We start from the raw sequence: 532,165 nt of genomic DNA, 5'->3' as shown, positions 1-532,165 counted from the left end.
AATATACTGAATCCATAGAACATGGTGGTTGGATCATCTTGGTAGTCCTAGGTCCCATCATTCTAGGACTGGGAGGGGTCATTTTTGGCTGAGCTGCATGAGACCACCTCCATTTCTTACTCACATGTAAATGTTGGATGTCTTCTCCAGAGACACATTAATAAGATCCAAGAATGGCAAACATAGACTGTCCAGAACCCCTCAGATCTGTTGAGCCATTTCTGTGTGTTTTGCTCCTAACTGCCTGCACAAGTGACCCTGTTCATTCTAAGGACAACCTCAGGCTAGGCGAGCTGCTTTGAGTTACCCAGAGCCAGAAGTGCCTGTGGGCTTCCTCTTCCCTTCCCTGGTGCAGGACAGAAAAACTCAGCCGATTACCCCATCCTGATTATACGCTAGAACTCCCTAGGGGGTCAGGCTAGGCCAAGCACTACTCCTGAAAGCACACCCCTGCCTGGCTTGTTCCACTTCCCTGTCCAGCTTCCTCAGTCCCTAACCACTTTCTCTGGGAAGCTCTTCCTTAGTAAATCATTTGCACTCAAATTTTCATCCCAAAGTTTACTTCTGGGAACCTGACCAGATAGAAGATAGAAGAATATAAAATAACTTTAAATTTGTATTCTATTACTGGACAATAATATCTAAGTGCTCAAATACATTAACATTTTTAATAAATCCTATAATTTCTTATAAATGGTATTATGTTTCATTTTGTTAATATCCATTGAACTTGTTATGTAGGCATATAAAACACCACTTTTATAATCTTGTTTTCCTACTTCTTTTTAATCTACAAGTTCTGAGTGGGCATGAAACTCAGGGGAACACTGTTCAAACTCTATATGATCCAAGCTTGCTCAAGTCAAAAGATATTTTAAGGTTCAGATTATCACAGAACCAAGGAAAAGATGAACTGTCAGGCTTTACAAAGTACAGGAACCAGGCAGATCCATGGCTCTGAGTGGCAGAAATTCATGATCATCAGTCTGAGTTTGCACTATATACGTGACACAGCTATGGAAGTGGTGTATTTCCCGTAAAATACAGAAAGTGTAATAAAAATCTGCTTCTCTTCTGTAGGGTTACAAACTTGATCAGTTTCATGGAGTTTTATTTCTGTTGTCTGGGAAGGAAATATGATTGGCTCAGCTTGGGTCTGGTGCTCACCTTTGACCCAGTCAGGTATGGCCAGGTCTTGGAGTGGTGGGGAGGTAATAGTGGCTGAGGGCAGGCGTAGATTCTGTGATAAGCTGCTTAATAAGGAAAGATTAATGGATGCTCAAAAAATTCTCTTGAATATATAATACTACAAATAAAAATCTGATATTCCTCAAATAACCCTGTTGAATAGTGTTTCTACATTTAAAAAGCTCTTTCACACAATCTTATTTCATCCTTGTTACAATTCTGCAAAGTAGATATTATCACTTCTGTTTTCAAATAAGACCTTTGAGGCACAGAAGGATTAAAGAGTGGACAAAAGCTAGTAGGTAGGAGAGCTGAAACTTGAACTTGGATCTTCTTTAAGTTCAATGCTCTTTTGAGGATAGTCCTCCTTATTACAGGATGACCTGATAGCTCTGACACCAAAGAGAAGGTAGGAAATAGGAAGGAATGATGGCTTAGCTGCATCTTCCTAAATGATCTGAATCAGAGGGACCACATCACAACAGTCATTTCCCCATGAAATGTAAAGGAGTTTGGTAGAGATAGTTCCTCCCAGCTCACAGGTAGGTCAAAATGCAAAGCATTTGACCCAACCTTTGACCCAAAACATCCAACATTCTATAAATAATCTTTGAACCATTCAGGGCCCCTGGAACTTTTTCTCTCTTTCTTCTCATTTGTCTTTATTATCCCAGAATGCCTCTGTGTGCTTGTGTTTCTCTGGACATGTTAAATGCATTCCTTGTGCCTTACCACACCTTACCTCTGTAGCATGCCTTTTCTATTTCTCCACACTTTACACTCTTCTTTTGGCTATCTTATTTCGGCCTATTTCTCCAGTCTTACCTTTAAATACAAGAATCTTTTATTTGTACTGACTACCGGGAGTTGGTGATGGACAGGGAGGCCTGGTGTGCTGCGGCTCATGGGGTCGAAAAGAGTCAGACACGACTGAGCAACTGAACTGAACTGAACCCTTCCTATTGCAACCACTCTTGCTAATCAACTTGCCTGTTAACTCTTTCTCTTATTCCAGGAACTTTCCCTGAGAGATCCTTCCTTATATGCTTACTTTTCCCCAGAATTAGTACTATCTACTCATATTGCATGTAGTAAACTACTTTTTTGTGTGTTATCACTGGTCTTTTTATGTAAGCATCTTGCACCTCAGAGTATGGAGTGGGGCTGGGATCATGCCTCCCATTTTATATTCAAGCACCTAGACCAGGAATTAAACATGATAGACAGTCAGGAAAATAGTGTAGATTATAATACGTCCATGCACGTGTCGGTGCTAAGTCACCTCATTCGTATCTGACTCTGTGTGACCCTTTGGACTACAGCCCACCAGTCTCCTCTGTCCATGGGGTTTTCTAGGCAGGTATATTGGGAATGGTTTGCCATGCTCTCCTTCAGAGGATCTTCCTGACCCAGGGTTCCAACCTTCATCTCTTAACAACTCTGGCATTGGCAGGCATGTTCTTTACCGCTAGCGCCACCTGGGAAGCCCATAATATGTCCATGCTGCTGCTGCTAAGTCGCTTCAGTCGTGTCTGACTCTGTGTGACCCCATAGACGGCAGCCCACCTGGCTCCCCCGTCCCTGGGATTCTCCAGGCAAGAACACTGAACACTGGAGTGGGTTGCCATTTCCTTCTCCAATGCATGAAAGTGAAAAGTGAAAGTGAAGTCGCTCCATCGTGTCCGACTCCTAGTGACCCCATGGACTGAAGCCTACCAGGCTCCTCCGTCCATGGGATTTTCCAGGCAAGAGTACTGGAGTGGGGTGCCGTTACCTTCTCCGAATACGTCCATAGCTCCACTCAAATCCATTTTTAGAGGCAGGGAGCTCTGACATTCTTTGTTTTTCATCTTTTGTCTTTTAAGTGTGTAAGTTTCACTTTTATATATAGTGATGAGATCTGGATTTCGGGATAAAGGAGTTGGATTCAAATTCTGTCTGTTTCACATGAACTGTGTAACCTTGAACAAGTCACTTAATTATTATTATTTTTTTGGTCAGTTTCTTCTACCGTTGAACAGTATCCTAAAACCTGTACTAGCCCCTCACAGGATTGTTGTGAGGAAAAATGAATTAGTGTCTGTAAAAGAAGTTATCAATGTGTAAAGCACTATGTAAGAGATAATAAACACTGTCCCTTCATGTGCTACCTCTCCCTTAACATGTTTTTTTTTTTCCCTTCCATCTAAGAAATAGCTATTTATGGATAGGGATCATTTAGCATCCTTGCTGTAACATTTCATCTTAACCCTTAACTTGGGACATTACAAGCACCTTGCTGATGGACTGTGGTGAGACGTGGAAAGCCCATAAAGCCTAGTTCTTACACACCTTGGCTCAGATTTCAACAACTGCCATTTACCTGAATGCCTTTTATTTGCTTTTTCTGAAACAAAAAGACTTCATTTTATTTTTTCATTCATTTACTCATTAATCAAATTTATTTTGATTGCCTACCAGGGGCCACAAAGCAAAGTAGTGCCTTTAGATGTTGTTGGACTTAGTGAAACAATCACATAGCAACTGACTATAGTAGATAGTAAGGATTATAGTAAGAGATGTACACTGTGTGCAGAGTGGAGAAAGATCATTTCTACCGAGGAAGGGAGGCGTGTGTCATGAAAGACTTCAGAGGAGGTACTCCTCTATCTTGAAGACTGAGTAGAGGGGGAAGTGGGCAACTCAGTAGAGGTGAAAGAAATAAGCAAAACAATACCACTCTGGGAATCAGGGGCAGCCTGGCCAGAGATTTCACTCACCTGTTGCTATGGATTAAGTACCTACTATGTGGCAGACCCTTATGCTTGGGTTACAGGGGTCAGTATAGGCATCAGGGGTGGGATGGTGGAGGTAGCAAGAGGCAGCTAGTCAGGTTATGAGCAACCTTTAACAGTCCTTTTACTCCATACTAATATATATGGGAAAGGGTTAAAAAGGATGTGTGAATCTGCTGCTACTAGCTCCCTCCTTGATAATTCACTGGAACCATTTACCCCAGGAGGTTAGACACAGTAGAGAGCTTTACTGCACACTGGGCTGCACAGTCTTAAAAGAACAGGTTAAGAATTGAAAGAGACACGTGTACCCTAATGTTCATCGCAGCACTGTTTACAATAGCTAGGGCATGGAAGCAGCCTAGATGTCCATAGGCAGACGAATGGATAAGAAAGCTGTGGTATATATACACAATGGAATATTACTCAGCTATTAAAAAGAGTGCATTTGAATCAGTTCTAATGAGGTGGATGAAACTGGAACCTATTATACAGAGTGAAGTCAGAAAGAAAAACACCAATACAGTATATTAACGCATATATATGGAATTTAGAAAGATGGTAACAATGACCCTATATGGGAGACAGCGAAAGAGACACAGATGTAAAAAAAGACTTTTGGACTCTGTGGGAGAAGGAGAGGGTGGGATGATTGGAGAGAATAGCATTGAAACATGTATATTACCATATGTGAATAGATCACCAGTCCAGGTTCCATGGATGAGACAGGGTGCTCAGGGCTGGTCCACTCGGATGACCCTGAGGGATGGGATGGGGAGGGAGGTGGGAGGGGGGGTTCAGAATGGGGAACACATGTACACCCATGGATGATTCATGTCAATTTATGGCAAAACCACTACGATACTGTAAAGTAATTAGCCTCCAATTAAATAAATAACAGAACAGGTTAACAGGGATACCTGGCATGCTGCAGAGTCAGACATGACTTGGCGACTGAAGAACAATATTAAGTCACAAGAACATTCACACTCGAGGAAATTCAGGTAGTAAATAAACGTGGAAAATATGTCATTTCATCAGTAAAGAAACACACATTCAAACAAGGCGGGACCTAGTAAGCAAGAAGACTCAGGCTATTAAGGTGATGGGGAAGCAGGCACCCATCACCTGAGAGAATCGGGTAAATGCGAAAATCTCTAAGGTTGGGGAAAGTGAGGGATTCTGTTGCAATTGGAATTCAGGCGTGGGGAGCGTAGTGGGCGCGAGACACTGCACCAGATGGTGAAGTGAGGGGCAAGGAGTTGGGGCGAGACCAGTTCCTCCGCGCCAATGAAGGCAAGGTGCTTGGGCGTCTCTAAGTAACTGATAAGCCCGCCCTCTCTAGAGTCAACACTTTCGTAATTGGCTCAGGAATCCACCAATAGGTACACAGGAGGAACTTCCCGCCACCTCTGGCGCCCGCTTTTAAACAGCCGTGTAATGTTTGCAACTGCGGGCGGATTTCTCAATCTAGCTTGAAAAAGGCGGAGACTTCCGCTTTTATGCCCCGTCCCGAGCCGGCATAACCCCGCCCACCAGGCCCGCGTCTAGACTGCAATTGAAGGAAGCGGCTGTTCCTCAATGGGCTCGGGGCTCAGTGGGCTCGGTTGTGAGTAGGAAGACGCTAGCGGGTTAGAGCCCGGGAGAAGTATTTCCTAGAAGGTGGTGTTCCTCTGGAGCTTGAGTGTCACCGTTGTGACAGCATCCGTGGCCTCCGGTGAGTTTCGCTTCTTGGCTGGGTTTGGGGCTGGGATAGGAGGAGGTGCGGGGTCCTTGGGATCCTGGTTGAGGCTTCCCGGAGGACTGATCTCCTCCCTCTCCAAATCCCGGTGTGGTGAATTGTTTGCGGGTGTTGGGGCTCCGCCTTTGGCTTTGAAGTGTTAGCCAGATCTCAAGTTCCTATTTAGAAATGACGTTTGGGAAGCATCCTCGCTTCCTCCAGACTGCTAGGGTAACCCCGAGACCCTGCCCTGGGGACCCCCGCCGTGGTTACCCGGCGCTGTGCCTGGCTCACAGTGGGTGCTCTGTACACGTGTGTCGACCGAGTGCAGGTGACCTGGAAGCCCAAGCCAGCAGCCCCAGGCATCCTGGGCTCCGTGGTCCTTCGGTCTCGCGGTAGCTGTTTGTTGTGCCATAGTTGAAGCCAAACGGAGTTCCTTGGTAAGGACTTGGCTTATTCTTCGTTCAGCCTGTGGTTCCCTACTCGCAGCATCCTCTGGGCACCCTGAATGTATTTGTTCAAGCTGTTGTCCTTAGTACTGGTCACAGGTTATTGTCATTAGCCTTTATGTCTGTTTTCTGTTCTTACATCAAGTCCTGATAAACTTTGTAATCTTGAACAGTGCTTGCAAGTAATTGCTGAATGAATAAAACAGGCCTCCTAAGCCTTAGTATGTTGCAAGTCTGAAACAGACTAATGTTCTCTGGCTGTTTCCATTCTTGAAGCTAACATATAAGCAAGTAAGTAGCATTATGGCACCCCACTCCAGTACTCTTGCCTGGAAAATCCCATGGATGGAGGAGCCTGGTTGGCTGCAGTCCATGGCGTCGCTAAGAGTCAGACACGACTGAGCGACTTCACTTTTCACTTTCCTGCATTGAAGAAGGAAATGGCAACCCACTCCAGTGTTCTTGCCTGGAGAATCCCAGGGACGGGGGAGCCTGGTGGGCTACCGTCTATGGGGGTCGCACAGAGTTGGACACGACTGAAGCGATTTAGCAGCAGCAGGGCACTTAAAAACCACTTTTGTGGCACTTAGCCTTTTCTGTCTTACAGCCATGAACTGAGTCTGATTTAATCTGAATTTTACCATATCCTTCCCAATGAGAGACAATGTATATGCACTTCCTACATGTGAATGCACTCAACTAAATGAGTTGAAATTGAAACCATAAGAAAAGTACAAGAAATAAAGACATAAAGTGTCAGAGTGACTAAATTCATGAAGGAACAGGATTGGGGGGGCATCTTGAAGCAAGTGTTATTTTTATCACAGAAAAAGTTGCATTATTTGAAGTAGGGTTTCACACACAGGGCCACTCACCTTTTCTCAGATATACTGAATGCTGTCCATTTGTTTAACATCTTTTGTAGCTGGTAGAGTTGTATTCATCAGTAACATGTTATATAAAAAACAAAACTAAAATGTATTGATTGACACACACTATAGGGCACTTTACATACACAAATCTTGTGGATCCTCATAACCAATCTTTGAAATAGTACAGCTTTTATTAAATAAAACCCTATTTTATTAATGAAGAATGGAACCAGTTGTGCAAGTTTGCACAGCTGATAAGCAGGTGAGCCAAAACCTTGCCCCAGGTTGTTTGAATGAGTACCCTCTTTCTAAACCACATACAGCCATGCTGTGTCCTTTAAGATCTATTTCTAATCTAAAGCTTTTCTTTCTATGAAACTTTTTTCAGCCTTCTTTTCTTCTTAGGCATAGTTATTTTGTGCTGTGTACTTTCTCTATTACAGGATTTGTTATCAGTTCAGTTCAATCGCTCAGTCATGTCCGACACTTTGCAACCCCATGAATCGCAGCACGCCAGGTCTCCCTATCCATCACCAACTCCTGGAGTTTACCCAAACTCATGTCCATCGAGTCGGTGATGCCATCCAGCCATCTCATCCTCTGTCGTACCCTTCTCTTCCTGCCTCCAATCCCTCCCAGCATCAGGGTCTTTTCCAGTGAGTCAACTCTTCACATGAGGCGGCCAAAGTATTGGAGTTTCAGCTTTAGCATCAGTCCTTCTAATGAACACCCAGGACTGATCTCCTTTAGAATGGACTGGTTGGATCTCCTTGCAGTCCAAGGGACTCTCAAGAGTCTTCTCCAACACCACACTTCAAAAGCATCAATTCTTCAGTGCTCAGCTTTCTTCACAGTCCAACTCTCACATCCATACATGACCACTGGAAAAACCATAGCCTTGACTAGATGGACCTTTGTCAGCAAAGTAACGTCTGCTTTTCTATATGCTATCTAGGTTGGTCATAACTTTTCTTCCAAGGAGTAAGCATCTTTAATTTCATGGCTGCAATCACCATCTGCAGTGATTTTGGAGCCTCCCAAAATAAAGTCTGACACTGTTTCCAGTGTTTCTCCATCAATTTCCCATGAAGTGATGGGACCAGATGCCATAATCTTAGTTTTCTGAATGTTGAGCTTTAAGCCAGCTTTTTCACTCTCCTCTTTCACTTTCATCAAGAGGCTTTTTAGTTCCTCTTCACTTTCTGCCATAAGGGTGGTGTCATCTACATATCTGAAGTTATTGATATTCCTCCCAGCAATCTTGATTCCAGCTTGTGCTTCTTCCAGCCCAGTGTTTCTCATGATGTACTCTGCATATAAGTTAAATAAGCAGGGTGACAATATGCAGCCTTGACAAGGTATCATAATTCCCAGGAGAAGGAAATGGCAACCCATTCCCGTGTTCTTGCCTGGGAAATTATGGACAGAGGATCCTGGTGGGTTACAGTCATGGGGCTGCAAAGAGTCCATAGTGACTTAGGGACTAAACAGCAACAGCAGCATTATTATAATTATTTGTATCATTGTTTCCCTAAGGGACTGTGAGCTTTCCATGGCTGATGTGATGTTTTAGATACATCTGGCATCTGGCAGACAAAAACCTGGTAAAATTTTTATTGAAAAAATGCATCTGTATAGAGCAATGTTCATTCAACAAATACTGGTTGTATGGACCTGCTGCTGCTGCTGCTGCTAAGTCACTTCAGTCGTGACCGACTCTGTGCGACCCCATAGATGGAAGCCCACCAGGCTCCCCCGTCCCTGGGATTCTCCAGGCAAGAACACTGGAGTGGGTTGCCATTTCTTTCTCCAATGCATGAAAGTGAAAAGTGAAAGGGAAGTCACTCAGTCGTGTTCGACTCTTAGCGACCCCATGGACTACAGTCTACTAGGCTCCTCTATCCATGGGATTTTCTAGGCAAGAGTACTGGAATGGGTTGCCATTGCCTTCTTCACTGTATGGACCTAGAGACTGTCATAGAGAGTGAAGTAAGTCAGAAAGAGAAAAGCAAATATCGTTACAGTTCATTTCATTTCAGTCGCTTAGTCCTGTCCGACTCTTTGCGACCCCATGAATTGCAGCATGCCAGGCCTCCCTGTCCGTCACCAACTCCCGGAGTTCACTCAAACTCACATCCATTGAGTTGGTGATGCCATCCAGCCATCTCATCCTCTGTCGTCCCCTTCTCCTCCTGCCCCCAATCCTTCCCAGCATCAGAGTCTTTTCCAATGAGTCAACTCTTCACATGAGGTGGCCAAAGTTTTGGAGTTTCAGCTTCAGCATCAGTACTTCCAAAGAACACCTAGGACTGATCTCCTTTAGAATGGACTGGTTGGATCTCCTTGCAGTCCAAGGGACTCTCAAGAGTCTTCTCCAACACCACACTTCAAAAGCATCAATTCTTCGGCGCTCAGCTTTCTTCACAGTCCAACTCTCACATCCATGCATGACCACTGGAAAAACCATAGCCTTGACTAGATGGACCTTTGTTGGCAAAGTACTGTCTCTGCTTTTCAATATGCTATCTGGGTTGGTCATAGCTTTCCTTCCAAGGAGTAAGCGTCTTTTAATTTCATGGCTGCAGTCACCATCTGCGGTGATTTTGGAGCCTCCCAAAATAAAGTCTGACACTGTTCCCACTATTTCCCCATCTATTTCCCATGAAGTGATGGGACCAGATGCCATGATCTTCGTTGTCTGAATGTTGAGCTTTAAGCCAACTTTTTCACTCTCCTCTTTCACTTTCATCAAGAGGCTTTTTGGTTCCTCTTCACTTTCTGCCATAAGAGTGGTGTCATCTGCATATCTGTGGTTATTGATATTTCTCCCAGCAATCTTGATTCCAGCTTGTGCTTCTTCCAGCCCAGCATTTCTCATGATGTACTCTGCATATAAGTTAAATAAGCAGGGTGACAATATACAGCCTTGATGTACTCCTTTATTAGTGCATAAATATGGAATCTGAAAAAAATTGGTATAATTGATCTTATTTACAAAGCCAAAGTAGAGACACAGATTTAGAGAAAAAACCTATGGATACCAAGAGGAAAAGGGGGGTGGGTGGGATGAATTGGGAGATTCAGACTTGACATATGTACATTATTGATACTATGTATAAAATAGATAACTAATGAGAACCTATTGAATAGCACAGGAAAGGCTACTGAGTGCTCTGTGGTGACCTAAATGGGAAGAAAAAAAAAAGGGAGATATATCTCATTCACTGATTTAACACTGTAGTTCAGTCAGTTCCGTTGCTCATTCGTGTCCAACTCTTTGTGACCCCACGGACTGCAGCACACCAGGCTTCCCAGTCCATCACCAACTCCCAGAGCCTACTCAAACTCACGTCCATTGAGTTGGTGATGCCATCCAACCACCTCATCCTCTGTTGTCCCCTTCTCCTCCTACCTTTAATCTTTCCCAGCATCAGGGTCTTTTCCAGTGGGTCAGTTCTTCACATCAGGTAGCCATGGTATTGGAGTTACAGCTTTAGCAACAGTCCTTCCAAAGAATATTCAGACTGATTTCCTTTAGGATGGACTGGTTGGATCTCTTTACAGTCCAAGGGACTCTCAAGAGTCTTCTCCAGCACCACAGTTCAAAAGCATCAATTCTTCGGTGTTCAGCTTTCTTTATAGTCCAACTCTCACATCCATACATGAGTACTGGAAAAACCATAGCTTTGAGTAGACGGATGTTTGTTGGCACAATAATGTGTCTGCTTTTTAGCAACTATATTCAAATAAAAATTTAAAAAAAATAGTACAAAAAGTTACTTGTAAAACAAAAATAAGTATTGGTTGGGTGCCTCACTTGTGTAAAGTGTGCGGGAGATAGATTTTAATAATTCTGCCTTTAGAGTGCCTATAAGATGAGGCAAAAACAATGCTGCTTTAGCTTTTTAATATTTCATGCAATTAAACATCCATTGATCTTTGTCATTGCAAGGAGGGAAAAGAAAACAACCAGGGACAACCAGATGAGTACTAAGTGGGACATATGACAGAACAGTCTTGGTAATAGGTTCAGAAAAGAAGTTACTTAAGAAGAAAGTATTAACCAGCTTGCTACTAAAAAAAAAGTCCTGTACACATACTCTGCATCTTGATTTTTTTTAATGATTAAAGTATAGAGAAATCCTTCATTATTTTTATTAGTGACGCACTGATGCCAAATTTATTCAGAAGTACTTTTGCTAGGGCAAATGCTCTTTTTGATATATTGATAGTTTTCAAGACAGTGTCCCCAATTCACACTTTCATCAGCAGTTGATGAGGATGCCTATTTCCTATAAAATAGCCACCACTAGGTGTAATGGAAGTTTTCCAGTAGTGGTTGAATACCATGTTTCATCAGTTGTCCATTTTAGTCTGAGCTGTTTGATTTCTTTTTTGTCTGTGCTGGGTCTCCGTTGCTGTGCACGGGCTTTCTCTCGTTGTGGGGGCTCCTCTTGTTGCAGAGCGCAGGCTTCAGTAGTTGTGGCCCATGGGTGTAGTTGCTTGGCAGCCTGTGGGATCTTCCTGGACCAGGAATTGAACCCATGTGCCCTGCACTGGCAGGCAGATCCTTATCCACTGTACCACCAGGGAAGTCCTCTTTCTCATTTCTTTGTGGGAATTGTATTTTGGTACTTTGTCTTACATTTTGCAAGTATTTTTCTCATTACTATTATTTTATCTTTATATATATATATATAAACATATTTGACTTGCTAATGATTGTTTTTGCTACATACAAATTTTTTTTTTTTTCTGGTGAAGTTTCTGTCAAGTTTTTCCTCTTTATGGCTTCTGAATTTATTATCTTGCTGTTTTTTTTTAAAGCAACTTCTTTTATTGTTCTGAATATTAAAGCCTCTGGTAGAGGTAATTAGTATATGATTACTATGCAGAAGAAACACATTAGCTTTTATTTTACATTTTAATTAAAACACTAATTATCTTTTTAGTCATTTTTTTTCAATGCCAAAGTAAGTTTATCAAATATACTTTTATGCCTAAAACAGTTTCTTATGGTCTCTGACAGTTTGCACTTTTCAGAAGGAAAGCTAATTTGTACCTTTTCTTCCCCAGTGGAGATTTATTCTTTCAGATAGTTTCAAAAATTTCTTCTTTATGATATGGTTTGGATTTAAAACACCATTCAGAAAAAGACAGTTGTGTCTTTTACATTTTCTTCACTTGGAAATACCTTGTAGAATTCACTTATCTATTAACTCTTCGAGAAAAAGTAGTTGGTTTTTTTTTTTTTTTAATAGCTATATTTAGCAACAGGCTCTTGTAAATCTCAATGTTCTTTTTCAGTGTTCAACAGGAGTTGATGGCAGGTTAGTGAAGGGTAAAAATCACCCCAAAACAAAACCTTCTCTCCTTTTACCTAATAAAAGAGAAGTTAATCCAAATTTTGTATTCTGGGTTTAAGTATAAAATTCAGGAAAAGGTGGAAAATATAAAAATTAGAAGCAGGAAAGATTATATCTGTCTGGACAAATCAGTCTTTAAGGTCCAGCTTAACTACATTTCTTTTAAGGTGCCAGGATTTAAAGGGGGTTGTACTTTCATTATCTATTATCTATAATAATTCATTATCTGTTATCTATAGTATTTCTACTGTCTTTAGTGAACTTGATGGTCACCTGAAGTAAAGTCCCTGGAGACATGAGCTTGCTTGTGTGCGTGTTTTCCCCTTACCACTTCAGCTAAACTCTAGCCTCGGCCCCATAGTCAGGTCTCCATCTTCTGCTGGTATACAGAGGGTTCTTGTAGCTGCTGAGTGGAGAACCCTCAGTGTCTGTTTTCCCTCTCAGTGAACAGGGGTGCGTGTCCCTTCCTCTGTGTTGCCCTGGCACAGGAGCAGGTCTCGTCTAAGAAGCAGAGGCTGGAAGGGTTTGTTGACATGAGGAGTTTGAATTCCTAAAGTTGAAATGAATGTGGTGGTTGTAGTGACCAGAGAGGAGAGGAGTAAAGAAGGTGAACCACAAATTAGAGCTTGGCCAAGAAATACTATTCAGTCCTTGAAAAACAAACAAAATTTGACTTATGGGAATTATCAGCATTGAAATTTGTATTTGTGTTCATGTGTAAAATCATATTTCATCTATTCTAATGTGCACATTTTCTTTTCATGTTTTTCTTAAAGGCTGCTCCCTACAGCTGACAGAATCTTAGTTCCTTGACCAGGAATTGAACCTGGGTCACAGCAGTGAAAGCACTGAGTCCTCACCCCTGGACTGCCAGCGAGCTCCCTTCTTTTCATATTTTAACATCTGCAAAGTTGGACCTCATTTTAAAATTAATGATTTGTCATAATTTAATTGGCCACATCTTTTTCTTAGCAGTACAAACGAAACTGTTATACAATCAAGGGCACCTTTAATCTGATGAAGTGGAATAGCTTTTGCTGTAAAGCTACATAAAAGTAGCTTACATGGCTTACATACAAGTTTGTGATCTTAGTCCTCAACTGTTAACATGCAGGAGCTAAGTTCTTCATGGTAAAATGTGTTTGGATTGCCAGTCTCTGCTTCTCATTTCACTTTCAACTTAATGACAGTTTAGAGCCTGAAAAGTGCAGTCCATGAGCTGTGGCCCAGGCTCACATCAAAGTGCATTTCACTGGCACACACATGAGTGGACTGAATAGAGGGCAGTATTAGGCCGTGTAATTGATGACGCCTGCCTGCTTTTTGGTCAGGATTCTTCAGAGCTTTGAAATTCTGGGTAGGTTCTGTGGACTATTAGGATTCCTAAGTATTATTTGAGCCATCAGCCGTGTTTTGACCGTAAGTACTTGAAAACCCATCTCCTACTGCCACAGCAGTGACCGTTCTCCAGGGAACACTTGCTGTTGCTTTTGGACAGTGGTATAGCTTCACATCCTTCACTTATGTTTTTCCTGAGTACTTTTTGCTAGAACCTGATTTGATCAAGCTTAAGAGCAGGACATTTAACACATTTTTGTTGTGTGCTCTGTGGAGTTTGCCAGGTTGTAAATGTTTTTTTGGGTAGCAGTCATTAACACAGCATATAGTGGCTCTCTTTCTGAAAAGCATGGCATTTGTACTGGTGATATTCAAAAGATGAAATAAGAACTTCCCTGGGTCCAGTGGTTAAGATTCCATTCTCCCACTGCAGGGGGCTCAGGTTCGATCCCTGGTCAGGGAACTAGATCCCACATGCCACAGCTAGCACAGCCAAATGAATATTTAAAAAATAATGAAACAAATTGTGGTGGATCCTACCTGTGTCATATTTAATACATCAAATTAGAAACTTTGAGTGTATTCTTAAAATTGTTATGTTTGGGCGTATCTATGCTTTATTATTATTTTTGTCTGTGGACAAAAATCTTACTGTTTTGAGTTATGTTTTCCAGACCACAAGAAAGGTCTAGTCATAGGTTTATTAGCTTTTGGCATTTTTTCATCTTTTTATGAGTTTCTGTTATAATACCTATTTTCTGTGAATCATGATTTAATTTGTAAGGACTCTCTTTATATTGATATTTGGGATACTGATCACTTGTCATGCGCGAGTTACATATAGCTTCTCCCCGGCTACACCTGTCTTTTTGTGTATAGCATCTCTTATGTAGTTTGCTTTGCAGTAGTTTTTGTGGGCTGTTTAAAAACTAAGCATCTTTTTGTTCCTGCAGAAGGACCATGTCACTAGACTTTGGCAGTGTGGCCCTGCAGACACAAAATGAAGACGAAGAATTTGACAAAGAAGACTATGAAAGGGAGAAAGAGGTAAGTTATTCAGAAGAAGAATTCTAAGCCCAATCTTAAACAATTTTATATTCTAACCAAAATTATATAATTTTGTGTCATTTCAAAGGATTTATAGTTCTTCTTTTCCCCTACCCTGAAACTTGATTGGCATTTTAAATGGTAGATGAGTGGAATGCTTCTTTTTTTTGAGACAAGAATAAAACACAACTGTGTATGATGCCATCAGTTAAATGGTTAGATTCTTTAAGATCTTTTCATTTAGGAGGTAGTGGTTGATCTTGGAGGCAGAGATATACTTGCATGGGCAAGTCAGCAAGGTTCTTTGCCTCAGGTATTCCACATCCTAAGTGGAGGCAGATGATAAACAAGTAATTTGTGTGAGTGATAATTTAGCACTGATAAATGATAGGGAAACAAAATATAGTGATATTAAGGCAGCCATCTGGGAACCAGTTGGGAAGGTCCCTTGGAGGAGGAAATGTTTGAGCTGAGCCTTGAGTCATGAGATGAAGCAGAGATACTGAAGCCCAGAAGGAGTACTCTAGGCCAAGATACAAGTGTTAAGCCTGGAAATTGAGAAGAGAAACCTCCATATCTGTGAAATAGCCAGAAGGCTGTGGTGTTGGGATTGTGTGAGCAAGGGGTTAGTGGTGGAGGCAGGTGAAGAGGTGCCAGATCATGGGATGTCATGGGAAGATGTTTGTATTTTTTTCTAGGAGTAGTGGGAAGCCAGTGGAGGATTTTAAGCAGGGAAGTGATGTCTGATTATATATTTGAAAGATCTTTCTGAGTGCTGTGTTGGGCGAATAGATTTAAGGAGAAAAGGAGTAAGTGTGGTTATACTTGGCCCAGTAGTAATAGTAGCAGCCGGTGGGAATCAGTTTGATGGTTATGATTGTTTTTAGTTTGAGTCAGATTTCTTGATTGACTATAATAACAGGTTTTTGTACTGAATGTTGATCTGACCCATTTTCTTTTTTTCTTTCAAGTGTTTTTTAAATTTTTTATTCATTATAGTTGACTTACAATGTTGTGTTAGTTTCAGGTGTACAGCAAAGTGATTTCTTTATCTTTTTAGATACTTAGATTCTTTTTTAGATTCTTTTTCATTGTAGGTTATTATAAGATGTTAAATACAGTTCTCTGTTTTATACAAGAGGCCCCTGTTTGGTTATTGCTTTTACATATAGTAGTGTATATATGTTAATCCCAAACTCCTAATTTATTCCTCCTCATCTTTCCCCTTTGGTAAACATAAGTTTGTTTTCTATGTCTGTGGGTCTATTTCTATCTTGTAAATTCCTTTGTATCATTTTTTTAGCTTCTACATATAAGCGATATTATGTTTGTCTTTTACCATCTGACTTGCTTCACTTAGTATGATAATCTCTAGATCCATCCATGTTGCTGCAAATGGCATTATTTCATTCTTTTTTATGGCTAATATTCCATTGTGTATATATACCATTGTATAAATCTTCTTTAACCATTCATCTGTCAGTGGACACTTAGATTGCTTCCATGATATGACCCCTTTCCCAATATGTAAAATAATCATTTTTAGTAGTTACCATGGGCCATTTGTATTAATCGGAAGCAATGAATGGGGTCAGTTGCCCACATGGCTGGCAATAGCATTAGGGTAGAGACAAAGCTGGCAGCTTGGTGGATTTTGTCTATAGATATGTATTGTTTGTTTGCACAGTGTTTTTGAAAAATTGAATCTAAATTTAAAGATTGGAGAATTTCATGTAGCAGTCCAGAGTATCTGGCCTGTCTTGAAATAGGCCACATGTGGCCTGTTTCTGCACACAGTAGTAGGCGGGCTGGAGCTGAGCAGTGGCTCTCCCATTCCGGCCGGCCATGGTGCCCCCAACCCCCAAACAAAACAAAACAAAACAAAACATGAACTTGTGCCCTTGAACCCATTAGCTTCACTCTTGTAAATTCTCTGCCAAGTCGCCAAGGGCATTAGAGTTTGTGACCTTTGCCAGGGTTTCCAGATTTTGATAGGGGCCTTCACAACGATTGTTGTGGCAGAGATGGGGTTGAGGGTTTTCTGTTACTTTTTGAACTCACAGCATGAGGTTTTCATGACCTTGATGGCCTTGGTAGTTCACTGGAATTTAGCTACTGGGATTCTTGAGAGGATCAGTTTGAGTAATTATTATACTAGACTTTAAAGAAGAGAAAAAATAATCCTGACAGGTGATTTTTTTCATTGGAAATGGTGGGTAGGATATTAGAGAGAACTTACTGCCAGGTGTATTGTGTGGTGAAAGTTTTAAACGCAGTATTGATTAAGGAGACAGTTAATTCTAGATGATATAGAAGATAGCCATTGGGATCATTCTTTGATAGGTTATGTGCTGGAGTAGGGAATTTCCAGAGGAAAAGGTGATCTTAAGAGGTTAAGTATTTGAGAGTAATTGTTTCTAGCACAGTAGAAGAAAATAGCTAGCTAACTTTGTAACATGATTACTATGGATAATAAATGTCATCCATATGTTAATGAATGTTAAATGTTAGCCAAATGTTAATAAAAAGTGTTTCATATTTATTAATAAGTATTTTACCTTTTTAAAAAAACAGCTGCAAAGGAAGAAGAAAGGTTAGAATTTCAGCAAAAAATAAAATTTAGAATTTTTCTAAAAATTCAGCCATATATATATTTTGTCATCAGTTGGTCAGTTTCATCGCTCAGTCATGTCCAACTCTTTGTGACCCCATGGACTGCAGCACGCCAGGCTTCCCAGTCCATCACCAACTCCCAGAGCCTACTCAAACTCATGTCCATTGTGTCGGTGATGCCATCCAGCCATCTCATCCTCTGCCCTTCTCTTCCTACCTTCAATCTTTCCCAGTATCAGGGTCTTTTCCAATGAGTCAGTTCTTCGCATCAGGTGGTCAAAGTATTGAAGTTTCAGCTTTAGCATCAGTCCTTCCAGTGAATATTCAGGACTGATTTCCTTTAGGATGGACTGGTTGGATTTCCTTGCAGTCCAAGGGACTCTCAAGAGTCTTCTCCAACACCACAGTTCAAAAGCATCAATTCTTTGGCGCTCAGCTTTCTTTATAGTCCAACTCTCACATCCACACATGAGTACTGGGAAAACCGTAGCTTTGACTACATGGACCTTTGTTGGTGAAGTAATGTTTCTGCTTTTTAATATGCCGTCTAGGTTTGTCATAGCTTTTCTTCCAAGGAGCAAGCGTCTTTTAATTTCATGGCTGCAATCATCATCTACAGTGATTTTGGAGCCCCCAAAGTCTGTTAGTGTTCCCATTGTTTCCCCATCTATTTGCCATGAAGTGATGGGACCGGATGTCATGATCTTCATTTTCTGAATGTTGAGTTTTAAGCCAGCTTTTTCACTTTCTTTTACTTTAATCAAGAATCTCTTTAGTTCTTCTTTGCTTTCTGCCATAAGGGTGGTGTCATGTGCGTATCTGCTGCTGCTGCTGCTGCTAAGTCGCTTCAGTCGTGTCCGACTTTGTGTGACCCCATAGATGGCAGCCCACCAGGCTCCCCCGTCCCTGGGATTCTCCAGGCAAGAACACTGGAGTGGGTTCTGCGTATCTGAGGTTATTGATATTTCTCCTGGCAGTCTTGATTCCAGCTTTGTCATGGCGAGTTAAAAATAATAAATCACCTGATCAAACCTAAGTTCATTTTCATACCAGAAACCTTTCTACCTCCTCAGTCTCCCTGACCCTACAAGTAGCAGAATAGTTTAAAGTCTTAAGAAGTTAAAAAAAGAGAATAATCTTTTCATGCCTGCCTGGTTGGGATTGCTTTGGGATTGCCAGGAAGATTAGAGTGTTAGCAGTGGGCTTCCCAGGGCTGCCTGCCAATGCAGGATATGCAGGTTTGATCCCTGGGTTAGGAAGATTCCCTGGAGAGGGAAATGGCAATCCACTCCAGTGTTCTTGCCTGGAAAATCCCATGGACAGAGGAGCCTGGCGGGCTACAGTCCATGAGGCTGTGAGGAGTCAGGCGTGACTGAGCAGCACACACACATACACGGCTAATGCACAGTGCATTACAAACTGAATCACTTTGTATTCAGTTCATTTGTGTAGGGGGAATGCTTACATTCCTAAAGATGTCCCAGGCAGGCCATATCTGTCTCATGGGCTACTTTGCTAAGGACTTGTGAGATTTCCCTCTCTGTAAATGGCACAATAACCACTTAGAGATTCTGACCATCTCGTATGAATGGCCAGTTGCTGATACAACATGCTTTACCAAGCCGTTTGATTTTGACACTTTGGGATCAGCTGGGATTTTGTCCACACTTGCCCATAAGTCAGTGAGTAAGCCACAGTCACCTTCCAGCCTCCATGCCATCCTAATTAGCAGCTCTACAGTGATGATCTGGATTTTACTGTTTCTATTCCCTCCCTTGTTTGTGTCGAAGAGTAAATGGAGAAAGTGCATTTAATCTTTGGAAAAGGAAAGAGTTTAGTAAAGTGATTTCAATATTCAGAGGACAGTTGGACCAGTGGAATCTCAAGACACAGACCACCACAGATAGCACATATTTTGAGAAAACAAAAAAAGAAAAACTCCAAGAAGTTTTCAGAAAAGTAAGGCACCATAATCATCTCTGAATCGCCACAGTTCTGAATGGTATATTGGCAAAAGTTTGGCCATTGTGTTCCAAGGCATAGCAGACAAGCGTATAACCCACAGCCTCACCAGGGTTTCACTGGAAGCTCCACCTCTTATACAGTGAACAGAGTGGATTAGAGTACAGGCGAGGGAGGGTGAGAATATGATGGAGCTATGCTATCATGTCAGTTAATATTCATATCACTCTTTCCTCACAACTTATTGGAGTTCATTACTTTGAGAACTACTGATGTAGCTATCCTTCTTGCAACTAAGTAGACCTCATCCAGAGTATTCTAGGCAATTTTTACTTGTAAAGCTGGTCTATAGAAGAAGAATTCAAAAACTCTTTCCTTAACTCATTCATAATGTAACAATAGTATCACTGACTCAACTGACATATGTTTGAGCAAACTCTGGGACATACTGGAAAGACAGGGAAGCCTGGAGTGCTACAGTTCATGGAGTCACAAAGAGTCAGTCACAACTTAGCTGACTGACCAACAACAGCAAATGTTCAGTTCAGTCGCTCAGTCATGTCCTACTCTTTCCGACCCCACAGACTGCAGCACGCCAGGCTTCCCGGTCCATCACCAACTCCTGGAGCCTACTCAAACTCATGTCCATTGAGTCAGTGATGCCATCCAACCATTTCATCCTCTGTTGTCCCCTTCTTCTCCTGCCTTCAATCTTTCTAAGCATCAGAGTCTTTTCAAATGAGTCAGTTCTTCACATCAGGTGGCCAAAGTATTGGAGCTTCAGCATCAGTCCTTCCGATAAATATTCAGGACTGATTTCCTTTAGGATTGACTGGTTTGATCTCCTTTTGCAGTCCAAGGGACTCTCAAGAGTCTTCAACACCACAGTTTAAAAACATTACTTCTTCAGCACTCAGCTTTCTTTATGATCTGACTCTCACATCCATACATGATACTGGAAAAACCATAGCTTTGGCTAGATGGACCTTTGTTGGCAAAGTAATGTCTCTGCTTTTTAGTATGTTGTCTAGGTTTGTCATAGCTTTTCTTCCAAGTGGCAAGCATCTTTTAATTTCATGGCTGCAATCATTATCTACAGTGATTTTGGAGCCCCCCAAAATAAAATCTGTTACTGTTTCCATTGTTTCCCCATCTATTTGCCATGAAGTGATGGGACCGGATGCCATGATCTTCATTTTCTGAATGTTGAGTTTTAAGCCAGCTTTTTCACTTCCTCTTTCACTTTAATTAAGAGGCTCTTTAGTTCTTTGGTTTCTGCCATAAGGGTGGTGTCATCTGTGTATCTGAGGTTATTGATGTTTCTTCTGGCAGTCTTGATTTCAGCTTGTGCTTCACCCAGCCTAGCATTTCGTTTGATGTACTCTGCATATAAGTTAAATAAGCAGTTAATATAAGTTAATATAAGCAGTTAATATAAGTTAATTAAACAACAAATGTAACAGTGTGATTTTGCAAAACATTTTCCACCTAAAGTCACTATGTAATTTCATCATGGAATATTACAGAGATATAGTTGTTGCTGTTGTTGTCATGGTTGCTGAAAGCCCCAGAGTTACTGGTAAAGCCACATGTGCTTTAAGGTAGATTGTCATTTTGCTGGAGCTGGCGTGTACTTTCTTCAGTGTCACCAGAAGTAGTTCTGCGATTATTGTTTGGTTGTCCTGTGGCTCAGTGGTAGAGAATCTGCCTGCTGTGCAGGAGATGTGCGTTCAATCCCTGGGTTGGGAAGATCCCCTGGGGAAGGGAATGGCAACCCGCTGCAGTATTCTTGCCTGGAGAATCCCCATGGACAGAGGAGCCTGGTGGGCTACAGTCCATGGGGTTGCAAAGAGTCAGACACGACTGAGCGACTGTAACTCACACAGGTATATATTTTGGAGCCTGTGGTTTGGGGTAGAAGGAATTAGTAATTTGTGCTTATCAAGATAATACTTGCTGATGATCATTCACTTAGTGATGATGTATTCAAAACCTGGAAAGTGATCTTGAGTAGAAAGATAAGTGGTTTGAGTAGCAGATGGCAGACAGAAACTTGTACCTGGGAATACAGATTTGAGTCCCTCTTGGTTTTAATACAGGTACTTCTCTGGAGAATAGTAAGCTCAATTGAGCTTGGAATGGTATAGTTTAAAGACTGTTTCCATCACAACGCCATTCTTCTACTTTTAACTGCCTTGTTTGATTACTTATGGATACATTTTTGATGTTTTGTCTCCACTAGGGGGAGTTGTAAAGCTAGCATTTGTTTGCATTTTATATTCTTTGATTTATTTAGTGCAATTTTCTTGTCATCACCTAAGTGAAGCAAAGAAACAAATAGTGGAGTGTTCATATTGTGTTTTTTTTGTTGTTGTTCATATTACATTTTGTTTTCCTTTAGCAATTTCTTACACTTTATCTGGGACTTTCCTGGTGACTCAGTGATAAAGAATCTGCCTGCCAGTGAGGAGACCTGGATTCAGTCCCTGGGTCGGGAAGCTCCCCTGGAGAAGGAAATGGCAACCCACTCAGTAGGACTGCCTGGGAAATCCCATGGACAGAGGAGCCTGGCAGGCTGCAGTCCATAGTGTCACAGAAGAGTCAGACATGACTTAGCGACTAAACAACAACAAATACTTTATCTAGATGGTGCCTTTGAAGTGTTTCCCATAATATATAGGTATTTTTCAGGAACTGTCACAGTGGGAACAAAAACACTGAACTCTGGCTGACACTCACTTGTATGCAAACAGGTAGGACTATGTCTTCCAGTGGCCAACTGAATGGCATGCAGAAGATAGGAGTGGAAATGGAGAGATTCAGGTTCCCCTGCCGGCCCAGGGGCTGTAACTCTTGCTTTCGTGGGCATGCCCCTCACCTGCTCTCGGCCTCATCGTGCTCACCTGTAGGAGAGATTTGGCTTGGAGGGTCTCCGGTGTTCCTTCCAGGCCTAAAGTTCTATTTTGTGTCACTTGCAATGTCGCTGATATTTGTCTAATAAATGTTGTTGCCGTGTTTCTTTTACAGATGTGTGGCAATCTAGGCAAAGTCTTCCCCACTAAGATTATAAAATTTGTTTTACCTAATGGAAAGGATTAAAAAAAATTTTTCATGTAGTGTAATTCATAGACTAAAGCTCCAGCTGCCAAGTTATTTGGCCCTTTGTCAGTCCCATATTGGGCCTTTTCAAGGATGTTTTTATTAATAACTTGGCTCTGAGGCTAAGATGCGGATTCTACTTAGTGTGTATCCATGAAAGCATTATTTCACAATTCATATTTAAAAATATCAAAATCGGTTCATCAGTGTACTTGTTGGGCAGCTTGTTCAGAAGGCAGATGAATGTTGTCCACTCCATTTGCTGCTGTCCTCTGGGGAGAAGATGTATTATATGCTTTGTAATCTGAGAACTCTTGCTTTCATGAATATCAAGGATTATAGACTCTGAAGACAGTCTGTTTAGTTAATTTAAGCTGAAGAATCTTAAGAAAAGGTTCACATGTTCCTTGTTTTACATTCCGCTTGAACTAGGCTTTTTGGCTGTTCTTTGTAGATTATTGTAAAAGTGTTTTGTTGCTAAAGTTCTTTGAGTAAAATGTCCTCAAATAATTTTTTTTTTTTTTTTTTTTTGCAGGAACAAACACACGAGCTAGTAAAGGGAGAGGATTTTATAGACTAGTTTAAAATGCATTTCAGTAGGGGTCTTAGCAATGCAAATTATCTTTTTTCTAGGGAAAGTATCTCTTTAATTATTAAACTCAGTTGATAACTCAATCATATCCCACTAAGAGGATTGTATTTGTGACCAAAAGACAGTATCACTTCCACATTTGGAAGTAATAAGGGGAATTAGGTCTTGCCGTTTATAAGGATTGTTACTTTGTTCTTGAATCTGTATTTGGTAGTTGGGTGGATCTTTAATGAGGAAATTTTACAGTTTCTAAAATTTTCTGTTGGGTAACAGGCATACGTTGATATGAAAATTTTGTGTTTTATGGTACAGGGTTCAAAAGCAAAATCTGTTTGACAGTTGTATGAGGAGGGCACCCTTTGATCCCAGGAATGGAAGCCTGGGGCAGGTGGTATTTTATTCCTGAATGGCCTTATTGGGAAGCTCATTTAACCTCTCTGTCCTCAAAGTTATGGAGCCAAGGATTATAGCCCAGCTATGACAAAGATCTTGAGAAATTTTTTGAAAGCGAATGAAATGATTTAAAAATGTTAGTACATTTTGTAAAATATTTTCTAAAACACTAGATACAGTAGGGATGTTTTGCTACTTGACAAGTTTACCTATGGATCCAGAAGCATTTTGAGGAACTTAATTGCTTATGCTCAAATTAATTTTCTTCCATGGATGCCAGTTTTGTTAATTTTGTGGTGTTGCAAAGAAAGCTATAAGAACTGCTTAATTATTGTGTAGCTTTTTCTATCTTTATGGGAGGGGGTGGAAATTGTACTGTTTAGATGTTCCTATTAAGGTTCTTCTGAATTATAAGGCTGTGTACTTGAACCTCATTGAAGGTTTAGAAGAAAATGTTTTTTCTTTATAGGAGTCCTTATTTGATTTAAGTATAAAACATTTATTTTGGTTTTATTCCCTGTGTTATATGTGGGTACAGTCTTTTTCCTTCAAGTTCTTGTAGGTGCTTTTTTCTGTGAATTTTGTCCTTGTAAAATCACTTTGCCACCTTTCTCTTGAGTCCCATTGTGGTATCCTACTATACTGATGTGTTCTCTCTTAGTGTTTGTTATTCTTTATATCTTTAGGTCAACTCTGATATGGCTAATTCACAAAATGATTTTTCAGTTACCTATGTGAGCAGATGGCCAATAAGTCAAGCTCCTGATCGTTAATATCAGTTCCATCAAGATAACTTTTCATTGGAATAGAATAGTTTTCTCTTACTTCATTTTTAGAGAAACCAGTGTATTGAGAACACCTTCAAATAAACAATCCACTCAATGTTAGAAATATGTATGTGGGTGAAGAAGTGTCCCCCTTCCCCACCTCACATACCCCATTCCATTCCCAAGTTTGACTTCACCAAAACTCTGTTAACAGTTGGGGCATTCTTTTCAGACATTTCTTAGGATAATTTTATTTAACTTTTACCATATGCATTTTAAGAATATCTTTTAAATTATAAATGTAATACTCAGATATGTTTTATAGCTATACTTCCTTTCTTTCATTCTAATGCAGAGAAGTAGGGGAAAAAACCTGCCATAGACTAAGCAACTTCTCATTTTTTTCTTCCGGATTTTTATAGAGTGTTAAAGTCTTTAAAACTGATATATTACATAATTTTATGGGATTGATTTATATACTCTGGAGGACTCGGTCAATTTACTAATAATCTAACTGATGCTTAGGTTTAAAGAGAAGTCATTATAAGCAGTCCTTTGACCCTTTAGTAACATAATGTTTGAATCTTCTGATTATTACAAATTTTAAGTCGTTATATTGGGATTTGAAGACATTTACAGATATTGAAATTCAACAAATTAGGTAATTCATTTGTCTCTTTGTCACAGTTGATCTTGGAACTTGAGTGAATTTATCTAGTTCTTATAAGGCAGAATGCTAAAGATGTGATTTTTCTGGAAAAAAAATTGGAGAGCAAAATCATGTGCTTTTTTGTCAGTTTTAGTTATATTTTTGAGAGTACTGTATCCATAAAAACCTGAAGCTTACAGCCTTCTTTCTACTCAACTGTTTATAAGAGCCAAGCATTGTGTATCTTTTCATCATTGGAATTGGATGGCTCTCTAGTAATTAGTTACTCCCCAAGAGGTTTCCCTCATATCAATGGCGCTTCTAAGGGCTTCCAGGGCCACCAGCTGCTGCGGCTGTTACCACCACCTGGGTACAGTGCATCTGGCCACTCCAGATTCCCAGGAGGGTGTCTAATTGCCAAGTCCTCCAGGTCTGATTACTGGTAGAACAGGATTCTGAGACTCAGATCTGCCCCCCGGATAACATGATACAGTGATGGTGCCATTATTATGACCTGCTGTGTTTGCCTAAAAGAAGTTTTAAAAGCTTTCCTGCTGTACGTGTATCTGAATCTAAGACCTCTAGCAAAAGATAAAAAAGATACCTTCCAATATGAATCCTGATATTTATGTGTTCCCCTTCCCCCAAGTGAACTGATGAATATCATTCCGGTGGAATTTAAGACCTTTATTACATAGAGAAATTAGGAAATTCTTTGACTTCTACAGTCAAAATCACTGGTGCCAAGGCAACTTTGGTTTGGTATCTTGGGTCTAAGCCAGTGTTGTATTGACGCTGACCTTCCTGTCTCAGTTGCAGCAGTTACTCACAGACCTGCCTCACGATATGCTGGATGATGACCTGTCTTCCCCCGAACTTCACTATTCGGACTGCAGCGAGGATGGCAGAGAGGAAAAGTAAGGACCTGAAACCCCTTGTGTTTGTATATCACAATGCTTTGAGTTTTTTTCTTTAGATAGCCTGCAGGCAATAATAACAGATATGATTGTAAAATTGTAGACTACTTCTTAATCCTTTAGGTAAAATTTGGAGGGCACCCATGTTAAAATCTTGAGGTTCTCTATGGTGTCTCTGTCCAAATAGATGATAGGCTCTAATTTAAAATACTGATTTTTCTCAAGCACACATCATTCTGAGCAATTGGAGATGAACTGGACTGAGCATCAAGTGCTGCCTAAACCTCCAAATGTAAATGTAAGTATCTGGCATGAACTTGACTTTGAGGGTGGGAATAGATCTTAGTACTTTTCTCTTACTCTTGTTATCTAATAGGCCTATAATGAGATTCGGGATATATGCATTGGAGAGAAAAGTGGCAATGGCTGGGAAGACAATCAAAGTAGAACTGAAGACCAGCATCCTGTCTACCATCCTGAAGGAGGTGGAGATGAAGGCGGAAGTGGTTATAGTCCTCCGAGTAAATATGAGCAGACTGATTTATATCACCTTCCTGAAAACTTTAGGCCATATACCAACAGTCAGAAGCAGGAATTTAATAGCCAACCAACCAATGTAATTACATTTTCAGATACTCAAAGGAATCATTTTCAGGTATTGTAGAAACTTGACTTTCAAGAAATTTGTGTATGTGTGTACACACAGTTGCTGTGTGTGTGTGATTAAGAAATGTTTGTGAAAAGTGCAGTAGTAACATTTAAGTACAAATAGTGCTGAGGGTGCATTTATTCAGCCTCATGCTGAATTAGTCGTGCAGTTTTCTCTTTACAGTCTAATTAAATCATCTTAAATGAGAATTTTAAAATAGAGACTTCATGGAAATAATTAAACATGAAAAGTTAAGTCTGTCAAAGAATGGCCACCTTCGTCTACTGAGGCTTCTGGCTTCTACCATTAACTCTGCTCCAGTGAAAAGCTATGTTCAGGTACCCTGATGGAGTTTAAAAATGGTTAATCACCTACATGAGACCAGTCAGTTACCTTGATCATCTAGCTCATCACCCTTATCACAAATTTTGCATCAAATACTTCAAAGATGATTATCTGTTGTGATGATACAGCAATAGGATGAATGTTAAGGAAAGAAATACTTTCCCCCTCTGCCTCTGGAGAGTTTGATGAATAAGACCTTAGGATACAGTTAGCTGCTGCTTAGATTTTCTCAATGACGATGAATGCCTCATTTCACAGTAGATATTCTGTGTTACCTGATGACAGGATAAGTTTTTGGTTGTTTTAAGGTGTCATTTCCCCTTACTTCCCCCTTACTTACTTAGTTTCCCCTTACTTCTCTATAAAATGTTATTCATCCCACAAAAGTTACTATTTATTACATGAGTCATTGTATTACACGTTATTGCATAGATGTGTTTTCTAGATTATTCTTAAATGTTTATTATATACAATCTCACTGGAATTCTTGAATGTAATTTATGGAATTGATAATATTATATGCTCAGAAGTACAACTAAAGTGTGTGAAATTACATATTTCAGACTTTATATGAACTTTACTAAGTAACAGTAAGTGCTATTTTTAAGCAGAGAGAGAGATATATATAAAATTTGTAATTGTACCACCATTAAGTTTTACAACAAGTTGTCTCATTCAGATAATTTTTGAAGAAAAGAGCAAATCGTAATTGTCAACTTTGTCTCTCACCTTGTAATAGCAATTTGGCATGTCACAAGGTCCTAGTTGTCAAGCTCTGGAATCATATAAAGTGACATATAAACCTTTTCAGTCTTCTGCCCAGAATAATGGCTCACCAGCCCAGGATACTGCAGAAAGCGACACATTTGAAGGCCTGCAACAGCAATTTTTAGGAGCTAATGAAAGTAGGTATCAAGTTTAAATTTCTTCACCGCCTATTTGGAGAACTTTGAGCACTTGGAGCATGTTCAAGAATTATGATTTTAAGGAAGATAATGAAAATTTTTGAAAAGAGTCCAGTTTTAAAAGATATATTCTGAAGTTTGAATAAGCTGACATGAAGTCTAGAATTGACTTCAAATATCATGTTGTTGGGGGGTAAGTTTGCATGGGGATGTAGATAAAGTGAGACTGGCCATGAGTTCACAATTGTTGAATCTAGGTGATGGTTTCATCGAGTTCACTGTAGTCTTTTCTCTACTTTCTTATGTATTTGAAATTTCCCTTAATGAAAAATTAACAGAAATTTTCTCAGGTGTATATTTCAGTCATTCTATTTGGTTAAGACTTAATTAGCTTCATATAGCATATCTTTCTTAACAGAAGCCTAAATTGGAAAATGAAATGTAGTTTTCTTTTCAATCTTAGATTTTTTTCATTATAGAAATGTAATTTAGTAAGTCAACCATTATCTTAATTTTTTCTTTTGGTTTTTAGAGTTTTACTGTGGACAACTTTGGTTATAAATGGACAACTTTGATATAAATGACTGTATACTCAGAATGAAAACTAGAGTTACATCTCAGGTTTAGTCCTGTGACACTTGCTAAAAAATTTTCTTTTGAATAGTATATGTATCGGTAAAAGTGCTACTAGGGAATTTTGAGGAGATCCGAACATTCAGAACTAAAAACCAAACTTGACTAATCTGAATCTTTGTTTTCATACATCCAACGTTTGTCATCCTACTCTCTGGCATGTGAAATAACTTCTAGTTATTGCTGAAGAGCCAGTGTGATTCTAGAATGCGAACACAAGTGTTGTTTTTGTATTACATTTAAGAAGTGGGGGGAAAAGTCATATCAGATATTCTGGGTTTCCTGGGCTGCATGCACCAAAGAGAAAACTGAACTCTAGTGCCCTAACTTCATGGTGCTGCTTCCATCTTATGCTCAGGCTCTAGGATAGTTGCAAGGGACACCTTTTCCCCCAGTGAGCTGACAGCAAATATGTGGGCAACCTCTCTCTGTTCCTAAGGTTTTGTGGAATGAAGAGATGAGGAGGTGGACAGTGTGTGTGGCATAACTCTTTTGGGGTTAAGTAAATAGACATCACAACGGTGGCCTGACACCTTGATGTTATTCTTTCAGTTCTGCTGTGTTCGGTTACATTTATATTGCCTGGTCATTTTGCATATATCACTTTCATCACTTCCTTAACAATCTGCATTTTTATCCCGTTGATTCATTTTTTGTTAGTTACACATTTGCCTAAATTTGACATCAGAGAGTTAACTAACTTAATGGTAGTGCTGAATTTAGTGATTATAGGTTCTTAGTAGTTTAAAAAAATGAGTTTGAAGAGAGTGGCAACCCACTCCAGTACTCTTGCCTGGAAAATCCCATGGACGGAGGAGCCTGGTGGGCTGCAGTCCATGGGGTCTCGAAGAGTCGGACATGACCGAGCAACTTCACTTTCACTTTTCACTTTCCTGCTTTGGAGAAGGAAATGGCAATCCACTCCAGTGTTCTTGCCTGGAGAATCCCAGGGATGGGGGAGCCTGGTGGGCTGCTGTCTGTGGGGTCACACAGAGTCGGACACGACTGAAGTGACTTAGCGTTATAGCAGAGTTTTCAGCCTTCAGTTGGGGGTTTCAACCATATCTCTTTTAAAAAAGAAGAAGACTGTTTTATTTGTTAGCAAATAGTAGCATTGTTCTTATAGGAAAATATTCATCATTGTGTAGTTGAAAGATTATCCTGCTTCTGCGAATCACTTTTTTCTTTTTCTCCCCAAGTGATTTTTAAGTGGTCCTTAAAATGACTTTATTTCTGAAAGAAGACCTCAAAATTTTTTATTAATCTATTTTTTAATTTATTAATTCAGCAGTTATTTGCCAGTATAAATGAGTTCATTCTTGCTTAAAATAAAATATTTTGAGAAGGATATCTAGAAATTTTCTTTGAAAATGGTTTTATAGAAGTCGATGTACTTCTGTTTTTCAACTTAATGAGAGCTTGGAACTCTATTCCATTGTCATTGGTATATACTTATTTTTCATTAGCCCAAATGGTAGTGATTCAGAGGTATGCATTAACTAGTGACTTTTCAGACTTTCCTGGCAGTGACCATGGAGTAAGAAGTACTTTTTTTTTTGCATTGTAATGAGGTCTACAATATTTATATAAATATTGTATAAATAAGTTTCACATAGTAATACTTATTTATGCTACATGATACACTCCAATCATATTCTGTCTTGTTATTACCAAACCAAAATTTGGACCTTCTTGCCTGCTTTCAATAAAGCCAATCTAACCAACACCTGGTTGTGATGAAGGAAAAAGTGTGAAAGTGTGTCACTGAGTTGTGTCTGACTCTCTGTGACCCCATGGGCTGTAGTCCGCCCGGCTCCTCTGTCCATGGAATTCTCCAGGAAAGAATACTGGAGTGGGTTGTCATTCCCTTTTCCAGGGGATCCTCCCACCTCAGGGCTTGAGCCCAGGTCTTCTGCATTGCAGGCAGTTTCTTTCCTGAGCCACCAGGGAAGTGCGGCATTTATGATAAGGTGCAGTAAGAGAAGTCCTGGACACCTGAGGCTTAAAAAGCTCAAACTCCTTAAATGGCCCCTTAAACACTGCACTTGCCTTCACTACAACCAGGTGTCAGTAGATTGGCTTTACTGTGTGCAGGTGAGCAGACCCAAGTTTTTGGCTTGGTAACATTGTTTATTAAAAATGCTAGTCACAATCTCCTGAATTCATTTCAGGATACCCTAAGTTGTATTTGCAGTTTGATAAAACATTGCCCGAAATGACCACAAATTTATATTTTGATGTTTTTATCTAATAAATTGTCTTTAATTCCCAAGCAGACTCTGCAGAAAATATGCAGATTATTCAACTTCAGGTTCTTAACAAAGCTAAAGAGAGACAACTGGACAATTTAGTTGAAAAGTTAGATGAAAGTGAACGTCAAGTTAGGTTTCTGAATCATCAGCTTCTGATAACCAAAGGTAAGAAGACAAGTGTTGGGTGCTGTTGTGTTTGAGGTCCGTAGAGCTAGATAGCTTGTTTCTAGTAACCTCATTTTAAATATGAAGCATAGAGATTTGATGCACTTGATGAAGGGCTCACGAGGAATCAGTCAGAGCAAAACAAAAATCTAGGACTTTTGACACATTGCCTTGGACTTCTTTCCAGAACATACATTTTGAGGTCCTCATTTTTTCCACCTTTTTTCTATTCTATTAGACTAATAGAATCAGAGAACATTATATAAATATGCTGATAGTATTCCATCTCAAAAAGCTGTCGATTCCTTATGTAGTTTACATTGGATAAAGTATTCCAGTTCCCAGAGAGACTTATGTTTAGTTTGCAGTATGTTTTCTGGGCCTATGAATTAGCATAACATTTCAATCCAAGTAAGAGTTAGTGATCCTGAACTGCTTTGAGAGTGCCAAGGAGAAAATGTGGTCATCTCTGGGAGAAGCGGAGTGTAAACACAGATTTCAGATTATAATTGCTCACTCTTTGTGCTTTCTGTAGTTTTGGTCAGTGTTGAACTCTCATTTGTAGAATAATTTTGTGACCGAACTCCAGCTTATATCAAACTTAATTGATAGTGAAAAGATCTTTTTGTAATGCTCATGAAATTTATTTTGAGAGAAGAACTTGTGAACTGTTACAGTAAAGTATGTGGGAAGAATGAAAGACTAGGTGAATTTATGAGGTCATTGAAAGTATGTATAAAAAGTAATTTTTCCTCAGATTATTTCTTTGATCAGCTGGGGCTTGTCATATCTGTGTAGCTTCTCAAGTAACAGATATTGAAATGATTTTTTAGGGGATCTTTTGGTCCCTAAAGGGATACAATAAGATTTTTGAAGAGAGCGGTTGCTGTTCTGTAAAAAAAAAAATTTTTTTGATGTCACTCACATTCTTTTTTTGAAGCTTTTCTAATTTTCTCCAAATCAAGTGAAGTTCATTATCTGAACTGAATTAAATGCAGCAACATTTATATGTGATAAAGATCTGATATTTGATAGATTGTGGCAATTAGGATCCCTCTGCAGTAACATATTACTTATATAAAATTTTTTAATGTTCTAGATGAAAAGGATGGTTTGGCCCTCAGCCTTCGAGAATCACAGAAACTTTTTCAGAATGGAAAAGAAAGAGAAATACAGCTTGAAGCACAAATAAAAGCACTGGAGACCCAAATACAAGCATTAAAAGTCAACGAAGAACAGGTAAATATTTGATCTTCATTATTTATGATAAAAAGTTGTTGATTACAATGAAATCTTAGTTGCTTAATGTTTTGTTTTGTGGGACTAAATTTGGGAAAACTTTGAAGTTTACACATTCTTCTCCCATAAGTCAGTTTGCATTTCTTTCCTTTTCCTTGGAGGAATGGGTCTCCCATTCACCTAGTCATCTATGCACCAGAAATCTGGAGGAGAGCTCAGCTTCTGTGTTCCTCTGTCTAGTCAGCCACTATGTTGTGTTGAGTCTCCTCATTTCTGTCCACACGTCCCTAGTTCAGTATTTTATCGTCTGTTGCAGAAGTCTCGTATGTAGTCTCTAATCTTTTACCCCTTCTCTTCTCTCATCTGGCCATCTGAGTAATCTTTCTGCAGCACAGTTCTAGTTATGTCTTTCCCTTACTTAAAGTCTTTCAATGACCCTGCTTCACTTGTGGGATGAAACAGGGTGTCAGGATGACCATCTGATCCTTGCCTTTCTCTTCTCTCACTCTTAAACTCAATAGTCTGTTTTTATGTACTCATATGTGCTGTCTCTTCACTGGAATGCCCTCTCCTCAGCACATTGCTATTTGATTAACAAGCCCCTGCTCAAGGCTTTTCTAAAGTCTTCCTGTTTTCTTCCTCAAGTCGGTTGATCACATCTGTTATAACAGACCTAGAATAATCTTGAAGGCCAGAACGGGTTGCCCTCATCTTAGTAACCTCACCACATAAGCCCAGAGCCTGGTACATTATAGGTGGTCAGTACATGGTGAGTGAGTTATGGTGTTCAAAATTGACCTAACCTCTGAATTTTTTTTTCTTACATATTTCTCTTTTCCTGCTCTGATATTATCACAAGTATAGTTTTATTTTGTGTTTTGAAATCTGATAAACAAGGGCTACCCTTACAAATTCTTAAAATATTTAGTAGCTCTTTTTTACACTTTTCCTTCTAGATCTTGCAAATCAACTTCCCATGCTTTATAAAAAGTCTTGTTGGGATTTTGATTAGTGAAGCATGGTGTTTACCATTTTATGGATGGTTAACCAAGTCTTGGCGAGGTCACATTACTTTTCCAGGATTACAAAGCCGGTTACTGACAAAGCATCAGAAACTGAATTTTTTGACCCCAACAGACTAGTCTTTGAAGTGGTGGCACATTCTTTGATTAATGAGAATGGTGGCCATTTGATCATGGGAAATAGTCACAAGTCTTTGGTAGCCACGCCTGGCAGTGAATGATTCATGTAAGTAATGCTGTTTTGGTGGTTACGAACAAAAGTGACTTGGTTCTAGATGAGATTTGTGGCTAGTTCCGAGGATGGAAGAGTTTAAACAATGTTGTCTCATGTCTGGTTCTTTCTCAGCCATCAGTTCTTAGCTAAAAACAGAGAGGACTCTAAAGTAGCCTATTGCTTCTCATTCTCACTCCCCTCTATTGTGCCGTATTTTATCACTCTGTTTTAAAACCGTCTGAAATTATCTCATCTGTTTACTTATTATTGTCTGTCCGTTTTCACCAGAAAGTAATAAGACTTTAGGCCTTGGCTGTCTTGTCATCCTGTCCTTAAGTGCTTGGAACCCTGCCTGGCACAAAGTGTCCACATCATTTACTGAACAAATGATGAATGTCTTAAGTAGTTTAAGTGGTATTGGGATAAATAGGCAATCTCTGGAAAAGAATGAAGAAGCGACCTCATTTGAAATTTTTCATTCTTATGTGTAATATAGACTATCATTATTTAAAATTTTTTGAAAAATGATAGTTATTAAAGAGTTGCTTTTATGTCATAATCTGCATAATCTTTTAGTAATCTTTTTATAAGTTAGAACTTGCATTTATAAAAAATAACACAGTATAAAATTAAATTAAAAATTAAAATTAAATAAATTTTAAAAAGCAACAGAACCACCAAGTACATTAATTTTCTATTGCTGCTTTAACAGATCCCCACAGGCTTAGTGGCTTAAAACAGCACAAATTTATCACCTTACAGACAGAAAGTCAGAAGTCTGACATGGCTCTCATTGGGCTAAAATCAAGGTGTTGGTAGAGCTGTTTTGCTTTCTGGAGAGCTGGGGGAGAATCCCCTTTTTTGCTTTTTCCAGCTTCTGGAGGCCCCCTGCATTCCTTGGTGTATGGTCCATTTCCATTTTCAGAGCTAGCAGTCACAATTCTGACTTTTTTTGCCTCAGTTTTGCTCATTAAAGGACCCTTCTGGATGCAGTGGGTCCACCCTGGTAATCCAGGACAGTCTCCTTATTTGAGGTCATCTGGTTAGCAACTTTAATCCAGTCACAACCTTAATTTCCCATTGTCATGTGACAGAACGTATTCACAGGTTTCAAGAATTAGAACATGGGTATCTTGTGGGAGTTGTCAGTAAACCTGCTGCACAATTACTTCTCCACAGCCATATAGTTACAGTTTAAAAAGCCTCCTTTTTAGTACATGACCACTGAGAAGTTTCATCAGTCTTTCCAGCAGCAGTTGTCTTTAACCTCCCTTCTGCCTCCCTCCCCATCCCACCCCTCATGTCTGATTCATTTTGCTTTTTGGCAGGAACCAACGCAATTCTGTAAAGCAATTATCTTTCAATTAAAAAATAAATAAATTTAAAAATTAAAAAAAAAGTTGTCATTTTTCCATGACCTAACAATTGGACTTCCCTCCAACACTTGGAGCACAGAGTGATGCAAACAGCATTGAGATGGGTGTAGAAGCAGCAGATTCCTTGCTTGGAACCCACATTGCCATTATGTCGTGCAAAATCTTCTCTCGCTTTCCTCAGACATGTCCAGATTCTTTTTCTCTGTGAATAATAGTTCCAGCAACCATGGGCCTGGTGGATCCCAGCTAGGGAACTAGAGCCACCGTGGGGAGACCTTTCTTCTCTTTGTTCTTGTTCCTGTCGTTTAGTCGCTCAGTCATGTCTGACTCTTTGCAACCCCATGGACTGTATAGCCTGCAGGCTCCTCTGTCCATGGGATTCTCCAAGCAAGAATGCTGGAGTGGGTTGCCATTTCCTGCTCCAGGGGATCTTCCCGACCCAGAGGCTGAACCCCACGTCTCTTGTGTCTCCTTCATTGGTGGTGGGTTCTTTACTACTGAGCCACCAGGGAAGCCCCTGCTTTCATTTAGTTAAGCATGGTTGAGTTTTAGAATTAAAATTCATGAAGATAGCCCAGTCAGAATACTGTAAATGTGTATCCTGTGTGTATTTTCTAGATGATTAAAAAGTCCAGAACTACTGAGATGGCCATGGACAGCCTGAAGCAGCAGCTGTTGGACCTGCATCATTCGGAATCGCTTCAGCGCACGAGGGAGCAGCATGAGAGCATCGTGATGGGCCTCACGAAGAAGTATGAGGAGCAAGTGCTGTTCTTACAGAGGAAGTTGGATGCTACCCTTACTGCACTGAAGGAACAGGTTGGAATGATTTCAAATAGCAACTATTATAAACAAGTAAAGCTGTGACTGACATCTTGCAGTTCATCATATAGAAATGCTGGGTGTTTGCAGTAGGTATTTGAGTATGAGTAAAATTTAAAAGCCCGAAGAGTTTTATCTATGTATATGCCCCGAGGGCATACTTTTGGAAATCCTTCCTCTGGTAGGACTGGTTAGTGCTTTCTCAGTTCTCATATTACTGCTTCTTCATTTGTCGAATATTTATGCATATTATTTATATGTCTTCAGTTCAGTTCAGTCGCTCAGTCATGTCCAACTCTTTGCAACCCCATGAATTGCAGCACACCAGGCCTCCCTGTCCATCACCAGCTCCCAGAGTTTACCCAAACTCATGTCCATCGAGTCGGTGATGCCATCCAGCCATCTCATCCTCTGTCGTCCCCTTCTCCTCCTGCCCCCAATCCCTCCCAGCATCAGAGTCTTTTCCAATGAGTCAACTCTTTGCATGAGGTGGCCAAAGTAATGGAGTTTCAGCTTTAGCATCAGTCCTTCCAATGAACACCCAGGGCTGATCTCCTTTAGAATGGACTGGTTGGATCTCCTTGCAGTCCAAGGGACTCTCAAGAGTCTTTTCCAACACCACAGTTCAAAAGCATCATTCTTTGGCACTCAGCTTTCTTCACAGTCCAACTCTCACATCCATACATGACCACTGGAAAAACCATAGCCTTGACTAGATGGACCTTTGTTGGCAAAGTAATGTCTCTGCTTTTGAATATGCTGTCTAGGTTGGTCATAACTTCCCTTCCAAGGAGTAAGCGTCTTAATTTCATGGCTGCAGTCACCATCTGCAGTGATTTTGGAGCCCCACAAAATAAAGTCTGACTCTGTTCCCACTGTTTCCCCATCTACTTCCCATGAAGTGATGGGACCAGATGCCATGATCTTAGTTTTCTGAATGTTGAGCTTTAAGCCAACTTTTTCACTCTCCTCTTTCACTTTCATCAAGAGGCTCTTTAGTTCTTCTTCACTTTCTGCCATAAAGGGTGGTGTCATCTGCATATTTGAGGTTATTGATATTTCTCCCGGCAATCTTGATTCCAGCTTGTGCTTCCTCCAGCCCAGCATTTCTCATGATGTACTCTGCATATAAGTTGAATAAGCAGGGTGACAATATACAGCCTTGACGTACTCCTTTTCCTATTTGGAACCAGTCTGTTGTTCCATGTCCAGTTCTAACTGTTGCTTCCTGACCTGCATATAGGTTTCTCAAGAGGCAGGTCAGGTACTCTGGCATTCCCATCTCTTTCAGAATTTTCCACGGTTTATTATGTCTTAGAAGATTCCAAACTGAAAAGAAGGAGTGTTCTGGGAGCTGGCCTGAAATTGAGTGGTTGTCCTGAGATTAACCAGGAGAAGACCTTTCATGGGTTTCCCAGTGTTTGGTTATTAACTTGTCAGTAAATATTTGCTAGAAATGATTCTTGGGAGAAGAGTTGATTTTGAGACTACTGTAATAAATAAGAAAGAGATTCTGATCTGAAATCATTTAGATATGAAAGTTGAGCATGTTTCACAGTTTTTATTTTAGCTTTGCCCCAAAAGGAATAAAATGTAACCCAGATAGTGGGTTTCCTTGTGCTCCAAAACCCCAGATAATCAGTTGAATGAATAAAATTTCAGGGATTGTCTTTCTCAGTGTAATTTCAGAATTAATTTAACCCAAGGAAAGAAGAGAAGAATATTAAAATGTGAGGTTCTCTAAATTTTTCCACGATTTAGGTAGAGTACTATAAAACTGCACTGCATTATTGGCAATAATAATTGTTTGTCGTTTCATTTTATTTTACTTTTATACGTGTTTATGTGAATTTTTATTGGATTTATTTTCCCATATAGATTTTTTAAAGATTCTTTTTATGTAGAAAAATACTGTGAATTTGATCAGTGTGAAGGATAAGCAGAGGGTGGGGAAGGACAAAGACTTTGACAAATTATTAAAGTCTAGAAAAAAAGGTAAAAAAAGAAAATTTATTAAAGTCTACTTTCTGTAATATTAAAACATAGAATTTGAGATATGGTTTTATTAAGCATGGCTCTGTTTGGGTGGCAGTGTGAAAGCTGCTGTGGAGAGTGGTGCCTCCTCAGATGATGAGAGGAGTCGGTATCAGTGGCTTTTCCACGTTGGTTTGGGGGTCTCTCCTACTGACTTAGGCACACTTACACAGGGGCAGCCTGGGAGCAGTTCCTAGTGTGTTTCAACCCCTGTACTTGTTCCATTCACTTTTCTCTCCTCTTCCAACCCCTCAGCCGAAGAATCCTAGACTAGAACACAGCACAGAGTCTTCATTCTGTGCTGCCTGGGCTTCGGATCCCTGAACCATACAGTGAGGGTGTTGAGTAAGGTCTTGTCTACTGTTACATTCTGTCAGTAACTTTCCTTTTTTCTTTTATTTAAAACGGAGCAGAGCATAGCGCTGATGTTCGCTTCTGCGTATTGTTCCATAACTGCTTTGCAAAGTGGTGATTCCAAAGTGCCTAGTGTTTTTTTCTTTCTGGGAATGCTTTTTTTTTTTTTTTTTTTTTATCCCTTTCATGCTGTCCATTTGCTATCATTTGGCTCAGCAGTATTTTTAATAAAAGGTCAGTTCATATTATCTCAGAATCCAAGCTGAGAGTCCTAATTGGAAAAGGTGCTGTAAAGATCAGCCAAGAGTCAGGGAGTTGGCTGCCTGTAATTAGGAAGATGCATGAGTGTGTTCTAAGGAGACGGGCAATTTAGATTTTCTTACCATAACTGGTAACCATACATACATACCGCCCCTTGTCCTCTTTTTTTTTTTTAATATAAAAGTTATTGAAGAGGAGCAAACTCTTTCCCTTTTTGATAAGCCTTTTCCTGCTCCACTCCACTCAGCAGGTTACAAAGAAGAATAAAACAACTCTTGAAAAAGAGTAGCATGGAAATAACTAGTTGATGTAGCAGATGAACGATGTAGCAGATGAACATGTTTGCGAATGTCTGGGTTCTCAGTGGCTCTCACATAGTCACACTGTGTACCTGAGTACATACCAGTGTTACCTGAGTAGATGATCATACATTGTATGATTTGTGAGTGACAGAGATTGTTAACCTGGCATCTCCTAAAGCAGTCCTGACTAGGCTCCAGGGGGCTCATGAATCTCTGAAATTGTGAGTGTGATTTTCTCTTGGGTGTCAGGATATGCAGTTTTCTTTGAGAACACCCATGAGCTTATTCAGATTTTTCAAGAGGTTCAGACCTCCCCCTTGCAAAAATTTGAAAATCACTGCTTTGTGAAAAACTTGCTCTTGGAGGGAAAGGTTATACTTGTAAAATAATCATATTATTTCATTTGTTCAGCAAACTTTTACTGAAACATCTAAACATCAGGATGTAAACAAAGTTTACATAGATTTAAATCTATTTTGAAGGACAAAACTCAATGCAGAAGCTACCTAATTCCACATGATGGGAGGAGTAGCAATCCATCGTATAATCGTGTTTATATGTGTTTTAATTTTTGTGTAACTCATGTATTTTGAGAAATACATGGCATGTAAAATTGTATTACTAATTTAATATTTCCTTTAAGTCATCAGCTTTTCTGGTAGAAAGGATTGTACACACACTCAACATGTAGCAGTTCTTGTTATTTTGGCTGAATTACTCTTGGGTTTTGTGTGTGTGTGTGTGTGTGTGTGTGAGAGACAAAGACGATGAGAAGAAATGAGCTCTTGCAGCTCATAATGTTCCTTCACTGACAGAATGCTTATAGCATGGTATCTCTGAGGTGCTTTCCTCCCAGGTGTCTCCTTTCTCTTCCATTCACAGAAGTGTCATATCCTAAGATCTCTTTTCAGGTGTCCGAGCTGACGTCTACTTTTTCCTGATACCGGTTGACATCTCTGATTAGCTCCTCAGTGGTTTAAGTCTTTCTTCATTCTGGTCTTCTTGAAATCTTCAGCTTCTGTTGAAGTCATGGACTTTAGTTTCTATGTTATGACCTTCAGCTGATCTATCTTCTAATCTTTTATATGTATTTAAGCGCTTCCTATTGACTGAGAGACTCCAGCAGACCTGTGTGCATGTGGCTTAATTCTCATTTTTTTTCCTTTGTGCACTACAAGTCTGTTCAATTCTCTTTCATCTTGTAGGTTCAGCTATTATCTCTTTATCACTGCAGTTGTCTCATTCAGTATTCAAAGACATCTGCCTCTATCAATCTTGAACTGAGTGTTCTTACTCAAGCTAATTGCGGAAAAGATAGAACCATTTATTTTTGTTTTGTTTCTTGGTGTTTAAACTGCATAGTTTTATGAGTATAATCTGTTTTCCTGAACTTGTCAACAGAAAACAGCATGGCTTAGTTGATTGTTGCCTAAGACCCCCACTGTGCCCCCTGCATTCTGCCATGTGCTTTTGGGGATCTTAGGTCCCTGACCAGGGATTGAACCAGAGTCTTGGCAGTGAAAGCCCAGAATCCTAACCACCAGGCCGCCTGGGGGACTCTTAATTAGATTGTGGCATATAGTCAAATTATTTCCATGGTCTGGCTCTTCACTATAATAGTTTTCATAATTACCTTTTCTTGAACTCTTTTGGGCCAGTTCTCAGTCTGTTGTAAAAGCTATTGCGACCTCCCCAGCACATACATGTGAGTTGTCTCCCCACCTCTTCTTGCTCACACATTCACATTGTCATGAATATTAGCTCATTCGTTGTGTTTGCCGTGTTACTCTGGTGCTTGAGAACCAAACTGGCCTGGGAATCAGCAGCAGTGTGCCAAGAGGTTTGCACTGTTGAATAAACATGGACCAGGTTCCAGAAGCTTCATTTTGCTCAAAAATTTGGTAGAAAAACTTTAAAGCAAACATGACACATTATGAAATAGAATACAAAATGCTCGTGAATTTTTAAGCTAACAGAGGGATCTTCAGAGTCTCTTTGCTCTGCTTAAGGAGAATGTTATTATCCCTATGAGGTGATGTATTTTCTATTTGTTACCGCAAGACATTATTAGGCTTTAGATTACAGTAAAATCAGTCCCCAAATGCCTTCTCTCTGTCTCAAAGTCCTTTCTTGATATGCCTCTTACTATTTATTTTCTTCGGGCTTTTTCAGGTAACTTCAGCCATTTACCTTGATTTACTTCTGTGCCTCTCACATGCTCTGCTATTTGCCTGGAATTCAGCCTGTGTCACACTTCTTGAATGAGAGAGATGATGATTTCTTCTGCCTGGCTTTGGGATTCCCATGGCTTATTACTTCTAAACACAGTTTCTTTTTGTAGACATTTGAATATATTATATACCTGTTCTAGATTCTCTATATATCCCCATGTAATTACACATGTGCACACATTTATCCTGTTTTTCTTTGTCATTTTTCAAATGTTTTTTGTAGCATTCACTATGTATAAGGCACTATATAGGCACCTTCAAAGAGACTGTTAAGAGAAAAAAGACATATAAAAGATGGAAAAACATGAGAGAAACAGATCAGGTTTAAAACCAGTTCAGAAGAGGGAGAGCTACTTTTTGGCTATTCAGAATAGAGTGAGTTTCCATGTGTTCTGTCTGTATCCTTGCTGACTTGGGACACAGAGTCCGTGGTTCAAGGTGGTTTGCCTAGTGTGTACACACAATTATACTGAGAGTGTAAAATGCAAATAGGGATGTAATACATTTCCTTTGGCTTGAATAAAATCCAGTTTTATAATAACAGTGTCTTAGGTATATAGAGCAGAGAGAGACTTTAGAAGCCATCAGATTCAAATTCAACCTAAATGAAAAACAGACTGAGCAGTTGGTGACTGACCAGTTTGTTCTCCTGACTCAAACTTGTGCACTTGACCTTGGAAAAGAGGTGATCCTGTCAGGTAATGATTTTATATTTGACTTAAAATCCAAAGATGTAAGGTCATAATTGTTAGTTTAATATACAATAACTGATTATGAAGAGGACTTCTTGGATGCTTTTTCTGTTTAGGAAGATATCTGCTGTCATTTGAAAGATCAGGTTAAACAATTGGAAAGGAATCAAGAGGCAACCAGATTAGAGAAGACTGAGATCATTAACAGATTGACGAGAAGCCTGGAGGAGAGTCAGAAGCAGTGTGCCAACCTGCTGCACTCAGGTGGGTGTCTGTGTGGGTGCTGGCTCCCCAGAAGGCTAGGAGAAAATGTGGAGCGGGCATAGTAGGATCCATGAATTACTATAAAAATCCAGAAAAAAACAGAAAAGTTCATCAGTGACAATTTTTCTGAACATTGTTACTGCTGTATGTCTCTGAAGATGTGGTGTATTTTCCATTAGACAGTTGGGGAAATCCAGACAAGTATAAAGTAGAAAATAAAAATAGCCAATAATCCTACTATGCAGAGACAACTGTTAATGTTGTTCACAAATGAACATGTATAGACAGTTCCCTGCTTCTGTACCTAGTACATTTTAAAACAAATCAAAGCTGAATGTGCAAAAATTGAATAATTTAGACGACAGGTACAATGTTTGAAGAATGGGTTATTCAAAAGTTGAAGTCTGTCTAAATGTGTGTGTGTGTGTATGTGTGTGTTTTGGTGGGGACAAAATTCGCATCATACTCCATTTAGGTCATTTCAGTTTTGTATCCTTTGTTCCACATGGCATTACTTACTGAACCTTTTTTGGTTGCCATTAAAGGCTTTGAAAATATGATTTTCTTTAGTTGCCTAATACTCCATCATTACTTTGCTTAACCATTTCTTAGATGCTCATTTTCTTCTGAAGAAACCCAATAACGTCCTTTTTAAGTGGGAACCTTTAAACCATTTAAAATATTAGGTTACTGGAGTTTCAAGGGTACAATCCTAGTTCGCCTCTTATATCTGTAGAGGTGGGAGTGGTGGAAATAAAAGCACTCAGAAAGAAGCTAAAGGCAGCAAGATGTGGTTTTCTTATTGGAAGGTAGAAATGGGTTCTAAAGAATTTTCACTTCGGCGATCTGTGAGCTAGAATGTTCTGCTCCTATTAAAGGACTTGTGGAGTGTTAAGGTCTGTAGACATGGCTGGTTTAATTAAAGACATGGCAAGGTCACAATAGCCCATGTCTTCAACTTCTCGAGGACCTTTGGGCAGCCGTACTAAATCTTGAAAATGTCAGCACCACACATATGCTTTCTGAGTCCCACCGGCTATAGCCTTGGTGGATGCAAGTTCTTCTGTATATCATAGGCAGTTTGTTCCTTTACATCTGACGTATTCTGTGGTTCTTTCTCCCACAGGCTCAGTACAGGAGGTGGCTCAGCTCCAGCTCCAGCTGCAGCAAGCACAAAAGGCACTCGCTATGAGTGAAAACATGAGCAAGGCTTTGCAGGTGAGTGTTGCCACTAGGAAGAGACTTTCTGGGTAACTGAATTAGGCGATGGTTACCTCACCTTTCTGAACCTTGGATTTCTCTGTATATGGTGGCTGGACCATCTCCAATCCAGCCCACAGGAGTCATTCATAACCTTACCCATACAGCTGGGTAGCCAGGTCTGCCCACCTGTGGAGCAAGGGACCCATCCCTTCCTTCACATGGCACGTCCTTTCATCTTGGGGAGTGTCCCAGAGTTAGGTTTATCTACAGATGTGGGAAACCTACAGTTCAACTGCAGTCTTCTCACATCCTCCTCCAGTACCAGTTATGTTTCCCCCGGAGGAAGAGTTCAGTATCCCCTCCCTGGAAAGATGTATAGTATTTTGTGCCTTTTCACCACTGGCAGACTAAACCAGTCTCCTCTGTCCACTACTCTTAGTCAACATGCACTGCCGCCAGCTTCTCAGCTCAAGGGAGGCTTTTTGTGGAGGATGGAATGTCAGTGAGGGAGATGTGAGAGAGGTGTTTACATCTGCTTTCTCATTCACTTTATTTGTTCATTCAGTTTACCTGAAAATCTTGATATATGCTGGCCTTTACATTTTTAATGTATGCCAAAACATGTATTTGAAGTAGCATTTCTGCCTTCTGTTGATCATTAAAATGAACTTTGAAGAATAGAAAGAATGACTGATTCCTTCTTATAAAAAATGAAAATGGCTTTCAATTATTTTGTGTTTTAGGAAGAATTAAAAGAACTAAAAGATGAAATTTCTCTCTATGAATCTGCTGCAAAACTAGGAATACTTCCAAGTGACTCAGAAGGAGAATTAAATATAGAACTAACTGAATCGTATGTTGATTTGGGTATTAAGAAAGTCAACTGGAAAAAATCCAAAGTTAAGAGGTATGGAGAAAATACTTTACTATAGAAGAATTCACATTAATAATATTGATGGTGCATAATAAGCAAGCGGCACCAAGCATGAAATGATCAACTGCCCAGGGGTTCCTTAGTGCAGGACAGTTTATTTTAGCAACTTCTAATGAACTGCCAATGTCAGAAATCAAAATGAACAGAAACCTCAAGAGTTGCCATTATACTGTCTTAATACCAATAGGCACGTCAGTTCCAATAAGGTAAAAATAATTTAGTTAAAATATACAAGTTAAATTCTACTACTTAAATTATGTATCTGTTTTATTAAGGCAAGAGCATATTATTTTTATTATGTTAAAACTGTGTTGAAAGCAGCCATTTGTCAATGGTATATGAGAAAATGAGCACTGATTTTCCCTAGGAGCCCTACTGTGACCTTATTTATTTATTTATGGCTATGCTGGGTCTTCGTTGCTGTGCACAGGCTTTCTAGCTGTGGCGTTTGGGGCTGCTCTCTGGTTGCAGCGCATGGTCTGCTCACTGTGGTGGCTTCTCGTTGTGGAGCATGGTGCTGTAGGGCACACGGGCTCGAGTATTTGCGGTGCCCAGGCTCAGTTGCCCTGCAGCGTGTGGAATCCTCCCTGATCAGGGATCGAACCCATGTCCCCTGCATTACCAGGTGGATTCTTAACCACTGGACCACCAGGGAAGTCCCTGTGACCTTACTTTTAAAATAGGGATTCTGTCTGTTATGCTTAATACATGTATTTTAATGCTGCTTATTTAACACATATATTTATAGGAATCTCATGGAAGGGTGTGCGTCACTGTCCCTGCTGGGCCTAGCGGGGAAGGGAGTGGTCATGGTAGAAGAGGGAGCACATTTAGATATCATGAAACACTTAAAAGATAAACGCAGGAAAGGATGTATAGTTTGAAGGATTTGCTATTTGGAAGGGACTATGCAAGGCTCTGGGAGTGGAGTACAGAAGATGAAAGAGACGCTCTCTTTTCCCACAGGGAGTTTATATTTTGTCTGATGAAGAGAGGGAGACATACTTGTAAGCCACTAAGTGCTGTGTGCTAAATGCAGTGCTTAACATACAAAGGGGGCATTTAGCCATATCTTCTTCTGGCCTGGGATAAAGATGAAAGATAGGCTTATTTGGAAGAGACTGCATTCAGGCTAAGGAAAGCCTTTCTTGAACGCTTTCTTGAATGAAGCCACCACCTTCCAATTTATAGTTTAAGACTGAGTTTGCCATCATTAGTGTTTAGTCAAAGTGTTTACTACCTGGTGTGTTTCAAGTATCATGCAACTAAATGCAAACATATGAATCCTCTGAAAAGTTTGTTCCATAGTAAGTTTTAGAACCTAACCTGTTTTAGTGCTGTGATTCCATTTTCAAAACAACAAAATGAGATGCAGTAACTTAAGGTCTCAGTCAGGTGATGCTGTGGGACACAATGTTCCATTAGTTGAGTGAGGTTCCACTTATCTGGAAGTCAGTCTTTAGGGACTGTCATCTCAACAGAGCACAACTACAATCCAGACAGACGCCAAGAAGCAAACAGCAGACCTAGATTGTGTGACATATTTGTTAGAAGCCACCATGGGGCTTATACCCCAGGGCCATATTGACTTAGATTTGTTGGTACCCCATGTGTGCATGTGGGTATATGGTAAGTCGCTTCAGTCGTGGCTGACTGTTTGCGACCCCATGGACTATAGCCTGCCAGGCTCCTCTATCCACGGCTCCTCTATCCATGAGTTACCTGATTTCCTAAGTGACCACAGAGTAAATGGGTCGGGGAGCTGGGAGAGGTGCTGCCAGGCCTTCAGCCGGCCAGCTCAGTCTCAGCAAGGAGAGAACGACAGGAACCCACAGTGCTCGAGCGGCCAAGCAGCAGGCTAAGCAGCTTTTATACATCTAGGCCTGTTCTGACCCACGTCAGAATGTCCACAATTGTGATCCTGAGTTATCAAAGGAAGCCTTCAGCTTTGGTTAGTTAATTATAAGCAAAAGAGGATGAATGCGCTTTTAACAGATTTACATACAAATTTAAAGTTAAAATGTAGTCGTCTGGAAAATTGACTGCTGTGAATGGCTCATTTCCTGTTAATGCTCAATTAATTCTCAGGGGCCAGTGGAAAGAGCATGGTCTTTAGATCTAGAATTGTTTTGAATCATAGTTTTGCCGTTTATTACTAACTTTCTGACCTTGGGCAAGTTTCTTGACTTTTCTGAGCCTATTTTCTTATCAGGATTTTTCTGTCAGGTAAAAGTATAGCATATCCCTTGGGGGCTTAAAATAGATAATGACTATAAAGGGCCTCATGTAATAAATTCTAGCACATATTAGACATTTAATCAGTGGTAGCTGTTACTATTATTATTTAAGAGATGCTTGGCTAAAATATACCATTGATCAGATTTTATATTAATCTTTTTTCTTGGAGTATAATTCTTTACAATGTTGTGTTTCTCCTGTACAACAAAGTGAATCAGCTATATGTATACATATATCCCCTCCCTCTTGAACCTCCCTCCCCTTAATCAACTTTTTATTGGACACATTTAATAAAAAGTCTTTGATCCTCATTTAAATCTTGGGGAAAACGTGGGAGACATATTATTTTAGAGTTGGGAAAACCGGAGCTCAAAAGAGCAAACTCCTTAGCCCAAGAAGACAGATGCTTAGCCACAGAACTAGTACTTCAGCCCAAAACTTGACTGTCATGTAAATCTGTTAGTTCATATTTGCGAGACAGTCAGACCTGTTTGCCCTACTTCATTCTTCTATGTTTTTTCAAAAAGAGGATTAAAGATTTAGTTTCTGCCAAAAAAGATGTCTCTGCAACTTATAACTTTAATTTATGCCATAATTAGTCTGGGAATTGGGTAAATAATACATGTATATATGTGTGTGTGTTTATATATGTAGGTTTATCTTTGATGTAGAGTTATTCCATCTTGACTTTTACTAAAATATATTTACTTTGCCCTTTCTATTTAATTAGTAATCATCACCCAGATCCTACAGTAATTTAAAGCACATCCCTGGGTTGTAGCCACATGTTCCAGGAAACAAACTCACTCAGAAGGACAATGCAGATAGTGGAGTGCAGTTTATTACACTGGCGGGCCCCAGGCAGAGTCTCCTCTTAGCCAAGGACCCCGACCTTGTGAAAACCTTATATACCCTAAGTGTACGTGCCCAAACCCACCTCCCCAAATTCCCTGAAACTAGGCTGAATAAAGGAAAAGAAAGATACAGAGATAACCTGTGATTCATATGTCTTAGGCCTAGGTAGTTAACAGTGGACAATTATCAATAGGCCTGTGGTCATACCCTAAAAAGCATAATAGAATTTATGATTCCATTTGGTTACACAGACACTTGGGGGTCTTTTAGGTGACTGAGGGTCTAGGTACGAGCCCTGGGGCTCTTCTATTTGGTGGCGGGGGGGGGTGTGCGGTCTGGTTTTCCAGTTGGTATGTCGTTTCCATTGATACTGGGCATATAGCTCAAAATCCACAGTCCAGCCCAAGATGGAGCCTGTTCTGTCTGTTTCCTCCTTCACCTGTGGATAATAAACTCTAGACATCACATGGCTATCATACCAAAAGGAATGCCAGTGTTCAACCAGGAAAAGTGAGGGATAACTAAAACAGGTGGTTCGTCATTGGGGCTAAGGAAGGAGATGTTCAGTGAAGTGCAGGATAAGTGAAGACATTATCTTACGGTCATCCCTCCCACTATTGGCTACATGGCTCAGTAGGTAAAGAATCTGCCTACCAACGAGGAGATACTACAGTTGCAGGTTTGATCCCTGGGTTGGGAAGATCCCCTGGAGGAGGAAATGGCAACTCATTCCAGTATTCTTGCCTGAAAAAATCACAAGGACAGAGTACCCAGGTGGGCTACAGTCCATGGGGTTGCAAAGAGGCGGACATGACTGAACACACACTTATTTACTTACTATCCCTCCCACTAATGTTTTAATGGATAAGAATTCAGCTTTGTTGTTGTTCAGTCACTTTCAGGAAAAAGTAAAAGTATTCTTAGTTCAAAGTGGGAGGAGGTACAGGAGAGATTAGGTTTGTACCTTTTCTCTGCTGAATCATGTTTCTTAGAACCAAAGGAAGCAACACTTTGCCAATGTTGAGAATTTTCCTTTTGTTGACTTGAGCTCCTTTCAAATCACTGACCCAAATTTTAGCGGCTCCAAGCTTTTATTCCCAACTACCATCTCCCTCAAGCTGCTGCTTAGTAAACCTTAAGGGTTTAGCCTGTGCTCTATTTCACATTCATGGAATTGGAGTAGCTAAATCTGCATGCAGCCTGCAGACAGCTTCCCTTCTTCCTTATTGTAGTTGGCTGTGAAGCTCAAATAATAAACATTTAACAAGTGGAGAGCCTTTCCCCTCCGGTCTTCTCAGCAGGTTTCATCAGGGACAGTTTATTTGGATTGAGGGGAACCGCCCTCCCCAGGGCTCACTAGTGAGCCTAATACAGAGCTGGTCACCACTGCTGACTTTTCCCTTTTGGAAAAGAAGAGAAAATTATTTTAGCTAGCACTTTCTCTGTGCTCTGACTTGGCTCCCTCTAGGAGTACATGGTGTGCTGTTTCAGTGGTCAGTGTTCAGTAAGAAAAGAAGCATAATTTGTTATCGGCTTGAAAGTTAGTTCACCATGTCGTATAGCACTGGAAGATGCATTGCAGTATGTTTTATATTTCTTATGTAAATTATATTTATCTCATGTATTTCTATATAAGTAGAAGTGGTTTAGGTTGGTGAGATCTATACATACACACATATTTACACTATAATACATATTTTAAAAGTTGTGTATACTGATAAACATGTAGTACATTGCCAGGAGCTCCTATTGTAGCATTAAAAAACCCCTAATATTTTGTTCATCTTCTCTTTCTCTTTCTGTATGCGTACATGTATGTATATACACAGTATGCATATATATGTGTATATATATTTAATGTTTCATTTGGAATCATCTGAAACTGAAAATTAGAGAAATTATGTTAATCTGGATACTATTCTTTTTCCTTTTTCTTAGAAACAGACTTTAATTTTTTAGAACAGTTTTAGATTTATAAAATAACATAGGACAAAGAATTACCCCATACCCTGCATCCATTTTTCCCTATTAACATTTTACAATAGCATGGTACAACTCTTGAACTAATACTGATGAATTATTATTAACGAACATCCATAGTTTATTTAGATGTCCTTTGTTTTTACCTGGTGTTCTTTTTTGTTTCGAGATCACATCTAGGATACCCCCTTACATTTAGGAGTCATTTTTCCCTAGGTTCCTCCTGACTTTCCTTGTTTTTGATGACCTTGACAGTTTAAGAAATGCTGGTCAAGTGTTTTTAGGAAGGAAGACCCTCCTGGAATTTGAAGTTTTTCTCAATGGGTTTTGTGGAGGAAGACCGCAGAGATGAGGTTCCATTTTTATCACCTCACTTTAAGAGTACATACTATCAGCTGTTTATTTCTTCTCAAATGTAGCTTTCTCCTTTTTTATGGAAACATTAGAAGATACCAGTTAAAAGCAGCCATAATCTTACTTCCCCTCCCAGGAAGAAAACTACTATTAACACTTTGGTATATAACTTCCACATTATCTGTTTTGTAGGTTTCTAAAGAATAAAATATTATTGAATATTACTTTAAAATGTGTCTTTTAACTTGGTACATTCTGAAATCCTTAGATATCAGTAAATATTGTTGTAAACACTTATCAGTGGATATTTGGAACTATATTTTAGTAATACACTGTTTAAAAATTTTTTTTAAACATAAGTAATTTTTTTTAAACGTAAGTAATGCAGTATTGTAACTAAAAGCATACTTGTAGTCTGGTCTTTATTCACATCTTTGGTTTATTTCCTTAGATGTGGATGAATAATCTTGTCAAAGAGCATGCGTGTTTGAGGCTTTTGATAGGTGTTGTTACTCATATCGTGATAGTACATATTTCTCTGTACTCTAGGGACTGTTGAAGGTTATCGCTTCCTGTTTAAAAATTTTATGTAGTTAGATCCATCACTTTTCCCTTTTGATTTCTTGATGGTATTTTTCTAGTACTTTTTATAACTTTGCTTTTTAAACCTTTTAACATTGTAAAATATAACACATAAAAGTGTATGAAATATAAGTGTACAGCTGAATGTATGATTTTAAAATGAATTCCCATGGAACTATCATCAAGATCAAGAAATAAAACATTGCCAGCCCGTATTCCTCTCTCTAGTCACAACGTTGAGCTTGCTACTGTCTTAACTCTTAAATTATTTTGGTTTTCTTGTTATCTTTTAAAAGCTAGTTATTCTTGCCTGAACACTGTATGTCAGATTTGCCTTCATTTAGAGGGAACTCATATATCAGGTGGTTTATCTTTTTTCCTTTTTTCTGTAGTTTTATTTGATATACAGTTGGCCCTTGAGCAACATAGGTTTGAACTGTGGTTTGAATGTGGATTTTTAAAATAAACATAGTACATGTATTTTTATTTTACAGGTGGTGGAGGGGGGACCAGTGCCCCCAACCCTCCACGTTGTTCAAGGGTCCACTGTATTTCCAGGACCATAAAATTCACCCATTTGAAGTGTACATAGTTCAGTGCGTTTAGTATCCCCAGAGTTGTCCGTCTATTACCACAACCTCATTTTAAAACATTTCAGCTTCCCCCACAAGAAATCCAATACTTGTTACCAGTCATTCCCTGTCATCCCCTCTGTATTCACTGTGCTGTGCTTAGTTACTCAGTCATGTCTGACTCTGTGTGACCCCAGGGACCATAGCCTGTCTGGCTCTGCCCATGGGGATTCTCCAGGCAAGAATACTGGAGTGGGTTGCCATGCTCTCCCCCAGGGGATCTTCCCAACCCAAGGATCGAACCCAGGTCTCCCACATTGCAGGTGGATTCTTTATCATCTACCAGGGAAGCCCAAGAATGTTGGAGTGGGTACCAATCCCTTTGCCAGGGGAATTTCCCCACTCAGGAATCCAACTGGGATCTTCTGCATTGCAGGTGGATTCTTTACCAGAAGCTCAGGCAAATACTAGTTTTCTTTCTACCTCTATGGATTTTCCTATTCTGTATATTTCACTTTAATGGATTTATATAATATGTGGTTGGCTTTTTTTGTGATTGGCTCCTTTCACTTGGCACATAATGCTTTCACCGTTCATCCATGTTGTAGCATGTATCACTACTTCAATCCATTTTATAGCCAAGTAATATTCTGAATATATTCTGAACAAGTAATATTGTACAAATATAGCACATTTTGCTTGTTTATTCATCAGCTAATGGACATTTATTTGGATCATTTTACTTTTTGGCTATTATGAATAGTGCTGCAAATTTTGTTGTTGTTTTGTTTTTTAAATGTAAATTTATTTATTTTAATTGGAGGTTAATTATTTTACAATATTGTGTTGGTTTTGCCATACATCAACATGAATCCGCCACGGGTATACATGTGTTCCCCATCCTGAACCCCCCTCCCACCTCCCTCCCCATACCAGCCCTCTGGGTCGTCCCAGTGCACCAGCCCAAGCAACCAGTATCATGCATCGAACCTGGACTGGCGATTCGTTTCATACATGATAGTATACATGGTTCAATGCCATTCTCCCAAATCATCCCTCCCTCTCCCTCTCCCACAGAGTCCAAAAGACTGTTCTATACATCAGTGTCTCTTTTGCTGTGTCGCATACAGGGTTATCGTTACCATCTTTCTAAATTCCATATATATGCATTAGTATACTGTATTGGTGTTTTTCTTTCTGGCTTACTTCACACTGTATAATAGTCTCCAGTTTCATCCACCTCATTAGAACTGATTCAAATGTATTCTTTTTAATGGCTGCGTAATACTCCATTGTGTATATGTACCACAGCTTTCTTATCCATTCATCTGCTGATGGACATCTAGGTTGCTTCCATGTCCTGGCTATTATAAACAGTGCTGCGATGAACGTTGGGGTACACGTGTCTCTTTCAATTCTGGTTTCCTCGGTGTGTATGCCCAGCAGTGGGATTGCTGGGTCATAAGGCAGTTAGTTCTATTTCCAGTTTTTTAAGGAATCTCCACACTGTTCTCCATAGTGGCTGTACTAGTTTGCATTCCCACCAACAGTGTAAGAGGGTTCCCTTTTCTCCACACTTTCTCCAGCATTTATTGCTTGTAGACTTTTGGATTGCAGCCATTCTGACTGGCCTGAAATGATACCTCATTGTGGTTTTGATTTGCATTTCTCTGATAATGAATGATATTGAGCATCTTTTCATGTGTTTGTTAGCCATCTGTATGTCTTCTTTGGAGAAATGTCTATTTAGTTCTTTGGCCCATTTTTTGATTGGCTCGTTTATTTTTCTGGAATTGAGCTGCAGAAGTTGCTTGTATATTTTGAGTGGACATGTTTTTCAGCTTTTTTAGATGGTTTATATGGTAACTTTATGCTTAACATTTTGAAAAATGGTCAGTTTTCTGGAGTGGCTACACTGTTTTACATTGTCACTGGCAATGAACGAGGGTTTCAGTTTCTTTATATCTTCATCAGCACTTGTTATTTTTTATTTAAGAAACTATAGTTTCCTGGTGGATATGAAATAGTTTCTTATCATGGTGATTTGCTAATGATGTGGTTTTCACTTGATGGCTAGTCATGTTGAACATTTTTTTCATGTGTTGATTGGCCATTTGTGTATTTTCTTTGGAGAAATGTCTATTACATCTTTTGCCCATTTTAAAATTGGGTTGTCTTTTTACTGTTTAGTTTTAAGAGCTATTTATATATCCTGAATTTAAGTCCCTTGTCAGATACATGATTTGCCTATATTTTTTCCTATTGAGTGAGCTGTCTTTTCTCTTTCTTGATAGCATGCTTTGAAGCACAAAAGCCTTCAATTTTATGGAGGCTAATTTACGATTTTTTTTCCCTTGGTTGCCTGTACATTTCTAAGAAACCATTCTTTAATCTGAGATTCTGAAGTTTTATACCTGTTTTCTTCTAAGAGTATTATCTCTTATATTATGTCTTGAAATCTATTTTGGATTAATTTTTTGCATATGTGCTGGGGTCCTGCCCCGGCTGATCCAGGGTATTCAAGCGGGGGACGCAAGCGTCAAGCACCTATTTATTTAAATATTTTATCAAAGATATAAAGAGTAATAGGATGAGGATAGCTCAGTAGGAAAATTCAGTGGAGAAAAGAGGCTGAGTAGCTTGGTTTACACGGGAGACCAATAAAACTTCAAGACAAGAAGTTTGCACCACTTACGTAGGCCGCAGGCGCCCCTTCCGTTCTCCCGAAGGAGAGGAGACACTGAGGCCTCCCGGTCGGATCTTAGAAGCCCAGGCATAATTAGTAAGCATGGCGGGTTCAAGGCCCAGATGGAGACTCAACCAGAGTGAGAGAGAGAGCGACATGGGGAGACCAGTGTTTCGAGAAACTGATCCCAATTCTTTATTTTCCATGATCTACTTTTATACACTGAGATGTTATGCAAAAGTCACGCGGGGTCAGCAGTCCTGACTTTTATCAAAGTCAGGTGCTTCATACAAATGTATACAGAGGTCTTAGGGGTGTTACATCATCTTCTGGCCAGGGGGGCCTGCTGACAATTTATGACCCTCTCCTTGTGACAGCGGTCAGTCAACCAGGACACTTATTTCTCCAGGGGTGATTATTCTTAAAACAGACGCCACCCAAATAAAGTTACATTCCTACAGGGTGAGGGTGTAGTGGGTTTTAGTTAAGGAAAGAATTTACTTAGCCTAAGGTCTAACGTGATTAATATCAAAGGTTAATTCTATATATTCATTAATGTGTGTAAGGGCAGGGGATATGGAGACTTAGCAACAAACATTGGCTCAACAAATGAAAAACCCTTCACCAACACAATTTCTAATCAGCCCACTATACTTATACTTATAGTTTCCTAACTTCTCTAAAGAACCTGTTTTTAGAGGGTTTAAAGCATCTCGTGCCTCTCACGGTTGGGAAGCTGTGAGCAATCACATGTGGCCGGACGAGCCTGTCAGGCAGGCTAGAGAACCTTAAGAGGAGTTTGTAGGTTAAAACACTCTTATCACGCCCAGGAATTATTATTAACTGGAGCTCTAGGTTAACTCCTTCTCCGAAAGAGGTCGTGGGGGACAGCCCCCCTTAAAGTCAGAGATGTAGGTGAGAGCACAAAGTAGTAAAATAGGCAGGCTCTGGTAATGGGGGTAGATGCTCGAGGAGTTCCAGGGGGACTCCTGAGGCTCGATCCCGCCTTTGCGTATGTCGAGCCTCCTTCCTCATGACCTTTGTCACCGGCGGAGTACCTCACTCTGGCCCCCAACACATATGATATGAGGTAGGAGTCTAACTTTATTCCTTTGCATGTGGATATCCAGTTGTTTTGTACCACTTGTTGAAAAGACTATTTTTCACTAAATTGTTTTGGCATGCTTGTCAAAAAATGAATTGATAGAGAATGTGAGCGTTTGTTTCTGAGCTCTCAATTTTATCTCATTGAGCTATATATCTTTATGCACTAGATTGCCATATCTTTGTAGTAACTTTTGAAATTTGGAAAGTGTGAATCTTCCAACTTTGTTCTTCCTTTTCAAGATTTCTTTGGCTAATCTGAGTCTCTTGTAATTCTATATGAATTTTATGATCAGTCTGTCAATTTCTGCAAAGAAATTAGGCAAGATTGTGGTAGGGATTGTATGGAATCGATAGAACAATTTGGAGGAATATTGCCATCTTAATAATATTGTGTCCTGATCCCTGAACACTGGGTGTTTTCCCATTTATTTTGGTCTTCTTTTATTTCTTTCAGTGTACTGGTCATACACGTTCATAATTTTGTGGTTTTTGGGGTATGGGTCATGCTTTTGTTAAACTTACTGCAGTGTTTTATTCTCTTGGCTATTCTTTTTGCTAGATTGTTTTATCTTTTATTTATTTTTCTGGCCTCACCACATAGCTTGGAGGATCTTAGTTCCCCAACCAGGGATCAAACCTGTGCCCCCTGCAATGGAAGCATGGAGTCCTAACCACTAGACCCACTAGGGAATTCCTTGGATTGTTTTCTTAAATTTATTTTCAGGCAGTTCACTACTAGTGTATAGAAATACAATTGATTTTATATATTGATCTTGTATCCTGCCACATTGCTTAACTTGTTAATTAGTTCAAATAGTTTTTTAGTGAATTCCTTAGGCTCTTTTATAGTCAAGATAATGTCATCTGAAAATAGATGTATTTCTTTCTTTCCAATGCCTTTTATTTCTTTTTCTTGACTAATTGCTCTAGCTAGAAACTCTAGTACAGTGTTGACAGAAGTGGCAAGAGTAGACATCCTTGTGTTGCTCCTGATTTTACATGGAAGTATTTAGCTGTTCTCCATTAAGCATGGAATCTAGCTGTGGGTTTTCTGTAGATATAGGTTTTCTTTAGATTTTTCTTTCACCAACATTTTGTTTGTAAGACTTACATTACATCGTAGCTGTAGCTACATTGGAGAAGGAAATGGCAACCCACTTCAGGGTTCTTGCCTGGAGAATCCCAGGGACGGCGGAGCCTGGTGGGCTGCCGTCTTATGGGATCGCACAGAGTCGGACACGACTGAAGCGACTTAGCAGCAGCAGCAGCAGCAGTAGCTACATTACCAGTAGCTGTAGCTCTTTCATTTACATATGTAAATATATGTGTGTGTAGCTTTCATTTGTATGAATACTCCACAGTTTATTTTCCTTTCTACCATTCATAGATTCTTAATGTTATTTTCTGGTGCAATGTACATACATTTCAGTTAGGTATATACTAGAAGTGAAATTTCTTGTGGTACATGTGTTTCAACTTTAATAGATAATGCCAAAATCTTTTCCAGATTAGTTGTGCCAATTTACCTCCCCACCAGAAGTGTATGAAAATTGTAGTTGTGCTTTGTCTTCTTGGTAACACTTGATATTGTCATTAATGTGTAGTGTTATTTTATTGTGATTTTTATTTGCATTATCCCAGATTACTAATGAGACTGAGTTCTATTTAAGAAAATATGTCTATTGTGTTTATTGATGGCTTGGGTATGGGGTGTGTGTGTGTGTGAAGAAGGACTTGCTTGTGTCCCTTCTCAGTTTTTAGATGATTTTTTGTGTGTGTGCATGTGTTCTGTTGATTTATAGGAATTTTTTGTTTTTTAATATCTGTTCTAGATAGGCACTCTTTGGTTATGTGTATTGCAAATATCTTTTTTCACCTTGGGCTCGTCTTTTTATCCTTTTAATGTATCTGTTGATGGATAGAAGTTCTTAAGCATCAGTCAAATTTTTCCATCTTCATGTTAGTACTGTTTATAGTCCGTTTTAAGAAAAACCTTTCCTTACTGCAGGGTCATGAGGTTATTCTTTTATGCTGCCTTCTGAAAGCTTTATTGCTTTGCTTTATACTTTAGTTTTACCATCTACCTGGAATTGCTGTTTTTGTTAGGGTTTTTCTGACTATTCTCGCTCGTTTACACTTCCATGTGAACTTCCATGTTTAACTTATTCTGTTCCAGGAAAAAAAAAAAATCCCGATAATATTTTCACTAGGATCACGTTAAATATACATATATACATTAACCCAGGGAGAACTGATATCTTCAGGATGTTGGATTTACTTATTCAAGAATATAGCATGTCTTTTCATTTGTTTAAATCTATTTGTCTTTTAAGAGTGTTTTGAAGTTTTTCACATTTAGATTTTGCAAAATTTCTTGTTAAATTGATGCCTAGATATTTTATTTGCAATAGCGAATGGCATATTCTTTTCCGTTATTGCTTCTGAGTATTGTGTGTATATATGATTTCTATATTTTAGGTTATAACATGTTGCATTCTAATTCTCTTCATAGTAGTTCTTCCATTAGATTTAAGGGTTTTAGATACAATTGTATCGTCTGCCAATGGAGATAGTTTTACTTCTTCCTTTTCACTTATGCTTCAAATTGCTTTCCCTGTAAGCTTGAAGTTCCTGTATTTTATTTAGACATTAGCAGTATAAATGCTCTTTCCCAAAGTGGTTTTACCATTTTGCATTCCCAGAAGAAACGTCTTAGAGAGTTTCAGTTGTTCTCTGTCGTTGCTAAAACTTGATAGCCAGTCTTTTAAGATCTGAGCACTTCTAGTGTGTGTGTAGTGATATCTCATTGTGGTTTTAATTTGTATTTCTCTAATGACTAGTAATGTTAATCATCTTTTGGTGTGGTTTGCTTCCTCTTTTCTTGACATGCTTAATTGCCATTTGTATATGTTGTTTGGTGTATATATATGGACTGGCATGCTGTAGTCCATGGGGTCGTGAAGAGCCGGACATGACTTGGCTATCTGATCTGATGTTGTTTGGTCTTCATATATTTCAGGATACAAGCCCTTTGTATCAGATATATGTGTTGTGAGTGTTTTCCTCCCCTCTCTGGTTTATCTTATCATTTTCTTATGTTATCTTTTGAAGAGCAAAAGTTTTTTTATGAACTCAAATTTATTTCTTTTTACACTTCATGGTTTTCGTACAGTTCATGAGTTATTGTAACTCAGTGTTAACAAAATTTTTCTGTGATGATTTTAGAAATTCAGTAGTTTGGGCTGTTATATTTACATCTGTGATCCATTATGAGTTAATTTTTTAGTATAGTGTGAGGGAAAATTTGATTTTTTTTTATTCCAGTAAATCCAATTGATCTAATCCCATTTGTCAGAAAAACTTTTCTTTTCCAATTGAATTGCCTTGATATCTTTAATTATCAGTTGATTGTATGTTTGTGGGCCTATTTCTGTACTCTCCATTCTGTTTCAATGGTCATTTTGGTGGGAGCAGTCTTGATAATGTAATTTTATAGTCTTGAAATGGGTTGAACAAATCCTTCAACTTTGTTTTTTCAAAATTGTTTTGGCTATTCTCAGTACTTTGCATTTCAAAATAAATTTTATGATTAGCTTGTCAAGTAATAGAAAATTTGCCCTCTGGACAAATTTGAAACTTAAATTTCAAATTTTGAAATGTGTTGAATCTATAGATAGTTTTGGGAGAATTGACATCTTAAGAAATTGCCACTTGTCACTTAACACTTCGGTAAAGCTGAGGGGATAAAAGAAAAGGAGTCTTTCAGTTTCTGAATATGCATGCTATACTTCTCTCTTTGTCTAGGTGTTCTTCAGTTTCTCTCAGTCATGTTTCATAGATTTTATTAAATGTTTGTTTATTTGGTGGCGCAAGAGTCTTAATTGTGGCATGCAGGATCTTGAGTTGTGACATGTGGGGTTTAGTTCCCTGCCCAGGGATTGAACCTTGGCCCCTGCTCTGGGAGCTCTGAGTCTTAGCTACTGGACCACCAGGGAAGTCCCAGTGTTTAGTAGTTTTCAGTGTAGAGATTTCCCTTTAGCTGAAGAATTTCCTTTGGCATTTGTTCTAGAGCATGTCTGCAAATTCTTTTTTTTCCTTTTTTTTTTCTTTTAAATTTTATTTTATTTTTAAACTTTACAATATTGTATTGGTTTTGCCAAAAATTCTTAGTTTTGTTATATGGAAATGTTGTTATATTTGCTGATTACAGAATTCTGGATCAACTGTTTTTTATTTCAGCACTTTAAAGGTACGCTCTCCCACTGTCTCTGGTAGTTCCTGAATAGAAAGCTATTGTTATTTGAATCATTGTTTCTGTATATAATGTGTCGTTTTTTTCTCCTGCTGTTTTAAGATTTTTTTCCTTTTTCTTTTTTCAGTTTTCAGCACTTTCATTATGTGTCTAAGTGTGTTTTTCTTTTACTTTATCTCATTTGCAAAATGTAAATTATGTCTTTTACCAAATTTGTGAACATGTTGACTATTCTTTCTTCAAATACTTTTTCTGCCCCTATCGCTTTCTCTCTCCTTCTGGTTGTCCAATTACATATAATGTTAAGTCGTTTTATGTTGTCCCACTGTTCTCTGAGACACTGTTCATTTTTTTTCCACATTAGATAATTGCTGTTGAACTATTTTCAGGTCCGCTCACTCTCTCCTCTGTCATTTCTATTCTGTTGAGCCTGTCAGTTGAGTTTTTTTTTAACTTTTAGATATTGTATTTTTATAATGATAAAATTTCCATTTGGTTCTTTTAAAGTTTTTATCCTCTGTTGAAAATTCCTATTTTTTTCGTTCATTTCAAGTGTGTTTTCTTTACTCATAAAGGCTAGATATTTGCCGCTTTAAACTTTTAAAACTCTCTGTAATATTTCTAGCATTTGGGTTTTCCTTGTTAGTTTTATATTGAGTGCTTTTAGATTGTATACTAGACATTGTGATTTTTTTGTTGTATAGAGACTCGTATGGGTGTTTCAAATCTTCGTTTATTTTTCTGAGCCTTTGCCACATTGATTTGAATTTGTCCTGTGTATGTATGTGCCTTTTCAGGGCTAGTCAGTGTGAGACTTGTGTGGTTCAAATTTCAGAGAAGTTCTCCAAATCTTTCCTGATTTGATGCATGCAGTCTGTTCTCTGCATGCATAGTTCAGGGCTTAGACTAAGGCTTGCTTATACACAGAATCCAGAATTCCTTCCCCTGGTCATCTCCCCAGGAATCTTCCTGCACTCTTTATCACTGGTTTAAGCGATTTGGTGTTGATATAACTTATAATGGTTTTCATGTTTTTTGCGCTTGAGATTCATTGAGCTTCTAGGTTTTAGGGAGTTTTAATTTTCATCAGATAGAAAAATTGTGGTTATTATTTTTTCAAATATTTTTTCTATCAGCTTCCCCATTCTTCTGGGACTTAACTACAGTTAACTTAGAAAATTTAATATACTCTATGTATTTCTGGTCTTCATTCTCTTTGTGTTTAAGTTTGCTGTGTCTTTATGTCCATGGATTTTTTCATATGCTGTATTAAATAGGCTGTTAATCTCATCTAGTAGGTATATTTTTCCAGATATTTTTATTTTTTGTCTCTGCAAGTCCAATTTGGGGCATAAAGTCTTCCATTTCCTTCCTCATTGTTTTTGTGTCCCCACCCCCCCCGCCCCGCCCCCACCTCCTTGAACATATAATTCTACTATCTGTCATCCCCGATCATTTTCCCCAGGTTACAGTTCATATTTTCTGTCCTGCTTTATTCATGTTTGGTAAATTTGATTGGATGCTGGACATTCTGAATTGTATGCTTTAGATTTTGGACTTTATTGCAGAGAAAAAAATACCGTTACTCTTTTTCTGTGACATACTTAAGTTACCTGGAATTCATTTGATCCTTTCAAGCCTTCTTTGTAGGCTTCATTAGATCAGATTTAGAACAAACAGCTTAATCTGGGGCTAATTTGGCCTTATTACTAAGGCAATATTTGATGCTGTGTGACTTAGGAAGTCTCTCCACTATGGTTCATTGAAATACAAAATATTCCCAGCCCTACTCTCTTGCTGTGGCTTTCCCTGCCTCGCCCCCATCTTGAGGTAATTTTCTCACATACACCACAGGTCTCCAGAGCCCTTTTTCTGTGTAGCTACCTTCCTCACGGTGTTTTGCTGCCCAGATTTTAGCCATTTTGGTTTTTCCATACTGAATTCTGCAACTTGGTGAGACTGCAGAAAGTGGACTCCCTGGTTTCCCCTTTCTATGCTGCACACTGGAAACTCTCCAGGAAGAAAGCTGCAGCCATTATAGGGCTTACCTTGCTTGCTTTACTTTTCTCAAGCATCACTACACTATGCTGCTTCTTGTCCAGTGACTGAACACCACCATTTCATTTATTTTATTTAGTTTTCTAGCTTTTTTAAAGACAGAAAGAGAAAACTGGTCCTTTTAATCCATTATGGCAAGGAACAGAAATACTCATTCCAATTTTAAAATTTATTGACCAACTGTAGTGGGGATTAAATTAGCATGGCATTTATTTGTGTTATTTTTTTTCTTTCCAGTTGCTCAGATATCCACTCAGACTTGTGTTTTAATAAAAGAGAGACAGAAATTGTTGATTAGGATAACTAGTGTTTTACTATTCATTTCCTCTTTATTTTCTCATTGTTTCTCTTGGAGTCAGGAAAGACATGTATATATAGCATGCAATTTATCAAAAGTAAAAATGCATGCTCTGCTGAAGTTCATATGGTTGAATTCCTTGCAGTGAGGCAGCAGGACTATGCTTAAGAATGGTCTTTCTGTGAATGAACTTATTTCTATATAGGGATATATCAAAGACAATAACCTGTGTATGACAAAGCTTAAAATTGTTTTTGAAATGCAAGTATATTGTTGGATGGGTTGCAAAGCATGGTTACCACTGCAGTTAGTTGCTTTTAAGGAATAGTCATGCTTGATTTGTTACTGGATTTAACCTTAAGTATGATCATTTTTCCATTAGCTTTGTGCAGCAAGAAGGCCCAGATGAAGTGCTTTCTAAAGAGGAGGTCATCTTGAAGCTGAAAGCAGAGGTGCAGCGTTTGCTGGATAGCAACTCTGTGAAGCGTCATCTGGTGTCTCAGTTACAAAGTGATCTCAAAAACTCTCATAAGAAAATCGAAGCTCTCCAAGTGGAGAAGGAGGAAAAAAGCACTGAGGTAGAATTTGTAAAGCTGTTTTTCAAAATTTAATAAAGAAAACTCTTAAAGTTTTCACATTTAAATTAAACCTTTGTCTTTCAGGCATTCATTTGACTTTTTTATAAGTAAAGTTAATTAACTAATATCTAACTGTTCTGGATCTGCTTTGCTACACAGGGGCTTTCTCTGGTTGCAGAAAATAGGGAATGCTCTTTAGTTTCGGTACCCGGGCTTCTCATTGTGGTGATTTCTCTTGTTTCGGAGTGCAGGCTCAGTAGTTGTGGCTCCCAGGCTTAGCTGCCCCTCGGCATGTGGAATCCTCCCAGAGGAGGGATCGAACCCATGTCCCCTGCATTGGCAGGCAGATTCCCAACAACTGGACCACCAGGGAAGTCCGTAAATGAAGTTTAAAGAAGGAAATGCCACTTAAAGGAATATACTTTCTTGTTACTTTTGGCACCTAGTAAATGAGACGCCAATTAGGTAAAATTCCATAGCCACAAATCCAGTGCAGCGTTCTTTATAACAAGGCATCTGCATTTCCTCAAGATCAGCTTGTTCCGGTAGTGCTTTCACATCTAGTTAGACTCTCCACAAAACGCCCTCGCAATTTGCCTCACATTTCCCTGGCCCATGTTCTTAAAAGAATAGTCATTCTACAATGAAAAAAAAAATTCAGTGTATGGTGGTGTTAGAGGTGGGAAAGACATGTCAGATATGTCAGAGTCCTTGAAACCCACCTTTATATCTTTATAAAGTAAGTTAGTGTGCTTACTTTATAGATAAGATCAATGAAACTGGAGGAATTTGTGACCCTTCTGGGCTTAGAGTGAGTCTTTGGGTAAATTGAGACTAAAACACTGCACTGATGAATAAGTCAAGGTTATTTCTCCAAGATCATGCTATCAGAGGTCTTTAGGGATGTCCTCTTTCAACATCTGCCTTTTTCACCCTTCTCTATCTCTAAATCCAGCTCACCTCTATTCCTATTGGAAAGAAAGATCTAGAAGCTAAGAGGAGAGGGAAGGTAACATATGAGTGTAGGTAGGTGGGACTTGCCTGGTGGTCCAGTGTTTAAGACTCTGTGCTTCTGCAGAGGGCATGGGTTCAATCCCTGGCCAGAGAAGTTAATATCTTCCATGGTGTGTGGTGCTGCCAAAAAAAAAAAAAAGATGTAGGTAGTGTATTCCTTTTCCTCATGGATGGAAATAATATTTTACTTCCTACTTTGGTACTGTTTTATCTCTTGATCCTTTAAGCTAGGAGTTGTATTCATTAAAAGTCCTATTAAAGCAAAGTGTGCAAGATGTTCTCTGGCGCTTATTATTGTGGAATTTTAATCGTGCCTAGTTTGCTTTCCAGAAATAATAGTGTGCTCTCACTGTGAAAGCCCTGCCCGGTTTGGTTCTTTCTTCTGAGTAACTATATTTGATGAACACATTGATTTCAATGTTAATAAGCAAATGAGAAATGGGAGACTGTGCTTCCCCACAGCACATTTAACGTCTTTAAACCAAGCTCTTTTAACTGTTCCCATATGTTTTTTATAAAGAATGGAAATGAAAATTTGTGTTAGGTTAGAGTTGATTAGTTTAATAAGCATTTTAGTGTGAGTGTGCTAAGGGTAGGAGCCTGATTTGGGGTCTGAACCTTAGCTCTGGTGTCTTGTTGCTTTCTCTTTTCCATATTGAAATCCCTAGTCGGCATTTGCTGTACAGATACACTTTCACATGTGTGGCAATGGCTGGTGGCCATTCCTTGTGTTGTTTTTAACCTTTCCATTTGCCTCCACACTCTACAGTCTGTTTTATCAGTAGATTAGAGGGAGCCATCTCATCTTTGAATACCCTTTTTTTCCTTTTTTTTGCCAGGTAGCCTTCTGACATTGGAGAAGGCAATGGCACCCCACTCCAGTACTCTTGCCTGGAAAATCCCATGGACAGAGGAGCCTGGTACGCTGCAGTCCATGGGGTCGCTAAGAGTCGGACACGACTGAGCGACTTCACTTTCACTTTTCTCTTTCATGCATTGGAGAAGGAAACGGCAACCCACTCCAGTGTTCTTGCCTGGAGAATCCCAGGGACGGGGGAGCCTGGTGGGCTGCCGTCTATGGGGTTGCACAGAGTCAGACACGACTGAAGTGACTTAGCAGCAGCAGCAGCAGCAGCCTTCTGCCATGGTGATTTCTCAGCAGTCTACATTTGGTTTTTCTTAAAGTGAAGCTGAATTCAGTCCTTGATGCTTATGGCTATTCTGCTTCAACTTAACTATATAGGAATCTCTTGAGAGTATTGTCTTGATAATTCTGTGAGTGTTTGATCAGTAAATATTTACTGAATGATTACGTATGTTGACCCATTTCCTAGATGGAGAAGAGGGAGAGGAGGTAGTAATTTAATGGACAGGTGGGTTTTTAAAATAAGCACTCAAGTTCTCAGCCGTCTCATTAGCAGATGAATGCCTTCAAACTTCGCTTTTGCCTCCTGTTTCTCTCATCTTTTTCTAATGAAGCTCCCTATTTAGTCTGTAAAGTCAGAAAGCAGGGTTGGGGAGGTATGTGGGTGAAAAGAAAATCATTCAGTTTAGGTTTTTTTTTTTAAGCTACCTTATGCAAGGTCTAATGGGATTCAGCGATGAAGGAAACAATGGCCATTCTATGAAGGAACTTCGATTCTAGAATATCGGTATCCAGTGGATATATAATAATGCCATCAGTTCAGTTCAGTTCAGTTGCTCAGTCGTGTCCGACTCTTTGTGACCCCATGAATTGCAGCACGCCAGGCCACCCTGTCCATCACCAACTCCCGGAGTTCACTCAGACTCGCGTCCATTGAGTCAGTGATGCTATCCAGCCATCTCATCCTCTGTCGTCCCCTTCTTCTCCTGTCCCCAGTCCCTCCCAGCATCAGAGTCTTTTCCAATGAGTCAACTCTTCACATGAGGTGGCCAAAGTACTGGAGTTTCAGCTTTAGCATCCATCATTCCTTCCAAAGAAATCCCAGGGCTGATCTCCTTCAGAATGGACTGGTTGGATCTCCTTGCAGTCCAAGGGACTCTCAAGAGTCTTCTCCAACACCATAGTTCAAAAGCATCAATTCTTCGGCGCTCAGCTTTCTTCACAATAATGCCATATATATAACTTAAAATCTCTAGTAGTCCCATTACAGTAAAATAGGTGAAATTGTTTTTAATAATTTATTTAACCTAGTATATGTAAAATATTATCTTCTCAATATGTGATCAATATAAAATTATTAATAAGACAGTTTATTTTTTGTGTGTGCTCTGCCCTTGAAATCTGGCATGTATTTTCTCCTTACTGCATGTTTCTATTTGGACAAGTCACATTTCAAGCGCTCAACAACCATACGTGGTTACTGGCTACCATAGTCAATACTACGGATCTATAAGAAGATGGACATGTATAACTTTGTATAATAAGGGTGATACTAATTACAAAGTGCTATGAGAAGGAATAACTAACTGATCTTGTGGGTGGTGTGGAGTACTAAGGTAGCCCTAGTGAAGTCTATGAGGGAACTTTTGATCTCTGTCCTCAAGGATAAACCCAGGGGAGAAGGTGGATAGGGACATTTCAGCCTTGAGCAGATGTACGTAAAAGGATATAGCAAATAAGCTAGAAATTTATGTTATATAAACTTAGTCTTTCTGAAATCTTTAATGAAGCTAAATTCATTAAATGTCTCTCGATTTTTTTGTTTTTAATTGTGGCTACACTGGGTCTCTGTGGTGTGCCGGCTTTCTCTGGTTGCTGTGCATGGAGCAACAACTTTGTTTGCTCTTGAGTGCAGGGGCTCAGTAGGTGCAGCAGGTGGGCTTCATTGCCTGCAGCATGTGAAATCTTAGTTCCCTGACCAGGGATTGAATCCGAGTCCCCTGCACTGAAAGGCAAACCCTGGACCACTAGGGCAGTCCCTCTATTGATTTTTTAGAAAGAACGGTCATAGCTAGCATCAAATCCGGAGCTTAATGAAATGATGTTGAACTTTGTGCTTGCTAAGAGAAAGAACACAATAATTTAAACTTCCCTGGATGTCTTTTTAAAGAGAACTGGGCCATCAGAATCCTCCTCTAAAGCCTTTATGTATTAAGAAGGGCAACAAAAATAGTTCCTATATAATCTGTTTTGACAGATTCTTTCATAGATGTTTTAAAGGTATTGATATATTTATTTCTTTATAAATGCCTTTAGTATGTTTTATTTCCATTTCTATTCATCTTATATAGAACAATTTAGAGTTACTACAGAGTTTTTTTTTTTTTTTTTTTTTTATGTCATATGACTATTCATAGCAGTGCTGCTTTATGACATTTCCAGGATAATATGTGATCAAACTGAGGAGTCTGCCCATACATAGCACTATGCAGTGATTGGGGGTGGGTCAAATACTATGCTCTTCATTCCAGTTGAACAACTGGGCCATTAAGGTAGAATGTGGCAAAGGCCTTAGAAAAACCAGACTGGCTTACTAGCAGGCAGGGACCACATCGACACTGAATTTTTTGTAAGCTTAAGAAATAAAACACAGAGCCCTTTCTGTGTGTGATACTTAATAGAGATCATTACCTTACCACAAGCTGTGATTAAAGCCATACTCTGATTCCAAGGGACTTGATAGGCAATGTTCAGTAGCCAACTCAGAAGGGTCCTGGGTAGATTTTTTTGAGACATAGAAATTAGGAAGATAGTATAAGAGTTGGTATATTACATTTCTTGTGTTTTTGAAGATAATGCCTTCTGTATTCCAGCTTTAGAGAGAGAAATTTTGTTGTGACATTCAAATGGTCCTTCTCTTGTGAAAGACGTTCTTAAGAGTTTTGTGCCAACAATTACTGCAAGTGCCAAGTCCCAGTGTGCCTGCAGTGTGAAAATATGTCAAAATTGAGTGCAGTGACTAGCCATGAAGATTGTTTTTTCAGGGCAGCAGTATGATGTTACTTCCATTCTAAGTAATAGAAACTCATTAATAGGGAAGGAAGCACAAATGAATGTCATAAACCTTAAAAAGTAGAGGCCATGTTTTTTTTTTTTTTTTTAAAAACCATTCTAATAAGTCAACAAAATCCTTTAAAGTCTCATTAATGCCCCCAAGTCTGGAAAGCTAACAGAGTAGATATTCTTATCTCCTCTCTCTTCTAACTGGGATAGGAGCAGTGGCTTCTGGGACATGATGGCAGGTGAACCAGCAAAGCCAGCAACTAGAGCAGTCTCCCTCTGAAGGAAATGAAGACTAAATGGGAAAAAGGAGTCAAAGGCTTGGGGTTCTGTCACCCCATGTAGAATGAGATACACATACCTCTTTTTCCCCCAGTTAGTAGAATGAACTTTGGTACAGATATATTTTAAACATTGAAGGAAAGACCTCAGAGTTCAGGTAAAGAATAAAACCAACAGGTCAATTAGAGTAGATAATTAAAAAAAAAAAAACTTTGACCTCTTCAATGAACAAATAACTTATAAAAATGGACAAAATACTCAGGTAGTAAGAGGAAAATGCTAACCTATATATATCCTGGAAGATGAAGAACAAGTGAACAATGAAGGCATGTAAGAGGTTGCTCTCTGATGGTGACACAAGAAATGGAAATGAAAAAACTTTTGGAGATCCTTTCCCTCATCAAACACAATAATCATTCAATGACTGGCCATTGGCGGCAAAGAGAGCTGGACAGACTCTTGTACTACCTGACGGTATACATGTGTACCAACTTTCTGGAAACAATTTACCAAAGTCTATCGTGAGTTCCTATTGAAAAAAACGTATGAATTAATATTGATTAAATATGCTAAGCCTAATGGGTGAGAGTGTGATGAAAAATAGAATGTTTGCATAGTCTCAAGTGTCTCTGAATAGTATACTTACTATTAATTGCAAAATAGTAACTTTAGAGTGGAGGTGCCTGCAGACAGGGTCTTTGACCTTCATCAGTTAGCTGATCAATACTATTGATTGATGTCATATGTCTCCTCAGAAGTGTTCACATCACTTCTTTGGTGTTCATGCCAAAAATGCATAACCTAAATTTAATAATGAAGTAACATCAAAAAAGCTCAAATTAAGGGACAACCTACAAAATAAACGATTAGTACAAGTAGTCTTCAAAAATGTCATGGATTTGAAAGACAAAGACTGAAAAAAACTGTCCCAGATTGGAGTAGACTGATAAGATCTGACAACTAAATACAATGTAGAGTTGTAGATTGCATCCTGAACCAGAAAAAGAACATTTAGAGGAAAATTGGAAAACTTTGTATAAGGTGTGTAGATTGGTTAATAGTATTGCATCCTAGTTAATTTACTGGTATTGATAATTGTACTCTGGCTATTTGTACTATTTTTGTACTTTCTTTGTAGGACATTGTTTCAAAACTAGTGCTTAAAAATTTTTAAGAACCTGAACACTTTTGATTTCTCTTTAATATTTAGACTAAAACAGATACCTCAGAAAAACCAACTAATCAGATATGGCCTGACTCTTCTGACATGATTGTCAAAGATGATATACTGCAGCTTAAAAATGAAATTCAAGTTTTACAGCAACAAAATCAGGTGATTAAAAAACTTTCCTCTATTTTATGAGAAATCTCATGACCTCATTCAAAAATAGAGAGATACTATGACACAAAGGTATTAGTGGTCAAGTACATTAGCAGGTAATTAGGATTCCAGTTATTTCCTTTTACTACTGGTCATGTGGTAGTATTTTCATTGGAAGGTAGTATAATTCTAGCTTCCTGTCTGCATAATTGCATGGCTATTGGAAGTATTCTTTTCTCCTTAGGCAGCTCTTGACCAAAAAGTAAAACCTTGCTTATTTATATGGTTGGGAATATTATTGTATTCTAAGACTTGTTAGAAAGCATCAGTTAGCCAATTCTTCACTGATTGAATGCTTTTATACAAGTTTTTAACGTTTACTCCAATCAAAAAGCTACTTGATAAGCCTATACTCTTACAAGGCCTGAAGAGACTTTTATAGAGTTATGAAAATGATATTTTGTCAAATAATATTATAATGAAAGACAAAAGGCACAGAGGATATCAGAAAATAAGATTAGATTAGTCAATAAAGGTGTTTATTTCCTCTAAATACTTTATTCTTTTGTATCCAGGAACTTAAAGAAACTGAAGAAAAACTGAGAAATACAAATCAAGACTTATGCAATCAAATGAGACAAATGGTACAAGATTTTGACCGTGATAAACAAGAAGCTGTTGATAGGTGAGGTACAGACAGAGGCCTCCCTTCTCCCATCTCCTATTACACACCCTTACCTATTACATCTCCCTTATACACACCCCTCCAAAATATTCAAGTAAAATGATGTAGGTGAACCCTCCCCATTGAGATCATAAATTGGAGAAGATGAGTCCCTGGCTTCTCAAATTAGAATTTGGAACACACTTTCCATAGAAATAATGTTATGTAGTGGGTTGAGTTCTATAGAACCATCCAAACTGTAGTTCATTGAAACAGTAGAGCTTAATGGCTTAACTATTTTTTTTAATAAGAAAGAAATTTGTGGGAGGAAATAATGTCTTCTAAATACAAAGTCATAAACTTGGAAACAGACTTTTGGAACATAACTTATGTGTGAGTTGGGTGCTTTAGTATTTGCATTTATAGATAACTTAGAATTTTTGAACCACACCCTCTGTTATTTCAATTATTTTTTTATAAACAAGTTCTAAACACAGACTGTTATACTCTGTGTGAAGGACTAGGGCATTCACACATCTAGGTTTCTAATTTTTCTCTAGAAACATTTGCAGAAAGAAAATGTTGAAGATTCTCAAAAGATCATCTATTGAAAGTTAACAATTACCACTTTTGGTTGGGGAAGACCAATCTGATCTTAATTGCGCTTTGCATTCGTAGGAAAGGAGTGGGAAGGAAGGGAGGGAAACCAGTTCATCTTGCTGTTTCTGGTAATGCTGGGCACTGCCTTAGATTCCACTGTCTGTCATCTGTCTCTAGGTGTGAGAGGACTTACCAGCAGCACCATGAAGCCATGAAAGCCCAAATACGGGAAAGCTTGTTAGCAAAGCACGCTTTGGAGAAACAGCAACTCTTTGAGGTTTACGAGGCAACTCGCTTACAACTTAGGTGAGGATGCAAGTCTCGCTGCCCTTGAAAGTGTAGAGACAGCTTTATCTTATCACATCATTTAGAGAAAAATTGTTCGTTCTGCAGCCTTACATTTAGTTGCTGGTTTTGTGTATCCAAGGTCTGACTTAGATAAGGTGAATAAGGAGATGGCGGCTGTGCAGGAATGTTACCTGGAAGTGTGCCGAGAGAAAGATAAGCTAGAAGCGACTCTCAGGAAGAGCATGGAAAAAGAGCAACAGGCACAGGAGAAGAAGGTACGGAACAAGTCCATGTTGTGCTCACTTCATTGCTCTTTGAAACCAGTACACTCATTCCCTTGTGGAACAGGGAAGACTTCTGTAGAAGGCTCTTTACGTTTGACTGATTGACACGAATTCAGCTCACAAAGTTCAGTTAACATTGAAATGATTATTAAAGCCCTGGTAGAAAATGGCAGATCCATAGGAGAAAATGATTCTTCCTTGTAGATTTCTAAGAGACCAAAGAGAGTTCTGGAAAAATAAGGGAGGTGGACTTTGAGTCACTTTGAGTCTGAAGCCCAGGGATGCTCATTTTGTGTGTGTGTTTGCTGCTTAGGTGGTTACTCCCAGCCCTGTGAGCACTGCACGAAGTATTCCCCTCAGAGACCTTTTCCTCTGACCCATTTCTCTCAGAACGTAAGCATCCATTTATTCTGGGGAAATGGGCAGGAATTTTGAACTGGGGTATTATGATTCAGGAGGTGATGATGTGGGGCTGTAGAGAGGAAGGTCAGTTTAAGTGTGCCCTCTGTCCAGGGAGGTCTTGTCGTTCAGGGAAGCTGGAGGGGCTGCAGTGTCCTCTGTTCTCCTGCCTGAATCTTCCAAGTTGCCCTTGGCAAGTGTCCAGGAGTCAAATCACGTAAAAGCAGTCGCCCCTCCCGTCTTCTTCCCTGTCCTGACCTAAGCCTGATCCAGACACCCATCTGCCTCTCCCTTTCCCTTGAGACCAGGCTGCAGACCACAATCTGAAAGCCACGTGCATCAAAATTAGCAAATATTTTTAAAGGCTTGAGAAAATGTTTTTAACAGAGATTTCTGAATAAGTTATAGTAAAGCTTGATGATTGCTACCACCAGACTTGAAAAGAATGTAAAGAGCAGGTGAGGCAGTCCAGTTCATTTAATATTTTGATTATTTTTGAACAGATTAATATGGTAGAAAAACATGCCATGTATACATACCATCTAGTTAAAAAAGAACTATGGGGAGATGTTTTAGTTTGTGCTGGTGAAATAAAAGCTAGAAAGTGTCTTAAATTACCTAGAAATTAAAGACTTAGCTCAGTAATGTTTAAAAAAATTAAAATAGGGAGAAGATCTAGTGTGATTGTTTTCTTTCTTTCTTCCTTTAAATATATAAATTGGCAAGAACATAAGAGCATTTCTCTCAAAGAGGTCTTTCTTTTCTGAAGTATATTTCCTAGTACTTTTAAAAGAATCAATTTGGCTGTAAAATTTCACCCCCCATAATCGATCAGTTGCAATTAATAGCTGGTACTAACTGGTATTTTGGCTCATGAATTCTTGTGCGCTGGGGCAAGAAGGAAAGTTAAAACTATTTGGGCCTTCCAAAAAAACCTACAAGTTACTTTTTTTCTTTAAAATTTAAAATTATAGTAAAATTGATTCTTTTTTCATTTGATGTCTGGTTTTATAGATTTTTAACCCATGTGTGGATTGAAACAGAATAGTCTCATCACCCTAAAAGACTCCTCTGCACTATCCGCTTGTAGTTATACCCATCCCTCACTTAAAGGGCCAGTGTACCTAAAAGCAGTAAAAGTTGAATTCCTTTCTTCTCTGGATATTCTTTAGTTTTTTTATTTAGATTTATATAAGTCCTTTACAAAGCCTAGTAGCCTTCATAAGCCAGTCAGAATAGAACTCCTTTACATTTATGAGACTTTAATTTTTTCATATCCTCCAGAATTAGACAAAGATATGTATTTACACACCAGTGTACTTTCCTAGGAATTGTTTCACATTCACACAATGGGAGAATCTTACTAACTTGAGCAAGCTAGGGAACTGTTAGGGTAGTCCTTCTCCACAGAACATGAGTCATTTTCCTTGCAGTTGGTCTTCAGGTCAAGAGCTTTGCTTGGATACAAAATGTATATGACAGGCAGTGCTGTGAGTCCCCAGTTGTATTTCTCTTTTTCATATGTCATCTTTCTGAAACACTCGTTGAGTCAGGCTGCAGGTTAAGTACAAGTTCAATTCCAGCCTTTAAAGCTTCTATTAACAGATGTTAACCTGGCTTGTTCATATACACAGGTACCTTCCAACCGGGTAGTAATCAACAAAGGCTATGAATCTGTGAGTTTCCCTGGTGGTTCAGACAGTAAAGAATCTGCCTGCAATGTGGCAGACCTGGGTTTGATCCCTGGGTTCAGAAGATCCCCTGGAGAAGGAAATGGCAGCTCACTCCAGTATTCTTGCCCAGAGAATTCCACAGACAGGAGGGCTACAGTTCCTGGGGTTGCAAGGAGTTGCACACGACTGAGTGACTAACACACAGATACACATGAATCTGTAGACAAGGAAAAGATGATCGATGCTGCCATGCATAATAATGCCATTCCTACACAGAAGCTAAGGCTTGCTTATACAGTTGTAATCCATGTTAAATCAGTCCTTAGTTAGATTTTTTTGACTGTCAGAGGCATGTAAAACAAGATTCAACATTTTAAAACTATCCAAGTATTCCTTCCCTTGAATGATAAAACTTTTAAAATTAAATATTCCCATAGTATGTTCAAATGACAGATTCCTGTGAGCAATAAATTTGCTTTTCTTCTGTAGAGTTGGAAGCAAGTTTTTCCTCACTGTGGTGGATTGCAGAAATGGCTACACTTTTTTCCTATCCCTGAATGTGGGTCTCTTTGCAGTGTGGCTTTGTAGCTGTTCTCAGTTATAGATAGTCTGTTTCTCTTCCCTTGAATCTGGCCTTGGCCAAATGACTTACTTTGGCTAATGGGATATTAGTAAAAAATTATGTAAAAAGACATTTATAAAGCATTTATGTGTTGGTCCTTGGAAGCTTGATACTCTTATGAACCCTTTATCCAAGCACCATGTGAAGGATCTGAAATAACCTGCTCGATGATGAGACATGTGACCAAGTCACTGTGTCATCCTGGTGACATTGAAAAAACCACCAGGCATGTGAGTGTTGCCATCTTAGACCATTGTAGCCCCAGGTGTCTGCAGAGATCAGCTGAGTAGGCTCAGGCCATCACCACCACCCAGCTGATGCACAGAATCATGGGAAATAATAGACATTTGTTGTTGTCTCTGTATTGTCTGGTTTATTATGTAGTTAAGCTAATATATTCACACATATAGACACACAGAAAATTAGTAGCAATTTTCTTTTTTCTGTCCAAGGAAATGCAAATACATATAGAAACAACTCCTAAAGGAAAGGCACACACAGATAAGACAATTTGGGGACTTCTTCTACAGTCAAAACAAAACTAACAGTGATATATGGTCTACGATGTGACAACGGACAATTTTCCCGACCATGTGGATGAGACTGTCCTATAGTCCTAGTACAACTGCAGTCCCCATGATGGGACTGAAGAAATGAGTCCCTCAGTCCCTAGGAGGTTTTCCAAAACCATGTAACACTCAGCACACATAGATAACATCTTCTTGGCGTGTACCAGTGGTGGAAAGGACTCAGATAGCAATTAAGACAGAAATAATCAAGGTCAGCTGTGAACTCAAAAAAAATCCAGACAGCCATATAGTCACGGGTCAGAAATAATGCCGAAGAGTCAGAACAAAAGATCTGTTGCCAAGTAGCACTAGGTATGTGAGGTGTACTTCCTTGGTATTGTAGTCTGTGGTCTTCAGTGTGTTTCTTCTCATAGCATCTTGGTGGGACTTCCAGAAGACCCATTTGGAAAAACTTTCAAACAAACACTCAGAGATAATTTTGATCTCTGAGTAGAATTTTATTAGAGTTTTCAGATCAATTGTGTTTCTAGAGTAGAAAATATTATAGGAATAGTTCAAAGTATTAAATTTTAACTGACATTTGACAGTTCTTATTTGATAATGCTTTAGCTAGTTTTGGTAAAGTTTTGAATTTGATAATGAATAAAGTACTAAGCTGAATTTGTCGAAGGATGCGTAACTTTTAGAATAGAGCAGTAAGAGGCTTCCCTAGAGTTTCAGTGATTAAGATTCCATGCTTCCACTGTAGAGAGCACAGTTTTAATCCCTGATTTGAGGAACTAAGATCCCACATGCCTTGTGCCCTGCCCCTCCACCCCCCAAAAAGAATAGAGCAATAACTTTGGGCTTATCTGAGAATACAGATCTTCTCAGAAATGTAAATTTTCCTGGGCTGTGATACCTCTCATGTCCCGTGATGGCTGGACTATAAACATAAATGTCAGTTTCACTTTTAAAAAAGGATATTTGGTCTTCTGGGAGTATTTATTTATTAGATGTATTTATTGTACTAGATGCCTTTTCTTTTAATGTATCCAACTGTAAATTTCTTATCCAAATATGTGAGATGTAGGCAAGTTTTTACAAGACAACTTATTCAACTGATTGAGTTAGCATATAGGAAGTTCACTTGTCTCTGTTGCTATTGTCTATTACATGCATATAACTATTATTTTATAAATTTGACTTGGAGAATATTAGTGTCGTATGAGATACTTATTTGAATTTTGTTTAAAGAGACAGCTATTGGAGGAAAGAGAAGAGTATGTAAGGAAACTACAGGTGGAACTTGAAGAAAAGTACCAAGATACCCTTGTGATGGAAAAGGACAAGTGGCTGAAAGAACACGAAAGTAATATTAAACAGCAGGTTGAAAACGAGGTGATATTAGCGAAAGAACACTGGGATAAGGAACAGAAAGAGGTGTGGGTTAAAATTTCTTTCTAGTCACTATGTTTAAAAAATGTATAGTACTAACTGTTGAGAGATAGCTCTTCCTGAACTGACATTATTTTTAATAGCCAAGTACATATCCAGTATTCTTGCCTGGAGAATCCCATGAACAGAGGAGCCTGGCGGGCTGTAGTCCATGGGGTCGCAAAGAGTTGGACACGACTGAGCAACTAACACACACACACACAGACAGACATATATAATCATTCATTTTATATCTTTGAATTGGGCTATTTGCAGTTTATACCAGTTTTATTTTTTAAAACTTCCCACCCCTTAGCTCTTTAGCTTAATTCAGGAAATGTGTTTTGAGGGGTACTTTTTAATTTTTCAAATGAAACAACAATCAAATTTCAAATTTTCAAATTTCATATTGTGAAATGATTCTGATAACTCGAGACCAGTATAATTAACAAATACTTAACATACACTGTGGATTAGAAGATAGAAGTAATCATTGGGTAGGCTTGGAAGTATAAAACTTCTATTAACCTCTGTAGCAAATGAGGTTAAGAAATGCTCATAGTTTCCAAGAAAATGAAGAACCAAATTATGATCTTAAAAACTTAGTTGGAAGTGAAATAAGTTCTCAAACTTATTTAAACTGGGTTCTTTTGTCCTTGCTCTTGGCTATTAATTTGGGTTGGGGCTATCTCAAAATGGAATCGTAGACCATTGTCCTGTCTTTTGACCTTCCTACTCATCTCCCAAGCCTTCCCTCAAATTTCATCAGTCAAGTGCTGGCCCCTGAAATTCCTTCACTAGTTATTTTTTAATATAAAAATACATTCTGGAGTGTATCTAGCCATGTATCTATAAAAATACAGATGTCACAAAACAAATGTCCTATTTTTAAATTACTGCAAATTGTTTTTTAGTTGGATTTTTTTAACCAGTTATTTACTAGGTGGAGGAGTGAGACAGCTATAATGCTTTTGTGAGAATGTCAGGAAAGGATAAATCAAGTAAAGCAATACAGCCAGAAGCTGTGGTAGCCAGGGAAGTAATCTGAAAACCCTGGATACCCAGGAGGTGGGAAACAGAAAAAAGGAAAAGCAAATTTTTCTATTTCACAATTTTGCCCACTACTAATTATGTTTGGGTCCATCCTACTATACTGCTGAAAGTCATTATTATTAAGACATTCTTGCAATAATGCCCTCCTCTTGAATGCACAGCTGACTCAGTGCTGCTAAGTCACTTCAGTTGTGTCCAACTCTGTGTGACCCCATAGACGGCAGCCTACCAGGCTCCCCCGTCCCTGGGATTCTCCAGGCAAGAACACTGGAGTGGGTTGCCATTTCCTTCTCCAATGCATGAAAGTGAAAAGTGAAAGTGAAGTTGCTCAGTCGTGTCGACTCTTCACGACCCCAGGCTACTGCAGCCTACCAGGCTCCTCTGTCCATGGGATTTTCCAGGCAAGAGTACTGGAGTGGGGTGCCATTGCCTTCTCCATGACTCTGTGCAGTTTATTATAACAAACAAGATTCTAATGTGTTCAAGTAAGTCAAACTATTTTTTAAATTGTTCAGTTTTAGGTTCATTAATTATACTTAACCCATGCCTATTTTGTGGAAACTCTGATATTGATGGAAAATCATGTATTCATAGCAGAGATTTTCTTCATTTTTTTCCTTTTTAATCATACCATCATTGTAGTGGCAATGTGAAAGTTTCCATCTTGAGAGCAAGATTACCTGATCTTATACAACATACTTAAATCTCCCATGTGATTTGTGTCCCGTAGATAAAGTCAAAGAGTAACTTTCAGGATTTCTGTGAGGATATGTTCTCACTGACTACATTTCGAAACCTCACGTGATTACTGCAGCAATGTCTAGATGGTTCGCAAGCCATCTGTGGATGCTTTTTTGGCTACCTATTAACTCTAGTTTTTGCTTATTTGAATATTTTTCTCTTCATGTGATTTTTCTTCTGAAAACAGATCAAACAAGAACTGATCCAACAGCTTGAAAAGGAGTGGCAGTCTAAACTGGATCAAACTGTAAAGGCAATGAAAAAGAAGACCTCAGATTGTTGCAGCCAAACGGACCAAGAAACCACCACTGATGTTATTTCCAAGAAAGAGATGGCAATCATGACAGAAGGAAAGAAGCGAAAGATCCAGCAAAATTTAGAGCAAGCGAAGGAGACAGCCATCAAGGGGGACTTGAAGAAACTTGAGTTTGAACTGGAACTCAAATATTGTGAAAATATTGCCAAACAGGTAATAGGCAGGTTTACTATAGCAAAATTATTGGAACTGCCTAATGAAACCTATAAAGTGCTGCCACTGAACTTGTTCATAAATTTATACTTCAATATTTTCTGCACCTTAGGGTAGAGTAACAATCTTATGTTCTAAAATTTTCACTATATTTCTGTCGCAAAACTGTTGACTCTCAGTTTTTCTATATATTCTTTCAGTGTACAAAATGTTTGCTCCTCTGAGGTTGGTCTAAATATTAAGATGACTGAGGTTAATGCTGATGGTTTGACATCTGAATGAAGCACAATTTACTTATGTATCTTTCGTATCTAACTGTATGGAAAGTATTTTGCTTAAGTAGTTATAAATAAGTAAGCTTAAAGTGAATAAGATATTTAACAATATTTGTATTGAGACTTGAATCTGGAAGCCTGCCCTTTAAATGCAACTTTGTCTAAATCCTGTGGCCAAAAAGTGGTGTCATCACCTCCCCTTGGAAGCACTCAAAAAGGTAGCTCCTTTTTAACTGGGGCCTGTTACTTGCTTCCAAGAAAGGTCAGACAGAGAAAAGCATAGCTCTGTGTTAATGGAATAAAGCTGAGTTATTATTTTGTCAATATTATCTATTACAGTGATGCTTAAATTTTTTGTTCTCAGGATGTCTTTACAATTTTACAAACTGAAGACTTGAAACAGCTTTTCCTATCTTGGTTGTATATATTTTTTTACTGTATTGGAAAAAAAATGTAAGAAAACTTTAAAAAATAAGAGTCCTCATGCACATTTGCCTTTGGCTGTCAGGGAAGTGACACATTATATAGCGTGTAGCCTCTGGAGAACAGTACTATATACATGTGAAAGAATGGGAGTGAAAAAGACAAAGGAGGTCCAAATATTTTGATAATTTTGACCTCAGAAACCTGACAAGGTTTCTAGCCCTCAGAGATCCTCGGACCTTAATATAATATTATTTATTATATATTTTAAAATTTTAGATCTGTTACTTAATGTAAAGTCTTAATACCTGAAGTAAAATTTAAAAAAAAATACATACTCTGCTTTTGATAAATACTTGAAGTTCTGCCTATCTGTTAAATTGTTATACATGATTTTACAAGGGATCCTGAAAGTATGGAAGCATAGGCAAGTGTATGTAATTGTATTAAGGACATTTTCAGTCAGTTAAAAAAAAAATTTTCTCAGCTGTTTGTTTTAAACAGAGTTAATAAAGTGTTTTATTGGCAAAGAGACATATTTAAGGGTGCTGGTTTTGTATTTATATAATTAAGATCTTGTGAAGAAAAACAAAAAGCAGGATGTTATAGAAAGGAAATGTTTGCAGTAACTTATGAAGGAATATAAATTTCTGTAGGAGTTTTATCTTTTCTGCATGTTTTTAACTCCCTAGAATTTACCTATAAATTTATTTAGCATCTTAGTGACAAATTCAGCCCCTTATATCAACTCTGCTTTTGTGTATATATATGGTCATATGTATATCTTGATATTTTGAAAAAGGCAATAGGAAAGATTATTTAATAAATGATCTGTGGTAACCTGTAATGGATTTACAACCAGATCACCCTCATAATTCAAGCCTTATATTTTTGCTTGACTTGAAGTATCCCCCTTACTTTATAGTCACACATTCATCCTTGACAGCAAGAAAAATTGCCGAGTGCAAGGCTCTAAACTGTCTTGGTGCATTTGCCTGTGTGCGCATGTTGATGCGTCAGGCACGAGGACTGAGATGGTGGTGGGTGTCCTGATCGGACAGAGGCCAACACCAAGCAAGCTTCCTGTGTTTCTTCTTTTTCACCCTGAGATGAATAAAAGTTTGTTGGAAGTGGGAATTTGTATAATTTTCTATTAATGGTGGTGGTGGTGGTTTAGTCACTAAGTTGTGTCTGACTCTTTGCAACTCTATGGACTGTAGCCCACCAGGCTTCTCTGTCCATAGCATTTCCCAAGCAAGAATACTTGACTGGGTTGCCATTTCCTCCTCAAGGGATCTTCCCTACTCAAGGATTGAACCCTGATATCCTGCATTGCAGGTGGATTCTTTTTCAGGTGGATTCTTTACTGACTGAGCCACCAGGGAAGCTCTTTCTATTAATTGTAGTGGCCATTAAACATGTATAGTTTTCTGCTTCCTGGTTTGGCACTTGCATGGGCCAGTATGGAACATTTAGAACAGAAGGATTGAATTCACTGCTGGGGATAAAGGTTGGGGGGGGGACGACTTGAAATCAGTTTACTCCAGTGCAAAACAGTGTAAAATGCACAGGAAACCATAGAGGCTTCCTGCAAATGGGATCTTTCTGAAATTGTATACCTTACTTTACCTCCCTGTCTCTTGCAATTGCTCTCTTGAAGGTAGAAACAGCTGTGCAGAATGCTCGTCATCGGTGGCTGGAAGAACTGCCAGAGCTCGCAGAGTATAAAGCACTTGTAAGAGCAGAACAGAAGAAGTGGGAGGAGCTACAAGAGCAGTCAGTGGCCAAACGGGTAAGAGCTCTCCTGGGAACAACCTTCTCGAGGACCTCATCTTGGTCCCAGGGACTCCTACCTGCTCACAGCATTGTGGAAGGATTACATGCGATAGTGCCTATTAAGCATTAGCTCAGGACCCAACTAGTGGGATCTGTTCTCATCAGTATCATGTAGTTGAGGGGAAGAGAATGTGTTTCAGAGTCAATGAAACTCTCACAATCTGGGGACCTACCCATGGAACAAAATCTTTTTCTACTTTGCCGTATTTTTAGGAGAATCAGAGAGCAGTTAGCTATATATCCTTTCACACGTGTAACTGTTGTTTTATGTGCTGTGTCAGTAGTCTTATACTTTCCTTGGTAAATAATCAGCACTTCTTTCCAGAGATGTCATGTTGCTTGACTAGAAGTATCAGGTATTACAACCATTTGTATTCTCCCAACTCACTTTATTACTATAAACCAATTCTAGTCAGAATACCAATAAACTGAACTTAGTTTTGAAATTTGACACAATAATTTGAACATTTATTTGGAAAACTGAAAGGGCTAAGAAATTTAAAATATTCTGGAAAAGAAATAGTAGTCCAGCCCTAACACTTAATAGAATATATTGGAAAGCAACAATTCAGACAGTGTTGAGTCACAAAAATAGAATTCTTTTTCATTCAGTACTATACAGACTTTGAAGATAGGTCCAACCACGAATAAAAACTTAATTGTTTCAAAACATGGAATGAGGAATTATTCTATATTAAGTAGTCTTATGATAGCCAGATAGCACTTTGGAAAAATTGTTTTCCCACCCCAAACATCACAATAAACTCTAGGTTGATTCAGAAATTAAGCATTTTAAAATGAAAGTATAGGAAAATTAAAAGAAATTGAATATTTCAGATTTGCATCATAATTCGGCAGTAAAGCAACAGGCACAGTAGCAAAGACAGATAAATAGGATAAAATATGTACACCACTTAAAACATTTTTGTTTATGTAATAAAATTAAAAGAGGGGATAATAAAAATAAGGGAAGTAAGTGAATCAAATAGAACTATTATATGTGATAAGAAAAACAATACAAATTTATGAGAAACAATCTATGGATAAGTACCCCAAATATATGGACATACAGTCTTCATGAGAAGTCCAGAAATAGCAAGCTTGAGGTGCTATTTTATGCCATATGTTTGTATCCTCTCTTAACTGTAATACGCAAAATATAATAGATTGCAGTTTCAAGCATATATTGTCACAACAATTTTGGAAAATAATGTATGTAATAGACATTGTAAATGAATCATATATTGTATTCATAGTCTTATATTCCAGAAATTACTTAAGGAATAATTCAGCATAAGTAAAAAAAAAAAATCTGTTTCAATAGTTTTCTCAAGTTATATGGTGGTACCTGGATGTTCACTATAATATTCTCTGTATTTTTTTAGTTGTTGTTCAGTTGCTAAGTTATGTCTGACTCTTTACAACCCCATGGACTGCAGCACTCCAGGCTTCCCTGTCATTCACTCTCCCAGAGTCGACTCAGACTAATGTCCATTGTGTTGATGATGCCGTCCAACCATCTCATCTTCTGTCACCCCCTTCTCCTCCTGCCATCACTCTTTCCCAGCAACAGGGTCTTTTCCAATGAGTTGCTATTTCAAAACGGAATTTAAGAGGTAGAGAGAAAGAGGAAACTCTATGATGATGTACATATGTCTCTTAGAGTTCAGAAGTTAAGGATAAGTTCTGTAAGAACACAGAGTCCTGAATGAATATATGTGAATGTAGAAATACAGAAGCAAGAGGACCGTGTGTTGCTTCTCAAACTTTGAACAGGCATGAGAATCACATGGAGGAGTTGTTAGAGCAGATTGCTGGGCTTTGCTCCTAGAGATGCTGATTTGATGGTTCTGGAATGAGTTAACGTGTTGTAAATCCTTCCTCTAAGCCAATGAGGTAGGCAAGAGCCAGTTTTTCAGCACTGGCTGAAAAGTTCTTGTAAGATTAGAGGGATCCATCAAAATCTGTGGAAATTTAAAGCCAGTTTCCAGAATCCAAAAGTAGTCAAGTTGGTTCAGTGGTTCCTCAACTTTGCCGCACATTGGAAAAACTTGAGAATCTTTAAAAAATGTTGCTCCCTGGCTCCCACCCCTAGGCTTTATGTTTTAATTGGTACAGGGTGTGGCCTGGGCATCAGTCAGGATTTTTAACAGCTCCTCAGGTGATTCTAATGTGCAGCAATGTCAGGAAGCACTAAATCAATTAATGCTGCCCAATTCTCCTGTAAAACTTTATATGAGAGGTTGTATAGTTTTGGTGAGGTTGGGCGAGTCACTCAATTTCCCTGGGACCTGACCCCTCCACCCTAGTTACCTGTTGATCATTTCCAGGCATTCACTGTCACATGCCCTGTTTTCCTCCTTGGGAAAGGAAATATGTTTCACATTGCTACTGAATTATTTTACTGGTGGTAAAAGAATTTTGCTATGAATTCCTTTGTAAGGCTCATCTTAGATAGTGGGTTCCTTTAGTAAACTTAAAGTATGATTCAAAATTTTTGACTTATATCCAACTATTTAGGAACACATTTTATTGAGTAAAGATATATAACGTGTCTAGGAATCTATATTGGAGAAGGAAATGGCAGCCCACTCCAGTGTTCTTGCCTGGAGAATCCCAGGGACGGGGGAGTGTGGTGGGCTGCCGTCTATGAGGTCGCACAGAGTTGGACACGACTGAAGTGACTTAGCATAGCAGGAATCTATATAGTTGAAGACATTTGCTATAATTGTGTAATAGCTGAGAATTAAGGAAGCTGACCCTCCATCTCCATAGCCACAGTGTATATATGGTATTATATGGTATTGGTTCATAGTGGTCACCACCATCTAGGCCAGACCAATTCTTCTTTTGCATTTGTATCCTTGTGGCTTCTCTGATTTAGTCCAGGGAATATTAGAAGTAAAAGGAACTTGAGGTTATCATCTAATCTGCTTGTTATAGAAGACAGTGTAAAACAGATGAAGAAATTTTCTAAGCCTGTGCAGCCAAGAGTAACAGTAAATACATAATATTTTCTGAGTCGTATTGTTTGCTATGCTCTGGACTAAGTGCTTTAAATGAATTACTTACTTTTGTCATTTAATCTTAAAAAATCTTAAATAATTTTTTGCTTATTTAAATAATTTAAATTAAATAAATAAATCAATTATCAGATGGGCATTGTAATTGTCTCCAGATTATAGATGAGGAAATTGAGGATCAAAAAAATTGAGGAATGAAAAGTTGTTAATTTTAGCAGTTTATCTCTAGAGCCTATATTATATGAGGCTGCCTCTGTAGTCCAAGTCAGGATTTGAGCTAGAGCTCAGGATTTTTGTTCCCCTGTTAATTTTTGCTTGTGTTCTATTGATGCCTATGATCTACTCGTCCTGTTATTCTGTTACAAAGAAAAATTAGATTAATGAAAAAATGACTTTTCTGTTTGATATTTTATGAACTGATTTAAGCAGTAGAATTGCATTAAAATACATTATGTTTGCCAGCAAGTTATTGTTCAGGTAAGTGTTACATTCTTAAAAATAGTAAGATTTCCTTATGAGGCTGCTTTTTGCTTTACATAAAAGATGATTTATTTTTGGGCGGCTTAGATTTGAGATAGCATCTGTATTAAAATACAAATTTTTTTTTCTAAAATTAGTTTCAGATAATTATGTAATTGTATATTTTTTGGTCACTTTAAATTTCTAGTTATCCATATAGAAATGGATGTTTTATTTTTTAATTTTAATTTTAAAATTTTATTTTTGTCTTATGTAAGACAAAAATATTAGATGATTTAAAATGAGGGCAAAGATCCTCACATTGAGTGTAATTATATTTTAGGACCAGCTAATGCCTTATCTCGGAGAAGGCAATGGGACCCCACTCCAGTACTCTTGCCCGGAAAATCCCGTGGACGGAGGAGCCTGGTGGGCTGCAGTCCATGGGGTTGCTAGGAGTCGGACACGACTGAGCGATTTCACTTTCACTTTTCACTTTCATGCATTGGAGAAGGAAATGGCAACGCACTCCAGTGTTCTTGCCTGGAGAATCCCAGGGACGGTGGAGCCTGGTGGGCTGCCATCTATGGGGTTGCACAGAGTCGGACACAACTGAAGTGGCTTAGCAGCAATATCTTATCTAAATTTACTTTTTCTCTTTAATTTTGATTTTAAATCTCTTGTTTGACAAGTTCAAAGATTAAACCAAACAGTAACTTTAATTTTTTTTATTGATGAAAAGAATCATAAAAATTTTCATTATATATTGTTTTACCCTTTAGATATTGTTTGCTGTTTCTGAAGCTAAAGAGAAATGGAAAAGCGAGGTTGCAAATATGAAGAAAAATGTCACACCTGGAAAGGAAATGGAAGAGAAGATTCATTCTCTGCAGAGAGAGCTTGAGTTAAAGAATGAGGAACTCCCCGTGGTTGTCAGGGCTGAGCTGGCAAAGGCCCGGAGTGAATGGAACAAAGAAAAGCAAGAAGAAATCCACAGAATTCAAGAACAAAATGAGCAAGATTACCGGCAATTTTTAGATGACCATCGAAATAAAATTAATGAAGTGCTTGCTGCAGCTAAGGAAGATTTTATGAAGCAAAAGACTGAACTACTTCTTCAGAAGGAGACAGAATTACAGACGTGTCTAGACCAGAGCCGCAAAGAATGGACTATGCAGGAAGCCAGGCGGATCCAACTGGAAATCCATCATCATGAGGAAGACATCCTAACTGTCTTGGAGTTTCTCTTAAAGGACACACTGAAGGAGCAAGCCAGTGGTTCAGAGAGTAAGCCTCTTTTGGAACTCTTGTCGACTTGTTCTTCGAAATGGATGTCTGTGCAATATTTTGAAAAACTAAAGGCCTGCATACAGAAAACATTTCAAGATATACTCTCTTTACTTATAGAAACTGTCGACTCAGACTGGGGGAAGGTATGTTCCTGATAAGTGAAAAGAGCTATGATTCAACGTCATGTATGATTATTGAAGTTGCATTTGGTATTTCTTCCTTTCCTCATTCTCCAGTTTAATAGATGTGAGACTTGTGTTTTTACTTGTGGTTTAAAAAATCTCTAGCAAATTCAAAGGATTGCAATATTTTTTTTTTTGCCCCCAAAACTTTGCTCCTTCGTAGTGCCACAAATATGAGCAGAGCTTTTATTTTCTAGATATCTTTTTTTCCTAACAAAACAAAACAAAACCCATGCTGTTCTTTGTAAGGACCTCAGATTTCAGAAATAGAATAACTGTCATTCCTAATTTTGGGAGGCATGACAACTTTAAGAAACATGCATCGTATTAAACTAGAACCTCTAAGGAGTTTGAAAGCCTATTGCTTACCCTTGAATTTATATCTCGTGCAGGCAAAAAAACACTGAGTCCAAAGAATATTGTTATAGAAATAAACAAGTAGAGGTACGGTTTAATCACACAAAACTCTGAGGCAGAGTTTTGTTGGTATACTTTGTATGTGCATGTAGAATGGATTAGTTGTATTCTTTTCATTGTGTAAGTATTCTCGGACACCAGCTTTTAGTTTGTGTGGAAGATCTGATAAAACCAAAGTCTTGCTGCCTTATCAATAAAGACATTAGATATACATGAAAATTCCAGAATGGTATTCTAGCCATTGTGAGCAGCCAATGTTAACATTTGGTATTTGAGGTAGAAAAAAATGCCAATATTGTAAGTTTTGTCTGATTGAAAAGTTGAAACATGAGTTAAAATTCATTAAAATATTGTGATTAAAGATTTTCAAGGCCAGGATTGAGTGTTTGGTATTAATACCTACTGAAAAGAATTACAGGCTACAGAAAAGAAAATCTGAGTTCCAATCCCATACTTAGTGATATCTAGTTTATTACCTTGGGTAGTCATTAAATTATAGTTGCTCATCTGAAAAATAAAATACAAATCCCTGGTCTAATTCCTTGGATTTTGGTAGGATACAAATGACACAGCTTGGTCTTTCTGCATCTTGCATTTGAAACAATGCAGAATTGTAGATCCAAAGGAACCTGAAAGGTCAGTCTACCCCATCCCAATTCAACCCAGTTGATATTTTTATTCTTGATTTCACAAAGATGTTACTGCCTAATAGTTACTTTTAGTGTAAAATTCACTGGGCAAGACAAATTCCCTTGAATACTACTTAAAATACTTTATTGAGAATTTTTGGATAAAGTATATAATTAAGAAAAATTATTTATGGCAACTTAAAGGGTAAGACGTGATGGGAAGATCATGTTATATGCTTTCAAGTTTGCTTTCCTGAAGCAAACTTTTGTCTACTGTAAAAGTCAAGAAACTCACAACACCATTCTTCTAATGTTAACATATAATCAAACCTGGGGTCTTTTTATAGGGCTTATAGTTGTGCAGGCTTCCCAGTTGGCACAGCAGTAAAGAATCTGCCTGCCAATGCAGAAGACACAAGAGATGTGGGTTTGATCCCTGGATCAGGACGATCCCTTGGAGAAGGAAATGACAACCCACTCCAGTATTTTTGCCTGGAAAATTCCATGGACAGAGGAGTCTGGTGTGCGACACAGTCCATGGGGTCACAAAGAGTCAGACATGACTGAGTGACTGAGCACACATAGTTATGTGAGCAGGATAAGATCCTCTGTATGACTTTATGTGTCTTACACATATATGGAGACAAATTCACAGAATTTGGCTCAGAACTTAGACTTCTGCAGCTTATGTTGAGTGGGATCAGATTCCGTTCTTGGGAAAAGGGTGACTCTGAAATGTCTTATTTGGCATTTGTTACAGAAATTTGTCACAGAAGAGTAGTACTCAGCCTTCTGCTGTCTTAGAGTTAACTCTGCTCAGGACCTTGAGATAAAGCAATGATTAAAAAGCAGTGATTATAAATTTGCAATATAAGTGCCGTAAATGTGAAGAACTATGATTTATAATTAATTAAATTTGTGGTTTTTGAACTTCTCATGAAACTTAAGACTGGAAAAAAGTGATCAGTATATATAAAACAAGTCCTCATTAAAATTACTTAAATGTCAAGATTTAATTAAAAAAATTTTTTTCAGCTTTATTGAACTATAATTGACAAATAAAATTGTAAGATGTTTAAGGTATATATCATGGTGATTTACTATACATATACGTCGTGAAAGGATCTTCCCAGGTAGCACACTGGTAAAGCATCTGCCTACCAATGTAAGAGATGCAAGAGATTTGGGTTCGATCCCTGGGTGGATTCCACCATTTAGTTAATTAACACATCCATCACCTCACCTATTTACTGTACTTTTTTGTTGGTGAGAACAATTAAGTTTAGATTATCAAGATTTTAAATGGTGAGGTTGTAATGAATTAAAAATACAGTTTCCAATAAAATGAATGCCTTATCAAATGTTATTTATATTTATATACTACGTATATTAATATAGCAGTTCATAATGACTAAAAGAAAAGAGAAATAGCAATTGGAACACTATTTTTAAACAAATTTAAGGATGTATGGTCTTACCACCAATGTCAAGTTAAAACTAAGACAAAAAGATTGCTCCTTTTTTTGCCATCTTGGCTTTTCTCCGGTTCTGAGCAGAAATTGGAAACATTAGCTGCCTTTGGGATCATTTTTTATTACTCCTTTGGCCTCAACCTTATACAGTGTCTTGATTGCCTGGAGTTTGCAGTCTTTGTACCTATTGACCTCTGCTTCTGTTGGGCTGCATGGGTAGCTTTCCTGACCGTGATTCAAAATCAAGGCTTCCAGAATAAAGCATATATAAAGTATTGTAAGTAATTAAACAAGACAGCTTTCTCAAGATCATCTGGTCTGTTTGGTATTCACTAGTTGTCCAAAATCAAAAAATATGTTGCCTTAAAAAAATGTCCCACCATTAATGAGTTAGTAGCTGTGTTGCCAGAACAGAGACTAGAATACAGAAATGTTCAATAAATACTAGTGAGGAAATGGTCTTGTACAAGATTTTCACTTAGGTGAGCCTCAGTTTCTCTCCTTAACATTAGAATTGAACTGTCTTTCCTTGTCAACAAATGACAACATAAAGTACTTAGATACATAGCATACTATGTAAGTTTCAAAAATTTTTATTGTTACTTTCAATTCATGGAAGGCATAAGCTTAGTATTATAAATTTCTAATGAATTTGCTCCCTGTTGCAGTGAAAATGTTTTAGATTTTCAAGAACAATTCTGATTGCTCATGTCAGTCCTATGGGTTGATCACGTTAACTGTTAAAATATCTTAAAATGCAAACAATATCTCCATCTGTCCCATAGCTAGTCTACTAGTCCTCTGTTGGATAACGGTCTGATTTGGAACGTACAATCACAGGAATCTAGCTGATGGTGATGATAGTATTCACATAAAACCTTAAGAAAAATGTTGATAGTTTAGGCCAGATTTTTTTAAGGCTGTGTTTTCTTTTTATATTTTTAATATTAGCATTTTAATAGGCATTAACTATGAAGATAATCTGTTTCAGAGAAATATGACCAAGATCTCTAAGGATCCTGCCACGGGCAGAGGAGACCCTGGAGTCCAGGCGATGCTTCCTGAGCCTACGTCTGGACACCATGCTCTGCCTTTGGCGGCCGTACAAGAAGCAGAAGCTGGTAATGGGATTCTGTTCCTACTCATCTTTGCAATATCCATAATTCCAGTTCCTGGGGGTTGCTTTGAGGATGAAAGGAAATCAAAGATGTGTACAGTTTTCATGAGTGAACAAATGGGTGATATGACTGCTACTTTATATGTATCCTCTCCCTAGGTTCGTTTTATATTAGAAGACAGGGTTGCTGTAGGCCCTCAAATTTCTTCTCTTTTCATGGTCTTCCCTCCATTCTTGAGTGACTCGTATTATAAAGGTAATAATGAAAATTTTAGTAGAGCGGTCATGTTTTCATTCCCTGGCTTTGTTGAGAAATCAGAGGCTACACCTAAGAGAATTACATAAGAGAATTGCCAAATCACTGAGACTTTTCTATTCAGGTTACTGAAGCTTATTTTAGCTATGTTTAATAGAAATCTTTCTAAAGTGTATTAAATGTTTTCTGATGTATTGGGGGTTTTCTTCAGGTGGAGGCAGTGTTTTATCTCTTCCCCTCTACCACCTGGCACATAGTGAATGGCACATAGTTTGTGTTCCTTGAATATCTGATGAATTAATAATTTATCTTAGTGACTTAGGGTTGTTAGTTTGAAAAGAATTGCACTGTGCTGCAGCCCCTTGAGTTATTCAGAGCTCACTGGGGAATCTGGGCATATACTGTCCATTTACTGGGATTTTGAACTAGGAACTGCTGTACTCCTTGTAAGTTCCAGTCCTCTTAGGACATCCACCCTTTGTAGCCTGCTTCCTCCCTCCACCTACAAACTATACATACTTTTTCTGTTTCTTGTCTGCTGTCCCCATTGTAACCTGGAAAAGAACTAAGGCTTGCCAGAGGAAATCATGTACAAAGTGAATAACCTTAGTTTCCACACTCTCAAATTCAGTAGGCATATTACCAGAGTCCTAGAGAACATCTGCTTTTTCTAAGACATCAGCTGACTGCTATTTCTCTCATCGTCTGACCAGAGACCCTCTTCCCTTACCTCTAGGTTTTAGATGGTTGCAAATGTCTTTTTGCCAATTAAGAAAATACTAATTCAACAATTAGGGTAATACTATTCTAATTTGTATTTTGTTTCCTACTTTTCAATGTCATTTTATATCTGTTGTTATATTTAGAATAACTTGAAAGTTACTTCCTAATTTGTGAAATGCATAGAAATGAGTTTTAGATATCGTTTGGCTTTGGGAGATCCAGTCAATATGAAAGAAATCAGTTTTGACTTAGGACAAATCAGACTATAGAAGGATTTACATTCTTTCTTTAATCTTTTTTTTCCCTAAAAACAAACACATTAACATCAGAAAGGGTTGAATAATCCAAAACATTTACTATGTGACCAAGCCCGTCACCAGAGAGTACCGCTGTTAGTAGTGTGATTATATTCTCCTAATATTTTATCATTTTTAAAACTAATTTAAATATTAATTATGAAATAATTGATACATGCAAAAAATATGTGTAATGCACATGTAAGTTATCAACCCAACAAACAGGAACCCACTATTTGACTTAGGAGGTAGAACATCACCAGTACTGTTGAAGATGCCTGTGTTTCATCATCATTCCATCCCTGTAACTTCCCCACCAACTGAGGTAATAAATATGCTGACGTTAAAAAAAAAAATTTCCTTGCTTTTCTTTATGTTTTGACCAAATACAGGTATCCTCAAAAAGCTATTGCTTTGTCTTTTAACATTATAAAAATAGTTTAATACTTGTTTTAGTCTTTGTAACTTGTTTTTTTCCCACTTAATATTGAGCTTCTAAAATTTGTCTTTGTTAATGTATATGGCTCTGGTTCATTCATTTTCATTGTTGTATAGTCTTCTGTTGTATGAATATAGTATAATTTATCTATTCTCTTGTTGATGGGCATTTGGCCTGGTTTCCAGTTTTACAAAACAGTACCTTCAGTGAAGTGTGTAAGTGCCATGTATGGTGATGTTTCATTAATTCATTGATGTTTGTAAACATAAATGATACCATTTGAAAGAAACTGAAAAGTAAGAAGAGAGCTAAGAATAATTTGCTAGACCAGTGTTTTTACATCAACATTTTAGATACTGGCCTCTGAGCCTGTGCCAGTTTGTATTCCTACTTCATTATATCAGTTATATTAATAGTAACAATCTGTATCATGTTTGTATAATACTTAAATTTTATGAACTTTATATGTTACTAGTAGCCATAGCTATTCCTTATTGTATACTTGCTCTATGCCAGGTTCTGTGCCAGACAATATTTGTACGTTTATACCTCCTGACAGTTTTATATCTTTTTTTTTTTTTTAATTTGGAGATAATGTCAAATCTTACAGAAAAGTTGCAAAAATAAAAATAGTTGCAAAGATCACTCGTATACCCTTAACATAGATACACTTAGTGATAACATATTACCCCATTTGTCTTCCTCCGTGTGTACATGTCTGTGAACATTTCATTTCTTTCTGAACCATTTGAGGATAGGTCATATACATTATAGGGCTTCCCTGGTGGCTCAGATGGTAAAGCATCTGCCTACAATGCGGGAGACCCAGGTTCAATCCCTGGGTTGGGAAGATCTTCTAGAGAAGGAAATGGCAACCCACTCCAGTATTCTTGCCTGGAAAATCCATGGATGGAGGAGCCTGTTAGGCTACAGTCCATGGGTTGCAAAAAGTCGGACACAACTGAGCGACTTCACTTTCACTTTCACTATATACTTTATGCCCTTTTACCCCCAAATACTTCAGTGTGTATTTTCCCAAAAATAGGGATTTTTCTTATATACTTCAGTATAGTAAATTTAACATTAGATGAAAATATGTGTTACATAGTTTTATCAATCTGCTCTTTGTATTCTAATTTTGTCAATTGATCTAATAAAGTCTTTATAGCATTTTTTCCCCTTACGGTACTGCAGTCCGTCCAGGGTCACGTATTATATTTAGATGTCACGTCTCATTAATCTCTCTTAATCTAGGGTATTTCTATGGCCTCTCTTTGCCTTTTATGACGTTGATATTTTTGAGAGCTATATTCTTCACTCTCCCCAAAACCTGTCAACCCCTGGCTTTTAATAGAACTTTCCTCATTTTGAGTTTGTCTGGTGTTCATGATTTGTCCTGGATTGTGTTTTCTTAGTTGGGCCACTGCACAGGTGGTGTGATACCACACCTGGAGATGTGTGATGTTCATATTTCTTGTTGTCCAGTTTCTTCACTGTATAATTACTGTGTTTTTTTCTCCCTCACAGCTAATGAGGAATCTGTGGGGAGATACTTTCAAGACCATAAAAATGTCCTTCTCCTAGCAAAATATTCTAGTCTCATCTTGAATGTACCCTGTCTCAGTACTGGAGTCAGCCATTTCTTGAAGAACCCTGGTTCCTTTTAGTGGACAATTGTATTCGATACTAAGATCTGAGCATTGTGTTTCAGAGCAGTTTTTAAAATAGATGATATTATTCAATTTTCCATGTTAGGAAACTGAGTCTCAAAGGTTCAGTAACGCAACAGCTGGTAAATAGTGAAAACAGGATTTAAATTCAAGTCTCTTTTTCTTAAGCATCATACTTTTTTCAGTTACACTATAACCTTTAGTCATGTGATCTGGTTTCCTTCCTTCTCGTTAGTCTAAATTGATATAAAAGTGTGCTATCATTTAATTTTTGCAGATGAGAAAAAGATCCTTGAAATTAAAGATTCACGCTGTGGACACTGCTTCCAAGAACTTGAAAATGCAAAGCAGGAATGTCAAGATCTGAAAAGAAAACTGGAGAAATGCTGTAGGCATCTTCAGCATTTAGAAAGGAAGCACAAAGCTGTAGTGGAAAAAATCGGAGGTTAGCATTTGAAGTAACACTGCTACAAGTGTAAATCTCCTCGATCCTGGTTGGAATATTCAAATGTGACATTTTAGTTAATGGAAGCACTGATTATCTTTGGGAATTACATTAACTAATTCGGATCTTATTTTTATTAGGCAAAAAATTATTATTGAAGTTGGTCCTTCTCTTTTTGATTGAACAGCTTTTGAGTGCTTAATGTGTGTCAAGCAGTGTTCTAGGCACTGAGGGTACGACAGTGAAGACATCAGACAGAATTCCACTTCTGATGAGATGTACAGGACTGTGTTCTCTTGCTTCAAGAAGCTTATCATTAAAAGAGGAGAACTGAAAACATTAATGAATAATTGCAGCTCTGGGTAGCTGGCAGTACATTCATGTAAACTAGGAAGAAAGGATGTTAGTTGATTCTACCTCCTATTAAAGTTAAGCAAGGCTTGACTAAGCCTTGAAAGATGAATGTGTTTGCCAAAGAGAATGGCATTCCAGGCAGAGGGAAGAGACATGAACCAAGGCGTCTGGGTCTGATGTGGCCTCCTGTCTGTCCATTCTTCACAGTGCTGTCAGGGAGTTGTCTAAAAGGCCTGTCTTCTGCCTTTTCCTATTGCCCTCTTGAAGAAGGGAGCTATTGGGCTCACAAGGCTGCTCCCTCTTACCTTTCACAGGGTGTTGACTTATACCCTGTGCTCCATATTCCTTACCTTTGAAATATTTCAGATGCCCTAGCTGGTCAGGAATTTTCTTTTACAATATTGTCATTCTGTCCTATGCTTTCCCCTCTCATTCTTATTTTGGCCCTACTCTTGCCCATCCTTTAGAATTCAATTGAGAAGATATCTTGTCTGCAGAGCCTTGATTTTTACCAGTGTGGGCTAGATTGGTCTGCTTCTGTGTGGCCTCAGGACATTTGTCTCCTCCTCTGTTAACATTCTGTATCTCACTTTTTCATTACTTGCCCAACATCTTTTTAACCTGTAGATTTGTTGAGATATTATCTCATTTATCCTTATAGTCTGGTACCCATTATATACAAGACAGTAATAAATGCTTGAATGAAGGAAGGACTGAATGCAAGGGTCCCAAACAATGTTTCATCCAGACCCAGGCGGGCAGGTTCACTTTTTTCCTCCATTCACCTCTGTCACTTGCTTAGACAACAGTCATCTCTTTCTGCTTCCAGTCTTGCCCCTCCAATCCATTCTCCATCAGGAAGCTAGAGCAGCCTTTTAGAAAAGTAAATATGACTGTGACACTCTGTTGTTTAAAGTGCCTCAGTGGCTTGTCTGGCCCTCGGTGTAAAACACAATTTCCACATAATTTAAGAAGCCCTCCCTGATCCCACTTCTGCCAGCCTTTCAGGCTCATCTCCTGTCCAGCCCTCTTATTCTCTCACAGCTGTGGCAGGGATTTCACTGACTCTCTGGGCCCTTGTGCACCTCTTCCTTTACCAACAGCATCTGTCTCCCCATCCTGGTCATAATGCCTGGCTAACTCCTACTCGTCAACCCCCTGGGACATGATTTCCCTATAGAGGCTTTCCTAAGCACCCCAGACTTGGCTAGTTTCTTCTGTTAGACATTTCCCACTGCTCCTATGAGTTTTGTAACATTTGTCATCCTTGTGATTATTTAATGTCTGAATTCTCCTTTGGAGTGTGATGGTGACAAGGATTAAATCCTGTCCCAAACTTAGCACAGTACCTGGCATCATAGCACACTCGGTAAATATTTTTGCCCAAGAGAAGCCACCTACTCCCATTACTTGCTTCCTAAGTCTGTTAAAGATAGATCATAATTGCTTTAATGCTGAGAAAGTGTTTCAGCAATTTTGAGATAAAAATTTTAACAACTGCAGTTCCCGTGGTGATTGCTTAGGTCTTTAACAGAGGCTGGAGAGCGAGTAAGTTTGTCCAACTGTGGAGGTAAATTTCTCCTCCTGTGGAGGAGGCTGTTGTAAAATTTGATGAAAATCAAGAAATTTGTTTTATATAATAAAACGATAAGGGTAGTAGTTTGTGGTTATTTACAGATATAATATTTAGCACTGTACATTGTGATTATACAATAGTTATTTTACATAGTGCTTTTTGAGGCTGATAACTTCTGTAATTTGTAGACTTAGAAATAATCCAAGAAAGTTGGTAATTGGCTCAAAACAACCAGCTAATAAAAGAGGTCAGGGTCAGAATTTAAGCCATTGATAATTTCAGTGTTTGTCTTAATGTAAATCTGCTAGTTGATAAAATTTTTGCTATTTTGGTTGCTTTATTGTTTCTTAAATTCCATTTTCCACTGTCATGGTAGCATTTATTGAAAAGTGATGGAGTAAGAGTGAGTGGTTTAGAAATATACAAGCTGTATCCATCACTGGGAGAACAGAATGATTCATTCCCCAACTTGTAGGGTGTGTTGAAAGGCTGGTATAGTAGGAAACAAGGGGTGCCATGTTCATATTTATTAAACATTGTTATTGCCAGACCTTGTATAAGGTGCTGTGCATTTACTGTTTTATTTCCATTATAATCTTCAAGGTCGATAACACTATCCCCATTTTACACATGAAAAAACTCAGTTTCAGAAAGATTCAGTAATTTGCCTAAGCTCATCCAGTGGATAAGAAGGCCTTAAACTTGTGTCTCTCTGACTCTGAAATTTATGCTTTGTCCTCTGTGCCACATGGACTCCATCAGTCTCCTCATCTTGTTTTTAAAAGTTCAAAGAGTTGAAGATCTTATGTTATTTTTGAAAATGGCACCTACTTGAGCTTAACTTTTTTCTCTTAATTTTGTATTGAGGTGCTTGTTCAATGATCAGTTTATATGCGCATAGACTGCATGCCAGGGTCAAGGAGGGACATGGAATTAGGAAACCTGTATTGCTAAATAAAGCCTTCCATCTAACTGGAAAGCAAACCAAATGCATAAAGCAATTGGAGATTTATTCCAGGACAGTCTATAACCCAGAATAAGTTGAAAATGGAATACAGATTTAAAGTGCTGAGAATATAGAACAGTGGGTGGTCAGATTTGGGTTTATCAGGGAACAAATGATACCAGGGAACACCTGGAAATTTGGCAGTCTCTTCTATGAACATTTGTGCTGGTAATTTAAGGGAAAGACAGAGAAAAAGAGATTGATCAATATACTATAAACTTTCTTTTTTAGAAGAGAATACTAAAGTCGTTGAAGAATTAATAGAAGAAAACAATGACATGAAGAATAAATTAGAAGAACTGAGAACTCTTTGTAAAACACTACCACCAAGGTAGACTTTTACTATTTCAAAGAAACTTTATTTCTGAGTATCTTTACTTTTAAAAAAAATAATAGTCCTATCAATATTATCATACCAAGAATATCAATTACTGTTATTGTTGCATAGCAAAAAATATGAAAAAAAAAAAGGATCTTTTAAGATCGTATTCCCATAAGATACTCTTTATTTAAAGTCTTTGAGTTGGGAAGATCTGCTGGAGAAGGGAGAGGTTACCCACTCCAGTATTCTTGGGCTTCTCTGGAGGCTCAGCTGATAAAGAATCTGCCTACAATATGGGAGACCTGGCTTTGATCCCTGGTTGGGGAGATCTCTTGGAGAAGGGAACGGCTACCCACTCCAGTATTCTGGCCTGGAGAATTCCATGGACTGTATATCCAAGGGGTCACAAAGAGACATGACTGAGTGACTCTCACTTTCACTTTTATACAAACACAACATGTGCACATGTTTTAAAAATTGAGATTATTATATAAGCTACTTTGTGACCTTTTATTAGTATTGTAAGATAAACTCTTCCCCCATGTCATTAGATATACTTTTATAATGTGCTCTTTAGTAACTGCATAGGTTTTCATCATGTGGGTTTATTGTGGTATAAGTAACCATAACACTTAAGTTTGCCTTTTTCTCCTAAATAATTATAGTCGAGATCCTCAGATGTGAATTTTTTAGCACACCTTAGCTTGTTTTATTAGAATATATATTTATATATATTTTAAAAATTATATATACATATTTTCAAATTACATTTTTCACTTAATCTCTGTATTTTTTTAGGTCACTGTCAGAAGGAGCTATTGAAAATGCCTGCCTGCCATGCAATGAGGTGGCCTTGGAAGAACTTCGTGGGCAATACATTAAAGCTGTAAAAAAGATTAAGCGTAAGTCTCTAAAGAGATCCCTAAGGTTTTAAGGTGGTTTGGGTCTTTTTTGTAACTAATCGTAGTAATTTGGGGGAATTTTCTGAACTACCTTAATCTGAGATATTACCTGTTTTTAGAAGATATCATTGATAGCTTTTCTAAATTATGCCGTCATAGGTGATTTTACCCAAGTAAATTTGGAGTTTGCCACTAAAATTTGAGAAGTGGCACAAGGATAGAGATATTTTTATACTGTTAATTATCCTGAGGTTTTTTGGGGACTAAAATGTATGTGTGTATATATATTTTAAAGTATAACTGACATATATCACTATATTAGTTTCAGGCCTGTAACATAATTGATTCGGTGTTTGTTTATGCTGTGAAGTGATCACCACAATAAGTCTAGTTTCCCCATCACCATACAAAGTTACAAAATATACAATAGTCCCCTCTTATCTGTGATTTTATTTTCATGGTTTCAGTTACCTGGGGTCTACTGTAGTCCAAAAACATGAAGTGGAAAACTGCATAAATAGTAAGTTTTAAATTGCAGGCCATTTTGAGTAGCATGATGAAATCCCAGCCATCGTGCTGTGTCTGCCTCTGGAAGCGAGTCGCCCCTTTGTCCAGCATATTCGCCTGTTGGTCACTTAGTACCACCTCGGTTATTGGACCCACTATCACTATATTGCAGTGGTTGTGTTCATAACCCTTCTTTTACCGAATAAAGGCCGCAAAGTGCAAGAGTAGGGATGTTAGCAATTCATATATGCCAAAGAGAAGCTGGAAAGCGCTTCCTTTAAGTAAAAAGGTAAAGTTCTCGACTTAATAAGGAAAGAAAAAATCATGTGGTGAGGTTGCTGAGATCTACCGTAAGGACAGATCTTCTACCCATGAAATTGTGAAGAAAGAAAACAATTCATGATAGTCTTGCTGTCACACCTCAAACTGCAAAAGTTACAGATACGGTGGATGATAAGTGCTTAGTTAAAATGAAAAAGACATTAAATATGCACAATAAGATATTTAGAGAGAGATCATATTCACATAATTTTATTAAATTGTTAAAATTGCTGTCTTACTAATTACTGTTGTTAATCTCTTACTGTGCCTAATTTATAAATTAAATGTTAAGGCGATGTATGCATCAGAAAAAATGTAGTATATATAGGGTTCAGTACGTGGTTTCAAGCATCCATTAAGGGTCTTGGGATGTATTCCCCAGGGATAAGAGGGGGACTGCTGTAAGGTAGTCTTCATTATAGTCGCCTGTGTTGTACTTCCTCATCCTCCTGACTTTGCACTTACCGACCCTCTTCCCCATTTTGTCTACTGTTCAACCCTCTCCCCTCTGGCAACCACTAGTCTGTTCTCTGTTCATTTGCTTTGTTTTTTAAGATTCCACATATAAATGAAATCATACAGTATTTGTCTTTCTCTGACAGTTCACTTAGCATAATGCCCTCAAGATCTGCCCAGGTTGTCACAAATGGCAAGACTTTGTTGTTTTTTATGGCTGAGTAGTATCATTGTATGTATCTACCACATCTTCTTTATCCATTCATCCACTGATGGATGCTTAGGTTGTTTGGATAGCTTGGCTATTGTGCATAATGCTGCAGTGAACATTGGCACACATAGATCTTTCTGAATTAGTGTTTTTACTTTCTTTTGATAAATATCCAGAAGTGAAATTGCTGGATTATATAGTAGTACTATTTTTCATTTTTTGAGGAACCTCCATGCTGTTTGAGTATGTTTGAGGAACCTCCATAGTGGCTATGCCAGTCTACATTCCCATCACCAATTCATAGGGTTTCTCTTTTCCTCCACATGCTCACTAACACATCTTGGTCTTTTAATAATAGCCATTCTAACAGCTGTGAGGTGATAACCTCATTGTGATTTTGACTTGCATTTCCATGATGATTAGTGATGTTGAGCATGTACTTATTGGTCATCTCTGTTTTCTTTGGAAACCTATCTATTCTTCTGCCCATTTTTTAATCAGGTTGTTTGTTTCTTGTTGATACTGAGTTGTGTGAGTTCTTGATATATATTTTGGAAATTAATCCCTTATTAGATATATAATTTGCAAATATCTTCTTTCCTTTATTTAATAGGTTGCCTTTTTATCTTTTTGATGGTTTCCTTTGCTGTGCAGAAGCATTGTAGTTTGATGTAGTCTCACTTATTTATTAGGCTTCCCTGGTGGCTCAGAGGTTAAAGCATCTGCCTACAATGCGGGAGACCTGGGTTCGATCCCTGGGTTGGGAAGATCCCCTGGAGAAGGAAATGGCAACCCACTCCAGTATTCTTGCCTGGAGAATCCCATGGACGGAGGAGCCTGGTGGGCTACAGTCCACGGGGTCCCGAAGAGTTGGACACGACTGAGCGACTTCACTTTCACTTATGTATTTTTACTTATGTTGCCACTGCTTTTGGAGTTGGGTCCAAAAAAAAAAAAAAAATCACTGAGACCAGTGTCAATGAGTCTACTGCCAATATTTTCTTCTAGGAGTTTTATGGTTTTCTGGTCTTACAGTCAAGCCCCTAATCCATTTTGAGTTGATTTTGTATATGTTATAAGAAAGTGGCACACTCTGATTCTTTTGCATGTGGTTGTCTGGTTTTCCCAGTACCATTTTTTGAAGAGATTGTCCTTTCCCCATCATATATTCTTGCCTCCTTTGTTGTAAATTAATCAACCACGTGTGGGTGGGTTTATTTCTGGGCTCTATATTTTGTCCCATTAATCTCTCTGTTATTATGCCAAAACCACACTGTTTTTATCTCTCGTTTTGTTAATGTGTGGTATATTGCACTGATTGACTTGTGAATGTTGAACAGTCCTTGCATCCCTGGGATAAATCCCACCTGATCGTGGTGTATGCTCCTTTTAATGTATTGCTCAATTTGATTTGTTAGTATTTTGAAGATTTTTGTGTCTGTGTTCATCAGTGATATTGGCCTCTAACTTTTTTTTTTTTTTTTGGTGGTGTTCTTGTTTAGTTTGGCACCAGGGTAATGCTGGCTTAATGAAATGTGTTTGGGAATATCCCCTTCTCTGGTTTTTTAACAAGAATTTGAGAAGGGTAGATATTATATCTTCTATGAATGGTTGGTAGACTTTAATAGTGAAGCCATCTGGTCCTGGGTTTTCTTATGAGTCTAGCTAAAGGTTTGTCAGTTTTCTTTTGTCAAAGACTCAGATATTAGTTTTATTGATCTTTTCTCATTTTTGTTGTTGTTGTTTTTCTTTTAAGTAAATCTTTTTTTTTCTCTCTCTTCTTTCATTAAAAATTTTTTTTTTATTGAAGTATAGTTGATTTACAACATTGTGTTGGCTTCTGGTGTACAGCAAAGGGACTCATCTATATGTGTATATATAATATATGTTATACATAATATGTATATTATTTTCCATTATGGTTTACTATAGGATATTGAATATAGTTCCCTCTGATATACAGTGGGACTTTGTTATTTATCTCTTTTTTTTATATTAGTCTGTATCTGCTAATCACAAACTCCTAATTTATCCCTACCCCACCTCCTTTCCCTTTTGGTAGCCATAAATTTGTTATCTATGTCTGTGAATCTATTTCTGGGTAGTTTTTTTTGGTGGTACCATGTGGATTATAGGATCTTAGTTCAGTGACCAGGGATCCAATCTATGTCCCCTGAAGAGGAAGTATGGAGTCCTAACCACTGGACTGCCAGGGAATTCCCTTTTCTGATTTGCAAATAAGTTCATTTGTATCATATTTTAGATTCCACATATAAGTGATATCATATGGTATTTGTCTTTCTCTTTCTTCACTTAGAATGATGATCTCTAGGTTCATCCATGTTGCTGCAAATGGCATTGTTTCATTGTTTTCTATGGCTGAGTAGTATTCCATTGTGTATGTATATATGTATACCACATCTTCTTTTTCCATTCATCCGTCAATGGACATTTAGTTTGCTTCTGTATCTTGGCTATTGTAAATAATGCTGCTATGAACATTGGGGATGCGTGTATCTTTTTGAATTAGAGTTTTTACTAGATATATACCCAGATGTGGTACTGCTAGATTGGATGGTGACTCTAATTTTAGCTTTTTGAGGAACTTCCATTATGTTTTTCATAGTGGGTGCCAATTTACATTCCCACCAACAATGTAGGAGAGATTCCTTTTTCCACACCATCTCCAGCTTTTTTATTTGTAAACTTTTTGATGATGGCCTTTCTCACTGGTGTGAGGTCATACCTCATTGTCGTTTTGATTCACACTTCTCTCATAATTAGAGATGTGGGACATCTTTGCATGTGCCTGTTGGCCATCTGTACGTCTTCTTTGGAGAAATGTTTATTTAGGTCTTCTGCCCATTTTTGTCATGGAATTTTTCTATTTTTTTATATCTCTATTTTTATTCTCATTTTTAGTATTTTCTTCCTTCTACTAACTTTGTCCCTTCTTTTTTCTTCTTTTTCTAGTTCCTTTAGGTGTAAAGTTAGATTGTTTAACATTGTTTCCCAAGGTAGGCCTGTATTGCTATGAACTTCTCTTTTAAAACTGCTTTTGCTATATCTAGTATATTTTGGTATGTTTTATTGCTTTTTTCATTTATCTTTAGGTTTATGTTTTTATTCCTTTAATTCTTTGATTATTTAGTAACATGATGTTTAATCTCCACATATTCGTGCTTTTTCCAGTTTCCTTTTTTGATTTTTTAATTTCATGCCATTGTGATTGGAAAAGATACTTGATATGGTTTCAGTTGTTTAAAAGTACATTGAGACTGGTGGCCTAACTTGTGCTATATACTGGAGAATGTTCTATGTGCACCTAAAAAATGTGTATTCTCCTGTTTTAGAGTAAAATGTTCTCTACATATCTTTTTAAGTTCATCTAGGCTACTATATTGTTTAACGCCAATGTTTGTCTATTTATTTTCTGTCTAGATGAGCTACTCATTGATGTAAGTGGGATATTAAATCCCCCTATTATTATTTTATCACTATTGATTTCTCCTTGTAGGTCTGATCATACTGTTTTATATGTCTTGGTGCTCCTGTGTTGGGTGAATAAATTTTAACAAATGTTATTTATATCTTCTTATTGGGTTGATCCCTTTATCATTTTTTAGTGTCCATCTTTGTCTTTTATTAGTCTTTGTTTTAACGTTTATTTTCTTTGATATAAGTGTAGCTGTACTTCAGCTTTCTTTTACTTTCTATTTGCATGAAGTGTTGATCCATCCCTTCACTTTAACCTTTGTATATCCGTACATCTGAAATGAGTCTCTTTAACATTTCTTGTATTTCTTGCTTATTTTATGTTTAAGTTCTCTCTGTGTTCATCCATTCTTACTGATGAACATCTTTATGACCATTGAACAGTTTGAACTCTTTATCAGGTAAGTTACTGACCTCCATTTCATTAAAGTTTTTTTCTGGAGTTTATCTGGTTCTTTTATTTGGAACATATTTCTGTTTCTTCATTTCGCTTAACTCTCTGTGTGTTTAATTCTATGTATTATGTGAAATAGGAGAGCTACCTCTCCCAGCTTGAAGGGGTGGTCACAGGAAGACTAGGGTGTGTTTAGGCTGCTGTGTCCTGGGGGTTGTAGACTGCCAAGAATGGTCTCTCCGGCTGTTTCATTCCTGTGGGGCCCAGAAACACAAGCCTTCTAGTCACCAATGCCAGGTGTTCAAGGGATGTCCCCTGTGTGGACTGTGCACACCTGCTGGGTTGTGTGTGTCAGGACAACCAGGGAAGCAGAGGTGGGACAAATGGCTGTAGGACGGCAGAGGAAGAGTGCAAAAATGTGCCTGGAAGGGCCAGACTTGTAAGGTAGAAGTCGAGTGTGAAAATGGCCCCTGCTAGCACCTCTGATCCTAGGAGAGTTCTAACAGATTCTGCCCTTCTCACGGATGCTTTAAGATCATCAAGTGTATCTCCTTCACATAAGGTCTAGGCATGTATCATGCTGCTGTTTTTGCACTGGGTTCCCAATTTGAACGAGTCTCTGCATGGGTCCTATAAGAATGGAATCTCAGTTTCCTATAGCACTTTGTGTCCCTTGGATGTAAACCTTTTTGGTTTCCAAAACCAGATGTTTTGGAGGCTCAACTCTCTGGTTCAGGTCCCAAGAGTTGGGGTATCTGATGTGGGTTTAAACCCCTTGCACCTCAGGGAGAAGCTTTGTTTTTGTGCTTTTGTTCCTAACTGTGAGATGCCATGTCCAAGGTGAAGGTTTGGACAAGACTGTGTGTCTGCCTCTGCTACTCACCTTGATATGTTGGCTTTGCTGTGGGTGACTCTTCTGCTAGTTCTCAGGTCATTTTCAGAGACAGTTGTTCCATATGTGGCTATAGATGTGGTGTGTCCATGGGAGGAGGTGAATTCAGGATTTCCTGTATCACCATCCCCAACTGCTTTCAGCATTTTTCTTCTTGGACACTAATTTTTTTTATTTTATTTTATTTTATTTTTAAACTTTACATAATTGTATTAGTTTTGCCAAACATCAAAATAAATCCATCACAGGTATACATGTGCTCCCCCTGAACCCCCTCCTCCTCCCTCCCCATACCATCCCTCTGGGTCGTCCCAGTGCACTAGCCCCAAGCATCCAGTATCGTGCATTGAACCTGGACTGGCATCTCGTTTCATACATGATATTTTACATGTTTCAATGCCATTAAACTAAAAATTTCATAATCTTACAATTTAAATCTCTAGTCCCCCAAAAAATGCCATATGAGTTTTAAACGAGTTATTATTATTTTCTTCCATAAGCTTTCCTAATTAATGTTATTAGGGATTATTCTGTGGTTTCCCATTATTTTCATAATGGATTATGTCATTAATGTAAATTTGTTTATCAAGACCTTTGTGGTACTAGGTGATGTAATATAACCTGCAGAACACTTTATGTGGTTTGTTTTCCTAGTAAAAAACCTCCCAGTTTTTAACTGTAATATCACATAGTTAGTATATATGTCTCAGAACAATACCAGTGTTTATGTATGAGATATGTATATTCGCCTCCTAAAGCTTGCATTTGTTTTAAACAAAATGAGTGGGAGAGGTCTCAAGTTTCAAATATAATTGATAGATCATCAGAATCATGCTGTAGATGCTTTGAAAATGCCACTTAGTATAGAGAATATGCTTCTTTGTTGTTGCTGGTCTAACAGAGTCCATGTTACTAGAAAGAAATTGACTTTTGTTAATAATTATATTAATTGAAAAGTGAAATTTTAAGCATTCTTTTTCATCCTAATGTGAGAACTTGTTGTGTATTTATGTGTATTACATTTGAGAAATTGGTTGGATATTTTGCATTGACATGTACTCCATTAAAATTTTCCCCACTTGAAATAATGAAAAATAGTCTTCCGCTTAGCATTTTTGCATAGAATGTGTAATTTCCGGGAAGAGCTTACTGATAATGAATGAGATTCCTTTATGAATTAGACTCCTTAATATAATGGGGATGGTGATATTCAACCAGTAGGATATAGCCCTGGATTTAGGACAAATGTTAATCTTAAGTAGTGGTTCAGTTTAGTTTATTTCAGTTCAGTTGCTCAGTCGTGTCTGACTCTTTGCAACTGCATGGACTACAGCACGCCAGGCTTCCCTGTCCATCACCAACTCCTGGAATTTACTCAGACTCATGTCCATTGAATTGATGATGCCATCCAACCATCTCATCCTTTGTCATCCCCTTCTCTTCCCGCCTTCAGTCTTTCCCAGCATCAGGGTCTTTTCTAATGAGTCAGTTCTTTGCATCAGGTGGCCAAAGTATATTGGAGCTTCAGCATCAGTCCTTCCAGTGATATTCAGGACTGATTTCCTTTAGGATGGACTGGTTGGGTCTCCTTGTTGTCCAAGGGACTCTCAAGAGTCTTCTCTAATACCACAGTTTAAAAGCATCAATTCTTCAATGTGATAGTCCCAAACAAAGCACACTGAGTTAAAGATAAAAGGAAGACTTGAAAGCTGTGAACTATTTTTAAGTGTAAATTTCAGGAGGCATCGTGAGTCTCAAATCTCTCCCTGCAATAGTATTTTGTATACCTCTCATGGATTATAGTATTATATTTAGTTGGATATTCATAAGGTTTGTGGAAAGAATTGAAGAAATAATGAAACATGGGTTTTCAGAGCACAAGTAAACAGAAGGCGATGAATCTCTCCAGCTTATATTGCCTCCTTTCTCTCTGTGTCTACTTCTCTCTTCCTTGCTGCCTCACCCTTTCAGTATATTTCTTTTTTCTCTTGTCTTAACTTGACATGTAATTGAAATGCATAAATTTCTGTGCCTCATATTAATGATAATTTCTTGTCTCAGTGTTTAAAAATATGACAGTTTCTGTTGGGGATATGCTATGTTTCTCTGACCATATTTGTGTTCTGTCATCTTTCTAACTGGACTTTTAGATGACTTCTCCTTTTAGTCTACCAAAATGGTGACCGAAATATTCCGTTTTAATGATGGTGGAAAGCTATAACATTTAAGCTATATCTCCACTCACTTCATCTCCCAGAAAATTGGTCTGAAGTCTGCCTCTCTTATTTTGAAAAAACTGCCAATAAACATGCATTTTGTGGGGATTCCCCCCGCCCCCAGGTGATATGCTTCGTTATATTCAGGAGAGTAAGGAAAGAGCTGCTGAAGTGGTAAAAGCAGAGGTGTTGCGAGAACGTCAAGAAACCGCCCGAAAGATGCGCAAATATTATTTGATTTGCCTCCAGCAGATTTTGCAGGATGATGGGAAGGAGGAAGGGTAAGTTCTGTCTAAACAGTGTGTCCTGAGAGTACCAGGACAGCATTTTGTTATTTTGTAAGCATTTTCCTTAGCCACAGAATTAACTGTATCTACATGATGAGTAGAGGGTTAAGAGAGGCTTAATGCCTGTGCTACTCTTAATGGTGGCAGAGCATATAGGAAAACAGAAATCCTGGGGCTAAGGAAACTCATTTTCTTCCTGTAAACTCTATTAATTTTATATTCTGGAATTCCCCACAGGGCTGAGAAGAAGATCATCAATGCTGCTAGCAAGCTTGCTATGATGGCAAAATTGCTGGAAACACCTATTTCTGATAGATCCCAGAGCAAAACTACACAGTCAGGTATGTGAAAATGAGTTACTTGAAAGATTTTTCTCTCTCTCTTTTAGTTATTTAATGTTTTTAGGAGAGTGGGGAATGTAAGGAGTGAGAGCTAATTTAGCAAATTATATGCATGTTTAACTTAAACTGGAAAAACAGTGTAGTAGGCAGACTGAGCTTGCCTGTCAGCTTCATTTTGCTGCTTCTATTCCTAGGAAGGATAGAAAGGATTTTAACTGACAATATAGAAGGAGAGAAAGAAGAAAATATAACTGAGCTTTTAAAAGTTGTAATTGCTAAATTAGAGGCTGTGAGAAATCCCTGAAAGAAGACAGGCATTTTAAGATTGAAGATGGAAACCTCAGTTCAGAGCTCCCAGAAGACGACAGTTACAAGTGGGAACAATGTGGAAACTGTTCTACACAGGACGGTAGTGGTGTATTCCAGAAGTAGTAAGCCTGGGGATACCAATGGGGTATTGGTATTCCAGAGCAACCACACAGGACGGTAGTGGTATATTCCAGAAGTAGTAAGCCTGGGGATACCAATGGGGTACTGGTATTCCAGAGCAACCACACAGGACGGTAGTGGTATATTCCAGAAGTAGTAAGCCTAGGGGATACCAATGGGGTACTGGTATTCCAGAGCAACCACACAGGACGGTAGTGGTGTATTCCAGAAGTAGTAAGCCTGGGGATACCAATGGGGTACATTCCAGAGCAACCACACAGGACGGGTAGTGGTATATTCCAGAAGTAGTAAGCCTAGGGGATACCAATGGGGTACTGGTATTCCAGAGCAACCACACAGGACGGTAGTGGTATATTCCAGAAGTAGTAAGCCTAGGGGATACCAATGGGGTACTGGTATTCCAGAGCAACCACACAGGACGGTAGTGGCATATTCCAGAAGTAGTAAGCCTGGGGGATACCAATGGGGTACTGGTATTCCAGAGCAACCACACAGGACGGTAGTGGTATATTCCAGAAGTAGTAAGCCTGGGGATACCAATGGGGTACTGGTATTCCAGAGCAACCACACAGGACGGTAGTGGTATATTCCAGAAGTAGTAAGCCTGGGGGATACCAATGGGGTATTGGTATTCCAGAGCAACCAAAACCAGGTGGGGGCACCCTGTTTATTTCTGCTTACTTCCCTTTTTGAACCCTGGTACTAAGCTGGGTGAGAGCAACAGAAACAGAGTCTGGAAACAGGGCAGTACTCTAGGTGGCTGCACACACCAAGGAGAAACTGAGAGCTCACGTGCCCAGAGTATCAGCAATTAGGTCTTTCTGTTCTGCTGCTCATTCCTTTCCACTCCACTTCCAACTCCTTTAAACAACTGGCAGATACTGTGCTCAAGACATCTAAAAGATATGCATTCAACTGAGAATTAATATACATTTATAGAAAGCAGCACCATGAAAAAAGAAACCAAACTTAAGACATAGCAAAAAAAAAAAAAGCAATCCTCAAAACAGAGCTGGCTGCTGCTGCTGCTAAGTCGCTTCAGTCGTCTGACTCTGTGTGACCCCATAGATGGCAGCCCACCAGGCTCCACCGTCCCTGGGATTTGCCAGGCAAGAACACTGGAGTGGGTTGCCATTTCCTTCTCCAATGCATAAAAGTGAAAGTGAAGTCGCTCATTTTCTTCCAAGTTTTACCCTTACTACTTTGAAAGTTATATATTCTAATTCTCTATTGAAAGTGAAGTCGCTCAGTTGTGTCCGACTCTTAGAGACCCCATGAACTGCAGCCTAGCAGGCTCCTCCGTCCATGGGATTTTCCAGACAAGAGTACTACACCTACAGAAATAGAATTAATAGAACAAACTACAGGATGTGAGAATGTTAGAAAAATACGGTATCCTCAGAGATATGTAAGAGGATATTGTAGAGGAAACTAACAATATGCTAAAATTTATATTATTTTCAAGAAGATACAGATACTTATAACTCTGGAGCTTGCTGGAAAGATACAAGTTTAAGTATGTGTATAAAAATTTAAGGCTAACACATGGGGAGACTAAGCCTATGCACCACAACTGCTGAGCACATACTCTTGAGCCTGTGAGCTGCAACTCCTGAGCCCTGTGCCACGACTATGACGCCCATGCACTCTAGAGTCTGTGTGTCACAACTGCTGAAGCTTGTGTGCCCTAAGCCTGTGCTCTGCAATAAGAGAAGCTACTTCAGTGAGAAGTCCTCACACCCCAACTGGAGTGTAGCCCCCGCTCACTGCCACTACAGAAAGCTTGCACATAGCACCGAAGACCCAGCAGAGCCAAAAATAAATTTAAAAAGAAAAATAATTAAGGCTAACTAATAGAGAATTAGAATATGTAACTTTCAAAGTAGTAAGGGTAAAACTTTTTCAATCTAATAATCTATAAAGGAAAAATACATCTGGAAAGCATAGGTAAATGGAAAATAATAGTAGATTGAAACAGCAGTCATACTAAACATGAATTGCTTAAACTCAGTAATAAAAGAACATAATTTTCAAACTGTTTTAAAAATTCTAGACATATGTTATTTCAGATAAGACAATCATCAACAATTCAAAATACAGGGCTAGAGAGTGATATACCAAGCAATGTAGATTGATATTAGGTAAACTATAGCGTTAAAAACAGTATTAGGTAAATGAGAGTTAGCATTAAACTGACCAAAGTAAAAGTTCATAATGATAAAAGGTACAGCTTCCCAAGAAGCTACAAATGAGAAGCTTTCCCAAAGCTCAGCTGAACTTCTGGAAAGCGAAAAGCAAAGATTGTTCAGGAATTCCTGAGTTGAATGTTGGTAAACATTCTTCAAATAGAAGCACAAAGATTATTTGTGTAAATTTGGAATGGTGATGTGAAGCTTGGCTATAAAGGAGCAATGGCATATAACATGAGAAGTTTTCTGGATTCGATCTAATGTTCCCAGCAGTTGCAATCAGCTGGATAATTATAATAGATTTCAATAGCAAAATCACTCAGCTTTATCATATATATATATATATATATATATATATGAGAAGATTTTAAATGTCCAGTATTGATGTCTTTTCTTTGAGAATGATTAAAATATATATGCGTTGCTTGGAAATATATAAAAACATGTATTTTCTTCCCTTCTCTTTCAGTGTTAATTTTCTGCTAATTCTGTTTTCCCCTAATTTTGTGTTCCCTTGTACATAGGAGTATTGCCTCTGACTTCAGAGAGGCTCACTGGAGTTGAAAAATCAAAAAGAAATGATGTGAATCAGAATATACCATGTCACACAGAAAGCAAATCAAACAATCTAAAAACGATCCCCAGAAGTATGTGCGACCAAGTTCCTAAGAGGAGGGCTGCCTGTAACCTACAGAGGCGATTAGAGGATGCAGAGCGTGGGGACAGAAAGCCCGAGTGTTCCAGAGAGTCGCATCTGGACTTTCAGTTCAGGGATAACAGTCGCAAACATGTAGACATTTTGCCAAGGAGTGTTTCTCCTGAGTTTGTGCCTTGCGAAGATGAAAGAAGCTTTGGTTTGCACAAGAAGAAAGACCTTCTTGGTGATCCTGGCTCTGAATCACTCCAGCACTCAAACACACACCCCTTCCTTGGAACCTTTGGAAATAAACCTTCATCTCGATATACCCCTGATCTTTCTGAGTCTGAATCCACAGACATTACTTTTCGAAGTCCTAATGAAAGACTTGGTTTAAAAGTATATAAATGTAATCCACTAATGGAAAGTGAAAACGCTGCATCTGAGAAAAATCCGAGTTTGGGTGTTAAGGAAGTTCCAGTAAAGGATGTAGGGGACCTGAGTGACTCTTCAGGCTGGCATTCCAACACTGCCACTCTAGCCTACAGCAGTCATGAAGTGTCGTTTTTGCATGGTGGGCCGCAAGACACCCTGGATTCGCTCCTGGAATCTGTGAATTTCAAACAGTTTTCAGCAGCCAGCTGTCTTTCAGACTCAGAGAAAAACAACATGATTCGTCAGCCTATGAAATGTCAGAGTGGTCATGCTCCAGACCTGTCAGAAGAAACCACGTATTCCCAGCCAGGGAAGAGCAGCATAACTCTTGGACACCCACCTCATCATAAAGCTGATATATTAAAGTCAGAATTCAAAACACTGAGCAGTACACTTCCACCTGCCATGTGTCCACTGCCTTCAAGAAAATTAATCGCTCCTCTGTCTAGCCAGCAAGATAGTGGCTTCGATAGCCCATTTGTCAATCTAGACTAATTGTTGTAGAGTATTTAAAAGAGTCATTAATATATTGACAACAAAACTGAAGGGAAGACTTGAAACTGAAATATTTGTGGGCCCTGCATATTTTGAGATGTTTTAGTAACATCTATCATATAAGTAAAGTATTCTCATAAAATTACTTGAGATATTAATGTTGCCTTCATCTTCCAAAGACTTTGGTGGTGTGTGTGTAATCTGCTTCTGTGTGGTGCTTGTATTTGGTTGCTAAACCATCTATTTTTATACTTATAAATTAGCTCTCTGTGCAGTTTTAAATTATTTAAATAAACTTGCATATGGTCTGTAGAATTGTTATGAATTGTTTTTTAATTCACAATGTAGAAATGTTATGTTGGCATATTTGAAATTCACCCAGAAAAATGTATCAATTTTGATTTGTTATGTATAATCAGCCAGATTTAATTTCTGAAGTTAGCTATGTTTAATGAGTCTATATATTTGCTCTGCACATAGTTTACCTGGAAATATCTGCTCAAACTTTTGATCCTGCTTTCAGTTACTGGAAATGAAGTATTGCAAGCATTGCCACAGACTATGTACCTGTATCCTCACTTCATTATTTCAAAATTAGCTTGAATTTTTCTTAGTTGGCGTTTGTGTTATTTCAGATCTCCTGTGACATGCAGAGACTTTGTCTCTCTTATGGTTTCACAGTCTTTCCTTCATCTGAAGCATTACTTTTTAAAAATGGAAATAATCTTTGTCATACAGCCCCAAATTTTAAACTCTTAGATTTTTATGTTCATTTATAGTGCAGAATTGGCTAACTTATTAATGCTGTGGTTGACGGTTACATTCTAAACCACGCAGAAATGAATGACCACTTAAATATGGTTGCCTCTTTTTTGAATTCCTAGAGATGGGTATTAAAGTATTAGGTGTTTGCCCTAAGGTGTTTGCCTTTAATACCCATACCCTAGTATGGGTATTAAAGTATTAGGGTATTAAGTATTAGGTACGTCCTGAAAATGCCATAGCTTTCTCTCATCTGTCACCCTAAATGTATTATGGACTGTATTTGTGGGTTTATCCCATATATTTGGCTTCCCAGGTGGCTCAGTGGTAAAGAATTTGCCTGCCCATCGATCCCTGGTTTGGGAAGATTCCCTGGAGGAGGAAATGGCAGCCCACTCCAATATTCTTACCTGGGAAATCCCATGGACAGAGGAGCCTGGGGGGCTACAGTCCTTGGGGTTGCAGAGACAGACATGACTGAGCGATGGACGCTAACAAACTGATGTGTGCACCAGGCTAACTTTTATGATGGCTGGATGGGTGGCAAGGTGCATTATCCTTCTGCTGATAACCATCTCTAAAAGCAGGAACCTAGAAGTGAACCTTTTAGGAGCTGGAAAGTTCTGTGAACTGGTGACCAGATATCGATAAACCTAAATATTAGCACTGATTTCAGTGCTTGAGTTGACATGAAGCTGCAGAAAGGAACACGCTGCCATCTCTTCAAAATCTTATTTGTCTTTCTGAAGATACAATGCCTTTTCTCCAATGATTAGGGTGTCATTTCTCACTCTAGGAAAACTGCTGCTGCTGCAGCTAAGTTGCTTCAGTTGTGTCCGACTCTGTGTGACCTCATAGACAGCAGCCCACCAGGCTTCCCCGTCCCTGGGATTCTCCAGGCAAGAACACTGGAGTGGGTTGCCATTTCCTTCTCCAATGCATGAAAGTGAAAAGTGAAAGTGAAGTCGCTCAGTTGTGTCCGACTCTTAGCGACCCCATGGACTGCAGCATACCATGCTCCTCCGTTCATAGGATTTTCCAGGCAAGAGTACTGGAGTGGGATGCCATTGCCTTCTCCACTAGGAAAACTAAACCAGCTAAATTTATCTTCCACATGGATCTGGTTGGTTCTTGATTATTTTGAGTCCTGGATATTACCAAACTGAGAATCAAACCCATTGCTTTCCTAATTTTTTCATCTTTGTGTGTTTATTTTAAATCCTATTTTAACCCTTAGCATCAAGGCTAAAAGTGGAAATCTTCTTGCTCCTTTTGTGGTATCCTTAATCTCTTTTTGGTATCCATAATTTCAAGAGGATTAGATTACTTTATTTCATACACCTTACACATAACCACCAAGAAAGGTATACATTGGTCAGTGTATACGTGAAGGGACCACACAGCCAAACTACCACAGTTTAAATCTGTCTGAAGGGTGATGTCAGAACAAAGAGAAGAGAGGAGCCCCATAAATGTCATTGTCACATAGATCTCACTTCATCATGATTTTAATCTTTTTATATGTTTCTGCATTTCATTTGTTAGCATCACGTTAGAGACTTTCATGTGCATGCTCACAGGGGATACTGATCTCTAGTTTTATTGTCATACCTGTCTTGCTTTGATGAAAATGTAATACTGGTCCTGTAGAATGAGTTGAAAAGTTCCCCTGCCTCTATTTTATGAAAATTTGTGTAGAATTGCTATAATTTATTCATTGTTGGATAGAATTTACTGGATAAAGCCATCTAGCTTGGGCTTTTTGTGTATGTGATAGGAAAGGTGGGCAGATTTTTAACTAATGATTCTCTTTTTATTATAGAGCTTTAGATTTTCTATTTCTTCCTTAGTCTTGGGTGAAATAAGGGACATTAATTACCAACCCTTCAGAAATTAGAATAATTATAAGAGAATATGATAAGCAACTTTACATGAACAAATTGGACAACTTAAGCAAAATGAAACATTTCTTGTCTAATATAGGTACTTAAACTTCTGAATTTCCGTCTAAGCACTGTATAAGGCATACTTATAAATTTTGACACGTTGTGTTTTTGTTTTCATTTAGTTCAAAATATTTTCTAGTTGCCCCTGTGATTTCTTTTTGGACCTATGTATTATTTAGAAATGTATCACTTACATTTGAGGTTTATCTTTTGGGCCTAGCATATGACCTAGCCTGGAGAATGTTTCACATGCATCTGAAAAGAATGCATATTCTCCTCTCATTTGATAGAATGTTAAAAAATATGTTAGGTCGAGTTGGTTGACAGTATTGTTCAGATCTGCTATAACCTTGCTGATTTTTGGTCTACTTGTTCTGTTAGTTATTAATACTGGGACATTTTCAACTATAATTGTTCATTTGTCTATTTCTCCTTTTGATTCTCTGATACTTGCTTCTATCAGTGAGACAAGTATGCCAACAACAGTTCTCTCTCCAGTTTTTATTTTGTACTGTATTTCAAATTCATTTTAGAAGGATAGCATTTCATGGATTTAGAATTCTCTGCTGGCATTTCCCCACCCCTGCCCCAGGCCCTTTGATTATGTCATTCCACTGCCTTAAAGGCCACCATATGTTTGCCGAAAAGTTGTGAATCATGTTGTTCATGTATTCTGAACTGGTTTTAGGTATGTATATCTTAATATATTTGTTACATAAAAGGTACTGACCTTTTGTCATTATAAAATCTCTTTTTATCTAGTAATATTTCTTAGAGTTCATTTTTAAGATATTACTATAGCCATTCCAGCTCTTATGATTATTGTCTGCATGCCATATCTTTTTTTGTCCTTTCTTTTTTAACCTATTTATGTCTTTTGATTTCAAATGGGTCTCTGAAAGACAGCACATTGTTGGATCTTGCTTTTTTACACAGTCACTGTTTGCTTTTGGATTGGAGACTTTTAGTCTGTTTAATAAAATTATGATTGGCCTTACTACATTTGCCGTTTTACTTTTGGCTTTCTCTATTATTCACTTTCTCTGTTTCTCTTCTGTGATATATGTCTGTTTTTTCCATATCTTATGCCTTTTTTGTTACTAAGTTGCTTGTTTCAGTTCAGTTCAGTTACTCACTTGTGTCCGACCCTTTGTGACCCCATGGAGTGCTGCACGCCAGGCTTCCCAGTCTATCTCCAACCCCCGAAGCGTGGTCAAACTAGTGTTCATTGAGTCAGTGATGCCATCCAACCATCTCATCGTCTGTCATCCCCTTCTCCTCCTACCCTCAATCTTTCCCAGCATTGGGGTCTTTTTTAGTGACTCAGTTCATCGCTTCAGGTGGCCAAGGTATTGGAGTTAAAGCTTCAGCACCAGTTCTTCCAATGAATATATTCAGGACTGATTTCCTTTAGGATGGACTGGTTGGATCTCCTTGCAGTCCAAGGGACTCCCCAGAGTCTTCTCCAATACCACAGTTCAAAAGCATCAGTTCTTTAGTACTTAGCTCTCTTTATAGTCCAACTCTCACATCCATACATGACTACTGGAAAAACCATAGCTTTGAGTAGATGGACCTTTGTCAGCAAGATAATATCTCTGCTTTTTAATATGCTGTCTAGTTTGTCACAGCTTTTCTTCCAAGGAGAAAGGGTCTTTTAATTTCATGGCTGGAGTCACCATCTGCAGTGATTTTGGAGCCCAAGAAAATAAAGTCTCTCATTGTTTCCATTGTTTCCTCATCTATTTGCATGAAGTGATGGGATTGGATGCCATGATCTTCATTTTTTAAATGTTGAGTTTTAAGCAAGCATTTTCACTCTCCTCTTTAACTTTCATCAAGAGGCTCTTCAGTTCCTCTTCACTTTCTGCCGTAAGGGTGGTATCATCTGCGTATCTGAGGTTATTGATATTTCTCCCGGCCATCTTGATTCCAGCTTTGTGCTTCATCAAGCCCAGCATTTCGCATGATGAACTCTGCGTATAAGTAAAATAAGCAGGGTGACAATATACAGCCTTGACATACTCCTTTCCGTATTTGGAACCAGTCTGTTGTTCATGTCTGGTTCTAACTGTTGCTTCTTGATCTGCATACAGATTTCTCAGGAGGCAGGTCAGATGGTCTGGTATTCTCATCACTTAAGAATTTTCCACAGTTTGTTGTGATCCACACAGTCAAAGGCTTTCGAATAGTCAATAAAGCAGAAATAGATGTTTTTCGGAAACTCTCTTGCTTTTTCAATAATCCAACAGATGTTGGCAATTTGATCTCTAGTTCCTCTGCCTTTTCTAAATCCAGCTTGAACAACTGGAAGTTCACGGTTCACGTACTGTTGAAGCCTAGCTTGGAGAATTTTGAGCATTACTTTATAGCGTGTGAGATGAGTACAGTTGTGCAGGAGTTTGAGCATTCTTTGGCATTGCCTTATTTTAGGATTGGAATGTCTCTGGCGTCCGGAGTCTCTGGCGGAGGTGTGGGTCAGCTGTGGCCTGCTGCAGGGTTGGGTGCACTGAGTGTAGCACTGTGTTCATGGGACCTTTTGAAGGAGGTTCATGGGACCATTATAGTCATTGCCTCCACCATAGTTTGGCCTCAGATCAAATAACAGGGAGGGAACACAGCCCCACCCATCAACAGAAAACTGTATTAAAGATTTACTGAGTATGGCCCCATCCATGGTTGGGGTGCTCATGGTTGGGGCATAGACTTGGGTTATTGTGATACTGAATGCTTTGCCTTGGAAACGAACAGAGATCATTCTGTCGTTTTTGAGACTGCACCCAAATAGTGCATTTTGGGATCTTTTGTTGACTGTGAGGGCTATTTCATTTCTTCTAAGGGATTCTTGCCCACAGTAGTAGATATAATGGTCATCTGATTATCTGGATTGTGAACATATTTTTGGTATAGTTCTTCTGTGTATTTTTGCCACCTTTTCTTATCATCTACTTCTGTTAGGTCCATACCATTTCTGCCCTTTATTGTGCCCATCTTTGCATGAAAAGTTCCTTTGGTATCTCTAATTTGTTCTAGAGCCAGACATTGTGGAATGTGAAGTCAAGTGGGCCTTAGGAAGCATCACTACGAATAAAGCTAGTGGAGGTGATGAAATTCCAGTTGAGCTATTTTAAATCCTAAAAGATGATGCTGTGAAAGTGCTGCAACTCAATATGCCAGCAAAATTTGGAAAACTCAGTGGTGGCCACAGGACTGGAAAAGGTCAGTTTTCATTCCAATCCTAAAGTAAGGCAATGCCAAAGAATGCCCACACTCCTGCACAATTGTACTCATCTCACACGCTAGTAAAGTAGTGCTCAAAATTCTCCAAGCCAGGCTTCAGCAATATGTGAACCATGAACTTCCAGTTGTTCAAGCTGGATTTAGAAATGGCAGAGGAACCAGAGATCAAATTGCCAACATCCGCTGGATCATGGAAAAAAGCAAGAGAATTCCAGGAAAACATCTATTTCTGCTTTATTGACTATGCCAAAGACTTTGACTGTGTGGGTAACAATAAATTGTGGAAAATTCTGAAAGAGATGGGAATACCAGACCACCTGACCTGCCTCTTGAGAAACCTATATGCAGGTCAGGAAGCAACAGTGAGAACCGGACATAGAACAACAGATTGGTTCCAAATAGGAAAAGGAATACGTCAAGGCTGTATATTGTCACCCTGCTTATTTAACTTATATGCAGAGTACATCATGAGAAATGCTGGGCTGGAAGAAGCACAAGCTGGAATCAAGATTGCTGGGAGAAATATCAATAAGCTCAGATATGCAGATGACACCACCCTTACGGCAGAAAGTAAAGAGGAACTAAAGCCTTTTGATGAAAGAGAAAGAGGAGAGTGAAAAAGTTGGCTTAAAGCTCAGCATTCAGAAAACTAAGATCATAGCATCTGGTCCCATCACTTTATGGGAAATAGATGGGGAAACAGTGGAAACAGTGTCAGACTTTATTATTTTGGGCTCCAAAATCACTGCATATGGTGACTGCAGCCATGAAGAAAAGTTATGACCAACGTAGATAGCAGAAAAGCAGAGACATGACTTTGCCAACAAAGGTCCGTCTAGTCAAGGCTGTGCTTTTTCCAGTGGTCATGTATGGATGTGAAAGTTGGACTGTGAAGAAAGCTGAGTGCTGAAGAACTGATGCTTTTGAACTGTGGTGTTGGAGAAGACTCTTGAGAATCCCTTGGACTGCAAGGAGATCCAACCAGTCCATTCTAAAGGAGATCAGCCCTGGGTGTTCCTTGGAAGGAATGATGATAAAGCTGAAACTCCAGTACTTTGGCCACCTCATGTGAAGAGTTGACTCATTGGAAAAGACTGTGATGCTGGGAGGGATTGGGGGCAGGAGGAAAAGGGGACGACAGAGGATGAGATGGCTGGATAGCATCACCGACTTGATGGACGTGAGTCTGAGTGAACTCCAGGAGTTGGTGATGGACAGGGAGGCCTGGCGTGCTGCGATTCCTGGGGTGGCAAAGAGTCGGACATGACTGAGCGACTGAACTGAACTGAACTAAGACTTTTGGATAGCAGGCATTCTGACTGGTGTGAGATGGTACCTCATTGTGGTTTTGATTTGCATTTCTCTGATAATGAGTGATGTTGAGCATCTTTTCATGTGTTTGTTAGCCATCTGTATGTCTTCTTTGGAGAAATGTCTGTCCAGTTCTTTGCCCCGTTTTTTGATGGCTCTTTTATTTTTCTGGAATTGAGCTGCAGGAGTTGCTTGTATATTTTTGAGATTAATTCTTTGTCAGTTGTTTTGTTTGCTATTATTTTCTCCCATTCTGAAGGCTGTGTTTTCACCTTGCTTATAGTGTCCTTCATTGTGCAAAAGCTTTTAAGTTTAATTAGGTCCCATTTGTTTATTTTTGCTATTATTTCCATTACTCTGGGAGGTGGGTCATAGAGGATTCTGCTGTGATTTATATCAGAGAGTGTTTTGCCTATGTTTTCCTCTAGGAATTTTATAGTTTCTGGTCTTATATTTAGATCTTTAATCCATTTTGAGTTTATTTTTGTGTAGGGGTGTTAGAAAGTATTCTAGTTTCATTCTTTTACAAGTGGTTGACCAATTTTCCCGGCCCCACTTGTTAAAGAGATTGTCTTCTCTCCATTGTATATTCTTGCCTCCTTTGTCAAAGATAAGGTGTCCATAGGTGTGTGGATATATCTCTGGGCTTTCTATTTTGTTCCATTGATCTTTATTTCTGTCTTTGTGCCAGTACCATACTGTCTTGATAACTGTAAAAGCTTCTAAGTTTGATTAGGTCTCATTTGTTTCTTTTTGTTTTTATTTCTTTTGCCTTGGAAAACTGATCTAACAAAATATTGCTGTGATTTATGTCAAAGTGTTTTGCCTGTGTTCTCTTCTAGGAGTTTTGTGGTATCATAACTTAATTTAGGTCTTTAAACCATTTAAAATCAAGATTGCTGGGAGAAATATCAATAACCTCAGATATGCAGATGACACCACCCTTATGGCAGAAAGTGAAGAGGAACTAAAACGCCTTTTTTTTTTCATTGTTTTTTTTTTAATTTAATTTTATTTTTTAACTTTACAATATTGTATAAAAGGCCTCTTGATTAAAGTGAAAGAGGAGAGTGAAAAAGTTGACTTAAAGCTCAACATTCAGAAAATTAAGATCATGGCATCTAGTCCCATCATTTCATGGGAAATAGATGGGGAAACACTGGAAACAGTGTCAGACTTTATTTTTTTTGGCTCCAAAATCACTGTTGATGGTGATTGCAGCCATGAAATTAAAAGACAGTTACTCCTTGGAAGGAAAGTTATGACCAACCTAGATAGCATATTCAAAAGCAGAGACATTACTTTGCCAACAAAAGTCCATCTAGTCAAGGCTTTGGTTTTTCCAGTGGTCATGTATGGATGTGAGAGTTGGCCTGTGCAGAAAGCTGAGCACCAAAGAATTGATGCTTTTGAACTGTGGTGTTGGAGAAGACTCTTCAGAGTCCCTTGAACTGCAAGGAGATCCAAGCAGTCCATTCTGAAGGAAATCAGCCCTGGGTGTTCTTTGGAAGGACTGATGCTAAAGCTGAAACTCCAGTACTTTGGCCACCTCATGTGAAGAGTTGACTCGTTGGAAAAGACTCTGATGCTGGGAGGGATTGGGGGCAGGAGGAGAAGGAGACGACAGAGGATGAGATGGCTGGATGGCATCACTGACTGGATGGACATGAGTTTGAGTGAACTCTGGGAATTGGTGATGGACAGGGAGGCCTGGTATGCTGCGATTCATGTGGTCTCAAATAATCAGACAGAACTGAGCGACTGAACTGAACTGAAACCATTTTTTTTTTTGCTTTTATTTTTATTTTTTTCCTGCTAAATGTTATTTTATTTTATTTTTAAACTTTACAATATTGTATTGGTTTTGCCAAATATCAAAATGAATCTGCCACAGGTGTACATGTGTTCCCCATCCTGAACCCTCCTCCCTCCTCCCTCCCCATACCATCCCTCTGGGTCGTCCCAGTGCACCAGCCCCAAGCATCCAGTATCGTGCATTGAACCTGGACTGGCGACTCATTTCATATGTGATATTATACGCATTTCAATGCCATTCTCCCAAATCATCCCACCCTCTCCCTCTCCCACAGAGTCCAAAAGACTGTTCTATACATCAGTGTCTCTTTGCTGTCTCGTATACAGGGTTATTGTTACCATCTTTATAAATTCCATATATATGCGTTAGTATACTGTATTGGTGTTTTTCTTTCTGGCTTACTTCACTCTGTATAATAGGCTCCAGTTTCATCCACCTCATTAGAACTGATTCAAATGTATTCTTTTTAATGGCTGAGTAATACTCCATTGTGTATATGTACCACAGCTTTCTTATCCATTCATCTGCTTATGGACATCTAGGTTGCTTCCACGTCCTGGCTATTATAAACAGTGCTGAACTGAAACCATTTTGAATTTATTTTTGTATTTGGTGTGAGGGAGTGTTTTCGTTTCAGTAATTGACATGTAGTAGTCCTTTTAGAACTAACACCCAAAAAAGATGTCCTTTTCATTATAGGGGACTGGAATGCAAAAGTAGGAAGTCAAGAAACACCTGGAGTAACAGGCAAATTTGGCCTTGGAATGAAGCAGGGCAAAGACTAATAGAGTTTTGCCAAGAAAATGCACTGGTCATAGCAAACACCCTCTTCCAACAACACAAGAGAAGACTCTACACATGAACATCACCAGATGGTCATCACCGAAATCAGATTGATTATATTCTTTGCAGCCAAAGATGGAGAAGCTCTATACAGTCAGCAAAAACAAGACCAGGAGCCGACTGTGGCTCAGATCATGAACTCCTTATTGCCAAATTCAGACTTAAATTGGAGAAAGTAGGCAAAACCACTAGACCATACAAGTATGACCTAAATCAAATCCCTTATCATTATACAGTGGAAGTGAGAAATAGATTTAAGGACCTAGATGTGATAGAGTGCCTGATGAACTATGGAATGAGGTTCGTGACATTGTACAGGAGACAGAGATCAAGACCATCCCCAGGGAAAAGAAATGCAAAAAAGCAAAATGGCTGTCTGGGTATACATGTTGCCAATATTCCCTGGATCATGGAAATAGCTGTGAAAAGAAGAGAAGTGAAAAGCAAAGGAGAAAAGGAAAGATATAAGCATCTGAATGCAGAGTTCCAAAGAATAGCAAGAAGAGATAAGAAAGCCTTCTTAAGCTATCAGTGCAAAGAAATAGAGGAAAACAACAGAATGGGAAAGACTAGAGATCTCATCAAGAAAATTAGAGATACCAAGGGAACATTTCATGCAAAGATGGGCACAATAAAGGACAGAAATTGTTTGGACCTAACAGAAGCAGAAGATATTAAGAAGAGATGGCAAGAATACACAGAAGAACTGTACAAAAAGATCTTCACGACCAAGATAATCATGATGGTGTGATCACTGACCTAGAGCCAGACATCCTGGAATGTGAAGTCAAGTGGGCCTTAGGAAGCATCACTAACAACAAAGCTAGTGGAGGTGATGGAATTCCAGTTGAGCTGTTTCAAATCCTGAAAGATGATGCTGTGAAAGTGCTGCACTCAATATGCCAGCAAATTTGGAAAACTCAGCAGTGGCCACAGGACTGGAAAAGGTCAGTTTTCATTCCAATCCCAAAGAAAGGCAATGCCAGAGAATGCTCAAACTACCACACAATTGCACTTATCTCACATGCTAGTAAAGTAATGCTCAAAATTCTCCAAGCCAGGCTTTAGCAATATGTGAACCGTGAACTTCCTGATGTTCAAGCTGGTTTTAGAAAAGGCAGAGGAACCAGAGATCAAATTGCCAATATTCGCTGGATCATGGAAAAAGCAAGAGAGTTCCAGAAAAACATCTATTTCTGCTTTATTGACTATGCCAAAGCCTTTGACTGTGTGGATCACAATAAACTGGCAAATTCTGAAAGAGATGGGAATACCAGACCACCTGATCTGCCTCTTGAGAAATTTGTATGCAGGTCAGGAAGCAACAGTTAGAACTGGACATGGAACAACAGACTGGTTCCAAATAGGAAAAGGAGTATGTCAAGGCTGTATATTGTCACCCTGCTTATTTAACTTATATGCAGAGTACATCATGAGAAACGCTGGACTGGAAGAAACACAAGCTGGAATCAAGATTGCCGGAAGAAATCTCAATAACCTCAGATATGCAGATGACACCACCCTTATGGCAGAAAGTGAAGAGGAACTCAAAAGCCTCTTGATGAAAGTGAAAGTGGAGAGTGAAAAAGTTGGCTTAAAGCTCAACATTCAGAAAACGAAGATCATGGCATCCGGTCCCACCACTTCATGGGAAATAGATGGGCAAACAGTGAAAACAGTGTCAGACTTTATTTTTTGGGCTCCAAAATCACTGCAGATGGTGACTGCAGTCATGAAATTAAAAGACACTTACTCCTTGGAAGGAAAGTCATGACCAACGTAGATAGCATATTGAAAAGCAGAGACATTACTTTGCCAACAAAGGTTTGTGTAGTCAAGGCTATGGTTTTTCCTGTGGTCATGTATGGATGTGAGAGTTGGACTGTGAAGAAGGCTGAGCGCTGAAGAATTGATGCTTTTGAAGTGTGGTGTTGGAGAAGACTCTTGAGAGTCCCTTGGACTGCAAGGAGATCCAAGCAGTCCATTCTCAAGGAAATCAGCCCTGGGATTTCTTTGGAAGGAATGATGCTAAAGCTGAAACTCCAGTACTTTGGCCACCTCATGCGAAGAGTTGACTCATTGGAAAAGACTGTGATGCTGGAAGGGATTGGGGTCAGGAGGAGAAGGGGACGACAGAGGATGAGATGGCTGGATGGCATCACTGACTCAATGGACGTGAGTCTGGGTCAACTCTGGGAGTTGGTGATGGACAGGGAGGCCTGGCGTGCTGTGATTCATGGGTCTCAAAGAGTCGGATATGACTCAGCGATTGAACTAACTAACTAACTAAGTCCAAGTTTTCCCAACACCACTTGAAGAGACTGTCTTTTCTCCATTATTTATTCTTGCCTCTTTTGTCATAGAGTAATTGACCTTAGTTACCTGGGTTTATTTATGGGCTCTCTATTCTGTTCATTGATCTATATGTCTATTCTTGTGCCAATATGACACTCTTTTGATTAGCTTTGTAGCATATTACAAAGTCTAGAAGGGCTATGCCTCCATCTTTGTTGTTTTTCTTCATATTTGCTTTGGTATTTCTAGGACTTTTGTGTCTTCATTGAATTTTAGGATTATTTGTTCTCGTTCTGTGAAAAAATGTACTTGGTATTTTGATAGTGATTCCATTAAATCTGTAGATTGCATTGAGTGATGTGACCATTTTAGCGATATTCTTCCAATTCAAGAACATGGGATATCTTTCCATTTCTTTGGATTATCTTCAGTTTCTTTAACGTTTTGTAGTTTTCAGGATATAGGCCTTTCACCTCCTTCAGTTCAGTTCACTCAGTCATGTCCGATTGTTTGTGACCCATGAATCGCGGCACGCCAAGGTTATTCCTAGGTTGTTTTTCATGTGCTTTTACATGTATTTTTTCTTTCCTCTTTCTGATATTGCGTTATTAGTGTACAAAAATACAAAAAATTTCTGTGTATTAACCTTGTATCCTACTACCATGCTGAAATCATTTATCAGTTTTAATCTCCAACTTTGGGGTCCTCTATATAGAGTATCATGTTATCTGCAAATAGTGACAATTTTACCTCTCTCTTCCCATCTGGATACATTTTATTTCTTTTTCTTGTCTGATTTCTGTTGCTAGGACTTTCAATACTGTGTTAAACAGGAGTGGTGAAAGTGGGCATCCTTGTCTTGTTCCTGAATTTAGCAGGAAGCCTTTGTTTTTCACTGTTGAGTCTGACTTTTTGGGTAAATGAAATTGAGGCTTAGAGAGGTTAAATAATTTGCTCAAGGTTAACACAGTTAACACATGGCAGAGCCAGAAGTCACACCCAGGTCTCTGTCTTTTGTTTTAAATGAACTTTTCACTTAAATTAGTTTTAGATTCACAAAAAGGTTGCAAAGATAGTACAAACGTACGTATGCCTCCCACCCAGATTCCTCTATTTAAAAAAAAAAAAATTTTAGTTATTTATCTATTTGGCTGTGCTGAGTCTCTGTTGCTTTGCAGGGTCTTTCTCTAGTTGCGGTGAGCAGAGGCTCCTCTTTGTTGTGGTGCGCGGGCTCCTCGTTGCCGTGTCTTCCCTTTTTGCAGAGCACAGGCTTTAGGTGCATCGTCTTTAGTGGTTGCAGTTCACAGGCTCTAGAGTGTGGGCTCAGTAATTGTGCCACACCGGCTTAGTTGCCCCAAGGCATGTGGAATCTTCCTGAAATAGGAATGGAACCCATGACCCCCGCGTTGGCAGGATTCTTATCCACTGCGCCACCAGTGAAGTCCTCTCCAATTGTTAACAGCCTCCAGAATGATGTATTTGCCACAACTAAGGAACCAATTTCATCTAGCTTATTTCCCCCCTTTATTGTTTTACTCCAAAGTTCATGGTCTTAATCCCTATACTATCTTTATTTGGCTTGGTTTCTGGCTTCCCCAATGCTCAGCAGGAAAAGAAATGCCTGCAATGCAGGAGACACAGGAGATGCGGTGATCCCTTGGTTAGGATCCCCTGGAGGAGGAAATGGCAACCCACTCCAGTATTCTTGCCTGAAAAATCCCATGGACAGAGAGAGGAGCATGGCAGGCTACAGTCCAAAGGGTTTCAAAAAGTCAGACATGACTAAAGGACTACAAAGCACGCATGGGTGAATTAGAATTCATTTTAAAGGGAAGTTCTTTCCTCTTTCCTCTCCTTCTGCTTTTCCGCCTATGTTCCCATGAAAGAAAATGAGTTCAGCAGGCTTCTCTACATGTAAAATTTGTCTAACTTGCCTTCTTGGTAGGACATGTGAAAAATAATAGGTCTTAGTGGAGGTTTATGGATTAGGGCATTATATGGAGTTTATGTTGCGATTCCGAATTTACCAACACAACTGGAAAACCCATAATACAATAGAACCATCTTTTGTAATTTTAAAATCCAATCAGTAGTGATTCATCTAAAAATTAAAAGACATTTAGAAATTTCCTAGTAGTAAATATGCCATTCTAAAACTTCTTGATATCATTATAGCATTTTTTTCTTAAGGACCAGAACAGGAAATTAATTAGAAATCAAAATGTTAAGTGCAATTAAAGAGAAACTTGTTTACTTTTAAAAGTAACATAAATGGAATGGCTTTTTTCCATAAATTTCGGGAATAATATGGAAATTTTGTGATCAAATTAAATCTTGTGCTCTTAAAAATGTTGTCTAATGCGTAAATTGAATAGAACTAACAAAATATGTGGTTTTAAAAATTGTTTTGTTTTGGTTCAGACATAGTCCCTGTCTGAAGGATTTTGTTTTCTCACAACAAATTTGATTTGGCAGTTTTATTAATTGTGTTGTGTACTTTATGAACTGGACCAAATTTTGCTTCCTGTTCTCTGATCTTATAAACTATAGAAATGCAGTTCATTTATAAGAACTTAGGGTGAACCCAGGTCTTGCATTATCACAATGGCCCTATAGACACTAATGGTTTTATTGGCTGCCAGTGCGTCTTTCTGGAGATTTTTTTTTAAATGTACAGTTTCACAATTTGCTCTGCAGAAACTCCAAGACTGATTATTCATCAAATAGTTACTTTGATTTTTGAATGCCCAAGTATTCCCATGAATGAATTCAAATTTCTGTTTTAATTGGCCAGAAGTTTTTCAGAATTCTTACCTGCTGGGTTTCTTAAGGCTTGGCTCATGTATAAACACAGAAAAATAGCATATGCCTTTGGGGTACCTATTAATATAATGGACCAGTTGGCGAGGGCCACTTTCTAGATATCTTACCTACTGAAAGCAAATTATCATCTTCCAGTTGCCTCCTGAATAAATGTGGTAGGAAGTTCACTTTTAAAGGTCTTTTCCATGGAGCAAATAGAATTGTTAACATGTATTTGCCCAGTCTGAAGCAAAAGTGAATACCAGTAGAAATTCCCAACTTGCTCAAACTCAAAACATTAACCAGAGATTAACCAGAGGCTCCCGTAGGAGAAATGAAAAATTCTATTTTTCTTGGAAGAAGTCTTCAAAGATTATAGATCCAAACACACAAGGGTTTGAGCAGCATAAGATTTTTAAAAAGATCTCGAAAAATGAAAATGTCTTGTCTCTACGTTCCTCAGAGTAATTAACATATTGTAGCTGACAAATTCTGTGGCCAAATAGAGAGAAGCCTGCAAGTTGAAAAATCTGGAAGGCTCTGACTTCCCATCTCTGTCTAAGAGCATGAACAAACATCAGCTGTCTCCCCCTTTCCATCAGTCTGCTTAGACTCAGACTCCCAGAGAAGGGGCAGAGATAAGTGGCAGAGGGACCAAATCCCAGTGCCAGAACTTAGCTTTCAAAATGTTCCTTGGGATGAAGGCTCAATTCAGAACACCCACTTGGCCAGAGAAAGGGTTTTGGAAACGGCAGAGTGGCTAACATTCTTCATTCTTTTGTGCTCATTTTCCAGCAAGGACAAATATTTGATTATATAATGAAGAAGTTATGTCTCCTGGCACCCAAAGAACTGACCTACAATGACAAATGTGCAACTTATTAAGCAAATTCCACGGGGCCTGCAACACGTACTAGTCGTTTTCTCAAGACACGTAGTTGCTTTACCACCAAGAGCCCTTTCCCAGTGTTTCCAGCTGGCAAATCGCACTCTCATTCGGATCCATTACTTCGTAATCACACAAAGCTTCTCTGTGGCTTTTTTAAAACAGAAAATAACTTGATGTGCTCTCGTTTGGTTTTGCTGCCATGATTCTAGAGACCATAGATAATCATTTAAGCCCAAGCCTATGATGTGCATTTCTATTGGAGAAAAAACAGAGCAAGAGAGCCCCTTCCCCATGAGTCTCATCTATACCACCTCTTTGTTTCCTTAATTGAGATGCATGTCCTGAGCAGAGATGCCTGGTTTCTATTTAAATGGCTCCAAAATGTGTTCCCTTTGTTCTGGAGTGCTCACTAAAGCTAGTCCAGAAAACTTGGCTCTAAGGGCTACTGGAGTTTCTCCTTTTCCAGCAAAACATGTGGGATGGGTGGTTGTGCCAACGGTGAGCATAATCACAGCAGCTCATTAAGTTGACTGGCACAAATCCTGTGTTTGCTGAAGAGGAATAGTATTATGAGCGGAAATACCTCCATGGGGAGTATTGCTTCGCTGTCATAACAGGTTAAGCTTTGGAGAGCCTTAGGAAGGAGATAAGGATTGCAGTAGCTGCTGGTTGCGCATATTTCACTTGTATCCAAACATACGTTGCGGTTGTAGTATATAGAAGGATTTATACATATATTGTGAGAACTTGTTCATAAGTCAGTTTGTATTTGTTTTTAAAATACTCATAGATACAAATGGTAGTTGAACCTTTCAAGATGTAAAGTGAAAAGCCTCCTTTCCAGCTCTGACCCCCAGTTCCCTAGTTGTCCACCTTATAGCAGAATCTTCTACTCTCAGTCTAAGTACACAGGTGTTTATGCATATACAGCTCCTATTTTACGTAAGTGGTAGCATGTTATATTCTGTTCTGTACCTTCCTTTTACAACAACAAGTTTAAAGCAAGCTTTTTTAATGCTAAAAAATAATGAAAACTGGATATAAAAAAATCAGTCACATAAGTATGGAGTGGTCCTTCACAGATAAGTTATGACTGGAGTGTAGGGTGAATTTCCAGTGGGGACAGTCATCATTACCCCAAGGTTGGAGGGAGGCAACCTGGCAAAGGAGGACAAAGCTAAACGTAGGCCTCCCCACTAGCCTTCTCTTCTGCCTTACTGCTCTGTGTCTCTTCCTCTAGACCTTCCCTCTGTGCTTTTTCCACCATCCATCCACTTTCCCACCCCTCTTCCTCTCCCTTCCTCTGCAGGTTATTCACTCAGTTCTTTTAATCTTCTCTTTTCCACCTCCATCTCTTCCACCAGGCCATTCTTCTGGATTCTTTGACTAGTGCCCTTTCTTGCCTTTGAAGTTTTTCTTCTTTAGTTGGAGGGCAGGAGCTGCCTGTGGTAGTGAGGGTCATGAGAAGGACATTAAGGGTCACACCAGGCTGGGTCTGAAGAGGGTGACATTGAGCTGGTGTCAAAGAGGGGTTTCAGGGTCTGGAATCAGATTGCCTTCCCTGCCTGCTCAACTGTAAGAAGTAGTGTTATCTGCCGGGGGTTCAACCAGGGAGGGAGAACCAGTAGGAAGGATAGAGAGAGAGAGAGGAAAGTAGGTAGGTAGATGGATGGATAGATATTAAGAGACTTATTACAAGGAATTTGCTTATGCAGTTGTGATGGCTAAATAAGCAGGTCCAAAGTCTGTAGGACAGGCAGTCAAGAAGAGAGGAATGCAGCTTCAGTCATTGTCTATAGGCAGAGTCTGTCTTATAAGGCCTTCCAGCCTATTAAGTTAGGCCGTCCCAGGATAATATCCCTAACTGAAAGTGATGATTTTGTGTGACTTAAAATCACTCAGATCAGCAAACTCCCTTCATAACAACACTGAAATTAGTTTTTGATTGAGTAACTGGAAGAAGGGATGTGAATGTAACAGAATGTCTGTCATTTTCTTTCCATCCTTCAACTCTTACAACAGAATATCATTTCTAGCCCACATTGTCCAGAAACATATGAGAAAGGGAATTCTGCATCACACAGTTTAACTCGAGAAAATTGAAATACTACAAAGTCATCCCAAATAGTTAACATGCTGAATAGTTGCTAGATGAATGCCCCAGTCCTCACCAGGTATCCTAGAAGGACTTGGAGCTAGTTTGCTTTTTTTTTTTTGCTTTCCTGCTGCTTTTGTGGTGTCCTTAAGAAATGGCATGGGCAGAAGTAGGACATTCCTTACCCCGTCTCTGGCTTCCAGTTGGGTTTGGCCAATGGGTCGTGCTGGCAGGAGATAGGAGAGAAGAATAGCGAAGTCCAAGTGTTTAATTCCCTGGCTCCAGCCCTTGGATTATCTCAGGATGCCTGTGTCCCTGAACTAAAGGGAATACTTCCCTCAAGGCGTCCTTCTCTACACCGGCACTTCTCAAGCCGTATGTGCTGAAGGACCAGGTTTTGTTGTTTTCATTTCATCATCGACTGATCTTGTTGATCTTTTATAGTAAGATGCTATAGGCTTGTATGTCTCAGTAAAGTCAAATAGTTATAAAAATTTTAAGCTACATTCTGTCAATTTTTGTACTCTCATCTCATTGTGGATCACTGATTTTGCACACTGGAACCTACCTACAGGCCACACTTTGAGTTGCACTGCTTTTCATGACTCTCTGGGTTGGAGTAATCTCTCCCTCCTCTCATCGCTTAAAGCTTGGGGATAGAGTCAGTCCAGTTGTTACTAGCCTTAGGGTTCCACATTAGCTCTATGGTTACCCCACATCTACACCTTTTTAAATAAACTATTCTCAAATCATCCCATTTTGATTATTATGTTTCCTGTTACAGATTGTACTACTCTATTTTTAAAAGCAAGGTCAGTACTTTTACCATCATTTACTAGTTTATCAATTCAACATATTTTTCACTTAATATTTAACTGGCATGGCTCATTAAAATTTTTATATAGTTTTCTTAATCTATGCATGTGTTATTGAGTTATTTAGATTGTAAACCTTGGAATGTTAAGACCATGCTTTGAATCTAGAAGATGTGAGTCATATGGTATACTAATTTGAGTCTGAGCCCTCCCTGAAGGATTAGTGGCTTTTCAGAAAGCTGTTTGCAAGAGGGACCTAAGTGCCTCCAAGGAGATAAAGCATCATGATGGAGAGGAGTCCTCATAGTGAAAGAGAAATTCTGAACGTGGCTTGGTGTTTGCCTCTCAGATTACTCTGTAGGCTAATGCCTGAGGCCCTTGGATGACAGTGTAGTTGTATTTAACCACAGAAAGCTGGTTCATGAAAACCTTTTTAAAAATCGACATTGTAAGTTAGCACACCTAACTCCTCCCTCTGACAATGTGCAAAGCAAAGGAGATAGTAGTTTGCTGGCAGAGGTGGTGGTGTCAGGGATGTGTGCAGTGTTCTGTGGCAGTAGTACAAACTGTAGGCATCAGAACATTATATAGAAACTTACATGACATACATGTGAGTTTCTGAACTTTCCTATGCTTACTCACATGCAGATCAGATAAGGATGTCCCAAATAGTGCGTGGACACAATTAGAATTTAAATTTGAATTTCAGATAAACTAAAATACTTGTTTAGTATAGGTATATCCCTAATATTGCATGGGACTCACACTAAAAATTACTTGTTCATCTGAAATTCATATTCATTTGGGCATCTTGTATTTTAACTGACAATCCTAGTCATTAATCTTCTCTCCTTGGTCGTAAAGGTAGGCATGTGACTTAGGCCTGGAGAGAGATGCACGTAAGACTCAAGCTTAGGGAGTTGGTCTCCTAGGATTTTATGTATGGTTGTTGAAAGAAAAAGACATTGTCTTTCTGAAATGAAGTCAGTTTTGAGATCCTCTTCCATTAGCCAAGTGAAGGAAAGCATATACTGATCAAATGCAATACAGTGACTCGAATCAAATGACAGACGAGAGGCAGACCTGGCGACATTGTCCACATGACATAGTTTGAGTTGGATTTCTGTCTTGTAACTGAAGAGTCTTGCTTCATATTTTGTGACTCTGGAAAGATTACATGAATAGTACCAGGTCACAGAGTTAGAAGTTAGTTCATCTATCTAGAGCTTGTCTGACCCCTAAGTTAATGCTTTCTCTACTTTGTCATTCTGCAACTACTAGGAAATTTAAAAAAACATGAAACCCTGAAGAAATAGAGAACGCGTGCGTGACTAGATTCTTCTCATATCTAGTCCTCTGAGCTGAGTCTCCAGTAGAGTCCTACCAAGGTACCACCCTCCTTCTCCTTCCTCTGTTCCTCCTTCCTGTCCCTTGAAACTGACTCCCCAATAATAAAAACCAGAAGCCGAGGTCTCCTAAACTACTCTGAAAGAAAAGATGAACTAATTATGTTAAAATCATTGTTCTTAAAAAAAAAAAAATCATTGTTCTTGAAAGTAAAAGTGTTAAACCTATGGGTTAGGGGTCTCTAATCATCTTAATGTGAGGGGATACCCCCGCCACCTAAGACATTTTTCCTTCAGCCTTCACGATACAAAGAACTAGGAACACAGTTAAGGTTCTGAGGTATCTTTACATATTACTAGTCAAGTGTTGGCAACGCAGGAGTTGCTCTGCACTTTCATTAAGAATAAGTTGTTCGGGTGAAGTTATCTTTTCTGAATTAAGAATCAGGGCATCTTTTGATCACTGTAACCCAGTTGTAAATAAAAAGAAATCTAGAGATAAAACAGGCACTGTGGTTCTCAGGAACTGCTCTTGTTTCATTAGCAAGAGTACAGAGAATCCCTAGCCCCAGGCTTAGGGCTTTATTCCACAGAATAGAAAATTTCCACATGGAAATTGTGATTCCCTCACATTTTTGTATTTTAAAGCAATTAAGTGAGATTGGTCCGGGACAGTAGACATTAGGCAGTAATTACAAATATAATTTATATAGGATATCCAAATTGAGGTGTAGTATGCTGTCATCTAATGTTTTACTCCCCTCTAGTGGATTTTTATATAGCACACAATACCATAAGTATGCTATAGGATAGCAGATTTTAGAGGAAAAAGTAATTTTAAATGTATTTAAAGAATGTTCATGTTCTACAGAATTTCTGTGCAACTTTTTAGAATTTCAAAGGTAAAAAACTTAAACTTGGAGCTCTCTTAGTCTCAACAAATTTCTGTACAATTCTTTGGAATTTCAAAGTTACAAAACTAAACTTGCAGGTATTTCAGTACATACTCCTATTTTGCAGGTGAAGAAACCAAGACCCAGAAAGGGGAAATGATTCACCCAAGATCACACAGTTGGTTTCTAACCGAACCTCTCATTACTAATAGCAATATGGAACATGTAAACCTCTGGTTTCCACTGAAGTAGCCGACATGTCCACTCAGATGCTTGTTAACTGAGGAAAGAATTATGTCTTGGAGGAAATTGGGAATTAAATTCAGTAAATGTATTACGGGTTCTGAGCACTCTGGTGGGGAGGGGCTTGCACTGGGAATGGAGGGTTAAGTGTTAACAAGGACCTAGAGATGGACATACTGACCAGGTAAACCTGTTTGGCTTCCTCTTTGCTAGTGCTGATGGGGCAATACCTGCTCAGAGGTGTCTTTTGGTTTAGAGATATTTCTGTTTTATAGTCTGAATTCTTATTGTAATATTCAGCTCTGCTTATTCTCCTAAAACCTTCACCATCATTCTCCAAAGAATTCCTGCCTCCCCCTGCTCTCCAGATAAACGTAAACTTTCTTTTTTTTGGTATTCGAAGTTTCTATTTGAGATACAGTACTACTAGTTTTTAAAACTTGCTATATAAAAGTAATTCTAATTCAATGTAGGAAATATGTTAAAATATTTTTTCATAAAAGCATGAAAATCTCTCACAATGCTGATTCACTTCAAAAATGTCTAAGATTCTAATAGACTGGTCTTGCACAGATAACAACTCTAAACTCTGTGCAAAATGAAATAAATGAACAAGCGAAAGCTACCTGAACAAAATTAAACAGGTTATGGTGACAAATTGTCATTTGGAAGAAGGAAATAGCAAAGAATGAATTTTCTTTGTTTTTTTAAGCTTTTAGCTTCGAGGCATACTACATTTGGCCACTTGGGGCAATTAGAGGACTTCCCAGGGGGTGGAGTGGTAAAGAATATGCCTGCCGATTCAGGAGACACAGGTTTGATCCCTAGGTCTGGAAGATCCCCTAGAGGAGGGTATGGCAAGCCTCTCTAGTATTCTTGCCTGGAAAATACCATGGACAGAGGAGCATGGCGGTCTACAGTCCATAGGGTTGCAGAGAGTCAGACACAACTAAAGTGACTTAGCACGCACAGCCTCTGGAAACTTAGAGAAGAATCTTAGCAGTGAGAAAGCCAAGAGGGGAGCCTAAACTTATGTGTAACTTCTGTTATCTCAAATTCTGCCTGAATGGGCCAGAGTCTAAGTAGCTTAAATGAGGAAAGAACATCTGAACTGAAATTTGAGTTTAGTGCCCAAGAAACTAGATTTTAATAGTTTAAATCCATCTACTAAACCAACCAAACAGAAAACAAACAAAAAGTAATACTCTTCTGAGAAACATAGCAGGATACATTTTCCCCAGATAATGTTTACAAATGTCCAGCTGCTGCTGCTGTTGCTAAGCAGCTTATTTCCTACGCTTTAGTCGTGTCCAACTCTATGCGACCCCATAGACGGCAGCCCACCAGGCTTCCCCATCCCTGGGATTCTCCAGGCAAGAACACTGGAGTGGGTTGCCATTTCCTTCTCCAGTGCATTAAAGTGAAAAGTGAAAGTGAAGTCTCTCAGTCGTGTCCGACTCCCAGCGACCCCATGGACTGCAGCCTACCAGGCTCCTTGTTCCGTGGGATTTTCCAGGCAAGAGTACTGGAGTGGGGATACAACCCTAAATTACTGAACATAATAGAAATACAATATAAGATCTATTATTGAGAAAAATAACAGTAAACATAGGTAATACCAAATATGATCTAGTTGTTGGAATCAGCAGACAAGGATTATTTTATTGAATTATAGTTGATTTACAATGTGCAATCTCTGCTGTACAGCAAAGTGACTCATTTACATATAGACATTATTTTTTACATTCTTCTCCATTTTGGTTTATCATAGGATATTGATTCATTATGCTTTATCATAGGACATTGAATAGTTCCCTGTGCTATACAGTAGGACCTTGTTTATCCATCCTATATATAATAATTTACATCCGCTAATCCCAATTCTAGTCCTTCCTTCCCCCACCCACCTTCCCCTTGGCAACCACAAGTGTGTTCTCTATTTCTAAGTCTGTTTCTGTTCTTTAGATAGGTTCATTTGTGTCTTATTTTAGATTCAACATATAAGTGATATCTTATATGTAGCCACCAGGCTTCCCTGGTGGCTCAGAGGTTAAAGCGTCTGCCTGCAATGCAGGAGACCTGGGTTCAATCCCTGGGTTCGGAAGATCCCCTGGAGAAGGAAATGGCAACCCACTCCAGTATTCTTGCCTGGAGAATCCCATGGGCGGAGGAGCCTGGTGGGCTACAGTCCACGGGGTCGCAAAGAGTCAGACACGACTGAGCGACTTCACTTTCACTTTATAAGTGATATCATGGTATTTATCTTTCTGACTTACTCCACTTAGTTTGGTAATCTCCAGTTGCATCATGTTGCTGCAAATAGCATTATTTCATTCTTTTTTTATATCTGAGTAGTTGTCCATCATATTAATATATATGTACCGCACCTTCTTTACCCAGTTATCTGATAATGAGCGTTTAGGTTGTTTCCATGTCTTGGTTATTGTGAATAGTGCTGCTATGAATATAGAGGTGACTGTATCTCTTTTAAATATGGTGTTGTCCAGGTATATGCCCAGGGGTGAGATTGCTGGATCATATGATAATTCTGTTTTTAGTTTTCTGAGGAACCTTCACACTGTTTTCCATAGTGACTGCACCAACTTAATAGTAAGGGAGGGTTCCCTTTTCTCCACACCCTCTCCAGCATTTGTTATTTGTAGACTTTTAAATGATGGCCATTCTTGCTGGTGTGAGGTGGTACCTCATTGTAGTTTTAATTTGCATTTCTTTAACAATTAGTGACGTTGAACATCTTTTCATGGGCCTGTTGGCCATCCATATATCTTCTTTGAAGAAATGTCTATTAAGGTCTTCTGCCCGTTTTCCAGTTGGGTTGTTTGTTTTTTTGTTGTTGTTGTGGAAAATTGTATGAGCTGTTTGTATATTTTGAAGATTAAGCCCTTCAGACAAAGCAACTATTATAACTATACATAATGATGTAAAGGTGTAAAAAGTATAAAAACATACAGTGAATGAAAAGATAGAAAATTTCAGTAAGGAAATAAACCATGGAAAGAACAAAACATATTAAAAAATTACCTTATATGTAAAATTTGCTTAATGGGCTTAATAGCAAAAGGAGATGATAGAGGAAAGAGTCACTGAACTTGAAGGTAGATCAACAAATATCTAATCTGAATGACAGTGAGCAAAAACACTTAAAAAAGAGGTATTTGTGGTATAAGATCAAAAGATTAACATGTGTATATTTTGCAACCCAGAAGAGAAGAGAAAAGGCAAATGAGATAGAAAGAAACATTTTAAGACATAATGGCCAAAATGCACCTAATTTTGTGTAAATTATAGATTTACATTTCACGCCAGTCAGAATGGCTGCTATCCAAAAGTCTACAAGCAATAAATGCTGGAGAGGGTGTGGAGAAAAGGGAACCCTCTTACACTGTTGGTGAGAATGCAAACTAGTACAGCCACTATGGAGAATAGTGTGGAGATTCCTTAAAAAAACTGGAAATAGAACTGCCTTATGACCCAGCAATCCCACTGCTGGGCATATACACTGAGGAAACCAGAATTGAAAGAGACACGTTTGCCCCAATGTTCATCACAGCAATGTTTATAATAGCCAGGACATGGAAGCAACCTAGATGTCCATCAGCAGATGAATGGATAAGAAAGTTCAGATCAGTTCAGTTCAGTCGCTCAGTCATGTCCAACTCTTTGCAACCCCATGAATTGCAGCACGCCTGTCCATCCCCAACTCCCGGAGTTCACTCAGACTCATGTCCATCGAGTCAGTGATGCCATCCAGCCATCTCATCCTCTGTTGTCCCCTTCTCCTCCTGACCCCAATCCCTCCCAGCATCACAGTCTTTTCCAATGAGTCAACACTTTGCATGAGGTGGCCAAAGTACTGGAGTTTCAGCTTTAGCATCATTCCTTCCAAAGAAATCCCAGGACTGATCTCCTTCAGAATGGACTGGTTGGATCTCCTTGTAGTCCAAGGGACTCTCAAGAGTCTTCTCCAACACCACACTTCAAAAGCATCAATTCTTCGGCGCTCAGCCTTCTTCACAGTCCAGCTCTCACATCCATACATGACCACAGGAAAAACCATAGCCTTGACTAGACAAACCTTTGTTGGCAAAGTAATGTCTCTGCTTTTCAATATGCTATCTAGGTTGGTCATAACTTTCCTTCCAAGGAGTAAGCGTCTTTTAATTTCATGGCTGTGATCACCATCTGCAGTGATTTGGGAGCCCCCAAAAATAAAGTCAGCCACTGTTTCCACTGTTTCCCCATCTATTTCCCATGAAGTGATGGGACCAGATGCCATGATCTTTGTTTTCTGAATGTTGAGCTTTAAGCCAACTTTTTCACTCTCCTCTTTCACTTTCATCAAGAGGCTTTTTAGTTCCTCTTCACTTTCTGCCATAAGGGTGGTGTCATCTGCATATCTGAGGTTATTGATATTTCTCCCAGCAATCTTGATTCCAGCTTGTGTTTCTTCCAGTCCAGCATTTCTCATGATGTACTCTGCATATAAATTAAATAAGCAGGGTGACAATATACAGCCTTGACATGCTCCTTTTCCTATTTGGAACCAGTCTGTTGTTTCATGTCCAGTTCTAACTGTTGCTTCCTGACCTGCATATAGGTTTCTCAAGAGGCAGGTCAGGTGGTCTGGTATTCCCATCTCTTTCAGAATTTTCCACAGTTTATTGTGATCCACACAGTCAAAGGCTTTGGCATAGTCAATAAAGCAGAGATAGATGTTTTTCTGGAACTCTCTTGCTTTTTCCATGATCCAGCGGATGTTGGCAATTTGATCTCTGGTTCCTCTGCCTTTTCTAAAACCAGCTTGGACATCTGGAAGTTCACAGTTCACGTATTGCTGAAGCCTGGCTTGGAGAATTTTGAGCATTACTTTACTAGCATGTGAGATGAGTGCAATTGTGCGGTAGTTTGAGCATTCTTTGGCATTGCCTTTCTTTGGGATTGGAATGAAAACTGACCTTTTCCAGTCCTGTGGCCACTGCTGAGTTTTCCAAATTTGCTGGCATATTGAGTGCAGCACTTTCACAGCATCATCTTTCAGGATTTGAAATAGCTCAACTGGAATTCCATCACCTCCATTAACTTTGTTCGTAGTGATGCTTTCTAAGGCCCACTTGACTTCACATTCCAGGATGTCTGGCTCTAGGTGAGTGATCACATCCTCGTGATTATCTGGGTCGTGAAGATCTTTTTTGTACAGTTCTTCTGTGTATTCTTGCCATTTCTTCTTAATATCTTCTGCTTCTGTTAGGTCCATACCATTTCTGTCCTGTATTGAGCCCATCTTTGCATGAAATGTTCCCTTGGTATCTCTGATTTTCTTAAAAACATCTCTAGTCTTTCCCATTCTGTTGTTTTCCTCTATTTCTTTGCATTGATTGCTGAGGAAGGCTTTCTTATCTCTTCTTGCTATTCTTTGGAACTCTGCATTCAGATGCTTATATCCTTCCTTTTTTCCTTTGTTTTTCGATTCTCTTCTTTTCACAGCTATTTGTAAGGGCTCCCCAGACAGCCATTTTGCATTTCTTTTCTGTGGGGATGGTCTTGATCCCTGTCTCCTGTACAATGTCACAAATAAGAAAGCTGTGATACATATACACAATGGAGTATTACTCAGCCATTATAAAGAATACATTTGAATCAGTTCTAATGAGGTGAATGAAACTGGAGCCTATTATACAGAGTGATTAAACCAGAAAGAAAAACACCGATACAGTATACTAATGCATATATATGGAATATAGAAAGATGGTAATGATAACCCTGTATGAGAGACAGTAAAAGAGACACAGATGTATAGAACAGTCTTTTGGACTCTGTGGGAGAAGGAAAGGGTGGGATGATTTGGGAGAATGGCATTGAAACATGTATAATATCATATAAGAAACGAATTGCCAGTTCAGGTTCGATGCATGATACAAGATGCTCAGGGCTGGTGCACTGGGATGACCCAGAGGGATGGTATGGGGAGGGAGGTGGGAGGGGGGTTCAGGATGGAACACGTGTACTCCCGTGGCGGATTCATGTTGATGTATGGCAAAACCAATACAATATTGTAAAGTAATTAGCCTCCAATTAAAATAAATAAATTTATATTAAAAAAAAAAAGCTCAGCAAACCTCAATTCAGAGCACAATCAAACAGCTGAAAACTAAGAATAAAGAGAAAATCCTGAAAGCCACCAGAGAAAAATAATGCATTACATATAGGAGAACAGTGATTTGAATGAGTACTGAAATCTTAGAAACAAGGACAGAAGACAGTTAAACAACATCTTTAAAGAAATACTAGGAAAAAAAAAACCTGTCAGCCCCAAATTGGATATCAACAAAAATATTATTCAATAAATGAAGGCAAATAAAGACATTTCACATAAAAGAAAGCTAAAGACATTCAGAGAACTTGTCAGCATAACTCCACTAAAGAAATGCTAAAAGAAGTTCTGTGGGTTGTAGGGAAATAAGCTCAGATGGAAACCTGGTTCTTCAGAAAGGAAGGGAAGAAAAAAAAAAAACACGAAGGAAGGAAAGAAGGGAAAACACTAGAACTGGTAAATATAAAATATTTTTCTTTTAGTTTGTTTAAAATACATGACGGTTTTGAGCAAAACTTATTGTCTCATGGGCTAGTAAGGGAAAGTCAACCCTTGACAACATGGTTTTGTACTGTGTAGTTCCTCTTATATGCAGATTGTTTTCAATAAATACATTAGAAAAATTTAGAAGAATTTTGAGACAATTTGAGAAAACTCACAGATGAACTGTCCAGCCTAGAGATAGCAAAAAAAAAAAAAGAAAAAATTAGATATGTCACAAATGCGTAAAATATATGTAGATACTAGTCTATCCTTACAAAAACATGAAGTGAGTGATGCTTTGCTCTCTTTTAATTGGTGGAACTGTGTATTAGCCTATCATCATAGGTAATTGGTTTTTCACTAAAAAAAAGTATGACAATGTTTCTGATACTATATTATGAATATGACTAATAGTATATACCATAAAATTTTATAATGATGTATTCATTAGTGTATAGGCTAGGCTGCTGCTGCTGCTGCTAAGTCACTTCAGTCGTGTCCGACTCTGTGCAACCCCATAGACAGCAGCCCACCAGGCCCCGCTGTCCCTGGGATTCTCCAGGCAAGAACACTGGAGTGGGTTGCCATTTCCTCCTCCAATGCATGAAATGAAAAGTGAAAGTGAAGTCGCTCAGTTGTGTCTGACTCTTAGCAACCCCATGAACTGCAGCCTACCAGGCTCCTCCGTCCATGGGATTTTCCAGGCAAGAGTACTGGAGTGGGGTGCCATTGCCTTCTCCGATAGGCTAGGCTACTATGAAGCAGTTGTATCAGTTATACTCAGCTACTATAAAGCTTCTGTAAATAATATTGCTTTTTTTTGTTAACAGTGCAAGAAATGTTATACCTATAAATAAATATGAATTTATTTTTCACATTATCTTTTTTGATGTCTAATTAGAAATACATATAACATGTACACTGTTTTGTATCATATAAGACAGGATTGATATAGGTACTTACAGATAATTCCTCTTGGTACACAATTGATGTAAACTTACAGTGTTGATGAATATAGTGCAGTATTATAAATGTGTTTTCTCTTCCTTATATTTTCTTAATGATTTTTTTTTAGCTTTTTGGTAAGAATACAGTATATAACACATATAACTTAAAATATGTGTTCATCAGCTGCTTATGTTATTGGTGAGGCTTGTGGTCAATACCAGGCTATTAATAGTTAAGTTTTGGGGGGGGTGGCCAAAGATATATACAGATTTTTGGCTGCACAAGGGGTCATGTTGTTCAAGGGTCAACTGTATATAGGTGTAATATTTTACATATGACAATTATAGCATAAAGGATGGAAATGACTGTTACGTAGACCTATATGGTTATGAGTGTTGTTAATTTTACATGAAGTGTTACAGTGATATTATATTTGGATAGCAGTTTGGATTGAACAGATGTATGCATTTTTCAAAACTCAAAGTACATTACATATTTGTACATGTCAGTATATGTGAATTTTATCTTGAAAGAAAAGTAATATAAACTATTAAACTCTAGTTGATAATATGCAAGCTACAACCTTTATTTATTTTTTTTTAATTTTATTTTATTTTTAAACTTTACAATATTGTATTGGTTTTGCCAAATATCAAAATGAATCCGCCACAGGTATACATGTGTTCCCCATCCTGAACCCTCCTCCCTCCTCCCTCCCCATACCATCCCTCTGGGTCGTCCCAGTGCACCAGCCCCAAGCATCCAGTATCGCATCGAACCTGGACTGGTGACTCATTTCATACATGATGGTATACATGTTTCAATGCCATTCTCCCAAGTCTTCCCACCCTCTCCCTCTCCCACAGAGTCCATAAGACTGTTCTATACATCAGTGTCTCTTTTGCTGTCTCGTACACCAGATTATTGTTACCATCTTTCTAAATTCCATATATATGTGTTAGTATACTGTATTGGTGTTTTTCTTTCTGGCTTACTTCACTCTGTATAATAGGCTCCAGTTTCATCCATCTCATTAGAACTGATTCAGATGAATTCTTTTTAATGGCTGAGTAATACTCCATTGTGTATATGTACCACAGCTTTCTTATCCATTCATCTGCTGATGGGCATCTAGGTTGCTTCCATGTCCTGGCTATTATAAACAGTGCTGCGATGAACACTGGGGTACACGTGTCTCTTTCCCTTCTGGTTTCCTCAGTGTGTATGCCCAGCAGTGGGATTGCTGGATCATAAGGCAGTTCTATTTCCAATTTTTTGAGGAATCTCCACACTGTTCTCCATAGTGGCTGTACTAGCTTGCATTCCCACCAACAGTGTAAGAGGGTTCCCTTTTCTCCACATCCTCTCCAGCATTTATTGCTTGTAGACTTGGATCGCAGCCACAACCTTTAAAGAGATGTATATACAACGTGATGCAGTGTTAAGAATCTGCCTGCCAATACAGGAGATGAGGAAACACATGTTTGATCCCTGAGTTGGGAAGATATCCTGGAGTAGAAACTAGCTTCCCACTCCAGTATTCTTGCCTGGAAAATTCCATGAACAGAGGAACCTGGCAGGCTACAGTCCATGAGGTTGCAGAGTTGGACATGACTTAGCAACTAAACAACAATGACTACAGGGTGGAGGAAGAAGGCTGCTGATCCTGGAGGCACCTCTCTGACTACCTATATTAATGTCTTCTATTTGTTTGAAACTCATGAAAAATTAAGAGAGATTAATATATGGCTAGTTGTGCTAAATCATGTCCTACTCTTTTCAAGCCTATGGACTGCAGCACACTAGACTTCCCTGTCCTTCACCATCTCCTGGAGTTTGCTCAAACTCATATCCATTGGCAATGGCACCCCACTCCAGTACTTTTGCCTGGAAAACCCCATGGATGGAGGTGTCTGGTGGGCTGCAGTCCATGGAGCCGCTAAGAGTCGGACACGACTGAGTGACTTCACTTTCACTTTCATGCATTGGAGAAGGAAATGGCAACCCACTCCAGTGTTCTTGCCTGGAGAATCCCAGGGACAGGGGAGCCTGGTGGGCTGCCGTCTATGGGGTCGCACAGAGTTGGACACGACTGAAGTGACTTACAGCAGCAGCAGCATGTCCATTGAGTTGGTGATGCCATCTCACCATCTTATCCTCTGTTACCCCCTTCTCCTTCTGCCTTCCATCTTTCCCTGCATCAGAGTCTTTTTCCAATGGGTTAGCTCTTCGCATCACATGGCCAAAGTGTTGAAGCTTCAGCTCCAATGTATAGCTCTAATGTATGGCTAGAGGGATGCATAAATGGATAGGTATGTGATAAAGCAAGTATAGTAAAATGTTACTGGTTTAACCTAAGTAGTAGATATATAGTTGTTGACTGATAAATTTCTTTAAATTTGCTATATGTTTAGAATGTTTATTAAAAATATTGGAAATATGATTAAAATGACATTTATAAAGATTTATATTAATATGCTCCTTTATTGATTTTATAAGTAATGACATTTATTACTGTTGTAAAGATGACTTTTAACATGGCATAAGGACACCTTTCAAACCCAACTGTGAAAATAAACACAGCTTGCAGAAATGTATTTAATGTGGAAGTATCTTAGCTTGGGATGCTATAACAAAATATCATAGACTGGGTGGCTTAAACAACAAATATTTATCTTATTGTTCTAGAGACTGGGAAGTCCGAGACTAAGGTGCTGACAGATTTGTTTCCTGTTAAAAACCCTGGTTCCAGACAGCTGCCTTCTCTGTGTTCTCACATGTCAATTGAGAGAAAGTTCTAGTCTCCCTTCCTAGTCTTATAAGGACTTACTCCCATTATGGGGGCCCCACTTTCATGATCTCATCTAAACCTAATTACTTCTCAAATTCTCTTCTTACTGCTATGTGCTCAGTCGTTCAGTCATGTCTGACTCTGTGCAATTCCATGGACTGTAGCCCGCCAGGCTCCTGTGTCCATGGGGGTTCTCCAGGCATGAGTACTGGAGAGGATTGCCATACCCTCCTCCAAGGGATCTTCCCAACCCAGGGATCGAAACTGCATCTCCCGCGTTGGCAGGCAGATTCTTTACCACTGTACCACCTGGGAACCATCATGGGATTGGGGGGAGGCTTGAGTGTCACCATATTAATTTGGGGGTAATGCAGTCATTCAGTTCAGAACAAGAAGTTACTGAAAAAGCAAGCTCCACAGATGTCATCGTATAGCAGTGCCACTTTTAATATTTTGATGAATACTTTCAGTATTTTAAAATATTATATATTCTCTCTTTTGTCAGGTAATTTTATCATGACTTTAAATATTTCTCTAAAGTATGATTTTAATGGGTAAATTACATGAAGCTATTAGATTAATAAATGTTCCTACTTGACATATTATTTCTGAATTTTCATAGAAATGTCCACATATTATAAAAAGAGATCACAGAATAAGAATCAAGAATCAGAGGGCATGAGACTTCTCAGTTGTAATGTAAAATTAGAAGACAGTGGAACAGTGCCTTCAAAATTGGAAAAATGATTTTCAATTCATAATTCAATACTTAGCCTGTCAATAAAGTGAATAATGCAAATTTACCTCAAATAAAAGAACAAACCCAGTATGAGATATGCTTCACCAAAGCAAGTTGACAAGCAAAGTGAAAAACACAGACTCCGGAACAAGGATCTAATGCAACACAGTGGAGAAGGAGGGATATTCACAGGGTGCTTGTGAAGGGAAGTTGCAATGGTACAACAAGCCTAGAGTGGAATCAGTCTGGAATAATGGGAAAGGGTGGCAATAGCCGAGACGTTAGCTTTTCTTTCTTTCTTAAAGAAAAAGGGAACTTAAAGCATATCTGCCGAGTTGAACTTGAGACAGTATTTTTAGTTCTGTTGAAGAACTGTGGATGAAGTAGGAGAGGTATGTTTTTAAAAAGTTGAGGAATTGTAAAAGACAGTATATCCTTTAGAGAAAACAAGATTGCATGTGGAAGGAGATCTATTTATACTATAAGCTTATTACTGAATAATATTTGTTTGATTATAATAATCAATACACTGATATAAGCAAGAAGAATAAATAGTTATATTGAGATTATCAGGGAGAAAAAGTATATGTATGTAGGGACAGGCAGGGTATGTGAGCCAAAACTTTATTTTCCATAGTTGGAAATAAACTGTAACACTAAAAAAAATTAAAAGCATCAGTATAAACATGTTATTTAGAAACTAGAGGAAAGATTTGAAAACACAGATAAAGGAACTGAAAGTTGTTGTCCCTGGAGGACAGTACAGTACATAGGAAAGGATGGGGCACTCTTTTGCTGTTTTTCATTATATGTGTTTTTCTTTTTAAATTTCAGAAACTATTAATGGGAGATGGGTATGTATTCTGCTGGTCCAAAAGTTGAATTCCTTGTATTCCAGGTTGCAAGAAGCTCTGAGAGGAGTTTACAAAGGCTAACCACATTATCCTGAAACTCCACATAATTGCATTGCATGGTTATACAACTGCTTTTAATAGGCCCTGTCACCTACATGTAAGATCTGGTGTCTGAGTAGAATTTCTTAAATCATCACCATCCTGTGCCATTGTCCACAAACTAGATAATGACTGGTTATCTCAGAGATACAGTTGAATTGCTGTGGTGAAAGAGTGACTCACCTGCAGGCATACCAGCTGGTTAAAGGCAGGGAGGGGCTAGAAACACAGGGCCACCCAGGACTACTACAGCTCCCCATCATGGAGAGGCTTAAACAAAAGCTAGATTAAGGCTTTAGGGGAATGTTGCAGTGACTTTTGTGTCAGGCATAGAGTTGCAGTGGACACCTCTGAAGTCCCTCCACCCAGAGATTCTGTAAAGATTTATTCTTAAAAAGAATGGCTGTTGTTGTTCCATCAGTCACTAAGTTGTATCCGACTCTTTGCAACCCCATGGACTGAAGCATGCCAGGCTTCCCTGTCCCTCACTGGCTCTTAGAGTTTGCTCAAATTCATGTCCACTGAGTTGATGATGCTATCTAACCATCTCATCCTTTGCCACCCTGTTCTGCTTTTGCCCTCAGTCTTTCCCAGCATCATGGTCTTTTCCAATGAGCTGGCTCTTCACATCAGGTGGCCAGAGTATTGGAGCTTCAGCATCAGTCCTTCCAATGAATATTCAGGGTTGATTTCCTTTAGAATTGATTGGTTTGATCTTCTTGTAGTCCAAGAATGGCTACAGTTAGTATTTAGGGCGAGATTAGAACTTCGGAAGAGGTGTTAATTATCTCCCTACTTCTTTTTCTATCAGCATTAATTTATACTCTCTGTCTTGCCATTTTCCATCAAATGTTCCATGTGTGTTTTTAAAAAATGTGTGTTATCCATTTCAGAAGTCCATGTTCCATATGTGATCATTGGATTCAACTTGACAAATATGTTAAATTTTGCTTAAATTTTCTGTGTCCTTACAATTTTTTGTTCACTCAGTCTGTGAACTTTATAGGTATGTGAAATCTCTCGACAGTGAACTGATAAATTTCTCCTTGTAGTCATGTCAATTTTTCTTTATATATTTTGAAGCTATCTTATTATATTGATACATTTAGGATTCTTATTCCTTCCTGGTTTATAAAACCTTTTTTTCTTCCAGTTTTATTGAGATATAAGTGACATACAGCACTGTATAAGGTGTATAAGTTTAATGATTTGACTTACATACATCATGAAATTATTACCACAATAAGTTTAGTGAATACCTATCATGTTATATAGATACCAAATAAAAGAAAATATATGTTTTTTTGTTTGTGATGGAACTCAGGACTTATTCTCTTAATAACTTTAGTATATAACATACAGCAGTATTAATTTATTAATCATGTTGTATGTTATATTCCTAGTGCTTACATGTCTTAAACTAGAAGTTTGTACTTTTTAACTGCCTTCACTGAATCCCCACCCACACCTCCACTGCTTCAGGTAACCACAAATCTCATAGAAAAAAATCTGTTTTTTTTTTTCTGAGTTTGTTTGTTTGCATTTTGAAGTATAATTGACCTACAAGGCCATGTTCTTGACACACAAGATTCAATATTTCTGTAAATTACAAAATGATCACCACAATAAGTCTAGTTACTGTCATCATATAAAGATATTACTTTATTTTTGACTGTATTCCCCACACTGAACTTCTTATCCCCAAGCTCATTTATTTTTTTACTGAAAGTTTGCACCTCTTGATTTCTCTCACTTTATCAGATATCCCCCTCCCTACCACCAGTCCTCTGGCAACCACCAGTTTATTCTCAGTGTCTATGACACTGTTTCTGTTTTGTTATGCTTGGTACTTTGTTTTTCAGATTCCATGTAAAAATCAACCATAATATTTGACTTTCTCTGACTTACTTTGTTTAACATAATACCCTCTAGGTCCATATTGCAAAATAGCAATATTTCATTTTTTTATGACAGTAATATTCCATTATATTTATATGCATATATAATATTGTATGTGTATATACATACACAACACCAATTCTTTGTCCATTTATTCACTGAGAGACAGATTGCTTTCACATTTTGGCTATTGTGAATAATGCTGCAAGGAACATAGGGGTGCATATATCTTTTTGAATTAGTGTTTTTGGTTTTTTGGGGAGAAATATTGAGAATTAGAATTGTTGGATTATATGGTAATTCTATTTTTAATTTCTTGTGGAACTTGCTTATTGTTTGCTGTAGTGGCTACCTATAAAAGTATGCCTTTTTCACCACATCCTTGCCAACATTTGTTTGTTGTTGTTTAGCCACTTGGTCGTGTCTGACCCTTCGCAATCCTGTGGACCGTAGTACGCCAGGCTTCCCTGTTCTTCACTGTCTCCTGGAGTTTGCCAACACTTGTTATTTGTTGTCTTTTTGATAATGGCCATTCATAAGTGTGGAGTGATATTTCATTGTGGTTTTGATCTGCATTTCCCTGATGATTATTGATGTTAACCATCTTTTCATGTGTCTTTTGGCCATCTATATGTCTTTGTTGGAACTGTGTCTACTCAGGTCTGCCCAGTTTTTAAACAGGTTGTTTTTTTGATTATAAGTTGTGTGAATTTTTTGTGTATTTTGGATATTAACACCTTATCAGATATATCATTTGCAAATATATTTTCCAGTTCAGTAGACAACCTTTTCATTTTTGTTGATGGTTTCCTTTGTTGTACAGAAATGTTTCAGTTTAATGTAGCCCATTTTTTTTATTTTTGCTTTTGTTTCTCTTGCCTGAAGAAATAAAAACAAAAACATATTAAAAATATTGCTACGACTGATGTCAAAGAATGAACTGTCTGTTTTCTTCCAGGAATGTTAAGGTTTCAGGTCTTACATTTAAGTTACATCAGGTCTTACATTTTGAGTTTATTTTTTTATTTGGTGTGAGAAAGTAGTCCAGTTTGATTCTCTTGTATGTTGTCCAGTTTTCATCTTTTCCCCATTGTATGTTTTTGCCTCTTTTGTCATAGATTAATTGCTTATAAAAATATGGATTCATTTCTTGGCTCTTTTCTGTTCTATTGATCTATGTATCTGTTTTTGTGCCTGTACCATATTATTTTGATTACTGTAGCTTTGTGGTATAGTTTGAAACCAGGGCATGTGATACCTCCAACTTTGCTGTTGTTTCTCAAAATTATTTTGGCTATTCAGGAACTTTGGTTTTTCCATGAAGTTTTAAAATTTGTTTGTTCTAGTTTGTTTAAAAAAAAAAAAGCTTTGATATTTTGATAGGGATTGCATTGAATCTATAGATTCCCTCAGGGATTATGGTCCTTTTAACAGTACCAGTTCTTTCAGTCTATGATCAGAGATATCATTCCATCTTTTTGTGTCTTCTTCAATTTCTTTCATCATTGTCTTACAGTTTTCTTAATATAGTTCTTTTACTTCTTTTGTTAGATTTATTCCTAAGTATTATATTCTTTCTGATGCACTTGTAAATTGATTGTTTTCTTAATTTCTCTTTCTGATAGTTTATTATTAGTATATAGACATGCAACATATTTCTGTGTAATTTGTAACCTGAAAATTTACAGAATTCATTAATGAAGTCTAGTAGTGTTTTTCTGGTGGTGTCCTTAGGATTTTCTGTGCATATTATTATGTCATCTGTGAACAGTGGACATATTCTTGCAACCCCAGGGTCTGAAGCCCACTAGGCTCCTCTGTTCATGCGATTTTCTAGGCAGGACAACAGACTGGTTCCAAATAGGAAAAGGAGTACATCAAGGCTGTATATTGTCACCCTGCTTATTTAACTTATATGCAGAATACATCATGAGAAACGCTGGGCTGGAAGAAACACAAGCTGGAATCAAGATTGCTGGGAGAAATATCAATAACCTCAGATATGCAGATGACACCACCCTTATGGCAGAAAGTGAAGAGGAACTCAAAAGCCTCTTGATGAAAATGAAAGAGGAGAGTGAAAAAGTTGGCTTAAAGCTCAACATTCAGAAAACAAAGATCATGGCATCTGGTCCCATCACTTCATGGGAAATAGATGGGGAAACAGTGAAAACAGTGTCAGACTTTATATTTTGGGGCTTCAAAATCACTGCAGATGGTGATTGCAGCCATGAAATTAAAAGACGCTTACTCCTTGGAAGGAAATTTATGACCAACCTAGATAGCATATTGAAAAGCAGAGACATGACTTTGCCAACAAAGGTCCATCTAGTCAAGGCTATGGTTTTTCCAGTGGTCATGTATGGATGTGAGAGTTGGACTGTGAAGAAAGCTGAGTGCTGAAGAACTGATGCTTTTGAACTGTGGTGTTGGAGAAGATTCTTGAGAGTCCCTTAGACTGCAAGGAGATCCAACCAGTCCATCATAAAGGAGATCAGCCCTGGGATTTCTTTGGAAGGAATGATGCTAAAGCTGAAACTCCAGTACTTTGGCCACCTCATGCGAAGAGTTGACTTGCTGGAAAAGACTCTGATGCCTGGAGGGATTGGGGTCAGGAGGAGAAGGGGACGACAGAGGATGTGATGGCTGGATGGCATCATTGACTCGATGGACGTGAGTCTGAGTGAACTCCAGGAGTTGGTGATGGACAGGGAGGCCTGGCGTGCTGCGATTCATGGGGTTGCAAAGAGTCGGACATGACTGAGCGACTGAACTGAACTGAACTGAATACTGGAAAGGGTTGCCATTTCCTTCTCCAGGGAATCTTTCTGACACAAGGATCAAACTTGTGTCTCCTGCATTGCAGGCAAAGCTAAGACCAGGGAAGCTAAGTCCATAATCTATGATTCTTAACTTTTTCATGTTTTATATTTGTATATCTCTTGAGTTACATTCTGCTTAATTCTTTCAGCCCTATTATTCACTTTGTAAAGTCTTTTTTCAGCTGTGTCTAATCTGCTGTTTCTAATTCCAGTTTAAACATTTATGTGGTTTTCAAAAAATGACTTCTCACTAGTTTTTATAAACTCTTGCTCCTTGCCATATTTTTGTCTTCTTGTCTTCTTTAATTAAGCATATTAAACAGTTATTTTGTTTTAATTTTTGATTATTCTAGCATATCTAATCTTTACAGGTATAATTCTGAAGTCTGTTGTTTGTTCTGCTTCTGACTCATAGTGTTCTGTTTCTTTATGAGTATCGGTAATGTCCTTTAATGAGAGCTCAAGTGCCTTGGAACTTCATCCTTAGGAATTTACCAAAATCTGGGTTTAATTAAGGTATGCTACTCTGCAAAGAATTAGGTTTGCAGCTCAACATAACTGTGGGGCCTTTCCATACATTTTTTTTTTTTTTTGCACCCAATAGAAATTCAACTGCAAACTATGACGTTGGTAAGAAATTCCAGGAGAGAATGTTTTTTTTCCCTTTTACCTGAGTCAAGTATGAAGTAAGAAAGTTTTCTTATATTTTACCTCTTCGGGGCTTTTGTTTTTTGTTTTTCCGTTTTGCTCACTAAGAGCTTATCTTCCAGGGGGCTCACTTTCTTCTATATCCCTTTTCCCATTGGCCACCAGAGACTGACAGATGGTTTTAGTGCAACATTTGGCTTCAGTGCTGACTCACCCTCTCAGCTCATGCTTTTTGTGATTTGGGGCCTTGGAAGATTTTCACTTCCTTTCCACATCGACTATTCATTTAATGACTTGTGCATTTTAAAAAATACACATATCTTTTATTCATTATTTTAAAGTGCATTATACTAGGAGAAAATCTATGACTAGCATATTGAAGGAATTATAAATACTTTTGCTTCCTTTATTTCTTTATTGATTCACCCCTCTTTTCGTCTCTGTTGCCTTTATTCTTTTTTAATCCTTTTTCATTATTTCATTTCTTTTTTGTCATTGTGTTTTTATTTTCATCTTTGCTATTTTTCTCTTTCTTGTCTGCTTATTCTTATGTTTCTTTTATTACTGTGTTATCCCTCTTGCCCTTTCATTCCTTTCCTTTTTTTCTTTCTATCATTCATGTAATTTTTCAACAAAAGCCAAAAAAACAATTCTTACTTTAACACAGAATGATACTTTAATAACCTCTTTTTTTTAAGAAAGTTAGCTTAACCAGCAATTAGGACAAAGAGGTTCTATGTCACTGGAACTAGATCAAATATATAGTGCCTTTCACATAGTAAGTGCTCAATAAATGTTTGTTTTTGAATAAAACTTCACTAAAGGTTCTAAGTCTACTATGGTGAGCACATTGTGGAATCAAAATGTTGCCAAATAGACTGTACCTGTGACTCAGTCAAGCCTAACCCAAACTGACAGAGAAATCGATGGAATGTTAATTGATAGCAGCTGGATGACTGGCATGAGTGCAGCCACAGCAAAGGGCCAAGGATCTCTCAGGGAGTATAAAATTTACATTTATCAAAGACCCCAGAGGCTTTTTAATGAGAATGACCTCTGGTTAAAATTAGAGTTAAAGGGAAATAAAGATAGTAATTTGGAGACTTTTGCTCTTAGCATGTTTTCCACTTAATAGCCGCTGACTTAGAAAATGAAACTACGGAATTCTCATAATAGTAATGACTTGGCCTTAATGATCTGAAAAAGCCCATTAGGTGGGTTCATGACTTGTTGGTTAGCAACACTGGAAAATATACTTACTAAGTGGAGAAAATGGGGATATGTCCCACATTTTAAAATACTCTTATCAGTGTCTTGGCTGGTAGAAAGCAGACTGTGGTGACTGATTTTTGCCTCTTAGAGTAGCCTCAGAGAGATTGCTTATTCACTGGAATTGAAAGATGATTTAGATGGGATTGGAGGAAATTAGACTGAAATTTTTGTGGATTACTAGCTTACTGTATAACTATAAGACCTCCCACTATAGAAAAAGTCCTAGGTTGATACTGGAATAATGTCACAAGGCAAAACTTTAGTGCAGGTTCTAAGATACATTTTGGTTAGAGACCCAGACAGTTTCCTTTTAGGGCTTGGGATTTTCCCAAGAGAAGTTAGTAATCACCCAGTCCACTAAACGGGGCCTCTGGTTTTTTAATATAAAGCTGACTGATCCAACTAGATAGTAATACACTAGTCTGACTTTTGGTTTGTTTGAAATATTGAAATATAATAAGTGTTTAACTGTATACTGGTGTTTTTTTTTTTTTAATCTATTTTTTTTTTCTTCCTAAGTAGACAGCTTTATTTTCTGTAGCATTTCAAAGTAAATTCCTGACATTGTTTTATTTCATCTATAAATAAAATCCTGGCTATTCCTGAGAAGGGTCAAATTTATACCCAACCAGTCTGGTAGATAGAGGAAGCCACAAGACCTGAATATGGTCCATGATACTTCTTCCTTACATGCTGATGCTAACATTTGCATAATAATTTCTATGTATGTGTCAGGAACATTTTAAGTGCTTTATATTTGTTAGCTTATTTAATACCCTTGACAAACTTGGAGGAAGTTGACTTACTTAGGAGTCCATAGGCTATCAAACCAACTCTATCATCACCCAGACAGGCACATGCCACACTCTGTAAAAAGTGCTGAGAACTGTAGCCACTCTTAGGGTTTTTCTTTTTTTCATTCTCTCTAAGCCTCAGAAGGATGGATCTGACTTTAGTGATTACTGGTGTTTTATCTATATGTAAAAAAGTTATTTCTCTGAATAAAAGACCATTAATTCAAGAGACAAAGTTCTGTCTTCATTGTTTTAACTTGAAAAGTATTCCTTTATCAGACTAATATTCTATGGCATCTTTACATTTTTTTTTTTTTTTACCTTTGAACAGTGTTATCCAAGTATGGCTTCTGCTTCTTTATCATGATCATGAAGAAATGGAAGAAGGTATATTGAACAGAAAAAGATAACAGAAAAGGAAAGATATACTCATCTGAATGCAGACTTCCAAAGAATACGAAGGAAAGATAAGAAAGCCTTCTTAAGTGATCAGTGCAAAAAAATAGAGGAAAGCAATAGAATGGAAAGACTAGAGATCTCTTCAAGAAAATTAGAAATACCTAAGGAACATTTCATGCAAAGATGGGACAATAAAGGACAGAAATGGTATGGACCTAACAGAAGCAGAAGATATTAAGAAGCGAGAAGAATACACAGAACTATACAGAAAAGATCTTCATGACCCAGATAATCATGATGATGTGATCACTCACCTAGACCAGACATCCTGAAGTCCAAAGTCAAGTGGGCCTTAGGAAGCATCACTACGAACAAAGCTATTGGAGGTGATGGGATTCCAGGTGAGTTATTTCAAATCCTAAAAGATGATGCTGTGAAAGTGCTACACTCAATATGCCAGCAAATTTGGAAAACTTAGCAGTGGCTACAGGACTGGAAAAGGTCAGTTTTCATTCCAATCCCAAAGAAAGTCAATGCCAAAGAATGTTCAAAGTGAAGGGAAGTGAAGTCGCTCAGTTGTGTCCGACTCTTTGCGACCCCAAGGACTATAGCCCGCCAGGCTCCTCTGTGCATGGGATTCTCTAGGCAAGAATACTGGAGTGGGTTGCCATTTCCTTCTCCAGGGGATCTTCCCAACCCAGGGATCGAAGCCGGGTCTCCTGCATTGCAGGCAGAAGCTTTATCCTCTGAGCTACCAGGGATTCCAAGAATATACAAACTACCACACAACTGCACTCATCTCACACATTAGCAAAGTAATGCTCAAAATTCTCCAAGCCAGGCTTCAACCGTACATGGACTGAGAACTTACAGATGTTCAAGCTGGATTTAGAAAAGGCAGAGGAACCAGAGATCAAATGGCCAACATCCATTGGATCACAGAGAAAGCAAGAGAGTTCCAGAAAAACATCTACTTCAGTTTCATTAACTACTCCAAAGCCTTTGACTGTGTGGATCACAACAGAATGTGGAAAATTCTTAAAGTGGGAATACCAGACCACCTTACCTGCCTCCTGAGAAATGTGTATGTAGGTCAAGAAGCAACAGTTAGAACTGGACATGGAACAACGGACTGGTTCCAAATAGGGGAAGGAGTACATTAAGGTTGTATATTGTCACCCTTTTAACTTAATATAAGTACATCATGCGAAATACCAGACTGGATGAAGCACAAGCTGGAATCAAGACTGCCAGGAGAAATATCAATAACCTCAGATATGCAGATGACACTACCCTTATGGCAGAAAATGAAGAAGAACTAAAGAGCCTCTTGATGAAAGTGCAAGAGGAGAGTGAAAAAAACTGGCTTAAAACTCAACATTCAGAAAACTAAAATCATGGCATCCAGTTTCATCACTTCATGGCAAATAGCTGGGGAAACAATGGAAACAGTGACAGACTTTATTTTTTTGAGCTCTGAAATAACTGCAAATGGTGACTGCAGCCATGAAATTAGAAGACCCTTGCTCCTTAGAAGAAAAGCTATGACCAACCTAGACAGCATATTAAAAAGCAGAGATATTACTTTCCTGACAAAGGTCTGTCTAGTCAAAGCTATGGTTTTTCCAGTAGTCATGTATGGATGTGAGAGTTGGACCATAAAGAAGGTTGAGTGCTGAAGAATTGATGCTTTTGAACTATGGTGTTGGATAAGACTATTGAGAGTCCCTTGGACTGCAAGGAGATCCAACCAATAAATCCTAAAGGAAATCAGTCCTGAATATTCATTGGAAGGACTGATGCTGTAGCTGAAACTCCAATACTTAGGCCACCTGATGGGAAGAACTGACTCATTAGCAAAGACCCTGATGCTGGGAAAGATTTAAGGCAGGAGGAGAAGGGCAGACACAAGATGAGATGGTTGGATGCATCACTGACTCAATGGACATGAGTTTGAACAAGCTCCAGGAGTTGATGATGGACCGGGAAGCCTGGTGCTGTACTCCATGGGGTCACAAAAAGTTGGACCAATTGAGCGACTGAACTGATATTGAACTGATAGATTAGTTTAGTTAGTTAGTTAGATGATTAGTCTAGAGTTAACCAGCTTACTTTCCCTCAGAAGGAAAAAGGAAAGTAGATAAGTTGATAGGGTATAATACTATATCCCTCTGCTATAAATTATTATCTACTATGGTGATTGTTCAGGTTTAATATTTTAGGTTGAAAAAAGGAGTCTTTTCCAACTCTGTAACTCAAAGAAATCTGATCATTTGCATTTTAACTCAAAAAATAAATTTAGAGAGTTGTTTGGATGTTTTAAAGGGGACAGGTGAAGAAATTTATTTATTTTATTTCATAATTTAAAATTTTCTGAATACAGAGTTTTTTCTTTGAGAATTTGATATATAAACAAATAATTTTTCACTGGACAAAGGTTCTAATAGTCCTCCAAAATCATGTAACTATTTTCATATATAACTGTTTGTTTCTGACCTTTTATTTTGTCTCATTAGTGTCCGTAGTTATGGCACCAATATTGTAATTCAGGTAACTTCAATATAAACTTTCATGTCTTATAAGGGAATTCTTCTGTATCAGAAGTCCCTAGAAAGTTCTAACAAATTCTGATTCTCAAACACATTCTACACCTGCTTAATCAGACCCTAAGAAGAGTAAGTCCAAGAATATGTCTTTTTGGAAAGCTCCCCTTCAACCAGTTAATATAGAGCAATATCTATAACAATAGTTAATGGCTATATAATATCCATTCTATTATATATATTTTATTGCTATTACAAACAATATTGTAACAAATATTGCTGATCCATAGGCATTTGTCCAATAATTTACTTAAAATTAATGCCTAGAAATAAATTTTCTGAGTCAGAGTGTGCATATTTTTATGCATTTTGATGCTGAATGCCTATTGGTCTTCTAGAACTATTTAATGCTCCCTCTTGTTATTGTAAGAGAGTAGCCAGTACCCACGTCCTTCCTAATTCTGGGTTTTCTATTTAATCTTTGCTCATTGTATAAAGAAAGACTCTTTTCCTGTAGTTTTAATTTGCATGTTATTGAATGTGTTTATATGTACATGGACAGGCAACACTTTTAGACTGAATTCTGTGAAAATTATTTCTTTTATGGAGAAGTGTATCTGTGTGGGAGTTGAGCCTGGAGGACCTTAGGAAGAATGAGCAGGAAGCATTGTGAAGAGTTCACTCTTGAGGGAAATGGGATTTGGAGCATGACTCTGTTGTACTTGTTTTCCCAGGTCCTTCCTTATAAGGAAAAGTATTAATAGTTATAAAAATTACTGAAGCCTAGAGGTTATTATCTTGGGGTGGAGTGGGGCTGAGGGAGAAGATTTGTATATAAGAAATGGAATTTCCTGTGAACATGTGGACATCAGATGGTTGTTCTGAAGTGGGAGAGGCCATATAGGGGAAAACACAGGTGGGAGTTTGGAGTGGAGTTGGTGAGCAACCATGCAAAAGAGTAAGTCTCTTGATATTTCAAGAAATATCAAATAGGAGACTAGATTTCTTACAATTACCTATGGTGGAGGTTTAATTTGTTTTATTTGTTCCTTTTTTTACATCTCAAGTGTTTTCCTTGTTTCATAGATAACGTAAATATTGTCCTCAGTTTGTTGTGTTCCTTTGTAATATTTATGGTGGCTTTTGTTTTTTGATACATAGACTTATTCTTTTCTGATTTCATCTTTAGTGCTTGGCTGTTATTCATAGCTTTCTAGATGAAATTTTTAATCATTCTAAGGTTTTAAAATGGAATTTGATTAACTTAGATAAAGTTAATACGTTAGTGATATTGGATTTTTCAGTTTGAGACGTTACCTCTACTTTTTATTATTTTTATTAATTTTTATTTTATATTGGACTATAGTTGCTCAACAATGTTGTGTTTCAGGTTTATAGCAAAGTGATTCAGTTATACACATACATGTATCTATTCTTTTTCTATTTTTTCCTATTTAAGTTATTACCAAATATTGAGTAGAGTTCCTTATTCTGTACAGTATGTCCTTGTTGGTTATCTATTTTAAATTTAATACATTTGTATTTTTAATTTTTTATATTTTTCAGAAAATTTCTCTAGTTGCATTACTTTGCTTTCTTTGTATGCTGCTCCTGCATATTCCTTAAGTTTATTCCTAGAAATTTTTAATTTTTTGTTCTGTATTGTAATTTCTATTGGACTAATATTGGAACAAAAGGAAATGATTTTATGTGTTCATTTGTAAAAAGCTGATTTCTTACTAGTTTTGATAGTCTTCCAGTTACTTTTCTTGTTTGGCTAGGAAGGCAGTCATTATCAGTAAACAACAATGATTTTCTTTTTCCTTTTCAAAAAATATATATCCTTTGTTTTGTTAGCTTCTCTTATTGTATTGGTTAACACTTCTAGAATAATTTTAAATCATTGTGGTAATAGGATCCATTCTTGCCTTTTATCTGCTTGAAAAGGGAATGTTTTTGTAGCACTGATTCTCACAGTCCCATCTGATATTCTTTAAAAGAAGAGTTCAGGAGTCAAATATGTTTGGAGACCCATATTTATACATTTGTGCTTCCCTGGTGGCTAAGAAGGCTTTGAAGTATCTATAGTAAATACATTTGTTTAAATTTGTTTAATATATGCTTGTTGTTTTCTAAAAGTCCTTATTCAGTTCAGTTCAGTTCAGTAGCTCGGTCATGTCTGACTCTTTGCGACCCCATGAATTGCAGCACGCCAGGCCTCCCTGTCCATCACCAACTCCCGGAGTCCACCCAAACTCATGTCCATCTAGCTGGTGATGCCATTCAGCCATCTCATCCTCTGTCATCCCCTTCTCCTCCTGCCCTCAATCTTTCCCAGCATCAGGGTGTTTTCCAGTGAGTCAACTCTTCGTATGAGGTAGCCAAAGTACTGCAGTTTCAGCTTCAACATCAGTCCTTCCAATGAACACCCAGGACTGATCTCCTTTAGAATGGACTGGTTAGATCTCCTTGCAGTCCAAGGGACTCTCAAGAGTCTTCTCCAACACCACAGTTCAAAAGCATCAATTCTTTGGTGCTCAGCTTTCTTCACAGTCCAACTCTCACATCCATATATGACCACTGGAAAAACCATAGCCTTGACTAGACGGACCTTTGTTGGCAAAGTCATGTCTCTGCTTTTGAATATACTATCTAGGTTGGTCATAACTTTCCTTCCAAGGAGTAAGCGTCTTTTAATTTCATGGCTGTGATCACCATCTGCAGTGATTTGGGAGCCCCCCAAAATAAAGTCTGACACTGTTTCCACTGTTTCCCCATCCATTTCCCATGAAGTGATGGGACCAGATGCCGTGATCTTAGTTTTCTGAATGTTGAGTTTTAAGCCAACTTTTTCACTCTCCACTTTCACCTTCATCAAGAGGCTTTTTAGTTCCTCTTCACTTTCTGCCATAAGGGTGGTGTCATCTGCATATCTGAGGTTATTGATATTTCTCCCGGCAATCTTGATTCCAGCTTGTGCTTCTTCCAGCCCAGCGTTTCCCATGATGTACTCTGTATATAAGTTAAATAAGCAGGGTGATAATATAGAGCCTTGACGTACTCCTTTTCCTATTTGGAACCAGTCTGTTGTTCTATGTCCAGTTCTAACTGTTGCTTCCTGACCTGCATACAGATTTCTCAAGAGGCAGGTCAGGTGGTCTGGTATTCCCATCTCTTTCAGAATTTTCCACAGTTTAATAATGAATCATAAACCCCCTCATCCCTTATTTTTTTTAAACACAATAACTATAATCTTATCCAGCTCATGCTCTGAATGTTTAAGCATGCTATTGGATTTGATTTTAAACAATTTTAAACTCACTTTATATAAATCCCTTTGATTCTTTTTTTTACTAGTAATTGAATGATGTTGGGAAGTGCAGTACAGAATAGCCGGTTGGAGGAAGTCCTTGGGAAAATGGCGAAGGGCCGGAAGTACCCCGGCTTTGTGTGCTGCGGGCAGAAAAACATCTCCTGCCTTTGGTTATGCCCGGCGCCAAGATTTAATAATAAATATTAAGGATGTTGCTTGAGAAAACGGGTTATGGGATAAGCACATGGGTCACTTAGAGCACGCTGTCCTTGAAATATTTTTACTGATTAGGTGATAACCCCGTATGCGCTCTGCTGGCTGTATACTCTACGCTCTTTGTTCCTGCTCCTATAAAAAGGCTTGACTGCAGAACTAAACTTGTCAGTCCTTGCAAGAGACTGTCCGAGTGTCATTCTTTCAGGTTGGTTGCTTCCAAGTCCCGGGGAGAAAATCCCCACAAGTGGCGACACGAACAGGGACTGGAAAGGAAGGCTGAGCAAAGCGATGAGCCCCGGCAGAAAGAGGTAAGCAGGATGGGACAACATAACAGTAAAATTCCTTTCATTTCTATAATGCATCATTTTTTGAAACAAAACGGTGTTAATGTTTCAAGAGATCAGTTGAACAACTGCTATCATATTTTACTGGAACAATTCATGGTTCCCAGAAGAGGGGACACTCAATCTAGACATATAGAAAAAGGGTTAAAAATAATGTTTTGCGAGCATATCAGCAGGGGTTACATGGTCACTCATACGGGCTATCATAGAACAAATTGAAGGGCATAATGTTGATTTGGAAGTAAAAATTCTTCAATCTTTACATGAATATGAGTTTAAAGAACAAGATATGCAAGGTGCTTTGAAATATAAGAATGTTATGCTCAATCAGACACAATTCTTAGAAAAACAACTTAGAGACATATATATACAGGATGTGTCAAAACTGAAGCCACTTAGAATGGAGATCATTTCATTTCATCCTGCTCCATCTGTAACTGCAGTTGCTAACCTTGCTTGTACTAACTGCTTCACTCCTCCTCGGGAGATGCCTGCTTGTGCTTTTGCTTTCCCAATAGAATTTTATCAACCTGTCCAGGGTCAAAATTCTTGGGCCAGTGTAGATTTTGGCATGTTGTCTAACTTTAAGAAAGCATGTACTCTGTATGGACCTACTTCTCCTTAATGTATAGAATTTCTCAGAGGATGGGCTGACCATTGGATGCCATATGATTTTTTTTCAAGTAGCAAAGATGATTTTAAATCCTCAACAATTACTGCAGTGGCAAATGTGGGTTAGTGATGAGGCCCGACAGCTGATGATTGACCAGTAATCTCGTGGTAACCCTGCCGATTTAACTTACGATATACTGACTGGAACAGGGACTATGGCTGATGTAATGGTGCAATTAGCTAATATTACCCCTAGGATGTTACATTTCATTAAAGAAACTGCCTGCAGGGCATAACAAAGGTTGATAGCGCTAACTCTGATGGTTCATTTGTTAAGATTATTCAAGGACATGAGGAGGAATATTCTCAATTTATAGGGAAATTAAAGGATGCAATTGAAAATTCTATTAAGGATATGACTTTACAAAATATTATTTTAAAACAACTTGCTTTTGAAAATGCTAATGAGGAATGTCAATCCATGCTTAGACCAATTGGAGAGACTAGCTCTCTTATGGACTATTTGAAAGCTTATAAGGATATCAGATCTAGTTCCCATAGAGCAAAATTGGCGACATTAGAAACCTTGAATGTACAGAAAGCTGCTAATGCCAAATGTTTTTACTGTGGGAAGCCCAACCATATGAAGAAAACAATGTCGCATGCCAACACAGGCCGGAAAAAATAATACTACTTCTAGTAAGAAGAGACCCCCAGGAGTATGTCCAAGATGTAAAAAGGGGTTCCATTGGCTGAATGAATGTCATTCTAAATTTGATAAGGGTAGAAACACGAACCTGGTGCACAACAAAAACAACAGGGAAACTGATAAAGGGGCCGTCCTCTAGCCCCGCTACAAAAGGAGGACCTAGCGTTATGATGCTACAAGCAGCTACATCTAAGAGTGCTTGCATTGATACACCTAGTCCTTATGATATGGAACTAATAGAATTATACAGATCAGATCAGATCAGATCAGTCGCTCAGTCATGTCCCACTCTTTGCGACCCGATGAATCGCAGCATGCCAGGCCTCCCTGTCCATCACCAACTCCCGGAGTTCACTGAGACTCACGTCCATCGAGTCAGTGATGCCATCCAGCCATCTCATCCTCTGTCGTCCCCTTCTCCTGGATATTCCCACTGGATATTATGGCCCGATTCCACCCAGGACAGTGGGACTGATTTTGGGACATAGTAGCTGCACAATGAGAGGTTTAGTGGTATCGACTGGTGTTGTGGATGAAGATTATGAAGGGGAAATACATGTTATGGTAAATGTTATGAAAATGGGAAATGTATACTTACAAAAAGGGGAACGTTTTGGACAATTATTACTTTTACCAAATGTCAAACCAATGAAGGCATCTGATAAAGTTCGGCAGGGAGGCTTTGGCAGTACCAACCTTACTGCTGCACTATCCACCTTATTAAAGGAACATCAGAAACCCATGCTCACTTTATGCATACAGGGAAAAAATTTCACAGGCATGCTAGATACAGGAGCTAACATTTCAATCATTAGAGCTGCAGAATGGCCCCTTGATTGGGGTAAAGTTGTGGCTCCTTCTAGACTATTAGGAGTGGATGAAGCTGATGCCACACAAACTTTTGTCAATGCATCCTATTTACAAGTGTATGGCCCTGATCAAATTGTAGCTTATCTTAAACCATATATTACTAATATCCCTATCAATTTATGGGGACGGGATTTTCTTGAACAAATGAAAGCCACAATTTCTTTAAATGAACCTTTTTAATGGGCGCCATTGAGTTAACACCACTGCCTCTCGATTGGGAATCTGATACCCCAGTATGGACACCTCACTGGCCCCTAACTAAAGAAAAATTGGCAGCTCTTATGCAATTAGTAAATGAACAATTACAAAAAGCTTATATAGAACCTTCATTTTCCCTGTGGAATTCTCCTGTTTTTGTAATAAAAAAGAAATCAGGAAAATGGCAAATGTTAATAGATTTAAGAAATGTTAATAATACCATGTTACCTATGGGGCCCTTACAACCCGGATTGCCCTCCCCTTCTATGGTACCAAAAGGATGTTCTGTAGTTATTATTGACTTACAAGACTGCTTTTTTACTATACCTCTGCACCCTAAAGATAGAAAACATTTTGCCTTTTCAGTTCCTTCTATAAATCACATGGCTCCTGTTAAAAGATTTCAATGGAAGGTGCTACCTCAGGGAATGATGAACTCTCCTACCATTTGCCAATATTTCATATCTGTTTTATTACAACCCATTAGAGATAAGTATCCTACTGTGTTTATAATTCATTACATGGATGATATACTTCTTTCTATGGACTCTGAACTCTATTTGCAACAGTTATACAATGAAGTTACTACTACTCTTCAAAATCATGGCCTGCTTGTTGCACCAGATAAAATTCAATGGAAAGCATCCTTTAATTATTTAGGACATGTTATGGAAGAATCTAAAATCAAACCTCAAAAAACTCAAATTTCTGTGCAGTCTCTACGCATGCTGAATGATTTTCAAAAATTGCTAGGAGGTATTAATTGGCTGTGGCCATCTGTCGGCATCCCCACCTATGCCTTACAAAATCTATTTAAAATTTTAGAGGGATCCCCTGACCCTAATAGCCCTAGGCAGCTAACAAAAGAGGCCAAAGAAGAACTGGCCTTAGTGGAGAAACGCATTCAACAATCTTTTTCAATTCGGCTAGATTATGATCCGGAGAAGGCAATGGCACCCCACTCCAGTACTCTTGCTTGGAAAATCCCATGGACGGAGGAGCCTGGTAGGCTGCAATCCATGGGGTTGCTAAGAGTCGGACACGACTGAGCGACTTCACTTTCACTTTTCACTTTCATGCATTCGAGAAGGAAATGGCAGCCCACTCCAGTGTTCTTGTCTGGAGAATCCCAGGGATGGGGGAGCCTGGTGGGCTGCCGTCTATGGGGTCGCACAGAGTCGGACACGACTGAAGTGACTTAGCATAGTATAGCATAGATTATGATCAACCAGTTTCTTTATATATATTCTCCACTGAACATTTGCCCACTGCAAATATAGCTCAGCATAGCCCAATAGAATGGGTATATTTACACACTAAACAGTCTAAAAAAACTGCATCATATATTGAGAAAATAGGGCACTTAATTGTGTCAGGAAGAAGCCATATACAAACTTTGACTGGATTTGATCCATATGCAATACATGTTCCCTTGACAAAAAAGGAATTGCAAACTGCCTTACAGAATAACTTGACCATGCAAATGGCATTAAGTGATTTTCAAAATGTTATCTCATTTCATTGGCCAGAAGGAAAATTATGGGACTTTCTACAATGTACTAAATTCATTGTAACTAATATCATTGCATCCCAGCCTATTTCCAGTGCTTCCACCTATTTCATTGATGGCAACAAGAAAGGCATAGCAGGGATTGTCAGCCCTGATATCAAAGAGAAATTACCCACTACCTATTCTTCAGTACAAAGAGTTGAGTTGTATGCTTTACCAACATTATTCTTCAACCATCATCCTTCAACGTATATACTAATTCCAAATACCTTGCTTCCCTTTTTCCTGACTTTGTTACCGCCTTTTTATACGACCTTGATGAAGAATTATATACTCTCTTTTCACAGACTCAAGCTTTAATTTGCTCACGTACGGAACCTTTCTTTATTGCACATGTATGTGCTCATTCAGGTTTACCTGGCCCTCTGGTTGCAGGAAATGATGCTGTTGACAGGCTCAAGCTCCCATTTTTACGTCTGCCAGTGACGAACATGCTAATCTTCATACCAATGCTAACAGATTGCACTCTAAATACCATATTCCTCTCATCGAAGCACAACATATTATTTAAACCTGTGATGTCTGCTCCCCTCTGCACTTATGAACTACGATTTCAGGAGTTAATCCCCGGGGGCAACAACCTAATTCCCTTTGGCAATCTGACTTCACTCACTGCTCCTTAGGAAATTTTTCTTTGCTTTTTGTCTCAATAGATACATTTTCTGACTTTATCTGGACAGTACCTGTCTCTTGAGAATCCAGTAAACACGCCATTTCCGTACTCTTACTCACCTTCCCCGTTATGGGGATTCCTTCCATCTTGAAAACAGACAATGGACCTGCATTCACCTTGCATTCTTTTCATTCATTTTTATCAGAATGGAACATAACACACATTACAGGAATACCCTATAATCCTCAGGGTCAAGCCATTATTGAAAGAGCCCACCGCACCCTAAAAACTCATTTATTAAAACAGAAAGGGGGAATATGGAAGAGGAGATACACTTCTTATCCTATGAACCCTCAATTATTATTATCTTTAACTCTTTATTCCCTAAATTTTTTAAACTTAACAAAAAATAATTCTGATACTCGTGCAGATAGACATTTTGCAGAAGACAAAAACAGCAAATTAGAAATCAATACACCAATATGGTATAAGCAATTTAATCAGTGGCTGCGAGGAATCTTACGACTCCTAGGCAAGGATTATGGTCTTGTCATTGCAGATGGAGAGGAAATCTGGGTTCCCCTTCACCATGTACGTTACCGAGAGGGACCCCAAGACCGGACTCCCTCGGGAAGTGACGAAGTTGACGTGAAGGGTCTCGTCAACGACCCTGGAGGAGCCAGTGAGGAAACACCATTGTCTGAATCCTTACCTGACATGGGTTCAAGTGAAAAACATGACTCGTCAGGCTGAGCAGACACTGAAGAGTACTGGAACTCCTATGACTCCGGATAAGCTGTTTCTGGCAATGTTAGCTGTTCTTTCCTGTTCCTCTGGGGTAAGTGCAGAATATGTTTATTGGGCATACATACCCAACTCACCACTTCTTTCCATAGTGGATTGGGTAGATAAAGCCCCTATGATCTTTACTAATGATAGCATGCATTTTCCAAGTCCCTGGTCCATAAAGCGACCAATTCATGAAGAAGATGAAGGAAAGCCAATCAACATTCCCGTGGGATTCAAAACCTTGCCTATCTGTTTCGGATCTCATCCCCTTTGCATGACTATCTTCCCACAGTGGTGGGCATACTCTGCCAACAATGGGACTGCTTTGCGTCTGGGAATGTTTGCTACCGCATCTTTCTTACTTAATGGCTCCAAGCGACATTATCCAAGCCAGATAGCCAACTATTTGAACTCCCTTTTTCAACCAGAGGAACCTTCATGTCATACTGTATCTTGGAGAAGAAAACAGGAGATACAACCGTTACATTGGTCTGATTGTCGAGGCCAATTTGGGAAAGTTTCTATAATTCAGCAAAATCATAATAATCATACATTTAAATTTGTTGACTGGGGACCTCACGGGTCGTTTGTAAACTGTTCTGAAGAGCAGGAGGAACATCATAATTGCTCCTGGTTTAATAAATCAAGCATTGGAGGCTTTCATAAATCTAAGACAAGTTTCTGGACTGATAAGGACATATTGCTGAATTGGTATAATGGGGGCTTATCGCCCCCACGTCCCAGGATTGTCGTCCCCATTGTGGGGCCAGAGCAATGGCACATTTGGAAAATTCCAGCAGCCTTAGAGCACTTCGCTAGTGTTTATGGGACTGTGGGTGTGTTTCGTCCTTCTAATTATACCTTCCTATACAGTAGTACTGGCTATATTCAATCGTGTGTTCACCTTCCATACTTGTTTATTGTAGGGCATTTTGATGTTGACTTATCGGCCAAGATTGTCAATTGTACTGCATGTGCATTGTATACCTGCTTTAATCACACCATTTCATATCACAATGCTAGCATTGCACTAATTAAACAAAGATCTGAGTTATGGCTTCCCGTAAGCTTAACTGAACCTTGGACTGATTCTGTATTTCTTTCTGTATTGTTGAAAACTGGACGGACTTAGGTGATCTAAGTGCATCATTGGGTGGATTATTGCAGGCATCTTAAGCCTTATTTCTCTTGTGACTGTAGGAACTTTGTCTGATATGGCTTTACATAATTCTATACAAAATTATGATTTTATCACTGCTTGGCACAAAGACTCTCATGATCTTTGGACTCAACAAGCTCAAATAGATCAGCAATTACAAACACGAATTAATGAGTTACAAACTGTGGTTATCCACTTAGGAGATCAAGTGCAGCAACTGACTTTCCAAACACGTATACGTTGTCACTGGAATTTTACTTCTTTTTGTCTGACTAACATGCCCTACAATAGCACTGAATATCCTTGGGATAAAGTTAAAGTGCATTTGCAGGATCTCACAGATAACTCAAGTTTAGACATCAATCTGTTGAAACAACAAATTGCTAATTTTCAAGTTAAGGTACCTAAGGAATTGTACAGCACTCAATTTTATGATACTTTAACTAAAACCCTATCATCTCTAGACCCTAGAGCTTGGTTTTCAGGAAGCAACATTTTTATATATGTATTAATCACCCTGCTTTTTCTGTCATTGCTTATAGGATATAGATGTCTCTACTCAAGACTCCATGCCTCCCACAACGGAGTCTAACTAGCAGCTGCCGTGCTTAAATTAAAAACAAAAGGAGGCTATGTTGGGAAGCGCAGTACAAAATAGCTGGTTGGAGGAAGTCCTTGGGAAAATGGCGAAGGGCCAGAAGTACCCCGGCTTTGTGTGCTGCGGGCAGAAAAACATCTCCTGCCTTTGGTTATGCCCGGCGCCAAGATTTAATAATAAATATTAAGTATGTTGCTTGAGAAAACGGGTTATGGGATAAGCACATGGGTCACTTAGAGCGCTGTCCTTGAAATATTTTTACTGATTAGGTGTTAACCCTGTATGCACTCTGCTGGCTGTATACTCTAAGCTCTTTGTTCCTGCTTCTATAAAAAGGCTTGACTGCAGAACTAAACTTGTCAGTCCTTGCAAGAGACTGTCTGAGTGTCATTCTTTCAGGTTCGTCACTTCCAAGTCCCAGGGAGAAAATCCCCAACAATGACAGTTCTTACAAAATACCTTTTAGTATTTAACTAAAATGATTTAAATGCATTTTTACTGAGATCAATGTGATAATTCATATTAATAGATTTTTAAATATTAATCTACCTTTGAGTTCCTGAAGTACACTGTTCCACGACCATGGGATTTCATATGTGTATGTAGTATTCTTATTTGCTAATGTTTTATTTCATATTTTTGGATTTATTTTCATAAATGATATTGATCTCCAGTTTTTTTTAACATGTTATTATCAGCTTTATGCCAGCTTTATAAAATGAATTAAAGTCTTTCCTACTTTCTCTATACCAGGCCAGTATTATAGCATAAAAATTCTCTGTTCCTCAAGTATTTCAAAGAACTTGCTGTTGAAACACAAAGGATCTCATATAAATTTTGGAAGTAGCCACCCCAAAGGGTGGAAAAGCTACTCCAAAGGGTGGAAAAGCCACCCTTTCAGTGGCTTTTCATGTTTATCCAGATTTTCTCCTTAGTCAGCTTTCATGGCTGGTGGAGTGAATCAAAGGACACAATTAATGGCCTGCTTGTATTTGTGTTCTTTGCAGTGTGGCTTTGTAGCTCTTCCCATAAAAATGTGAATTCCCTTTCTCTGTGCCTTAAATCTTGACTGACCTTATAACTTGCTTTGGCCATTAAAGTCTGATATAAATGACAATGTGTCATGTCTGAGCTTGGACCATAAGTATTTAATTTGTTTAATTCTGCTCTTGCAACCCTGCCATCTTTATTTGAATAAACCCAAACTAGCCTGCTGGATAATGGCAGAACACATGCAGGAAACTGCATGGGTCTCGATCCCATCCAAGACCATCCTAGACCAGCCTGTAGCCAGTCATCCACTGAGCACAGATGGTGCAAGATCCCAGGTAAGATTAGCAGAGCTGTCCTATCAGTCTGCAGCTGACTGCAAACTAATAATAGAGCCCAACAAAATCAGAAGAACCATACAGTTGACACACAGATGTATGCAGCTTTACTTAACTAATAGTTATATTTCCTTAGAAAATTATCTTTTATGAGGATATTTTAGAATTTATTACAGTAGTTTAAGATGGCATTCTTTTATGAATTTTCTGTATTTCCTTCATATCAATAGTAATTTGTTATTGTTATTCAGTCGCTCAGTCATGTCTGACTCTTTGTGACTCCATGGATTGCAGCACACCAGCCCTCTCTGTCCCTCACCATCTCCCAGAGTTTGCCCAAGTTCATGTGCATTGAATTGGTGATGCCATCCAGCCGTCTCATCCTCTGTTGCCCCCTTCTCCTTTTGCTTTTCTAGCATCAAAGTCTTTTCCAGTGTGTTGGCTGTCAGATGGCCAAATATTAGAGCTTCAGCTTTGGCATCAGTCTTTCCAATGAGTATTTAGGGTTTATTTCCTTTAGGATTGACTGGTTTGATCCCCTTGCCATCCAAGGGACTCTCAAGAGTCTTCTCCAGCACCACATTTCGAAGGCATCAATTCTTCAGTGCTCTGCCTTCTTTATAGTTCAGCTCTCACGTCTGTACATGACTACTAGAAAGATCATAGTTTTGACTATACGGACCTTTGTTGGCAAAGTGATGTCTTTCCTTTTAATATGCTGTCTAGGTTTGTCATCGGAGAAGGCAGTGGCACCCCACTCCAGTACTCTTGCCTGGGAAATCCCATGGATGGAGGAGCCTGGAAGGCTGCAGTCCATGGGGTCGCTGAGGGTCAGACACAACTGAGTGACTTCCCTTTCACTTTTCACTTTCATGCATTGGAGAAGAAAATGGCAACCCACTCCAGTGTTCTTGCCTAGAGAATCCCAGGGATGGGGGAGCCTGGTGGACTGCCATCTATGGGGTTGCACTGAGTCGGACACAGCTGAAGTAACTTAGCAGTAGGTTTGTCATAGCTTTCCTTCCAAGAAGCAATTGCCTTCTAATTTCATGGCTGCAGTCACCATCTGCAATGATTTTAGAGTCCAAGAAGAAGAAATCTGTCACTACTTCCACCTCCCCACCCCCCCAATTCTATTGCCATTGCAGTAATGGGACCAGATGCCGTGATCTTAGTCTTTTTAATACTGAGTTTTAAGCCGGCTTTTTTCACTCTACTCTTTCACCCTCATCAAGAGGCTCTTTAGATTGTCTTCGCTTTCTGCCATTTAGAGTGGTGCGTGCTAAGTCGCTTCAGTTGTGTCCAACTCTTTGTGACCTTATGTACTGTTTGTAGCCTGCCAGGCTCCTCTATCCATGGGAATTCTCCAGGCAAGAATACTAGAGTGGGCTGCTATGCCCTTTTCCAGGAGATTTTCCCTACCCAGGGATCGAACCTGTGGCTCCTGCATTGCAGGTGGATTCTTTACCACTGAGGCACCAGGGAAGCCCTCATTAGAGTGGTATTATCTGCATATGTGAGGTTGTTATTTCTCCCGGCAGTCTTGATTCCAGCTTGTAACTCATCCAGCCCAGCATTTTGCATGATGTACTCTGCATATAAGTTAAATAAACAAGGTGACTGTATACAGCCTTGTTGTACTTTTTTTGGTAGTAATACCTTCTCTTTAAGTCTTAACGTTTTTACTTTTATGTGTAACTGTTTAGTTTTGCAAAAGTTTTGTTTATTTTGTCTTTTCAAATAATAAGCTTCTAAATATCTTAACTGTAATATGTTCTAGTATATTATTCTCATTCTCATATTTCCTTTTGTGTACTTTCATATAATTTATTTTGTTGCTATTTTTTCTAGATTTTTGGGTTAAATTCTGACTTCAATTCTGTTATTTCTTGTTTAATGGAAATGTATTAAGACTATGAATTTTCCTCTCAATTCAGCTTTGGCAGAATATCATGTTTTAAGATACAACATTGTTGTTCTAGTTATGTTTATATCTAATTATATCTAACTTAGTCATTTTTATTTCTTTTTTTCTCTAGAAAATTATATATAAAATAAATGTTTAGTTTTAGTTTTAGTCTTTGAAGTTTTCTATTTATCCATTAGTTATAAACTCCTAATTTTATGGCACTCTGATCAGAAAATAGCAGAAAATGCAATTTCATTACAATTTTGAGAACTTGAGATTTTTTTTTTTTGTGTGTGGCTTGGGATAGTATTACTTTCTGAAAAGAAACCACTCAATTTTTAAACAAGTAGACCTCTTGATTTGGCTTATTAGTAAGATGTGAGACTCTTTATAGCTTAGGTGTTCAGTAATACATTGGATAGTTAATGTAATTTATAGAAGAGAATTATAACACAAACAAGAAGGAGGTAATAGGAAATTTGCATAAGGAGTGTTGATGGAATTGCCAGGATAAGCAGAAAGGTTATCCTTGGTTAGCCTTGGTCTTGGTTGATAAAATTGCTTTATTGTTTTAATTTAAAGAAGAAAGTGAGAGTAGGTTACTTTTTCTCTTTGGGACCTTTCTGTAGAGAGCAGACTCAAGATTGTGTAAATCAAAACATCCTGAATGTTATTCCACCCCCTTCCCCAATCCTACCTCCACTCATCCTAGTCCCTGTGTGCATGCTAAGTTGCTTCAGACATGTCTGACTCTTTGACTCCCTAAGGATTGTAGCCTGGCAGGCTTCCCTGTCCATGGGATTCTCCACGCAGGAGTACTGGAGTGGGTTGCCATGCTCTCTGCCAGAATCTTTCCATCACAGGGATCAAACCCGCATCTCTTATGTCTCCTGCATTGGAAGGTGGGTTCTTTACCACTGATATCACCTGGGAAACCCCTATCCTAGTCCACGGGAATGTAATTTTTATCACTTGGGTGAAAAGAGCAATTTTGCCAATAGCTACCAATAGGTGTAGCTTTCATGGTGTGGATCTGCATGTAAGTTCTGTCACCTAGCCTGATCTGGGGAGAAAGCAATGGGATTCCCCACCTGGGCAGCTAACTGGGAAGACAGTTCATAATGTGAACAGCCAGGCAGTAATGATCTAGAATGGTTAAATACAAGTAACCCACCAACCCTTGGAAATGATTTTTTTTTTTTGCCAGCAATAAACAAGATATCCATGACTACATTCAAACTACTGAGTTCTATTCAAGTTATATTCTTAATATATACTGATATGATCCCAATTGATAACTTCACTGCTATTCACATCTTTGTCAATGAAAGATGGATATAAATGATCAGAAAATAAAAAAGAACTTCAGCTCTTTTCACTATTAAAAATACAATTACTTTCTTCTTTTTATCTCTGACATTTAAAAATACAATTCTATCCAATTTTGTTAGTTTTTAATCTCAGTGGATAGGAGAAGAGAAGGGGAATGATTATGGTTTGTTAATGAGCCAGAGCAAACCACCCCTTGTCAAATGGATGATTTGAAGGAGGAATAGTAGTAAATCTTGACTAGATTCTGAAGTAGATAAACAGAGTAAAATCACTCAGTCTCTTTTTTAGGGGAAAAAAAATGCTTCTTCTCATATCAGGAAGGAAACCACCAGGGGGCCTAGTGGTGTACAGGCATGTAAGTTATCACTATCTTTCTACCGTATCTTGAGTTGCCAAGAGCCGTTAGCAACTGCAGATGTCAGATTGTTTGTCTTCTTTTTTCTAGATCGATGTTTATGAAAAAGAAAAATTCCAACACATTTAAATGAAATTCTGTATTTGAGGTTGAAAATCTAAAGTCCAAAAGACTGAATCTAGGCCTTTGCTTAACAATTATTCTGTAAACGAGGACAATTCTGAAAACAAGTCTATTTTAGTTACAAGTTCAACTTCAATAGCATTGTTAGTGGGGGTGAATATTTATGGGTAAGCAGTAACTTGTGAATTTTGTTGCTGATTATATCTGTCAGTGGTTGGTACAAGTTATAGAAATCATCCTATAGAGGACGCTGTCCTCCATGTACCTCCTAAGTCCTTGTTTAATATTTCTGTGTATTATTCTCCCAGCTTCTATTGGCCTTTGCTTTTTAACACCCAGACCTCCCTGGAGGACTGATCTCATGATCCTGGAGTCACTTTATCTGCATGCACAGGGCGTCTCCCCGCTGCACCCACAGTGTGGCCCATGGCCAGTGACAGATGGTGTGAGGATATGAAAGCCCAGTTAGCTGTCTTGGCTCAACTTAGGCCAACCTCTGAGGTACAATTTATCACCAGAGCACTTCTGTGGGATCTGGCTGAGACTGGAACTATATACCTGAAATTGTACCCTCACTTCGCTTCTACTCTTTCCCAGCCCCACTCCCCCTCCACCCTTAAAGTTTTCTCCTAGAAGCGCTTCATTAATAAATTACTTGTATACAAATCCTCACCTCAGACCTGCTTCTGGGAAACCTGACCTAAGGCAAGCTCAAGTATTTTAAGAAGAAAGGAATTTATTACAGGGAAGTAGATGTTTTCAAAGTCACTGAAAGAGAGCAGAAATCAGAAGCTATTGTTAAGTTTAAGAATATACTTGCCATGGTCATAATCCAAGGGAAACTGCTGCCACCGTGGGTACAACTACTCAATGGCCAAAGCTGGTGACTAGACATCAGAATGCTGTGCCTGGCTACTCTCATGTAGATGCCATGTCTTTAAGACATTGCTTCCAGTTGGAGCTATCTAAAATCTAGAGCATGTTGGGCCTGACTCAATTCCAGCTTCCTACTTATGATACTGCATCTGCCTATTTTAAATGTAGAACCTAGCTGCAAGGGAGTCTGGGAATTGTAGTTTTTACTTCCTAGTGTCGACAGTACAGAAAGACACCCTAAAAGTAAGTAGAAGCAGAAACTAGTGGCTAAATGATCCTAATCACAGCGCTAGGGGTGACAAGAAATGAATTGACATGCATTAACTTCAGAGACCCTGTGTGTAATGTTTTTTGTCTGGGACATATGTCTGTTACTCTCACTCCCTACTGTCTGTAGCCCAGAGTTGGCTAGTTTAGTGTTTGTTTTAGATCAGAGTTTTTCAAACTTTAGTTTATCAGTAATTAAAGGATCATAAAATTAATGTAGTAGGTATTTTTTAGCAAAAAAATTACAGAATTGAATGAAATTGGACAGAAAAATTGTATTGTTTCATGAGATATCTGTTTTAGTTTTATATGAATATATGTGTGTGTTGGGCTGCAGCCTAGATTATATTTCTTAGTACAGGTCATGGTCAAAAGGCTTGAAAAATAGTCCCTTAAGTGTAACTCCCTCAATTCCATGGTATTTTAAGTCAGGGTGTGGTACCTCTCCTGTGTATTGCAGAAAACTATGATTCACTTAATTACATACACACACAAATACAAACACACACACATATTCAATATCTATGCTGCTCATAGACTTCAGCTCCCAGGTGAAAGGTCAGATACTGTGTTTGCTTTGCTTTCTGTTACCTTTGCATGAAGTCTGTCACATAGTAGTTGTTTAAATCTGTTGAATGAATAAAGGAAAAAAGGATTGTTATGGACTTTTGTATCATCTAGCTGCTCTTCAGGTCAGTAAGAAGACTCAAGACTCAGAGAAAGCTTTGAAGAAGTGCATGAGCTAGAAATAAGATTAGTAACAGGAGAACTAAAGCTAAGTAAAAGATATAAGCAGTAAAATAGAGCAAGAGCATTGTGGTTCCTCTCCACAGAGGAGAAATTCTGACCATATCAGCACAGGGTCTCCCCCTCTAGCCTCATTGTAAAAGCTAGTCACCAGCTCCACAGAGCAAGGGAGTAGGAAGCATGTGGAAAACACATTCCAAATGGGTATCTGTAATTTGTTGACTAGAGTTCTCATCTGAGCATGGGTTCCATTACTTTCAATGTTTATGTACTCCCTGTGTGTGTGCTCAGTTGCTTCAGTCAACTCTGACTCTTTGCGACCCCATGGACTGTAGTCCACCAGGCTCCTCTGTCCATGGGATTCTCCAAGCAAAAATACTGGAGTGGGTTGCTGTGCCCTCCTCCAGGGAATCTTCCTGACCCAGTGATTAGACCTGTGTCTCCTGCATTGCAGGTAGATTCTTTACCACTAAGCCACTGGGAAAGCACATGTACTCCCTAGGAAGTCTGAAATCAACAAACTATTAATGGTATGATATGTAGATTCCTGTTAGGTATACCTACCAAACCACAAAGTGAAGATTCTTATGAGTATAGCCAGTAAACAGTTCCTTGCCCCTTGGAGAATTCTGCTGGAGGTGGCTGTGTGCAACTGCTGGGTTACTTAATGGAAAGTATGATGGTGAGTTGAGTCTTACTATAACAATATATTAAAAATAATACATGAGTAAAGCCAGCCTATATTAAAGGTTTATTAATGTGCCAGGGGTTGTGCTAAGAATGTTATGTCATGTAGTTCTTACAACTCAGGAAAGTTTTACCCCTATTTTACAGAACAGAAAATTCAGACTCAGAGAGAGTAACTAACTTGCTCAAAGTGGTAGAGTGAGGGCCTGGTGGTAAGGACTCAAACCCTTGTCTGTCTCACCCCTGCGCTTATGCTCTCAACCACTCTGGCAAAGCAAGTGGTGACTAATTGTTGAATCCCTTCTCTAGCCCTTAAGTATTGCTTTCTGCTGCTTTGTGGCCTGAGATTTATTTTAATTTTTCCTGTGGTTGATGACCCATGACATAAGATTCCACATTCGTATACTATAATTGCAAAAAGCTTATGTGGATGGCCAAGAAAAACTTCCCTTTCAGATTGCAATCATTTGAAAACACTTGCCTTTACTCTCAAAGCTTTTATTTATGGTTGGAATGCGTAAGCATTCCAAGTGATTCTTCCTGTTCATTTATTTAAAAAAAAATTTTGTTAAATACCTACTATGTTCCAGGCAGAATTCTAGACATTGGAGATACTGACCAAGTCCCTGCTCTGACACAGTTTACATTCTCATATAGACATTATTTTACGGGAGGAGATAGACAATTAAATTTAAATTTGATGTATATAATATAAAAGGTGGTTGAGGGAGGAGAAAATAATGGTAGGGAATTAAACAATATAAACTATTAGGTATAAAATAAGCTGCAAGGATATATTATACAAAACAGGAAATATAGCCAATATTTTATAATAACTATAAATGAAGTTGTTGTTGTTTAGTTACTTAAGTCATGTCCAACTTCTTTTGCAACCCCATGGACTGTAGCCTGCCAGGCTCTTCTGTCTGTGGGATTTTCCAGGCAAGGATACTGGAGTGGGTTGCCATTTCCTTCTCCAGGGGATCATCCTGACCCAGGGATTGAACCTGCATCTCTTGCATTGCAGGCAGAATCTTTACCATCTGAGCCACCAGAGAAGCCCACCTACAGAGGAACAAGGGTAAGAATTACAAGACTTCCTGGTAGTCCAGAGGTTAAGACTTTGTACTTCCACTGCAGGGGTGTGGGTTTGATCCCTGGTCAGGGAAATACTGTATGCCACCTGATGAGGCTTACATAAATAAATAAATTATTACAATAGACTTATCATGTAAGAAGAAAGCAAAGTACTGAAAGTGATGAAAGTGATGAAAGAAGAAAAAAAAAAAAAACCAACCAACCTGGATTCTATGTCCAGTGAAATTGTCCTTCAAATTGAAGGAAAAATAAGGCTTTTCTCAGGGAAACAAAATTGAGAAAATTCATTGCCAAAAGACCTGTCCTGCAAGAAATATTAAAGGAAGGTCTTTAGGGAGAAGGAAATTTGTATTGTTAGAAACTTGGACTGTGTAAAGTGAGGAGAAGCATCAGAGAAGAAATAAACGACCATATATTAAAATCAGTTATTTTTCTTATTCTTAATTGTTTTGATAGATAGCTGTTTGTTTTAATTAAGGATAATAGCCATGTATTGGGTGATTATGTCATATGGATAGGTGAAGTGAAGGGCACTGCTGTTGTAAGGGACAGGAAGAGTAGGAAGGGACATATTCTGTTGTGAGGTGCCTGTACTATGTGCGAAGTGCAGCAGTGTTATTTGAAGGTAGGCTTCAGTTAATTAAAACTGTCAACCAATCAAATTTCTTTTAAAAGAAGTCTCATTGCTAAGAGAGAAAATGGAATTATATAAAATGTTCAACTCAAATCAGAGAAAGCAAAGGGAAAAACAAGGAACAAATACAGTGAGTAGAAAACAGTTACAAAGATGGTAAATAAGTTTGCGTTATATATCTTTGATTAAAATAAAATGTTTAGGACTTGCACATCCCCTTAAGGGACTGTTTCATTACCTTTCAGAGCTCAGTTCCAAACAGATCAGGTGTGAGGGTACGCACCGCATCTGTGGGACCTGGAGCAACAGTGCCCTCAGTTTGGGCTCCTTTGCCTGCTCTTAGGCCTCTTTTGCCTCCGCTGCCTCCTTTGTGCAATTGACTGGAATGAAACCCAGGAATCTTAGACCAGAGGGAACGCCGTTGACCAGTGTTGGGGAAGAGTTGTCTCTGCCAGAGGGAGACTGTGCTGACTGTTCTGCTCATTTCTCTGCCCCACAGAGCCCTCAGGAAAGATGATTCACTCAGAATTTTCTGATAAACTTATGTAGGTAAAAATGACAATAAACCCTTGGGGAAATAATGAGGCAATTTATATCCTGGAATTCCATGACACCATCGACTTCTGAGAATAATAAGCAAGCTCTGGCTCTCTGCTTCACCCACTGGAATAGTCTTAATTTCCAGGTGTGTTTAATGAAATCTTAGTTTTGCTATAAGGCATGTATCATAAAGGCTTCAAGACTTGATGTTGATCTAATAAGTAATCATTGGATAAATATAGTCAATAGACATAATGTTAAATTTTGGCATTCTTATGGAGTAAGTAAAACGGTTTTTGGCAGGGTAGGGTCTTCAGAAATATACCCATGTTTTTTCCCATCAAGCATATCCTTCCCATGATGTTTTCTATCTCTTCTTCCTCTATTAAAATTCTATTTTTAACCTTTATTTTTACTGTAGAACTAGCATAGGCTCATTTTGTCATATTAAAATGTATGCAAGTGATTCACTGTCATATTTATTTGTCACTGAATTGAGTCTATCTTTCATGCCTTAAATAATATTAACATTTAACTTGATTGTGATAAATGTGCTTTCTAGTACTAAAAAATAATTGCCTAGGGTTATAACATTCCTAAGTGGCAAAAGATCCAGTTCTCACTATTCAGTTTTTCCTAAGGATTCCAAGAATGTCTGTTAGGAAAAAATAGGATCTGTCTTTATTTTCCATACTCAAAAAGTACTGGTCAGTTCATTTGCCTTTTAAAGTCCATCAAGTGGTAATCACTGTAGATTATCACTGTAGATTACTACAACTTCAAGTTCCCAAGAGGACATTTAAAATGTTTCCCATATTTTAATGCATTCAGATGCTTTCATACAATTAGACCAATACTTCTTAAATTGGTGTTCCACGAAGTTAATTGCTTGCCACAAAAGTTTTTTGCTGAAATATTTTTGAGAAATTGTACCAAAATAACTTTAAAAGTATACTACACTAATATAAATTTCTAGAACATGGTATATTGTTAAACATTTGGACAGTGTTTAATAGGACAATTTTTAGAAGTCCCTGCATGATGAGTTTAGCAGTAAACAAGCAGTTTTAGTATTTTTAGTAGACATTTTCAAGAGAAATTATGATGGTATATTAAAATTCAAGGAGTCTGAACTCACAAAAGAGTTAATACCTTAGTAACCTTGTTTGTTTTTGTGCATGAGGCAATCACTAATCCCATAGGGATGGGGCTTGAAGATTAGATGATAACATTGATGATAGAGCCAATGTTACGGCTCATTAGTTCAGTTCAGTTCAGTTCAGTTCAGTGGCTCAGTCATGTCCGACTCTTTGCGACCCCATGAATCGCAGCACGCTAGGCCTCCCTGTCCATCACCAACTCTCGGAGTTCACTCAGACTCACGTCCATCAAGTCGGTGATGCCATCCAGCCATCTCATCCTCTGTCGTCCCCTTCTCCTCCTGCCCCCAATCCCTCCCAGCATCAGAGTCTTTTCCAATGAGTCAACTCTTTGCATGAGGTGGCCAAAGTACTGGAGTTTCAGCTTTAGCATCATTCCTTCCAAAGAAATCCCAGGGCTGATATCCTTCAGAATGGACTGGTTGAATCTCCTTGCAGTCCAAGGGACTCTCAAGAGTCTTTTCCAACACCACAATTCAAAAGCATCAATTCTTCAGTGCTCAGCTTTCTTTATAGTCCAACTCTCACATCCATACATGACCACAGGAAAAACCATAGCCTTGACTAGACGGAACTTTGTTGGCAAAATAATGTCTCTGCTTTTGAATATGCTATCTAGGTTGGTCATAACTTTCCTTCCAAGGAGTAAGCATCTTTTAATTTCATGGCTGCAGTCACCATCTGCAGTGATTTTGGAGCCCCCCAAAATAAAGTCAGCCACTGTTTCCACTGTTTCCCCATCTATTTCCCATGAAGTGATGGGACCAGATGCCATGATCTTCGTTTTCTGAATGTTGAGTTTAAGCCAACTTTTTCACTCTCCACTTTCACTTTCATCAAGAGGCGTTTTAGTTCCTCTTCACTTTCTGCCATAAGGGTGGTGTCATCTGCATATCTCAGGTTATTGATATTTCTCCCGGCAGTCTTAATTCCAGCTTGTGCTTCTTCCAGTCCAGCGTTTCTCATGATGTACTCTGCATATAAGTTAAATAAGCAGGGTGACAATATACAGCCTTGATGTACTCCTTTTCCTATTTGGAACCAGTCTGTTGTTCCATGTCCAGTTCTAATTGTTGCTTCCTGACCTGCATATAGGTTTCTCAAGAGGCAGGTCAGGTGGTCTGGTATTCCCATCTCTTTCAGAATTTTCCACAGTTTATTGTGATCCACACAGTCAAAGGCTTTGGCATAGTCAATAAAGCAGAGATAGATGTTTTTCTGGAACTCTCTTGCTTTTTCCATGATCCAGCAGATGTTGGCAATTTGATCTCTGGTTCCTCTGCCTTTTCTAAAACCAGCTTGAACATCTGGAAGTTCATGGTTCACATATTGCTGAAGCCTGGCTTGGAGAATTTTGAGCATTACTTTACTAGTGTGTGAGATGAGTGCAATTGTGCGGTAGTTTGAGCATTCTTTGGTATTGCCTTTCTTTGGGATTGGAATGAAAACTGACCTTTTCCAGTCCTGTGGCCACTGCTGAGTTTTCCAAATTTGCTGGCATATTGAGTGCAGCACTTTCACAGCATCATCTTTCAGGATTTGGAATAGCTCAACTGGAATTCCATCACCTCCACTAGCTTTGTTCGTAGTGATGCTTTCTAAGGCCCGCTTGACTTCACATTCCAGGATGTCTGGCTGGAGGTGAGTGATCACACCATCGTGATTATCTGGGTCGTGAAGATCTTTTTTGTACAGTTCTTCTGTGTATTCTTGCCACCTCTTCTTAATATCTTCTGCTTCTGTTAGGTCCATACCATTTTTATCCTTTATTGAGCCCATCTTTGCATGAAATGTTCCCTTGGTATCTCTAATTTTCTTGAAGAGATCTCTAGTCTTTCCCATTCTGTTGTTTTCCTCTATTTCTTTGCACTGATCACTGAGGAAGGCTTTCTTATCTCTCCTTGCTATTCTTTGGAACTCTGCATTCAGATGCTTATATCTTTCCTTTTCTCCTTTGCTTTTCACTTCTCTTCTTTTCACAGCTATTTGTAAGGCCTCCCCAGACAGCCATTTTGCTTTTTTGCATTTCTTTTCCATGGGGATGGTCTTGAGCCCTGTCTCCTGTACAGTGTATGGCTCATTAGAAGAGATGAAAAGATCCTTAGGACAGATCAAATACTTAGAGAAGGAAGCTGGAGGTGGGGATGGTGGGGATGGAGATTCCTGATAAAGAACTTGGGAGTTGAAAATAGGTCAAGGGGTTGGTGTGAGGAAGAAAAGAAGAAATGACTTCAAAAGCAGTACAATAGAGAAACTAGATCTGTAGAGAGAACATCTAGAAATAAAGCAGTAACATCCTCTTCTTGCTCCACAATATTAAGGAGACTTCCTAGTTATTGGAAGTTTATGGCATCCTGTGCAGACTTCTTGCTAAGAAGAATGGAGGTAGTCAGAGAGAGCTCATACATGGTGACTAGGGAAGAATGCATTTCTCCTGGATTACATTTCCAAGACAGGATGGCCAGTGCAACCCAAGTTGTTGCTATGCACTTTTGCAGGTTATGGTGGAACAAATTGCATTGCCTCAGGAGATAAGAATTGTGTACCTAGTGGTTACACTCCTGAAGATGAAGCCAAAGGGCATTTAGAATATAATGAACTTTGGAGTAAAAATAATCTGGGCGCCAATATAGATTGTCCCTCACAAGTAGTGTGATTTAGGATAAGTTACTTATCCTTCCTAGGTCTGTGTTTTTGGCTTTTATTTTCATTTCTAAAATAGGTATGGTATCTGCTTATTCAGAATGTCTAAGATGTCTAGAATAGAATTTTGCACATAGAAGCCACTTACATGAATACATTTTAAAAGCTCCAGATATCTTTAATTAAGCTTTGATTAAAATTAAAACAAAAGGCCCACAAGTTATTTCAGGTGAGAAACATTAGACCAAGAAGCAACATATTTTTAAAAAATCAAAATTTGACATTCTGAAAAAAACTATGGAGGTTCATTCTCTGAGTTCATAGTCTGAGTGCTCACTTTCCCTCCCTGTCTCCCTCATCCCTGGTTTACTTTTCTTTTAGGAGTGACTTATAGCTCTGAGGGGTTCCACGCCAACAAAACTCAGGTCCTTAAGCCACAAAATTTCACTTAGGAACTTGAATCAGCTGCACCCAGAAGGAAACACATGTTGCAGAAGCCCTGATGCTGAAGCCTGGGCACAGTACATAGAGTGAGATGGCCGCCCACCAGCAGGTGGCCTGATGGACATGTGGATGTTCTCACTGTCCACATCCTTCTCAGTACCCGGTCTGGGGAACTCTAGACAGGACTACTTCCTTTTTTTAGGCAAGTCCATTGATTGGCAATCAAACTTGGGCTGAATTTTTTTTTTTTTAAACTTTACATAATTGTATCAGTTTTGCCAAATATCAAAATGAATCCGCCACAGGTATACATGTGTTCCCCATCCTGAACCCTCCTCCCTCCTCCCTCCCCATACCATCCCTCTGGGTCGTCCCAGTGCACCAGCCCCAAGCATCCAGTATCGTGCATCGAACCTGGACTGGCATCTCGTTTTGATACGTGCTTTAAAATGTAGTGATTAACAGAAACTTTGGAATGTAGTAAGGCCAACAAAGCAGTTGCCATTGGAAAGATGGCAGTTCTTAAGAGAGGGGGTAAGTGATACCATGGCAAGGGTGTGGATAGAGGCCACATGGAGAAGCACCAGGGTGTTTGAAAGGCAGAGGAAAAGGGAAGAACAGTTGGCAAAAGGCTTCACTGTGTTTTCTGCAGGGATGGGATTTATAATTGGCATCAAAACATTGTTATATCCTGGACTGGACAATTTGTGTTATGCTCTCATTCTGTCATTGGTTTCTTTCTTTTTCTTATTTATCTGGCTGTGTTGATTCTTAGTTGTGGGCTTCTCTCTAGTTGTGGTGTGTGGGCTTAGTTGCTTCACAGCGTGGGGGATCTTAGTTGTCTGACCAGGGATCAAATTGACATCCTCTGTACTGGCGGGCAGATTCATAACCACTGGACCACCAGGGAAGTCACCCCACCATTGACTTCTTAATGCACAATAATATTAAAAATTATGTAAAATATTCAGATTAAAATAGAGTTATCAACAAATCCAGAGGCAAAGGAAACTTTTAGGTTAAGGTAGGATGATTTTGACTGTCCAGAATCTGCATAAATGCTGAGTATGAGGAGAATTCAGAGCTTTCTGCATAGTTATACAGTAGGTAACTCAGACTGAAGATGGTAGACTTGACATTTTTGTGGTCCCCAGAGAGTAAAGAAAAAGAAAGTGAAATTGCTTCATTGTGTCTGACTCTTTGCAACCCTATGCCAGGCTCCTTAGTCCATGGGATTTTCCAGGCAGGAACACTGGAGTGGGTTGCCATTTCCTTCTCCAGGGGATCTTCTGATTCAGGATTGAACCCAGGTCTCCCACACTGCAGGCAGACTCTTTACCATCTGTGCCACCAGGGAAGGCACGCCTACCCCCCACCCCCTGGCCCGCTGCCAGAAGAGTAGGCTATATGTAAATAAACTGTAACCTGTGCAGCTATGGGGTCATAAGATAACAGATGGGAGCAACTCAAAGAGAGATGTCAACAGGGCAGCAGGATCCCCAGTTCAAGTCTTGGTTTTCATCTCATGAGTAGCAAGCCACAAAGAGCTCAGCACCACTTCTGGTCAAAATAGAGCTAGAGTTATTTGCTGTGTCTCCATAGAGGGAAGTTGCTGCTGACATCAATCCCGACATACCTTAAATAGGGAGGCCAAAGGATCCCTAGACAGGACCAGCTAGGAAACTGTATGTGGAATGAGTCACACTAGGAAGTAAGCAGAGGCAGTGTTGAAATAGAACAGAGGATCCTGAAACAGTGGAGGAGATGGTCATGTTGATGTCTCTAATCTAGGACACCTCCTCATGGATTTCTGGTAATTTTTCTGCAGCACTGAATAATAAATTGAAGGCTGAATGGGGTGGCGAGTGCCATCTAAGTGCCCACGGGGATGACGTCTTACTTCTGACTTCGTTGAATCCTTGCCTTGGATCCTTGTCATTTATGTCTTCCTCAGCTACCTCCTAATCCCTTCCAGTTCACATATTTCCCTAATGATATCTGACTCATGACTGGCCCTCTCGAGAGTCTGAGGAGCATTTTGTATTAAGTGCCTGCTTTGGTCACCTCTGTGAAATCAGTTGGGGTTTTGCACCATTGGATCATTTGTTTTTATGTTGGGCCACCTAAGAGGGCATTGGCTTTCCTGCTATCTAAGTTTGCCCTCTCTCCTACGGTGTCTGGCTCCAGACTTCTGGTGATACCTCAAGGTATATCCCCTTTACATGTGTTTTGGCCACCCAACTGCCAGCTAGAACCAACTTAGATGTCCTGGGTGGTAAGATTTAATGAGTAGATTTTATTAATTCCTAGATAATAAAATTTAAAAATAAGTCTTCAGATGGATTTAAAAATGTGTCATGTATTATTTTAGGCATGTGAACTATGAAATAATGGCAATAATGATGTGTTTAAACCCATTAAATCATGTAACTGGCTGAAAATGTTCCATAAAATAGAGTGGGAGTAATAACTCTAGGTTGAATTGCATTCTGAAAGATGACCACACAGGGACTAGGCAGGTTCAAGAGCATGAATATATTCTGAGGCAGAAATCATTTTAATGGAATTTCCACAGAGAACATATGTAGCTTATAAGACAAGAAAAGTGTGAAGGTCTAGACACTCAATAATTGATGCAGAGGTCAAGTGCGCTGGTCCTGGGATGTGTCAGTCACTGCTGGGATAGTCCTGCCATGTGTCAATCAGTGTTGCACAAGTTCTGTGTGTAAAGGAACCTGGAAGGCACTGCGGAATTCACACTTGATTGGTTCTAAGGTGCTTTTACGCATCCTGTTCAGTTCTCTCATGAATCCTGGTAAGGTGGACAGAGAAAATAGTTGTCTCCCCATCTCACAGATGAAGAAATGGAACCTGTTATACCTTTCAAATTTTACTCCATACATGAAGCAACTGCAGCTTCTGCTAAAACGCAGATTTTGGTAGTATAGATCTAGAGTGAGGCTTAGAATGTTACATTTCTAACAAGTTTCTGCTGCTGCTGCTAAGTCACTTCAGTTGTGTCCGACTCTGTGCGACCCCATAGATGGCAGCCCACCAGGCTCCCCTGGGATTCTCCAGGCAAGAACACTGGAGGGGGCTGCCATTTCCTTCTCCAATGCGTGAAAGTGAAAAGTGAAAGTGAAGTCGCTCAGTCGTGTCCGACCCTCAGCAACCCCATGGACCACAGCTTTCCTGGCTCCTCTGTCCATGGGATTTTCCAGGCAAGGGTACTGGAGTGGGGTGCCATTGCTAGATGCTACCAATGCTGCCATGTGTAGTGAGCTCTTACAGGGTGTGAGTGATTCCAGCTGGTCTCACCAGGAAAAATCAAAGTTTCAAGCCATGGTGGAAAAAATCAACGGGCATCCTATGTTTACTTAAGTTTGGGCTTCCCTGGTGACTCAGAGGATAAAGAATCTGCCTGCAATGCAAAGACCCAGGTCTAATCCCTGGGTCAGGAAGACTGAGTTTTATGCTAATGCTATTGGCTAATAGAATATTTAGTGCAGACCTCCATAGCAGAACTTACCGTGATGAATTGTATCTTACTGAACACTGAGCTGCTTCCTCCAGCAGCCTGTAGGTTCCTTGAAGAGAAATAATAGCAGTGATGTTGGTGTTTGGGTTAAGGGGATAAAGTAGTAATAAATAATGACATACATGTCAGTCTGAGATTGAATAATAGGTAAAATTTTTTCAGCACTTACCTTGTGCCAGGCATTGTATTAAGTCTCCACATTACTGCCCTTAATCATTACCATAATCTTTGCCATGAAATAAGTACTATCATATCCCTAATCAAAAAAGAGGTATTTAATGGTTAGAGAAGATGAGCAGCTTAGAGTGATCTTCAAACCCAGGTCTGTCGAGTTCAAGACAAGGGCTGTGTCTTACTGGTCTTTGTATTTTGAGAGCTGTGATACAAGTGGAGAGGGGTGGCTCTCCAATTCTGTGGGACCAAGAAGAGGCTAGGCTTCCTCATATCTGTCACAGTAGAATAGGCTGCTCGCCCTGATGGAGTGAGTTATCTGACTCGATGGTTTCTTGAACTAGGTGGGCAGTTGGACTAACTTGGTGGTTTTCCAACTGTGCTTTTTAGAGCTGCCTCAGTGGTGACCTGAATGGAGCCTGAAGTATAGGCTTAAAGGACAGGCTCTGGACCCCCTTTTTCTTTTACCAGAGTAGGACTGTTTTATCTGATTTGTATATTTGAGTTGGTGTAAGGTTACATTTGAATAAGTACTTCTAATGTTATATATATGTTCAAAGTCTTCAGACCAATTGATCTCTAAGATCTTATCTAAAGTTAATGTTATAAATTCGGCCAAGGTCTCATGCCCATGAGTGGGCAGAGCTTGGACTAGAATTCAAATCAATTAACTCTTCTAATCCATGCTATCCTGATGCTCAGGCCTAGTACCCACTTCCTCACACAATTCACTGACAGAGTTACTGCTCTGAGGCCCAGTACAGAAAAGAAAGTTCTTTAGGGAAAAGAACTAAAAGTTGAGTGACCTTGGTAACAAAAGCTGACTCCTCCACTAATTAGCTGCAGAACCTTGAGCAGTCATATATTTATTCATCAAAAATTTATTCTACCTGGCTATGGATCAGGCACTGTTTGGTGCACTGGGAATATAATAGTGGGCAAAGGGAGGTCCCCACTCTCATCAAACTCACATTTAAAGGGTGATAGAATAAAAGATAGAGAAACAAGGTAAAAAGTGAAAGCACTAGTCATTCAGTCATATTTGACTCTTTGTGACAACATGGACTGTAGTCTGCTGTGGCCTGCCAGGCTCCTCTGTCCATGGAATTCTCCAGGCAAAAATACTAGAGTGGGTAGCCATTCCCTTCTCCAGCGATCTTCCCGATCCCAGGGATCAAACCTAGGTCTCCTTCGTTGCAGGCAGATTCTTTACCATATCATCCACCAGGGAAGCCTAAGATAAACAAGGTAATTTCTACTAATAAGGGCCACCACACACACTAAAAAAATAAAACAAGATCAGACAGTGCAAGTGAGAACCCGTGAATGAGGATTTACCTTGGGTTGTAGCAGAGGCTCATGAATACCTCTTTACTTTTTCACCTTCCAACAGGATGGAAGCTTCTCTAGAAAAACAAAAAGATCCATGTCTCCTCTAGTTGGATTCATTCTTTTGGTGTTGGCTGACCATACTCATTGGGAAGGAGCAGACACGCTCAGAGACGCCCTCTTCAGAAGGCCTGCCTGGGGACCCTGGACAAGTGCTCAGGTAAGGACAAGAAAGCCCTGTGTGTGGCTCTGAGGTATTCTGGGTCTTCCTCCTCCTTGGTTCTCACAGTCTGCCTAAGCTGTGAACAAATGTTGTAAGAAGCATCGGAAACATTGGCTTCCACACAATTATGCTGTTTCCTCCTTCTGCCTTTCTTGGTAAGTGGTTTGCTTTTGTAAAAAGAACACTCCACCAAGAGACCCAAACTCCAGTTAGAGATTTGTCACTAACTAGTTGACTGACCTTGGGGGTTCCTAAAATTTTAGGGCACAAGAAGATCTTAGGAAATTCTTTATTTACAAAGGAAATGAGATTCTAAGAGGTCGACCTTCATTCAAGGTCATTCAGTGTGTGCAGTCAGGCCTAGACCCTCAGGTCTCAGGATTTTCAGGGTGGTGTTCTTGCTATCATAAAATGTTCTTGCCCTTTCTCTGGGCCTCCGGTACCTCCTCTATAAAAGGAAGGGACTGACTTGACTCGTGGGCTTGAAGAGTGCACAGATGTGCTTTGTCCAGCCAGTACAAGGTTGTAAAAGTCCTTCAATGGGAGTCCTTGAGATAGGTCATTGAGTCTCCAGTTTGACACAGACCCTGTCATTCCCATTTACTGTTGTCATCTACCCAGCCCTTGTTTGCACAACTTTAGGGCCCTGGACCAGAGGATTGCTAAGATCCCTTCTAACCTTGAACATATCTGACCCCAAGTCTGTCTTCTCCCTTCTCATTTTAGACAGCAGTCGGGATTTCTGATGGGAAAAGAGAATCCTTTGGACTGCCTTTGTCCCTTTCTGGCAAAAATACCACCCATCAAATCAGAGAGGAGTGAGGAATTACAAAAGTTTAGTCATCTGAATCCAGAGAGGCCAAAGTCTGACTAAAGACAGCCTCAACTTATTAAGTTTAACTCATAGAAAACCACCCGGCAAGATCAAGGGGGCAAGCTCCTTCGGGCTGCGGAAGAAAGGGCCCCTTATAGCTAAAACTCCACCCTATCGGGGAGACCCCTGCATCACACATGCAGAAAGTATGCGAGGCTGGAACACCATGTTTTCTGGGATGGCAGCGTCCCAGTGGATCCAATCTGAAGCTTAGTGCTGGGAGGAGCAATGTTGGCCGCATATACTGGCCTTGAATGAAACAATGACTATGCATGCTTCAGGGAATTTTACTCAGAATGAGATCACCCCGGCTGTGCTGGGCTTTCTTCACACAGCCTGTTATCTGTAACGGCGGAGTTAGAGAAGGCAAGTATCCCAGGGAGACTTTTCCTTGCCCCACCGAGTGAAGTTGCTTTTCCACGCCTGCCGTACCCCTGCCTACAGAACACTGGCCTCAGATTCAGGGCTGGGTTTTAGCTCATGTCTCCCCGCTGGAGAAAGGCACATTGCCACAGGGCTTGTTCTGTCAAAAGACCTGTGTAGCCCGGATGACAAAATGTCAGTTCCATTTTGCCTCATCTTCCTGATCTCTTTATCCATTCACATACTCATTAATTCAGCCCTTGATGCCTGCTATAAGTGCTTACTATGTCTTACTATGTACCAGACATTACTCTAATTCTTGGGATACATGAGCAAACAAATCGAGGAAAAAAAATTCTCGTGCTTGCATTCTATCTGTGCAATAGGTGGTAATTCTGTATGAATCCTTAAAAGGTCTAGAGTTTTTATGAGTATCTTCCGAGCCACCTGACAGTCTCTTTGATGGCATTTTAAGGAATGCTAGGGGTCTAACACACTTTTTCTTCACTCACTTTTCTCCTTACACCCACTGTGACTGTGGGGAGCAAAAATATGATTGATTTCCCAGATTCTATACCTCTTTTTCTTCCTCCAATTTTATAAACACTAGAAAGCCTCAAAGCTTAATTATCAGCCTTAACTCACATCCTAGACTCCCAGATGCCCCAAAGGGGCTTTTTAACGCACTTGGTTTATACCTAGAGTTTAAAGGCATTTCTTCGATGTTCACGTGAAAACTCAAGCTGCCTGTAAATGACCTGGTCTCTCCACAACCAGCTATCCATCCTGGTTTTGATATCTCTGTCATCAACACCAGTTTTTGTTTTTTTCCCCTTCTCATTTTCCAGGTTTGAAACCTTGTCTTCAGTCACTTCTGATATCTCTGATGCTCAGTCAACTAATCTACTGCCTTCTTTCATGTCGTTCCTGGTATCTGTCTCTGCTGTCACTGCCTCCCCCCAGCTCCTCTGCAGCCCGTTCTTGGATCAGAACATCAGCCTTGCAGGGAACCTCCCTGACTTCAGCCTCTCCGGCCCTACTCCAATCTCTGCTGCACGTGGACACCAGACGACTGTTCCTTAAACGCGGCTTTCATCTCACCACCCCCTACCCCTATCAAATGTAACTCCCTTGCCAGGTTTCTGAGGCCCTTCACGGTCAGACTCCCCTCTACTGATCCAACAGCTTTTTCCATTTTCCTCCACACGTACTTTCTGCTCTGAGTTGGGTGGGTCTCTTAATGTCCTCCAAACACACAAAACTCATTCCATTTTTGTTCATGTTTTTTTTTCTCCCTAGCCTGGGCAGCCTTCTCTTTTTCCTTTAGCCTAAATACATCATGTATCTGTTGCTTGGAGTCACCTCCTCCATGAAGGCTTTGTTGACCAGCTAAGAATCCCCTTCCTGTGCGCTTCTGCAGGTCTGCAGTTTAACCACAGTGTCGAGTGATTGTTTACATTAGTCTTTACTGGTTTGTCTATTGTTTCATGTATTAATCACATTCCAGGCTCTTCGGCCAGGAACTATAGATTATACTGTGACACATATAGTCTAGTGTACTACACTGCACTACATCATACTATTCAATTTTGTACCTAAGCTTTTGAGCCTAAGTGCTTTGGCTGATTTTAGTTACGTAGACTCTGTCCCACCCTACATTTTCCCATGAAATAGAATGCTATTGCACTTAATCATCCTCTCATAACTCCACCATGTCAAAGATAAATATAAGTTTATTTTTGTTAAGGAAAAAGTATATATAACTAGCCATGTTTATCCCATCTTTCAGAATCCTTATTTATGCACATAGATACATTATGGATTTTCAGGTACCTGGTTTATTCTGGTGTTCTTGGTCCTATCTTTTTAGATTTGCTTGAAAATATTAATCAAATAAGAATTAACTAAACCCTGCACTTTTTAAAATCCTCTAGTCATCTGATCTCAAAGGAGAAAAATAATTTTAAAAGATTATTATGGAAGTTCACTCCTCTTCAGTAAGGTATTTTCTTATCACAGAGCTTTGGTTTTATAATCATTTATATCGAAGTCATGGAGAAGGAAATGGCAACCCACTCCAGTATTCTTGCCTGGAGAATCCCAGGGACGGGGGAGCCTGGGGGGCTGTCCTCTGTGGGGTCGCACAGAGTCGGACACGACTGAAGCGACTTAGCAGCAGCAGCAGCAGCATATCGAAGTAAAGTCACTTTAAGGCTGTCAACATGAAAAATAATTTGCTTAGAAGAAACAGGGATATGGTTGTTTATCCTTTGGCAGTATGTGTAACTTCAAACTCAATGAGTTAAAAATCTGTTCTTTTCAGAATATAAATTAACTGTTGGGAATCTGTGTACCAAATGATTATGTGCTGCATATTTCTCTCTTAATTCATGCACACCATGTATTGTATAACATTACCTCATATGCCGTAATCATCACGTGTCACATGCAAGATACATAAAATACATCATGAATGTCCCACCAGATATCAAAGCCATCCAAGTTCTAATTAACTTATTCACAGACTGTTTCTAGTTCTTTCCCCAGAACATATAAACATCAGAAATAAGAAGTCAGTCTAAATGAATATCCTGTTGTAGTAAATTATAATATCTTAAGTTTGCTATTCTTTAGTTATCTGTATGTTTAGTCTGGATTTCTTTCAAGTGTAGTACTTCTTTTTTAATATCACTTTGGAGCAATTTAAAAGATGACATAAACAGAAACTCCTTTTCATATTGAATAGGCTTGTGAACTGTGAATTATTGCATGTGGGTCGGTCACCATTTTAATGCACTGTAGGTTTTTCCAGAGTTAAACAACTCTGTCTTGCTTCACTGCAGAGCAAAACACACTCTTTTTAATTCAGGAGAGTCCATAGGGGATAGCAAAATCTGTAGAAGATAATGGAGCTGATTTTCTTTACAAATCTCATGGATATATTAAGGTTTCTAGCTATTTGGGATCTGTACTGCCTCAGTGGAAGATAATACCCAGAACTTGGAGGCCAGACAAGGAAAATGCATGGTGTGGCTTGGCCTCCATTATCTTTTCAATGCAGGGTGACTGTGTCCAGTGAACTCAGACATAGAGAATATGAACTCTGGTCCATGACTGTGAGTGTCCCTTACTCACCAAAGTCACAAGCCTTATAAACACATTTCTCCTCCCCACTCCATTCCCCTCTTCTTCTGACACATGCTTTATGTAGCCTCTACTTTTCCCATATGCTTCAGGGTCTGGGACAGCATGAAGAAGGCTAGGCAGGTTGGGGAAACTCTGTGTTAAGAACAGTTATGTGCTCACCTTATCTTATACCAGTCAGAATGGTCATCATCAAAAAATCTACGAACAGTAAATGCTGGAGAGGGTGTGGGGAAAAAGGGAAACTTCCTACACTGTTGGTGGGAATGTAAATCGGTACAGCCACTATGGAGAACAGTATGGAGGCTACTTAAAATACTAAAATCAGAGCTACCACATGATACAGTAATCCCACTCCTGGCATGTGTCTGGAGGAAAACCATAATTTGGAAATATACATGCACCCCAGTGTTCATTGTAGCACTATTTATTAATAAAATAGCCAGGACATGGAAACATCCTAAATGTCCATTGACCAAGGAATGAATAAAGAAGATGTCATGTATATATATCTCTCTCTCTCAGAATATTACTCTGTCATAAAAAAGAATGAAATAATACCATTTGCAGCAAAGTGGATGAATGTAGAGATGGTACTAAGTGAATTAAGTAGACAAAGACAAATATCATACGGTATCACTTAATTGTGGAACCTTCCCTGGTGGCTCAGACAGTAAAGAATCTGCCTGCAGTGCGGGAGACCTGGGTTCAATTCCTGGGTTGGGAAGATCCCCTGGAGGGAGGGCATGGCAACCCACTCCAGTATTCTTGCCTGGAGGATCTGCATGGACAGAGGAGCCTCATGGCTACAGTTTCTGGGATAGTAAAGAGTAGGACACAGCTGAGTGACTAAGCACAGCACAATTGTGGAACCTAAAAAATTGTTACAAAAGAACATATTTACAAAACAGAAATAGAGTCACAGATGTAGAAAACAAATCTATGATTACCAATGGGGAAAGGTGAAATGGGGATAAATTGGGAGATTGGGATTGACATATACACACTGCTATATTATAAACTAAATTACTAGTAATAACCTACTGTATAGCACAGGTACCTCTTCTCAGTACTCTATAATGACCGATATAGGAATAGAATCTAAAAATGAGTGTATATATGTGTATATATAACTGATTCACTTTGCTGTACAGCAGAAAATAATACAACCTCCACTAAAAATTAATTACAAGATAATGTAAATAAGCAACAAGAAAAAAAATGAACAGTTATGTGCTCCTTGCCTTGGAAGAAAGAAATTCTTCCTTTCAAGAAAACTGGCTAAATTTAAACAAAAAGTAGTCCTCACTCTTTAGAAGCCCCCCACCCATTTCTATTTTAAAAAGTAGGACCCTGTGCCTCTTGAAACAAAACCCTCAGGCCAAGGTTTAAAACATCTGCAGTTCAGAAGCTCACTCAGATACTCGTTGCCAGTCAGGAACCAGTAGTTAATTGTCAGGGTTCACCAACCATCGAGGGCAAGGTAGCTGGCTGTCTCTACGTTCACCCTGGTAAATCTGCTAGAAAGAGCCCCAGTCTCAGGGTGGAGGAAGCCCCGTGCCTTTTCAGAAGACCACAAAGGAAAGAAAAACTAAGAAATCTTGCCAGCTTGGATTGTAATTTCAGCACTTTTATGACGAATTCTTGTAACGTTTACTCATTTTTCCAATTTTTTCCCAGAAAAGGGTACATCTCTGCCTCCCAGGGTTTTACAAGTAATGCTGACACATTTTTGTAGCAGCTGTCATTGAATGATACTTACTTTTCTCCTAGTTTTCATCATGAAGTTAGAATTCATTGATGTGGGATGTATGAGGTATTTTTCTCTGTGGTTTTGAGACCATCTTGAGGCAGGAGCAATAAAGGAAATGGGTGGAGAATTGTTACTGACTCTATTGAACTTGAGTTCTCCCAAACTGAACACATTATCTTTCTAGAGATTTATTCTGAGCTCCCTAAACACCAAATTCTTTTCTTTTGCTCATTCCAACTTTATATCCTCTCTATTTAAGTAGTCTGAAATGTGAGTTATTTTTTCTAGTGAATGACATAGAGTAACTATGGAAGAGGGCTTTGCAAATGGTAAGTAGTCAATAAATAGTTCCAGAATAAGAGAAATTCAATTGTGGTTTTAACTGTCCATGCTTAGGAGAGATGAATTCCAACAAATCATTCTTTTCTTGCCCTTTAAAATAATGTGTACTTCTTTTTAACATGTTTACTTCTTTCTTGCATGTTTGTAGAAAATTATATATGGTATAAATGAGATAATCAAAGATCATCTGTAATTGCCTCAGTACCATGATAATAGAGCTGGGGCTGTGCTGTGCTGGAGCGGCTATGAGGAGATACCCCACGTCCAAGGGCAGAGAAGCCCCGGCAAGATGGTAGGTGCTGGAGCGGTGGCTACATGATGCTGGAGCAACTTTGAGGAGAGTTGCTCCTTTGTCCACATCCAAGGACAAAGGAGTGAAGCCCCAGCAACATGGTAGGAGGGGTGAAATCGCATTTAGAATCAAACCCCATCCCCATCATAGTTGCTTAGAGGGCTCAAACAAACCTTGTGCACACCAGACCCAGAGACCCCACAGAGACTGAGACAGAACTGTGTTTGAGAGTCTCCTGTGGAGATACAGGTCAGCAGTGGACTGCTGCAGGAGCAGGGCTCTGGGTGCAGCAGACTTGGTTATGGCATAAGCACTCAAGGAGGAGATCACCATTAACCTGCCATAGAGCCACCAGAACTTACACAGGGCTGGGAAACAGACTCTTGGAGGGCACAAACAGAATCTTGTGTGCACCAGGACCCAGGAGAAAGTGACCCCATAAGAGACTGACCCAGACTTTCCTGTGAGTGTCCAGGAGTCTTTGGTGGAGGCATGGGTTGGTGGTGGCCTGCTGCAGGGTTAGGGGCAGTGAGTGTAGCAGTACATGCATGGGACCTTTTGAAGGAAGTCGCCATTATCTTCATTACATCCACCATAGTTTGGCCCCAGGTAAATAACAGCACAGAAGAATTGATGCTTTTGAACTATGATATTGGAGAAGACTCTTGGGAGTCCCTTGAACTGCAAGGAGATCCAACCAGTCCATCCTAAAGGAGATCAGTCCTGGGTGTTCATTGGAAGGACTGATGCTGAAGCTGAAACACCAATACTTTGGCCACCTGATACAAAGAGCTGACTCATTTGAAAAGACCCTGATGCGGGGAATGATTGAGGACAGGAGGAGAAGGGGACAAGAGAGGATGAGATGGTTGGATGGCATCACCGACTCAATGTACATTAGTTTGGGCAAGCTCCGGGAGTTGGAGATGGACAGGGAGGCCTGGCATGTTGTGGTTTATGGGGTCACAAGCAGTCAGACATGACTGAGTGACTGAACTGAACTGAACTGAAATAACAGGGAGGGAACACAGCCTCACCCATCAACAGAAAATTGGATTAAAGATTTACTGATCATGGCCCCGCCCACCCATCAGAAGAAGACCCAGTTCCCCCCTCAGTCAGTCTGTCCCATCAGGAAGCTTCCATAAGCCTCTTATCCTTCTCCATCAGATGGCAAACAGACTGAAAACCACAATCACAGAAAACTAACCATTCTGATCACATGGACCACAGCCTTGTCTAACTCAATGAAACTATGAGCCATGCCCTGTAGGGCCACCCAAGACAGATGGGTCATGCTGGAGAGTTCTGACAAAACGTGGTCCACTGGAGAAGGGAATGGCAAACCAGTTTGGTATTCTTGCCTTGAGCACCCCGTGAACAGTATGAAAAGGCAAAAGGATAGGACATTGAAAGAGGAACTCTCCAGGTCGTAGGTGCCCAATATGCTACTGGAGATCAGTGGAGAAATAACTTCAGAAAGAATGAAGAGATGGAGCTAAAGTAAAAACAATACCCAGTTGTGGATGTGACTGGTAATGGAAGTAAAGTCTGATGCTGTAAGTAGCAATATTGCATAGGAACCTTGAATGTTAGGTCCATGAATCAAGGCAAATTGGAAGTGGTCAAACAGGAGATGGCAAGAATGAATGTTGACATTTTAGGAATCAGCTAACTACAATGGACTGGAATGGGTGAATTTAACTCAGATAACCATTATATCTATTACTGTGGGCAAGAATCCCTTAGAAGAAATGGAGTAGCCATCACAGTCAACAAAAGGGTCTGGAATGCAGTACTTGGATGCAATCTCAAAAATGATAGAATGAGTCCTGTTCGTTTCCAAGGCAAACCGTTCAATATCACAGTAATCTAAGTTTATACCCAACCAGTAATGCTGAAGAAGCTGAAGTTGAATGGTTCTATGAAGACCAAAAGACCTTCTAGAACTAACACTCTGAAAAGATGTCCTTTTCATTATAGGGGATTGGAATGCAAAAGTAGGAAGTCAAGAAATAACTGGAGTAACAGTCAAATTTGGCCTTGGAGTACAGAATGAATCAAGGCAAAGGCTAATGGAGTTTTGCAAGAGAATGCACTGGTCATAGCAAACACCCTCTTCTAACAACACAAGAGAAGACTCTACACATGGACATTACCAGATGGTCAATACCAAAATCAGATTGATTATATTCCTTGCAGCCAAAGATGGAGAAGTTCTATACTGTCAGCAAAAACAAGACCAGGAGCTGACTGTGGCACAGACCATGAACTCCTTATTGCCAAATTCAGACTTGAGTTGAAGAAAGTAGGGAAAACTACTAGACCATTCAGGTATGACCTAGATGAAATCCCTTACAATTATACAGTGGAAGTGAGAAATAGATTTAAGGGACTAGATCTGATAGACAGAGTGCCTGATGGACTTTGGACAGATGTTTGTGACATTGTACAGAAGACAGGGATCAAGACCATCCCCAAGAAAAAGAAATAGAAAAAGGAAAAATGGTTGTCTGAGGAGGTCTTAAAAATAGCTGAAAAGAAGTGAAGGCAAAGGAGAAAAGGGAAGATATACCATTTGAATGCAGAGTTCCAAAGAATAGCAAGGAGAGATTAGAAAGTCTTCCTCAGTGATCAATGCAAAGAAATAGAGGAAAACAATAGAATGGGAAAGTCTAAAGATCTCTTCAAGAAAATCAGAGATACCAAGGGAACATTTCACGCAAAGATGGGCACAATAAAGGACAGAAATGGTATGGACCTAACAGAAGCAGAAGATAATAATAAGAGGTGGCAAGAATACACAGAAGAATATACAAAAAGATCTTCACGACCCATATAATCATGATGGTGTGATCACTCACACTCACGTAGAGCCAGACATACTGGAATGCGAATCAAGTGGGCCTTAGGAAGCATCACAATGAACAAAGCTAGTGGAGGTGATGGAATTCCAGTTGAGCCATTTCAAATCCTGAAAGATGATGCTGTGAAAGTGCTACACTCGATATGTCAGCAAATTTGGAAAACTCAGCAGTGGCCACAGGACTGGAAAAGGTCAGTTTTCATTCCAATCCCAAAGAAAGGCAATACCAAAGAATGCTCAAATTACTGCACAATTGCACTCATCTCACACGCTAGTAAAGTAATGCTCAAAATTCTCCAAGCCAGGCTTCAGCAATACGTGAACTGTGAACTTCCTGATGTTCAAGCTGGTTTTAGAAAAGGCCGAGGAACCAGATATCAGATTGCCAACATCCACTAGGTCATCAAAAAAGCAAGAGAGTTTCAGAAAAACATCTACTTCTGCTTTATTGACTATGCCAAAGACTTTGACTGTGTGAATCACAATGAACTGTGGAAAATTCTGAAAGAGATGGGAATACCAGACCACCTGACCTGCCTCTTGAGAAACCTGTATGCAGGTCAGGAAGCAATAGTTAGAACTGGACAAGGGACAACAGACTGGTTCCAAATAGGAAAAGGAGTATGTCAAGGCTGTATATTGTCACCCTGCTTATTTAACTTATGTGCAGAGTACATCATGAGAAACACTGGGCTGGAGGAGGCACAAGCTGGAATCAAGATTGCTAGGAGAAATATCAATAACCTCAGATATGCAGATGACACTACCTTTATGGCAGAAAGTGAAGAGGAACTAAAAAGCCTTTTGATGAAAGTGAAAGAGGAGAGTGAAAAAGTTGGCTTAAAGCTCAGCATTCAGAAAACTAAGATCATGGCATCCGGTCCCATCCCTTCATGGCAAATAGATGGGGAAACAGTCGCTGACTTTATCTTTCTGGGCTCCAAAATCACTGCAGATGGTGACTGTAGCCATGAAATTAGAAGACGCTTACTCCTTAGAAGGAAAGTTATGACCAACTTAGACAGCATATTAAAAAGCAGAGACATTACTTTGTCAACAAAGGTCCATCTAGTCAAGGCTATGGTTTTTCCAGTGGTCATGTATGGATATGAGAGTTGGAGTATAAAGAAAGCTGAGCGCCAAAGAATTGATGCTTTTGAACTGTGGTGTTGGAGAAGACTCTTGAGAGTCCCTTGGACTGCAAGGAGATCCACCCAGTCCATCCTAAAGGAGATCAGTCCTGGGTGTTCATTGGAAGGACTGATGTTGAAGCTGAAACTCCAATATTTTGGCCACTTGATGTGAAGAGCTGACTCATTTGAAAAGACCCTGATGCTGGGAAAAATTGATGGCAGGAGGAGAAGGGGACGACAGAGGATGAGATAGTTGGTTGGCATCACCGACTCAATGGACGTGGGTTCGGTGGACTCCGGGAGTTGGTGATGGCCAGGGAGGCCTGGCGTGCTGCAGTTCATGGGGTCAGAAAGTCGGACATAACTGATTGACTGAACTGAACTGAATTACCATACTGTCAATCTACTTTAATTATTTTACTCTCTTCAACCCCTTTCCTTTGGTGATCACTACTCTGTTCTCTGTATCTATGTGTTTATTTTTGTCTGGTTTAGGTTATTCATTTACTTCTTTTTTGTTTGTTTATATTCTGCATATGAGTGAAAGCATACAGTATTTGTTTTTCTCTGACTTGTTTCGTTGAACAGAATACACTCCATTTCCATTAGTTTTGTCTCAAATGGGAAGATTTCATCCTTTAGTCTGAGTAGCAGTCCACTGTGTGTGTATTTATATATATATGTGTGTGTGTGTGTGTGTGTGTGTGTGTATTGTATATGGCTTCTTGATGTATTTATCAGATGGCTGTTAGTTTGTTTCTGAATCTTGGCCATTGTAAATAGTGTGATGACTATAGGGGTACCTCTATATTTTTGAATTAGTGTTTTTGTTTTCTTTGTGTAAATATCCGGAAGTTTGGGTCATATGTTAGTTACATTCCTAATTTTTTGAGGAATCTCCATACTGTTTTCTGTAGTAGCTGCACCAATTTACTTTCCTACCAAGAGTGTATGAGGGTTCCCTTTTTTCCACATCCTCACCAATTTTTTGATTGCCTATTTTTTATTTCTTGACTTTTTGATTTATTTCCTATTTTTTAACTTCCCATGACATTGTGAGAGTTTTCCCAAATCATTAATGACATGATTTTAATAGGAATATCATATAATATCATATAACATGTTCATATGAAGATATTAATATCTTTATTACCCTTTTGTTACTCCACAAGATTATTTCTAATATTTCAGTCTTATAAATCTTGAGATAAATGTGCTGTGACCCATCTTATATAAAAGTCTGTTTTTAGTTCTGAGTGTTTCCTTAGGGTTGATTTCTGGAATCAAAATTACTAGGTAAATATATATTGATGTTTTGAAATATTTTTATTATATGCAATTTAATGCACAAAGCGTAATGAAAGAAGTGTAAAGTGAAATCCACGTACCCATCACTCAGCTTCAACAATGCTCAACTTATGAACAGTCTCATTTCTTCACTATTAGCTACACTCCCAACCAAGCCACCACATCCCCCAACATTCTGGGGTATTTTGAAGCAGATAATACCTTCTAGGTCCATCCATGTGGTTGCAAATGGCAAGATTTCATTCTTTCTTAATGAGTGAATAATATTCCATTGTGTATGTATGTGTGTGTATGTGTGTGTGTATAGTGTTTCATTTTTATTTCATGAGTAAATTAAAAAAAGCATGATGGAGCAAAATATCCTAATACTGATTGCCTCATTTTAACAACAGAGACGTGTGTACATATATATATACATACACACACACAGACATAGATATACAACATCCTCTTTATCCTCAGCTATTAATGGACACTTCAGTTGCTTCAATATCTTGGCTATTAATAAATAATGCAACAATGAACATAGGGGGCCATGTATCTTTTCAAGTTATTGTTTTTGTTTTCTTTGGAAAAGTATTTAAAAGTAGACTTGCTGGATCATATAGCAGTTCTTTGTTAATCTTTTGAGGCATGTCCACACTGTTTTCTATGGCGGGTGTACCAATTCATAGTCCCAGCACTAGTATCTAAGGGTTCCCTTTTCTCCATATACTCGGCAGCACTTGATTTTTGATGTCTATTTGATGATAGCCATTCTGACAGGTGTGAGGTGATATCTCACTGTGATTTTGGTTTGCATTTCCCTGATGATTACTGATGTTAACTATCTTTTCATGTGTCTTCTGGCCATCTTCCTGAAAAATGTTTATTCAGGTCCTCTGCCATTTTTAAATTGGATTGCTTATTGTTTTAATACTGAGCTAATACTCCCAAATATTTGCAAGTATCTTCTCCCATTCAGTAGGTTGCCTTTTCGTTTTGTCGATGGTTTCCTTTGCTGTACAAAAGCATTGTACCTGATACAGTCCCACTTGTTTATTCTTGCTTTTGTTGCCCTTGCCTGTGGAGACATATCCAAAGAAAAATATAGCTAAGACAGATGTCAGTGAGCATACTGTCTATGTTTTTTTTGTAGAGTTTTATGGTTTCAGGTCTTACATTTAACTTTTAATCCATTTTGAGTTTGTTTTTGTATAAAACGTAAGAACATGATCTAGTTTGATTCTTCTGCATATAGTTATTCAGTTACCCAACTGAATAAGTATATTCAGTTACCCATTTATTGAAGAGATTGTCTTTCCCCTGTTGTATATTTTTGCCTCCCATGTCATAGATCAATTGACCATATAAGTATGGGTTCATTTCTGAGGTCTTTTGTCCGTTCCATTGATCTATGTGTTTGGTTTTATGTTAGGATGACAGATAGTTTTTTTATTACTGTAGCTTTGTGCTTAGTCGCGCAAATTGTGTCCAGTTCTTTGTGACCCTTTGGACGGTAGTCTGCCAGCTTCCTCTGGCCATGGGATTTGTAGTATAGTTTGAAATCAATGGGCCTGACACCTCCAGCTTTGTTCTTTCTTGTGATTGCTTTGGCTGTTTGTGATCTTTTGTGGTTCTGTACAAATTTTAGGATTATTTGTTCTAGTTCTGTGAAAAATTCCCTTGATATTTTGATAGGAATTGCACTGAATTTGTAGATTGCTTTAGGTAGTATGGACATTTTTATAATATTAGTTCAAATTCATGAGCACGGAATATTTTCCCACTTATCTGTGTTATCTTCAACTTCTTTCATCTATGTATTAGAGTTTTCATAATACAGGTCTTTGACATCCTTGGTTAAATTTATTCACAAGCCTTTAATTCTTTTTGATGCAGTTGTATTTTTTCTCCTTTTTCCTTCTGATAGTTCATTGTTAGTGTATATAAAACAACATATTTCTGTGTTTTAATTTTGTATCCTGCAACCATTTCATTTATTAGTCCTAATAGTTTTTTGGTGGTGTCTTCAAGACTTTCTCTGTGTAGTATCATGTCATCTGTAAACAGTAACAGTTTTAACTTTTCCTTCTAGATTTGGATGTCTTTCTTCTCTTTTTCTTCTCTGATTGCTGTGGCTAGGACTTCCAAAACTATGGTGAATAAAAGTGGTGAGAGCAGGCATCCTTGTCTTACTCCTGATCTTAGAGGAAGAGCTTTCAGCTTTTCACTGTGGAGTATTTTTTAAAGTTTTTACTGGAGTATAGTTGAGTTCCAATGTTGTATTACTTTCTGCTGTACAGCAAAGTGAATATGTTATACATATATTCACTCTTTTAGAGTCTTTCCCCATATAGTTCATTACAGAGCATTGAGTAGAGTTCACTGTGCTATGCAGTAGGTTCTTACTAGTTATCTACTTTATATGTGTGTGCTCAGTCACTCAGTCATGTCCAGCTCTTTGCAACCTCATGGACTAGGGGCCCCTAAGCTTCTCTGTCCATGGAATTGTCCAGGCAAGAATACTGGAGTGGGTTTCCATGTAGTAGTGTGTAAGCCAATTACAGTCTTCTAATTTATCCTTACCCCCCCCACCCCACCCCGCTGGTAGCCATATGATTGTTTTCTACGTCTGTAACTCTACTTCTGTTTTATAAATAAGTTCATTTGTACCATTTTTTTAAAGATTCCACATATAAGTGGTATCGTATGATATTTGCCCTTCTCTGTCTGACTGACTTCACTCAGTGTGCAGTCTCTAGGTCCAAATATTTACTTGTTTTTTGGCCCCACAGCTTGTGGGATCTTCACAGACCAGGGATTGAGCCCAGGCCCTTGATAGTGAGGGCATGGAGTCCTAACCAGTGGACTACCAGAGAATTCCTCATGTTGATTAGCTGTGAGTTTGTCATATATGACCTTTATTATGTTGAAGTATGTTCCCTCTATACCATTATATTGAGAATTTTTTTTATCATGAATAGGTGTTGTTGTTTTTTTTTTCTGTTTGTTTTTTTAATGAAAGATAACTGCTCCACGACACTGTGCCAGTTTCTGCCACACATCAACATTAAATAGCCACAGGCAGGGTGTTGAGTTTTGTTGAATAATTTTTCTGCATCTGTTGAGATAATCATATGATGATTCTTCTTTTTTTATTAATGTGATATATTACCTTAATTGATTTACAGATATTGAACCCCTTGCATCCTGGAATAAATTCCACTTGATCATGCTGTGTGTGCCTTTTATTGTATTCTTGAATTGGGTTTGCTAATATTTTGTTGAAAATTTTTACATATATTTTCGTCAGTGATATTTGCCACTAATTTTCTTATTTTGTGATGTCTTTGGTTTTGTTATCAGGGTGTTACTATCTTTATAGAATGAGTTCAGAAGTGTTCCTTCCTTCTCAACTTTTTGAAATAGTTTCAGAAGAATAAGGGTTAATTCTTCTTTAAATGTTTGATAGAAATACCTATGAAACTCTCTGATCCTAGACTTTTGTTTGGGATTTTTAAAATTTCAGATTCATCTCATTACTGATAACTGACCTGCTCATATTGTCTTTGTTTCTGATTCAGTGTTGGGAGATTTATCTAGGAATTTACTCAGTTCTTCCAGGTTGTCTGTTTTATTGGCATATAATCTTATTAAAATCATATGCTACCTTGTATGCCTGTGGTGTTTTTGGTAATTTCTCCCTCTTTTGTTTCTGATTTTATTTGGACCTGCTCTATTTTTCTTTCTTTTTAAATTTATTTTTAATGGAAGATTATTGCTTTATAATATTGTGTTAGTTTCTGCCATACATCAACATGAATCAGTCATAGGTATACATATGTCCCCTCCCTCCCACCCCACTTCACCCTGCTGGGTTGTCAGCACTGGGTTTGAGCTCCCTGTGTCATAGAGAAATTTCCCACTGGCTATCTATTAACATTTTACATACAGTAATACTCTTGCTTGGAAAATCCCATGGATGGAGGAGCCTGTTAGGCTGCAATCCATGGGGTTGCTAAGAGTTAGACATGACTGAGCGACTTCACTTTCACTTTTCACTTCCATGCATTGGAGAAGGAAATGGCAACCCACTCCAGTGTTCTTGCCTGGAGAATCCCAGGGACGGGGAGCCTGGTGGGCTGCTGTCTATGGAGTCGCACCGAGTCGGACACAACTGAAGTGACTTAGCATAGCATAGCATAGCAATGTATGTTTCAGTGCTACTCTCTCAAATCATCCCACCCACTCCTTCCCCTACGATGTCCACAAGTCTGCTCTTTATGTCTGCATCTTCTTTACTTCCCTGCAAATATATGTTCATCAGTACTATCTTTCTAGATTCCATATATATGCATTAATGTACGGTATTTGTTTCTCTCTTTATGACTTACTTCACTCTGTATAATAGGCTCTAGGTTTGTCCACCTCATTAAAACTGACTCAAATGTCTTCTTTCTATGGCTGAGTAATATTCCATTGTACTAGAACTTCTTTATCTGTTCATCTGTCGATGGACATCTGAGTTGCTCCCATGTCCTAGCTGTTGTAAATAGTGCTGCAGTTAACATGGGTGTACTTGTGTCTCTTTCAATTATGGTTTCCTCAGGGCATATGCTCAGTAGTGGAGGGTCGTATGGTAGTTTTATTCTTAGTTTTTTAAGGAATCTCTATAATGTTCTTCTTTGGAAGGACTGATGCTAAAGCTGAAACTCCAGTACTTTGGCCACCTCATGCGAAGAGTTGACTCATTGGAAAAGACCCTGATGCTGGGAGGGACTGGGGGCAGGAGGAGAAAGGGACAACAGAGGATGAGATGGCTGGATGGCATCACCAACTTGATGGACTTGAGTCTGAGTGAACTCCGGGAGTTGGTGATGGACAGGGAGGCCTGGCGTGCTGCGATTCATGGGGTCGCAAAGAGCTGGACACGACTGAGCGACTGAACTGATAATGTTCTTTATAGTGGCTGTATCAATTTACATTCCCACCAACAAGGCAAGAGGGTTCCCTTTACTCCACACCCTCTCCAGCATTTGTTTGTACGTTTTTTTAATGATGGTCATTCTGACCCGTGTAAAGTGATCTCATTGTAGTTTTGATTTCCATTTCTCTAATAATGAGGGATATTGAGCATCTTTTTCATATGCTTATTAGCTATCTGTATGTCTTCTTTGTCTTCCCTGGTGACTCAGCCAGTAAAGAATTCGTTGGCAATCCAGGAGACCTGGGTTTGATCCCTGGGCTGGGAAGATCCCCTGGAGAAGAGAATGTCAACCCACTTCCCGTATTCTTGCCTGGTAAATCCCATGGACAGAGGAACCTGGTGGGCTATAGTTCATGGGATCACAAAAGAGTCGGGCATGTCTGAGCCACTAACACTTTCACTTTCATATCTTCTTTGGAGACATGTGTGATTTAGGTCTTCTACCCATTTTTTGATTGGGTTGTTGGTTTTTCTGGTATTGAGCTGCTTGTATAATTTGGAGGTTAATCCTTTGTCACTTGTTTCATTTGCTATTATTTTCTCCCATTCTAAGTGTTGTCTTCTCAGTTTATTTATTGTTTTCTTTGCTATGCAAAAGCATTTAAGTTTAATTAGGTCCCACTTGTTTATTTTAGTTTTTATTTCCATTATTCTAGGAGGTGGGTCATAGAGGATCTTGCTGTGATTAGTATCAAGGAGTGTGCCACCTATGTTTTCCTCTAGAAGCATTATAGTTTCTGTCCTTTACATTTAAGTCTTTAATACATTTTGAATTTATTCTTCTGTATGGTGTTAGGAGGTGTCCTATTTTCCTTCTTTTATGTGTAGCTGTCCAGTTTTCCCAGCCCTACTTGGGCCCTCTCTCTTTTTCTTGATGAATCTAGCTAAAGACTTAGCAATTTTGTTATCTTTTCAAGGAAACTGCTCTTAGTTTCATTGCTCTTTTCTATTGGTTTTTAGGTTTCTATTTCATTTGTTTCTTCTTTGATCTTTATTATATCCTTTCTTCTATTAACTTTGGGTTTTGATTGTTCTTCTTTTTCCAGTCCCTTCAAGTGTAGGGTTAGATTGTTTATTTGAGGTTTTTCTTGTTTTTTGAAGTAGGCTATATTGCTATAAACGTCCCTCTTAGAACGACTTTTGCTTCATCCCATAGATAACTTTGGAATGTTGTGTTTTCATTTTCATTCATCTCAAGGTATTTTTGCTATACTCTTTATTTGTTGACTCATTGGTTTACTTAGTAGTATGTTGTTTAGACTCCATTCCATGTAGTTTTTTTCAGTTTTCTTGTAATTGATTTCTAGTTTTCTGTAGTTGTGGTAGGAAAAGGTACTTGATATGATTTCAGTCTTAAATTTATTGAGACTTGTTTTGTGGATTATCATGTGATATATGCCAGAGAATGTTCTGTGTGCACTTGAGAAGAATTTGGAATCTGCTTCTTTTGGATGGGATATTCTTTATTTATTTATTAAGTCAATCCTACCTAATGTGTCATTTAAATGCAATGTAATTCTTAAATGCAATGCAATGCTTATAGATTTTCTATCTACATGAAACATCAGTTTCTGTAAGTAAAGTGTTAAAGTCCCCTACTATTATTACAGTACTGCTGATATCTCCAATTATATCTGTTAATATTTGTTTTATATATTTGGGTGTTTATATGTTGGATACGTAGATACTTATATGTATCCTCTTGTCTGATTGATCCCTTTATTGTTATGTAATGTCCTTCTTAGTCTCTTATTACAGTTTTTGTTATAAAGTCTGATTTGTCTGATATAAGTGTTGCTACCTCAGCTTTTTTTTCAGATATATTTGCATGAAATATCTTTTTTCTATCCATACACTATTTATGTGTATTTTTAGATCTGAAGTGAGTCTTTGTAGGCACTACTTCAAAAAACAAGAAAAATCTCAAATACACAATCTACCCTTATACTTAAAGGAACTAGAAAGAGAGTAACAATAGGTTTGTCTTTTTTTTTTTTTTTCATCTAGCCACCTTATCTTTTTATTGGAGCATTTAGTCCATTTACATTTAAATTGATTATTGATAGGTATATAGTTATTGCCATTTTGTTAATTGTTTTCTGGTTGTTTTGTAGTTCTTATCTGTTCCTTTCTTCTTTTGTTCTCTCCTCTTGTGATTTGACGACTTCTTTTAGTGTTATATTTGTATTCCTTAGTTTTGTGTTGAAAGTTTTTGTTCTGTGGTTAGCATGAAATTCATCTATAACAACTAATGAATACAGCAGTCTATTTAACTTGATGGTCCCTTAAGACCGTAATAATTCTAAAATTATTACATTTTTCTAGCCCCCCCAATGTTATGCTTTTGATGTCATACTTTACATCTTTTATTTTGTGTGTCACTTGACTAATTAGATATTGATGATTTTATTGCTTTAACCTTCATATTAGCTTTATCATTGTTGATCCACTACTTTTACTATATGTTTGCTTTTACCAGTGATATTTTCTTCCCCATAATCTTCTTGTTTCTGCTGTGTGCTGTGCTGCTCAGTCATGTCCAGCTCTTTGTGACCCCAATGGGCTGTAGTCCGCCAAGCTCTTCTGTCCTTGGAATTTCCCAGGCAAGAATACTGGAGTGGATTACCATTTCCTACTCCAAGGGATCTTCCCAACCCAGATCAAACCCACGTCTCTTGCGTCTCTGCATTGTCAGGTAGCTTCTTTACCTCTGCACTACCTAGGAAGCCTTTCTTGTTTCTAACTTATGCCGTTTTCTTTTCTATTTAATGAGGTCCCTTTAACATTTCTTGTATGACCAGTTTAGTGGTGATTTTAGCTTTTGCTTGTCTGGGAAACTCTCCTTTCTATTCTGAGTGATAACCTTGCAGATACAGCACTCTTGGATGTAAGTTTATTTTCCCTTTAAGTTCTTTGAATACAAAAACTTAACAGTCCCTACTGGCCTGTAAAGTGTTTGCTAAAAAAATCAGCTTATAGTCTTATGGGAATTGCTTTGTAGTTATTGCTTTGTTTTTATTTTGCTGCTTTAAGATGATCTCTTTAACTTTTGACATTATAATTATAATGTGTCTTGGTGTGGATCTCTTGGGTTCATTTTGTTTGGGGCTTTCTGTTCTTCTTGAGCTTGGATGTCTGTTTCCTTCACCAAGGGAAGTTTTCAGCCATTATTTTTTCAAATAGGTTTTCTGTTCTTTTCTCTGTCTTAGCTCCTTTGGTATCCCCCTGTAATGTAAATGTTAATATGATTGATGTTGCCCCAGAAGTGCCTTAAACTATCATTTTAAAATATTGTATTTTTTTTTTTTTTGCTGTTTTGACTGGATGATTTCTATTACCTTGTCTTTCTGATTGCTGACCTGTTCTACTGCATCCCTTAATCCATTGTGATTCCTTCTAGTGTATTTTTCACTTCAGTTATTTTATTGTTAAGTTCTGATTGATTCTTTTTTATATTTTCTGTCTCTCTGTCAAAGTTCTCAGTAAGTTTATCCATTCTCCTCCTGAGTGCAGTGAGCTTCTTTTTATTACTTGAAACTTTTTATTTGGTAAACTGCTTATCTCCATCTCATTTAATTTTTTTTTTCTGAGGTTTTGTCTTGTTCTTTAGTTTAGAAAGTATTCTTTGTCTCCTTGTTATGCCTGTCTCTCTGTGTTAGGAATATCTGCTACATCTCCCAGTCTTGAAAGCATCGCCTTATGTCGAATGTGTCCTGTGTGGCCTGGTGGGGCAGTTCCCTAGATCCCCAGAGCTAGGCTCCAGGGGTATCCCCTGTGTGGGCTGCATGTGTCCTCCTGTTGCAGTCAGGCCGCAGTAGGTGTGGTTGGCCACCAGGCCAGCTAGCTGGGAGTCCTGGCAACAACTGCTGCAGTTGTCTGGGGTTGGTCCCCAGCCTGACTGGCTGAGATGTTTGGCTGCAACTGCTATGGGTGTCATGATGGGCAAGACTGGCCTCCTGGAGGGGGAGCTGCTTTGGAGGAGTTCTGATGCCAGGTAGGGCTGCCCACCAGGTGGGGCAGGGTGGGAACTGCTTTGGAAGAGGTCAGTTCTGGCCCAGACCTGTAGGTCGGGTGAGGCTTGTCCTCAGGGGGAGAACTGGGGCAGAGAGCATGGTATTAGCTACTCTGGTTCATAGTGACAGATATGGCACCCTTCAGCACCGGGCCAGTAAGATGGCAGGAGAGTGAAAGGGAAATGGTGCCTGCCAGTGCTTCCACTGCCAAAGCAAGTCCCACCAGATCTCTGCCCTTCCAGCACACACCCTGAAATTAGTCAATGAATCTCTCTCTTGTATGACCTAGGTACTTTTCAAGCTCCTGCCTCTGCCCTGAGACTTGATGCAAGTCTGTGAGTGAACCCTTCAAGGGAAGGCTGGATTTCCCACAGCCCTTCAGCCCTTCTGGACATAAGCCTTGTCGATTTTTAAAGCCATGCCTTGTGGGGGCTTCCCAATGCAGGTCTCCTAGTCTGGGGAGTCTGAAGTGGGACTCAGACCCCTTACTCCTCAGGGGAAAACTCTGAGACTCTGATATCCTTCCTGGTTGTGGGTCACTGCACTCAGGGCGTGCAGTGACTAGACTGTTTCTCTGCCCCTCCTCCTGATCTTGCTGTGTCTTTTTCTTCATATGTTTAGTGGTAGGAAATCTGTTCTGCTAGCCTTTAGGGTATTCTCAGAGAAGGCAATGGCAACCCACTCCAGTACTCTTGCCTGGCAAATCCCATGGACGGAGGAGCCTGGTAGGCTGCAGTCCATGGGGTCGCTAGGAGTTGGACACGATTGAGCGACTTCACTTTCACTTTTCACTTTCATGCATTGGAGAAGGAAATGCCAACCTACTCCAGTGTTCTTGCCTGGAGAATCCCAGGGATGGGGGAGCCTGGTGGGCTGCCGTCTCTGGGGTCTCACAGAGTCGGAAATGACTGAAGTGACGCAGCAGCAGCAGCAGCAGCAGCAGCAACAGAGATAGTTGTTCTGTATGTAGTTGTAGTTTGCGTATGTTGAAGAAAAAAGGTGAACTCAGGATCTTCGTACTTCCCATCTTGATCAGGACCCTCAGGCAGCTCTTACGAAATACTTCTGATCTCTTTGTCTCACTGATCTGTTTGGTAACACACCCTCTGCAGACTTCTTCCAGCTTTATTCAAGTACAGTGGTATAGCCTCTCCCTCAAGATGGCCCCATGGCCCTTCGAGTGCCTCTCACCTTCTGCACACACCTACTTCCCAAGAAAACTCACGCTTGGAAGAATGAAAGAGTCGATGCTTTGTGGGACAAAACATTAATGGATAAATGTTATTTCCTTTCTTTTCCTGGATTCACTTCTAAGAAGCATTTTGCAGTGCTCTTTATCCATTTGCTACCACATCTTGTACTGACTCCATCTTTCTTTTTTAAAAAAATTTTGTTTCTTTAATTTTGGTGGTGCTGGGTCATCGTTGCTGCACGCGGGCTTTCTCTAGTTGCGGTGAGTGGAGGCTACTCTTCATTGCGGTACACAGGCTTCTCCTTGTGCTGACTTCTCTTGCGGCAGAAAACAGGCTCTAGATGCAAGGGCTTCAGTAGTTGCAACGCTCAGGCTCAGCGTTGTGCCATGTGGGTGCTAGGCCACGTGGGTTTCCGTGATTGTGGCACACTGGCTGAGCAGTTGTGGCTCGTGGGCCCTAGAGCACGTGGGCTCTAGTCGTTATGGCGTGCAGGCTCAGTAGTTTGGTGCATGGGCTTTAGTTGCTTCATGGCATGTAGAATCTCCCCAGACCAGGGATCAAACCTGCATCTCCTGCACTCCCAGGTGGATTCTTATCTACTGTACCACCAGGGAAGTCCCTGACTCTCCATCTTTCCCCATACTGTGCCCCTGTAGGCAGTCTCACAATGGCCCCCAATGTACTACCTCATGGTATTCATACCCTTGGGTAATCCCCTCTCCTGACTGTGGGCTGGACCCAGTGATTCTTCTAAAAACAGAATGTAATGCCAGTGGTAGGATGTCACTTCTGAAATTAGGCTATGAAAACACCCTGACTTCTACCTCATTTACCCTGTCTTGCTCGCTTCCTCTCTTTCTTTTTCCCTCTTGGAACTTAGCTTTTGGGGAAGACCGCCTGCCATGTCGTGAGCCCTGTGTAGAGGCCCATATGGCAGAGAACAGATGTCATCAGCCGATAACCAGTGAGGATGTAAAGGCTCTGACATCCACCTGAGTGAGTCCAGCCTTGAGGTGACCACAGCCCCAGCATTTGACTTGTTTGCAGCCTCTTGAGAGACCCCGAGTGAGAGGCAGGCAAGTAAGCTGCTCCTGGATTTCTGACACACAGAAACCATGAGGTAATAAACACACTGTTTTAAGCTGTGTTCTGGGGTATGCACTTGTAACACAATAGATAATGAACGCACCCTGGTGCTGCTGCTGCTAAGTCGCTTCAGTCGTTTCCGACTCTGTGCGACCCCAGAGACGGCAGCCCACCAGGCTCCCCCGTCCCTGGGATTCTCCAGGCAAGAACACTGGAGTGGGTTGCCATTTCCTTCTCCAGTGCATAAAAGTGAAAAGTGAAAGTGAAGTCACTCAGTCGTGTCCGACTCCTAGCGACCCCATGGACTGCAGCCTACCAGGCTCCTCCGTCCATGGGATTTTCCAGGCAAGAGTACTGGAGTGGGGTGCCATTGCCTTCTTCATGAATGCACCCTACATCACCCTTATCCTTCACTCTTGTTCCCCAGATCACACTCCACAATAAAGTGCTCACATATAGGATTGGTCTCATGCTGTGCTTCCTGAGGAACCTTGGCTAAGACATATCCTCATGTTTTTTGGTGTTTATTTGTTCATTAGCTTATTCTTTACATTCCATGCAAACTTATTTGTTTACCCTAGTATAAGGTAAATGCTTTTGATTTGCTCACTGCTCTCTTCTCTTGCTCAGGGTGGTTTTCCCCAGGACAGTGGTGTTTTTGGCTGTTGTTTCTGTGCTAAGTGTTCTCATTTTTCCCTGGGAATGCTTATAAGTTTTTGCCACGCATCTCTCTTCCCTGCCTGTTATCTTCTTTCACTCTCTCTGTTTCATTTTTCCTTTGCATTCTGACACATACTCTCATGTTGGTTTTTCACATTTCTGATTCAGTTTTCAGCTAAGTTACTTTCACTACCAGCTTCAAATGATAGTGGCTTATATAATTGATAAAGATACTTTTTATGAAAAACCCTTAGATATTTCCAATTAAGTTCTATATTGCCCTTTGCTTGGTTGATGATATTTTTGAGATATAGAAGATTATGGTAAAAGCCTAGAGCCCTGGGGAGCTCAGGAGAGGAGCATATCAGTGCAAGACCAGGTAGCAATGACTTGAGGACAATGTAGAGAGAGTGATTGGGTTGCTCTTGTTGTTGTTCAGTCACTAAGTCCTGTCTGACTCTTTGCTGCCCCATGGACTACAGCACACTAGACTTTCTTGTCCTTATTATCTCCTGGAGTTTGCTCAGACTCATGTCCATTGAATCAATGATGCCATTCAACCATCTCATTCTCTGTCACCCACTTCTCCTCCTGCCCTCAATCTTTTCCAGCATCAGAATCTTTTCCATGAGTCGGCTTTGCTTTAGGTGGCCAAAGTACTGTAGCTTCAGCTACAGTACTCAGTACCTCAGCCTCAGTCCTTCCAATGAACATTCAGGACTGATTTCCTTTAGGATTGACTAGTTTGATCTCCTTGCTGTCCAGGGGATCTCAAGAGTCTTCTCCACACCACAGTTTGAAAGCATCCATTCTTCGGTACTCAGCCTTCTTTATGGTCCAGCTCTCACATCTGTACATGATTACTGGAAAAACCATAGCTTTGACTATACGGCCCTTAGCTTGCTTTAATAATAAGCACAACTATATTATGACTAGCCTACATCTCCCATGAGATTTCACCGTGAGAAGCACAAGCTGCAGAATATCATCCTCTTGTATGTTCCCTTAGGTCTGCAGGTAGTCTTTCTGTGATTTCTTATCTCCTTCAAAGCTACCCTTGATATGCATTTGAATTAGGTTTTATTTATGTCAGAATATTTAGGGTGTGATCACACTTCTGTGGTTTATTCCAGGTTCCACCCTCTCCTAGGAACGGCCTTGGTGGTAAGCAAGGAGTGTCTTTATTTCACAGCTGAGAAAAACTGGTTCATAGAGAAGTTTAATAATTTATCCAAGATCAGAAATTGAAGGGAATGGCAGAGAATTTTATAACATTCTCCAGTATGTAGAAATTCTTCATTTTCTCAATTACACTGTTTTGAAATTAAGTATATTTAAAAGTTGTTTTTTTTAAATGCAGATGAATTTTGGTGGTCCTCAAAATTTATCTTCAGTATATCTAGTTTTCCATTTCTGGGTTTTTTTCCGCCTTCTGTCTTTTTCTCATTTATATTGATCTGTGATGTTTCAACAAATGATCCCTTATCAAAACCTGATCTCAGTAGAAGAGGTGAATCTCTACCCTCATATAAGAGAATCATTTATTAGTGTTTATGGTACTACTTGGGCTTCTCTGGTGGCCCAGATGGTAACGAATCTGCCTGAAATGCAGGAAACCTGGGTTTGATCTCTGGTTTGGGAAGATCCCCTGGAGAAGGAAATGGCAACCCACTCCAGTATTCTTGCCTATAGAATTCTATTGACTGAGGAGCCTGGAGGGCTATGGTCCATGGGGTCGCAGCGTTGGACACAACTGAGTCACACACACACACAGTACTACCTCTCCCTAAGAGTTACAAATGAATTGTGGAATTTGGAAACTATAAAAGCTGGGGTAGAGAGCTGGAGAGCTGAAGACTGAGAGCTGAAGACTGAGGAAAGGAATTTAGAAAATTCCTTTTCTCGGTTCTTGGAGCTCACCATGGAAGTCCCACTTACTTTTCCTGTTGTTGATATATGCCTCCCAGTGACTGTCAGGATGCCCCAAGCAGACTACATCAAGAATAGTTATCCTATTTGTTCAGGCTTACATACTAAGAAAAAAAAAATAGACTCTATTTTTAGATCAGTTTTAGATTCATAACAAAAATGAAGAGAACATACATATTGTTTGCAAGTATCCCCTAACTGTCCTCCACTCCAGCCTGCCCACCAACATCTTCCATCAGGTTGGGACATTTACTCCAACTGATGAGCCTACACTGACTTATCATCATCACCTGAAGTTCATAGTTTACATTAGGCTTCACTCTTGGTCTCATACATTCTATGCTGCTGCTAAGTCGCTTCAGTCGTGTCTGACTCTGTGTGACCCCAGAGACGGCAGCCCACCAGGCTCCACTGTCCCTGGGATTCTCCAGGCAAGAACACTGGAGTGGGTTGCCATTTCCTTCTCCAATGCATGAAAGTGAAAAGTGAAAGTGAAGTTGCTCAGTCGTGTCCGACTCTTAGCGACTCCATGGACTGCAGCCCATCAGGCTCTTCCGTCCATGGGATTTTCCAGGCAAGAGTACTGGAGTGGGGTGCCATTGCCTTCTCCGCATACATTCTATACATCTGGGCAAATATAAAAGGACATTTTAGCTTCATACAAAGTAGTTCTCCTATCCTAAAATCCTCTGTGTTCTGCCTATTCATCTCTCCCTCCCCAAACCCCTAGCAAGCACTGATTTTTTTTTTTTTTTTTTGTATATGGACCATTTTAAAGTCTTTATTGAATTTGTTCCAATATTGTTTCTGTGTTTTTTTTGTTTTTTTTTTATGTTTTGGTTTTTTGGCCACGAGCCATGTGGGATGTTAGTTCCCCAATCAGGGATCACTCCTGCATTGGAAGGCGAAGGCTTAACCACTGGGGAAGTCCCTATCACTGATCTTTCTACTGTTCCTATAGTTTTGCTGTCTAAAATGTAATATAGTTGGAAATATACAGCATGTAACCTTTCAGACTGGCTTCCCTCACTTGGTAGTAATAAGGTTCTTCCATATGTTTTCATGCTTGATAGCCCATTTCTTTTTGGTGATAAATAATATTCCATTTTCAGGGTGTATCAGTTTTTATGTCTAGTTTACCTAATGAAGTATATCTGGTTGCTTCCAAGTTTTGGCAGTTGTGAATAAAGCTGCTATGAACATCCAGGTGCAGGTTTTTATGTGAAATAAGTTTTAAATGGAGTGTGATTGTTAGATTACATGGTAAGAGTATGTTTATAAGAAACTTCCAACTTGTCTTCCAAAGTGCCTTTACCGTTTTGTATTCCTACCAGCAATGAATGAGAGTTCCAGTTGCTCCAAACTCTGGTCAGCTTTTGGTATTGTCAGTATTTTGGATTTTGGCCATTCTAATAAGTGTATAGCAGTACCTCATTGTTTTACCTTGTAATTCCATGGTTACATATGATGTGGAGCATCTTTTCAAATGCATATTAGTCATCTGTGTATCTTCTTTGGTGAAATATATGTTTAGGACTTTTGCCTATTTTTAAATGTGGTGTACATTTTCTTACTGTGAAGTTTTAACAAGTTCTTTGTATATTTAGAATAACAAGTCTTTATCAGCTAAGTCTTTTGCAAACATTTTCTCCCATACTGTGGCTTGTGTTTTCATTCTCTTGAGACTCACATTTCTATATATAAAAAATAGTTTCTTTTTCATGTTCATTTACTTCCTGGTTCCTGAGAAGCAGCCAAAAAAGCAGAGGTGAAATGAAAAGGACATTGTGTTCTGGTACCCGTGGGGTATGGAGATCCTAAAACGTACAGTTTATTTCTTGTACCTTTTCAGCTACTGAATTATATGCATCGCATCACTAGCAGCTTATATAGAGGAGCCAAGGAATGGGGTGTGTGGTCTCTGGGACCAAAGTTACTCCCAGGGATTTCTGCTATATTCTTTGGAACTTTAGGACTTTGTTGTTTTGGAACTTTCAGATTACAAATCTGTGTTTCTGTGCCATATTGACTGCAGGATCAGCCTTGTCTCACAGACCTAGTTATCAATAAAATGAATTAATTCCTCCAGTGTGTATTCATATCATTGTGGTTTTAATATCAAATACTTTTTATGTGCTATTTGCATATCTTCTTTTGTGAAACTTAAATAGTTTGTACATTTAAAAATGAGTTGTTTTCATATTATTGAGTTGGAGGAGTTTATTATGTATTCTTATATAAGTCCTATGTCAGATATATATATATATATATATATATATATATATATATATATATGCACATGTAGATAGATACATAGATCTAAAACAACCATTTCTCCTTTTATCTTTACATTTGATTAACAGTATCTTTGGTAAGCAAAAGGTTTTAATTTTGATAAAGTTCAATTTATCAATTTGTTCCTCTTATGATTAGTGCCACAGGATTGAAAAAGGTCGGTTTTCATTCCAGTTCTAAAGAAAGGCAATGGCAAAGAAGGTTCAAACTACTGCACAATTGCACTCATTTGACCCGCTAGCAAAGTAATGCTCAGAATTCTCCAAGCCAGGCTCCACAGTATGTGAACCAAGAACTTCCGGAGATGTTCAAGCTGGATTTAGAAAAGGCAGAGAAACCAGAGATCAAATTGCCAACATCTGTTGGATCATAGAAAAAGCAAGAGAATTCCAGAAAAACATCTACTTTTCTTTATTGACTACATCAAAGCCTTTAACTATGTGGATCACAACAAACTGTGGAACATTCTGAAAGAGATGGGAATACCAGACCACCTGAGCTGCCTCCTGAGAAACCTGTATGCATGTCAAGAAGCAAAAGTTAGAACCGGACATGGAACAACAGACTGGTTCCAAATTAGGAAAGGAGTATAATAAGGCTGTATATTGTCACCCTGCTTATTTAACTTATATGCAGAGTACATCATGATAAATGCCAGGCTGGATGGAATCAAGATTGCTGGGAGAAACATCAATAACCTTACATATGCAGATGACACCACTCTTATGGCGGAAAGCAAAGAGGGACTAAAGAGCCTCTTGATGAAGGTGAAAGAGGAGAATGAAAAGCTGGCTTAAAACTCAACATTCAAAAAATGAAGATCATGGTATCTGGTTCCATAACTTTATGGCAAATAGATGGGGAAACAATGGAAACAGTGACAGACTATTTTCTTGGACTCCAAAATCACTGCATATGGTGACTGCAGCCATGAAAGTAAAAGACACTTACTCCTTGGAAGAAAAGCTATGACCAATCTAGACAGAAAAGCAGAGACATTAATTTGTGGTCAAAGGTCCCTCTAGTCAGAGCTATGGTTTTTCCAGTAGTCATGTGAGAGTTGGACCATAAAGAAGGCTGAGTGCTGAAGAATTGATGCTTTTGAACTGTGGTATTAAAGAAGACTCTGGTGAGTTCCTTGGTCTGCAAGGAGATCAAACCAGTCAACTATAAAGGAAATCAACCCTGAATATTCACTGGAAGGACTGATGCTGAAGCTGTTCCAATACTTTGGCCACCTGAAACGAAGGGCTCACTCATTAGAAAAGAACCTGATGCTGGAAAAGATTGAAGGCAGGAGGAGAAGGGGACGACAGAGGACAAGATGGTTGGATGGCATCACCAACTCTATGGATATGAGTTTGAGCAAGCTCCAAGAGTTGGTGATGCACAGGGAAGCCTGGTGTGCTGCAGTCCATGGGGTTCACAGAGTCATACACGACTGAGCAACTGAGCTGAACTGGTGATTAGCGCTTTTGTTTTTCCTATCTAAACAATCTCAGCCACCCCAAAGTTCAGAAAGATATTACCCTACATTCTAATCTAAAAATTTAAAGTTTTTCTTTTTCATGTAAGTCTTTTCTAAGTTTTTTGTATGGTGTTAGATTAAGGTCAAGGGTCATTTCTATCCACGTGACTATCAGTTTTCTATTATCGTTTATTGACGAGACTATCCTTTGTTGACTTACCTTGGCACTTGTATAAAAATCAATGGCTCATGCACATGTGCTTCTACTTCTGGACTCTATTGTTTATTCCATTGATCTATGGAATATCCTTTTACCAGCACCACACTGTCTTGATCACTCTTTTGATTACTTAGTCATAGTGTAAGACCTGTAACTTTGAGGCTTATGTTTCACAATTGTTTGGGGGAAATTCTGGTTCACCCAAGATTGCATAACCATATCCCTCTTAATGCATTCTCCTTAAAAATAAAAATCTCTGCACAAAACACAATTTTGAGCAGAGGAAGTCTCTGAAAGGTGGAAAAAAGAGGATGCGCTGCCTAGAGTTTCAGGACTTAAGGAAGAACAGATGATATGTTTCTGAGTTTTCTTATAACCTCTCATATATCTTGAATAGGGAGCTGAAAAAACCTCCAACCCAGAACTGCCAACAGGCACAGACAAAAATCTCCTCCAAATCTCCCAAATAACAATAACTCTCTTCCTCCTTGTCAAAGAATGGGAAAAAGGTTGGCCTAACAACAAAAACATTTTGGGCCATATCTTCCCTACTCCATCCAAACACTAACAGAACAACCATAGCACCTTCTCCAACCCCTCAAAAGTATAGACAGTGTGCTCCAATCCCCCAGTCTGTTAGCAAGGCTGAGTAGGAAGGTGATCTTCCAATCCCTGCTGTGATTTTCACATCAGGGTAATGTCTGTAGAGTCCAGTGAGCTGAGCCCATGCCCACTGAGCAGCAATGGAATTAAGAAGACAGCGCAGGGCAGTGCTAGTTACCAGCAGGTTGAAAGAAGAGAGACGAATCCACAGTTATAGTAGGGGACTTTACTACCCTATTTTTAGCAATTGATAGAATTACTAAACCTAAAACTGCTCCAGCTATTCTAGGTCCTTTGTCCTTTACCTATAAACTTTGAATCAGTCTTTCAATCTTCATAAAAGCCTACTGGGATTTTAGTTGGAATTATATTTATCTATAGGTTACAGATATATAGATCAGTTTAAGAAGAACTGACTTTGTAATATTGAGTCTTTCAATCTGTAAACTGTTATATCTCTCCATTTATGTAGGTCTTTAAATTATTTTTGCAGCATTTTACAAGTTAGTATATAGGTCTTGTGCACATTAAGTTTACTTTCTGTTTTTGATTGTATGTTAAATAAAAATATCTTTTTAAAATGAGAATATCTTTATTGAGCCTTCAAGATATTTTTGCTGGATATAGAATTTGGGGCTAATATTTTTTGTTTGTTTGTTTCACCTCTCTAAAGGTATAATTCCATATTTTTCTTTCCTCCATAGTTTCTGATGAGAAGTTCTCATTGATCTGTGTCATTGTTTCCCTGTATATAGTGTGTGTCATTTCATTGTACCCTTTCAGGATTTTCTGTTTCTCTTTGATTTCCAGCAGTGTCAGCATAGTTTTATTCATGTTTATTCTTTTTGGGGTTTGCTGAACATCTTCAATATGTATATATGGTTTTCCCCCAAATAGGAAAATTTTAGGTCACTATTATTAAGAAATTTTTGTGCTGTCTGCTCTCTCTCCTCTCTCCTTCTGTAATGTCAAATACACACGTGTTAAACCCTGATGTACTCCCATAAGTCCTTGAGATGCTGTTAATTTCTTTCTCCTGTGTTCTTTTATCCCTATATTTTCCATATTGGATGATATCTATTGTTTGATACTCAAGTTCACTGACTTATCATCTCAATTCTACTGTTAAGCTCATCCAGTATATTTTTAATGTCGGATATTCTATTTATCAATTCTAGAATTTCTCTTATTTTGTAATTTGTTTGCCTACCTTTTCATTCATTATGCGCATATTTTCCTTTACTTCATGGATCAGGATTATAATACCTACCTTAAAAATGTTTGTCTGCTAATTCCAACATCTGAATCACGTGAGGGTTTGTCTCCATTGATTGTCTTTTCTCCTGGAAATTACTTGCATTTTTCTTTTTCTTTGTATGTTTAGTATTTTACATTGTATCCTAGACATTGTGAATTTTAAGTAATGAAGACTTTGATTTTGTTATATTTCTCCAAAGAGAGCAGTGGTTTTGTTTTCTTAGGAGGCAATTACCTTATTGGACTCAAACTATGATCTCAGTCTTCTTGGCAATAGTTCAAATTACAATTCACTTCTTATATCCTTAACTGGATTTATAGGCAGTCTGTCCACTTATACAAATTTAAGGGTTAAGCAGATATTGGGGATGGATGTATACCCAGAATCTGTGGCTCCCCCTCTCACGTGTTCTCCTTTTTGGGCTTATACTCTCACTTTCCAGCAGCTGTGTTGCCTCAAACTTTGTACTCTACTTCTTTGGTCCTAAAGTCTGTAGATTGTCTCTTAAGTTGTAGGCATCCTGCACAATGCTGGTTGCAGCCTCTCATCAGACTTAAGGCCGTAAAAGAATGGGATATGCCTTTAGTGCCATATTCTTTCTTTAGGTGTCAACTCTCCTCCATAATCTGATTCCTTTTGTTCACGCTCCAGTATTTTAGGTAATTTTATTGTTGTTGTTGTTTTGTTTTTATATATTTTTCCAGGATTTATTGTTATCATCTGTGGAAGAGTCAGTCCAGTAGGAGCTTATTCTGTCAAACTAATCATAGTATTTAAAATTTTTATTTTTATTTTTTTAAAGGAATTTAATTAAAGATATAAAAATTACAGTTTTTTTAAATGTTTATCTCTTTATTCCCAAAATTATTTGTTATAATGCTGAAACTATACAAAGATTTCAAAAGTAAATATAATGCAATTGTTAGTTAAAGCAAAAATTTCAACAATTATGTACATTGATTATATAAACATTAAAAATTAATCTTGCCACATATTCATGTTCTTTAATCAGTTTGTTATATAATGTCACTAGTATTTTTAAGAATATATTTTTTTCAGCAGATTTTCTTTTCTTTTTTTTTTTTTGTGCCTGTTCTTTTTTTTTTTTTTTTACTTTTATATTATTTTTAAACTTTACAATATTGTATTAGTTTTGCCAAATATCGAAATGAATCCACCACAGGTATACCTGTGTTCCCCATCCTGAACCCTCCTCCCTCCTCCCTCCCCATACCCTCCCTCTGGGTCGTCCCAGTGCACCAGCCCCAAGCATCCAGTATCGTGCATCAAACCTGGATAGTATTTAAAAATTTTTTTAAATCCATTCAGCATAATTTTTAATGCTAGCAAATAGAATTATGATGGATTTTTATAAAGTTGTGTGCTGAATCCTTGCTGAATTTATAGTTTCAGTCACTTTTTAATAGATTCTTAGCGCATTCTGTAGATTCTTGGTGTGATATCAACCATCATTCTAAATTTGGAACATACCATCATACTGTTCCTTAACCTTTTAATGTCTGTAGAATTTTTAATAATATCCCTTTTTAAAATTCCTGATAATGGTAATTTGTGTCTTCTCTCACTTTATCTTGAAGAGTGCTGAACTTACACTATCCATAACAGGCTTTGAAGAGTGTTGAAAATACTGGATTGCAATCAAGGAGAGAGTGTCGCCATGGGCTAGGCAGCTCCGAGTGGCCAAGGGCAAGGTCCAGTTAGGGACCCAGCTGTGAGCTGTTAGCAGTTAATGTTCCCAGCAACTGGGGGATGGGTGCATCGGTCCAGAAGAAGGGATCTTGGCAGAGAAGAGCATTATCCACTTTGGAAGAGAAAACACATTTCGAGTGTGAGATAAGTTTGAGCAAAAGCAGGGTGTTAAATAGCAAGAGATTTGCAGAGACAGTATGAAATTGGGCTTGATGAGGGCCAAGAGGCAGAGAGGTAAATGTGAAAAGGGCCCCAAATAATGCCCAGCGACTTGGGTTCCCTGGGCCCCTAAGGGCCAAGGAAACTAGTAATGTCTGTCCTAGAAACCATGATATGTCTGCCCAACCAATGATATCAACTTTAGTTTCTTTTTTGTTTTTAATCTTTGCCATCTAAAAATTTATTTATTTGGCTTTGCCATGTCTTAGTGGTGGCATGAAGGATCTTTGATTGTGGCATGTGGGATCTAGTTCCCAGGGATCAGACCTGGGACCCCTGTATTGGGAGCTTGGAGTCTTAGCCACTGGGCCACCAGAGAAGTCCCTAAACTACTTTCTAATGCTGATGGTTATCTTGTGCTGATGGGCACCTAGGCTAATGGGAATGGATACATATTTGTTATTACTACAGAATAAAACCTTTCAAAGCATAGGTCTCTAGTGAAAAATTAATAAAGGAAGCCTTTGGTGGTAAAAATTTGGAGGGCTGGCCCGGAGCATCAGGTGAAGGCATTTCAGTTTAAATATACTTCTAAGTTTAGAATATACTTCTAGGCAAGAAGTATACTTCTAGGTTTCTGACCAAGAGAGTAATTCTAATGTACTCTCAAACCTTAAGTAAATGTAAATTTGTTATTGCATAGTATCAGTTCGGTTCAGTTCAGTTGCTCAGTCGTGTCCGACTATTTGCAACCCCATGAATCGCAGCACGCCAGGCCTCATTGCATAGTATGCTGCTGCTGCTGCTGCTAAGTCGCTTCAGTCGTGTCCGACTCTGCGACCCCACAGACAGCAGCCCGCCAGGTTCCGCCATCCCTGGGATTCTCCAGGCAAGAACACTGGAGTGGGTTGCCATTTCCTTCTCCAATGCATGAAAGTGAAAGGTGAAAGTGAAGTCGCTCAGTTGTGTCCTACTCTTAGCGACCCCATGGACTGCAGCCTACCAGGCTCCTCCGTCCATGGGATTTTCCAAGCAAGAGTACTGGAGTGGGGTGCCATTGCCTTCTCCAATTGCATAGTATAGATAGGTTTTAAACAAAGAATTCTCTTCTCTTAAAACACATTGGTAAGCCTTTCTTTATTGATATCATTTGAGTATTCCACATGTAATTATAATATTTATTATTCTCATGATAAATAATTGTCATTCATACATCATTGAGAAGTGAGTGTGATACATGGATGTAGTTTCTTAATTTTCTCCCCAGATTCCAATCAGTCTTCTAAATCGAGATGTGTAGATCTTTTTCATCCTGATGCTGCTTGGAGCAGAGTCCATTTCTGCTCCCACCTTTCCTTCTTCAGTTCAGTTCAGTTCAGTTGCTCAGTCGTGTCCGACTCTTTGCGACCCCATGAATTGCAGCACGCCAGGCCTCCCTGTCCATCACCAACTCCCAGAGTTCACTCGAACTCATGTCCATGAAGTCAGTGATGCCATCCAGCCATCTCATCCTCTGTCATCCCCTTCTCCTCCTGCCCCCAATCCCTCCCAGCATCAGAGTCTTTTCCAATGAGTCAACTCTTTGCATGAGGTGGCCAAAGTACTGGAGTTTCAGCTTTAGCATCATTCCTTCCAAAGATATCCCAGGGCTGATCTCCTTTAGAATGGACTGGTTGGATCTCCTTGCAGTCCAAGGGACTCTCGAGAGTCTTCTCCAACACCACAGTTCAAAAGCATCAATTCTTCCGTGCTCAGCTTTCTTTATAGTCCAACTCTCACATCCATACATGACTACTGGGAAAAACCATAGCCTTGACTAGACAAATCTTTGTTGGCAAAGTAATGTCTCTGCTTTTGAACATGCTATCTAGGTTGGTCATAACTTTCCTTCCAAGGAGTAAGCGTCTTTTAATTTCATGGCTGCAGTCACCATCTGCAGTGATTTTGGACTTAATTACTCAAAATTACTACCCTGCTTGTCTTCCAAATCTCTTCCTAGGAATATATCTGAAACTAAAAGAACAAATGCTGGTTAACAAGAGAGGGTTATCTGTTCCAGATCGATTTGCAGGTTTATCAGCAATCAAAACTCTAAACTCTAGGAAAATGCAAATTTTAATTAGTTAGTAAATGTAATTTTTTACAGATGCTCACAAATCTAAACCCCTGCATCTCCTTTGCCTCCTGGCTACTCACCTGGGTTTAGGTGTCTTCAGAATTGCCACATAAAATAAGAATCAAACTCTCCATCTTTCCCCTTCTGTGTTCACAGTTTCTCACCACCTCCATTCCTCAATTTTGTTCACCACCCCCATCCAACCAGCTTCAAGTCTCAGTGTCATCTGGCTTCCCCTCTCCATTGCTTTTCACATCCAATTGTTCAGCCAGCCGTGATGATTCTACCAAGAAATCACAGTCATTTTTCTACTCTGTTTCATGTGTGTTCTCACATCCCTGGAGCATACCCTCATCACCAAGACCCAGAGACTACGTTAGCCTCCTGACCCCCTTCAGTCTTTCTAGCACAGTGACAAAACATTAATTTTCTAGATCATGTCACTCCCATGCTCTAAGTTCTTTAATGAGATGTATTTCTCTATAGTCCTCAATCTTCTGACCCCAACAAACCTTCTGATCCTGTCTCTTTCTCTTCTTCCCTTTTATGCTGCCCACCTAGTTTTGTCCACTTTCTAAACATGTTAATATACTTCCATATTTTGTCTTTGGTCTTCCCTTAGAGTCTCCCCTCCCATAGGAGAAGTGGGCTCCACTGCTCATCTGTAAAAGATTTTTCTAATTTTCAACTGTTGGCTAACTTCCTCTTTTCTCCATGGCCTCTCTGGCTCCACTTTGTCTCTTCTCTGAACATTTAGAATCCTGATTCTCTTTGTCTTGTTTTTGTTGTTCAGTTGCTAAGTTGTGTCTGACTCTCTGCAACCCCATGGACTTCAGCACTCCAGGCATCCCTATCCTTCACTATCTCCTGAAGTTTGCTTAAACTCATGTCCTTTGAGTCGATGGTGCCATCCAACCATCTCGCTCTCTGTCACCCAATTCTCCTCCTACCCTCAATCTTTTCCCAGCATCAGGGTCTTTTCCAGTGAGTTGGCTGTTTGCATTAGGTAGTCAAAGTATTGGAACTTAAGCTTCAGCATCAGTCCTTCCAATGAATATTCAGGATTGATTTCCTTTAAATTGACTGGTTTTGATCCAAGGGACTCTCAAGAGTCTTCTCCAGCACCACAATTTGAAAGCATCAATTCTTTGGCTCTTAGCCTTCTTCATGGTCCAACTCTCACATCCATACATGACTACTGGAAAAACCATAGCTTTGACTGGACAGACCTTTGTTGGCAAAGTAATGTCTCTGCTTTTTAATATGCTGTCTAGGTTGGTCATAGCTTTTCTTCCAAGGAGCAGGCATATTTTAATTTTGTGGCTGCAGTCACCATCTGCAGTGGTTTTGGAGCCCAAGAAAATAAACTCTGCTACTCTTTCCATTGTTTCCCCATCTATTTGCATGAAGTGGTGGGACTAGATGCTATGATCTTTGTCTTTTGAATGCTGAATTTTAAGCCAGCTTGTCCACTCTCCTCTTTCTCCTTCATCAAGAGGCTCTTTAGTTCCTCTTTGCTTTCTGCCATTAGGGTGGTATCATCTGCAAATCTGAGGTTATTGATACTTCTCCCAGCAGTCTTGATTCCAGCTTATGGTTCATCCAGCCCGACATTTCACATGATGTACTCTGCGTATAAGTTAAACAAACAGGGTGACAATATATAGACTTGATGTACTCCTTTCCCAATTTTGAACCAGTCCATCATTCCATGTCTGCTTCCAGTTCCATTCCATGTCTGCCTGTTGCCCTGCATGCAGGTTTCTCAGGATGCAGGTAATGTGATCTGGTATTCCCATTTCTTTCAGAATGTGCTACAGTTTGTTGTGATCCACACAATCAAAGGCTTTAGTGTAGTTAATGAAGCAGACATAGATTTTTCTCTGGAATTTATCTACTTAATAGTTAAGTGTATATTATTCTGTTAGTTCTACTTTCTTAGTGAAGAGGGTTAAAAAATGTTATGTTAGGTATAACTGTGACCCCGTGTTGGCCTTCAACTGAAGGTGAATTGCAGGCCGATCCTTCTCTTTTGTGGAACAACAGGAGAAGCTGAAAAAGGGGAAAACTTCCTCTACACAAGGTCTGTGGGTTGGGAGGGTAGGCTGCAGAATCCTAGGAGAGAGGGCTGGGGAGGAGAGTAAGAGAACCAGGATCAACCAGAGTAGTTGATTTGAGAGATTTGATAAGAGTGAAATAGTTTGGGGGAGGGTTTTGGCAGTATAGAAATAAGTCTTATTATGTGCAGCATGGGACAAAATTCCCTTTACACCTCCTCAAGAGATCTTCAATAAAGACTTACAGTACTTTTACTGAAGATTGGTGTTTTCTCATGAAGTCAGGTTCTGCTTCATTTTTTGTGTGCTATGGACTGAATATATCCTCCTCAATTTCATATATTGAAGCCCTAATCCTTGTTGTGATTATTTAGAAATGGGGTCCTTGGGAGGTCCTTAGGATTAGATGAAATCATGAGGGTAGGGCACCCATGTTGGGGTTAGCGGCTTTATAAGAAGAGGAAGAGAGAGAGATTGCTCATTCCCTGCCACACGAGGGCTCAGAGACAAGACTGTCTGTAAACCAGGAAGGTGGCCCTTACTAGGAACTGAATCAGCCAGCACTCTGATCCTGGACTTCTGGCCACCAGAACTGTGAGAAACACAACTGTCTGTTGTGTGAGCCACCCAAGCTGTTGTATTTTGTTACAACAACATGAACCGACTAATACAATGTGAGACTGTGTTGTGATAGGCTTTCAGGTGAGGACCAGAAGGGCTAACTCTGTGCACACACACACACACATTCTTATCTAGTCTGTACATTCTTTTGGAACATTATCTTTGACTTCTTAGTATCTCATACGATGCAGTGGAGTAGTGTAAATATAAGAATCCCCTTGCTACCCTGGCTGTTGTCTTTGGCAATCCTGGACCTCTATGCCCCTCTTCACCCAGTTTCAATAGATCTGAGATCTGTCATGGTCTCCAGGACCTCTCCCAATGAGGTGTGTGGGTTCCAGTGACCATGCAAGGAGACACATTAGGGTTTGGGAAGAAAAGAACATGAACACATGCACACACTCACACAAAATCATCCTTTAGGATTTTAGTTTTTTGTATGTTTTATAATATACATGCCAAGTAGAATAAGCATATAGTGGACGCTTCTTGGTAATTACAGTATTGGAATTAAAATCTCCTTTGAGAGAATGTAGTTAAGGATTCCCAAAGAAGAATTTGCTTCAGGGAGCTGGTCACTTTAGAAATAAAGATTCTGAGGGCCTGTCTCAGTCCTACCACCTCAGCCTGGAGCGTGTTAGGGGCAGGAACGTGAAATTTAATAAAATCCCTAGTTCATCCCGAAGCAACCCCCTCATGGTTCAGTTTCTCACTGCAATCTAACCCCTCCTTTTCTTGAAGAGGAAAGTGACTCTTGAAGGAATAAAGAGAGTTGCCAAGGACACAGCAGATTTGTAGCAAAGTCCAGACCCATGTCGTCTGTCTTCTAACCCTGTGCTTGCTCCATCTCACATAAAACATGGTTGAATTTCAAGCTCCAGGCATAGCTTCCTAGCATTTCCCAGACTCTCTCTTCGCCCATTCTATCACTCTGGATGCTTCCCAGGGGTTTATTATCTGTGGAAAGATATCCAGAATGATGTCATTAATATCATTGCTAGCAGAGTCATGCAGAAACCGAGAAAGTTCAAGCTGCAGCATGTTATGTTGCACAAATGACTTGATTTCCAGATGGAACTCACAGGGGGCAAAATTTTAAAACCACTAAGTCATGTTGATTGTGATTAGCAATGCAAAAGCATGTGAGCTTTTGAAGATGTAAGAAACATAAGAGGAGGACCTCTTGCAAACCCATTTTCAGCATAGGTGGAGTCAAGGCATAGTGGCCCTGGCAATTACAATGGAGAATTAAGAAGGAACAGCTTCAGAGAGTTTGCTGATAGATTTGTTATCTCTTTCTGTGGAACAAATTACCTCAAAATTTAGCGACTTTTAACACCACACATTTATTATCTCATAGTTTCTGTGGGTCACCAGTTGGGCACTGCTTAGCTAAGTGCCTCAGGCTCAGTGTCTCTCACAGCTGCTATCAAGGTGTTGGCTGGGGTTGCAGTCTCAGCTGAAGACTTCCAAGCTCACTCAAGTGGGTGTTAGCAGAATTTAGTTCATCCAGGACTATTGGACTGAGGGCCTTAGGTCCTTAATGGCTGTTGGCCTGAGACCTCCCTCGGGTCCTTGCCATGGGGCCTCTCACAGGGCAGTTCAGAACATGGTGGCTGGCTTCCAGCAGTCTGAGCAGGCAGGAGAGCCAGAAAGGGCAAACAAGATAGAATCCAGGGTCTTTTTGCAGTTTAATATTGGAAATGATGTCCCTCCCATCAGCCCTGCCATTCACCAGGTCCAGCCCACACTCAAGGGGAAGGGATTACCCAGGGGTGTGAGTACCAGGAGGTGGGGCTCATTGGGGGCCATCTTGGAGGCTGCTGACCATGCCTGTGGGAGGACTAGGTGGAGATACCCAGCAGGAACACGGACATCTGAGTTGGAAGCTCTAGGGAGATATCTGGACTGCAGATACAGATCTGGGAGTTAGAAGCATTTTATGAGCAGGAGGTGAAATCATGGGAATAGATAGTCAGCCAAGAAGAACATTTTTTTTAAAAAAGGTATTCACTAATTACTACTACTATTATTCTACTATTAACTACAAATTGTTAACTTCTTAGAGAAACTTCAGACTGAGAGTAAAAACAAAAACGTGTAGAAAAAGATAAATGTCACCAACCAAAGCTACTTGTCACTCCTAATGTGATTTAAAACTTTCAGATTAGGCCATAAAAATCTGGGCTAGGGCATGTGGCTTTTCCTGTTATGATTAGAATATTATTAAGATTCTGAGAAAAAGCTCATTCCCCCCAAAAATTCCATAAAATAGGTGACTAATTGAAAACTGGAAGGTCTCCTGATGAAGAAAAATAGTCCAGTTCATTTTCTATCAGTTTTAAGCTACAAATCTCATGGATCTCAGTGTTTCCAAGTTTGGGGTAGTGAATATTATAAATATTCATATAATATGATTAATGGTAGTCATTTACAGGCCGACTCCCACAGGTCCACGATACACCTCCCCTTGGTAAACACCCAGCCCAGGGCGTGTCACAGAAGCCTTGGAGAGCTAAAAGGATGTCACAGTGAAGGATGAGAAAACACGTCCTATGTCCCCTTTGGCCCATGATCTTTTCTCCCTCTGTGCCTTTGCCTCAGGCTCATTTCTTCCTTCTGGAATGTTCTACCCAGACAGTTCTATGCAGCCAAATCCTACCCTCCCTTCAAAGCTCTGCTCAGATTTTGTCTTTTCCACTAAGGCTTCCTGACTGGACCACCCCACCCCACCTCCCTCCTCTCTGGACTCCTGCTTTGGTGCCACTCATTTTTGAAGACCAATGGCTGGGGTCACTTACTCTGCTTGCTTTTATCTTATTCATCAGGGGTTGGCAAACTATGGCTTGTGTGGCAAATATGTCCTCAGTGTCTGTTTTTATATGACTTGCACTTGCAGAGTTGTTATTGCATTTTTAAATTGTTGAGAAAGCTTGAAGAATAGTATTTTGTTTCATGCAAGAATGATATGAAATTCAAATTCAAAGTCCATAAAGTTTTATGTTGGTCAATAAAATGCTTGTGGAAATTTGCTCTCTTTTGCCTCTCGGCCCACAAAAGCTTAAAATATTTAGTATCTGTCACTTTGTAGGAAGTTCGCTGACCCCTGCTACAGGCACTCAATTCCTGCCTCCTGAGAGAGGGTGTAGCCCTTTGGGGAGGACACAGTTCTGACACTTTCTGGTGGCTTCTGCAGAGCCTGTCATGGTCTGGAGCACAGAGTTGGTGTTTAGTAAATACTGTTGAATGGAGCTGAGAGGGAATGTGTTTTTAATTTGAGATGGATACAGTGTTATGTCCTTTCTTGCTGTCCAGGCCTTTTCTTTATTCCCCTCTGCTGTTGGGCTGGTATCTGTTATGTCTGGTAGAAAAAATGACAGGGAATACCAGGGTGGGTCACAGAACTCATGGAAAACACAAATGAAATGAAGTCTGGGAACCAGAGGTTTTGTTTTGGGTGGAGAGGAACTGTTTGCTTTGGGGGATTGAGGTAATGAAAGTTATTTCAATAACATAATTTAACAGTTGTACACACTTTCTGCCAGAAGTACAGCTAGGCAGACCTCACCCAGGGACCCCATCTGCAACATGCAAAGGGTAAACGCTGAGTGTCAAGCAGAGCACAAAACTATAATACACACCTTGGTTCTACTATGTTAAAATACACCATATGGTCAAAGACTGGAGGGGAACTGAAGAAGTACAAATTGTTGTGTTAGGGTGATAGGATTATGGGAAAATCCTTTTTAAAAGAACACTTTTCTTTAGTGGCTGAAGTATTTCTACAACAAACAAAACTTCTGAATATGATTACAATGAAAAAAATTTTTTTAATTTATTTTTTTATTGAAGCATAGTTGGTTTACAGATTATGGCAGTTTTATGTATACAATTAAAATGAAAAATTCTGTTCCTTCTCTAGCATGCAGAATTTTTACCTGTTTCTTTTTTTTCTCTTTTTCACCTTCCCCCTCTCTAAGATAATTTTACAGCGAAGTGGGAACGTCTTAGGATCCTGACTATAAATACAGACACAGACATGTACAAATAAAAGAGACATTGATTTGTATAATTTTAGATTGTTCTCAATTAAACTCTAAACTACTAAAACATTAAGTGGGAAGAACATTACTAACCTTCCACTTAACACAGTACCTACACAACCAGGGCTTAATCAATGGTAGTTGTCACTATAAAGCCCTCTTCCTGTGCCCTACATTTTGTAATTCCTCTAGACAGAAAGGGCATCTCCGTCATGGTTGAATCCTTATTTTCTGACATAATGTCTGGCACACAGTGCCTGGCTTTTAATTAAAATGGTTAAGTGAATAAACAAACAATAATATTAAAACGTGGGGGGATATAACATGGAGGTACTCTGCTAGTAAGAAGGACTAGTTTGCATCTGCTAATTCCAAATTCCCAGTCCATCCTTTTCCCACCTCTGTCCCCATTGGCAAGCACCAGTCTATTCTCTACATTCGTGATTCTGTTTCATAGATAGGAGAAGGCAACTTAATTCTACCTTTAGTTCTTTTTCAAGCCAAGACCCATTCATTCATATCATGTCCCAAGAGGGAGTGATGGACACAGAAGCACAACCAGGCAATGTTACTCTGTCTATGGCTGGAGGGTTTAGGTCTTTGCTTAACACACAGAGTGATAAAGAAGCCTGAGGTGAGGTTTTGAAGTAGCCATCATATCACCCTCTTGAAAGTAAGTTAATGCATCTGTTTGCTTATTCAACAAATACTCTTCGAGTCCCTGTTATGCACACAGAATTGTTCTATGTGATGGGGATGTGAGGAGCTAGAAATGGACACAAAGAGGCAGGGAAGTTGACTTAGTATCCTTTCACTTCCTAGGAGATCTTAGTGACTGCTGCATGGGATAAATGGAGCTCTCAAATAGGATGCAATAGGTTCAGATTGCAGTGAAGCTCCATGGATGAAACCTTGGCTTCCCAGGAGACATCAGGGAAGTTTTATGGATACAGGGAGTGGCTCCAGTTTACCACAAAGATTTAACTGAGATTTTGTGACAGATGGATGAAGTGATGAAATGAAAAGTACCCTTAACTTGTTGTCAAAGGCATTGTTTTGAATCCAGCCATGACTCTATTTCTAGTTCTATGAGAATAAGCAAATGTCTCATATTTCTGAATGTGATTTTATTCATCTATAAAACTGAGACAGAAATATTTCCCCACAAGTTTGTATTAGTTATCTATCCCTGTTTACTCGACTGTCCTAATAATTAAGTGGCATAAAACTATAATGAAAATTATGTGTGTGTGTGTGTGTATGTGTGTGCGTGCTTAGTTGCTCCGTTGTATCCGACTCTTTGTGACCCTTTGGACTGTAGTCCATCAGGCTCCTCTGTCCATGGCATTTTCCAGGCAAGAATACCAGAGTGGGTTGTCATTTCCTTCTCCAGGGGATCTTCCTGACCCAGGGATCGAACCTGTGTCTGTCTCCTGTGTCTCCTGCATTGCAGGCAGATTCTTTACCTACTGAGCCATATATTTATTCTGTAAATTCACTGGGCAAGTGTTCTGCTGATCTGCTAGGATCACGTGTTGTTGTTGTTCAGTTACCAAGTCATGTCCAACTCTTTGCAATCCCATGGACTGCAGCATGCCAGGCCTCCCTGTCCCTCACCATCTCCTGGAGTTGGCCCAAGTTTATGTTCATTGATGCCATCCAACCATCTCACCCTCTGTCACCCTTTTCTCCTTCTGCCTTCAATCATTCCCAGCATCAGAGTCTCTTCCAGTGAGTTGGCTCTTTGCATTAAGTGGCCAAAGTACTGGAGCCTCAGCTTCAGCTTCAATCCTTCCCGTGAATATTCAGGGTGCCTTTAGGATTGACTGGTTTGATCTCCTGGCTGATCAAGGGTCTCTCAAGAGTCTTCTCCAGCACCACTGTTCAAATGCATCAATTCTTTGGCTCTCAGCCTTCTTTATGGTCCAACTCTCACATCCGTACATGACTACTGGAAACACCATAGCCTTGACTATACGGTCCTTTGTCAGCAAACTGCTGTCTTTGCTTTTTAATACACTGCCTAGGTTTGTCATAACTTTCCTTCCAAGAAGCAATCGTCTTTTAATTTCATGGCTGCAGCCACCATCCGCAGTGATTTGAGCCCAAGAAGAGGAAATCTGTCACTGCTTCTACCTTTTCCCCTTCTATTTGCCATGAAGTGATCTCTTCAAGAAAATTAGAGATACCAAAGGAACATTTCATGCAAAGATAGGCTCGATAAAGGACAGAAATGATATGGACCTAACAGAAGCAGAAGATATTAAGAAGAGGTGGCAAGAATACACAGAAGAACTGTACAAAAAAGATCTTCATGACCCAGATAATTACAATGGTGTGATCACTGACCTAGAGCCAGATATCCTGGAATGTGAAGTCAAGTGGGCCTTAGAAAGCATCACTACAAACAAAGCTAGTGGAGGTGATGGAATTCCAGTTGAGCTATTCCAAATCCTGAAAGATGATGCTGTGAAAGTGCTGCACTCAATATGCCAGCAAATTTGGAAAACTCAGCAATGGCCACAGGACTGGAAAAGGTGTTTTAATTCCAATCCCAAAGAAAGGCAATGCCAAAGAATGCTCAAACTGCCGCACAATTGCACTCAACTCGCACGCTAGTAAAGTAATGCTTAAAATTCTCCAAGCCAGGCTTCAGCAATATGTGAACCGTGAACTTCCTGATGTTCAAGCTGGCTTTAGAAAAGGCAGAGGAACCAGAGATCAAATTGCCAACATCCGCTGGATCATGGAAAAAGCAAGAGAGTTCAAGAAAAACATCTATTTCTGTTTTATTGACTATGCCAAAGCCTTTGACTGTGTGGATCACAATAAACTGTGGGAAATTCTTTAAGAGCTGGGAATACCAGACTACCTGATCTGCCTCTTGAGAAATCTGTATGCAGGTCAGGAAGCAACAGTTAGAACTGGACATGGAACAACAGACTGGTTCCAAATAGGAAAAGGAGTACGTCAAGGCTGTATATTGTCACCCTGTTTATTTAACTTATATGCAGAGTACATCATGAGAAACGCTGGACTGGAAGAAACTCAAGCTGGAATCAAGATTGCCGGGAGAAATATCAATAACCTCAGATATGCAGATGACACCACCCTTATGGCAGAAAGTGAAGAGGAACTAAAAAGCCTCTTGATGAAAGTGAAAGTGGAGAGTGAAAAAGTTGGCTTAAAGCTCAACATTCAGAAAACGAAGATCATGGCATCTGGTCCCATCACTTCATGGGAAATAGATGGGGAAAGAGTGGAAACAGTGTCAGACTTTATTTTTCTGGGCTCCAAAATCACTGCAGGTGGTGACTGCAGCCATGAAATTAAAAGACGCTTACTCCTTGGAAGGCAAGTTATGACCAACCTAGATAGCATGTTCAAAAGCAGAGACATTACTTTGCCAACAGAGGTCTGTCTAGTCAAGGCTATGGTTTTTCCTGTGGTCATGTATGGATGTGAGAGTTGGACTGTGAAGAAGGCTGAGCACCAAAGAATTGATGCTTTTGAAGTGTGGTGTTGGAGAAGACTCTTGAGAGTCCCTTGGACTGCAAGGAGATCCAAGCAGTCCATTCTCAAGGAAATCAGCCCTCGGATTTCTTTGTAAGGAATGATGCTGAAGCTGAAACTCCAGTACTTTGGCCACCTCATGCAAAGAGTTGACTCATTGGAAAAGACTCTGATGCTGGGAGGGATTGGGGGCAGGAGGAGAAGGGGACGACAGAGGATGAGATGGCTGGATGGCATCACTGACTCGATGGACTTGAGTCTGAGTGAACTCCGGGAGTTGGTGATGGACAGGGAGGCCTGGCGTGCTGCGATTCATGGAGTCGCAAAGAGTCAGACACGACTGAGCGACTGATCTAATCTGATGGGACCAGATGCCATGATCTTAGTTTTTTCTAAAATTGAGTTTTAAACTGGCTTTTTCACTTTCTTCTTTCACCCTCATCAAGACTCTTTAGTTCCTCTTTGCTTTCTGCCATTAGAGTGGTATTATCTGTATAGCTGAGGTTGTTGATATTTCTCCCCACAATCTTGATTCCAGCTTGTAACTCATCCAGCCCAGCCTTTTGTATGATGTGCTCAGCATCAGTTAAATAAACAGGGTGACAGTAAAGAGCCTTATTGTACTTCTTTCTCAATTTTGAACCAGTCAGTTGTTCCATATAAGATTCTAACTTTGGCTTCTTGACCTGCATACAGTTTCTCAGACAGGTATTATGGTCTGATATTTCCATTTCTTTAAGAGTTTTCCACAGTTTGTTATGATCCACACAGCCAAATGCTTTAGCTTAGTCAATGAAACAGAAGCAGATGTGTTCTGGAATTCCCTTGCTTTCTCTATGATCCAACGAATGTTGTCAATTTGATCTCTGGTTCCTCTGCCTTTTCTATACCTAGCTTGTACATCTGGAAGTTCTCAATTCAAGTACTGCTGAAGCCTATCTCAAAGGATTTTGAGCATAATCTTACTAGCATGAGAAGTGAATGCCATTTGCTGATAGTTTGAGCATTCTTTAGTACTGCCCTTCTTGGAAACTGGGATGAAGATGGGCCTTTTCCAGTCCTGTGACCACTGCTGGTTTTTCCAAATTTGTTGACGTATTGAATGCAGCACTTCAATAGCATCATCTTTTAGGATTTTAAATAACTCTGCTGGAATTCCATCACCTCTACTAGCTTTATTGGCAGCAGTGCTTCCTGAGGCCCACTTGACTTCACACTCAAGGATGTCTGACTCTAGGTGAGTGACCACACCATTGTGGTTATCTGGGTCATTAAGATCTTTTTTGTACAGTTTTCCTGTATTTCTTGCCATCTCTTCTTGATCTCTTCTGCTTCTTTTAGGTGTTTACTGTTTCTCTTCTTTATTGTGCCCATCTTTGTGTGAAACGTTCCCTTGGTATCTCCAATTTTCCTGAAGAGATCTCTAGTCTTTCCCCTTCCGTTGTTTTCCTCTATTTCTTTGCAGTGTTCTTTGAAGAAGGCATTCTTGTCTCTCCTTCCTATTCTCTGTAAGTCTGCATTTAGTTGCGTATACCCTTCCTTTTCTCCCTTGCTTTTCGCTTCTCTTCTTTCCTCAGCTATTTGTAAGGCCTCCTCAGACAACCACTTTGCATTCTTGCATTTCTTTCCTTTGGGATGGTTTGGTCACTGCCTCCTGTACAATGTCATGAACCTCTGTCCATAGTTTTCAGGTAGTCTGTCTACCAAATCTGATGGCCTTGAATCTATTCATTACCTCCCATGTATAATCATGAGGGATTTGATTTAGGTCATATCTGAATGCCTGAGTGGTTTTCCCCACTTTCTTTAGTTTAAGCCTGACTTTTGCTATAAGGAGGTGATAATCTGAACTACAGTCAGCTCCTGGTCTTGTTTTTGCTGTCTGTATAGAATTTCTCCATCTTTTGCTGCAAAGAATATAATCAATCTGATTTTGTTATTGACTGTTCGGTGATGTCTAAGTCATCTCTTGTGTTGTTGGAAAAGTGTATTTGCTCTGACCAGTGCGTTCTCTTGGCAGAATTCTCTTAATGTTTGCCCTACTTCATTTTGTACTCAAGGCCAAATTTGATCCCATATGTAGCTTCATTTAATTGATGAGGATCTCAGATTAGCTGGGACATACTTTTTCATCCTGAACTTCTTAAAGCCATGGCCATTTCAGGGTAGCAGCTAAGAATTTGAAGGAGGAATCTGCTAGGTCTGTTAAGGCTTGGCTTTGGAAGTCAGGAGGAACCTGAGCAGACTCTTTTAGGATTGGTGGAGTTTTTTTAAATTAAGAGGGGAGATAAGGGATTTCTAGCCCCATAGACCAAAGAGTATGATAAGTTTTCAAGAGAGGTGGCTCCTGAATCATCTGGCATCAAGAATATCTTATTGCAAATACATAATTTTCTTTATTTGTGACTGAATTTTGTTACCGGTAGCACACTGCTCTAATGTGTGTTGATTGCCTGGATTGGTGTGTTTCCTGTATATTTAAAAGAAATCTCTTTTACCAATCTCTCTTTTTTTAGAAATCTCCTTTTCCCCCTTTCCCTCCAACTCTTTAGTTAAGCCATGACACTTATGCTCAAAAAGGGGAGTATGCGACCTAGGGCTCCCATCTAACGTGAAGAGGAATTAGAGAGTCTTTACTGGAGGAAGGGACCAAGGAGGAAAAAAGAGGGCTAAGGCCTAAAGAAAGCATTTAATCTAAATCTCTCCTTTAGAGGTGAAACCCTGGAAAGCAGTTTAGGGATAGGGTAGAAGGTAATACAAATGTCCAGAAGTGCTGGAATGTTCAGACTTGCAGGGCACCAGGGTTTGCTCTTTGCTTCATGAGCAAAAACCTTAGAAAAGCCCCATGTTCAGCTGCTGCTGTCCAACACATCACTGAGCAGAGTACTCAGAGTAGAGTGTCTCACATGCTGCTGGAGTATAGAGAAAACAGGCAGTTTCTGGATTCCCCAGAGGGTGCAGAACAGTCCAGAAAATTGGTGGGCAGGACAGGGCCTCCGCAGATCTCCAGTCTAACTATTTCTCTTGAGCCATGGTCCCTCTGCCTAGACTTTTTTCCCACTCAGAATACCACCCTTACCTCTTCCTACCTTGGGGGAGCTTTTAAAAATGCCTGGGTTATGGCTCCACTCCAAACTATTTAAATCAGAATCTCCAGGGGTTGAGTCCTGGTGTCCGATTTTTTGCAGGTTCCCAGGTCATTCTACTGTATAGCCCGGGTTGAGAACTACTACCCTAATTGAAGTTTAGGCATGTGTTTGGATTTAAGTTAAACATCACTTCCTTAAGAAAACCTTCGCTGATCAGCCACAACCTAGGTCAAGTACTCCTATTACATGTCCTCCGGATAACCAGGACTTCTTCCTCTTGGCATTTAAAAGTTGAGTCATCATTTGTTTCACATCTGCCTTTCCTTGTAGACTACTCTGTGAGGGGAGAAACATTTCTGCCTTGCTTACCCAGGAACTTGGTTCAACCATGCACCAACTGGTTCACAATTGGTATCCAGTAAATGCATCCTGAACAGAGGCTTGCCTTTACTCAGTCTTGGGTGTGTGATCAAGGCTTCAATTCATGAATCTGCTAAGAGGATTTTAATAGGGCTATGACTTTAAATAGGCTCCATGTTTTCATCTTGGAGACCATGGTGTCATGACACTTCAGCAGACTCATCATCACCATTACAACCCTGTGTAGCCAACATTACTCTTGCCATCTTACAAGTGGAAAGAAGTTAAATAACTTGCCCAGGTCCCTACAGTCTATTGCCTGGGCACAAATAATTGCTGGTAAGGAAAACCCCTTTCAACAGGATTTCTGTTAGTTTGTGCTGAACTCTTATTTCTGTCTTGACAGCTGGTGGCTACTACACTGGGGATTTTCTGGGGGTCTCCAGTTTCAGTGCCTAGGGCCCCTTTCCCCTAAGGAAATCGACTGCGATTTCCTGCCCTACTATCCTCTTACAGGGTGCAGGCAACATGAGGCCTTGCCTATAGAAGGATATCATAAATGGAGTATTCTTCAAAGTCACCATGCTGTGTTTATCCTGGAGAGGCAGGTGTGTGTGTGTGTGCGTGTATATAAGAGAGAGAGAATAGGAACGTCTGGGGAGGCGCAAGAAGGTCCTCCACGAGAAGCCTAGGATTACTTGTGGGCTGGGCCCGAGGACTGTCCCTTCACTGCCTCCACCCCAAATCCCAGGTTCCAACATTCACAGGCCTCTGGGTCGGAATCCCACTCAGACTCTTGAGGTATCTTGGGTTCAGCCTGGGTGACTTGAACTGAAGCTCAGAACCGTGCCTCCTCCCTCGCCTGCACATCAGCCTCTGAGTCCACAGCAGGGGCCCCCCTGACTTGCCCTGCCCCGGCGTTCGGCCTCTGCTCGGTGCCCGGCCCCAGAGGCGCAGTGAGGGGGCCACCGGGCAGACGGAGATGGGTCTCCTTTAGCGCTGGGGCCTCCAAGCTGCCCTCTCCAGCGCGCATTCTTGGTACAGGTGGGACAGCTTCACGCGCCGGCCGGGCTTCCCAGATCACAGGAGAGGCTAATCTCGGATCTAGATCTCCCAGCCGCGGAGCGGATGAAACCGCTACTCGATTTCTTCCCGTTCCCTTAACTCCTCACCCCAAAACGCAAAATCCCAGGCTGGGCAGGACCGGATCACCTCTGCCTCCTCCCATTGCGCCAATCCTGCGAGCGAGAGAGGCCCCCGCGCCTAGGCGGTGGCTGGCAAAGGGGAGTGGAAAGGGAGGATGGATGGGGCCGAGGGGTGGAGTGGTGATGAGGGGGATGTAGGAGGGGGTGTCATTTTCTTTTTCTTTCTTTTTTTTTTTAAAGTATTTCTCTCGCGAGAAACCGCTGCGCAGACGATACTTGAAGAGGTGGGGAAAGGAGGGGGCCGCAGGAGCGGCGGCAGAGACTGTGGGTGCCGCAGGCAGACAGGCGGCCACAGCTGGGACAGCTGCGGGTGGAGTGGGGCAGCGGCTGCCGCGGCCAAGACCGAGGAACAGCCGCCGCCGCCGCCTTGGGAGCCGGATCCGCCGCTTCTCTAGTGGGTGCAGCCAGGGTCCCCATAGGGATCGGGCGGCCGCCGCGGCTGGGGCTCCAGCCACGGAGGCTTTTGCGTTTGCGCCGCGCCGAGGGCAGAGACAGGGACTGGGGTGAGGGGCTGTCCCGGAACGTCCAGAGCTGGCGCTGGCCCTCCCCTGCCTGACAGCTTCCTGGCCCGGGGCTCCTGGTGCCGGGCTCGGCGTCAGATGCAGAGGGGTGGTGGCAGTGCCCGGAGCCGGCCGGGGATGGCGCGGCGGGCTTCCAGCCCGGCGGCTTGGCGGAGAGGACAGACTGGGGAGCTGGGGCGTCAGAGCGCGCATTGCGCGCAATTCGTGCTAGTAAAAAATACACCCAGCGAGCTCGTCCCGGGGTTTAGATCTGCTCAGGACATGGGGACATTTGCAGCGCTTTTTTCAGGCGGCGCCCGGGAGGCCAAGGGGTTGGCTGGAACCGATGCCGCCGGGGGCCTGGGCTTTTCAGCCAGCTGTGGACCAAACGGTCTTCACTTACCCAAAGTAACTGCGCCACGCGCAGGCGGTGCGCGGGTTGGGCTCGGGAATGGGGACCCTGAGGCTTCAGCATCTTGATGCCCTGAATGTCTCCCCCCGCCTCGGCGATTTGTCTGTTGCAGCTGGCAGGGGCCGCCTGAAGTGGGAGCAGCGCCTGGAGAAGGCGGGAGGAGCCCGGCCCGGGGGACGGGCGGCGGGAGAGCGGGACCCCGGCGGCGCGGCGCGCTCCAGGGCGCAGCGGCGGCCGCGGACACAGCCCGGGGCGCGGCGAGAGGCGGCGGGAACCCGCGGCCGCTCGGCATCATGCGGCGAGGGGGGCTGCTGGAGGTCGCCCTGGGATTTACCGTGCTCTTAGCGTCCTACACGAGCCATGGGGCGGATACCAATTTGGAGGCTGGGAACGTGAAGGAAACCAGAGCCAACCGGGCCAAGAGAAGAGGTGGCGGAGGACACGACGCGCTTAAAGGGTAATGGATCGGGCCAGCTGCTTTGGTGTGGGTGTCCCCTTCCTCTTTTCCCGAGTATCAAGATCCAGAGGAACTGACAGGGTCGATTCTCGACAGTAGAAGAATTCTTATTAAGACTTCCTGGGAGCACCTTAGAGATGCAAGGGTTACCTAGTCCTCGCTGCAGTTCCTGGCCAAACCACCTTGCTTCTACTTTTTATGGATTTCTGCCCCAGAGTAGAGGTCACGGCTAAAAGGAATCTTGGGCCATTGTCGAGGCTGATTTGGGGAGGCGAGGAGGGTTCTTTGAGGAAGAAGGGGAGGAGCTGCTACTGAGAAGAGGGGCAGCCCATCCTTTCCCTTCATACCAATTCCGGTTGTGTGTAGGGATAGCAATTGCATGGTGGGCATCTTAGTGGATGCTCTGTTTGTAGGGGAGCAAGGAAAGAAAGGAATTTCAAGGACAGCCATTCAGAGGAGACACATAGCTAATAGTTGGTTCTCCTTGAAGTTGCGCTTATTAAAATTAGGGACTGAGTTTTTCCTTTAGATGTCTACACTGGAAGCAGAGCAGGGCAAGTGTTTCTGAGAACTAGTTTTGCCGTTTTAAGAAGCTCCTTATTTCATGGGGGCAGTAATGCTGCTGTGGCAGGCTTTGAATGAGTGTTTTTAACCAGTCGTGTGTGTGTGTGTGTGTGTGTGTGTGTGTGTGTGTGTGTTACCCACATGTAGTTGAACATTTCGCCAGTCTCCTATGCCCCTATTACAGAAAATGTTTCAGCAGGAAGTATTTAAATTAGGCAGGTTGACTGCATAAATATTGTCAGTTTCCTGAATCAAAGAAGGGTGGGAGTGCCCTTCCCTTAAAATTGTTCAGATTGGAAGAGCAGTATCTCTGAGAGTGTTTAAATTCAAGCCTCCATAGAAGCAGCAGGATGGATTGTAAATGACCCATTTTGTCTCTTTGGAGGATTCTGTAATGAATCCAGAGAGTAAATACACAGAGGTTTCTGTTAACTTGTTGCTCTTTTAAATATTTTTTTAAAATTTTAATTGTTTAATTGGGATATAGTTGTTTTACAATGTCGTGTCAGTTCTGTCGGACAGTAAGGTGAATCAGTTATACGTGTACATATATCCACTCTTTTTTAGACTTCCTTCCCATTTAAGTCACTACGGAGCATTGTTGTTCTTTTTTGAGTAGTTATGCAGTTTGACCACATGGCCCTGAATGATCAAATGATGGTGTCCACTTGGATATGTGGCTGAACCTTTCACATATTCTTTTTTGTTATGGGTTGTTTTAATTATATGTATGTAGTGAAATTTGTGTCTGTATGGCCCAGGTACAGAAAGAAAAAAGTCCAGTAAACTGAACAGATGAGTTTTTGAGTGCTGGTCCAGATCTGGGGCAACACAGTGGTCAGAGCTAAGCACTTAGACCTTGGTGATATATGCAGGATTTTCTGACCCCAGGAAACAGTTATGATTAACTTAGTCCCATCTTGGTCTTTGTGGAAAATAAATCAAGAATTCCAACAAGTGTTGGAAAGGAAATTTGCTTATCATATTAAGCCTGATACTGATCAGACAGCAGATATTTTTTGCCCTGTGTGCATGGCCCGTGGCAAGTTCGGTAAATGGACTGAAACTCTGATTTTCATCCATTCTCGAAAGGACCTGATTTAGTCTAGCATTTTTCCTTAAAAAAATATATTTCTGCTATATATATATATATATATATATATATATTATTTAGAAGCTAAGCTTGACAGCATTGCTCCTAGGGAGAGATAGGAAGTGGAGGGTTTAATTCTGTGGATGAAGGTCTGCAGGGAGACATTAGGCCTGGCCAGACATTTGTCTCATCTCTCTGGGCTATCACCAACCAGCCTGTTTCCTCGGGAGGCACTGACTCAATGTGAAAACAGAAACTAAGCCTTGCTTTGTTGCTTCACAGGATGTCCATGCTTTTACTCACATCAACACTTGTTTTTTCTGTTTTACATTTTTTTTAAGTTTATAAAGAAACACTTCTCTGTGTTTAGTTAGTATGTAGTTGTTGAGATTTTGCATATATATCAAAAATTTAGCAAATAATTATAACTAACCTTTGTAGCATGACTATATATTAATATACTATAATAATGAACCTTTATAATATAAAGGTTTTTATTTTTATAAATCTTCTGTTATTTATAATGTTATATGTATATAATGTATGCATTATATATATATACATATTTGAGGTAAAAATTAAACTTTAAAAGGATATACAATTTAAAATATTTCCTGCCTACCTCTCAGAGACTGTTTTCTTATGTATTTTTCTAGAAATAGCATAATACATGTACAAATATAATATATTCATATATATATATAATCACTTAGATATGTGTGTATATCCTTTTTAATGTCTGAAATGTACTATACATACTGTTCCCAACCTGTCTTACTTTTGTATATCTTTACTGCATCCTTCTATCAACTCATAGGGATCTACCTCATGTGTTCTCTTGGCGTACAGAATCCCGTAATATGGCTGGAACAGTTTCCTAATGATGGCTCTTTAGATTATATTAAAGTTTTTGCTGTTACCAACATTCTTCTACCTGCATGTTGGTGCCCATGTGCATTTATGTGTAGTATAAATTGATGAAGGAAAATATAATTGCTGTTTATCAAAGGTCTTCCCATAGGTTTGAAACGAATGCTGACTCTGTTCTTAAATTTGAATAGCTTTTAAAATGTATTCTCTCTGCTTATTGCTATTACAATCTCACATGAATAAGTCTTTAACCACGCCATGCATATGTATACATTATATGCATGACATGCATATGCATATACATCATATGCATATGCATCATATGCATGTGGCATATACAACCACACCATGATGATGTATACATCATCAGGAAGAGCAGTCGTGTGTTCCATTTTTCCAGTTATTGCTTAAAACTCCTATTTTGGCTAGTTGAAATATTAGCAGCTTCAAAATCAACCTCTTTGACTACAGTGAAACCTATTTGCCATTTTGATGTACAGTTTATGAAATGAAAGTAATCTGAAATCCCCAAGTCTGCCTGATGCCCAGTTGGTGGCAGCAACTTTCAGCACCTCACTAAATATTTCCTCTATTTAAAAGGTGCTTTAAGCTCATCAGTGTCTGCCACCCATTTGTCTGGGCTCTCCTACAAGTTACTGTCTTCTTGTCCTTCTCTGATGTGACAGGTGACCGCAGAATTTGCCTGGGTATTCTTCTTGGGATATGTAGTCCTTTCCTGTCAGCTTCCTCGAGTCCCTGCCTAGGGACCTGCATGGTTTTCCCCTCTTTGGGTATGTAGTCCTAGCTTGTCCTTCTCTCCTCCCATCCTGTTGCAGGTGTTTTTTTTTTTTTTTCCTCTCTTCCCACTGGGCAGCAGAAGTTGTTCCACAGTGGAAATTTAAGCATCCTCAAGTTTCTTCCCAGCTTTCACTGTGTTTTCTTAGAGTAAATCGCCAATTTCTGTTTTTACAGGAAATCCTTATTTTTTTATGGAATGAGTGTGGTCCCTATTCACTCTGCAAAAATTGCATTTCTCTCTATTTTGAAATGAGGATTTTGCAAGTTTTAAAAACGTTTTCAAGTAATAAATGTATAATAATTTTTGTTTGCCTGGGCACAGCTTAACATGTGTGAAATGACTTTATGAGACATAATAAAATCCTAGCTTTATCGTTTGAATTTCAGGTCACAAGAATTTTCTCAGCTAAATTCTTAACTTCTGTGATTAGGCAAAAAGTGCGAGACAATCTAATTTTAAAAACACATAGCTCTACTTGAATAGCAATAGTCCAACCAGTCCATCCTAAAGGAGATCAGTCCTGGGTGTTCTTTGGAAGGACTGATGCTAAAGCTGAAACTCCTTTACTTCAGCCACCTGATGTGAAGAGTTGACTCATTGGAAAAGACTCTGATCCTGGGAGGGATTGGGGGCAGGAGGAGAAGGGGATGACAGAGGATGAGATGGCTGGATGGCATCACTGACTCGATGGACATGAGTTTGAGTGATCTCTGGCAGTTGGTGATGGACAGGGAGGTTTGGCGTGCTGCAATTCATGGGGTTGCAAAGAGTTGGACACGATTGAGCGACTGAACTGAACTGATGCACCATTTATGTTTGCCTTATTGCTTTAGCTCCCAGATAAGGAAATATTACAGTTTCCCATCAAAGGAAAAAATTCTTGAGAGTAAAACCCCCTTTCCCCAAATCTCTGATAAGATGGATTATTGCACTTTTATCTGTATTGCCTGGTTTATAAGTGTATAAGACTGGTTGTATTTCACACAATTTGTCCCCTTGTGCCTGATTCCTTTGGTCTTTATTTGTTTATTTTTTTTCCAGGGGTCTTATTACCAAAAAAATACACGCGGAACCGTTCATACACAGGATAGATTATGTGACAGCAAACTCTGAGGGATTAATTACACAGAAATCTGTTATTAAAATAAAGAACTTTAACAGGGCACACAGAAAAAATTCTGCAGACTTTATAAAGTCCATTTTACTTTATAAAGAGGACTTTAAGACTTCATCCAAAGTCAGATAGGCTAAAGCTAAATATGAGGCAAAAATCCTGCAGTGGTATGGTTTGTCCTTTGATTTATTAAGTAGATTAAGTCAAAGTATTGTGACACCATGAAAAAAGAGAGAGATTTTTAAATAAAAGGTTTCAGCAATTCCACATTTTAAACAAGACAGGAGACAAAGTATTTCTGGGATTCATTTTGTAACATTTGAGACATAAAACTTGGTATTAGGATACTCAGACATAGTTTGTTTGCTTTTTCCTACAATAAACCAAACAATAAGCCTAACCAATTTGTGAATTTTAGCCTTAATTTCCAAGGTGAAAATAAGATGTTTTCTTAAAATAGAAATAAACTGTATTAACAATTTCTTTGTGTCTAGAAACCCAACAAATAGGCCTATTCTAGAAACAGGATTTTGTTTCATGAAAATTTTTAAAGAAAGCTGAAATAAAAAATCTTATGAGGGCTGAGTTATATGGCAGACACATGGGAGTTTGATATTTTAAGTTTGTTAAGTTTGTTTGTTAAGTTTGTTGACTTTCCTATTAGATTGTAAAATCATCAGTGGCAAGAAATGAGCATTTTAATACTAACTTGTTGAAGCTGGGATTGAAAGAGTTCATTAATTCAAAAAGTCTTGATCGAGTGCTACCTTGAATTTAGCTTTGTGAAATGCTGGAGACATACTGCCCACAGACTGGAGGGGTTGAATATTTCCTAGGAGAATAAGATGCATTAAAAAAAACTGGGAGGCAACAGAAAAGTAGGAAAAGGCATGGGGTCTAGGAGGAAGTGAAAGTAAATAATAATAACATCTGTAGCAGGGTAGTGACGTTAAGATGACTTTTATGTGCCAGGCATGGTTCTCAGTGTTCTGCATGTGACGGCACATTCAGTGCTCACCCTATCTGTACAGGGCGAGTCCTTTCATTACCTTCCCTCTACAGCTGTGAGAGCTGAGGTATGCAGAGGTTAAGTTTTAAAGACAAATTCTTAATATTAAATTTTCTTTCTCCATTAATTTTAGTTATGGTTTTGGTTTTCATTCCTCTGGACAAAAATGCAGAACTAAGACATTGGTAAAATTCCACTTAAAATTCCTAATATTCCTTCATGCTAGTTCACAAATCCCAGGTATAATTAATAATGTAGTAATATAATATTTTGTCAAACAGGAAGCTTTGATATTTCTGCAAAGACTAATAAAACACAGAGGGGCTTATAGCATGTCTGAACTGTGGATTCTCTGGATAGCACATGCATTTTAGTATTATATCTTGACTTTTATTGAGGATGTCAGGTAACCATCACAGGCATCCTTCATCTGCATTGCCCATGGTTCTGAACTGAAGACATTCCTCATGACATCATTCAGAATCTCTTGCTCTCATGTCCCATGTGAGAAACTTCTCTCAGGATAGACTTGCACGAGGTGTTTCTCTTTCCAGGGGAAACTTGTATCTCTCTTAAGTTTTCATCAATATGATGAGTTATCTAATTCTTTCATTTCATTTTTCACCTTGGTTGCCTATAAGCTCAGAGTCATTAATATAGTGTAATTTTTTACATTAAATTGCAGCAATAATGGTAAAGAATAGCAAGCTCTGGTATATTGTTCACTATTGCATTGTTCATGTATTACTCATTCAACACACAGATCCTTTATGAAGAAGATTATACATACTTGTCCATTTAACAGATGAGGAAACTGAGGGATACAGTTTTTCAGTGATTTTAGTTATTCCTTCAGGGACATAAACTAGTAAGAGATGGAGCTGGGAAATCTGGCTTCTTAGTCAGTGCTCCTTAACCATTGTGTTTTGATGATTCTCAATTACAATAAACCCTATACCTGATAAGTTTCTTCCTTTCGTCCGCACTCGTGATACCTTCATTTCCCAAGAATCTTCCGCCATTGCTGTGGAGAAAGGCTCAGTGTTTATTGAAGGCAGACGCACTCCCATGACAAGCGAAGTATCGTTGTGGGAATGGGTTTATTCAGAAATGACTTGGCAGTGGATGACTGTCAGGAACCAGCAAACGATGGAACGTGCTGCCTGTTTTGAAAATAAAATTGTATTGAATACAACCATGCCCATTTGTCTATGTGTTGTCTATGTCTGCTTGCACACTTACTGGCAGAGTGAGAGTAGTTGAGATAAAGATGGTAGGGCTTGGCAAAACGGAATTATTTGCTGTTTCACCCTTTACAGAAAAAGTTTGCTAATCTCTGGGCTGTGTGATAAATGAGTCCTTAGTAGGACAGAAAACTTATTGAAGGCTGAGTTTTTGTTTGTTTTATCACTAGGGATATCTAGAAACCAGGCACATACTAAGTATGCAATAGGTAATTTTTGAATGGTTGACCAATTTTCATTGACTAATTGGGTAAGGTAAATTATATATATTAGAGCTTGGAGGAAGTACAGGAGAGAAATAAGGAAAAATTTGAGTGAAAAAGGCATGAAACAAAAAGTATATAATATTCTGGTGATTGAGGGACATTGAGTACAATGGGCAGGGTTTGCGCTACATGGCTCGCGGGCACAGTTCAAAGTGTGCTATGAAAGTAGAGCCCCCTGGAAGTGTGCGGTGAGCCACCATGCATGTCTGTCTGTAGGCCAGGGTGGGAGAGGGACTGAAGGACGCATGGTGTTATACTGTCTGATTGTTGTGAAAGCTGAGGATGGCGACGTGATACAGGATTCTAAGATGGCAAGATGATCAGATCTTGGCCACTCTGGCCGAGGTGTAAAAGGTATATGATATAGCGAGTAAGGAGACTAGAGGCAGGGGGACTTGGAAGGCTAATATAGGAGTCCTGGTGAGAGTGCATGATGGTCAGAGCACAGTGGCCGGGGAGATGTGGTGGTGGTGATGAGGAGGCTCAAGTGGCAACATGAGCAGTACTTGACCATTTGGTTATGGGAGGCAAAGGCAAGGAAGCTTCCAATGTACATGTACCTCCATGTACATTGAAACATTACATGTAAAAACATTGTAACATTATTAATGAGAAACTAAAGAGAGAGTTATTCCTAGTCTCTTTACTATAAGGAAATAAGCTATTTTATTTGTGTTTTGGTTATTGCTACGTAACCAATTGCCCAAACTTAGTGGCTTAAAACAACAACAATTTTATTATTTCTTATGATCCTGCAGGCCAGGAATTTGGACAGGATGCAGTGGGGAGTCTTGTCTCTGCTTCCCACAATGTCTGTTGGGTCTGAAATGAGTAAGATGACTTCTCCACGTGTGTTTCTGGTTCTGTGATTGTGGACTGGTGCCTGCAGTCCTGTTTACTTTGGTGTGGTTGAGCTAAATGGATGGACAGAGGAAGGGATAAAAGAAGCAAAGAGCGACTTGTCTGACTCTGCTGGGAGCCTTCCAGATTTCAAAGCTCTCTCCTATGTGATCTCCTGCCTCGGCCGGCCCCTGGGGATAGGCCACTGAGTGTGTTTTTGCAAATGGGGAAACTGAGCCCCAGGTGCAGCTACCAGATTTTGTTCAGGTTAAGTGTCTGTTGGGGCTAGATGGTGAACAATAGCCTCTTCATCTCTGGTCACATGTTTTAACCCCACCAGTTGACCACAGACTGAGATGAATGGCTAAAAGCTGGCTGGAAGGGCCTGAATGAGTTCATATGTTATCAGGGTTGGCTGGGTTTCTTGGTTCTCCTCCATATAGTCTCAGATTGTCTCCCTTTCCCCGTGGACCATCCAGCAGCATCGCCAGACTTTGTACAAGGCAGCTGAGGATACCAAGAAAACAAAAGTGGAAGCTACCAGACTTTCTTCAGACAGTCTTGTCTGAAATTCCATGCAAGTCACAGACCTTGCTCAGATTCAAGGGCGTGGACTAATAAGCTCTGCCTCTTGATGGAGGCGAGGGGCAGCCTATGTCTACAGGGAGAGGAGGAATTAAGGGGCACAATCTTTGGAGAGTAGCTACCACAGTGAGGCAGCAGGTTTGTGAGAAGTCTAATCAAATGTTTCAGTTCTAACTTGATCTGATTCACTTAGTTTCCCATCACAGTTGCTTCCTTGTATTTTGTTTACTGTGACCTCAGAATGCTACATAAATAATATATCTCTGTGAGCTTTCAGATTAATGTTAAGGGCTTTGCTCTTACTTTGGCTACACTTCTGCATTTAAAGAATTTGCAAATCCCAGGAATAAGACTATAGTTCCTAAAAATCTGGCAAGTTATGAAACTCCTAATTCCCCCTCCCCACCCTATTTCCTTTAGCCTCTAAGAAACTCAAGGACAAATTTAATGCACAATCACTTAATTTTGTTAATTTAGGTATCTGATATGTTTTATCTTCCTTCTATATGGAATTTTACTTTAAATTTCTGTTAATAGCCCTCTTTTATATATCTGAAACACTTTTTTTTTTGGAATCTAGGATTATAATTAATAAACAAAAATAGATGTACAGTTGTCAATAGAACTGATATGATAGTGAGCTGAACTCTATTTTATTTTTATTTTTTTGCATTAATGGAATAGCTACATTGTTCATAGAATAAAATTGGATTAGGAATACAGTCAAGTTTGGATTATGGATCCAAAACTCTATTATGTCAAATCCTGGTCTTAAGTTCCTGTGACTTTACCACTTTCTCAAGTGGCTTTTTTTTTGTTGTTGTTGCTGAAGTTATCACTGAGTCTATTTATTCAGTCCCCTCTGAGGGGAAGGGAGAGAGGAAAATTCACTATCTCTGCCATTCCCAGCCAAAGATGTATTCCAGACGGCAAGCAGGCCCAGAGTGGGGGAACTGCTCCATTAGACAAGTGATTTGGTTCAGTGTTTTGAAGGGTTGTGAATTCCTAGACCATCAGTCATACTTACATTCAAATATAAGTATCCAAACACATTTAAGTCCAAATATAGTACAAGCACTCTGTGGTGTTGGTGTTGGGACATAGGATTTATGTCGGCCCTATGGACTCATTATGTCTGCTGTCAAGTTCGCGGTTTTGAACTGAAGCATAGTAATATCTCTGTTAATAAAGAAATGTATTCCAGAGACAGACAGGTTTTTGTTTTGTTTTTCTGTTTCTTCTCCTTTGCCTCCATCCTCTTCCTCTTTGCCTTCTTTCTCATCACAATTTTCCCCTCGTTTTCCTCTTTCATTGTCATCTCATCTTCTTTTTTTTTCTTGTAACTTTGTAAGCTGAACTACGTACTAAATAGGGATGATAAAGATCAAATGAGGGTTAAAACATTAAGAAAAAGAAATTCTTAATAAAATGTTCATTTTTTACTTGAGGGTCTTGGGGTGTCCAAAAAGAAAACCAGGGATAATGTTTTTGTTAGGAGAGGGAAGGAGAAGGATTGAGGGAGGCCAGAGGAGAGAGTTCAGAGAAAGTTCTATAGTGGAGTTCCGTCAGCCAGTGGATCTGGGCTAGACAGAGCAGGTGCCGGCGTCTAACAGATCCTGATGACGACTCCTGGCAACGCTGGTACCAGGCTCTTCAGGAGACTGAGGGCTTTTGGAGGGGAGTCAGGACACGAAAGAAAGATACTTGGATGTCAGAAAACATTCCTGTAAAAACATTCAAAGGAATGTAGTGGAAAAGCAGGTTAATCCATCATTTATTACGAACCTATATATATGGTGCCATGTTGCTCGGCACATCTCCCTTGCCTCATAGATAATGGTTCATTGTCTGCCATTTCTGCTGCCCATTCACTGCTAATTTATACTATCATATAATCAGACCTTAATAGGTTGGTACCTTCGCTGAGTAGCTTTTAAAGACTCTTCTTATTTGTAGATTTTTTTTTTTCATGATTCAGATTTTCCTCCATTGTCAGGCCATCCACCTTCACAAAACATTACAAAATATTTATAGTGGGACCAACTTTAGAAATTTATAGATGCTTAAACTGAGGCCCAGAGAAGTTTCATTAAAAGTGTTCAGGGTACTAATTTTTTCTTCTTAACTTCATAGGTGTGGAAGCATAGCCATACCATAGCATAGGGGATTTAAGTAGAAGTATGTTGTTGGGCTTCCCAGATGGTGCTAGTGGTAAAGAATCCTCCTGCCATTTCTGGGTTGGGAAGATCCCCTGAAGAAGGGAATGACAACCCACTTCAATATTCTCACCTATAAAATCCCATGGACAGAGGAACCTGGCAGGCTACAGCCTATGGGGTTTCAGAGAGTCAGACACGACTGAGTAGACACAAATGAAAAATGATGTTGTTGGGTAGGAGATTATGCTTCTTGTTTGTTTTCATACCCTAGAGAGGGTGACTGTTATCTGTAAGTCCTCAACTGTACTGCAAATGAGCAAAATGCCTGCATTGCGTGGGCATGAACATTTTTCCTGTTCTTGTTTATTTGGCCTTAGGCAGGGCGATCAGTCTGTGGGCAGCCTTTATGGCAGGCTGGGCACTGGGGTTTTAGCTCCCCAGTCCTACCCTGCTGTCAGTGAAAGCCTCCAGATTAGGTGAGGTTGAGTGGGGTGGGGCTTTTTAAGGGAGGTGGTTGCTAGTAAGGGGATGGGAGAAAGAGAAATGGGAGGCTCCTCTGGGAGTCTCATGGGTGTAATCCTCCTGTCCCCACAGGCACACTGATAATTAGCAATTAGTCCTGGGATGAACCCTGGCAATTCTAGGTCTATAAGCTCAGACTCTTATCTTGTAACTCATCTTGATTCAACTATCTACACTACCAGTTTATACATTTAGATTCCATGAAATAAGTGTGCCTATGAAGAAGAAAAAACAATCTTAAATTCTTCTGTATCATCTATCCCACCAATTTTGTAGAACACTTGCCTACTCCAAGTGACAACGATTTATTGAGCATCAGCTGTGTTTGAATTGGACCTAATGCTGAATTCTCAGAATGAACACCCCGTCTCAAGCCTGTTGATACTATTATCTTCTTCCAGTGATTCTAGGCAGAACTACATGTGAGCTATATTTCTCCCTTTACTGTTGGGGTTAATGTCCAAGGCAACATGAACAAGTACCTTTCAGGGAAGGACTTGAGATGCAACCTTCAAGTCGACGCCTGGTTTTTAATCTTTCGTGGACTACTGCTGCCTCACACCCCAGAGTTGAGGCCACTGACCTCAAGTTTGAAAATTTTATATCCCATTACCACCCTATGAGCTCTGTCCTCCCCAGGGCCACATAGTTGATGTTTTAGCTGGAATCTGAGAAAGTGTCTGCACGTTTCCTGAAGAGTTGGCTAGGAGCGATTTGGCAGTTCAGTCATAAAAACCCAGAGCCAGCGGCTGGGGTATACGTTATAATTACTTCACACTGCTTCCTATTTGAGCCTGGTTGTGGGTAGCTGGGTAGAGTGGTATTGCTTGTGGGATTATATTTGAAGGACCAAGGAGTCATTTTCAATGAAGTCTAATAACTGTTGGCTGTGTTTTCAGGGAGGCTTGGAAGTGTGGATACAGACATGCCTGGGGTCAGATTCTGGCTCCATCACCTACTAGGCAGGAATCTCAGACAAGTGGCTTGACCTGGCTGAGCCTCAGTTTCCTCACTTGTAAAATGAGGTTGTAATATTCACCTCTCTGAGTTTCCTAAGATTGAATGAGAGGATACATTTCAAGTTCCTAGTATAATACCTGATGGATTTATCTACAGTATACAGTATATACAATTGTATATATACAAGACAATATCATTGCTATCTGGCTATCAAAATCTCCACTTTCTCATCTTGAAAATAATTACTTTCAGAAACATAGGAAGCAAACTTGAACTTCAAAATTTTTTAAATTATAATCTTAATGGAAATTTACTTTGTTTGTGAAGGTCTGGTTAAAGTGAAGTTGCTCAGTCGTGTCTGACTCTTTGCGACCCCATGGACTGTAGCCTACCAGGCTCCTCTGTCCATGGGATTTTCCAGGCAATAGTACTGGAGTGGATTGCCATTTTCTTCTCCAGTGGATCTTCCCGACCCAGGAATCAAACCCAGGTCTCACGCATTGTGGACAGATGCTTTACTGTCTGAGCCACCAGGGAAGGTCTGGTTATATATACCTAAAGGCAACATGCAGATAAGATTTGTATTTTTCAATTTTCCCTTCCCCCAGATTATTTATAATTAATATTGCCCCCCACGCCCTGCCAATTCCTCCAAAAAAGTTTGCATTTTTTTACTGGCAGATCTGGCAAATGGCTTTGTCTCCTTCCTGAGGAACCTTCCCCCTGCCACCCCCCAAGAACCTTTGTGAAAAGAATTTATATTTCAGGAAATGGAAGCACTAGTCTGAAAACCACTTTCATTGGCAGTATTGCAAAGAGATGCCCTGAGAGTTGGGACTCTTTGTGGTTAGGTTGTTTGGGTATTTTGGAAATGGGCTTTAATTGCCTTGTCAGAGTAAGAGTTTGGTTATGATCAGGTAGACAGGATGACCACCGGTAATTCCAAGTCATACTGCCTTTTATCTCATGATCTCACAGGTAAAGAGAGAAACTCTTTCCCAGCTTCCACACATCAGATCTCAGAGAGAACTCTGGCACTGCTCCTGTCACATGCCCCTCACTGTGGCCAAAGAAATGGGGCAAGTGGGCTGGCCAGGACTGAGGGGTGTGGAATGGTTTCCTCTTTTCTAAGAGGAGTTAGGGTAGCAAAAGGAGGAAGAGATGCTGAGTGAAACACAACACATCTGCTCTGGACCAAGAAACCTCTCCTTCCCGCATTATTCCCATACCCCAGGACTCATTTCATCAGTCGTTGCTCTTCTCTCTGGACGCCGGTGGACAGGCCTCGCTTGCGTGATCTGGGGCTGGACTGACTCAGGTTGTCCACCCTTGAAAAGAGCCATTGCCTTCACTTTCCGGCTGAGCCTTCCCATCCTTTGGCTTCATGCCTTGCAGCAACATAGTGCTCAGTCAGTACAAAGGGATTCTTATGTGTCGTTTTTCTTCTGTGCCCTATTTCTTTTGAGAAGTTGAAAATCTTTGTAGTTTTTTCATTTGCCTTTAATGATCCCATTTTTATTTTAACGAGAGTTGGCTTTCAGTAGTTTAAGAGAGATCTTAAACTATTGAACATCTGGGAAAGTGGGCCAAAACATACTTTATCTTAATTTAGGCGAAGCTTTGGTAGAATTCCTATACCCTTGCACCCTTACACATTAACCTCTAGTTAACTGATTGGCAATAAACTCTAAGAAATTGTGGTTGCTTTATATTCATTCACAGCCTATAAAAATAAAAACTTCTTTAAATAAGGAATAGTTTAAACAGATAATAGTTATTTTTCTGCTTGTCGTTAAAAATGTTCAAATTACCTAATATCTCTTATTCCCATGGGATAAATCACACAACCAAAGTTAATAAAAAAGCCAAAATGCAGAAACAAACAAATACCAGGTACTTTGTCTGCTCTGCTAATTTCCCAGGAAATAAATAAACCTCAAATAAAAAAATAATCTTTTATTTTTAAACTTTTGAAAGCCTTTCAAGAATCTTATAAGAATATGCAAGTCAGGTTTTCCTTCTTTTTTTTGGTCAACAGTTCTGACATTATGTTGGTGAACATTTGGCAGAATTCTAGACAAGAGGATCTAATTTAATCTTGGATTGATCCAGGTGCTTATTTGCATTTGGGCCTCTCCTTGAAACATTGTCACCATTGAAGAATCAGGAAACATATCAGGCTTCCTCACTAAATTATTTCCTCCTTTCATTTCCTATTTCCCATGACTGTAAGAATTCTTCCATTCATGAAAAGGCAAAATTCAGCCTTCTTATGGACCTGATGCAAATCAGTCCCCTTTCCTTCAAACTCTTGTTGACTGATGGATTTATGTTTTTGTCATAAAGAAAGATATGGTTCCGAATCATGTCAGAAAGTAGTTTAGTGCCCAAGAAAACCCACTCCCTGGGCTGTTATTTTCACAAGGGTGAGTAAGTCATTTGCTCTGAACATTAGCCTTATTGAGTAGCTGCGTATGTGAGATTCACAGAAGCATTTTGGTTAGTTCTTGCCTCTTGCTTAAGATGGTAAACATGTTGGAATTGGACTGTTGTTGGCTTTTATTGGTAGTCCACATCCCACTCAAAAATGTTGAGTTCCGTAACAGGTAGAAATGGTTCTTATATGAAGGGAAAAAATAAAGCACAAGTGTGGTGTTGGGATGTATGGAAGTGTAGGGCTACAAGAAGATCTAGGCCAGATGCTGCTGCAAAGTTGTTGTTTTCTAACATTTAATATGGAAAATTTCAAATATATACAAAACTAGAGGGAATACTGTAGTGAAGCTCCAATTTCAGTAGTTATCAATGAATGGCCAGTCTTATTGTAGCTACTTCTCTTCCCTGCCACAGATTTTTTTAAAGTAAATCCCTGAAAAATAATTAGTCACCATTTCAATATGCACCTGTAAATGATAAGGACTCTTTAAGAAACAAACACAATATGACTATCATTTTTCAAATTAGCATTAATTAAGAAATATTATCAAATACCCAGTACTTGATGTTATTTTTATATTTGATAATATTGTGTAAATTTGATTAGTATTATCCAATTTCCCTGATTAGATTATAAACTTTATTTTTTATAGTTCATTCAAATCAGGATCTAAATTAAGTCCATCTTTTAAGAGTAATTGGTTGATAAATCTCTTAAATATTTTTAAATATATAGATTGGCCCTCTTGTCATTTTTACTTATAATTTATTTACTGAAGAAATGGATTCATGTTATATATCACTTCTAAAAATCTGAACTCAGAAACAAAGAGAAGAATGGTGGTTTCTAGGGGCTGGCGGGTAGGGGAAATGGGGAAATACTGGTCAGAGGGTTCACACTTCTAGTTATAAGGTGAATAAGTTTTGAGGATCAAAGGTGCAACATGATGAGTATCGCTAATAATGTATTATATGCTTGCAAGTTGCTAAGAAAGATCTGAAATGTTCTCACCACACATACACACATATACACGCACATATACACAAAATAGTAATTAGGTAACCAAGTGGAACTAATACTTTGGTGGTGATCATTTTGTAATGTATAAATGTATCAAATTGTCATGTACTATAGTTACAATATTATCTGTCAATCCTATCTAATAAAGCTGGGGGAGAACAAGAAATTGGTTCACATCCTGTAGAGCAGTGGCACTTAAAATGCCAGACCATTAGCTGCTTGTTTTCAATCTGTGATGAGAGGAAAATCATGTGCCAGTAAATGCAGTGTGTCACTAAGCACACTCTTTAATTGAGCTGTTATTTTTTTTCATAGCAAGGCTTTCTAGATGAAGGAAGCCGTGAGATGATTTACATTCCAGCTTAAGTTCCTTATCTCATTACAGATGAGTAATATATGGTGTGTGGACTAGCACTGGTCAGTCCTTGGGCCATCCTTGGAGCGCAGAGCTTCAGGGTTCTTACAGTCTGTTGATGACTGCATCCCAGGGGTGGCGGCCACCGTGTTCTGTCCCCTGTTGTTGTTGTGACTTGCTAGAGCTGGGAACTAGATTCAATTCAGAATCAACTTTTTGGCAAGAAGACTTTGTAAGTGATGTTTGTACTTCCATTCAAAGGTACCTTCTGGTCTGCTAGCCTCTCTTTTTGCAATGTCAGCTGCCATTGATGATCATTGTCTAGGTCCGTTAATTTATTAGGCTAGAAGAATGGGAATATTTGAATTCTGTCATTTCTTATTTGTTTATTAGCACTGGAGAGTTTTATGTCTAGTTTTGAACTTACACTCAATGCCTCACACCCAGCGACGTCTGCAGTGCTGCCAGACATGCTTTTTCCACACTTGTCTAAACTGACCCATGACTTTGAGGGTTGGGAAAAATTATTTAACATCTAATGCTGAGGCCTAGCAGTGACGAGGTCTAATAGTGTGGAACATTTACACAGAAGGAACCAAGCATTTGAGAGGGCAGACAAGGAAAGATATAATTCTGCAGGGGCCCATTCCTTTCCCCTCTGCCCATGATTTTTTGTGCAAGTGAAGACAGAGACTCTCGATGTGTCATTTTTGTTTACAGTAGGAGTTTCAGGCAAGGGGTTATAAAAAGTTGGTGAGATTTTGAACTATGAGTGGATAGAAGAAGATGTTTGCAGATATTTTAACATTCACAAGTGAATGTTTTTACCCTCATTTCTTTCATTGCTTTCCTAGGAACACTCTTTTTATTTAAGAAATAGGCACTTTTAATTATACCTATTGTAGTAATCATTTTACCATTTAAGTCATATAATTAAGCACCTTAAGCTTTTACAGTGTTGTGTGTCAATTAGTAAGCTTAGTCACTCCATCATGTCTGACTCTTTGCAACCCCATGGACCAGGCTGCTCTGTCCATGGGATTTCCCAGGCAAGAATACTGGAGTGGGTAGCCATGCCCTCCTCCAGGGGATCTTCCTGACCCAGGGATTGAACCCGCATCTCTTATGTCTTGCATTGGCAGGAGGGTTCTTTACCACTAGTGCTGCCTGGGACATATGTCATTTACATTCTCAGTGAAACTGGGAAAAACAATCAAAAAGAAATAGGAACTAATATAGCTTTAGTGATTCAAATGAAACATTCTGTAAAGCACTGGTATATCCAAATCCCCTTGGGAAAAGTATGCAGGGATAAGAACTGCCCCAGTGGCTTCATTCTGAGTGTTTGTGGGGGATTGTGTGTGTGTACATGTGCTCATGTTAACATACAAGTTGTACTTCCTGCGTTTCATGTCAGTGAAAGATGCACGCCGTTCTTTGAGGTCTGACATATTTCTACTGCTTGGTATCAAACTCCCTGGGAAACTGGTAGATTTTTTAAGAACAGAAGCTTTGTCGTTGGGAGCTGCTACACAGGGGATTTGGAAACCGCTTCCCTGGTGGCTTAGAATGTAAACAATCTGCCTGCAATGCAGGAAACCCGGGGTTCGATCCCTGGGTCGGTAAGATCCCCTGGAGAAGGAAATGGCCACCCACTCCAGTATTCTTGCTGGAGAATTCCCTGGAAGAGGAGCCTAGCAGGCTACAGTCCATGGGGTTGCAAAGAGTTGGGCACATGTGAGCGACTGATTCTTACTCTTACTAGGTAAGGAGGTAGACTGGGTGGATGTGCCAGTGTCAGTTCCTTCTCAGAGGCTGGCACTATGTGGAAGCAGTGCCCATTCTTCTCAGTGATGAAATATGAAGACCATCACCTTCCCCAGAGCCCACAAAGTATTGAGAGCACAGTGCTGGCATCACTCTGGCTGAGCAGGATATCTTTTAGATTGGATTTCAGGGCAGAGCTGTGCTGGTGTTTGGGATGGGAGTTGCTACTTTCTGTGTGTGATGGACAGTGTGCCGGCAGCCTCTGAATTAGGTCATAGAGACATGAATCTGGAGGGTTTTTTAGAATATCATTTGGATCACCCTGGCCTTTGTGCAGCTTATTGTCTTCCTAAGATGGGTCAGATAGTTGCCTGCATGACCTGATAATTTTGCCTGAATCTGCTTTTCAAAAGACAGGACGTACCCATGTTCAGCATATATACAAAGCACATTCCAATGGCAGCTAGGAGTAGGTGTTGAATTATCTGCATTTTGAGTCTCTACATTGCTCCCCACCCACCCACTCCCCTAAACACTGAGCATGTTAAGAGCTGAGAGATTTTTTTTTTTTTAAACCAGGGTGACCAGGGCAGGATATTCACCATGTAGAAACTTTCAGAAATAAAAGTACTGGTCTGTAGGAGTGAATGTTCCCAAGATGTGTTCCTTTTATCATTGCTTTTCTTTTCCGGTATACTTTGTGAGATGTGTCTTAAATTTTTTGGTTCTGCAGACCTCAGAAAAGAAAATCAGAGCACGCAAAAAAATTATACACAAATGAGATTATATAAAGGAACACATTCTCTCTGGGGTATTTATGGAAACATCTTTCTAATCTCTAATCTAAAATCTTTAGTACTAGCCTTGGAATGTTTTATTAATAAATTCTTTTGGTTTTTAATTAGTGATTTATGACATGTTTCCATTGGGTAGCCTTTGAACTATTACTTCACTTCTCTGAATTTCAGTTTCCTCATCTGAAAATGAGCACAGCAAATCATATTCTTGATAGAATTTAAGGGAAGAGTCACACAATCATTTACAAAGCTCTCTAAAAGTTGTTCATTATTATTTTTATTCTACACTGTGACTTCATATGGACTAGATAAATTCAAGATTCAGTCAAATTCCCTTAAGTTTTAATTAGGCTATTTTTATTCAAAAAATTTCCAGATAACTAATTTTTTAGAAGTAAATGCTTACAACTTGCTTAATTTGTGAATTGTTAATATCTATGAAATAATCTCAACCACGGCGTGCCATTAACTGACTTCTTTTAGAAACCAACTCTATCAATGATCTATTTCCCCCCCCTTTTTTTTTTTTTTTTTGTTCCTTAGCAACACAGTCTTGTCTCTGTTCTGATGATAAGAATTGGTATAAAAATGATTTTAAAAGATCCATTTCCTATTGACTCTTATGAAATAGAGTTTGAGATTCAAGCCCTTCAAAGCTTTTGAAGCTGTAAAATATTTTCAAATGATCCATCTGAAAGAAGGAAAAATTTTACTGTCATATTCCATGAATTCCATTTATCTGGGTCTTTTGTTATTTGATTTTTCATTTTAATTTTTTAAAATTAAAAAGTGAATAGAAACATTGATTTCTTATTAGAAATTGTGTTTTTCATTATTTTATTTTATTATTTGGTTTCTTAGAAACATATTTATCTTTTCATCAAATTAAATTCTCACCACTCTGACAGAATTCTAACTTAGATTTCTTAGTTGGAAGTACCTGTGAAATTCTAAGCCTTCATTTACCATTTAAGATGCAGGTATTGTGCTAGGTGCTAGGGCTGTATAGATCTGTCTTTAAAGGGCTCACATTCTATATAAAAGAGAGGGTAATTAATCAGTTCCAGGGAGTCTGAAATGCTCAAATAACCTGAGTATAAGAGCAAAGCCACCAAATAGCATTCAAAAATGACCTGTTTCCTTGCTTCATTTGGAAGCCACTCTTTCTAGAATTGGCTCGCTGAAACTTTGGTCTGTGAACTAGCCCTGGGTCCTGATTTTACATCATAGTTTCTGGGATCTTCTGCTTTGTAAAATAATGCAGGTACATTGAGAATTAGAATATCCAATCACTCCTCAGTTTTTAAGTTCCTGATTTATGGACTTAGGGATATCCCATACTGGCCCTAATGGGCTCCTGCTGGGGGTGGGGGGTGGCCTTGGGCCTGGGGCTGGGCAGCCTTCCAGCCAGGCTGCTCTCTCAGGATTGCGTGGAGTGGCCTGAGTTTAAGGTGGTTGGTGCTCACAGCTCACTGGGCAGCTGGCTGGAGCTGCAGGGACCATGGGTTTGAGTGGCCAAGTTTCCCTCTGGTTGCCTGCCGTGGAATGTGTTTTCCCATAGAAACAACATTTTAAGTCTGTGGTCAGGTTCCCAGACCAGCCTACAATAGCCCATTTAGCTGATAATGTGGCCGAGAGACTGCTATTTGACTAGCCCGGGGACCAAACCACCACCTATTAACATTGTTTCTATTGGAAAAGCCTGTCCAAGTTCTAAATACCAATATAGAAATGACATTTTGGAACCCTACCTGTTTGTCAGCTGGGAGCTGCCAGTCCTCAGAACTGGAGAGTTGAATCACTCTGCCCTCCCGGCTGCTGAAGGACACCATTCTTTCCCCTCAGCCTGATCCCATTGGCTGGCTTTCCTGTCTTTTCCTGGGGCTGCCAGGACATTCAGAAGATATTATCTCCTTGGACAGAGCTCTCTGTTTGAGAACTTCTGGGAAGTGGTGAGAATCGTGGTTTCAATCCCTTATTTCTTCTGTGGGTGGTAAAGAGGTGGGAAGGGACCAGTTGGCCGTTGGGAGTGGTGAATTCCGTAGGACCATCCTGGGCCTGCCTGTTCTGGATCACCTGTCTACTTTACTTGTTTGCATTTCAATCATTTCTAGAATTTTGCCCACCCTTTAGAAAAGTACAGTGTGGCTTTGGCTTGGGTAAATGGAGCAAATATCCCAGTCTAAGAAAATAACCACGCTCGTCTTGAACTCATGGGTAAATCCAAGGGATTGCTGGGTTCTGGGAAACAGTTCTTCCGAAGCACCATGAGTTTATGTGATACCATTGGTTAAATCCTTGTAGAGGCTGGAGAGACGCAATTATGAGGCACATTTTATTTGTTGTTTGTTTTTTATTTTTTTCCTGTTTTGAAGAAACCCCTCCTCATCCTTACAGGATTGAATAGTAATTTCAAATTCATAAACAAATACACCTCTCCCCATGTTTAGATGGGAGTTCCTTTTATACTCACAACCAGTGGTGTGATGCCAGCGGGCAAGATACAGATCCCTTGCCTTGGAGAGAAGTAGGTTTAGTGCAAGTTTACCATAACAGAAAGCTAGTCAAACCATTACCTTTAGAAGTTTGAGGGGGTCACTTGGGTGGTTTAGTGAACCGTGCAGACTTGTGTGTTCCCAGTATTGTGTAATCCACAGTTCTAGACATAGAAAGTGCCCTGTGCGGTCAGGAGGATCAGGACTTGCCACACACATCCGTGTGCTTCTGGTTTTCTTGGGTCAATGTCTGGTTTCCTAGTCCAGTGCACCCTGTGGCTTTAAATTCTCCCTCTTTTACAACTTTTTATTTTTTTTTCCAAAGTAAAGCAAAGACTTGCACATGTTCCAATTCAGGTCTCAGTTTAGTTGCTCACTCATGTCCAACTCTTTGCAGCCCCATGGACTGCAGCATGCCAGGGTTCCCTGTCCATCACCAATTCCTAGAGCTCACTCAAACTCATGTCCATTGAGTCGGTGATGCCATCCAAACATCTCATCCTCTGTCATCTCCTTCTCCTCCTGCCTTCAGTCTTTCCTAGCATCAGGGTCTTTTCCAATGAGTCAGCTCTCCGCGTCAGGTGGTTGAAGTATTGGAGTTTCAGCTTCAGTATCAGTCCTTCCAATGAACACTCAGGACTGATTTCCTTTAGGATTGACTGATTGGATCTCCTTGCAATCCAAGGGACTTTCAAGAGTCTTCTCCAACACCACAGTTCAAAAGCATCAATTCTTCAGTGCTCAGCTTTCTTTATAGTCCAATTCTCACATCCAGGCATGACTACTGGAAAAACCAAGCTTTGACTAGATGAACTTTTGTTGGCAAAGTAGTGTCTCTGCTTTTTAATATGCTGTCTAGGTTTGTCATAGCTTTTCTTCCAAGGAGCAACTTTTAATTTCATGGCTGTAGTCATGATCTGCAGTGATTTTGGAGCCCCAAAAAATTAAGTCTCTTACTGTTTCCATCATTTCTTCATCTATTTACCATGAAACGATGGGACCAGATGCCATGATCTTAGTTTTCTGAATGTCAAGTCTTAAGCCAACTTTTTCACTCTCCTCTTTCACTTTCATCAAGAGGCTCTTTAGTTCCTCTTCACTTTCTGCCACTTAGGTGGTGTCATCTGCATATATGAGGTTATTGATATTTCTCCCAGCAATCTTGATTCCAGTTTGTGCTTCATTCAGCCTGGTATTCCACATGATGTACTCTGCATATAAGTTAAATAAGCAGGGTGACAATATACAGCCTTTACATACTCCTTTCCCGATTTGGAACCAGTCTGATTTTCCATGTGCAGTTCTATCTGTTGCTTCTTGACCTGCATACAGATTTTCCAGGAGGCAGGTCAGGTGGTCTGGTATTCCCATCTCTTTAAGAACTTTCCAGTTAGTTGTGATCCACATAGTCAAAAGCTTTGGTGTAGTCTATAAAGCAGAAGTAGATGTTTTTCTGAAATTCTCTTGCTTTTTCGATGATCCAACGCATGTTGGCAATTTGATCTCTCTTTCCTCTGCCTTTTCTAAATCCAGCTTGAACATCTGCAAGTTCTCAGTTCATGTACTGTTTAAGCCTGGCTTAAAATTTTGGGGGTTACTTTGCCACCATGTGAGATGAGTGCAATTGTGTGGCAGTTTGAACATTCTTTGGCATTGCCTTTCTTTGGGTTTGGAATGAAAATTGACCTTTTCCAGTCCTGTGGCCACTGCTGAATTTTCCAAATTTGTTGGCATATTGAGTGTAGCACTTTCACAGCATCATCTTTTAGGATTTGAAATAGCTCAACTGGAATTCCATCACCTCCACTAGCTTTGTTCGTGGTGATGCTTCCTAACGTCCACTTGACTTCTCATTCCAGGATGTCTGGCTCTAGGTGAATGATCACAGCGTCATGGTTATCTGAGTCATTAAGATCTTTTTTGTATAGTTTTTCTGTGTATTCTTACCACCTCTTCTTAATATCTTCTGCTTCCATACCATTAGATCCATACCATTAGGTTAGGTCCATACCATTTCTGTCCTTATTGTGTCCATCTTTGCATGAAATATTCCTTTGGTATCGCTAATTTTCTTGAAGAGATCTCTAGTCTTTCCCATTCTGTTGTTTTCCTCTATCTCTTTGCGTTGATAACTGAGGAAGGCTTTCTTATCTCTCCTTACTATTCTTTGGAACTCTGCATTCAGGTGCTTATATCTTTCCTTTTCTCCTTTGCCTTTAGCTTCTCTTCTTTTCTCAGCTATTTGTAAGGCCCCCTCAGACACCATTTTGCCTTTTTGCATTTTTTTCCCCTTGGGGATGGTCTTGATCATTGCCTCCTGTACAATGTCTGGAACCTCCGTCCATAGTTCTTCAGGCACTCTATGAGATCTAATCCCTTGAACCTATTTGTCACTTCCACTGCATAACTGTAAGGGATTCGATTTAGGTAATACCTGAATGATTTAGTGGTTTTCCCATTTCAGTCACCTATAAAAAATTGCAACAGGATTTAAACTGGCTGCCACTGTAAAATGATCTCCCAGATTTGGGGAACTGCCTTAGCAACTGGGTTTCCTTAGCTGAGAAAGGCTGAAGGTGTGTGTGTGTGTGTGTGTGTGTGTGTGTGTGTGTTTGTCTGTGTGTGTGTGTCTGTATGTGTGTCCTTGATATGGCAACCTAAATTCTTTGGCTTTCAGGTTCTAGGGCTATTGCTTTGGATCAACACAAAATTTCCACAAAACACAACTTAGGGCATACATAAAATGAAACTGTGTAAGTCTCATCCTCTCTGTGCCACTGGTGCAAACAGATTAGGGAGGGAAAAGCCTCCATTCTAGCAGTGTAGCCAGAGGAACCTCTCCAGGCTACCTGCTGAGTTCTGTGATGCTCGTCTTTAGGAATTGACCACAAATGCTGGCCCCATCAGTGACTTTGATCAGACACAACAATCTTCCATGAGAAAGTACACTTCAAACTTTTGCTGAGTTGAGTCACCTTTGGGATTTATGGTTTTCTTTTGCTGAAGAAATAAGTAGAATCAGATATTTATATATGAGTATTTTCTGTACATTGATATTGTATTTTCTCAAAGGAAATGTATTGATCCCTGAGTTATAAACATTGATAACCTCACTGATTAGAATAAATTAATGATCAGAATATCCACAAAATGGCCAAGCCATGAAACCATTATGCATTACTATTTAACTGTCTGTAAATGTTAGTCACCCAGTTTTGTTTGACTCTTTGAAACCTCACAGACTGTAGCCTGCTAGGCTTCTCTGTCCATGGAATTGTCCAGGCAAGAATACTGGACTGGGTTGTCATGCCCTTCTCCAGGAGATCTTCCCAACCCAGGGATCAAACTCAGGTCTCCCACATTGCAGGCAGATTCTTTATTATCTGGGCTTCCCTGGTGGCTTAGAGGGTAAAGCGTCTGCCTGCAATGCGGGAGACCGGGGTTCAATCCCTGAGTCAGGAAGATCCCCTGGAGAAGGAAATGGCAACCCACTCCAGTACTCTTGCCTGGAAAATCCCATGGATGGAGGAGCCTGGGAGGCTGAAGCCCATGGGGTTGCAAAGAGTCGGACATGACTGAGCTACTTCACTTTCACTTCTTTATTATCTGAACCACTAGGGAACCCCATTTAACTGTCTATAACCATTTAAATAGGCATGGAATATTCTTCTGTTAAGTAGATTAATTTATAAGAAATAGTTCTCACTATGAGACAGTTTTCTATGTTGGCCTCATTTACAGCTGGCCTGTTTATGATACTGAAGAGATGGTATTAATCTTTGTTAATTATGATTTGTACTTACTGAGGCATTTAGTCAGTGTTCTCTTGTGTGCTTCTGAACAGACTCCAGATGTTCCTGGCATAACAAGCATTGTTTCTCTGTTTGAAGAACTGTCAGACTGGGATCAGAGGGCCTATGGGTGGGTTTCACAGATGAGAATCTGTACATAAAATTATTTAAAGTATATAATTGCAATATCACATATGTAGGTTTTTGAGAAGTATGTCTGGAATTGTGTTGGTAGGTTGAAACATGATGGGATTAATCAAGGAAAAGAGATTAGTGTTATGAGGGGAGATGGAATTATACACTAAACACAAAGGTAGAAGAGCTAGTATAAATGTGAAAGAAGAGTTTAGAGAGAGAGAGAGTGTGTGTGTGTGTGTGTATTGGGGGAGGGGGTTTGTACATGAGTGACACCTGAGTCCCTGAAGAGGAGGAGCAGAGCAGGAGTGTGGAAGTTGATGGCGCTGAAAGGTATCTGAAGCTAATAGTGAGATGTTTAACATTTTATGGTGATTAAAGGTCTATCTCTGTATCCCAGGAGAATAGAATTAGGCATGGTGAATATGAAAGATGCTTAGCAACTACTGAGAACCTACTGCATATCTCAGGAAACTCTAGACAATGCTCTGTGGTGACCTAAATGGGAAGGAAGTCCAACTGCTGTACAGTAGAAACTAACACAATATGGTAAAGCAACTGTACTCCAATAAAAAGTAATTAAAAAAAGAAGCAGCTTAGCTACATTGTCCTAGTGGAGCAGAGAGGAACTAAGAAGCCAGGAAAAAGGAATGTGATATTAGTCCAACAGTGAAACACTAGGATTTGGACAAGGGATTTACTAATGGGGTTAGAGGATTTGAGAGTAATTTCAACAGTGGGATGAAATAAAACTAGTGACCCCTCTTAGCAACTGGGAAGCATCAAGGCATAACTCAGATAGTCCCCTTCCAAGCTTACCTCGGGTGATGAGGCTAGATGCTCTTGTTCTGAGCTTCCTTAGCTCCTCAGGCAGGCCTAGACATCTGCGTTTTACCTGTCACACTGGCCTGCTATGCATACTTGTCTGTCTTCTTTCAAGAGCAAAGACTCTTATCTTAGTCACCTTTGAGGGAATGTAACAGTTTATTTATAATTGCATGGTAACAATATTATTGTTATTTTACTTTTAAATAAACTTTAAAAGTTCTAATAAATTTTAGAACAGTTTTAGATTTACAAGGAAAAAAAAAAAAAACAGGAGGATAATACCAAGAGCTCCTGTAAACCCTGGACACAAATTTCTCCGCTGTTAGCCTCCTATACTAGTTTGATACATTGAGGACAATTAACTGAACCAATATTGATACATTTTTGTTAACTAAAATCCATCTTTTATTCAGATTAATTTATTTTTTAACCGAATGTCCTTTTGAATGTTCAAAATCCCATCCAGGATGCCACACATTACATTTAGTTTTCATGTCTTCTTAGAATGTGACAGTTTCAGACTTTCCTTGTTTGTGATGACCATGACAGTTTTGAGGACTATTGGTTAGGAATTTTGTAGATCATCCCTCAATTAGGATTTCTTGGGAAATGTTTAAGGAGTAGTGAGTTATACTTCACCTTTTTGAAGGCAGAGTATCTACATAAATTATTTGGAACTTATTAGCACAAGAGACTTTGCTCTTTTCTTGCCTTTATTTATTCAATCGTGTATTTATCAATCTTGACTCATAGACATTTATTTTATACTTTGGATTATAATCCAATACTACTTTTGTTATTCTGCTACTTAAATGTTTCTAGCTTTGGCCACTGGGAGCTCTTCATTTGGCTCCTGTATCCCTGACATATGCTCATCCTTGTGAGTTCTGTTCTTTGTTTGGCAGTTACCTTCTACTTTCTATTGCCACGTGATACTCCAGACTCACCCTGTGCAATTCCTGCCCAGTCCTCGAGTCAGCCCTGTGTCCCAGGAGCCCTGGTTCCTTTTATTGGAGAATGGTATTAGAAACCATGATCTTGGTGTTAAGTATGCTTCTCTTAGTTAGTTTTATTTCTTATCTAACACAGGGCCTAACACACAATAGATTCTCACTGCATATGGTTGAATGGCTTTGCGTTTGTCTATACTCGCCTTGTAGACAAGGCAGTTATTCACATGCCTTATTGTGTGCTCAGCAGTGAATTTACTGGCTATACCAGAAGATGAGTTATGTGATCTTGGATGCCTTGTTGCTGCTGTTCTTCAGTTGCTAAGTCTTTGTGACCCTGTGGACTGCAGCACACCAGGCTTCCCTGTCCTTCATTTTCTCCTGTCTCTTGGAATTTGCTCAAACTCATGTCCATTGTATCAGTGATGCCATGCAACCATCTCATCCTCTGTCAGTTGGAGGTAGTAACAGACCATTTCATTTTAGAGGCCCTGAGAGTAGAAATCGAGAGAGAGAGAGAGAAAGAGAGAGAGAGAGAGAGAGAGAGAGAGAGAGAGAGAGAAAAGAGAAAGGAAGGAGGGAAAAGAAGTGAAGGGAGGGAAGCCTTGAGAAACAGACAGACACTAGCTTTGGAGGTGAGGATAATGGAGTTACTAATCTAACAGATGGGAGAAAGCAAGAAGAGGATAAACCTCCTTCAAACCAGAATACCAATGGTTCATCTTCCTGTTCCTTTTGAAATCATTTTCATTCAGAAGAATTGTGTGCGGTAGGTTAGAGAGGTTGGCTGACTGGCTTAAGTCTTCCAACGAGAAAGCCAGGATTGTCTGTGTCCCAGCCAGTGCTGATCCAGACAATCCAGAAATACGTCCTGGGGTCTGGAGAGCCTGGCTGATGCTTGAGGAGGCCATGGAAGCCATTTTCATTGCTGGGGTTTGAAGTTTCATTACTCGATTTGTTGTGACTGGCAGATGGGTTGGAACGGTCACATGTATTCAGATCACTGCTGTGACCTCTGCCTTCGGCTAAGAAGAGAGCCAGAATAAAATAAATAAAATAAGGGCGGGGCAGTTGCAAAGTTTACTGAAGCAATAGAGTCATTTATGAGATAGCACCGATGGTTTTTCTTTTTACCTGGATAAAATCTGTCAAAGTACTCATAAAATAATGATGTATGGTTCCACATTATATATAGCTCATTTGCATATTATAGTTTTTTCATCTCATTTTTGATAAAGTTGTAATTATTTTTAAACTCTGAAACTGGACTATTAGGAATGTCTACCTTGAGGTGTGTTACATGGGCACCTTTTGTCATGTGGTGGCATATGCTTTTGATACCTCCCCATACTTATGCTCAAGAGGACTAAATGATAACTTTTTTCTCTGAAGGTCAAAGAAGCCAGCAGGGTCCATATCATTAACCTTTCAGTTCAGTTCAGTTCAGTCGCTCAGTCGTGTCTGACTCTTTGCGACCCCATGAATCGCAGCACGCCAGGCCTCCCTGTCCATCACCAGCTCCCGGAGTTCACTCAGACTCATGTCCATCGAGTCAGTGATGCCATCCAGCCATCTCATCCTCTGTCATCCCCTTCTCCTCCTGCCCCCAATCCCTCCCAGCATCAGGGTCTTTTCCAATGAGTCAACTCTTTGCATGAGGTGGCCAAAGTACTGGAGTTTCAGCTTTAGCATCATTCCTTCCAAAGAAATCCCAGGGCTGATCTCCTTCAGGATGGACTGGTTGGATCTCCTTGCAGTCCAAGGGACTCTCAAGAGTCTTCACCAACACCACAGTTCAAAAGCATCAATTCTTTGGCGCTCAGCTTTCTTCACAGTCCAACTCTCACATCCATACATGACCACAGGAAAAACCATAGCCTTGACTAGACGAACCTTTGTTGGCAAAGTAACGTCTCTGCTTTTGAATATGCTATCTAGGTTGGTCATAACTTTCCTTCCAAGGAGTAAGCGTCTTTTAACTGGAGAAGGGAATGGCAAACCACTTCACTATTCTTGCCTTGAGAACCCCATGAACATTATCATTAGCCTTTACCTAATGCTTATTATTCTGTTTGTCCAAAGTTTTATCACTTCACAACTGAGAAACTCATGCATATAAAATAGGAGTCCCTTGAATTTGTTTTGATTACCCTGGTCTTGTCTGAAAAATACTTTGCATTTGGGATAGGAAACAGAAGGGCTATCCTGGCTATAAGACGCCAGACTCACAGAAGTGGGTTCTGGCTTAGGAATGTGGACACACTGCAGACATCTCACACAGAGGCCAATTCTTACAATGATGTGGTCAGACGTGGTAGAGCCCAGCTGTTTGCTCCATTGAGAGGGGCTTTAGCTAGCCCACACAATCTCTGAGACTGTGTCTGAACTGGATCCAAATATCCAGCCTGCCGAGGCTCACCCCTCCCCTAGAGTGACTGGAGTTGGGTTGTTGCAGGGCTAACATTCAGAGCAACTGGTAAGAAAAGTTACAAAGAGTAATTGAAAAAATGTAATGTATAGCAGTAAAGTGGAATCATATCCTTCCCACCATAAACTATTAAGAATCAGGTAAAACAGTTTATGTTTGGCTTTGGTCAGTTGATGGACATTTTTTGATATTTTTAATCTATGCCACCATTAATGCTGCTGAGCGAATATCATCTTATTACCTAAATACATCTTTGCCTTAAGACAGTGTGCTCTAAAATAAGATTTCCTGGGTTCAAATCCCCATTCTCTACTTCTAAGCTATGGGACTTTAGCTAGCTAGCTTGTTTACCCTTCCTAAGATATAGTTTCCTTACTGTTAAAATAGTAATAATGGAATTTAGCTCAGAGAGTTTCTATGAAGATGAAATAATGTGTCTTTAGCACTTGGCATATCTTTTCTCTTTGAATTTTACCTTTAATTTGCTGAATGCTACCGCCACTTGCATGGAGCTCTAACTCTGACTTTTGTTAGTGATGGGTTGGTGGGTATATCTGATGAAGTACAAAGGAAGAGGTCTGAATGCTACACTTTTATTTACACAAAAAAGTAACTTCATTAATGATTTGTCTTCTTTATTAATGATTTTTTGTGCTGAAACCTGGAGAGTAAAATCTTTTGGAATGGAAATAATCCAACATGTCTACTTTAGACTTCAAATATCTTAGTGCTTTCCAACTTAAATAAGACATTCATTTCTAGAATTAAACCTTGTGTGTGTGTGTGTGTGTGTGTGTGTAAGTAGAATAAGTACCATCCAGTTAGTTTGCAGTTCTCAAGACCAAAGTCAGCAGAGGAGAAAACTTATATCTTTCTAATACTTTGTATTCAGCCACAAGACATAGTAGGGTTTAGTGTTGTTGAAGAACAAATGGTAACAAGACAAAGCAATTGTCATTTGATGATATTTGTTGAAGTTAAATAATATATTACCTATTAAAAAGGACAAAGTTATTAAACTCCAAAAAGTCAGAGCATGAAAAGAAATCATAGTTCAACACTATATAGAATTTTAAGAAATGCAATGAAATGAAAATGTGATAATTAATGAAAGGGAACGATGAATGCTTCATTCGAATGAAGCAGGAATTACCCTGTTTATGAGATAAGAAGTTCATATGTTTAAAGTAAAAATTGTTGTTTTAAATAAAAGATGATCAAAGTATAACAGGACATATTTTTAAAATGAATAGTTATAGATGGGTATTAATTGAGGAAGCAAAAGAACTTTCTGCTTCCCCAGATCTTCATCTCCTGGGGCAACCAGTTTTAACCATTTCTGTTTTTATTTCTTTTCGTGTTTATCCTCCTGACACCATGCACTGTGTTTGTAACTCTGTGTCTACATTTAAACAGTACATATTGGCTTCTTGCGGTGAGAGATGGGGTCATAGCTCACTTGGATCTATACTTTTACTCTCTCTTCTCTTTCCCATTTTAAAAATAATTATTGAATGACTTTTAGTTATTGGTATTTAAAAAAATTAGGTTCTTAAACCTCTGTTTCCTGAATCAATTGCTTTATTTCTCTCCACGCTTTTCTTTCCAACTTGTTTCTTGATTTATGACACATGATTGTTTAAAACATTTACCTTTTGTTTTGTAACCATTGTAAATTGCAGTGTCGTCCATGTTTTGTCTATAGGTTGATTCTAAACATTGAAGGAACAATAAAGAATGTCTATTACTGTGATTTTTTAAATATCTTGGAAAGTCTTTTGAATATCTTGCTTTGTAGGACTGATTTTGTACTCTTTTTTACCTACTTTTTTTTTTTAACCCTGTTGTATGTGTTTACTCCATAAATACACTCATTCTTGTCAGACAATGTGTCTTGGTTTTTGTTTGAAAAACATAGTTACTCTGAGTACAGGACACCCTACAAAAGGCTCAGGAACTCTCTGAAGCTCTTCCAGGGTTTGGTTTGGAGTTGCATCGAATCCAGTGGAGTTGTTGGTGGGGAAGGTTTGAGGTGGTTGACTTTGGCCTGGATTGTCATTTTAGATTGAGAGAACTTTTATGAAGTTTGGGTGTTCTCCTGCCCCAGCTGTCTGTCCTATCTCTTCCTCTCACTCCCCTTTCCAAGATTATGAGTTGCCCTGGGAAGTTCTGGGCACTCCGAACTAAAGTTTAGGGCACTACTTTGTCACAGGAGGGACAGAGAATGGACAGCATTTGGCTTGGAATTCCCAGTAAAGTTTCTCTCTCTTCCATAATCTCTTATGGTTCCTTTGGCTGAATAGCTAATTTAGATCAGAAGATAATTCCACCACCATGCTGCTGCTGCTATGTGTTTTCATTTTCCTTTTCATTTATAAGCTTTCCATGTTCATTAGGAGAAGGCGATGCCACCCCACTCCAGTACTCTTGCCTGGAGAATCCCATGGGCAGAGGAGCCTGGTAGGCTGCAGTCCATGGGGTCGCTAAGAGTCGGACACGACTGAGCGACTTCACTCTCACTTTTCACTTTCATGCATTGGAGAAGGAAATGGGAACCCACTCCAGTGTTCTTGCCTGGAGAATCCCAGGGATGGGGAAGCCTGGTGGGCTGCCGTCTGTGGGGTTGCACAGAGTCGGACACGACTGAAGCGACTTAGCAGCAGCAGCAGCAGCATGTTCATTATTTCATCTGATACACACACATGTGATGTGGACACATTCCATTATCCCAATTGTAGAGAAATAAACTAAGGCTCAGAGAGTTCCCAACACCAGGCACATATTAAGCCTCTATCCAATAATTTTCTGTCTAGTGTTGGAATAGCCCTGGCTATTCTACCCTGGCTAATCTTACCCTGGCTAGGTATGTATTTGGGGCCCTCTCCTTGGCTCCTCCATCCTTCTTTCTCTTTCTAATGTCAGCATCAGTTGGTCTGAAGTATGCATTTTTCCCTATAGGATGTTCCAGGTTCTCTGGGGCTGTAAAGGGAGTTCAGGACAGGCAAAGACTTGAGCTCATTTTCCGATCCTGCATTTGGTTAAGGTGGTGAGTTTAGGGAGAATACAGGAGGGTTCTGTGCAAATATAGTGAGAATATGTGAGTATACCCCAACAGAAAATGTATTTTAGCTCTGCAATAGTTTTTAAAGGCTTATACTTATGGGACTATAGTATTTATACCAGCAAGGCTTGGGATAGCTGCTGTTTTGTGAAATCTATTGTAAAACCTTTGATCTGCCTTATCAGCCCCTCAACTTGAAGAACTGGCGTCAATGTTCAGGCCCGCAGATGTGGCAGAGTGAAATGAATGGTTTCTTCTGGGTGTCTGTGTTATATCCTCTGCCTTAGTTTCCAGTGTAAAATTTGCTAAATCTTTACCCAGTTGTTCCCTTAAAGTGTTAAATATGGATCATCTGGATTCTGAATGCTTGGCTTTGTTCTAAAACATGTGATGAACTGTCTGTAAACAAGAAATCCAGTTGACATGGACTTTATTTTCTTGTAACTGTGGGTATCAACTATGTTTCCAAACTTTTGCTAAAGAAATATTTACATGTTTTGGCTTTTTTTTTTTTTTTTCTGACTAATGTTGGAGTTTGCATTCCTATAATTCTGGTGAAAGGAAGAATGTGGTCATATTTTAGAGGGTAGATTGGCCATAGGAAAAAATACACACAACTTCAATGAGTAAAAATATAAGACCTAATATTCGGTATACTTCATGATGACTTTTCTTAACTAGATTGGTAAATACGTTGTTCAAACTAGACTCATGTAACACCATAAATTTTTATATCCATGCATTGTGATAGAACTGCATTTTGTTTCTATGGTCTTTATTTTCCTGATGCTCTGTGTACATAGGTGATATTAAGCATATCCTTATTGGTATCATTATGTTGAAATGTACCAAACTACTAAGCCAGCATTGAGTCCCATGAGCTTACTGTTCTTGTCTGCAAAGATTCATACTGTTCTAATAGCTCAGGAATTTTTTCCTTTAATTTAGTCACATATTCTTTTTTGAAAAAAAAATATGGAGTTATTATGATTGAAATTTTTTTGTTTTTATTTCAGACCCAATGTCTGTGGATCACGTTATAATGCTTACTGTTGTCCTGGATGGAAGACTTTACCTGGTGGAAATCAGTGTATTGTCCGTAAGTAATAGGCAATCTATTATTTTTCATCGTTTTCTTTTGTTTTGGTTGCATGGTGATTCTTAGTATTCTGTCCTATGTAACTACATACCATTAATATGTTTATAGCAGAGCCTTCCAGCTCAAAGATTTTCCTACTTCCTCTGAATCCAGCTTTGGAATATATTAACTCAGGCAAGCCACTGTTAATACTTTAATTCAGTGACTTCTTTTAAAATGTTTCTGAGATAGAGGGAATAGAGCCACAGGGATACTCTGATTAAGGTTTCAAGTCATTGCATCTATTATTCCTGGCTGCGTAGACTATGTCATCACTTTGATGGGGTTTTTTAAAAAAGTTTATCATTGCTGCCTTCCTTATTGTAATTTCCGTGTTGGCCACCTACAAGCCTACCCAAACCTTGTGTGTTGAATTTGGGTGATGGAGGCTAAAAGGAAACCTAACTCTTAGACAAAGAGGAGAGAAAGCAGATAGAGCATCATATGAAAATGAGTGAGAAGACTGGGGGAGGAACTCTGATGGTACCAGAGATTCCTGTATTGATTCTGCTTCTGTGGCAAAGCTCAGATTCTCATATCCCACAAATGTGTGTGACAAGTCACATGCCAGACAAGGTGGTGTTTAATGGAGATACTAAGTCAGATGAATTATGGCATTGGTCCTGCATGAACTTTTACAGTCATCACACCTGTGAAATAATTTTCAGTTTTTGGAAAAATCCATTAGTATAATAGGGAAATTTAGAGCTGAGAAGCCAGTAAGGAATCGTGTCACCCCCCTTCTCATTTGGCCAAAAATGGTCTGTGGAGAAGAAGAGATTATTTCAATCAGCATTCTCTTGGTGACCTGAAAAAGTTAATTTCCTTCCCATTTCTTGATTTTGACTTAAAAAACTTATTCATTTGACACCTTGTGGTTTATTTCAAAATCAAAGCTGACTAAGAGAGGGATGTAATGGTTTTTGGAGTTTTCTAAATGAACTTGACAACAAAACCCTTTCCCTAGTGTTCTGTGGAATCTCTGAGAAATGCTATCTTCAGGTATTCAAGTATTTGTAGAGCCTTTTGAAAGCTTATTTCTTAATAGTTTTCAATCTCCATCCTAGGGCTCTTCTGACGTTTTGATGCATTTTCTATCAAGGGCATTATTTTTGGCCTTGCATATTTCATTTACTTCATGCAAGTTTGTGCAGGAGTTTGATGGAAAGAATCAAGTCTATGAGTATAAAAGAGTAGTGACCAAATCTTGGTCTTTTTATAAGCATAAACCATTTGCCACTTGAACTTATTCTTCAGTCCAGTTAGCAGAGCATTTGGTACCAGTATGATATTAGTCTCTGGGTGGCTTGAAGATGTTAATGGCTTCCTGACTGTAGAATCAGTACTATTAAGTGGATTCACACTTCTCTTCTCAGACTGTTGATGTGGTTCACAACAGGACTAAATGTGTAGGATACAAGTTGCTCTGTAGATCAGAAGTTCTCAGCTGGCAGGATCTGAACCAGGAAGCGGTCTGAGCCAGCCATGAAATTTTTTATAAAGATTACTAAATTTTAAATATTTACAATAAAATAGGCTACCAAGAATACTGCTACAAGTTTTATATCACTAACTCTAAGTTAGTGTAAAAAACAGAATGTGTATGTGTATTAGTCGCTAAGTCATGTTTGACTCTTGTGATCCCATGGCCTGTAGCCCACCAGGCTCCTCTGTCCATGGGATTTTCCAGGCAAGAATACTGTAGTAGGTTGCCATTTCCTTCTCCAAGGGAATCTTCTAGACCCAGGAATGAAACCCAGGTCTCTTGCATCACAGGCGGATTCCTGCATGGCAGGCAGATTCTCTACCCACTGAGCTACAGAAAGCCCCATACATACATACATACATAATTATGTATATGGACTTCTTTGGTGGCTCAGTGGCAAGGAATCCTCCTGACAATGCAAGAGACACAGGAGAAGCAGGTTTGATCCCTGGGTTAGTAAGATCCCCTGGGGGAGGAAAAGAACCCACTCCAGTATTCTTGTTTGGGAAATCCCATGGACAGAGAAGGCTGGTGGGCTACAGTTCATGGGCTCACAAAGAGTTGGACACTACTTAGCTACTGAACAACATATATATTTGTGTGTATGTATATGCAGGAATATATATACAAACATACAAATATATATATATGTGTGTGTGTGTGTGTGTGTATATATATATATAGAGAGAGAGAGAGAGAGAGAGAGAGAGAGAGAGAGAGGAGGAAATGGCAACCTACTCCAGTATTCTTGCCTGGAAAATTGCATGGGCCGAGGAACCTGGCAGACTACAGCCCATGGGGTCACAAAAAGTTGGACCATGACTGAGCGACTAAACAATGCAGGATTTTTGTTTTGTTTTGTTTTCCTTTTATAGACTATCCTGGGCTTATTGACAGATTGTGAGCTGTGGAATAAGTAAAGAGAGGCTAGAGAACTACTCATACGGATAAGGGAGCTTCCCAGTTTTAGATTCTGTTTAGTCTAACAGGTTTGTTTTATACATGAATAGACCTGAAGCCTAAGGTCACACAGGTCATGATAGCAAAGTTATCAAGGAACTTGATAGTCCAAGTTTCCTCACCTGAGGATTGGGACCCTGTGAATCACCGTGCTCTGAAGCCATGTGCTAACAGACCTCTGGTTTTATTCATAGCCATTTGCCGGCATTCCTGTGGGGATGGATTTTGTTCAAGGCCAAATATGTGCACTTGCCCATCTGGTCAGATAGCTCCTTCCTGTGGCTCCAGATCCAGTGAGTATAACATGTCATTATATATAATATTATTTTATGTGGTTATGCCCTATTTTCTCCTAAATTTGCTTTTGGCTTTTCTCTTGCCTGCAATACATTTTTTTTTTTTTTTCTAGAACATCTGCCTTCTCTGCTCTGCCCAAAATACTTGGAATGGCTCTCCTCAGTCTGGCCTCCCATTTCCCTTCTTCACTTTTTATAGGGAAATTACCTGTGGGACATAGTTACTATGAATAATATAAAGATTGTGGCATCCTTCTGTGTAGGTGTCATCTTATTTATCTTTGTATCTCCAGTGTAAATACCATAAAAGATACTCAATGACATGATCATTTAATGAACATTTTTGACTCAAGGAAACTAGGCATTCTTCCTTGTGGTACTGAAGTAGGAATCTGATTAAACACTTTTTTACAACTTGAGACCCCTGCCTTTTGCAAGAGGACAATATTAGGAGTCATCATGGCAGTTTACTGGGGATGATTTATCATGAAGCACAAACATATTTTGCCTTTTAGAATTTTACCACTTTGTTCATTCCATGATGCCAAGGAAAAATCCACAGTTCATTATTCAGAGACTTTGCTGGCATATTCTGTTGTTTTTGTTTTTAACGTGGGTGCTCAGCAGTGAATTAGGGGAAATGTGGGGGTTGGGAAGGAGGTGAGTCATTAGTTGTTAAAAAACGAAGTTCAATATAAACAGCCCCTCAACATCTTGACCATTACCAAGGCAAAAATCTTAGGTTCCTTTTCCACTTCCAATTTCTGGTGAGAAAATATCTTTCCCTTACAGCATATTCTGGTTTTGACATGGTTTTGAGAGTATTATGGAATATTGGGAGCTTCCCAGGTGGTGCTAGTGACAAAGAACCCACCTGCCAATGCAGGAGATGTAAGAGATGCAGGTTCGATCCCTGGGTTGGGAAGATCCCCTGGAGAAGGGCATGGCAACCCACTCCAGTATTCTTGCCTGGAGAATCTCATGGACAGAGGAGCTTGATGAGCTATAGTCCATAGGGTCGCAGAGTCAGACACAGCTGAAGCAACGTAGCATGTATGCATGCATTGTGGAATAAGTACATTCTTTTTTGTTGATTGCTAGTAGAGACTTGAGCATGATCAAGATCCTATTACCTATTAAGTTTAACTTTGGTTCTCATTTAACTGTGGTTCTCATGAACCAACTAACAGAATGGGGCCAATAGTGCAGGGCAGCAGACCTTCTTGGTGCCCACTCACATACCTTGGCATTCATGGGTTACACAAACAATTCTGCCTTTAGAGCTCTGTAACATTTTTCTGGCCAGGGAGCATGCATGGCAAGCTGGAAAGGCTGAGGGGATTAATTAGAAGCACCTTTTAACCAGTGACAAATGGAAAGTGTTGGATTAATGCCCGTACTTCCTTGCCTCTCATTTTGCTTAACTATGAGGTATGTTATGCACTGTCTTCTAAAGTTCCCTAGTGGAGCCCGAGCTGCCCATGTAGGAACAGGCTTGAGAATATACTTCATTGGTTTCCTTCTGTTACCTGTCTCACTTTCCCAGTCTCTATACCAGTGTTTCCTGAAATTACTTCTAAAAGAAACCACTGACATTTGAGTTATTGTCTCAGAATTTGCTTCTGGTGGAAACCAAATGGAGACAGATGAGGACTAAATACAGACAGTTGTAGGTTGGGATAGAAATTCTCCTGTGGGCTGGGGCTTATTTGCTTATTGCAATGAGTATAGCATGTTCTTCTACTTTTTTTTTTTTGCTGTTTTTTTAACTTTTTATTTTGTATTGAGGTATAGCTGATTAATAATGTTGTGAGAGTTTCAAGTGAACAACAAAGGGTAGAATGTTCTTTCTTGATCTCAGCTTGGTTTTGAATGTATGTTCTCCAAGCAACAAGAGGTTAATCCCATATATCAGGAGCACTTGAGCTGGAGGAGTAGCAGGAGGCAGAGTGCTCAGCTGGCAGCACTTTGGGGAACATGCTGGATGTCTCCACCTCTATCAGGATGATGACCTCCAGGTTGCCTCTGAGGAGTGAGAGCCTCGGGTGGGGAAGGAGACTACATAGCAAGTTGGGAGTAGAACCATCCCTCAGATTGGTCCTTCAACCAGCCACTAACACACCACTCCATAAGGGGGAGAAAGTATAGTCAGGTGGCAAACTGGATATCCAGCTGGAAAGGTCTTCAATGATAGTGTGAGCTGCTAATGATTTAATCAAGTAAAAAATCACGAGATGTGAAGAAAAGAGGTTAATAAGATCAGAGGGAAAAGCCGTGGTTCTAGTACATTTCGAGCTAGTAGCGCGGTGGGAGGAGTGCAATGGTAAGGTCCTGTGGGCCAGATTAGGGTAGAGGCTGAAGTCCAAGGCTTGTGCATGCTAATCTTTGAGGAGGTTTGGGTCTGTTTGTGGTGCTTGTCCACTGGACAAAATCCAGTGGAGAGTGAAGTGAGGGGGAGGACACGGTTTCATGAGGGTTTTTGAGGCATTTGGAGCCTTTAAAATCATTGGCTTGGACTCTACCTGAACTAATAATGTCCAGACAGCTTGCACAACTAAAGCTGGCAGAATGTTTTATTAATAAGTTAAGGGTAGCTGAGGAATGATCAGAATTCATTTCTGATCTTTTAAAATGATGTTCTAGGAAACAGCTCTGCCATCCTATAGAACTTCCTGCCCATGGTGTGGTAGACAAATGTGGGTAGGTCACTTTGCTAACTCCCCTGGTAATAGAAAGATAATCTAACTCAGTGAAATGTTTGCATTCACAACTTGTGGTTCTGGTAAGAAGGAGTAAATTTAGGTCATTTTACCAATATTTCCTCTGAGAAACTGTATACTTGTTATGTGATGGAGTCAAGGAGGTCCAGGTGAGTTGTAGGACCTGGGAGGCTTTAGCCTTCTTATTTGAAAATATAAAGAATGAAAGGAAGGTTTTTCTTTCAGGTTGTTTCCAACTTGTGTCCTGTGACTGTTAAAATAGGAAATGATCTCTTAGTGACCTGAATGAGAGATTGCATTTCCAGAAAGTCCAAACTGCCAGCCAGCAATTCCTTTGGACACCAGGAAGTCATGGCTTCCGTTAACCTATTGGGAGTCTTGCCACCAGTCGTTGAGGCACCAGGGCAAAAAGAGGATTGGCTAGACAGGCTCAGAACAGTGGGTTTTCTGGACTTTAATTCTAGGTATATTAGGACTGCTCTCTACTCTCTCAGTCTCTGAGGCCAGAGATGGATCCTGAGCAATTCTAATTCTCATAAAGACCTGTCATGGGTGATTCATGAATTTTCTCACACTCTCCTTAAATATATATATAAGTACAATAGATAAGTAAAATAGATAAAGTATATAAAATAGATATCTAAAATAAATAATATAGATATATAAATATAATAATTATCTTTTTAAATAGTATACAGTATATTATTATAAAAGGTGTTCCCTAAATTTCATATTTTAGAATTTTGAGTTGAGTTTATGCTCATTATATTTTATTCTTTATGCTTCTTAAAAGGATTAAAAAAATTAAACTTACTAGTTTGAGTTAATGGTAGATTCACATTCAATTGTAAGACGTACTTCCTAGCCATCCTGGGTGTCTTTTACCCAGTTTTCCTCATGTTAATGTCTTGTGATACTATAATACAACCAGGTTATTGACATAGATACAGTCAAGCTACAGAATGTTGCCATCACCACCAGGATTCTTCATGTTTCTCTCATTATCTGTTTCCTCCTACATCCTCCTTAACCCTGGCAACCACTAATCTGTTCTCCGTTTCTATAATTTTGTCATTTCAAGAATGTTATATAGATGGAATCACATAGTATATAACCTTTGGGAATTGTCTTTTTTCACTCAGCATAATTCTCTGGGAATTCATCCTTTTGTGGTTGTTTTGTGTATCAGTACTTTGTTCCCTTTTATTGATGAATTTACACGCTATGAATGTAAGGTTTGTATAGCCATTCACCCATCGAAAGATATCTGGGTTACTTCTAGTTTTTGGTTATTCAAACAAAGCTGCTATGAACATTTATGTACAGGTTTTTGTGTGAATGTAAGTCTATTTCTTTGGGATAAATGCCCAGAAATGCAATTGCTGGGTTATATGGTAGTTATATATTTAGCTTTTCTAGAAACAGCCAGCTGTTTTTGGAGTGGCTGTACCATTTTACATTCTCACCAGCAATGTATGAATGACCCAGTTTCTTTGCATTATCACCAGCTATCAGGGTTGCTGCTGTTTTCAATTCTAGCTGTTCTGATGGGTATGTGGTAATTACATCACTGTAATTTTAATTTGCGTTTTTTCCTACTGGCTTCTAATGTTTATTATTTTTTTCCTGTGCTTATTTGTCACCTGCATATATCTTCTTGAGTGAACTGTTGTCTCTTCACGTCTTTTGCCTTGATTCTAATTGGATTCTTTTCTAATTTAGTGTTTTGAGAGTTCTATGTGTACTTTAAATCCTAGCCCTTAATCAGCTATGTAATTTGCAGACGTTTTCTCTCACTCTATAGCTTCCTTTTCATCTTCTAACAGAGCAAAAGTTTTAAAATATGTTTGAGTCCAATTTATCAATTTTTTCTTTAATGGAAAATAATTGTGCTTTTGATCTCAAGTCTAGGAACTCTTTGCTGAGCTATAGATCCTGAAGATTTTCTCTAGTTTTTTTTTTTTTTTTTTCCCTAAATGTTACATTTACATTGAGGTCTAGGTGTAGTTGATACCTGTGAATGTCTGATTCCTCCAGCCCACTTATTGGGTTGGCCAAAAAGTTCATTTGGGTTTTTCCATAGGATGTTTTTGGCCAACCTAATATTTCCAAAAAGGCTGTCCTTCATCAGTAGAATTACTTTTTAAGTTTTATCAAAAAAATCAGTTGGGTATATTTGTATACATCTACTTTTGGTGTCTCTATTTTATTCCATTGATCTGTCTGTCCTTTCTCCAGTATCGTACAGTCTTGATTACTGCAGCTTATGGTAAGTTTTCAAAACTGAGTAGACTAATTCCTCCCACTTAATTATTCTTTTTCAAAATTGTTATTCTAGTTCCTTTGCTTTTCCATATAAATTTTAGATTCATCTTGTCTATATATACAGAAAAATATTCTCTAGGAATTCGATAGAACTGCTTTAAATCTGTATGTCAGTTTGGAGAGGATTGACATCTTTACTGTTTGGAACCACTTTTAGTTTGGATAAGATTTTATCATTTTTAATTCATTTCAGTTTACTTAGAATTTGGGGTACTTGTACTCCCAACCCGAATCCAAGCTTAAAGGATGTAAGAAGCCCAGGGGAACAATTGTAGAGCAGTGGGTTAGCAAGTTTGAGCAAGTATGGTGCAACCATTGCTGAAAATGTAAGTATGAGCATACTCAGAGGATGGGAAGGTAGCACTGTAGCTGGTCTGGAAGAAGTGACCTTGGAAAGGTTTTTCAGGAAAGCGTGGGTTTTATGTGAACAGAGAGAAGAAGCTTGGGTGGAATCTGCTCAGATTTGTCCGTAGAAACAATTGAACTCTTTGCTTTCTAGTTACCTGTCTGTGGAAGTGCCTTCATCACTGCTATCATATAACTTGTCTTTCTTTGTATCTTTTTCAGCTCTGCTAGGTTTTTTGTTTTGTTTTGACATACCTTAGTGAAGTTGCTCTACTAATTGGTGTGTCTTTAGGCACCACAGACTATGCACTTAAAATGTCATTGCTTCTCCCAGTGAAAATCATTTTTGTCCTGCAGTGGTTCTGGCTGCCCCTATGGACTGTTTTCTCAGGTTTTGAGTCCAGAAGTTAGTCTAGCTGTTTGTCTTGTACTTTTCCAAGGGCTTAAATTAAAATCATATGTTACCATACAGATGCTTATTTGCAAATGGCTCCCAGTGTTCTTTCTGCCCCTTGTGCCTGCCAAGATAATGGAAGAATTTTAGGATCATTCCCAACCTAATGCATCCCAAAGAAAACCATTACCTGAGGTGTGTAGACCTAGCCCTGCATCTCTGCTGTTCCAGTAGTGTGTTCACTTTGCTCTCTTTGGGCTGATTGTTCTTAAGAATTAACTTGTGCTGGGCTATAATCTAAAGAAAGTTTCTTCTGCTCTTTCCGATGCCTGGCAAATGGAGGGCATTCCGTAAATATTTGTTGAATGACTGAAATGACTGACCTCTACTGGAACATATAAAATTCGTTTGGGACTCTCTATGGATAAGGGTTAATGGCAACATTTTCGTTAGTTCTAGGATGTTGAACCTTACTTGAAACCCTTTGAGGCTTTCCACCCATCTTGGAGGAGAAGTTCTCCTTGGAGCTAAATGTATGTGGCAGCCACAGACCTGTGCACAGGCATTTGAACTCCCCTAGTACTTTTAGTTTCTGGTAAAGTCTTAACGCTGATTGAGTTTAAGAATATATTCTAACTTGAGGTGTTTAGAGCATCCTATGAGTTCAAATGGAGCCCTTATTTTTCATTTGGCTTTTTCTAGAGAAATAGAACTTGGTCTCCTAATTGCCACATATCTGGAATTTTTTGTCACCTTAGAGTAAATTTAGAATTTGCCAATGGCAGGACTCAATCACAAATAAAACCAGTTTGTATACTCTCTAAACTATAGTGAAACTTCGTATCTTGTTCCTTTATTTCCCACAGAAATCCTGAATGAGTGCTCCTTCCATTAAGGAAATACTTTTTCTCCTAAAGGTCTAAGACTCACAAAGAATGCAAATTTGGTAAACATGTTTGTGGCAAAGCAGGTGAATAAAATCCTATTATCAATGGACATGAATTTGAGCAAACTCCAAGAGATAGTGGAGGGCAGGGGAGCCTGACGTGCTTACTACAGTCCAGGGGGTCGCCAAGAATAAGATACGACTTAGCACCTGAGCAACAACAGCAGTCGGTTGCTGAGCTTGCTCCTCTGGCCTAAGGATACATGGTTCACTGGTTTATTGGGGCCGATGGACTAACCGTGCCTTATTGTTTCCCAAGTCTGATCAAGGGCTTTTATTTTTTAAAGGAGAAAGAATATTTTATGCTGGAAAAAGTTTACCTGAAAGATAGGGTAGAAAAAACATATAAGAACGTATCAGGGAGGTTTTTATTATATTCCATTTAAATATAAACTTATTTCTTTCCAGAAAGAAGAACTCATTCTGTTTTTCAATTTAAAAACTCATGTAAAGTCACTGTTTAAACTACTGTTCGCTTTTTTATCTCAAAGTAGCTAAATGGCTTTGTTGCTCATGTGGGAATGGAAATTAGCTCTTGGCATGAACCACTTTAATTGAAATCAGTTTGTGGGTTGAGTTCCTTTGCTGCTTGACAGATGACATCATTTCCTGTGCTTTTCCCAATCCTCACTGTTTTGCTAAGATAGGATGAAGCTAAGTTTAACTTCAGATTTGAAAGCAACTTACACCTTTTCCTGACCTACTTAGAATATTATCCAAGTTTTTCACCAAATCATTTCTTTTGTATACTTGTAAATAGTTTTTTAGTTTGAAAACACATTTTGGCCAAGACATTTTAATAGAACTGTAGGAGCCTAAAATAACTGTTTTAATCAGTTTCCTGGGTTGGTTGATTTCTATAACAATGTTCTGACAGAGAAGTTATTTCTGCTTTTATATATGGGGAAACAAAGATAAAAATACTTTTAATAGCAACCCACTCAGAGCTATGTAAGTGCTTAGGACGCAATGGGCAACTTCACAGTCTCTTGTTTGAGTATAGCTTGTGGTGTCGTTATCATGAAGCACAAGTTAAATAAACAGAAATTAATTTGGCAGAGTTTTATATAGCACCTACAAGCAGGCAGGGAATGCTCTGAGCACTTATGGAGATATAATTAATTATCATGATGCTTCCCCCTCCCCACCCTGTGATGCTTGATGTTTTTAAACAAATGGGCTACAGATAGGAGAAATAACTTAAAAATAGGTTTGTTATAGAACATACCTTTCTGAAGAGAAGTATAAAGTACTCTGGAGTCAGAAGAAAGAGAGTTCATATCTAGTGGGGAAGGGAAGAGAAAATAGAAGTCAGGAAAGATCAAAGGAAAGAAGAGACATTTGTCATGGATCTTGGAGACAGGATTTCAGGATTTGGTAAGAACATTGTGTAAGTTGTATGTTGGAGGTTGAGAGTTCAGGGCAAAGACAAAGAGATGGATGAAAGAGGAGATTCCATGAAGAGACTAGCACGTAGTACCAGGTATTGGGTACAGCGCTTTGTAGGTACTCCGAAATATTTGTTGAGTGAATGAATGACTGATAAAGAAGCCTGTGAAAAAATTGTTGTTGTTATTGTTCAGTTGTCCAGTCATGTCTGACTTTTTGCAACATCATGGAAAGCAGCTTGCCAGGCCTCCCTGTCCCTCACCATTTCCTGGAGTTTGCCCAAGTTCATTTTCTTTGCATCAGTGATGCCATCCAGCCATCTCATCATCTGATGCCCTCTTTTCTTTCTCTCCTCAATCATTCCCAGCATCAGGGACTTTTCCAATGAGTTGTCTGTTCACATCAGATGACCAAATACTGGAGCTTCAGCTTCAACATTAGTCCTTCCAGTGAATATTCAGGGTTGATCTCTCTTAAGATTGACTGGTTTGATATCCTTGCTGTCCGTGGGACTTTCAGGAGTCTTCTCCAGCATTGCAGTTCGAAGGCATCAATTCTTTGGTGTTCTGCCTTCTTTATGGTCCAGCTCTCATAACAGTACATGACCACTGGGAAGACCTTGACTATATGGACCTTTGTTGGCAGAGTAATGTCTCTGCTTTTCAGCACACTGTCTAGGTTTGTCATCGTTTTCCTCCCAAAAGCAGTCATCCTGATTTCACTGCTGCAGTAACCGTCCGCAGTGATTTTGGAGGGCAAGAAGAGAAAATCTGTCACTCCTTCCACCTTTTCCCCTTCTATTTGTCATGCAGTAAGGGGGCCGAAGAATCGATGCTTTTAAACTGTGGTGTTGGAGAAGACTCTTGAGAGTCCCTTGGGTTGCAAAGAGATCCAACCAGTCCATTCTAGAGGAGATTAGTCCTGGGTGTTCTTTGGAAGGACTGATGCTAAAGCTGAAACTCCAATACTTTGGCCACCTCATGTGAAGAGTTGACTCATTGGAAAAGACTCTGATGCTGGGAGGGACTGGGGGCAGGAGGAGAAGGGGACGACAGAAGATGAGATGGCTGGATGGCATCACCGACTCGATGGACATGAGTTTGGGTGAACTCCTGAAGTTGGTGATGGACAGGGAGGCCTGGCATGCTGCAATTCATGGGGTCGCAGAGTCAGACATGACTAAGCAACTGAACTGAACTGAACTGAACTGAAGGGGGCCAGATGCCATGATCTTAGTTTTTTTACTATTTAGTCTTAAGCTGGCTCTTTCACTCTCCTCCTTCACCCTCATCAAGAGGCTCTTTAGTTCCTATTCACTTTCTGCCATTAGAGTGGCATCATCCTCATATCTGAGGTTATTTCTCCCGCCTATCTTGATTCCATCTTGTAACTCATCCAGTCTAGTATTTCTTATGATGTGCTCAGCATATAGGTTAAACAAACAGGGTGACAACAGACAGCTCTGTCACACTTCTTTCTTGATCTTGAACCAGTCAGTTGTTCTATGTGAATGTGAAGTCGCTCAGTTGTGTCCGACTCTTTGCGACCCCATGGACTGTAGCCTACCAGGCTCCTTTGTCCATGGGATTTTCCAGGCAATAGTACTGGAGTGGATTGCCATTTCCTTTTCCAGGGCATCTTCCTGACCCAGGGATCGAACCCAGGTCTCCCACATTGTAGACAGAGGCTTTACCATCTGAGCCACCGGGAAGTCCCAGTTGTTCTTTACAGGGTGCTAATTGTTGCTTCTTGACCCACATACAGGTTTCGCAGGAGACAGGTAGGTGATCTGGTATTCCCATCTCTCTAAGAGCTTTCCACAGTTCGTCATGATCCACACAATCAAAGGCTTTAGCATAGTCAATGAAACAGAGATAGATGTTTTTCTGAAATCCCCTTGCTTTCTCTATAATCCAGCGTATGTTGGCAATTTGATCTCTAGTTCCTCTTCCTTTCCTAAACCCAGCTTGGACTTTTGGAAGTTCTTGGTTTGCATCATGCTGAAGCCTAGCATGCTAGATTTTAAGCATGACCTTTCTAGCATGGGAGATGAGTACAACTGTCTGGTGGTTAGCACATTCTTTGGTACTACCCTTCTTGGGCATTGGGATGAGGGTTGACCTTTTCCAGTCCTGTGGCCACTGCTGGGTCTTCCAGATTTGCTGACATAATGAATGCAAAACCTTGATGACATCATCATTTAGAGATTTGAATAGTTCTGCTGGAATTTCATCACATCCATTAGCTTTATTAACAGCAGTGCTTCCTAAGGTCCACTTGACTTTGCATTCCAGAATATCTGACTCTGGATGACTAACCTCACTGTCGTAGTAATCTGGTTCAGTAAGATCTTTTTTTAATATAGTTCTTCCTTGTATTGTTTCCATCTCTTCTTGATCTCTTCAGCGTCTACTAGGTCTCTACCATTTTTATCCTTTATTGTGCCCATCTTTGGGTGGGATGGTCCCTTGGTGTTTCCAATTTTCCTGAAGAGATCTCGAGTCTTTCCGCTTTAGCCGTTTTCTTCTATTATTAAGGCATTTTTCACTGAAGAAGGCCTTCTTGTCTCTTCTAGCTGTTTTTTTTGAACTCTGCATTTAATTGGAACATATTAGGGGTAGGCACCACTTCCTTGGTGGCTCAGAGGTTAAAGTGTCTGCCTGCAATGCAGGCAACCTGGGTTTGATCCCTGGGTTGGGAAGATCCCCTGGAGAAGGAAATGAAACCCATTCCAGTATTCTTGCCTGGAGAATCCCATGGATAGAGGAGCCTGGTGGGCTACAGTCCACGGGGTCACAAAGAGTCAGACACAACTGAGTGATTTCACTTCACTTTACTTCTTCAGGGGTAGGCAAAGGAGCCCTGAAAGACCCATACGACCATCCAGAAGAGGGCCTTAAATGCTGAGATGGAGGCATTTAAGATGCCTTAAATGCTTTGTTACAGTAGAGATGGGCGCCTTTGATGGTGTTTTAGGATGTACATGGCATGTTGTTGAAAAGGTGCATCACTCTCAACTTACCTCTTTGGTACTCTGTGAGGGCATAGGGTGTATTGGGTTCTGGCACCTTCCTTTTCCTGTGTGGTGCTGAGAACTGTGTAGCTCTTTATAAAAATAGCCCTTTCTCCTGAAATCAGCAGCCTCTTTGTGATACTGAACTGAGCATCCTAGCAGAGTGTACTGAAGAAGCAGCCTGCTGGGAGGAGCCTCCTCTCTGCTCCTGGGAGAAGATGGAGGCCCAGTGCTCCACAAAGCCTAAGCATAAGAGCAAGCCTAAGCAGCTGATTTCTGCTCTTACACAGAAAAAGGGGTTCTCTTCTCTTTACGTGAAATTATTGAGGCTTTTTCTCCAGGAATTTACTCCCACAGGACAGAGTAAGCCTAATTTCCAGGCCCAATCCTGGACTCCTTGTATAGGGATGTGTCAACAATGATGAATGATTAATTCAATCAAGCCTTTAGTCTTCTCCAAGGAGGGTAGTTGATTATTTCTAGAGGACTAAGGAACAGCCTGGGATTTGGAAAGTGTTTGAATTACTGAAATAGGGACAGCCTCGGCACTGAAGGAGTCAAGGGCATATGCTGTGCTGTCATTGTCTGTCCCGGGCGTCTTTCCCTCTGGCCAACTCTAGCATCTCATGTCTCAGTCAAAGTCAGCCTGCTGCCTGGGGTCTTCCTGCCTTGGGTGTTGAAGCGCTCACACTTCTGTAAGTGACAATGTGATAAAGAGTGGATTTACGACACTGCAGGTCTTAGGTGGTTTAAGGTGACAGTTTAAACAAGGTGCTCTTTCTGAGCCAAGTCCAGCTATCTTCATTATCATGCAGTCTTGTTATTAAGTGCCCTTATAGGTCTTTTTTCCCTTCTTTCTGCTGCCTCCTAAATTTCTTTTAACATCTTTCTTGGAAATTGTCACTCTGAATGTCTTCTGCCCACCCACCTGGGACTCCGCAACTTTTAACAAGAAAAATATTGCTATTGTAATCTTGCCTTGTCTGGTCCCTCAAGGTGCTATTTTCTTGGTGTAAATTACAGAAATGACATTGAATGGTAAGTTCTGCTAAATTAAGGAAGTCATTGAGCATTCTTAAAGTCAGTATGAAAGATACAGTTACATTGAACTGTAAATGATTTTATGCACACAAAATATGACATGTTTAGCATTGTCAATTAGGTTATTTCTGCATAAATCTATGATTATTGATAAACCATTTTATTTTCTCTTCAGATCACTACAAATCAACTTCTGTGAACTGTTGAGATCTATGTACTTAAGTTGCAGAAATAAATCAGTGCTTTTTTTCTTTCTTTTCAAGTCCAACATTGTAACATTCGCTGCATGAATGGAGGTAGCTGCAGTGATGATCACTGTCTGTGCCAGAAAGGATACATAGGGACTCACTGTGGACAACGTAAGTAAACTGTGTAGATGTTAACCTACATTAACAAAAAGAATACAGAGATAAGTGATGGTGGCTTTTCTTTGACTGCCTAGGATATGGCATTTTTACAGGTGCCCAGTAACTCTTACAGGTGAACAGATCACTTCCCCAACACACAGAATATCAAATCTCTGATTAGAACCTTGTAACCCGGTTATTTGATTCATTTTTCTTTCATTTACCTTCATCACCCTGCTTACCTCGTTTCTGATTGGCAGTCACCACCCAAGGTGCAGAATTGTTGTTCATTCCACATGTATGTCTTGCATTTGATTGCCCAGCATCTCCCCCTGGATTTTCGAGTAGCATCCTCAATAAGGTATTTCAAAACTCAGCCTCGTCTTTCTCCCCAAACATGTTCTTTTTCTTGATTAATGGTGTCTGCGTCTCTCTAGTTTCCTAGTCTGGACTCTGCTATTATAACACTTCTCACACTGCTGCTCAGTGTGTTGGTTTAGGCATAAACACTGTTTATTGTGTGACTACTGTGTATCAGTCCCAGTGCTTTGCAGAGATGAAAATTCCTCTAAAGAACTTATTTTTTACTATACTAAGAATACCCTGAAGAAAATTTGAAAAGCTTAAATATATAAAAAGTAAAAATTTCCACAATCCCACCTTTCCAGATGTTATCTTCTAGTCTTTTAATGCATATTTGGTACATGAGCTCTCACTGTATGCATAATTTTTCATATAACTTTTTTACTTAAGATTTTATTAGAAGTTAGCTCCATTTTATTGAATGTTTTAAAAATATTTTTAATGGTTGCATAATAGTCTGTTGTATAGAGGTTTTACTGTTTGTTTATTGCATCCTTAATGATGAACATTTATTCACGTTGTTTCCAATTTTTGCCCATGTGTATGTATTTGCTATGATGAATAATGCTATGATAAGTAAACCAAAGTTTATTTAATACCCTCCTGACTGTCTGTACACTATGATATAAGTAAGAATGGGGGTTAAATCTTTGACAGCCCCCAGCAATAGTATGGAGGGAGAAGAGGTAGGACAGCCTCCCTACCTGGGAGACCCTTTAGCTGAGTGTTAAGGGGCGGGTAGGAGTTCTTTTGTCAGATGTTGGGAGGTGGGCCTTTTAGGCAGCTGGCTCAGCATAAGCCAAAGCCTAGAACATGACTAGCATGGGATGCCAGGCTTTGGTATTGCTAGGACTTAAGTGCCGAGGGGAGTGATGGGAAGGGAGCTAAGGTTGGAATAGAAGTCATGGGCCAGGTTTGGAGAGCCTTTATGCTTCTCCAAACATGTTCTCATCCAAAATAGAACCATGCAGTCATGCAGGGGATGGAAGTGAGAGAATAGTAACCAACAACATTCATCTATTGAGCTGTTTACTCTGTTTACCATATGCTCGGCACACATTCAGACTCTTTACATGTATTAACTCATTTGATATAACAATAGCACTTACAGGAAGAGGCCTTTATTATTAATACCTACATGAAATGAAGATGCTGGGGTACAGGGACTTCAGTGACTTGCCTAAAGCTATACAGGGAGTAATCAGCAGAGTTGGGATTTGAACCCATGCAGTCTAACTTCACAGCCCAGGCTTTTAATGCTGTGAAATACTGGCCTTATATACTTCACTCACAACAGTTTACAATGAGGAAGATCTCTGTGGCCACACTGCAGGGGTTCAACTTGAGGGAGAAGGAACAGGAAGCAGGAAGACTAGTACTAAGGCTGTGGCTCCAGAGATGGTGGGATGGGGGTGGATTTAAAGGCATTTTCAGAAAGGGGATCAGAAGGAGCCACGGTCATCCTCCTGTTCCCTTTTATACACCTGGAGGGGCAGAGCCCAGTGTACAACAGGCACTCAGGTAACACCTGTAGATTTCGAAAATCTTCCCTAGACTGAAGTTTCCTAATCTGTAAACTGGGAGGGTTGGCTTAGGCAATCTCAAAATTTCTTTTCTGCTTAAAATCTCATAATTATTACCTGACTATAAATTAAGAAGCAAATTAGAACAGTGGACATACATAAACCTCTCTAATTTTGTGATGGTAAATGGACTACTGCCTTGACTTGTGGCTGTAATGGGTTGTCTCGGTCCAAGTACACTGATCCCAATGGATGTTGAGATAGAATTAGATGCCCAAGAGATTTATTAGGGAAAAGCCTAACCTTCAGACTGTGATGCAGATCACACCCCTGTGCAAGGAGAGAGGGAAGGAAAGACTATCACAATTGTGCAAAAGAAGACTCAGACTGTAGCGCAACCTCCAAGAAAGCTTTGGTCAGGCTGATAGGGAGTCCAGAATCAAGACTGCCCATCACAGTAGCTTCATGATGGGCAGAAATGTCCAGTCTCCACGACGCTTTAGTTGCTGAGTGGTCCCCACCAGGTCGTTGGCATGAACATAGTAGCAGATCAGCCAACTAAGCTCCTCACAGTAGGTTTTCTTGGAAGGAGATCTGAGTAGCTCAACTGCATGACTGCCACAGGGTATAGGAAAGTGTACGGGGAATATATGAAGGGGGAATTGATGTAAATGGAGGTGTTAGGGAAGCCTCTTGGAGGAGTGAGGTTTGAGCTGGGCTTTGAAGGGTGGGTGGGACTGGCAAATTTGGCAGGGACAGCCTACCACCTGTGGATAAAGATGCCTAGGAAGAGGCTATGCTTGAGTGAGTTGCAGGAAGTTGTACAGAGAAGAGTTATTCAGGGAATGAGCTTTCAAGTCTTATTTTAATGTCTTTCTTGACAAGTAAAATGTCCCTCCCTCAAGGATCTCTGGACTTATCTTACCAGTATTTTCCAGAGATCCTCTTGTAACACTCATTTGGATCTTCATTATGGTACATAAATTACTGAGTGTCAGTATTTGTGTTTTGTCGTTGGCAGTTAATAGTAGTGTTTTGTCGTTGGCAGTGTGATTTAACATGCTGCATTTTTGTAAAGATGGCCAGTGTTTTCCCTCATGAAAACTGTCTGGAAATGAAACATAAATCATAAGCAAAAGAATCAGCTTGTAAAATGCAGTTCTCATCAGGGTTGTCTCTTATAAACCACCATTGTAGATACGGAACTGAAAAGCATTGCTCAGATGTTTTCCAGAATGAAACTGCCAACATTAACACAGGTATATACGCACCTATTCCAGGTAGTTTTACCTGAGTTGACTGAGGGATATCCAGGAAACTGGAACTGTACAATAAATGTTTAAAACAAATACCACAGTGACTATTTAGATTTTTTTTATTGTTGTCCTTTCAGGGAACAGTCAGTGTTACTTTATTAGCATCTACTCAGGTGAAGTTTCTCAGCTTCTCTCTCCTTATTTTACAGCCGTCTGTGAAAGTGGCTGTCTTAACGGAGGCAGGTGCGTGGCCCCGAATCGATGTGCGTGCACTTACGGCTTTACTGGACCCCAGTGTGAAAGAGGTAATTTTTTAAAATGTATCGGCGTAAAGATGTTCTGGTGGCTGAAGTGATGATTGATTTCAGCAAGCATTTGCCTTCTTGCAGCTGCTTCGTGAATTTTGCTGAGCTTTGATGAGGTTTCTGAATTGTCATTGGGAAGGTTCCTAGGATGATACAAGAGTGGCCCCAAGCCTCTGCATGTTGTTCAGTAATTCTTGTCTGGACTACAGGACTCAATAATGAGCCTATGCATAAGTACCAGTTGGCATCAAGATTAAAAGAAGAAAATTTTCCATAGAGTAAGGATTGAGCTCATTATTATCCTAGTAAGTTAGGGAAGTGGCTCCAAACAAAACAACTGTGTGGAAATGGGAAACATCCAGAATGAAACAAAAATTACACCTAAAGATCTCTTGGGACCTACTGGCTATAGTGGCATACAAGCTTAGCATTCAAAGTTCACTAGAAATATTAATTGCCGAGAAACTGTGCTTTCACAGCTGTGATTTATTCAGTACTCATTGTGGCTCATTGACGTTATGTATATTCATCCTCATTTTGCCGTGTGAGATGATCAAGGCTCTGGGTGGTCAAGGAAGCTGCCTAAGGACACACACACATATAATAAGCAGCTTTAATTTGAATGTGGCTTTTCTGTTTTCAAGTATACTGCTGCTCTTAATTGAAAAAGATTTCTACCTGCTTTGCCTACCTATCCATGCAAACATGACATTGAGATATATGTAGATGTGCAATCCCCTGATTTTTGCTTTGTTGATCATCTTTCTCTACCTTGATAGGCACGGTCTCATCATTCCTAGTTTTATAGTGAAGGTTGAGGAGATTCATTTCATATCAAATGGCAAAAATACTCTTGAAAAATACCCTATGAAAAATATTCATGAACATTTTAAACTGCAATCATCACTTTTCTCCAAAGTTGTATAAAGATCATTTTATTCTAAGATGGAAAGTGAAGATTCAGTTGCAAGTGTTGACTATATGTTATTTAAAAACAAAGAGTAGAGGGTGGTATGTGAGAAATTGTTTTCTATTTCCATTTTTACGAGTTTGTCTAAATTCAGTTCTTTGCTGATGAAGTAGCAATTCCTGTTTTAGCAAGTAACTCTACTATTACTGGATAAATTATATTGAATCTCTGTTCACAAGGCCACCACATGGTCTAGATACATGAGACACTGTGAACTCTTGGCCTTTCCATTGAACTTGGCATCATTTTGGAGTCCCTCTTTAAAACTGCTTCTTTTTTACAGTTTGACGTATTTTTATTGACTTGGAGCTAATGTATAGCTAATAGTCTCAAGAGTAACAAAGACAACTGTTTTGATTAGGCAGTATCATTCTGTGGCCTTATTATTTTACTCAGTGACAAGGATACAGGATTTAAACTGTTGAGATTAAAACTTCTTAACATGCAACTTGAGCAATGTGTGAAAATAATTCGACAAGTGATAAAAGTGGACTTAATTTGTTTTAGAAAAATCACTGATAGAATGAAGTTACAGGGCATTTTACCTCTAGGAATTTATGGCAAAGAATACTGATACCCATAGTTATAGATATTGAGAACACAGTCTAAAACTATTTGACCAACTACAGTTATTTCTTTGACCAAGATTAAGCAATGATGTGAATGGATTAAGTTGCTAAACTAGTCATGAAAACTGGCATATTTACTTAGGGATATTTCCAAATTTTGGCGTGTCTTTAACTGCTCTCCTCCATGATAAAGGTATCCTAAAATTTGCACTTAGGTATAAATACATGTTGGCCCCAAAGAAACTTCAGTGGTCATCTAAATCAAATTGACCCTTGAATGGCAGATTTTCAGGCATTTGTGGTTGTGGAGAATGGGGAGGAAAAGGTTCTTTTTAATCATTGCTGCTGCTGTTGTTCAGTAGCTCAGTCATGTCTGACACTTTGCGACCCCATGGACTGTAGCACGCCAGGCCTCCCTGTCCTTCACCATTTCCTGGAGCCTGCTCAAACTCATGTCCGTTGAGTTGGTGATGCCATCTAACCATCTCATCCTCTGTGGTCTTCTTCTCCTCCTGCCTTCAGTCTTGCCTGAAATCAGGGTCTTTTCTAATGAGTCAACTCTTCACATCAGGTGGCAAAAGTATTGGAGCTTCAGTTTCAGCATCAATCCTTCCAATGAATATTCAGGACTGATTTCCTTTAGGATTGACTGGTTTGATCTCTTTGCAGTCCAAGGGACTTTCAAGAGTCTTCTCCAAAACCACAGTTCAAAAGCACCAGTTCTTGGGTGCTCAGCCTTCTTTATGGTCCAATTCTCACATCCATACATGACTACTGGAAAAACCATAGCTTTGACTAGATGGACCTTTGTTAGCAAAGTAACATCTCTGCTTTTTAATATGCTATCTAGGTTGGTCATAGCTTTTCTTCCAAGGAGCAAGTGTCTTTTAATTTCATGGCTGCAATTACCATCTGCAGTGATTTTGGAGCCCAAGAAAATAAAGTCTCTCACTGTTTCCATTGTTTCCCCATCTATTTGCCATGAAATGATGGTACCGGATGCCATGATCTTAGTTTTCTGAATGTTGAGTTTGAAGCCAACTTTTTCACTCTCCTCTTCACCTTCATCAAGATGCTCATTACCCTTTGCCTGTTTCACCTGAGGATAATCTCAAACCTTCAAAGGGAGAAGGGAAATATGAGTGTAATTTCCCTTACCATATGGGAGAGGGGGGTTTCTTTGATTCCAGGATTATATTTCCATTTATAGTCTTCGCTGTTTTCTGTTGTTATGGAAGTTGTCTACTTACCTCTCTAAAGAATTAGAGGCAATGTATCCTTTTATTCAAATGAATGCTTGTGATTTCAAGAGTGATTAATGAAAGTGTCAGACTGAGTCAGCACAAATCCATCCTGAAGCCTAGGAAAGTATTCACTGTTACTTCAGATGGTGGGTCAGTATACTTGTTAAGTTGTGTAACTACTTAGGCTAGTTCCATTATGTTTTCATTGGAATATGGCTCTTTACTTTTCAAAATGAACTTCCAGAAAGTCTTTACTGATTTCCTTTCCTTCTTTCTGGAGACTGAGCCCGGGTCTGCTTCTGCATTCTCCCTGAGCACACTCTCCACACCTCTTTTGATAGCAGTTACACGACCAAGTGTCTTCACTTTCACTTTTCATTCATGCATTGGAGAAGGAAATGGCAACCCACTCCAGTGTTCTTGCCTGGAGGATCCCAGGGACGGGGGAGCCTGGTGGGCTGCCGTCTATGGGGTCGCACAGAGTCGGACACGACTGAAGCGACTTGCAGCAGCAGCAGCAGCAGCAGCAGCAGCACATTGTATTGAAATAGCTCATTTCCACATCCCACTCTCCCACTAGATTATAAGCTCTTCAGCAGCAGCTGTGGTTTCATCATCTCTTAGATTTCCAATCCAAACTCAATGCCTGATGCATAGTGTATGGCCAGTAAATGTTGAACTGAAATTATTTTGAAGCACCAGAAAACCACCTGGAGATATGATTATCAGATAGTGTGCAAGTATCCCCTGAAAGGAATTACTTCTTGCCTACTTGTGGTCAATCCTATTATTTTTCATTGGTTTCATTTTAAGCAGAGCTAACAGTGCCGATGCCTAATTGAATTTGGCCCCATCTTTCAGAAGTTTGGTCTTTCAGGGTCAAATGACTGTCATTTTTAAGTTGGGAAAGATGCAGAAAAGAAGATATGTTTTGACCTAAGCCAGGTGGCAATAAACAAATAATGTCTTATCATGATGTAATACACAGGGAAGGCAACATTTCTAATGTCAGTTACAAGCACGTCTCAGGATAAGCATCTTTGTTCTGGGAGAGCTTGGAACTTTATCTGCAACTACTTCAGAGAGTTGAAGATAACTCTTTGACTTATATTGAAGATATATTCGCCATCTAGATGTAGAATATTTTTGAGGGGTGATACTGGCAGGATTTAGATCACTTTAAGTCAGTAAGTGAATCTTAAGAATCCATGAACATACTGTTTTGGTTTGTAATGGAGACAAGCAGTGGATCCATGCTTGGATTACAAATCATAACATTCATTCAACCAGTGCAGTCAGACTATGAAGCAAAATTTGTCTCACTTGTAGCTTTAAGCCAGTAAAGTGAATATTTTTTATAAGAAATTTTTTGCCAATCAGTCCAACTGGGCAGGTGATAATGATACTCTTGCCTGTTTACATTCAGAGGAAGAAAAGTAGAGGCCTGTGACTTGTTTGGCCTGTAATGTTGAAATTTTAAAAACTGAATTAGAGTAGCTTTATTTATAGTTTCCAGTTTGCCGCAGTCCCTACCACTCCCAGGATGTCATCCATCCTGCTCACTTTGTTCATTTAGCTTACCTTTAGCCTCTGTGGGCATTTGAGTTTGCCACCTTGTACTACATTCTGTTTCAAAGGTTGCATCTCTTTGTGTTTTCTTTCACACCCCAAGTTTCTTTCATTATTCTTCCTCTTATATATTTTTTTCTATAAATTCAGATATATGATTATCCTGATTGCCCCTCTGCCTCATTCTTGCCCTCTCTCTGCTTGGGTCTTGAGGAACTAATAAAACTTATCCTTGCCTAAGCTCAGTGGTATCATATGTTCACGTTTGTTATTAGAATCCTGAAATGAGGTCAGTGCCTGTTTTGGCAATGACAACATAAGCTGGTTGTGTATTGCCATAGTTACTGCCAACAAGACTGTTGGAATCACTTTCTCTTGCCCTCTTGTCTCAGAATGCAGGCTATTTAAAATCTTGCTAAATGCTCTTCTAGTAAATCCAGTAAATCAAGGAAGTGGATGAGACTTCTCAAGGTAATGAAAAAAGAGAGAAGAATGTTGGAGATAGACCTGAACTTGGAGATGGGGAGGGGTTAATGATGAACAAGCCCACAGAAGAAGAGAACAAAACACAGACGCTGAGAAAACCCGAAGAGAGCCAGGAGAAACAACAGAGCGCTGAGCACGCGAGGAGGACTTCAAGAAATAGAATAGACTGTTCAAGTCTAACACTTGACTAGGGCAACAACCTTATGAGAAAAGGCCTAAGACGAGTCCCATTTTCTAGAGGAGCAAACAGAGGCAAAGGGAGGTCAAAGAGCTTGCCCAAGGTCTGATAGCTTGTAAGTGATACAGTCAAAAGCTAAACCCAGTTAAGTCTGGCTCATAAGCCTATGTACATAACCACTGTGCCATGTGTGGGTTTTACTTGGGAAGAGGTCATTAGTAAGCACAGAAAATTTTCTGAGAAATTATAAGTAGAAATCTAGAATTAAGAGTTTTAGCGTGAAAGTTATAGATTAGGTGGAGGAAAAAGCCCTTCAAGAAATTTGGCTAGGTAGGTAGTTTTCCTCTCTGGAGGGAGAGTTGAGCTAAGTTGCTTTTAAATCATTTTAAAAGCCAAGAGAAAGGAATCTTGAGTATTGCTTGGGTGTGTGTAATGCAGGGTTTGGGGCTATTTCTCTGTTTGATTGATTTTGATGTTTTAAATATAATAATCCATTCTTGGAGAGAAGATGATTCCTGTCTGTTTGCAGTACATATAAATTGACTCCAAATGACTGAACCAACATTCTTAAATATAGACATAGAAAATGAATATTGTCATTTAGTGCAGTTACCATGGAAGGTTATATAGTTTTCCTACAGTATTACAAATGTTTAAGCCATATTCGGAAACTCTTTTTTGGAATTACCTTTACAGAGTCGGCAGTTCATTCAAATGAGTATGTGACCATTTCTTTTTTCTCCTTTATGAGACTCATTTTAGTTTTTAGCCTAAAATAGTGTCAGCTCTAGTGACGACAGTCAATAGTTAAACACATTAGATATTTGGTGTCAAAAATTGATTAAAAAGCAGTGAAAAGAATTACCTTGCATGATTCTTAAAGCCTATAGAATTAGATCAATATTTTAATGTCAGACTTTATGTGAGCCAGAGTGTGAAGCCTTTTGGAAGCATAAATTCTAATAATAAGAAGTTTTCTTTCATTACTCCATCTAGAGGTCTTCATTATGTACTGTCTGAATGTAAGCATGGACAAGAATTCTTCAAAATCCTGAATCATTTGTTCAATGCTAATTTCCTACCCAAGTCCAAACTGTGAAGACAGTACTTGGATTTTTGCCAAATCAAGAAGGTCTGTTGGCTGTTCTGCTGGCTAATAGTAGAAAATGTATACTAATTTTACTGAGCCACTAGCCTTAAGAAAAAGGAACAGTGCAGGTCAAATATAGAGTAGAATAAGAATGAAAGAATGGCAGTACTTCATAGTCCATCAGAGAAGCATGGCAGTGGAAGGTGAACTAAGTCTGGGCGTCATCCTTGCTCTTTTGAGGGATTCTAGATTTAGTGGAGCCAGAAAAGGCATTTGGTTTTTGTTTTCTCCAGTAGTTGAAGAATAGAATGGAGGATAGGTAGGTTGGTGGTAATTCTTCATTCTCTTATGCATGGTTGATATATGAGAAACTGTTATTTTCATAACTTAGTTTCTCTGATGATTCACAAATGATGATTTTGTATGGGGATCTTTTTTAATGCTTCACTGAACAAAATTCAAAAAACTATCCTGAACGTAGTTGATTAGCCTTTATTTGTTAAGCCAGAAAAGTAGTGTCTTCAATGTGTCTATAGAATGGGAAAGACTAACATGTAGTGATCCAAATACATAATAACCAAGAGGTGCATTTCAGAAGCATTTGCCTCTTTAAAAGAAAGTAGAATCATGACCTCAGAGGGTTGTCTAGATATAGCATCATGGAATCAAGACCTGATTTTCTTGTGCTTTTTTTCACCAAAGCTCTTCTAGAAGGTATTGATGAAATGTTAATTATTTTCCACTCCCACCCCACCCCCAACCTCATTTGGAAGTAAGTTTTACAGAGCTGCATTTATGATACTAATTTTACATAATTTTACACTTTGAGTCAGTTCAGTCACTCAGTTGTGTCCAACTCTTTGCGACACCATGAACTGCAGCATGCCAGGCTTCCCTGTCCATCACCAACTCCCAGAGCATGTCCATCGACTTGCTGATGCCATCCAAACATCTCATCCTCTGTTACCCTTCCTCCCCCTGCTTTCAATCTTGCCCAGCATCAGAGTCTTTTCCAATAAGTCAGTTCTTCACATCAGGTGGCCAAAGTATTACAGATTCAGCTTCAGCATCAGTCCTTCCAATGAATATTCAGGACTGATTTCCTTTAGGATGGACTGGTTGGATCTCCTTGCAGTCCAAGGGACTCTCAAGAGTCTTCTCCAACACCACAGTTCAAAAGCATCAATTCTTCAGCGCTCAGCTTTATGGTCCAAATCTCACATCCATACATGACTACTAGAAAAACCATAGCTTTGACTAGACAGACCTTTGTTGGCAAAGTAACGTCTCTGCTTTTGAATATGCTATCTAGGTTTGTCATAACTTTTCTTCCAAGGAGCAAGCGTCTTTTAATTTAATGGCTGCAGTCACCATCTGCAGTGAGTTTGGAGCCCAAGAAAATAAAGTCTGTCATGGTTTCCATCACTTCCCCATTTATTTGCCATGAAGTGATGGGACTGGATGCCATGGTCTTAGTTTTTCGAATGTTGAGTTTCAAGCCAGCTTTTTCACTCTCTTCTTTCACTTTCATCAAGAGACTCTTCAGTACCTCTTCACTTTCTGTCATAAGGGTGATGTCATCTGCATATTTGAGGTTATTGATATTTCTCCTGGCAGTCTTGATTCCAGCTTGTGCTTCATCCAGCCTGGCATTTTGCATAATGTCCTATGCATATAAGTTAAATAAGCACAGTGACAATATACAGCCCTGACGTACTCCTTTCCCAATTTGGAACTAGTCCATTGGATTTTACACTTTAGGTGGCTATTATTAAAGTTCCCAGAGTATATGCCATAGGCTGATTCCTATTCTCAAAGTGTCTTTGAAGATCAGAGCTCTGTAAACTCTGCTTGTTTTCTTTTCTCTATAAAGGTAACAAGAAGACCTCTGCAAGCCTAGCTTTTGGTATTTAGTCTTAATGGAAAGTAAATACTAATGTGTAGATAGCAGAGGCAGAATGCATTTAATGTTACTGTGCATCTGAAGTGGTATTGCAATATTTGGCAGTTGGTGGCTCATTGAATACACTTGATTTTCCTAGAATAGTTTCAGGAAATACATCTGTTGACATAGATATTCAGTTTCCATGGTTTAGGAATTGTGTGCACATAGGAAGCACATGCTACCATACCATGCACACACTTGGAATGACCAACAGGACTGGTGGGGTGCAATCATAAAGCAGTTTAATTTTTGTTTCCCATGCACCGTCCCTTTCAGTCCACTTAGTGGTTAGTTTTCTCCTTGCTGAGGGTTGAAATCTTTTGGTCCTTTTCAGGCTTTCTCCATGGTGGGTATCTCACATGAGCAAGGGCATCTATGTTATTCTTTTTTTTAAAAAAAATTTATTAAAGTATATTTGATTTATAATGTGTTAATTTCATCTACACAGCAGTGTGACTGAGTTACACACACACAGAGTGAAAGTGTGTGTGTATATATGTGTGTGTGTGTATACACACACACTTTTTCATATTCTTTTCCATTATGGTTTGTCACAGGATGTTTGAATATAGTTCCCTGGGCTAGGTAGGACCTTGTTTATCCCTACTATATATAATAGTTTGCTTCTGCTAATCCCAAACTCCTATTCCTTCCCTCCCTTATCCCCTTTCCCTTGGCAACCACCAGTCTGAGTCTGTTTTTCGTTCATAGCTATGTTGATGTATTTTGTATTTTAGATTCCACATATGGCCTCTCTCTTCTGAACCTAGAGCATCCACTGGTATCTCCAGCCATTTGAGGCCTCTTTGCTGCCTCAGGCAATCCCTTTGAGAAAGATCTAAGCTCACTCCACATCAGCTTTCTCCTGCACTGGCCCACAGCTAGTTGTTAGGAAACATTCATGCACTTTTTTTTTTCCACAATAAATTGCCAGAGTCAAACTAACTTTGGCGTGGTAACAGCCTCTCCTGTGAACCATGTCCGAGTATCTGGCCAGCCAGTTTCCAGGCATTAGACATTCGTGGTCCACAGTGTCCTCCAGCTTGTTGTGGATGCGTATCATACATCATGCAGTCTGTGCAGTCTCCTGTGAAGCGAGTTTTTATCAGTTAATAGCCGCATTTAATATTTGGACCACTTTTCTGTTTTTGGATGCTCAAAATACTAGAGCAGCACTGACTAATAGAAACATAATGCAAGCCACATGTATAATTTTAACTTTTCTAGTAGCCACCTGAAAAAGTAAAGGCAAATGGGTAAAATTAATTTAAATATTTTAATTAGCCCAATATATCCAACATTTTATTTTAATAGGTACTCAGTATTAAAAAATTATGAAATATCTAGCATTCTTTTTTCCATACTAAATCTTTGAACTCTAATATATATATTATGCCACATCTTAGTTGAGGTCAGCTAATAGCCACATGTGACTCAGTTCAGTTCAGTCGCTCAGTCGTGTCCGACTCTTTGCGACCCCATGAACTGCAGCATGCCAGGCCTCCCTGTCCATCACCAACTCCTGGAGTTCTGTCCTTTGAGTCAGTGATGCCATCCAACCATCTCATCCTCTCTCGTCCCCTTCTCCTCCTGCCCTCAATCTTTCCCAGCATCAGGGTCTTTTCAAATGAGTCAGCTCTTTGCATCAGGTGGCCAAAGTATTGGAGTTTCAGCTTCAACATCAGTCCTTCCAGTGAACACCCAGGGCTGATCTCCTTCAGAATGGACTGGTTGGATCTCCTTGCAGTCCAAGGAACTCTCAAGAGTCTTCTCCAACACCACAGTTCAAAAGCATCAATTCTTCGGTGCTCAGCTTTTCTTATAGTCCAACTCTCACATCCATACATGACCACTGGAAAAACCATAGCCTTGACTAGGACCTTTTATAAATGATAAATGTTATCATTTATATGTGAAATGTAAAAAACCAAATGAATATAACAAAACAGAAAAGTAATGTCTCTGCTTTTTAATATGCTGTCTCTATTATGTCTCCAGTTTTCTTTCTTCCTGCTGCTGTTTTTCAACTTTTAAGAAAGCAGCATCTTAGAGAATCACAGCCTGGGTTGATGTGTAAAAGTAAACCAATTAAAAAAAAAAAAAGAGAGACCTCAGATCAGAGTCCAATTTTTCAGTGGAGTTTTGTTCAAATATAAGTGATAAATGAAATGTCTTGTAGTCATGTCAATTAGATATAACAGTGATAAGAAATATTTCATAAATGTTCAGCCCTTAGCTAGGTACTGCAATGGAATCAGAAGGGAAGTATATGGCTCTTGTCATCAGGGACTTAAAATAATTTTTCGGAAAGATAGAAATGCAGAAAGAATTAAAAAATCAAGCAGAGCAAAGATGTAATTAGACAGTGTAGATGAGGGAAAGTGCTACAGATGAAGGGAAGAGAGAGTACAAAGATGCAGAGGCTAGAAGGGACCAGGGGAAAAGGGAAGAAACCATCACCTTTAGGAGATCCCTGCTATGCCAGATTTTCAGTGTTTGGAGACCACCTAGGAGAGAAGAGGAGGGGGGCATGATGTCAATTTGCTTAACTCCAAAGAAGGAAAGGTCTATTTCAAATCCCTCTGTGATACCTTTCTATTCTGCTGAACTGTGCTTCTGCACAATTTCTATATGAGGCATGGTATTGGGGTTTTAAAATATTCTCCTTTGTATATATAAACTAGTGGGTGGACTGGTCTATTTCTGAAACTGTTTTAGCTTAATCCTATGAATAGCAGTCTAGAGACCCTACCACTTTTACATGCTCAATTGAGAGTCCTTGAAAATACTTAGTGTTTATGTTCCCTGGTAGTGATGGCCTCTAGAGAGTCTGTGCTGTTTTTGGTTTATAAGTGTATATTGAACAAATATATGGGACTTTGTGGTCCAGATGATGTGCCAAAGTACTTTTCATAGAACATTAGTCCCATGGAGTTTCCACGAAATGAAGTTTTCATGGTCAGTAGGCTATTGGAAATTCATATACTACGTCCTCGTCTTAAAGAGGCAATGGATGTGTTAGCATATTAGCTCTTGAAAGTCCTGCAAGAAGGGAACTATTTTTACTTAGTTTAACCCAGCACTTCCAAATTGACTAATTTTAGAATTAATTTAATTTATAAATTAAATGTGACACATGGGGTTTGGTTCTGAAATGTTCTAAAGTATGATGATGAATGGAGAAAGAAGATGTGGTATAGAAATAAAATAGAATATTAGTCATCCATAAAAGAATGAAATTCTGCCATTTCCAACAGCATGGCTGGACCTCAAGATTATCATATTAAGTGATGTAATTTAGAGAAAGACAAATACTGTATGTTATCATTTATATGTGAAATGTAAAACACCGAATGAATATAACAAAACAGAAGCAGATGCACAGATACAGAGAACAAAAGAGAGGTTACAAGTGGGAGAGGGAAGTGGGGAGGGACAAGATAAAACAGAGGATTAAGAGATACATACTACTATATATAAAACAGACATATATTGTACAGCACAGGGAAATATAGCCTTTCTTTTATAGTAACTTTAAATGGAGTATAATCTGTAAAAATATTGAATCACTATGTTGAACACCTGAAACTAATATGATATTTTAAGTCAGCTATGCTTCAGTTAAAAAAAAATACAGTATGACTTAGGCAAAGTGAATGCTCCCATTAAATAGTGATAAATTCCTTGTTCTGAAAATTTGATGCAGTTGGCTTTCATGTCATCTGGTTCTCTTCAATCTTTGGGGGTACTGTGTACCAGAATTAGCAGTATCAGATATTCTTGGAGCTAGAACTTCCTTTTATATATTGGTTAAATTCTTTTCTTTCAAAGCCAGGATTAAGACATATTGCTTCCCCAGTTCTTTCCTGACCATAGGGATCTCCACTACCAACCCCCATCAGTTTCATTGCAACTTTGCTGACATCACCACTTCTGTCTGCCTGGACCCTAGTCACATTTCCCTTTGACGGTTAATGCATGTATTAAACTTGTGGTGTGTGTCATGTGCTTTAAGCCAAATCAGCCATTTGAATATTTTTCCTCCTCTAATTAATTCTTGTTTTTCTTGCATTTTATTACATTTTAAAATAATTGAGTGACCTAGTCCTGGTCTTGGGGATATATACTGATGGATTTTAATGCTGTTTACTAAGAGGCAAGGAATGAATATTCATTTTGTCAAAAAAAATTTTTCCATGTCATTTATTGATTCTTGTGTTGAAATACTTACATCAGCATAAACATATCTATAATCCTATTTCATGGCTTTTAAGAAGGCTTATAAGCAAGTTATGATATTTTAAGTTTTCTTAAAAATATTTTCAGGCTTCCCTGGTGGCTCAGTGGTACAGAATCTGCCTGCTGATGTAGGACGTGTAGGTTCAATCCCTGGGTCAGGAAGATCTCTTAAAGAAGGCAATGGCAACCCACGCCAGTACTCTTGCCTGGGAAACCCCATGGATAGAGAAGCCTAGTGGGCTACATCCATGGGTTGCAAAAGAGTCAGACATAACTTAGTGACTAAACAACAATAAAAAAATATTTCTTCACTAAATGAAGCATAAATGACTTTAACCTAAAATATATATATATGCATAAATATGAATATATGTAAATATATATATTCAGTATTTTCTATAAAAATTAAATTCAGCCTACAGACTCCAGATTTGGGAATTACAAAATTTGCTAATCTAGTTTGAGTTTGGGGCTGCTAATATGCTAATGTATATATAATTTTCCAGCCAGATATGATCCCCTCCCATAGACCAAAGAGCAAAAACTATATCTGATTCCTCTTCCTGCCTCACTGAGTACCAGGCTCACTGCTATGAAGAGGTTAGGTGTTGATTTACTTAATTTAACTGTGGGATATCAAGATAGATGAGAGAGAATATTTAAATGTGAAATATATTTTAATACAATTTTATATCTGTTGAATACAACATTTTTTAAAAATTCTCTGAAAACAGTACGTACAAGTATGTCTTATCGTAGGTACAATGTGAGTATGGTTATTGATAATTGAAGTATGTGGGAAGTGAGTTCTGTGGGACACATGAAAGGAAATGTTCTCCAGCTTTCCTACCATATTCCCTTTGCAGCAATTCCTTTCCTCTAAAAGGTTTCAGAAGAGATTTTTAAGTAAACAAGAGCTTGGAATATTTATTTCCTCTGGAAATAAAGAATGTTCTAATGGCAAAACTCGTAAAATAGGACCATTTCTATCTCTTTCCCCAGAGAGCCCTCATCTTCTTGCCTGCCTTCTCTTAGGAGACATTGTTGACCTTCACTGTTGGGCACTCAACCAGGCAAAAAGACAAGACTTGAGGTTTGGGGGCAAATTTTACCTACCTTGAAAATGTTCTTCAAAATATATCTTAGTTCTTAGGGATCATAATCTGTCTGATGGGGATAATAATAGTACCTATCTAGTGAGAGTGTAAGGAAGATTAAGTGAAATAATTCACACAGTACTTAACATGGGGCCTGGCACATACTCAATACATGTTTAATAGGTATTTGCTATTAAATGATCTGATTCTCATGAAAATGAGAGTAATCTTGTTTGAAAATTGTTGTTTCATAAACAACATCATGAAACTTCCAGCTACCTCCAGAGTTAACCTCAATGTAGAGGCCCCACTGGGACTATGCTTTCCACTTAGAGGTTTTGTTCTCTTACTGGAATAGCATATTTTTTTGTATCTTCTACACGGATGAAGCCCAACATTCTTATTTGGATATCCTATCAATATCATATCAACTATATGCTTTCCTTTAATACACACCCAATTGTTGTATTGTAGCAAAGGCTAAGACCCCAGCAGTGCAAATAGTAATAAAGGGAGGCGAAAGTGAAGAGGTGAGTGACAACCATCTCCATGAAATGTAGTGGTGACTGTAGCACTGAAAAATATCTGTTTTCACAACAACCGACCAAAGGTTACTAAATAATTTCCTTACTTACATACACAGATTCATAAAGAGAATGAACTTGTTTCTTCATTCAAGGCCAGCCGTGAAATATAAGAGGTATCTGCTATTTTAGAAATGCAGCATTCTGAAGTTGATGAGAGGTAATGGAAAATTATCCATCAGCGAAGAAATTGAACACCTATCTAAAGTATATATCCAACCTTCTAGGTGGATATGAGAACACAAGTCTATAAATGTAGCATGGGCAGTTTGTGTCATGAGGTGCTTTTACTACAGGATCTACATGCCATTGTTCTTTAGTTGCAAAGGACTAAAAGTATTAGTTCAAGAGGACTAAAGCTAGAAAAGCCAAACATTTTAAGCCCATACATTTCTAACCTCACTCATTAGAATTTAGTTTTGTCAAATGTATCCATAAAAAGATATGATGGTAAGCTGAAAGGAAAATGTTCTAAGAAGAAGAGATGTGAGCTGACCCATCATGTATCAGTTATATCCCACACACTGTGCTAATGACTGGAGATGTATGATCATACATGAAACACACTTAGCCTTACCCTCTGGAATTACATTCTAGTGGAGGAAGTGGAGATTAAAGAAAGAAACACAGAAGCACTTAAGTACCAATGTGGCGAAGGCCATGCAGGAAAATAGAGGAGATGAGAGTAGAGAATAGTGACATGTACGGACTTTTGGTCACGTTGGACTGTTTAGAGAGGTGGGGCTCTCTAAAGAATAAGTTTCCAGCCATTTCCAGAATGATGGGAGCTATCTAGATAGAAGGAAGAGTATGTATAAAGGTCCTAAGATGGCAAGCATCTGTATGGGCAAACATCTGTGTATTTGAGGGGATGAAGAAAGCTTTATGACAGAGTTCAGACAGAGTGAGCGATGGGAGATGAGACAGGAGCACTGGTCAGGAGAATGTTGTGGGGAAGTATGGCGCACAGCATATTTAGATGTGTGCAGTGGTGCCATGACACTACATCAGGGAATAATAAGAGCACTGTCGAATTTTCTACAGACGGTAGAAGCCTGTAGCTCATGTTGTCCATGAGAATCTGCCCTGGAGAACCCTCAAGCACTGACTCAGGGTGGGAAATCTTATAGATTTCCTTCGCCCTTCAAGGCAGAGGGATCTTGAGTTTTATGTTACATGTACTGCTTTTCCTATAATCCTTCTGCTTTTATAAGGATTACAGGAAAAGCTAGGGGGACTCTGGCCCTTAGCTTTCCCCCAGGAAAGTAATTAAACTGGAACTTAGATGCTCTTAAAATACATAAAACAAGTACATCATGAAAATGGTTTGTTCAGGCATCAAGTATTTTGAGATAATGCATGCTTTTGAGTGGACGCATGCAAACTTGTCCCCTGGGGAATGCCTTTGGATGTCATAATAGCATTTCTGGTATCAATAAATCATTCACTACTTGGACAAGTCATGGCCACCACCTCAGTCACTAGATACATTTGTAATGGTTTCTGTGAACAATAACAACAACCACCTAGCAACATGCTGTTTGGTCATGTCATTTTTATAATACCACATGTGGTTTTGTGGGCTTTGGATGGATGAACTGTGTCTAATATATCTTGAAAATTAAACAGCAAATATTGGTGGAGGCGCATTGTGCACAATACATGAAATCATGCTGCATGGTGTGTGGGTTTATATAAGAATGACATGAGAATGTTTTTGCTAGCTTTTCAGTCCTTTTCTGTTCCATGAGGGTAGGTCAGTATCTCTCTTGTTTACCATTTTATCTCTAATTTGGGGCACCTAGTAGCTCAATAAGTATTTGTTGAATAGATGAATGGACAAGTGAATAGTTTTTAGGAGAAGTTTATTGCATTCCTTAGAACTAAAATAAGAAATGGGTGACTTATCATCTCTGTGTTTAATGGATTATTTTCTCTTTGCCATTTTTAAGCCATGAGGAGTGGCAAATATAGCCAAGTGAATTCTGCAAAAACTTAATATTTCAGAGAAGCCAGAATTACATGAATGATCCCGTCCGTCTACATTGTGCTTTACAGATGTATGCATGACCTCATTTGGTCCTTGGAGCGATCTTGAAAGACTGTTCATATTGTACAGTAAAGGAAATGCATTGTGTCTCATCTAAGGCAGGTGTGTAGGAATGAGATCTCTGTTTTTTTAACTCAGCCCATACTGTGTGCATCCTTTTACTCTAACAAATATTTGCCTGGCTCTTAGATCTACAGTCATTTCTAGGATTGATTTTAGCTGTTATTAGTTATCTTTTCTTCTAAACTCTTTCTTCTTTCCTCTCCATCTCATGTACCTCTTTGTTTTTTAGTTTATTATTTTTATTGAGTTATAGTTGACTTACAATATTATATTAGTTTCAGGTGTACAGCATGGTGGTATGATATTTTATAGACTATTTTTCATTTATAGGGCTTCCTTGGCTCACATGGTGAAAAAATCTACTTGCAATGCAGGAGACCCAGGTTCAATCCCTGGGTCAGGACGATCCCCTGGAGAAGGGAATGGATACCCTCTCCAGTATTCTTGCCTGGAGAATCCTTTGGACAGAGGAACCTGGAAGGCTATGGTCCATGGGGTCACAAAGAGTCAGACTTATTATAAAATACTGGCTATATTCCCTGTGAAAAGTGAAAGTATTAGTTGCTCAGTTATGTCTGACTCTGCGACCTCATGGACTGTAGCTTTCCAGGCTCCTCTGTCTATATTCCGTGTGCTATACAGTATATCCTTGTGGTGTATTTATTTTATACATAGTAGTTTATGCCTCTTATTCCCCACCCTTGTCTTGCCCTTTCCTGAGTCTGTTTCTGCTTTGTTATATTCTCTAGTTTGTTTTATTTTTTAGATTCCACATGTAAGTGATAATGTAGAGTATTAGTCTTTTCCTGTCTGACATATTTTACTAAGCATAATCCCCTCCAAGTCCATCCATATTGTTGCATATGGCAAAATTTCATTCTTTTTTTATGCTGAGTAGTATTCCACTGTGTGTGTGTGTGTGTGTGTGTGTGTGTGTGTGTGTGTGTATCACATCTTCCTTATCCATTCATCTGTTAATGGACACTTAAATTGCTTCCATATCTTGCCTATTACAAAAAATTGCTACTATGAACCCTGAGGTGTATGTATCTTTTTGAATTAGTGTTTTTATATTCTTTGGATACATAGCCAGGAATGGTGGAGAAGAAAATGGCAACCCACTCCAGTATTCTTGCCTGGAGCATTCCTTGGACAGAGCGGGCTGGTGGGCCACAGTCCATAGGGTCACAAAGGGTCAGACACGACTGAAGCGACTTAGCATGCATGCACCCCGGAATGGAATTGCTGAATCATACGGTAGTTCTATTTTTAGTTTTTTGAGCAACCTCCATACTGTTTTCCACAGTGGCTATATTAATTTTTTAATTGTGTCAATGGTTTCCTACCAACAATGTACAAGGGTTCCCTTTCCTCCACATTTTCACCAACATTTGTTGTTTGTAGTCTTCTTGATGATAACCATTCTGATAGGTGTTAGTTCATATCTCATTGTGGTTTTGATTTGCATTTCTCTGTTGATTAACAATGTTGAGCATCTTTCATGTGCCTGTTGGCTTTCTGTATGTCTTCTTTGGAAAATGTCTATTGCATCTTCTGACCGTTTTTAAATTGGGGTGATTGTGTTCTGGATATTAACTTATATATGAGCAGTTTATATAGTTTGGATATTAGCAGTTATTGGTCATAAAATTTGCAAATATTTTCTCCCATTTAGTTTTTTTTTTTTTTAATTGTGTCAATGGTTTCCTTTGCTTTGTAAAAGCTTTTAAGTTTAATTAGGTCTCATTTGTTTATTTTTGCTTTTGTTACCTTGGTCTAAATAGAGCCAAAAAATATTGCTATGATTTATGTCAAAGAATGTTCTGCCCACATTTTCTTCTAGGAGTTTTTTTGGTTTATGGTCTTACATTAAGGTCTTTAATCCATTTTGAGTTTATTTTTTATGTATGATATGAGAAAATATTCTGATTTCATTTTTTACTTGTAGCTGTCCAGTTTTCCCAGCACCACTTATTGAGAGACAGCTGTTTTTCCATTGTACATACTTGTCTCTTTTGTTGTAGATTAATTGACTCTAAGTTCATAGATCACTATAGATTAATTTCCCATAAAAGTGTGGGTTCATTTCTGGGCTCTTTATACTGTTCCATTGGTCTATGTGTCTCTTTGTGTGTCAGTACCATGATGTTTTGATTACTGTAGCTTTGTAGTAGAGTCTGAAGTCAGGGAGCATGATACCTCCAGCTTTGTTCTTTATTCTCAAGATTATTTTTGCTATTTGAGATCTTTTGTCCCATACGTCTTTGACTGTCATTTGGGCTGCTGATACTTTCCATTCTCTGTATCTCTCAGTCTCTAGACAAAGTTTTAAAATAATTTTAGGTGACTAAGCAAATCTCCCAGATTGAATTGGCTGGGGAGAGCTTGATTTTAATTGCAGGTAAATGTTATATGATGAAAACACTTTTTCCTAGACTAAAGATCGATATAGTGATGGATGTGGGAATTTGGCTGAAATTGAACTGTGACTAGAATAAAAAGAGAATGTAGTCCCAGTGGAGCCTGAGTATACACAGGCGTGGAGAATCTAGCTGTATGAATGAATGTACTGCTGCTGTGTCATTCTGCTCTGCTGTAACTCCCATTGTATGACGTTAGACCAGCTATATTGGAGTCTGTGTTTAGTGAAAGTCTTGGTTTCTTTTTATGATGAGTTTGTTTACTTGATGCACATGTCAGGAGGTTTGCAGTTTTGTCTTATAAAAACAACTGGGAATTTAGAGTTGTGAAATAGTTTTATCTAGAGCATGAGTTCCGTGAGAACAGGAATTTTTGCCTATTTTGTCACTGTGCCTTGAATAATGCCTGATGCATAGGAAATGCTTGATAAGTATTGAATAGAAGAGCAGACCTGGCATACACCCAGCCTGTCACTTTTAGCAACAGAACTGGATTCAGAGTGGGCCAAATAATTTACCAGTTTATGACTATGGTAATGTACGAGCTAACTCTGCTTCACTTATTCAGTGACAGTCGACTCAAGCCGAGCTGGAGTTGATGTTTGGTTCTTGTCTACCCTGCTGTACCAGAGTATGCAGTTCTTATTTACTGTTTCAATGGGTAGCTTCCTACTCTTCTGACTTACTGTACTTGATTATAAAGTTACAATTAGCTTTAGCTTAACCCTGTAGGACAGAATAGTAACTATAGCTAATCTGTGGCTGAAAATAGGGGGATAAGAATGAAAAGAATTGAAATGGATTGCTTTGAGTAGCCTGAAGTGACATGGATTAATATGCTATCAATTTTCTTCTCTTGGGAAACATTTGGTCACAAGGAGATCTGGCTTTCAGAAGACATTCAGATTCGAGTGTGTGGCTTTTGGCATAGTCTAGCACCACTGGAATGGTCTAATTAGGTTTTTTTCTTTTTTCCCATGCCCTTACCATCGTTCCTCAAAAAGACCCAATCTAATCTCTTGACTGTAGAGTTATCTGTCATCTATAAGCTAAGTATTATCTTGCCAAGTTCCATTGAAAAGCCAATTTCTGGAATGCACTTGGGGCAGTATATAATAGTATGTGAAGCATCTCAGAAAGCCTAAAAAGCTAATATCAGAGGGGTTATAATGTGGAATTTTCAAGGAGAAGCTGAGAGAGAAAGAGACCAATTGATTGACTGATCTCCAAAGGGCAAGGAATATATTTCATAGTGCTAGGAAACTGAAGATTTTTGACAGATGCTGTTTAATTGCCCCAAGAAATGCAAATGTCATGTTTGTTAGATTTTCAGGAACGAACGGCCCAAAAGACTCTGTGTTTTCTTTTAGCTATGGTGCATGCATAGCGGTTGTATGTTCTTCTTTGACAGTGTCACGGTCTGGGTAGGTATGAAGATCTGTTGGCTGAAAAGCAACTGGGAAAACTGGAGAGGAAAAAAAAAAAGAAAATTAAAATAAGATGTAGGATTGAGAAATAACATGAAGGGTGGCTTATTTCAGGCTTTCTTTTTTACTTTGGTAATTGCAAGAAAAAAGAAGAAGAAACACAAATGTCATAATCTATGTTTTCACTTTCAAAATTTACATTTTGTAGCTACCCAGTGACTCCTATTTCTTTCTTAAACTCTAATTATACAGTATTAAACATATTTCAGAAACTTCTTCTTCACTAAATAAGTAAAAAATGTTAACATGAGGTTATGCTATCACAGCAAGTATTCACATCCAAAATATTTCAAAGAAACTACAGGGAAGGCCAATTACTGTCTTGAGAAACAAGGAAAAACTTGTTCCTTTATCCATCACAAATTTATCCTTAGACTCTTTTTGTTTGGGCTCTTTTCCCATGTTATTTTTCATTAATTTGTTCCAGCTTAAAACAACATTTGTATAAATGTAGGATTAACTGATTTTAGAATAAATAAGTTGCTTAATGGACTCCCTCTTTAACATCAGGAAGTTAATATTAATGATAACTCTCTTAGTCCTGCTGCTGCTGCTGCTAAGTCACTTCAGTCGTGTCCGACTCTGTGCGACCCCAGAGACGGCAGCCCACTAGGCTCCCCCATCCCTGGGATTCTCCAGGCAAGAACACTGGAGTGGGTTGCCGTTTCCTTCTGCAATGCAGGAAAGTGAAAAGTGAAAGTGAAGTCGCTCAGTCGTGTCTGACTCCTAGTGACCCCATGGACTGCAGCCTAACAGGCTCCTCCGTCCATGTGGTTGCTAAAAAGGATATGAACCCTACCACATTTAGGGCAATTTGGATTAATTGAGTCTAAGTGTGCATAGATTTGATTAAATATGGAATTCACTCTTCCTACGACATGGTGCCTGAAAAGCCCTGATTTATAACCTAATTTTTCTTTCCTTAATACTTTGTGAAAGGATAGGACATAGAGTGCTCTTGTCTTGCATAATTCTCTGGATCCATGTAGACTGAAGTGAGACTTTTAGGTTAGTTCAACGGACTCCACCTCTGCGTTAGAAGATCGCTTCAAGTTTTCTCTTCATTGCTCTTCAAAGTCCGGAGCTAGAGCAAACATCCATAGGCTACAGAAGCCTAACTTCTGGGAAGTTGAGACATTAGAGAAGATAAAAAATGGAAGTACCAACTCCCTTCCTTGCTTTTTTTGAGAGGGTGTTAGAAATATATGTTCGACTGTATGTATCTGAAACCATATTGCAAAAGGAAAAAGAAGGGCCATTATTAAAACTAAGCCACAGACATACAGGTACTCACGTAAATATTTTGTTTCATACATGAAATTAGTCCTAAATTCAATTAATATATTTTCAAGATTTGATTTTTGCCAGGAAATTATCCATCACACACACACATAAAGAACAACTTATCATTCGTCACTATAATTGCTACATTCGGACATTTATCATGACACCCCATAAGACTTTTCATTGCTCCTGGTGGCGTCTCTGATCCTCACATGGCATTTGAATAGCTTGTCCTCCTTTCTAAGCTGTGTTCACCACTTGGGTATATGGTCACTGAAAGTGTCTACAAGCTTCACCAAGTTGGAGATGTGTTTTTGTGGCTGACATTTTTTACTTAAAATTAATCACAGGATGCACTTTGGAGAGCGCAGGTCTAGAAATGGAACATTAACAGAGGATAGTCAAACCACAAACATGTCTGGTCGGTTCTGTTCACAATGTTGCCACATAGCCTGAAAAAATAACATTATTACCAGCAAAAGTATTGTCTTGTCTATAATATTCAGTTCATCCCCTGAACATACTCTTTGAGCACACATGGGGAGAGAGGTATCCTGTCCTCTTTACCTTGGAGATGTATGAATCCTTTTCCTTATTTTTCTTTTTTAACAAATGAGCTAAAAATGAATTTGAACCATTTGCCAACTTTTGAAATTTTGATTAAAAATTTTTTTTTCTTCTGATATTTTTGAACTAATAGAATCACTTTTAATTCCCTTCTCCCATGCCCGGCCAAAAATACATATTCAAATCTTTGAGTTCTTCTTGTGGACAGCCTCTTCCAAGATCGTTTTTTGGTGTGAAAGGTATTATTCTAGCAACAACCATGTAATAGCAGCTTAGTTTCTTTTTGAATTGAATTGTTAAGCTGCACAAATCCATCATTTTTTTGTGCCAACTGAAGATTGCTTTTACAACAAAATATATATCGTAAATATGCTAATTTTACCTTGTATGCCATCTCAGATCTTAAAGGGGTTGCAAATAGGATGATCATGTTGTGTTAGGTAGGTCACTTCCTAACTTTCATTAATTAATTCATGCATTATGGAGAATCACTAACACACAAAGTAGAAAAGTAAAAATGACACTGTTGAGTAATCACGAGCTGTTGACTATGCAGTCTTCTGGGAAGGAGGGGTTAGTGAGCATTCTTTGGACCTTTTAATTCGGGAAAGAACAGGCTATGTTTATTTAAGAGACTCATTCGTCTGTTTCCTGATTGCATTCTTATTGTGCAAATGCCAGAGTGTATTACAATGGATAAAATGGGGAAAAAATAAAGTATAATTTAAGTGGGCCAGGAAAGAGTGGTGGTAGATGTTTGAATGTTCCCTTGGAGTTAATCAGTGGTTCATAAACCTGAAATACTTTATCTCGAGAACTGAGTTTCTGACTCAAGTTACACAGGAGAAAGTATTAGTTGGCTTGAGAAAGGAAAAACCTTAGTTCACATAAATTTGTACACAGATCCCTTTATCATGGGAGAGCTGTAATTAGGGATTGAGAACCCTGAGAACATGATTGTGACCTAGTTATTCCTGTACTGCAAGTGCTCATCGGAGGTACTGGCTAGACCTGCAAATAATGAATTAAGAGATTCCAGCTGGGATATGATGAAAGCATTTTTGGGAATCTCTGTATCTTGGCTGGACCACATGGGTTATAACTTGGAGAGGCCTAAACTAGTAGTAGTATATGACAGATTTATAGCCCAATTGATGTTGGGCATCAGAAAAAAAGGCTGAGGTTAAAAAAAAATGACTTGAGAATTATGAGCTTTAAAAGAATTGCCATTGAAAGGGAGGCTGAAGAAGGAAAGCATGAATTCCTTATATGAAGGGAAATAAAAATAATAAAGACTGATGGTGAGGCCTTGAATGGAAAGCATAGTAGTTTGTTTTTCACAGCACCCCTCTCGTCCAAGGCCCCCCTAACCACCTTCTGTGCTTTGTAGCACTCTGCCTCTTCTTCCACCCAACACACTAGGTAACATATCAGTGATCTAGCTCTTCCACTACGTTATTAAATCTTATGAGGATAGGGGTCCTCATAAAGAGTCAGAGGAGTTACTTTTATGACCTCCACTTTCAGCTACTTTTCTATTTCTTCACTGTCAGAGTGGTGTTTGACACAGAGTAGGCTCTCAATGAAAGTTTGTTGAATGAATGAACCAAATTTTTATCTTGGTCAGACTTTCCTTTTTCCCTTCCCCCCTCACTCCTTTTTCCTTCCGGCAAGTACTTACTAAGGATGTTTGCTGCTGTTGTTTAGTCTCTAAGTACTGCCTGACTCTTTGCGAGCCCATGGACTATATAGCCCACCAGGCTCCCCTGTCCATGGGTTTTCCCAGGCAAGAATACTGGAGTGGGTTGCCATTTCCTTTTCCAGGAGTTCTTCTCGACCCAGGGATCAAAACTGAGTCTCCTGGTTGGCAATGGATTCTCTACCACTGAGCCACCTGGGAAGCCCGCTTACTAGGATATACCAGGCCACAAAGACCAATAAAACAAGATTCCTGTACTCACAGAACTTACATTCTGTTGGTTCAAATCTAATTTTTCAAATAAGACAGTCCAGGGTAGGATTATAGCACTGGGATGGCCATGTGAACAAGGAGTAATGAGAATCTAGAAACAAAGAAGTATTTAAGTCAGACTGAGAGGTCAAGGAAGATTTTTCTTGAGGAATGGAAAATTAAGGCTTTATGGAACCTGGAAGGGTTTGTATGAGCTGATGAAGAGAAAGACCTGGTCTGGAAGAACAAAACAGCATTATCAGGGAAACTGTGGGTAGCTCATTGTGAATGGAGAGATGATGCCAGAGCAAATGGAGCTTGGAGGTAAGCAAACTGGAGTGCAGTTTAAAAAGCATTGACTTGACAAGGTGTTTCAGTGTTTCCATTGATGAGTCAGATGTACTGAGACTTCATAATGCTTTAGACAAATAGGCAAGACCGCTCCCTATGACCATCTTACCTTGTCATTTCCGAGCTCCCATTTGCTAATTCCCAGCTTGGTATCTTAGGCTAAGGAATAGAAAGAGCTCTAAAGGAGGGTTGCTGTTTCCCTGCCAGGACATTTTTTGGAGTATGGAGACATTTGTGTTAGCTTATAATGACTGGTTGCCAGGTTATAGCGGCTATGTTAGGATGACAGTCTTTCAGCCTAATTTTGCCATCTGTGAGTGTGAGCAGTGGTTATCTCTGAGGGGATACTCTCACCTTCCATGTTATTTACACATGAACTGTTTCCAGTCTCTAATCTTCAGATGTTCTCTTCTGGAACCTGTTTTTCTGTTTAGCCTCTAGGAATGCCCAGATTGGGTAGTATAAGTGGTAGTTCTTGTGTTAATTTGATTTAATATAATCCCCAAACCTTCAGTACTATTATCTTTTTATATGATGAGTTTACCATCCATATTTGTTAATTTAAATTGGCATTTTAAACAAGAAGAGCTTGGAAAAAGATATATGTATAACTGAATCACTTTGCTGTATGCCTGAAACTAACACAACATTGTTAATCAGCTATACTCCAATATAAATAAAAAATTTAAAAAATAGTATCCCATCTCCAACCAAAAAAATTAAATGAACAAAGCCACAGTGATTTTCATAAAAATCAGGTGCTATTTTCTGTCTTACTTTAGTTTCCAAATGGGAGACTCCTAGTTGGCCTGATCACATGTCATCTGGAAGCCACTGCACACTCTTGACCTTTCCTGTGTTCTTGATCATTTTACCAGTTCTTGGAATATTTCTAACTCATTGTGTGTATATATTTTTTATAATAATAAGAGGAGTAGAAGGTGTTTAGGTTATGGATGTGTCTGTACATGGTGCCTACACAAAATAGATGCTTAGTACATATTTGTTGAATGGGAAGATATGAGATATTTTTAAAACATACACCTGCATTAGCAACTTTGACTGTCTTTAGGAAAAACTCCAGACTCCTTTGCAAGAGCCTCCAGACCATTTGCAATCTGGAACTTATATACCTTTCTGTGCTTGTCTCTTGTTTTCACATCTAACAGTTCACATTTTGCAATACGTGTCCACACCTCCATGCCCTTACCTTTCTTACTGACCTGCCAGATATGAAAGCTTCTAACCCTTAGCCCTACTGCAGAAGAAGGATTTCTTTACCATTTCCAAAACAACTTGTACACCCTTCTGTGATAACATCCATATTGTCATTCCCCTTTATGTTCTTATCTCCTCATGTAGGTTATACACCCAAGACAGAGGCTCTGTCTTACTTATCTTTGTATGTCAGGGTCTGATATTGTGCTTCTGACCCTAGTGAGGGCTCAGCAGTGTGTTGTAAATGAATAAATGAGGTGACTAGGCCAGTGCCAGGGCCCGAGGATCACCCATTCTTATGATCCCTGCTCCCCACCATGAGGACAGGAGCCCTAAACAGGCAGGATGAACAGGCTGGATATGCCAGGGATCTGCAGGGAGGGGTGATCATTGCCAGCTTCTAGAAATCCATGGGATGTTGGCCTGTCTGCCCAGCTGGCTCTTCGGAGAAGAATCTCTGAATGGGGCTGACCTTGGTTTCTTGCCAACAAAGTCTTTCCCCAGAGAGCAGGCTCAGTTGGAAACCTGAAGTCTCATTTGCAGTTTTTCTTTAGTTGTTTGCCAGGTTAAAGGAAGCATGACAGACTTCAAGGGACTGATGAGAATCTGAGATCTACTTGCTGGGTCACAAATGGTCATTGAGAGCCACGTTTTAGGAGCATAATAGAGATTAGTTTCCTTAAAACTGTGATTTTATGTTTGCTGAAGCTTGTTTAATACCCATCTGCCCATCCATTTCAGTTTGTAAAAGCTTATTGTCTTACAATAATAGGCATTGGGCTTTTTATTTTTATTACATAAAAGCCACATTCTTTAATTCATGATTTATTAGGTTCTGTTGAAATATAATGAGTAGTTTTGTATAGTACAGTGATGTGATAGAATATCATTCATTGTACCATGTGAGTTACAGTTATGCCAGTTCCAACGTCTGATTTGGATTGTGTTATGTATTCTGGACCATAATTGTCACATAATTCAGACTATGTAGATATAAATAAGTGATTCCCTGATGGTTCAGCGGTAAAGAATCAGACTGTCAATGCAGGAGATGTGGGTTCAATCCCTGGGTCAGGAAGATCCCCTGGAGAAGGAAATGGCAACCTACTCCAGTATTCTTGCCTGGGAAATCCCATGGACAGAGGAACTTGGTGGGCCACAGTCCACGAGGTTGCAAAAGAGCCGGACACGGCTTAGCAACTAAACAACAGATACAGATATATATGCAAAAATACAAACTTTCAAAACTTGCTGCTGCTGCTGCTAAGTCGCTTCAGTCATGTCCGACTGTGCGACCCCATAGACGGCAGCCCACCAGGCTCCCCCGTCCCTGGGATTCTCCAGGCAAGAACACTGGAGTGGGTTGCCATTTTCTTCTCCAGTGCATGAAAGTGAAAAGCGAAAGTGAAGTTGCTCAGTTGTGTCCGACTCTTAGTGACTCCATGGACTGCAGCCCACCAGGCTCTTCCGTCCATGGGATTTTCCAGGCAAGAGTACTGGAGTGGGGTGCCATTGCCTTCTCCGTTCAAAACTTGGGACAATCTCAAAAGATAGATCTCAGAGAAAGATCTCTTTCCTAATTGAAATGCCTGTTTAACTTCCTGTTTTCGGATAATGTTCAAACTCCTAAGCTTGGCAAACAAGACCTCTCAGGATCTGGTCCTTGCCTGCCTCCCCATCTTCTTCCTCTCTGGGGCTGCCTGCCAGCAGGTACCCTTCATTTGTCCAGGGGAACCACACCCATTTCCTCTTTTTGTCCTGCTGTTTCACACTTAAAGGTTTTTCCAAAGACTGGTTGGCTTTGTCTACTTTCAGTGCTCTTTGCCTCTTGTTTAAAAATTTTTTTTGAAATGTAGAAGATTACAGAGAATAATAGGACAACAATATGTAAACCTTCCACCTAGTGTTAATAGATGGTAGCACTTCATGTATTTTGCCTCTTTGTAAAATGAACAAACCATAACATCCAAAAAAGCTGGTGTCTTTCTCTTCTTTTTCTTCCTAGTTCCTTTGCTTTTTTCTCTCCAGAGACAACTGTCGTCGACTTTCCTCGACAGAAGAGCTCATGGCCATTTGTAAACGTGTAGATTTTCCTGTATACTTTCTCTCCAGAATTTTAAGAGCAGACCAACTTAGATAATCCCAGTGCTAACCTCCTATCTGGGAACTCTTTGCTTCCTGTGGTTTGTGGGTTCTTTGTTTTGTTTTTAACAAACAAATTCAATTGCTGCTTCTTTTTTAAAAAGTTTTCTAAAATTTCTGGTCTGGTGCTTCTTCAGAGATTTTGTGAAAGTTTTTAAATTCTAAATTTTACTGGGAAAGTTGGTTGACTTTCCCTCTTCCAATCCCCCTCCCCATACAAATACAGATCTTAATTATAAATAATTTCTTTTTACAGAAATCATATTGTCTTTTCATGAACTTGATAGTTGTAGCAGTGAGAAACTTTCATTAATAATGTTCAGAATTTTTACTTCAAGCCCTTTTAAAATTCTGGTTCTTTAAAAATATCCTATCAAAATAATACATGTTTATAATCGACAATGTGAAAAGTATTTTTAAAAAGTCAGAAAAGTGTGAAGCAGTTGGAAGAGATATTCACAGGCTCCTGGACAACTGATATTTAATATGCTCATTTGATACAATCTGAAAAAGAGGAAAAAGCTACCTAACATACTAATATGTGCACATGCTCAGTCACTCGGTTGTGTCCGACACTTTGTGACCCCATGGACTGCAGCCCACTCAGCTCCTCTGTCCACAGGATTGTCCAGGCAAGAATATTGGAACAGGTTGTCATTTCCTGCTCCAGGGCATCTTCCCATCCCTGGGATCAAACCCGTGTCTCTGACAAGTCTCCTACATTGCAGGCAAATTCTTTACCACTGAGCCACTGGGGAGGCCCTAACATACTAATATAATCACAGTTAATATTTCCTGAATTTACTTACTTTTAGTTTTTGTTTTTCTTTACAAAGTCATTTACTTTGCAATCAGGGCATAAATGTAGTTTGTATTGTATGTTTATCCACACGTACACATTTAAAAATATTATGTAACCCTGTGTTCCCATCTTTTTGCACATCTGGACTCTACCTTTAGTTTTTATTTTTCCATTATATCACCATGTGTAACATCTTTGTACATAGAGCTTTTTCTATTTGTAGAGTAAAAGCATGACTGTTGGCACCTTTAAGTTCTTGAAACGTACCGTCAATGTGCTCATATGTGCTTTTGACTGGAGTCCTGGTTTCTCCTCTTTCTTAGCAACATATAAATTTTTTAAGTAAGCAAAAGAAAATAAATCCCTGCTCATTTCTAGTAAGAGCCATCGACTCTTTCAAGAATTAAATTCTTAAATCTTTATCTTATTAACTTTAAATATTTTCCCCAAAATTTTGGTTTTATTGGTTTACAGATATTTTTATTTAATGTGACATATGAATCTTTTCCTTATGGTTTCATCTATGGCTTTTGAGATTAGAGAGTTCTCCTGTTTCCAAAGATTTGACAAATATTTGTATTTATTTTCTTCAGATTTTTTTTGTGTTCTGATTTTTAAATATATTTGATGCTTTAGTCCAATTTGGATTTGTTGTAGACTGGATATATCACTAAAATACCATTGTTTTGCCATACCTAGTTTAAACTAATGATGTATACAGTGGTGGGGAGATAAATCCCAGGATTTATTTTACATTTCTTTGTATCTGACTCCTATAAGTATTATTTAAATCGTACTAATGCTGTGCTGTGTTTAGTCGCTCAGTTGTGTCTGACTCTTTGCAACCCCACGGACTGTAGCCCACCAGTTGTCCATGGAATTTTCCAGGCAAGGATACTGGAGCAGGTTGCCATTTCCTACTCCAGGGGATCTTCCTGACCCAGGGATTGAACCCATGTCTCTTGTGTCTCCTGCATTGGCAGGCAGATTCTTTACCACTGCGCCACCTGGGAAGCCAAAACTCAGACTGATGGATGTTAGTAAGATGTTGGGCTAACCTAGGACTTTCCATGCTCGTGACACCCGGCTGTGGCTCAGGAGTCTGACATTTGAAGGGTGTATTGCCGTTTGTTTTCTGTTAGTCTTCCAGCTAATTCACGCTGGTCTTTGGCCTTGGAATTGAATCTCTGGTCTGTTGGAATTGTGATCTCTGCCTTCCAACAGACAATTCACATTCAGCATTAGTCAACAAATCCATTTTCGCTAAGCTCTGGAAGGTGTAAACACAGGGTCATTCATCTGCAGGCAGGATGCCTTCCAGTCACTGTTCCTCTGGGACTTGCTCACCCATCTCCTGCGGCCTGGCCAGCAGAGGCCAGTTTGCCTGGCTTGGCCAACACATCTAGGCCAGCTATCCCTCCTTAGCTGGCTGAAAGCCTTTTTTTTTTTTCTAGCTCTTCTGCTCCAGAATAAACAAAAATTCTGTTTATAGCAACAACATTGTTTTTGTGTTTTAAAGGAATGAGTATGGGGCAAGTGATTCAATAACCGATCAAGAACTGACTTTAAGCAAGACTTTGTGGGTGGAACGGCTTTTGAAACTACTGAGTTTAAATGTAGTGAGCTCCCTTTTAACCAAAGCATTCAACAGAGATGGGAAGCATTTTTTTGTTTTGTTTTGTTTTTGAAGTGGGAAAGCATTTTAAGTAATGGTGTACTGGGGAGTCAAGGTTCCATGAGGGTAACCTTTTCACTGTAAGGTTCTAAAGTTATATGAACATCTCACTTCCCACTTCCTTTTTCTTTTCTCAGTTTTCCCAAAGTTTATAGTAGCAGAGGCCCCCAAACAACATTTGAAGTTCTAGGGTCAGTTTGGAAAAAATGAATTCTAAAAAATATAGGAAAAATACGATTGGAAAATATGTTATCTGCCCCATGTGGTTAGAAATACAAAACTTATCCAGTAAGTAAAATGGGCAAACATAAAGAGTAGTAAGTTCATTTAGCTAAAATAGAACTACGACATCTAACTTCAGTCTTCTAGAGTTTCTGTCCTAAGTCATTTCAGTCATGTCCGACTCTTTGCAACCCTATGGATCATAGTTCACCAGGTTCCTCTGTCCATGGGATTTTCCAGGTAAGAATACTGGAGTGGGTTGCCATTTCCTTTTCCAGGGGGTCTTCCTGACCCAGGGACTGAACCCTTGTCTCTTAGGTCTCCTGCACTGGTCAGCCAATTCTTTACCACTAGCACTACCTGGGAAGCCTTTCTAGGGTTTAGTGTATGACTATAACAGTTGATAATATGTGCATGCTTAAGGTAAATATAATACTTGATAAGCCAATTGATTTTTTAAAAGACAGCTTTATGGAAGGTTAGTTTATATATCAAAAATTTCACTCATTCTAAGTGTACAATTCAATACTTTTTAGTAAGTTTAAAGTTATATACCATTGCAATAATCCAGTTTTAAAGCATTCACATTACCTCTCAAAAGATCCCTTGTGCCTGTTTGCAAACAATTCCAGCCCCAGCCCAGCAACCACTAAGCTGCTTTATGTCTCTATTTCAATTCAGTCAGTTCAGTTGCTCAGTCATGTCCAACTCTTTGCAACCCCATGGACTGCAGCAGGCCAGGCTTCCCTGTCCATCACCAGGTCCCGGAGCTTGCTCAAACTCATGTCCATTGAGTTGGTGATGCCATTCAACCATTGCGTCCTCTGTTGTCCCCTTCTCCTCCTGCCTTCATTCTTTCCCAGTATCAGTGTCTTTTCTAATGAGTCAGTTCTTCACATCAGGTGGCCAAAGTATTGGAGCTTCATCTTCAGCATTAGTCCTTCCAATGAATATTCAGGACTGATTTCCTTTAGGATGGACTGGTTTGATATCCATGCAGTCCAAGAGACTCTCAAGAGTCTTCTCCAATACCACAGTTCAGAAGCATCAATTCTTTGGTGCTCAGCTTTCTTTATGGTCAGACTCTCACATCCACACATGACTCCTGGAAAAACCATAGCTTTCACTAGGTAGACCTTTGTCGGCAAACTAACGTCTCTGCTTTTTAATACGCTGTCTAGGTTGGTCGTAGCTTTTATTCCAAGGAGCGAGCATCTTTTAATTTCATGGCTTCCATTACCATCTATAGTGATTTTAGAGCTCAAGGAAATAGTCTGTCACTGTTTCCACTGTTTCCCCATTTGTTTGCCATGAAGTGATGGGACTGGATGCCATGATCTAATGTTGAGTTTTAAGCCAGCTTTTTCACTCTCTTCTTTCACTTTCATCAAGAGGCTCTTTGGTTTCTCTTTGCTTTCTGCTATAGGGTGGTGTCATCTGCATATCTGAGGTTTTTGATATTTCTCCCAGCAACCTTGATTCTACCTTGTGCTTCATCCAGCCTGACGTTTCGCATGATGTACTCTGCATATAAGTAAACAGGGTGACAATATACAGCCTTGACGTACTCCTATCCCAGTTAGGAACCAGTCTGTTGTTCTATGTCCAGTTCTAACTGTTGCTTCTTGACCTGCATGCAGATTTCTCAGGAGGCAGGTCAGGTGGTCTGGTATTCCCATATCTTTAAGAATTTTCCACAGTTTGTTGTGATCCACACAGTCAAAGCTTTGGTATAGTCAATAAAGCAGAAGTAGATGTTTTTCTGAAACTCTCTTGCTTTTTCTATGATCCAACAGTTGCTGGCAATTTGATCTCTGGTTCCTCTGCCTTTTCTAAATCCAGCTTGAACATCTGGAAGTTCGCAGTTCATGTACTGTTCAAGCCTGGCTTCGAGAATTTTGAGCATTACTTTGCCACTGTGTGAGATGAGTGCAATTGTGTGGTAGTTTTAACATTCTTTGGCATTGCCTTTCTTTGGGATTGGAATGAAAACTGACCTATTCCAGTCCTGTGGCCACTGCTGAGTTTTCCAAATTTGCTGGCATATTGAGTGCAGCATTTTCACAGCATCATCTTTTAGGATTTGAAATAGTTCAACTGGAATTCCATCACCTCCACTAGCTTTGTAGTGATGCTTCCTAAGGCCTACTTGACTTTGGACTCCAGGATGTCTGGCTCTAGGTGAGTGATCACACTATCATGGTTATCTGGGTCTTTAAGATCTTTTCTGTATAGTTCTGTGTATTCTTGCCACCTCTTCTTAATATCTTCTGCTTCTGTTAGGTCCATATCATTTTTGTCCTTTATTGTGCCCATCTTTGCATGAAATATTCCTTTGGTATCTCTGATTTTCTTGATGAGATTTCTAATTGTTCCCATTCTATTGTTTTCTTCTATTTCTTTGAGTTGATCACTGAGGAAGGCTTTCTTATCTGATATCTCTGTAGATTTGCCTTTTCAGTACTTTTCATTTAAATGGACTTCTATAATGTATAGTCTTGTATCTGTCTATTTTGCATAACATTGTATTATGTTTAATGTGTATTAGTAGTTTGTTCCTTTTATTGCTGAGTAATATTCCATTGTGTGAATATATCACATTTTGTTCATTCATTCACTAGGTGATGGACATTTGAATTGTTTCCAGTTTGAGGCTAATAACCCTACTATGAACATTCACAAGCAAGTCTTTGACCATATGTGTTTAATTTTTCTTTGGTAGAAATTTCAGTATGGAAACTTCAGTATGGAATTTCTGGATTACATGCTAAGTTCATGTTTCACTTTTTAAGAAACTGCCAAATTGTTTTCCAAAGTGGTTGGACCATCTCACACTCCCGTTACCAGTGTGAGGGTTCTCAGTCAGTCGGTCAGTTCAGTCGCTCAGTCGTGTCCAACTCTTTGGACCCCATGCATCGCAGCACGCCAGGCCTCCCTGTCCATCACCAACTCCCGGAGTTCACCCAGACTCATGTCCATCGAGTCGGCGATGCCGTCCAGGATTCTAGTGTCTCATAAGATCCTCTCCACCGCTTGTTTGTCTGCTACATTGTAGCCATTCTAGTGGGTATGAAATGGTATCTCATTGTGGCCTCTGATTTATATTTTTCTCATGACTAATGATGTTGAGCATTTTTTCATTTGCTTTTTAATACATCTTATTTGGTTAAACGACTATTCAGATCTTTTACCATTTTGAAAATAAGGTAATTTTTCTTCTTCTTTTTAAGAGTTTCTTATGGTTTTTAATGCACATTCTTTATCAGGTATTGCAACTATTTTCTCCTAGTTTTACCTGTCTTTATTTTTAGTGGTGTTCTTTGACGTATAAAGGCTTTTGATTTTGATTATGTCCAATTTATCTGTCTTTTTTCAAAATGAATTATGCTTTTGGAATTGTACCTAAGAACCCCTTGCCTAAGGCCTTAGAGATTCTCATTTAAGTTTCCTTCTAGCAGTTGTGTAGTTTTAGATTTTATAGATTTTATAGATTTTATAGGGCCTCCCTGGCGGCTCAGATGGTAAAGAATCTGCCTGCAATGCAGGAGAAAGTGAAAGTGAAAGTCGCTCGGTCATGTCCAACTCTTTGCCACCCCATGGACTATATAGTCCGTAGCATTCTCTAGGCCAGAATACTGGAGTTGGTAGCCATTCATTTCTCCAGGGATCTTCCCAATACAGGGATCGAACCCAGGTCTTCTTCATTGCAGGCAAATTCTTTACCATCTGAGCCATAAGGGACGCTCAAGAATAGCGGAGTGGGTAGCCTATCCCATCTCCAGCGGATCTTCCTGACTCAGGAATCAAACTGGGGTCTCTTGCATTGCAGGCAGATTCTTTACCAACTGAGCTATCTGCAGGAGACCCGGGTTCAATCCCTGGATAGGGAAGATCCCTGGAGAAGAGAATGGCAAACCACTCCAGTATTCTTGCCTGGAGAATGCCATGGACAGAGGAGCCTGGCAGGCTACTGTCCATGGGTCACAAAGAGTTGGACACAACTGAGTGGCTATCAGATTTTATATGAATCTGTGATCCATTTTGAATTAATTTTTGTGATGGGTTGAAGTTAAGGTCATTTTTTTTTTTTGCATGTAGATATCCACATTTTTTTAGTACAATTTGTTTGTAAAAAAAACTCTTTATCTTGTTGAATTTCCTAGACAATGTTGTTGAAAATTAATTTTGGAAGGGTTAATTCTGGTCTGTTTCGTCCGTTCCATATATCTATATCTCTGCCCCTACTCTAATGCCGTAGTCTGTTGATTACTGTAGCTTTATAGAAAGTTCTGAAGTACTCCAACTTTATTCCTCTTTTCCAAATTGTCTTGGTTATCCTGGGTCATTTGTATTTTCATATATGTTTTAGCTTCAGCCTGTCAATATCTTCAGAAATTCCCCCTGGGATTTTAGTAGCAGTTGCATTGAATCTATGGATCAGTCTGAGGGGGGAATGTTACATTAACAATATCGAGTTTTCCATTTCTCTCCTTATTTAAAATTTCTTCAGTTCTCTCAGAAATGGTTTGTAGTTTTCACTGCAAATTTTGCACTTATGTTGTTAAGTTTTTTCTTATAAATTTTACTCTTTTTGATGTAATTGTGAACTAAATTGTTTTTTAAATTTCATTTTCAGATTGTTCGTTTGTATATAGAAATACGATTGCTTTTTGTATGTGGGTATTCTATGACCTTCTTGAACTTGTTTATTAGTTATAGTAATTTTTTGGTAGATTCCTTAGGATTTGCTACATACAAGATTGTGTTGTCTGTGAATAGAAATAGTTTTACTTTTTCTAAAGTATGTTTTTAATATCTTTGCATTATTGCAGTGGCTAGACCCCTGGATTCAAGTTCAAGAGAAATGGCAAGAGCAGACATCCTTGCTTTGTTTCTAATCTTAGAAAGAAAGAATTTATTATTTCACTAATATTTTTGATATTAGCTATAGGTTGAGTAAGTTCACTTATATTTATATTCTATTGAGAGTTTTATCATGAATGTACATAGAATTTTGTCACATGCTTTTCCTGAATTTATTGAGATGATCATGTGGTTTTTGTTCTTCATTTTACTAATATGGTGTATTTGTTGATTTTCAGATGTTAAGCCAACTTTGCATTCCTGGGATAAATCCTACTTGGTCATGGTGTATAATCTTTTTTATATGATTTTGGATTCAGTTTGTTAATATTGTGTTGAAGGTTTTTGTGTCTCTGTTCATAAAGGATGTTGGTTTGTAGTGTCCTTTTCTTAGGATTTTTTTGGTCTGACTTTAGTTTTAGGTTAGCACTGGCTCATGGAATAAGTTGAGAAGAGAGCCAATTGGTGTTTTTTTTTTTTCAGTTGGTCTCAGTAGAGAGCAGGGAAGGACAGTATAGAAGAATTTATCTATGGTAAAATTCCACTTAAAAATAATTTTTAATCTACTGTAAATAATAAATCAGTAGAAAATGCCACAAAAATATACAAATACTAGTTTCATTTCTAAAATGGATTCAGCTTATATAAAATTATTCTGTGAAACTTACACAAAAGTTTCTACAGACTGCTTACTACTTTTTAAAAATTTGTGATACAATTGATATAACATTATATTAGTTTCAGTTATACAACATAATGATTGATATATATATTGTGAAATGATCACCATAATAAGTTTAATTAACATACATCACTAAGTATATAATTTTTTTTTCTTGTGATGAGAACTTTTAAAATTTACTCTCTTAGCAACATTCAAGAGGTTTATTAGTCTCTGTACTTACCTCCTCACAGACTGGACACAAACAGTTCTCACAAATCTTTGTGAGAACCAACTTTGAGTAGCGCTGGTGTAGACTCATGCTTCTCAACCTTTAATGTGCATAGAAATCACCTGGGAATTCTGTTAAAATGGATTTTCATTTAGTAGTCTGGGACAGAGCCTGAGGTTTTCCATTTCTGTCAAGCTCCCAGGTAATGCCTATGATGCAGGTCCACGGACCAGACTTTGAGTACGAAGGCTATGAAATATAATACAGATAATAAAATAAATGTGATATTTTTTATAGCCCTGTTGTAAATTGCTTTGAGACATACTTTGGTTTTGCAAAGATTGTTGGGTTGTTAATCAACAGTCACAATTGTCTAGATACCAGTTGTTTTTCTTGGCATCTGATCTTCCCTGGCTTCCAACTGCTCATCCGTGAATCCAGCATGTTGGACTAGAAGATCTCTGAGGTCTCTTCCAGATCTCACAGTCTGTGATTTTAAGCATCCATGTCAAGGGAGCATTATGGCTGAATTTGCATTTTCTTTTTACATAAACTTAATAAAACATGAACCCAAAGTCTGTGTTACAATAGTTCTTAACAAGATGTTAAAAATTAATAGCAAACATGCTTTACTAAATTTTGGATGATACAGAAAGATGAATATCAACATTCAAAGATTTCTCCATGTTTGAAGTCTTAATAAAAGCGGGTGGGAGTCCTGTTTAAACTTATAGTTGGAAATCAAATTAAAAAATAATTGACTTGCTGTGGAGAGACAAGTAAAATAGGTGTTTACACTATGAAATTCAAGTTGACACAAAATAGCTGAAAGGCTTTAATTTCAGCTAAGTTGAAGTGATCTCATTTTCCTTTATATTTCACTCTAGTTACTGAGATACTTGAAACATTTCTCCCATTGCTTAAAAGCAAGTGAAAAGGGTGGTAAATCAGTGGTAGAAATGTGTTGTCAAAACCTCCAGGGGCCATATCCTCTTATCTTCAGCACATATTAATGTGACCTGCTCTTCTTTCTACAAGATGATTACAGCACACCCTGAAATGCAGGGTGGAGGCCTTTGGTTAGCCTCCAAAGAAAGTGACTAATAATTGACCTAATGTACAGAGCACATGAATAACTTATTCTTTGGGTAAAAAAAAAAAAATATGGTTTACAGGGTGTGTGAGACTTCATATCCCTGTTTTCACTTCTTCCCAAAGATTTAAGATAGTTGCTTTATTAAATTTTTAAGTCTCAAATTCAGATCATGCACTGGGTGCCACTGTGCAATTCAAGACCAGACTCCTGCCCCCAGCATTTTCTTAAACGAGTTGTTTAGAATTTTGAAGAGAAATAATTTTGTTACCTGTAAGTCAGTGGCCTCACACAGTAAAAAAATTTTAGTTTATGTACTGTTAAACAATTGTTTCCCTTGATGAAGAGATTTGAAGTCTCCAAAATATACAGGAGTTTTTACTTGCTGGGGAGATTAGTGGAAAGTTAGGACTTTTCTTTTTTCATTTAACATGTTGAACATCACTTGAATAATACACTTACTGTATTTCTGTTATTCTTGGCTGGTCTGCAAGATATTTTATTTGGTGGATTTCCTTTTATTCATTTTGTAATAATGGGGTCAGCTCGGCAGACCTTTTTATTTTTTATTGACTAACCCTTTATTATGTTATGTGCTAAGACATATCCATTAGTGTTTGGGAAGGACATGGATCAAAACATGTTACAATGATTCTTTCTGGGTGGTGAGATTATAGTTAAATTTTGTTTTCTGCTTTCTGATTTTTTTTGGTGCTTTTTGAATATTATGCAAAGGCCATTTTTAAAAAATAAACAATCACAGACATAAAAATTAACAAAATATAGGAATTTCTAGCCATTTCGCTAGAAAGAGAACTTTCCATGTATGTATTAATATATATGATGTACCTACTATATGCCAGGCATTTTGGTGAGTTTGGGGTGATAAGGTAGGTTAGACTGAGCTGTTATCGTGGGTGAGCTCAGACTGTAGTCATCATCTCACCAATAAATGGTACCCCCTCCCCAATGAACTATTATTACCTGTGAACTGATAATCATTCCATGCCTCTCCCATGGGGTTTTAAAGAGGGTTAATTGAGATTGTATATGTAAAGTGCTTGGTCTAGCCATTGGCACATAGGAAACTTTGTTCATTATTATTGTGCTTTGAACATTCATGGTGATGGGGAAGTTATCATCTGCAGAGGCAGCCCAGTCTATGCCTGGCCCTTCTGGGAGACAGTGAAACCATACTTCCTAGGCAGTATCAGTCTCTGAGGCACCTCCCTCATTCCTGCAGTTGCTGTTACACATGGCATCCCTTTAAATACCCTTAGCTCTTTGGGCTATTACCGTAGTTCCTCTGAAGCCAGATTTCACTTGGAAGTTTTCTAAGAATCCACCTTAATCTGTATTATGAACGGTAGTGAGAAACTAGGATTTATTTTGTAGTTGCCACTGCAGATAGTTATTTTGTAGATTGGTGAGGGCCACGTGGCTTTTTGCCTTTTAATTAACTAAGTTAATTTTATCTTATTAATAGAAAATAAACATTTGAGAAGACAAAGATATAACTAGGGAAACAAAATATGTGCCAAATCATGTAAAGCAATTCAGATGGAGACATTGAGTCCAGGAACTTCAGCTCCCTCCAAAATGTCTTTTCTTTGACCTCACGGCAAAGCACACATAAAACCCACTGGCTTTGTATCACAGAAAGGCTTCCTTGTCCCAGCAGATAATTCTAAGACGTATGCTTTATTGATCTGGTTGCAGGGGGCACTGTCTGACAAATAATCATGTATACTCAGAAGCCTTTTCAGGGGATCGTGTAGTGGTTAGGGTAATGCTGGTGTCTGTATGATGACGAGGACAATGGGCAAGCAGAGTTCAGCTAATCACAGGTTTATTGTTCTACAGTTAAGCTGCCACAGCGTCACTCTCAAGCTTTCCAAATGCCTGCCTCCCATACCAAGCATTACAGTCTTCCCCTAGAATTTCCAGACCACCCACTGTAACAATATAGTATATAAAAGGATCCAGATGCTCGGAAAGAGAACGGGTGAAATGCAGAGCACGCATGATACCTTCTCGTTTGTCCTTCTCAATTCTGAGCACGGTTTTTACATAGCTGGCTCACTAGAGAGATCAAACTTCATCTCCAAGTCTCCTTTCCAGAGCATTTAAAAATGTATACAAGAATTAAAGTCACCACCCCGAAATATGCATTTTAAGATTGTACTTGATTCAGGGGTCTATGTGCCTTTCCAACTTTGCACCTCTCTTCACCATTCCCTAGAGAATGGGGGGGGGGGGACAAATTATGGGATGTGCACACACGTTGAGCTCTAAAGACAGATTGGACACACAGAGTAGAGTGGGGAGAGTATCACATAAGAGAATGATAACCAAGAAAAGAATACCAGATATGGGTGAGGTGTCCATTTGCAAAATGGGAGAAGAGAACTGGCTAAACACAGAGAAGTTATTATAGCTTAATGCCTAATTTCTTGCAAGTTTTAAAAATGCTTCATTTTATACACATTTTGGAAATGAGGGTATACTTGGAATTTAGGCCATTTGGCCATTTTGCAGTGGTTCAACTTGTGGTCCATGGCTTTGAGATAGTTTGTTTGAAACACATTTAGTGGATTGACCCCTTCCCAAATACTCCATTCAGGACAAGTTATTTATAAGAAGGATTTTTTTCATATGAAACTCATTAATTTAGTATACTACCGCCCTTTGATTTTTCTTGGTGCCTATGACGGCATCACTGACTCGATGGACGTGAGTCTGAGTGAACTCCGGGAGTTGGTGATGGACAGGGAGGCCTGGCGTGCTGCGATTCATGGGGTCGCAAAGAGTCAGACACGACTGAGTGACTGATCTGATCTGATCTTATGACGGTAAAGAATCTGCCTGCAATGTAGGAGACCAGGGTTCAATCCCTGGGTTAGGAAGATCCCCTGGAGAAGGGAATGGCAACCCAGTCTAGCATTCTAGCCCTGGAGAATTCCATGGACAGAGGAGCCTGGCAGGCTAAAGTCCATGGGGTCACAAACAGTTGGATACAACTGAGCACTGTATTTTCTCTCATCATCCTAATATCCCCAGTGCCTCTTTATCATGTTACTTTATTTAAAAGGTGTGGTTTTTTTTAACCTAAAATTATCTCTTGCTCTAGAAAGTCAGCAATGGTAAAATAGGAGCCTTCAGCCTATTTTCTGCTATGTCTTCAGTGCCTAAAATGGTGCCTGCCACCCAGTAGGTTCCCAGTAAGTATCAGTGATAAAATTTGGTCCATCAAGGAACTCTGGACCAGATCATGAGGACATCTCCTTAGTTCATTTGTTCACTTATTCATTCATCCCCCAAGTGTTTACTGAGGGCCTCGTATTTGTCAGAGACTAGTGCTGGTTACGGAGAAGGCAATGGCACCCCACTCCAGTACTCTTGCCTGGAAAATCACATGGACGGAGGAGCCTGGTAGGGTACAGTCCATGGGGTCTCTAGGAGTCGGACACAACTGAGCGACTTCACTTTCACTTTCATGCATTGGAAAAGGAAATGGCAACCCACTCCAGTGTTCTTGCCTGGAGAATCCCAGGGTTGGGGGAGCCTGGTGGGCTGCCGTCTATGGGGTCACACAGAGTCGGACATGACTGAAGCAACTTAGCAGCAGCAGCAGCAGCAGCAGTGCTGGTTAATAGGTAGATCTTGCTCTGAAAAAACTTACAAATAGATAAAAACACATCCAACTATAATATAACCTCTTCATTAAAGTAAGAACACAGTAATGAACATGGTGTTGAAATGTTTCATTAAAATTTTTAGTCTTTCAAAATATTTCTTAAAACAGTCAATCAAGTTTTCCCCTGTAACTTAAAAGCTGTGGGCAAAGACGTGAGCACAGAGCTTGTGTTGGCTGCTGTCTTTGCCTGGTTTAGACTGGGGTCCACACTTGTAGGGAAGTTACTTTTCCCACACCACGCACAGAACTTTTTTCTGCCCGTTTGCACGTTGGCATGTCAATGTTTGAGTAGCGATCCACCAGTGGGCCATCACCCATGAAGTGCCATCTCTAAAAATAGCAGAGCTTTATCCTTGAAAATGAAAGTGCTTTGGTTTTAAAATTATGTTTCTGTTTCTAATGAATCCAAGGTTTGGATTTGTTTAAAGGCATGCACATTTCCCTTTGCTGATGGCAGAAAACAAAACTTTCATGCCCATGCATGAAGGGTTGTTCCATTTAGAGTCTCCTGACATTGACTCAATTACCCATTTGTAATACACAACCTGGCCACAATTTGGAAAAATTAAAAAAAAAAACAAAACTCATGAAAGTGAAGAAAAACCATAAGTTACTATGTTGTGTCAAAATCTGTAAAATTTCTCTAAAAGAGACACATCACACTAACCCATGGTCTCTTTGGAGCCTACTGTGCATCAGGATTGCCTAAGATGTAACAGCATCACAGCATGGACCTTTGCAAAGGAACCTTCGTGACCATCTGGCCCAGTCTCTGCCTTTTGTAGAAGATGCTATGAAGATCTGGTGAACCTAAGTTACTAACCAGAAGTCACAAAACTAATTGAGGGGAGTCCAGACTTGAATCTAGTCTCTTCATTTACATTGTAATGTCTCCTAAAATGTGGTCCATCAACCACTTGCATCCTCATTTCCAGGGTTGCTCAGTAAGAAAGTGATTCCTGTTCCTCACAAGAATCAGGATTGTTGGGAGTCCAGCCTAGAAATTTGCATTTTAATAAGACCCTCAGTTACTCTTATGTACATAATATTCTTGTCTGAGAGGTGAAGCACCTACTTAAGAGAGAGATTATTTTTCCATAGTCTAACAGTAGGAAATTTTTCTTTTGAAGGTTGTTGATTCAGTGGCTTAATTGGAAATTGTTGATAAAAGTCTGAAAAGGTAAATGTGAATACTTTAAAATTTTGAAGAGTCTAATGAAGCTTGAGTTGACATTTAATATATTCTCATCTGCTTGTGTTTTCATAAAAACCTTTATGGATGAACGTTGAGGACATTAATAAGGTGGTTATATGTTGGGTGGGAGGAACTAGGCAGAGGGGAATGAGTGGTGAATGAGATTTTTCAGTGAATACTTTCTAATGCTTCTTGAGTTTTGAACCCTGTGAGTCCATTGCTCATGCTGAATTTTAAAGTCATAGAAAGGTTTAAAGTGTTGACATTCTTTGGGACCTTAGTGGGTGATTGCTCTGACTCTGCCCAGGCTACATGAATGTAAAACACTGAAATCTAGATCTCTCCATAGCAGAAGGCAATGAACATTTCCAAAGGTCAAGGCCAGGAAGGGAAAGATTGCCAATTCAGCTAGTTTTAAGGAAATCACTAACTGGCTTGAAAAGATAAGTCGTTATGACCGTGTGCATATACCCATAATCTTAAAGCCCTCCCTGACAGACCACTCATTACTGGGAATTCAGGTGACCTTGGGCAGATCACTCAATCCTCTTGAGACTTAGTTTCTAGTCTGTAATAATAATGATGAAAGCTCACTCCTCTTCAATTCGCCATTATTTCATTCAGCTTTGACAACAACCTCATGGGGGTGGGTAGTATGGTACCATCTCCATTGTTCAGATGAGGAAGTTATGGCCCAGAGAGGTTAGTTGGTTTAGGAAGGGTCACATAGGGGTGGGGCGTCTAACTTCCAGTATTGAATTCTTTTCACTGTGACACAAAGTGGCATGACTTGGACACTTTCCAAAGCTCCTTCCAGAATTAAAGTCATTGAACATATGAGCTATTCAAGAGTTCAGTCAAGTTTTGTTAGTCTTTGGAGAAATCCAAAAGAAATTGAAGCCACAGGTACTCAATTTTAGGAGCTCACATTTTAATTATAGTATCTGAACATTCTTATATGAAGAAGACCAAGGAGGACTGACACATTCAGTACATACCAAATGCAAAGTATGATGCACTAGAAGCTCTCATGTCACATAGCACAAACTGCACCTTGCTACCAAGTGGGCACGTATGGATGTGAGAGTTGGATTGTGAAGAAAGCTGAGCCCCGAAAAATTGATGCTTTTGAACTGTGGTGTTGGAGAAGATTCTTGAGAGTCCCTTGGACTGCAAGGAGATCCAACCAGTCCATTCTAAAGGAGATCAGTCCTGGGTGTTCATTGGAAGGACTGATGCTGAAGCTGAAACTCCAATACTTTGGCCACCTGATGCAAAGAGTTGACTCATTGGAAAAGACCCTGATGCTGGGAGGGGTTGGGGGCAGGAGGAGAAGGGGACGACAGAGGATGAGATGGCTGGATGGCATCACTGACTCGATGGACGTGAGTCTGAGTGAACTCCAGGAGTTGGTGATGGACAGGGAGGCCTGGCGTGCTGCAATTCATGGGGTCGCAAAGATTTGGACACAACTGAGCAACTGGACTGACTGACTGACTGACTGACCAAGAGGGTGGGGAGTTCCAATTCCCAGCATAACATTCCCCTCCATACATAAAAATAGGAACATTCTTTGAGCGTCCACTGGGGTAGCCATTTGTTACTTATTATCTCGTTTATACCTCACCACACCCCCTGAGAAAAATATTATCCTGCTTTTATAGATAAGGAAATTGAAGCTTAGAGATCAAGAGATTTGAATAATTATATTGTAGATGGTAGCGTATTGTAGGTAGTGTTTTGTAGGTGATCCAGGTCACTAACCAGGATCCTATACTGGTTTTTGATGTGTAAGCTTCACTTCATGCCTGTTTCATCTTCATGTTTGAGAATGCATAGGATGGTTTTGGGTAAGGATGTGGTGTAGAGAAACCAACCAACCAACCCCTTGCCCAACACCAAGGGCAAGCTTGGTTTTACACAACGGCAATTTAAGTCACCTTTAGTGTGTTTGTCGGTAAAAGATGGGCCTGGGAATTCCGCATTCATGCCTCAAAACTGTCTGTTCTATCAGCCTGGCTTCTCCTGCATTATCTCATTTTATAATCCGTTACCTCATTTTGCTTCCCACATATATGGAGTCAAAATAGACAAACTCCCCCTTGCAGATAACTGATGACTTGAAAGCAAAGGATGGCATACTCAACAATTTGACAGGCTTTGTCTCCATGAAAAAAGAGTTTCATGGATAAAGTACTTTTAGTGTTTCTCTTCAGTGTAATTCATCTGTTACTTTTCTGCTACTAGATATGAAGACTTTCCTCTATCACCCTCATCTCTTTATATGCCGTCATCACTTTCCGTCTCTTCCCCACTGCCAGAGTGAATCCATTCTGCACTTGAATGCTATAGAAAGCTCTTGACAGTTCAGAGTCTTAGCACTTACCCAGTTGTCCTGGGAATTGAGGACAGTTTACACTGTTTCCTTAGTTCACATGGACACAGGCAAGTTCACAGCTTGCCTGGGCTGGCAGACAGTTTTTGAGGATTGTAAAAACTGTGCTTTGCTCGGGTCCCTGGCTCCTCGCAGAGGTCTGCCTGCCTGTCCTTGGTCTGTGTCCTCGGCAGGCCTTTTGCTTGAGTCAGACTCCTCTAATGAGAGAGTTCTTGGGTTTCAGTCTGGGGGAACCCAGCCTCCACCCGCCAGACTTCCTGGAGAGCTCTCTGCCGATGCTGAAAGTGCCTGGAGCCTTGAGGATTGGATCGCGCTGCCTTTCGAAGGGGTCTCAAAATTCCTTAGACATAATATATTTGTGGCTACAATTTGTTAAGAAAGGAACCAGGGTGTTCCAGCCAATAAATTGTCAAAGGAACACATACCTAAGATAGAGAAAATGGTTTGCAGCGCACAGTCCTATGACTCCCTTTTCTGGTGCTCTGCATTCAACATTTCCAGTAACTTTAAGTAAAGCTTATTTCTAAGCAGACCCCTGGTTTCTGCTCTTTGCATTTACCAAAACCCTTGGGGCATATGTTGAGTGAGGGCAGGCTTTTTTATTCACCTGCTTCCTGGCCTGAATAATAGCACTTTTTGTTCCTCCTGTGAATTCCAAGAGCTCTTGAAACAGCTTTCTTTATGGAAAATCAGGTAAGCAGGGCTTCTTTCTAAAAATGCGTCTATTACTGTATATGCAATACTCTGTAGCTCCCTGAGTAAGCTCTGAGAAGGAAGTCAGAGCTATGTAGCAGCAAAAGCTACTCTTACATCATTGCAGAGATCACATGGCTTTATAAAAATTAGCTATCAGAAAAACAGACCCAACCATATCACCCCAAAGAGGCTTTGCTTTTTGAAAACACATTTGATGTCCATTCCCACTTAATCTTCTCTCTGAATCTCAGCTCTGTTGTTCATTTATCTGTGTTTTTATATTAGTGTATACTGTAGCCAGATATTTTATGTGATTTTGGGGGGACTTTTCATAATTTTGCCCAGCTTCATAGGTATAGAATTTCCAATGCTAGTTGTCAGTGTGCCAAAATAGCCTTTCCTTTAGCAAAATAACTTTATGCTTTGCTTGACTGGGCTATAAGGTAACTTAGATAAGTTGTGCTTCTCTTTACCACACTTTAGGGAGTACCTGCTTAGAAAGGGTTTTATATCCTGGCTTGGAATAGCTCTAAGAATTTAAACTCTCTCTCCTGAAATTACTAAGTTACCACAAAACTATACCTCCTAGTAATAATGTTAAAATGGTGTTCCAAATGATACCCCCAAATTTATAGAATTATTTGTATCCTGAACTATACTATTATACTTAGATAAACTAGGGGAAGGTACTCTGAGATGGGGAATAGTTGAAGGAAGCAAATGTGCATGCATAGAAGTAGAAGAAATTTGTTGTAGGATCAGAGATTGAGCAGTTCAGATGGAATAAAGATAATTCAAGTAGGGAAGTGGAAAATGAAATTGGGTGGCCACTTGACCTGGCCAGGAGGACTTGTGGTGTGAACCAGCCTGTGTGGGTTGTTCTTTGACAGGAAAACATATTTGACTGGAGAATAAAGCCACACTAATTTGTGACTTAGCCACCAAATGGAAGCCTTGTTATTCAGACCTCAAAGCCTTAACCCTAGCAAATTCATCTCCTGGTGGTGCTGTAATTGTATTTTAGGCATAACATTTATAAGTGTTGATTCATTCATTCATTCATTTAACTGAAGTGTAGTTGATTTGCAATGTTAAGTGAGCACCTTGTAAATGCAAGCATATCAAGTGATGGCCAATGTCATAGGGACCCTCCACAAAATGTATGCTCAGAGTAGCCCCAGTGGAGGAAGGATGCTGTAGGAAAAAATCTGGTATAGTACCTTTCCCTCAACCTTCACCTGATCCCTTTCTCTTCACTTTCCCAACCTAGACCCATCTTGCCTAGCCTTTTCAATGAATACTTGGCTTGAACTTAGTCCACTCAACTTTGTCGCTGACACACCCGTCGTACTGACGGAATCCTGGCTTAAATGGAGCTTGCTCAGCTGTGCTTTAGACAAACCCTTCTGGCTGACCTGGTTTAAACCTGGCTTTCTTGACGCCATCTCTGGCATGTTCTGCAGTTACAAAGGACTCTGCTGCCCCTTCCATCGCTCCCCGGGAGGGCAAACCAATTGCCACTTGGAACCAGAGCTTATGAGGCTCCCATCCAGAGCAGTAACATGATTTAGGGAGAATAGTAGTGGCCTACGAGGCAGGAAACCAGTTCTAGTGCTGGCGCTGCTTTTCACTAGCCGTGTGACCTTGGGCAAATCATTTCTCTGCCTCCAACAGTTTTTTCATCTCTCAGGAAGAGTTAGGACCTTTCTAATCCTAAAAGCCAGAGATGACATAATGTTAACCAATTTGAAGGAATGGAGGTTTTGGTTCTAAGTACTCATCTTTCCACCTACCAAACCGCTTCGTTGCACAAAGTGTGGACCCTCTCTGTTGTAGTTTTATAGTATGCACTCAACCCCCACTGTCTTGGGCCAGATGATTCTGCTTATTAATTTATCTTACGTTAAGAAGCTTTTTCTTCAGTTAAATCATTGTGTTTTCAGTACCTTTCTGGGTGATGACTTCAAAAATATCACTAGTATAAACTATGTACTTGGGACTCTTCTAGCTATTTGACATAATAATAGTTCACCTAAACCTTAACAACCATATAAGGAGCTGTTCCTGTATCCACTTGTCTCATGAAGGAATTGAGTGGCGCAGTGGATGGGGCTGGAATTCAGATTATACTCCTCTGTGACCACTGTGTGCCACTATTTTCGCCACGAGAAGTACCTGCCATTGATGTAAGAAGTACCTGGCGTTTTGTGCAAGAAATTGCAGGGAGACTCTCTTGTTAAAGGTCTCAAAGAAAATGATCTTTAACTACATTTCAGATGCTTGGAATTTATGCTGTGCCAAGCACTTTTCCACTTAATTTTAAATCCATGGGTATTTCAAGGGGAATTTAACCCATATGTTTCTGATTCCCTTGTACTTAACTCATCAAAGAGGATTGTTTTGTAAACCTTAGCCTCTTCTTATGAGCACTTTCAAGTTCATATTTGGCTGGCATTGACTGGATTTCGAATCTGCCATGGTTGAAGCTTGGTTTTAAATCCTTCTTTCCAACCACTATTTCATGGTGGTTTTATTCTGAGAGTGGATGGAAATTGAAGGTGAGTCATAAAGACTCTTCTAAAACTGTACCAAGATTCCACTGATATAAAAATGAGAGCCACTTGAGAGCTGCTAACCTTTGAAGTTGGTTGTACTCACCTAAAACCTTCCCACATGAAGCTGTTGACCTATGCATGGATATAATCTGTAAGGGTAAAAATTAAATTTATATATACTTCATTTTCTCCTGAAATGATGTAGATGTAAAATTGTCTTTAAGAGATAAAATATCAGCTGGCTCATTGGAAAAGACCCTGATGCTACGAAAGATTGAAGGCAAAAGGAGAAGAGGGTGACAGAGGATGAGATGGTTGAATGGCATCACCAATTCAGTAGACATGAACTCGGGCAAACTCTGGGAGATGATGAGGGACAGGGTAACTGGCATGCTACAGTCCATGGAGTTGTGAAGAGTTGGACTCGTCTTGGCAACTGAACAACATTTGTGGTGGTTAGGTATATTACTACCTTTAAAAAGCCCTTTAGCTTAGAATCCTCTATTTGGGAAAGACTTTGGGGTGTCCAGCCAGTGGGGAGTTTCTTTCAGAGATCACCATTAGAAATGTAGCAGGCAAAAAGCTTGTTTATTATCTTAGCATGTAGATGAGTTGGGTACATTCAGTTCTGATAACCTGCTGAGTTGGAGAATTAATTAACTTCACATGAGCTCATCTAAGGAATGTGTATAATTGCTAGGAGTTGTGCTTGACTCAAAGGGAAACAAGAACAATTTTTGTATCTGGTTAAATAGTTCAGTTCAACAAACATATATATTGTCTTCTGTTCCTGGCATTGGGGGATAGAGGGTGAAAGTTCAGAGACACACAAGAGACTATCCCTTCTCCTAGGGGATTTACCGTTCAATAGGCTATACCTGTATGTGTGAGTGCCAAATAGACAATGGAAAGGCAGTGCATCAGAGGAGCTTGGAAGGTGAAGATGTTCATTTTGACTGAAACAGGGATTGTGTGTGTTCCTTGGGCTTCCCCCAGAATGAAATGTTTAAGTCTAGGCTTGGAGGATGAGAAGGTTTTTGAAGGGGGAGGGGCATTCTGGGATGAGACAACCAGACATGTTCTTGGAGAATACAGACTGTGCCAAATAGTTTTCCCAGATCTCTGCCCTATGTGTAGACGTGGGGTGGGGTGAGTCTGCAGAGGTGGATCAGAGCTCTGAAGCTCAAGCTGAGTTAAAAGGGATTGTGTGCGTTCCTCAGTAACGAGCAGCTGGGGTCAGCATGACAGCCTTTAACTGGGCACAGATTTTTAGTGCTGGAAACCTCTGGTCTTGAATCAAGGGGAGAACATGGCAAAGGGTCAATAAGACATGAAGGAAAAGTGTGTGAAATTTACATAAAAATGGACGTATGTGCCATGCAGTATATACGCTGTTATGTTTAAATAGTATAAAAATGAGGGTCAATTCTATCTGATGCAGAAAATACCAATCCAGTGATGCATCACAGTATCATTGTCATAGAATAAGAAGAACTACTATTAGATAAGAAATTAATTATTTTGCATACTTTATCTTGTATTATTCTTACAAGCACCCTGGCTATTATTATCCCTATTTATAATTAAGAAAAGTGAAGATAAGAGAGTAAATAATTTGCCCATGGTCATATTAGGGGCTTCCTTCGTGGCTCAGCTGGTAAAGAATCTCCTGGCAATGCTGGAGACCTGAGTTTGATCCCTGGGTCAAGAAGATCCCCTGGAGATGGCTACCCACTCCAGTATTCTTGCCTGGAGAATTCCATGGACAGAGAAACCTAGAAGGCTATAGTCCATGGGGTCGCAAAGAATCAGACTGAGCGACTAACACTTTAACTTTCTATCATGGTCACATAGTTGTATAAGTGGCTTACATCTCTGTTTATAGATATGATGTGTATAAGTGTATGTGGCTTAGCCTTTTCTCTTGCTAATACTTTTCAATGCAATATATGACACATTTAAAGAGTATGTCATACATATATTAGTTTCAAAGCTAATAAAAGAATATATACCACCCAACATAAGCAGTGAAACAATGCCAAAACCTATTTGGGCTTCCCCATCCTATCTCAGACTTCCCTGGTTGCTCAGCTGGTAAAGAATCTACCTGCAATGCAGGAGACTCAGGTTCAATTCCTGGGTCAGGAAGATAACCTGGAGAAGGAATACGCTACTCACTCCAGTATTCATGGGCTTCCCTGGTGGCTCAGATGGTAAAGAATCTGCCTGCAATGCAAGAGACCTGGGTTCAATCCCTGGGTTGGGAAGATCCCCTGGAGGAGGCCATGGCAACCCACTCCAGTATTCTTGCCTAGAGAATCCCCATGGACAGAAGAGTCTGGTGGGCTATATACATGGGATTACAAACAGCTGGACACGACTGAGTGGTTAAGCACACACACATGCACATCCCATCCCCATCTTTTTTCCACAGAGTTAACTACCTCTGTTGTCAATTTTAATGTATATATATTTCAAATGACGCCAGAATTGCTTCTGTACTTTCATGGTTTAGGGTGAATATGTTAATAGAAACAAAATTGCAGTAATTTGTAGTTCATGCTAACACCTGAACACCACACTGAGCGTTTAAATAACTCAAGATTTAAAAGTATGGGAAGTGGGACAGACACTGATACAAACATTGCTTTAATCTCAAGGGTTGTGGTTCAATCCTGGGGTATAGGAAGATAAAAATAAATGAGACCTAAAGGGAGGTATGAAGTAACAGACAGAGCCTGATCCAGAATTTGAGAGATTTAAGTTCTAATTCCATCTGCCATCAATATACTTTATGACATTGAGAAATTACTTCACCTCTCTCAGTTTTAATTTACCCCTATATAAATTACATGATGTCTTTTGAGAAAAGCAAAGTAGTATATGGGAGAGCACAGACTTTAGAATCAGAAACACCAAAATTAGAATTTTCATCCTGCCTACACTTGACCTTTGTGTAGCCTTGGGCAACTTTCTTTACTCTGAGTTTTAGCTTCCTCTTTTATAAAATGGTGTGTGGGGGGCACGTGGAGTCTCAGAGAACTGTTGTGAGAATTAGGTGAGACAGCTTGTAAAAGCAGCCAGAACAATAATGTGTAAATGCTTGTTTTCCTTCTATAAGATTTCTTCCAGCTCTGAAATGAGAAGTTCCAATTCTCATCTTATACATACATTTTTGAAGCACACCAGGTCATAATTATGGACTTTCCTGTGTTAAAGGACTAAGCATTTCTTTCAAACTAGACTTGTCATTAGGAAATTTTCCAAGGGCTCGATAAAGCTTTGCAAATTAACAACAACTGGTGAAAACAAACAGACAGACAAACAAACGCCAGTTCCACTCACTCAGGAGTGAAGAGAAGAGAGTGGAAAGGAAAGTGTGAAGAAAGGTCGTGTCCCCACCTTTCCCTTTGCCTTCTCTGAGACACATCAACAGATTATGAAGCTAAGAATTGTTTTTATTGGTTAGATAGACCATCTGCATCTGCATGAAGTATCAGCACTGTTACCCCATTTCAAGGCCGACTAATTCCCCATGTTAACACAAAGGCAATAACTACCTTCCAGTCTCTCTGGACCCACCCAACCGCTTCGGCATTTACATAGTTCTTCTCTTTCTGTTCAGTACATTCTTATTGACATATAGTTTGAAATTGCCACTGTTTGGGAAGAGCTCCAGAATTCCATTAGTTCCAGATGTCCACTGTATTTGTTTATACTTTTATGATTGTTATGGTAACAAATCAAATACATATAACAATTGGGAACCTGGGGGAAGGGATAGTGGTCTTTATTTTCAGTGAAGGGATGTGTATGGGGCACACCCCTTTAAAAATACCTCAACTGTTAAGAAAATAGCAAAGGGAATAATGGTCTTTTCAAACAGAGGCATCAGTGAGCTTATTTTAAAAAATGGAATGTATTTTACAAATGAGAGTTGGCAGTAGCTCTTGTGATGGTGATGATGCATATGGCCGTTTCACTGTTGATTAATTTAAAACGTGTGGACATCAGAGAGCAGAATATTTAGCAGAGGCTACTCATGTCCCAATGCTAGACACTTTATCCAGTTGCCAGGAAGGAAAATCAAGTTGATTTTTAGAATATGAGTTCATGAAGGAATAATATCTGGAATTCTCTTTTGAATTTGGGTGAAATTTATTTATGCACTTGACCTGCTTTGCTCAATCTTTTTTTTTTTCCTCAATCTTTAAAATACATGCTACATAAAAATTCCAGAAATGCAGTATCTTATTCTTGGATCATTCCCTCAATAGATGTTGAATGACAACAGAATCTATGTATTTGGCGTCTTAGAAATGAGTTTGGGTGAATAGAAAACCCAACCGCATTGGCTTTAACAAATAGGAGTTAATTTTTTTTAATGTCACAGATGAATTTGGAGTTATCAAAATGTCACCAAGGACCAAGGCTCTTTTTTCTTTCTGTTTTACCACTCTTGGTACATGGACTTTTATCCTCATAATTGCAAGTTGACTGATGGACTTATAGGTATCATCTAAAACAGTGAAATGAAAAGGATAAAGGACCAGGGGTTAGTTCAGATGAGTGGGTTTCATTTTGTCAGAGAATGAAAAGCTTTCCTTGACACCGTATCCTATACATCTCCTCATGCATCTTATTGACCAGACCTGGGCACATGTCCACTACTAGTTGGAAGGTAGCTAAGGAGAAAGGGATTGTGGAGGAGGTGGATCAGTTGTCTGCCTGTGCCTTTCAACACACCCTGGGTAAGGGCTTCATGAATCCAGGCTTGAACCTGGTCTACACATCAGCCTTCACTTTTGATCTGTTTTGCAAATCCCAGCTATTGTTCACGAGAGAGTAGAGATGACTTAGAACAAATCTCTCAGCCCTTCAACACAGATTAAAATATATATGTCCTGGCTTCCCCAGTGGCTCAGCAGTAAAGAATCCACCTGCAATATAGGAGATGAAGAAGACATGGATTCCATCCCTAGGTCAAGAAGATCCTCTGGAGGAGGAAATGGCAACCCACTCCAGTATTCTTGCCCAGGAAATCCCATGGACAGAGGAGCCTGATGGGCTGCAGTCCAAAGGGTTGCAAAGAGTCAGACGCGACTGACTGAATGAGCACACATAAGCACGCACATCCTGCTGTCTGTGCATCAGTAGCATTATATGTTTTTAAGAATAGATCAGCAGTCTGTAACCATGATATGCGTAGGAAAAAGGGAAAATAGAAGAACTCGGACCTCTTTTATGCATGAGATATAAACCACCTTTATATGCATAGTTTATTACTCATGCAACCCCTGGAGATAGAAGAAACTGGTTTAAAGGGTAACTGCTCACTGCCACATTGATAATTTGAGATTTAGGATACAAATCAAATGTGATCGATTCAGGGAAACACACGTAATTAATTACAGGTTGGGCAAAGGGATTGAATAGTATAAGTGATTTTGATTTTGACTAACTCAAAAGATAAGGAATTTTCCATATTCATCCATTTAGAAGTACTTGAATGCTTGTTATGGACGCACAGACTATTCTAGGCCCTGGGGATACAAAGTTTAATCAGATGAAATATTTATCCTTAAGCTTCACAGTCTGATAAGAGACAGTTATATAAGCTAGTGATTACTATGAAGTTTAATTAGTACCACAGAGGGAGGAATAGGAAAATAATCAGGGAAGATTTCCAGAAGAGCCATTAACTGGAAAAATAGGGAAGGAAGGGCATTCAACACAGAGGGAACAGCATTTGCAAAGACATGTGGATTGGAAACAGTGCCATGAGTTGAGGAACATTCAGTGTCACTAGACAGGGACTGCACACTGGCGACTGGCAAGGGACAAAGCTGGGTAGAGACCGTTTTGCAAAGCACCTTAGGTTCCAACTTCAATTCAGTTTCCTCCTGCGGGTTAGAGGAGAAGGGGATCTTCAGCAAGGTGATGACAGATTACAGAGGAGGAGAGAATTCAGCAGCTTTGGGGGTGGTAAGTTCTACAGGGGTTTGTGGGGGTGATTGAGCATGGAGTATGAGGGCTTCCATGACACCCTCATCCAGGTTTGTGGACTGGGTGATCTGGGCTACGATGACAACCTTCAAAGATGACAAAAAAAGTGAGGAGCAAGTCTGGTGGATAAATGAGCTCCTGTCAGACACATCTTTCTCAACACTCTGCCCTTCTAGGGTGATGGAAGTGACCTCCCCTCCCTAACCTGGCTTCTGCTGTCCTGACTCAGGCCAGCTGAAAGGCCACCAGGGTATCTGAACGGCCCATGACTCAGCCACTTGAAGTCCATCAGACAGTTGGAGTGTCTGACTCAGGATCCATAGTACATTAGTTGCTGAGCTGATACTGGAAAGCAGGTGTCTTGACTTTCGAGGCTTACCATCTTTCAGTTCTACCCCCAGGATATATTCTGCCTAAACAGGTGGGATAAAATCATCAACAGGTGCTTGCTGCTATTTGGGGATAATTGGCTAGAACTTTGTGTGTTACTAGGAGTTCAGTTCAGTTCAGTTCAGTTCAGTTGCTCAGTCGTGTCTGATTCTTTGCGACCCCATGAATTGCAGCACGCCAGGCCTCCCTGTCCATCACCAACTCCCGGAGTTCACTCAGACTCACATCCATCAAGTCAGTGATGCCATCCAGCCATCTCATCCTCTGTCGTCCCCTTCTCCTCCTGCCTCCAATCCCTCCCAGCATCAGAGTCTTTTCCAATGAGTCAACTCTTCGCATCAGGTGGCCAAAGTACTGGAGTTTCAGCTTCAGCATCAATCCTTCCAAAGAAATCCCAGGGCTGATCTCCTTCAGAATGGACTGGTTGGATCTCCTTGCAGTCCAAGGGACTCTCAAGAGTCTTCTCCAACACCACAGTTTAAAAGCAGCAATTCTTTGGCGTTCAGCTTTCTTCACAGTCCAACTCTCACATCCATACATGACCACTGGAAAAACCATAGCCTTGACTAGACAGACCTTTGTTGGCAAAGTAATGTCTCTGCTTTTGAATATGCTATCTAGGTTGGTCATAACTTTTCTTCCAAGGAGTAGGCATCTCCTAATTTCATGGCTGCAGTCACCATCTGCAGTGATTTTGGAGTTAGCTTGGGCTTCCCAGGTGGCGCTAGTGGTAAAGAACCCATCTGCCAATGCAGGAAACTTTAGAGATGCAGGTTCGATCCCTGCATTGGGAAGATCCCCTAGAGGAGGGCATGGCAACCCACTCCAGTATTCTTGCCTAGAGAATCCCATGGACAGAGGAGCCTGGTGGGCTACAGTCCATGGGGTCATAAAGAGCCGGACACAAATGAAGTGACTTAGCTAGCTAGCTAGGAGTTAGCTACCAATTCATGTATGTCTGTGATAATTTTCTTGAAAATTTATCTGTTTCTATGTGGCCCCCACTTGAGTTACAACTGAGCTGAGAATAAAGCTTGCTGAAGTGGTTTTGGTGTGAGCTTGTGTTAGGAAGGCTTTTATATTTTCTTTTTTTTTTTTTTAGAGAGTGTAAAGTTATGTATTCCATAAAACTCAGATAAATCTGAACTAATTATCAAAGTAGTGCCACAGTCTTATGAATGACTTTTTATTAAATAGTACAGAGGCTTATTTCCTTTTTTGAGGAAGGGATACCTTTAAGAACCTGATGAAGAATAAACAGATCTGCACACTGTATTGGATGAACTTGGGTGGTTTCAAGTAACAGAACGAGCTTACGATGCAGAAGGGGAGATTTGTTATGAGAAATCCTGGCTGCCCCAGCAACTCAAGGGCAGTGGTGCAGCAGGCTTTCTGGAGGGCCGGGAGCAGGGGCCAAACGCTCTCGCAGGTTTCCCTGGTGCCTTGTGGTCTCTGTCTGCTCCTCCCTGCAGACCTAGCCCCTACTGCATGCAAATAGCCTGCTCTGTGCTGCTTTCAGTACATCCTAGCCCTCCGCTCCCAAGTGACAACATCTGAGGTTCCAGCCACATGGGAAGATTAAGATTAATAAAGATTAAGACCAGTTCTCTCCAATCCCATTTCCAAATTCCTGGAGGAGACCATATGATTGGCCTGCTCAAACCTAGCACTCAGATACAAGGTCCACTCTGCTCTGTCTCCAGGTCTACTATGCTGCTACATGAAATTTACATACAATTTCAGGGCACCTTTGCATCTCCTGAGACCCATATGTGATCTTCAAGTTAAGAACCCCAGACTGGGGAAATTTGAATGCCAGTAGCCCATCAGCACTACCTTTTAACTGTAAAACTTATGTCGGGAATGGAACATGCCTTTGAATAGAAGGTATTTGCACAGGCATAGACCTTGAGAGCCCTTGCTCTGTGCAGGAGTTGTGAATTTTGAATATCAGTGGTTAAACCCCAGGATGGTGAATACGACATAGATTGAATTATAACACTCTCCAAGGTTGTGGATATTATATTCCTAACTTTTACCCTTAAAGGTTTGGAAATTCAATTTTAATTATTGTTAACATGCTTCGTAAATATCCAAGGGAATACAATATAGACCTGTTCATACATTCAGAGAGCCAAAATCTGGCTCACGTTGTTTTTTCCTCCACAGTTGGAGAAAATTGTGGTGTTCGGCTTGCCTCTTGGGGCATGTTAAACCACTTTTAATGCTGTCTCTTATTATTTTCTAACCATATGCACTTTCCACACGTATCTAACTAGCTGCTTTAGATGAAACCCCAGTGTCTGGCCAAGCTGATGTAAATCTTTAGTAAGTGGTAAGAAAGAACAGGGTAACACAGTGCCTCTTTAGTGTTCAGACAGGACACAGTTTAACAGTTGTAGACTTCATAGTCTCGGGCACAACTTTAGATATTTTTACCAGTTCCATAGAGTGGAAATTTCTGAACCATACAGCATTCTCCCACTGGCTGCACTAAGCAAAACTTAGCTATAACTGGCTTTTCCTATCTGCCTGTATTATATAGTATTAATATTTTGCTCTTCAGATCATTAACCTGGGATGACTGGGACATAATTATTATTTCCAAAGAGCTTGGTGCGTATTTGTGGAATTGCTATCCTGTGCTATAAAACAGTGATCACGTGCAAGCATATAAATGTCCCCAATCATCAAAACCTGTGTGTTACCAGTAAAGTTGCCAAGAGGCCACCATGGTTGTCCAGTTAGTGATACATTTTCAGTCCATGGAGTAGATCTTGTTATTGTAAAATAACAGCAGAAACTCAGTTCTGAGGTTCTAAGTGCTTTTAAGTTTTCGGTCTCTGCCATATTTTGATACCAATCAGGCACAGATTTTTGTCAGGAATCTTCTTTTGTTGACTAAATGGGTTTTGATTGGTGGCCTAGTGATTGGGTTTTGCTTCTGTGGCCTCGCTCGTCCCCTCTGCTTTGGTGCCTGCCTTCTACACAGTTCACTCACGTGTTCTGAGTAATGCTCGTTCTTTCTTCCAACTTGTCTGTCTTCAGTTGAGTTCAGCGCCAGACCCCGTGCTGGAAACAGTCTCAGGAATTTTTCATTCATCAGACATTTTCTTCCAAAGAAAAATTCTGAGAATAGGAGGGTCACCTTGAGAGTATATTAATGTAGTTCAGTTGTGTGTATCGTGTGTGTATGTGTGTATGTGAGAAATGAGAGAGAGAGAGAGAAGCAACGTATGTATCACATACCCATAAGCAATTGAATATTTGGTAGGAAGCCAATTCTAGAAATAACTCTTCCCAGCCAGCATATCAAAACTATCTCACTGTCATTTATCTGTCTTGATATTACAGAAAGCCCATATTTATATGAGGCACTTCTCAGATGTGGTTAAATAGCTGAACTTTTGTCCTTGCTTTAAGTTTTCCCCCAGATCTCTGAGAATTGATAATATCACTGGAATGCGGTATGTATCTGTTTCCTGTAGAATGAACTTAGGGCTGGCAGCTAGAATGCTAGTGGTCTTGGATTCCCTTGCCCTGTCATTTCATAGAAGCAGCAGTGAAGTTCCCCTGGAGGAAATCCCACCCACCACGCCAGGATTCCGTCACATATCATTGGTCTGAGCCGTGTGTACTTAACACTCAGGTTTCTGGGAGACTTGGCCAAATGTATCTGAAGTAAGAATTCCAACCATAAAATTTATATATAAATATCTGAATGTGATACGATGAAAGGCTTGCTCACAGAGGAAGGAAAGGAAGAGAAATTTCATAAAAAAAACTGAAATACATAGCACAAGATATCATTTCGTTATGTGTAGGTTTTGTTTTAGTAGCATCAAGAAAGACAGAGAATAGTTTTATGCAGGGCCGGCCTCATCAGTTCAAATCACCTGTCCCCACTGGGAACTTGATTGTGAAAGTGTTGTTGTTTTAGTTGCTAAGTTGTGTCTGACTCTTTTGCGACCGCATGGACTGTAGTCCACCGGGCTCCTCTGTCCATGGGATTTCCCAGGCAAGAACACTGGAGTAGGTTGCCGTTTCCTTCTCCAAGGGATCTTCTGACCCAGGGATCAAACTCACATTTCCTGCATTGGCAGGAGGATTCTTCACCACTCTGACGCCTGGGAAGCCCTGTGAAAGTGTAAAGAACCTTTATATTGGTTGTTGGTAGTTAGAGCCTAGTCTTCCATCAGATTCTCCACTTCATTGAGTGACTTGCCATATAGCCAGCTACTGAAGTCAGAAACCCAGGAGACATCCTTGTCCTGGCAGTTTCCCTTACGCTTCACACCCAGTCCATCTTCACATTCTGTTGGTCCTGACACCTGCCAAGGACATCCCCCACCCGTCGACTGCTCTCCATTTCTACATCATCACCTCCTTTAGTCACCGCCATGTTTTACCTCATTTCCACTCTTGAACCTTCTAAGCAGAACTCTGAAAATAATACATTGTGTTTTCAGTGGCTTCCTTTTGAATCTAAAGCCAAACCCAAGCTCCTCATCTTGGCCTGGAATGTGCTGTGTAATTCAGTACCTGCCTGATGTTCCACCCTCATTGTATGCCCCGTTCCCCTTCCTCTCTCAGCTCTGGTCAGTGTGGCCTTCTTTTATTACTAGAGAAGCCAGGCTATCTCCCAGCTCTCTTTTAAACCTGGGAAGCAGTTACTCTCATTTTCACAGCTGGCCTGCTGTCAGCTTTTAGGCCTCAGTTTGAATGGCGCCTCCTCCAAGAAGTCTTTCCTGATAACTCTTATCAAGGCAAGTATCCCCAACTACCTTTCTTTTTTAATCACACCAGCACATTTATTTCATTTGTAGACTAAATCACAAACTCGTATCTGTCATTCCTTTTAATGTATTTACCTATATTTATTGACCTCCTCCCTCAACCAGGTGGTAAACTACGTGTGGTTAAGGACTTTATCCCACACTGCCCACTGATACAGCACAATTAATATTTGTTGAATGAATAAAGGACTCCCAACTGCATTTTATAGTTGTCAAGTTTACTCATTGAACCTGATCATTGAAGTCAGAATGTCTGATTACTTTAAATTTATATTTATTTCGTATTTTATTATTTTATATTATTTTATTTTATGCAGTGGATTTTTTTTAATAGTAGTAAAATACATAAAGTTTTCTGTTTTAGCCATTTTTATGTGTATGGTTCAGTGGCATTAAGTACATTCACATTGTGTGTAACCTCCATCCATCTCTAGAACTTTTTCGTTTTCCCAAAGTGAAATGCTATACCCATTAAGCAATAACTCCCCATTCTTACCTCCTCCGGCCCCTGGCAACCACTATTCTACTTTCTCTCTGTGAATTTCACTATTTTAGGTACTTTATATAAATGGAACTTGTAGTGGAATATTTGTAATCAATTTGTTTTTATTACCCCTTTACTAACATAGGATTTTACCCTCCAAATGTGAAAATCTCATTTATAATAATAATATTCCAAAAAGTAGTAATCATTTTCAAATTTTAATGATAAAATATTCCATTGGACTCCTTTGGAAAATTAGTTTGCTTTTCTTAGAACTTATATTTGGGACTTCAGCAGTATTACAGGGCACTTTTGAGATATAAGAGTTGATCTAAGAATATGTTGGTCCTGGAAATTTTTATATTGAATAGCATTGATCATCAGGCCCTTTACTCTTATGTCGTTAATCCTGCTTTTGGATGGTAGAGAATGTTTTCTACTTCCCGGCTTTGAAGAAAATACAAAAGAACAAATAAATCATATTGTTACATAATACTATTGTTTTTGTCTTGCTGTTCAATAGCTGATGCTCTGTGGTGAAACTGCAGTTTGGTTTAATGTGGCACTCATACAAGCCATTTTAACAGTGAATAATATCAGAGCCAGCTGGTTCTTTCAAGTTGAATTTGCAGACCATTAAAACTGAAGACACTCTGTGATTTGATCATCTTGATGGTACATATATCACCCAAACCAGAATTTGACTTTTAGCCACCACCCCAACCATTTTAATTTTTTTCTAATAAAAGAGTTCAGAGATAACTTTGGGGGAAAATGGAAATCAGTACAGACTTGTAGGACGTGCAGTGAGGGAATGAATAATGTCAGGTAAGTGATTATTTGGAAATGAGATCTTCTCTTCCCTGAACAAGATTGCTTACTGTTTTCTTCATCATGGAGTAGAGTAAAATGTGGTAATAATTTTCTGTAGTCAAATTGCTGACACACAAAATTGGGTCCGCAGAACTATGGCCTGGATTTTGAATTGCTTAGTCTGCGTGTTAGATTAAATGCTGTACAGCACATCACCTTGCTATTGCAGTTTTGAATGATATTTGTTTAAAATTTATATGTCAGTATTTTTAACTTACAGATGAAAGAAGTTGAAAGTCACAGAAAATATTCACACAGAATAGTGTTGTTCTTATTCCTATGCTTTGTTTCTAAGATGGTTTTTTAAAAATTAAAATTAAGCTGTATCTCAGATACAGTTGGGGCTTCCCAGGTGGCACAGTAGTCAAGAATCCACGTGCCAATGCAGGAGGCACAAGAGACTTGAGTTTGATCCCTGGATTGGGACGATCCCATGGAGTAGGAAATGGCAACCCACTCTAGCATTCTTGCCTGTAAGATTCCATGGACAGAGGAGCCTGATAGGCTATAGTCCGTGGGATCGTAAAGAGTCAGACATGACTGAGCTGCTGAACACTAGCAGAAACAGTTTCTGAAAGTAAACATTTTCTATAGTGTAGTTTAGTACAATTTGCCAAAAGGTCATATTTTTTAATAACATTGTGTAGACCATGCTTCATAGGCAATCTTGCATGCAGTATTTTATAGAAATGTAGGATTAGAAAGTAGATTAAAAATGTATTGGGTCATTAAAAAAAACCAGCTTAAATGAAATAGGAGAGGCAATACTGCATAGGAAAATTAGCTCTGAAAGGATTTCCAGCCTTCCCTAAGGATTTTTATTACCAAGTATTTCAAACCTCCATTAAAGTTGAAATAATAATATAAGGATACCCACATACCTTCTACCTACACTAAATATTTGTTAACATTTTCCCACTTCTATACATATACTCTCTATGTATATCAGTTCAGTTCAATTGTTCAGTTGTGTCCAACTGTTTGTGACTATATGGACTACAGCATGCCAAGCTTCCCAGGCTTCCATCACCAGATCCCGGAGCTTGTTCAAACTCATGTCCATCTAGTCGGTGATACCATCCAACTGTCTCATCCTCTGTTGTTCCCTTCTCCTCCTGCCTTCAATCTTTCCCAGCATCAGTATATATGTGTGTGTATATATAACATATATATATATATCTGTACATAATATATATTAATATATGTATTATATAGTATATGTGTATATATATTGCATGTCTGTATGTTCCATATTATATATAATTTTTTTGTTGTTATTGTTTAGTGCTAAGTCGTGTCCAGCTTTTTCCAACCCCATGGACTGCAGCACACCAGGCTTCCCTGTCCTTCACTATCTCCCAGATTTGCTCAAACTCATGTCCATTGAGTCAGTGATGTCATCCTACCATCTCATCCTCTGTTGTTCCCTTCTCCTCCTGCCCTCAGTCTTTCCCAGCATCAGGGTCTTTTCCAGTGAGTCAGCTCTTCGCATTAGGGGGCCAAAGTATTGGCGCTTCAGTGTCAGTCCTTCCAATGAATATTCAGGGTTGATTTCCTTTAGGATTGACTGGTTTGATAACTCCTTGCTGTTCAAGGGACTCTCAAGAGTCTTCTCAGCACCACAGTTCAAAAGCATTAATTCTTTGGCTCTCAGCCTTCTTTATGGTCCAACTCTCATATCCATACATGACTACTGGAAAAACCATAACATTGACTATGTGGACCTTTGTCAGCAAAGTGATGTCTCTGCTTTTTAATACACCATCAAGGCTTGTCATTCTCCCACTGGACAGCCCAGGGATTGAACCCGAATCTCCTGCATTGCAGATGGATTCCTTACTGTCTGGGCCACCAGAGAAGCCCATATATAATTTTATGTATATTTAATTTGTTTATATTTAGTGTAAATTATATATTTTATATAATATATGATATCAGTGTGATTTATAATGCATTTTATAAATGTATGTATTATTACCTGTGTATAATCATATATTATGTCTGACTCATTGGAAAAGACCCTGACGCTTGGAAAGATTTAGGGCAGGAGGAGAAAGGGGTGACAGGGAATGAGATGGTTGAGGCATCATTGACTCATTGGACATGAATTTGAGCAAACTCCAGGAAATAGTGAAGGACAGGAAAGCCTGGTATGTTGCAGTCCATAGGGTCGCAAAGAATCGGACACAACTGAGCAACTGAAGAACAACAACAATACATTTGTGGTCTGTTTTGCTAAATCATTTGAAAATTAAATTACATATATCATAGTACTTTACCTCTAAAAAATAAGGCCATCTCATATATAACCACAATCCCATGATCACATATAAGAGAACAGTTCCACAATATCTTCTAGTGTCCAGCTCATATAAAATTTCTCCAGTTGTCTCTTTTTGAAACAGTATCCAGTAAAGTTTTGGTTATGCGTATCTTTTTAATCTAAAATAATAACTTCTACCTTCTTTTTTGTGTATGAGGGGTCATTTACATTTGGAAAAGTTCAGGCCAGTTGTCTTTGAAAATCATGCATGCTTGGTTTTCTGATTCCTTCTTCGTGGTGTTATTTATCTTGTTCTTCTATCCCTGTATATCCTCTTGACTAGAAGCTAGGTAGGTCTGGAAGCTTGATTTAAGGTTTCACTGTTTTTGGCATCCACTTATTAGATAATGTTTAGTATTTCATATTTCATCATATCAACAGGTGTGTGGGAAGATTTCAGTGTTCCACCGTAGGGCAATTCTGGAGGAAATGAAAAGTTAACTTTTGGTGTTACTGACGTGAAGTTTGATCAATGTCTTTGGATCCCCCTGGAATTTTACTCAACTACCAGCACCCATACTGGACAAAGAAGCTAGAAATGGGAGTTTATGGTCGTGCAGTGATATCGTGTATATAAACGTGCTCTGTCACACTGGAAAGAGAGAGCTTGGCAATGTGAATTCATAGACTGTTAGGACAGTGGAATAGTTGGTGGTTAACCCTCTTAAATTTTGATTTGTTGTCTGGCTTAGTGAGCATGTAGTCAATATAATTACTAAGGGATATAATAAAGTGCCTCATAATCAGTCAACCCTATGGAAATGAATACTTTGTTGTGATTAGAATGCCCATCCTCATTGAGAGACACAGTTATGTTGCATGGCAGTGATCCCAGTTTATGGCCTGTCTCACATTTCTAAGGTTAGACATTCAGGTGAGCAGTCAGCTGTGTTGTAAGCACTTTGCAAACTCACTTATGGATGCCCAGGCACCATGCCACATCTACTGAATCATCTTCCATGAGGGAGGTGTATGGCAGGACAGGGCTGAGGCTCAGGCATCAATTCAGTTCAGTTCAGTCGCTCAGTCATGTCCGACTCTTTGTGACCCCATGAACCACAGCACGCCAGGCCTCCCTGTCCATCACCAACTCCCGGGGTTCACCCAAACTCATGTCTATTGAGTCGGTGATGCCATCCAATATTCTCTTCTCCTTCTGCCCTCAATCTTTCCCAGCAATCTGGGTATTTTCAAATGAGTCAGCTCTTCGCATCAGGTTGCCACAGTACTGGAGTTTCAGCTTCAACATCAGTCCTTCCAGTGAACACCCAGGACTGATCTCTTTTAGGATGGACTGGTTGGATCTCCTTGCAGTCCAAGCATCAGTGTTTTGCAAAACATCCCCAGGTGATTTAGGTCCTAAGGCTAAGAATGATTAGAATAAGAAGAGATAGTAGCAATTATGAGACTGATTATGATCATGGAACTTCTTTGCCTTCATTTTGCTCAGACTGAAAGTTCTCTGAACTCCTTCCTCGGAAAGCTGTATTGAAATTCTATATGTCAGGAGCTTAATGTGTCCTAGGCCAACCTACCTGGAAGGAAGAAGCATGCTGTGACCCTCTGTATTGTGGATAAATTGATATCTTATTGTTTTGTTTATAATTTTTATGAAAAGATGTATTTAAAATAATTGGAGCCTGGTGCCCAAAATTATATCCTTGTGTCTTCCCTGCAGTTTGTGGTTTAGTGACTGGGCAGGAGTGACAAGAAATCATTGTACCACAGAATATTCTTTTTCTATGAATGATGCATTTGCTTCAGGGTGAAGTCTGACTGCAAATGAAAGTGAAATAATACCACAGGTCACAGCATTCTGGGCTGTAGATCTGGGAAGGAGGTGAGGATGGGAGGCTGCAGATGTACGTTGGTTCAATCCCAAGCCTTGAGGCCAAATCTGTTGGGACTGGGGAACAATCCTTGAGCCTAACCACTCATAATGGGAACATGTAGATGCAGAATTTCCCATGAACTAGCCACACTAGAGAAAGCCAGTTAAAAACAATTAAAATTGCATTTTTATTTTAGAAAGGCTTGGCCCATTGCCCTAGTTCATGGAGGTCTTATAAGGAAGTGATTGCAGAGCAATCTGTGAACACAAAATATTTTTAATGCTATATTTTATTTGCACTAGGAATAATGATTTACATTGCAGGAATGAGTCAGATATTATCCAAGCATTGAATTAGGCACATTCCCTGTCTAAAGCTGGGACTGTCTGAAAAAGAGTATGTAAATTTAGCCTAGTATCACAAAAGTGCTATGGGAATAATTGTAAATAATTGGATTATTAGTAAGGAATTGGGAGTATGGGCAGATTTTTTTCTGTGGTTGGAGTATTGGACAAAAAACAGCATAACTTTGGCAATCTAAATGAAGCACAGGACAAAAGGCACATGCTGCCAAATAAGAATGACATTTGAAAACCATGTTAATACAGCATTTACCTTCCAAGAGATTTTTAGATCCAATTCTGTTTCATCCAGATTATGCCTCTCCCTCTGTGATCAACCATTTTTGTTGAAAACTTGACTCTTCAAGTACCCTTACATCCACTTACGAAGCTGCACTGTCAAATGAGCTGGTTTTTCTCTTTGTAGTGATAAGGATCTAGTGAGGAAATGTGTCAAGTCAAAAGATTTCTGTGGTACATATTCCAACTCTTTGCCAAATATTTAGTGTATTTAATAAAGATGGATCCCTGTGGGATCTAGAGATGCCTAATGAATATTGTCAGAATTAACAAGTATTGTTTCTATTCCATGTGTTTCATATTGAAACGAGGGCAAAAATTATTGACCCTGGAAAAGTCTTAAGGGTTATTTTTCTTTTGATGAAAACCTTCCAGTGAGGAATTCATGTCTGAAGTCTGGAACCAGTGTTAGATAGGACTGACTCAGATTTTCCTAGCATTTTCTAGTGTGCCTTGATTTTGCTCGTGTCACTCAGAAAACACTGTATTTGCATATACCCTGAATCTTTGCAGTTCTCATTTGTAAGAATTCCATAGAGTATCTTGGCAAAACAAAGAGGAAAAACAAACCCAAACAGTGTTGAAAACTATAAATTAAAATTCATGTTCCATTATGTTTTATAAAGATTGAAAAATGACATACCAATGTGAGTCTGTTGGATTAAAATATTTACATTTGTCTCAATAAGTTAGAAAGAAAATAGGAAATAAACCTAAATTTCTTTCTTTGTTACCTAACATGGAAGTTTTAATTTTTTAAGTAAAAGATTATGTTGCTGTGATCTTTCAGTCTCAACTATAAGATGTATATAGTCATAAAAGCCTTGATGTGTGTTGCATAAGATTAAATTAAATTATTGAATAAATTTTGTCATAACTTGATGGAAAATTATGCAGCAATTAAGGTCATATTTTGGAATAGTATTTACATGGGAAAATGATTTTGCCAATATTAAGTAAAAAAAAAAAAAACAGGATTCAAATTTGACTGTTGGGTATAATTCCAATTTTGTGATAAAAAAGATAAAGCTTACATATAAAATTATGTAGGATAATATAATTTGGCAAAACAAATACAATATTGTAAAGTTTAAAAATCAAATAAAATTAATTAAAAAAAAAAGAAATCAGGTTTCTTTAGGTGCCATTATATGTGATTTTTATTTTCTTATTTATATGTTACTGCCTTGTTCTAAGTAACTGAAATAATTATTTTTGAATCACAGAAATATATAAAAGATTATAATATAAAATAAACAACATCTATCAGAGAAGTATTTATTAAATGCCCTTAGTAGTATTTGGGGGTTCCCTGGTGGCTCAGGCAGTAAAGAATCTGCCTGCAATGCAGGCAACCCGGATTTGAGGTCTGGGTCAGGAAGATCCCCTGGAGAAGGGAATGGCTACCCACTCCAGTATTCTTGCCTGGAGAATGCTACAGACAGAGGGGGCTGGCGGGCTACAGTCCATGGAAACGCAAAAAATTTAGCATGACTGAGTGACTAACCCACACAAGTACTATTTGGAAGAACTGAGCCAAAGAAAGAATGATGGCTTAAGCATTTGACTTTGTCCAGGCACTTACTGTGTTTAAGAGCAACTTGGTTGTACACCACCATGGTGCTGAGTGACTTCTTTATTGATAGAATGAAATGAGGGCAGAGATTTTCTTCAACAGCTCAAGCACTTTTGGATTCTGGTTTGAATACAGTGTCTATGGAAGACAATAGTAGATTTTTAATAGATCTGGCATATTATGAAGGATATTAAAATATACTTAGAATTTGACAATATAAAAAGCTAATCAGGTAAAAAAATGTGGAAACAAAAAAAGACAATAGTAAACTGAGGAAGTATCAGGAAATAGGGCTGGAAAGAAGGGCAGGGGCAGCAAAGGTCTAAGGCTAGTTTTCTGAAAGATAACGCTAGTGCTGTTTATGTCCCAATTACACAACTTTTGGCCTGTTTGCATATTCCTGACTAGTGTTTACTTCATATTTTTCTTTATATTTAAAGTTCTTTTATTCATTCTCATCATAGCAAACACACCTATGAAATTATGAGTCTGGTGTGTTTGTATTTTTTAATAATATGAATTAAAATTAATATGTAACTATTAAAACCATATGATATAAAACTTCCTTGCATCCCATCATAGCACACTTTGGTAAGCACTGGAGTAGAGAAACAGAGATGTGGAGATAAGGACTTGACTTTTGGACCATTCTGCCTATCTCTCAAGTGCTGCCGTAATTTGGGCTGGTTTTCTTGCTATACTTGACTGGATGAAACTTTGTGTTTGGAATTTCCTAGAAGGCTCATCTTCCAGCACAGGCATTAGGGCAGTGCCATTGACCACAGGTGACCCATTCTAGCAAGATAGAAGGGAGAGTGAGGAAGAACATTTAGTGATGGGGAGCGGATGGGGTCGCAATTGCAACAGAGAGAAAGGAGGAAGAAATACACAGGATGGGGGTCCGCCAACTGGTAAGAGTCAGCTGTTGCCCAAATACTGTCATGGTTCAGCCTGTTCTCTCTTGTGGGTACTGTGATAAAGAGTTGTCCTGAGTGAATTTCATCTCCTGTCCCCTGAACTACTTGGAGAAAGAAAAAAGAACATCAAGATGAAAATATAGCCCAGTCACACCCAGTGATTTTCATGAACCTGTAGAATTCAGTGGTGAAAGGAACTTAAATGGGCTCACTTAGTCCACCCCTGGACTCATAAGAAATGCTCTATCTGTGCACATCCGCAAATGACGTGAGGAAGCATGCAGTGTTGGCTTGTGGATAGGAGCCCAAGAGTCTTGCCAAAGCCCAGCCTCCCTTATCTGCCAAGACCACTGTAGAACAGAAAGGGCCATTATGGCCCAGATTTCCACTACAGGGAGGCTGCCGATGGCCTGGCTTTGGTCCGCTGTGCTCGCTATATCATAATCTTTCTTGTTTGCTGGCTGCTGAATCCAGATTGACTTTCTCCCTTTAGAAAAAAAAAAAAAAGGAGATTTTATATTGGGCAAGAATACTTGAAAATGGAACTTCTCCTAGGGTCTCAGCTTACCTCTGTTTGCTTTAAGATGATCCGTTTGTCTATGGGGTATGGTGATTTCAGATCAGTGCCCTCTCTTTTAAATATTCGATGTCTTTTGCAGAGCTAACTGTTTTGGTGGTTGTTTTTGTTTTGAATGAGGTTTTTTTGTTGTTTGTTTGCTTTTTTCTGTGTGTGTTTGAAGTAAGATGGACCCAATCAAAAGAAACAAATAACTATTTCTGTTTTTCAAGAAACTCCAGAGAAAAAGGTGTGCTGACTTGCCTTGTTGCAAGTTTGAAATTCTTTGTTTTCGCCAACCTAAATAATAATAGACTGTAAGCTTAATGAGGGCAGGGATTTGATCTCTTTTAATCACCAAAGCATCTATATAAAGCATGGGAATGGATTTGTAATAGTTCCTGATACATTTTCGTAGGTGAATGAATGTGTAAATAACGTTATTGTGTCATTTTTGGATAGCATGTCCCAGTTGTATTTTCCATTAGCTCATCTGATCCTTGCAACAGCATCTTCAAAGTGGATAGAATCTGATGTTTTTATCCTCATTGTGTAGATGAAGTACATGCAGTTCAGAAGTGGTGTACCCCAGACTTCACATGGAAGTTGGTGATGTGTGGTTCTTTCCATTCCTGAAGACCATTTTGCAATTTGGAATCCGGCAAGATGGGTCCAGCTGTTCTTCTGTGTGAATCTTCCTGCTTTTCTAGACCTTCACGGAATTCTCCTTTTTTATTTTCAGATTACAGGACAGGTCCATGTTTTACTGTGATCAGCAACCAGATGTGCCAGGGACAGCTCAGCGGGATTGTCTGCACGAAAACGCTCTGCTGTGCCACGGTCGGCCGTGCCTGGGGCCACCCCTGTGAGATGTGTCCCGCCCAGCCCCACCCCTGTCGCCGCGGCTTCATTCCAAATATCCGCACAGGAGCTTGTCAAGGTAAAGCCCGGGCCAGTGGAGTTATTAATGGATCCATCTTATTTGCTCTGGAGAGCCATTCTCCAGTGAAGTTGGAGAGAATGGAAAAGCAGTGTCAGAGGCATAACTTCACGATTTCGCTGACGGCATGATCTCCAGCTTAGGCATTAGGAGTGTGGCTCAGGAGAGAGCAGCTGGCCCCTCTGGACTTTTTCCTTGCCAGCAGTCCCCCTACCCCCGCTCTGACCCCCAAAGTGTTTCCCAGGAGTGATATGATTCTGTTTACAGCAATGTTGTACATTATAGTAATCCTGTGTATAAATATGAAACAAAATTTGTGAACAAGGTAGTTTGTTTTTCTTAGCTTTTTTTCTCCCCCTTCGTTTGAAATTGTTGGAGTTCCTCTGTCTCATGGGTTGTACTTAGTTGACCTGAAAAAAATTGTTCCTCTCTCCATTTTACATGCTACATTATGCTTTTTCTTTTTTATAAAACAAGTCAGAAATAAATTAGGATTTGTTTCACAGTTTTAAATATCCCCAGATGTCGCCCGCTCGCTTCTTCTCCTGCCTCCCATAGAAGCCCTTACTCTGTTTTTGGCTTTTACTCCTGTTCTTCCAGCTGTACAAATTCTTTTATTGTCTGGATGTCTGGCAGGAAATAGGAGGAAGTGAACAGAGGCAGCTCTCCACTAAACTGATGGGCCTGAAAACTTCCAGCCTGTATCTGTTTCCTTTAGACATCTTCAGTGCTTTTTTAGAAAGTTGCAGTATTTTCAGAAAATTCAAGGTATGCTTTTCAGAGGCACATAGATCCTAGTTTGGTTTTGTTCTGTATGTCAATTCTAAGGATAATGTGCAATGAAACAGAGCTTGAGCTTAATCACACAGTTCTGTGGAGCTCCTTTAAATTATACTTCAATAAATTCTATTTCACATGAACACTGTCAATCCTGGCCCTTTGAATGTATCCTTCTGAATGTTAGGAGTAGCAGGAAGTCACTTTGAAACCCTAGAGTCGCAAAAGGGTAGATTGTACAATTTTATGTAACAAAGAGTAAGTTTCATTCTGCTTTTCCTCTGGTGCCTTCTTATTTTTCTCATCCTTGGAAAGTCTTAGGGAGTTTTGAAAAAAATCGTTGGCCTTGGTGTTCTGAAGGTGGCTAATACCTCTGAACTCACCAACAGTGACCAGAAAGCCAGATTTGAGGGCCCCGCTGCCTGTCCATGAGCCGTAGAGGCTGAGGTGCTGAGAGAATCTGGGGGAAGAGAGTAAAGAGAGGGAGGGAAATGCTGCTTCTCCATAGCTTTGATACTCGTTTTGTACAATCCAGACTTTTACACCGTTTTCTTTCTGTTCCTTTCTGACTCTGCTATTCAACATCCAAGGGAAAAAAGTTTTTTTATAAGAAGAAAATTCATGAAAACCCATGGAATCAAAATGGCACTTGTAGTACCACTTTGAGAATGAAATTCTTCATGCCTTTTTTTTGGAAAGAATCTGTTATCAGCTTGGGACACTGTTTTGCTGCTAGTGTTTTTAGTCCTTAGTCTAGATGCGAGGGTCTGTGGGCAGTGGGCTCAGTGAAGAGTTTATTCCATCTTCAGTCTTGGAATATATGACCAGCGGAGTGTCCTCATACATATCTCCTCTTGGCTGGAAATTGTGATTGAAAGACTATCTAGTTTTGAGTCCATGTCCAATTTTAATTTCAAATAACATTTTAATGGACACATTCAGCATATCAAGAATGGAAAATTCTGGTGTAAGACAAAATTGAGATCAGCTATAAAAGATAATCTAATTATACTCACATGTTGTCATTGATTTGTAAGGCCAGGACATTTCATTTAAAATAGCAAATGACAATTTAAACCAAAATAAATTGTTGTTCAGGCAGCAACCCTCTTCCAACGTGGCAACTTGTTTCAAAAACACAGATTACTAGAGATTTTACAATTGGCAATTGCTCTCTCACTTCACACAATGAAGAGTAAAACTAAAAGGTAAATAGGCTTCCATGTTTCCAAAAAAATACCCAGAGGAAGAAAAGTTAGACTGCCTCCCTAGGTTTTTTTTATTAAACCAGAGTTTTGTGTGTTATGGATGAAGAGATTAAGAGGATATACATGTACGTTTGCCAGCATCTTTCTAATGAGCCTGGAATGATGACTTTTGCTCCTGGAAAGTTAATATTTGGGGTTCCATGTAGGACCACAGTTATTTCTTGAGTGCTGAGGGTTTAGCAGTGAACGAACAGAAAAACTGCACTCTGGAATCTTGTATTGAAAACATCAAAACAAAGCAAACAGATATTTATTAGGACAGCTGGTGATTGGTCCTATAGGAAAACATGAAAGAGTAAGGAGAAGTGGTGAGTGATGGGGAGCAAGGCGGGGGGCATGGAGAGGGTCCCCTGCTGCAGGAGAGCAGAGGTCTGATGGGGGCCGGGGACAACATGAGCCGTGCAGCTCTGTGGAGGAAGGATAGTCCAGGCAGGGGCCCCTACTGCCAAGCCCTGAGGCAGGAGCAACTTTGCTGTATTTGAAGAACGGCAGGGAAGCCAGTGTGGATGGAGAGGAGACAGAAAGGGAGAAGGTTAGGAGATGAGGTCAGAGCGTAGAGGGGTCAGTGAGACTCTTGCAGGACTTAGCATGGAGCTGGGATAGGAGCCGACTTACCTTTAAAAAGGTTCCCTCTGGTGGCTGCTCTGCTCTCTCTTCTTGGCTTAATTGCCTGGGTTGTTTAATTTTTATTGTGCAAGACAATTCTCCAGAATTTACAGTGAACATTTTCCATTTCATTTGTATAAAAACATGAGCTGTCTCATGTAGTCTGAGTGATCTCATTCAAGTAAATTCTGTTTGAACTGAATCACTCAATATAACTCTTAAAGACAGTGTTACTATAGAAATGTGTTGCATTTTGACTCTAAGGATTTCTTGAATACCTCTAGTTACCGCTGTCAATCTTTTCATTATCGTATCCTTATACTCTGCCACGTGCGTAATAAAGCTCACAAAAGTTAGTACCAACATGCTCCTGTGTATGAGGACAGATGGAAGATGGGGAAATAAAAGAATACCTGTGACTTCTCATAGAGCATTACTGACAAAGTTATGTTACTCAAATTATTCATTTTGTATAATGTGATTGTGAGAAACGGTTTCTCTCATCCTGTTCCAACTGTGGTGATGGACAGATAATGCATTGATATAAATGTGATAACTGGACAAACTATCGTATTTTCTTCTGCAATGAATTTGATATGAATTTCTTTCTCTCTGTCTCGCTCACTTCTAAAATCTGACAGATGTGGACGAATGCCAGGCCATCCCTGGGCTCTGTCAAGGAGGAAATTGCATTAATACTGTTGGGTCTTTTGAGTGCAAATGCCCTGCTGGACACAAATTTAATGAAGTGTCACAAAAATGTGAAGGTAAGAAATATCGTGCTTTGCAGTTAAGGGGTGGAGGGGCGGACAAAACCCACATCAGTGATAAGCTGTTTTCAAATTGTTCCTAGATCCTTCTGTCTTGGTTATTCCTGGGAATGTGTAAATAGAATATTCTTACCAGGAATAATATGCCTTTCTGCTATTGAACCAGAAAAAGCCTGCAGTTTCTTCCATTTTTTATAGACCTAAAGTAAGAGATCCATCTGAATCAAATTAAATATTAAAACATGAAATGTTCTTGAACCAATATCTGGGTTAAAATGTTCAAGACACATGTTTTTGCATAGTTCTAGAGACATGAATTTGAATTTGATCATTACGTATCATGCAGAATGACATATCTTCTGTTGTTTTTCTAGTTAAAATATATGTTTGATTTTTTTTTCCTCCCTGTGGAGAGATCTACTAACTCATCTATTTATGCTCCTGGTACAAGTTTAGGATTTTCTTTTCTTCCTATCAAATGGAAACTTTTTAATGCTAATCAAACAGAAAAATAACTTGAGGTAAATTTATATATTTGAATTTATAGATTGAACTTTTAAAAATGTGTGTACGGAGAATGTGTTCATATTCACCATTTCTGCTCTTTGCCAAAATGAGGCCTGGCTTCCAAGTGTAATAAATATATTTTTTTTCATGAGAGGGAAACATCCAGGAAATAAGTAGGCAGCATTGAACTCTTTTCTTTAGTGAGTTCATGTATATCGTATATATGTAATGTTTGACAGTGTAATAGCATTCTCAAGGCAACATCTCTCATCAACCTGAGCACAAAAGACCTTTTCCTTCCTTCTCCACTCACTGTCTTTGGGGTGAGAGAAGGTTTCATTTTGAGGCAAGCACTTTTGTTGAAAGCAGTTGCTGTTGTATCTATACTCCTAAAACCTAGCAATGAGGAAAACATACTAGGTCATTTGTCAGGAATTGGATCATTAATCTTTCCTTGTTGATGGCCAGAGTATATCATATGTGCAAAAGGCAGCTTTAAATATGAGTTACACTTAAGAAGTTTAACTTCTGCTTGCCCTGAAACTGAATAATCTGTGATAAAACCATCTTTATGGGTTCGACTTGTTTTTAAGTTATTAATCATCCTATAATTTGTAATGATATGTTCTTGAACATGATATAAACAGGTGAGGTAGCTGTGAAAATACTTAGGTTCTTTCTAAGGAAGTAGGGCTTCTTAAAAACATTGTTTCAAGCCAACAAAGTTGACTCCATAGGCTAATGTATTTTAGAAGTTATATTGTGGATTAAGTTAGAAGTAGAGAATGTTGATACTGAAAGGGCAAAGAATTTACTTGGTTTTACCCTTTTACATTATAAATTAAGAAATTGTCTTGGGTGTGTTAAGTGCCCTAAGTCATCAGATAGTGTTAAAACTTCTTTTGATTCACACTCTGGTGCTTGTTGTATCATATTATATTGTCTTTTTTTCCTGGATGCAAGTCATGGCTCCTACTTTAATAACAATATTTCCTAATATTTTGGAACATTTAAAATATTATGGTATAGATTTCCAGGTAGTATCATACATATCTTTTAGGACATTCATAAGCTTTATGGTTTATCGTGTGAAAAACCCACATCAACAATGTGTCATTTTTAGGCTTTTTCAGCTTATATTCAGCTTCAAGACATGTAGTTAGCTTTAGGGCAATATGCTCCATATGACTTGTCCAGTCTGTGTTTTGTTTTCTGGGATTATAATAGCTTCCAGTTTCAACTAGAAATGTTTTCCTGTGACCCTTGCTTTCATTCAGACCAGTGAATCTGCATCAGTCAGAATTGCTCGTTTCCTCTCATTGTGAACTAGACAGAAGATGCACAGATTTAATGCTCGGACTGAAAGAAAAGTGATTCAAAATCCTTTCATTAATGCTAAGAAACCTATTAGAGTAGTCTGTCCAATGAACCAAAAATTCAGTCTGAAAATTACTTAATCCTTTTCCACAAATATGTTTTTTTCTGGCTACATATTGAAGTCAGTAGCCAGATAAAAACAGAATACTTTTGGCTAGACCTTTTTTTTTTTTTCTTTGCCATCTCCTGTTACATTAAATTCAGATGATGGTTTTTTCCACTTCCTTTTAATTTTTTCTATGCAAAATTGACATGAGAGGGGACTATCCCATTAGTACTGTATGGACTGTGACCTGGAGACTGTTTGGGCACTGTTGCCCTGTCTAACTCTGGTAGGAAAGTAGTCAGAACGTCCTCTGAGAATGCTTGGTGAGGGGTCTCCTCCTTCGACTTCCTGGCTCTGGGAGTGGGGTCATCTCCAGGTGGTAAATAGAAGGATTTCTGGAAAATCTGGCACCCATCACAGAGACTATCAAGAGCCCACATGTCCCCTAGGAAGATGGTCAGGCCGTGGGCTAGGGAGTGTTCTTCGCCCTTGTCAAAATGGTTCCAGTACCTTTATCATTACTTTGAGTGGCTTTTAAATGTAATTTCCTCTTGCTATGGAGAGGAGGGAACTGGATGCTTGGAAGCCCAGAGTCATTTTTTACAATTCAATCAAAAATTGGTTTTAGCCAATTTATAAGATGCCAACCTCCGCACCCTCGGTGATGGCAAAAGCAGCTTTGTGTAACATCCTTCTTTTGCAGAATGCTACCTTACTTCTTAAAATATCCTCCTTTTTCCCAAAACTTTTGGAAAATCATGTGCCAAGTTTTATAGCAACATGTCCAATTTAGGTACCTTTGAAATATAAATTAACAAACTGGAGCAATTAAATAAAAGTGATTAAATTTCCATAAATTTAAAAAGAAAAAGATTAAAATTTATAGCTATGATTTGAGAAAAAGGGAAGCAGAGTTCATGCCCACCTTTGTTGTTGATTTTTCCAGTGACTCTAGAGTGTGCACGCTGAAAGAACACTCGAGCCTTTTCTTTTTGGAAACCAAGTCCGTATTTGCATAGGTTACTGTGGGAGGAAATTAAGAAATAAAAAGTGTAATTAAAGGATTACGTTTTATTTCTGGAAGAAGTCCCTTGGATTCCTAATTAACCACTAATATTTTGGGATTTAGATTATCGCCAGCCCAGCCTTTAGCAATTATAACACTGCATGATGCAAAAGACTTTTTCAAAATGCAGCTCTTAAGTTTGTGCACTCCCTAATATGTGAGCCAAAAACCTTAAGACTTCCCCTTTCTAAAATAATGGCATATTTATCTGATGCAGGGGCTCTCATCCTGTCAGGCACCAAGGAGAATTCCTGGGGCCACTTAATACATTGCTATTGATCGGGCTCCATCCTCCACAGCTGGGGCAGGCCCTGACTCACTGTTTAAGCTCCCCAGTTCCCATCCAGTTGCTGAGCAGAAACTCTGTGATAGAGGCACAGGAGCCCTGGGAATAAGGTAGACCAGCGCTGGCAGCGTCCCTCTTCCTGTGTGTGATCTTGGACAAGTCAGTTACCAGCTCTGAGTTACATCGGCTTTCAAATGAGGAGGTTGAATAAGGTGGTATCTGGGCGTTCTTTCCAGTTCTGCAATCAGGCCTCCATCTTCACATTTCTCACTGTTTCTCGGTTGGGATCAGACAGCTGGTACTGCATGAATAAGGAACCATGCAAACTGGCAAGCATGGTGTGACTATAAATTACAAATAAGGCTGATGTGGGGTTTTTTGACACAACTTGAAGAATTAGCTTGTTAGCTTTGTAGTCACCTATTTTACACTGGATTTCAGGTGTCTAATAAAGCAATAATAATAATCTCACAGGCTTGGTGGCACTTAAAATTATTAGTATCACATAATGCCTTTGAACAACTGCCACACTTTTTAGTTCGTTTTTTTCTTTTTTTTTATCTTACTTTTTTATTATTTTATTTTATTTTTAACTTTACAATATTGTATTGGTTTTGCCATATATCAATGTTTTTTTCTTATTTTATTAGTAATCTAGACAGTCAGGATCTAGAGAGTCATGTTAACTGGTTTCCCCCGTCTCTCAGTCATTTCGACATCTGTGATCCTGGATGAAGCTCCCAGATGCTTGTCTCAGAACTGGGACCCAACTCCATCTACCTGCCTTCCACCATCCTTCCTCCCATCCTGCTAAAGGAGTCCCAGGATAGGGAAGAGGCCGAGGGGTGGGAAGACTGCCTGGAGAGAGCAGATGAAACAGAGAGATAACAAGGAAGAACAACAAAGACCAGGGCAGTAAATCAGGAGGAATGGGACTGGCCATCTGTGCCTCTTCCTAGGTCCCCAGCAGGAAGCCAATGAGGCTAAGGGTATGCTGCTTCCCAGCAGCTCTGTCCTGCCCCAGGGAAACAGGGCGAGCTATTCAGAGCACAGAAGTAACTCTTCTCAGCCAAGTTCTACTCCCCACCGAACCCCTCAAAATGGATTTACTGTTGTGGCTGGCATTTGATACAGATTGATTTTAGTTGATCAATTGATACAAATGATCAATTAGTTGGCCATTGATACAAAAATGCTGAGAAATCCACTGATCTCAAGTTCTCTCCTATGTGGGATCCCTGTTGTTCTATTAAAAGAAGATAAACTCAGTGTGCTAAGAGCCTGGAAAAATAATAGTACGAATGAGTTTCAGAGTATCAGTGATTTTGATTCAGATGCTTTATTTCAGACTTTCACTGTCAGGGATTCCTACCACAGCCTGCTCATGGAATCACAACTCACTCCACTGCCAGGAAGTGATGAGACTGAGAAGCGGGTGGTTCAGGAAAGTGCAAAAGCCCTAGACTCAGGAAGGGAAAGGGTGTGTCACCGAGGAGGGGATGTTGAAGGGGATTCAGAACCATTTAATAAGCTCCTTCAAATTGAACAATTTGACCTGGTACTCTAGCTTTACTTTTGTGAACAGCAAAGAGCTACACACTTCTGTGTGTTTCCTGGCCTGCTGGCCTTTGAAGGTGTGCATCTAGGTGGAAACCCTGCCTTTCCTCCCTGGCCAGCCCCCAGCAGCTGAAGACTTGGGTTTAACATCACTTTGTACATGAACCTCTTTGTTCTTGCTTTGGGTTTTATTCATGCCAGTTTTCTCAAGGCCTAAGTGGAATGCACCGGAATTATAGAAATCAGGTTCTATGATCATGCCGATAGTGTGAGGCTTAGATGAGTTGACATATAATGCATTTGGACAATGCCTGACACTCAATAAAAATTAACTCTGATTATTGCTGTGTTGTCTTAAGGGTCCAAGTCTAAAGTAGCCAGCATGTGAAAGGAGATGTTTCCTACACCTGGCCAAAATTAATTCTTGTTTTTAAATAACTTTCTTCCTGATATACCCTATCCACTTGAATAACCTCTTTGGATATTGATGTCTGTTAAGTGACCTTAATGAGGATGACAGCAGTCATTTTTACAAACACATAGAAAAATGTTTCTTTTAATAGATACTATCTGCTCACATAATTTTTGAGAGGTGAAGTTATGTGACTCAGACATTAACTTTTAGGGATACTTTGAGAAAGGTGCACTTGTCTTAATACTTTTGTGTTATAACCTTGTCTCTCCTTTAGGTGAGGTTGTCGGATGCTCTAAGCTCTTTGATATAGCTGTTTGGCTTTTTGTTGGTTTTAGGTAGCAGTGTGACTGGTAAATACAGAAGGATTGATGTTAAAGAACGGCCTTAAAATGATCCTTGAGATTATGGTTAGAGAAGGACTGATGTTGAAGCTGAAGCTTTAATACTTTGGCCACCTGATGCGAAGAGCCAACTCATTGGAAAAGACACTGATGCTGGGAAAGATTGAGGACAAGAGGAGAAGGGGGCAACAGAGGATGAGATGGTTGGATGGCATCACTAATTCAATGGACATGAGTTTGAGCGAACTCAGGGAGATAGTGAAGGGCAGGGAAGCCTGGCATGCTGCAGTTCATGGGATTGCAGAGAGTTGGACACAAGAGTGACTGAACAATAAGGTTATGCCAGTTCAGGACTCTTAGGCTCTGTCCTTGGCTGTTTCTCTGCTTGACTTTCACTGACTCCACAGTGATGTTTATATCTGCTCAGAGTAGAATATGCACCTTTTCCCTTACACAGCTTCACAAGGACGATCTGTCCGGGTTAGCACTGACTCTAACGTAAGCAGTGACTTATTGGTCGGTTTAGCCTCTAACCTAGCCTAGAAGAATAGGGGTTTTGCTTTTAAGAAGGTTAAACTTCATGGAAACAGTGTCACTGCTGTCTTTTTGACTAACCTGGTGAAACTGAGTCAGAAGACACACTTAGAACTCTTATTTTGTTTTGCCAGTGAAGAGCAGTCCTGAACCTAGAGAAGAAAGGCTCTTATTTTTAAACGCCTCACAGTGGCAGTCTAGCCATTGAAGTGTTCCAGGAAGCTTGGGTCAGACTGTCCCTCTCCCTAGGTCAGTGCAGAAAGCCCCACTTGTCTTAGAGAAGAGGCCATGCAGATACCTGGGGCTCACTTTTAGCCCAAGGAGGAAGCCTTCAATTTCTTCTCTCCCCTCATTGGTATGCATCTATTGACAACTGTCAGTGTCTGATTGTGGCTCTTGCAAAGCTCTCCTTGAAGGAAATGGTCAGATTTGTCCTAAGCAACTCCCACTGATTCCTTAAGGAGACCCAGTGGCCTCAGGCCCTGAGGACTAACCACAGCTCTGACCTCAGCCGACCCCACAGGGCACTGGGGGATTTAAGTGGTTTTCATAGTTGTATCCTTTGGAGCGAGATGACCAGACGACTATTCCTCCTCTACAATCAGCCAGTGGATGTGGGCGCCTGGGAAGGATGTAAGCTCAGATGAGACAGCCCTCGGCTCTCAGGCAGTCCCGAGAGGAGCTGAGAGCTGGAGGCCATCTCCGGACAGCACTCCCAGATCTGGGACAAGTCATTCCCTGAAAGGGTATCTGGTGAAGCGTCTCAATGTCTGCCACAATTCACTCCCTGAACCCACAGAAAATCATCATAGTGCCAGTTTGGGAGCCCCTGAGAACACCAGGTTGGCCATGTCTTGGTCAGCAGTCAGACCACATGGTCTTCTCTGTAGGGTTTCGTTTCAGAATCTGTGGAAAATCAGATCTAAAATTCAGGAAGGGATGCAGAACATAGAGTGAATAGAAAGGGAGCTTAACTCAATGCAAACATGAAAAGGGAAAACAAAATTTTAAACAAAATATTGGAAACTTTAGCATGCTGTAAAGGACTTGAAACAGCTGTCCAATTTTAGATTTTAAAGGCAAAATTTCTTTCATTTTGTTCTAATCTTGCGAATTTGGTAAATTTCTTGGGTAAACCTGTGTGGAAATAAGAAGCACCCTGACTTTGAACTAACAATTCCACGGGCAGATTTTTGTTTTCTTTTGTTTCCCTCGTGGTGCTGGGAAAGATTGAGGGCAGAAGGAGAAGAGGGTGTCAGAAGATGAGATGGTTCGACAGCATCACTGATGCAATGCACATGAACTTGGGCAAACTCCAGGAGATGGTGAAGGACAGAGAGGCCTGGCGTGCTGCAGTCCATGGGGTCGCAAAGAGTTGGACATGACTGGGTGATTGAATAAGTACAGGCAGCTTTTATTCTATAAAGATCACTGTTTCTGGGGACACGATTTGACAAGACTTAAACTCTGAATTCTTGGAATGGTGGACGGTTTTATACTGTGTCCTAAGAATACTGAAACTCTTCTTTTCATTCCAGATATTGACGAATGTAGCACTATTCCTGGAATCTGTGATGGGGGCGAATGTACGAACACAGTCAGCAGTTACTTTTGCAAATGTCCCCCTGGTTTTTACACCTCTCCAGACGGTACCAGATGCATAGGTAGGTGTGATTATAAACAGCATGCAGTTTCTCTAAATCAGATCTGTAAGAAACATCATCCTAAACAGCTTGTCAAGGGAGCTCCATATCCTTACTTGAAGTAAAATGTACTTTCATGAAGATCTATTAAATAGTTGACTATTCTCTTAAAGAACAGAGGCGCCTGCAGTCTTGCTTTGAAATTTCTACCTCCCATAAAGAGATAGTCCAGGAGACCCTACAGATATACTCAATGTGAAATTAACTTTGCAGCGATGTGACTGTCAGACCTGGAAGCCATCCTCGACACTTCTCTCTCTTTAGCCCCACCTTCAGTCATTTCCTGGGACCTATGTTAATTCAGGTCAGAAGTTTTGCAGTAATCTCTTCATTGCTATCCATGCTTTGTGGTTTCCCTACAATCCACCTTCTTAGATTTATCTTCCTAAAATGATGCTTTGATTAAATAACTCTCTTGCTCAAGAACCTCTGGTAGTTTTCCACTAGGATTTGGTAATTAGTGGTTTTCAATTTATGTCCCACGGAATCTTCATGGGGCTGCATAGCCCTCTAGGATTGCTAGGATGGGCGAGGGGGCAGGAAAAAAGGGGCAGGCTGAGTGGAAAAGTTTCCTGCCACCCCCACCCCCATAAACACATGCTAGGCAATTTTCCTTTTATCTGGATGGGTGTTAGGCTTCCATGTAAAACATCAATTAAACAAGAGGTTCTGCTGTAAAAAAAAAAAAAGAAAAAGAGAGAGAGATTTGACAGTTGCTGGATTTAATAGTTGCTGAGACTTCCTTCAAAGTCCAGTATTCTCGAATAAAGTTAGAGTTCAAGAATGCACAGCCCAGTAGTGACGGAGCTGCACTCTCTGACCCCTTCCCACCTTCAGACTTGTCATCATAGTCTCCCCTTCTCATCCCAAAATGGGCCATTCATAGCAATTCCTTCATTCATGTTGCAACACTCAGGATATACCCCCCAACTCTAGCCTTCTTTCAACTTCTCCTCAGATTCTCTGTCTTTGAAGGTGTCTCAGATCAGCTTACCTGAAAGTGATTTCTCCCCCCATCCCAAACCTAAGGATACACTTATTATACATGGTTTTATAGGGAAATTCTGTGTTTCTAAGTGTTTTTATCTCTGTAATGAAAAAGATAGTTCTCCTTAAGAAACACTAACTGCTATCCTTATGTTCCTGGTGGTGGTTCTCAGCACAAGTCCTGACATGTGGTAGGCACTCAGTAAGTATTTGAATATCGACATAAGTAATTTCTTATTATAAGGGCAAAGGTAGGAAGCCTGTGGTGAAAGGCCCTGGAGAAAAATGAATGCTATCGTTTGATGTTTGTTTCTGGCTCAAAATTTCAAAGACAGCTTCACATCCTCACCGCAGGCCACGAATTTCAGACCAAAACAGAATTGCACCAAAATCCTAAATTCCTTTTTAGTTAGTCACACATAATAAAAGCTGAGGGCAGTCTCCCAGTTGACATTTGAATAAGATCAACTCATGAGGGAAACATATCTGGTTTTTTCTTAGAAACGATGGTCGTGGTGCCTGGATGGCCTAGTTTTCCAGAATCTATCCATAGATCTTGGAATTGCATAAAAGGATGGCAAGTACAGATCATGTAGCTCCTTTTTCTCCCCATACAATGAGCACATGACCTCCAGGGCATATGCTTAGCAGAAGTTCTTTCCTGGCCAGATAATAGGTAGACTTTTTTTGTTGTTGTTAACCTTCAAATAGCGCAAATGGCATTAAAAAGATTAGCTTTAATCATTTTAACACATTTACATATCAGGGAGTTTGCATTTTTAAAGTTCTTTCCTTTCTGCCTGATATATGCACACTAACTTTTTTTTACGAAAGGAGGGAACTAGGATTCCTGGGTCACCTCCTAGGTGTGAAGTATTTTATGGAAATTATGTGACTTAATGTTCAAAACAGTACTGTAGAAGGGGAAAAGCCAAGGTTTACAAAATTTAGATAAATAATTTGGTCTAGTTGTTTAAGCAGTTAATAAATGAAGGAGCTCATATTCCGACTTGGGCTGAGTTCACAGTCCAGACCCTGCCCACTGCTTCTGACCCCTCCCAAATGAACACCGGATGCAGTAAGCCTTTGCTTGCTATGCCCCTAGGCAAGCACCGTTTCTGCCTCCTTGGAACTACATGGTACCCAGAATTAGCAACTTACTGTATAGAATGATCCCAATGACATTTCTGCCTTCTCTACTGCTGATATTTCCTGCCTTGGTAAACCACAAAGACCCCTAAAATTATCCCCAGTGACAAGAAAATATGTATAGTCTCCAACTTATGAGCAAATCCAAGGTTTGTTGGCAAGTTGGTTGCTTGGAATTAGTAAATCTAACCAGTAGGAAAGCCCATGTATAGATCATGGAGTGTAGTATCTTCCTTAGACATCTCTTTGAACCATGGCGTGCTGCGTTTCATGGGGTCGCAAAGAGTCAGACACGACTGAGCGACTCATCTGATCTGATTCTACCTGTTACCTTCTGTTATCATGTTCAGCAACTCTCAGGTCTCACCAGTCCCAACTCTCCCTTTGTCCTGAAAGATACTGCAGTCTTATTGCATTTTGCTCTGTGATCTTCCTTTGGCACTTTATAGTACTTTTCGTAGGGTTGTCTTTTCATATTACTGTGTTCCGTCTCATCAATTCCTAGGAGTCTTAAGATGCTGTGTACCTAGCATGGGCCTCACAGCTCCTAGCTCCCGGTTGGCCACACTAGTGTTAATGATTGGTGAGGAGAAACCTGTTGACAGGCTAGGATGACCTGCAAACACACATTTAATCCATCATATATTTGTTTTGATGTAATGTTATTTCTGGGTTCGGAGAGTAAGGCCAGGTGATTCAGAAGTAGAGAAAAGAAGAAAGTTTCCTTCTCCTCTTCTGCCAAGTGTCTTGGCCAGGTCTACAGTTCCTCCAGCCTCCCTTTTCTCCAGGGGATCTTCCCAACTCCCAGCAATTGAACCCCAGTCTCCTGCATTGCAGGCAGATTCTTTGCCATCTGAGCCACCAGGGAAGTCAACCTCCCTTTACCTCCTCCAAATCTTACCACTCTTTCCCCTCAGTTCCAATTCCTATAAATCTTTAGATTACTTTAAAGCCACCCCATATCCTCTGGGCAAAGTGATCTAGCACCAGATCCTTTGGCACTGCCATCTGATGACAAAACTTCAGGCTGGTGTGTCCAACGGTTAGTTCCCTCTGAATGGTTTCTGCTTTTCACAAATCTTCCCATTGGTTTTCTTTACAGTTATAAGTTATGTGAATGTGTATTCTCTTAACAGAACCCCTCCTTCAAAATAAAAAGAAAGAAAAACTAGTAAAATGATTATTGTAGATGCAGGTACCATGTATAAATCAGGACCTGCCAGCAACCCAAATGTGGTTGGTAATTGTTCCAGCCTCAGCATTCACCATTTTGTTCAAAAGCCTCTGACCAACTGATTTATCATATAAGTCAGCCATCTGGGCAGTAAAATAATATCATAGATAATTTGCAAAATAATAGACATTAGCTCATTAGGAGTTTGCAGTTGGCAGCTGTAGGTCTCAGTTTTGCTCTGAAAGATAGCCCACACTGAAAATTGTATATACAAATTTTGGTCAAGTGTTTATACTGGGTTTTGACCACCAAATTCACTTGAAGCTGGGATATAAGCCAGTTTTTGAACATCTCTTCCCATTCTTAACAGTCTTTGGCTTTCATGCCCAAAATATTAATCCTGAAGTATATGATGTATTAGTGGCTTTAAGGCAATGCAAATTAGGAAGCAGGAAGTTCTGTTTCTCCCCCTTCTTCCTAGGGGAGATGCCACCCATATCTCCACAGAGCATTCTTTGTCTTCACTCCCCTCTCCATTCATTTACCCTGGATCAAACTTGTTCTGCCTCTTTGCTGAGACTGTTTGTCTGACCAAAGGTGCAGGAGCTGGGACCACAAAAAATTTCTGGAAAGCATACTCATACATGCTAGTGGTTTTAAGTACTTTTTAGAAATAATCTCATATCCTTTAAAGCTGACCCACACTTTTCTCTTAATGATTTGTCTAGGTTTGTTGTAGCCATCTTCACTTGACATTAATAATTTAAGTGTTTCAAAGTTAGCCTTGGTTTTTTCCTTGTCTTTCATTAATTTATTGCAACCTGTAAGATTTTAAGGCTTTGTGTTTTCAAGAGTGATGTCAGTCACTCAGTCGTGTCCGACTCATTGCGACCCCATGAATTACAGCACGCCAGGCCTCCCTGTCCATCACCAACTCCTGGAGTTCACTCAAACTCACGTCCATCGAGTCAGTGATGCCATCCAGCCATCTCATCCTCTGCCATCCCCTTCTCCTCCTGCCCCCAAGCCCTCCCAGCATCAGAGTCTTTTCCAATCAGTCAACTCTTCGCATGAGGTGGCCAAAGTACTGGAGTTTTAGCTTTAGCATCATTCCTTCCAAAGAAATCCCAGGGCTGATCTCCTTCAGAATGGACTGGTTGGATCTCCTTGCAGTCCAAGGGACTCCAACATCACAGTTCAAAAGCGCTCAGCCTTCTTCACAGTCCAACTCTCACATCCATACATGACCACTGGAAAAACTATAACCTTGACTAGACGGACCTTTGTTGGCAAAGTAATGTCTCTGCTTTTCAATATGCTATCAAGAATGATGTAGATGAAAGCAATTATGGGTCTGATCCTCTCTGGTCAAATGATGGTTGATGTGCAGACTTACAGGAAACATCGGGACAGGTTTTTTTACTATAAAAAAATTCTTCACCTTACAAAAGGATTTCCCAGTTGTATTCCTTCATATGACAAAATACTGGTTCAGTTCAGTTCAGTCGCTCAGTCGTGTCCGACTCTACATTTAAAATATTGGTTACATTTCAAAAGTTTATTTTATAGAACTGTACAGAGATACGTTTTACTTGGAGAGGTATACCCCTAACATATGACAGATCAAGGTGTTCTGCAGTTGGCTCCCTGCCTCTGCTACTCCATGGCATGACCTCAAAGGGTCGTGGAACAGTTAGGTTTTTCCTTTGTCATGGGCTCTTTTCTGGTAGCTCAGAGTAGTACGTCAGTGTGTCAGTGTTGTCACAACAGTCAGACATGATGTAACCCTGTAAAACTGATGTGTGTATATATATATTTATATACACACATCCTATATATATATATATATACAGCCTATATATATGTATGTATGTGTATATATATGTATATGTGTGTATATATATATATATACATATATATATATAGGCTTTCCTGGTGGCTCAGTGGTAAAGAATCTGCCTGCCAATTCAAGGAACATTGGTTTGATCCCTGATCCGGGATGATCACTCATGCTGCGGAGCAACTAAGCCTGTGTGCTGAGACTGTGCTCTAGAGCCCGTGAGCTGCCAGTACTGAAGCCTGTGTGCCTAGAGCCTGTGCTCCACAGTAAGAGAACAACTGCAATGAGAAGCGCACATACCACGACAAAGATTAACCCCCACTGTGCACAGCTAGAGAAAGCCCGGCACAGCAACGAAGACCCGGCACAGCCATAAATAAATCTTTTTTAAAAGTGATAGAAACATCTTCCTCTGTTGCTTTGAGAAGATACCTTTCTGCCAAAATAAACTTTTAATTCCTTTAAGAATTATTGTATCCTTTAGCACTAAGAACTTGCAACTGTGTACATTTTGAACTTGTATATCATTAGTGCCTTATCAAATCTGTTAGGGCCTCAGGACCAAAGGAGATCTTACCTAACAAGTGTTGGATCTGACTGCAAAGTGGCTCATTCCTTTTCAAAAAAACAATCTCACAAGTCTGACTGAAGTTTCAAGACAAGTTTCAGACTGAAAAATAAGATCTTTTAGAAATGTAGACTATCATGCAGACTTCATATTGTTTTAAAATAGATTTGTATCAACATTTGCCTAAAATGGCTCAAATTAAGTGGTTTGAAAGAAAGGACAACACAGCCTCCCTTCAGTATAGAGACATGATTCTGTCACCGCCAGGGATTTTCTTCATCTCTCTCTTCCGATGGTCCATATGGTTATAATCATTCGTCCCCACCTTGGGGATGGAATGCGGGACTTGGGCCAAGCGCCCCAGCCCTAGGGGCAGAAGGTGTGAGCCAGAGGAACAGAGGAACGGGAGCATTGTTCCCGTGCAGGGCGCACAGCTTCCCTTCCAGGGCACTGCTGCTTCCGTCAGTCTGTTCACCCCACCCCAGCCCCAGAGGGAAATGTGGAGCTGTGGGGGCAGGAGAGAGTCTTCCCTAAGTTTGATCTCAGTGACGCGTGTGTGGGGGTTTCTTTGTCTTCTCAGATGTCCGCCCAGGATACTGTTACACGGCTCTGGCAAATGGGCGCTGTTCTAACCAGCTGCCACAGTCCATCACCAAGATGCAGTGCTGCTGTGACGTCGGCCGGTGCTGGTCTCCCGGGGTCACGGTCGCCCCCGAGATGTGTCCCATCAGAGCAACTGGTAAGAGCCCTTCCGTTTATCCACAGAGCATCTCATCTCAACCCCTGCAAGCCCTAGTGATAACGTGCATGCTGCAGTTCTAGTGGAAACCGGGGTAAGTGAATAAGATTTCAGAAAATAAGAGAGAGGACCTTCAGAGAAATTTCCCCAGGTAGTGAACAGGGGAAACACAGAGGTCTGTACACATGACACTGTTCTCAGGTACTTAGAATCTTACTTAGCTTGCGAATATCCACTGGCTAGCAACCTGACCAGTCTGGAAGAACTGGCTCTTCCTTATCCTCATGTATTTCTTTCGGTTCTTGTGTAGTGCTCAAAAGCTCACTAGAATAAGAGTCAACTCATTCAGAGCCTTTCAGGTGAGTTATTGTGGATATAAATTTCTTCCTGCCCTAATATTTGACACTCCCCTCTTCTTCCTTGCCAAATAGTCCTATTGATTTTTTTGTTTGTTTGTTTTGCTTTGATTCCTCTTCCATGTCTTATTCATTTCCATGTAAAGCTCATTTTCTCTCATCTGGACTATTTGAGTAGCCTCCTACCTGGTCTCTGTGAAGTCCACAGCTGTCACAGAACATTTTCCAAAGCCTAACTCAACGGAAATTCAGTTTTAAAAAATTGTGTGTGGGGAAAATGTAGAGAAAGATATCCACAAAATTTTTCTCAGGGTAAACTCAGGCTTATCTAGTGGTCCAAGTCACTCCATTTCGTGAAAATAAAATTTTACTTTTTAGCCGAAAAGTCTCCAAATCTGATCCCAGTTCATCTTTTAATTCTTGTTCTTTGTAGTAGCTTTATTATATAATTCAGCTTTCCTTGAACCCAGCCTGTGCATTTCTCAACTCAAGCATCCTTTCTTCTTAAACTTCTCCTCAGTTCAGGTCCTTAGTGCCCACTCCTCACCCCTGCCACCTCTACCTATTATATGCCCTCTTGTTGGTTAAGCTCCCACTCAGATATGACCTAATCCACACACATCCCAAGATAGCCGCAGCGGGAAGTGCTGCCTTCTAGCTCAGTGCTCTAGGTTTGTACTGTTGCTATGAAACAGATACCATCTGCTCAGCTTTGGGCCCATCTGTGTTCCTATATTGCTTTTTTGCTAGCTGATAAATTTCACTGGGGGGTCTCAGTCATCATTACAGTGCCACATTCCTTCTGCTTTTTCAACACTTCACCAGTACTTGGCAAAAACTTACTGATGGGAGGCATTCGGGTAGTGTACAACTTATTAGGTGACATCTTTCCCACCAGTTGTAAGTAAAAACTGGGGTTATAGTTTCTTCTCAGTCTGGTTCCTGAAAGTGTGTTTCAATCAGGAAATTTTAGGAGAGAAAATCAATATGAGAATGGATGAATGCAGAGTTAATGAAATACTTCAGAGTGTGCTATTCACAGACTATGAATGCCCCAAGATCATGGATTATAGACCTGCTCACAGCTGTTATTTTTAAATTTCTGTTTATTATTGAGAATTATATATATGGATTAAAAAAGCAAGAAAGTCTTTTCAATGTATTTTAACATATAATAAGCTATGGATTGCCATATATTTTGACTGTCTACAGCCTAAAAATATAATGCTGCCTCCTTAGTTCATTAGGGGGACCATATAGTAGATCACTGTTTAGAAGACATGACTTTCCACTAAGACATACAGCATGGATATCAGGAGAATCGCTTTTTAAATATGTATGTTAACTTAGGAATCAGCAGCATTGATGTGAATTCTTTCCTGTCTCAATCAGGCCTTGAATAGTAGGAGGAGGACTAGAGTAGGCGTATGTGCCTGAAGACTTACTTTAGGCCACAGGGAGCAGAAGGCCTGGTACCCCTCTGTGACTTTCCAGGGAGCTGCTCTCTCAGGGGTACCACTGAAAGATGTACAACCCCAAGATAGGCTCAGAGTAGAGCAAATAGATAGGGCAAACTAGTTTTCAGGTAGATATGTGTGTTTGCTGTTTGTTTGTTCAGATGTTCCCTACCAATACCACAGAGCTCTAGGTTCTTAATTCATGAAGAATGATAACATAAGAAGGATTATTTCAGATTGGTCAGCTTTTCACTTAAAAAAAAAATCAGTTTCATCTCCAAGTTAAATACAGATAGAAAAGATGGACATCAGTTGAACAAAATTAGCCCCATGTTGCTGATTCTGAATGTAAAGGGGCTCAATGGAAAGTTCCTAAAGTAGGAAAAAGTACAGAACCCAGACTGATATACTATCGTGGAGAGGTTAAGATGAATTTAATGGCATGCTTGGGCTTCCCTGGTGCCTCAGTGGTAAAGAATCTGCCTGCGATGGTGGAGACCCAGGTTTAATCCCTGGATAGAGAAGATCCCCTGGAGAAGGGAATGGCAACCCGCTCCAGTATTCTTACCTGGAGAATTCCATTGGACAGAAGAACCTGGCAGGCTATAGTCCACGGGGTCACAAAGAGTCGGACATGACTGAGCGACTGACACACTCTAAAATAATATAACCAAATTAGCAGGAATGCTGATAAGCTATCCAACTTCTTTTATAGGAATCCTAAAAGATCCTTAAAAAAGAAGATTGATTGGTTCTTGGAAGCTAAGTACAATTGCAATTCAACTAAATCTATCATAGTTAATAAATTCCTCTTGTGTGCAATTTTCCAGGTAAGGCTGAGAGTAGGAATTAATTGTGAGTTAGGTATGATCCTTGGTTAAAATGCTGCACAGTCTTAGGTAGAAAGTTGTAAGAAAGCAGGTAGCCAGGAAATGATAGATATGGCACATCCAGGTAATAATTCTATAATAAAGATCACTGTGATTTGAAAACAGGGATTGTAGCATTCTGATTCAGGGAAGCATAAACAACATATAAATCCTTTCCAAATACAGTCAGGCATTACTGAATCTCTGTGGATTAAAATTCCAGATCAATAATGCAGTAGGAGAATTCTCTGAAAACATAAACTTAATCTGAGTTGGAAATGTCAGATATAATTGAAAAAGTTTCAGTAATGAATCAGAAAATAACAACAAAGTACATGGTAGCTAGGTATGTTTAGCCAACTGTTAATGGACAATACGTCCAATGAGGTTGAAATATGCATACATTTCAGTAAGACATATTACTGTGTCATTGAATAAGTCAGATTTTAGTCCACAAGGAAAGTAAAAATGCTAGCCTAATTTCTATTAATGGGTGAAGGTAGCGTGGAATGTATCTATGGGAGAACTCCTGTGTGACAGAGGTAATACAATCATCAACATCCTGGAAAGAGGGGAAAAAAGAAAATTTAAAAGTCATATAGTTTACTTTTTGAAGTGAACTATGACAAAATACGGCTATTTGTAGGAAACATGAAAATGGATAGTTAAGTAAATACCCTTCTCAAAACTTGAATCCTGCTTAAAAATACCAGTTTGGAAGTCTCCCTCCCTGCTCCCCCCACCCCCTGAAATGTGCCACAAGTCTAAACATGATTTATTCTAATAAAGGACTGGCATGGTGGAAAGAAGGAATGAGTCTGTATGTGCAGTCATAGGGGAGACAGTTGATCATCACCCTTGATGCTCCTTCTGCCCCGTGGGCTGTTTCTTCTCTGTCACTTTTTTGTCTATTACAAATAGGTATTCATCAGGGCTCTGTCTCCTTACTCCCTTCTCTTCACTTTCCACACCTTCCTCATGGGAGCTCACCCATCCCCATGACCACTGATAACCCCCAAACTTAGCAGCAGCCCTGACTTGTTCTCTAGGCTTCAAACTCTCTTATAAAACTGCTATATGACATCTCCATGTGGATGTCTGATATCTCAGAATTCATCTGTTCAGCTTTTGGCTTCTATTCACCAAACCTGCCCCCATCACAGTTTTTCCCATCTCAGCAGACGGCACCAACGTCAACCTTGTTTCTCAAGTGGAAAACTACAACTGACTCCTGATTTCCTGTTCTCCTCAGCTATGACTTTCCTATGATTTCCTATTCCCTTATTTACTGACATTTACTCCTTCCCTGAGCACAATCCATTGATCTTATCTCTAAATATGCTTCAAATGTGGTTACTTCTGTCCGGTTCCATCATTAGCTCCCCGGTCCAGCCATCCTTGTCTTGCCTTTGGTCTTCTGCAGCAGCCTTGTCTCTCTCTGGTACCTTCTCCAGATCCAATGAGAATGATCTTCTGAAAATGTTCATCTGATCATGCCTCATCCCCACTAAAGACCACCAGCAGCTTTCCAATGTACATCAAATAAATCACGTGTTCTTTAGAGCCCTGTGGGAGCCATGGGTGGGAAGACTGGGTGGAGATCATGGCATCTTACTCTTTTCTACCTCGAGGTCAGTTTTGACATAGGTAAAGACTTATGGTGGTAAGTTGCTGTGTGGTTGTGGTTGCTACTCTAGGTATTAGGATGAGAATGAAGTCTGTTGGCTTTTTGCCTTTTCTTCAGTTGACCTATATCATTTGTGGATCAGTTTTATTCAGAATTCCTTTAAACAGTAAGGGTGAGTCCCATGGGCCTGTGACATACGCTGTAGCTCAGCTATTGCATTGTGTTTTTTCCAGAGGATTTCAACAAGCTGTGCTCCGTCCCTATGGTAATTCCCGAGAGGCCAGGATACCCTCCTCCACCCCTTGGCCCCGTTCCTCCCGTTCAGCCTGTCCCTCCTGGCTTTCCTCCTGGGCCTCAAATCATGATCCCTCGACCACCAGTGGAATATCCGTATCCATCGCGGGAACCACCAAGTAAGAATTCAAAAAGTCATTCCGTCACTTTTCTTGCATTAATTAGGTTAATTTTGTTGTCATTGTTTATGCTGCTTAAGTCATTAAATGTAGAATTCTTAAATATTTCATTTACACAGTCTCATGTATAAAGTTCTCAACTGGCCTATTGCATAGAGGAAAATGGACAGTTTCATATTCTCCGGAAATTAGCATCCTTTTGTTATTGATATTGTGGGAGAGATTTGAATCTGATTCATAGAGGGGAGGTGTAAAATTACACTTTGGGTTACATATCATGCAAAGCAATTTTGCAAGTAGTTAAATATTAAGCTTTTCCCGCCAACTGGTGGCTTGAACATGAGGCAGGGGGGTGGAGGGAGAAGCGGGCAGAGGAGCAGGCCACTGCTGGGCTGTAGTACCTGGCTGCATGTGCCGGGATGCACAGGTACTCTCTGTAGGCAGGAATGGAAACACTCTCTGTTGGTACCAGATAAACTTTGCCCAGCGAGTGTCCTCCTTCCTTTAAGGTTCAGCATCTTCCCTGTTATTACGGAATTCGGTGCTGATGAAAGATGCTCTAATTTTAAACAATTTTAATGTGGTCTCATGCTGTTCTTTTAGGGGTGCTGCCAGTCAACGTCACTGATTACTGCCAGCTCTTTCGCTATCTCTGTCAAAATGGACGCTGCATCCCAACCCCCGGGAGCTACCGGTGTGAGTGCAACAAAGGATTCCAGCTGGACCTCCGTGGGGAGTGCATTGGTACGTGATGAACCACTGGGCTGGCACTAAGGGGCTGCTGCAGCTCTGCTCCGTGACTGGATAGGTTTTCTATGGCTGCTGTAACAGATTGCCTCAAACTTAGTGCCTTTAAATCAGCACAGATTTATTATCTTATGTTTCTATAGGTTAGAAGTCTGACATAGTTCTTACCGGGCTAAAATCAAGGTGTCAGCAGGGCTATGTTCCTTATGGAGGCTCTTGGAGAGAATCCAAGTCTCTGCCTGTTTCCTTGGCCCAAGGGCTGTTTCTTTATCTTCAAAGCCAGCAGTGTAGCTTCTTTAAATTTCTCTCTAACTCTCTGGTTCTCTCTTCTAATACTCTCCTTCACGTTTAAGTATCTTTGTGATTACACTGGACCCAGCTGTATTTTGGGCTTCCCTGGGGGCTTAGTTGGTAAAGAATCTGCCTGCAATGTGGGAGACCTGGGTTCGATTCCTGGGTTGGAAAGATCCCTGGAGAAGGGCATGGCAACCCACTCCAGTATTATTTGCTGGAGAATCCTTATGGACAGAGGAACCTGGTAGGCTATAGTCCATGGGGTCACAAAGAGTCGGACACAACTGAGTGACTAAGCATAGCCCAGCACAGCATAGCTGTGTATTTCAGGAGGAATGGATATTCTACCAACTAGTAGCTTAACTTAACTCCCCTTGCCATGTAGCGTATTGCACAGGTTCTGGGGATTAGGACATGAACATGTTTGTGGGGGCATTCTTATGCCTACTGTTGTTTCTTGTTGTTTAGTTGCTAAGACGAGTCCGACTCTTGCGACACCATGGACTGTAGCCCACCAGTCTCCTCTGTCCATGGGATTCCCCAGGCAAGAATACTGGAGTGGGTTGCCATTTCCTTCTTCAGCTGATCTTCCTGACTCACAGATCAAAGCCAATCTCCTGCATTGACCAGCAGATTCTTTACCACTGAGCCACCAGGAAAATCCTATGCCTACTATAGTGGCTTTTAACTTTCATTGTAAAACGAATTCAAGGCATTGCTGGTAACTCTAACTTAAGACATCGTATTGAAGCCTGACCATTAAAACAAAGCATTAACAATACCCCCAAATTATGAAACTTTGCATATGTTACTAATTTGAGTGAATAACTCGCCAACTATGTCTAGCTAGTCGTTAAAGACTGAAGCAAGGAATTTTAAGTTGTTGACAAGGCAATGAAGTTAGTGAAGGAAGGAAATCTAACGCAAGAATAAAATGTTTTCGAAAGCCCTTTTAAGTAGCCCACTAGGAGAGAATGCTTCAATCCTTAGAGGTCTTCCAGAGCTAGGTGGGAGAGGAAACATCTAGCTCAGGGTTGAGATCAGACCTGAATCTGCCACAAGAAGCTTGTGACTTCAGACAAGTGGGTTATCTTCCATAAGCCTTATCCTCCTCATCTTTACAGAGGAATAAAAGCCAGTTTATCTGTAAGTATACCGGTAGCTCTAAATGACTGTAAAACTAGTGAGAGCCTGTCTGGGGACAAGGTGGCCGTGGTGGCATCCTCAATGGTGGGCGAGATGTGTCCTTCAAACTGCGATAGCTCATGGTTTGTTGTAATACTCTTAAAGCAACTCAGAAAGGAATGCTTGGATATGGTTGGGCCTTCTTTTTATTGAAGTAATGAGTTTCAAGAGACACATGGAATCCTACCCAGGAGCCACTTCTGAAATGTTAGTCTGTTTGATTCCCTTAGACCAGACCCAGGGAAGAGAAAATGTTTATTAGCTTGGAGTGTTGGGTTGCTACTATTTGGCATTTTACTCTGAAGAATGACACAGGAAAATAATACACTTTAACTGCTCAACCCTACCAAGTCTTCAAGTGGCTGGTGACACCGTTACTGTAGTGGAAAGAAAAAGGAACCTTTCATTACGCTATTTATTTCTTGAAAGTGTTTTAACATATAAAGGAAACCAACAAAATGGTCTTAGAGTTATGGGCATCTAACTTATTACTAAAATATACTGTGCCTTGCAGATGTTGATGAATGTGAGAAGAACCCTTGTGCTGGTGGCGAGTGTATTAACACGCAGGGCTCTTACACCTGTCAGTGCCGACCTGGTTATCAGAGCACACTCACGCGGACAGAGTGCCGAGGTACGTTCAGTCTGAGCTTGGCATGAGGACGTGTATGCTAAGTAAGGAGTTTGCTTTGGAGGAATTCCATGGAGCTTAAATAACCCTTGCCTGGAGAGACTAAGATACTCCCATTGCCTTTTGCACTTAATTCCACATATTGTTTCTCCGAATTATGTTACATCATAATTTTATGTTACATCATAAAATCTGGCAAACATTCCAGTTTTTTTAAAAGATGCTTCTGTGCCTATGGGAATATCTTCTTTTTACCAACCTCTCCCACCCCCCCCCCTTTTTTTTTTTTTTGCCTTATCACTATTGTCTCTTAAATTTTAATCAGAAAGCTAGGGAATAGGGTTGTCCTTTGTTGACAGAAAAGCAGAGGAAACTTCCAGGTGAAATTTTCTGCAGTTAGTTGCTGAATGGAAAGGCCTGAAGGATAAGAAATGCCTGTAAGTTCTTGCTGCTGATTCATGTCGTCAGCAGTAGCATCGGCTAGGGGCAGGTTGGACATGCACTGACTAAAGCCCCACTTGAGACCTGCTGAATCCAAATCAGCATTTGAACACGATCTTCCAGGGATTCTTACACGTGTTAAAGTTGGAGAAGCCCTGCTGTAAAGTTTCCTCATAAAAATTCGCCTTCAGTTTTGTATAGTAGTTGACTTATTAATCCACCCAAAAGTCATCTTAGATGACTTTAATGTACTGAGTTTCTTTTTTATTTGTTTTAATGTTTTATTTTGTATTGTAGTACAACGAATTAACGATGTGAGTTTCAGGTGGACAGCGCAGGGACTCAGCCATACATATACATGTATCCATTCTTCCCCAAACTCCTCTCCCATCCAGGCTGCCACATAACATTGAGCAGAGTTCCCTGTGCTATACAGTAGGTCCTTGTTATCCATTTAAAATATAGCAATGTTATACTGAGTTTCTGAGATAGAAATAATTAAGATGTGCTTCCCACTTCAGGGGACTCAAATATCTATATCTCTATAAATTTGGTGCAGAATGATCTATTATCATTGATCAAGTAAAGGCAGATAAAGGCAAGAAAATTCTCTGTTGAAATTAAATACAGGGAAATATGAGGAAGTTTGTATTGCTTTAAAAATTTGTCAGCCATTAATGAGTTAATTTTATTTGCCTCTTTTAGCAAAAAGTTCTTTATATGAGTTGAAGACATACAAGTCTGGTTTTTTTTTTTTATTAGTGACTCTTTTCAAAATCTTTGAATTTGGTTCTGACTTAGAGATTTCTTGCCATCAGTGTATCTTAGTACACTACTTATAAATGGCAATTTTGAGCAGAAAAACCTGGAGTACAACATTTGAACCTGTTAATATTTCTATTAATAGTCTACTTACTGAATTACAAGTATAGTTTGAATTTTTAACTGAGCTTAGGTCCTTCTTTATGACTTTTGTTTAAAATAATCAGTGCATACACACAGTATATTAGGCATTTTTCAATAGTGGAAAATAAGCTGAAACCAGTGTTTCAGAAGACAGCACTGGTAAATAAGCAAATAGAAGACATTATTGAAAGCACTCTTCTAGGGCGGGAACCACTGAGTGTAGGTGCATGTTACTGTCATCAGTCTGAGACTTAATTTATTAGAGACTGAGGATGACCTAAAAGCCTCTAGTACTGTGTTCTTTAAGAGCTAGTGCTAAGTTTATCTCAAACACGAGAAGTTGATAACATGCTCACATTTGGAGATAGATGACAGTGGTCACAGAATGGTCAGAAAGGCTCAGCTGAGAAGGAGGACAGGAGGAACTGAACAGAAGGGGACAGTAGAAACATACAGAAACACAGACGAGACTTTGAATGGCAAGCTTTTCATTTATTTTTGTAAGGCAGCGGAGCCCCGATAGCATTTTCAAATTAGCGAGGAGAGAAAAAGCTGAACTCTTTATCCTGTTTATTTTATCCTTGGGCCTCCATAGATTACAGAATCCTTAAAAAAAAAAAAAAAAGTAGATTATAAAATCTTTAAAAAAAAAAGTCTGCTGAAGAATATGTGGCTTTTTACTATTTTTTTTTTAGAGTATGGAGCGAGTCAGATTTTAGTAAGGATTAAGAAATAAATGAGAGAGAAAACGATTGTAGGTTGTTGGCACAAAGATCAGACAGAAGGAAAGCCCAGACTGCCTCAGCTAGTCCAATGACTCGTGTGGAAACCACTGCTGGATCTGCCCAGAAAGAAAGTGCGTCTGAGGGTCAACCACAAGACACCGTGCAGACACAGGATAGACAGTCAGAATAACCAGTATGCCATGAGTGCACATTCTTGTCGCCCAGAGGACTTTTAGAGCACTTATACCCAGGGACACGTGGCCCCCACTCAGCGTGGAGAGGTCTGCTCCCATCCAGCTCTGCTCAGCGCCCTGGCCTCTGTCTCCTGGGGAATAAGCCCTGGCATAGGTTATGTGCTCGGTAGACAGGATGGTTTGTGTTCATCCCCTTTGATGTTCATCCAGGCATGTAGCCTGGAAACTGAGGGGAATAGATAATCCAGGGTACCTTGTTGTCCACTTTACGTTAATTATTAATCTTTAAATGCGAGATCAGATGCAGGTTGTTTGAATTATTGTCATTTTTAACACTTTTGTATCCTGCTCTGTTATTTAATTTGGCATAATTTTTAAACACAAAAGAAAAAAACGGGAAAATATCCCCGAAGTACCAATATTTTGTTTGGTAGACAGAATACTCATAAAGTTATAAAAGAGACTAGGAATTTATAAACAAAACTGTATTTGGACCAGAATTGCCATAAGGAAGATAGACATTTAAGAGCCAAATGATTGATAGTTTTCAGATGGAATTAAGTTTTTTAACTGTTTTTTTTTTTTAAATGGCATTTCTGTTTAATTATTCTGATATAGCTATCATCAGATTTGCCTTTTTGATCATGTCTTAAAAGACATCAGCCAAAGCTCACTGTAAATAATGATATATTCTGGCTCATTAAATTAGCTAGGAAATGATACAGAAGAACCTATTTTGTTTACAGAATTGAGATTTAGGGAGTCTTATTAGAAATTAGAGTTAAATTGAATGCTATTATGTCAGCATTTTTTCTTTTGTATGTCTTTCAAACTTTTATTAGTCATCCTAATTATATTTCATGTTGTTTAATTCTGAATTTATGTTAAAGGATGTTATTTAGTAACTGAAACCCAAGACTAAGATCATGAGTTTGGAGATGGTGAGAAGGAGCAGTAAAATAATTTTAAATCCCCTAAATAAAGCTATTTCTTTCTTTTTAACTCTTTCTTTTTAGACATTGATGAATGTTTACAGAATGGCCGTATCTGTAATAATGGACGTTGTATCAACACGGATGGCAGTTTCCATTGTGTGTGTAATGCAGGATTTCACGTCACACGAGATGGGAAGAACTGTGAAGGTAATACAATGTAATAATAATGTTATTTGGCTTTTTCCGGTGCAGTTTCAGTACCAAAAACCTTTAACAAGACAAGGTCAAATACTTAGTAAAAGGTATATATTCACCTGTGGTTATCTGGGAGGAAACCTAAGTTTTCAATAGTATTAATTCCTTTAATTCATTTTTGTGTGAGTCAAGTAACATTTTAAGTATAGGAGCCAAGCTTGCTTTTCAAAGATTCCTAATGATGAAACTTCTATAGCATAAATCATTATTTATGAATTTTAAACAGAATTTGTACATTAAAAAAAATAGAGCACACCTAATATCATGCATTCTTCAGTCACTTAAAAGTCTTTTGTTTAAAGTGTGTAGCAATGAAATATTACTAATGAGTATCTGAAAATGTAAAATTTGAGAGAAATATTGATGATTGAGAGTCAGCCTTCATATTGCCTGTTGAATTAATCACCTGACTTTGAGTTGGGCTTTTTCATTCTGTCTTTTCCTCTGCCTATTTTTTCTGAAATTGAGAATATGACAATTACTGATGAGTTTCTACTTCTTAGACCTTTAGCAAAAAATGAAGAATGCTCCTTATCATCTTTCCCAACGTCTTTGGGAAAGACCCCAAGAATCTATTCATACATTAAAAGAATTTCAAAATTGTTCTTAGAAACATTTTTGGCAGAATATTATCTCAGTGATTCAATTCAAAGACTTAATGCCAAAATTCTCAGTTGGGATAGAATCTTGTTTAAAAAAGAAAAAATCATAAATTACTTTGGTCTGACTAAAGCCTGTAAGTGAAAACACACTGTGTCTAGAAGAGCAAGTGCCTCCTAAGAGCTGCAATGTTAAATCAAACAGCATATTGATGAATTTCAAGAAATATCCCATGATCAAGGGATCCTAAGGGTTAGCTGTCATGGCTGTGCTCTATAATTGTCCTGCATTTTAAAAATCCTACCCCTATTAAAATGCAAACTACAAGCAGTTCTCTGGTTTCTCCTTTTCAAAGAATCAGGAAGTAGCCTAAATACATTTCAAATTTCATCATTCTTAATTTTGATTTTGTTTTTATTTTCAGTATATTAGAAGTTATATGAATCTCTAAATATATATACTGGGTTGGCCAAAGAGTTTGTTCAGGTTTTTCTGTAAGGTGAATTTTTTGGCCAACCCAGTATTTATATGAAAATTCATATTTATATAATTCTACATGAATGTAATATATATACATATGTGTATACATATATACATATATATTTCATAATCTGTATATGTTTGTGTATACATATATATGTATATATGCATTCTTTCTAAGTCGCTTCAGTCATGTCCAACTTTTTGCGACTTTATGGACTGTAGACCACCAGGCTTGTCTGTCCATGGGATTCTTCAGGCAAGAGTACTGGCATGGGTTGCCATGCTGTCCTCCAGGAGATCTTCCCAACCCAGGGACAGAACCCACATCTTTTGTGTCTTTACCACTAGCACCGCCCGGGAAGCCCATATGTGTATATGTATATCCACGTCCTATAGTTTAGGCCTATAGTTTGCAAACACAGGTCAAAAATTGAGAACTTAAATTCATATTTCATATGTCACTCTTCTCTTTGTATGCTATAATTTGGATGAAAATTAACCTTAGACAATAATAACAAGAAGTAGAGATATGTGAAGAAATAAAATTATATTGATCCAGATTGGCTTCCTTTGTAAGCTTACTTATCTGGTTGTTCAGACAATACATCTTCTCTATTTTTCAGATATGGATGAATGCAGCATAAGGAATATGTGCCTTAATGGAATGTGTATCAACGAAGATGGCAGTTTCAAATGTATTTGCAAACCTGGATTTCAGCTGGCATCAGATGGGCGTTATTGTAAAGGTTTGTGCTATGAAACTCTCAGTCATATTCTTCACCTGTTTTTTCTCCTCTCTACATTGCTTAAAGCTACCACATTTCCCTATTAATTCTCCCCATTTATAGTACCATTAGTTCTGGATTAGTAAACCTGTCTGGAACTTCTTCTTAAGTTAAGCCATCCAGAGAGCTACGGTTTATACTCAGAAGGCTGTTCTTATTTCAGAAAGAGTGTTTTGGTGTCTTCTCAAAAGAATCTCAGGCTCCATAGAAAATTAATGAGAAGCTGAACTTTCATTTGGACTACCAACAGCCGTGAGCATCTTATTGCATAAACCGAGTTCCATCACTTCCTTGTAGTTGAGGAATAATTGCAGTTGGCTTCTTGATGGCTGTCATTTGCCACCTCTTGTATCTTCACTGAACAAAATATTGTAGACAGTTACTACCATGATCTCTTAGTAATTGCCTCAAAATACCTTAAGAAACACAACTTATTTAAACTTTATCAAGTCACATTAAGCAAAAAGGGAAAATAAGATAAAACAGAAGAAATAAAGGAACCAGGAACCATTGTTTAGTTCTGTAACTTTTGGAATATCTTTTTGCTCCAGGTAGTGAAGGAAAATGAAAATTTTTATTTGTGCTGTTGAACATTGAGGTCCTGAGCAAAGTCATCAGAGATAAGTTTGTGCTTGGTGTCTCCTGCCTAATGTAGTTAAGGATGAGTAACTATTGCATGTGTGTCCAAGATCTGAGTTGGAACCAGACTCTCAAGGAACACCATACTCAAAACAGGTCCAGGAAATCTGCTAAAATACGGCATGCATTCAAAGCCTTCTGCTTGTAGCTTCAGATGTATAAGTGTAGAGTGTCAAGCGATTCAAGATTGAGAAGGCAGGAGCAAGTTGTATGGTGCTTCTCTGAGTGCCCCTGGTGGGCAGCTTTGGTAAAGATGTTATGGTAGAAAGCCTTGTGTTTACTAAGTCTTCTGCATGATGTGTATTTTCTCTAGGCTTGAAAGAGCTTCTAGCCCCTGGTTGTTTACCTACATTCTCTATGACCTTCACATCAGTGGCTCTTAATAGTGTGCAAATCTGCCTTCACAGCAAGAGAAACTTTTTTCTTTTTTAAAAAATTAGAAGTTTCTGTACTTTTGAGCTATGTGTCGGGAGGAGCTTATAGTCAGGAAGACAAGATTAACACATGGAAATATTAAGACAGCATACAACAAAGCACCAGATTGTTAGATTAAGTGCTGTACAAGTGAGAAAGAAAGGGGAAGGGAATGATTGCTGGAATATTTGGAGCTAGGCTTCCAAATAAAATAACACAAGGAAATGTGAAAGCCCCTTTGTGAACAGACCTTTTTTGAGAACACACACTCCTCTTACCTTGGAGCTTGCTAAGATTCCCTTTCGATGCCTACAGGCTGCCAGTGACCCAGGCCACAGCCTCTTCAGGGAGGCCAGTAGATGATGCTGATGTAACTGTTTCAGAGCACATTATGACCTCATAGGTGAAACTAGGTTTTGCAACTGTTTGCAATTAGTGAACTAGTGTCTTATTGATAAACGGATTGTTCCATTCATTTGAAAGTGCCTGGTGATTAAAAGTTCTGCTCTGACTTTACCATTCTAGCTTAAGAAACAGAGCTAGAAAGAGAAGGGAAGAATGCTTCCTATTCTTCCCTATGTCTTCTTTATTTTGATATATAGAGTAAATGGAATGCATGTACTGTAATAACAAAGGAAGAAAAAGGAAAGAAATTTCTTATATGCTGTTATTTCTTTTCCATAATTTTTCTCTTGATATCACTAAGTAAGATTTTCTCTGAGTGCTAAGGACTTGGTTCTGATTCCCCAAAGCTGTGACTGTTCAAAGCTGAATGAACAATGCTAATTTAATCTCTACAGTTGACTAATCTGATGACCAGCCTCCCTTGATCACTCTCTGAAGGTTGAGGCCGCTCACTCTGAGCAATGCTCTCTGGATCCCCATTCCATCTCTGTCCCCAGTAAAAAGACATTGTGTTACTTTTCAGGCTGTAGTCACCATGCTTTACTGTAGATCTCAATTTGAACAAAAAAGTGACCTGAATAACTGAACCAATTCGAGTTCATGTATTTAAATATAACTGCTGTTTTAAAATACAATCTGTACACGGAATCTTGGACCATCTGAATGTATTTTGTGCCAAATAACACAAGCTGAGTAAAACGCAGAGGTGTTTCAGTCTCAATTTGCCTTTTTAAGGTCAGAAGAAAGGAAATATTCACATATACTCGTTGTATATTATAAACGGAGTTGTTATAAAATGCCTTGTTTCTAAGTGTTATATGTTTTCCAAAACAGAATTTTGGTATCATTTCTACTTCCCCATATTGAGGGGGAAAATATCTGCTATTATTAATATGTGCCCAATAAAGTCTTTTACCAGACCTCCCTAATATACACATATGATACTGTAAAATATTTGTAATGTGTAAGAGAGATTTTTCTTTGCTGGGTTCCATTTGCTTACACTGCTGTTGTTGGCTTGGAACGGTCATCAAAATCATCTATATTCATTTTCTGTTCCTTTTTTATGGTGTTCCATCTAGGCTTTAGTTCTGTGTTTCCTTATGCCTTTCTAATTGTCCCAGAGATTTAAAGCGTGAGTTAAGGCATGAGTGATAACTGGAATGGACACCAGTCTGCGTGTTGGATGCCAAAAGGAGAAGCTTCCTGCCCAGGTCAAAGATGCAGTTTATTATCAAGCTAGATTTCTGACAGTCCTGGAAGAACTGCCATGTGAAACATTACACAAGACCCTTTGTCTTTTAGCTGTCACTTCCCTTCTTCTTCCAATTCTGTTTTTGCTTTATGATTCTTATTTTGGATTAAAAAAAAATCTCAGGAGAATGTTATTGAAATAGCTTTATATGGAAAAGAAAGAAACTCAGACAGTTTATCTCTCAGTTTTCGTTCCTCTTTCCTCCAAGGAAAATGAAATGCATCTCATTGAGCTTTTATTGTTGATGCTGCACATTATTGTAAACCTTCTCTATTTTCAAGTCTTAGACTTGTAAGCACATTATGGTTTTAGATGAAGTGACTTCATTTTTAATAAGTGCTTCTCCCCACCACAGATATTAATGAGTGTGAAACACCTGGGATCTGCATGAATGGGCGTTGCGTCAACACTGATGGCTCCTACCGATGTGAATGCTTTCCTGGACTGGCCGTGGGTCTGGACGGACGTGTGTGTGTTGGTAAGATCACGGCCATAACTAGATGTACTATAGAGATCCACCCTCTGTCAGTAAAATCAACCAATGGCAAATGTTCTCTACTGCAGCAGGTATGATACAGTTAATATCTGTGGGCAACAGACCAACGGGGTCAGTTTTTTTCCTTATAAAGTGAATATTAATTCAAGGGATAGAAAGATGAGCTGAGATAAATGAAAACCAAAGGACTCCACACCTCTCCTTCTTCCTTGTCCTAGTTGTCCTCAGTTTTCTCCAGCCCTCCTTTGCTGATAATGGTCTTTGGATTGACCTATATGTCCCTAATTATCTCACGATGAACATTTCATTTTCATCTAAGGAACTGAATGTCCAAAGAGAGGTAGAGAATTCCAAAGAGGATATAGATGATCCAGGAACTTATGTGATAGTAGTTTTTTGTGGCTTTATAAGACGTTTCTGATTTGTTAATAAATAGATACAAATTTTATCCAAATTATTCTTAAGAAAGGGAATTTTTCCCAATCCCCTTTGAACTGGGAAAAGATTGGTCATAGCTGGAAATCCCCTCCTGGTGGTAAAGATGACACTGCTTAGTTAGACCAATATCTAAGATTTATATAATTTTACAGATCAAACATCCTCCTTTGTGAAAGCACATCTAATTCAGATACTCAATAATTGTATGATTATGTTGGGGTGGGCTGTATTTCTAATAAAAATCTTGTTTATCATGTGGTGAAATTGAATGATCATCCCTCATTCATTCATCATTTATTAACTGCCTTCTCTGTACAAGCCTGGGGAAGAAAACGATGAGTGAGGTATAATCCTAGCCCTTAAGGATTTCACAGTGGCTAAACCATAATAGTCCCTAGAAAACTAGAAGCCTCTAGTAATTGGTTTCCAGTGCTTGGAAGCTGAAGAATTTGTTTTGTTTTCTATTGAGGCCTAATACCAGAGGCATTCTCTGTGAGTAAAAACAGTGACAGTGGCTAAATAAAGCCAGCTTCAACTTTAACCTGGGGGGTTCCCGTCTGTTGGAAATGATAGTGTGATGACAGATGCTTCTTCCTGTTCAGACACACACATGCGGAGCACATGCTATGGTGGATACAAAAGAGGCCAGTGTGTCAAACCCTTGTTTGGTGCTGTTACCAAGTCTGAATGCTGTTGTGCCAGCACTGAGTATGCTTTCGGGGAACCTTGCCAACCATGCCCTTCACAGAATTCAGGTATGTTGTGTCATGGGGATGCCCTAGTACTGCCAGCCTTCTGCCCCCATCTTCAGTCTTTGTATTTATGGAAGTTACGGGGAAAGATTACATGATACTCTACAGGTACCTCACATACCTTGCAGGGGTCTTGAAAAGGGCTGGTCAGGCTTTGATCACACATTACCCACCAACTCAGCTATCATCTGGATTAGGCTGCACATTTATGCTTCCCGTCTGAATTTCTCCAGCTCGGTAATATTCATGTTCTTTAGGGTACATGCAACGTACCTTGTTTTCTAAAGTTGTTTCACAGTGTTACATTTTGCAGGAGCTATTACAAAAGCAGAATTTTACAGAGTGTAAAAATAAATAATTTTCAGATTACTTGACTGTTTCCAACTTTTTTCCAAAAGTCCATTTGTGAATTTTTTTCAAATCCTTCATGTTGACTTAGGTGTGCGTTCCCTAAATGATTTTATTCCACTCTAGGGAAAAAGTATTTTTCTCAATTCGAAGTGACACAGCTTAGTGAAAAGAAAACTGGTCAGTGAGTCAGAATTCTGCTCTCCAGCCACAGGCAGGCAAATTACTTAATTGGAGGGTTCAGGTTTTTTGGTGAATTTTTGTTTATTTAGGAAATTTTCTTACCTAATTTCAAAAGGATTTGAGATGGTTTACGTTAGTAAACAATTATAAAATTGAATAATATGGAAAAGGATTCCTTGGCCTTTTAATCTGAAAATGAATTGTCCTAGATAATCCAGAAGATCCTCTCCAGTTGTAAATTATTTCTATTTATAAGGCAAAAATAGTTTATTGAAATGAAAGCAATAGACTGTCAACATTTGAACGTAATTTTAAGGTACCTTGGCTGTTGGCATCTAATGTCCTAAAATAGAGTAAGTCCTAATATTGAAAACACATAGCTCTGACTGGTTGATTTACATGTGAGATACAGTTAGTTTATTTCTGGCCTAGATACTATCAATTAAAGATGAACTCACAATTTTTAAGCATTCGCCATTATGAGAATGTTATTATTTGAAATCAGACAGCAATTAAAATCTGTTATAAGAAGTTAGACAAAGTGAAGTGGAAGACTTTTAAAGTCTTTAAATTGGGGGAATGCCAGTTAAAGAAAGCAAGCTTTATTTCGGATGACTGCTTTGCCTGGTGAATAATATACAAATTATCATTAACTATATGATTACTAATCAATGAAATGCATGTTTGCAACAATACTTTGGTTATATAATATACAAATGTAATTCTATCTAAAAAGATACTTCCATGTAACTTGATAGTAGTGTTTTATTAATATTATTCATTTGTATGTTGCTTTAACTTTTCAAAGTAGTTTCCTTGCCTATTTTGAATTTACAAGGTAGATGAGTATCCTGAAACCTAGTACACAAGAATGGAGGTGATTTGTTCATGTCTTGAATGAACAGAATACCCAAAACTTAGAATCCAGGACCCTTGGTGCATACATTTCTCTGTTTTTACATTTTCCTCTGGACCAAGTACATCTTCAAAGAATTCTTGTGATACATGGGAAAGAGGTAGATTTATAATCAGATGACCCAAAGAGAGCAGATTTCTTTAAGCGTTAAAGCTTAAAGACAGTCACATTTGAAGCTTAGTTCCACTAGCTTCTGTTTTATATTTGAATGAATTTACACAAAAGTGGTCTGCTTGTGGAAATGGTTCCATTCAGTTTGGTTTCTCCACCTCTTTGATAAATGAAAATGCCAAATAATGAAGGATCAAAACGTAGGATGTCCCTTATTTCAGGAGAGAGGGGGAGTTTTAGAAGGTACTGAAAGTATCCGAAAAAAATGTGTTTAGACACTTTAATGAAACACTAACCATTTAACATGCAAAGCTCATCTCTGTGCTCTGGAAGTCAAATAAACTATATATGAAGATACATCTCCCTGACTGCTGAGCATTTACTCCTTGTAGCAATCAGTCAGAAAAGTGATGATTAGGAATTTCTCTTCTGCCCTTATTCTACTGTCTCTGGGGCACGACACTAAGTTAGCTCAGGAACACCTACCACGTATTAAGTGCTTGAGTTGTGCTGAGCACTTTACATGTTCTCTCAGTAAATCTATAGAACTACCCTGTGAGTTGGGTATCCTTTTCTACACTTTATAGAAGAGGAAACTAGAAGAGGAGAAAGGGCCTGTTCCCGAGACCCTCAGCAATAAGCATTGTCATCAGCGTTCAAACCCATGCTGATCTGAATTCACTACAGTACCAGCTCCTGCCCAAATGGAAAAGAATAACGACCACAATTTGCTTCCACTTAGGCCAAGCATCAACTAATATAGTGCTAATTATAAAACTGCTTTTAGCAAAACTGGCATGATGTTGTTTTTTCCCTGTTTCACTACTTACGCTATTTCACCAGTGCTTTAATTAATTGCTGAAGTGAGAAAATAAAGAGGATGTATTTCTTTTTGCCACCAGTCTCTGGCTTTCAAACCAGTGGCAGCCACCTTCCCATTGGTTCCCTTTTTGGCCCCTTTTAAGATGATTTTAAAAAGTAAGGGGTTTTACCGCTTTTCTCAAATTTATGTTTGCTGAAAGACAGAGGCTCTGAAGGGTTAACAGTCATTTTTTTTTTTTTTTGGATATGTGTAACTTCTTTGCATCCCCTATGATCAGGAATGCAATTTTCTGTCACATGGAATTATAGGTGTGTTTGCTTTAGCACCAAGGTGCAAGTGGCTTCTGTTAAAAAGGTCCATCCCTAATTTTTAATTCTCCTATTGCTTAAGCACAAAGGATCTGCATTTGACTATGAAACTCTAGTTGCCTGAATCCATAGGCAACTATGGGAAAATTAGTTTCTTTTCCTGGGATTAAGTGTGATTTCCTATTAGTTCTTATTTCCATCATTCACTCTTAGGTTCATCTAAATATTGTTGGAATTGTGTCTAAAACACTGTATGGATTTTAAGAAATAGAAATCTGATTCCATCACAAATTTGGGAACATATTCTCTATACTGCCGTTTCCTCAATAAGATCCAGTTTTAACGTTTTGCAATACTTACCCTATGGATTTAATATATAGAATGAGTCTGGCATCCTGATGAATATTAACTCTAAAAATACACATACATGCAGGTGTACACACCCTCGTATTTTGTGAGGGAAGGCTAGAGAATTTGCAGAGAAATGAGAAAATGTTAAGAACTTGTTCTGAAAAAAAAAAGCTCGAACGAAGAAAAAAATGTATTCCCAAGATGGTGGGAGAGAGTTTTATTAACAGTTAAGAAACCACATTTTAACAGGCACATTTCACTGTAAGTGTAAAGTGTTCCCTGGTGAACAAAATCAAGTCATAGGAAAAACACCTTTTCCTAAAGCGCTTTGCACGAGGAATTGCTGGAACTTGCGTATATCCTTACAAGTCGTTTTCCATGGTGATTGCGGAGCCTTTAAATGGGAGCCCTGGTGTGACTCCCCCTGGGGGGGATGCCTCCTTTTCTGTTACCACTTTATTTCAGTTCCACTCTCTTTGGAGGAAATGATGTGTGCAAAGCCAAGGGCAGGATCGACCTGTTCTGCAAACAAGGGAATCATTTACTATCTGTTAATTTATTGCAGCGGAGTATCAGGCACTCTGCAGCAGTGGGCCAGGAATAACGTCAGCAGGCAGCGGTAAGGACTTGTTTTGAAATTTACTACCTTAAGCATGTGCAGAGGCAGCCCTGGGCCTTCCTGTGGGTTTCCAGTTGGTCCCTTTACACCAGTCTGATCTGAACCCCTTCTCTGACTCTCACGGTGTGATCTACCTGGGACACTTGGAAGCCCCCAGTGGCAGAATAGAACAGTGGCTCAGTGGGTCCTAGGGTTGCTGGGTGTGGGTGTGGGACTTCATACTGAAGTATCGGGTCCTCTCCCAGGGTGGTCGATGTGAGCGAGATACAGTGGCTGTGGTAGCTCATTTATGAGAAGGGGCAGCCTGGCCCTCCTTTGGGTCTACTGCTGTCAAGCACAATTCAGGGTTACAAGTTCAGGTGAACCCCTGCACATTTTGAACATTTTCTTAACTAACAAGGGGTCAGTCATTAACAGATGGCAATAGGGATCCATCTTGTATTTCGTAGCAGGCAGTGATAGCAGTTAGCTGAAAGAAAATGAAATGTTTAAGTGTAGGAGTTAGAACCAGAGAAATACTGGTGCCATGAAAGAAATTAAAAGGGAGAATTGGAACAAGTATAAACACAGATAAGAAAGAGGAAGAGATTACTTTATTAATATAAAACTAAATGATTTGATTCAAGAGAATTATGGCTGAATTGACTGTCAGTTCATTCTCTTGGTTGGTTTCATCAGTGTGTATGGATGACATAGGGTTGGGGTGGGGTAGATATTTGGAGGAGAAAAGAGAAGTAAGGAACTGTATAATGAAAGAATTAGTAGGGAATAAATAAATTCTGATAGGAATCTGGGAAAGAAAAAAGGTCAATCTTGATTTATAGAAAAGTCAGGGAACAAGACTTGAGAGTAGCCACTCACTGATGGTCACTTTGCATCACCCTTGACTATGAGGGCTCTCCTTGGTCTGGGAGCACCCAGAAGAAGGTGCTCATCCTCATCTGGCCAGAGCAGCAAAGGTGTTTCCAGAGCAGGTGATGATTATGCACATTTTGAACCAGTGATTAGGCTTGCTCCAGGCATTCCCAACACAGAGTAAAGAGGGCATTATGTATTGGTCATGGCAGAGTAAAGGATTTAAAGCAACTAAATGGCATTCATATTTTAATTTAATCATGAGGATATTATTGAACCTACAAAAGTCTGAACCTTGAGAATGACACAATCACTTTGTTTTTAGGCTGTCTCGTGGCAATATAGAAGATAGATTGAAGAGGGACAAGCTGATGGCAGGGAGACCACTTATAGGAACTTGGACTCTGTATTTGATCTACTTTCCCATCTCGGTGTTTGGACAAGAGAAAGTCCAAGGGTTCTCCTTTTGATTAAGGGTTGGTAACCTTGTAGTTCTAGCTCAGATGCCAGCTTCCTCTCAGGGATTGATGGAGGGAAGACTTGATTCAGAGTATCTTGCAGTAAGAAAAAAGGGATCAAGTTTCTTATCAAGAATAAGCTTTTTTTATTTTCACAAGGTCCTGATATCTTTACATTTATTGTAATTTTTTGACAGTCCATTTGATATTTACTTTAGCATGTTAATGCTTATGAGCTTTTTTTTGTGGTCCAGATATAAATGAATGTGCATTAGATCCTGATATTTGCCCAAATGGAATTTGTGAAAATCTCCGTGGGACCTACAAATGTATATGCAACTCAGGATATGAAGTGGATTCAACTGGGAAAAACTGTGTTGGTAAGAAGCTTCACTGTTTTCTAAGACGTTTCATGCATCATGCATTCTTTCTTTTGTTGCTTGAGCAAACTGCTTGGGTACCTTAAGGACTTGACAGATGGATGCTCTATACTAGGGGTATCAGCATAGCTGCATCCTGACGGCTTATATCTTTTGTTTAACCACATCAAGGGTGGACCATGGCAACCATCCCTCTCATACAGTGTACAGTTCTCTAACTGTGCAGGTTGAAGCTGAGTGCTACCCAACTGGATGCCTTTGTTGTTAAGGCTGCTACCAATTGTTGTTGTGGGCAAAGTAGACATAGCACTTATTATCAAAGAAGCAGAAATCTTACTTTAAGTATTTTTATCTGCTTTCCTTCTTAATGTGTGGCATTTGCACTCACATAAGAAGAACTAACAACAAATCAGAGCATCTTCTCTGCCCCCATTCAAATCAGCTTTCCCCGCATATTTCAGGCTAAATAAGTACCTAAGAAAATGGAGGATTGAAGCAGATCAGGGGAGACACTGACTTACCACAACACCCTCTTATTTTGACTAGTGGGTTTCTTTTTGTCTCCCTAACTTTTATTGCTGGCCCAAACCTGGCCTTTCAGAAGGAAAAGTCTACATTTATGATATATACTGAATTTTGAGAAATGATTTCTTTCTCTCTCATACCCTTAATTTTAGGGCCCCTTTTTTGGGGAGAGTATAGTTGTTATTTGAGTACACATAGTACTTTCAAACTAGACTCATCTCAAAAGTTTTACGATTTCATTTTTCTATAAGAGCCTCTCTACATTGGCAGACTTGAAAAATCATTGTTTATTTGGACATGCCAGAAAGACACAGAGATGTTTTAACTTTATCCTGAAATCACCCCACGCGAAGCAAACAGAGAATCTGGGACGCAGAAGGGATTCTTCTTTCAGAGTTCTAGTGTCTATTCCAAAGGCGGTCCCATTATCATCAGAAGGATGTTCATGTTTCAGGACTTCCCTGGTGGCTCAGTGGTAAAGAATTCTCCTGCAGTGCAGGAGACATGGGTTCAATCCCTGGATCGGGAAGACCCCCTGGAAGAGGAAATGACAACCCACTCCAGGATTCTTGCCTAAAAAATTCCATAGACAGAGGAGCCTGGCGAGCTACAATCCATGGGGTCACAAGCAGTTGGACTTGACTGAGCATGCATGTTCATATTTCAGGTTGTGTTCAGAAGTATGAAGTTAGAAATCAAAGATCCACTCCAGCCACTTTCCAGAAAATTCCAGGGATTGGCTCTTTTATTTCTTAATCCTCAGGTCCTTAAAGTTCCATATTCTTCTGACATCATCAGTTGAGAATTGCAATATTGACCCTTTGGGGAAGTGTTAGCATTTGTTATACAATTTTGACAGAATTCTCAGCATGCTGTTTGCCCGGACAATAACATCACTTTCTGCTTGATTTTCCCGTATTTTAAGTACTTTATAAACACAGCCCTCTACATCTGTGAGTTTTGTATTTGCATATCTAACCAACCTCAGATCAAAGATACTTGAAAAAAAATTCCCGAAAGTTCCCAAAAGCAAAACTTGAATTTTCCATATACCAGCAACTATTTACATAGCATGTATGTTGTATTCGGTATTATAAGTAATCTAGAGATGGTTTAAAGTACAGAGGAGGATGTGCATAGGTTATACGCCAGTACTATACCATTTTATATAAGGGACTTGAACATCCACACATTTTGGTAACCTGGATGGCAGGGATGGGGTTCCTGGAACCAATCCCCTGCAGATACCAAGGGATCACTGTAAGTTGCTGATTGAAGTCTGTTTACTGATGTGAACCCATGCAGCTCTCTAGTACCGAATTTGTGTATACTTCATGTAAGGACCACTAGCTTGTCAGATGATAATCTAAGCAGAATCACTCGGTGTGTAAAAAGTTCCTTGTGAATGTGTGGCCTGCTTTGTGGGCTGTATGATGTAGTTTAGCTCAGTGTGGTATAGCAGACTGTTTAAGTTCCACACTTCCTCAATTATCTAAGTAATACATAGCAGAAGTTTGATTTTGTATCACACAGGCCTATTACTCAGCTCTCTGAATCTCTAGTTTGCATTCTTCATGGCAATTATAAAGTCTACAGCTTGCTTCATACTTTATAAACATAACTGGAGACCACTTAAATTATTCTGAAGAAGAAACACCCATCCTGGAACTCATACTTATTAAAGATGGACCATACTTTCTAAATATTTAGTCAATTATTTAAAACAGTGGGATTAGTCCTTTTAACTTTGGCACAATGAAGCAATTATATATTGGGTTGGCCAAAAAGTTCATTCGGGTTTTCCTGTACCATCTTATGGCAAAGAAATAGAAAAACACCAAACAAACATTTTGTCCAACCCAATAAATAATGATTTTCAGCAAATCTAAGTTATTTTTCCTGCCAAAGAAGTGAATCAAATGGTCTGGTGATTTTAGACTTTGTAGATACCTAGTAAAAATAATCAGATCAGTCACCTATTTTTTAAAACTAGGTAATTTTGGCAAAAACCAATGGTATAGGAGTTTTGCTCCTTCCTTGAATCAATCATATCATTATGACCTTAAAAACATAACTTAAAAAAAGCAAAGAAATTGCATGCGAAGGATAAGATCTTTTAAAAGTTTACGTTTTATTTTCCAGATATTAATGAATGTGTATTGAATAGTCTGCTTTGTGACAATGGACAATGTAGAAATACTCCTGGAAGTTTTGTCTGTACCTGCCCCAAGGGATTTATATACAAACCTGAACTGAAAACCTGTGAAGGTAGGACTAGTTTTTGTTCTTATACCATGGACTTTGTTGCCTTTTGGAGATCCATTGGAAAAGCACAAAGATAAATTAAAGCCACTTCTTATTTTAGACAGTTGTGTCGTGTAGTTGAGGTTCTGTGATCCTGAATGACACTTGTATACACTTTATAAGCTGCTGATAATACTTATCTGCAATTGGCCTTTCAATCACCATTTATTTCACATTCAAATGCTATTTAAGAGTATCCATTTTGTATTTTCCTGCATTTGGTATTTTATTTACCAACATTTAATAGATTAAGAAAATATTAGATATATGCTATTTGAGTAAATAATTCAGAAATCACGCTTACATTTGCTCCAGATTTTCTGAATTAAAAAGATTCAGCCATGTGCTGAACATAGAGATGTGCTCAGTTATTATTTTTGGCATTCCATCTAGTCTAGGGAAAAAAATCTATCTAGACCAGCTTTATTATCTAATGAAGAATATGTGGTAGCAGTTGAGACCAAAGTTTAAAGATACATTCGTGCCCAAGACTAGTTTTTAGCAGTAATGTAGACCTATTTTTGTTTCAGACATCGATGAATGTGAATCAAGTCCTTGCATTAATGGAGTCTGCAAGAACAGTCCGGGCTCTTTCATTTGTGAATGTTCTTCTGAAAGTACTTTGGATCCAACAAAAACCATCTGCATAGGTATTTATCTTTCCAAGAATGATTTTCCTGTTTTATCAATGCTGCTGTATTTAATGTCCACTTTTATTGCAGAAGGGTTTCAGTATGGAAAAACAAAATTTTAAACTATCATTATCCCAATGTACATGTTTGAATTTTTGAGATAGATTCTGTTAATTGTCTATTAAATATCATCACCCCCTGCCCCTACAGAAACCATTAAGGGCACTTGTTGGCAGACTGTCATCGATGGGCGGTGTGAGATCAACATCAATGGAGCCACATTGAAGTCCCAGTGCTGTTCATCCCTTGGTGCTGCCTGGGGGAGCCCATGCACCCCATGCCAAGTCGGTAAGAGAAGGGGGTGCCGTGGCTCCTCTGCTCACTGGGCATTTTACTTGGACCTTTGTTCATTTAAGTTCACGTGGGAATTATAGAAGATTTTGTTCTGATGACCTCAAGGAAACATGTAGCTGTGTAGGAAATTAAGTGTCAAGGGCAATGATTGTATGTGATTTGGTTAATTCATTCTTTTCTGTCACCACACTGTAATGTAAGTTATCTGGTGTGGCTTTCCCAGATCAGCAATTCTTATTGGCTCTCTTAGGAACTTCATGATTAAGGGTCCTGAGTTTTTTACAGGCACAGGTTTTCTTCCCCCAAAAATATTGATATAAAGGAACCAGAGTTCACGACTAAAGTTATTGCAAAACTGAGGTTTGAGAGCCTTGCTAATGATTCTGTTGATTCAGTGTTTGGATATATAAATGTGTGAACTGATAATAGTGTGACTGCTGCAGGGCTTGAGCCCTGCCCGTTCTAGACTTTGTTTTCCACATTTATGTTACAGTAATGCTATAGTATGATTCATGTTTTAGGGGTCACAGCAAGACAGAAATCAAATCAGTTTGCTTCTTAGGCATCACCATAGTGAGATCTTTAGGGTATCTTTGAGCCTTTCAGAATCTCACAGATGGACTGAGCTTTATTCAAGGAGACATTTCATTCTTCTCCCTCACCTATACAATCTCAGTGACACTTCGTTGCCTCAGAATTATTCATAGCAATAAAATCAATTCCATGTTAAAGGGCCTCTGTCATGTTTCTAATATTGTGTCATAAAGTCTGGATATTGTTATCTCAGATTTGTTTTTTTGCTTTTTGTTTGTTTTTTTGATACAGATCCCATATGTGGGAAAGGCTATTCAAGAATTAAAGGAACACAGTGTGAAGGTATTTATGATTATTTATAAATCATAAATTTCTGCATGCATGAAGAAGAATGCTTGTATTAACTTGGACTGCATAAAGCTGTCATGTAACTTCCCAGTGAGAAATATGTAGCAGGGGAAAAAAAATAATGAGAACTGCCGAACCTGTAACAGACATGAATTTCACAAGTGTGTGCTCTTGCCAGTGTCAGAGCTCTATGGCCAAAGGGCAGAGCGTCTTGAAAATGATTTAGGCTGACCGTAGTTTTGAGTGACTACAATTTCAAAGTGTTATCTATGGGGAAGAAAAAAAAAAGGAAGTTTGTGATAAGGGTGCAAATCTTGCATTTCTCTTGATTTTCTCCTGGATCCTTTTGTTGTTATTGTTGTTTGTTTCATGGTTATGTATGATGAGAAAGACACACCTCTATTGCCTCATTTTTGAGAGTCTACATGGATTCTTTCTACTTTCCTGTGATTTTTCTTTTCTCATGGAGTCCCGGGTAGACAGACATAGGTCAGGGTGACTAACACAACCTGACATGACACAGCAGCTGAAAAATTTTAAAAACAGCAATTAGTCCCATATGTGGAATGAAATGAACTTTTTTTCCCTGCTAAAATAAAGAGGAACACTACAACCCCCACCCAAGAGCTTGCTTTCCAAATGATGACTGAATCCTTTGGCCTCTCTCTGGTCCAGACCCACTGTTAATAACTTATCTGACCTCAGCAGCATATTTTGGTATACAAGTGGACCCAGAGCAAAACAGCCCCAAAAAGGTACATTTCCCCCTCCCCATTTATTTCTCTTATACGGAAAGATTTAGAATTTTTTTTTTTCAACATCCCTGGCTTGGAAAGTTATTTCTTCTAAATAGAGACACAGTGTGTGTGAGTTTCTTGACTAATGCTACCCCTTTTTGGCATTAGCAAGTAAGTAAGTGCCTTTCTTTGGGTTAACTTGATGGTGAGTATTTTTCCAAAAACAGTGCAGAGAACACAATGCTCTCCCTTCAGCAAACTGGGAAGGGCTAATATGTTTGAGAGAGATGCAGTGAATGATGAACGAATGACCGTGAGCACCTTCCAGCTCTCTCCAACCCAAGCTGGAACCACCAAGGCTTTGACAGGATAGCTCGAGACCATTGCTGAGTTAGAACTAGAAAGTTACACACTTTCTTGGGACATCTCAGCACCTCTCAAAGGAGACTCTTTTGATTGGCTGCACATATTCCCCAGTGGTGGATTTTTTCTGTGCTTATCTTCAAGCTATTTCTTCTTTGCTAATTTGAAAGATCAGACTTCTGTTTCTTTTCTTAATTCCAGCCATCTGGTCTAGTAAAGCTAATTAAATGGCTTCTGGGAGCCTTAGCGCTTCCCTGATAGCTTAGATGGTAAAGAACCTGCCTGCAATGCAGGAGACCTGGGTTCAGTGCCTGGGTTGGGAAGATCCCCTGGAGAAGGGAATGGCTACCCAGTTCAGTATTCTTTCCTGGGAAATCCCATGGACAAGGGAACCCAGCAGGCTATAGCCATGGGATCACAAAAAATCAGACGTGACTGGATGACTAACACTTTCACTTTCTTTCACTTGGGAGCCTTACCTGAGATGTCCATAGTACCCAAACTTGTCTCTAAGAACTCCCACAAACTCCCTGTTTTTACAACTCAAAAATTACTCCCTGGGACTGATAGAGAAGCAATAATATCTTTGTTAATGGGTGAGCTCTGTCTGGTGGCTTTTTAAACATCCTAGAAATTCTACATGAATTATTTAGAAGCAAACTAGTTTTCTACTTACTAAGTTAAAATGGCCTTTTCAGTTGTGGGAATATGACTCCCTGAATGGAATAAAGTAGAATTGTGCTATGCAGATGTATTAACTTCGTGCTTTCTTTTTTTCTTCATAGATATAGATGAATGTGAAGTGTTCCCAGGAGTCTGCAAGAATGGCTTGTGTGTTAACTCCAAGGGATCATTTAAATGTCAGTGTCCCAGTGGGATGACTTTGGATGCCACAGGGAGGATTTGCCTAGGTAAATACTGAGCTCATTACTTTTCTAATGAACATTTCTTAACAATTATTCAGAACTCAGAAGATAGACCTGAATATTCAGTTTCAAGTACAGACACACACACATCCCAAATTCAACATTTCTATTAGCATTCATAGTGGTTTCCTTGACAAATAGCTTTCCTGACTCAGCTCTTTATTCCTTATAAATAGTAGGGAACCTGACAGTTCTTTAATGATATGTGATTATTCATTAAACTGCTACCATCACAATTATTATTCTAGAGCTCTTAAATCTGTCCTCCATATGCCATGGATGTAGAATTCTAGGTGATCAGTAAGGAGAACATTTTTGCTTAATCAGAAACTGTAGCCTTAGCCTGCTAGGCAAGCCTGCCATTAGCCAGAAAGACAGGTCTTTTCAGGAAACTCCTGTGGGTTTCAGCAGTAAAGACTGTAACAGCCTGAGTAGTGAACCTGAGGGAACGAGGCCTGTTGTCACCATCAGCCATGGTGTGACTCTCCATGACAACTGCTAGAACCCAAGTGACAATGATGTGGAAGAGATTGGACACAAAACTTTGATTTTTAGAAACCTGACCTGTGGACTCTTTGGTGGTAGATTTGAGATCCTGCAGTCATCATGTGGAGTCTTGGGCTTTTTCTGGTGTTACTGTTATGGCTTCTGACTCCCAGGAATAAAATCCTTTGGATAACTGGTTTTGGAGTGCATGACTCTGGAAATGATGCTCAGCCACATTGTGTATCTGAAACTGTGTGATCCTGAAGAGCATCTTTAGTGAAAGACCACTGTAGGTGGTTGAAAGAGTGGCATGCATTTAAAAGATACAGCTCCTTTATGAATTAGGATTAATCACCCTTTAAATGTGAAACTTTATGGTTTACAATGTAAGCAATGCAGAATATAAAAGCTGGAATTTATAACTATGGATGTCAGTTAATCCCATTTTGAGCCTTTGCATCTTTGTTTAGGAGGATTCGCAATTAATGAGAACCTTTTTCCAGGTTCTTAAGTTGAAAGATGCTTCAGTGTTTAGACTAGGATTCATTTTGAAATTAACCATCTTAATAGACACAACCCAAATGTGGAATTTCACAGAAGGCTTCCATAGCTTTCTAGCATTAAAGGAAGCCAACATTCCCACATGTACACAGAAGAATGTGCACATAAGCACATGCTGAGGTGAAGGAAATACTTGAGGAGTCAGTGGCTCTTCTTTGCTGTTTTCCCTCTCTAATCTCAAGGAAGGCAGTCCTCATTTCAGAGTTCACCATTCTACCTCTCCAAAAATGAAGTGGATCTGAGGAAAGGGTGCTGGAGCCAGCTGAGATGTTTTCCGACAATAAAGACTGCAGTTGGCTTTCAGCTAGAGTGATGTCAAGACATCATAGAGTACATGCATTGGTAATTAGCCTGGTTGGATAATGAGGAATACGTTTCCCAAAAGAGCATTGCAGGATTTCTCCGAATACTGCTGCTTCTGGGGAATTATCAGAAAATGCCTAGCATTGAAAGGATTCTTGCCACAAGAGGAGATACAAAGAAATATGAGCTGCCAGCAAGCCTTTAGGAAGCAGAAAAACCCACCACAAAGCCTTTGAGGGAAAAAAAAATGAGTTTCAGTCAATAAGATTATAGTAAATTACTGTGTGTGTCCCACTTGGCCTAACACAGGCTGGCAGTCTGAGGCAGTGGAGAGTAGCTCTCTCCTCAGCCCATCTCTGTTTGCTCCCTCGGCAGATATCCGCCTGGAAACCTGCTTCCTGAGGTACGAGGACGAGGAGTGCACCCTGCCCGTGGCTGGGCGCCACCGCATGGACGCCTGCTGCTGCTCAGTCGGGGCAGCCTGGGGCACCGAGGAGTGTGAGGAATGTCCCGTGAGAAACACACCTGAGTACGAGGAGCTCTGTCCCAGAGGACCCGGATTCGCCACAAAAGAAATTACAAATGGCAAACGTTTTTTCAAAGGTACAGTGGTGTCAGTGGTTGATTGCTCTTCTTTTCGGTCAATAGGATGCCTTTTCAGGAGTGCAGAGTTCTGCTAGCAGAATTACAATAAATGTCATCAACATGGTCATCCCTGGATCATCATCTCAGGATGCCTTCTTTGCTTTCTGAATTTTATATGGCAAAATATTCACTCCATTACGAAATTTCTTTTTCTACATCTCGGGGCTTCCTGTGGTCACTTTCCTCTCCCATCTAGTCACTATTAAGTATTATAGTAGATTTTGATATTATCCTAAAGCTAAGCATAAATGAAAGAAAAATCTTGGGAAATGTTTATGCCATCTGCGGAGGCCCTAGAGATGACCTTTATCTTGTCACCTGTGGCTCATGTGTTTGCAGTGTTCATTTGAGGTATTCATGTCACTGTGGTCCACCTGAGTATAGATAATGGTGTGAGAAACCCAGTGGCAGGGCCTCCTTGTCCAAATGCACTGAAATTCATTCCTGTAGCAAACACACTCCAGTGACTTAAGATATTTCAAATTTTATCTTCTTTTGCTAAACATAAAACCCATGTTAAAAAAAAAGAAGTCACAGATTTAATCTAATTTCAAAATTGAGTTGCCATTTTATGCACCATGATACAAGAACGTGTTTACTTCAGCATGTGGAAAAAAATCATAATTGGATACTCAAAATTCCAGTTATTCAGGGATGCCCAACTTTAGCTCCCAGTGTAGAATTTTATGTCATTTTCCCGTTGTGTCTGAGTCTACTTGTTATACTTCACAATTAAATGAACTTATAAAAATGGGAAGTGAGCATGTAAATCTTACCATCCTTAATTAAAAAGTGTTAACTTTTTTCCTACTGAGCATTTGGTTCAAGAAATCCTAGAGATAAAGCTGTACCGTCTAGAGAGACAGTATCTAGATGGCCTTCTTACATGTCTCTCAAGTAAATTCAGAGAAACTTAGGTGATTTGAATTCAAAAATTGTGGTGGTCCATTGCCAGAGAAGGACTAGATGTTCCTGAGATTTAATCTGCCAGTTCTGTCTCTCGTAACATTTGGTAGCAATGAACTTGATTCCTTAAGCTCTAGGTCTTGCTTTAGAAAGGCCCTTATAAAGGGAAACTCAAATCACATGTTACAAGTGCAGTCCCCACATACATAGGAAATATTGGACACTTTAATTGTATTAATGAAACCTTCATGTTAATTGAGAAAATATTTTAAATCAGTACTCCTTATTTAGAATGTGTTTTAAATAGTATACAGCATTTATAAATAATTTAAATTACAAATGACATCTCTTTTGAAATTATTTTTAGGTATAAAAAAAAGTGTCAGGAAGCATAAATGAATGTCTCATTCCGCTACATACTCAATTTGGTAGCTATAGGAAAGTCTATTTGAAAATCCTTTATATGCTTTACATATAGACACTAGTGACTTTAAAATTTTTATTCATCCATTCAGCAAATAGTTCAGTGTTTGGTATGTGTCAGATAGTGTTCTGGGCTTTAGAAGGCCAAATAAACCCACTCTTTACTTATTTAATAATACTTTCTAAAATGGAGATGTTTAGAAGTCTAAAACTATTTACAAAGTCCTATTTCTGATGGTCATCACATTTTTTAAATGCGTGTGACCAAGACCTTAAATCAAGCCCTTCTGTCTCCCTGGGTTTCACATGGCGCGTGGATTCCTCCTAATGGATCACTTATGGATTTGTCCCACACTTAATTTCTCTTGAAGACATCAACGAGTGTAAGATGATTCCCAACCTGTGCACCCACGGCAAGTGCAGGAACACCATTGGCAGCTTCAAGTGCAGGTGTGACAGCGGCTTTGCTCTGGATTCTGAAGAAAGGAACTGCACAGGTCAGTGAGGGGCTCTCCCTGGAGTGACACCCTTGGGCACCCTTGGTCTTTAACATGTGGCCACAAGGAGTAAAGCTGTTCTGATGCTCACCTGCTGCCTACTTACCGCCTTTGCGCAGACATCGACGAATGCCGCATATCCCCTGACCTCTGTGGCCGAGGCCAGTGTGTGAACACCCCCGGGGACTTTGAGTGCAAGTGCGATGAAGGCTATGAAAGCGGATTCATGATGATGAAGAACTGCATGGGTGAGTGCGTGACCATTGGATCAGCCCAGGGAAGAAACGAGCCAAGACGCTTGGGTGACTCATCGCCTGTGTGGGTTCTCCCTGCTCCCACAGTGTGCTGGTCTCCTGACCAGTGAGTCAGGCATTGGTCTGTGGCAGAGGGAGACTGACATACGGAAGGAATGAGGGAATTCATGCTGTGGGGTGGTAGGTGGTCTGTAGGTCCCTGAGAAGTGACCTGGAATAGACACCCTAGGGAAGAAAGAACAATTCAAACACAAGATATGTTTTAGGAGTCACATTCTAGAGTTTCTATTCATCATTTCTCTAAAAGGAGATTGATTAAGATAGTTGCATTAGGTCAGGTTCCCTAGCAACAGGCCTGAGATGGGAATATTTTTTCAGTGCTCTTAGGAGAAACCTGTAAGAAAGGGAGGGAAGCTGCTTAGGGCAGGGGAGGAATAGAAGCAAGTGTTAGGCTAGGTTTTAGCTTTAACCTGATCCCACAAGGGCCTTGGAGTGTGAAAGCACCCAAGAGTTGTCCCAACTCAAGGGCAGGAAACTGAGATTTTATACTCTCATGTCAGTTTGGCTATGAGCGGCCCCCAGCATGGGAGGGGGTATAATTTCTCACCTCCCAGCCATTTCTGAGTGAGGTGGGTATCAGTTCTCCAAGAAGGGAGCCTGTGAGCCACTAGCAGCCAGGACTTCCAGCACCTGGGTGCTGAATGCACTGACCAGGTCATGGGGGTCTGGGGCAGGACACCTTCCACATCATCAATAGGGGTCATTTCCATGTTGCAGATATCGATGAGTGTCAGAGAGATCCGCTGTTGTGCCGAGGAGGCGTGTGCCTGAACACTGAGGGAAGTTACCGCTGTGAATGTCCCCCTGGCCATCAGCTGGCCCCCAACATCTCGGCGTGTATAGGTAAGGAGGAAGACCACTGACCTGGGGCCAGTCATTCGGCCCACATCCTAGTCAGAGTCAGAGGCTGATGGCTGCATGTTTGCTGTTCTTATTTTTAAACAGACATCAACGAGTGTGAACTAAGTGCACACCTCTGCCCCCATGGCCGCTGCGTGAACCTCATAGGAAAGTACCAGTGTGCCTGCAACCCTGGCTACCACTCTACCCCTGACAGGCTGTTTTGTGTTGGTAAGTTCTGTAGCTTATGCCATTTCTTATTTTCTTTAGTCTCTTTCTAAAGCACTTAAGCCATGTTCTCTGAGTTCCATCTCCATCACTAGTTGCTTTTACTTAATGTTTCCAGTTTTCCTGGAAGTAAAAGTCTTCTCACGGTGGCTTATGATCTTTGGATCTGGCCTCCCTCATCTGTTTAAAGAACCAGTTCAGTGACGACTGTAGAATGTTTTAGCTCCAGCAAGTACCGTCTGACCCACACTGCTCTAACTAGTGAACGGTAGCATATGCTTTGTTTCTGCATGTGCACACCCAGGCACATCAGCAAGTGATTACCGACTGCCTGAAATAAGCGCAGTCTGATGAGTGCTGGGAGAAAGACAAAAGGCACAGGGTGTGATCTCCGCCCTTAGGTGGTTTGGAGCAGCTGAGATTCCAAAGAATAATTATTGGGAAGAAGACCATAGTATGTTTATAGCTCACAGAGCAATAGAAGCCAGGTCTGGTACTCCTTAAAAATGGAGTTTTGTGGGACAGGCATTTTGCTTTGTGGCTGCCCTGGGGAGGTTTAGTTGTACTGGGAAGACTGGCGCAGAAAGCCCTGTGGCTTTATTGTGCTCAGAGTCAAAGTGAAACCTTGTAGAAGACCGCCAGTTTTTGCCTGCGTTGGGGTATACCCCTTGTGGAACTGCCAAGTCTCACAGGGTTTCCACCCAAAATCATAAATCAGTCCAGATTCTTCTGACTCATGGCCCTGAGCAACTCAGAACTCCAACTCAGGCCCTTGACGGGGATTGGAACTTCAGCCAAACTGAGTGTCAAGTTTGTGATGGAATCTGTGACCCAGAGAATTTCACCCACCTGCCCACTGTTGTCACTGAGGTGTGTTCTAGCATCCAGTACTTCTCCTGCATTGCACGTGGCACACCATATATTGTATCATTAATCGTTCATCTAACTCCCCAACTACAGCCTAAGTGTTATAAAGGCAGTAAGTATGTCCATCTCATTCACTGTTAGGGTCTCATCTCTAGCACACGGTTCAGTTCATTTCAGTTCAGTCGCTCAGTCATGTCTGACTCTTTTCAACCCCATAGACTGCAGCACACCAGGCTTCCCCATCCATCACCAACTCCCGGAGCTTACTCAAACTCATGTCCATCAAGTTGGTGATGCCATCCATCCAACCATCTCATCCTCTATCATCCCCTTCTCCTCCCGCTTTCAATCTTTCCCAGCATCAGGGCCTTTTCCAATGAGTCAGTTCTTCAAATCTGGTGGCTAAAGTATTGGAGTTTCAGCTTCAGCATCAGTCTTTCCAACAAATATTCAGGACTGATTTCCTTTAGGATGGACTGGTTGGATTTCCTTGAAGTCCAAGGGACTCTCAAGAGTCCTCCAACACCACAGTTCAAAAGCATCAATTCTTCAGTGCAACGCTTTCTTTATAGTTCAACTCTCACATCCATACATGACTATTAGAAAAGCCATAGCTTTGACTAGATGGACCGTTGTTGGCAAAATAATGTCTCTGCTTTTTAATATGCTGTATAAGTTGGTCATAGCTTTTCTTCCAAGGAACAAGTGTCTTTTAATTTCATGGCTGCAGTCACCAACTGCAGTGATTTTGGAGCCCAAGAAAATAAAGTCTGTCACAGTTTTCATTGTTTCCCCATCTATTTGCCATGAAGTGATGGGACTGGATGCCATGATCTTAGTTTTCTGAATGTTGAGTTTTAAGCCAACTGTTTCACTCTCCTCTTTCACTTTCATCAAGAGGCTCTGTAGTTCTTCACTTTCTGCCATAAGGGTGGTGTCATCTGCATATCTGAGGTTATTGATATTTCTCCCAGCAATCTTGATTCCAGCTTATGCTTCATCCAGCCTGGCATTTCACATGATGCATATAAGTTAAATAAGCATGGTGACAGTATATAGCCTTGACGTACTCCTTTCCAAATTTAGAACCAATCTGTTGTTCCATGTCCAGTTCTAACTGTTACTTCTTCACCTGCATCCAGATTTCTCAGGAGGAAGGTCAGGTGGTCTGGTATTCCCATCTCTTTAAGAATTCCCCACAGTTTGTTGTGATCCACACCGTCAAAGGCTTTGGCATAGTCAATGAAGCAGAAGTAGATGTTTTTCTGGAACTCTTTAGCACACAGTAAGTGTGCAGTTAATATTTGTTGAAGGAACCAAATGATACAGAGATTTGCAGTTGCCCTAGAATGCTCTTATAATTTTGTATTTTGTTTTGGTTTTTACTTGACTCATACATATCTGAGAAATTCAAACATGGGCCATCATCACACAGAGGAAGGTAATATTATTTTCCTTTTTCTTAGACATTGATGAATGCAGCATAATGAACGGTGGCTGTGAGACCTTCTGCACAAACTCTGAAGGTAGCTACGAATGTAGCTGTCAGCCAGGATTTGCACTGATGCCTGACCAGAGGTCCTGCACAGGTAAGTAGGTTTTAGCTTCATGGAAACTCAATAACAGGTCCCTACGTGGAGTGGTTCAGGGCCTGGGCTTTGGAGTCAGACAGTCCTGAGTTCCAGTCTTTATTTTGTCACATAGTTTAGCTGTATGTCCTTGATGAAGATCCTTGACATCTGATTCCTCATCTACAAAATGGGTTCAGATGGCCTGTATGGAAGAATATGTATAGCATTTAGCATAGCACCTGGCACATGCTCAGTAAGTACAATATAAAATAGATTTTCTTCATTGATTAGAATTTTGAAGAATCTGATCTGATGGCCTATTTCAGTGCTACTCAGGGTATGTTCCCTGGACCTACATCAGCATCACCAAGAATATGTTAGAAAAGCAAAGTCTCAGCCTTCCCTCTGCACCCACACCTACTGAATCAGAAACCCCTGTGGGTGGATCTCAGTAATCTGTTCTCTCAAGCCTTCTAAGTGATTTTGGATGCATGCTAAAATTTGAGAACTGCTGATATAATTTATACTTCCTGCTGTATCACCTGGGCTAGAAGAGCCATGTAGTCAGAGATGGAAAATGAAGTGGGTAATATAAGTTTTAATCTTGGCTCAGGTTAAGAAGAAAATTTAGGTTTGGGAACCACAATTATGTTATTGGACCTAGTAAAATCTCCCTTAAAATCACTAGGTTATAAAAATTAAAATTTGAAAATAGGTATTATGCTAAACGGAGAAGGCAATGGCACCCCACTCCAGCCAGTACTCTTGCCTGGAAAATCCCATGGTTGGAGGAGCCTGGAAGGCTGCAGTCCATGGAGTCGCTGAGGGTCGGACATGACTGAGCGACTTCACTTTCACTTTTCACTTTCATGCATTGGAGAAGGAAATGGCAACCCACTCCAGTGTTCTTGCCTGGAGAATCCCAGGGATGGGGAAGCCTGGTGGGCTGCCGTCTATGGGGTCACACAGAGTCGGACACGACTCAAGTGACTTAGCAATAGCAATAGCAAATTATGCTAAAAGTACATCTAAGTAGATAAGCTTATTTTCAGTATTTTTTAAATCTTAAAATATCTATAAAACAGCAAATAAGAGACTTAGGCATTTAAATTTGAAAGTTAGATAAATAAGATTGATGGTCTTTCAAATGATAAGTTTATATCAGAGATAAAAGTGCTAATTAAATGATGGTCTTTTAAGAGCATGTGGACCTCCATCCTGAACTGTATGTTGTAGATCTTGAAAATGATTCTCTCTTGTTTTACCCAAGGTAACCTGATGGGATAATTTATGCAAAGCATTATTTGGATTTCAGAGCAAATAGTCCTATGCAAGCAGGCTGAGTTTACTTGACTTGTGTCAGTTAACTTTTTCATTACTGATGAATGGAACCCTTATCAACAACATGTCATCGTTGGCTTTATTCTCTGCAGACATTGATGAGTGTGAAGATAACCCCAATATCTGTGATGGTGGTCAGTGTACAAACATACCTGGAGAGTACAGGTGCTTGTGTTATGATGGATTCATGGCATCTGAAGACATGAAGACTTGTGTAGGTAAGCAAAGAAGACAGGATTTTCCAATTTGCTGGTTATTCACAAGTGCTATTGTATTACATAGACTTGTTTCAGTAGTGAATAAATCCGATGGGAAAAGTAAAAATATTTAGGAGCATACTACTAATAGTATTCCAAAGTTAGCATTCCAAGAAGCATCTTTCTTGTGACTGTGCTGTGATGCTCTAGTCAGTATGTTATATGGACTGAGCTAAGACTTGGTCAACTCCAGAGGGACATTTCTTTTATGTCTGTGCATTATTTTTGGCCATTTAACCCTCCTTTTGCTCTACCTAGAGTTTGGCTTTTCAAATGTTTGCAAGGCATCAAAATTGACTTCTGACAATAATGCAATACATTCTAGAATTGGTTGTTTTGGAGGGTTTCTATTACTGTCTTCAAATCTGTCAGACCTTTTAATGCAGTATCTAATCTGCCTTTAATTCCATTCAGTATATTTTTAATCTCAGACATTGTAGTTTTCACCTCTAAAAGTTTGATTCGGTCTTTTTCTGGTATCTTCAATGTCTCTACTTAATATGCCCAATCATTTCTCTAGCTTTTTAAATGCAGGGAATACAGTTACAATAACAGTTTTCAGGTCCGTGTCAACTAATTCTATTACCTATGTCAGTTCTAGTCCATTTCAGTAAATCGACTTTCCTTTTTATTATGGGCCATATTTTCCTCTGTCATTGAATGCCTGGTAACTTTTGATTGGATGCTGGTGGTGGTTTAGTCCCTAACTCATGTCCAGCTCTTTGAGATTGCATGCGACTGTAGCCCGCCAGGCTCCTCTGTCCATGGGATTTCCCAGGCAAGAATACTGGAGCGGGTTGCCATTTCCTTCTCCAGGGATTGGATGCTAGACATTGTAAATTTTGCCTTACTAGGTCCTGAATGTATTTGAATTCCTAGAAAAATTTCTGAGCTTTGTTTTGGAACATAGTTAAATTATATGGAAACAGATAGGTCCTTTCAAAGTCTTGCTTTGAAGCAGCAGTTGGGTTGGGCTCATTTTCTCTATTGCCAAGGCAAGATCCTCCTGGATACTCTATTCACTCCCCTATAGATGACGAGGTTTTCCAGTCTGGCTGGTAAGAACAAGTATAATTCTACACCTTCTGGGAACTCTGATGATTATTCCCTCTAATTCTTTTGGATGATGCTTCCTCCAGATTTAAGTTTCCTTACATGAATATACTGGTCACTACTCATCTGAGTATTGTTTGGGTCCTTCTGCAGATCACTGTAGTTTTGTGTGTGTGTATGCGTGTACATCTCTTTTCTGTCCTTTACTTGGCACTATGAACTCTGGCTACCCTGGTATTCTACCCTCACCTCTCCAACTCATGGACATTTCCTGGTTCCATCTGCCATACCCTCCCCTGTGCTATTGCTTTAAAACTCCCTGCACAGTAATCTGGGGCGTTTGTAGAATCCACCTAGTTTCTTTCTCTCATTGATCATTGTCTTTGTTGTCTATATTGTCCTTTTTTGTTGTTTTTATTTTAAATGAGAAGGTAAATTTGGTTCCTATTACTCCATCATGGTCAGAAACAAGAGTCTAGAATTGCAAATATTTAAATTATATCACATTTGTATCTTTTGAAAATGCTTACCAAATATTTGTGAAGTCCTCAAAATTAAAGTCATGTCATTCAAAGTAAAGAAATGAATGTCATAAAAAAAGATAATTTTTAATTGGAGAAAGTTGTAGAGTTTGTAACAATCTGCCCTTAGACTATTAGTTCATCTATCTTTTCTTTCAAAATATGGAACTAAAATGTTATCATCATGCAGTCAGCATTAAAATTTTCATCTTGCAACAGAATGTGCTGTTTTAAAAAGTTTTCTAGACTGTCAGAGAAACAGGCTCTGGTTGAGGACCAGACCTAGAGTGAATCAGTTTATTTTATTATCTGACCTCCTCCTTGTGGGCCAGATAAAAAGCCAGTCTGCAGGGTTAGCCTTCAATGTAGAAAGCATTGAGCTATGTAATTGTTATGTAGGTGAGCTATGTAAATATACTTTTATTTGTGTGAAAACATTTCATCTTTTCTATTTATTTGTCATAGTTGCTTTATCTCAGGGAGAATCTGTCAGTGATATCAAACAAATGGTTACATGTATTAATAATATCTGTATTTTACAGATGTCAATGAATGTGATCTGAATCCAAATATCTGCCTAAGTGGAACCTGTGAAAACACCAAAGGCTCATTTATCTGCCACTGTGATATGGGCTATTCAGGCAAAAAAGGAAAAACAGGCTGTACAGGTATGTTTCTTCCAACTGAACAATAAAACCTTTAGTGGGTAAGAGATTGCTACCATAATTATAGATTAATATATGTTTTAAAAACTATTAATATTTTAATTGCACTATAAAGCATTTTTCATTAACTTAGCCTGCACTTCTTTGAAACTTGTCACATTTTAGATTGGATCTAAGCTGAGGGTTTTTTTCCCCTTTACCTATGAAAAAAGGCATATGAGAAAAATTGCCACCATAAATAACTCTATAAATATCAACATTTTATGAGGTTAAAAATAGCATTTTATGTCAAAGTAGTTAACATGATAATTACTAAACATTCATATCTCTTTCTTAAAGCCAACTTTTCCCAATAGCCTCCATTGTCAACTCTTTCTTTAATGTTTTATAAGTGAAATTACTTTTTGAAGAAACACATCCTACAATTCATATATTTCATCAGTTCTCATCAGTCTTCAATCATTTTTAAATTAGTGTGCTTTTGATGCATTAAATCGCTTTAGCCCTATAGATTCCTGCAGATCTCATGAAGTGGTAATTAAACCACTTGCTTGTTTAATAGCACAAAAGAAGGTCTTTTCACAATAGGAGATTATTCAATTAAACATCAAATGGAGGAAGTCACTCTGAGTGAATAATGTTGTTTCTAAGTGTTAATTGATTTTCAAATTTGAGGCAATGATGGAGTAGTACATGGAATAATAAAGTTTACTGTAGTCACCTATAGTAATAAAACCAGATTATGGGCTATAGTGTAATTTAAGACACAATGAAGGGACTTCCCTGGTGGTCCAGTGGTTAAGAATCCACCTGGCAATGCAGGGGACACCGGTTTAATCCCTGCTCCAGGAAGATCCCGCATGCCATGGGGCAGCTCAGCCCAAGCACCACAACTACGGAAGCCCATGCGCCCTGGAACCCGTGCTCTGCAACAAGAGAAGCCCCGCAATGAGAAGCCTGCTGGCCTCAATTAGAGAGTCCCTGCTCTTCGCAATTAGAGAAAGCCGGTGTGCACCAATGAAGACCCAGCGCAGCCAAAAATACATAAATTTTAAAATAAAATAGAAGAACCACACATGATAGAGACCATGATGGGCTTGTATTAGTTAACTGCATAATTTCTTTTTACAAATAATAGACTTTAATTTCAAAAGCCAGTTTGGTAAGCCACTGTGACTTAAACATTAAAATATTTGCTGATTGGTGATGTTAATTGATGTTAGTTATATCAATCTTTTTCAAGAAAGTTTCCAATATATGTGTTATCATTTTAAACTGTTCAATAATGTGATTTCAAAAATACAGATATACAGATGTCACCAATAAATTGCTGTTCATTCAAAAATGACAGATTTTAGCCAAGTTATAAAAAGAAGCATGTAGCTAGAATGCTTTCGTGTCACTATATCAGTCTCCGTATGAAGCATGACTAGGGTTCCGTTCTGTTACATGGCACAGAGTTTAAAATCTCTAGTCCTCATGTGTTCCCTGGGGTACAAATGATGCTTATATCAGCATGTGTGTGGTTCAAGATTTATTTTTAGCTTTCAGTAACAATTTAAGACTTAAGGTAAGGGGTGTTGGTCTGGTAGTGACACAAGGGAAGGTAGGACGGTTGTGTATTTCATTTTACCTAGTAGAGGCTAATACTGTTGTTTGGCCAAGTTGAACTCACCGAAATTCAACCCAGAGAACCATGATACTTATGAAGGCAGACGTTAATTCAATGGGACAGTCTTCATTCCCTATAAGAAAAAGATCTCTAGAATTTCATACTCTAAATTCCAGCTAAAGAGGCCTGTGCAGAGGCTGACTGTTTTAGATCTCTTACCATGAAGAAAGCTTAAATTTTCATGCAACATTAATATCATTTTAGGTAAATAAGGTATAATGTATGTAATGTCCTTGGCACAGTGCTTGGCATATAGCATCTGGTCACTAAATAGTAGTTATTGTTGTCATTATAAAATGAGTCACATAGACGCAGTGTCTAAGGCCATTTTAATTAAAAACATAACTTCTAGTCTAGCAGAATTCTGTGCTACTATTTACTAAGATGCTTGAAATCAGTTTAAAGAAGGAAAATCTTACTCTGTATGTTAAAAGGCTTGTTTTTTGTAACTGAGTTTATACAGACATTAGGCTATAGTTACAAGAGCTGTGTACTCCACATTAAATGAGATGACCCCAGTTTTACATTAAAAACAGCAGTCTTTTAGTAAATCGCATAAACAGAAACATGGATTTGAAGTCCAAGAAATATTCTGTATTTCCCCCAAAGGCCAGCATCCCCCTTCCCACTTCAAATTATAACCTAAAATGATTTTTCAATTGCATAAAATTCAGCTAGTACTGTAGGGAGAAGAATTGAATTTCATGGCCCTTTTGATATTACAGTAGCATGGCATGTGATATTCTCATGTAATGGAGTAGAATTCTGAATTTTCTTCCTAGTTCTTTTACTGGTTCAGGAGCTTTGGGAAGATCACCAGGGTGCTCCATAGTTATGCAAGTGTTCCCCTTGGGTTAGAAGCTCTGCAGTGGAGGATGGAGGAGAGGGTGCCTTAGGGCAGGAAGGAAAAGAGGTTCTCTGTAAATCCTGCTATTAACAACCAAGGGTATCACATTGGATTGGAAATGACTTACACAAACAGGAATTGGCAGCAAGTTTGGTATACTTAAAAACAAGTTTTTTAAAATCTGAGCCAAAATGTTTTTGTTTTTTTTTTTAATCCCATCTAACTGGGACTCTTTTAGCCTGCTATTAGTTTAAAATTAGTGTCACTTACAACTTAGAATACCATCAGGTTACCTTGGTGATAGTACGTTAAAGAAAAGTGTTTATAATGTCCCAGGCAACTAATGTAAATAGAGATATGTATCTTGCCTAATGGGATAAGCCCTGCAACAAATCACAGTGAAGAACAAACCTGGAAATATATTTTGATGATAGATAAAAGAAATATATCTACTTGTATTTCTGTACATGTATAATAAGTATATGTATATTTTAAAGGAGTACCTTGTAAAGGAGTCATAAAAATATGTATGCTATTTCATAGGAGGAATTTTGTTTTATGAGAACTTAAAAAATGTCCTCTGGGTTCCATTACAGCTTTGTCTAAATATTTCAGCTCCCCTGTCATTACTGATTGTTTCCATTTTAACAAATAAACATGTTTTTCCCCCCAATCACTTTAGCAGTGTTCAGAATCCACCCACTGACTTACATTCCCAGCCCACACAGATGTTAAGGGTTTCTTCTTGCTCCTTAAGCTTTGTTCAAATTGTGGATAAGGCTGAGGGGAACGTTCAATTTAAGGAAAGGAGAAGAGACATTTTCTTGTAACCTAGAACATGGCTCTTCAATCCTTGGCTTATGGGGGCTGGATTACAGGTTTTCCTGTGGTCCACACATACAAGGAATGTGTATTCTGATTCTCATTCTGATTCTTCTGGTTCTCATTCTGATTCTTCTGGTTCTCATTCTACACAGTTGTGATCAGACAACAGTTTGGAAGAAGGAAAACTGGTTTTCTGCTAGGTGCCATCCTTGGTGGCTCCTAGCTTTCTCATGCTAATCTGTTAGAATCACCTCCCATCACGTGCTTACTCAGTCAGTCAGTGAGTAAGGCATACAATTTTTTTGGAATATCAGTTATTTTATTTAATTTATTGGAGTATAGCTGCTTTACAGACATGCGATTAAAATCAGGATTGTTTTCAGTTAAAATAGCGTGAGTAATTCAATATTCTGTAATGGTCCATAGGAGAAAAGAATATTAAAAAAAAAAAAAGAGTGGATATATGTGTATGTGTAACTGATTCACTTTGCTGTCCACCTGAAACTAATACAATATTGTAAATCAACTATACTCCAATAAAAAAAAATTTTTTTAATAGCGGGATTGCTGGGCAATTCCATTTCAGTCTTTCTGTTTTTCATAGGAGACATGTTGCTGTGGGTGTAGTCCATGAAAGAGAATCATATACTTCAAAACCACCAGCCCCCAGTGAAAATTTGCCCTCATTTCCTTCCAGCTCCTTATCACTGCTAATTGTCCTCCACTGGCTGGTAGCCTGTGAAAACTCCGTGGGTGTTCAGTTAAATAATCTTGGCTCAAATTTGGGTCCAAATTGAAAAATCCAAGTAGCCTTCACGTTTGGCCTCTCCATTCACTCTAAGGTCCTCTTCCCCACCGCCTCCCCACAGAGATTCCACAGCGTACCAGCCCTGCTGGACTCGATGCCCAGAGACTGACCCCCACATGGCAGAAAAGCAAGCATTTGAGTGGGTGACACAGGCTCTCCTGACATGGCTGTCCAAGGAGGCCAGAGCAGCTCAGAGCACAAGCTCTTTCTCAAATGTCAGATTCAAGTGGAACCCACCCAGAACCTGGGCATGGGGTCTGCCAGACCACACCCTTGCTCTTCACAAGAGCCACGCCAGCGGGACCTTGGAGTCTCTGTGAGGGAGCTTTGGTGGGGTGAAGGAGGTTGCAGTGTCAGCCCTAAATTTGAATTTCTGTGCTTTTCTTGGCTTGTGCTTAATCTTAAAAAGGAATTTTCTGTCTGGAGCAAACTTGTGGGGGAAAGAGAACACTTGTGCAGAAAGAGATGTTCTTGGCAAGCGTGTGCTTTGTTTCCTTCATATTATTGAAGAGTGTTTGAATATGGTGTTTTTGTTTGCTTCGTTCCCTTATGACTCAGTTTCCCCTTCTGTTTGCTTTTACAATGAAGTACAGTCTTAGGCCCAAGTCTTCCATGCAAGCAATTAATAAATAATAGTTAGTGTGTACACACACATACACACACACATGCAGAAAACTTTTATTCAGTGATGCCTTTAGACTTTATGACCAAGTCTTTTTAATTCATTTGTTGTAAACCGGTAGTGTAAGCTATTGAGATAATGACTTACACAAAGATTCACAAAATAGAAAACTGAATATGGCCTCCTGAGTTTCTCTCTCTCCTTCTATTCCAAAGCCCACGATACATGGCCTCCTCTTGCAAACATAATTTCTTTTTGCCCCAAAAACATTGTGGTGAAACTGCAAATATTTTCTTGCATTAGAAATTTATGATTGTATATTGTTAATGGTAAAAAAAAAAAAAAAAGGAGACTCTCCTTTTAAAAAAAATAGATATTTTCTTAATAGAGATTAAATATGGAAGGTAAAAAACCCACATGAAAATATTATCTTTGGTCATTAGAAAATTGCAAAGGAAAAGATAACAGGATTACTATATTGACAGGCTATGGATCATCTCTGAAAATTGTACTTAGCAGAAAAGATGAGTGAATATTTCTATAAGTCTATTAATACTCAACCAAGATATCTGAAAGCAGACTTCTCATCAGGACTTAGAACAAAGTCCTGATGTGACTGAAGAAATCAGCTTGATATAAGGCAGCCGTGGCTGAAGACAAAGAGCATCAAACAGGGGATGGGAAACTGAGTCCCAGGTGCTTCGGGCTCTTCTCACTGACCTTGGGGCCATGGCAAGTTCCCATGCCTTGGGGGACCTCTGTTTCCTCCTCTGAGAAATTGGGGATTAGGAAAGTCATATCCTAAGTTCTTTGCACTTAGAAAATTCCTTGATTCTTTAACATCTGGAGGTTTCAACTCTTAGGCAATGGAAATTCATTGTTTCTGCCTAACTCAGAGATCAGGACACATAAAGGAGGGCCATTAAGGCAGGACACTGCAGGGAGTGATCATCTGAGGAAGAAAGAAGTGTCCCTGGCCCTACCTGGGAGCCTGGAGTTCAGGCTTACTTTCTTGAATTCCCTGCTTATTTACCACTATTATCCCTCAGCTGGCCCTCCTCCTCATTTCCTTGGAATGTGCCATGCTCAATTAGTCAGTTGGTTAAAGCTCCCAGTCACAAGTTTAAAGCTGCCTGGTATGTGCCTCCCTTGACCTGCCTTAATAACTCAGTAGGTTCATGTGGCTGCCAAGGTTACTTTAAAATTCACCTACACAATACATTGTCACTGTAAGGACATTCTTCCAGGCATGTTTTCATTTCACTTATTAGTGATACTGCAAAGTATTTTTGTAGGAAAAAATGGCATTATTGTATTTTGTGTTTGCTCTAGAAGCTATAAAGAAGCCCAACTATCTCAGGACCATTTCAGAACTGCAGATGGAGCATTTGGCAAATAGCATGCTTCCAAACACTTTCAAACCATTTAATTGGGCTTCTTAAGTAAACAAAAGGGTAAACATTAGTTGCTTGCCCAGTTTTTTCATGCCACTATTCAAGTGATTGCTAAAATTCTTGCAACATTTCATATGCCAAGATTCGCCTTCTTGATCTAAGTTTTGTGTTAAATGTTCATTTCCATATAGAGTCATAGTATCCATCCATACCTAGGAGCTCTTGTTCTTAGTTAATGAAAAAGTTGATTATGAGGTTATAATGTCTTTCAGTATATAGTGGGTTAATTTTGGGAAATAAGATTCTGGTACCAGTTCCAATTACGATCACCAGCTCCTTGTCTTACTTTTCAACTCAAGTTCTGACAACCATCTACCTGGAGATAGTGTCAGATTCCACAGGTTAAGGGATCAGTCCCATACAATTATGCCCACTTCAGATGCCCATTACAAGTCTAGGCTGTTTGTTACGTAAGCTTCTGACCAACTGGCTATAAATCAGAAGTTCCTATTACTCCTTCCTTAGGTTTGATTAACTTGCTAGAGTAGCTCACAGAACTCGGGAAACCAGTTTATTCATTTGATCTATCGGTTTACTGTAACAGTGTATAGGGGGTTCCCAGATGGCGCTAGTGGTAAAGAATCCACCAGCCAATGCCGGAGATGCAGGTTCAGTCCTTGGGTGGGGAAGATCCCCTGGAGTAGAAAATGGCAACCCACTCCAGTATTCCTGCCTGGAAAATTCCATGGACAGAGGACCGTGGCAGGCTACAGTCCATGGGGTTGCAAAAAGTTGGACATAACTGAGCATGAGCACAGCACATTAACGTGTGTAACTCAGGAGTAGGCTTTCCATACTGTTCATGGTGAGTTGGACCATAAAGAAGGCTGAGTGCCAATGATTGATGTTTTCGAACTGTGGTGCTGGAGAAGACTCTTTTGAGAGTCCCTTGGACAGCAAGGAGATCAAACCAGTCAATCCTAAAGGAAACTCTGAATATTCATTGGAAGGACTGATGCTGAAGCTGAAACTCCAGTACTTTGGCCACCTGATGCGAAGAGCTGACTCACTGGAAAAGACCCTGATGCTGGGAAAGACTGAAGGCAGGAGGAGAAGGGGATGACAGAGGATGAGATGGTTGGATGGCATCACCAACTCAATGGACATGAGTTTGAGTAATCTAGCAGTTGGTGATAGACAGGGAAGCCTGGACTGCTGCAGTCCATGGGGTATCAAAGAGTTGGACATAACTGAGCGACTGAACTGAATCAGAGATTGGTACTCTTGGCAACCAGCCGGCATCCTGAAGTGCTTTCCAAAAACTGCCCCATTAACATAACAAAAGACACCTTGATCACTCTTAGCACTTCGGAAATTCCAAGGGTTTTAGGAGCTCTGTGCCAGAAACAGGACAAAGACCTAATATGTATTTCTTCTTATAAATCACAGTTATCACAGGAAGCAAAAAATATTTGACTTTATGCTTTATATTCTCTTCTATAACACTTCTGTATTACAGAATCTATCTTGACTACATTTGGAAATGGAATTTTGAAGAATGGAGAATTTTTGAGAATTTAGAGTCTTTTAACAATGTGACCTTAGACTGGTTCTTGTTTTACTGAAAAATCTCTTTTGAATTGATTTGAGTTTTACAAGAAATATTCAAGAAGACTTGGGTCCCAAAGTGCTAGGACTCAAAAAAGATGGTTCACACACAGCCTTAAGGAATATTCTCTATAAATGCTTGAATTAGCAATACCTAAAGTGAAACATTTATAGAAATAAAGTGTGATTAAATAGTACAATGTTTTACATTTTTTTTTGATTTTTGATTTAAAAAAATTTTTTTTTAATTTTATTTTTAAACTTTACATAATTGTATTAGTTTTGCCAAATATCAAAATGAATCCATCATAGGTATACATGTGTTCCCTATCCTGAACCCTCCTCCCTCCTCCCTCCCCATACCATCCCTCTGGGTCATCCCAGTGCACTAGCCCCAAGCATCCAGTATCGTGCATCGAATGTTTTACATTTTAAAAATAAAATATATTTCGTTTATAGAATAGGATTGAAACGTTTTCTACATGCCAATATTGTATTCCTTTGTCTATATAAGATACGAAAGCAATGTGCATCATTTCTCTATAGTTAATTTAGTGAAAATGTTGGGAATAGAAACATATGACCATGAGCATTAATAGAATGTTAGGCAGCTCACTCTATTTTTTTAAGATCTTCAACTGGAATGAGGTTTCATTTTGTTTTGCAGTAATTGGACACTTACATTAAAATAATGGAAAATAGTTAAAGTTAACAATAAGAAGTAGCATCATATTGTTCTTTGTATCTTGAAATTTAAAATCATTCATTTTAAGTAAAGTATGAATGTCAGTGGTGAATCGATCTCTGTTACACTGTCAGAAGTGTAAAAGCAAGTCAACTTTTGAATATTGCTGAGTTATTTAGCATCTGTGCTAAACTTTTTTTTTCTTTTTAACTCACTGGTTATTTTCCCAGACATCAATGAATGTGAAATTGGAGCACACAACTGCGACAGACACGCTGTATGTACCAACACAGCAGGAAGCTTCAAATGCAGCTGTAGCCCCGGGTGGATTGGAGACGGCATTAAGTGCACTGGTGGGTTGGAAAAAAAAAGAAATTGCTTCGTATAAACTGCATGGATTATAAATATAAAAATCTCAGTCCTGTAAAGAAAAATTTAACATGTGTATTATTGATTTTAAATGTCACAGTTTCTGTTCGTAATGACATGTCACCTCTTTCCTTAAGACCTGGACGAATGCTCCAATGGAACCCACATGTGCAGCCAACATGCAGACTGCAAGAACACCATGGGCTCCTACCGCTGCCTCTGCAAAGAGGGGTACACGGGCGATGGCTTCACTTGTACAGGTATGCTCGTGTTGGAAACAGCTATGTAAAGGGCAGTCAGAAAAGCAAGGTGCTCCGTGTCCCTAAGACAGACCATCATTTGTTTTTTGAAGGCTGGGTCATTTATAGACAATTTGGAAGAGAAAATAGTTATTTGAAATGACATTCCTGTGGAATGGAAATTTGTAGCTGAATCAATCAGGGAGATCTCAGAAACTAAATATATATTTACATAGATATATACAGATAGATAGTTGATATATGTGTCATTGTATGTAATGATGTCATGAGTTTAAAACAAATCATGCTACCTTTTGTAAACCTTAGCCTTGATATTTTTGTGCCTGTGTGTCACTACTGACTTGTTTTCAATACTGAATCCAAGAGTGAACTTGATGCAGGAACCTTTGTGAAGAAAAGAAATAAGATGTTCTGGAGCAGATCATCAGCATATATTTTTTTTCCCTCTAGCCATCATGGTGATCATTCCACATTGGTATAAGTAAGAACTTCATAACTGCTTTGAAAGGAATTCATTTACTTCCAGTTTTACAACATATTAATGACATCTTCTTCTCAGTGCTAATGCATCATCATAGAATTAATGTGGACTGTCACATATATTTAAATATATATGATTAGAAGCATTGTATAAAGAGATGATACACTTATCATGACCATATGTATACAGACAGCATTTTTTAAAGTCAGGGCACAGGCATTAAATACGATACTGAGGAGTATTTCTCGTTGGCCATTAGGTAGCATAGCTGCTTATACGACCTGAAGCATTAATTTACCCTGAGCACTCTGCTCACAAGAAGTCATTTAAACATAAAAATGGCTGAGGCCCAGTAAGTGATTTGCCTGGATTTTGTTTTAACTCACTAAAAGTTTCATCGTATTTGAAATTGTTTTTGCTTAACCCAGTAAAGTTTTGTCATCACAAACCTCCCATCGCTTTCTAGAAAATACTCCAAGTTTCATGTACCAGGCATGTATGGTTCGTGTGTCTGATGTTTAATGACTGTGATTATTAGCAAAACTCAGAAGATATTAAGTAGATAGGACTTTTTGGTCTCCTTAATAGCTGCTATTCTAGGTCTTTTGCTGCCCATCTGATTTGAGCCTGGATTTTGAGAATCAGGCACAAACCATGATATGTTATTTCCTGCCATGGATATATCCTCACGTTGATTATCCTGCTTGCAGAAGCCTGAATGTGAATGATCCCTTTAACTTATTACCCACTTTACATCATTAGAGATAACCTAGCATTCAGGATTCTGTCTCTGAACCCCATGTTCACTATATATTTAATACTGGCATTCAAAAGAGAAAAGTGAGTTTCAATGTTTCAAGTAGAAATTATGATAACACTAGTACCTTCTGGAAGTTCACAAGTATAAAAGTTCTCAGACCTGAGCAATCAGAAAGCTCCTAAGAAGAGTAACTTGTGTTTCTTTCTGGCTATAGATCTTGATGAGTGCTCTGAGAATCTAAACCTGTGTGGCAACGGCCAGTGCCTTAACGCCCCAGGAGGATACCGCTGTGAATGTGACATGGGCTTTGTGCCCAGTGCTGATGGGAAAGCCTGCGAAGGTAACTGATGGGGATGCTGCTGTGGGCTTTGCAGGGCCGGATGAGATTAGGTTATTTAAACGTTCCTGGTGGTTTTTATTTGTCTGTTTTTTTTTTTTGATTTTTACACCAAGGTGTGTTTTGGCTTCCCATCTAATGTGTCAGTTCAGTTTGTATAGAGATTGGGTGTCCAGCCAGACCACTTCTTTTTGTGCAGAGAAAAATCTCAGCTTCTTGGCCCTAAGCTTCTTCACATCCAACTTTGGCCAGGTGGTTTGCAAGAGCACACCCATTTAGGCATAGGGAGGATGAGGATAACCAACTCAATGTAACATATTCATCCCCATTGCTGGGGGAAAGAGCTCAAAGTGCTGGTACCCTAATAGAGAAGGATTCTTTTTAAATATGGGAACACAGTTTTTAATCTCTGCTATGGTTTGGTTTCTAGAAATAAAGGTTTTAAAATACCAGCAAACTGAATGGTCTTGTCGATAGAATAATATCCTGGGTATGTCTCAGATGGTCTCTAAATATCTAATACATATAACATGGAACAGTCTTTTGCAAATCCATTCAGTAAGGGGTCCCTAGGGATAATACCGTATGTCACAACATCTCTCAGCATAAGGCTCTGTCTTTCTAAGAAGTGCTGGTCAGACAGGAAGAGTCCTGAGAACCTGCTGGCTAAGGATGGATCCCACTAGGAAACACAAGATTCTTCTCTTTTACCCACGCTTGTCAAATCTAAGCACATTATCATCCCTCATTGAGAAGAATTAGTGACCACAGTAAATTGAAAAGATTTCAGTAGAAATAAACACATGATAACGATTGACAGTAGAGTTTAAACAAGACCCTGATTAATGTCTCAACTAATAGTTGTTGCCTGTTACTAGGACATTAACTCAAAAATTAATCTTTAGCTATGACATGTATACTGATTCCCTCATATAGTTCTACCTAAATACTTTTCTTTGTTATGAAACCATTGGGTGTTCTTCACACAGTTTATATGAAGTAGGCAGAGTTTGATAAAAAAATTCCTCTGAGGCAAGAAACTAATTATGCTCTTGATCGTGTGCCTAATGCCTTGTTTACTTTTCGTACTGCAAACATCCAAGGGAAACAGGTGCTGTGCCACCTCTGGGAACAGAAATAGGCACAGTGAAAGTTTTGCTTCCCTTAATGCTATAAGGGAAGGTTTTGTTTGTTTGTTTGTTCTTAATATAAATCATCATTGGCAGAATGCTCATGGCTATTAAAAGCCAGTCTCAAGGCTGAACATGTGCCTGGGTGCACAAGCAGAATGTTAACATGAGGCAGGGACAAGCCTGGAAAATGCGTCTGCAGTTTTTAGATCTCCATCAGCAGTTGCAAACACACACCATAGTACTAGGGACACAGAGGGCTATATAAACTGATGATAAGAGTTACCACAGAGACTTTGGGGTTCTTAAATTTTTAACTCACAACAAAAACAAGAATATATAGATGAGAGCAACCAAAGAATTTAGTCTTAAGTGGCCTCATTTGGTTCTTCCTTTACAAAAGTGATGTGGACCCACATAAAACACCGTAAATTGGCTAACGTATATGTGAAATGCCTAGCCCTCTGCTTGGCATGTAGTAGGGGCTGAGAAAAGGGAAGTTCTCACCTAGGAGACTTCCTAACAGATGACAGATCATCTGAAAGCCTCTAGGAGAAGGACCTAGATTGATGTCAGATAGTGTTCATTTTCTTAACAATAACATCACTTGCCTTATTACATTAGGTAGCTTCTTTGGCAAGAACAATAGTTTAATTGCTCCCCCTTTCCATTGTTCCCCAAGATATCGATGAGTGCTCTCTTCCGAACATCTGTGTTTTTGGAACTTGCCACAACCTCCCTGGCCTCTTCCGCTGTGAATGTGAGATCGGCTATGAACTGGACAGAAGTGGTGGGAACTGCACAGGTAAGGCTTCCATTCGCACCGAGATCTGCTCTCAGGCATCCCAGGGGACCCAGCTGCTGGTGTCTTGCGGGAACCATACAAGGTTTTTCATGGAGTTGCAAAAGAAAAGCAGGGAGAAGCATTAGGAACCACAGAATAAGTTTCTTCAGACCTGGCACTGATTAGATGTGAGGGTGCAGAGGAAAAAGTTGAGGAGAGCTCAAAGTGCAGTCAGCAGCCTAAGATACAAGTTTGTGGCTACAGAGGCATGTTCCTGTAGTTCCTTTTCTTCTTGGACACATTTTCGGAGAGTTTCCTTTTGCAGGCTGTGCCCTGGGATCATGGATTTCATCTTGAACTTCTCTGCTGAGACACTCACTTCAGAGTGTTACCAGAGAATGTGGTCTGTAACAGTCAGCCACCCACTTCTAGTGTGTAGATCATTTTCTTGTGGAGCAAAGAACCCTCCAGGAATCTAAGGAAGAAGCTAGAAAAGCCGTAGAAGGCATTCTGTAGATGACTGTCCCTCGGTTCACTTCGGCACTGAGTTAAAACTTTGAGAGCCATTTTCAGGTCTTCATCCTCCTTCCATTCAATGATACTAAGGAAACAGAGTCCATTCTGTATGGGATCAGGATTTCAAGAAAACCCCAGTTTTTCCAGCTACCTAAACAAGTCATGACTCAGTGGCTCTCCAATTATGACCACCATCACCACCTCCCTGAAATTGCTCTGGATCACAGTATTCTTCCCCAGGCACCCCTTCTTTTCTTGGTTTTCCTAAAAACTATTATGACACAAAGTCAGTCTCTAGCATACTGCAGCGAGTCTCCTCTCCACGGCCATGCTTCTCCCCCGTGTCTCACATCACCACCAGCATCATTCCCTCTCCCCACCCTGATTGCTCTTAGTCTGCCCTGCCCAAGTGTTACCAGGTCCGAGCAAGAGGAGCAGAGGGGAAGGGATCATCCTCAGTCCCCTATCTCCTCTCTCTGAATCAGCTTGTCTGGTTTTGAATATTTCGCAAGTGTTCAAAATAGACAAAAGGATTACACAGGGATGGCATTTGCCAAAACCCATGTCCTAAATATCTGGAATTCCGTTTTTGGGATAGAAACTGAAAGGGAAATATTCAGCCCAGCATCAGTAACGGGCGAGAGACTCTTAGTAGGGCTGAAGGAACATGCTAAGTTTCGTGCATGCAGTCTGCGCTTGCGCTCAGCTACAGCGAGGCCAGTCCGCCCAGCGGGGGAAGCCGCAGAAGTCGCCTGCTCCGGCCGCTTCCCTGAGACATCTTGCTCTCATTTGATAAAATAACAAGCTGCACATATTAAATATATTTCCTTAAAACCTGTGTCTGAATTTTTGGTTGACCTGAGGTCACAGTAGTGTTTTGTTTTCAGTTACCTTCACTGGAATATTTTCCCTCGTTCCCAAGTTATATTTTCTCCTGATGACAAATTTGAATGTTAAATGTGTTCCAGGGGAAAGAGACCAAAGACTATGACATATTTCCTTCCTGAGGGATTTTGTTTCAGAAGTGGAAGACTATATTTCTAGGGGCAATTATAACTGGAAACTCTTTAAAAATTCGAGTTGGGAGCCCGAGATTTTGGTGCTACCGTTTTACAGTGATGCCTGCCCCACACTGGCTCAGGTAATAACTCTGGCCCTCGGTGTTCGGTTCTAGACGTTAATGAATGCCTGGATCCAACCACGTGCATCAGTGGGAACTGTGTCAATACTCCAGGCAGCTATACCTGTGACTGTCCACCCGATTTTGAGCTGAATCCAACTCGAGTTGGCTGTGTCGGTAAGATCTTAAACACCTTTCAGAGAAACACATTGTTGGTTATTTCTAAGGCAACATGGAACATTGCATTCTCAACTTCTGAAAAAAGTAATAAAATAACACAACGAAATGTAAATATTTCCTGAATCTGGTTTATATTTTCAGGTCCTTTTCTCTAGGTCAATTCCCAGTGTCTGTGTTGCGGCACTTTTTAGTTTAAATTATGGTTTTTAAACAGTTTCAGAAGTAGGTTTGAATTTTCAACCCTGACGTAGAAAGCATTTGCCTGACACTTCTTTTGTTTGCATGTGGTAAATAGATACCCGCTCTGGAAACTGCTATTTGGATATCCGTCCTCGGGGAGACAATGGAGATACAGCCTGCAGCAATGAAATTGGGGTTGGAGTGTCCAAGGCTTCCTGCTGCTGCTCTCTGGGTAAAGCCTGGGGCACTCCTTGTGAGCTGTGCCCGCCTGTGAACACATGTAAGTGGACATCCTCCTACTCATTATTATTGTTAGTCCAGCTCTGTCCAGTTCTCCTGCCTAGCTCCAGAGGATAGAAGCCACAGAGAGACGGAGCTGCTACTGGTCTGTATTCTTCAGCTGGTGGAGGGAGTAGGGGTTGAGGGGTGGAGATCATTCATTTCAGCCCTGCTGAGGAATCCCACTCCCAACGTGGGAGTCAGAATGCCTCCCTAGTTGGCTTGCACTCGAAGGTCAGGTGGGACAGGTAACATCTCATTTCTGAGTGTAAAGAAGATAGCATTATTTTAAAGAAGGTTTTCCAGACTAGGTTGCTATGCTAAGTCGCTTCAGTCGTGTCCGACTCTGTGTGACCCCATAGACGGCAGCCCACCAGGCTCCCCCGTCCCTGGGATTCTCCAGGCAAGAACACTGGAGTGGGTTGCCATTTCCTTCTCCAATGGATGAAAGTGAAAAGTGAAAGTCAAGTCGCTCAGTCGTGTCTGACCCTCAGCGACCCCATGGACTGCAGCCTTCCAGGCTTCTCTGTCCATGGGATTTTCCAGGCAGGAGTACTGGAGTGGGGTGCCGTTGCCTTCCCCGATAAAGAAGATAGCATTATTTTAAAGAAGGTTTTCCAGACTAGGTTACTTATGTCATATTTGGACACATTGATCTCTCCTCTTGTCATCTGTTGGCTGGTTTTAGAAGCTCTAGGACAGAGTGGGTTTCCCTGGGTGAAAAAGAAGCCATTGGTTAAGCAAATATAAAGTGGAAGATTGTTCCAGTCTTATGGTAAGACTTAAAAGAAAGGTTTAGAACGTGTTTTAAGGATGTAAATAATTAGTCTTTGAAAAACAAACAGCTTTCCATTTTTCTAAATGGATGCTGTATTATAACTCAGAGTCAGATACAGCTTCCAGGGCAAAAGTCAGTGGCTGCTGCTTATCAGGTATATTGAGATAGGTATTGATTCTTTCCTTGTTGAAGGGTCACTTACTCAGTTTCTCTAAGGTAATTTGTTGAGTACCTAGAAGATATACTTTGTGTGTGCAAAGGTGATAATTCATGGATAATTGGATGGATAATTCTAGTCTAATTGCTAGTTCCTACTTTCCGGGAGCATACAGTTTAGCAAAATACTACCTAAACATGAAAGCTGTTATTCAGTGTAGACCTCAATAAGAGAAGAAAGAAGAGCAGACTCAGTGTCATGAGTGGAAGAAAGAATGTTCCTGTTTCCAGTTAGCACTCTGTCACTTGCCATGCATGTAACTTTGGAGTAAGCAAGCTATTTCTTCATTCATAAGATGCCTCATAGGATTAAATGAAGTCATTCCTGTAAAGCACTCAGCACAGAAACGAATGCTTGGCAGGCACCCCTTTCTCTCCTTTCTTCAGAAACAGAAGTCAGTTCTGATTGGCAGTGCCTGGTGATAACTTGGTACATTTTTTAATTGGGGCTTGAAGGAAGGGAGTGACATGAAAGAGGAGACTTAAAAAGAATGGACGATCACAGAAAGAGGAGGAGAGAAAAATAAAATAAAAATAAAAAATAAAAGAGGAGGATAGTTATTAATAATTTCATTGATGCTGAAAGAATTAAACCAAGATGTTTAGGTGTGTGTGGCAGGGTGGGGGCAGGGGGATCAGTTCTACTAAATAAGAATGATAAGCTAAGCATTAGAAGTCTACCCTACCTCAAACTGGATCAGAGCTAGAACTGAGATCTATGCATATATACATTTATGCATATATACATATAATTTCAGAAAACCACAAGGAGGATTATCAGATTTGGAAAGACCATGACGATTATGAAAGAACTGATTTGTATAGATGCTTATCAGAATGCTATAGCAGATGAGGGTCATTCTTATCCATGTGTTCCTGTATGGATCACACTGGTATGTGGTGCTGAAAGAAATGTTTTTGAGTGAAATACTTGGATGACAGAATTACTGGAGGAAATCAAAGGACCCTGTAAAAAGCTGGTTTTGGAAACCAGGGGAATCAGTGTTGCCATCAGCAGAAATGGCGGGGCAAGAAAGCCCTCTAGTCATTAAGGAGAGGAGAGGTAACATCGCATTCAAGAAAGAACAGCTTTTCCTAAGGCTCTGTTTGGAAAAGGTTTTGGAAATAAACTGGTGAGCAGTATGTAAGGGAAGCTATGATTCCCAGGAAGTAAGACTGAACAAAACATAAAAATGGAGGAGTTTGTTATAAAATAAAAATGGAAAGAAAAATCTTTAAAAGAAAGAACAGTAGAGATAAAGAATAAAATAGCTCATAAGAACATAAGACCAGAGAGTAGGTGGAAGGTTCACAGACTGAGGACGGGAGCCTTATGTTTGGCACATGTAGAAAAAGCCATTAGAAAGCACAAGTATATACAAGGATGCCAACTTGCTTCAGTTGGGTGGGGTAACCGCCAAAAACTCCTGTAAATGAATATTTTCAGGTGATGTCTGTATAGATGCCAACTTGCTTCAGTTGGGTGGGGTAACTGCCAAAAATTCCTGTAAATGAATATTTTCAGGTGATGTCTGTATTTCTCTTGAGGATACTATTTCTAAAGAAATTTTAGATTTCAGAGAACTCAATCTGATTTTTGTTTGTTTGTTTGCTTCCGTAGCTGAGTACAAAATTCTTTGTCCTGGAGGAGAAGGTTTTCGACCCAACCCTATCACCGTTATATTGGAAGGTAATTCTGTTTCCTTTATCTTCAAGTGTGCCCCTTGGAACTTCCTTGAGTTGATTTACAGTGCTAAAGACATGCTGCTGTTTTCATCTTGATAGATATTGATGAGTGCCAGGAGCTTCCAGGGTTGTGCCAAGGCGGGAAATGTATCAATACCTTCGGCAGCTTCCAGTGCCGCTGTCCAACGGGCTACTACCTGAATGAAGATACCCGAGTGTGTGATGGTAAATGGCCCTTTTAGAATGATAAGTTCTTTCAGATATTGAGAACTGACCTCAAAAACCAGCGTACAGTTAGGCACCAGGAAAACTGAGACGCTAGCAAAATGTCTAAATGCCAGCATGGCCAGGTAACTATGCCACAGATGTGGCAGCTTGCACTCATACTAGTGATGTGGTATGTTCAGCATACCCTAAATCTCCCTCTTTTCATGGGAAAATTGGAGTGTTTGTTATCTTGAACCATAGTCCCATTTATGCCTACAGTGAATTTTCCATTCTCTTCAGAAGAGCCATTTTTATTGGAGTAGCCCAGGTCTCATTTCAGTGGCTTCTATATTCTGGGCGATTCTGGGCTCCTCGTCTTGTCCTTTACTACTCATCATTAGTACTCAGCATTTAAATGAGCCTCTCTTCCGAGGCAGCTCCTTTGGTTGTATGGTGTAAGTGATGACTCCTGTTCCTCCTGTGTTACTGAAAAGATGGAGATTATTGACTACTGTTAGCTTTCAGAGCATGTGGACCACTGACTAGTGTGGGGAAATGCTTTTCATATGTATATAGGAGTTACACACTGATTAGGGAAGAGACCTTCTTATGTCCTGGAGGAGAAATATTCCTCTGGTTTTCCAAAAGGCTTAATAGGTGACCTCACCAGTGACAACCTTGTTGAGTAGTAGTTGAACATCACAATGTATACAACACAGCTTAAGACCCATAGAGTTAACATAAATTAGAATCAACACCTGTGTTTGAAAATGGGGAAGGATGCATGATATACCTACTTCTGCAGGCTTATCTTCTGTGCTGTCTTACCATTGCACATTCATGAAGCCAGTGTTTGATGGCTTCAGGTTATATCAAATCCTTCCTGAGATTCTGTGAGCATATGAAGGACATAGTTGTCTTTCTGAAAGATATTTAAGAATTATCATTTCTCCACATTTCCATCGCTGCATGTGTTTGAGGATGTTGTACACTCATTTATTAAGAACTCACATCAGAAGGTACATTTTCCTTTTCTAAAACTCTTTTCCTGGAAATGCACACATCAGCACAGGCTAAGGACACTGATGAACGAAACATCCACATTTCTTATCCAGATTGCAAAGTGCCCTGAGGATGTTCTCTTCCACTATCAACATGTATATTGACCCCTGAGTCCCAGACCATTCTAAAGAGTGAAATTTCTGTATTCACATACCACTTTCTTTTTGGATTGTAGATGTGAATGAATGTGAAACTCCCGGAATCTGTGGTCCAGGGACATGTTACAACACTGTTGGCAACTACACCTGTATCTGCCCTCCAGACTACATGCAAGTGAATGGGGGGAATAATTGCATGGGTAAGTCCCAGCTTTTCTTTATAAAGCATGTTCGGTCCTCATCTGCAAAGAGAAAAAGAGCCTCCAAGCCCAGCAATTCATCCTCAGTGTTATGTTACTCATCAGAGCGAGTGCTGCTACCCTTTGCCTCCTCCCCTGTAAACCCTAAGTTTGGTCTTTTCTCAGCACCTCGTGTGGGCGGTTGGGAGTTTTCTTTAAAATGTAACGTTGGAAAATCCCAAACAAAGGTTTAATAGTACTTCTTTTGTTTGACTCTGGGTGTATCTTTATACAATGATATTTACAGCACTGACCTACAGTATTAAAACATCATGAGTCGGAAATGAGAGAATCACTGCCAAGAGAAGTGGAGAATTGTTACTAGGAGACTGGGTGGAGAGTCATGTAAAGTTTATTAAGGCCACAGCTACATAATGACTCAGTTCCGTGGCACAAAACACCAGGGAATATATTAGGTTGGCCCAAAAGTTCGTTTGGGTTTTTAGTAAGATGTTTTAGAAAAACCTGAACAAACATTTGGGCCAACCCGATATTTCTTAAAGTCCTTTTCCTTGTGGCAGCAGAGGTAGATGGAAGGTTGAGAGCCAGCTTTTACTGCTCTTATCAAAGTCAAGTTACAATACAGTTCAAAAGAGACTCCTTCCTTGAGCATCTCTGTTAGAATCTCCCTATCAGGATTTCCCCAGAGCATCACCAGTCCCTGCCTTCCTCCTCTCCTCTAGATATGAGGAGGAGCCTGTGCTACAGGAACTATTATGCTGACAACCAGACCTGCGATGGAGAACTGTTGTTCAACATGACCAAGAAGATGTGCTGTTGTTCCTACAACATTGGCCGGGCCTGGAACAAGCCCTGTGAACAGTGCCCCATTCCAAGCACAGGTGGGTTTTAGTTTCGCCATTACCAGAAAGATAACTTGGTACCTTCCCCGTGAATTGTTGGAGAAATGAGTCTCAGCCAGGGGGAGAAAAAGGGTGCATTGTCTATCTTCATAAAGAAAGATTAGCTCACAAAGGCAAATGTTGAAATTCACAGTTGATCTGGTCCTTTCAGCCGAAAATTGAGTCATAAAATATATTTTCCAGTTTATTACACAAGTTCTTTTACCAGCCTGTAGACTCAGCATATCACAAAAATATAGAAGTTGTTATTGTTAGGGAGTTTGCCATATAACTTAAAGTCTGGAAACAGTGGGCAAAGCAGTTTGACAAATAAACCATATTCCTATATTGTTTACTTACTTATTACCATCAATTTTACTTATTCATAACTAATCTTGTTCCAAAAAGAATTCAAGATGGCCCACAAAGATGCATATGTAAAATAAGAAGGCCTAATGCAAATGGAAAGCATGCATAAGAAACTCAAAGCAAGGGTAATTAATACACAAGATCCAAGCTGGGAAGGCCTGCACACTTGCCAGTGATGAGCAACAGCTTGGGCGCTACACCTTCTAGAGCTTATAGGAAGAGAGAGATGATCGAGTCTAACAGTCTCAATGACCACAGAGCAAACTCAGAACTAAAGAAAAGCACGACTCAGGGACCTCCCTGTGGTCCAGTGGCTAAGACTCTACACTCCAAATGCAGGGGGCCCAGGTTCCATCCCTGGCCAGGGGCCTATTAGTAGACCCCACACGCCACAACTAAGAGTGCATGCTCTAACTAAAGAGCCCAGACCCCCAGCCAAGATGGAAGATCCTGTGTACTGCAGCTAAGACCCAGCGCAGCCAAATTAAAAAAGAAAAGCACAACTCCTTGATATACAGAAATTTCTTCTTATATCCTCATACAGAAAAATCTATATAATGTTATCTATTTGAAAAAGGAAAGAGCCAAATTCATATTCTAAGAGTAAATGAAGCAAAAACTTTGGTGCAGTGTTCTTATATGGGAGATGATATATATCATGATGGTGTCATTTACTAATGATGATCTAGATCATCTTTATGATTTTAAAAAATTAATTAATTAATTTGCCTGTGCCAAGTCTTAGTTGTGGCATATGGAATCTAGTTCCCTGGGATCGAACCCAGGGCCCCTACGCTGCGAGTGCAGAGTCTTAGCCACTGGGCCACCATCTTTATGATTTAGAGTGAACAAACTGCCATGCAAAGTACTGATCTGAGAATTGTGTAGTATCTACTCCATTCCTCACAGCGATATGTAAAATACCCAATCTATTCTCTGGTGCTAACTGACAATGCGAAAAAACAGAAGATTCTTTTTTAGTAAAATGTACCATTTCATCCACTGCTTCCTCCAGAAATAATGTAATAGCTATCACTTAGAATTACAAGTTGTTTCCACTCTGCAAGATGTTGTTAGACCTGGGTTTGGCAAACAAGAGCCTATGGGCCAAATCCAGCCTGCCTCCTATTTCTGTATGGCCCGCAAGCTAAAAGTAATTTTGACATCTGAAAATTTTATGAACTTCAAATTTTAGTAAATAAAATTTTATGAGAATATGGCCCCACTAATTTATTTACATATTATCTATGGTTGCTTTCGTGAAATATTTGAGTAATTTTAACAAAGACTGCACAGTTTGCAAAACCTAAAATATGTACTTTTTAGCTTTTTAAGAAAATATTTGCTGACCCCGATCCTGACCGTTGGCCTTCAAATCTTTTATTATCCATTGTTAGTGTTGTCAGTTGCACGGTCATGTCCAACTTTGAGACCCCATGGACTGCAGCACGCCAGGCTTCCCTGTCCTTCACCATCTCCCAGAGCTTGCTCAAACTCGTGTCCACTGAATTGGTGATGCCATCCAACCCTCTTGTCCTCTGTTGTCCCCATCTCCTCCTGCCTTCAATCTTTCCCAAGATTATATATACATAGCTGTCATTAAAAAACCTGACGGTTACCCACACTTGATGTGTGTGTATTTACAAGTAAAAGTATATGTACATGTGTCTCTGTATATTTGTTTTTTTATTATATTAAGAAATGCATTTATATTTTCATAAACTGTTTTATTATAAAATGTACATAAAATTAGTTTTTAAATTGGATTTTACAAAGATAGATATCCTAGTATTTTTGTTTTTTATCTTGATGCACCATTGTACATACGTTCCCTTTCAGACCACTATGGAGATCTCTGATAACAACTGTCGTTTACTTTCAGAAATATCTGTCTGAGTTCTAGGTATCTGCATACTCTTAATATAAAATGCAAGAGTTCATCTTCACGTTGAATATTGGCCAAATCCAATCATGGCTTTTCATTAGCTATGCAGTCTGCACACATTTTAGGAGTCCCTGAAGTTTGGATGGTCAGTGGAGCTGGTGTGACACTTGTTGGACGTGAACACTCATAGATTAAGGAAAGAAAGCACTAGGAAAAGAACATGCTATGTTTTGTTTAAAATACTTCCAGAAACCTTTTACTAATTTTCAGTAGGTTTACCCATAAGGGAGTGGCCATCTTGAGCTTAAATTGATACCATGCCATATCAGTTATACTCATGATCAAGAATTACAGAATCTCAGAGTTAAAGGGAACCACAGATGACATTTAGTGCATCCTTAATTAACAAGTTTGATGAAAATTCATGTCAGGGGGAAAAGGACAAAGGGTCAGGGGAGGGAGAGGGAGTAAACAAAAGAACTGCAGCAAAAATAATAATCCAGCTCCAAAAATTAGAGTAATGAGGTTCAGTTGGTTGTTTGACATGAATGAGTCATTAACAGACCTGAAATCAAGAATTTAGCTACATTTGCTATTGTTATCCCCAGTCTGCCAAGGAAATGGCTTTTGTACACATTCGTTAAATCCTAGATTCCTTAATACAGAGTGGAAAGAGGCACTCAGACCAGTCCCAGGTTTCAGAGCTGAACAGCATCCCCATAGAAACCCAAATTCCCTCAGGCAAGCTCATACAAATGAGTGCATTTGATATAGAGACCTCTGCTTCAGCCTCAATATTACGTCAACATGAGGTCACTTTTCCTTCATCACTTTTCTTAGGGACAAGGTTACACCATCTGTAGAAATTCTCAATTTTTTTTTTTTACAAAGGCCAATTTATTTTAAATTCTTCCAAATACAGGTAAATATCTTTTAAGAATGTTTTCCAAGTAATTTTGTTCAGCTCATTATTGTTCTTCGCCTACGCTATTCCCACCCCGCTTACCCCACCTTTGCTCAATCACTGCAGATGAATTTGCTACACTCTGTGGAAGTCAACGGCCAGGCTTTGTCATCGACATCTATACCGGTTTACCTGTCGGTGAGTTACAATGCCATTATTGCAGCTTTTTGTCTCTGCCTTTGTGTTAAGAAAAGGAAGTACACGCTGTTATTTTCTCAAATTTGCTTTGTTTCTTAGAAGGAAAAAGCATTAGACAGTGCCATTTACCTTTATTGAAATTTTGATTCTTCGTTTGAAACAAATTGTGCAGACACCCTGTGTAGCTCCACCTAATTGGCAGCAGCATTTGTTGGTCATGATTAAGGGGACTGGAAAGCTTTTCACAAAATCACAATCAAGCTTCGTTAAACCAACCCTAGGCATCAACAAAAAGAGAGATTCTGGGAGTAAAGCCAGTTGACGTTTGATTTGACTATAATTCCCAATCCTTCCGTCTGACTAAGACAAGAGTTTAATATGACTGTTCATACCAATCCTTATGTGTGGGTTGTTCATATAAAGCCCTTTTCGTGGAGCAGTTTTATCTCATGGGGAATCTCCACAGGTCATCTGCTTTGGGATTTTTAGATGTGAAATATAAAAGTCTTTCCAATCGGAGGCCCTGTCTGGTAACTGGAGCAGAGACCACTGCAGTGCTCAAGATGCTTATGTGAGATTCAGAAATACTGCACAGCGTTCAGCCAGTAGAAGCAAGGCCTTTGTGGTTTAAAACCAAATAACATAAAAATAGATGGAAAGCCATTGCATTCTCCGAGTTTTTCCCCAATGTGATTTATACGGATCCTCAGATGCCCCTCTGAATTCTGAGCAATTGTGTCTAGTAGCAAACATCACCATTTGGTCTGTTCCACCTTATTGCTAATAAGTAAACTGAAATCCACATCAGCCTTTCCAGTGACCTTGTTTAAGAAAACAAGGGTCTGGTCCAGCAATCAGCCGGGCTCTCTTTGTGCCAAATCCATATGGCTCCGCAACCTAGTCAACATCCAAAGAAACTTCATGGTTTGGAAGGAAAACCTGCTAAATGACATTGGCATGAAACACCTGGCCCCAGCTGCTTTGTTTTTCCCCTTCCCAAAACAGATCTTTTCATCTCCCTAGACTCTCTGATCCGAAGATAAGTGGTCTTTAATAGTAGTGGTTCTCCATGGACGAACCAGGCGTGTACCCCAGCAAGGCCTACCCTCCAATGTTGGCAGCAGGCAAAGACTCAAAACAGCATTAAGAGCATCCACTAATAAAGCTGGAAAGGCCCCAGGCATCCTTAGGCCAAACGCCTTGCCTTACAGTTGAGGGGACAGAGGCCCAGACAGGGAAGGGGACTCAGCCGAGGTCACTTGGCTAATTAATAACAGAACTGGGATCAGAACCCAGTCCTGACTCACAGCTTGCTTTGCCTCTAGCTCTTGAAAACTGGAAATGTGATAGTTAGCAGTATACTTATTGTTAGCAAATTCCAGCATGACAAAATATTTAGATGACTGAGAAACTTTGTTTTATTTAAGCTTTCTACTCTCCTTCTGAAAGGTCTGAAGATTGTTGGCATATAGAACTCATTCGTGTGGGGTTAAAACTATAGCAAGTTTATTAATCTTGTCTTTAAGTATAAACTTTTCCAAGTTGAAGTTCAAATGGAATCCAGACAGGAAAAGAAAATATAATTTTTAATATGTGCTTTTGCTATGTTGTGCCTAACAATGGCTAGAAATTTGACCCAGCCTGTTATTGTTAAACTTGATAATACATCACTTATATTTAAAACAAATGAATGTGAACATAACACTTCATGTTTTAACCCGTACATAGTTCAAGAATGTCTGAATTTTTTTTTTTTTGTTTCTTGCTGATGATACATAGTTGTGATATCTTTGCCTCACTTTTTAACAACATACATGACAAATGTGTGCAAAATCTAAAGCATAATTACTTATATTCAAAATAGAAATATACCCTTTGATATTCTAAGCTATTTTTTTTTTCATTAAAGAGATCAATTTGTCCTAAAACAAAATCAAGCCCTTTAGAAAAAGGTCTAACATAAATCTGTGGCCTGTGAACTTTCTCCTTCAAAGCAGATTGCCTTTGGGTATGATTCTTCTGAAAATGCAGCAGCTCTTGTGGGTTCCACGAAAGTCAATGGCCATGTTACAACTTGGGCAAAGTACCTGGCAGAGGCTCCTGACTCTGGCATGGAAAGAAAAGTATCTCAACAATAGTATCAGAAACCTAATGGATTGGAAAGACCAAAACTTTGTATCCCCTCCCAGCTTCTGAACTGTTTTGTGAAACTGCACAGGACTGGTAGAGGGGCCCTCTGGGATAGCAAGTCCTTCAATAATGGTTTTGTGAAGATTGTTTGACTGTGGAAGAGCATAAGGGAGGAAGGGTAGCCTGCTAGCAGATTCCTGGGATCAAATCTACTTCCTGGTGGCTGTATGGTCTTTGGTGAGTTCCAGCCTCTGACCTGTCCTCAGTTCCATCACTTGCATCAGGAGGATGGTCAGAGTGCCTAGAGACCATCTCACAGGGTGGCTGTGATGATTTGGTAACTACATCCAGTTAAACGCTTGAGAAATACACCATGTGTATAGCAGGTGAGGCACCGTACCATTGCTGCCACTGTTGCTGTTATTATCCTAGAGGACACTGAGTGGCTGAGAGTTCAGAGCAGGTCAGGCAGAGAGTGGACCCGCCAGGCTCGTGAGGAGACCCGACTTGCCCACACGGCTCCCTCGCCAGCTTGCTTTAGCAGCCGGGGCCCTGGCTGTGCTCTCACTCCTACTTCGGTCCTGCTTTAATCCTCATCAACTCCACTTCCAGGTGTTGGTTCTTAATCAAATGTCAGGCAGCATACCAGGGGCCAGTAACACCGTGGTGCAGCAGCCAGCCCTGGCCCCGGGCCTGGGGAGGCCACAGTCTACTATGACTGTCCTTCCTCACTTCTGACTCTGTCTACATGGTCAGCCTGGGCCCAGCTTACCTCCTCAGACCTGACTTACTTCCTTAACTTCCTTACCAAAGCCACGCAAAGGAGGAGCAGGGCGTTGAGCTGAAATTTGGAAGATCAGAGTTGGCTCTGACCATGGGATCATCTTCTGTTCTTCAGCAGCTCTTTGCCCCCATCCCCACCAGCCACCACCATACACTTGGGGTAGAGAGACCAGGGACTCTCGGCAGTCGCTTTCATTCTGCTCCACTGGTGCACAGGGCCCAGTGGGTGCAAAATCTCCTACCTGGACAGAGCTAATGTTTTATAACAAAACCAGAAAGACAGATGATCAATGAGATAGACATAGGAGTGTCTGACAAGCGGCCTAGTGATCTAAGTTTGCTCTTCATTGACTTCCCCCACTTCTATCACCACCCGGCACATGCATGTACATGCCAGGCACATGCATGTACATGCCAGCACACACACACACACACACACACATGCACTGTCTCTTCTTTGGCTTTAAACCTTACACAGAACTAGTTAGAAGCAGCCAACTTTCAATTCCAGTTTACCCTGCCCAGGGACCACATGCCAGGCCATCAGTCACACGTGCTTGCTCTGTTTCCAGATATCGACGAGTGTCGGGAGATCCCAGGGGTCTGTGAAAACGGTGTGTGTATCAACATGGTCGGCAGCTTCCGTTGTGAATGTCCAGTGGGCTTCTTCTATAATGACAAGTTGTTGGTTTGTGAAGGTAAGAGATGTTGCTCTGTATCACATCCAGAAATAAGCCAATTTTACAACACTGGAATTTCAGAAATTCATCAAACTCTAGCTACAGTGAAGGGCACCCTGTGGATCAGCAGACATTTCACTGCCAAAAAGAAAATTCCCTAACTCTACTCCCAGTGCGCAAAGCAGGATGTCCATTTCCCAGTCCTCTCCACTGCCCCCTCCCTCAACACAGAGTGTATTAGATTTCCCAGCTGATATGAAAGAGCCTTGAGGTCCTAGGTGTGTCCAATGGATGGCTATTGTTTTACACAGCTTGAAAGTGAGCACGAGTGGTGGGCAGTCATCTTGAGTTGAATCTCAAAATCAGTGTTCTCTTCCAAGCGGAGCCTTTGCTCCTCCCCAGTGAAAACACGGTTAATGCAAATATTTCAAATGCATGAGAGAATTCCAAATGGCAAGAACAGCAAATTCGATTTTATACGAAGAATGTTGGCATGCGTGCAAAATGGTACTTTTTTCATTTTCAAATTACCTCCCCTTGCCATGTGTATGTACTGTGATTCTGCGCATTCCTCACCGCACTTCATATTTTTCCGACATCTGGGGAAGATAGTGTTCTTTTACATTTTAGTAAAAGGGACGTTGCTGGTTATTAAATATACCATGGGCCCTAGGACAGCTAGAGTAATTTTCTTATTTCATACTTAAACTCAGAGCCTCTAACAGAGTTCTTGTTCATGTTAGAAAGGCTTATTGCTCCTTAGAGCATGTATTACACCATATAGGTAAACATTTTAATGTTAAAAAATCTTTTTCTCCTAAACTAGGGACAACTTAGAGACCACGAGTAAAGTTATAACCCCGAGCACAGGCTTGTTAAATTCTCCTCACCAGGCTTTCTGTTCCTGTGGCCAAGTTGGCAAGCATCCCTTACTCTGCCTGCTGTGTGGGGGGACTAGAAACAGGGGACAGCTATTCCTAGCCTTCCTAAAGAGATAGTCATTTGGGGGCTTTGGTTCAGGCCCCGGGCTTCTGGAGACCGTCAAGGAACAGGTGTGGGGAGGAGGCAGAATGTGGAAAAAGAGAAGAGAGCCCATAGCAGATGACCTGTGGTGCGAGGGGCAGCTGCCTGCTCATCGCCACTGTCTCCCACCTCTGGTGCATGCCTAAGGATGCCTGTCCACTTCTGTGGCATCTCCCCTTCTCTTCCATTCAGAGCTGGTCACTCTACCCAAGTGCCTCTTTGATACGTATCTCTGCTGAAGCTGCAGCCCTTGACCAGAAACCAGAGGCATGGCCACCCATGACCACCATGTCAACCTAGACCTTGTCACACCCTTGATATTGAAAACCTACAGCTGTACCCGTGGAAGGCGGCTCGCTGTCAGGGTAGCGTTTGGCTACCCTGACAGAGATTACAGAGTGCTCCAGCTTTTGGTTTCCGTTTCATAGGATATCCATCTTCAGGGTGAATGTTTAATCCAGGGTCAGCTGCTTCCCAGCACACTCCTAGCTCTCAGACTCAGAAAAGGAAGGTTGATTTAGCACATGCCTCATCCAGACTGCAGTTGGAATGGATTCCAGAAGTGATTCAGGGAGGATCTGTGTGTCTGCTCTCCCCCAGCATGCATAGGATCAGATGTTAGGCATCTGAGGCATCAGGGAAACGCTTGTCTAGGACACCGTTTGGCTTCTCCAGCTACAGAAGCTACCCTCTGTGTTTCTCTACACTCTTTATGAGGAGCAGGGCAGGCCTGGTGGGTAAGGTGGTGCTGGATCCTGGGCCCTAGTAACCCATGGTGGGCATACTCTGCTCCTGTATGAGACACACACCCCATGTTAGACAGATAGGCCCACTGACTGCCCACAGTCCTGAGGTTTTCCCACCACAGAGCACGTACCTCGGAGGCCTAGGTTGGTGTATTTGCCGCCCCCTAGTGGGAACTTTGGCTGAGCCAACTTCTGCATGAAACCCCAGCACTGGTGCTGAGAGCTGACTTTCACCTGTGTTTCTGGCTGCTCCCTATACTGGATTTAGACTGAATTAGAATGCTTGGAGAAGGAAAATGGCAACCCATTCCAGTGTTCTTGCCTGGAGAATCCCAGGGACAGGGGAGCCTGGTGGGCTGCTGTCTATGGGGTCGCACAGAGTCAGACACTACTGAAGCAACTTAGCAGCAGCAGCAGCAGCAGCAGAATGCTTCATAGGAGCAGGGGAAGACAATATGCGTTTTGCCCCATTGGTATCGCCTGGACTGAAGTATATTCTGCAGTGCCCTAAAGCGAAACTGAATTAGATGGCTGGTAACATTTTTAAGAGATAGGCAAGCAACTCCCCGAGCATAGGCAAAGCTCTGGAGCACACAATAGCCACTTTATTCTTTTCTTTAATAGTGAGCATTTGGTTATTTTCAGTGGTTTTGTGTGTAATCTTTATGTTAAGTTTCCTAGATTTGACTGCCATGTGGCAGAAATTTAAGCAGGAGCTTCTGCAGCCCTGCAGCTCAAAGCACCTTCTGCGGACCCGTGGACCAGCATCACTTGGGAGCTTATTGGAAGCACAGACTCTCAAGCCACTCCCCTGACACACTGAGTCGGAATCTGTATTTCAATAAAATCTTAAGTGATTTAAACGCACATCAAAGTTTGAGATGCTCTGCTCTGCAGGCCCTACAACAAAAGCAACCTGACTGATTTCCCAACCCCCCTGCACTTTGAGCAAATACAAGACTTCCTAGGATATTAGTCTATACTCTTATCAAATGTGGCCCTTGAGGCTGAGATTCACAACTTTTTCTAGAGATTAACATAATTAGAACCTGTAGATGATAATAAATCCAGTATTTGCATTTATGAAAAATATTAGTAAAGCAGGAAAATTAGAAAAGCTTTCCATCTTCCAATGTTTGTTCAATAAGTGAAAGTGAAAGTGAAGTCGCTCAGTCGTGTCTGACTCTTTGCGACCCCATGGACTGTATGTAGCCTACCAGACTCCTCCCTCCATGGGATTCTCCAGGCAAGAGTACTGGAGTGGGGTGCCATTTCCTTCTCTAGGGGATCTTCCCGACCCAGGGATTGAACCCGGGTCTCCTGAATTCCAGGCAGATGCTTTAACCTCTGAGCCACCAGGGAAGCCCAAGAAAATATAAATCTGTGTTGTGTGAGAGCCTTCATTTGCCTTTGTTACCAAGTCCAGGCTCAACCTGCTTGCCGCACAATAGGCCAATAATCAGGAGATGAGGTGTTGAGGCAAGAAATAGCAACTTTGTTTGGAAAGCCTGGCATCAGAGAAGATGGCAGACTAGAGTTTAGAGTACCATCTCATCAGGGTCTGGATGCCAGTTTCTTTTATAGAACAGAGGGAGGGAGGGAGGAGGTGAGGAGGTAAAGTAAAAAGCCCATACATCTTGCAAAATATCTCCTGGTTTGGCCAGCACTGCGGAGAGGATGTGTCAATTTGCTTTTTCCTGCAGTCCTTCACAGGTGGGCAGGATCAGGGTATTTCTCTGTGCACTGAAATTTTACCATTCAGGCAGAGGGGCAGGATTCCCCAAGGCAGACCACTGTGTCTGCTTGTAGCTATAGACTGATTATAGTAACAAGAGCAAAGGAAACAAAGGTTCACAAAACAGGTCCAATGCAAAGTCAGATTTTGTTCTTGCCTCTTGCCTGTTGACACTGGATTCTACTCTCCTTGTAACTCAGTTCTCTCCTGCTCGTAGACATTGACGAGTGTCAGAACGGCCCAGTGTGCCAGCGAAACGCAGAGTGCATCAACACCGCGGGCAGCTACCGCTGTGATTGCAAACCCGGCTACCGATTCACCTCCACGGGGCAGTGCAATGGTAAGTCCCCACCTGCAGGCGCCTACCCGATGGGCCAGCCCCAACCAGCTGCAGATCCCTGGATTTCTTTGGGATGGTTAAGATTCAGACTTCTGTGTTCTAGTAACTAAACTGGGAAACAGGAAAATTGTTGAAATGCTTTAACATTTGGCTTTTTTCCTCTTTAGAGAGGTGATTTTTCCGAATTTGCCTCCCTGCTGCCCTGCTGCAAATACCCACTCCCACAAATGCACACAGACACACACACACACATACACACACTCCCTAACTGGGGCTATGTGCTATGGTTAGTCACTCAGTCATGTTCAACTCTTTGCCACCCCATGGACTGTAGCCCACTAGACTCCTCTGTCCATGGGGATTCTCCAGGCAAGAATACTGGACTGGGTTGCCATGCCCTCCTCCAGGGAAGCTTCCCAACCCAGGCATTGAACCCAGGTCTCCTGCATTGCAGGCAGATTCTTTACCATGAACCCAGGTCTCCTGCATTGCAGGCAGATTCTTTACCATCTGAGCCACCAGGGAAGCCCAAGAACACTGAGGTGGGTAGCCTATCCCTTCTCCAGGGGAACTTCCCGACCCAGGAATCGAACCAGGGTCTCCTGCATTGCAGGCAGATTCTTTACCAACTGAGCTACCAGGGAAGCCCCCCCTACCTGGTATTTAGGACCAAATACTTTTTTTTCCTTTTACCTACTCCCCCTTGAGTGGGTGAGGTTTTCACCATCCTAGCCACATATACCAACTCTAGACAGCAAAGCTCTCCTGAGCTGGGCTGGGTTAACCTTCACAAACCAAGCAAAAGAACCAACAGTATTATCTTTTTTCCTTAGCATCTTATAGAACTGAGGGCAGCAAACTGTAACAGCGTTTTATTTGCGATGTCACCTACAGTAAAATGAGAAACTATTAGAGGTTAAATTTCTTCAGTGTTCACCTTTGTCAGGGACATGGTAGAAATGAGAAGGATGAGTATGTCACCAGCTTACAGTGACAGTGAAGTTATCCCTGGTGGCTCAGCAGTAAAGAACCCGCCTGCCAGGGCAGGAGATATGGGTTTCATCCCTGAGTGTCAGGAAGATTCCCTGGAGGAGGAAATGGCAACCCACTGCAGCATTCTTGCCTGGGAAATCCCATGGACAGAGGACCCTGGTGGGCTACAATTCATGGGGTCACAAGGAGTGGGACACAACTTATCAACTAAACAACAACAGAAAAAGTTGTTAAACATCTGATGGTATTTTGTAGCCAGTGGTATCAAAATGAAAACACTGGTGTTTCAACCCAGCAGCAAAGTAACACCTCAGAATGATTTTCATGTGAGTTTTTCAGTAATTATAAACCATTATATATTTAGCAAAGAGGTCAGGAACAACCTGTTGTTTTGCCTCTAGTCCATTTTACAAGGAGTTTCCTGGATAGTTTATGCATTTGTGAATCAAACAACACCAAGGAACATGGTCAGATTTTCCATGGATTTCCTTGTGCACCAGTGATTAAGTGGTAGGAAGTACACTGCTCTCCGTAGGGCATTTTGCATTGTTTTATGAGACTTTGGTGGGAAGAGGGTGTTAATACCAGAACAAAAACTCACTTTGAGAATCAAGACTTGTTTTGGGGCTTTAAAGGAACATGTGCAAGTGTTTAGCTTTTTGTCAACAGAACACTTGTAATCCACATATTAACAACAACAACAAAAAAAACAGGACAGGAAAAGTGAGGACGTCTCTGATAGGAGTCACAATACCCTCATGAAATTTGGCATTCATACCACTTCCCTGCATTTTGCTCTTAATTTGCATTTATTTGGGACTGGGTGAAATAACTCCAATCAAAATAAGGAGTTGCTGATAATATGGAACGTGTAGTTTCACACCATTTCACGTGAGGCGAGATGTGGGAAGAACTATTGTAAACGTCAAGACGAGATATCCAACCAGGGCTTGGCTGGGGCTTACGTCCTGTCAAATCTTTTTTGTAGAGTACTAACATAAATACTCTGGATAAAGCTCATCCAGCGTTAATCAGCAGTAAGCATCGTGAGGGAGTACTGTTTGTAGCCCAAGCTTTGTTTCCCTCATTCAATGAAATTCTTACAAGAAAGGGAATGTACTTGAGTTTGAGTTTTGCAGTTGTTCAGCCTCTAGGGCTGAAGACTTCACTCTGGAAATGTCTTCACTTACGTCCTACTTTTGTTTTTTATAATTATCGCTTTTTAATCTTTTTTTTAATCTTTTTGACCACATCATGCGACATGTGGAATCTGTTTCCCAGCCAGGGATCAAACCCATGGCCTCTGCAGTGGAAACACAGAGTCTTAACCACTGGACCTCCAGGGAGGGCCCATATCTTACTTATAAAATCTCTTAAAATGTCTTTAAATACTATTCTATACATGGCATTTTTCAGATGTAAAATATTCCTTTCTTCCTGTGTTTAAGATGAAAAGAACTAAAATTTCCGTATCATAGTAAGATTTTTATTTGAACTTTTAAGTACATCATTTCACCAGCTGGCCATAATACCCATGTTTCTGAGACCTGAGAGAACAGGTAGGTGTCTAAGCCAAGGTTGCTAGTCTGACCTCAGGAGCTAAGTAGTGAGAGCAGAGGCAGCCACTCCTGAAATGCCTTGTCCAACTAAAAACATACTCTTCCCAGCTATTTCCTTATGATTTCCTCTCTCTCTGCTGACTATGTGGGTGTTTTCCCCCAATACTCTGTTTAAATCTCCTATCTCAACCTCATACTCTTCTGGGACTTTAAATCCTGATGTTTGTAGAAACCTCAAGACAAAGTGAACTTCATAATCAAGTTCTCTACAATTGTAACTCTCTATTTCGCCAACAGAACTGCAAAGTAATCCATGTTTCATTAAAAAAAAAAATTCATCATGAAATAGGCAGTGTAGGAAAGAAAATTCCTAATTGAGGATCCCTTTCTAGTAAGATTCTTAATGCTCTCCATTCCCTCTGGGCCCCAGAGATGAGACAGACCAGATCCTTGCATTCACCCAGACTCAGTATTACCTGAGGGTGCCCATAGTCTAGGCTGACTATAATAAGCCCCCGAGACACCGTTCCTCAAAATCAACTCTCTTCACTGAGCTTGGTAGTGGAAATCAGTGTCCTCTGCCTATCCCAGGGAGCAGTTTGCTCATTTGAAATTCATTTTTATCCAAAATGTGAATAATCATCATCTGTTCTTCTCTGGAAGCTCAGATGGTTAAGACTCTGCCTACGATGCAGGAGACCTGGGTTCGATCCCTGGGTCAGAAAGATCCCTTGGAGAAGGAAATGGCTACCCACTCCAGTATTCTTGCCTGGAGAATTCCATGGACAGAGGAGCCAGGCAGGCTACAGTCCATAGGATTGTAAAGAGTTGGACACGACTGAAGCAACTTAGCACACACATCATCTGTTCACTAGCATTTCTGCAGACTAGCTGTAGCTCCTAAGATGCTCTACCCTAGTCTCCCCTTTTCATGATACACCCACCCCCGACCTGAGATCTAAAGGACATGGTGATTCGTCGACTCTAGATGTTTTGTGTACTTGGAAGGAAGTAGTTGTATAAATGGCAACCTGAGCACATGAAATGGGTGAAGTATATTCTGTCCTGGCGTGGGCACAAGTGTCCTGGGCAGCAAAAGGTGCCCATTCCCTGTTTTTGTCTTCTCAGTAGCCAGGGCGGGCAAACAGCAAGCTTGAATTATTCAGCTGAGAGCGGGGTACCAAGCTGCTGTCCGGCATCTGCACCCACAGCAGCATTCTGCCTTTTGCTTTCTTTTGTGACAATAGGAAAATCAGTGCTCCTCAAGTTACATTTTCCCTAAACATGGGATCTTGAGAGCTTTAAAAAATTAGAGACATAAGTGGGCATGCAATTATGTCATTTGTGAATTCATGCAACAAGTTTGGCTTCTGAGATAATTAGATTTCAGGAGAGCAAGAAGTATTAACTTGACAATAAATGTAACTTAGAGCCCAGTGAGTGGCAGAAGCAAGATGAGAGGGCTTCCTTTTGAAAGAATAGATTTAAAAAAAAAAAAAGAAAGAAAGAAAGAAACATCATTAGGATTGTCAGGTGCTGAAAGGAGTCCTATGTAGACAGGAAGGCTTGGTTAAGATGGAACAAAAGGTTATAGGAGTAAGACAAAATAATGGGGTGAAACTGGAGCAAGGGACCGTGCAGGCTGTCCATCATGAAAACCTAGCTTAGCAATGGGATTTGTTTAAATTTCCAGAGGAAGCCATGCAGCTTCCATGATTTGAGACACCAAATCTTGACTAGACAAAATACTTCAATTAAATCCATAGTCTAGGATTCTGTGTAGGCAGATAATCAAATGGATTATCTCCCAGCTTGCATGTCTGTTCTCTGTTCTATATCTAAGTTTTCTCATCTTTCAGAAGATTTTTTGGATACTGCCCCTGTTTTTCATTGCTTATGTATTGTTAATATGCTCTGAATGTGCCTAGTAAATGAGAGTAAGTTTTAACCAATTTTGAGTCAAAAATAAATATTGAATATAATGTCAGCATCAGTTTCACTGGCTTAGTTTAGAACTAGGATTAAACCTGAGGCCAATACCTAGAAGTAAGTTATTTGATTTGAAAAAGAAAAAATGATTTGATTTGGCCTTCCAAGTTTCCACTTAAGATGCTTTTTATTTACAGATCGCAATGAATGTCAAGAAATCCCCAATATATGCAGCCATGGACAGTGTATTGACACAGTTGGAAGCTTTTATTGCCTTTGCCACACTGGTTTTAAAACAAACGCTGATCAAACCATGTGTTTGGGTGAGTATGTGGCTATCATTTCATTTTTTCATATCCTATTGAAAAATTCATGTGCATCTGAATATATATAAAAGCTAACACTAATTGTTTTGCTATTTATAAAATACAGAAGCAGGTGTGTAGCATTAATATCCTTTGATATTTAATCTTTGGGAATCTGAACATCATAAACCTTTTTCTTGATATTAATTTGGCTGTCAGTTCAGAAAAACTTTTATAAAGGGATAAATTGAGAAAGATATTAAGACAAAAAATTACTTTTATTAATGGTAATAGCCTACTGTTCCTTTATAATATTTATCTGAATTTGCCTCATTGGAACAGAGTGGAATTGAGTGGTTGAGTATGAGCATTTTTTGAGAAGTGTCTGTATATATATAACTGTTACATATATATAAGGATATAGCAGGTCCTTAAAGGCAAATTTACAGATCATTTTCCTAGGGGAAAAGAGCTCAAGATTTTAAATCTCTTCCTTAGTTTTAGTACTGAATCAGAATGTTGATTTAGACTAAACTTCAAATATGTAATCAATCAAGTTCTCTCCTTCCCTCCTTTCTTTTTCTATTTTAAAGCAACATCCATTAAGTCTTTTGGGGACTACATGAATATAAATCAGGAAAAAGAACAGTCAATAACATTTAAAGTGCTTGCCTTTGGATGTAATTAGATTCATCCATTAGGGAACATTCTCATAAAGTTTTGTCATCTTCAGAGCAGATAACAAGTTTTAAGTTAAAGATTATAATCAGCCCCACTAATCACTGGAGAGATAACCCGGTGTATTCATGAAGCCCTGTCCAACTTTCATTCTCCCTCTCCCATCTGAGTTATCTGTGATCCCCACCAAAGAACCTGCCCAACCAAAGAAATTCACTTGCTTGGCTAAAAATGAATCAAGGCAGAAGTTCTTGATTGCTGGAAGGGTGACTCATTTGGATTCAGTCTTCAGACACACACGTTGGAGTCACATTCTGCTTAGCTACAGCATCCTGATTTAAGATCATACATAATTCATCTTTACATCCAAAGTCTGAAGGCAAAGGAAATCCTAACTCTAAACACTACATTTTACTAACCTGAGGTGTTACCTTCCACTCCTTCCCCATCCCTTTGTCCTGGCCCTCCACATTCTGCCTGTGGATATCGCAAACCGGGAATATCAATGGTTTTCATTTTAATTTCTTATGTCCTCCTTAGTAAAATATACTCCTACTAGAAAGATAACTGCTGTCACAAGATGCAAAGACATCATAAGACACCAAAATAGCTTTACAGGATAGTCAAAGTGAAAAGTTGTAGACCAACCAAAAGACAGCTCATACTGCTAGAGAAGAGCCAAATTGAGTGCCATCACGTTGAGATAATTTAGAAGAGAGATAAGTCAACATTTCGTGGGAGTGGTCGTGGGTTTTTAGGGGCAGACTGGGAAAAAGAAACAGATGTCTTCCAGGTGAGTTAGAAAGCTAATTTATTTTGTTGCTGATTTTGGGGTAATATCAGGTGACTCACTGCTTTTTGGTAAACTGGAGTGAGAATCTTAAAGGCTGAAGTTTGCCAGAGGTGGCAGCGAATCAAGACCCAGATGCGCACAGAAGTTTCCATTTCCAAGTGAAAATATTTGAGAAAAAGTGGCAAGGGTGGAGAATTCTAGAAGTAAATAGAATAAAATAGTTCTTGTCCAGTTCTCATGTCCTTAGCTTGCCTCCTTTCACATGCCAACCAAGGAAAGGATTTTCTCCCAAGGCTTAGAACCTCGCCTTTTGCTAGTTTCTCGCAGGGAGCTGCCACTGCGGGAACTCACACTGACGTCAGATCTAGATGTTCTCAGTGGATGCGCAATGCTTTGTGAACTCTAAAATGCCTTCAACCCCAGGCGACCATATTCCCTCTTCTTCTGTTCATAATCATGTTTTTCCTTTGTTCTTTTCCTTTCTCCTTTTCCTTCATTCCTGCTAGACATAAATGAGTGTGAAAGAGATGCCTGTGGGAATGGCACTTGCCGCAACACGATTGGTTCCTTCAACTGCCGCTGCAATCACGGTTTCATCCTTTCCCACAACAATGACTGCATAGGTACGTGTGCAAGACAGCCAACCACCAGGGGAAGGCAGTGTCATGTGTGTCTCTGTAATTAGCATCATCTCCAGCGTGCCGGCTATTGTTTTTAATATATACCAATTTAGTTGTGACAGTCGGTTAAGAGTTATATGCTAATTAAGTAACTAACAGTCAGTGAGATGCTAATTAGGTGTCAAATACAGTTAGGACATCTATGCCTTTTATTAAAATACTCATTAGCAACTATAATTTTTATGGCTACTATGATACAAATTAATTAAATTCATTTCAAAGTAAATTCAATATGTTTTAAAACATATAAAAACGATCCTTTGTAAAGAAATCACATAATTCGGGAGCAGTGTGGACCTACTAGTCTAGGTGTTTCACTGTAGCCTCTCTTCAAAGAAGTAAATTATTGAAGCTATAAAATTCTTCCTATAAAATATGCTATACTATTCACAAGCAAGGGTGAGGAACCAAATTTTGTATTGTGCAAGAGGCCACTTTTACATACTTCTGATTACAAGAATTGTTAATAATACTCTCAGATGTACTGTGTATTAGTAATTCAGTTTTAACCTTTAAAAATGAAACCTAAAGTATGATCAAAGTGAAACTCAGATAAAAATCCTAACATAAATTATCAATCGAATTAGTAGAATTATTTCATCTTTAAAGTTCTGATAGGTAAATAAAGCCAGGTTTGTTGTTATAAAGTAACCAGAAAGGAATTTCTTAAGTTTGTCTGAGCCAGCAAAGGCCACTGAAATTCAGAATAAGCATTTTTTCCCTTTAAAGGTTTTGGTCATTGATGGGATTATGACATTTTTCTTTGGAATATATCAAAGGATGTTTTTCTTGGCAGATGTTGATGAATGTGCAACTGGAAATGGGAACCTTTGCAGAAATGGCCAATGTATCAATACAGTGGGGTCCTTCCAGTGTCAGTGCAATGAAGGCTATGAGGTGGCTCCAGATGGGAGAACCTGTGTGGGTGAGTGCTGCCCCAGAAAGGCCCTGAGGCCACGCCAGGAATCACGCAATCTGTATCACAATTCTTCCTTCAGAAGCCTGGAGGAAAAAGATCAGAATAGAATTACCCTGATCCTGCCTGTAGGTGTATATGGTATATGTAGCACTCTTCCCCTTTAAGTTTCTGTACTTGCAGAAAACAGTTACAATATTACAACATTCAGTGTGACAGCTGAATTATCCTATATACAATTGTAATTCCCTTTCTTTTTTTCTTCCACATAGCTTTGTAGTAAGCTCTTCTATAAGCTGCTAGGTGCCCTCAAAAATCTTCATAGCCATTCACTTTTTATTACAAGATATTTTTTTTTCCTTTTTTTTTTTTAAATTTTATTTTTAAACTTTACATAATTGTATTAGTTTTGCCAAATATCAAAATGAATCCGCCACAGGTATACATGTGAATGCTGTACTTTTCTGCAAATATTTAATTTTCTGTAGATAAAATAAAGTATGGCTGTTACTTAGCTCACTTCCAAAAGCTGATAAAGCTGATTTTTATTGAGGTGTTAATTTTTATTCATGGTGGAGTTTTGGGGCTTTAGATTTATGTATTAGATTTGATTCCAGTGTCTTTGGATTTTAATTGCTTGATGGAAATCATGCCAGTGGGAAACTCTTTCTTCTTTTTCCCTTTGCAGATATCAATGAATGTCTCCTAGATCCCAGAAAATGTGCCCCAGGCACCTGTCAAAACTTGGATGGGTCCTATAGATGTATCTGTCCACCTGGATACAGTCTCCAGAATGACAAGTGTGAAGGTAAGAGGGCTATCAGTAGTTGGAAATGAGCAGTATTGGTTACCTCATTGACATTATCAGAGTCAAATTTTTGAGATGGTGTGATGGTGTCTTCATTTTGCAATACTTTATCAGACAAATCCAAGGGTAGGGTGTGACTTATGGGCTCACAATTAGATGATGAGACAAGAACATGTAGTTCTCAGGCTAATCTCTGATGAAGCTGTTTTGCTCTGTGTACTTGGGTGGTTGCATGACCCTGACCCTTTTCCAATGTGTTTTTATGCAGCTTATAAAAAGCCCTGAACTACCTATTTTTAAGTGCCAGTGGGCTGCAATTAAAAATAGCTTCCTGATTCCAGTTAAAATCTTCAAGTGATCACATTCAAGGTTGGATGAATGTGGCTATGTAATTTGTCATTGTTGTTTCAACTTGTAGAGTGGTAGAAATGCATAACTACAAATAAATTCTCAGCAAATTTTATAGTACTGCATTCCTCAATACATGTATCATTATGTTAAATGAAAGTCATTAACTGTCATAAATTCATAAATAAGTAGGATGAAAAGGACTTTTAAGAGGTCACCTAGTCCATGCTCCCACCTTTCAACAAGTCTGTGTCTAATCCCTAATGAGTAAGAATTGTCCACTTTTAATATCATCAATGAGAAATGTTTATTATATATCTAATTTAAATCTCAGTCAAGGGATAATATTCTAAGTGAAAACATCAAAATTAGACCTAAATACAAATTACTGTGTCATTTTACTTCTATTAGAGGTCAGCATTATTCCATGATTAATGCAAAATTACCCCTAAATGAACAGAATGAAAATATATAGAAAAAATGATTTTCAGAATAGTCAATACATGTGTTCATTCTAAATCTTTGTCCCTACCCTTATGAAGCTGGCACCTACAGTTTGATTTCTACCATAGAAGAATCATAACAACAAAAACAAGAAAAAAAAGGAAACATCTGAGCATTTTTACAAAAGTTGACTTTTAAGAAAAGATTGGATGTGGGGGTGGAGGGAGTATAGGGATGGAGTAATTCAGCAGCAGCAGCTTTGTTAGTTCACATTTGTTCAGATTTGTTAGTTAATAAACCAAAGGAAGCATGATGCAGTTATAAATGTGACATAACATGAAATAATGAAGAGGCTGGTTTTACATTGTACAGAAAGATAATCACTTTGCACTGCACATTTCTATAATATCTATTGTGTGGTGTTTACAAAACTAAGTCAAGATAAAAAAGTTAATTTCATAACTGCCCTTTACTTGGACCTCATGGGAATAAAGCTGTGTAATACAAATACATTTTGGTGTGGGAAGAACTTGTACAAACCTGAAGATAAAGAGTCCCAAGATATGAGAGAATCTCTCTTGTTGGAAAAAAATATTTCCATTAAAATAGCGTGGCTGAGACTTAAGACTTACCTCTTTTTCACTACAAATTCCTGCTGAAAGTCAGGGGAAAAGATGGGTAAGCCTCTTGGAAAGAGCGGTCATACTTTTTCCATAAGTAGGTTTATCATATACTTGGCTCACCAAATGAAGACAATTTTGACCTACACTCACTATTCATGAGTGCAGGTCAACAAGCATAAACTAGGACTCTGCCAGGCAAACTAGGACATACTCAAGCCATTCAGGATGCAGACCATCCTTAATTACCCCTTTACAGTAGATAAGGTATCCTAATATGCTCAAGGAAACCTGCCACAATTACGTGTGTCAAATTCCTATTATCTAGACGATAAAAGAAAAACTATAGTCTTTACATGGAAGATATCTTTGTTTCTTCAGAAAAATTAAACTGCAAATGAGAGACAGGAGCCTCATTTCCTGTGATGTCTTTAGTTTGTATTGCATTAGGATTTTTTTCACAAGTATTAGCGTCCTTGTAAAAGTCACAGTTTTAGGTTGATAGCATAGGATACTGGGGAAAACACTGTGGATGGGTGGAGAGGAACAAATTTGTTTCAAAGGCCTAGATCTCTCGCTGAGTAATTCATTGTTAAAATAATTTGAATTTCAGAGCATCTGCTTACTTTTTAGTGAAGTCAGACTCTAGAGTTTCTTGTTCCTTCCCAGTTGAGGGTAGTACGAAATTACTGCAACTTTTCTAATTATCTAATAAACTCAATCTGGGTAAAAGATGTTTCTCACTGCATTCCAAAGAAGGCACTTGCAGAGCCCATTTTTATGATAAGAACCAGCAAAACTAGTTTTTTAAAAGTCATCACAGCCTAAAGTCTACTCCAGCATTATAAGGAAGAATCTTCATTATTGGAAGACATTTGAAACTCAGTTAGGCTTTTTCCTTTCACATTGTGCATTTATCAGCTGACAGTATCTCCATTGTGTTTTGACTTTGTTTGACATGTGGACTTTTTTTTAGATATTGATGAATGTGTTGAAGAGCCAGAAATCTGTGCCTTGGGCACGTGCAGTAACACTGAAGGCAGCTTCAAATGTCTGTGTCCAGACGGGTTCTCCTTGTCCTCCACTGGAAGAAGGTGCCAAGGTAAGTGCTTTTGACTTTTGGCTTTAGACTTTCATTACTTTGTGTTTATTTGTTGTGGTTTTATTTTTTTTAAACATGGCAAAGCTTTGATTCTCTGTAAAAGAGAAGATGGAGTGTTTTCATTCACCCAGAGGTCTAATGATTACCATATGTCAGAAAGTTCATTTTTACTTTTGAGGTTAAAAACTCATCCATCATGTTACAGTTGCTTGTACAACAACTGTCCTGGCACTTTAAACCTGCCTCTCCCCCTGAGAACACAGACGCTGACAGGTCAGTCAGCAGGGGATCAGCCATGAGCCACTGAACACGGGAAAGCCTGGGGGAAGTTCAGTTACAAGTTCTCTGCCTCAGAAGAGGTAACCTGTGTAAGTGTGGGCCAAAACCTAGACTTTCAGACAGAAAATGCAGATTAACTCATGTGCTCCCAGGATATAGTGCCCATCTCTTACATCACAAGTTTTCTAAGAAAACAGAAAAATAAATGTGAACTGACCAGGATTCTTGCTGGCCCATAGTCTGTTTTCAGGAATAACACTTGTGAACTTCAGAAAAAGTCAAAAGGGGAGCCTGAACTTAGGCATGACAGAGTTTATTATGTCTCAGAAAACTACTTAGATTTTACTAAAGAAGGCAATTGTATATGTCTGTCTACTTATACACACTAATTTAATGAATTCAGGACCAAAAAAAAAAAATCACATTCAAACACACATATCTCCCCCACAACCCCTATCCCATTCCATTGGGGTTTTTTGTTTGTTTGTTTTATTGTTCAGGATTTTTTCTTAGTTGTTGTTTTTTTTTTTTTTTTTACTTCCATATTACCAAATAAAAGGCAATGGATGTTATTTAAGATTCCAAAAATTGGACTTTAGGGATCTCAGCCTTGTCATTTATAGCCTAGGGCAAGTCATTTAATCTTTTGGAAGCTCAATTTTCTTCTTTTTAAACAATAAGAATACCTGCCCAAACAGTCTTCTTGAATACATGACAAACCTTTTTCACTTCTGAGTCTTTCATAGACTCTTATTATTGTTATTTGGGTTAACCTTTTACTTTTCAACTGGTCATCTTGTCATGTAATATTTAGGGATGTGAAGGGGGAGCATTGAGAATTCTCTGTTGGTTTGATCTTGTAGGTAGCTATCAGAGCCCCATGTGGATTTCTGGGTTGTGGGTGGGGCCGTGCTTGATGCAAGCAGATAATCTGTCTGTTTGGTGCAGACCAGCCAGATAAATTCTAGCTCTTGCTCCTTTGTTTTTGTGTGCCTTTGGCTTGGCCGGAGTTTGGAAGGAAAGTAGTGAGAAACCAGGTGTGAATCTGCCGATGTGGCAGGCCAGAGGAAATTCAGAGGCTATTAATTCAATTTGCACTGGCCTGTCACTGAGCAAGCTAATGCTGCAGGAAGACTCAGCCCAGCTGTGAGCAGCCCTGCCACAAGCTCAGCTCCAAGAGGCAGAGCCAGGATTGAGGAATGCGAGCAGGGAAAGTGACTTTTGTAGCTCTGATGAAATTTCAAAGGTCATTAAGGGTGCTTCACAGATGGACTGGTAAACAGGCATCCAAGCAAGCCCTCGTTAAAAGGATGCGGGCGCACACACACTCTTTCCCAGTGCATGGCACCTTTGATTAAAACACCAATTCTAGACAGTGACCACAAAGCCAATATAAATCTCCCACAGGACACAGATTTTGCTAGAGCCAGGGAATTAAGAGCTGTGTTTTTATTATAAGATGGCAAATTAGGAGTCAAGCTTCTAGTGCCCATAAAATTAGAAAATCCCATAGAAGAGAACCATGGATAATGTTTCTGAAGGAACAAATGGGACCTAGGGCTCAGGTGAACAGCCTCTGGCCCCTGAAGCCACAGAGGTCAGTGAGTCACTCCCACTACGAAGTTCACTGGAGACAGATTGTCACTTTGGCTCGCTCTAAACTTCATACCTAGATGTTTTTCTGGGGTGAGGTGATACAGTGGTGCTGGGGAGGTGGGCTGGGGTATGGAACAGGGCCAGTAATAAAAGGAAAAGAGAATGAGAACATAACAGAGCAATATTACAACATGCATGTATCCAGGTTTAAAAGATACATTTCAAGCTGGAAGACAGAGGAAAGAACTGAGTTTTGATATGCTTGTTGAGATTTTTTTGAGTAGTCATTAAATTATATCTTAAGATAGTTATAGGCATAAATGATAAAAATAGGACCAGTAAAAACAAAATGCTGTCTGTGACAATGGACTTGAGGAGTAAAGCAAATGCTGGGAGGAACATGAGGAAGCCATGAGACATGCCTGCAATTCAGAGACATATTTTCCATGCCGGGTGTCAGCAGTAATAAACCTAATATTTTGATTTCTGGAAAAAAAAAAAGCAAATTAAAAAGTGTCCTTTAAAAAACTACAGTTTGTAAAGTCTTGAAGCTTCTTGACAGAGACAACATTTGAATAGAGGAGGTGTTGCAGGACAATGATCAGCTGTTATTGCTCTTCACCTTCAGAAGAGTAGTTTGCGAAAAGGTGACTATTAGGTCCCCACCCATAACAAATGTGAAAATGCAGTAGACCCCAGAGAGATCATTTATCTGAAGAGTTGGTAGCCATGATGAGTTCAACAAGTTCATTGCAAAGGCCAACTGAATTTGACTTATTGGAGCCTGGTAAATATGGTTGGCTGATACTTTTACTTTAATTCATGAAAATTTTCCTGCTGTGATCTTTTGCAACTCAGTTATTCTCACCTTGTCTCGTTAAGATGGTAAAATTGTCTTAACTGAAATTATAAATGGCTCTAATAATTTGCTACCTGGACTTGAAAACATTGACAGGAGAGAGCAGACCCAGTCATTCATAAAGAAAGGGGTATTGTGCAAAATGGAGCTGAAAACATTTCCTTAAAACCTGCAGATTTTAGCATCTGTGTAACTCAGAGTTTGCAAAACTTTGGAAGTCAAATTTGAGGGCAAACACACTCCAGGCTCTTGGATGAGCTCACTTTTTAGAGTCACCTAATTTGCTCTATAAGAAATGGAAAAGTCAGTTTCCAAAGCTGTGTCAAGCAATATTGGAGAATTTTGTAGGACCTAGATCCCAATTCCATGCTCCATGTTGGAGTCGCCAAGAAAGAACTGATGTTAAAGAAATATATTCTTTATAGTAACAAATAAGTAAATTTTAATAAAATCAAAGTATATTAAAGATACAATTTATGTACCTCAAAACACTGATATTTTCTGCTTCATTCTTTAGTTTTAAAGCACGAAATAATCTAAAAAGAAGCATAGATTTCAGTTTCAAAGATTACCCAAAGTCAGTAGAATCTGTCATGTATAAGCTAAAATTTATGTTTACCAAACAAAAATGTTATTCATTACTGTGATAGAGTAATATATAGGTTTACATTTTTTCTCAGTTAAAAATACATTAATGTAATTAGAAAGAACTAATTCTTTAGTTTTTTCCTTTTTTATACTGTAATATTAGTGGTATGGTAATATATTAAAATTGTAATAAAGTCAAAAAAGAAAGAAATACATCCTTTGAAAGGATGATTATTCTCCTTCACATCTACCTATCTTCCTGTCCTCTTTACCTTCCCTCTCTCTGTTGAGCCAGACAAGCTTCTGTGTGTGTGCAAGTGTGTTCACATATGTGCATAAAATCTGCAGAAAGCCTCACATATATTTTGTAGACAGAAACCAAATAGCTGCTTCAGTGAAATACACTGAGTTAGTTGTATTTTTGTCAGTTCACAAAACTGCCACATCTTTATTTGCTCTATGCCTGGCATCTGGGGTTTTGTCTCCAGGGCTTAGGCGACACAGAATACACAGTGCAGTGTGTAATATCACAGTGAGACCTAGAACTGGGAGATCTACCTTAACGTAGTGTGCTCACTAAATGTTAGTCCATCTCTGAATGTCCCCATCTTGAAGTCACCGATGATGACAGCACTGGAATGTGACAGTGTTGGTTTTAATTATTCACATCAGATTGCTTTGGAACCTTGGATAACATGAAAAGTAATAAGGTAAAAGTCACAGAGATTTGTTCTTCAGATCGTACTACAAAAGTTATTTATCACTTTAAAGATCTCAGGCTTCTCTGGTGGCTCAGATGGTAAAGAATCTGCCTGCAATGCGTGAGACCCAGGTTCAATCCCTGGGCCAGGAAAATCCCCTGAAGGAGGGCGTGGCAACTAACTCCAGTACACTTGCCTGGAGAATCCCATGGACAGAGGAGCCTCATGGGCTATGGGGTCGCAGAGTCAGACACAACTGAGCAACGAATTCTTTCACTTAACGATCTCAGCTCATTTACTTTTATAATCACTTAAAAAGTATGACTTTAGTCATAAGAAGAGATCACATTTAACAGGGTGGATTGTTTCTTACTCAATGTTATACAATAATGACTTAGCAGAAAAGCCATTGAGGGGTCTCTTGAATTTTTGTTGCAGATTTACGAATGAGCTACTGTTATGCGAAGTTTGAAGGAGGAAAGTGTTCATCACCCAAATCCAGAAATCACTCCAAACAGGAATGCTGCTGTGCCTTGAAGGGAGAAGGTTGGGGAGATCCCTGCGAGCTGTGCCCCACTGAACCCGATGGTATGTCTCCTGTCTGCATCTCTTTGGGCCATTCACAGGGCAGGCTGTAAGACTGCAGGCTTTCAGAAAATAAGACAATTTAATTAAGTCCAGATGAAATGTTCACTAAGATTATTTTATTTTAGGAGCAAGGTAGTTATTTTTTTCTGAAGTATGTTATGACTCAAAGCTGCCCAAGTAGTAGGTACCCCAGCTCTGAGAGCTTTGTTAATTTTCTCTGGTTTCTGGGCTTGGATTGTTCATCATGTTCCAGTATGTGCAGCCTCCACACGGTATTTGCTAAATGCCATTGGCCCACCCATTAACGAGGGTTCATCTCCACCACAGAGGCCTTCCGCCAGATCTGTCCCTATGGAAGTGGCATCATCGTGGGACCTGATGATTCAGCAGTTGGTGAGTGGCTTGCACTGGACTTTCAGCATTTTATAATATTCTCAACCAGTCTCTTCCTTGTCCTTTCTCTTGCTGTTATTTCTCCACATTTATCTTGGTAAATGAAGCCCTATTTTTTGGTCTTTTCATTTAGATACCAATTATATTATTATAGTGTTTGTTAATATTATAATACATTTCATTGATTAGACACTGAAACAATCATAATTTCCCTTTGTGTTTCTAAAAAGTTACTTTGTTGTTCACTGTTTTTTCCTCCTTTGCTTAAGACATGGATGAGTGCAAAGAACCCGATGTCTGTAAACACGGGCAGTGCATCAACACCGATGGGTCCTATCGCTGCGAATGTCCCTTTGGCTACATTCTGCAAGGGAATGAATGTGTGGGTGAGTAATAAAGTGGCTTCCTCTACAGAGATTTTACAAATCGGAAATTAAGCAATTCAGCATTCACACAAGGATATATAAACACCAAGATGGGACAGAAATAAGTTTTATATACTCATTCATGTATCATTTATCTAGCAGTACTGGCTGGGTCCCTGCCAGGTACCAGGCACTGGGCTTGGTTCTTTGGCTACCCTAGTGAACTGAGCCAACAGCGTCCTTCCTTGAATGGACCTTACAGTCTGATGACAAGGACACTGAACACGTTTGAAGAGATGGTAAAACGGACAGCATTATAGTGAAAGCCTTTAAGAAATTTTTTTTAAAAATTGGTAATTGTCATAGTCTTATTCTCTCAGTATGGAAAACACAAAATTTACCCAGATTTTGTTACACTTAGTACCATGAGAGGCTGCGGACCCAGGGTATCCTCTTGTTTTAGCCCCCTTATTCAAATTTCAAAGAAAGGCTCCTGTGACTGACCTTTGACCTCTTTTATCTAAGAAATTCAAAACCATTCAATGTAACCTAAATTAATAATGGCATAAATGCTGAGGGTTTGTCTGTGTGCATTAGAAAATGTTCTTTCCATGCAGGGAATCAAGGTATGTGGTTTTTATCCACAGCCATGGCTGTGGGAACTTAAGCAAGTTTTTCAGCCCTCTAAGCCTCAGAATATAATAAATATCATGCAGATGGATTAAAATATTTCTAATTACCTTACAGCTCTAAAAATCAATGATAGTGTGATTTTTACTAACTTGAAAGAGATGTAATAATCCTGACAGTGAAATGCAATTTCATAGCAGAACAATAGCAAAGTTGCCAGTGTTTTCTGTTCAATATCTTCAGTTAGTACGATATATGTGAGAAATAAGCCTCCTCACCAGGGTCTCTCAGCCCTGCCTTCTTGCCCTCACTTTCTGACTTCAGAACCTAACACGAGACACAGCTCTCAACAATAATTCATCACTTTTCTGTGCTCTAGACAGCTGAGATAGCAGTGTTATTTCTCTGGAATGTTCCTTGCCCAAAGGAAGGTATTCTCCCCAAGAGATATGTCAGAATAAGAACAGTCAATATTCTAGGTGGATGGATTAGGAGACATATATTTTTTAGACTTCCTTGGTAAGACTTTCTCCACAGTTGTTTAGAGAGATCATACCCTAAACATATTTCTTTCTAGCCTTTCTTCTGCCTAATGGAAGCCATCTGGTTTCCACAAATTCAGCAAAATCTACTTGACTCTTGACTTTATCCAGTGTCTTAATTTTGCTTAACCTCTGGTCTCTTATTTTGCGTAAGTTTAGTCTTCTATTTTATATCTGGCAAAACTCCATCATGTTTAAGGCTTCTTGGAGAATGATGTAATGTAAGGCCAAACTGGAGGTGTATTTCTAACATTAAGTAAGCAGAAACTTTTGACTTGTAAGAGAAGCCTTGTTTTAACCCTTTAAGCATCTCTTCCCAGCAGATGTATTTCATAACATAGGAGGCTGGAGGCACCCACGGCAAAGAGCACAGTAAGAGCTAAGAAGCCTGGGTACTGTTACTGCTACTTAGCAAGTCAAATTTTACAGCTATAAATCTGTGGTAATAAGATATGCACTCCTCTCTTGCAAGGACAGAATGAGAATGAACCAAAATGTTAGAGATCAAAGTGCTCCAATGGAATTTGAAAGGTACTATCTGAGTCCAAGTGCATTTTCTCTCAATTCGTCATATTTTGACTATACTTCTGATCACTTGCAGACACTGATGAATGTTCGGTAGGCAATCCTTGTGGAAATGGAACCTGCAAGAATGTGATTGGAGGTTTCGAATGCACCTGTGAGGAGGGATTTGAGCCTGGGCCAATGATGACTTGTGAAGGTAAGCCTCTTAAACATAGGATAGTTGGTTGCATGTTCTGATCATAGGGATAGTAGTTGGTTGATTATAATTCTTAGTATCAAATACCACCCAGGGTATATAAAATAAAGAAGATCTGGGCCATGTCATCATTTCTTCTCTATGTGGCCTCCTCTCTGCAGAAAGTATCTGAAAAAGATGTAGGTGGTTCATGACCCAGGTGATGCCACATCTAATGCAGAGTTCTCCTTGGGGTCTCTGCTACCACTAATATTTGAATATAACACCTGTCCTGTCTCCTACCCTCTTTCTTATTTTCTTTGTCTCCCCTTTTTTCCACTGTATCCTATACACCCTTTCTTTTTCTTTTCTCTTCATAGAAACAACTACACACTAAGATTAACACCAATATCCTTTCTCTCTTTGGGGGCAATCACTGCAAAAGAGGCTGTCGATACTCTCTAAGCAACTGCCAGTATGTCTGGTAGGATGCAAGGAAAGAAAGGCAAGGAGGGAGTGTCTAGAATAGCAGCTCTCAAAGGGTGGTCCCTGGATCAGCCACGTCAGTGTCACCTGGGAATTTGTTAGAAATACAGATTTGCAGGCCTTGTCCCAGACCTCCTGAATCAGACACTCTAAGGGTGGGACCCAGCAGCCCTCCAGGTAGTTCTGATGCAGTCTTAAGTTGAGAGCCACTGGTTTAAGAAGAGAATGAAGGTGAGGCGATGGTACAGTGGGTATTAAGGTGAGCTTTTCATTAGAGATATTATCTACCAATGAAGTGAAGTGAAGTCGCTCAGTCGTGTCCGACTCTTTGCGACCCCATGGACTGTAGCCTACCAGGCTTCTCAGACCATGGGATTTTCCAGGCAAGAGTACTGGAGTGAGTTGCCATTTCCTTCTCCAGGGGATCTTCCTGACCCAGGGATCGAACCCGGGTCTCCTGCATTGTAGGCAGATGCTTTACCCTCTGAGCCACTACTCCTAGTTAAAGATGTTGGTGAATCTTTAAAGGCTGTGACTAGATCACGATGTGGGATCTCACGAATGTTCTTGTCAGGATTGTTGGCCTTAGGGAAAAATGTGATAATCAAGAAGATCTGTTTTAACCCTGCTTTTCTGAACCATATTCTGATGGTTCCAAACTATGCAATCTACAGAAACCACTTTTATCTATTAATCTATTACTATTATTCCTATTTAAGGCTATAACTTAAGCCTCAGTGTGAACTAAGTACAATATCTCTATAAGAGTAAAATTATTCAGAATACTTTCTTGGGCATGAGACTCACTGTTACTTCACAGGAGCCTCTTTTATCTGGAGAAGGGGAGGGGTTAATGGTACTGAGGGTTCTGTCCTCACAGCAGTTGACTTAGCAGTTATTCTGGCTAAATGGGGTAAAACTGATCCCCACTTCATTGTGACTTTAGGGGGTGGTAACTGGTCAACTTGAGACTTCAAAGCCAGCATTTCTGAAAAGCTCCCTATATGTAGGATGACCTATAATTTCTCATCTGCCTAAATAACAATAATTATACCAGCACCAAAGTATAAACTGAGATTGTGCTGGAAGAACCAAGATGTATGATCACCCTACTTGGGCCAATTATAAAATAACCAACTCATTTTATAATCCTGGAAATGCAGAGACTGCTTGGTCCATCCATGTTTATGGCAACTTTTGGTGAAAGTATATTGCTCTTTCGGTTGAGGCTTATGGTCCGTTATTCTCTTACTGCCTTCTCCTGCAGACATAAATGAGTGTGCCCAGAATCCTCTGCTCTGTGCCTTCCGATGTGTAAATACTTATGGGTCATATGAATGCAAGTGTCCTGCTGGATATGTTCTGAGAGAAGACAGAAGGATGTGCAAAGGTGAGACATTCACGTTCAAAGTCATCTAAGCCAGGGTGTTCTAATGTCTATGATGGGCGATGTCCTTCCAAAGCATCCACTAGCAGAGAAAGACTGGAAATTGGGGAACACTGCTGTAGTCCCTGGACAATATGAGGGTTGTCATTGCTACATTTTCTCCTAAATTGTAGCTTAAAGCTGGGTTGAGGGTGGCACTGCAGACCCTGTTTAGTTCACCACACATTGCATGCCTATGACATGCCAGCCATTCTATGAGATGTGGAGATATAAGGGGGAAAAAAAACAACTTCCCCACATATAAGAAGCTCAATATGAAGAGGCTGAGAGAGAGCTATAAATAATCATAGTATGATAACTTAGAACATGAGAACACAAGGAAGGAATGTGAATAATAAATAATCACCATCACTATGGGATTTTATATTCCAAGAATGGGGTAGCATATGGAGCTGACTTGGAACAATTTCCTTTAAAAGTGCTTACTGAACACCTGCAATTGCCAAAGTACTGGACTAAGCTCTGTTATACAAAGTTGGGTAAATCCTGGGGATCCTTGAAGAGCTCTGATCTGCTTCTCCCAAGTTCTTAAATGAGCAGGTATCTGTTCTTTTCAAATGATTTACATAGAATTTTTCTTAAAGGTAGGAAGATTTCCAAAGCAAGAGCTCCATGTCACATGCAGGCTAAAGTCCAAACTTCTCAATTCAGATAACATAAAGGGGAAAGATAAAAAGAAGGAAGTGCAATAGGACAGAAAGTAAAGAATGAAGAAGAGCCACGCTGTGCCAGAAAAAAGAAACTGGAGGGACGACCTAGTAGAGAAGATATTTGTAGATGCCTGTCTTTTCCTCAAAGTGTAAAAACCAAGTCTTTCGTTATTATATTACACAATGATTCTAATATGTCATATTAATACTATGATATTAGGACATCATAAGCTGTGTTATTTAAGTATTATATAATGGAAGCATTGGTTTATTATTAGTTTGATAATGCTGTTTTAATTATCATATTATGAAAGCTTTATATAAGGCCTTTTTAGTTCAATTTGTCAAAACTAATTAGAAATCACACTTCCTGCCTTTGAAAAATTTATCAGCTAGAGAGAAATTTCTTAAGTTCAAAGGGGGTTAGAAGATGCCTTCCCATCTTGAGAGACCAGCTCCCAAGAATGCAAAAGGAAGTAGGTTAATGTTGAAATAGTGTCAGTAAAAATTGGTTACTTGATACTGTCTTATGTTTAAAGGGCAGGGAATTAAGGCAGCTCCTTTTATGAATTTGTACATTCTTTCCAGATGAGGATGAGTGTGAAGAGGGAAAACACGACTGTGCTGAAAAACAAATGGAGTGCAAGAACCTCATTGGCACATACCTCTGCATCTGTGGACCTGGGTATCAGCGAAGACCTGACGGAGAAGGCTGCGTAGGTAAGGGCAGCCCCAGCAAAGGGGCTTTGAGTGAGTGGGAAGCAACAAAGGATGGAAGGGACGTGGGCTCTGTGTCCTTGTGGTGCTGTCTTCTCCTTGGCCAGAGCCATCTTGCCTCTCTTACCTGCTATCATGACTTTCCGTGGAGGCCTCCTTGCCTCTTGATTATCTATGAATTCCACCAGCAACATCATTTCTCTCCCTCTGAGCTGGCCTTTGAGTGCTTTTCCAGGTCCATTTGCTGCTAGGAGTAGAAGACCAGGTATTTCCTCTCATCCCTTCCTTTATTGTTTACACTCCTTTGCTGTTTTGGGTTCAGTTCTTCCCATCACATCGGAATGCCTCCCTACTGGCTTAGCTTTGCTACTGCCACCGTAACATTGAGTACAGTTGTTCAGTAAATTTCACTAAACAAGAAATATCACTAAACCAATGGGATCTACATCCAGAGACTCTGGTCTTATCAAGACTGAGGCCCAGGCCCTGGTCGTTTTAAAAGCTCCCTGAGTGATTCTAATGTGGATTCAGCCTTGAAAAGCATAGTAGACCAGGGATTGGCAAACCACAGTCCTAGGGCCAACTTCAGCTCGCCAGCCTACCACCTGTTTTTGTAAATAGACTCATTTTGGAACAGAGCTGTAACCATTCATAATTTTCCATGGCTGCCTCCATGCCACAGTAACAGAGCAGAATAGTTGCAACAGAGATCAAATGGCCTGCAAAGCCTAAAATACTGACTATATATTATGCAGTAATGTTATATTATTACTGTTATTACAGAAAAAGTTTCCTGACTTCTGCTTTAGTTAATGAAGAAAAAATACTAGAAAGTTTCTACATATGCCCTTTCTCATGTTGTCAGTCAAGAAGCATAAGAATCATATTTTCCCCTTAACTCTGTAAGATACAGATTTAAACGGAAGTTGAAGAGCAGACTTTAAAAGCATAGAAGAACATGTGGACTTATGATCACTCAATGGATCTTCTGGGAACAGTGATTCTCAGCCTCAGCTGCTCACTGGAATCACTTGGAGAGTTCAGGTCTCACCCTCAGATATTGGTTTAATTGTTATCAGGGTGGCCTTGGCATTGCAAATTTTAACCCAGCTCTCTGGCTCTCATAAGATCTCTGCCTCAGGGGCTTGGAATTATTCTCAATGGGAGCACCTAGGCAAATTACTTTATGATCTTTCAACTCTCCAGCTATTATCAATGCTTTTTTTTAAACTGGGGAGACCAAATTATGATTTATTATTCCTTAATGCTGTTGAAGTATTATTACAGGCATAATCTACATTGCATCAGAAGATTAGTGTAGACAAACTCCCTCAGGTCAAAACACCATCACAGACATTATTCTAGTGAGTATTGTAATATTTAACATATTGCTCTTAAGGATTTTTTTCCCTTCATTTAAAATAACCCTTCTGAAAATCCTCTACACGTACAGATATGGCAAGTTTTAAACATAAGTGAAAAACATAAGTGTACCTAAAGTGCTATTATCTCTGTTTAAGTATATAAACATGCTATCAATTATGTTTTTAAAAGGGTGGAGGTATATCAAAGATATGGCTGTATTTGTTTGTATGGGTATAATTCATCTCTAGGAGGATACTCCAGAAATTAGCAGTAGTACTGGTTGCTTCCCAGGAAGGAAGTTTGGTGGCTGGGGAAGGGGAGAAGGAGGGGCACTTTGGGCTGTATATTCTTTTGTACTCTTTGAATTTGGAACCATGTGAATAGGTTATCTAGTCACAAACTAAACTTTTCTTTAAAAAAAAAAAAAGAATCTATCTTTGTACAAAGCGGACAGATGACGCCTCTTGTTTTTGGTCCTTCAATTACACCACACAGATGAAAATGAATGTCAGACCAAGCCTGGGATCTGTGAGAACGGGCGCTGCCTCAACACCAGGGGGAGCTATACCTGCGAGTGCAATGACGGCTTTACAGCCAGCCCCAACCAGGATGAGTGCCTCGGTGAGTACAGACCACAGGATGCTTTTGTAACCCCAGCCTCCACACTGGGATGCTTGAAACCAGATCACTTATTTGAAATAATAGAAACTGTTGAAATTTGAGGAAAGGTTAACAATGTTCATATTTTGGAGATGACTCTATGACCATGATTGTCCACTGGGCTTAGCACCACCCTGCCGCTAAATTCTTCCTTTGCTAATTGTATCATTGAATCATTTGTTTGGAATTTCTTTCTCAGCTGCCTTTTTAAGCTTTTGATGCTCAGGATCAGTTTCCATGTGTTTCTCCGACCCTTGCTATAGCCTGGTTCTCCATATTTCTGGGAACAGATAGAATGATAATCTTGTTGACACCAATGCCTTTCTGCCCACTTACTGAATATCTTGTCTTGTTTTCCCCAGATGTCATCCTTTTTCTCTTACTGCTGCTTCCAGCTTTCCCTTCTTGCTCCTTCTCAGCCAGGGTAAAGTGTTACATCCTTCTTGGGTTTTAATATCTGAGCAAATTCGGAATACCATGTTATGCTTCTAAAGTTCCCTAAAATCCTCTTTGCATTCATAAATCCCTTCCAGACAACCGAGAAGGGTACTGCTTCACGGAGGTGCTCCAGAACATGTGTCAGATCGGCTCAAGCAACAGGAACCCCGTCACTAAGTCTGAATGCTGCTGCGATGGAGGGAGAGGCTGGGGGCCCCACTGTGAGATCTGCCCTTTCCAGGGCACTGTGGCTTTCAAAAAACTCTGCCCCCATGGCCGAGGGTTTATGACCAATGGAGCAGGTACTTCATTTTGTTCTGATTTTTGACCAACGGAGCAGGTACTTCATTTATAGTCCAAAAATACTTTCAGGGAATTTGTTTTATGAGGAGCAGATGAGAATATAGAATCGATAATGTGGGCCTAGGCTGAGTTTCCTAGTTTAGGTTGACCAAAAAAAAAAAAATCATTATGGTACTTTAGATATTCAAAGCCATGTTGCCAGAGTGTCCTTGGTCTGATTAACGTGTGTGCTTCAGTTCGTGTCTTTGCATTACAAGGAGTCCTCAACTTTTTAAGCTGGTTTGTTATAAGAATATAACCTTTTACTCAGAATATAACCTTTTAGATACATTTGGAAATAAATGATCACTAAATTCCTAAAGTAGCCCACCAATATGTATTTTATCTCATAAAACTGAAATATATCACATGGAAGAAGTCTAAAACAATGCTGATACAATCAGCCTTCCATATCCACAGATTGCATATCTGTAGATCCAACCAACCTTGGATTGATTTCTACCCAAGGTTGATTGAACCTGCAGTCCCAACTGTACTATGCCATTTTGTATATGGGGCTTGAGTGTCCATGAATTTTAATATCAACAAGGTAGTTCTGGAACCAGTGTCCTGGATATGGAGGGATGATTGTACTGGCAATTAAGACAGCTGCCTCTGGAAAAGTACAAGCCATGTCAACTTGAGAGGGATGAGGAGGCTGTCAAGGTGTCTGAGGCTGCTCTGAAAAAGACTTTCAGGCCTATGTTCATCAACAATAACTGCAATTGTTTGCAGTCTCATAAAAAGAGACTTTGAGCTCCTTGGGAGGAAATCAGAAGTGAGAGGAGAATAAAGAGATTAAATAGGATTTATGTTCATGTTACAAAGATGTGACTAAGGGTAGAATAACAGAATTGGATGTGGTAAAGACAGAATAGATGGAATGACCAAAGTGATTTATCATTCTTTGGCAGATGTGAAAATGAGATGGTAGATGCATTTCTTCAGACCAATGAAAGTATGCTATATTGCATTTCAGAGTAATCTTGAAAAGATCAGGAAAAATAAGAGCTATGGGTATAAAAATGTTACTTAACAATCCAAGGCTAAGAACTCACTTGCTATTGGCACCCTGCTAAGCAGTAATGAGACAGAAGGGTCAAGATGTGAGTGTCAGTGGCTTTAATGCCCAATAGTACATGTTGACCCTTTTATAATGCCTTTCTCATTTTAATTGCTATTTATTAAATTATAGATATTGATGAGTGCAAGGTTATTCATGATGTTTGCCGAAATGGGGAATGTGTCAATGACAGAGGATCATATCATTGCATTTGTAAAACTGGCTACACTCCAGATATAACTGGAACTGCCTGTGTAGGTAAGTGCTCTATTTCTGATACTCAGGTTTATTCTCGGATGGAAATTGTACATTATGAGAAAAAAACCTTCAAACTAAAACTCTAAAAAGCCTGTGTAATTTCATAAGGAAACGTAAGACAGTGATCAAAGACCATACAATTTACCTTTTCTTTCTTTAAAACTAAGATTCTTTGTTAGACGCTGTGGGTATTGAGCATTGAAACATCTTTTTAGATGGGCAGTCACACTGTGTCTCTTTGATCATAGATCTAAATGAGTGCAACCAGGCTCCCAAACCCTGCAATTTCATCTGTAAGAACACAGAGGGGAGTTACCAGTGTTCATGCCCGAAAGGCTACATTCTGCAGGAGGACGGAAGGAGCTGCAAAGGTAAAGTGGAAACTGCCTTCACCCACTTATCTGCCTTATGGGAACATGGTTTCATTCCTTGTGCCTTTGAGGGATCCAAAGCTGAAAGACCTCCCCATGGGCAAGAGGTACATCCCTGGGGTTAGTGCCTCCTTGGGGACATTTTTCTTACACCAACACTGGAACCTCCTAAAAAGGATCCTATATCTAAAGACAAAGAAGTAGCCAAAATGAAATGGTAGGAATGGGCACAATCATGATAAATCCCATAACTGCTGGTGGATGCCCCACAAAGTGGAAAATAGCCACAGAAATTCTTCCACAGGAGTGAAGGTTCTGAGCTCCAGGTCAGGCTCCCCAGCCTAGGGGTCTGGGAACATGAGGAGCCCCCAGAGAATCTAACTTTGAAGGCCAGTGAGGTTTGATCACAAGAATTCTACAGGACTGAGGGAAATAGAAACTACGCTTGTAGGGCACATACAAGTTCTCATGTACACCAGAAGCCAGAGAAAAAAGTGGTGACCTCATAAGAACCTGGACTGGACCTACCTGCTGGTATTCCATGGTCTCTTGCAGAGGTGGGAGGTGGTTTTGGCTCACTGTGGTAACAAAGACACTGGAGGCAGTGATTCTGGAGAGTACTCACTGGCATGAGCCCTGGTGGAGACTGCCATTTTTTCACCAAGTCTTGGCTCCAAGCAGCATGTCGGCTCCGATGCCTCAGGCCACACAACCAACAAGGTAGAAACACAGCCCAGCCTGTCAGCAGACAGGCTGCTTAAAGTCTTTCTGAATAAAGTCTTTCCTGCTAAACACATTCCCTGACAAAGCCCTGCCCACCAGAGGGACAAGAAAGGCTCTACTCACCAGCAGGCAGGAAAAAAAAGTCCCTCCCACCAGGAAGCCAGCACAAGCCTCATCCACTAGAAGGCTGACAGCAGAAGCAAGAACTACAATGTTACAACCTGAAGCATGGATACTGCAAATCACAGAAAGTTAGATAAAATGAGAGAGCACAGAAATATGTCCCAGATGAAGGAACAAAATTAAAAACCCAGAAGAACAACTAAGTGAAGTAGAGATATGCATTCTACCCAAAAAAAAAAAAAAAGAATTCAGAGTAACAATAGTAAAGATGTTTCAAGATCTCAGAAAAAGAATAGAGGCACAGATCTAGAAGATAAAAGAAAAGTTTAATAAAGACCTAGAAAAAATAAAAACAGATGAACAATAACTGAAATAAAAAATACACTGAAAAGTGAAGTCACTTAGTCGTGTCTGACTCTGCAACCCCATGGACTGTAGCCTACCAGGCTCCCCTGTCCATGGGGTTTTCCATGGCAATAGTACTGGAGTGGATTGCCATTTCCTTCTCCAGGGGATCTTCCCGACCCAGGAATCAAACCCAGGTCTCCCGCATTGTAGGCAGACGCTTTACCGTCTGAGCCACCAGGGAAGTCCTAGAAGGAATCAATAGCAGAAAACGTGAGGCAGAAGAATGGATAAGTGAGATGGGAGATACATGCTGGAAATCACTGCTGAGGAACACAATAAAAGAATGAAAAGAAATAAAAACCATCTAGGAGACCTCTGGGACAACATTAAATGCAGCAATGTTCACACTAGGGATCTCAGAAAGAGAAGAAAAAGGATCTTTTAAAATATTTGAAGAAATAATAGCTGAAATTTTCCTAAATATGGGAAGGGAAATGGTCACCCAGATCTAGGAAGCACAGAGAGTCCCAGCAGGTATAAATCCAATGAGGAACGCACTGAGACACAAAGTAATCAAACTAACAAAAATTAAAGACAAAGGAAAAGTATTAACATACAAGGTAACTCCCAGCGGATTTCTCAGCAGAAACTCCTCAGGCCAATAGGGAGTGGAACAATGTATTTAAAGTGATGAAAGGGAAAAACCTGCAACCAAGAATAATCTACGGAGCAAGGCTATTATTGAGGTTCAACAAAGAAATCAAAAGCTTTACAGACAAGCAAAAGCAAAGAGAATTCAGCACCACCAAACCAGCTTTGCAACAAATGTGAAAGGAACTTCTCTAGGCAGAAGAGAAAAGGCTACAACTAGAAATAAGAAAATTACAAATGGAAAACCTCACTAGGAAAGGCAAACATACTGAAAAGGTAGGAAATCATCCACACACAAATATGCTATCAAAACCAGAAATGGTGAGGAGAGTGTAAATGCAGAATATTGGAAAAGGATTTGATATTAAGAGACTAGCAACTTAAAACAATCTTTTTATATACAGATTGCTATGTCAAAACCTCATGGTAACTGCAAACTGAAAATTTGTAATAGGTATACACATACAATAAGAAAAAGGAATCCATACACAACAGTACAGTCAGTCATCGAATCACAAAAAAAGAGAACAAAAGAGGAAAGGAGGAAAAAAGACCTTTTTTTAAAAAAAGCCAAAATTTTTTTAATGGCAGTAAGAACTTACATCCCTTCATGGATCACTGCCTTGTCATGGCGAAAGGGATTGTGTAACTCAATGAAGCTATGAGCCATGCCCTGCAGGGCCACCCAAGACGGACAGGTAATAGTGGAGAGTTCTGGAGGAGGGAATGACAAACCACTCCAGTATTCTTGCAGTGAGAACCCTATGAACAGAATAAAAAGGCAAAAAAGATATGACACTGAAAGATGAGCCCTCTCAGGTTAGAAGATGTCCAGTATGCTACTGGGGAAAAGTGGAGGGCAATTACTAAAGTGGCTGGGCCAAAGCAGAAACATTGCTCAGTTGTGGGTGTGTCTGGTGGTGAAAGTAAAATCCAATGCTATAAAGAACTATACTGCATAGGAACCTGGAATGTTAGGTCTATGAACCAAAGTAAATTAACACAGTCAAACAGGAGATGGCAATCAACATCTTAGGAATCAGTGAACTAAAATGGATGGGAATGGGTGAATTTAGTTCAGATAACCATTATATCTACTACTGTGGGCAAGAATCCCATGGAAGAAATGGACGAGCCCTCATAAACAAGAGTCAAATGCAGTATCTAGGTGCAATCTCAAAAATGATGAACAGTCTCAGTTTATTTCCAGATCTAATCATTCAACATCACAGTAATCCAAGTCTATTCATCAACCATTGATGCCAAAGAAGCTGAAGTTGGCCAGTTCTATGAAGTCTTACAAGACCTTCCAGAACTAACACCATAAAAAATGTCCTTTTCATCATAGGGGGTTGGAGTACAATAGTAGGACGTCAAGAGATACCTGAACTAACAGGCAGGTTTGGCCTTGAATACAAAATGAAGCGGGCAAAGGCCAACAGGGTTTTGCCAAGAGAATACACTCGTCATAGCAAACACATTTTACCAACAACACAAGAGATGATTTTACACATGGACATCACCAAATAGTCAATACTGAAATCGGATTGATTATATTCTTTGCAGCCGAAGATGGAGTAGCTCTATACAGGCAGGAAAAACAAGACCTGGAGCTGATTGTGGCTCAGATCATCAGCTCCTTATAGCAAAATTCAGGCTTAAACTAAAGAAAGAGGGGAAAGCCACTAGGCCATTCATGAATGACTTAAATCCCTTATACAGTGAAGGTGACAAATAGATTCAGGGGACTAGCTCTGGTAGAGTGCCTGAAGAAATATGGACAATTTGTAACAATGTACAGGAGGCAGTGACGAAAACCATCCCAGAGAAAAAGAAATTCAAGAAGGCAAAGTGGTTGTCTGAGGAGGCCTTACAAATAGCAGAAAAAGAAGAGAATCGAAAGGCAGAGGAGAAAGGGGCAAGATATACCCAACTGAATGCAGAGTTCCAGAGAATAGCAAGGAGAGATAAGAAGGCCTTCTTAAATGAACAATGCAAAGAAGTAGAGGGAAACAATAGAATGAGAAAGACTAGAGATCTCTTCAAGAAATTTAGAAATATCAAGGGCACATGCAAAGATGGGCACAATAAAGGACAGCAAGAACCTTTCAGAAGCAGAAGAGATTAAGAAGAGGTAGCAAGAATACACAGAAGAACTGTACAAAAAAGGTCTTAGTGAACCAAATAACCATGATGGTTTGGTTACTCACCTAGAGCCAGACATCCCAGAATGTGAATTCAAGTGGGCCTTAAGAAGTATTACTACAATCAAAGCTAGTGGAGGTGATGGAATACCAATTGAGCTATTTATAATCCTAAAAGACGAGGATGTTAAAGTTCTGCACTCAATATGCCAGCAAATTTGGAAAACTCAGCAGTGGCCACAGGACTGGAAGAGTTTTCATTCTAATTTGAAAGACGGGCAATGCCAAAGAATGTTCAAACTTCTGCACAATTGTGCTCATTTCACATGCTAGCAAGGAAGACAAAATCCTTCAAGCTTGGCTTCAACAATACATGGACAGGGAACTTCAGACACACAAGCTGGGTTTCGAAAGGGCAGAGGAACCAGAAATCAAACTGCCAGCATCTGCTGGATCATAGACAAAGCAAGGGAATTGCAAAAAACTTCTGCTTCATTGACAATGCTAAAGCCTTTGACTGTGTGGATCACAACAAACTGTGGAGAATTCTTAAAGAGACGGAAACACCAGAGCACCTTACCTGCCTCCTGGAAAACCTGTACGCAGGTCAAGAAGCAACAGTGAGAAATGGACTTGGAAAAATGGACTGGTTCAAAATTGGGAAAGGAGTACATAAAGGTTGTATATTGTCACCCTGCTTATTTAACTTAGATGAAGAATACGTCATGTAAAATGTGGGGCTGGATGAAGCACAAGCTGGAATCAAGATTGTCGGAAGAAATGGCAACAACCTCAGATATGCAGATGATACCATACTAGTGGCTTCCCTAGTGGTTCAAACAGCAAAGAATCTGCCTGCAATGCCGGAGACCCAGGTTCGATTCCTGGGTCGGAAAGATCCCCTGGAGAAGGGAATGGCTCCCTACTCCAGTATACTTGCCTGGATAATTCCATGGGCAGAGGAGCCTGGCAGACTACAGTCCATGGGGCCACAAAGAGTCAGATAAGACCGTGCAACTAACACTTTCACTCTGGGGCTTCCCAGGCTGGTGCTAGAGAACCAGCCTGCCAATACAGGAGACACAAGAGATTCAGCTTTGATCCCTGAGTTTCAAAGATCCCCTGGAGTAGGCCATGGCAACCTACTACACTGTTCTTGCCTGGAGAATCCCATGGACAGAGGAACCTGGGGGACTACAGTCCATAATTTTGCAAATAATTGGACACAACTGAAGTGACTTAAATGACAACCTACACCAGTATTCTTGCCTAGAGAATCCTGTGGACAGAGGAGCCTGGGGGCTGCTGTCCATAGGGTCGCACAGAGTTGGACACAACTGAAGCAACTTAGCATGCATGAAGTGACTTAGCATGCACACAATGGCAGAAAGCAAAGAGAAACTAAAGAGCCTCTTGAAATTAAAAGACACTTGCTCCTAGGAAGAAAAGCTATGACAAACCTAGACAGAATATTAAAAAGCAGAGACATAACTTTGCTGACAAATGTCTGTATAGTCAGAGCTATGGTTTTTCCAGTAGCCATGTACGGATGTGAGAGTTGGACCATAAAGAAGGCTGAGCACCGAATAATTGATGCTTTCAAACTGTGGTGCTGGAGAAGACTCCTGAGAGTCCGTTGGACACCAAGGAAATCAAACCAGACAATCCTAAAGCAAATCAACCCTGAAGACTCATTGGAAGGACTTATGCTGAAGCTCTAATACTTTGGCCACCTGATGCAAAGAGCCAACTCATTGGAAAAGACCCTACCTGATGCTGGGAAAGATTGAGGGCAAGGGGAGAAGGGGGTGACAGAGGATGAGATGGTTGGATGACATCATTGACACAATGGACATGAGTTTGAGCAAACTCAGGGAGATAGTGAAGGACAGGGCAACCTTACGTGCTGCAGCTTGTGGAGTTACAAAGAGTCAGATATGACTTAGTGACTGAACAACAACAGCAAATATCACTGGTGAGCTTAGATGCAAATATCCTCAACAAAATACTAGCAAACCGAATCCAACAGTACATTAAGTGGATCATACACCATGATCAAGGGGATTTACACCAGGAATGCAAGGATTTTTCAATATCTACAAATCAGTGTGATAAACCACATCAACAAATTGAAGAAAAAAAAAACATATGATCATCTCAATAGATGCAGAGAAAGCTTTTGACAAAATTCACCAGGCATTTATGATAAACGTTCTCCAGAATGTGGGCATAGAGGGAACATACATTATAAAGGCCATATAAGACAAACCTACAGCTAACATCATACTCAACAGTGAAAAGCGAAAGCATTTTCTCTAAGTTCAGAAACAAGACAAGAATGTCCACTTTCACCACTCTATTCAGCATAGTTGTAGAAGTCCTAGCCACAACAATCAGAGAAGAAAAAGAAATAAAAGAAATCCAAATTGGAAAAGAAGAAGTAAAACTGTTACTGTTTGCAGGCAGATTCTTTACCATCTAAGCCATCAGCAAAGCCCAGATGATATGATACTATACATATAAAATCCTAAAGATGCTATTAGGAAAATACTAGAGCACATCAAGGGGAGATAAGAAAGCCTTCCTCAGTGATCAATGCAAAGAAATAGAGAGAAACAATAGAAGGAGAATGACTAGAGATCTCTTCAAGAAAATTAGAGATACCAAGGGAACATTTCATGCAAAGATGGGAGTAATAAGGACAAAAATGGTATGGACCTAACAGAAGCAGAAGATATTAAGAAGAGGTGGCAGGAATACACAGAAGAACTATACAAAAAAGATCTTCACGACCCAGATAATCACGATGGTGTGATCACTCACCTAGAGCCAGACATCCTGGAATGTGAAGTCAAGTGGGCCTTAGAAAGCATCACTACGAACAAAGCTAGTGGAGGTGATGGAATTCCAGTTGAGATATTTCAAATCCTGAAAGATGATGCTGTGAAAGTGCTGCACTCAATATGCCAGCACATTTGGAAAACTCAGCAGTGGCCACAGAACTGGAAAAGGTCAGTTTTCATTCCAATCCCAAAGAAAGGCAATGCCAAAGAATGCTCAAACTACCACACAATTGCACTCATCTCACATGCTAGTAAAGTAATCTCAAAATTCTCCAAGACAGGCTTCAACAATATGTGAACCGTGAATTTCCAGATGTTCAAGCTAGATTTAGAAAAGGCAGAGGAACCAGAGATCAAATTGCCAACATCTGTTGGGTCCTCGAAAAAGCAAGAGAGTTCCAGAAAAACCTCTACTTCTGCTTTATTGAATATGCGAAAGCCTTTGACTGTGTGGATCACAACAAACTGTGGAAAATTCTGAAAAGAGATGGGAATACCAGACCACCTGACCTCTCTCCTGAGAAATCTGTATGCAGGTCAAGAAGCAACTGTTAGAACTGGACATGGGACAACAGACTGGTTCTAAATTGGGAAAGGAGTAGGTCAAAGCTCTATGTTGTCACCCTGCTTATTTAACTTATATGCAGAGTATGTCATGAGAAACGCTGGGCTGGAAGAAGCACAGGCTAGAATCAAGATTGCAGGGAGAAATATCAATAACCTCAGATATACAGATGACACCACCCTTATGGCAGAAAGCAAAGAACTAAAGATCCTCTTGATGAAAGTGAAAGAGGAGAGTGAAAAAGTTGGTTTAAAACTCAACATTCAGAAAACTAAGTTCATGGCATCTAGTCCCATCATTTCATGGCAAATAGATGGGGAAACAATTGAAATAGTGGGGGACTTTATTTTGGGGGCTCCAAAATCACTGCAGATGGTGATTGCTGCCATGAAATTAAAAGACGCTTTCTCTTTGGAAGAAAAGCTATGACCAACCTAGACAGAATATTAAAAAGCAGAGACATTACTTTGCCAACATAGGTCTGTCTAGTCAAAGCTATGGCTTTTCCAGTAGGCAAGTATGGTTGTGAGAGTTGGGACTATGAAGAAAGCTGAGCACCGAAGAATTGGTGCTTTTGAATTGTGGTGTTGGAGAAGACTCTTGAGAGTCCCTTGGATTGCAAGGAGATCCAACCAGTTGATCCTAAATGAAATCAGTCCCGAATATTCATTGGAAGGACTGATGCTGAAACTGAAACTCCATAACTTTCGCCACCTGATGCAAAGAACTGACTCATTGGAAAAGACCCTGATGCTGGGAAAGATTAAAGGTGGGAGGAGAAGAGAACGACAGATGATGAGATGGTTGGATGGCATCTCGAATCAATGGACATGAGTTTGAGTAGACTCCAGGAGTTGGTGATGGACAGGGAAGCCTGACGTGCTGCAGTCCGTGAGGTCACAAAGAGTTGGACACAACTGAGTGACTGAACTGAGCTGAGAACATGTCTATGAATTTGGTAATTTAGTTGCAGGATACAAATTTAATACACAAAAATCTGTTGCATTTGTATACACTAACAATGAAAGATCAGAAAGAGAAATTAAAGAAACAGTCTTTCATCAGAAAGAATAAAATACCTTGGAATAAACCTACCTGTAAAGGCAAAAGACCTCTACCTGAAAGACACTAATGGAAGAAATTGCAGATGACACAAACAGATGGAAAAATATACCATGTTCTTGGATTGGAAGAAACAATACTGTCAAAATGACTATGCTATTCAAGGCAATCTACAAATTCAGGGCTATCCCTATCAAATTACCAGTGGTGTTTTTTGCAGAACTAGGACAAAAAATTTTAACATTTATATGGAGACCCAAAAAACCCTAAATAGTCAAATCAATCTTGAGAAAGAAAAATGGAACACTCACTTCAGTCTATCCTACAAAGCTACAGTCATCAAAAGAGTAATGTTATTGGTACAAAAACAGAAATATGAATCATTGGAACAAGATAGAAAGCCCAGATATAAACCCATGCACCTATGGTCAATTAATCTATGATAAAGTAGGCAAGACTATTCAATGGAGGAAAGACAGTCGAGAAAACTGGACAGCTACATGTAAAAGAATGTAGTCTTTAACACCATACACAAAAGTAAACTCAAAATAGATTAAACTCTTAAATATCAAACATGATACTATAAAACTTTTGGAGGAAAACAGGCAGAACACTCTTTAAGTTGCAGCAATATATTTTTCAAGCTATCTCCTAGAGTAACAGAAATAAAAATAAATGAATGGGACCTAATTAAATTCAAAAGCTTTTGTACAGCAAAGGAAACCATAAACAAAATGAAAAAAAAGTTCACAGTATGGGAGAAAATATTTGCAAGTGATGCAACTGACAAAGGATTAATCTCCAAAATCTAGAAACAGCTCATGCAGCTCAATATCAAAATAAACAAAAAACCCAATCAAAAAATGGATGAAAAATCTAAATAGACATTTCTCCAAAGATGGCCACATGAAAAGATGCTCAGCATCACTAAATTATTAGAGAAATGCAAATCAAAATTACAATGAGATTTCATCTCACACTAGTCAGAATGACCATCATCAAAAAGTCTACAAAGAATAAATGCTGAAAAGGGTGTGGAGAAGAGGAAACCCTCCTACATTGTTGATGGGAATGTAAATTGGTACAGCCACTCTGCAGAACAGTTTAGAAGTTCCTTTAAAAATGAAAAATAGAATAACTGTATGGTCCAGCAATCCTATTCCTGAGCATGTATCTGGAGAAAACCATGGTTCAAAAGTCTACATGCACCCCAGGGTTCAGGGCAGCACTGTGTACAATAGCCAAGACATGGGAGCAACCTGCTGCTGCTAAGTCACATCAGTCGTGTCCGACTCTGTGCGACCCCATAGACAGCAGCCCACCAGGCTCCCCCATCCCTGGGATTCTCCAGGCAAGAACACTGGAGTGGGTTGCCATTTCCTTCTCCAATGCATGAAAGTGAAAAGTGAAAGTGAAGTCGTTCAGTTGTGTCCGACCCTCAGCGACCCCATGGACTGCAGCCTTCCAGGCTCCTCCATCCATGGGATTTTCCAGGCAAGAGTACTGGCAACCTAAATGTCCAATAACAGATGAATGGATGAAGTAGATGTGGTACATATATACAGTGGATATTAGTCATTAACGATACAATAGCATTTGCAGCAAAATGGATGGACGTGGAAACTATCATACTAAGTGTAGTAAATCAAAGACAAATATCATATGATATTGCTTATATGCAGAATCTAAAAAAAAAAAAGAGAGATACAAGTGAACTTATTTACAAAACAAAAACAGACTTAGAAACATAGAAAACTAACTTATGGTTACCAGAAGGAAAAGCTGGGGGCAGAGGAGGGATAAATTGAGAGTTTAGAATTTATGTATATACACTACTGTATATAAACTAGATAACCAACAAGGGCTGACCAGATAGCACAGGGAAGTTGGCTCAATATTCTGAAATAACCTACATGGGGAAAAAATTTGAAAAAGAATAAATCTGTGTATGTGTATACAGAATCACTTTGCTGTACACCTGAAACACAACAGTTAATCAACTATACCCCAGTATACAGTGAAAATTTTTAAAAAATCACTGAGTTGTCCCCCTCACCTATTTGCAGGTAATAAGCTGCAGCAAACCTGTGATGATGCTCTAGCAAAGCCCCTGGGGTCATAGATCAGGCAGGACACCTACTAGCAGGAGACATACAGCTGTCAATAATGCAGAGAGCAGAAAAGCAGAAACGGCAACTCCCCAGCAATAAAAGAGCACAGGATTGGCTCGTTTCTAAGAGATGTCAGCACTAGGAGAAATATGGGCAGTTCTTTCAGTTCAAGCCCACTCCAGATATTAGTCTAGCCAGGAACTGGCACAGATCTGCAGTTCCAAGCACAAGTCTGTCTGCAGTGATAAAAGAATCTCACAAGGAAGAGGGCTGGGGGGCGGGGGGGGGCGGGGCAGGGGGGGGGGGCAGGGGGGGCAGGGGGGAGCGGGCAGGCAGAGAGCCAGGGAGGAAGGGAAAGGTAGGTAGATTCCTAAATTCACAGCAGTTTTTTTTTTCTTTTAATTAAAATTCAACTAAAAACTGGAACACACTTTGTATCTCTTGAGATTTTAAATAGCAATGGTGTGAAGAGAGAACCTACAGGTTCCAGGCAGTGAGGAAAGAGGCCTGGTCAAAACAGAGGCTTTTATTGAGAAGTGGAAAATAATCTTGGATAAATATTGTAGATAGTCTTTTTTAAAACTGCTGTTGGCTTATCAGAATGAGTTTTTTTTTTTCCTTCCTGATTGCTCAATTTTGTTTTATCCAAAGGAGAAACTCTAAAAGCAGTTAGTTTGGTTTGGTTTGATCTGGTTGACCATTTCATTTGAGAAGATTAAAAAACAGCAAACAGGAAAGAACCAAGCAGAGAAAATTCATTTTTACCCTCAATAATTATTTTTATATTTCAACTTGAAGAGATTTTTTTTCAGTGCTTTGGAAGTTTTTGAGAATCCTTAATCTTTTATTTCATTTTGTAATTTATTTAAATTTTATGATGTACTAGACATTTCTTTGTTGAGAAAATTCTGCTTTCCTATAACTAAAGGGAATGGGTTTTTCTTGGATCACCAAAGAAATGCATTTTTGGTCTGAACTGAAACCACATTTTATCTTTAAAACCCATATCTCTCGGGTTCCTCCTAACCATATGCTGTGGTCCCATTCTGACCAGGTCATTTGAGAGGTAGAAATGAAAACACAGAGCTACTCCCTAGGGTGGCTTTCTAGGTTCCTGGACTTCAGCTCAATTCCAATGCCCGTCTTGCGTTTTCTTATAGATCTTGATGAGTGTGCAACTAAGCAGCACAACTGCCAGTTCCTGTGTGTTAACACCATTGGCAGCTTCACATGTAAATGTCCTCCTGGATTTACCCAACACCATACTGCCTGCATTGGTAAGTGGGAGAGGGAAGGTCCTATGTAGGTATTCGTTGAAGGGTTTGTTTTCAAGGGCTTCTGCTGTTGGAATAAGAAGATAAAACTCAAGAGAATATGTGAATATATGTATATGTGTCTGTGTGTACATGCATGCATGTTGTGAAAAGCTATTGGCTTTTTCTGAGCAAATCACCCTTCTTTCTTCCTTTTAAACAACACAAAGAGAGCTTCGGGGAAGTCCCATCCTCTCCTTTCTCCCTCTGCTTCTTACAGATAACAATGAATGCACCTCTGACATCAACCTGTGTGGGTCAAAGGGCATTTGCCAGAACACTCCTGGAAGCTTCACTTGTGAATGCCAGCGGGGATTCTCACTTGATCCAAGCGGCGCAAGCTGTGAAGGTAGGTAGAGCCCTCAGCTTGATCCAGCTAGTTGGTCCTCGTGAGGTGGCCTATAAACACCTGCATCGTCATCCTCTATGAGACATCAGAACTGAGCACAGGGGAGACAGCCAGCTGAAGATGGAAGTGTTTTCTCTGGTTTGTACAAGTCCCATATCTTAGAGATACATCTTTTGGTTCATGCTTGACCGTGTCCTCAACACAGGCTTTTCCTGAATGTAACAAGACTTTCTGCTCAGTTGTTAATTTAGTCTAATTGGAAATGACTCAATCAAGAAAAACAGCGAGATTCCTGAATTTGATCACTTAATTTTCTAGTCACTGGATCCAGAATCTTGAAAGGATTCCCTCAATGTGGATTAAGTATATAAGGAATAACTCTTCTGCCAACATATGATTAAACCTTTTACTCTTATTTTTTAGGATTTTGTTTTTGTACTGACCTTTTGGTTTCCAATTCCGGCACAAATAAGGAAATATAAATGGTTTACATAGCTATCCTATACTGTATTTTTGTGCCTTGCATTGGTGTCTTCATTATTTTTATTTGTGGATTTTAGCAGGGATGTTTTTTCCCTTGGACTTAATCAAAAGCTCCAGAGTAGCTATTCTTGAAATTTTGGGTGGTGGAATATTGGTGATGCCTGGGAAAGATTGAAGGCAAAAGAAGGGGGTGGCAGTGGATGAGATGGTTTGAGAGCATCACTGACTCAATGGACATGAATATGAGCAAACTCTGGGAGATAGTGAAGGACAGGGAAGCCTGGCCTGCTGCAATCCATGGGATTGCAAAGAATCAGACACAACTTAGCAACTGAACACCAACAACAATTTTTGGTGTCAGATGTCTTACTAAAATTGCCTTTCACGTTCATATGCTGATAAATGGTGCTTCAGAGAATACCTCTGAGACATGCACTGATGTAACTTAAAGGCAACTTGCCTTCTTTTTCAGATGTGGACGAGTGTGAGGGAAACCATCGCTGCCAGCACGGCTGCCAGAACATCATCGGCGGCTACAGGTGCAGCTGCCCCCAGGGCTATCTCCAGCACTACCAGTGGAACCAGTGTGTTGGCAAGTACTTTTCCCTTGTTCACAAGATGAACTGCTGTCAGCTCCTGAGTCAGAATACTGCTTTCTTTCTGAAAACTTTAAACTTCTCATTGAAGCAACAAATACTCATTTCAAATTGTCCATACCTGGTTGAAACCAGAGGGAAGTCATAGCCTTTGCAAACTAGCAAACTAAGAAAAAAAAAAAATAATGATCAAGGGTACTTTGAAGGCATTTGAAATGAAATGCTGACAGAATTCCTTAGTTCCTAATATCTCCTTGTTCTTCTGCTTCACTGCTAGTCATCAGCCCACACTGGAGTTCTCTTCAGGCTAACAAAATCCTCCTTCTGACTGAAAACTATCCATCAGCCAAAGGCTACTTTGAGCAGCTTTTGGTCACAAGACGCAGAAGTGGTTCATTGAATGCTATACACCTTTGGGGCAGGGTACAAGTTTTTTTCAGGATTGCTAAACTCTTTTGAAAATTAAGGGAGTCCCAGACTCTCTTTAAATTGAAATTGTCACTTTCGGTCCCACAGGGTCATAGGAAAATACCTTTTAATGGACAGCAGAGAATCCCAACATTGCAAGTTTAGAAGGGCCCCAATCCATCTAGCCCATGCCATTATTTCACTAATGAAGGCTTAGAAGCCAGGAAGGAAAGGCAGTCTGCCCTTACCCATTCTTTTGTGGCAGGACCAGAGCTAGAATCCAAAGCTCTTTCTTCACTTCATGTTTCAGGGCTGCCTTTCTAGTGTCACCTCTACTTGTTTTTTCTTTTTTTTAATTCACCTAGTAGCACTGCAAGCTTGGTGCTCTGGTGACCCGTTTTGGCTGCCACTCTCTTGGGTACAGGGCCCTCCTTCTCAAAAACAGTGACTGCGTTCTGGGTGACTGCTCCATGTTGCAATGCTTGATTTTACTCCAAATGAAGACATATTTGGTATGTGTTCATTTATCAAATATGCGTCTTTCTCATCTGGTTTGATTCTTTACAAAACACAGTTTTGCAGAGGTGAGTAGGACTGGCTAAAATAACCACAGTGCTAGAGCTTACGCTGCACAGTTTGCTGGTTAGTGATCTGGTTTTAATAAAAAAAACGCCTTTGTTTATTACCAGCTCAGGGAGGTCTTGGATTTTAATCACCAGTTTCTGACATTGTTCACAAAATTTCCAGCATAAGCTTTGTTGATTCAATACCCAGCATGTGAGTCTATTTTGCCCTTATTACATATCTCCCATGGATGAAACTGAAGCTTTGGGGAAGAGTATAAAAGAGGTGAGATCTACCACTGCTGGGTCTTATCCTCCTCCTCCTATGCTCAGTTCAGAGATGATAGAGATGGCCAGGTCATGCCCTTGTTGCCTGAAGATTCTTCGTTGGTCCCATGAAGACTGTGTTCTGCTTGGGACTTGCAGAACAAAGAATCTATTAAGAAGTGGGAAGTTAAGAAGTGGGAAGAGGGGGAGGATCAAGATGGCAGAATAGGAGGATGTGGAGTTCTCCTACCCCTACAAACACATCAAAAATACACCTACATGGGGAGCAATTCTCACAGAAAACCAACTGGAAACTGGCAGAACACCTCTTATTCAGCCAAATCTGCAAGAAAGATGTCCATGAAATGAGAAATCAACCACAGAAAGAAAAAATGGACATGTGGAGACTAAACATATTATTAAGAAACCAGCGGGTCAACAGTGAAATCAAAGAAATCAGAAAATACCTTGAGACAAACAACAATGTAAACACAACCTTATAGAAGCTATAGGATGCAGCAAAAGCAGTTTTAAGAGGGAAGTTCACAATAATATAGGCCTTCTTGGAAAAAAAAAGAAAAACTCAAATAATTTAATCTGCCAGCGAAAAGAATTAGAAAAAGAACAAAGAAAGCCCAGAGTCAACAGAAGAAATAAATATCAGAGCAGGAATGAATAGAGATTTAAAAAATAGAAAAGATTGATAAAACCAAGAGCCAATTTTTTTGAAAAGATAAACAAAATTGAGAAATTGCTTGACAGATACACCAAGGAGAAAAGAGAAAACCCAAATTAATAAAATAATAAATTGAAAGATGAGAAATAACAACTGATACTATAGAAATTAAAAACATCCTAAGAGAATCATATAAGAGTTATATGCCAAAAAATTGTGGAGCTCACCTAGAAGTGAGCTTAGACAACCTAGAAGAAGTAGACAAGTTTTAGAAACATAAAGGCTGTCAAAAATGAATCAAGAAGAAACAGATCATTTGAACAGGCCCGTCACCAGAAGTAAAATATAATCTGTAATGAAAAAAATTCCCTGCAAACTAAAGTCCAGAACTAGATGGCTTCACTGGGGAATTCTACCAGACATTCAAAGAAGAGCTTATACCCATCCTTCCCAAACTATTTCAAAAAATTAAAGAGGAGGTAACACTCCCAGAGTCATTTTATGAAGCCACCATCTCCCTGATGCCAAAACCAGACAAGACATTACATAAAAAGAATTACAGGCCAGTATCATTGATAAACATAGGTTCAAAATCCTCAACAAGATATTAGCAAACCAAATTCAACAATACATAAAAAGGGTCATACACCATGACCAAGTTGGATTCATTCCCAGGTCTCAAAAATAGTTCACATGAAAAATCAATATGTTATACCACATCAAGAAAAGGAAAGACAAAAAACACATGATCATCTCAACAGAATCAGAAAAACTATTTGATAAAATTCAACATCCATTCATGATTAAAAACTCTCACTAAAGTGGTTTTAGAGGGAACATTTCTCAACATAATAAAAGCCGTTTACAACAAACCAACAGCCAATATAATATTAAACGGTGAAAACCTGAAAGACTTCCCACTAAAATCTAAAACAAGACAGGATGCCCACTCTCACTGTTTCTATTCAACATTGTACTGGAAGGGAAGAGGTAAAATTGTCACTGTGTACAGATGACATGATAATCTCTATAGAGAACCCTAAAGACTGCACACAAAAACTATTGGAACTGTTAAATGAATTCAGAAGGTAGCAAGGTACAAGATTAATATACAGAAATCTGTTCCTTTTTTTTTTTACACCAACAATGAAATATCAGAAAGAGAAGATTAAAAAAAAAACAAACCCTATTTAAAATCACATGAAAAGATGAAATAAAATATCTAAGAACAAAGTTTACCAAGAAAGTGAAAGACCTAGATGCTGAAAACTATAAAATATTGATAATAGAAACTGAAGGTGATTCAAGGAAATGGCAAGATAGCCCATGCTTTTGGACTGGAAGAATTAATATTGCTAAAAGGGCCATACTACCCAAAGCAATCTATAGATTTAATTCAATCCCTATCAAAATACCCATAACTTTTTTTACAGAACTAGAAAAATAATAATTCCAAAATTTATATGGAACCACAGACAACCCAGAATTTTCAAAGCAATCCCAAGGAAAAAGAACAAAGCTACAGGCATAACCCTTTCAGAATTCAGACTATGATATAAAGCTGCAGTAATCAAAACAGTGTGGTATTGGCACACAAAAAAAGATATATACATCAATGGAACAGGTAGAGAGCCCAGAAATAAACCCATGCACCTACAGTCAATTAATCTACACTAAAGGAAACAAGAGTATACAATGGAGACTAGACAATCTCTTCAGCAAGTAGTGTTGGGAAACCTGGACAGCTGCATGTAAATCAGTAAAGTTAGAATACTCCCTCACACCATATACAAAAGTAAACTGCAGTTGCTCTAAAGACCTAAATATAAGATGCAATACCATAAAACTCATAGAAGAGAACATAGGCAGAACATTCTTGCACATAAATTGTAGCAATATTTTCTTAGATCAGTCTCCCAAGGCAAAAGAAATAAAAGCAAAAATAAACAAATGAGACCAAATCAAACTTAAAAGCTTTTTTACAGCAAAGAAAACCATCAACAATACAAAAGACAGTCTACGGAATGGGAGAAAACATGTGCAAATGATGCAACTGACAAAGGGTTAACATACAAAATATATAAACAGCTCCTACAGTTCAGTACCAAAGAAATAAACAATCTAATGAAAACGTGGGCAGAAGACCTAGATAGTCTTTTCTCTGACATGGCCAACCAGCACATGAAAAGATGCTCACTATTGCTAATTATTAAATAAATACAAATCAAAACCACAATGAGATATCACCTCACATGGTCAGAATAACCACCATCAAAAAGTCTACCACCTTCAAATAAGTCTGTTATCATCAAAAGGTTTATATATGAAAAGGGTGTGGAGAAAAGGGAACCCTCCTACACAGTTGGTGGGAATGTAAATCGGTATAGTCATTATGGAGAGCAGTGTGAAGGCTATTTTTAAAAAACTAAAAATAGAGCTACTATATGATCCAGCAATCCCACTCCTGGGTGTATATCCTGAAAGGATGAAAACTCTAATTTGAAAAGATACATCCTCTTCAATGTTCATAGCAGCACTATTTACAAACGACCCAAGTGCCAACAGATAATTGGTTTTAAAAAATGCATGCATATGCAAACACAATATTAGCCATAAAAACAAATGAAATACTGCCATTGGCAGCAAGAAGGATGGACCTATGTAAGTGAGTCACTTTGCTGTACATTTGAAACTAACACAATATTATAAATCAACTAAACTTTAGTTTAAAAAAGTGAGAAGAGGTTTGGGGGTTTTGATGCCCAGAAGATACCGATTCAAACTGTTCTCATAATTCTTGGGAATTACAGTTATCCAGAATGAGCATTGCCTTGGACCAGAATGAGCTCCTCAGAGCCTTGCAGAGCAAATCTCTTGAACCAGCCCTCTCTGGATCCTTGCTTCTAAGCAGCCAGAAGCTCACTTTTAGAAGATGGATAGGTTTAGGGTATGGGGCCACTGATATTACTGCTTTCTAGAAAATATCAAACTTGTAGCTTAAAGTTGGAGCTGACCCATTTTGACCTAGAGAAAATTAGTAAAGGAAAGCCCATTCTACATTTTGGAATTCTCTCTTAACACCACAGCTAAGACATACTGTGCAAGCCTGATGCTGGAACCTTTGAGTTTAGAGGGGGTGGGTTTCCATCTGATTTTTAAGGAGTGTCTTTCAGAGATTCTAATCCTATTTCATTCAAATTAGAATCATCTCGTTTTATAAAAAGAGCAAAACTCTTACCAATTTAAGTAACAACTAAAAGAATAAAACAAAGATTTTATAGTGTAGAAAAATTCCTTGTGTAGTCATTTGCTCCAGGGTACACACACAGGATGAAAAAGGTCAGGAAAAGTGCAAAACATGTTAAACAAATCATGGAATTTGTATATTGATAGAAAGGGTGAGTGCACAAACAGATTGTTTTCAAGCTTCAAACATTGAACATTTGCCAATTTCTTATCTTAATCCGTGGTCCACTCCACCCCACCTCTCTAACCCAGAAAAGCAAGTTTAAGCTTATTAGATTTTCAAGGAGGAAAAAAAAAAGTCAAATAAAGTAGAAAAGAATTTGAAAAGGGGATAGGGAGAGTTCTTGACCAAAATAGATGCTCCAAGTTAGAAAGAACCTCGACAGTGATCTCATCTATCTGTTTCCTAACATGTCATTCCCTCTCCAACCAGGAAAGGTACTCACCTTCTTTTTCATAAAGAATGAACCTTTTCTGCTTCTGACTCCTAACCATTGGTCCTGTTTCTGTCCCTTGGAACAAAAGAGTAAATCTTAAGCTCTCTATTAACAGGTCTTTCCCATATATACCTGTACCTTAGAGGATTTATCAGTCAGAGTCCCAGCAGGTAACAGATGGCTGAGCCCAGTCAAAAAGCATAGGATACGGAAGAAGAGCCTATTAATGTTCCATTCTGATCAGGCTTGTAGAGCTGAGCAGAGCTGAGAAGTCTGGAGGTGGGTATGCAGGGCACAGAGAAGACATCCAGCCCAGAGATACTTCCTTCACCAAAGGAACCACCCTTGGTTCTTCATACATCCTTTGATGCCCATGGTCTCCATTGGTTTCTATCACATAGCTCATCTCTAATTTAAAATAAGGGGAGGAGAACACAGATGATGGCATATTAAGTCATTTTGTTTTAGGAACCCTGGAACCTAAGTGACTTTGATTGGGTACTTGAGAGTCCTTTGATAGAAAGGGTCTCAAACAGATGCATAGCTAGGCACTGTGCCATAACAGGCATCTCAACCAATGGCTTTCTTACTGTATATCTACTCCTTCTCTCTGTAACCACATACAGATAAGCAGGGGGAGTTCAAGGAAGGAAGGGAGATGAAGAGAAGGAAGAGAAAAAGAAAGGGTGGAAGGCAATATGAAGTGTGTATATTTATGCAAGTACCCTGCTCTTACCATTTTCCCCATCTGTTTTCCTAATTTAAAAAAAAGGTGTTGTTTTTTTTTTTTTGAAACAATTTTTTCTTGAAAAATGAAACTACCTTAGCAAATAAGGAAAAACTAAAAGGGAAAGAAACAATGTAAATGAGGGCAAATCTCTTGAGAGACACTTTGATATAAAGGAAAGCATGAGACTTATAGTCAGACAGACCTGGGTGTGCATATCTGCCCTGCTGCTGGGAGATCTTGGAGGGGCTTTCTGAATCTCACTTTCTTCATCTGGGAAACAGGGATTTTAATACCTACCTCCATGATTGTGAAGCACATTAAGCAAATGAAGTACCTAGTTAAAAGACAATTGCTCCTTGGAAGAAAAGCTATGACAAACCTTGATAGCATATTAAAAAACAGAGACATCACTTTGCCAACAAAGGTCTGCATAGTCAAAGCTATGGTTTTTCCAGTAGTCATGTACATGATATGACAGCTGGACCATAAAGCAGGTTGAGCTCTGAAGAACTGATGCTTTTGAACTGTGGTGCTGGAGAAGACTCTTGGGAGTCCCTTGGACTGCAAGGAGATCAAGCCAGTCAATCCTAAAGGAAATCAACCCTGAATATTCATTGGAAGGTCTAAGGTTGAAGCTGAAGCTCCAATATTTTGGCCACCTGACGCAAAGAGCCGACTCGCTGGAAAAGACTCTGACACTGGGAAAGATTGAAGGCAGGAGGAGAAGAGGGTGACAGATGATGAGATGGTTGGATGGCATCACCGACTCAATAGACATGAGATTCAGCAAACTACAGGAGACAGTGAAGGATAGGGAACCTTGGCATGCTGCAGTTCATGGGGTCACAAAGAGTTGGACACGACTTAGTGACTGAACAACAACTTAGTATCCTGTCTGTCACACAGTAGGACAGTTAAGTGTTAAGTGTTACTAAATTGCCTTCTTCCTCTTTTCCATTGGAAGTAGATACTTGCTAAGTGAGGAGAATGCCAATCTACATGCATTCAAGTGGACATAAGCCTGAAAATGGGCTATAGCAGTTAAGAAATGTCTTACCAAAAAAAAAAAAAAAAAAAAAATGTCTTACCAGCAAACTTCTGTGCTGTTGTACAAAGGCAGATCTATAAAAATATATTGGAAGTTTCAAAAAAGTATAAATCAGACATAGTAAGAAACTTGAGGGTTTTTTCCCTTTGAATTAATTTGGGAAAGTTATATTTCTTTTTCCTATGTATTACCATCAGACTTGGCTGGTCCCTGTGGGTAGCCCGTTCAACAGCATCTGTGTCTCTTGTGGGTTTTCCCCAATTAGTGCCCATGAAGTCTGCACTGAATCTCTTCCAGCTGTACTTAGCTTTAGACACAGCCCAGATGCCCTGGGCAGGAGGATGGTTTAGATAAGGAGGTCCATTCAGAGATGGGAGCAGACATACCAGAAGGCACCATTCACTCCCTGAGCAAGCACCTGGGGGTTTTATAGACTTTTGAAAAGGAAGTCCAGGTGAGCGGGACACTTCCTGCAGGATGTCAGCCCTTGCCAACCCTATTCATGCTGAAAAAGGAGGAGTAGGAAAGCAGCCTCCAGGAATATGGCTCATCTCGGCTGTAGAGAGTCATCCCATTGCTGGGTACTTCTGAAGCAAAGGCACACAGAACTGCTCCCTGCCCTCCCACCCTGATCCCTGAACCTTGGCCATGAACCACCCCTGCATTCTTCACCAGATGCTCCTGTAGAGCAGGACACACTGCCATTGGCTTCAGATGAGGACTGGAGTCTGCTGGTCCTCAGAATGCCATCCTCTAACACACCGCCTGATGCACTTGACCTCAGAGACCACGTTTGCTCACCATTTGGAGAGAGGCCACATCTATCTCCACATCTTTCTTGTTCCCTTTCCCACCTCAGCCACTTCCACCTGTCTTCCCTTCCCAAGAGCCAAGGTGAGGGCCAGCTGGCCAGCACTGGGTCAGAGTGGCCTGACCCAAACTCCTCCATAGAAACCTCTGCCCAGAATCACATATGTGGCGTCTTCTGGTTTTCCCTGCAGATGAAAATGAATGCCTCAGTGCTCACATCTGTGGAGGAGCCTCCTGTCACAACACCCTGGGGAGCTACAAGTGCATGTGCCCTGCCGGCTTCCAATACGAACAGTTCAGTGGAGGTTGCCAAGACATCAACGAATGTGGCTCTGCTCAGGCCCCCTGCAGTTATGGCTGTTCCAATACTGAGGGCGGCTACCTGTGTGCCTGTCCACCTGGCTACTTCCGAATAGGCCAAGGGTAAGCAATGCTGGTCGTGGTTGGAGGCTTTCTCATCCACAGAATAATTAAGTATATTGAACTCAAAATGACCTATCCTAGTACCATTGAACCATGCTTTTTATAATCCTTGAGTTAATTCCAGTTAGCTCTGCAAAGGTTTTAGGTTATTTTATTTGAAGGGGGACATCTAGATTTCTGGAAATTCATAGAACATGGAACAAAATAATGAAACGACATTGTAAATACCTCAAGATATGGCTTATCTATCTCCTCCTCTTGATCCTCACATCTTGTTGGAAGGCAACTCGTTTCTCAGGAAATACAGGGACTGTGATCCATGACAGAGCTGGACTCAGATTGCATATTGCTGATGCAACCTTCTCCTGGGGCAAGCAGGATTCTGTCTTGACTTAAAATGCTTTCATGTAGCTCCTGTTAGGATAAATCATAAAGATATCTTTTGGGGAGTGCTTTAGGGTTTCAAAGTATATTTTACATTTTAGACTTAAATTTACATTAAACGTTGCAAAAGAACTTTAAATATAAGAGTTAAAATAATTATTATATTTTCCAGGTAGCATACCACATTGTATTGTGAGAGTTGGGGCTGGGAAGATATATTTTTATTCTATTTAGTAATATAAAAGTTACTATTACATTTTCAAAGTTTAGGTCTTCTTCCCAGTTGAATTAGTCTGGACTTGACTGTCTTAGTTTTGGCTATCTTGTGAAGGAGTTCACATTTTAACTTTTTAATTAGGAACACAGAGTGTATTTAATTAAATACACACACACACATATACCAATGCACACACTTATATATACTCCTCCCAACAAAAAGTCACATAGTCCACAACACACACATATGTGTATATATCCAATTGTTAATTTTGTGGTCTTTGGTTTCTTGACACAGAAACATCAAGTGATTCATTTTGGGGTGTGTAGAAGGTAAAAGAATGTTTCATGGGAAGCGCACAGAATGCCAGCAATAGGACTCAAATTCCCAGATGTTTGTGTCTGGCTCTCAGTAGACTCATTCTTTATAAATTTAATGCCAGAATCATTTTCCCAGCAAAAATTGTGACACTCCAAACTGGCTTCTGGCCAGTGGGACTTTATAGTCACACTTCTTGTAAGTGGTGTTCCAGGCATATGAAAATACTGGGAGTTCTGAGAAAGGAACCAAAGCCTGTGAATTTGGGGTTTGCTTCCAACAATTTCATAATTATGTGAATGCACACACACAAAGAATGAGCACGTATCCATATTATTGTTTCTACATATTTCATGGTAAAAAATTAAAGGATGAGGAAAGGAAATGTGTTGTGCTCAGCAGGATTACAGAAAATACTAGAAACCTGTAAATTGCTGCAAAATACAAAAAAAAATGTTAATGGCATTGTATTTTGAATCTTAAGGGCATAAAGGAAAATGAGTTGTAAAAAATAGATCAACTAATACAGAGAGAAATAAATAGTATTCAGTCTACATTATGACCTATTAGTAGACCAATTAATAGAAATTCACCCATTTATAACATTTTAGGCTCCTCTGTGAATCACTAGAGTGGACAAGCCTATCCGAATCTAAAGATTCTTTTAAGATCATTCAGCTATTTCAAAACATTTTGAAAAAGGAGCCTGATAAATACATTCCAAGTGACCTATGAAATAGTAAGCAGAATAACAAAACAAGGTACTTGTGAGACATGCAAGCCTCCCTCCATAACTTGGCTTTAAAAACTGAAAGGCAAAGAAAAACAGCTGAACTAGTTCTCTCTTGGGCATGGGTTTGTTTATCCAACCTCACATGAGTCAGAGCCAGTGGACCTAGTGGTTTTGAATGACTTGAAACAATTTCCCACAGTTGGGCAAGCTCTGATACACGTATTTAATACACTGCATATCTTCACAATATATTTCTAAATCAACCTAAGTTATTACCTAGAGCTTTCTTTCTATCTTCAGGAGCCAAAGTGAGAGATCTGATAATAGGAGAGATTGCTCAGAAGCTGGAGTGGTGAAAAGTGGTGCTGGTGGAATTGGAGGTGGCTGTAATGGTATCAGTTAAACAGGGAGAGGGCAAGGAACTGAACACCGATGTCACATACCTTTCTCACTCCTGTGGAGCCTATTTTATAAGAAGAAGGCAATTTTTATTCATCCTCCCAAGTCACATGGTTTCCCCCTCATCTTCCACTCTTCTCTTGTTTCCACTCCTTGTCTCCTCTCCACCAGTACAGCGAAACACCTGCCACATTATGTTTGGGAAATAAACGGGCAAGTAAATATGCAAAATAGGGCCTTGAGAGATAGTAAAAAGAAATCAATCAGCTCAGGGAACTGAGAATTCAAGACCAAACACAGAGGGCTTCAGTATGGTTCTCAGCACCAGCCCATCATCCAGTGGACACATAATCAAGGGCTGAATGTCACCAGGCAGGATCTGGGCTTCACTAGAACTCTCGCTCCTCCTCCATCTCCCAATTCTAATGAAAACTATCTACGCTCCCCTTCCACCATAGGCACTGTGTTTCTGGAATGGGCATGGGCCGGGGAAACCCAGAGCCACCTGCCAGCGGTGAAATGGATGACAACTCACTCTCCCCAGAGGCTTGTTATGAGTGTAAGATCAACGGCTACCCCAAACGCGGCAGGAAGCGGAGAAGCGCAAATGAAACAGATGCCTCCAACATTGAGGTGGGTCAGAAGGTGGTTTCTCCCGATGCCTCCTATTGCAGAAAGGCCCTCCAGATTCCTGTGGTTTCCTCCAAGGATGCTCCAAAGTGTGAAAAAGCTCCCTGGGGAGAAAATCCAGACATTCCCTGAGCTCTAGGCTGCATTTTACAAGAATCTGTGAGGCTCTCTGGAGTTTCTTGCTGCCTTTAGGGAGTGGCCATTCAAAGGTTTTCACATACTTGCTCATTTCCTCTGTCTCGCCAAAAAGAAAGTTAAACACCCGCCCAAAGTCTGATGAAAGGACAAGGTCTGAGATCCAGGAGAGCAAGTGGGCAGAGCAGTGAAGTGACATAGTGCTCCGTACACAGGGATGCCAAGTTCTGAAAGCTAGAGGCTTCTCTACCGAAAGAGCCATGTGGAGTGTGAGGGAACTTGGATTCTAGACAAAAACAACATGGAGCTCCAGCAGCCTGGATTTCTTTGCCTACGGCTGCTGCAGCCTTTCAGTCAACTTAGAAGCGCAGATACTCAGACCTCTGGCTGCAGGCCCGGAGAGCAAGCACATGTGGTCCCAGAGAGGCAAGCAAGAAGCCAGGTGAAAAGCATTGAATATTAGCAGATCATCAGAGCCAGGAAGTAGGTTCATAGGTGTGTCCTTTGGTGAGATGGTGTTGCGTCAGTGAACAAAATGGAAATAAACTGGTTCTTTCTTAGTATTGGTGCTGCAACCCATCCGTTGTGGTTTGGGAAATGAGATAAGTCTTTGAAAAGAAAATAATATATTAAAACAGTCATTCTCAAACTTGAATATGCATCTGAATCATCATCTGGAAGGCCTGCTAAAATGGATTTCTGGGAAATATCCCCAGGGTTTCGGATTCAGTAGGTCTCAGGTGGCACCAAGAACTTCCATCTCTTTAATGGCTGAGTAAGACTCCATTGTGTATATGTACCACAGCTTTCTTATCCATTCATCTGCAGATGGACATCTAGGTTGCTTCCATGTCCTGGCTATTATAAACAGTGCTGCGATGAACATTGGGGTACACGTGTCTTACTCAGCCATTAAAAAGAATACATTTGAATCAGTTCTAATGAGGTGGATGAAACTGGAGCCTATTATACAGAGTGAAGTAAGCCAGAAGGAAAAACACCAATACAGTATACTAACGCATATATATGGAATTTAGAAAGATGGTAACGATAACCCTGTATACGAGACAGCAAAAGAGACACTGATGTATAGAACAGGCTTATGGACTCTGTGGGAGAGGGAGAGGGTGGGAAGACTTGGGAGAATGGTATTGAAACATGTGAAATGTCATGTATGAAACGAGATGCCAGTCCAGGTTCAATGCACGATGCTGGATGCTTGGGGCTGGTGCACTGGGACGACCCAGAGGGATGGTATGGGGAGGGAGGAGGGAGGAGGGTTCAGGATGGGGAACACATGAGAAATAAAGGAATAAAAAAAAAAATTAAAAAAAAAAAAAAAAAAGAACTTCCATCTCTAACAGATGCCCAGATGATGCTGATACTGTCGGTTGGGGGACACTTTGAGACCCACTGCAATAGAAGACCAAATACAAGTGATTTCAACTTCCTTCTTGACATGTTTAGTATTACAAATATGTGCTAATGTAACACTGTGGCTTAAACAGGATTTTATGAATATTCATTTTCAATAGAGTATATGCAACATGAGAAGAAAGTTGTATTTGAGTGAGACTTGAGTCACTTTTTCTTTAGTAAGTGGCATATTTACCTTTTATATTCACACGTTGCCATATGTCTTTCCAGGATCAACCTGAGATAGAAGCCAATGTGAGTCTTGCAAGTTGGGATGCTGAGAAGACAGCCGTGTTCGCTTTCAATATTTCCCACATCAGTAACAAGGTCCGAATCCTAGAACTCCTTCCAGCCCTCACGACTCTGACGAATCACAACAGATACTTGATTGAATCTGGAAATGAAAACGGCTTCTTTAAAATCAACCAAAAGGAAGGGATCAGCTACCTCCACTTCACAAAGAAGAAGCCAGTGGCTGGAACCTATTCATTACAAATCAGTAGTACTCCACTTTATAAAAAGAAAGAACTTAATCAGCTAGAAGATAAATATGACAAAGACTACCTCAGTGGTGAACTGGGTGATAATCTGAAGATGAAAATTCAGATTTTGCTTCATTAATTCACCATCCAGAGACCAAATAATTAAAAAACCAAGATAGATAGGTAGAACTGAATTTTTCCCCCAATCAGAATCTTCATATTATAGGTACAGTCTTTCACCACGTAAATTTCTATAAATAAGCACTATTCTTGTATTACAAAAGCAAGGTACAGGTGAATACCCTAGTTCAAAACAACCACTTTCTCAGGCTTCTCATGTATGTAGCTAAGCTACCTTGTCATATGTGTTGATTCTTGAAAACTGGGACATGTATTTCCACTGGGGGTTGGCCATTCATGCTGACATGCCATCCTTCTAGCAGACGTACAGGAACGTGCTTTCAATCGATGGACTGTTCTGTTTTTTCAAATTGTAAAACTTTGCTTCTCCAAATGCAAGTATTAGGTTGGCCATTTATAATATCTATTTGGTGCTAGTAAATTCTCAAACTAGATTTATAAATGCACTGTAATATTTACACAACTTAGAAACCAAATTACAAGTATTCAGTTCAAATACTTCATTAATTTTTTTCAATCAACCAAAGTTAGTGCAGTAGCTTATCTCAGTTATGAGTATAATACCTTACATGTAAATTAAGTGTGTGTATACTGTAATCGTGCTATTTTTTATCATTGAAACATTTATAAACTAGAATAATAATGCCCTTAATGTGAGGGTTTGTAATGGTGCTTATTAAGACCAAAGACTTCTTAAGTGTATACACCAAGTGGTAATGAAATTTCTGTGACTGGCCCACGCATGCATGGAGGTCTGGGAGGACCAGGAAGCAGCCTCAGCAGCCAGAGGATCAGCAGTGCATCCTTCATCACACCTGTGCAATATGCCAAGACTACCCTCAGTCATTCCTGTCAACAAGGGGTCCATGTCATAAATGTCACAATAAAACAGTCTCTTTTTTTAGTGTACCCCTCGGCTTTGTGTTCTTGCATGGATGTGGGAGTGGAGGCGCCATTCTGGAGATTTCATAAAGTCTCCTGAAATTAAATTATCCTCGATGTGTTAGTTAGAGCTCCTAAAGGTGCCAATGTATAACCATTAGAAAAAAATTTAACATATTTGAGTCAGTCCCTTGTTTTATTCATTCAGGACAGCAGAGTTATTTCTTACCGACATGATACTTAGATTGTAACATTATTTCTAAAACATGACCTAAAATTAATCCCATGGCTTTTAAACTACTAGACCTCAGTGCTTTAAAACACCAAGTTCACTGTCTTAGAGCACATGCATTTCATTATAAAAATTTATCATGCCCCCTCCCCTCAAATATACAGTGTTGGCAAGATTAGATGTTCTATCCTATTTTCTCCCCTAAATATCTGTTGTTAGTCAATGCTAGTCTAATTACAAAGGGGTAACCCCAAATTGAATCCAGTTGAATGCTATAACTCTTGTTTTCTGAATGTCATAGTTTGAAAATGCTGTTTTAAGGGCAAAACTGAATATTTAATAGTTAAGCTCATTCAATCAGTACGAATTTTTAAAACCCCTTAAGGCATTAAAGGATAGTGGAAATAGAGGTGAAATGAGATTGCCACATGGAGAAGAAACCATACAGGGCACAGAAAAGTAAGCTTCAGAAAACTAAGCTAATGAAGATGGAGTAGGAATATTCTAAAAGAAAATCCAGGGTCTGTTGGTATAAAGCTCAGTTGAGCACATACCTTCCAAATTGTCAAGCTACCCACTGAGAGAATGGGTTTCCTTGCAAGGTGGTGAGCTCCATCACTAGAGGGTTTCAGTCTAGGCAGCCAGTGCACAAGAATGCTTTCTTTCACCTAACAGGCTACAAACATCTCAAAGTATTTTTTAATCTATTATTTTGCCATCCAAAAAAAATCTCAGTTCTACTGAGCATCAATTATGAGCGAGTCGAATGACTAGGTTGGAAGGGATTTGTACCCTGGTTAGGAAGTTAAAATATGTTTCAATTTCCTTCTCTCTCTCTGTCTATGGTTCTCTGATGGAAGTGTACTAAAATTGTTAAGAGAAGAATATATAGCATATGGTAAACAACAGCTTGCAAGTGGAAAATGTCTTTGATAAGTTAACCAGAACAGCATTATATTCAATAATGGATTATCTTTATAACAACAGAACAAGATAGAATTGGCACATAGTGGATCACTTTGATATTTTTAATAGTCTCAGTCTGGATCTTATTTATTTCAGAGCCAACAATTTTCAACAGCATATTTTCCGTGTTTCTGACTGTAACGAAACATTTTCCTCATTGTTCCATTGTAAATATTCTTCCTGTTGGAACTTTTTTTAACCCTGAGATTTAAACCTGTACCTTTTAATTGTCTGTGACCTTTTGATTTTACTTTCGATGGCTGAAGAATTTGGTTTTATAAATCTCAGAAGCTTGAAAATGTCTTGTCTCTACCCCTCAGCCCATTTCACTTGCCAATAATTATTTTGTAAGTAGGTTGAAAGGAACTCAGCTGGCCTTATGAAATGTTTAAACTTGCACAAACAACTACATTTTTGTTCAACAAATAGCATTTCACTCAGCCAAAACTGCTTTAGACACTGCCACTACAAATACTGTTCGACTTCAGAAATCATGTTTGTAAATTAGATGAGCCAAAATAAAGCACAATTAGGTTGATATAAGCATACTTTAAAGTTATATATCTCTAAACTTAATTTTTTTTAAGCAGTCAGCTTTGTCCACAGAATGTACTATATTCTGACTTTAGTTGCTAAAGATAGGTTACAAAGCTAAATATAAAATGGTTTAAAGACATTGTTTTTAAGTGCTAGAAGATTACTGGGAGAAAGATTACTTCTCACATACATAGCTGAAGACAAAGTTATTTGCCCCTTGCCAATTTTAAACACTTTGTTTAAAACAAAAAAAGCAAACCAATTTACTTTTTTAAACATTTCGAAACCCAGTATGAGCCTCGCATTATGTATTGTTAGGAAAGGATTCTCATTATTACAAGTTTAGGATTAAAGAGAAGGCAACTATGAATTTTATTTTGCAGATTCCCATATATATCTAAGACTAGGTTCACATACAAGACTGGGTCTCAATGAAAGGTTCTAACATTCTCACAAGTGTCTGTATAAACATAAGGGTCTTGTACATTTGACACCTGACATACATTTGGCAGGACCTGGCAATGTCACAGAATCTGTTATTCCAACTAACTGCTAATGAATCCAAAATGGTTTTTTGGCAAAGTCATAAACCTCTTTTCAGGACACAGGCTGTTCTGCATCCTTGATGGACGCCTGAATTATGACCTCTCCAAATAGAAGTCAGTTTCACTTTTACTGTTGGACAGCAGAAGGTGCATCCCTTTTAACTGAATGAAGTCACAGCAGGTAAGCGGCTGTGATTTCCCACAAGCTCAACTCTATCGTTTTTGTTCTACACAAATATTCACTGTCATTTTTGCTCTTTACAACTATTCCCATTTCATGAATCAAAGCAGCATTACCCTACGTTCCTTTTGCCCCTCAAGGGTTGGTTATAGTGTCAGCTAGAAGGCATCAAGTATATTTCTAGAATCCTTGAGTTCAAAATTAAGCAACACTAAGGTAGGGACCATTTATCAGAAAGTAGCTGCTCCATTCAGCAGTTTCTGGGTAACTTTCAAACCTCCTCTTGAAGTGTTCTTTGCAGTTGGACTCAGAGTTGCAGAAATCAGAAAAGGTCTGTTTCCTTTGTAAGGTAAAATTCTCTCTGGTGGATAATTAAATCAAACCTGTGTGATTTAGCTTTTGCTGGAAATGGAGACATCTGAAAAAATATCAGTGATAAGTACACATCTCATCAATCCCACCGGTCATTTACATAAAGAGGTCACAGGCCTGTAGAGTTGTATCTGCATCAGGAAAACATGCCCCAGAGTACAACATGGCTTGGAAGGCTGGTGGAGCTTACTTTGGGGAGTCACAGAGGGCTAACAGAAATAGAGATTTCACCAGTAAATGATGTACACAAAATCTCACATGCTCCAGGATTCAGGGCAGAAGCTGTGATTTGAGAGAAGCCCAGGTCAGGCATATCTGCTGATCTCGGAGATTGCCCAGGAGAGGCAGGAGGTAATCACAGTTCACCCTAGGAACACAGATACTGGGAGCAGCCATTCTGGGGAGCTTCTACCATGTGGACATTACTACTTCAAGTGCCATTGTGGAATCCTCCCTCTAGCTCATTAGTGCTAAGACCTGGGATCACCCAAAGCCTGTAGGAGCCAGTGCTGAGATGCCTCTAGCCAAGCAACTAACTGTGTGGGGACACAGCCCCAATCATCAACAGACAGGCTGCCCTAAAACGCCCTTGATCGTATAGCAGAATGTGGCTCTGCCCACCAGAGGGCCCAGAAGCCAACTCTACTCACCAGTGGGCAGGCGCGAGTCCCGAATGCCCTGGGCCCTAACCCTGCCCTCCACAGAGCCTGTTCTAGCCTTGGGACTAGCCTCACCCACCAAGAGGCAGACACCAGACTCAAGAAAAATAAAATCTGACCAAAATCACAACTAGCCATTGAACAATCATCAAAGGAGGATGCTGGAACCTACCAAAAAAGTAACCCTACATCCAAAGACAAAGGAGAATCCACAGCAAGATGGTAGGAGGGGCACAATCATGATAAAAGTCAAATCCCATACCCACCAGGTGGGCTTTCCTGGTGGCTCAGATGGTAAAGAATCCACCTGCAATGTGGGAGACCTGGGTTTGATCCCTGGGTTGGGAAGATCCCCTGGAGAAGAGAATGGCTACTCACTCCAGTATTCTGGCCTGGAGAATTCCATGGACAGAGGAGCCTGGTGGGCTACAGTCCATGGGGTGGCAAAGAGTCGGACACAACTGAGTGACTTGCGCTACTCTCTGGGTGGGTGACCCACAAACTGGAGACCAATAATACCAAAGAAGTTCTCCCACTGTTGTGAAGGTTCTGAACCCCACATCAGGCTTCCCAGCCTGGGGGTTCAATAAAGGGACTGAGAATTCCCAGGGAATCTGACTTTGAAGGCAGCAGGATTTGATTACAACTTCCACAGACTGGGGGAAACAGAGACTCCAGTCTTGGAGGGCACAAACAAAACCTTGCACATACCAAGACTCAGACGAAAAGAGTCTGACTCCATAGGAGACTGGAGCAAAACTACCTGCTGGTGTTGGAGGGTCTCCTGTGGAGGTGTGGTCAGCAGGGGCTCACCACAGGTAGGGAGGCACTGGTAGCAGCAGTCTACAAGGTCCCCTTGGTGTAAACCCTCTTGGAGGGCTAGGTCTTCTCAGGCCAAAAAATGACCAGGGAGGGAATGCAACCCATCCTTGAGCAGATAATTGGATTAAAGATTTACTGAGCAAGGGCCTGCCCACCAGGGCAAGACTTTGTTTTTCCCACCACCAGCCCCTCCCAGGAGGGAGTCTCCAGTGGAGGCCTGGGTCCCCGGTGGCCTGCTGCAGGATGGGGGGCACTGAGTGTAGCAGTACATGCACGGGATCTTTTGAAGGAAGTCACTGTTATCTTCATTACCTCCACCATAGGTTGTCCTCAGGTAAATAGCTGGGAGGGAACACAGCTCCACCCATCAACAGAAAATTGAATTAAAGATTTACTGAGCACGGCCCCGCCCATCAGAAGATCATCCAGTTTCCCCTTCAGTCAGTCTCTCCCATCAGGAATCTTCCATAAGCCTCTTATCATTCTCCATCAGAGGGCAGACAGACTGAAAACCACAATCACAGAAAACTAACCAATCTGATCACATGGACCACAACCTTGTCTAACTCAATGAAACTATGAGCCATGCCATGATCCACACAGTCAAAGGCTTTGGCATAGTCAATAAAGCAGAAATAGATGGTTTTCTGGAACTCTCTTGCTTTTTTGATGATCCAGCGGATGTTGGCCATTTGATCTCTGGTTCCTCCACCTTTTGTAAAACCATCTTGAACATCTGGTAGTTTACGTATTGTTGAAGCCTGGCTTGGAGAATTTTGAGCATTACTTTACTAGCATGTGAGATGAGTGCAATTGTGCGGTAGTTTGAGCATTCCAATTCCAGAGATAGGGTTCCTGAGAAGACCAGGTAGGACATTTGCATCTCAAAGATACAGGCAACTTTGTCCTAGGATGATTTTGTTTCCCCCTTAGTTTAATACTTCCATGCCTCTTAAGCTAAAAAGGAAAGGTTTGGGAAGTGGATGCAGTGGCTGCACCGTCCAAGAGCTGCTGAGAGAAGATACCCCACGTCCAAGGTCAGAGAGGAGCTACCCCACGTCCAAGGTAAGGAGCAGTGACTACGCTTTGCTGGAGCAGCCGTGAAGAAATACCCCACATCCAAGGTAAGAGAAACCCAAGTAAGATGGTAGGTGCTGAGAGAGGGTATCAGAGGGCAGACAGACTGAAACCACAATCACAGACAACTAGCCAATCTGATCACATGGACCACAGCCTTGTCTAACTTGTCTAAGGCAAGAACACTGAAGTGGTTTGCCATTCCCTTCTCCAGTGGACCACATTCTGTCAGACCTCTCCACCATGACCCGGCCGTCTTGGGTGGCCCCACACGTCATAGCTTAGTTTCAGTGAGTTAGACAAGGCTGTGGTCCATGTGATTAGATTGGCTAGTTGTCTGTGATTGTGGTTTCAGTCTGTCTGCCTTCTGGTGCCCTCTCAGCACCTACCATCTTACTTGGGTTTCTCTTACCTTGGATGTGGGGTATTTCTTCACGGCTGCTCCAGCAAAGCGCAGTCACTGCTCCTTACCTTGGACGTGGGGTAGCTCCTCTCTGACCTTGGACGTGGGGTATCTTTTCTCAGCAGCTCTTGGACGGTGCAGCCACTGCTCCCACTCCCCAAACCTTTCCTTTTTAGCTTAAGAGGCATGGAAGTATTAAACTAAGGGGGAAACAAAGTCATCCTAGGACAAAGTTGCCTGTATCTTTGAGATGCAAATGTCCTACCTGGTCTTCTCAGGAACCCTATCTCTGCCATCCTTTTAAAGTGCAAATTTTAAAGAAGAGAAAGTAATTTAGAAGTTGGCTTGTTCTAGGTAAATACAAATCCTAAATATCTTTTCTGCAAATATTCAGCCATCTAACCAAGTGAGTTTGACTTATTCCATCTGCCAAAACCCACTTTTAATCCAACCTCCTTTGTAATCTGATGGGTTTTACATTTCTGTACCTGATTTAGGGCTGAAATCTTGAAATCAGAAATGAGGTCTCTGTCTGTATATCTTTGTCTTTGGATAACATTTCTGTGGTTGATCTGTAAAACAGCTCTATTTAATTGACTAAAGAAAAGTAAGAAATTACAAAGCAAACAATTCTAAATACAACAGAAATTAAACTAAATAAGTATGAGGTCCATGTGAACTGAGAGTTAATATTAAATTAATACTGGTATTAATGTTTGTTCATTGATCTAATTAATATAATACAGACAATGTTAGGAATCACCACAATTAAGTATAATACTTTTATTGTGCCTTGGTTTAATATAAGTGAAATAAAATCTTGTTCTGTTATAAATTCATCAGCAAGGAAAGAAAATGAAAATGAGATAAGAGCTTTGGGTGAACTTTTAGAAATAATTATATTTTAGGATCTCTTCAGATAGTCCATAATTGAAAGTTAGAATTGTGCTAAAATAAGTTAAGTGATAGAAAGTTTGTGGAAATTGGGCCCCGAAAAAAGACTTTTGTACATAATCAGTGAGGATTACATTTAAATAAGTTTGAATAAATAAACTTTAAAAAATACGCTGGTGAAAAACTTGAATTTGGCTTTTCTCACGATTAAAAAGACAAATTTTCTTAAGATATTGCATTGCCTTTGATTACAGATTTTAAGTTTTTTTATCTCTTAAGTGATCTGTTCTGTATTTGTTTTAAAAATATTTTATTGTTACTTTGGCTAAGTGAATATCTACCGCTTCTTTTCACAAAACTTCCCAAATCAAAATATAATGAAGTTCCTCTGACCTCTACCTAACTTTGAAATGCTTCAAAGGGCCCCTAAACTACCCCAAAGGGAGATATTAAACTAATTAGGTTCACTTGGTATGCTAATGGAAAAAGCTGTCAAATGAGTAACAAATGTTCTTAGGTTATTTTTGTTCTTGTTAAGTTGCTAAATCATGTCTGATTCTTTGTAATCCCATGGCCTGCAGCCTGAAAGGCTTTTCTGTCCTTTTCTATCTCCCAGAGTTTGCTTAAACTCATGCCATTGAGTCAGTGATGCTATCCAACCATCTCACCCTGTCACCCCCATCTCTTCCTCTCCTCAATATTTCTCAGCATCAGAATCTTTTCCAATGAGTGAGCTGATTGCATCAGTTGGTCAAAGTATTGGAGCTTCTACTTCAGCATCAGTCCTTCTAATGAATATTCAGGGCTCATTCCCTTTAAAATTGACTGGTTTGATTTCCTTGCAGTCCAAAGGACTCTTGGGAGTCTTCTGCAGCATCACAATTTGAAAGCATCCATTCATCAGCGTTCATCCTTCTTTATGGACAAACTCTCAGAGGCCAAGTGAGCTGGTAAATTTGGTTATAATTTTTATGGTTTCTATCTAAAAAAATTACTGGTTCAAATCTATGTGTGCCAAGTATAAAGAAAACCTTCCCCTTTAACTATGACTTACTGTAATTTGGTACATTACACCTTTGTAAGCAGAAGTGAAACATTTATCTTCTTCTCTCGACTTGACTGATCCTGCCAGAAACATATGCTTGTCTCCAAGAGTAAGCTGTGCATGTCTAGGAACCCACGGCTGGTACAGTGAAGCTTCTGAGAGCTAACTGAATCTGTTATGGCTCATTTGATTGCTGGATTACAGCAACTGAATTACAACTGGATTAATCATTGTTTTAACTTGTTCTTTGTTTTCAAATGTTTGTGATTTCTGTCTCCATGCTGCACTATGACTTTGTCAACGTTACTAGCTGCATTACTTATATGCTGTCTTGTTAATAAGATGGTTTTCTCCTAAGTACCCAGTGTGTAACCAGACCTCCAACAAAACTTCTATAACTAAACATCTTGAGGAAATAAGTCACATGTATAACATAAAATAATTCTAATAGTATGATTCTAGGTATGGGAAGATGCAACAAGGGAAAGCAGCTGCTGGATCACAATCAGACAAGATCCAGACAATCTTTAATTATCAATGGAAGCTGAAAGTTGCTCAGTCGTGTCCAACTCTCTGTGACCCCATGGACTGTAGCCTACCAGCCTCTTCTGTCCATGGAATTCTCCAGGCCAGAATACTGGCATGGGTAGCCGCTCTCTTCTCCAGGGGACTTACTCAACTGAGGGTACGAACCCAGGTCTCCGGCATTGCAGGTAGATTCTTTTATCATCTAAGGCACCAGGGAGGCCCATTATCAATGTTGTTGAATACAAAATTTAACACCTGAAGTGGCAAATTAAGAATTTTCACCTGCTCTGGGATGAACCTCCCAGAAACATGGGACCAAATTTGATCATAAAATATGGTCAAATTACTGTCCAGCAGGAAAGGATCTGAGGTAGCCCTCCAATGTGAGCCAGTGATCCCTGAAGAAACTCAGGAAGGAGACAAATACCTGCCATCCAGCAGCCATTAGGCTATAGTCACCCCCTATGGTGAGCCCTGAGGAAACTCAGGATACAGGATACAGGTCTCCAGACAGTTTAAGTGCATATCAAAGAAATAATTTCACTGAGCCCAGATTTTTGCATCTTCCCGTACATAAAGGCTGCGGTCCATGCGGTTGCTTAGAGTCAGACACGACTGAGCGGCTTCACTTTCACTCTTCACTTTCATGCATTGGAGAAGGCAATGGCACCCCACTCCAGTACTCTTGCCTGGAGAATCCCATGGATGGAGGAGCCTGGTAGGCTGCAGTCCATGGGGTCGCTAAGAGTCGGACACAACTGAACGACTTCACTTTCACTTTTCACTTTCATGCATTGGAGAAGGAAATGGCAACCCACTCCAGTGTTCTTGCCTGGAGAATCCCAGGGATGGGGAGCCTGGTGGGCTGCCATCTATGGGGTCGCACAGAGTCGGACACGACTGAAGCGACTTAGCAGCAGCAGCAGCTGGAGAAGACTCGTGAGAGTCCCTTGGACTGCAAGGAAACCAAACCAGTTATTCCTAAAGGAAATCAACCTAAATATTCATTGAAAGGACAGCTGCTGAAATTCCAATACCTTGACTACCTGTTGTGAAGAGATAACTCATTGGAAAAGACTGAAGCTGGGAAAGATTGAAGGTAAAAGGAGAAGGGGACGACAGAGGATAAGATGGTTGGATGGCATCACTGACTCAATGGACATGAGTTTGAACAAACTCTGGGAGATGGTGAAGGACAGGGAAGCCTGGCTTGTGCAGTCCATGGGGTTACCAAGTGTCAGACAAAACTTTAGACTGAACTGAACTGTGACCCCCATGTCCTACAATCAAACTCAAGGTACCATCTTTATCACCAGGAGGCTGGCATCAACCCCAGGACCTGGCTTCAACCACCAGGGGGCAGGTAATAGCCCCAAAGTTTCCTGGACCATTACCCTACCCAACAGTGAGCATGTACTCCCGTGGGGGATTCATGTTGATGTATTGCAAAACCAATACAATATTGTAAAGTAATTAGCCTCCAATTAAAATAAATACACTTAAATTTAAAAAAAAAAAAAAAAAAACCGTGAGCTAGTATAAACCTGGAGTTCTGCAGTCAGCCACTTAATGAGCTAGCAGCACCAAGCAGCAGCCTCTACAGAAGGCAGGACCTAGCAACCAACCAGACTGGGGTTCAACCAAGCCTACCAGATATCCCACATAGCTTACCACAAAAGGACCCACACAGCCTTCATGGGAGAGCCTACAAAGTATACAGACTAGAAACACACATGTTTGGTACTGAGACACATGTATCTCCTACAAAAGAACATTTCTCTAAGGTCAGGAAACCTAAGCAAGCTACCAGTCACATAAAGTAAAAACAGCAACTTACATAAAAATGATGCAACAGAGGAACATATTCCAGGTGAACAAACGAGCAAAAACCCCAGAAGAACTAAGTGAAGTGGAGATAGGCAATCTACCTGAGAAAGTTCAAAGACCTTGGGAGAAGAATGGATGCATAGAACAAGAAGTTAGAAGTTTTTAATAGAGCTAGACAATGCAAACTTGATGAAGAAGATAATAACTGAAATAAAAATACACTAAATGATACAAAGGAATGGATCAGCAAGCTGAAAGAGTAGTGGGAATCACTGATGATGAACAGGAAAAAGAATGAAAAAACATGAGGACCATTTAAGAGAGTTCTAGGACAACATAAGCATACTGATACTTGCATTATAGAAGTCCTAGAAGGAGGAGAGAGAAAGGGGCTGAGAACATGTTTGAAAAAATGGTAGCTGAACAGTTCCCTAACGTGGAAAGGAGACAGGTATCAAAGTTCAGGAAGCATAGAGTTGCTAAACACACGGAGGAACACACCAAGACATGACCATTAAAATGGCAAAGATTAAATATAGAGAAACTATTAAAAGCAGCCAGGGAAAAGAAAAAAAGTTATATACAAAGGCTATCTGATGATTTTTCAGCAGAAACTCTGTAGGACAGAAAGGAGTAGCATGATAGTTACAATGATGAAAATGAAATACCTACTGCTGAGAATACTCAGCAAGGTTCTCATTTCGTTTCAGGGAAGAATGACTCCATATTAGATCTGTTTAATTTACTTTAACCTTTGCTTCTCATTGCTTCTGTTCAAAAAGGATACTGGCTATGCATAATTGCCTGTCTCGGGAGAAGCTTGCCCCTCTGCCTAAATGTTAAACCAAAATAGTGCCTTGTTCAGGCCCTTGTCCACCTGTGCATGACAACAGGAAGAAATTAACACATGCCCTTCCTTAGGCTAGCCATTATGAGGGATTTTAAGAGTAATAATCTTCTTTATTTTACCTCCTCACCTACCCCTCTCTCTGTTCTAAAAAAGAACTTAGCATCCAGACCCTGATTAGATGGTTATTTTGAGATACTCATCTGCCATCCTCTCAGTCTGCTGACTTTCTGAATAAAAATGTATTCCTTGCCTCAACATCTCATCTCTGAATCACTGACCTCTATGTGGTGAGCAAAGCAAGGTTGGACTCAGTAACAAATTTGGCTTAGCCAGCCAGGAGCCTTGCTGCTCGTGGCTAGCCAGCCCCAGTCAGGGAATACTGTGGTAAGGCCCTAGCAGCTGCCAGGACCATCTGTCCTGAGGATTTTCCCTTCAAAATTCCCTGATGCAGCACCCACTGCCCCAGTGCTTTGCAGTTGAAGCATTTCTATGAGTTGATGGATACTATTTCATAGGTAAGTCCATCTGATTCAATAACCACTTTGTTGGTGTTATGTCATGGTTTTGTATGTCCTTTTGTGATGTAAGTCTACAGACTTGATTTTGTAGGGTAAGTTGCTCTGGTTTGCATGCTAGGAACATATTCTCCCCTTAATTTGGGTGTTCCCTTTATGGGACAAGTCAAATTGGTTGCAGCATCTTACTAGAGAGGGGAATTGTTGGACTCTACCTGATTTAGAACCAGCTTGTTGGGAGCTAATTCATTGTTTTTGTATGGTAAATCTACCAAGTTGGGAACCAGTCTGCTGGGTTTTGTCATGGTTTTGTATCCATCAATGTTGGAATTTGTGCTTTTTGTGCTTTGGTATACTCAAACTTATGAAAATAAAAAATATTTCATTTATCCCAGAAGAAAGCTCTTTGGGGTGTATATTAGACATATTAGGATCAGAAGAGTGATGGTCCTGAATCGGTCACTCAATTATTATATGGTCTCACATTTAAAAGTGTTTTCCAAAAGAGGTAGGAAAAGAGGTAAGATTACATATTTAGAAGCATTTATGCAATTACATGAGAAGAAAAATGTCAGAAGGGCACCCAGCTTGGAGCCAGAGCCACTTCCATGGCAGGAATATTTCCCTTGTGTCAATGTCCTATAAAAAGCCAGGAGGCTCCTTATCAGATGCCTTAATTAGAGTTAAGGCATCTGAGACTAATTTCCCCACAGGAGGCTCAGGTAAATCTGACGGTGGGGAACAAGTTGCCTGACTTTCTAATATGGGTGCAAATACACTGGGGTAAACACCAAAGTGGTATAGAACATATCTCACTCTATCCTTGTTACTGGTGTTTCTGGAGAAGCACAAAGCTTTTTAACCTCACAACCTCTAAGATGCTGCGGATTGAAACCTAGGGAAGATCCTCATAAGTTTTTGTAAACAGAGTGCCCAAATGGGAGGCCATGGGTCTGACTAAGCTAACCATAGCTTATACTCAGAGTCTGATAAAAATTTTGGAAGAGGCCCTTCTCCCTAAGCTAATTACAAAAATGAAAAACTTTCCAACAAGTGTAAATGGATATGTCTATCCTTCAATATCATTGAGGTAGCCACCGAATACTTCAAAAAAAGAGAAAGAAAAACAAAAACTGTCCTTGTTTTAGAAATGTAGTCTTTGCATGAATACAAGTATGGTCCATCACTTCATGGCAAATAGATGGGGAAACAATGGAAACAGTGATAGACTTTATTTTCTTGGACTCCAAAATCACTGCAGATGGTGACTGCAGCCATGAAATTAAAAGACACTTTCTCCTTGGAAGAAAAGCAATGACCAACCTAGACAGCATATAAAAAGCAGAAACATTACTTTGCTGACAAAGGTCCATCTAGTCAAAGCTATGGTTTTTCCAACAGTCATGTATGGATGTGAGACTTGGACCATAAAGAAAGCTGAGCGCTGAAGAATTGATGCTTCTGAACTGTTGTGCTGGAGAAGACTCTTGAGAGTCCCTTGGACTGCAAGAAGATCAAACCAGTCAATCCTAAAGGAAACTAGTCCTGAATATTCATTGAAAGGACTGATGCTGAAGCTGAAACTCCAATACTTTGGCCACCTGATGCAAAGAACTGACTCACTGGAAAAGACCCTGATGCTGGGAAAGATTGAGGGCAGGAGGAGAAGGGGATGACAGAGGATGAGATGGTTGGATGGCATCACTGACTTGATGGACATGAGCTTGAGTAAGCTCCGGGAATTGGTGATGGACAGGGAGGCCTGGCATGCTGCAGTCCATGGGGTCTCAAAGAGCTGGACACAGCTGAGTGACTGAACTGAACTGAACTGAAACCTTCCCATTTAGCTTAAGAGGCATGGAAGTATTAAACTAAGGGGGAAACAAAGTCACCCTAGGACAAAGTTGCCTGTATCTTTGAGACGCAAATGTCCTACCTGGTCTTCTCAGGAATCCTATCTCTGCCATCCATTTAAAGTGCAAATTTTAAAGAAGATAAACTAATTTTAAAGAAAGTAAAGTAATTGATGCTTTTGAACTGTGATGTTGGAGAAGGCTTTTGAGAGTCCCTTTGGACTGCAAGGAGATCAAACCAGTCAATCCTAAAGGAAATCAACCCTGAATATTCACTGGAAGGACTGATGCTGAAGCTGAAGTTCCAATACACTGGCCACCTGATGTGAAGAAGTGACTCTTTAGAAAAGACCCTTATGCTGGGAAAGATTGAAGGCAGGAGGAGAATCGGATGACACAGGATGAGATGGTTGGATGGCTTCACTGACTCAATGCACATGAATTTGAGCAAGCTCCGGGAGTTGGTGATGGACAGGGAAGCCTGGTGTGCTGCATTACATGGAGTTACAAAGAGTCAGACTCAACTGAGTAGCTGAACTGTACTGAAAGTAATTTAGAAGTTGGCTCGTCCTAGGTAAAAACAAATCCTAATGTCTTTTCTACAAATATTTAGCCATCTAGCCAAGTGAATTTGACTTATTCCATCTATCAAATACCCAATTTTAATCCATCCTTTTTTGTAAACTGGTGGGTTTTATATTGTCTTATCTGACTCAGGGCTGATTCTTGAAATGAGAAATAAAGTCTCTGTTTGTATGTATGTTTGTCTTTGAATAACATACTTGTGGTTGAGCTGTAAAGGAGCTCTATTTAAATGACTTAAAGAAAAGTAAGCAATTACAAACCAAATAATTCTAAAAACAAGAGAAATTAAATTAAATTGTGGTGACCCAAGGATGAAAGACACGTAAAACCAAGGAGGGTCTTGGAATGCAGGAACAGAAAAACCAGACCCTTATCATCCTTCCCTCCCCCATGTTGTAATTATTAATGGATTTCAGGTCCTCCTGAGCAGTATAACCTGTCTCCCCACCTAGCCCAGAGGGAGAAGATATTTGCCTTACTCTCCCCCTGCCCCAACCACTATATGTGCCTCATCCAATCAGCAAATGACCCGCAAGACCCCTATCCCACTCCTTGTACCCTGGGTATAAAAGTGAACTAAGGACCCCTGTGCAATGTCAGTTCTCCCTTGAGCTGGCCCGCTGTTCTAACAGCATCCTCCACTCTAATAAACTTTATTTCCTTCTCATTCTGTCTCATGTCTGGAAATTCTTTTCCAACCCACGCCTGGACCACGACATTTTTGGTGGCCCGTACAGGGACCTTGGGATTTCTTCCCCTACCTCCTTGCTTCTCCTTTCTCATATGGATCCTCTGTAAACAGGAAAGTGCTGTGGAAGCAACTGAGGAACTCTGGCCAGGGTTACCCTCTGGTGTGTTCCAAAGGCCCCACTGCTCACTGTGCCCCAGTAGCTACCACCCGAACGGGTGAGGGTCTCTCCTTTGTCTTCTTTCCAACTGAGGACTAGGCTAACCAATATTGTGTGGGCACAGATCAGGCACTTAAAAGCCATTAGGGCACCTGTCACACGAAGACTCCTGTGTCAGTATAGCGGGGACATGGAACGGATCGGGCCACAAGGGCATCTGCCTCCAGCAAGACAACTTCTATGCACTGTCAGGCACAAAGTGGTTGAAGCAAAGCAGAGACCCCTGTCCCCTGGAGGTGGCCTCTCCGATAGGATTTTAAGGCGGATTCCTCAGCCTTCTTCCCTATCACTTTCACTTCCTTCCCTTGGGTCTGGATTGATTTAATTAGCCTAGATGTTGCCTCTGAGCCATCCCAAGAGGGCCTTCCACATTTCAGGGCATCGCCAAATAGTGAGTCACCTGGTTGCTCCCAGGAATCTCTGTCTTTCTCTGCCCGGCTCACATGGTACCTTAGCTGCACAGTTCTCAGAGGTCACCTCTCACTGTTGGATGTGACTGTTGGGACAGTTGGCCGTTTTTATGCTGTTAGTTGCATGGAGACGTCACTGAGACAAAAAGGGACACCTTTGTGCCAGTCAGTGACTCTCAGTACCCCCTTTCTATGGCCTATAGACTAAGGATGGGTTTTGGTACGTCTCAGGAGCCTCTCTCAGTCTCACCCCTTGGCTATATTCTCAGAAACTAGAAAAAATTTTGACCCTGCAGAAGGCCTGGCCCCAATTCAAACTGGGGGACACCCCCCAAAAAAAATAAGGCCTCTGAATGGCACACTAGCTTTTGCCAAAATCAGGGAAAGGACTCGGAATTTCCTTACATTCAGTCCTTTATGGCTCTCAGTCAGAATTCAGATTGAGGGACCCATGCTGCATGTGTCTTTCTGTTGCTTCCCTATCTCCTATTCCCATCTGTCTCTCTCAGATTTCCTAGATGTCTCTCAAATTTCCTAGATGACCCCTACTTGACCTTTCATATCCACATGACCTCTAGGAAAGAATTCTGAGGTTGGTCCAGGTCTTTCTCCTATGTTCAAAAGCCTGAAGGATCAAAAACTCGACTAACATTCTAAAGAATCCCCTTCTAACTACACTTCTCTCCCAGGTGGAGAGGGAACCAAGCTTCTCCCACTTCTGAACATCCTACAGAATTCCCTTCTAACTACTCCTATTTCTCACGGTGGGGAAGGACCAAGTTTCCCTCACTCCCGCAAATTCCCTTAACCCTTCAGATTCTTCTGATGGGAGAAAGACCTCACTTCCCACCAGAGGGACAGTCCAAGATTTTTATCAACAGATCTGCCCCTGATATCAAAGTCAATTTGAGCACTATTTGGTCTATATTTTAGCTATAAAACCATGACTACAGAAAGGAAAGATGACTTTTTGACACAGGATGGCCATGATATTCTTTAGACTCTGGAGAAAACTGGTTAAAGTGAATTTTTTTTTCCCTTGGAAACTGAAAAGCTGGTTATTTTTGCACAAGCAATTAAAAACAACTGGCTTGTTTAAAGGCCTGCCTAGGGAAAAGCTTAAAGTTAACCCTTTCCATGTCCTTGAAATACACAGCCCACTTTATCTGAGACCTCAGCCTTGGGCAAATTAGAACTTCAAGCAAAAAAAAAAAAAAAAGGTCAAAGAGATATTTTAAATCTCAAGCAGAAAACTATGAGAATCTGTCTCTCTGTCTGTCTGGATTTATGTATGTCTCAGTGTGTGTCGTTTGGTCTTTTTGATAATATTGCTGAAGTTGTAAATGAGTTCTTATTTAATTGGCCTAAAGAAAAGTAAGCACTTACAAATCAAACAGTTCTAAACAACAACAAAAAAATTATCCTAAATGAATTTCAGATTCACTTGAACTGGGAAATATTCAATATTAAATATCTAGTGTTAATGTTTGCTTGATAATCAGATATAGACATGTCTGGTGGTGGTGGTAAGCATAATGTTTTCATTGTGCCTGACTTTATTATCAGAGAAGGCAATGGCACCCCACTCTGTCCAGGATTGCCTGGAAAATCCCATGGATGGAGGAGCCCTGGTCCAGGCTGCAGTCCATCCAGGAATCGAAAGAGGTGGACACACTGAAGGACTTCACTTTCACTTTTCACTTTCATGAATTGGAGAAGGAAAATGGCAACCCACTCCAGTGTTCTTGCCTGGAGAATCCCAGGGACGGGAATTATGGTGGGCTGTATATTATATTATAATAGGTTTATTATAAGACACGAATGATGGACTTATATTATATTAGCAGTAGGTTTATTATAAATTAAATATTGTTATATTGTTATATCTGTTACAAGTTTGTCATATCTGGAAAGTAATTCAAGTGAAGAAACTTTTAAAAAAAGAAAAATATAAATGGGACAAGAGCTTTTAGATAAACTATTAAGAATGATTATACTTTAGAAATGTCTGTCTAAAATAGTATCTCCCAATTGGGGTAACTTGAATTTCTAGGGTGGTACTAAACTAAATGACAGAAGTTTGTTGAACAGCTAGGTCATTTCCAAATAAAATAAGATTCTGAAACATTTATTACTGAACATTAACTTCCTCTTACAGAGAAACTAGAGATTTTGGACTATTAATGAATAATGTTTGATGCCATCCTGAGATGGCATTTTAGAATTTTTTTAGAAATTATCACTGGTATTTATGTTCACCAATCTATAGAAAGCTAATATAAAGGTCAGTTCTTGGCTGCTTAAGGAAAGTAGGATGTGTGTTTTCAGTAAAGAAGGTATGAGGAATGAGATTACATTTTATGAAGGGGAAAGGAAGTGGGTCTGACTTACAGTTGGCTGTTTCAGGATAGAGGAACAAAATAATGGGTACAGAAAGTGATAAGAAGGTTTGATGGAAAGTGGACCCCAAGGGAAGAGTTTTGTGTATAAATACAAGTTTTCTTGAGATGTTGAACTGCCTTTGATAATGGATTTTTAGTTTCTTTAACTCTGAAGTGATCTATGTTTACCTTTGAAATTTTGTTACTTTGGCTAAGTGAATATATTGCTTCACAGTGATCTATATGATTGTATCTGAGTGTTATAAACTCTTCTGATATTTATTGACAAAGCTTCCTAAATAATTTGACTTCTAGCTAACTTTGGGATGCTTCAGAGGGCCCCTGAAACATCCCAAAGAGAGATATTAAACTACCTGAGTTCATTTGACATGTTAAATTACATGGGAAGTATTGTTATAGGAGTGATAAATCTTCTCAGGTTATATTGTATAGTTGATGTTGCTGCTGCTGCTGCTGCTGCTGCTGCTAAGTCACTTCCGTCGTGTCCAACTCTGTGCGACCCCACAGACGGCAGCCCAACAGGCTCCCCCGTCCCTGGGATTCTCCAGGCAAGAACACTGGAGTGGGTTGCCATTTCCTTCTCCAGTGCAGGAAAGTGAAAAGTGAAAGTGAAGTCGCTCAGTCGTGTCCAACTCTTCGAGACCCCATGGACTGCAGCCCACCAGTCTCCTCCGTCCATGGGATTTTCCAGGCAAGAGTACTGGAGTGGGGTGCCACTGCCTTCTTTGATAGTTGATGTTACTAATATAGGTATCATAAAATTATGTTGAATTCATATAGATCTTATATGCTCTGATAAAATGTGGTCAATTATAATTCGAGTTATCATATTAAAGTGTTACATATCATAGCAATGACCAGGCTACTTGTCAATTGCAATTTAATCAGATTTTAAACATGGCTTCTATTGTTTCACTCTGATGCCTTTGCAAGAATACTTCTACTTCAAGATTTATGGAAAAGACTTTTCTAAGATTAAGCAATAAACAGATTTTGTTTGTTATTTGGTAAACTGGTAACAGACTGGAATTCAGTCTACTCTCTATGTTAAGAGAACAAAGTTTTCTTAGAATGCAGCTTTCGATAACAGATTATGAATTTCTTTGCCTTTAAGTGACATATATTTGTTTTTTAAATCTTTCGTTACTTTGGTAAAGTAAAGAACATTATTTAAGATTGTGGTACATATATACAAAGCTCATTCTGCTTCTACAAAAAATAAGCCCTTATGGTTACATTTTTGCTATCCTGATGTCCTTAAAATATGGCAACAGTCTACTCCTAAATTGGGGAATTAAAAATGGGTGAACAATAGCTGTAAATCAGAGTCAGGGCTGTGGGAAATCCAAGACGGCTGCTTGGATTTCCCAGCTCCCTAACAAACCTCTTTTTTTTTTTTTTTGATGGGTTAACGCCTTCCCTAGCTACAGGGTTAATGTCCTCACAACAAAAAAATTATGTTTCACTGAATATTAAGTTTTTTTAATTGTCATACTAAATTTCTAGTTTTGTTAATTAAGGTTTAGTGTTTACTAAGGCTCACTTCTGAGATAGTTCCTTGTTGTTATGTTATATTGCTAAAAGGTTTAAGTTATTAAAAAGGACACTCTAAGTTTGTTTCTAAAGTTTATCTCAGTCAGCAATCTTCAGATAAAGATCAGATGCTCCATGATATACAACCAAGAGATTAACACCAGGGTATAGTCATTTAACAAACGAAGTCAGATGACCTGTAGTATACTGGGCTATACCTAATGAAAGTTCTTGACTTAAATTCTTGCTTGTGACCTTACTTACTAATAACTGCTAGCTATATTATTTTCTATGTCGCTTGTTTCAGAAGATTGTTTCTTATGTTACTAAATGTGTAACTGAGAGTGTGATAAAATGCTGATATGCAGTTCCATATGAGATCAATGATTGTGATAATGTAACTCTAGATATGGGAAGAAGCAACAGGAAGGAATATTTTCCTGGACCAAGAGGCTAGTAAGACAGGTATGGTCCAGAGACTTTGGCTACACGCAAGGCCTGGCCCAGTACTAGCACACTGAGTGGCCTGTCAATGGAATCTTCGTTAGACCTGGGAACGAGCCATCCCAGCACCGTAGGACACAATGCCCATGAAATGCTCCCAAAGCATGGTCAAATATGTGGCTATGAAAGGATCCTGCTGACTGGAAGTTGGCGCTTGCCAGTTGTCTCTACAAGATTACATAGTGACCACTGCAAGCTACTGACCTTCAACATCCCCTGAAAGGAGTTCAGGGTGGAGATCAGAAATAAGGCACTCTGTGCTCTGGGAAAAACCCACAAGAACTGGCCTTCAGATAGTCAGATGTCTTCAGGTAAAGATTTTATGAACCCAAATTCTTGCATTTTCTCATACCTAGAGAAACACTAACGTCACAAACCAATGTCTAGTCCTGATTCTTCTGGCTAGCTCCTCAGCCGCTTTTCTACTTCTATTAATCTTTGGGCCATGTGCCTTTAACTTTGTGCGTTAAATTTGTTTCTTCTTGAATACAACAAATCTCCAAGTGGTAGTAGGACAAGAATATTCCCTGACCAACACCCAGATGATACTGAAACAAGTAACCTTATTATTCCATGAACTCTCATCTCCCTCTGTAAATGCACCCTGACAGAGAGCAGGCAAAGGGAACCCAGAGCCCCATGACACCCTGTACAGCCTGAAGAAGCCAGAGTGGTCATTGCCCCTTTTCCTTTGAGACCAGGTTCCCAAATGCCTGAGGAGGGAAACAGGTAGATAGTTAGACATGAGCAGGGTATCAAAAGGGGTCAAAGAATTGGCCCTAAAAATAAAGAGAGGGCGGAGTGGTGATCCGAGGACGAGAGAGTAGATAAAACCAAGGAGGGTCTTGGAATGCGGGAATGGAAAAACCAGACTCTTATCATCCTTCCCTCCCCCATGTTGTTACTGTTAATGGATTTCAGGTCCTCCTGAGAAGTATAACCTGTCTCCCTTCCTACCCCAGAAGGAAAAGATATTTGTCTTACTCTCCCCAACAACCCCTCGCCAGTATATGTGCTTCATCCAATCTGCAAATAACCTGCAAGACCCCTATCCCACTCCTTGTACCCTGGGTATAAAAGTGGACTAAGGATCTCTGTTCAATGCTGGTTCTCCCTTGAGCTGGACCACTGTTCTAACAGCATCTCCCACTCTAATAAACTTTATTTCCCTCTCATTCTGTCTCATGTCTGGAAATTCTTTCCCAACCCATGCCCAGACAATGACATAAATGAGTTTCAGGTTCATGTGAACCAGGAATTAATATTAAATTAATACTGGGGTCAACTACAAATCAGCACTTGCCAAGAGCATTTGCCAATGACTAAACAACAATAATAACAATGGTATTTGCCATCTGCCTCTGCAGAGATTGAACCCTATGCTGCTACAGCTGTTGACCTTCAACACTCCCTGAAGGAATTCAGGGTTGAGTGATGCAGATAGTGAAGAGTAACTAAAGAACCACTTGATGAAAGTGAACGAGGAGAGTGAAAAAGCTGGCTTAAATCTCAACATTCAGAAAAATGAAGATCATGGCATCCGGTCCCATCACTTCATAGCAAATAGATGGGGAAACAGTGGAAACAGTGAGAGACTTTACTTCCTTGGGCTCCAAAATCACTGCAGATGGTGACTGCAGCCATGAAATTAAAAGACACTTGCTCCTTGGAAGAAAAGCTATGACCAACCTAGACAGCATATAAAAAGCAGAGACATTACTTTGCTGACAAAGGTCCATCTAGTCAAAGCTATGGTTTTTCCAGTAGTCATGTGTGGATGTGAGAGTTGGACCATAAAGAAAGCCGAGCGTTGAAGAATTGATGCTTTTGAACTGTGATGTTGGAGAAGATTCTTGAGAGTACCTTGGACTACAAGGAGATCAAACCAGTCCATCCTAAAGGAAATCAGTCCTGAATATTCTTTGGAAGGATTGATGCTGAAGCTGAAACTCCATTACTTTGGCCACCAAAGTGAAGAACTGATTCATTGGAAAAGACCCTGATGCTTGGAAAGATTGAAGGCAGGAGGAGAAGGGGATGACAGAGGATGAGATGGTTGGATGATATCACCAGCTCAATGAACATGAGTTTGAGCAAGCTCTGGAAGTTGGTGATGGACAACTGCTGCAGTCGATGGGGTCTCAAAGAGTCAGACATGACTGAGTGACTGAACTGAACTGAGGTTCTCTGTGCTCCAGGGAATCTGTTGGGACAGGTCTTTAGTTAGTTGGATATTTTTAAGAACAGGTTTTATGATTCCAACCCCTGCATCTCTTCATATCTAGAAAAGCACTAAATTCATTCACGGTGACATCAGAGCCTTGTGACTAGGAGAAAACATCTTGTAAAGTAAGCACTTGATTGTACGGAACTCCACCTTTACCAAACCTTATATATTGACCTTCCCCCAATACCTCTTTTTTTTTAATTAATTAATTTAATTGGAGGATAATTTCTTTACAATATTGTGGTGGTTTTTGCCATACATCGACATAAATCACCCATGGGTGCACATCCATCTCCCCATCCTGAATCTCCTTCCTAACTCCTTCCCTACCTCATCCCTCTGAGTTGTCCCAGAGCACTGGCTTTGTGTGCCCTTCGTCATGCATCAAACTTGCACTTGTTATCTATTTTACATATGGTAATATACATCTTTCAATGCTATACTCTCAAGTCATCCCACCCTTCCCTTCTCCCACATAGTGCAAAAGTCTGTTCTTTACATCTGTGTCTCTTTCGCTGCCTTGTATATAGGATCGTATTTACCATCTTTCTAAATTCCATATATATGCATTATTATACTGAATTGGTGTTTCACTTTCTGACTTACTTCACTCTGTACAATAGGCTCCAGTTTTGTCCACTTCATTAGAACTGACTCAAATACATTCTTTTTTATAGCTGAGTAATATTCCATTGTGTACATGTACCACAGCTTCTTTATCCATTCATCTGCCAATGGACATCTAGGTTGCTTTCATGTCCTAGCTATTGTAAATAGTGCTGCAATGAACATTGGGATACATGTGTCTCTTTCAATTCTGGTTTCCTCCATGTGTATGACTAGCAACCCCACTACCTCTTTAGAGCAGTCTCTCAGAGCTATCCGAGGTGCTGTTTCTTGGGCTGTAGTTCTCATTTTGCCCCAAATAAAGCTTAACTCACAACCCTGAAGTTGTGCATCATTTTTAATCAACACTGGTATTAATGTTTTTCCAATGATCTAATTAATATATACATATGTTAGGAATCATCAACATTAAATATACTACTTTTATTGTGTCTTGGTTTAATACAATCTAAATAAAATCTTATTCTGTTATAAATTCATCAGCAAGGAAAGAAAATGAGATAAGAGCTTTCAGTGAACTTTTAGAAATAATTATATTTTAGGATCTCTTCAGATATTCCATAATTGAAAGTTAGAATTGTGTGAACTTCCCTGGTGGCTCAGACCATAAAGCATCGGCCTGCAATGTGGGAGACCCGGGTTCAATCCCTGGGTTGGGAAGGTCCCCTGGAGAAAGAAATGGCAACCCACTCCAGTACTCTTGCCTGGAAAATTGCATGGACTGAGGAGCCTGATAGGTTACAGTCCCTGGGGTCACAAAGAGTCGGACATGACTGAGTGACTTCACTTTCAGTAAGTGATGGAAAGTTTGTGCAAAGTAGGCCCCGAAAAAAGACTTTTGTACACAATCAGTGAAGATTAAGTTTAAATAAGTTTGAGTAAATAAACTTTAAAAATATGCTGGTGCAAAACTTGAATTTGGCTTTACTCACTATTAAAAACACAAATTTTCTTAAGATACTGTATGGCCTTTGATTACAGATTTTAAGTTTCTTTACCTCTTAAGTGATCTGTTCTGTATTTGTCTTAAAAATATTTTATTGTTACTTCGGCTAATTGAATATCTACTGTTTCACACTGACCTAAGATCCTGTTGTGTTTCAAAACGTTGATATTCTTTTCACAAAACTTCTCAAATCAAATTATAATGAAGTTTCTTTGACCTCTACTTAACATTGAGATGCTTCAAAGGGCCCCTAAACTACCCCAAAGGGAGATATTAAACTAATTAGATTCACTGGGTATTCTAATTGAACAAGCTGTCAAATGAATAATAAATGTTCTTAGGTTATTTTTGTTCTTGTTAAGTCACTAAATCATGTCTGATTCTTTGTAATCCCATGGAATGCATCTGTCCTTTACTATCTCCCAGATTTTGCTCAAAAACATGTCCATTGAGTCAATGATACTATCCAACCATCTCACCCTGTCACCCCCATCTCTTCCTTGCCTCAATCTTTCTCAGCATCAGAGTCTTTTCCAAGAGTCGGCTGCTCGCATCAGTTGGCTTCTACTTCAGCATCAGTTCTTCTAATGAATATTCAGGGCTCATTCCATTTAAAATCGACTGGTTTGATCTCCTTGACATCCAAAGGACTCTCAGGAGTCTTCTGCAGCACCACAATTTGAAAGCATCTATTCATCAGCATTCAGCTCTCTTTATGGACAAACTCTCAGAGGCAAAGTGAACTGGTATATTTAGTTACAATTTTTATGGTTTCAATCTGAAACAATTACCGGTTTAAATCTATATTTTCCAGGTATAAAGAAAACCTTTCCCTTAAACTAATTGTGACTTACTGTAATTTGGTACATTATACTTTTATAAGCAGAATTATAGCATTTATCTTCTTCTCTCAACCTGGTTGATCCTGCCAGTAACATATGCTTGTCTCCAAGAGTAAGCCATGCATGTCCAGGCACCCATAGCCAATACAGTGAAACTGTGGATAGCTACTTAAATCAATTATGGATCCTTTGGTTGCTGGATGATAGCAACTGAATTACAACTGGATTAATCGTTGTTTTAGTTTGTTCTTTGTTTTCAAATTGTTTGTGCTCTGTGTTTCCCTGTGGCACTGTCCTTTGTCAATTGTACTAGCCGCATTACTTATATGCTATCTTATAAATAAGATTATTGTCTCTTATAGTACCCAGTGTATAACCAGACCTCCAAAAAAACTTCTATGACTAAACATCCTGAGGAAATAAATCACATTTACAACATAAAATAAATGCAATAGTGTGATTCTAGGTATGGGAAGATGCAACAAGGGAAAATAGCTCCTGGATCACAATCAGACAAGATCCAGACAATCTTTAATTATCAGTATGGTCTAATCCAAAATTTTACACCTTAAGTGACATATCAAGGATTTTCACCTGATCTGGGATGAGCCTCTCAGCAACATGGGACCAAATTTGATCATGAAATGTCTCCCAAATATTGGTCAAATTCCTGTCCAAGAGGAAAGCACCTGAGGGAGCCCTCCAGTATGAGCCAGTGCTCCCTTAAGAAACTCAGGAAAGAGACAAATACCTGCCATCTAGCAGCCTTCAGACTACAGCCACTCCCTAAGGTGAGCCCTGAGGAAACTCAAGATATGAGATACAGGCCCCCAGATATATGAGGTGCATATCAAGGAAATAATTTCAGTGAGCCCAGATTTTTGCATCTTCCCACACATAAAAAAAGCACTAAATTCCTTAACTTGATGTGCTGCCTCCCAGGCTTGAAGTCCTCAAAATTCCCATCTAATAAAACATAATTCTTAACTTATAGTTTGTAAATATTTTTTAAGTCTACAAGTATAAAGTAGACACTTTCCATACAGGAACAAAAGAAGAAGCATGTGAACACTACCACCAATAGTGGACATTCCCAGAGAGATTCATCTGACAAGATACAACATGAAGCAATTAAATGGTCATTACCTCTTTTCCCACAAGATTATCGAATGGACATTTATAGTGGGGAACTGTTACAGGGAAGAATTGACTCCATATTGGATCTGTCTCTTTTTCTTTAAAGTTTGCTTCCTATTGCTTTTGTTCCCTAAATGCATGCTGTCCATACATAATGGCCTGCCTTGGGGAACCTTAACCCTCTGCCTGAATGTTAAACCAAAATGCCTTTGATCAGGAGCCTAACCACCTGTGGATGGCTACAGGAAGAAAGAAAGAAATACATGCCCCTACCAAGGCCGGTCATTACAGGAGAGATTTGTAAGAGGCATGCTCTTTTTCATTTGGAGAAGGAAATGGCAACCCACTCCAGTATTCTTGCCTGGAAAATCCCATGGACTGAGGATCCTAGTAGGCTATAGTCCATGGGGTCGCAAAGAGTCGGACACGACTGAGTGATTTCACTTTCACTTTCCTCACCTCCCTTCCTTATTCTATAAAAGAACCTGGCATCCAGACCCTAATAAGGTGGTTATTTTGATACATTAGTTGCCATATTCTCAGTCTGATGGCTTTCCAAATAAAGTCGTATTCCTTGCCTCAACATCCAGTCTCCGATTCACTGGCCTGTTGTGATGGGATCAGAGGGAGCTTGACTGAATAATAACTTAAGTTTGATAAACAGATCAAAAGATTTACAGACAAGCAAAAACGAAAAGAGTTCAGCACCATGAAATCAGCTTTGCAAGAAATATTACAGGAACTTCTCTAGGTAAAAAAAGAAAAGTCAAAAACTGGAAACATGAAAATTACAAAATGAAAAAGTTCAGCACTAAGATGGAGAAAATCATCCACACACATAGCTAGTAGGAAGGTTGAAAGGCAAGAAATAGCAACATCATTTATATCCATGTAAGAAGTTAAAGATGAACAAAACAATTAGCTGTAAAAAATGTCATCAAAAACGATTATCATGAGGGGAAGAGAGTTCAAAGATTGTTAAATTGCATTTGAGAGTAAGATCAGAAAATTAAACACATTGGTCATAGCAAACACCCTCTTCCAACAAACAAGAGTTGACTCTACACACTGACACCACCAGTTGGTCCATAGCAAAATCAAATTGACTATATTCTTTGCAGCTGAAGATGGAGAGGCTCTATACAGTCAGCAAAAAAATGACCTGAAGCTGACGGTGTCTCTGATCATGAGCTGCTTAATGCAAAATTCAGACTTAAATTGAGCAAAGTAGGGAAAACCACTAGGCCATTCAGGTATGACCTAAATCAACTCCCTTATGATTATACAGTGGAAGTGACAAATAGATTAAAGAGAGTAGATCTCACAGACAAAGTGCCTGAAGAACTACGGTTGGAGGTTGATAACACTGTACAGCAGGTGGTGACCAAAACCATCCCCAAGAAAAAAGAAATGCGAGAAGGCAAAATAGTTCTCAGGAGGCCTTACAAGAGGCTGAGAAAAAAGAGAAGTGAAATTCAAAGCAGAAAGGGAAGGATATACCCAACTGAAAGCAGAGTTTCAAAGAATAGCTGGGAGAGATAAGACAGTCTTCTTAAAAACAATGCAAAAAATAGAAGAAAACAATAGAATGAGAAAAATGAAAGACCTCTTCATGACAATCAGATACCAAGGGAACATTTTATGCAAAGATAGGCACAATAAAGGATAGAAAAAGTAAAGACCCAAGAGAAGCAGAAGAGATTAAGAAGAAGTGGCAAGAATACACAGAAGAACTATACAAAAAAGGCCTTAATTACCCAGATAACCATGATGGTGTGGTCACTACACTAAACACATACTGGAGTATGAAGTCATGAGGGATTCAGGATGCATTACTACAAACAAAGCAACAAATCTAGGTGGGTATTGGAATTGCAGCTGAGCTATTTTAAATCCTAAAAGATGATGCTGTTAAAGTGCTGTATTCAATATGTCAACAAATGTGGAAAACTCAGCAGTGGCCACAGGATTAGAAAAGGTCAGTTTTCATTCCAATCCCAAAGAAGGGCAATGCCAAAGAATGTTCAAAGTGAAAGTTGTTCAGTTGTGTCTGACTCTTTGTGACCCCATGGGCTATAAAGTCCATAGAATTCTCCAGGCCAGAATACTTAAGTGGGTAGCCATTCCATCCTCCAGGGGACCTTCCCAACCCAAGGACTGAACCCAGGTCTCCTGTATTGCAGGCAGATTCTTTACCAGCTGAGCCACCAAGGAAGCCTAAGACTGTTCAAACTACCATACAATTGAGCTCATTTCACATGCTAGCAAGGTAATTTTCAAAATCCTTCAAGCAAAGCTTCAATAGTACGTAAACCGAGAAATTCCAGATGTACAAGCTGGATTTAGAAAAGGGGAGGAACCAGAAATCAAATTGCCAACATCCCCAGGATCATAAGAGAAACAAGACAAATCGAGAAGAGCATCAATTTCAGCTTCATTGACTATGCTAAAGCCTTTGACTGTGTGGATCACAACAAACTAGGGAAAATTCTTAAAGAGATGAAAATACCAGACCACCTTACCTATCTCCTGAGAAACCTATACGGAGGTTTCTCCATATAGGAGATGCAACAGTTAGACTGGACATGGAACAACAGACTGGTTCAAAATTGGAACAGGAGAACAATAAGGGTGTACATGATCACCCTGTTTATTTAACGTAAATGCAGAGAACATCATAGGAAATGCTGGGCTGCATGAATCAAATGCTGGAATCAATATTGCCAGGAAAAATATCAACAACCACAGATACACAGATGATACTACTCTAATGGCAGAAAGAGAAGAGAAACTAAAGAGGCTCTTGATGAGGGTGAAAGAGGAGAGTGAAAAAGCTGACTTAAAACTCAATATCCAGAAAGCTAAGATCATGGTATCTGACCCCACCACTTTACGGCAAATAGATGGGGCAAAAATGGAAACAGGACAAACTTCATTTTCTTGGCCTCCAAAATCACTGCAGATTGAGAGTGCTGCTGTGAAATTAAAACACGCTTGCTCCTTCAAAGAAAACTATGACAAACCTAGACAGTGTATTAAAAAGAATAAACAACACTTTGCCAACAAATGTCCGTATAGTCAAAGCTACGGTTTTTCAAGTAGTCATGTAAGAGATGTAAGAGTTGGACCATAAAGAAGCTGAGTGCTTAGTGCTTTTAAATTGCGGTGCTGGAGAAAACTCTTGAAAGTTCCTTGGACTGCAAGGAGATCAAATCAGTCAATCCTAAAGGGAATCATGTCAGAATATTCATTAGAAGGACTGATGCTGAAGTTCCAATAATTTGGCCACCTGATGCAAAGAGCTGACTCATCGGAAAAGACCCTGCTGCCAAGAAAAACTGAAGGCAAAAGGAGAAGGGGACGACAGAGAATGAGATGGCTAGATGGCATCACCAACTCAATGGACATGAGTCTGAGCAAATTCCAGGAGATGGTGAAGGACAGAGAAGCCTGACGTGATGCTGTCCGTGGGGTTGCAAAGAGTCAGGCAAAACTCAGCAACTGAATTGAAGTGCTATCCCCGAGACCTATACCTACCAGGAGGATGGCACTAATCCCAGGCCCTGGCTTCACCTGCTAGTGGGCAGGCAATGGCCCCAGAGTCTTCTGAACCACGACTCTACCCAATTGTGAGCTAGTATAAGCCCCAGGGCCCTCTGGCATTCTGCAGTCAGCCACCTAATGAGCCAGACGCACCAATAAGAGAGCATCCTCTACAGAAGGCAGGATCTGGCAACCAACCAGACTGAGGTCCAGTCAAGCCTACCAGATATCCCACATAGCCTATCACGATAAAAGGATCACACAACCCTCACGTGAAAGCCTCTTAAGGATATAGACCAGAAACAAGTCATATATGTTTGCTGCTGAGACACATGTTATCTCCTACAAAAGACCATTTCTCTAAGCTCAGGAAACCTAAACAACCTACCAGACACACAAAAATAAAATCAGCAACTTATACAAAAATGAGGCAATAGAGGAACATATTCCAGATGAACAAACAAGCAAAAACCCCAGAAGAACTAAGTGAAGTGGAGATAGGCAATCTACCTGAGGAAGAGTTCAAAGAACTTGAGAGCAGAATGGAAACATAGAACAAGAAGTTAGACATTTTTAACAGAGCTAGAAAATATAAAAACAAACGATGAAGAAAATGATAACTGAAATGAAAAATACACTAAATGACACAAAAGAATGGATCAGCAAGATGAAAGAGTAATGGGAATCATTGATGATGAACAAGAAAAAGAATGAAAAGAAATGAGAACCATTTAGGAGACTTCTGGAGAACATAAGAATACTAACATTTGTGTTATAGAAGTCCTAGAAGAAGGAGAGAGAATAAAAGGGGCTGAGACCATGTGTAAAGATACAGTAGCTAAACACTTCCCTAACCTAGAAAGGGAACAGATATATAAGTCCTGGAAGCTCAGAGAGTCTCTTAACACAAGGAGGAACTTACCAAGACACATGACCATTAAAATGTCAAAGATTAAATATAGAGAGAATATTAAAAGCACCAGGGAAAACAAATAAGTTATATACAAAGGCTATCCGATGACTTAATAGCAGAACTGCAGGTCAGAAGGGAGTGGCATGATATATAATGCAAGGGAAATACATACAACTGAGAATACTCAGCAAGACTCTCACTTTCTTACAGGGAAGAACGGACTCCATGTTGGATTTGTTTCTTTCACTTTAACCTTTGCTTCTCATTGCTTTTGTTCACTAAAAGGATACTGTCTATACATAATGGCCTTCCTCAGGGAACCTTGCCCCTCTGCCTGAAAGTTAAACCAAAATGATGCCTTTATTCAGGACCCTGTCCACCTGTGGATGGCAACAGGAAGGAAGAAATTAACACATGTCTTTCCTGAGACTAGCTATTCCAGGAGAGACTTGTAGGAGTAACTCTCTTTTTTATTTTGCCTCCTCACCTCCCCCTCTCTCTGTTCTAAAAAAGAACCTACCATCCAGATCCTGATTAGATGATTATTTTGAGACATTCATCTGCCATCCTCTTGTCTTCCGTCTTTCTGATAAAATTGTAGTCCTTGCCTCAACACCTCATCTCTGACTCATTGACCTCTCTATGTGGTTAAAGCAGAGCAAGGTTAGACTCGGTAACAAATTTGGCTTAGCCAGCCAGGAGCCTTGCTGCTCGTGGCTAGCCAGCCCCAGTCAGGGAATATTGGGGCAAGGCCCTAGCAGCTGCCAGGACTATCTGTCCTGAGGATGCTTCCTTCAAAATTCCCTGACACAGCACCAACTGCCCCAGTCGAAGCAGTCGAAGCAAGGAATCGACAAACTTCTAGGAGTTGACAGATATCTGTTTGTAGGTAAGTCCATCTGATTTGGTAACCAGTTTGTTGGTGTTATGTCTTGGTTTTGTATGTCCTTTTGTGTTGCACGTCTACAGACTTGATTTTGTAGGTTAAGTTGCTCTTGTGGGTAGCTCCTCTTATGTGGAGCTAGGAACATATTCTCCCCTAAATTTCAGCTTTTCCTTTTTGGGATAAGTCAATTTGGTTGGGGCACTTTGCTAGAGAGGGGAGTTGTCATTGGAGTGTAACATGAGTTAGAACCAGCTTGTTCAGAACTAATTCATTTTTTTTTTTTTAATTCACTGGTTTTGTGTGGTAAGTCTACCCAAGTTAGGAACCAGTTTGATGATTTTTGTCATGGCTTTGTTTTGGTTTTGTGTCCATCAATGTTGGAATTTGTTTGTGCTTTTTGTACTTTTGTATTATCAAACTTATAAAAATGGGAAATATTTCATGTATCCCAAAGAAAGCTCTTTGGGGAGTGTATTAGATATGTTAAGATAAGAAGAGCACTGTGGGAGAGGGAGAGGGTGGGATGATTTGGGAGAATGGCATTGAAATATGTATAATATCATATATGAAATGAGTCGCCAGTCCAGGTTCGATGCACGATACTGGATGCTTGGGGCTGGTACACTGGGACGACCTAGAGGGATGGTATGGGGAGGGAGGAGGGTTCAGGATGGAGAACACATGTATACCTGTGGCAGATTCTTTTTGATATATGGCAAAACCAATACAATATTGTAAAGTTAAATAAAATTAAATTAAAAAAAAAAAAAAGAGCGATGGCCCTGAATGCCTCACTGAATTATCGCGGTTAATGTGTTAAATAACTTGTGGTTAAAAGTATTTTGCAAAAGAGCTGGGAAAAGAGATAAGATTACATATTTAGAAGCATTTATGCTATTACATCAGGAGGAAAAGAAGTTAGAGGGCACCCACTTTGGACCAGGAGCCACTTCCATGGCAGGGATATTTCCCTTGTGCCAATGTCCTGTAAGAAGCCAGGAGGCTCCACTAGACTTGGGGAATCTGACTCTCATTTCCCCACAGGAGCCCTGGGTAACTTTGACAGTGGGGAACAAATCAACTGACTTCGTAATATGGGTGCCACATATCCTTGGAAACACCAAGGCAGCACAGGAGACATCTCAATCTATCCCTGCCACTAGAGTTTCATTCATTCTCACAACTTCTAGACTGCCGCTGATTGAAACCTAGGGAATTCCTCAAAGGTATTTGCAAATAGAGTACCAAAATGGGAGACCATGGATCTGACTAAGCTAATCATAGCTTATACTCAGAGCCTGATAAAAATTTTGGAAGAGACCATCTCCCCTCAGCTAATTAAGAAAATGTAAAACTTTCAACAAAATAAATGGGTATGTCAGTCCTTCAATATCATTGATGTAGCCACCCAATACTTCAAAGAAAGAAAAACAAAACTGTCCTTGTTTTAGAAATGTAGTCTTTACATAAACACAAGTGTGGTCCAGAAATAATTTAAAAACCATCAATTTTTTTTTACCACTCCCCAAAACTTAGCTATTCAGCTTAAGAAGCATGGAAGTATTAAACTAAGGGGGAAACAAAGTCATCCTAGGAAGAAGTTACCTGTAACTTTGAGAGGAAAATGTCCTACCTGGTCTTCTCAGGAACCTATCTCTGCCATCCTTTTAAAGTACTAATTTTAAAGAGGAAAAAGTAATTTAGAATTTGGCTTTTCCAGAATAAATACAAATCCTAAATGTCTTTTCTGCAAATATTTAGCCATCTAGCCAAGTGAGTTTGACTTATTCCATCTGCCAAAACCCAATTTTAATCCAACCTCTTTTGTGATCTGATGGATTTTACATTGTCTTAACCAGACTCAGGGCTGAAATCTTGAAATGAGAAATGGGATCTCTGTTTGTGTATTTGTGTGTACCTTTGTCTTTGGATAACATTGCCATGGCTGATCTGTAAAAGAGGTCTATTTAATTGGCTTAAAGAAAAATAAGCACTTACAAACAATTCTCAGTATAAGAGAAATTAAGCTAAATGAGGTTCAGGTTCATGTGAACCAGGAATATTAAATTAACACTGGTATTAATGTTTATTCATTGATCTAATTAATATAGACATGTTTTAGGAATCAACGTTAAGTATAATATTTTATCATGCCTAGGTTTGCGTGTATGCCTGCTAAGTCACTTCAATGGTGTCCAACTCTTTGAGACCCTGCGGACTGTAGCACGTCTGGCTCCTCTATCCATGGGATTCTCCAGGCAAGAATACTGGAGTGGGTTGCCATGTCTTCCTCCAGT

The 532,165-nt window shown here is 39.7% G+C and overlaps 2 protein-coding genes, 1 non-coding gene and 1 pseudogene across 11 annotated transcripts; all 4 read left to right on the top strand.

Annotated features, from left to right (window-relative positions):
* The first annotated feature begins 5,539 nt into the window (after positions 1-5,539).
* CEP152 (centrosomal protein 152) lies at positions 5,540-112,564 on the top strand. 8 transcript variants are annotated; one of them, XM_070377865.1, is made up of 28 exons: positions 5,540-5,679; positions 14,661-14,754; positions 25,643-25,746; positions 25,972-26,044; positions 26,123-26,401; positions 27,480-27,645; positions 30,555-30,695; positions 31,795-31,934; positions 35,165-35,365; positions 41,359-41,506; positions 42,633-42,724; positions 43,453-43,616; positions 61,008-61,203; positions 67,635-67,757; positions 68,321-68,430; positions 69,187-69,315; positions 69,437-69,572; positions 74,042-74,227; positions 76,203-76,484; positions 78,843-78,974; positions 83,283-83,933; positions 87,482-87,611; positions 91,269-91,436; positions 94,604-94,703; positions 95,493-95,596; positions 104,213-104,369; positions 104,613-104,716; positions 107,880-112,564. In XM_070377865.1, exons 2-28 carry the CDS (start codon positions 14,668-14,670, stop codon positions 108,920-108,922), a joined length of 5,346 nt encoding a protein of 1,781 aa, XP_070233966.1. In that variant the 5' UTR covers positions 5,540-5,679; positions 14,661-14,667; the 3' UTR covers positions 108,923-112,564. The 8 variants fall into 8 exon arrangements, with proteins under 8 accessions (XP_070233966.1, XP_070233967.1, XP_070233965.1 ...); XM_070377866.1 differs by having other exon boundaries at positions 30,552-30,695; positions 74,048-74,227; XM_070377864.1 differs by having other exon boundaries at positions 30,552-30,695.
* TRNAC-ACA (transfer RNA cysteine (anticodon ACA)) lies at positions 90,100-90,171 on the top strand. The gene has a single exon. It is a non-coding gene; the product is annotated as a tRNA-Cys (tRNA).
* Positions 112,565-161,644: 49,080 nt separating the features above from the next.
* LOC138989518 (endogenous retrovirus group K member 25 Env polyprotein-like) lies at positions 161,645-163,626 on the top strand (annotated as a pseudogene).
* A 70,265-nt stretch (positions 163,627-233,891) lies between these two features.
* Positions 233,892-499,126, top strand: FBN1 (fibrillin 1). Of its 2 annotated transcripts, XM_070377862.1 has the most exons (66): positions 233,893-234,052; positions 234,683-235,027; positions 268,133-268,215; positions 270,895-270,993; positions 283,433-283,528; positions 286,868-286,963; positions 355,690-355,887; positions 359,180-359,305; positions 366,976-367,101; positions 373,439-373,597; positions 378,140-378,319; positions 378,923-379,063; positions 381,060-381,179; positions 384,459-384,584; positions 386,339-386,461; positions 389,569-389,691; positions 390,750-390,902; positions 394,505-394,558; positions 396,126-396,251; positions 398,919-399,044; positions 399,611-399,730; positions 399,923-400,060; positions 400,892-400,942; positions 402,834-402,959; positions 404,700-404,927; positions 406,670-406,795; positions 406,915-407,043; positions 407,827-407,952; positions 408,055-408,180; positions 410,511-410,633; positions 412,049-412,174; positions 414,330-414,455; positions 423,144-423,266; positions 423,420-423,542; positions 424,998-425,123; positions 426,933-427,055; positions 428,725-428,847; positions 429,146-429,310; positions 431,925-431,993; positions 432,089-432,214; positions 433,434-433,556; positions 434,279-434,437; positions 437,722-437,793; positions 441,279-441,404; positions 445,108-445,230; positions 449,909-450,034; positions 451,994-452,110; positions 452,964-453,092; positions 453,772-453,891; positions 456,280-456,405; positions 460,867-461,016; positions 461,344-461,409; positions 461,679-461,795; positions 463,548-463,667; positions 465,400-465,522; positions 466,818-466,949; positions 468,807-468,932; positions 469,505-469,711; positions 470,947-471,072; positions 471,321-471,443; positions 483,174-483,290; positions 483,547-483,675; positions 484,631-484,750; positions 493,131-493,362; positions 495,872-496,046; positions 497,826-499,126. In XM_070377862.1, exons 2-66 carry the CDS (start codon positions 234,864-234,866, stop codon positions 498,213-498,215), a joined length of 8,616 nt encoding a protein of 2,871 aa, XP_070233963.1. In that variant the 5' UTR covers positions 233,893-234,052; positions 234,683-234,863; the 3' UTR covers positions 498,216-499,126. The 2 variants fall into 2 exon arrangements, with proteins under 2 accessions (XP_070233964.1, XP_070233963.1); XM_070377863.1 differs by lacking the exons at positions 423,144-423,266; positions 423,420-423,542; positions 424,998-425,123; ... (29 more) ...; positions 495,872-496,046; positions 497,826-499,126 and adding an exon at positions 415,275-417,574 and having other exon boundaries at positions 233,892-234,052.
* Positions 499,127-532,165: the final 33,039 nt, after the last annotated feature.

This window comes from Bos mutus, chromosome 10 (genome assembly GCF_027580195.1).
Source record: "Bos mutus isolate GX-2022 chromosome 10, NWIPB_WYAK_1.1, whole genome shotgun sequence".
NCBI classification, from domain to species: Eukaryota; Metazoa; Chordata; class Mammalia; order Artiodactyla; family Bovidae; genus Bos; species Bos mutus.
The sequence above is the reverse complement of the archived record's forward strand: the minus strand, read 5'-3'. Positions and strand labels throughout refer to the sequence as shown.

Coding starts and splice junctions, on each gene's coding strand:
- CEP152 (XM_070377864.1), top strand. CDS start 14,668: ATGTCACTAGACTTTGGCAGTGTGGCCCTGCAGACACAAAATGAAGAC. Junction 76,485..78,842: donor GTGAAAATATTGCCAAACAG/GTAATAGGCAGG, acceptor GCTCTCTTGAAG/GTAGAAACAGCTGTGCAGAA. Junction 95,597..104,212: donor AGCTGTAAAAAAGATTAAGC/GTAAGTCTCTAA, acceptor CCCCGCCCCCAG/GTGATATGCTTCGTTATATT.
- FBN1 (XM_070377862.1), top strand. CDS start 234,864: ATGCGGCGAGGGGGGCTGCTGGAGGTCGCCCTGGGATTTACCGTGCTC. Junction 399,045..399,610: donor TGAACTGAAAACCTGTGAAG/GTAGGACTAGTT, acceptor TTTTTGTTTCAG/ACATCGATGAATGTGAATCA. Junction 465,523..466,817: donor AGACAGAAGGATGTGCAAAG/GTGAGACATTCA, acceptor CATTCTTTCCAG/ATGAGGATGAGTGTGAAGAG.